Source organism: Pleurodeles waltl, chromosome 1_2 (assembly GCF_031143425.1).
Source record: "Pleurodeles waltl isolate 20211129_DDA chromosome 1_2, aPleWal1.hap1.20221129, whole genome shotgun sequence".
NCBI classification, from domain to species: domain Eukaryota; kingdom Metazoa; phylum Chordata; class Amphibia; order Caudata; family Salamandridae; genus Pleurodeles; species Pleurodeles waltl.
This window is the reverse complement of record NC_090437.1, coordinates 1,333,673,127-1,334,090,588: the sequence shown is the minus strand read 5'-3', so window position 1 is coordinate 1,334,090,588 and position 417,462 is coordinate 1,333,673,127. Positions and strand designations below refer to the sequence as shown.

The window sequence follows — 417,462 nt, the reverse complement described above, 5'->3', positions numbered from 1 at the left end:
GGTGAAGGGGGGCGTGGTACACAGACCTCATCTATAGTCATTCCATTTCCCCTACATCTTTCCCCCTTATACGACTTATGCTCATTTATGTTGCACTGACACTGTATGAGTTGTATGAGTTGCACTTTGACATTGTTTAATTGAGATAAAAAATGGTGGGATAATTCTACCAAAGCCAATAAAAAGATTAAAACAAAATTGGGTATTTGTTAAGTCCACAACTCCCGGGTTTATGAATGTCATCACATCTATAATGCTGTATGGAGAGTACAAATCAGCCTAAAGTTCAATATCCTCCCCTAAACCTTGCATCTCATATTTTGACAGGCAATATTATTCCATTAGCGTTTGCACTTCCACCTCAGCAATCACCATCACTTCATCATAGTCACTGTCAGACTCTTTACATTGATTGCTTATCTCATGATCTTGTCCCTTGCACACACAAGAGAAATGACAAATATGCTTCCATTTGAAACATCTCACATCAAAAGCTGCACAGTTAGTAGCTAATGAGATATGCCTTTCACTGCCACAACAATAATATCCATTAGGTTGTGTCAAACTACTTTCCTTTCATCCTTCTTTTCTTCTTTCCTAATAACTCTTTGGTTATTATTTGGAAAATGTGTCTTTCCTACATTCAGTTTTTTACAATCGAGCACCAGACTTACCATGTTAGAGGATGCACCATGATGCTGATTTTCGCAATCAATATTTATTTTTCCAGAGATGGTTCTTTTTCATTAAGGAGATTTTATTCAGTTCAGTTCAAATCTTTATTTGGCAAAAACCATAAAAGTAATAAAATCCTCAATATGTAAAATATTGACAAGAGTACTAAAAAAGTTACAAAACACTATTCAAACTAATCATTGCCGATAAAAACCATCAATTTGATAGTCAAGCGGAGTAACATAATAGGATAATTGAGGAAACTCTTCATATTGTTTCGTGATTACAAGTGCCTTCTAACAAAATGTATCACCCCATGACAGCTGTATATTGTGCAAAGCTGCTGCAAGAACAACAGTCCTTCCTGATGGTGTCTCAAGTTTGACCTACACAAGACAGGAACCAGGAAGGAAGACCGAAGTACTGAATGTATTGAGCAAAACAATATAAAGTGACTTGTGCTTAGTTTTAAAATATTATTACAGTGACACAGAGGTAAATTGTGATGCCAAGCACTTTGCAAAGGGAAGGCTACCTTAAAATGCAGCATGCTTAGTCTAAAATAGGTCATGGAAAACTGGTGGGTGAGGTTTACCATTCAATATAAGGATTGTGAAAAAGTAGGCCAGTGGTTGACTGGGGTGTGAACCCTGGTCAAGCAACAGCCACAATCCCTTGGACGATGAACCACAAAAAGTCACTAATTTAACCTGTACTTAACCCTGGGTAGCTAGGCACGAAAAAGCAGTCAGGCTAAATGTAGAGGCAATGTGTTAAGTATTTATGCAGTACACAAACAGCAACACAGTGAAAACGCAACACAATACAAACCCAAACCAATTTAGAAGAATAGAGACAATTTTAATAAATTATTTGACACCAAAACATGAAAGTCTAATTAGTAGAAACAGAGTTCTGAATGTGCAAACTCAAGGTTCAAAATAGCAAGTCCTCAGTTTTGGACACTATTAGCACCACAATCAGGGGTCCATGAGTGGATGGAGACTTCTTGGGGGTTCAGGACACACTCAGGCTGGGTCCAGGTGCAGGTTTAAGATGGTTGGAGCCTGTTATATCCCTATGGCTCCGAACAGGAGACCAGCTGAACTAGAACCTTGGAGTAACTTCTGAAGGCTTGGGTGCAGGTGGTAATGCAGGGATCTACAGCAGGGTTGGCCTCTGAAAGTTCCAAGCAGGCTACACGCAGCAAAACAGTCCTTCTATTGTGCACAGCAAGTCACAGCAGCAGGCAGTCCCCTGAGAGTCCATCCACAGGTCCAGTAGTGAACTGAGGAGCAGGTTTGAGAGCCCTATTTTATACCCTGATGCCCTGCTCCTAGACGTTGAGTGAAGTTTCCAGAAAGTTTTGCAGAAGTTCCAGGAATTTCCTGCTTCCCCTGCCCTGGCTCCTAGTTGGCTGCACTGACAATACAGGGTTGTAAAGCCTATTGTGTGGTGGCAAAGCCCAGCCTATTCGGCTGCAAGTGGGGCTGTGCTTAGCTCCAGCCCCCATCAAGTCAGTTAATGGTTCATTTAGGCTCTCCTAATCCCCCTATTGTGTGAATGTCTGGGATGAATTCACAAAGTCCCTGCTGTCAGTTACGCCCAGTCATGTGAGCTAAGGCAGGTTACAAGCACAAAGGGCTAAGGGCAGCAAAATGCCAACCTTTTGAAAGTATCATTAACCACAATAGTTCCAGGAGACACAATAAATCAAAAAACAACAACGTAATGAAAAAAAACAAAGATAATTCCACAAAAATCATTTATAAACCATTAAGCAATGGCTTCACAAAACACACTACCATAACAATATACACATTTGACAGTGTTTGGACAAAAAAGTGATGGATACAAAATACAAACAGAGAAAACCACACATGGGCCCTCATTCTGACCCTGGCGGTCGGTGATAAAGCGGCGGCCAAGCCGCCAACAGGCCGGCGGTCTAAAATATGCAATTCTGACCCTGGCGGGAACCGCCAACACAGCCCGCCAACTTAACACTCCGACCGCCACGGCGGTACAAACAAACAGTGCGGCGGTTCCCGCCAACAGCCAGGCGGCAGACAATGTACCGCCCACCCTATTACGACCCACCAATCTGCCACCTTTTCCGGGGCGGGAGCACCGCCGATAAGAACACGGCGGAAACAGACTACGAACGGGAAAACGCTCACCTCTACGCACTCCACGCGAGATTCCGGCAGTAGGGAACCAGAGTTGCAGGTCATCCCCGCACTCCTATTCCTGCTCATATACCAGGAGCACGCCCGGCGGCGCGGAAGACATCGGTGAGTACTGCACCTACGACACAGGGGAGGGAAAAGATTACCGGCACACACCCACCCACCCACACCCACTACAACACACACATCAATGCATTCCCACAGATCACTGTCACAACCCACAAACCACCCCCCTCCGAAATAATGCAAAGACCAAAAGAAGAGATCATAAACGGGCAGATATATTGAAATATGTACACCAGTAATCCCAATAAATAAATAAACTATGTACAAAATATATACAGCTACTAAATGTAGTCCAACCACTGTCCGTGGATCACAGGGGTCCTGTGCAAAGGGGCAAGGCCCAGTCCCACGACAAGAACTCCACGGAGAGAACACTGCAGGGGCATCAGAAAGAAAATAGGACAGGCACCTCAGGGGGAAGGGAAGGGGGGGCACCTCAGCCACTTGAGTACACGACGCCAGATCCACGAGGGGACTCCATGACCACTGGCCCATCCTGGGGAGAGCAAAGCCACAGTCCATACAGTCCATACAGTGGGTGGCCTGCCCACTGGGCCATCCTGGGGAGAGCAAAGCCACAGTCCAAACAGTCCATACAGTGGGTGGCCTGCCCACTGGGCCATCCTGGGGAGAGCAAAGCCACAGTCCAAACAGTCCATACAGTGGGTGGCCTGCCCACTGGGCCATCCTGGGGAGAGCAAAGCCACAGTCCAAACAGTCCATACAGTGGGTGGCCTGCCCACTGGGCCATCCTGGGGAGAGCAAAGCCACAGTCCAAACAGTCCATACAGTGGGTGGCCTGCCCACTGGGCCATCCTGGGGAGAGCAAAGCCACAGTCCAAACAGTCCATACAGTGGGTGGCCTGCCCACTGGGCCATCCTGGGGAGAGCCAAGCCACAGTCCATACAGTCCATACAGTGGGTGGCCTGCCCACTGGGCCATCCTGGGGAGAGCAAAGCCACAGTCCATACAGTCCATACAGTGGGTGGCCTGCCCACTGGGCCATCCTGGGGAGAGCAAAGCCACAGTCCATACAGTCCATAACAGACCCCACTGCCACTGGAGGAGGCAAGTTGGCCAGAGGACATCCTGCAGCCCTGCCCGAGATAGATCCTGCCCTGCCACGTCTGCCAAAGGGCCAGCGGTTCTTGCCTTGAAGGGCCCAGTTCAGCGGTTCCTGAGACGGCGGGGCCCAGTTCAGCGGTTCTTGAGACGGCGGGGCCCAGCGGAGCGGTGCGTGAGACGGCGGGGCCCAGCGGAGCGGTTCTTGAGACGGCGGGGCCCAGCGGAGCGGTGCTTGAGACGGCGGGGCCCAGCGGAGCGGTGCTTGAGACGGCGGGGCCCAGCGGAGCGGTGCTTGAGACTGCGGGGCCCAGTTCAGCGGTCCTTGCCCTGAAGGACCCAGCGGAGCGGTTCTTGAGACGGCGGGGCCCAGTTCAGCGGTTCCTGAGACGGCGGGGCCCAGTTCAGCGGTTCTTGAGACGGCGGGGCCCAGCGGAGCGGTTCTTGAGACGGCGGGGCCCAGCGGAGCGGTGCTTGAGACGGCGGGGCCCAGCGGAGCGGTGCTTGAGACTGCGGGGCCCAGTTCAGCGGTCCTTGCACTGAAGGGCCCAGCGGAGCGGTTCTTGAGACGGCGGGGCCCAGTTCAGCGGTTCCTGAGACGGCGGGGCCCAGTTCAGCGGTTCTTGAGACGGCGGGGCCCAGCGGAGCGGTTCTTGAGACGGCGGGGCCCAGCGGAGCGGTTCTTGAGACGGCGGGGCCCAGCGGAGCGGTGCTTGAGACGGCGGGGCCCAGCGGAGCGGTGCTTGAGACTGCGGGGCCCAGTTCAGCGGTCCTTGCCCTGAAGGGCCCAGTTCAGCGGTTCTTGAGACGGCGGGGCCCAGTTCAGCGGTTCTTGAGACGGCGGGGCCCAGTTCAGCGGTTCTTGAGACGGCGGGGCCCAGTTCAGCGGTCCTTGCCCTGAAGGGCCCAGTTCAGCGGTTCTTGAGACGGCGGCCGGTCTATGGCCAACTGCTAATTGCCTGGTGGTGCCCTCCTGGGCAGCGGGGATGGTGCTCCTTCACTGCCCACCTGGGCTGTGGGTGGTGGGGCCCTCCTGGCCAGCTGGGCTGGGTCCTCCCTGGGCAGCGGCTATGGGGGTGGTGGGCTCTCCCGGGGCAGCTGTGCCGGTTCCTCCCGGGGCAGCGGCTATGGGGGTTGTGGGCTCCTCCTGGGCAGCAGGCCTGCTGCCTGACCTCTCCGACTTGCTGCCCTTGCCCTCCTTAGTCGTGGGCCTGTGGCCCTTTCCTCCCTTTGGAGCTGTGGCTGGTGACTGTCTCTGGGTGGTGTCCGGGGGGGATGTAGAAGGCGGGCTCCTGTGGCGACCCTTCCGCCTTCTGCTCCTCTTCCCAGGGGGTGGGCTGGCTGTCCCCTTGCTGCTGGGCGAAGATCCAGACATGCGGGCTGGCGGGCTCCAATACCCCTGCACCCTTGTCAAGGGGGCTGCAGGGCTGGTGGTGGCTGAGGTGCTCTTCTTACCCCGACGAGAAGGAGGGGGGGGCTCAGGGTCAGGAAAGAAGTTAGTAGTGGCGAGGAAGAGCTTCTTGGGACAATGGAGAGTGGTAGGTACAGTGGGAATGGGAGTGGAGGGAGAGGATGTGGTTGTAGGTGAGTCACGTTTGCTGTCTTTGGGTGCAGGTGCAGGAGGGATAGGCTGTCGTGAGGTGGATGGCTGTTGGGTGGGTGGGTGGCTGCGTTTGTGTGGTGTGGAAGAGGGGGTGACAGACACAGTGGGAGAGGACACAGGGGACGTGTAAATGGCAGTGGGGGTGGTGACTGCACGTGTGCGGACTGGAGTGGAGGGTGTGCTGGTGATGGAAACACTGGCTGATGGTGAGGTGAATGGAGGTGTGAGTGTAGACGTCACAGGGAGGGAGGAGGGAGACGAGGAGGTGGGGGTCACAGAGGTGGTAGTGACTGTTGGCATGTCTGCATCGGAATGTTGCGTGTGTGAATGTCTGCGTGATCTGTGGTGCTTATGTTTGGATGAGCTTCTCTTGGGTGTTGAGGTGTGTGCAGGCTGGTCTGATGGTGTGGGTGGGACAGGCAGAGGAACAGGAGACTGGGAGGAGGGAGTTAGTAGAGGCAGGCAGGAGACAGGGACAATGGCTGCCGTCAGTGCTGAGGCCAGAGCCTGGAACGATCGCTGATGGGCAGCCTGACCCGAATGAATGCCCTCCAGGTACGCATTGCTGCGATGAACCTCCCTCTCCACCCCCTGGATGGCATTCAAAAGGGTAGTCTGCCCAACAATGAGCGTTCGGAGGAGGTCAATGACCTCCTCACTGAGGGCAGCGGGGGTAACAGGGGCAGGGCCTGAGGTGCCTGGGGCGAAGGAGATGCCCGGCTTCCTGGCAGAGCGGGCACGGGGCGAACGCTGAGGGGCTGCTGGGAGGGCGGAGATGGTGCGCTGGGTGGCGGCTGTACCTGTAATGGCGGGGGGCACGGATGGTGCCACCCCCGCAAGGGAGCCCCCTTCCGAGGACGTGTCCGTGTCGCTGCAGGGTCCAGTCGTCCCCGTCGTGGAGCTCCCCTCGCCCTCCGTCTCACTGGTCCAGTCTGACTCTGTGGCATGACCCTCCTGGGCCATGTGAGATGCAGCTCCCTCCTGCCCCGATGCCACTTCTCCTCCGCCTGATGATGCTGATGCACACAAGCACAGAAAGACAAACAAAAAGGGGGGGGGAGAGAGAAATAAAGGGATATTGAGTACATGGATCTCCGGTACAGTTAGCGGACATGACAGACACAGATGCCCCCTGCACTAAGTTGCGCACTTGGGGTACGCTACGCATTCCGTGGAACATGCCCTACACGCCTAGAGTTGACAACTGCACCCATGGATGACACGGCCCAGGGATGGCTGTACTGACAAACTACTGAGGGTGGTGGCTGGGGACACAGGGGCTTACGGGGGTGCCCAGCCTACAGATATCGCCCTGGCCTAGGGGGACCCCCAGCCCTCCTCCCCCACCCAGACACCTCCACTGCGCGACAACAGAGTAGATAATGCTTGTACTCACCCCCTTGTGTCTGCTGTGCTGCCCTCACGCGCCCATCCAATTCAGGGTAGGCCACCGCCAGGATCCGGAACATCAGGGGGCTCAGTTGACGGCAGGCACCCCGCCTACGTTGGGAGGCCATCCCCAGCAGAGACTCGGCGGTCTTCTTGGTCCCGCGGCGGATGTCCTCCCACCTCTTGCGGCAGTGGGTGCCCCGTCGATGGTGGACCCCCAGGGCCCGGACTTCCTTGGCGATGGCACGCCAAATCCCGATCTTCTCATGGGCGCGGACCTATGTGACACGTACAGGGAGGGAGAAATACCACGTTCAAGTTTCTCAGCATTTTCCTTTCCAGTGGCCCAACGCCCCCCATCCCCACCAGGCCCCCCGCCATGCCCCCCGCCAGGCCCAACATGCCCCCCATCCCCGCCAGGCCCCCCGCCATGCCCCCCGCCAGGCCCAACATGCCCCCCATCCCCGCCAGGCCCCCCGCCATGCCCCCCGCCAGGCCCAACATGCCCCCCATCCCCGCCAGGCCCCCCGCCATGCCCCCCGCCAGGCCCAACATGCCCCCCATCCCCGCCAGGCCCCCCGCCATGCCCCCCGCCAGGCCCAACATGCCCCCCATGCCCGGCAGGCCCCCCGCCAGGCCCCCAAGCCAGCCAGTGGCCCCAAATCCATATTGAATTAAACTCACTTGTTGGTCTGGAGGACCGTAGAGTAGCGCATACTGGGGGAGGACCCCATCCACAAGTTTCTCCAACTCCTCTCCAGTGAAGGCAGGGGCCCTTTCCCCAGGCGCAGCAGCCATTGTCCCTTCCAGACCGAGGTCACAGCAACACTTGCAGTATAGGTCCTCTCCTGTGAAAGTTCAAGTCGCAAGTGGATAAGTAGATAGAAAATGGCGGTCACGTCCGCGGCGGTGCGTACCGCGGCGGTGCGTCCCGCCACCGCCGGCGCCCTTCGCCATTGGCTCCTGAAACCCATAGGCTTCAATGTTAACCAATGCGGCTTCGCGCCGCGGTCTTCGCCCGCCGCCCGCCGCGGTGTGCCACGCCAGCGCATTGACCTCACATCCCATTGTCACACTTCACAGGTCAGGCAGCCGCCATTTCCAGGGCCCACATGGCTCAATTTCAACTGCGTCACACAGGCCTAGGCCTTGCATAGCCACTCAGACACGCCATTCACTGCATAGAGAATCGTATACTGTGCTAGCTGTGAGTACGTACCTGTGGGTTGCTTGACTGTGTGCTCCATGTTGTCCTTCCTAGGCACCGTCCGCTGGGTTGGGCGAGGAGACGGATGAATCCTCCCGTGTACCGACCGCTGGTGGACCTGTCGACAATGGAAGAACGCCACATTATCCTGACCTACCGTCTTAACCGTGCCACTATCCATGAACTGTGTGCCCAGCTGGAGCCCGACCTGATGTCCCCCATCCGCCAACCCACAGGGATTCCCCCTCTGGTGCAGGTCATGTCAGTACTCCATTTCTTGGCAAGTGGGTCATTTCAGACAACCGTGGGAATTGCTTCTGGGATGTCTCAGCCCATGTTTTCGAAGGTGTTATCCAGAGTGTTGTCTGCCCTGATGAAATCCGTGAGGAACTACATCATTTTCCCTGAGGTGGGCGAATTGGCTACAGTGAAGGGTGATTTCTACGCCCTTGGACATATTCCCAACGTAATTGGTGCCATTGATGGGACCCATGTGGCTTTGGTTCCCCCAAGAGACAGGGAGCAGGTGTACAGGAACAGAAAAAATTACCATTCAATGAACATCCAGGTGGTGTGTTTGGCTGACCAGTACATCTCGCATGTAAATGCCAAATTCCCAGGGTCAGTGCATGACGCCTACATCCTCAGGAATAGCAGCATCCCTTACGTGATGGAACAGCTACAGAGACACCGTGTATGGCTAGTGGGGGACTCTGGGTACCCCAACCTGTCGTGGCTACTGACCCCAGTAAGGAATCCCCGGACCAGGGCAGAGGAACGGTACAATGAGGCCCATGGGCGTACTAGGAGGGTGATCGAACGCACCTTTGGCCTCCTAAAGGCCAGGTTTAGGTGCCTGCATATGACAGGGGGATCCCTAATGTACTCACCTAAGAAGGTGTGTCACATCATCGTGGCCTGCTGCATGCTTCACAACCTGGCTTTGCGCCGCCAGGTGCCTTTCCTGCAGGAGGATGGTCGAGACGGTGGTGTTGTGGCAGCGGTGGAACCTGAGGAGAGTGACGAGGAGGAAGACGACGGGGCTGAAACAGACAACAGGGACAGAATCATTGAACAGTACTTCCAATAGGACACAGGTAACATTTCAAAGATAATTTAGTAAATGTTAACTACTCTCCAGCATCTCTGCTGCCTGTCTATTTGCCCCAGTGTATGATGACTGAGTTTTGGCTTTTCCCTCCCTATTTCAGATCTGGGGTCCCCACTACGAGTCCTGCGCTTCGTTTCCCCATGGACTACAGCTTTGTGGCAGCTGTTTGTTGACTTCACCATGTACAAGGACATATTTGCACTGTCATGTCAATTACAATCTATTGAAATCACAGCCAGACTCCAGATATTTTGGTGCAAAATAGGTGTTTATTGAAGTGCTCAAAATGGGATGGGTGGTTTCAAGTGGGTGGGGGCTATGGTGAAGGAATGTCCATGGCAGAGTCCAGAGTAACAGTCACACAGGTGCATTGTCCAGAGGCCTGTGGAGAGATGGAGCATGGGCAGTTCAAGGATGGACAGGGTGACAATGTGGGACAGTGGGATGACATCAGGTGGTATCCATTGCTGGCGGGGGTCTTGACATCCTACTCTGTCTTCTTGCGAGATCTCAGGGCCCTCTTGCGGGGTGGTTCTTCTCCTGCAGGAGGTGGGGGTCTGGTGGGCTGCTGCTGTGCGGGGGCCTCCTGTCCACTAGCGCCGGCGGAGGTGGTTGGCTGTTCTTGGTCCAGGCTAGTGGCAGGGGCCCTTGGGTGTTGTTGAGTGTCCGCCCTGTTGTTGACGAGGTCCTGCAGCAGCCCTACCATGGTAACCAGGGTGGTGTTGATGGCTCTGATGTCCTCCCTGTACCCCCGATAGTGTTCCTCCTGCAGTACCTGGATCTCCTGGAACCGGGCCAGTACCGTCGCCATCGTCTCCTGGGAGCGGTTGTATGCTCCCATGATGGTGGTGAGGACCTCGTGGAGAGTGGGTTCCCTGGGCCTCTCCTCCCCCCCCTGTCGCACAGCTGCCCTCCGAGTTGCCCTGTTTCCCTGGGCCTCTGCCCCCTGGCCGGTGTGCCCACTACCACTGCCCCCAGGTCCCTGTTGTTGTTGGGGTGGTGGGTTATCCTGGGTGCCCTGTAGTGGTAGACACACCGCAGATTGACGCGCCCTGGAGACAGAGGCATGGGCCCGCTGGGTGGGAGCTGTGCTGGTGTTCCCAGAGGGGTTTGGGTCTGTAGTGGCCTGGGCCTGTGTGAGGGGAACCGACTGTCCAGAGGTCCCCGATGGTCCGGGCTGGTCATCGGTGTCCAGGTCGACAGAGCTGCTGTCATCGCTGACGGCCTCTTGGGTGGGGGGTGTGGAGAATTCTGGCCCCTCCGCCGCGGTGTGTTGACGGTCGGGTCCTGCAGGGGTATAGAGGTATGGTTATAGTTTCAATGTGTGGCATATGGGTGTATCTGTGGGTTCTCGTGTCCCCAAGTGCTGGCATTCGTGTGTGGGGGCTTTGGTGAGGGTGGCTTGTGGGGGGGATGTGTATATGCATTGGGCATGCTTTGGTGATGGGTGTCCATGCTTAGTGGACGCATGCAGGCCTAGGTTTTGGGATGTGTGGGTTGTGATGGTGAGACATTGGCGGGGAATAGGTGTGCTGGGGGTGGGGGTGAGGATGGTGGTGGGGGTGAGGATGGTGGTGGGGGTGAGGGTGGGGTTCGAGGATGGGGGTGAGGGTTGGGGTCTGATTTGGCATGCAGGTGGGGGGGAAGCAGTATTGAAGCTTCAACTTACCAGTATCCATTCCTCCGCCGACTCCTGCGAGGCCGTCAGGATGCAGGATGTTCAAGACTTCCTCCTCCCATGATGTGAATTGTGGGGGTTGAGGTGGGGGTCCTCCGCCAGTCTTCTGCACGGCGATGTTGTGCCTGGATACCATGGAACGCACCTTCCCCCGTAGGTCGTTCCATCGCTTCCTGATGTCTTCCCGATTTCTGGGGTGCTGTCCCACTGCGTTGACCCTGTCGACAATCCTCTGCCATAGCTCCGTCCTCCGGGCAATGCTGGTGTATTGTATCTGTGTGCCGAACAGCTGGGGCTCTACCCGAACGATTTCCTCCACCATGACCCTGAGTTCTTCGTCTGTGAAGCGGGGTTGTCTTTGGGGTGCCATGGGGTGGTGTGTATGATGTGTGGGGTGGAGTATGTGTATTTAAGTGAGTTGAGTGTGGTGGTGTGTGTTGTTTTGTGTGTGGATAGTGTGTGGGTGATGGTGTTGAGTGGCTGTGGCTGTTATTTTTTGGATGCTGGTGTCTCGCTCTTGCCTTCTTTACGAATTTTTTAGCGTAGGGGTTTGTGGGTGATGTGGGTGTGTGTTTTATATTGTATTGTGTGTGTGGGAGTGGTGTGTGTATGTGTATCAGGTGTGTGGGATTCAAATCGTCCAATGTGGCTGAGTTTTGTTCGTTTGTGTGTATTCTGACCGCGGCGGTGTGTCCCGCCAATGGAATACCGCGTTTGAATGACCGCCGCGTGGATTCGTGGGTCGTAATGGGATGGGCGTATTTCTGTTGGCGTGGCGGTGGAGGTTTGGTCACCTCCACCTTTCCGCCGACCGCTGGTCTGGCGTCTGTTGTGGCGGTCGGATTTTCGGAGGTTTGCCTTCTGCAGGTCAGAATGACCGTGGCGGGTTTCCGCGACCGTGGCGGGATTATGGAGGATTTCTGACCGGCGGTAGGCGCCTTTTACCGCCGAGGTCAGAATGACCACCATGGTCAGTATACACAATACATAAGTTACTCGTATTCAATCAGCTTTAACCCCTTCCCCGCCAGGGACGTAATGGTTACGTCCATGGCAGCGCCCGTGTGGCGCCATGGACGTAACCATTACGTCCTGGGACTGGCAGTCGGGGGAAGCGCTAGCGCTTCCCCCGAGGGCCGCCCCCCAACACCCCCAGGCCAGGGCTGAAAGGGGAATCCCTTCCCCTTTCACGCCCACCCCCCCCCACCCCCCCCGCCATGACGTCAGCGCGCGATCGCGCGCTGATTTCATGGAAAGGGGGAATGACGCGCTGGAAGCCATTTCCTTCCAGCGCGTCAAGGGAGAAGGTGAGTATTTCACCTTCCTGCGGGGTGGGGGTGCTCTGAGAGAGGCATCGAGGGAAAGGAAAGGGTTTTCCTTTCCCTCGATGTCTCTGAGCATTCCTGCTGCCCGATCGCGATGCGATCGGGCAGCAGGAATGCCCACTAGACACCAGGGATCTCGTTATGTGTGTGTGTGTTTATCGGTGTGGGGGAGCGACCCCTTGGGCAAGGGTCGCTCCCCTTTGGGGGCAAATGTTTTTTACGTCGTTTCTGCCCCCCCTGGGGGCAGATTGGCCCTATTTTTAGGCCGATCTGCCCCCAAGGGGGGCAGAAAGCCACTAGACACCAGGGATTTCGTTATGTGTGTGTGTGTTTATCGGTGTGGGGGAGCGACCCCTTGGGCAAGGGTCGCTCCCCTTTGGGGGCAAATGTATTTTACGTCGTTTCTGCCCCCCCTGGGGGCAGATTGGCCCTATTTTTAGGCCGATCTGCCCCCAAGGGGGGCAGAAAGCCACTAGACACCAAGGATTTCGTTATGTGTGTGTGTTTATTGGTGTGGGGGAGCGACCCCTTGGGCAAGGGTCGCTCTCCTTTGGGGGCAAATGTATTTTACGTCGTTTCTGCCCCCCCTGGGGGCAGATTGGCCCTATTTTTAGGCCGATCTTCCCCCAAGGGGGGCAGAAAGCCACTAGACACCAGGGATTTCGTTATGTGTGTGTGTGTGTTTATTGGTGTGGGGGAGCGACCCCTTGGGCAAGGGTCGCTCCCCTTTGGGGGCAAATGTATTTTACGTCGTTTCTGCCCCCCCTGGGGGCAGATTGGCCCTATTTTTAGGCCGATCTGCCCCCAAGAGCGGCAGAAAGCCACTAGACACCAGGGATTTTATTGTTGATTTTTATTTTTTGTGTTGGGGGGCGGCCCCTTGGGCAAGGGTCGCCCCCAGGGGCCCTCATGTATTTTTGGGCAGTTCTGCCCCCCTTGGGGGCAGAGAGGCCTATTTTTTTTAGGCCTTTCTGCCCCCAAGGGGGGCAGAATCCCAATAGCGCCAGAAATAGTATGTATGTATGTGTGCTTTGTGTTGGGGGGTGGCCCCTTGGGCAAGGATCGCTCCCCCCAGGGGCGCAATGTATTTATTGTCGTTTCTGCCCCCCTTGGGGGCAGATTGGCCCTATTTTTAGGCCGATCTGCCCCCAAGGGGGGCAGAAAGCCACTAGACACCAGGGATTTTATTGTTGGTTTTTATTTTTTGTGTTGGGGGGCGGCCCCTTGGGCAAGGGTCGCCCCCAGGGGCCCACATGTATTTTTGGGCAGTTCTGCCCCCCTTGGGGGCAGAGAGGCCTATTTTTTTTAGGCCTTTCTGCCCCCAAGGGGGGCAGAATCCCAATAGCGCCAGAAAGATATGTTTGTATTTGTGCTTTGTGTTGGGGGGTGGCCCCTTGGGCAAGGGTCGCTCCCCCCGGGGGCGCAATGTATTTATCGTCGTTTCTGCCCCCCTTGGGGGCAGATTGGCCCTATTTTTACGCCGGGCAGAAAGCCACTAGACACCAGGGATTTTATTGTTGGTTTTTATTTTTTGTGTTGGGGGGCGGCCCCTTGGGCAAGGGTCGCCCCCAGGGGCTCACATGTATTTTTGGGCAGTTCTGCCCCCCTTGGGGGCAGATATGCCTATTTTTTAGGCCTTTCTGTCCCCAAGGGGGGCAGAATCCCCATAGCGCCAGGGATACTATATGTGTGTGTGTGTGTGCTTTGTGTGGGGGTGTGGCCCCTTGGGCAAGGGTCGCCCCCCCCAAAGGGTGCAATGTAATCTGGGCGATTTCTGCCCCCTCCCCTTGGGGGTAGATTGGCCTATTTTTTTTTTAGGCCCATCTTCCCCCAAGCAGAGAAGACTAGACACAAGGGAAAATGAAAAAATGGTTAGTGGCGGAGTGTTTGTCAACTGGCGAAGTATTTGCTTTTATGATAATAACAGTTTTTCTCCTTTTTGTTCTAGTTCAAAGCTTTTGCTGACTTTGCTGTGGCTTGTTGCAGTTTTGGCAGTAGTTGTCCTGCGGTTTGCGTAGTTGCATGTTTTAGGTAAGTAAATAAATTTACTCCAAGTGAGTATTGTTGCAATGCATGAATGACACGTTTGTAGGTGGTGTACTGAATGCAGGATTGTGTGTGAAATTGTCCTTAGAGTTATGCACAATGATTATTGTGTTGTCTTATGTCTAATTTGCTTTTTTTTTCTCTTTTTAGTGGGATATCGTTGGTGATTGCTGTGGCTGTGCAGAGTAGTTGCTGGTGAGTCAAGCTTTTTCAGGAAAGTGAGCAGTATAGTTTTTGAGTTTATAATTCTTAGTGATAAACCTATACTTTGTTACTTATCTTACACAGTGCTGGTTGTTGGTGGTGTATTTGTCCAGTTAATTTTTGTAGGAAGGATCATGGCCAGCCGTAGGATGACTGCTCAGCAGGTTGTTAGTGTGCTTTTTGAGTCATCTTCTGACCATGAATATGAGACTGACTCTGCATCTGAGGCAGAGGAGGAAGTGCAGGATTCTGGAAGTGAATTTTCTGTCAGAGATGAATCATCTGATGATGAAGCCACTCTCAGTGCTGATGAAGGGCCTGTTTTAGAGGAGGACAGTGATGTGCCAATGGTGCAGGAGCCAGCGGCTGAAAGGCTTCCCATTGGAAGACCTGACGCATGGGTTGCACCAAACATGGAGCAGCCACAGTTGCCTGCGTTTACTGGTTTTCCAGGGTATCGAGTTAATACGGAAAACTTTTTGCCCGTCAACTTTTTTGAGTTGTTTATGGACGATATATTTTTGGAAGAGATTGTTGAGCAGACTAATTTGTATGCAGAGCAGTTTTTGAGGGACAACGCTGCCAGACTTAGGCCACACTCTAGAGCTAGCCGGTGGATTCCCACAAATCTGGAAGAGTTGAAAAAGTTCTTGGGTTTAACTTTTTTGATGGGGCTGATAAGGAAGCCGTCGCTGTCTTCATATTGGTCTACTAGTCCCTTGATGGCAACTGCTATATTTCCTGCCATCATGAGTCGTAACCGGTATGAGCTTCTTCTTCGGATGTTGCATTTTGTAGATAATGCTTTAGCCTTGCCACGAGATCATCCTGATTCTGACCGTCTTTTTAAGATTAGACCTGTCCTTGATCATTTGGTAGATCGGTTTTCAGAGATCTATGTTCCAGGGAAAGAAATATCTGTAGATGAGTCTTTGGTCCTGTTCAAGGGTCGTTTGGTTTTTAGGCAGTACATTCCTAGCAAGAGGGCACGGTATGGAATTAAATTGTATATGCTGTCAGAAAGTAGTACAGGATATGTTTATAATTTCCGGGTCTACACTGGTAGGGATTCCAATATTGACCCCCCTGGTTGTCCTCCCACTTTTGGAGTTAGTGAGAAAATTGTGTGGGAACTTGGTAGACGACTGTTTAACAAAGGTCACCATTTATATGTAGATAACTTCTACACTGGAGTTCGGTTGTTCAAGGAGTTGTTCAGAGTGGACACTGTTGCTTGTGGCACAATCCGCTCTAATCGGAAAGGCTATCCAAAAGAGCTTGTCTGTAAAAAACTTGAGAAGGGACAGTGCAGTGCCTTGCGGAATGATGAGCTGCTAGCTCTGAAATTTGTAGACAAGAGGGATGTATACATGCTAAGCACCATCCATGATGAGAGTACTTCACCTGTGGCTGTTTGGGGTCAGGTTGCCGAAGTGCGCAAACCTGTGTGCATCTTAACTATAATAAGCACATGGGTGGTGTTGATAGAGTAGATCAGAGGTTAGAACCTTACACTGCTGCTCGTAAGTCTTATGTGTGGTATAAGAAATTAGCGCTTCACTTGTTCCACTTGGCAACTTTTAATGCTTTTGTTGTGTTTAAGGATAGTTCTCCAGAGTCAAGGATGACATTTGCGAAATTTCAGGAGTCTATCATAGCTAGCCTTGTTGTGCTGGAACAGGCAAGAGTTCCTAGAGAAGCAGTGGTGGAGGATGTGGCTAGATTGAAAGATCGTCACTTTGCTGAGCACATTCCTCCCACGGCCAAAAAAAACTTTCCTGCTAAGAGATGTAGAGTCTGTGCTCGAAGAGGTATCAGGAAGGAGACTAGGATGTACTGCCCTGATTGTCCTTCAAAGCCTGGGCTGTGTGTGGGTGGCTGTTTCAGGAGCTACCACACACAGAAGAATTATTGGGAAATTCCGTGAGCGTAAACTGGTGTTTTATATTTTTATATGTTCGGTTTCACGGTTGGCATTAGTCATGTATTCAGTTAGAGCTTTTGTGTTTGTAGTTTTGTACTAATTTATGATTAGTGGTTTCTTTGTTGTTTAAAAACAAAAAAAATGGGATGGCATGTGTAGAGTGGCGCTTGGCTGGCGGCGTGGGTGGGGTGGCGCTTGGCTGGCGGTGTGTGTGGGGTGGCGCTTGGCTGGCGGTGTGTGTGGGGTGGCGCTTGGCTGGCGGTGTGCGTGGGGTGGCGCTGGGCTGGCGGTGTGTGTGGGGTGGCGCTTGGCTGGCGGTGTGTGTGGGGTGGCGCTTGGCTGGCAGTGTGTGTGGGGTGGCGCTTGGCTGGTGGTGTGTGTGGGGTGGCGCTTGGCTGGCGGTGTGTGTGGGGTGGCGCTTGGCTGGCAGTGCCGGCCAAACGCCAGTCCACACACTCATCAGCTGGTGTGATTGCTGTATCAGGCATGTGGGCGTATGAAAGTGATGGGCCCTTGACTGGCGCTGTCTGTGGATGCGAGTCTTGTAATGTGCTGGGCCCGTGGCTGGCGGCGTGAATGGTCTAGTGCATGTCATGTATGAAAGGTGTGTGAATGGACTGTAAAGCGGTTGGTGCCTTGTCGTGGCTTTACAGCTCACGAGTTGTGAGTCATTGGTTCAGTTTTTTGGCCTTTCAGTTATTACCAGTGCATTTCACTTTTGTGAAATCTCTTGTTAATAAAATTTGATCTACTGAACCATCACTCACCCTCGTGCCAAATCCAACCAGTATGTGTAGTACAAATGACAAAACCTGCTCCGCTGTAATCAGGCGTCGCAGCACACTTGAGACACGCTAGGTGCCTCGGGTGGGACCCCGATGATGAAGCATGCCACCAACTTGGTTGGTGGGTGAGGGGTCTTCTTCACATAACCTAAGTGTGTTTCTTTTCACAATTTTAGTGTTTGGCAAACACGGACGTATGTGCACACATCAAAGTGATATATTCTAAAAATACCTGTGTTTGGGGGGGAGGGCCCACCTATGTTTTTGGTCCTGTGTGAGGCCGTCATGTAGGGAAACCAACAAAACCCAGAAACTTTTTAAAACTAGGCACCCCAAGGAGTCTAGGGAGGTGTGGCTTGCGTGGCTCCCCCAACATTTTCTTACCCAGACTCCTCTGTAAACCTCAAAATTTGCATAAAAAAGCATATTTTCCTGATTTTTCTTAGTAGGATCACCGCTCCAGCAAAAAAAAAAAAAACTGTCCGGCTGAGCTAGAGGCCAAAATCTACAGGTAGGCGCTTCGCAAAAAACACCTCTGTTTTCTTCCAAAATTTTGGATGTGTCCACGTTGCGCTTTGGGGTGTTTCCTGTCGCGGGCGCTAGGCCTACCCACGCAAGTGAGGTATCGTTTTTATCGGGAGACTTGGGGGAACGCTGGGTGGAAGGCAATTTGTTGCTCCTCTCAGATTCCAGAACTTTCTGCCACAGAAATGTGAGGAACATGTGTTTTTTTAGCCAAATTTTGAGGTTTGCAAAGGATTCTGGGTAACAGAACCTGGTCCAAGCCCCGCAAGTCACCCCTCCTTGGATTCCCCTAGGTCTCTAGTTTTCAGAAATGCACAGGTTTGGTAGGTTTCCCTAGGTGCCGGCTGAGCTAGAGGCCAAAATCTACAGGTAGGCACTTCACAAAAAACACCTCTGTTTTTTTCCAAAATTTAGGATGTGTCCACGTTGCGCTTTGGGGTGTTTCCTGTCGCGGGCGCTAGGCCTACCCACGCAAGTGAGGTATCATTTTTATCGGGAGACTTGGGGGAACGCTGGGTGGAAGGCAATTTGTTGCTCCTCTCAGATTCCAGAACTTTCTGCCACAGAAATGTGAGGAACATGTGTTTTTTTAGCCAAATTTTGAGGTTTGCAAAGGATTCTGGGTAACAGAACCTGGTCCGAGCCCCGCAAGTCACCCCTCCTTGGATTCCCCTAGGTCTCTAGTTTTCAGAAATGCACAGGTTTGGTAGGTTTCCCTAGGTGCCGGCTGAGCTAGAGGCCAAAATCTACAGGTAGGCACTTCACAAAAAACACCTCTGTTTTTTTCCAAAATTTAGGATGTGTCCACGTTGCGCTTTGGGGTGTTTCCTGTCGCGGGCGCTAGGCCTACCCACGCAAGTGAGGTATCATTTTTATCGGGAGACTTGGGGGAACGCTGGGTGGAAGGCAATTTGTTGCTCCTCTCAGATTCCAGAACTTTCTGCCACAGAAATGTGAGGAACATGTGTTTTTTTAGCCAAATTTTGAGGTTTGCAAAGGATTCTGGGTAACAGAACCTGGTCCGAGCCCCGCAAGTCACCCCTCCTTGGATTCCCCTAGGTCTCTAGTTTTCATAAATGCACAGGTTTGGTAGGTTTCCCTAGGTGCCGGCTGAGCTAGAGGCCAAAATCTACAGGTAGGCACCTCGCAAAAAACACCTCTGTTTTCTTCCAAAATTTAGGATGTGTCCACGTTGCGCTTTGGGGTGTTTCCTGTCGCGGGCGCTAGGCCTACCCACGCAAGTGAGGTATCATTTTTATCGGGAGACTTGGGGGAACGCTGGGTGGAAGGAAATTTGTGGCTCCTCTCAGATTCCAGAACTTTCTGCCACAGAAATGTGAGGAACATGTGTTTTTTTAGCCAAATTTTGAGGTTTGCAAAGGATTCTGGGTAACAGAACCCGGTCCGAGCCCCGCAAGTCACCCCATCTTGGATTCCCCTAGGTCTCTAGTTTTCAGAAATGCACAGGTTTGGTAGGTTTCCCTGGGTGCCGGCTGAGCTAGAGGCCAAAATCTACAGGTAGGCACTTCGCAAAAAACACCTCTGTTTTCTTCCAAAATTTTGGATGTGTCCACGTTGCGCTTTGGGGTGTTTCCTGTCGCGGGCGCTAGGCCTACCCACACAAGTGAGGTATCATTTTTATCTGGAGAGTTGGGGGAACGCTGGGTGGAAGGAAATTTGTGGCTCCTCCCAGATTCCAGAACTTTCTGCCACAGAAATGTGAGGAACATGTGTTTTTTTAGCCAAATTTTGAGGTTTGCAAAGGATTCTGGGTAACAGAACCTGGTCCGAGCCCCGCAAGTCACCCCATCTTGGATTCCCCTAGGTCTCTAGTTTTCAGAAATGCACAGGTTTGGTAGGTTTCCCTGGGTGCCGGCTGAGCTAGAGGCCAAAATCTACAGGTAGGCACTTCGCAAAAAACACCTCTGTTTTCTTCCAAAATTTTGGATGTGTCCACGTTGCGCTTTGGGGTGTTTCCTGTCGCGGGCGCTAGGCCTACCCACGCAAGTGAGGTATCATTTTTATCGGGAGACTTGGGGGAACGCTGGGTGGAAGGTAATTTGTGGCTCCTCTCAGATTCCAGAACTTTCTGCCACAGAAATGTGAGGAACATGTGTTTTTTTAGCCAAATTTTGAGGTTTGCAAAGGATTCTGGGTAACAGAACCTGGTCCGAGCCCCGCAAGTCACCCCATCTTGGATTCCCCTAGGTCTCTAGTTTTCAGAAATACACAGGTTTGGTAGGTTTCCCTGGGTGCCGGCTGAGCTAGAGGCCAAAATCTACAGGTAGGCACTTCGCAAAAAACACCTCTGTTTTCTTTAAAAAAAATGGGATGTGTCCACGTTGTGTTTTGGGGCGTTTCCTGTCGCGGGCGCTAGGCCTACCCACACAAGTGAGGTATCATTTTTATCGGGAGACTTGGGGGAACATAGATTAGCAAAACAAGTGCTATTGCCCCTTGTCTTTCTCTACATTTTTTCCTTCCAAATATAGGAGAGTGTGTAAAAAAGACATCTATTTGAGAAATTCCCTATAATTCACATGCTAGTATGGTCACCCCGGAATTCAGATATGTGCAAATAACCACTGCTCCTCAGCACCTTATCTTGTGCCCTTTTTGGAAATGCAAAGGTTTTCTTGATAGCAATTTTTTACTCTTTATATTTCAGCAAATGAATTGCTGTATACCCGGTTTAGAATGAAAACGCACTGCAGGGTGCAGCTCATTTATTGGCTCTGGGTTCCTCGGGTTCTTGATGAACCTACAAGCCCTATATATCCCCGCAACTAGAGGAGTCCAGCAGACGTGACGGTATATTGCTTTCCATAATCTGACATTGCAGGGAAAAATTACAGAGTAAAACGTAGAGAAAAATTGATGGTTTTTTCACCTCAATTTCAATATTTTTCTTTTTCAGCTGTTATTTTCTGTAGGAAACCCTTGTAGGATCTACACAAATTACCCCTTGCTGAATTCAGAATTTTGTCTACTTTTCAGAAATGGTTAGGTGTCTGGGATCCAGCATTGGTTTCATGCCCATTCCTGTCACTGACTGGAAGGAGGCTGAAAGCACAAAAAAATGCAAAAATGGGGTATGCCCCAGTAAAATGCCAAAATTGTGTTGAAAATTGGGTTTTCTGATTCAAGTCTGCCTGTTCCTGAAAGCTAGGAAGCTGCTGAGTTTAGCACTGCAAACCCTTTGTTGATGCCATTTTCAGGGGGAAATCCACAAGCCTTCTTCTGCAGCCACTTTTTCCAATTTTTTTGAAAAAAACGAATTTTTCACTGTATTTTGGCCAATTCATTGGCCTCCTTCAAGGGAACCCACAAAGTCTGGGTACCTCTAGAATCCATAGGATGTTGGAAAAAAAGGACGCAAATTTGGCTTGGTTAGCTTATGTGGACAAAAAGTTATGAGGGCCTAAGCGCGAACTGCCCCAAATAGGCAAAAAAAGGCTTGGCACAGGAGGGGGAAAAGGCCTGGCAGCGAAGGGGTTAACAAGCGTCCATGGCGTTTCAATCCCTTATTGTTTACAGGGTCATCATCAGGACATAGAAGTGACATATGATAATCTACAAAAGAAAAAATATATCAGAAATATGGTAAGGCAGCTTTAAAGAAATAATAACACTCTTATTTTGATAAAGGAACCAAAGACAAATTCTCATATTCGGTCCACAGTATCAATCCTCAAAGAATAAATCCTAAAAACATCAATAGGGGAAATCAATATCCACACAGACTTAACCCATGACAGCATAAATGAAAAAGAAAATCCAAAGAAAAATCCCACATGCCACCACAGGTGCAACAACTAAACACCAAATGCAAACAACTTGGCACAAAAAGAAACACTAACTTGTATCGGGAGCAGAAACTTCAATAAAAACAAAACAACCCAATCACTCAAAGGAAATACCAAGATACAAATACAAAACAAAGAACACAAAAGTCAAATAACTCTGGTCGCTAGCTAGAGACCTATAACACGCACAAATGATCTCGGTATCAAAAACCACTTACCAAAAAGCAAATCAACCATGTGCCACCCATTCCAGAATTAATCAAAATACGGGTGCGAACATGATCAAGATATTCCTCTGTAGTCGCTTTACACAGGGAAAACTGGACTGCAACCCAGTCGGCCTTTATAAATGCACTAATTACTCACAGCTCACATGCTGGAAACTAATACTGGTCTCCAAAAGGATCCACTACACCCACGCCCACAAAAGCCAGGGCGTATGTGTCAAGCAACCACCACTAGTCATGTAAAGCAGGTGCACATGGATCTCAAATATCCGTAAATCCAACAAGGCAGCTATTCAAAAACTCACTGCTCACGACAGTAACATCCCCTAATAATGATGATCTAACAGCTCATCACATTGCAATCAATAGTAAACTTCAAAGTCACACTGAATTCTACATTTTTTCAAAACAATGTACCTATTTAAAAACTCACACTAGAAACACACAGTTCAATCAACAATAAGCTTAAAAAAAGCACTAAATACTGCATTCTATCAAAATAACTGAAAGTGAATATTGATTAAGGAATGGAAGCAGGGAAAGACAATGCTTTTCAAATTTCCCAACACCATATAAAATTTACGAACATTATATTAATAATGACAAATAAATCACTATTATACACATTTAAAAAACAGATTGAAAAATGCATTGAAAGAAATACAATAGGAATATATTCACACCAATATAAATAGCATCAAAAAATTATTTTAAGAACATAATTTCTTCTTACTCTTCGTCCGACATTTCAGTAAATGAATTATGTTAAAATTGGGACTTTGGTTGGCAGTCAGGTTACCCTCTGTCCAAGCAAGGGCCATCACTCTAGTCAGGGCAAAGAAGAAACACACCTGGTTAAATCCCACTCACCCCTTGGTTGATTGGCACAAACAGAAAGGCTTAAGCTAGAAGCAATGTGTAAAGTATTTGTACCAACACACACAGTAAGTCAGTGAAAACACTACAAAATGGACACCACGCCAGAAAAATAGGCAATATTTATCTAAATCAAACAAGACCAAAAAGACAAAAATCCAACATACACAAGTCAAGATATGAATTTTCAAAAGAATAAGGGGGTCATTATGACCCTGGCGGTCCTGCCCCGCCACGTCGGCGGTTGCGGCTAGACCGCGACAGCGTGGCGGTGCAGGACCGCCAAATTATAACAACAATAATGCAGCCAGTTCACCACCTGTACCGCCAGGTGGGGTAGGACCGTCTGGCTGAAGGTTGACTACCTGCGACCAGATGGTCCACCTAACACGGCACGCAGTATTTTGAGTATCCTTACCACCAGGGATTACGTGGCAGCAGTCCCGCCATGAAATCCCTGGCGGTAAGGATACTGGTGATAGGAATTCTCATTCCTGTCACCATCGCAGGACTCCCCAACCCCCCCCTCCATATAGGAGCCACCCACCCCGACCCCATTAGAAGCCCCCAACCCTCCCAAGCAGCGATGCCCCCACTCCCCCATCCCCATTCTATACCACCTGCCTCCCATCCATGCACGCACACACCACACTTGCATACACTCCCCATCCCGCATATACACACGTATACTCCCCGACCCCAGCATACACGCAGTCACACAGGCACACAGACACTTGCACAAACACACACACAAACACACACAGTACCCCCCTTCATTAACATACACACACCCACATCATGCTCACAACACTCAACACCCCCACCCCTCCACTGTCGGTCGATCGCCTTACCTGGTGGTCACTGTGGTTGTCCGGGGGCGAACGGGGTCCATGGAGCTTGATCCGCCGACAGTGCCCTGCCCACACAACACCGCCACGGCGTCTACAATTTAGTAGTACGGTGGGCTGTGTTGTGGTGATGTGGCGGTGGCGACGGAGCAAGCTCCACTGGACCGTCGACCGCCAGTATGGCTGCTGGCAGCTTCCCCACCAAAAGATCTAAGAAAAAGACCGCCAAAGTCATAATGAGGGCCTAAGAGTCTTACTCCATAGGAAACAATGGGAAAGTTGATTTTATACAAAGTACCTGGTTTGCATCAAAAATAAAACAGCACGGGCGGGCGTGTGTCAGAAAAATCAGTGATGTGTCGATTCCTTACTCGCAAGTGAGGCCATGCGTCATTTTCTTCTCCGGTCAGTTTAGTGATGCGTCATTTTTCTCCCTCGCAAGAAAGCGATGTGTCGATTTCTGGATGGGGCACCTCGGATCCGCGCAGGTTTACGATGACTTAGATGCCCAGTGATGATATGTGAGAAATACGGTTGCACAGTGTTAGAAAACCGCCCTGCGTGGGGTTTGCGTCACTATCAACAGCTGTAAGCGGGTGTTGTGTCGTTTCTCCAGCCGTAATGCGTCAATCTCCCAGCCGCGATGCAGGTGGAGCATCAATTTTAGCCGCAAAGTGGGTGGCACGTCATTTTTGAGCCGCAATGCAGGTGGTGCGTCGAAAATTTCCCTGCAAGGAGTTCTGTGTGGTGATTTAAATCCTTGCTCTGCCAACTTCACCTTTCAAGGGCCCAGGGACTGCATATGGCACCACTTGGCAGGGCAGGAGTCTCAGCGGAGAGTCCAAGTGCTGGCAGAAGTCTTTGATGGCCCTGAGACTTCAGAACAGGAGGCAAGTTCAGTTCAAGGTTCAATCCCTTCGAGATTCTTCTCAAGCAGGAATGCACAACAAAGTCCAGTCTTTGTCCCCTTTCACAGGCAGAAGAAGCATCTGCAGGATAGCCCAACAAAGCACAGTCACAGACAGGAGCAGCACTTCTCCTTAGCTCTTCAGCTTTTCTCCTATGCAGAGGTTCCTCTTGAATCTAGAAGAGATCTTGGAGAAATCTAAAGTCAGGAGTTTTGGGTCCACTACTCATTCCCCTTTCTGCCTTTGAAGTAGGCAAACTTCAAAGAAAAGTCTCTGTTGTTTACAAGATCCTGCCTTGCCCAGGCCTGGCCCCAGACACACACCCGGGGGTTGGAGACTGCATTGTGTGAGGGCAGGCACAGTCCCTTCAGGTGTAAGTGACCACTCCTCCCTCCACTCTCGCTCAGATGGCCCATCAGGATATGCAGGCTACACCCCAGCTTGCTTTGTGTCACTGTCTAGAGGAGATTCACAAACAGCCCAACTGTCAGTCTGACCCAGACAGGGAATCCACAAACAGGCAGAGTCACAGAATGGTTAAAGCAAGAAAATGCCTACTTTCTAAAAGTGGCATTTTCGTAACTAATAATCTAAAAACCAACTTCACTAACAGATGTATTTTTAAATTGTGAGTTCAGAGACCCCATACTCCACATTTCTATCTGCTCTCAAAGGGAAACTGCACTTTAAGGATATTTAAAGGCAGCCCCCATGTTAACCCATGAGAGAGATAGGCATTCCAACAGTGAAAAACACATATGGCAGTATTTCACTACTAGGACATGTTAAACAGACCAGTACATGTTCCACCTTTAATATACACTGCACCCTGCCCATGGGGCTACCTAGGGCCTACCTTAGGAGTGCCTTACATGTATGAAAAGGGAAGGTTTGGGCCTGGTAAGTGGGTACACTTGCCAGGTCGGATTGCCAGTTTAAAACTGCACCCACAGACACTGCAGTGGCAGGTCTGAGCTATGTTTACATGGATACTTCTGTGCGTAAGTGGGTGGCACAACCAGTGCTGCAGGCGCACTAGTAGCATTTGGTTTACAGGCCCTAGACACCTCTAGTTCACTTTACTAGGGACTTACTAGTAAAACAAATATGCCAATCCAGGAAAAGCCAATCACACATATAATTTCACATAGGGAGCACTTGTACTTTAGCACTGGTCAGAAGTGGTAAAGTGCCCAGAGTACCAAAAACAGAAAAAACAGAGTCCAGCACACAGTCAACAACCTGGGAAGCAGAGGCAAAAAGTTAGGGGAGACCTCGCCAAGGATGCCAGGTCTAACAAATTACAAATGAATTGAAATGGATAATATAGAAATCTAAATGACAATAAACATTTTTAAGAACATCTTTTCTTATTACTCTCCATACCACAAGTTTGAACCGCCAAACTTTTTTCAAAGGGAAATTACTGACTCTATTTTTTATATCAAATATAAACTGAAGTTAAAAGTGTAACCAAAAATACAATTACATACATCAAGAAATAAAATCAAAAACTGGTATCAGTTGATAAGCAATAAAATACAAACGTTCTTCAACAAATAATCAATTAATTGCTTTCTTCCAGCAAATTCAGTCCTTTTGTGATGCTCTTGTATTAAAGTATCCATCGACATTCAGCTCAGTTAAGGGGTTTCTCTCAGCAGGTGGATCAAGCAGACTATTGAGCTTGCTTATTCGGTGTTTGGGGTACCTCCTGCAATGGGAGTTCAGTTCATATCTACCCGGGGTGTGTGGGCTTACTGGGCTGAGCTTCGGGAGGGCTGTACATTCAGGACATTTGCCGTCCAGCTACCTGGGTGATGAGCCTAATTTTGGCAGAGGGGTTCTGAGGGCACCTGTTTTGTGCTTTGGTTTCTTGTTTCCTCTGCTAAATAAATCACTATTGGGTTACTGCATGGTTGGTGTGCTCCCCCTTTTTGTGGTTTGATTCTAGATTGGCTCTGTGTTTCAGAAGGCCAGTTCTGACGGCATGGGTATGCACCCCTTTGTGATGAATGGGGCGAGGACGAGAGGGACCTGGAGGTAATGCCCTATTACTTGCTGGTAATCTTCATTACTCCTAGTCCTGTTGTCCTCATCCTATTCATCACAGCCAGCCCGCCCTCCCGGACTGCTGGCCTTCAGTGGTGGCTTGGTAGTACAGGAGGAATGCTGGGTAAGTACACTTAGGTACTAACTGGGGGGACAAAAGGGCATGGGATCCAGCATTCCCTGTGTTCTTTTTATGTCATGGAGCTACACAATGTCTGCTTTGTGATGAATGGGATGAGGACAACAGGACCAGGAGTAATGAAGCTTACCGGTAAATAATAGGGAATTACTCTGCGTGCATTATTTTCTCTTGTGCATTAACCTACGTGCCTTGGATGAGCATTAGTTTCTGTTGTGCATGACTCTGCATGCTTTGGATGTTCATTATTTTCTGTCATGCATGACTCTGCATGCCTTGGATGTGCATTGTTTTCTCTCATGCATTATTCTGTGTGTCTTGGATGAGCATTATTTTCTGTCATGCATTACTCTGCATGCTTTGAATGTTGATTATTTTCTGTCATGCATGACTTTGCATGCCTTGGATGTGCATTGTTTTCTGTCATGCATGACTCTGCATGCCTTGGATGTGCATTGTTTTCTGTCATGCATTACTCTGCATGCCTTAGATGTTCATTATTTGCTGTCATGCATGACTTTGCATGCCTTGTATGTGCATTGTTTTCTGCCATGCATGACGCTGCATGCCTTGGATGTGCATTGTTTTCTCTCATGCATTATTCTGTGTGTCTTGGATGAGCATTATTTTCTGTCATGCATTACTCTGCATGCTTTGGATGTTGATTATTTTCTGTCATGCATGACTCTGCATGCCTTGGATGTGCATTGTTTTCTGTCATGCATTAATCTGCATGCCTTGGATGTGCATTGTTTTCTGACATGCATGACTCTGCATGTCTTGGATGCTCATTGTTGTCTGTCATGCATGACTCTTCATGTCTTGGATGTTCATTATTTTCTGCCATGCATGACTCTGCATGCCTTGGATGTGCATTGCTTTTTGTCATGCATGACTCTGCATGCCTTAGGATGTGCATTGTTTTCTGTCATGCATGACTCTTCATGTCTTGGATGTTCATTATTTTCTGCCATGCATGACTCTTCATGCATTAGATGTGCATTGTTTTTTGTCATGCATGACTCTGCATGCCTTAGAATGTGCATTGTTTTCTGTCATGCATGACTCTGCATGCTTTGGATGTGCATTGTTTTCTGTCATGCATTACTCTGTATGTCTTGGATGTTCATTATTTTCTGCCATGCATGACCCTACATGCCTTGGATGTGCATTGTTTTTTTTGTCATACATTACTGTGCATGTCTTGGATGTTCATTATCTTTTGCCGTGCATTACTCTGCATGCCTCTGATGTGCATTGTTTTCTGCCATGCATTAATCCTGCAATTCGCTGAGTGCATCCTGCCTGTTACTCTGCCCATTACTACCATTACCACAGTGTCCAAGGGGCACTGTGCCACCTTCTCTGTCTCTATTGGCATATGAGACATTCCATTCCACCATGGTAACACCCTGTGCAAGTGGAGCCTGGACTGCCATGTCCCCTGCTTCGTTTGGGAGAGTCAGGGTTTCCCAAATAATCCAAGGCACTTATCATTAACGACTTGACAATGGTAAAGAATGTTCTCGATGGGGTGATTGGTCAGTTTGTAAAGAAGTAAAGCACCCTCAGAAGCATCACCACTTTCATAATGGCTATTCAGACAGCTAGTGACATCCAAAGTTTCACCCAGTGATTAATTTTCTGTCATCTATTAAGGTTATATAATTACCTGTGAAGATTCTTCGGGTTCTCTGTTTCTTGGGCACCACTGATGTATACCTAAGATTGCATTCACACGATATAGGTTTCTCTTGGCCCCCAGGTTGTGAAGGACCCGTCCCACACTCCGTCATGCTAAACGAGAAGGGCCATGTTGGGAATGACAATCAGTCTTGCTAAAGACTGACGCCCATATTTATGAGAGGCCTGCGCTGCAGTAGTGTCACTTTGAGTGATGCAGTGGCACAGGCCTCTCAAACATGTCCATATAGCCACTTGACACGGCTTTGAGTGGCCTCATGGATATGGAGTAAGGCAACGCAGCACAAATCGCTGCGTTGCCCTACTCTGCGCCAGGGATGCGTTCCATGGGTGCTGCGGTGGGTTTTCCCAAGCAACACCTATGGATTTTGATGCATCCAAGATTTACAAGAGCCTTTTGCTTGGGATGCACCAAACCTTAGCATACCCAATATCTTAATTTCTCCTAATTTTTCCTCTTTCTGTGTATTCTACAGCCCACATAGAAAAATAAAAAAGCCTCCCAGCACAAACAACGAAGACACCGCAGAAACTATGGTGCAAGGATGCCTTCGTTAGTGCTAGGCAGCCAAAACAGTGCCAGCGCACCTGGAAGGGACAGCATGTGCCATATTGCATAGATATGGTTCATTCCTGCCCTTTCCTTTTGATGCAGGCCACCACAGCAAGATGAGTTGCTGTGCTGCCCTGTACCAAATTCTCGTAAATATGATCAAGGATGGGTGAGTAGTGGCCCCTTGACCCTTTCCCCGAGTTAGCACACACCAAACACCTGAACTAGTATGTTAATGGCTTCTTTTACATGTCACTTAAGTGCTGAATATATTTAGCAACATGGAGATGAAACTTACCAAAATATTGTCACATCTAATATAAATAAATCATACAGCATGAAGAAGCTGAGCATTGTATTAGTCTATGTACATTTCCTCAATGACCTGTCTCTAAATTAAAGCAGCTGCAACATTTTCAGAGACTCCATACCTGAACCAAGACTGAACACAATAGGAGCTGTCACAGTCTACAGATCATGCTAGCCTGTGTCTGGGTGAATGCAAAATTGTTAGACCTGACAGCCTTAGGGTGGTCTTCCCCCAATTTTTTGCCTGCCTTTCTCTATTTTCCTGATCTTGTTTTTGCTGGTTTTAGGGTTCTGTGCACTTTACCACTGCTGAGCAGTGCTAAAGTGCTTGTACTCTCTCCCCTAAACATGGTACCATTGGTTCCCACCCAATTGACATATTTATTTTACCTATAAGCCCCTAGTAAAGTACACTATTGGTTCCCAGGGCCTGTAAATTAAAAGCTTCTAGTGGGCCTGCATCACTAATTGTGCCACCTACACAAGTAGCCCCTTAACCATGCCTTCCATGGCAAGACCTGTGTGTGCCCTTTTTTCTGCCACCGCGGCTTGAAATTTAAAACCCTTTGCCAAACCTTAAACTCTCCTTCAGTGCATTGCTCTGCCTCCAGTGGCTCCACCCTGTAAGTAGAGCCTTTTCCCTGGCTCCTCTGAACTCCTGACCCCTGTCAGGAGTTCGAGGCCCTCCTCCGCCCGCAGGCTTCTGCCTGCGCCTCTTCCCTGGTGTCTAGTGGGAGAGCTCTGCTTTCCTACTAGACTTCTGCCTCTCTCCTCCTTTTGCTTTGCTTTGCTCTCTGCTTTGCTTCACGACTGTCCCTTAGTGCTCCTTTTCCTCATTTCTCTCTCACTCCGCTGTCTCTCTCTCACTTTCGCTCTCCACTCTCTCTCTCCCCCGCCACTGCTGCCGCCGCGGCTACACCCCCTTTTTTGGCTCCACACCCTTTTTCACGCTGTTTTTCGTCCCCCTCCCGCCTCCCAGCTGTCCTCTCCTCCCCCCACCTCCCTTCTTAATGGCAGCCGCTGCGTGGTAGGCTGAGCAATATCACTGACCTGGTCAGTGCATTGCTCTGCCTCCTGTGGCACTATCCTGTAAGTAGAGCCCTTTCCCTGGCTCCTCTGAACTCCTGCCTGCGTCTCATCCCTGGTGTCTAGTGGGAGAGCTCTGCTTTCCTACTGGGCTACCTTCTGCCTCTCTCTTCGTTTTGCTTTGCTTTCCTCTCTGCTCTGCTTCACTACTGTCCCTTAGCGCTCCTTTTCCTTGTTTCTTTCTCACTCTGCTCTCACTCTCTCACTTTTGCTCTCCCCCCTCTCTTTCTCCCCTGCAGCTGCAGCCCCTGTGGCTCCGCCACCTTTTTTCACACCGTTTTTTGTCCCCCTCTCACCTCCCAGCTGTCCTCCCCCCCCCCACCTCCCTACTTAATGGCGGCCACTGTGTGGCTGCACAGCGGATGCGCCGCTGGCTCACCAAAGGCAAGCCCGTCTGCGCCCATCCACGCCTGGACCGTGCCCAGCGCCAGCACCCCTGGCTCCCGTCCCCCCCACCGCTGCCACGCACGTCTTCACTACAACGACGCCACCCTCCGCGCCCTCAACACCGGCCGCTCTCCCGCCTTCAAGCCTCCCCGCAGACCACCCGCGGACCCTTGTCCTGCCGGAACTGCACCTTCCCCAGCCTCCACGCTAAAAACCCACACATCCAAAGCAGGACACAACCATCTCAGATGTATCCTCCTCAACACTCGCTCTGTCCACAAGCACGCAGTAGAGTTATGGAGTCTGCTCTACTCCCCAGACGTAGCCTTCCTGACCGAGACCTGGATGAACCCCTCCTCAGCGCCTGACTTCACCATAGCCATCCCGGACGGCTACAAGATCACCCACAGGGACCGCTCCAACAAACCAGGAGGAGGCATCGCCATCATCCACAAGAACACCCTCAGGATCACGACCTGCACCGAAGACACCCTCAGGACCGCTGAACACCTGCACTTTCAAATCCACACTGACCCAAACACCACCCTCCAAGGGACCCTCATCTACAGGCCCCCGGCCCACGACAGCAGTTCAGCAACTCCATTACCGACATCATCAGCACGCTCTCGCATCCACTGACTACATACTCCTTGGAGACTTAAACTTCCACTTCGAGAACACCAACGACAACAACACCGCCACCCTGCTCGATAACCTCACCAACTTTGGCCTCAAACAGCTTGTCACAACACCAACCCACTCCGCAGGACACACACTCGACCCTATTTTCTCCACCAGCAATCACGTCTCTTTCAGCCACACCACCGAACTCCACTAGACAGACCACCATTGCATCCACTTCTCCTTCAAGAAACCCACAACACACCACCACCCACAACGGATCCCCCACTGCAGTTGGAACAAGGTCACTGAAGACCAACTTATCGCGACCCTCTCCCAAAATCCACCCATCGACACCACCGACACTGATGCAACTGCCCCCAACCTCAGGCAATGGGTCAACACCTGTGCCAATACTCTTGCCCCAATCAAGAATCCCTCCAACAGATGCATCAACAGAAAAGCTTTCTGGTTTACTGCCGACCTCCATGAATCTAAACCAAAGACTCAAAAGAAAGTGGCGCCAAGATCAGACTTTAGACAACCTCACAGTCTTCAAAAAACGCCATCCACAGACACCACCAACTCATCCGAGCCGCCAAAAGAACCGCCTTCAAAGACCGAATCAACAATAATGCACACAGCCACAAGGAGCTCTTCAACGTTGTGAAGGAACTCTCCAACACCAGCTCCAACGCCAGCGACATCCCACCATCCCAAGACCTCTGCGACTCCCTAGCCTCCCACTTCACCACAAGATTGCAGATATTCACAACAGCTTCAGCACCCAGACCCCCCCGGCAACCACCAACACCACAGATTCACCTCCGACCAACCTCCTGCTCTCCTGGACCCCCGTTAATGACAACAACACCATTAAAATCATAAACACCATCCACTCCGGCTCTCCATCTGACCCCTGCTCTCACCACATGCTAAACAAAGCAAGCTCCGTCATCGCACCCCAACTACAGAAGATCATCAACAGCTCCTTCAAGTCCTCCACCTTCTCGGAGAGGTGGAAATAAACCGAGATCAACGCCCTCTTTAAAAAACCCAAGGTGCACCCAAAGGACCTCAAGAACTTCCAGCCTGTCTCCCTGCTCCCCTTCCCGGTAAAAGTCATCAAGAAGGCTGTCAACAGACAACTAACCCGATTCCTCAAGGACAACCGCACCCTGGACCCTTCCCAATCCAGATTCCGCAGCAACCACAGCACCGAAACTGCCCTCATCGCTGCCACCGACGACATCAGAACCATACTGGACAGCGGTGAAACCTCAGCCCTTATCCTCCGGGACCTCTCGCCGCTTTCGACACCATCTGCCACCACACCCTACGCTCACGCTTCAGCAATGCTGGAATCCGGGACAGAGCCCTTGACTGGGTCACCTCCTTTCTCACTGGCAGAACCCAGAAAGTCCACCTCCCCCATTCCGCACAGAGGCCACCAAAATCATCTGTGGCATACCCCAGGGTTCGTCCCTCAGCCAGACCCTCTTCAACATCTACATTGCCCTGCTCGCTAACATCGCCCGATCCCACAATCTCAACATCATCTCATATGCCGACAACACCCAGCTGATCCTCTCCCTCACCAAGGACTCTCCCAAGACCTACCTCCACGAAGGAATGAAGGCCATCGCCGAATGGATGAAGAGCAGCTGCTTCAAACTCAATTCTGACAAGACGGAAGTCCTCATCTTCCGCTCCACCCCCTCCGCATGGGATGCTTGCTGGTGACCTGCCACTCTTGCAACCACTCCGACTCCCACCAACCATGCACGCAACCTAAGATTCATCTTGGACCCCTCACTATCCATAACCCAGCAAGTCAACGCCATCTCCTCCTCCTGCTTCAACACCCTCCGCATGCTCCGAAAGATCTACAAATTGATACCCACTGAAACCAGAAGAACAGTCACCCAAGCCCTCTTAAGCAGCGAGCTGGACTACGGCAATGCCCTCTACGCAGGAACCATGGCCAAACTCCAGAAGAGGCTGCAACGCATCCAGGACGCCTCTGCACGCTTCATGCTGGACATCCCCTGCCACTGCCACATCACAGACCACCTGAAAAACCTGCACTGGTTCCCAGTCAACAAGAGAATCACCTTCAAACTCCTCACCCATGTTCACAAAGCACTGCACAGCACTGGACCAGAATACCTCAACAGACAACTCTACTTCTACACCTCAACCCGGCATCTCCGTTCTGCCGACCTTGCCCTTGCAACCGTTCCACGCGTCCACAGAACTAAATTCTTGCACCTCGCTGCCAAAACGTGGAACACTCTTCCCACCCACCTGCGCCAGACCAAAGACCTCCTTACCTTCAGGAAACTTCTCAAGACCTGGCTGTTCGAGCAGTAGCAGCACTCCCCATTTCTTCCTCCCCCCCCTCCTCAGCACCTTGAGACCCTCACGGGTAAGTAGTGAGCTTTACAAATTCCTGATTGATTAATTGATTGATTCTATTACATATAAGTCACCCCTAAGGTAGGCCCTATGTGACCCACAGAGCAGGGTGCAGTGTATTTAAAAGGCAGGACATGTACTTTTAAGTTTTACATGTCCTGGTAGTGAAAAACCTCCAAAGTAATTTTTCACTATTATGAAGCTTGCTCCTCTCATATGCCAGCATCGGGAATTCCTTAAAATACTTTTAAGCTGTAATTCCTGATCAGAGAGTAGTAGTTACATCATGTTTCATATCTTTGGAATGGTAATTATAATTTCCTCTTTAGTGGTAAAGTCAGAATTAGCATTACTATTTTAGAAATACCACTTTTAGAAAGTAGGTATTTCTCAGCTCTGGCTGCTCTGCGTGCCTTACAGCCTGTCTCCAATCCATGCCTTTTCTCTGCTGGATGACAGTTCCCTTTGTGCATTCCATCCAGAGAGCCCTAAACACAGGACACTCAACTGCATCTGCATAATTTGCATACTGATGGGTCTTCCTGGGCAGGAAGGATGGGAGGGGTCAACACTTACACTTCAAAGGGTAGTGTACTGACCCCACACAAAGGACTGATTACCCCCCACAGATATCCTGGCAGACAGGACTGGGCTGAAAGGGAACTGGTGCAACAACTACTCTTTGAAGTCTCCCCCATTTCAAAGGCACATTTTGGTATAAGTATGGGGTCTCTGACTCCATCAAATCAGACATTTCTGGAACTGAACTTCTGTCAGAAGAACTGCTGTGCTGCTCAAAAGACTCAACTGGTCTGCTATTCTGGAAGCATTGCTTTTCTGCTTGTTTCCCTGCTGCTCTCTGACCCTGTTGGAAGGACCCTTCCCAACAGAGTGATCTCCGAGGGCTTGCTGGATTACCTCCTGTTCTCAAAGACTGCCCACAACTCTCCTGATGCTGCTGGACTATGCTCTCTGTGAGTCTCACCCTTGCCTGAGGTGCCCCCTCCAAGCTCTGGGCCTCAGAAGAGGGTTCCGCAGCTGAAATCTGCCACATTAGATGCATCTCTCCAAGCACGGAAGAAAAATGGATACATCGCCCCGAGTGCGGCAGAAATATTTGTACATTGCATCTCTGATGACGATGCTGTGGCTGCCCAAGGCTGACGCATCGCATTTACCTCAAAGGAGCCCACCAACGATGCAGTGACCGAACTGCGTGGGGAATGTTGACAAATCGTGCCCTCAATGTCACCGCATCACTCCACTAAAGGTACTGTTGCAGCGGGCCCTGCATGGGTTTTGTAGCCAGCCTAAAGTCTGTCGCGGTTGGCTTGAATTTTGGATTTGCAATGGTCTCTCACGACCTCAAGTAACCTTTTGACTGCTCATGGCTCCTAAGCACTGTTTTCACATTTCATCTTTAGAAATTCATATCTCGACTTCCACTGAATGGATTTAGTTTGGTCATATTTTAATCAGATAAATATTCTCTATTTTCCTAACCCGGAGTCTTTTTGGTGATGTTTTCACTGTGTTACTGTATGAGTTATTGCACAAATACTTTACACATTACTTTCTAAGTTAAGCCTATCTGTTTTGTGCCAAGATACCAGAGGGTGAGGACAGGGTAATTTGGATTGTGTTGTGATTTACACTGATTAGGATTATGTTCTATACTTGGACAGGGTGCAGACCTCTGCTAACTAGAGACCCAATTTCTAACACAAATGACCTTTGATATATTGCTTTCTGAATAAAGCAGAACTCTTAGCCAGTAGACAGAACTTTGCTCTGTTGTTTCTAGCTAGTTTGGTTTCTAACGGGGATGAAAGAGATGTTCTCATAATCGTGATGGGTGTTAGAGATCAATAGCATGATAATAGAACCCGTTTGGCGAACCTATTATCCTATTGTGTTTGTCCCGTAAAGATGACACTAAAGACATCACTAATATACACTTATACTGGATAGACCTAGATTATAGAGCCCCTCTTTCCTTCTGAAACTCGGATCAGTAACTAAAAAGAAAAAAAGTGCCTGCATCATATTGTAGGCACACACATGCATAGTGTGTGCACCTACAAAATGACATGGGCAGCTGGGTCAAAAGTATTTTTTTTATTTAACTTTAGCCATTCTGCACCACAACCCCGATGCTGTGCGGAGTGGTTGAAAACCATTGGCAAAGACAGTAGGTCACAAAGGCGAGACCTATGGGCTTTGCCAATGCTTCTTTCGTTTTCCCAATACAGTGCAATAGTTATTTATATTTACTGCACAGATATACGAACACAAGTAACTCCACTAATGGCATCTATCAGATTATCTGTCCTTGAGACCTGCTATATACAGAGATCATTGATACAACAGACATGGGGCCTGATTTAGAGTTTGGAAGATGGGGTACTCCGTCACAAATGTGGCAGATAGCCCGTCCGCTGTATTACGATCTCCATAGATCATTATGTGATCATAATACTGTGGCCAGGAGATCCTTCACATTTGTGACAGAATAACCCCCTTTGCCAAAATCTAAATCAGGCCCATAGTCTCCCATTCAGACATTTGAAAACCATTGGCAAAGCCAATAGGTCTTGCCTGTGAGAAAAGAAGCACACATATTCATCTTGGAATTCATTTTTTAAATTTATTGAAAAAGTACTCCAAGATATCTGCTGTGTGTGCACACATGCATGCATGTATGGCAGCCATCATCGAATGGGATTCTTAAAATCAAAAGAGGAAAATGCATTCCAAGGTGGTCACTGTAAGTGAGAATATGTGACAGCCACCTGTGACATGTTTGGCCTGTTGAAGATGCTGAGAAAGATCATCCCTTGTGTTTCAAGGTACTGCGTGGAAACCCTGGTACAGACAATGATTTGTAGTCACTTGGTGCATATTTAAGTACCCCTACCACCATTCCAATGCCACATTAGTGTCACTATTTGACGCTAATGTGGTGTTAGAAGGCCAAAAACATTGCACCATATTTACAATCCATGCATTCTGCCACTTTGTAACCCTTTGCGATACATTATGCCTGTGCCAGGCATAATGTATGCAAAGGGTGGCATGCCCCCATTAAGGGGGGAAAAAAATGGCACAAGGAAATCAGTTTTTTCGGCACTTTTAACAGCTGCTGAGAGCAGCTGTTAAAAAGAGGCTTCCACTGCTTACAATGGGCCTCTGGGTTCTTTGCAGGATTAGCGTCAGAATTTTTTACGTTAATCCTACAAAGCGACAGATTAGCGTAAAAAATTCAGACGCTAGTCCCCTAACTACTGCCATGGTGTGCTGTATTTTAAATACGGCGCACACATGGTGGCATTAGGGGGGTGCTAAGGGGCGCAAGAAAAGTAGCGCTGCACTGTGTGCAGCGCCACTTTTCTTAAATATGCCCCTTGGAGTATAATACCCTTTTCCGAGCATTCCTTCTTTTTTAATACACTGGCTCCGGTCAATACAACATGCATCAGTCAGGCAAATTTTACGTCTACCCAGATCAACTAGTATGTCCCACCATCTGTCCGATGTGCACTGACTTCTTGTTGGTAAATGCTATACCTTCAAAGCCTTGTGCTATTATCATAAAGCGGTGCACGGGCAGGACCGCCGAATTATGGACCACATGCACAAAGCATTTTTGTAGTTGTGAATCGGCCAGTTATGAACGCAAAATGGCTTTTTTAGATGTACAAAGCCCTATTTGTAATTCAGTAACCTATTACCGAATCGTGAATTGGGTTTGCAATTCTGTATTAGGAAGCAGCGTGTTTAGGGCTTCCCTTCCTAATACCGAATTGCAGTGGTATGTGTGAATGTTTTGCTACTGAAATGTGGAAAAGAAAATGTTTCTTTATTTTTTTAAAGCATATTCCCTTTTCCTTTAAGGAAAACGGGCTGCATCTTAAAAAACACAAAGATGGCTTTATTTAAAAGGAATCCCAGACATGGAGGTCTGCTGACCGCAGCAGGCCACTATCCCTGCGATTCCCAATGGTTCGCTGTTAGAAATGGAGTCCTTGGTTGGCAGTCAGGTTACCCCATGTCTAAGCAAGGACATTCACTCTAGTCAGGGTAAGTCACACACAATCCAAATTATCCAGTGCCCACCCTCTGGTAGCTTGGCACTGAGTAGTCAGGCTTAATTTAGAAGGCAATATGTAAAGTATTTGTGCAATAAATCATGCAGTAACACAGTAGAACACCACCAAGGTACACCACACAGTGCTTAGAAAAATATATAGGCCCTCATTAGGACCTTGGCGGCAAATGCTGCCTACCACCCCGATGACGGCCGCCAACATACCGTCGCCGGGGCAACCGAAAGTCCATGGCATTATGACCGTAGATGGAATACCGCCAGAAGGCTGGCGGTATTCCGTATACGGTCATGGTGGCAGACGGCAGTAAGGTGACGCTGCTGGCAGCAGCAGTGCCACACCAGCAAAACACGGCATACTGTATCATGTTCCATGATAAGGCCTGGCGTGTTTTGCTGGCGGACGCTGCTGCTGTCAGCAGTGGCGAGTCCCGTCTCCTGCTGGAGGACCCCCCACAAGCAGGTAAGTCGGGTTTTCCTACAGGATAGTGGGGTGGGGGGTGTTGTGTGCGTGAGTGGGGGTGTGTGTGAGTGTGTGTGAATGCGTGCATGGGTGCAATTGGGTATGATCCAATGTCACCATGTTTAAAGGGAGAGAGCATATGCACTTTAACACTGGTTAGCAGGGGTAAAGTGCGCAGTCCTAAAACCAGCAAAAACAGTGTCGAAAAAGTGGAGGGAGTCAGACAAAACGTTAGGGGTGACCACCCTAAGGCTGTCAGGTCTAACAGTCACAAACTGAGACCTACCTCATTAATATTTATGAGGAAGGTCTATTTGCGACCCACAGGGAACCACAAAATGTGTACAAAATGTGTTTGTACATGGGTGTTTGCAATTACCAAATAGAGAATCACAAATATTAGTGACTTCGTAATCGCAAATGATTACCTCTGTACATGTGGCGCTGCATGAGAGGTCTGTTTACAAAACACTGTCCTACCAGACCACTGCGTTCCTCAGCTGCACAGCTGGTTAACAAACAAAGGCCCATAGTTATACTTTTTTTAGTGCCGCATTTGCGTCATTTTTTGACGCAAAAGCGCACAAACTTACAAAATGCAATTGCGCCGATTTTGCGTCAAAAAGCGGTGCAAATGCAGCACTAAAAAAAGTATAAATATGGGCCAACGTTTTATAGTAAATGTACAGGAGGCCGAGCCTTCTTGGTTATCACCATCTGTCGGGAACTATATCCCAAATCTACCGTCCTTCACGCAATGGGGCGATGAGTGGAAAGCTGAAGCCCTGCCTTGCAAGAAGGGCAAAAGACAACTTAACAAAAGATGTGTCCTGTAGGCAAGACCAGAGACGTTTGAAGGCCTGGGCCTAGGCACCAACCTTTCCGGGGAGCCCTGATAGAGCCTGCCCTGTTCTGCAAAGTCTTGTCCTCATGACCTTGAATAATTTTTAAACAGATTGCTCTAAATACCGCTTTCCGTTAATTTATTTTTAATGTGGGTGATGTGTGAGTGTATTGCAGACATTTTGCAGAAAAACGTGTATGTTTCAGGCAGCATCCATCAAACGGGTTCATTTAGATCAAAACAGGGCCTCCCATATGAGAAGTGGGGGGTGTCACCGAGATTATTTGCAGTAATATTACTGAGCTGCTGCTGTGTTACACCCTAGAAAACACACCTCACTGTCCCTGAATATTAGATGGTAAACACACAACTAATTTGGACGAGGTTCCACTGAACTGTCAGCGATCTGACTACTGAAACTGGATCTTAAATTCAAAACTGTTCTGAACAGGGAACCCCAAAATACGTTTGGATCAGGGCCGCAAAAATCCTTAAGGTGTCCCTGGGTACCACCCTCACTGTAAATCCCTAACAGAATAATAAAATGGTGTGAATGAGAAACAATACTAGTATATTTTAAAACAAGTACACACCTTAGAAGTGTGTCAGCAGTTGTATATTTTGGGTGACCCTTTGGACATCCCCTAGTCCAGCCTCCTGGACCCGACCGACAAGGTGGCAGGATTCATAATCTCCGCTTCCATTAGTTTATGGACAAAGGACACGCCCACTTTAGGAATACAGACTTTGCAGCACTTTCTAAGGGTAAATGACATTTTGACATCTGAGTTCTAATACAAAACTGAAAATACTATACAGACAAATCCCTTGGGTTGCCTCGTGATGGTCTATTTTGCATCAGACTTTCTACAGTGATTTCTCGGAGTGCTGACCCCGAGCTCTAGCGCCTCTGGCTGGGTAGCGCCTTCCAGCGCTTTGCAGCCAGGCGCTGGCGCATGTCGGGACAGGTGCGCGTGTTTGCTGTAGGTTCCCTTTGCACGATATATTAGTAGGCGTCATACGCCGCTTGAGAAGCCGCCCTTTATCATTTTGATTACATTCTTGAAGATGAAAGGAGTCGAAGTTATACAGCTGTATGAGCCAGAACTTGGTCTAGGCGCTTTAATAGTCAGAGATGTTTTAAGGCCTGGGCAAAGCAGGCTCTGGCCCCGGGCCCCATCCTTTCAGGGGCCCCTGATAGAGCCAGCTGTGTTCTGCAGAGAGTCTTGCCTTGATGACAATGAATCATTCTCAAAGATTGTTGTGAATAGCTTTTGTCTTTATTTTTCATCTGGGTCAATTGTGAGAGTTGCAGACATTTTGCAGAGAGACATTGGGGCACATTTATGCCGTGGTTTGAGTCCCGCATGAACCACGTAAGGTGGTACATGCGCAGCGCAAACCAAAAACGCAAGCCTTCTTCCCTCGCTCTGGGTGGCTCCATAAATCTGGATTAAGGCAACGCAGGAATTTTGCATTATCTTACTCTGCCCTGGGAAGTTGTTCCAATGGCGCTGCCTGGATTCTCCCATGCATTTCCATGTTTATTTTAATCATTGGAACATTTACCAGAACTGGTAGACCTGGGAATGTGTCAAAAAGATTTGCCTACTCAGGGGAGATGCGACAAGGAGAAATAATATCTTTATTTCTCCCCTTCCTCTTTCTATGTGTGCTGCATTCTGCAGGACTTATGGAAAGAGGAATGTGCCTCTCAGGATTGTTTTTGGGCAGGAAGCTGCTTGTTCCTGCACAAAAACAATCCTGCATGCAACGCAGGCACCCATGCATCATGGTGCAAGGATGCCTGCACTAGTGCTAGGCAACCAAAAGGGCACCAGCACAGGGGAAAAGATAGGAATGTGCTGCATTGCCTTAAATACAAGACATTCCTGCGCTTTCCCTGTCATGCAGTGCAGTGCAGCAAGGTGGCGTACTGCACTGCATGCGTGATATCCCCATAAATATGGTCTATTGTGTTTATGTTTCATGAAACATCCATATAAAAAGTTTGTTATAGAGCAAAACAGGACCTCACACATGAGAAATGCAAGGGTGTTGCAGACATTATTAGCAATAACATTATCGAGCTGCTGCTGTATTACAAAACTGAAAACACACATCACTATCCCTGAATATTAGCTGTTAACACATTTAGGGCCGAATTTAAGAAAAGTGGGTCTGCTTCCAATTCAGTGTCACTTTTCTTGTGCCCCCCTACGCCCCAATTAACGCCACCATGTGTGCACCGTATTGGTGATATGGCGCACCATGGCCGTATTAGGAACAATAGTGTCAAACTTTTTGACACTATAGTGAGGCACTTTGCTCCACTGGCGTCAAAATTGTTGACACTAGTGAGCAAAGTGCAAGGAGGCCCATTGATTACAATGCATGCATTGCGCCACTTTGTAAATATGGGGCGGGGGGAAGGCCACCTTAGCATAAAAACTGACGCTAAGATGGCGCTTAATTAACACTAGGGGCTTTTAAATCTGCCCCTTAGAATTTGGACCAGTGTGTCTGTGCACTGTCAGTGCCTTGGCCAAAGAGGGCATGAAAGAGCTGAAATTAGACTTTAAGGCCCATGTTTATTCTTTTTTTAGTGCAGCATTTTTGACGCAAAGGCAGCGTAAACTTACAAAATACAATAGTATTTTGTGAGTTTGCGCCGATTTTACGTCAAAAAACGACATAAATGTGGCGCTAAAAAAGTATAAATATGGAACTAAATTCAAAGCTGTTACAAACAGGGGCCTGCAAAATAAGTTTGGCCCAGGGCCACCAAAATCCTTAAGATTTCCCTGGCTGTCACTTCCCTCACAATAAGGGGCCCTGGATGATGGAGGAATGGAGAGCGTAGTCACACCCCCTCCCAGTGGCAGTGGCTTCAACCGCGTGACTACAGGGCGTGGAGCAGCCACCACAGCAGAGGACATCGTGCCCACAGAGAGCTGGCGGGGTGAAGAAGACTGCAGCTCCCCCGCTGGCGAGTACAGAGTCGCTATGCAGGGGTGACCTCCCCGCCCACTCCAGCGATATAAAGAGAAGAGGTTTCTGGGTGGGGCTGGGTACCCCCCTTTTAAAAGAAAAAATAGAAAGAAAAGCTGTTCAGCTCAACTCTGCATGCAGGAGAAAAAATGTGGCAGAAGTTGCCAATTAAATATTCATGCTCCCTAGTTGAGAATGCCCCATAATTCCTTGTGGACTTCTTTAGAATATTTTTTGATGCTTTGTCTTGGCTTTTTGGTGCCCTAGGAGAGCAGGGGCACCAGCAACAAGCTTGTGGGCATTGCAGGAGGCCCAGCTACCTCCCTCCCCCCCGCCCAGTGAATTTCAAAAGTGACCCTAAGTTAGCAGGGCCAGGAAAGGTAAGACCCTCCCGAATTTTTCCATTAGATATATAACATTGACAGTTAATTTTGTAATTGTATTTATACAGTACTTTATACATTAAGTACTGTATAGGTATCCATGAATGCATTTAAGCATTCTTACTGATTTCTGTGATATTATGGTGTTTATTGATGTGCATTTCTGTTTTTTTAAATGTGATAACCCCTTTATATTGCCAACTGGATTGCTTTATTTAAAGTGATACCTCCTGGATTGTAATGTTCTATCTGGTGTAGGTAGGGGTACTGTGATTTCGGGGAGAGGGGGTCATGACCCTGGAGGCGTCAAATGTGATATCAGAATGTCACTTAAGGTATTTTTAATCAATCTGATGTATATATTTGTACATTACGCTTTAGTATGCTTCACGCCCTGCACAACTAATAACCCAATGTCCTACAAGTTTCAACTACTGCTGTCTAAAAACAGGGGTTTTAAATAAACACAGAAACCATCCACACAGCATCATTATACGCCCATACACACAGCTGCATGTAGGCAAAAGAAAAAACCTGTCACAAGGTGAAGCAATGCATCCAAATAACAAATAACTCAACATTTCAGGAAGTACAGTGTCTTAGGGCCATATTTATACTTTTTTTACGCAAAACTGCGCTAACGCAGTTTTGCGTCAAAAAAATTAGCACCGGCTAACGCCATTCTGAAACACCATGCGGGCGCCGTATTTAATCAATGACGTTAGCCGGCGTTAGCTGGCGGCGCTGCCTGGTGTGCGTGGAAAAAAACGACGTACACCAGGCAGCGCCGGCGTAGGGGGATATGGAGCAAATTTTTCGCCTCAACCCGATTTGCGCCATTTTTTTCGATTCCCAACCCCCATAGAAATGACTCCTGTCTTAGCAAAGACAGGAGTCATGCCCCCTTGCCCAATGGCCTTGCCGAGGGGACTTCTGTCCCCTGGGCATGGTCATTGGGCATAGTGGCATGTAGGGGGGCACAAATTAGGCCCCCCTATGCCACAATTTTTTTTTTTTAAAAATACTTACCGGAACTTACCTTAAGTTCCCTGGGATGGGTCCCTCCAGCCTTGGGTGTCCTCCTGGGGTGGGCAAGGGTGACAGGGGGTGTCCCTGGGGGCATGGGAGGGCACCTCTGGGCTCCTTCCGAGCCCACAGGTCCCTTAACGCCTGCCTTGTCCAGGCGCTAAAAAACGGCGCAAAAGCGGCCGTACGTCATTTTCTTTGACCCGCCCACTCCCGGGCGTGAATTTTGCCCGGGAATGTAAATACGGCGCACATGCCTCGGAGTCAATTTTTTAGACGGGAATGCCTACCTTGCATCTCATTAACGCAAAGTAGGTGTCCACGCTAAAAAATGACGCTAACTCCATGGACTTTGGCGCTAGACGCGTCTAACGCCAAAGTATAAATATGGAGTTAGTTTTGCGTCGGAATTGCGTAAAAAAAAACGACGCAATTCTGGCGCAAACAGAGTATAAATATGCCCCTTAGTGCTCAACAGCATTCTTGTTCAAATGTTACCCATATATCTCATCTATAGATTCAAGAATATAATCTACGTTTTAGAGTCACTATTGACGTTTAAAAAGCCAAAATCAGAAACACAACTCCCATGGTGGTATCATACAATATGAGGAATGAGGAGCCCGCCTCAGGAGGCGTCTGCCTATCACATCTCCCCAACAGCGAGAGTGCACACACCCACAACACGCCCTGGGGTGAAAGAGAGGCGGCGGTAGCCTCAACGCCCATGTGAACACTCAACTGGGAGATCTAAAATTTAGATTCAGTTGGAAAGGCAGGTTTGAACTAAACCTCACTGTCTTCAAGTGAAAAAACAAGTTTGTGATAATATCTAGTTTTCGGAGCCACAAATCAGCAAAGATGTGGGTTATGAAAGCTCTATGAATATCACAATACTGGATATCAGTGCATGCCAGGTGCAGGGTGCAGCCGAGGGGCTTTGTTAGAGCGCTGTGTATATCTCAGTACTGGATATCAGTGCATGCCAGGTGCACTTAGGAGCAGAGGGGCTTTGTTAGAGCGCTGTGTATATCTCAGTACTGGATATCAGTGCATGCCGGTTGCATGGTGGAGCGGAGGGGCTTTGTTAGAGCGCTGTGTATATCTCAGTACTGGATATCAGTGCATGCCGGTTGCATGGTGGAGCGGAGGAGCTTTGTTAGAGCTCTTTGTATATCTCAGTACTGGATATCAGTGCATGCCCGGTGCACTTAGGAGCAGAGGGGCTTTGTTAGAGCTCTGTGTATGTCTCAATATTGGGATACCCGTGCATGCCAGGTGCAGGGTGCAGCCGAGGGGCTTTGTTAGAGCGCTGTGTATATCTCAGTACTGGATATCAGTGCATGCCGGTTGCATGGTGGAGCGGAGGAGCTTTGTTAGAGCTCTTTGTATATCTCAGTACTGGATATCAGTGCATGCCCGGTGCACGGTGGAACCGAGAGGCTTTGTTAGAGTTCTGTGTATATCTCAGTACTGGGATATCAGTGTAGGCTGGGTGCAAGGTGGAGCACAGTGGCTTTGTTAGAGCCCTACGAATCTCTCAATACTGGGATATCAGCGCATGCGTGGTGCAATATGGAGTCAAGGGTCTTTGTTTGAGCTCAGTGCTGGATATTAGTGCATGCCTGCTGCAAGGTGGAGCAGAGGGGCTTTGTTAGAGCTCTGTCTATGTGTCAGTACTGGGATCTCATTGCATGCCGGGTGCAAGATGGAACAGTGGGGCTTTATTAGAACCCTGTGCATGTCTCAATACTGGGATATTGGTGCATGCCGGTTGCCAGGTGGAGCAGAGGGTCTTTGTTAGACGTCTGTGTATGTCTCAATTCTGGGATATCATTGCATGCAGGGGGAAAGGTGGAGCTAATGGGCTTTGTTAGAGCTCTGTGTATGTCTCATAACTGTGATATCATTGCATGCGGAGTGCAAGATGGAGCACAGGGGCTTTATTAGAGCTCTATGAATACCTTAATACTGGGATATCAGTGCATGTCTGGTGCAAGGTGGAGCAGAGGGGCTTTGTTAGAGCTTTATGAATACCTCAATACTCGGATATTAGTGCATGCCTGGTGCAAGGTGGAGCAGAGGGGCTTTGTTAGAGTTCTATAAATATCTCAACTGGATATCAGTGCATGCCTGGTGCAAGGTGGAGCCGAGGGGCTTTGTTAGAGCTCTGTTAATAACTCAGTACTGGGATATCAGTGCATGCCGACTGCAAGGTTAGCAGAGGGGCTTTGCTAGAGCTCTGCAAATATTTGAATACTGGGATATCAGTGCATGCCTGGTACAAGGTGGAGCAGAGGGGCTTTGTTAAAGCTCTGTGTATGTCTCAATATTGGGATACCCGTGCATGCCTGGTGCAAGGTGGAGTAGAGGGGCTTTGTTAGAGCTCTGTGTATGTCTCAGTACTGGGATATCAGTGCCTGACAGTTCCAAGGTAGAGCTGAGGGGCTTTGTTTGAGCTCGGTGTATATCTCAATACTTGGATATAAGTGAATGTCTGGTGCAAGGTGGAGCAGAGGAGCTTTGTTAGAGTTCTGTAAATATCTCAGTACTGGCTATCAGTGCATGCCTGGTGCAAGGTGGAGCTGAGGGGCTTTGTTATTGCTCTGTTAATATCTCAATACTGGGATATCAGTGCATGCCGGGTGCAAGGTCAGCAGAGGGGCTTTGCTAGAGCTCTGTAAATATTTGAATACTGGGACATCAGTGCATGCGTGGTGCAAGGTGGAGCCAGGGGGCTTTGTTAGATCTCTGTGTATGCTTTACTACTGGATATCAGTGCATGTCTGGTGCAAGGTGGAGCAGAGGTGCTTTGTTAGCGCCCTGTGTATGTCTCAGTACTGCGATATCAGTGCATGCCCGATATAAGGTGGAGCAGAGGGTCTTTGTGAGAGCTCTATGAAAGTCTCAATACTGGATTATCCTTGCATGCTGGTTGCAAGGTGGAGCAGAGAGGTTTTAATAGAGGTATGTGCAGTGCTTTAAATGGGCCGGTACTGTCCGGTACTGAGTACCAGCACTTTTTTATTTTGAGAGGGAGCGTACCGGCACATCTCAAGAAAAACTTAATACTTTCAATTGGAGAGTACCGGCACTTCTTAGAAACAAGCAGGTACTCTAGTACAGAGTACCGGCACTTTAATTTTTCCATTTCAAGCACTGGGTATGTGTATGTCTCAATCCTAGATATTAGTGCATGCCTGGTGCAAGGCGGAGCAGAGGGTTTTTGCTAGAGATCTGTGTATGTCTCATAGCTGGATATGAGTACATGCCTGGTGCAAGTTGGAGCAGGGAGGCTTTGTTAGAGCTCAATGTTTGTCTCACTATTGGGATACCAGTGCATGCCAGTGCAAGGTGGAGCAGGGAGGCTTTGTTAGAGCACCTTGTATGTCTCAGTACTGGGATATCAGTACATGCCGGGTTCAAGGTGGAGCATTGCGGCTTTGTTAGAATGCTGTGTTTATCTCAGTACTGGGATATTAGTGCATGCCAGGTTGAAGGTGGAGCAGAGGGGCTTTGTTATAGCTCTGTTTATGTTACTGTACTGGATATCAATGAAGGCCTGGTGCAAAGTGGAGCAGAGGGGCTTTGTTAGAGCTCTGAATATGTTTCACTACTGGGATACCCGTGCATGCCTGGTGCAAGGTGAAGCAGAGGGGCTTTGTTAGAGTTCTGTGTATGTGTCAATACTGGGATATCATTGAATGCCTGGTGAAGGTGGAATAAAGGGGCTTTGTTAGAGCTCTGTGTATGTCTCAGTACTGGCATATCAGTGCTTGTCTGGTGCAAGGTGAAGCAGAGGGTTTAGTTTGAGCTCTGGCTCTATTTAATGTGAGTCATATCACACTATAATGACTGGGATATCAGTACTCAACACTGAAATAACTCTCTTCCACCAGAGACAGCCTTCCCACAATACTCATTGCCCCAATATCACCCTGTTACACGACCTTAACCCCCACCTGACTCCTGTTGCATTTCACCACAACATCTCCCCTGGAGCTCCTTTCCATAATCATGTCTGCTAATCCATCATGTGCTCTTATCCTCTCTAGTTCATGAACTCTTCTAGTACCCTCTAAAACATCTGCCTAACTTCTGTTTAATCACCCAGTGAAGGTGAGTACCTACCCATCTTGTTTTAAGTCTGTTTTGTGCCATCTTTCATAAAAAGCTTGTGGCCAGTCCTTTCTTTGCATTTGAATATGGCCCTATTTATCGGCTTCTCTCCTCCAAAACGCCAGGAAGACCTGTCGTCAAGCACCTCACCCTATATCTCATCTCAAACAACCTACTTTTAAGAAACTTCTTGGCCTCAGCCCCTCATAATAGCTTCCATCAATGCTCCTACACCTTAACAGGGGTGGATCAGACATTTTGGGTGAATTTCGAAACAAGCTAAATCTGCCTGTTTTTCCATTCAATGAAACAATACTGGGTTTTTTCCCCTGCTCTTTGTTTGGGAAAAAGGACCAAATTCAAAATCACAGTTGTTTTTAGAAGCACTGAAGGTTGAACGTTTTAAATTTTACTATTCTGTGATGCAAGGCAACACTGCTTCAATACATTGTGTCAAAGCTAGAGAACAAAAATGGCATTTCTACTAAGATATCGCTCATTTTTCTAACTCTGTGTACTGGTGCACTTTTGGCAGCCATGCGCTTAACCCATACCCTTGCGCCATAGTGCAATGGTGTGTACCTTCTCAGAACCATAGGTTTTTTACTGTAAGGTGTCCCTTTTAATACAAAAACTATGGCCTAATTATGACTTTGGCGGTTTTGTTACAAGACCGCCAAAGCCGCGGGTGCCGAAAGACAGCTGCATTACGACTGCCATCAGATTTCTGCCCAAAATCAGATAGAAATCTGACAGCAGTTGTGCTGGCGTATAGCGGGGAAGAGGTGGTTCCACCACCGGCACAGTCACACCAAAAGGACTCCACTGCCGTATTACGAGCTGTAATGTGGCGTGGTGGTGTCCTGATGGCGGTGCGCTGCCGACGGTGGAAGCGCTGGGACCCGTCCCCTCCCGGACGACCTCCTCGACAGATGAGGTAAGTGATTGTCTGTCAGGGGAGGAGCATGGGGTGTGTGTGTGTGTATGCGCGTTTGAGTTTGTGTGTGAGTGTTATGAATGGGGGAGGTGAGTGCGTGTGTGTTGGTGAATGCGGATGGGGTGAGTGCATGTGTGTGGTGTGGAAGGGGGGAATGAATGGGTCTATGGGTCTATGCGGTGCAGAGGGGGGAGGGAGATGTGAATCGATGCATGCAGCTGAGTGGGGAGGGAGATGTGAATGTGGGTATGCGCTGGAGGGGAGGAAGGGGGGGAGTGAATGAGTGCATGTTAGCGGTGTTTGTGTAGGTATGTCAGTGTGAATGGGTGTGTATGTCGCGTTTGCGTGGGTGAGTGAGGGGTGTTTGTGGGTAGAAGTGTGTGAGTGCATGCATGCAGGTATGTAGAAGTGTGTGTGAGTGTATCCTGGCAACAGGAATTCTTATTCCTGACACCAGGATGCAAGACCACCAGAAAAATGCTGGCGGTATCACTCACCTCTAGCCCGGCGGAATGTGGAAAAGTGGCGGGACGGGCAGAGTCAAAGCCAAACCGCTGAACTTGTTATTTGGCGGTCTTCATAACTGACCTGTCGGTGGTGAGACCGCCACTGCAGGCCTTGTGGTCTTCAGACTACCAGGGTCCTAATGAGGGCCTATGATTTAAGGCTTTTTCCCCTTTCTATGTGTGTTGTACAGTGCAAAGTTGAAAAACACAAGGAGAAATAAGAAAAAATATTTTCATTATGAATGCCTTGAAGAGACATAAGATTGTGGTACTAGCTCCTGTCTACCGTTATTTGTGCATAGGGATTTGCAATGAAACCTATGAGTGAATGTCTAGGAATGCCCATGCACCACCAATGGAACGCCCCCTTGATGGAAGCTAACAGAAAGCAACATACAGTGCAACTTTGCATTACTTTGGGATACTATCCAACGCAAATCCTGATTGGCGTTGATAGTAAATCCCACACTATAACTTTGCATCAGGTTTGCATCACTAAAAGCACAAAGAATTAGTAAACCTGGGAGTGTCAGTAAGTATGAGTGAGTGGCAATGAGTGAGATTATTTGTCAGTGGAAGTGAGCGAGTGAGAATGAATGAGAATGAGAATAAGGGAGCTAAGAGAATGAGAGTGAGTGAGTGAATGTGAGTGTGAGCGAGAATGCAATGTGACATCTGTGCAAAATACTGGCACTCAAACGATGAGGTTCATTCTTGATATAAAGGGCACCAATGATAAAACGCTGGTACTAACACATCAGAGGTAATTCATGGCATATAGAGCACATGTGGAAAAATACTGGCATATTTGAGGAAATTCTTAGCATGTAGATACCAGTGGTACAATGCTGGTACTAGCTTAATGGAGATAATGCTGGGCATAAAGATGGACAACCTGGCACATGGCACGATGGCAACCATGACAACATGCTGGCCCTGACATACTGAGGCCATTTTTAACGTAAGGGCCACATATGGTATATGGACAACATAAATTGCAAAATGTGAATACTGGCATATGTCATTTTGCAGTAAGGGGATACCCATGAAATATGGGAACATCCATGATAACAATCTACCCTAGCACTACGAGGGTACGTGTTGACATATGGTGGTACCCATACCACATTTTGGAAAGAATTGGGTCAACTCCTGGGGATCGCCAGGTTCCATTGGCTCGGCATAGAATGAAAGGATCTGAATATTTAATAAATGTTCTTTCAGCATGCCTTTCAGTGCCTATGGCACTTTAGCTACATTTATTCGAAAATTGTTCTGTAAAATACTCTATTTCTTCTGATTCACTGGGGTAAAAGCCCTTAAAAAAGGTCTTGCTTACTCACTTTTTAATACCACACTTTATTGTTTTAGGTAGTAACAAAAAGATGAACAAGGAAGACATATGTCAGTATCCCTAAATATAGTGGAAGAGTAAGAGCAAATCAATCCCATTACACACCCCACAACCGGAGTCCCCCCTCACACCTTCTCAAGAAGATTACAACTCAGTCTCAAACAATCAATTTTAGTATCCAAGATTTGGCTATGTTGCTGGCATGGATCCCGCACAATTCCTCTATAATTTGCCTAATCCTTTTTGGGCTCTTTTTGTGGACTCCCCCACCCGCATAGGCTGGTATTCTAAGAGGCATGCACCAATTAAGACTCCTCCTCCAGGTCTCCAAACAAGTGGGTGAGCAACACCTTTCCAGTTCCTAGCAATGTCTCTCTTGGCCACTGTTGGACCTGACATCCTTGGCATGCTTTTCCCCCAACTTTTCCCTCAACATTCCGCCTTCCATCCGCCTGTTGTTGCTGGCTTTGGTTTTTTGCTGGCTTAAGGACTCTGCACACTTTACCAATTCAAAACAATGCTAAAGTGCTTGTGCTCTCTCCTTTAAACATGGTAAAATTGGCTTATCCCCAATTAACCCATCTAATTTACTTGTAAGACCCTGGTAAAGTGGTACCACCTGTACCCAGTGCCTGTAAATTAAATTCTACCAGTGGCCCACAAGCACTTTTTGTGCCACCCACTTATGTAGCCCTTCAAACATGTCTTAGGCCTACCATTGCAGCCTATGTGTGCAGACTTAAACTGCCCATTCGACTTGCCTGTTTTCTGGGTCACATGGCTAAGTGCAGCTGGCAGTTAGTCTCTCAATCAATAAATCAATCAATCAGGGATTTAGTAAAGCGCACTACTCACCTGTGAGGGTCTCAAGGCGCTTGGGGGTGGGGGCGCTGCTACTGCTCGAACAGCCAAGTTCTGGCGCTGGGCGCGATCCAGGCACGGATGGGCGCAGACGGGCTTGCCTTTGGTGCGCCTTTGGAGTGCCAGCGGCGCGGCCACACAGAGGCAGCCATTAAGTAGAGAGGGGGGGAGAGGACAGCTGGGAGGCAGGAGCGGGGGTGAAAATGGTGTGAAAAAAACAGGGGGGGCCGTGGGGCAGCACTGACGGGGGAGAGAGAATGACAGGAGGGCGAGAGTGAGAGAGAGAGTGGAGGGAAAAGCAAAAGTAAAGCAGAAGTAAAGCAAAAGCAAAGCAGAAGTAAAGCAGAAGTAAAGCAAAAGTAAAGCAGAAGTAAAGCAAAAGTAAAGTAAAAGTAAAGCAGAAGTAAAGCAGAAGGAAGGCAAAAGCAAAGCAAAGTCAAAAGGGCACAGAGGTGAGCAAACGGCAGAAGGGGCACAGGGGGAGACATGGATGAGAGAGCACATGGACAGAGAAGCAGAGAAAAAGGGGGAGAGAGGCAGCCTAGTAATAAAGCAGAGTTGTCCTACTAGATACCAGGGATGAGGCACAGGCAGAATCCTGTGGGTAGAGAAGGGCCTCGAACTGCTGACAAGGGTCAGGGGTTGAGAGGAACGAGGGCTCTACTTAGCAGGTGGAGCCACGGGAGGCAGAGCAGTTCACTGACCAGGTCTTTGTGTATTGCTCTCCAACAATGAGACAAAGGGAAATAGGTGTTGGCAGGGTGAGCCATCTCTGACTTGATGAATTGGAGGAGTTATTACTTACCACACTTGCACATCTAAAGCCCCTGCCTGAACACACTCACAAAGGGTTTCACACTAGCCCTTTGTGACCCCCAGGCATCCTGGGGCCAGGGGCCAGGGACGGGAGGCAGGAAATTCTAAGCACCTCTGGGGGTGCAAGCCAGGGAAACCTCTCCTACTCCAAAGTTGGAACCACATAGAAATGATGGACCCTCAGACTCAACAGTTCAGAACATCTCTGGGCCTGTGGAAGACTCAGAAGGACTGCTGGGCTGCAAGAAGGACTACTACTCTGCTGCACTGCTGCCTGATTGAAAAGGACTGGACATGCAACTTGAACCCAGGGCCACCAGAGGGACTCTGAGTGCTATCTGGCTGGCCTCCTTATCTGAGCCTTAGGGACGGAAAGGGCTCCAACCGCCTTGAACCCAGCACCTGGACTATGTCTGCTGTGCACCCTACCCCCCTCCAAATGGTGCTCTCCCCATCCTGGACACTTGGAAGTGGGCCTGAAGGTGCTCTACCTGATCAACTGTGGTTCTGTGAGCAGGCCCGCCACAGCACGCAGCATTTCCTTGCAAATCCACTTTGGAACCATAGCTGCACAATGCATTCCCGGTGCAGGGACTGGCATCACAGCTCACAACATCCTATGAACAGCAGCTATTTGACCCATCCTCGATGAAGGCCTTTGTATCAAAAGCTCATCATTAACACATCCTCGATGATGACGCAGGACTTCGCATCGCAGCCCATCAGCTTCTAAGGAACCACTGCTGTACGATGCATGCTCAATGTTGGACTTCACATCGCAACCCCTTCATTGATGGCATCCCTGATGACGACACATGACTCCGTCTCACAGTTCCACAGCTTCCTTGGAACGGCCACTGCACGGTGCACTCTTGATGCGGGATCTTGCAAACCTCCACAGCCAAAATGTAAGGTACTTTGTTCAACTGACCTAACTTGGTCCCTGTATCTAATCTGTGCTGCATCATGGTAGATCTGAACTTGTGACTTTGTCTTGGTACAGTGTGACCAGTAAACCACATTTGGCGCTTGATGCTTTTAGGCACTTTTTTCACGTAAATGTTTAAAATTGCATATCTCTGGTTCATCTGATTAAATTTGTGTTGTTTTATTGTTTGGTCTCAAATAATTTATTAAATTTTACTCAGTTTTTCTCATTTGGTGGAGATTTTTTCTTGCCGTGTTTTTACTTACTGTTTGAAGTGGTGCTTAAATACTTTACTTTCCATACCTCCACATATAGAAAAGTAAATCTATACTTCCTCTATCTGCCCTTACCCTTTGATATTTTGTTCCTCGATATTTTGACTATGATATTATGATACAACATTCTTCCTCTGCTTAGTATCCCATGATAAAATCCTTGTTGTATGCCCCACTGTGAGGAATGTGGAGTTCTTGCTCTGCAGACCAGTTGTCCTGCATTCCTTTTTTTTCCGTCGGGGAAAGGTGGATGTAAAAACAGCAGACATAGTGGAATTGACTGATGTTTTTCATCAGCACACTGCAGAATGAAACAAGCATTTGCAATTCAACGGGTCTCGCATTTCTCTGAGTTAGAGCTATTAGCAGTTGTAAACTACCAACCGGATTTTTCTTGCCACATTAAATGGAAAAAAAGAGAACGACGGCGCTGCTACAGTTCACTCGTAGTGAAACTTATCAGCAAAAGTGCAATTATCTAAGTAACTGGCAAAAGTGCAATTAACTATGTAACAGGGTCGATGTCATGCAAAGCGCTCAACTTCTGCCCAGCGAGATTGTGCTGCGAAAAAAGATAAAAAGTAGTCCACAAACCAGACGGAAAACATCGAGCCTTGTATGTTTTCAGTACTTGGTCGCTGCACTCGAGGAGGGCTAACAACCAGAAAAGGCATGACGTATGCATGCCTTCCATTAATGAAAGCAAGCAGATTTTAAAAGGCAAGCTCATGAACAAATGAAAGACACTGACGTGACATGGGTGTGGCTCGGAGCCCTTTTTTAACTACTACAGCGCCTCGCAAGCGATACGCATGCGCATGCGCATGCAACGCAGGCTCGACCCTAAAAAAGGGATCATACCCAGCCCTACTCCTTGGGCCACCTGCTGCATTTAATACATTTGACCAGACATTCTCACTTTCTCCCTATCAACTCCCAAGATATTTAAGTGGTGTTCACAAATGCCTATCCTCCTACCTTTCTGAACCATCTTTTCCAGCCGCCTGGGACTCCAACACTCCCAGTGAGAGTTCCTCAGTCAGCAGTTCTAGGGCCTCCCTTCATTCTATCCACATCACCTTTCTTGGCATAATAAGCACTTGATGCAGGTCCTCTTAGCATCTCTCTGCGGATAGTTTCTTCTTTTTCTCTTTCCCTATGACCTCAGACCTCCTGCCGTCTCTCATATGTGTCTGTCTCTACTCTCCGTCGGTGGATAGACCCGTTGTCCACCAGGCTGAACTCACCCACGTCCAAAGCCCTCTACTTTGCCTGTTCGTCTTTAGTTCTCTGTAACTAAGTAGTTCCCCTTCTTGCCTAATGTCCTGAACTTCACTCCCACTATCTGTAATCTAAGATGTAATTTAAGAGTTCTCTCAAGTGTTCAACACGCATGGAGTAGTCATAAGTGCCATAGATACTGCCGTGAGCTACCAGCTACTAAACATGTGCGAGATCAGCTCATGGAGTCCGTTCAAGACAGCGGAAACACTAATAAACTCACAATTACTTAACTTTAGCAAACTAGACTACCGGTGCAGCCTTTCGTTAACCTCCCCAGATACTTGCCTTTCCCAGAGAAAAAGTTCCTAAGCTTTACCACATCACTCTTCTAAAACTCTCTACACACAATTAGTAGATTCCACAGTCTGTTTTTTTTACCACCGTTGAACAACACACACAAGAAATACACACAATGTATTTATTTGGCTTTATTAAAAACAAATGCCTTATCTACGGCAGTGTATGTGGATAGACCATCCTATGAAAGAAAACATAACAGGTGTAATAAAACAGAAAACTGCACAGTATATCAAGAAGAATTGCAACATTTTAGAGGGTGGTCATTAATCAGAGCCTTAAATGATGAAGCCAGCCTATGATTAACACCCTCTATTCCCTCGGCCCCCCAGCCCCACATTTTGCACTCATGTGCCCATCAAAGGCTCTTAGGTGGCTCTAACACACATTAAATGAAAGGAAACCGCCTATGATTTGAATCCGCTCTCTTTTTCCGGCCCCTTCAGTCAGCTACTTTGCTCTGAGAAGGTGGCAATCTGTCTCTGTTCCAATCTGAGAAAGCACAGATGGCTCCAAGAACCCACGACCTTCAGCTAAAATGTACACAGCTTGAATGAGGCTCCCAAGGGAACCTGAAGGTGCTTCTCCCAGAGGATGTGCCCACATCTGACATCAACTGTGTCTGCATCTGACATAAATACCCTTTTCTGGTCATTTAAAAAAAGCTAGACCTCATGATTAATTGTGCAGGATGCAAGACATAGAATACAAATTCTGTTGCACGTTCACTGAAGTTATCTTCATAGTATAACTCACACTAAACACGGTGTCCTACCACTCTATACAATCAAACATTATATAATAAAGAAGTATAGTTAATACTAAATGGATCACACATTTATATCTGAGAAATGTACACACAAATACTCTACAAAATGAAATACAATGGCGACACATGAGCAGAAGATTTAAACCCTGCATCATCCCTGGATTGATGGGGAAACAACTCTAGTGAATACGTGTGTAAATCTATTATTGGGATTAGTGGCAACAAGCAATAACCTTGTGCCAAAATCAACTGTGCAGCATGGTACAAAATGAAAAAATAATCCAAAAGGGGGTTAAAATAAAAATGATGGCATAAAATAGGAATGCAGGTAAACGGCAGCAGCTACTTGGTTTCTTTCTCTTCTTTTACTGAGTTCATTTCATTCCACAACAGATAGAATCTTTCACATTTTCAGTGTTGAAGAGAGAATCCAAAGATGGAGACAATGATGTTCAGGATTTCATACTTGCATCAAGAGAGTCAGGGATGTTGAAAATAATGACACAAACACCTGTTCTTGCCAACTGTAGATGGCACTGACACAAGAAGCTGGAAACTGGAAGAGATGTAGGTGTGTGTGGCATTAAGGATGGAGCTGTAGGTGCTGGCGCAGGATTTTTAATCCAGTCTAGGAGGGATTTTAAAGAGATTATTTGATGAATGCTATTGACACCTAGTTCATTTTGTGGGACGTTAAAGAGGGCCCTAAAAGAACTTGTTTCCCATTTGCTGTAAAACATTTGTGTTTGAAGGTAGAGGCAGACAGCTTTATTTACCATTAATGCTGGCGATACCGGGCCTCCATTTAATGCCTCATATTTTCTAGCTATGGCCATTGATGAAGCAGAAAATGAAGGTCTTACATTTATTAACGTATAAACGTAGTGTGAAATAATCATGTGTGACATTAACCGAACTAATAAAGATTGTACGGGGACAAAATGTGCCCTCAGAGTAGTTTGCCATCATTTATACGCGTGCTTTATATAACGTGGTGTGTTAGAATTGCACTAATCTGACATAATCATAAACGTATGCTACGATTTGCTTGTTTGAAATGTTTTAGCTTAGCATTACTTTAGCGGAGGCTTTGGCCTAGTTGCCTGGTCTCACGGTTTAGGTGCTCGTATTTTTCCAATGTGCTATTAAACGTGTATTTTTGCTTGAAGCTGTACTTTTCCACAGAAACTGTTCACATGCTTATCTTAAAGTTAGTGCCAGCCTGGCATATTTTCTCTTTAATTCAAGGTCGACTTGCAGGTGCGGACAATGGAGGCTCTGAAAGTGAGCTAATTGGTAGACAATGTTGCAACTTGCGTACCCATCTCCAAGGATAATGTATGCTTAAGTAAAAGCTTGAGAACTGTCGTTTTTGATTGGTCAATTTGAAGCTAACCTATGAACCCTCCAATGGAGACCCTACAGGACTTGAACTGTTGTCTATAAAAACCAGGTGCACGAGAGGAAACGCTCTCTCTCTCTCATCGGACATCCCGCCATTTTGCAGACTTCGTAGCTATTATGGCCCACTTTGCTACGACGCTATTTTGAAAGAGACTTTGATGCTTTCTCTAATCGAGAGAAAGAGACTTTAAATGGTTCTTGCCCTAGAGACCTCAACTTTGAAATGCCCTTTGCATGAAGTAGTAGTTTCATCTTGCCGCCGTGAGGCAATTGCCCCGTCCACCCCTGCCCCTTAGCCCCGTCCCATGCTGATCGAAACGGTACCCATGCTGATCGAAGAACGGTACCTGTGAGACGAAGACTTCCTTGATGGCTGATCTTAATTGGTAAATATGAAAGGAAATTGTACAATTGCATTGTGTTTCTTTTAGGTAACCACCTGCTGATTTTGATAAGGTCCCTAGTTAGGAGTTTTTCCTAAATTAATGTTGCTAAATTGTTTTCGCATGAAGCCCCACATGCCAATGCTAATTTGAGGTTAGACGAGGGTTCCATATGTCGCACGATGCAATTTGAGATTTTGTTATGCTGACTAAATGTACGCAATTAGTTCATTACAGATTATCGTATTAGTGATTTGTATTGCTATTATCGAATGCCTTGTGATTCAAATGCTTCATAGATTACACTTGTTTCGACGCTATGGACAGCTATTAATGTTCATTTATGTTTATCATTTGGTGTTGAGACACATTTATATCGTGCTAGCTTTGTTAATATAGGGGAAATAAATTCACTAACTTCGCAATAAACTGGTGTGGTTATTCCTGACTGAAAGGTCAGGGTTCGCCGAAATGTATTCTGGATTAATTGTTAAGTGTTATGTCTATCAAGGTATTGCCTATGTTCGTTATTGATTATTGATTTGATGCGACTGATCGATTAAGAGTACAGAGAGTTCCCACTTAGTCAAAAGATTCATCGGCCTAAAGAGCGTCCGAAACAGGTAAAATTATTAGTACGGACCGCTCTATCAGTAGATGGTAGCAGAGGATGGTTTCGTCTTTTGGGACCCCGTACTCTTAAAGTACATGGTGTTGAATTAACAGTTACGCATTTTGAGACCCCACTTGACAAGTTGAATTAGATTTTCCTGGGTAAAACAGATTGACAGAATGATGATGGGCTAGGTCCACCGCGACTTTCCCGGGATCTCGGAGCTTGCGGATGGAGAGAACGGAGGTGTGGAAACAGCGTTGGCGGTACTAGTGATGGTATGAGTGATGTTAGGGTTTTGCGCTTGCTCAGCTTATTGCCGCAGGGTGTGTGAAAAGGTTGTGAGGATTTTTTCTTTTTTTTTCTTTTAAGAGGATAGCGGAGGTGCGACTCCGAGTGTAGAAGTAGTGAAGTCGTCGAACTTCATAGAGATATCGGAGGTGCGGCTCCGAGTGTGAGAGTAGGGAAGTCGTCGAACTTCATGTGCGTGTGGCGCTTTGTGCATAAAAAGGTCCACGTGGTTGTTGTTGTTGAGACGGGCCCTGCGAGGTCAAGAGACTCCGGAGTATGTTGATCCATGTTGTGGTCTGGGCGGTTTAGTAGGTTGATCGGGCGTGGTCAACGAGTCGGTACGTGTGTTAGGGAATGAAAGAAACTTCGACTTCGGGCTTTGACAAGATTCTAAGTGCACTAGAATAGATCATTGACAAGTTGAGAGTAGGTCTGCGGGTCAGATTTGCTTGCGAATGTGGGGACTGAGAAAGACGGAATAGCGGCCGAGGCTAGTGAAAGGTCCCTAAGGTCCTGAAGCGATTGTGTTACCCTTCCTGTAGTAAACCGACAGATCTGTTTTATTTTTGGTAGCTCGCGATACATGCAAAGTTGTTACGAAAAGAGGTGAGTGAAGGAGGACTAGCCGCGAGGCTTTGTCAGCCGCAGTGTGTGTGAGTGTGACGTCACTAGGAGCCGCGCTGGGATAGGTTGGTTGCAGAGAAGGGTCGCGCACGGATTGGACGCAGTCCGTGGGACTCGATTGGAAGGGGAAAGGCAGGCGAAGAGTATTCCGGGAATTTAAGTCACCTATTGATTACAAACTTGGTGAAATAAAAGACGAGAAAATGAAATTCTTTAAAGCATTCAGGAGTGCGATGAAGGGGGAGTCTTACATTAAAGCGAGTGTAGGAGAGGAGACGCCACCCGAGGGTACACCAGCTTACATTGTAATGGAAGAGAAGGGGGTAGCTCCGTGCCTTTGGCTAAAGCAATGGCACAAGTTGACAGAGAAACATGGGAGCGTAGCGTTCCCGATACATGGGACATTCAATATAAGGATTCTAGAGAATTTGAGATTCACGATGTACGACATGAAGGTGCCTCCAAGGCCAGCCCAGTTTGAGGCTCTAGCAATATGGGAATTAATGGCTAGACAGCAACAGAAAAATAAGTTTGAAACAAGGATGAGGAAGGTAGAAAAGACACTAGCGGACGCTAGGTGGGATAATGCACAGAAGGTGTGGAGGTCAGATGTATTGCAGGGGATAAAATTGTTCCCCGCCATTACTAAGGAAGGAGAGGAGACAGGTAAGAAAGCCACCTGTAAGACGGACAGGAAGTGTTCCAAGGATAGAGAGGACGAGGAAAAGTTGAGAAGAGAAGAGGAGTTAGAGGATGAGGAGCTAATAATGCAATTGCTGAACGACCGTCCACCACCTTATGCGGAGGATGGACAAGGTCCAAGTACCAGTTCTGCCCCTCCGGCATCGGTACAGAACAGTGAAACCCAGAGTTCAGGAGCGTCATCGGGATCTAAGGACCAGAGTTTGTTGTTCACCCCGCAGATACCGCAGGTTAGGAGAATATATCCAGATGTGCCCGTGTTGAAACCAGCAGAAAATTATCAGCCGCAAATGCCAGGGTACTACAGCAGTGACAACGGTGCAGGAATGATTATAGATCCAACCGTAAGGGGAGGACAGAGTGGTTACAATCCAACAATGGCACAAGCTGAATCAACTCAGTTTATGCTGCCCCAGAAACAGATGCAGGGAGGAAACGCACATGCTCAGATGACGGGGAGCCAGATGGGCATGCCGACAATGATGACCCATGGTGTGGGAATGAACATGCCACAGAAAATGGGAAATGGACAGAACCCAGATGCGATATCACTACCCATTACTGTAGGTCCACCGGTACCTTTGTATAGTCAGCCTAACTTAGGTATGAGCAGTCAGGGACAAATGCTGCAGAATGGGACAGAAAGGAGGTGCATAGAAAACACTCCTGGGATAACTCCGATAGCGACTCAGCCAACTGGGTCTGGGTCCTTGATGGAGTTTAGTCTCATATGTGCTCAGTCAACACTGGTGAGGTCGAGCCCCCCACTGATAATACCCTTAACATCGAACACTGAAAAGTTGCCTCAACCATCAATGGCAGTCGATGTGAATGCCACGCTGATGGGGGTGAATGCGCAACAGCTGACACAGTGGTTCAACAGTCTAAATTCCACACAAAATTCAGCCAGTGGGAAAGGAGAAGACTATATGAATAGGGTCAGGTTGAACATGGAAGCACAAGAATTGGTGGAAGGGACCATGGGTGTGAACAGGTTAGAGTCCTACACGGAAGAAGAGCTGAGGTATCTATGTCCCAGGATTACGAAGGAAGTGAACAAGGTACATAAGAGTCTGCAGGAAGCAGCTGACAGAAACGGGGTTGACATAGACAAGATGAAACATTTGAGCAGGAGCTATAGGTTAGATTTTGGGACCACAGATTTTGAACACATGAGGTCAGCAGGCATGAAGACACACCTTAGAGAATTGCTGCAGAGTGCACAAGTGTGGAGGTGCTTAGACAAGTGGGAAAGCAGATGGGTAAAGAGGAAGGAAAAGAGGAGGGACAGTGCTACAGAGCACAATGAGAAAAGACCGCAGAGTAGTGATACAGTGACAATGTTACCAATGAGGGAGACAGCAGGGGGAAAATTAGTACATGTACCATGGCACAGAAGCGACATTCAGTCTTTTACGGACGATTTTCCCAAACTGAGAGAGAAACCAATTGAATGGTACCAACAGACTGATAGGTTTGTGAAGCTTGCCAAATGTCTCTGGGAAGACCTGAATACGCTCTTTGAGATTGTGGTTCCGGCGGATTTGTGGGAGGATTGCAAAAGAGCTGTAGGTTGGCCGACGAGTGAACCAGAGAGAGACAGGGAGACGGGCGCACCATCACCTATGGTGATGAGCTTGTACTATAAGGTGATTGAGCATTTGAAAACAAAGGTACCCGCGAAAAACGTGGATTGGCAGAAGATTGATCGAACGGCCCAAGAGGCTAAAGAGTCGATTCATAGTTACTATGAGAGGTTGCTGAAGGCGTTCAAGAATTACAGTGGCACGGAAACAATTGAGGCGAAGGACATGCTCCATTTTGTCTTCAGATTTGTGGAAGGGCTGAGGCCAGAGATAAGTCAGATGATAAAGTTGCATTTGATTTGTTGGCAGTCTAAACCGATTGACGAGGTCTTGACTTATGCGAAATACTGTAGCGACGAAATTGAAGTGAAACAGAAAAGGCTGAAAGAAAAGGTGATGATGATGCAGCTTAAGGCAGCTCAGACAGGTTTGCAAGGTCTGCAAGGTTTGCAAGGGATGCAAGGGTTCCAACAGCAGGTGCTGCAACTGCAGCCGCAGTTGCAGGGAAACATGGCATTTCAGCCACAGCCTAGAGGTAGAGGAGGTTTTGTGAATAATGGTCCGGATTTGAACACCGTTGTGACGGGTGTGCAGGCAATGAAGAAGGTGATGCCATGTCACGTGTGCGGAATTGTCGGTCATTGGAAACGCGAGTGTCCGATGGTGGTGCAGGAAGGTGCAGGTGCAGGTGCAGGTGTTGGTCAGCAAAACAATGATGTCAATGCATTTCAGACAATGAGGGGACCGAAACTGAGAGGTCCAAGCCCAAATTTTCAGACCGTAAATCAATTGCAGGGGTTACAACCTATGCAGCCGCAGCAGATGCAGATGCCCCGTATGCAGATGACGCAAATGCAGCCGATGCAACAGCAGTTACCTATGGTACCTAATCAGCAAATGCAAATACCATTGGCACCAATGAGTCAGCAGCAAGTGATGGTTCCTCCACAGGTCTCGGGTCAGGTAATGAGCACAAATGGCACCGTACAACAGTTCCCATTACACAGTGAGAGTGGAATAAACAACGTATGGGAGAGTGAAAGTTCAGGAGAAGAAGGAGATTGTGTGCTTGCGGCATCCTTGGAAGTTGATCAAAGGGGTCCGTACGTAGAAGGGAGAGTAATGGGTCATCGTGTCTCATTTTTGGTGGACACAGGAGCCACACGTTCAACAGTTAAGAGCAGTGAAGTACCAAATTTGCCACTCTCAGGGAGGACAGTTCAAGTGGTGGGAGTAGCAAACAGACATCTGACGAACCCAATTACAGATCCGGTACCAGTCAGCATCGGTAACTATCAAGGGGTACATCAGTTTGTGGTATGTGACTCAAGCCCGATAGCACTGTTAGGGAGAGACCTATTGTGCAAATTGGGTTGTTCGATCATGTGTTCAAATGAAGGAATAACAATCCAGACGAGCAGTGATGGGGAAGAAGAGGACAGTGTAGAGGGGGATGAGGTGGAAACTGTCGATGAAGAGTATCCTTTGATTTGTCTCTTCCCGATGATAACTGAAGAGGACATGCCAGCTGAATTACGGGAAACAGTCGGAAGGGAAGTGTGGGATATGACAGGGAAAGAGGTGGGATTGATGAAAGGAGTGGAACCAGTGAAAGTGGCTGTAAAGCCCAATGCAATCTTTCCCCAGACCCCACAATACCACATGCCACAAGATACCCTCATGAAAGTTGCTCAACTCATTGATGAATTTGTAAAGCTGGGAGTACTGAAAGAAGTGTTAAGCAGTCCATGTAATTCACCAATAATGGGACTAATAAAGCCGAGTGGGAAGGTCCGACTCGTGCAGGATTTGAGGAAAATAAATGACATCATAGTCAAGTGCTGCCCTGTCGTACCGAATCCAGCTGTGATAATGTTTCAAATTCCTTGCGATGCCGAATGGTTCTCAGTCATCGATTTGTCACAAGCATTCTTTTCTGTGCCTCTTCATGAGGACAGCCAATTCCTCTTTTGCTTCAAATTCCTAGATAGAGTATACAGTTGGTGTCGAATTCCTCAAGGGTTTTCTGAGTCACCGTCGATATTCAATCAGATTCTAAAGAAAGATTTGGAAGCATTAGAATTGCCGTTCGAGTCAACCCTAGTACAGTACATTGATGACTTACTGGTTGCATCAAAGACAGAAAGTGGTTGCACAGCCGATACCATTGCGCTGTTGAATCATTTGGGAAGGAATGGACATAAGGTGTCTCCTTCCAAATTACAGTTTTGCCAGAAGAAAGTGAAGTACTTGGGTCACCAAATAGAGAAAGGGTCACGGAGAATAATGAAGGAAAGAATTACAAGCGTACTTCAAATGAGTCCACCAAAGACAAGGAAGGAGGTGAGGAAGTTTTTGGGAATGGTGGGCTACTGTCGCCAGTGGATTCCCAACTTCTCGACTCTAGCAAAGCCTCTACTGAAACTGACCCAGAAGGATGCTTTGGATCAAATTGAGTTGAAAGGAGATGAGATGGATGCTTTTGTTGAATTGAAAGAATGCATGTGCAGGGCTCCAGCTTTAGGTATGCCTGATTACACAAAGCCTTTCACATTGTTTTGCCATGAACGTGATGCATGTTCTTTGTCTGTCTTGACTCAAGCCCATGGTGGCGTAAACAGACCAGTAGCGTATTTTTCAGCTACTTTGGATCCGGTCGCAGCAGCACTCCCAGGGTGTTTGCGCGCCGTAGCAGCAGTTGGTATCAGCCTCACTCAGAGTGAAGGAATAGTGATGGGACATCCAGTAACAGTCATGGTCCCTCACTCAGTTGAGATACTTTTGACCCGTTCCCGAGCGCAACACATGATTGGAGCAAGGCTCACAAGGTATGAGACAATTATCCTGGGCTCACCGAATGTGCAGCTGAAAAGGTGCACTACGTTGAATCCAGCAACCTTGCTTCCTGGAGAAAATGCCGAAATTGAGAACGCTGAAGACGTCGAGCATGACTGCCTTCAGGTGACTGAATTTTGCACGAAACCCCGACCGGACATCAAGGATACTAAACTTGATGAAAATGACCAAATTCTTTTTGTTGATGGTTCATGTCTAAGAGATGGGATGGGGATTTTGAAAGCAGGATACGCTGTATGTACTGTAACAGGTGTCTTGGAAGCGGGATGGCTTCAAGGAGTTTATTCTGCGCAAGTAGCAGAACTTGTAGCCCTTACCAGAGCATGTCAACTGTCTGCATTGATGAAGGTAACAATTTACACTGATAGTCAATATGGGTTTGGGATTGTGCATGACTTTGGACAACTATGGTCACAGAGAGGTTTCCTGACTTCTTCGGGATCCCCGGTGAAAAACGGGGAAAGAATAAGGGAATTGTTACATGCCATTCAAGTGCCAGCTGAAGTTGCAGTGGTAAAGTGTAGCGCTCACACGAAAGGACAGGACTATGTTTCGCTGGGAAATGCATATGCGGATCAAGTCGCAAGATTTTGTGCCTTGAACTGTATATTACTCAGAGATGAATGGAATACGATAAACGAGCCAGAACTCGAACCAGCTGAAGCATTTGCCTTGAAGGTCGTAGATACAATAGATGAACTAAAAGCATTACAAAATAATGTCAGGGAGGATGAAAGAGATTCCTGGATTAAATCACAATGTATAAAGAGACAAGATGAGTTATGGGTTTCACATGAGGGAAAATTTGTTTTGCCAAATAGTCTCTTATCACAGCTTGCGCAGTTCTATCATGGGCAAGCTCACCTAGGGAGAGATGCCATGATAAGATTGTTCAAAACTGATTGGTTTAACCCCAGATTTCGTCAAGCTGCAGAAGCAGTTTGCCATCGATGTGTCACTTGCCAGCAGATGAACCCAGGAAAGGGAACAGTTTGAACGCGAGCCACATTGGTAGGGCAAGCGGGCCTTTTAGTCGTATGCAGATGGACTTCATTGAGATGCCTGTGCATGGAGGTCTGAAATATGTGTTGGTGATTGTGTGACATTCATGATGAACGGACTTGACCCTGTCATTCCAGGTGTATATTACATTTGTGGGTATAATGCCTATTATCGTCTTCCAAAGGGATGGTGGGGGAGATGTTATTTGGGTATAGTATTCCCAAAGGTTTATCAACTGGATGACGTATCGATGATTCAGAAGACATCTGGATCCCATCGTATCCAGAAAAGAGAGACCGCAGCTGCTGTGGTAGGTGATATATTTGGAGCCATGATTCCTTCATTGGGAGTTGTGCTGAATTCCATCAAAATAAGAAAGTTGTCTACTATAGTGGATAACATGTTGACAAAGTTTTCAGGTGCTATAATCCTGATAGATGCTGAACTTGCAGCGGAAAGAGCTATGACTCTTCAAAATAGGCTTGCTTTAGACATTCTTTTAGCAAAGGATGGAGGTGTTTGCAAAATGCTTGGTACACGTCACTGTTGTACCTATATACCCGACAATAGTGTGAAAATTAAAACTATGCTTGCTAATCTAACAAAAGAAAGTGCAGATTTGAAGGAACTGAAAGAACCAGGAGTGTGGGAGAAGGTTGGAAAGGGACTTGCTTCAGTGGGACATTGGATTGGGGGAATTTGGAATGGAATATTATTGAAAATAATAGAAGGAATATTAATAGTAATAATTTGTGTATTTGGAATTTGGGGAATAAAAAGGGGAATAATAATGATTATGGAAAGAATTAAAAGAAGAAAAGAAGAGAAAATTATGAAGAGAATGGCAGAAGAATACAAAGCGCAAACTAGGGGAACTAAAAGAAAAAGGGAACTGACAGAATTTTAATGGAATAAAATTTGTGGGCTAAATTTTTGTGATGACAAGTAGTCATCAGAGGAGGGATTGATGAAGCAGAAAATGAAGGTCTTACATTTATTAACGTATAAACGTAGTGTGAAATAATCATGTGTGACATTAACCGAACTAATAAAGATTGTACGGGGACAAAATGTGCCCTCAGAGTAGTTTGCCATCATTTATATGCGTGCTTTATATAACGTGGTGTGTTAGAATTGCACTAATCTGACATAATCATAAACGTATGCTACGATTTGCTTGTTTGAAATGTTTTACCTTAGCATTACTTTAGCGGAGGCTTTGGCCTAGTTGCCTGGTCTCACGGTTTAGGTGCTCGTATTTTTCCAATGTGCTATTAAACGTGTATTTCTGCTTGAAGCTGTACTTTTCCACAGAAACTGTTCACATGCTTATCTTAAAGTTTCGTGCCAGCCTGGCATATTTTCTCTTTAATTCAAGGTCGACTTGCAGGTGCGGACAATGGAGGCTCTGAAAGTGAGCTAATTGGCAGACAATGTTGCAACTTGCGTACCCATCTCCAAGGATAATGTATGCTTAAGTAAAAGCTTGAGAACTGTCGTTTTTGATTGGTCAATTTGAAGCTAACCTATGAACCCTCCAATGGAGACCCTACAGGACTTGAACTGTTGTCTATAAAAACCAGGTGCACGAGAGGAAACGCTCTCTCTCTCTCATCGGACATCCCGCCATTTTGCAGACTTCGTAGCTATTATGGCCCACTTTGCTACGACGTCATTTTGAAAGAGACTTTGATGCTTTCTCTAATCGAGAGAAAGAGACTTTAAATGATTCTTGCCCTAGAGACCTCAACTTTGAAATGCCCTTTGCATGAAGTAGTAGTTTCATCTTGCCGCCGTGAGGCAATTGCCCCGTCCACCCCTGCCCCTTAGCCCCGTCCCATGCTGATCGAAACGGTACCCATGCTGATCGAAGAACGGTACCTGTGAGACGAAGACTTCCTTGATTGCTGATCTTAATTGGTAAATATGAAAGGAAATTGTACAATTGCATTGTGTTTCTTTTAGGTAACCAACTGCTGATTTTGATAAGGTCCCTAGTTAGGAGTTTTTCCTAAATTAATGTTGCTAAATTGTTTTCGCATGAAGCCCCACATGCCAATGCTAATTTGAGGTTAGACGAGGGTTCCATATGTCGCACGATGCAATTTGAGATTTTGTTATGCTGACTAAATGTACGCAATTAGTTCATTACAGATTATCGTATTAGTGATTTGTATTGCTATTATCGAATGCCTTGTGATTCAAATGCTTCATAGATTACACTTGTTTCGACGCTATGGACAGCTATTAATGTTCATTTATGTTTATCATTTGGTGTTGAGACACATTTATATCGTGCTAGCTTTGTTAATATAGGGGAAATAAATTCACTAACTTCGCAATAAACTGGTGTGGTTATTCCTGACTGAAAGGTCAGGGTTCGCCGAAATGTATTCTGGATTAATTGTTAAGTGTTATGTCTATCAAGGTATTGCCTATGTTCGTTATTGATTATTGATTTGATGCGACTGATCGATTAAGAGTACAGAGAGTTCCCACTTAGTCAAAAGATTCATCGGCCTAAAGAGCGTCCGAAACAGGTAAAATTATTAGTACGGGTCGCTCTATCACCATTGATCTACAGTAGAGTGTGGTCTTACATTTCTCCAGTTGGGGCTGCCATCCCATTTTTCCGGAAAGCCTTACTCCTAAATAATCAAAGTTTCCAACAAGTCCTTGCCTAATTTTATATTGCCTTTAAAAGATTGATGTGGACTTATAGCCATAAACTTTGATTTTGACGGATTGAGCTCTATGCCTCTTTCTATAGAGAAATCAGTAAAGCAGTCCAGCACTTGCTGGAGACCCATTGGTGTTCCTGATATTGGGAGCGTATCATCTGCAAACATGAGAATTGTGACAGGTACTCCCGCAAGTTTGGGTGCATCATGCCTGCACATTCATAACCACTTCACTGCTCTGTTTATATAGAGATTAAACAAGTTTGGGACAAGGACACATCCTTGTCTAACACCCCCATTAATGGGGATTTTAGGCGTATGGTCACCCCGTTCCATCTAACCCTGGCATGAGTATCCTTATGTAATGTACTCAATAGTCATAGTCAGCCATTTACAAATATATACATTGTTAGATGGAAAATATCACAGATGACATTACACAATCACCTTCAAATCCTTAAAGGAGTCATAAAAACATATAAGGTTAGTCTATTGACTTGGTCAAAGGTTCAAGGTAAGCGACCCCATGTAAAAGACACTCTTTGTGTAAATGCAATCATTAATAATAATAATCAGGTGGAAGAGCCCTTATTACTGTTAATAATAAACTGTGCATTCAAAATGAGCAAAATATCTGTCTGTGTTTCTTTTACAAACTTCCAACCTTAAAAATGCAGCAATAAAGCAGCCCCTAGAGGGCATCATCATTTGATTACATTACACTGCAATCAAAGACTTGGCTCCCAGAGAGCACTTAAACCATCTTTAACCTATTCAGGTCACCATAAAAGTAACCATAGAACAGGCCCCTAGAAGGTGTTCACTTCTAAGCTCAAGCCTTGGGAGTGTTTGAAACCTTGATAAACTTTTAGAGGGTCCAGGTTTTCTGACTCCTGTAGTCACAAGTTTAGTACATTAAAAACACTGTTTCATGGGATGCTGCTGGGATCCTGCAGCCTCTCCAGTTTCTGCAATTCGTTGATAGTGCCCCTGCCATCCTGGGGCCACCATTAGTGGAAAAACATGTCTAACTTAAAGAGTCCCACAGGGCCTTTATGGGGCATTCCTTCGAGAGCAGTGAATATTATAACCATGGACCTTCTGCTGTGCTTAGAGCATGCATGTCTTTTTTTTTTCATATTGGTTTTTGGGGGGTGCCCGGTTCTAATCGGGCACCTGCATGCCCCCATTTCATTAGGGCCAGTCTAGAGAGCTCATTGTGCTCCTGCTGGCAAACTCCAACACGATGCAGTCCACGGGGAGCTGGTTCTTTTAGCTCCCTTCACCAGCTTTCATCCAGGTCTTGGTTTTTGGTTACAAAAGTCCAGGGCTTTACCCCAACTGGTCCTCCCGAGGTGTAAGGGGGCCAGACTCACTTGACCTTGGGAAGACCCACTGGTTCTGGGTTCAACTGGTCAGAGTTCTTAGTCCTTTCTGGGCATCAGGGGGTTCCTCCCAGTCCTCTTTGGTGGCCCCAGGGCCCACCAGCGAGCACAGATAAACCACCAGGCAAGAGAGAGTTTCCCCTTTGTCCAATAGTTTTTGAAAGGGAGAGGAAGGTTCCAGAATTCAGGCACCCCTGGCCAATCCTAGGGTGCTAGGACACCTCTCTACCCCTTTTCTAATCCTCCTGCAAAGCGTGCAACAATCGTTGAAGTTGGAGTCACCCAGGAGTCACTAGTCACATCTCCTCTGGGGAGTCTCAGCGCTGCACCTCACTGACATCACTAGCAGGGTCTTCCTTGCTATATTTTCAAAGGGGGGCTCCCTCCAGTATTGGCTCTAGAGGTCTGGGCTCCCTCCTTTGTTCCGTGGGCTTGGGCAGACCCATCAGTGTGACAGATGATTGACGTATGCAGATACTGCTGCCTCACTCCTTTCCTCCTCAGGAGCTAGCTGAACTACTGTTTACTGCTCCCTTTGTGTGGGGAGCTTTGTTCCTGCTGCTGGAGAGACATTTAATTAACCTGGCACAGCAGGGTGATGAAAGGCCTGGGCTCTGATCCTGAGCCGAGTAAGACAAATATGTCAATTCTGGATGACACATAACAGATATCCCTTTGGAACGTGCAGAATTGATTTTACCTCAAAGGTCACACCCCAATTCGATATGTCGCTGGTCTCTGTAGGACAAAGGAAAGCGAAACTGCACTCTTCCTATGTCTATAACAAAGTGTCACTACAAGCAAAACAGTATATCACACTGACTTGCTTATTCACGTACACTACAATTATAGGGCTTACCTCAGGTTAATATCTAATCCTGTAAAGTTCCTCTTGTGCTAGGCTACTTATGCTCAGTTATCGGGCTGTGCAAAACAGCAGTCTCCCACTCGCAGTCTGCACATGTGTGCACACATGTGTTCACATATAACCAGCCAAGTGTCCCTTACACTTGCTATGGCCCAGTGGTTTTATCTTAAAAGGCGGACATTGGTGATAAGCATGCGCTGTCCATTTGCCATGTGATTACCATGGGTGAGACACATGTAGTGAGACGCGCCCACAGTAAAAAGTCCAAAACTAGGTGATGCAATAAGCAAAAAACTCTGGGCGCACTGAATGGGCAGAACCCAACTGCAACAAATGTGTATTGAAATTAGAAAGCAGTTCTCCTCTGAGATAGAAAGCAATAGCTTTGTAGCATTAATATTCAGTCAGATAGGGCATGTGACTTCTCATGTTGATCTTTCGTTATAGCAAAACAAAAATGAAGAAAGCACACCCATAATGGAAACAGTTGCTGACATTCCACCAGATAAACATCAAAAAAGGTAAGAATAATTCCAAAAATAGATTTAAACAGGAGAAGTAATAAAGGAAGTGATATAGATGCATTTAAAGTCTGAAAACTATTGTCAATATCTTGAAAAGTAGCCTGCTTAAGTATGCGTCTTCTTCTTTTATAGCTGCATAAGGTATCACAGCAATAAAGACTTTATTTTGCACAGGATATCATCCCAAAAGAAAATCACTTGAATTTCTTCATTTATCTTCAACGTGTGTTTTTATAGCACTTAGGCTAGAATGTGATAACCACCTCCGACAAAACCTACTTACACTATAGGTAGTGATTGTCATAGGAGGATATGTATTATGCCTACAATCTGGTCTATCTGCTGGAGGACCTCTAGCCTTAAACAGAAACATATACATATTCATGTTATTATCATGTGTCCATAAGGCTATCCCATCTGAAAAAAACATTATAAAGTATAGGTGCCATTTTGAATCCTTCACTAAAATTATTATCAATAAAATGTTATTTTCAATTTCACCTTGTAAAATGCATCATATTAATTTTGGAATTGAGGGTATCTTCAAATCTGAAAGAGAAAGATCACTCAAGTAGTTTGCTACACAGTTTTAATTTAAAAAGATAATATTCCTATTTATTCATATAAGCTGGAAGCAAAGTACCAGTTGCCTGAGTTTGCCAAAATGTATACTCTTTTCATTGACATTCTCCTTCCAATAAATATAACCTCATTGTAGATTTGAGTCTTTAAATTGTGGTCGATATATGCTCCTATAACTAGTGGTAAACATCTTGTTAAACATTAAGGCTCTTGTAAATAATAAAATGCAGATAGGTCTGACATGTCATAATTGTTAAAACAGGATTTTTTTTAGATTGAACTGTTTATTTATGGAATTCCACAATGCTACCACTGCGTGAAATCATGTAGTTTCCTTTGGCGTGTAGATCGATGAATGTAGGAGGTGTCTGATGAAACCAAAACTGTTATTGATTATTTGCATCAAGGTATGTATATTAACGAAGAATACAAACTTAAATTAATCATCAGTGCCTCAACAATAGGGACCTGTTACAACAATGTCATCCAATAATAATTTTAATCATTTCTGTAGGGCCCACAGTTTGAAATCGGACCCTTTCCTAAAAAATCTCCATCAGATTAGGTACGTGCAGTGATATTGACAACATGGTCGGTTCTGTGTGATCAATCAAGCTCTCACAGTTGCATCTACTTTACCAACTGTAAACTTCCAAGAAGATGGTGCTATTACACCATGAACAAAATAATAATTAACATACTGACTTTCAAGAGAAATTATGACATAACATCAAAGATCTAAATGTAGAACCATGGCAGGCAGATATATTTGTCACAACCCCGGCAACAGGTAAGAATCCATCTGTACCGTTGACTATTTTCAGCAGCTGATTTTTCTCATGCCATTTGGAGAAACAAAATGCAAACAGCCGCTGTTTCAGGATTTAGAATGGGCACATTTCCTAGTAGAGCAATCAATGTGAATTGATGTGGATTCTCTCAGTGGTGCACAAAATGCTGCAGTTCTAGCAATTGCAGTTGATGTTGCAGGAGGTTCAGTTGTTGAACATGTTGTTTCCATCACAACTGGATCAATACTTGATGATAGGTGTAAAGCATGAGACACAGCAGGCACATTGGTACAAGAATCGCAAAAATTAATAACTTTCAGCTGTAGATTTCTTGGGTAATGACAGAATAGGGAGACAGTGTACTGGACAAATATAGAGGGACTTCGGACTTGACAGCGTGCCGCTGCAAAAAATCTGCCACATAATGCCCTTTGATGTGATTGATTGATACCTTCCTCATTTTCCTCAAAGCAGGCAGTGATGGAATGAAGCGTGTATATCCTTTACCCAAAGAACTGGAACAAATGGTCTATGGGAAAGACTCAAGATTTGCTTACCAGGAGAGTTCTTTCCTGAACTAGCTATCCTGCTTTTTTGACACATTTGTCAACCGCAGCCTTCTTTTCAGTGACAAAGACATAGGGCTTTGTTAGGACCTTAACGGAGGGGTTTCCTCCATCACAAATGTGACGGGTATCCCATTCGCCGTATTACGATCTCCATTGAATATCATGGGATCATAATATGGCAGATGGGATATCCGTCACATATGTGATGGAGGAAACCCCTCCGTCAAGGTCATAACAAGGCCCCTAACCTTTTGTGTTTGAAAGCTTCTTTTGTGTATTGAATAACCTGAAACAAATGCAACTCTGAAACAGGGTCAGATGAAAGAAATGTAGACTCTGCTGTCTTCCCCGGGAGCTTGAGTTCAGGTGCACAAAGTGGAAAGTCAAACTGAATGTGGCATGGTGTATGACCACCTAGTACTCCTCTAATCAAATTGTGTGCCCATTGACCCCTACAAAGGTTATGACACCATGTTAATCCTGAATCCAGATCCCTAGCAGTCAAGGCTTGCTTTAGAGTGCCAATGGCTCGCTTGACCACAGCATTCAATTCAGAACAGAAAGGGTACAAGAACAGCAGTTGAACTTCCAGAGAAGAAGGCATGAACTGCTCTGTCCTGGGGTAGTGAGGTAAGGGAGATGACAGCCCTGGAGTTTCCAGAAGTTTAAAAGAAAAATGACCAAATAAATGTGGTTGTTTCTTTGTTGGCTTTGTATTTATTCATGAATTCCAATTATTTTATCATCCTGTCTCTAGTCTGTCTTTCTTCTTCTTAGATCCAGGAATGTCTGTAATGGTTGGGTTTTCCTGACCTCTTCTTCTCTTTTACTCTTCGTAGATGGCACAGGACTCACCGGCTGGCTCTTGATACCGAAGGAAAGAGGACAGCAACGTGCAAGTGGACGTATGGGTTCTTTCTTTAATCATGGGGATGGGATAGTGAGGAGGGTAGTGCGGGGAAGGGGGCCAGTGCAGGATTTCGGTTCATCCACCTTCTTGTGCCTCTGTAACCATTCAAACATGTGCTGCCTATATGTACACAATTTAGGTGCTCAGATGCTGAGTGACCGTAGATACAAGAGAAAGAAGTCATACAAAAAATCCCAGCTGACAATACCTACCCCATTACCACACTCCCTTCTCTCCTCCCAATCTGAAACCAGCTGCTCTGACCGAGTATGCAGTCATGTACCTTGGTGAGCTACGTCCCTCCTGGGACGCGACTGTAAAGTGCATCCTCCTTGTCCACTTGATGCTGAAAGGGTATTCTTTTTTGGTCACTTCCCGGCTTGGCACTCCGCATGTCCCAAATCAGGAGATCTGCTTCTGGCCCTGGTGCTCCGTTTTCTCCCTTTGGTCCTCGTATCCTCTCTCTCTCCTTCTGCATTTCCTCCTCCTTTTCCGGATTCACAAAGAGGCTCTCTCTCCCTGCTTGCCAATTGGTGTGCTCTATGTCCTCTGATGTTGGAGCACAACTGGCGAGTGTCCGGGATGTGTTTCCCCCAGGTCATTGTTCATCGCCCCGTAGCATACAATCTCCAGATGTGCTGGGGTTCTGATGTGCCAGTTTCATGCTCTTTTCAGATCTAGTGTAGTTTTCTAATTAGGATTATACCCAACCACAGGTATCAAAACCATAGGACATTGTCTTTGGTGAGCCTATAGGAATAGTTAGAAGGGAAACCATAAAGGGACATTTTTTCTTTCAATGTTGCTTGAATCACTGCAACTCTGTCTACATTGATCTTTGTTTGCAGTTGAGTCGGAGCAGCAACCTTAAGTGCTTACCTTAAGTGCTAACCTTAAACAGCTATTTGTAGCCATATTAGCCACACAATTCCCTTTAGTGATAATTTCTCTAGTTTGATAAGGCATAGTATGCTGTTTGTAGACCAAGGATAGCTTATCCAATAAAATGGAAACCTTCCTGAAAGCAGTTTTTCCTTTATTGATTTATCCTTTATATCTCTGAATCTGTTCAGAGCCATGCAAGGTGGCCTTGCGTGGCTTCATAAATCTCACTTAACGTTTGCCAGTCCAGAAATATGGACCAATGTCCCTAACATGGTTGCTTGCACTGGATGAACGTATGGGTTTCTAATGCTTATAGAGAGAATCCTGCTGCCCCCGCATGGAAAGCCATTGAGCTAAAAAATGAAAACAGTGAGTAGGCCAAGGGATTATGCACATTTAAACAGCCAGGTCATAAGGTTTATCCTGAAGGAAAAATCAGTAGGGGAGAATCCAAGAGAAAGAGGAAGATAACTCTAGACCTTTGCAGTTCCATTAGAAAAAGAGTGTCCTCCTATACGGCTACAATAAGGCTTCTCTTAGCAGCATGAGCCTGGAGGAAGTTAGCACAAAAGAAATGAAGAGCATGAGCAGGCTTGTACATACAGACTACAGACCCTTGTTTAACATAGGCCAAACACAAGGCTTTAAAGATGCACCTTTATTGCACCAGAAGCCAATGTAAGGTAGGAAAAGGATGACGAACCAGCATCCTACGAGAAAGGTTAGATATCAGAAAAAATGAAAGCATGGACTACATGTTTTTCTTAGCTGAGATGTGAACATAAGGAAGAACTTTGCAACTGCATCCAAGAAACCAAAGCATTTAGAAGCCATTGCAGCAAACTGAGGGTTGAAGGATAGATTGGGGCTGGGGATGGGAATGGCACCTAACTCGGAAGGTCATTGTTTGGAACACCAAAAGAAACATTTAGAGTCAAAAAGCAGAATTTCGGTCTTGTCAGAGTTAAATTCCAGAGAGTTAGGGTTTATCCATTCTGTGACTGCAACCATACCGGCACTGAAACAACTCTGTGTTCCATTAGAGTTGTCTGAGATGGAGGTGATCATCTGAGTATCATTAGCATAGAACATACCTCAGAACTCTTAAAATCTGAATAAAGCTGCCAGTAGGGTGATGCAAGAAGAACTAAAGGAAGGGAACTGGGAGGAAAGTTAAAATTGCTTGAGTGAAATAGGGGTGGAGATACAGAGTTAGGTCTCTCAATCAGAAAGGATTTGAGACATCACTGAGCCAAACCACAGACAACAAAATTCTTTGAATGAGTACAGAATGACAGACTGTGTCCAAGTCCGCAAAGAGTTTGAGGTTGACCATGGAGGCCGGTCAGACATGCTTCTAAGATCATCATTTACTGCTAAAAGCATGGTCTGTACTGTGAAGTGCTCCAATTACTGATTTAGCTAACCTGAGATCTTGTTGGCTTCAAATATAAAGACAACTGAGAGTTAATATGTTTCAATTGGTTTGAGTAGGTAATAAAGAGATAGGCCTAAATTGGAGAGGATGCGAGGGTCTACAAAGAATTTCTTGGGGAAAAAAGAATGATAAAAGCATGCTTCCAGCAAATGAGGACTTCGGACATGGCTGGAGACCTATTGCAAACATCTGAAAGAGGGAGCTATCAGATGATCCTCAGCCATAGCCAGTATCCAAAGTGGACACGGGTTAGATGGCGAACTAGAGCTAATAGCAGATAACTAGGTACTTAGCCCTTCAATAAGTAGTGGCTCAAATTCAGAAAAATATAATTGGTTTGAGACAGAATAATCTCAGTAGCAGGAGTCACAGGATTACCAGGAATGTAGGATCAAGACTAAACTAGACTTTATGGATTTTATGATGAAATAATGGTCATAATTTTTTGACCATATATTTTTAATTCCATTGGTACTGGCAAGTACATCCTGCATTTTAGTGTTAGTGGTTCTTTTGTATCTAAATACAAGCCCAGAGTTGATAATGATAATTCGGGACATTTAAATGTATTGAATTTTCAGATGAACATTGTTCTCTGTGGAATTATCTATGAAGAAAGAAAATGTGGACTATCTTCATGCAGGTACAAGGTTCCAGAACATCTTCTATCACTGTTCTTTGTTTTACAAATTAAGGGACATAATTAGAAAGCATTCACAAATAGGCAACAATTTCTTTTTTCACTTATTAAAAAAATAAGTTGGTGCTGTGCTGCAGTGCAGAGCAACCTCTCTATATACAAATGCCTTTTCCATGAATAGCTAGAAAAGATGCACATCCACAGGGGAAGTTACAATGTTTTTATTCAATCCAGCACCACAGAGACTGCATATCAACGTGTTTCTGGACTTATGGCCTTAATCATGGTAAGTACTCACTACAGCCTTTCCACTCTTTCCGTGTACATTACTTCAACACTGAAGGCAGGCTGTGACTCCTGCCTAATGAGCTTGGATAAACTAAGCAGACTTTCATATATCTTGTCTGTTACAATGACACACATTCCACTAAAATTCTTTTCTTATTTGCATGATAGAATTACATTGAATAAATTCAAATATTCAGTCCATTTTATGCAATTGCTCTACTGGTTGTTGTACTCTAAGCAAACATCAACATATAATTGCATTAATATTCGAAAAATTAACAAATATGATCTCAGCCACAATTACAGCTTCGTGGGCATACATTCAATACAATTCCAATACTTTACTCAGTAAATATCTAGTAACATAACCTACAATGTATGTGAGATTAATCCTCCACAGCTATACATTATTTGAATATTGCAAGGCCGGGACTATGTGGAGGAACAGGCAGAAGGATAAACTCCTTTATAAAGTCATAGCAACCTGGGTGTGGATCTAGAATTTGCAGATTGTAAATTCCTGTGACATAATCTTTTGGGACTCGGGGTAGGCTCACCCAGCCCTTTATTCTGTTTTTGTTTTTACTTTTCCTAACATAGTGCCCAGTACATTGTATTGGCTAATGGCGGCAGCAACATACATTTTTCTGTGACTGTCAGCCAATCAGAGCACAGTGGATCCAAGAATCTTTAATCGATGATAGAAGAAAAACTCGCAAGTCTAACGATAAGCCTCAAGTTTTTGAACTGGATTCTCAAATCCTGTGTGGATTTGCGACTCTGCAAATTAATGGTCCAGATTTCTGTAAAATGTAATCTCTTCATGCTGAACCGGAACAGTTTGTGAAGACTAAGGGCCTGATTTAGGTCTTGGTGGAGAGAATACTCAGTTACAAACGTGACGGACATCCCGTTTATTGTATTACGATCCCCATAGGAGGGGATGGGATCAATACACAGCAGACGGGATATTCATCATGTTTGTGACAGAGTATTCCCTCTGCCAAGACCTAATTCAGGTTCTAATTTCTCAAAAACTATTGAACAGATTTACCCCAAGCAAAGGCACTTCCTTGAGTAAAGTTCTACTTTGATGTATTTGCAGTTAGTGGTTTTTATCTTTATCAAGGAGCCAAAAATGTGTGGAGTTAAAATGGGAAATGTTACTACAGAAATCCCCACCACTGTTTTTCAGCCCATACTTGATGTATTTGCAAGAAACCTACCATGAAGAACCCAAAGTGGATGAACTTTTCTCGAGAAAGATTTATGCAGAGTCATCGAACAGTGCCAAAATTAGTAGCAAAACAATCAATGCTTTCTCAATGGAACATCTGACCTTCTCATAACACCACATGGGATATTGCTGCAGCACCACAGTACATTTGGCTGTTGGCAATAAACACTCTTACAAAGTTATAATGAAAGAAAAATTAAAAGAAGGAAATTGTGCCCTAATGCAAATCACTATAACACTTTTACAGTCTGACACTGCTCCTTTAAGAACTTTTGAAGCATCCAATATCCCCATTATATCCAGCAGAGAGTTAGGCAACTCTTTTTTCTCAACAGTGCAAAAAAGGTCTCAAACAGTTTGTGCTGTTTCCAAAGATTTCTTTTGGGTAGAAACTCTTAGGGCCTGATTTAGATCTCGTCGGATGGGTTACTCCGTTACATCAGTGATGGATATCCTATTCACCGAAATATAAATCCTGTTATATCTAATGGGATTTATTATTTCAGCGGACAGGATATTTGTCACCGTTGTGAAGGAGTATCCCGCCCGTCGATATCTAATGCAGGCCCTAAGTCCCTAATTCACAACGGGCTTCCACAGTCATGGCAGAGGCACCGCAGTGGGTGTCCCACACTCGTGGCATGACCTCAGCAATTGGAAAATGCTGTACGGAGGTCCCGCCATGGGTGCAGGACCCCCACTGACCTTGTGGGGCCTTCGCTGTGACACCTGAGGCCCTTTGTGAATTAGGACCTACATTTGTATTATTGTCTTTTGACCTTTTTATACCTTCCATATTTCTGGAAAGAAAGATTTTTCTCTTGCTTTTCCTGAAAGTGTTCTCATCTCCTTGTTTACTTCAGCCTCAAAGCTTGCACCATTTAGCAAATATGGGGAAGAGCCGCCTGTACTGTTCATGTACTTTCAGTAAGCACCTGCATTATAACTGCACTCACTGCTCTCTGCTGAAGTACCTCCAGGTTACTGAATACATAATGATAGCCTCAAACCCCCAATCCTTTGCATGCAACGTGACTTTGCATGTGATGATGTCCTGGTGAGTCACTGCCAAGAATGTATGAAGTTACCACAGTGAAGCTTATTGAAGGTTACCAGAGAAAGATTTCACACTAGGAAGCACTTTATGAACATTTACGCATAGGGGCACCTCTGACATCCACTAGGCTTACTGCAAACCCTGTAGGAATCACAGGTCTCCTTTCGTAATATTTATATTATGCTATGCGTCATTGGACTCCCAAAAGATAATACTTGGTAATTATTTTTTTGTCTTCTAAGTATTATCCTTCAGTGGATCAGAACCACAACACTTGGATGGGGGAGGGGTAATAAACCTTTCAAGTGTTCCCAATCTAGTGGGTGGCTTTCATGAGGAATGAGGGCAGGTGCACCAGCATTTGTGTGCCTCAAAATAAGGCATGGGGGGGGGAGTAGGGAAATGTGTAAAGGGAAAAATGTCAGAAAAGGTGGAAACTTGTAAGGATGCAGTTTGAACAGTCAAAGCATCTGCTGCAATCAAGTAGCTCATGAACATGAAGAACAAAGTAAAAGAAACCAAAGAAAAATTGTGTATTTGTAGAGGCACTCTCTAATACCCAAAATGTACTCTCAAAGACACACCAAAATTGAACTTGATTTGACAGTACCAGACAAGATTACTGAAAGCGAAATAAATAATACAATCTATCCTAGACACCTGAGCAGCCAAAGTATCTTCTCAGTTCCACCACAGTCATCATTTAATATGGCAAATGTCCTTTGTCTATTTCTCGAGATGGGCCGACACCTTATACATTTCGTCGATGACCCTCTCATACTTCTTTAAGATGACTTTCCGGTTCATTTTCAGTGTAGGCCCTGTGGAATGGAGGAACATAAGAGAACAGTCCATGAAGAATGGAAAGACAACTCAATCAAAAATATCAAGGTGACATATCAAAAATTCACTCCCTCCGTGTCTTTGTCTTAATTCAAGGAAGACTGCTAGCTTCAGATACAAGAGATAATGTCCCGTTTAGTAAGAGAGATCTTTAAATGGCAGTCCATCTATTACCTGTTAATTATTGACTATTTAACATAGCTATTTCTTGGCTTCTCACATGTCTATCAGGCTTCCAGCAGTCTGTTTGTCAACCTGTTTGTGTCCTGACTGCACACCCCATTTGGGGTATTGAACCCTATTTTTCCCAAAGCCAAGTCCATCCCTATCATGCCATGTGTTTGTAACAATGATCTTACCATGGGTTGCCTCCATGTCCAAGGTAACCTAAGTACCTAATGACAACACAAAAGCATGTCTCAGCCGGCCATCGATTACTGATTTGTGCTTCATATAAGGTTTATAAACCATTAGTCTGGTGTAGATACACTGCTTATCAAACACTTTGGTATTGTGAATTAATTTTATGAAAATTATATATATATATAATTAGGACCTAGTTTCCGTTGGAAAGCATTTTTTGTTGTGCTAATAACTGGCACCGTCTGACAAATCTTTGCAAAACCCCCCAAACTAGTTTGCCATTTACTTGCTGTCCAATACGTTTCAAAGTGATTCATGAAGCTGGGGCTGGGAAAAAGGGGGGAGGAGGGTTGCAAAACACATTTTCCCCATGCAGATTCCCATAGGGATTTTAGACATGACTACAGCTCGAACCGCTAAACGGAATTACACCAAATATGACAGAAAGCTAGATCTTGGTTCATAAAGATCTCTTTTTGTAACATGGTGTAGTCCTGTTCAATAGTCTTGGAGGTATTAAAGAAAAAAGATGAATGTATATTTAGGGATATGGATCCACTGCGGTGGAACTGCAGATCCACATGCCAACAACAATGCAGTACTTGGCTGGCCGCACCCTGAGAGAAAAGTTGAGGCTGTCATTTTGCAACTGAGACAGGGTTCCCGGGGGGCAGATTTGGATATAAGAGGTCGAGATATAGGTATCCTGACCCCATGGGACTTATGGAGGGGTCACTGAGGCACCTTTGGTCGTGTGCAGCATAGGGTTGGCTGCATGCGGGGAGGTTAAATGCAGAGCCTGATGACAAAAATTCACTAAAAAGCAAATGTTACAGGGATGTTATAGTTAGGTTCAGATTTATACACACAAAACCATTGAAATTCAGCAGTTATAGTTATACGTATTTAAAGACACTACAACTCATGCCCTAAAGTAACTATAACTCACACGCTTACTATGCACTGCTAATTACCTCACATATTACATCACTCATAACCTCTTCTATTATATCATTGATAATATCACTGCAGAATTTTCAGTGAAATTATATATATATGTATATACACACACCGTCCTCTATTGTGTCTGAAAATGCATTTTTGTGTACATTCAATAGCTTTGCCCTTTTCAAAGATGGTGACTAGATTTCAGTACTTCTCAGTAGCTTATCCGTTGTGGGCAGTCAGCAGTGAACATGTCTTCCCAGTCCTCTCTTTCTGTCCATAAACCTGTTCTAAAATAGTCCGGGAGAATCCACAAGGAACAGAACACACAAAGGCATGTGCACTGAATGTGCCGGGTGGATATGTTATTTTTGGGTCACACATTCTTATTATTTCTTCAGTCTCTCACTCAAGCACACATCAAATGTATTAGTCTATCCTCACATGTCACTAACTATCCATCTGTCTTTCATCACATTTTTCATGCACTCATCCATCCTCTATTCTGCAGCACACAGTGACGGCTCCTCCATTTGGGTGCAGGAACGTCGCCCCCTGCCATCAGCGGTAGCTGCACAGCCTTTAACAGAAAACGATCATAAACTTTGTTTATAATTGTTTTCTAGTAAAGGGGGCAGGGCCTCGGAAATAAAGAGCAGCGAGGGAGGAGTGCTCAGCACTCCCCCTCACCGCGCATGTATACTTGGGGGGCCGTCTCGGGCCGGCCAAACACACATGCGCAGTAGGCTCTCTCAAGCCCGGCAACACAGTTGTCGGGCTTGAGAGAGCCTGCACAGGCTCCTAGTGTGCCTGCAAGCGCCCTGGCTGGGTGCTCCCAGCCAATCCTGAAGCTGCCCTGAGCAGCATCAGGGTTGGTACAGGGCAGGCTAGGAGCCTATGCCTGCAGCATCCGGCGATGGAGAGGAGCAGTGCGGCGGCGGTGAAAGGGAAGTGTTTTATTTTTTCATTACATTAATACATTAAATACATGTTTATTCCCCCCCGCACGCTGCCCCGCCCCTTAAGTGCCCTGTGAGCCGCACTAGCAGCACACGTAGAAAGAGGAAAATGCCTCTGAGTTTTGTTATATTTACATTGCAGACAATCTCCTTGCATCATGGTATAAGGTTGCCTGCATTGGTGCTAAGCAGAACAGGGAAAAGCCAGAAATGTGCAGTAAAATGTTAAGTATGGTGCATTCATGCCATTTCCCTATCACGCAGTGCCTCAGGTGGCTTGCTGTGCTACATGATTTTATTTTTTTAAATATGCCCCTAAATCTCGTAGATGATTGGCCAACACATTTAACGAGAGATAGGTTAGAAGGAGCCACCATCCTCTGGGTCCTTGCCTCACTTCAGTTGGACAGATGTGCTTGCTTCTGCATTATGGATTAACTGCACCAATATCTGAACAGTTGTCGCAGTGCTCTGACTTAAGGCCAATTACATATACATATGGCCAAAAAGAATTGAAACAAAGGCGGAAAGGGAACTATCTGGTCAGGATGCCTTCTGTGTTTATTGTTCTAATCCCCTCTTCTGTTTCAAATTGTCTTTCCAACTCTTGCCTTTGCTCATTAGATGACTCATAAAGACACAATGGATGGATATCTTCTGTGAGCCCTGCTTTAATCACTTGTTCCTGAAGTTACTCTACATTGTTTCTCTCTTTATCGCTAGCCTTCTGTTTTCTCATTTTAGCAGATAAGAAGGGCCCTGCACTGCTACCACCATATTACTATTCCTGGTTCACTTTTGTCAGCCCATAAGTCTCTTTTTTTAGGAACAACATGTGTTGCTGACTGCTAACTGTGACAAATCTGTGCTATGTTTTCAGAGATAATGTTCGCTTATGTTGATGTTCCGGGCTACAGAACTCTTTTTGTAGGTCCAGCCAGGCTTGTTCCCTGATCTTCAGTCTAGTACTCTCCATTACACATGTTGCCAAGACAACCTCTGTAAGAGAGTCCCAACCTCTGAAAGAGAGTCCCAGACTACAGGGATAGAACACTCTCCTTGGTTGTTAAATCACAGGAATTGTATGATTTGTTGATGACTTCTCAATCTTTGAGAAGGCTCTCATTAAATTTCCAGCTTGGATCTTTGACAGGGTCATTTATCTATGAGTCACCCAGCCTATAATGGAGCGAAAGGTATGGAATAGTAGAAATATACTGATTTGTGAATGTGACGTGTGCTGCGGAGTAGTATGAATAATCTCTTTCCTGTAGATGATTCACCATCCAGTGTCTATCAGTCCTTTTACTTTTCTCTGAAATGGACACAGAGCTCCCTGATGTGTTGCGGGCTCGGCCAAGTACGAATTTCCAATCTGCTACCATTATTGATGGTCCTGCTGCTTATTGTTGGTTTGTGTGTCTCTGCATTCTTCTTGGCCTAGATTTGGATTGTGACACACAGTTAGAAAAATACTTATCCCTTGCAGTTGGCTAACTCCTCTCTTATCTGTGAAAGATTCTTATTAAGAAAAGGCTGTGTAGGCCGCTGATCATCTTGCCCTACTCATTTTAATCTTGTGGGAGGAAAATACCTGCATGTGGACAAAGAAGGATTGCAGCCACAATTCCTCTCTGGGGAATGTTTATTGAAGGAGGCAGATGTCCCTCTCCTCAGCTTAACTGCGCCTTCAGAATATCATTATTTTCTTAACTGAGCTTCATATGTTAAATCAAGGCATTTGACAGTTTTCCCATTTAAATTATCCTTTATATAATATGGCTGCACTATTGCAACGATGTGTTGATACGCCATATTGGATCTCCAAAATTGCCCTTACCCACCTATTTCCAGATAACCATTGTCATAAGGTTGTCATTCTACCCTCCCCAAGGCAAATCCTCAACAGTTAACAAATCAAACAAGAACCCCCCTTACACCTTCCTTTTCTTCCCCGAGTATTTTAAGTCCCTTTCCGAAATAGGTGTGTGTTAGCAAACATCTTATCTTCCCCATCTCCTTCTCCTCCCCCCTCTACTTGTCTTGAGCAAACTTATTTGTGATCAGGCCATACTTAAGGAGCAAGTTGCTAACAAGCCTTGCAGGATGCTGCTGCTTCTACACACTGTCCACATTAAATGTTCTCGGTGCTCCAGAAGTATTCCCTTTGGGAGGGGGAGCTGCACTACTTGATGCCCACTCGCTCTATCGGTGTCATGTGCTTTTGGATTTCTTAGTATTCCAGAAGGCCTCCTCCATCTTTCTCTGATCGGCCTCTGTCTCTGATCAACCCTGGGGTCATCCCGATTGTCCTTTCCTCAGACAGAGGACTTGGTGCTCTTGCATCAAAATAGATCCCTCAGTTTTTTGGTGATAGGTGCCTCTCTCTTGTTATCACAGCAGAGGAATTGGATTATATGCATTTGTTTTGGAAATCTATGTTTTTCAGTAGTGGGTTTCAGTAGAAGCTGATTGTTTTTCACCTAGAAGAATGTGTTGTTTTGCCCAACCTGAAGACTTCCCCACTTGGGCTTCAGTACATCACCAAGGCTCCATCCAGTTAAAGATTCTCTCACAGCGGGCAAGCTAGACCATAAACTATTAATGCTCATCAACACCACACCCCTCACTTTTGGAATAAAAAGTGACATGTAGTGCCATATGGGTTATTTGATCCACTTGATTTCTCTCTTCAAACTGGATGGTTGAGTTTAAACATACATTGCAGTTGTTTACGAATAGGAGGTCTGCTTCAGCCATGTGAAGACCTATTGCAGGGTCTCCTCTGACACTATTGTGCTCTACTTTATGAACAGGCAGAGCTTCCCAGACATCTTCCTGAGGTTGTGCTCAGGGCTGTGCTGCATGCTTAACTCTATCACCAAATTCATTTTGAGAGAAAGCCATTGTTTCACTCCAGGAGTGCTTCCCTTTTATTCTCCCACCCTGGATCCCACTTAATGTGCTCCTCTATCATGTAAGACCTCTCAGAACAGTGGTTCCCCCCTCTGAGTTGTCCAGTGAATGTAGTTCTCACCTCGTTCTAGGTCTGAATTGCCTGATAGGTTCTCGCAAGGCAATAATCATGTTTTAATCTTCCCAGACAATTCTGCAGCTAAATACTTTAGCTTCTTCTCCAGTGTGCAATATTCCACCTGGTAGCTCAGATCACCGAATACGTTCTTGGTCTGAATTGCCTGATAGGTTCACGCAAAGCAATCACTGTGTTTTTATTCTTCCCAGACAATTATGCAGCTAAATACTTGAGCTTCTTCTCCAGCAATAGCTTCAGCAATATTCTACTTGGCAGCTCAGATCACCTTGTTGAGAAGACCTTTCTCAGCTTTCAAGCTTCATTTTAGTGCTGCATCACTCCTTTGTAGGTTAGATCACCTGGGTACCTATCTGCTGCGCTGAATCCGCTCTGCTTCATTTGCAGTCTCTTCATCCAAGTTCTCTGCCGTTGTTTGCCTCACCATCCAAGAGTCTTTCAACCCAGGCCTGGCTTGAAGACATTCTATCTACACACCTCATTGGCCTCACCATCTTTGTAAGTGGAGGCTGCCCATCGACTGCTCTGCGGTCACAAGCCTCATGCTTGGCTGCTCTCACCTTCGGAGGACGCAGGAGATGAGAACTCTCCTTCACTCAGTGCACTGAGGATTGAGTCAGCTTTCGAGCAGATCAGAGCAGAGAGGAGAACTAACTACCATATTCCTCTGCCATCTTTGCTGGGCCATAGGTACATCTTTTAAATCCCTTCTAAAAAAGTTGTTTTGGAGAAGGTGTGGATTATGGTTAAACATGAACCAGCATCGTTGAGCATGGTGGGGTGGAGGACACATAAAGCTTTACCGTCCAAGAAAGGCACTTTGCATAAAATTGTAATTTGTTTAAAAATGGCTATTTTTCTTAACAAAACTAGAATTTGTTGGTGGTTAGTGACATTTCTTGTATCTCTCTATCACTGTGATGTTGGGAGAGATATAAAGATAAGTTAGACCCCGCCAGCTGGATTTTCCCTCCACCTTTTCAAATGGTTATTTATCTGCACTTGACAATGACAGGAACAATCTTTCTTTGTCCTCCTACCTTGCCAAGAGGGGTGGTTTCTGTTAGCCTCATGGCCATTCCTCAGTGGCAAGGGGCTGAGTATTCTTGACCTCCGGCCCACATGGCAGATGTTTCCTGCCCTTATCAAGGACAGTTGAATACCACACTCTTGTGAAAGGTGGAGGGAAAATCCAAATCTCCCTCCCTCCATCTGCCCTTGGTGGGGGTGTGCACAAATAACACCTACTTTTGGGAGAAAAAATCAAATGGTAGATGGAATGCTTGAATTAATCTCAGCCACGGGCCGCACCCCAATGCATTATTTTTTGCCCACCATGCCACCTCAATTTGGACCCGACCTTATGCAAATCACCCTTGGCCCTGTTCCTTATGGGAAAAGTCCAGCCTGAACTGCCAGGCCAGGTCCTCCCTAAACCGAAACACAAGAAACCCAGGAAATGTGTCACCCTAGTTAGGGCTGGTTATATATATTAAATGCAGCAGATAGATCAAGGAATAGGGCTGGTATAATCCTTGTATATAATATGCAGTATGTGGGTCAAACACTGAGGGAATTTCTACTGTTTCTGCAGTTTTTACATCCACCGTTCCCAGAGTGAAAGCCACAGCAGGGCCTTCAAAAAGTAATGTATTACAAAACACTTTAGCACAGGAAGATAGTAATATCATAATGTCATAGACAAAATATTTGTGGAAGGGCTAACATAGGTGCCCGGAGGATGACATGCCTAAGTTTCAGAATACCATTGTCTTAACTGAGTTTGAAACGTTAAATGAATGCATTCAACAGTGCATGTTGGCCAGTCGCTGCTGTGAGCTGCTACTCCTATTGGGACCCCTTATCAGTTGTTGCAGTGTTAAACTGCATGATATCCAAGGATCATAAAATGAATACTCCTCTCAATTATTCACTATTGACAACTTTTCTTGTGTTTCTTTAAAAATATTTTTTTTATCTCCCATATCACTGGAAACCATACAGGTGATCACTCCTCTATTATTGAAATTCCTCTAAGGTACTTGAGGTACTGACTAACTCTACCTATGAACTGAGGAGCCTAAATTTCATCAATCCACTGTCATCTGGGAACTCACTTAGCCCTCACCCCTCACTAGTGTACTGTGCAATTGATCACTTTGCTGGCATGTGGATACTTGCTGAGCTCTACCCCATCAACACTGTATATCAAAGTTGATCAATCTAGCATCATTTGAGTACTCACCAAGCTCTCCCCCATCTGTAGATAAATCTTTCTCCAGTATGGTAAATTTCTGAATCCTTTGAGCATTGGAGGTCGCCATCTGGTTCACCCGGTCCAAGCCCTCCTGGATGGCCTTGTAGATTACTGGGTCCTTGGATCTCACCACCTCCGACACCCGCGTAGCCCTGCTGCCCAGCTGCTGGCAGAACTTGATGGCATCAGGAGTCAGATCATCCCCGGGCTGCAGTGTGTTCGCATCTATGGTAGACTGAGAGTAGATCAAACAGCATCTTGAAAAGAAGGTTCTGTAAAGATGTGGTTTGTAACATTTTGCGATTTCTAAAGAAGGAATAACACTCGTTCACAAGATTTTAATGAACATCATCTATAATAAATGGAACACCATCCTTAATGGAATCTTGAAAGGGTGATTTATGGAAGTTTGCAGGGCAAGACACACGCTGTGACCGCCGCGTCTCGGCTTTCTGAATCAATCAATCAATCAGGGATTTGTAAAGCGCACTACTCACCCGTGAGTGTCTCAAGGCGCTGAGGTGGGGGGGCTCTGACGATTGTGCTATATATATCACATGCATAAACACATTTTAGACTGATTCCATACCACCTTCATTCCTTTGCTTTGCGTACACTTTAAAACAATCTTGGCATCAGGATTTTATTCATTCAACTGCAGTGACTGAATCATGGTTATTAAATGATGCCTTGCATATGATACAATGTAGGGCCACTACCTCGCTCCAGGTCCCACTGTCTCCACTCCCAACCTCTTCACCTACACATCATTTAGTTCAAGTGAAACAAAACAAGACTAGCACATGAAGACTCCATATGGCTGTCAAATGAAAGACCGGCCTACTGCCCATAATAAACTCAACAGAGGTGAGTATCTTAATTCAAGGTACAAATTCATCAATGACCTTTTCTAAATATGATTAATAGCTAATATCTTGACTCCCTGCTGCATCTAAACCATGATTGAATCCAGAACTATTTTCTAGTTTTCACTGGATGAATGAGACCAGGCAATGTGAATGTGTTGGTTTCAGAACACTTTACTAACATATAATTTCAGTGTCTGGAATGAGTGCCTTCGCTGACATAACCCACCAAATGATTCATAAACCAAACATCTCTCCCCCACATGGACAACAAGTATATATTTGTGCTTGTGTACTGGAGTGGTAGTTTTCCCTGGTGATGATGAGACTGTCACATTGCAAAGTCTGTACCTTGTGATTCTTCTCAATGGCCAATTAAGATCGTCCGGTTACAATTGTGAATGTTGCCCCCAGAGCAGATATACTATGTGTTAGAAATGGGGTTTTTGGTTGGCAGTCAGGTTACCCCCTGTCCAAGCAAAAGCCCTCACTCTAGTCAGGGTAAGTCACACACAATCCAAGATTATCCTGTGCCCACCCTCTGGTAGCTTGGCACGAGCAGTCAGGCTTAACTTAGAAGGCAATGTGTAAAGTATTTGTGCAATAAATCATACAATACCACCATATAGCACCACAAAAATAAACCACACAGTGTTTAGAAAAATATATAATATTTATCAGGATAATTGTAGGTCAAAACGAATAAAGTTGCAATGTGAATTTGTAGAGATATCACTGAAAAGTGATATAAAGTGTCTTAAGTCTTTAAAAAGCAAACAAAGGGGGTCATTCTGACCCTGGCGGCCGGTGGCCGCCAGGGCCACCGACCACGGGAGCACCGCCAACAGGCTGGCGGTGCTCCCACGAGCATTCTGACCGCGGCGGTTCAGCCGCCGTCAGAAGTGGCAAGTCGGCGGGCTCCCGCCGACTTACCGCTGCTCGGGGGAATCCTTCATGGGGGCGGAGCGCGCTCCGCCGCCATGAGGATTCTAACCCCCCCTACCGCCATCCTGTTCATGGCGGGAAAGCCGCCATGAACAGGATGGCGGTAGGGGGGGTCGCGGGGCCCCTGGGGGCCCCTGCCGTGCCCATGCCAATGGCATGGGCACGGCAGGGGCCCCCGTAAGAGGGCCCCGCAAAGTATTTCAGTGTCTGCCTTGCAGACACTGAAATACGCGACGGGTGCCACTGCACCCGTCGCACCTTCCCACTCTGCCGGCTCGATTACGAGCCGGCATCCTCGTGGGAAGGGAGTTTTTCCCTGGGCTGGCGGGCGGTCTTTTGGAGACCGCCCGCCAGCCCAGGGAAAAACTCATAATACCCTCCGCGGTCTTCTGACCGCGGAGCGGTATAATGGGGGCGGAATTCTGGCGGGCGGCCTCTGCCGCCCGCCAGAATCAGAATCACCCCCAAAGTCTCTTTCAAGCACAAAGTACCTGGTTTGGAGGGGAAAATCTCCTCAGAGGGCCACAGAAGAAGAGATACGTGGAAAAAGGGTGTGTGCGTCGATTTCTCCCCAGCACACACGGACTTGCGTCGTTATTTTTCATGCGGGGAAGTCGTGCGTCGTTTTCCGGCGCGCGGACAGTCTCTTTCTGTGGATCGCGGGGATTACCAGATGTCCCGGGTCTGTGCGTTGATTTTCCTGCTTGTTTTCCAGCTGCGCGTCGTTCTGCGTGGCTGCGCGTCAAAATTTCGATCTCACGGCAGGCGTTGCGTCGATTTCTCCTCTGGAGGTCGGGCGGCGTTGTCCTTGCGAAGCCGTGCGTCGAAGTTCCGGTCGTCCCGAAGGCGTCGCGTCGATTAGCGTCGGTGTGCGGCGTTTTTCTCGCCGCGGAACAAGCTGTGCATCAAAAATGTAGGCGCACGGAGCGTCCAAGTGAAAAAGAAAAGTCTTTTTGGTCCTGAGACTTCAGGGAACAGGAGGCAAGCTCTATCCAAGCCCTTGGAGAGCACTTTCACAGCCAGACAAGAGTTCAGCAAGGCAGCAGGTCAACAGCAAGGCAGCAGTCCTTTGTAGAAAGCAGACAGGTGAGTCCTTTGAGCAGCCAGGCAGTTTTTCTTGGCAGGATGTAGTTTCTGGTTCGGGTTTCTTCTCCAGCAAGTGTCTGATGAGGTAGGGCAGAGGCCCTGTTTTATACCCAAATGTGCCTTTGAAGTGGGGGAAACTTCAAAGAGTGGCTAAGAAGTGCACCAGGTCCCCTTTCAGTTCAATCCTGTCTGCCAGGGTCCCAGTAGGGGGTGTGGCAGTCCGTTGTGTGAGAGCAGGCCCTCCACCCTCCCAGCCCAGGAAGACCCATTCAAAATGCAGATGTATGCAAGTGAGGCTGAGTACCCTGTGTTTGGGGTGTTGTCTGAGTGAATGCACAAGGAGCTGTCAACTAAGCCCAGCCAGACGTGGATTGTAAGGCACAGAAAGATTTAAGTGCAAAGAAATGCTCACTTTCTAAAAGTGGCATTTCTAGAATAGTAATATTAAATCCAACTTCACCAGTCAGCAGGATTTTATATTACCATTCTGGCCATACTAAATATGACCTTCCTACTCCTTTCAGATCAGCAGCTACCACTTCAATACTGTATGAGGGCAGCCCCAATGTTAGCCTATGAAGGGAGCAGGCCTCACAGAAGTGCAAAAACGAATTTTAGGAGTTTTACACTACCAGGACATGTAAACTACGCAGGTACATGTCCTGCCTTTTACCCACACAGTACCCTGCTCTAGGGGTTACCTAGGGCACACATTAGCGGTGACTTATATGTGGAGAAAGGGGAGGTTTAGGCTTGGCAAGTACTTTTAAATGCCAAGTCGAGGTGACAGTGAAACTGCACACACAGGCCTTGCAGTGGCAGGCCTGAGACAAGGAAAAGGGGCTACTTAAGTGGTTGGCACAACCAGTGCTGCAGGCCCACTAGTAGCATTTAATCCACCGGCCCTAGGCACATAGAGTGCACATTACTAGGGGCTTATAAGTAAATTAAATAGTCCAATCAGGTATGATCCAATGTTACCATGTTTTAAGGGAGAGAGCATATGCACTTTAGCACTGGTTAGCAGTGGTAAAGTGCGCAGAGTCTAAAAGCCAGCAAAAACAGTATCCAAAAAGTGGAGGGAGGTAGGCAAAAAGTTAGGGGTGACCACCCTGAGGCTGTCAGGTCTAACACTATGGTATATCTTGAAAGAAAGAGAATGGAGGATGGTGCTTAGCTTCCAGTTCTATTCCACAAACATATGTTCAGGTCATCAAGCTCTGCAAATGCAAAAGCACCTCAGATGGAAAGCATGACATTTGCAGATAAAACAGGGACAAGTCATTGTACTGTGTTGAAGCAGAGATTAATTAGTCATCATTTCCTATAACAAACAGAAGAACTGGTGGAAATGAATCTGGGTGTTTTTCCCTGTAGACCACAGAAACATAAATATCACATACAAACTGTAATGGGTTTTTCTCTGAGGAGTGCCAGTGCCTTCCTCATCCCTTGTGGCCTAAGGCACATATGGTTTTAAGCAATAACTATCCTAAGGGTTTGTGCACAATTTCATTTCATTTAAGATGTCAACAATGAAGTCATCAACTATCATCAACTGTCATTTAGCATGTAATGTGAGGTCTTGAGTAGAGCATGGTGGGGGTGCAAAGTAGATTTAGAATGTCACTTTAGACTTTTTTCATAAAATATATATATATATGTGTGTGTGTGTGTATATATATATATATATATATATAATTTATATACGTAACCTACTGACATTCACCAGTAGGTAGTTATAGTTAGGATCCAGGCCCTCATTATGACTTTGACGGTCCGAGGACCACGGTGGAGGTGGCGGTCGGACTGACATATTATGAGCACGGGGACAGAATCAACAGAACATGGCCAAGTCACCACCCGAACAGCCACTGGAGACGGACCGCCGCGGCAGATGGCAAGCATATCCAGGACGGCAGTGAGGCTGTTTCCCACGACCCTATTACGAGGCTGCACACCGCCACACCACCAGGATTTCTGGGGCGGTCGCACCGCCACAAAAAGCCTGGAAAAAACGATTCACTCAAAAGGGAACAGTCACCTTCAGGAACACAGGCACGTCTGCAGGCGCCATGGCACAGGAATTGCAAGTCTTCCCAATGCTCCGGCTGGCTATTGAACTTCAGGACCAGCGATGGCAAACAAAGACACCAACTGTAAGTACACCCGCCTAACACACACTGGAGGGAAGGACATTAGTACACACACAACACACACACACACAGCACAGCAAGCATGAAAACAAACACCTGTACCAACAATTAGACACACATAGATACACACACACACGCTGAGTCTCATATACACCACATGGAAAGCCAGGACAAGGTTGTAACCATCAACACCAACAGTGCAGTGCTGTAAATAAATATAATATAAATACATGAAAAGCAACATCAGAAACAACGTACAATGAGGCCCAAGGCCCAGTTCATCAAGTCCATTGTGCCCTTTGCACACTGGGCACAGAATGAGGGCCCAACTTGACTCCTGACTGAAAACAGCTGGCCTCCACTGGGCATTGGAGTCGAGGTAGAGGGAGTGATCGAGAGGTGAGTATGTGGAGGTGATTTGGGTACAGGTTTGTGCTTGGATGCCATGTATGTGCTATGTGACTGTTGGGTATGTGACTGTGGGCGTTTAGATGTAGTGGGAGGAGGGGGGAGGAGATGCAGAGAGATGGAGGGGATGTGTGAGTGAATGTTGTGGTGGTGTCTGCAGGTAGAGTGGGTGTGCTGCATGTGGGGGTGTTGACAGTTGTGCTGAGTGTGCATGTGGTGTATGGGGTGTATGTATGCGGGTCTGATGTTGTGGTGACAGTGGCAGTGAATGCAAATGTGGCCGGATCTGGGACTGATGAGGTAGTGACTGCAGGTGTGAGTGGTGTAGTGCCAGTGAGGGGGTTGGTGGTGGGGGAGTCAGTGTAGGGAGTGGATGTTGTCATGTTTGAATCTTAATGTTGTGTGTGTGCATGGTGGTGGTGGAGTTTGTGTCTGTTGATGTGGATGCCTTTGTGTCAGAAAATGTGCTTTGGATGGGTGAGGAAAGAGGGATGTGAGATTTGGAACAGGTAGCTGGAGGGGGGATGGAAGAAGCAGGGACACTGGCTGCCGTCTATGAGGAGGCCAGAGCCTGAAGCGATCTCTGTAGGCCAGCCATGGCACTGTGAATGCTTTCCAGGAACACATTGGACTGGTGCAACTGCAGTGCCAGTACCTGGATTACATTCACAATGGTTGACTGTACCACAGAGATGGACCTCAGGAAGCCAATAGCCTCCTCATTGAGGGCAGCAGGGCTGACTGGGGCAGGGACAGAAGTGCCTGCAGCAAAGGAGATCCCCACCCTCCTGGGTGAGCGGGCACGGGCAACTGGGTGGGGAGCTACAGAGAGGATGGTGCTGGAAAGGGGTGGTGGATGTAACTGAAATGGTCCCAGATGGGTCCGCCACCGCCAGGGAGCCACCATTGGAGGAAGAATTTGAAGATGGTGTGGTCGACCCTGTCTTCCCCTTGGCATTCCCCTCGCCCTCCGTCCCACCGGTCCTCTCGGCTCCACTGGATTCAGCCTCCTGGGTCTCATTGTCTGCAGCTTCCCCCCTCGCCGGTGCCCCTCCTTCTTTTCCAGATGATGCTGATGCACACAAAGACAGAGGAGGAGAGGGAGGGAAAGAGGGTAGGAGAGAGAGACAGGGTGCAATGGGTCAATGCCAGCACAACAGTTACACGGTGTAACAAAATCATCATCTGCTGCCATGCAATGCCTCGCCATTCTCTCACCTATGCATGCTACAACAGTGGGACACCATGGGGCAAACTACAGCTATGCTGTTCTGTACTTCTGATGGTGCTACAATTGTACCCATGTACTTGATGTGAGTCACACTAGTCACACATGCCCAGTACTTGCCAACTCCACATGGCCGTTTAGGGAAACAAAACCTGTACTCCTGTATCAAATGAATCCTGCATGATTAGGTAGCATGCCCACGAAGCTAGTGAAATCCACAACACTGACATCTTGCCTCACACTGCCTGACTACACGTACAGTAAAAGGCAGCAGAATGAGGACTCACACATCTCCCCTGCAACAGTGGTCGGAAAACACATTTGACAATTCCCTGACACCTCAGGTGAACTGATGACGTTGGCAGGAGCTGGGTACCAAAACGTGGTTAAGGGTGACTACACACATTACACATTGGAAGTACTTGCCCTCATAAGTCACTTACTGCATGGAATGGACACACATCTGTGATATCTAACCTGGCAGGGTGACTGAGACCTTTGTGGACAGGCATCTCTCTAGTACATATGCTACAGCTTCCCACAAGTCCACAACCCAAAAGCACCTAAGCAACACATTAATGAGGTGAGAGTGTGTACTTACCTCATGTGTACTCACCCCTTGTGGCTAATGTGCTACCCTCAAGCGCCCGTCCACCTCAGGGTAGGCCACCGCCAAAATGGGGGATCAGGGTCCAACGGGCACCCCTCCCTCATTGGGAGGACATCGTCAGCTGGGCCTCCGCGGTCTTCCAGGCCCAGTGTCTCAGGTCCCCCCACCTCTTTCTGCAGTGGGTGCTCCGCCTGGCATGGACCCCCAGGGTCCACACTTGCTGGGTGATGGCCTAAAAAATCCCCTTCTTCCAATGGGTGCTGACCTGCATGGGTGACACAGACAGAAGGACAAAGTCATGAAGAGTGGCGTCACAGGGACAGCAGTGGATAGCACACATCTCACACATCTCATGGCAACACCCACATGTCTACACGCCACTAACGGTCAGACTCCTCACCCAACTCCATGCATCCACTCCATCTCCCACGTCCCAGTGCCTTACAACCAGATACACATCGCTATCAGATAAGACAATGACAATAGACTCACCAGCTGCTCTGGTGCCCCTTACAACTATCCATACAGGGGTAGGACCCCATCCACAAGCTTCTCAAGTGCCTCATGGGAGAAGGCTGGGGCCCTATTACATGCAGGACGTGGCATCTTGGCTACCAGGGTCAGAACACAGCAGCACACTCAGTGGAGGTTTAGTGTGCAGTAGTGTCAGAAGTCAAGGGAGTATTGCTACATGAAATGGTGGTCACGTCCGCTGCGGATTTTACCGTCACCGCCAGGGGGGATCAATATTGGCTCCAGTCTCCCATAGACAACCATGTTATCCAATGAGGAGTTGCATGGCGGTTGCGACCACCTACCGCCATGACGTCTAACGCCAGGGTTATGAGGTCACTTCCACCTGTCCTGTGCATGCAGGACAGGCGGCTGCCATTTTACATGTATGTTGTGAATAGGGGTTGAATGATAGCTGCATCATGAGTGACAATTGTAACTTTTACACAGCTTTACTGTGTCCACACAGTCAATGCAGCTTTTTCTGACTTATCCCCCTCCTATTCCTAGATATGGTGCAATGTTGAGGATGAGACATGCTCCTGTGTACTGGCCCCTAATCAAACTTGCCACCCTGATAGAGCGACACATCATTCAGACTGAATCATCAGACCATCATGGAGTTGATGACCCAGTTGGAGCCTGATCTGTTCCCTGCCACCCGTCATCCCAATGCCATCCCTTCCACAGTACAGGTGTTGTCAGTCCTTCACTTTCTTGCCACAGGGTCGCTCCAGATAACAGTGGGATTGGCAGCAGGGATGTCACAGCAGATGTTCAGTAACGTTTGAGGGATGTGCTGTTTGCCCTGTTGCCCTGTTGAGACATCTGCCTGCTTCATCAGGTTCCCCCAACGTGCTGATTTAACCACTGCAAAAGGTGCCTTCTATGATTTTGCACATGTCCCTCATGTGATGGGGACCATAGATGGCCCACACATTGCCTTGGTGCCACCCAGGAGAAATCAACAAGTGTTCAGGAACCTTAAACAATTCTATTTTATAAATGTGCAGGTGGAGTGTCTCACTGACCAAAGTATCTCACAACTGACTGATAAGTTTCCTGGTTCTGTGCATGACTCCTACATTGTGCGGAACAGCAATGTTTCACACATGATGGCACCATTACAGAAGGACCGGGCCTGACTCATCGGTATGTATCCAATAGTATGTGTGACCCTGTGCACTCAACTCTCTTCACACCCTGGCCTAGTTCCCTCCCGGTCTTGACATGGTTCCTACCTCTGTGCACACAGGTTACTCTGGCTATCCCAACCTTCCCTGGCTACTGACACTTGTGAGACATCCGACTACAGATGCTGAAAACCGTTTCAATGAGGCCCACAAGGCATCTGATCGAAAGAACCTTCGGGCTTCTGGAGGCCAGATTTAAGTGTCTACACATCTCTGGAGGTGCCCTACTCTATAAACCACCGAAAGTGTGCCAGATCGTGGTTGCCTGCTGCACGCTACACAATCTGGCCCTGATATGTCACATCCCATTGCTGGATGCAGAGAAGGTGGCAATTGGACCAGTGACTGATCAAGGGACATGGGGAGGATGCAGCTGACTTCAGAGTAGAGTTGATACGACGATACTTCCACTGAGCTACAGGTATGTGTGAGATGTATGTTATGTGACCTGTATTCCTGGCTGCCTTGTGACATTGATCCTCCTGGAGTCTGTTAGCACTGGTGGAATTAGGTTCAGCCCCGCCTCTGGGTGGGTTGTGGGGGGTCACATTTACCATCAGTGGGGTTGCTACTATACACATTTCGGTTCAGTCATCTCCCTGTTGTTGTGTTGTTTCATCTGTGACATGTTTGTGCTTTTATATTGCTCCCTGTACTGCCACTTCAACTGCAATATGCGTGCTACATGTTGTGGTGTCAACGGTATTGCTACCCCTCCTAAGAGTACACATTGGAAGGCAGTGCAACCTTACTGTATTGACTGTGGAACATGCCTTAAGTTCAGCTTTGTGTGCTGTGATTGAGGGACCATTAGGGATGGTTGTCTTGGAAATGTAGGTCTCACATGGACATATGGTCAGAACTGACAATTGCCAAATCACCCTTGGGACTTTTTTATTGTGGTGCATGTGTGTTGTGTGGGCATTTTTAACTCCTATAGTAAATGTTGTTCCTATCTTGTTCTACTTGCAGGGCATTTGTGTGGTGCACTCTGGTTCCTTCATCAACTGTTGCCTCCCTTGACACATGTGTCCAGCCCCTGCCTGCTCCAATATCATCCATGCTGCATAATGCTCCCACTTCTGTCGCTTACACAAACTTTGGCAGGACAATGGGTTGACAGTTACACATGCAATGCCACAGTAAATTGTACTTCTTGCAATAAAGCACATAGACAGTAGCTGTGCACAATAGTGTTTAATTGTGACTGACACGTGCAAGGGGGATTTGTGGGGTCATGGTGGGTGGACTCATCAGAGTAGTCTGGCCAGCTGTGTGTAGTACGGGTCCAGTATAGGGGGCCATGGGAGAACGGAGAGATGACAGTGGACAGTCAACATGGTGTGTCTGTGGCACACAAGGGAGAATGTTCAGGAGAGGGTCCCTTCCTGGAGGTGGTGTTGGTCTTGGCATCAGTACCTGCAGGATGTCTGGTTGGACGTCCTCACTTGCGTGGGGGTCCCCCAGCTACAGGGGGAGGGATGCTACAGGGGGAGGGATGCTGGTGGTCTGCAGGTCCTCAGGCAGGGCCACCATTCCACCAGCTGCCACTGTAGTGGAGGGCTCTGTTGGGATGTGGCTAGTGGAAGGGGGTTGCTGGTGGGTGGAGGACTCACTCAGGATGCTGATCAGTTCCTTGAGTACCCTGCAATGGTGGCTATGCTGCATGGCCTCCTGATAGTGTTCCCCCTCCAGCCTCCGGTTCTCCTGCACGGTGGTGAGTCTCTGGCCCATCATGTCCTGGATTTGGTGATATGCACCCAGGACTTGGGAGAGGGCCACCCCAGCCCACTCCTAGTCCACCACAGAGCCTCCCCCCTCAGTATCCAACACCACAGCACCCACCCAACGTCCCCACACCTCTGTCCCCAGGACATGTCAATCAGCAGTGTGCCCACCTGTACACGGACCTCGGTCCACACCTCACAGCCAAGACAATCCGGGTCCTGGGGTCAGTGGCAATGGGCACACCGTTCAGGGGACACAGGCATAAGGGGACAGGGACACACGGAGGACAGCCAGGGGGAGGACAGGCCCAGGGAACTGACTCTCCAGGAGGCACTCACTAATGTCCTGGGGTCTTACCAACAATCTCAGGACAAGATGGGCCAGATCCTTAACAACATGCAGGAGAACAAACTGATGCAGGAGGTACACCATCAGGAGATCAGGGAAGATTTGCAGGCCCTCAACACCACCATGGTCTCCAAAGTAGGACTGCAGGCTGATATGGCCAACATCATGAGGGAATGGACAGCACACCAGCAGGCCCCTTCCACTAGCCAGTCAACTGAATAGTCCACCACATCTGCTGCAGCTAGTGGACAGAAGGCCCTGCCACAGGAACCACAGATCACCAGCAACCCCCCCGGCAGAAGGTGAACCGCCCCGCAAACGTTCCCTGCAACCCAGACAGAAGCCTGAGACACTAGCCAAGACCAAGACCACCGCCAGGAAATGATACCCTCCTGAATGTCCCCCTGTTTCCCACCCTGTCACCTTGTCCACTTTGATCTGCCTTTGCTCCCCTTCCTATGGCCCCTTGGACACTGGACCTGTGCAATAAACATACTGGGCCAATACCCTGGACTTACCTCTACCATCACCCCATTCCATTGCACTTTTCCGTCTATTAATTCCACTACAATAAACACCTTTGAACACAACTTGAGTGATAGTGTTTTATGTGATGAAAATTCGGTGTTTGCGAATTGCAGTGTGCAATTCGGATTATCTACCCGCAATTTTAAGGAATTGCTATTTTAGCAATTCCTTAAATTTGCACTGCAAATGCCTTTCATACATCGTGAAAATCGATTTTGCATTCGCAAACGGTGGATTTGTAGGACAAAACACATGTCAGCTGCTGCATTGTTGAAGAATTTACAGTTTCCTGGCTTCCTATGCAATAAAACCTACGTTGGACACTCTAATGGACTGCATTAGTACTTGTACAGTATGCATTAGTGGTTATTTTACTAGTTTCAGCTCTGGTTCGCCAGACTGTCCTTCTACCTTGTGGCAAGGTGGTTCATGCCTTTGTGTGGGGTTTTAGGGCACTGACACCTTTCAGTGTATTGGTTTTTATGTCATGCTCTTGATCATGCTTCTCTGTACATTCCAAGATGCTGCCTATCTTTCAAGTCTTTGGTTTATGCACTGGTATGTGGTAGTCCTTTATTTATTTTTGATACACAAGTAGGGATTTGTTTCGCTTTGTAAATCATGTAATCAAAGCTGGTGCTGTGGCTGAAATGTGTCATCACAAGGTCCATTAAAGCTTATGTTTTGCACTGCTGTTGGATCCTGAGGGAACCTTATTTCTCATGGAATTGTTTTCCATTTTGTGCTGGTCTGCTCTTCCGGCGTAGCGCGAATCCCTCCATGGGCCAGGCCCGAGTTGGTGGATAAGACTGATTTTATTTTGTTCGATTTTATATATATATATATAGAATAAATAGCTATGTATATATATATATAGTAAATAAATAGCTAATAAAAACACTAAGGCCCTCATTACGAGCCTGGCGGTCTGTGACCGCCAGGCTCGCGGTTGGCGGGAGCACCGCCGACAGCCTGGCGGTGCTCCTTAGGGCATTCTGACCGCGGCGCTTTGGTCGCGGTCAGTGCAGGAAAACTGGCGGTCTCCCGCCGGTTTTCCGCTGCCCGTCAGAATCCTCCAAGGCGGCGCAGCATGCTGCGCCGCCTTGGGGATTCTGACACCCCCTACCGCCATCCTGTTCCTGGCGGTTCGCCCGCCAGGAACAGGATGGCGGTAGGGGGTGTCGCGGGGCCCCTGGGGGCCCCTGCAGTGCCCATGCCAATGGCATGGGCACTGCAGGGGCCCCCGTAAGAGGGCCCGCTTGTATTTCACTGTCTGCATAGCAGACAGTGAAATACGCGACGGGTGCAGTAGCACCCGTCGCACCTTCCCACTCCGCCGGCTCGATTACGAGCCGGCTTCATGGTGGGAAGGTCGTTTTCCCCTGGGCTGGCGGGCGGCCTTTTGAAGGCCGCCCGCCAGCCCAGGGGAAAACTCAAAATACCCGCCGCGGTCTTGCGACCGCGGTACGGTATTTTGGCGGCTCCCGCCAGGCGCGCGGTCACCGCGTCCGGCGGGAGTCGTAATGACCCCCTAAATTACTTAAAATTGGAAGCTATGTTTTAGAAACAAATAATAACATGTATATAAACAAGAGTAACAAAAAAAGTAATGTAAACGAAAACACATTAAAATAATTTCAAACTATTTTGTTCACCACCATTTTAGTAAAAATGATATTAAAGTCTTTGCTACTATTTACAACAATATTACTCACCTCAAACAATGATATTCTTGTCAATGATATTTGTGCAACACGATATTTGTGTGTCACGATATTTAAATTCAGATATTTTGTCACCCTTCAATTTTAATCAATGTTCTGTCTAAACACCAGTTAGGTATAGTAATAAGATCTTCAGATATATAAAACATAGGTAAGCCTTCTCAATGAATGCTTGCCAGTCATTCCAAAGCTAGTATTCGAAGGGAAATAGGTCCTATAACTCACAGTGCTACACACTCTTGCCTTCAGAGTGACCGAAATGGCTGGTAACTCCCCTCTTACCTTCAGAGTGATCAGCATGGACAGGAACTTCTTCATGTCTCCGATTACCACAGCATTACTAATGATAGGCACCTCCTCCTTCATGGCATTCTCGATGGGTGCCGGGGGAACATTCTCACCTCCTGATGTGATGACAATTTCTGCAATCAATCGAGACATGTCAGTGATATCTCAGATAACTTTAAGAAGATCCTGCACAGAAAAAATGAACATAAAGTCTTACTTTTGTCGATTCTTCAATAAATATACTAAACATTTATTCTCCTACACATGCTCTGCTTCTTCCAGCCTCCCTAGTGCCACAGGAACTGCCAATTATTTTCCAATCCAAACATTCTAACCATTAACATTCTACAGATTTTCCATCATTACCTCTCCCTCCCCCACATTTGTTAAGAACTGTATGAAGAACAAGGAAGAAAAATAAAGAAAGAAGAGAACTAATCAAATAAATAAATGCATGTTACAATCAAATTAACAATTTGGTTTCTTTAAAAATCCTGTAGATCTTCTAATTTACCTTTCACATTCGTCTTCATTCTGAACACAGATTAGGGGTTGGCGGTGAGTTCCGCTCTGCTGGTGGAGTTAACAGAGTTGTTGGCACTTCACGCTCCGCTTGGAGTGCGGAATTCAGCCAAAAACCCCGCTAGCCCGGCAGCAGAGTGGAGCTCACTGGCTTGCGTGCGTGCAGCAGCCCAGTAATGGACCACACAGCGCAAGCGCAGTCTGCGCTTGTGCTGTGTGGCCCATAGCTGGACTGCACTTTACACTCAGCCCAAAATGAAGACAACATGTTGCCCACGACATGCAAGAAGATCCGAGCTAAGGTTTTGCTTTCTGCTTTGCATATGAGAGAGGTCTGTGCTTGGAAAAAAGGAAGCTTGCAGTCAGAGCTCCACTTGAAAAGTACCTGTCTCTCCAGAGTCCCTGGGAAAGGAAGTGGTGTTATGCGGTATGGTGCGGAGGCCAGCAGGAAAAGCAGGAGACCGGAGGAGCATCAGCTGCTGAATGGTAGTCCGGCAGCCCCCGCCAGATAGAGATGTGTGTGGCCTGAGAGAGAGACTTAGGGCCCAGTGGCAAGCAAGGGTGGGCACTTTGTGAAAATACCAGGCTGCTGGTGGTGAGCTGTTTTTTCTGCTGCTAGCGCTGGGCCCTAAAGAAAGGGTGGTCTGAGGCTGTGTGTAAGTGCAGAGGAAGCTATTGCAAGGCTGGTTCAAGACAGCGGATGTGCTTGGCGTTCCGTTGCAAGGAAGGAGGGCAGTTGGTTAAGGGAAGTGTGCAGGTGTGGTTGAGAGCAACAGTCTCCAGGCCAGTGGGCCGTGTCAGCAAGTTAGGCCTGAAACTGCAGTTTTCGCTGCGTATGGCATACCACTCTGGCCTGAATGCGCCCAACCTCGGAAGTGCTAGGCAGTGTCGGGCCGAAGGCAGAATTCTGCAGAATTTCATGGAGTTTTTAGCTAACTCTGTAGAATTCTGCAGAATAGAACTCAATGAGCTCTCCCCACCCCTAACAGAGATTGTATCTTTTTTCAAACTGTGGTGTTGATTATTTCATCATTCACTTATTTGACACCATTTGAAAAATGTCTTGTTCCTTGTTACGTTATCTATGTACTCCTGGTATTTTCAATAGAGACAGATGAAATCTAAATTGAATTTTTCATTTGTCATTGTGCTACCAATACTATGGGGGTCATTACAACCTCGGCGGTCTGTGTAATAGTGGAGGTAGTACCGCCAACAGGCTGGCGGTACATACCACCACTATTATGACATTGGCGGTTTGGCCAAAGCCAAACTGCCAAGTTAACACACCGACCGTCACAGCGGTAACTTCCGTCACTAGGCCACCCATGACATTTTGACCCCGCCCACTGCCATGGTTTGCATGGTTTCTGTACCGCCACGAAAACCATGGTGGTAGGCACTATCAATGCCAGGGAATTCCTTCCCTGGCACTGATAGGGGTCTCCTCTGACCCTCTCCCCCTCAGCAGCGTTCTCCCCACCCCCAACATATACACACATACATGCACATACATACACACACGCATACCCACATTCACCCATGCATGCATACATTCATACACACTCACAGCAACACTCCCTAACATACATCCAGGCACACACGTAATCACACGACACAACATGCACGTACACTCACACCCATTCATGCACACAAGCATTACACACAAATCCATGCATTCAAACACAGTCACACACACCCCCACACACGCACACAACACCCCCCACTTCCCTCTACTGTCAGAGAACCTGACTTACCTGCTTGCAGGGGGCCCTCCGGCAGGAGACGGGACGCGGCGCTGCTGCCAGCAGCAGCGTCTGCCAGCAAAATACCACCAGGCCGTATCATGGTTCATGATACGGTCGGCGTAGTTCTGCTGGTGTGGTGCTGCTGCTAGCAGCAGCGCCACCTTACCGCTGTCTGCCGCCATGACCGTAGCAGGAATTCCACCAGCCTTCTGTCATAATTTGGTGGACGGTCGGTATCCACGGCGACGGTATGTTGAAGGCCTTCGCAATGGTGGTAGGCGGCATTTGACGGCAATGTCATAATGAGGGCCATAGTCTTCAATATGATATTCTTGTTCTTCAATGTTCTTTTTCCAGTTTGCATAGCATTTCATATTTTCTTTAAGTTATTTATCTTTCTTTATAATTTGATCAATTTCTTTTGATAGATCATTGAAGGATGTGGTAAATGAGTTTGTCAAGATTGTCCAAACATTAGTTTAGAAGACATTTTCCAGTAGAGCCAAGTGGAGTGTTTCCATAATCACGTAAAACAAGACATATGGTTAAATGTACGGGGATCTGAGATATTTTTGCTCTTTGTGTGGCTCATCAACCTTCCCACGATTCTATTCATATGTGGCCACAATGTTATTTTTCAATGTGTTACTACGATGTAACTCATTAATTTTCTAAATGCATTTCCACAGAAGAGTGGTCCATTACCTGACTTTAGCACATCTGGTATTCCCCAAGTAGAACATCATATCTTCCAATACAGAAAGTTCTACTGCTGCTGAGGCTGATGATCCTACTTTCACAATTGGGAAATGTTACTACTCTTCAATTATGACAAATAAATAGTGTTCAGAATCCAAAGGGCCACTAAAGTATGCTGCTGTATCATACTGCATCTGGTAATTTAGACCTATGCACTTTTTTGTGAGTTCTCTTTTATAGTACATTTACTTAATTGACATGTTATTACCATTTCTTTGCCTTCGCTGTCCAACCCTAGAAACCATGTGTTCTTCCTTAAAAAAATAATTGTCGCTGATATTCCTCTGTGACTGTCATTAGCTAAATCGATGACATGTCGTTGCAAAAGGAGATGTATGATTAATTTATTGCTCTTAAAAGAATACCTGATGAAGCCGCAGTTAGCTCAGCTTTTATATTTTTGAAGGCTAAAATATCTGATTTTCTTATCATGGACTGAAATTGTGTTGCATTATTTATATGTCTCTATTTATTCAATGTTAGTGCTCTTCTTACCTTTTTCATCCTTTAAAGGTGCGTCAAACAGCTCAGCTTCAGATTATTGTCCTATTTCAATGCCAAGTGAATATCTATAGAAATAATCTGCTGCATTTCTTTCCTGATTTATGTTCAGGTATAAAATTGCAGTCTATTAATCCTATTTTACATCTCACAGTATGTGGAGGCATTTTTACTTTTAGATTTCCAAGTATAGTCATTAATGCTTTATTATCCGCTATGATAATGATAGGTTTACCATATAAGAAATTGTGATAATATTCACATGCCCATACCACAGTTAACCTTTCCTTTTCAGGATATAAATGATCATTTTCTATTCAGAAATTCTTTTATTAGCATATGATATTACACATCAAGACATTTCTCTTCCTGGCTTGTGTTGCACAAGACTAGCACCTGGTATTATAGGACTAGCATTCAATACTAACCCCATGCCTAGCTGTGGATTTAAAATCTGCTGCTGAAGGTATGCCTCGTTTGACTTTGTTGAGTGCTTGTTCACAAAATTCTTCCCATTTAAATGTTTCTCTTTTTCTAGTCAATTATTTAAGTGGAGCACTAATAGTGGCATAGTCTTTAATATATCTTGAACAATAACTTGTCACTCCTTAAAAGGAACATAGTTCAGACATATCTTTAGGGCTGGTAACGAAGTTCGAAGACAAAACTTTGACCACATCTGATATCATTCAGTCTTTTGAAAATATATGACCATAAAGCAATAGTTCTGATTTGTTAATCTCACATTTTTCTGCATTTAATGTGAGACTAAGAGCCTCATTGTGAGCTGGCGGTCTTAAGACTGCCAGATTCGTGGTGGCGGTCAGGACCGGTGCTGATGTGGCGGTCCAAACACCACATAAACCATCAAGGTTCCGCTGTCTCCTCTGGGATCAGTGTTTCCGACAGGTTGACGGCCGGTGGAGGTCGTAATCTGCCAGGGCAGCGCTGCATGCAATGCTGTCCTGCAGATTATGAACTTGTTCTCCACCAGCTGGAGAAGAACAGGTGCAGGGGGCCACAGGGGTGCCCTAGCACTACCCATGCACTTGGCATGGGTAGTGCAGGGGTCTCCCTGCCCGGCACCCTTAAAATGCATAGCAGACAGTGAACATTGTGAGGGTGCTAGTGCACCCTGCAGGCAATAGCATTGCAATGCTGCTGCCTGTTTCCCATTAGGCTGATAGGCAGAAAACTCAGTTTCCGCCTGTCAGTCTTGTGGGAAACACCTTATAGGTCTGGCGGGGTGGTCGCCAATATGGCGGGGGCAACCCTGTCAGGGGTTTAGCAAACTGTCTTTCCCATCCGCTAAACTCAAAACAAGGCCCTAACTCTTTAAAGTTCAAAGCTTGATCATGTTCATCTGGTCTTTTTACAAACGCTAAAATATCAATGGGTCTTATACCATTTTTATAATCTCTTGAGTAATTTGTGCAGATGAACATATGCTAAAATTCAGTCCTTTGTAATAAAATAACCCAAGATGTGTAGAAAATGTTGTGATATATCTCAATTGTTCATCAATTTTGAACTGGTGATAACCCTTATATTTATCTAAGTTTGAAAACACAGTAGCTTTATTGAGGTTATTAATCACACCATTGAAATGTGGGCCAGGGTGTCTTTCTCTTTCAATTGCTGTGTTAGGCATTCGCATGTCTACACAGATTCTAAAATTGTCTTTGTTTTTTTTGCAACTATTACTAATGGCGACATTCATGGCATTGGTCCAATAGCGCTTTAAATAGTGCCTTGTAATATTATTGTGTTTATATCTTTTTGTACATTTGCCTTTATATTTATTAGAGCTCTTCATCTGTGCATTTGTGCAACAGGCTTTGCTGCTTCCTTAATATGTAGTGTAATTGTTTGTGTATTAATTGTCCTAATCCATTGAATCCTTTGAATAATTCTGGCTATTTTTTCAATATTCAATGACCTTTCAGAGAGATTTGCAATGGTATTGTTTTGTTCAGATCCTTGTGGTTCTTCTAGAGGCCATTTGTAGTGGTGTCCTCATGCACACTATTTTCCTCTTCCTCAGCCCGGTCTCTGCCTAAAATAGGTGGCATAAAAGGTTCCATAGGTTGGGGTGGGAGAAAGGAATTTTGGGAGGCCACATCTATGGATATTGTTGAAAAGGGTTGGGTCCCCTATTGTATACATAAAACACTTGAGAACCCTTATTTAGTCATCACTGTATCAACTTTTCTGAGTTGAGGTACCACTATGCATTCTCTCTTTCTTCTTCTGAGATGTGGTCTCATCCCAAATGGCATCTTGGGCATTGGCACCATAATCCTCCAAAATAAAAATAATTCTAGAGACTACATTTTTCCATATCCTTTTGTGATTTTCTTGTTGTGTCAAAACATCCTTATTTTGAATAATTTCAGTATTTTATTCCTGCCAGGTGTAGTTTAAATAAAGTAAGCTGGATCATGCTTTTAAAGGCATTCTCCCCCCACTTGTGTCTAAGCGAAGAGAGTGTCTGATAGCCTCTTGGCTGCATTTATGATAAGTACAAGCCAGTTCAGCATTAATTTCCAAGCTATCTGGGCCCAAAGTTTGTGAAACACAGAGTCTTCCAGAAAAATGTGAGGTGTGTTGGTGACTAACCAATATTAGCACATAAATATTCTGTAATTATGGCTCTGTGAAGGGTCACCTTTATTTGATTCTTCTTCATGGTAGAGAGAGATCCCAATCTTCTTGGAGACAACTTGACGGTGTGCTCACACCATCCACTAAGAGGGGTGGAGTCTTCAGGATGGCAACTACAACATTATCATGGAATCTTAGTCCCTGGAGTTTACTCATGGTTAATGCAGGGCGCGAGAATTGTTTCCTTAGTGCACAAGTTATACTTCAGTGGGTATTTCAGTTTAAAATATTACTTTGTCACTGACATTTTCACCTAGTTATAATGTTACGTTAACCTTTTTTTCATGTTAATATATATACATGTAGTTCGGCAGCATTTTTTCAGTGAAAAATGCATTTTTGATTTGCTAATATCCTTGGCCCCATCAATAGATCTGCACCAAATTTGGCACTCACTTAGAGTAGTCAATCAAGGTCTAGTGCCACATTTTGTGGAGATTCATGGAAGGCAAAGATATTTGAGATTTATTTTCCCTACTTTAGCGTAGACACTTTTGGTCACTCATGCAGCCAAAACCACTGAACAGATTTACACCAAACATGGCACAAAAGTAGAATTGTACTCAGCACATTTGGTTGTGGTGGTTTGGCATAAGTTTGGGCATGAGCATAAAAAGAATTTCATTACTTTTTAGATTTTGGGGGTTATTCTAACTTTGGAGGAGTGTTAATCCGTCCCAAAAGTGATGGTAAAGTGACGGATATACCACCAGCCGTATTACGAGTTCCATAGGATATAATGGACTCGTAATACGGCTGGTGGTAAATCCGTCACTTTTACGTCACTTTTGGGACGGATTAACACCTCCTCCAAAGTTAGAATAACCCCCTTTGTGTTTGCTGAATTTACATATAGTGTCAGACAGACAGACAGACATATAGACCCTGCTGATGAATATTATGCTTGATAGATAGATAGATAGATAGATAGATAGATAGATAGATAGATAGATAGATAGATAGATAGAGAGATAGATAGATAGATAGATAGATAGATAGATAGATAGATAGATAGATAGATAGATAGATAGATAGATAGATAGATAGATAGATAGATAGATAGATAGATAGATAGATAGATAGATAGATAGATAGATAGATAGATAGATAGAGTGCTTACTCCAGGGCTGCATAGCTGTGGCTTGCACAGAATCATGTAGATATCTAAATACAGCACATTAACTCCAGTTATCTTAGTACATATTTGCATACAATAAGGAAGACAGCAATACAATATGTAATCCACAACATTTTTATAAAATAATTTAACAAGAGTGCTGTGTATCAGACAGCTTTAGAAATGCTTAACAAAAGCAAATCAAATCACTGTCAAAATAGGAAGAGTTTTTTAAATCTTTGCCTAATCTGCCTCTGTCCTAACAAGAGTTTTCTTTGTTGTGGATTAGGAAGAATATCTGAATGCTAAATGGATTAAAGTAAATTATGAAATGTCTGTGCTTTCTGTATTTCAACTATTTCTACTACGCTCCATGGCGGACTGTCTGATCCATGGCCCAATTTCTTGCTGCTGCTAGCTTCACCAAGAACCGTTTGTCATTTATTTTGCACCAATCGGTATGTACCAATAAATCAAATTTGTGCCACTCACCTTTGATTCTGCCAGTCAGGTAGAAAAAGCCATCTGGATCAAACATGCCAATATCTCCAGTGAGTAGCCATCCATCCTTATTCAGAGACTCATTTGTTTTTTCAACCATGTTCAAGTAGCCCATAAAGATATGTCTCCCCCAGGCATACATTTCTCCATTTCCTTCCTTGTCTGGCATATGTATCTGACTCCGGCATCCTGGCAGTGTCTTACCACAGCTGTGGGCACATAATACAGAGATCGAATGACTGAGATACCATAGCACTAACCTGAGCCCTTAGGCATTCTTTACACATGTACCATGCATGGGCATGCACCATGTTCTGGGTTACCTAGTTGCAAGTAGATGTGGTGTTGTGAGAAACTACTTCTGCTTGCATGGTCACCTCCCATTTTTGCAGACTGAAGTTGCTGGTTTTGAACTCTGCACACTATGGTACTGCCGTCCAGGCCCCATTGTATGTGATTTGACCCCTAAACCATGACTAATCCCCAATGGGAATATTTAATAGCAAGGCCACATAATATGGTGTAAAGAGTTCGATCAATGGCATAGAAAATTAAATGTTACCTGAGGACTTCAGTGCCTATTGAGCCAGTGCCTCCATCGCACCCGAGCTCCACAAGACCATCAACTGCTCCATAGAGTCGGCCATTTTCCCCAAGGACTGGAAGCACGCTGAGATCCCCCCACTTTTAAAGAAACTCACGGCTGACCCCATGGATCTCAAGAATTACCGCCCCATCTCGCTGCTGCCTTTCCCAGCCAAGATTGCTGAAAATGCAATCAATGCTCAGCTCCGCCAAAACATTGAGGAAAACAACATCCTGGACATCTCCCAGTCAGGATTCAGAACTAACCACAGCATGAGACCGCATTGCTCGCTGCCACAAATGACATCTGCTCTCTCCTCGACCACCTCCAAACAGCAGCCCTCATCCTACTGGACCTATCAGCGGCCTTCAACACTTTGTCCCACCGTACATATTGCACCAGACTCCGTGCAGCAGGCATACACAGCAAGGCCCTTCAGTGGATAAACTCCATCCTGCCAGGCAGAACGCAGAGTCAGACTCCCGCCATACCTGTCAGAACCTACAGAGATCAGCTGTGGAGTATCCCAAGGATCCTTGTTGAGTCCCACACTGTTCAACATCTATATGGGCCCGCTCGTACCAATCATCAGAAACTATGGATTGAACATCATCTTCTTCGCTAATGATACCCAACTGATCATTTCTCTGACTGAAAACCCCACAATGGCCAAGCAGAACTTCCAAGAAGGGATGAAACAGTCGCCACCTGGATGAAGTAGAGCTGCCTTAAGCTAAGCTCCGACAAGATCAAGATCCTCATCATGGGACCCTCTCCTCAGCCAGGGATGACTCCTGGTGGCCCTCCACACTTGGCACCCCCGTTTCCTACAGATCAGGCACACAACCTCAGTTTCGCCCTCACCATGAGAAGACAGGTCAACTCCATCGCCTCCACCTGTTTCCACACCCTCTGACTCCTGCAGAAGATCTTCAAATGGATCTCAAGCGACTGCCACAAGAATGTGACGCATGCCCTGAACAGACTTGACTATGGCAGCGCCCTCTATGCCAGAACCACCAAAAAGAACCTAAGCAAGCTACAACAAATCCAGAAGGCCTCTGACAGACTCATCCTGACATCCCCCGCTGAGAACACATCACAGTACACCTGAGAGATCTCCACTGGCTCCCATCGAGAAGAGGATCAACTTCAAACCCCTCAAACCCTTACAGGACTCTCCACCACTGTGGACACAGCTACCTCAACAACTGCATCACATTTTACTCCCCTGTCAGTTCTCGGCTGGAGGGAGATCTTTCATCTACCCTGCGGCAAAATATTGGAACACCGTGCCTCTCCACCTCAGGCAGTCACCATCAGTACCTCAAATCAGGAAGGACCTTAAGACCTGGCTCTTCGCCTAAATCTTGAACACCTACCCCACAGCACCTTGAGACCCTACGGGTGAGAAGCGCGCTTTAAAAATGCTAGAACAACAAGGAAAACATGTGTAGCATTACTGCTGCAGCTTATAAACCAACAGGAGAACTTGTCATGGCATGTTGCTATAGTGACTAACCTGGTTCTATGATGAAAAAGCTATGGTACAATTAATATTCTAATTCTGTTTTATAAAAAAGTGACAGGTATGGCTCAAAACCTATTTTTAATATTTATACGAAATCCAGTTCAATTGCAAAGTTGGATTTTTGATAAAAATACAGGAAAAACATTTTTTAAAGCATTATACTTTCCTTACCTGATGTCCTTGTGTTAGCCTGCCTGCATGTGGCCTGTGTTAGGTTTTGGGAGCAAGGCATCAAACAAGAAAGTCAGAAAATACAGCACATGGAGATGGAGAATTGGGCAGTGGAGACTACAGTAATAGAGGATGATAGCTTTCATGGACAGATTTGAAACACGCTGCCCTATCCACAAGAGGACGAGGATTTGGCTTCCACGTCAGGTAGACCCTTATCAAGGGTGACTGGACACAGAATACTCAATGACAGAACAGAATGACAACATCATTTTTTCTCCACTCCTTCACTTAATGTTAACATTCAAACCTGTGTTTTTGTTTTTTTTCCCCTTTGTGGTTCCCTCAGTAACTCTTAATCCACATCCTTGTCGTCATCCTTTTATTTGTTTTGAGCTGTACTTGGTATATCACTCAGATACTGTTTCTGAATCTGTTTCAGTTATCGCCAGCAATGTGGCTTTGGCCACTAAGAAAATGCTTCCTAGCCAGACCCCTTAGGGATACAACCATCCAGTGAAGCGAAATGCTACTTATCTTTAGGTCTGTCGCGAATTTCCAGGTTTGTGTGGGGGCTAGTTATAGATATGCTTCCCTTTACATTGGCAAAGCTGCACCACCTATTTTTCCATATTTACTTATTGAAAGAACCCTTATTCTATTGTTGAATGCTCAATGACTTCTATTTCTTCCCTTAATATGGAGTCATATTATGTATCTGTAATGCTGTGCCATTCTGTGTCGCAGAATGTCCAGTCCCCTTCTTCATTTGTTCCTCTTTTGAGAATCAGGTGCTCCCTACTGGCCTGGAAGGTGATACAGGGAAGTGTAAAATATGGAGTTATTGGTTGAGGGGTGGAAGCACCACTCAAACAACAAACACAATCCTTGTCAGGGTGAACTAAAAAAAAGTCCCTAAATTAACCTGTGATTAACCCTCTGGTAGCTTGCCACAAAAGCAGTCAGGCTTAACTTAGAGGCAACGTGTAAATTATTTATGCACCACACAAACAGTAACAATGTGAAAATAGAACATAAAGAAAATGCCAAACCAAGTAAGTTTTAATATATAAGATGATATCAGAATAACAAAACCCCAATTAGTAGAACCAGGGATACTCAATTTTAAGTAAAAAAAGTGCCTAAAAGCAGAAACTGCAGCTTACGGTCATCTCTAGACTGGGGAAAAGTTACAAGTTCAAGCCTAGAGCGATGGAGCATGGGTCGGACACAGGGATCAGGTTAGTCCCACTGAAGACTTACCTTCTCAACTCTGGCATGAAGAGTTCCATTTGCGTTGGTGGAGGCCCAAGAGGGGGACAAGCATAGTGGAGGGTCATTGCTGTAGTGCAAAGGACAGGGCAGTCTTGAATGGTTGTCGCTGTACTGCGAAGATCCAGTTGTGTGTTGCAGTCAGCCGTTGCTGTAGCTTCGAGTTGGCGGTCCTCTCGGGCTGCTATTGCTGTAGGGCATAGTGCAGGTCTAGCATTGCTGGTCACCACAGACAATAGCTGCTGGCACCAAGAGCAGGGTTCACTTGAGTTTTGCATTGCCAATCATTGCAGGCAGCAGGGTCTTGGAGCAAACAGGCATGTTTGCAGTCACAATGATCTCCAACTTCAGGTTTTTTAACATTTCTTGCAGGAAGAGTCTCTATGGATGCCTCTCAAAGGTCGGGGTCCAAGGGACACTTCTTGGGGATCTGGACCCACGCCAGGAGGGGTTAGCAGTAGGGCGAATGTAGGTCCAGTTGCAGGCTCAGCCAGGCCCAGCTGCAGCTGGACAGTTGCAGCGAGGCCTCTGACGGTTGTTGTATCCCCGTAGCTCACACAGGAGGCCACCAACTGATCCTTAGACTCACTGTGGGTAGCCTGGGATGAAGGCAAGCAGATCCAATCTTCCAATCTCAGACAGCAGGGCAGTTATTCAAGCAGCAGAGCAGTCCTCTGCCAGCAGGGCAGTGCTTCTTCTGAATCTGCCACAGTGTTCTGAAAAGTGGCTCTGGAGGTCCAATATCTATACCTGGTGTTGCCTGTGTGTGAGTGGACTCCTGTCCTACCCCCACATCTGGATATGGAAAGCTCTTCCCCTCCCCTGTCAAGGCTCAAAACTAAGTGAGAAGAGGAAGGGCAGGATTGGTGTCAGGTTTCTTCATGTGTGCATTAGGCAAATGCCTTTGAAGTGTACGTGAGACTAGGCACAGCCCCTCTCTTGATTCTGTCAGAATTACCCACCTTGCCCACACCTAAACTCCCTTTTATTACTGTCTGGAGACAATGCACAAACCGAAACAGCATAGCCATTCACAGTCATGTGATACTGGTAGAAGGCACGGCTCGTTGGGACAAGAAAATGCCAACTGTATAAAAGTGGCATTTTCAAAATTGTAACTTAAAATCCGGCTTCATCAATAAAGAGCAGTTTCAATTATAATTACAGCACATCTCTTCCCAATCTAAAGTTGCACCTATTAAATGTGGGAAAGTAACCTAGTGTTAGACAATAGGAGAGAGTGAAAAACGACTTTAGGAGTTTAGGAGCTTTTCACTGTTCGGACATGGAAAGCTTAATTACACATGTTATACTTTTTAAATACAATGGGCTGTGTTCTATGAGCCTTCAAGGACTACCTTAGGGGTGACTTGCGAGTTTTAAAAAGCATTGTTTAAGCCAGGAAAAAGGTTTATTTTGTCAGGACGAAATGGCGGTTTAGCTTCACTGCTGCCTGGAGTGGCAAGCCTGGGACATGTTTTAGAAAACAAATTTAATGGATGGCTGTGAGAAATTGAGTTGTTGGTTGAGTAGGGTGTTAAACCTGCTCAAGCTATAGCCACAGTCTCTGTCAGGGTGAACCAAAAAAGTCACTAAATTAACCTGTGGTTAAAACTCTGGTATCCTGGCATACAATCAGTCAGAAATATGTAAAGTATTTATGCAGCACAGAAACAAAAAGTGAAAACACACCACAAGCTAAATCACAGACCAATTTAGAAAAGCATAGAGTAAATTATGGTAAATAATTTGTCACCAAAATGACAAAAATCCAATCAGTAAAACTGTAGTTATGAATTTTTAAAGGTTAAAGTCAAAATGAGTACTTAAAGGGTCAAAGCACCAACTGCAGACATCTAGTCATGCAAGACCGAATCACAGTCGGGGAATATGGCCGACCGCTATAGAGCCTGGGTTAGACACAAGGAGTAAATTGGGCCCAGTTGGTGCTTACCTTCGAATACAATTTGTTGAAAAATGTTTGAGAAGGTAAAGTTCAGCAGGGCAAAGCTGCAGGCAGTGTCCAAAGAGGAGGTGTAGTCAGGGAGCCGCTATGAAAAGTCGCAGTGAAGGTTTCTACATTTGACATAGTCTCTTTGATGGAAGTCGAAATTCTCCAGTGGGCAAAGCTGCAAGCTGTAATTGACAAGGTCGCCACAAGCCTGGATTCCCCTTCTGCGAAGGACCTGTGAAACAGGATTTGCTGCTGCAGGGAAGAACGTAGTGGGAGCTGCAGCCAAGTAAAGCCAACCAGTGATGCATCTTGGGAGGATCGACAAGCAGGTAGGTAACGTTCTCTTGGGACTGAGAGCACTTTTTAGCCAAGTTTTAGATTTTGCCTATCTAGGCTTCTTTAGCACCACTTCCGAGGGTCCTGGACTGGCACCACGTGGAGGGTAGTACTCCTGCACGATGAGTCCAGCTGAAGGGTCAAGATGGTTGGAGCCTTTTCTGTCCCTCACGCTCCAATCCGGAGGCCAGCCAACTAGCCCTTGCAGTCACTCTGGTAGTCCTGGGTTCAAGAAGTGGAACAGAGCTCAAGCAGCAGGGCAGGCCTCTGAGGGTCCAAGGCAGGCTTCAGGCAGTCAGCACAGCAGTCCTTCCTGGTGCAGTAAAGCAGTCTTCTGAAGTACACAGCAGGCAGTGGCAGAAGGCCGTCCTTTGAGAGTACTTTCACAGAACAGAAAGTGAACTGAAGAGTCTAAGGGTCCTATTTTTATACAGGGTGGTTCCTTTGAAGCACAAAATATTTCTAGAGAATTCTCTTTCCAATGTTTTGAGTTTTCTGCCTCTCCTTCTTTGCTCCAGTCCAGCTGTCTACACAATGCTGTTGTGTGACGTCCCTTGTGTGAATGCCAGGCATAACCTATTCATTTGCAAGTGCAGTTGTGCACAGTTCCAAAGCCATTCCTGCAGTGATGGCCCATCCAGGCACATCTAATCACTCAATTGTGTGGCTGTGTGAGAGGAATAAAGAAAGTCCAACTGCCAACTACACATTGCCACAGTGCCAATTATCTGAAAGTGTCAGTTTCAAAACTGTAACCCAAAATCCAATGTTATCATTAAAGAGAGGTTTAAATTACAATTCCCTAGACACTAAACATGAATTTCCTACCTGCTCCTAATCAAGCATTAGCACTTATTAAATGTAATGAGGCAACGCAACTGTTGGACCTGGCCCTTTCTGCAGGACCACCCCCAAACGTTTGCCTTTACTGTCCACTTTTTTGCTGAAATTGTTTTTTGGCCTTAGTGCTCTGTGCACTTCACCACTGCTAATTAGTGCAAAAGCGCTTGTGTTAATCTCCTTACACATTATTACATGATTTATGACCGATTTGCATATTTAATTTACTTATAAGTGCCTTGTAGAGTGGTATACCAAATCACAGGACCTGTAAATTAAAGGCTGCTAGTGGGAGTGCAGCACTGATTGTGCCACCCACTTAAACAGAATTTTAAAACATGTCCCCAGCCTGCCATTGCAGCCTGAACACAGTTTTAAACTGCCATGTTGACTTTATATTAAAACACCCCCCTTGGCAAGCCATATACTTCCCTTTTAGTAAATGTACGTCATCCTTAAGGTAGGCCCTTGGTTGCCCAGAGGGCAGGGTGCTTTGTACGTAAAACATTGGACAAGTACCTTTAGGTTTCACATGTCCAGGGTATTTGTGAGCTGTGGATGCAGCATACAGTTTTAAAATTTTCAATGTGAGGACCGTCCGTTTTCCTGTTTTCCAGAACTCTGCAGAAATCCAACTGGCAAACTCAAGTACATATTTGGCTTGTGTCTTGTCTAGTCTGTGTGTTAACATCCATGTCTTGTGCATGTTGTGTTTATGGTGCCTGGTAGCAGGACTCCATGTTGTGTATGAATATATGAATGCTATAAGCCAGTGGGATTGATTTTGGACAGGCCCTGGTTTTGACAGATCAGACGATGGAGGTGATGATGTTACTTGCATATCTGAGCTGCAGAGTGTAGCTCCACGCAATGAAGTTTAGAAGGCTAGAGACAAGGTTACCCCTAGAAGTTTGACATAACCTACTTAATAGGAGGTTGCTAATTAGTCCTTCCTGAGTGCTGCTTTTTGGGGATGTTTGGGGGGTAAGTCAGCATATTCAGCTGTTAGAGGAAGAGGTGGATCTAGGCAGGGCCTAGTTGTTTTGTTTTTTGTTGAGTGAGCCATCTAGGATGGCTACCAGGTGCAGAGCGTCAGATTCATAGCGCTCATGTATAGGTTCTCCTGCTTGTAGCCAGAATCATCACTATCTGATTTGAAAGCCATCGTCCCACACATAAATTGTATCATTGTAAAAAGAAAATGAGGTTATGAAAAGAAACCACCCCAAACTAGCTCCTGAACATTATACAGTGGCTGCACATCCCCTGGCTGGAAACTAAATGGGAAACAAACCTTCGCAGTTGGTTCCAGTTCCAAGCTGCTTCGCTAACCAAGGATGAGGAAACTCCACATTACTCAAAGATGAGCGTACTCCACATTGCTCAATGCGAAGCTCTGATCTAGGGTTGGTATCACTGACAGCTGTCTCCAAGGCAAGGGAACCTCGCCTGAACCTGTATTTTGCCAGAGGGGGTGTGGGTCTACCTGAAACTGGAAGCCTTCTTGCCTGCTGAGAGTGGAGAAAAAGAGTGCCTTGTTTCATGGTAGCTCTCTACCCAAGGAGAAGAAGCCCAGCCTCTGAGTCTGGTAAAGAGGCAGCCCAGAATAACTTGTTTGCCCAAGTGGGAGTGCCCAGAGCCCACATGCACAAATTTGGGGGGCTCCCAACCTCCCTCTTCAACGAAAGACAGTTTGTGAACAAAGTCTCACCTGAATGCCTGCTTTTGCAAATACGTATAGGGAGATAGAGAAACTTTTTTATGCCTCTGCCCTCGTCGTACCTGTGGATTGCCTCTTGGCACCTAGACCAGAGGAAGGGGATTTTCCGTTGCAAGTTCTGGAGCCATATGTCCTTTGCTAAGCCACTGTACCCAACAATAACAGAAGCCAAGAAAAGGAGGCGGACGGCCAAGATAAGCACCAATAACCTAGAACGCCACTACTCTCAATAGGGCCTGGGAACTGCCGTAACCAGCCTAACTTGGATAACAATAAGGAAGATACTTAAAAGCTCCTAGCGTCACCTTAGCACCGCCAAAACGTCATTTTTTAATGCTAAGGCGGCGCTAAAGTGTAATTTTCCCCGCAACATATTTACAAAGTGGTGCGATGCATGCATTGCACCTCTTTGTAAATCCTTGCGTCACATTATGCCTGCGCCGAGCAAAATGTATGCAAGGGAGGCGTTCCCCCATTGGGGGGGACAAACAAATGGCGCAAAGAATTCTCAGAGATTTTCTTGCGCCATTTTCTTCAGCACTTTTAACGCCTGCTCAGAGCAGGTGTTAAGAGGGGGTTACCAATGTCTATAATGGGCCCCTGTGTACTCTGCAGGAGTAGCACCAGCATTTTGGTGCTACCCCTGCAGAGTACATCAATAGCTTCAGAACAATTGACGCTATTGCGCCCTACCCTGTTTTAATACAGCACACACATGGTGGTGATAGGGGGGTGCAAGGAAAGTGGCGCTGCACTGTGTGAAGCACCACTTTCCTTAAATCTGCCCAAAGTCTCCAAGCTCCTCAGCTCAGGATTTGTTCACTAAGAGACTTCTCTTGAAATGTCCCGGTGAACCTCTGTCAGAACATGGAATGACCAACGTTTGTGGTAGCAGCAACTCAATACCCGAGCACGTCTTTCGCTCCTTGTCTTCTTTGTGGTGGCGTGAAGGAGGTAAAACGGTTAGAGTTGCTGCATCTCAGGCAATGGACAATGGAAGTTTTAGGCTGAAAAAAACACTAAAGGTGTATGTAGGGTAATACCAAATAATGCCTCACCTGTCTCCATGACACTTTATATACTAGACTGCAAAATGTTCCTTTATTTTTGAGTTGTTTGTAGGCTATGAATATCATAACTCTGTTTTTTCCATTGTTTTGGGTCTAGTGAAGTAATTATATATTATTATTATTTGCTTGGTCGTATTTAGTTAGTTAACAAGAAAGGTTATTGCACCCAAGTCAATATCATTTGACTGAAGGCATAGCAGGTAGACCACTAGAGACATATGTTCTACTCAGATCTCTCAGATCTATTCTGAACTTAAGTGGAACTCATTTCTGGGAGACTATAAACTTCTAAGAAGCAATACTACAAGTTGTATCATTTAATATATTAATCAGTTTATGGATCTAAAGTTAAGTAATAAAAATTGAACAAAGCATTATAGTATGGTGGTTCACACATGTCACTTGACCTCGAATTATCAACATTTGTAGAATTCTAGTGCCTGATGGAGATTGTCATTAACAACAAACGTTGATGGTGGCCACGGGTTAGTACTTGGACTGACCTGGTCATGCGGAAGCCTCCGTATACTGATACTGTGTGGGGCCCAGAATCCTCACTCAGGCCGTAGAGCTCCATCAGTGGAATGTCTAGTCCCATGAAGTAATCCAGGGTCTCCTTTGTGATGGGAGCAGATCCTGTTATACACAAGACACATCGATCAAGGCCCACAGCAGCTTGCATCTTCTTGAGGACCAGATATTTCGCCAGCGAGTAACCCCAGGGCAAAGAAGAAGTACTGTGAAGCAAAAAGGGGCAGGTGAGATGATGCAGAAGCAAAAACGCAGGGAGATATTTAAATTGGAGACAACGTGTGAGAGGCAAAGAAAGTATGTGGGCAATTAAATGAGAACAAGGACAAAGATGAAGCACTGAAAAACGACAGGAGGCTAACAGGTAAGACCTGGGATATGGTGAGGGAAATAATGAAGAAAAATAAATCTTAATTTTATTTGCAGTAGGCAGATATGAAATTTAGAGGCTATTAAGGTGCCTGATCTCAAATAGCAGGGGAATACAAGAGGAGGACTTATTTCAGGAGGAAGAGCAAAGAGAAGAATCAGGATCATGGATGGATGGTTGAGAGGAGAGAAAGAAGCAAAGGTGGAGGATGGGGTATGCAAGACCAGATACTTTTAGAGCTGTCTGTTTGTCTGTCTGCCTTTCTGTCCATTTGTATGTCTGTGTGCCTGTCTACACACATGAATTTCCAATCAATCCACCCATCCATCCATCCAACCAACCTAAAAATCTACCTATCTATCTATCTGTCTATCTATCTATCTACCCATCTATGTATCTAAACATTTATAGAGCATAACGTTCATCAGCAGGTTGGGTGGAAAGGTGACATTTTCTGCACCATTCATATTTTTGGATGGATGCATGGTTTGATAAACATGAAAAGTGAACAATATAGATCTGTCAAAGAAACATGTCCTAGTAATATTGAATCTGACTGTTTCTTCTAAATGACATCTTATTGCAGGATTTAAGAAACATAAGCAGGATTATTCAATAATGAGTATAGTAACTGCACACCTTATATTACCAGTGTGTATGTTACATAAATATAGGGCCACATTTGCAAGGAAATGTCGGAGCGCAGAGCTGCGCCAAATTTGACAGCGCCACGGACCAACATTTCAAAAACGCAGAGATGTGCTGTATTTACAACAATACAGTGCACCCCTGTGTGTTCCCTATCGCTGACACTAAAATTAGCTGCCTACCACCAATGCAGGCACGCTTGCACTGTAGTGCAAGGGTGCCTGCATTGCAGGGAATGATTGTTTGTGTGCAGGTACATGTTCCTTTCTGCACCTAAACAATCCATAATGGAAATTTGTTACTTCTATGTGTGCTGCAGATTGCAGCACATGTAGAAGTAGCAAGTTGTCATTATTTAATGATTGCTTATGTGCAGGAAGAGACACCTTCTGCACCTAAACAATCATTAATAGCATTTTCTCTTTCTATGTCTGCTGCGGAATGCAGCACACATCGGATAAGCAAAAACGAGGAGAAATAAAAGTATTTCTGCACACTGCGCCACTCTAGCGCCACCCCTGGGGTGGTGTTAGTAACTGGCTCTGCCTCAGGTTTACGATTTCTCGTACATCTGGGGCAGTGTCAAAAGCAATGGGTGTTGCATGGAAATGCCCACAGTAACACTCATTGCACGCGCCACTGCTGCAGAAAACTGCATCGGGGGGGCCTATATTTACAGGGCAACTTCAAGTTACAAGAAGTGGCTGAATGCCGGCTTGTAAATATGGAAAAGGGCACAGAGACACTGGAGTGTCTCTAAAAGTGAGGCTCCGGTGGAGCAAGGCCCTTGTAAATGGGGCTCTTAATGTCCTTTGGGAGCGAGTATGGGGAGGGATATCAGATTGCGCTTTGGGAGTGAGTATAGGGAGGGATATCAGATTGTTCTTTGGGAGCGAGTATAGGGAGGGATATCAGATTGCTCTTTGGGAGCGAGTATAGGGAGGGATATCAGATTGCGCTTTGGGAGCGAGTATAGGGAGGGATATCAGATTGCTCTTTGGGAGCGAGTATAGGGAGGGATATCAGATTGCGCTTTGGGAGCGAGTATAGGGAGGGATATCAGATTGCTCTTTGGGAGCGAGTATGGGGAGGGATATCAGATTGCTCTTTGGGAGCGAGGATAGGGAGGAATATCAGCTTGTGGTTTGGGAGCGAGTATAGGGAGGGATATCAGATTGCGCTTTGGGAGCGAGTATAGGGAGGGATATCAGATTGCTCTTTGGGAGCGAGTACAGGGAGGGATATCAGATTGCTCTTTGGGAGCGAGTATAGGGAGTGATATCAGATTGCTCTTTGGGAGCGAGTACAGGGAGGGATATCAGATTGCTCTTTGGGAGCGAGTATAGGGAGGGATATCAGATTGCGCTTTGGGAGCGAGTACAGGGAGGGATATCAGATTGCGCTTTGGGAGCGAATATGGGGAGGGATATCAGATTGCTCTTTGGAAGCGAGTATAGGGAGGGATATCAGATTGCGCTTTGGGAGCGTGTATGGGGAGGGATATCAGATTGCGCTTTGGGAGCGAGTATGGGGAGGGATATCAGATTGCTCTTTGGGAGCGAGTATGGGGAGGGATATCAGATTGCTCTTTGGGAGCGAGTATAGGGAGGGATATCAGATTGTGCTTTGGGAGCGAGTATAGGGAGGGATATCAGATTGCTCTTTGGGAGCGAGTATAGGGAGGGATATCAGATTGCTTTTTGGGAGCGAGTACAGGGAGGGATATCAGATTGCGCTTTGGGAGCGGGTATATGGAGGGATATCAGATTGCTCTTTGGGAGCGAGTATAGGGAGGGATATCAGATTGCTCAATATCGAAAGTCTAGAAAAAACAATCCAATCACAAAATAAATGGGTCTTTCAGTACACCACCACAATTCTAATTTCCTTTTCAGTATTAAAAGACCATCTTATTTGTATCAATTCATCATTTGATTATTGTATCACACAGAATGGTTCATACAAAAACAAAAAACATTCCTTCCTGCCACAACTGTTACAGTGCAGCAAATCCATGTAAAACACAAAACAGTGAATCAAACCTCAAGTAAGCCTACAACCTGAGGGGCCAATTCACAACTGGTAAACTTACAGTCTTGTGTAAGTTCACTCTTTTTTTGGTATTCATAATTTAATAGCAACTTCATAACTGTGTAGATTGCACAGTCGGGGTGGAGAACACTTATAAATAGACAGGCTTGTCCCCAGTGGCGTAACAAAGGACCCCACGGCCCCCATGGTGCAGGGAGGCTGAGCTGCAGAGGGCCCCTCAGCACAGTACATTATGCACAGGCGGCAGTCCACTGACTGGGCCCAGTGGGGAGGGGGCCCTCTCCAGGTACTTTGCAGGAAGGCTCCATTGAGTTTTGTAACTCCAATGCCTATCCCATCTTTTAATGTGCAGAGTTATCCACCCCAACTGCAGAGTCTCCACCGTCGTAAAGCTACTATTTGAAGTTTAGTTTATTTGTGTAAGTTTACTTTAGTGAATCGTGCCCATGGCGTGCAACAGGAACAAGCAAGGCCACAGATACTATTGTGGGGCAAGAAGATCCCCTTGGATCCCAACATGTGCTCTTTTCCTCCTTCTAGATCCTTGAACAGGAGAGAATACTTCCCACCTGTTCACTGCAGATTTAACCCAAATCAGTCACCCATTCCTCACCAGGGATTCCCCCTCTAGAGAAGGTTCCCTGGTCCAGAAAACTGAGAGACTTATTAATGAGAGGCTTGAGCCTCAGTTGTATCACTTTTTGTGAAGCAACAGTGGTGCAGACCACAAAATCATATCTATGAGGCCACGCAAAGACACTTAGGGTAAAGCTAGGGATTAAAAGTCGCTGCGTTGTCTTACTTTGCGCCAGGGAGGTGTTCTGTGGAGTTTCCCACACAACACCCATGGCCTTTGATGCATCCACAGATTCACAGGAGCCTGTAAACCTGGGGATGCACCAAAATCTTACACCTCCTCGGGCAGGCATAACAAGGAGAAATATATTCATATCTCCTAGTTTGTTTACTCTTTCTATGTGTGCTGCATTCTGCAGTAACGTAATGAAAGAAGAGGGACAGGGAGAAATGATACGGTCCAGTGTACACTTTCCCAAAATAATGCACATTATTAACAAAAAATACACTGTTCCAAAATGCAGAGTGATTTCAAAGTTACAACCCCCTGGGGAAAACAACAACCTATTCACCTCAGAATCCACTTCTCACACACTTATTCACTCAAATGATCAATCTTAATAAAGGAATACAAAAAAAATATATAATGTTTAATAAATATTCCCATTCACAATAACAACATTAAAAATCCACCACACCCCACAAAGAACCTTTGTTCAAAAGTATAGGAGACAAAACACAATACACCCTCCTGGTCTATCGTTTCTAGCTGTCCCAGTCTAGGTATCCAATGGGCAATAGATTTGTGCACCCAATTTCTCATCTATTCTAGGCCAGTTCCGATAGGTCCAGCAATCCAACTTGCGGCAACACGTTTCAGTGATCTTATACACTTCTTTCACCACCGTCCTCAAGACGATTTCATATGCTCCCAATACTTATTTCATTTCTGCATCCATATGAATCAAACAAGCCTCGAGATTCACTGACAATCATCGGATTATGTCCTCATCCACGTCTCACTTCTCTATCCTCCAAAGGTAGATCACTTCATGTATTCCATCATTTCGGCAAGTTCATAAAGATATTTAAAATTATTTTTGGTTACTATGCAGTTGATTTGGCTCTTAGTCTCAAATCTGCCTGACAGAGCTATCTTCCGTTCCCGTTCTTCCTTTAGTCCAGGATTCAACCTCCTGGTATTCACAAAGATGTTAAACCGAAAGATCAATCTTGTGACCAGATAAGCCCCCATGAATAGAATCAAAACTAAAAATGGGGCCACAAAGTTCATGGATAGAAAAAACGAATAATGGCGGACCTGATCATCATGAGTAAGTAAAAATCCAGGGTTCGAAATATGGTCGTCAACTATCAAGTCAAAAATTCCGACCATGGAATGTCATCATTTAAACCTACTATGTGGATCCATAATTTAAAAATCCAATGCTGTTCTTTCTCAAAAGGTCTGAGGGTAGTGTTGTATGTCTCTCTTATGGTTTCAAGTATTCTGCAGCACACATAGAAAGAGGAAAAGGCCTCCAGAGATTGCTTTGTGTAGGAAGTTGCAGGAGCAGTTCTCTTGGACAAAAGCAATCCTGATTCCTCTGCGTCTATCCACATAAAAGATAGTGTTGCCAGTGGTCTCTACAATGACTTTTTAAAACGATTTTGTAACATCCGGGCCCCCTACTTCTTAGACACCTACATATGCAAAACACACCAGACAGTCTCAGCTGGGAACCAGCAAGCAGTCCCCACTAGAATGGAGCAATAGCCCCCATAGTTACAGAATTATGTAGTCAGACATTGAGTGCATCATTCAATATGCCACAATGCACATTACAACCATTATAGCTGTGTTTGTATGTTCCTCCTCCCCTGATGATTACCAAGGACATCACAATTCTGTCAGTCCCTTTTCTCACTCTCTGACATGCATCAAAAAAACTGCACACCATGAGCATCCCACCTCTGTCAGCCTGCATCCTCATGGTCTGAAATCTCCCAGGTATCAGTGAGACTATGCACACCATAGCATTGTAGCTCTATCAGCCTCCTTCCCCATGGTCTGACATCTCTCAGGTATCAGAGAGCCTATGCACACCTTAGCATCACACCTCTGTCACTCTCCGGCCCCACGGCCTGACATCTCTCAGGCATCAGTGAGACCACACACACCATGGCATCACAACTCTGTCAGTCTCCTTCCTCATGGTCCAACATCTCTACAGCATCAAAGATACTACGCACACTAAGGCATCACACCTCTGTCACTCTCTGGCCCACGGTCGAACATCTCTAAAGCATCGGAGAGACTAAATTGCACCACAAGCAGAGTGACGTGCATATATCCACCCGTTGGTGGAACTCCGTGGAAGAACGCTGAATTTTTATGTAACTCAGCTGAATTCCAATGAGTAAAATTCTGCAAATTTAGTCCAGCTCTAGTTAAAACTGCTCACTGCAGCTTCCACAGACTGAATGGGAGCATGCAGAGGCCAGACCGGATGATCAACACTCAAGGCCTAGACTGTTTCCTTGTGCCCAATACATGTTCTAGAAGAAACTTGCGCCAATGCAGGGCAGTGGAGCACTTGAGGCGTCCCAAAGCCAATGCAGTCGCATAATAGTCTTTTGGTTGATCTGGACACTGAATTGTTTTCTAAGTATATCTTTAGGCAGCCTAATCAGTGATCTTCATTACCAAGCATTCTTTCTCAACCACAGACCATGGCAAGAAACAGTGTTAGAAATGGAGTTTCTGGTTGGCTAGGGTATGCACCTAAGCCAGGCAGAACCCACCCACTCTAGTCAGGACAAGGGAGTTACACATGCAAGATAACCCCTGCTCACCCCCTTGGTAGCTTGGCACGAGCAGTCAGGCCTAACCCGGAGGCAATGTGTAAAGCGTTTGCACAACACACACAACACATGTGACGCAATATTTACTTTACAAAGTAAACACAACACCTAGGTATGTAAAAATAAACTGTATTGCACAAAACATAATTAGACCAGACATTACATGTCAGAAATACCCTGCTACCTTAGAAGCTGTCAGAATGTTACAAAGGTTACTAATATTCTGCAGGAATAAGCAGTAGTCACATTAGAACACAAAAGTACTCAGGATTCAGCAACATAAACAGTAGTCAGGAATCACAGTAAAGAAATAAATGCACTTGTCATGGAATATAATAAATGCCTATACTAAGAGCATTATACAAACCTATGGTAAGTCATAAAACACATATAAGCATGTCAGGCCCATAAAAGGAACATCAGCACATGTATGTAACATCAAAAATAGCAGGCTAACACATCAGTCCGTCATGACCTTATGAGGAGCATTTTTAGAGCAGTGCGTGTCTTATTTAAGAGTACCTGTATTATGATGAGGAAGGCACTCCTTGTGCCAGGAAGAATGATATGAGGGGCCCCCAGCGCTCCTATGCGCAAAACGGGGACACGTGCAGATCCTTGGGGAGAGGGGCGGCACGCACCCCTTCCGGTGTATAACGGGCCCCTCCTGGGGACCAGGATCTCTGGGGGCCCTCCCCTGGGCCTCAACTGGCCCTCCAACGAGGGGGGGGCCAAATCCCAGATACAACACGTAGGACCACTGATGAGGGCCTCACCTGACTCTCGCAGGGGCCCGGTGAGCCAAAAATAAAGAGGCAAGAACCGGAGTGTCAAGCTCCTCTGGCAGCGACTGGGGAAGGGGGGACGTTTCCCTCGCCTCCCCTGAGTTCTGCTTTCAGGGCGGCCCTGGGATCCGGAGGAGACCTCCGATGAGGCCTCTCTCCCTCCTGGGGCCACTGCCGTCCACTCGCCCACACCCGATCTGGTGCACGAGTGTTTCCTCTTCGTCTGGGCCGCAGCGGTGAACAAACCAGGGTTGGGGCCTGTTGGTGCCCCAGGGACCCTCCTCGGAGCGTACTGAACCTTGGGGGCACCGTTAGGAGCGCGCTCGCTCCAGCCTTGGTTTCACTCGTGCCCCGGGGGCACTCGAAAGAGTGCGCTTCCAATTTGCTCGGCAACTTCAGCACGCCCGGGTCGCGGCAGTGAACTCAGCATTGGGAAAGCGCTTTCAAGCGCATGGGGGCAATTATAAGCGCCCAGGTTGCAGCAGTAATCCTTCGTCACCACAAGGCGCTCCTCTAAAGCACGCAATGTCCCCCACAAGTGATTGCAAGGCGCTTTAGTTGAAAAATATGAAGCACTCCCCGTGCTGGGTTAGTTGCAGGGTTCAGGGGCCACGGCATCCTGCCCCTGGAGACAGAAGAGGGGGGAAGCACAGGGCTAGCAGGCCCAACAACAGGCCAGCACAAGGGATGCAGATGGGGGCAGTTCCTCCTAGTGACCAGGCAGGTCAGAGGCCAGCACAGCAGCAGTAGTACAAGGTGGGTCCTGGTGAGCCCATTCAGCAGCATCCTGTTTCCAGTTCCAGCAGAGTCTCTGGAGTCCCAAGAATGTCAATTCATGTCTCAGTTGTGGGGGAAAATCCCCTGTACTTATACCCAGTTTAGAGTGCATTTCCAAAGGAAGGGGAGAGGAGGTTCCAGCCAGTTTCAACTGGGAGATAATAAAACAAATCCACCTACACCAGTATTCAGCATTTCTCACTACCATTACAACCGTACCAAACATGCCTATGCTACCCCTCATAAATCAGACAATACCCCTTACACATAAGGCAGGGCATTTCCAATGCAATCCTATGAGAAGGCAGCACTCACAGCAGTGAGAAACCAAATAGGCTATTTGTCACTACCGGGACAAGACACGCAGCCTAGCACATGTCCTGCCTTCTAAATACAATGCACCCTGCCCATAGGGCTAGCTAGGGCCTACCTTAGGGGTGACTTACAGTTCTGGGCCTGGCAAGTAGATTTAGATGCCAGGTCCCAGTGGCAGTAAACTGCGCACACAGACCCTGCGCTAGCAGGCCTGAGACAGGTTTGAAAGGCCACGTCAGTGGGTGGCGCAAGCAGCGCTGCAGGCCCACTAATAGCATTTAATTTACAGGCCCTGGGTATAGAGACAACACTGTACAAGGGACTTACAGGTAAATTAAATATGCCAATTAGGTATAAGACAATCATACCAAGTTTACAAGGGAGGGCACATGCACTTTAGTACTGATTAGCAGTGAAAAAGTGTTGAGTCATAACATCAGCCAACAAGGGTCAGAAAAATAAGGAGGAAAAGGCAAAAAGTATGGGTAATGACCCAGTAAAAGGGCCAGGTCCAACACACAGGATATGAAGAATATCTGAGAATTGTATTTTAAGAAAGACTAACAATACAATGTAACAATAAAATAAATAACTGCACATGGCTAACAAGATACCTTGGAACCTAAGGCCTAAAGACATGCATGTATCCCCATTCATACGAATGGGCAGAGGTGTTGTGAACCCCCACGCTTTAGCAGCTAAAGCGGAGCTGGAGTTCTCGTCGACCTCTTCGGTCTGCAGATCATCAGACAAAGACTCATAAATAACGTGAAAGAATGGGTGTATGGTTGGTTGAGTGAGTACAAGGACTGATGGATAGGTGTGTGAGTGAAAAGGTGGATGGGTGAGTGAAAGGGTGAATAGTTGAATGGATGAGTGGATAAAGGAATGAGTAAAAAGATGGATGTAAGGATGGATGAGTGAAAGAAGGGATGAGTGAAAGGGAGGGTGGATGGATGGATAAATGTGTGACTGGATGGATGAATGGATGGGAGGGTGCATGGATGCTGAGAGAATGGATGAATGAGTGAGTGAAAGGATGGATGGCTGAGTGAAAGGGAGGTTGGATAGATTGATGGATGGGATCAGTGACAGGGTGGATGCACAGATGAATGGAGTAACAGGGTGGATGAATGGATGGAGTTCGATGATGGAAGAATGACTGAAAGGATGGATGGATTAGAGAAAGGACTGATGAATGAAAGAGTGGGTGAGTGAAAGGGAGTGTGGATGGATGGATGCAAGGGTGGATGCATGAGTAAACAAATGGATGAGTGAAAGGTTGGGTGGAATGTTGAAAGGGTGGATGATGAGTGAGTGAACAAATGGATAGATGAGTGAAAGTGAGGGTGGATGGATGGACAGAAGAGTGAACGAATGGATAGATCAGTGAGTGGATGGATAAGGGAAACAATAAATGGATGGATGAATGGTTGGGTGGAAGGATGAGAGAAAGGATGGATGTTTGGACGGCTGAGTGATAGAATGGATGAGTGAGTGAAAGGAAAAATAGATATAGTGCAAGGATGGAACGATGGAGTGAAAGGATGGGTGGGCGGATGAAAGAAAAAGGATGGCTGAAGGATGAATGGCTGGAAAAGTGGATGATGGATGAATGACTGAAAGGATGGATGAGTGAAAGGGTGGGTGGATGGATGGATGGATGGATGGATGGATGGACAGATGGATGAATGGGCTTGGATGGACGCGTAGGTTTGGATATGGGTGGGCAGACGGACTGAATGGTGAAAGACAGAATGATAAGTGAAAGAATGAGTGGATGACAGAATGTAACAGTGAAATTGTGGATATCATCAGGTTGATGGAAGGATGAATGGATAGTTGCTTGAATGGAAAAGACATGAGTGCTCTTCTGCGAAGGGTCATGATGACCTGCTTCTTTGCTTGGTGACATAAGAGCTTTGGTTCAAAGTGGTGGGTATTTTAATTTTCTGGCTGCTCCCTTGCGACTAAGGTTGGCAGCAAACCACAACCCCCATACCTTCATTATTTGATAAAATGTCTTGAAGAAAACCCAGATTCTCTGAAAACAAGTTAACTGTGAAGATGGTTTGAGGTAATCACTGTGGCAGTGCTAACTCTGTTAGCCTGTTTCATTCCATGCTTGCTGCCAGCTTCTCTTTATCTTTAATAAGAAAGTGTGATGTTTTTAGAGCACTCGCATAAATTGTGATATCGTCATTGCTAACAACTCTGCAGGCTTCATATTTATTTGTCTGTGCAGCATTACAATATGGCCCCTTACAGGGTAACCCTGTTGTGTACAAAGCTTGATGCTTAATTGTATTGTATTGTATTGTAATAGTATTTACATAGCGCTTACTACCCCTGACGAGGCGTCAAAGCGCTTTTCGGCGAGTAGCGCGGTACTCTGGAACCCAAAAGGAATTAGGGGTGGATTAGTATAGGGAAATACGAGTGCAGTTTTAGTATTATTCTGAGTTAATTTGAGCCGCGGATATGTGAGTCTGTTAGTTGGATTGACTGGAGTAATGGAGGGGTGGCGGAGGGAAGAATCCGGAAGTGTTAGTTGGGAGTTTATGGTAATAGAATTTAGGCTTGGGATGAGTAAAGGGGGGATGTAAGAGGGAAGGATCTGTGGAAAGGGTTAGGGAGATCATAGTAGCAAGAGGGGTTTTGGATGAGTTAATGGTGAGATAAATGAGGGAGAATTTAGTATGGTTGTTTGGGAGATCATGGTAGTAAAGTGAGTTTTGGATATGTTAGATGTGGAAGAGGAGGGAAGAGCTTAGGCAGGGTTATTTAGGAGATGAAAGTAGTAGAATGGATTTGGGATGAGTCAGAGTGAGAATGGAGGATAGATTGATAGAGACATGACATATAGTGATGGGTAGACAAAGTGTGATATAAAATGAGAGCAGGGATTCATAAGTATCTAATATAACAACTTATCTAGGAGCTATGCAATGACCTATGAACATGTTAAGCATAGAATAACATACACACACATACATACACATACACTCACACATACATGAATACAGACACATATGTACATGCATATACATATATATACATATTTAAACCATGAGTTCATATACATTAGTTAAACAGGTTTAAAGAGAATGTGTGTAGTTTACTGTTATGACATAGTAGCTATACATATTTTCTAAAGAACTATATATAACTAGAATATACACATAATCAGATAAAATATACTTATCAACATAGGCATAGCTGTTTGAATATGGAGGTTATGAAGGAAAGAGCCAACTCTTGAGTAGTTTTCTGAAGACAAGATAGTTATATGTGGCTCTTATAGTTGGAGGTAATGAATTCCATTGTTTGGCTGCTTGAATGGAGAAGGATGTACCACCTATAGTCTTTTAATTGTATGGTGCTGTTCTAAGGCGGGGTGGCAATCTTGAGCGGAGGTTTCTTTGTTGATTGTATTTGGTTATTTAGTTTCTGATAAAAGCGGTCCTGTTCCATGTATAGCTTGGTGGGTGATACAAAGCAGCTTGAAGGTGCGTCTTCTGGCAACGGGTAACCAGTGTAGTGCTCTCAAGGCAGAGGAGATGTGGGCTTGTGGCTTTACATTTAATAGTAGCATGGCTGCGGAGTTCTGAATACGTTGTAGTTTTTTCATAATGGATAGAGATGATTCATGGTAGAGGCCATTGGCATAATCCAGTTTGGATAGTACAAGCGAGATAGTAGCTTTCACCTTCTGTGGAAATCCGAGGTCGGGGAAGATGCGTCACAGAGTTTTGAAGCTTGTTTGTGCTAATTTGTCCACTTGGGCATTCATTGTTAACTTGGAGTGCATGGTGATTCCAAGGTTTTTAACTTCCTTGGATAATTAAGGAGGTGGTCCGAGATCGTCAGGAGAGGTGCACAGTGAGTCATAATTTTTCCAGTCACCACATATGAGTATTTCTGTTTTGGAGGCATTTAGTTTGAGATGGCTCCAAGTCATCCACTGGTCAACGGCTCTGAGGCAACTGAAGATTAGTGAGTTTTCAATGCTTTTGGGGCATCCTAATTTAAGTAGTATTTGTGTGTCATCTGCATAGTTGTAGCATGTGAGATGAAAATCATTGATCAGTTCTGGTAATGATATCATGTAGATGTTGAAAAGCAAAGGTGAGATGATTGATCCTTGGGGGACCCCTGCTTTTGTGAGGTAGGGTTTGGACGAGAAGGGGGGAGAATTGATTATATCAGTTCTTTTTTGAAGGTAGGATGTAATCCAGTCGAGAGCAGTCCCTTCTATGCCGGCTTCATGGAGTCTTTGAATCAGGGTGTTATGGTCAACCGTATCAAAGGCAACCGAGAGGTCCAAGAGAAGTAGTGCAGCAACTCCATTGCGGTCAACTGTTTTTTAAGATCATCCCAGATTGCTATGAGCTCAGCATGACTCAACAGGTCAACGCAATCTCCTGCTACAACACTCTCCGCATGCTCCGAAAGATCTTCAAATGGATTGCCGTCGAGACCAGGAAAACCGTCACCCACGCCCTGGTCAGCAGCAGATTGGACTACGGCAACGCCCTATATGCAGGAACAACGGCCAAGCTACAATCCAAGCTACAACAAATCTAGAACACTTCCTCCTGCCTCATACTCGACGTCCCGCGCCACAACCACACCTCCCCACTCCCCCCTCCTCAGAGACCTGCACTGGCTACCCGTACCGAAAAGGATCACGTTCAAACTCCTTTCCCACGCTCACAAAGCTCTCTGCAACACCGGCCCAGCCTACCTCAATGACAGACTTACCTTCCATGCTCCCACACGCCATCTTCGCTCCGCCAACCTTGCTCTCGCCGCCGTCTCCCGCATCTGCCGCACCACCGCCGGAGGAAGATCCTTCTCACACCTCGCCGCCAAGACCTGGAACTCACTACCCCTCCAACTACACCAGACCCAAGACCCCCTAACGTTCAGGAGATGCCTCAAAACAAGGCTTTTCGACCAGTAGCTTCCCCTTCCCCCAGCGCCTTGAGACCTTAACGGGTGAGTAGTGCGCTTTATAAATATATTGATTGATTGATTGATTGATTGAGTGCTGATTCAGTGCCTCTTCCTGGGCAGTATCCAGTTTGGAAGTCTGAAAGTATAGAATTGTCTTCAATGAATTGTGACATCTGGGTGAATGCTACTCTTTCTATCAGTTTGCCCAGGAAGGTCCATTTGTGATTGGTCTGTGTTGTTGGGGTCTTGCAGGTTTAGGTTTGTTTTCTTTAATAACAGTCGTATGTATGCCTTTTTCAGGTCTACAGGAAAAGGTCCTGTAGTTAAAGAGTTGCTGATGATTCTTCTTACAGGTGTGTCAGAAGAAGTAGATAAAAGAATGTTCTTGAAGATGTGTGGTGGGCAAGGGTTAGAAGGGCAACTTGAAGGTCTACTTGCTTTGACCAAATCCATAAACTAACCTTGTGGTATTTGTTTGAAGGACTGTAGAGGCTGGGTTGGTTTATTCTTAGAGGGTTTTTTAGGAAAGAGGTTGGGGCTGATGTTTTTTTTCTGTTTTAAATAGGAGTCCAATGTGTCTGCCTTGGTAGTGTAATGAGTTGCCAGTTTGTTTGTGAAACCTTGAGTAGTGGGATGACTTCCTTCCATGCATGTAGGTTTTCGAAATTCATTGAGAATTTTATAAACTGCTTTGGTTGCAGATTTAGCATTTTGAATTCTATCTGAGTAGTACCTTTTTTTAGCTTTTTTGATTGATGATTTGTCTATTCTGTTAAGTTTGTGTAGCTGCAGTTTGTCTTGACTGTTGTTTGTTTTGAGCCAGGTCAGCTGCAACTTTCTGATTCATTGCTTTATCTTTTTAAATTCTGTGTTTCTCCAAGGTGTTGGTTTTCTTTTGTCGTGTTTAGTTTTTCTGAGTGGTATTAGGATATCAAAAGCTTCCTGTAGCCACTCATAAAGGTTTGGAACAGAATTAATTGTATCTAGATCTGTGTTGGCTGTTGTGATTCTAAGTCATCAAAATTGAGTTTGCTCCAAGGTTGATAGGTGCATCTATGTAAGTAGTTGTGAGGTGTGCTGATTTGTGGAGTTTTATGTCGGAAAGTTATCAAATAGTATTCTGACCATGTGATTGGTGTGATGCTATGAACGGTAACTAGTTCAGGCTTAGCAAAAATGACATCTAGGATGTGTCCAATAGGGGTGTGGGATTGTGTACAAGCTGATGTAGGTTCAATGCGACTAGGCCAGTGGTGATACCTCTTTGATGGGGCATATTTGATTTGTCAAACCAAATGTTTAGGTCCCCAAGAATGCATAGGTTTGAGTATAATGTAATAAGGTTTGAGACTGTGTAGGAAAGTACCATCTTGCCTGGCATGTTACCTCCATTTTTCACTGTATATATGTTGTTTTAGTTGTATGTGTCACTGGGACCCTGCCAGCCAGGGCCCCAGTGCTCATAAGTGTGCCTGAATGTGTTACCTGTGTAGTGACTAACTGTCTCACTGAGGCTCTGCTAACCAGAACCTCAGTGGTTATGCTCTCTCATTTCTTTCAAATTGTCACTAACAGGCTAGTGACCAAATTTACCAATTTACATTGGCTTACTGGAACACCCTTATAATTCCCTAGTATATGGTAGTAAGGTACCCAGGGTATTGGGGTTCCAGGAGATCCCTATGGGCTGCAGCATTTCTTTTGCCACCCATAGGGAGCTCTGACAATTCTTACACAGGCCTGCCACTGCAGCCTGAGTGAAATAACGTCCACGTTATTTCACAGCCATTTTACACTGCACTTAAGTAACTTATAAGTCACCTATATGTCTAACCTTTACCTGGTAAAGGTTAGGTGCAAAGTTACTTAGTGTGAGGGCACCCTGGCACTAGCCAAGGTGCCCCCACATTGTTCAGGGCCAATTCCCTGAACTTTGTGAGTGCGGGGACACCATTACACGCGTGCACTACATATAGGTCACTACCTATATGTAGCTTCACAATGGTAACTCTGAATATGGCCATGTAACATGTCTATAATCATGGAATTGCCCCCTCTATGCCATCCTGGCATAGTTGGCACAATCCCATGATCCCAGTGGTCTGTAGCACAGACCCTGGTACTGCCAAACTGCCTTTCCTGGGGTTTCACTGCTGCTGCTGCTGCCAACCCCTCAGACAGGTTTCTGCCCTCCTGGGGTCCAGCCAGGCTTGGCCCAGGATGGCAGAACAAAGGACTTCCTCTGAGAGAGGGTGTTACACCCTCTCCCTTTGGAAAATGGTGTGAAGGCAGGGGAGGAGTAGCCTCCCCCAGCCTCTGGAAATGCTTTCATGGGCACACATGGTGCCTATTTCTGCATAAGCCAGTCTACACCGGTTCAGGGACCCCTTAGCCCTGCTCTGGCGCAAAACTGGACAAAGGAAAGGGGAGTGACCACTCCCCTGACCTGCACCTCCCCTGGGAGGTGTCCAGAGCTCCTCCAGTGTGCTCCAGACCTCTGCCATCTTGGAAACAGAGGTGCTGCTGGCACACTGGACTGCTCTGAGTGGCCAGTGCCACCAGGTGACGTCAGAGACTCCTTCTGATAGGTTCCTTCAGGTGTTGCTAGCCTATCCTCTCTCCTAGGTAGCCAAACCCTCTTTTCTGGCTATTTAGGGTCTCTGTCTCTGGGGATTCCTTAGATAACGAATGCAAGAGCTCATCCGAGTTCCTCTGCATCTCTCTCTTCACCTTCTGCCACGGAATCGACTGCTGACCGCGCTGGAAGCCTGCAAAACTGCAACAAAGTAGCAAAGACGACTACTGCAACTCTGTAACGCTGATCCTGCCGCCTTCTCGACTGTTTTCCTGGTGGTGCATGCTGTGGGGGTAGTCTGCCTCCTCTCTGCACTAGAAGCTCAGAAGAAATCTCCCGTGGGTCGACGGAATCGTCCCCCTGCAACCGCAGGCACCAAAGAACTGCATCACCGGTCCCTGGGGTCTCCTCTCAGCACGACGAGCGAGGTCCCTTGAATCCAGCAACTCTGTCCAAGTGACTCCCACAGTCCAGTGACTCTTCAGTCCAAGTTTGGTGGAGGTAAGTCCTTGCCTCCCCATGCAAGACTGCATTGCTGGGAACCGCGACTTTTGCAGCTACTCCGGCCTCCGTGCACTTCCGGCGGAAATCCTTTGTGCACAGTCCAGCCTGGGTCCACGGCACTCTAACCTGCATTGCACGACTTCCTTAGTCATCCTCCGGCGACGTGGGACTCCTTTGTGCAACTTCGGGTGAGCACCGTTTCACACATCCTCGTAGTGCCTATTTCTGGCACTTCTGCGGGTGCTGCCTGCTGCTGAGAGGGCTCCTTGTCTTGCTCGACGCCCCCTCTGTCCCCAGACGCAATTGGCGACATCCTGGTCCCTCCTGGGCCACAGCAGCATCCAAAAACTCTTCCTGCACGATTTGCAGCTAGCAAGGCTTGTTGGCAGTCTTTCGGCGGGAAAATACTTCTGCACGACGCTCCACGGCGTGGGGGATCCGTCCTCCAAAGGGGAAGTCTCTAGCCCTTGTTGTTCCTGCAGAAACCTCAGCTTCTACTGTCCAGTAGCAGCTTCTTTGCACCCACAGCTGGCATTTCCTAGGCATCTGCCCATCTCCGACTTGCTTGTGACTTTTGGACTTGGTCCCCTTGTTCCACAGGTACCCTCGACTGGAAATCCATCGTTGTTGCATTGTTGGTTTGTGTCTTTCCTGCAGAATTCCTCTATCACGACTTCTATGTCCTTTGGGGAACTTTAGTGCATTTTACACCCACTTTTCAGGGTCTTGGGGTGGGCTATTTTTCTAACCCTTACTATTTTCTAATAGTCCCAGCGACCCTCTACAGGGTCAGATAGGTTTGGGGTCCATTCGTGGTTTGCATTCCACTTTTGGAGTATATGGTTTGTGTTGCCCCTATCCCTATGTGTCCCCATTGCATCCTATTGTAACTATACATTGTTTGCACTGTTTTCTAATACTATTACTGCATATTTTGGTATTGTGTACATATATCTTGTGTATATTTGCTATCCTCATACTGAGGGTATACTCTGAGATACTTTGGCATATTGTCATAAAAATAAAGTACCTTTATTTTTAGTATATCTGTGTATTGTGTTTTCTTATGATATTGTGCATATGACACTAAGTGGTACTGTAGGAGCTTCACTCGTCTCCTAGTTCAGCCTAAGCTGCTCTGCTAAGCTACCATTATCTATCAGCCTATGCTGCTAGACACCCTATACACTAATAAGGGATAACTGGGCCTTATGCAAGGTGCAAGTACCCCTTGGTACTCACTACAAGGCAGTCCAGCCTTCTACATTGGTTGTGCAGCGGTGGGATAAGTGCTTTGAGACTACTTACCACTCTTGCCATTGTACTTTTCATAAAAGAACAATATACAAAACAAGTTCAGTGTGTGTACACATAACTAAAAAGTTTTGCATTTCCTCTTTTCACTCTTTTCTAAGTGCTGAAAAGTACTTCTAAACTTTCAAAAAGTTCTAAAAAGTTTTAAAAGTTTTTTTTCTATCTTTCTAAAAGTTCTAAAAACTTTTTCTCACTTTTTCTGTCACTTAAACTCTTTCTAAAAATGTCTGGCACAGGCCAAAATGTTGATCTGTCCAAACTTGCATATGACCACCTTAGCTGGAAAGGAGCAAGGAGTCTCTGTATAGAAAGAGGTTTGAGTGTAGGGAAGAATCCTTCCTTGGAATTATTGCTTAACATGCTTAGAGAACAAGATAAGGCCAAAAGGGCCCCATCTGTTGAAAAAGTAGCTAATGGTTCCCAATCTGATCCAGGGACACCCCTAGGAAAAGATTCAGGAAAGAAACTTCAGAGCCTGCCCATTACTAGACAGTCTAGCATAGTTGGTACTGATGTAGGGTCACACCATACAGATAGTGTTGTCTCACATCATAGCAAGAGCATTCATTCTCACCACAGTAGAAGTGATGTTTCTGTTAACCAAGCTGTTAGGGTGCCTTCTGTAAGGGACAGGTCTCCTTCTGTCCATTCTCACCATACTTCTGTTTCAAGGCATGTCCCTCCCACCCACCCTGATGCACTTCAGGGGAAAATCCAAACTATTATAGATTGGGTTCCCCCTACTACTCAGACTCAAGTGAGAGCCTTTCTAGGCCTCACTGGGTATTACAGGAGGTTCATTAAGAACTATGGCTCCATTGCAGCCCCTCTTAATGACCTCACATCCAAGAAAATGCCGAAAAAGGTATTATGGACAGCAAACTGTCAGAAAGCTTTTGAGGAGCTGAAGCAGGCCATGTGCTCTGCACCTGTCCTGAAAAGCCCTTGTTACTCTAAAAAATTCTATGTCCAAACTAATGCATCTGAATTAGGAGTAGGGGCAGTCCTATCACAACTTAATTCTGAGGGCCAGGATCAACCTATAGCTTTTATTAGTAGGAGGTTGACCCCTAGAGAAAAGCGTTGGTCTGCCATAGAGAGGGAGGCCTTTGCTGTGGTCTGGGCACTGAAGAAGTTGAGGCCATACTTGTTTGGCACTCACTTCATTGTTCAGACAGACCAAAAACCTCTACTTTGGCTAAAACAAATGAAAGGTGAAAATCCTATATTATTGAGGTGGTCCATGTCCCTACAGGGGATGGACTATACAGTGGAACATAGACCTGGGAGTAGCCACTCCAATGCAGATGGACTCTCCAGATATTTCCACTTAGACAATGAAGACTCATCAGGTCATGGCTAGTCTTATTGTCCTTCGTTTCGGGGGGGTTGCGTAGGAAAGTACCATCTTGCCTGCCATGTTACCCCCATTTTTCACTGTATATATGTTGTTTTAGTTGTATGTGTCACTGGGACCCTGCCAGCCAGGGCCCCAGTGCTCATAAGTGTGCCTGAATGTGTTACCTGTGTAGTGACTAACTGTCTCACTGAGGCTCTTCTAACCAGAACCTCAGTGGTTATGGTCTCTCATTTCTTTCAAATTGTCACTAACAGGCTAGTGACCAATTTTACCAATTTACATTGGCTTACTGGAACACCCTTATAATTCCCTAGTATATGGTACTAAGGTACCCAGGGTATTGGGGTTCCAGGAGATCCCTATGGGCTGCAGCATTTCTTTTGCCACCCATAGGGAGCTCTGACAATTCTTACACAGGCCTGCCACTGCAGCCTGAGTGAAATAACGTCCACGTTATTTCACAGCCATTTTACACTGCACTTAAGTAACTTATAAGTCACCTATATGTCTAACCTTTACCTGGTAAAGGTTAGGTGCAAAGTTACTTAGTGTGAGGGCACCCTGGCACTAGCCAAGGTGCCCCCACATAGTTCAGGGCCAATTCCCCGGACTTTGTGAGTGCGGGGACACCATTACATACGTGCACTACATATAGGTCACTACCTATATGTAGCTTCACAATGGTAACTCCGAATATGGTGTAGGAGGCTGGACTGGCTTGTAGTGAGTACCAAGGGGTACTTGCACCTTGCACCAGGCCCAGTTATCCCTTATTAGTGTATAGGGTGTCTAGCAGCTTAGGCTGATAGATAATGGTAGCTTAGCAGAGCAGCTTAGGCTGAACTAGGAGACGTGTGAAGCTACTACAGTACCACAAGTGTCACTTGCACAATATCATAAGAAAACACAATACACAGTTATACTAAAAATAAAGGTACTTTATTTTTATGACAATATGCCAAAGTATCTTAGAGTGTACCCTCAGTGAGAGGATAGGAAATATACACAAGATATATGTACACAATACCAAAAATATGCAGTATAGTCTTAGAAAACAGTGCAAACAATGTATAGTTACAATAGGATGCAATGGGGACACATAGGGATAGGGGCAACACAAACCATATACTCCAAAGGTGGAATGCGAACCACGAATGGACCCCAAACCTATGTGACCTTGTAGAGGGTCGCTGGGACTATTAGAAAATAGTGAGAGTTAGAAAATTAGCTCTCCCCAAGACCCTGAAAAGTGAGTGCAAAGTGCACTAAAGTTCCCCCAAAGACAAAGAAGTCGTGATAGAGGAATAATGCAGGAAAGACACAAACCAACAATGCAACAACTGTGGATTTCCAATCTAGGGTACCTGTGGAACAAGGGGACCAAGTCCAAAAGTCACAAGCAAGTCGGAGTTGGGCATATGCCCAGGAAATGCCAGCTGTGGATGCAAAGAAGCTTCTACTGGACAGAAGAAGCTGAGGTTTCTGCAGGAACGAAAAGGGCTAGAGACTTCCCCTTTAGTGGACGGATCCCTCTCGCCGTAGAGAGTCGTGCAGAAGTGTTTTCCCGCCGAAAGAACGCCAACAAGCCTTGCTAGCTGCAAATCGTGCGGTTAGCGTTTTTGGACGCTGCTGTGGCCCAGGAGGGACCAGGAGGTCGCAAATTGGACCAGGAGGTAGAGGGGACGTCGAGCAAGACAAGGATTCCTCTTAGCAGCAGGTAGCACCCGGAGAAGTGCCAGAAACAGGCACTACGAGGATGCGTGAAACGGTGCTCACCCGAAGTTACACAAAGGAGTCCCACGTCGCCGGAGACCAACTTAGAACGTCGTGCAATGCAGGCTAGAGTGTCGTGGACCCAGGCTTGGCTGTGCACAAAGGATTTCCGCCGGAAGTGCACAGGGGCCGGAGTAGCTGCAAAAGTCGACCCACGGGAGATTTCTTCGGAGCTTCTACTGCAGAGAGGAGGCAGACTACCCCCACAGCATGCACCACCAGGAAAACAGTCGAGAAGGCGGCAGGATCAGCGTTACAGAGTTGCAGTAGTCGTCTTAGCTACTTTGTTGCAGTTTTGCAGGCTTCCAGCGCGGTCAGCAGTCGATTCCTTGGCAGAAGGTGAAGAGAGAGATGCAGAGGAACTCTGATGAGCTCTTGCATTCGTTATCTAAAGTTTCCCCAGAGACAGAGACCCTAAATAGCCAGAAAAGAGGGTTTGGCTACTTAGGGGAGAGGATAGGCTACTAACACCTGAAGGAGCCTATCAGAAGGAGTCTCTGACGTCACCTGGTGGCACTGGCCACTCAGAGCAGTCCAGTGTGCCAGCAGCACCTCTGTTTCCAAGATGGCAGAGGTCTGGAGCACACTGGAGGAGCTCTGGACACCTCCCAGGGGAGGTGCAGGTCAGGGGAGTGGTCACTCCCCTTTCCTTTGTCCAGTTTCGCGCCAGAGCAGGGCTAATGGGTCCCCTGAACCGGTGTAGACTGGCTTATGCAGAATTGGGCACATCTGTGCCCAAGAAAGCATTTCCAGAGGCTGGGGGAGGCTGCTCCTCCCCTGCCTTCACACCATTTTCCAAAGGGAGAGGGTGTAACACCCTCTCTCAGAGGAAGTCCTTTGTTCTGCCATCCTGGGACAAGCCTGGCTTGACCCCAGGGGGGGGCAGAAACCTGTCTGAGGGGTTGGCAGCAGCAGCAGCTGCAGTGAAACCCCAGGAAAGGCAGTTTGGCAGTAGCAGGGTCTGTGCTACAGGCCACTGGGATCATGGAATTGTGCCAACAATGCCAGGATGGCATAGAGGGGGCAATTCCATGATCTTAGACATGTTACATGGCCATATTCAGAGTTACCATTGTGAAGCTACATATAGGTAGTGACCTATATGTAGTGCACGCGTGTAATGGTGTCCCCGCACTCACAAAGTTCAGGGAATTGGCCCTGAACAATGTGGGGGCACCTTGGCTAGTGCCAGGGTGCCCTCACACTAAGTAACTTTGCACCTAACCTTTACCAGGTAAAGGTTAGACATATAGGTGACTTATAGGTTACTTAAGTGCAGTGTAAAATGGCTGTGAAATAACGTGGACGTTATTTCACTCAGGCTGCAGTGGCAGGCCTGTGTAAGAATTGTCAGAGCTCCCTATGGGTGGCAAAAGAAATGCTGCAGCCCATAGGGATCTCCTGGAACCCCAATACCCTGGGTACCTTAGTACCATATACTAGGGAATTATAAGGGTGTTCCAGTAAGCCAATGTAAATTGGTAAAATTGGTCACTAGCCTGTTAGTGACAATTTGTAAGAAATGAGAGAGCATAACCACTGAGGTTCTGCTTAGCAGAGCCTCAGTGAGACAGTTAGGCACCACACAGGGAACACATACATAAAGGCCACAAACTTATGAGCACTGGGGTCCTGACTAGCAGGGTCCCAGTGACACATAACAAACATACTGAAAACATAGGGTTTTCACTATGAGCACTGGGCCCTGGCTAGCAGGATCCCAGTGAGACAGTGAAAACACCCTGACATACACTCACAAACAGACCAAAAGTGGGGGTAACAAGGCTAGAAAGAGGCTACTTTCTCACACAACCCCCCCCCAAACGAAGAACAATAAGGCTAACCTTGGCCAGTCGAGACTTTATTGTCTAAGTGGTGATAAGTAGAGAGTAGCTCTGCAATAGACTGGTTACTCCCTTTATCATCCACTATATGGTTACTTCCCTGTGGGGATGTAAACCACCCTGTTTGAAGTTTTTTAGCTAAGCAACAATGTGAAGATGTATTTTCAGAGTTTCTATCAGTAAGTTTTAGTTTAGAGCAGTGGGAATTGTCCACTGAACCTATTTGTAGTGATGGAAATGCCAGACAGGGATGCTGTCTCAGTAAAGCCATAGCTGGGCAAAAACTTTGTCCATATGGCTGGAAGAGAGAACAGGGATGCTGTTTCTCGTGAGTTGGAGCAGGGCAGGGATGCTGTCCTATGAGCTCCACACTAGGGCAGGGATGCTGTCCTAAGTGTTGTGAGGTAGTGCAGGGTTTCTGCACTAAAGTTTCTCTGGGAGGGTTGGAGGGATGCTCCATGTTAACTAAAATGGTGCTCTTTCTCTCACCAATATTAGTTATCCCACAGAGAGGTACTTCTACCTCAGGGAGTACAGCTTTGCCAGCTGATGTTTCCCTTGGAACAGGTGCCACCCCAGGAGAGGTTTCTCCCACCACAGGAATGGTATCCTGAATGGTAGGGTGGTTAGGGGATACTGTGATACCCTTTTTACCTGTTGATGGAGAGGGATCCTGAGTTTTCAGGCCTTCTCTCCTTTGCTTTTTCATTTCAGTGGAAATGAGAGGGAACAATTCCTCTGGGATGCCCAGCATGGCTGCATGGGCATAAAACTCTACATCAGCCCAACCTGAGGCCTCTAGGTCATTACCTAAGAGACAATCTACAGGTAAGCTAGGTGATACTACCACCTGCTTAGGGCCAGTAACTCCACCCCAACTAAACTGAATTATAGCTAAGGGAAGAAACTTAGTGGAGTTATGGACATCAATAATCTTATACTGTTGTCCAATGATGTGTTGATCAGGATGCACTAGGTTTTCAGTCACCAAAGTGATACTGGCACCTGTGTCCCTGTAGGCCAAGGCCTCAACACCATTTATTGAAACTGTCTGCCTGTACTTATCCATTGTAAGGGGACAAGCAGCCAGTGTGGCAAGGCCAATGCCACCAGGTGTGACAGAAACTGTCTTGGGACTGACTACCCCAGTTTCTACTATGGACCCATAAGTGAACCCAACTACACCCTTAACTTGACTGTTGCCAGCAGTCCCACCACTAGTACCACTACTGCTAGGGGCACTAGAGCTTGATGTATTAGTGGTGGTAGGCTCAGGGGGTTTACCTGGACAGGACTTATCCCCTGGCCTATGGCCTCTATTTTTACACACAAAGCACCAAGGCTTTTTAAATTGTGTAGGTTGAGAAGAAGAGGAAGAATTTGTTTTATCCCCACCCCCTGAAGAGTGTTTAAGATTTGAAGTGGGTTTTACCCTTGTCCCCATGCTTATCTTGAGATTTTTCACCATCTTTCTTCTTGTTGTTCTCTTTGTCACCACCTGTATGAACTTTTCTGTTCACCCTTGTTCTGACCCATTTGCCTGCCTTCTTTCCCAATTCTTGGGGAGAGGTCAGATCAGAGTCCACCAAGTACTGGTGCAACAAATCAGACACACAATTATTAAGAATATGCTCTCTCAGGATCAAGTTATACAGGCTGTCATAATCAGTAACTTTACTGCCATGTAACCACCCCTCCAAGGCCTTCACTGAATGGTCAATGAAATCAACCCAGTCTTGTGAAGACTCCTTTTTGGTTTCTCTGAACTTTATCCTGTATTGTTCAGTGGTTAAGCCATAACCATCCAGGAGTGCATTCTTAAGAACTGTAAAATTATTGGCATCACTTTCTTTCACAGTAAGGAGCCTATCCCTACCTTTTCCACTAAATGATAGCCATAGGATAGCAGCCTACTGCCTTTGAGGGACATCCTGTACAACACAGACCCTCTCAAGTGCAGCAAACCACTTGTTAATGTCATCCCCCTCCTTATAAGGGGGAACTATCTTATGCAGATTCCTGGAATCATGCTCTTTTACAGGATGACTATGGGGAATACTGCTGCTGCCACCATGGGTTTCTAAACCCAACTTCTGTCTTTCCTTCTCTATTTCCAAAGACTGTCTATCCAAATCCAGCTGTTGCTTTTTAAGCTTCAGTCTGGTTTGTTCCACCCTCAACTTATTGAGTTCCCTCTCTAACAATCTGTCATCAGGGTTGGTGGGAGGGACATTTCTAGATACAGAGGTGTGATGGGAATGAACAGAAGGAGACCTGTCCCTTACAGAGGGCACCCTAACAGCTTGGCTGACAGTGTAATGTGAGAGCACATCATCTGTATGATGTGACTCCACCTCAGTAAAAACTATGCTAGACTGTCTTGTAATGGGCAGGCTATGAAGTTTCTTTCCTGAACCTTTTCCTGGGGGAGTCCCTGGATCAGATTGAGAACCATTAGCTATGTTTTCAACAGATGGGGCACGTTTAGCCTTATCTTGTTCTCTAAGCATGTTAAGTAACAGTTCCAAGGAAGGATTCTTCCCTACACTCAAACCTCTCTATGCAGAGACTCCTTGCTCCTTTCCAGCTAAGGTGATCATATGCAATCTTAGACAGGTCAACATTTTGGCCTGTGCCAGACATTTTTAGAGAGAGTTAAAGTGGTAGAAAAAGAGAAAAAAGTTTTCAGAACTTTTTGGAAAGACAGAAAAAAACTTTTTAAACTTTTAAGAACTTTTTGAAAGTTTAGTAGTACTTTTCAGCACTTTAGAAAAGAGTGAAAAGAGGAAATGCAAAACTTTTTAGTTATGTGTACACACATTGAACTTGTTTTGTATATTTTTCTCTTATGAAAAGTACAATGGCAAGAGTGGTAAGTAGTCTCAAAGCACTTATCCCACCGCTGCACAACCAATGTAGGAGGCTGGACTGGCTTGTAGTGAGTACCAAGGGGTACTTGCACCTTGCACCAGGCCCAGTTATCCCTTATTAGTGTATAGGGTGTCTAGCAGCTTAGGCTGATAGATAATGGTAGCTTAGCAGAGCAGCTTAGGCTGAACTAGGAGACGTGTGAAGCTACTACAGTACCACAAGTGTCACTTGCACAATATCATAAGAAAACACAATACACAGTTATACTAAAAATAAAGGTACTTTATTTTTATGACAATATGCCAAAGTATCTTAGAGTGTACCCTCAGTGAGAGGATAGGAAATATACACAAGATATATGTACACAATACCAAAAATATGCAGTATAGTCTTAGAAAACAGTGCAAACAATGTATAGTTACAATAGGATGCAATGGGGACACATAGGGATAGGGGCAACACAAACCATATACTCCAAAAGTGGAATGCCAACCACGAATGGACCCCAAACCTATGTGACCTTGTAGAGGGTCGCTGGGACTATTAGAAAATAGTGAGAGTTAGAAAATCAGCCCTCCCCAAGACCCTGAAAAGTGAGTGCAAAGTGCACTAAAGTTCCCCCAAAGACAAAGAAGTCGTGATAGAGGAATAATACAGGAAAGACACAAACCAACAATGCAACAACTGTGGATTTCCAATCTAGGGTACCTGTGGAACAAGGGGACCAAGTCCAAAAGTCACAAGCAAGTCGGAGATGGGCATATGCCGAGGAAATGCCAGCTGTGGATGCAAAGAAGCTTCTACTGGACAGAAGAAGCTGAGGTTTCTGCAGGAACGAAAAGGGCTAGAGACTTCCCCTTTGGTGGACGGATCCCTCTCGCAGTGGAGAGTCGTGCAGAAGTATTTTCCCGCCGAAAGAACGCCAACAAGCCTTGCTAGCTGCAAATTGTGAGGTTAGCGTTTTTAGACGCTGCTGTGGCCCAGGAGGGACCAGGAGGTCGCAAATTGGACCAGGAGGTAGAGGGGACGTCGAGCAAGACAAGGAGTCCTCTTAGCAGCAGGTAGCACCCGGAGAAGTGCCAGAAACAGGCACTACGAGGATGCGTGAAACGGTGCTCACCCGAAGTTACACAAAGGAGTCCCACGTCGCCGGAGACCAACTTAGAACGTCGTGCAATGCAGGCTAGAGTGTCGTGGACCCAGGCTTGGCTGTGCACAAAGGATTTCCGCCGGAAGTGCACAGGGGCCGGAGTAGCTGCAAAAGTCGCGGTTCCCAGCAATGCAGTCTAGCAAGGTGAGGCAAGGACTTACCTCCACCAAACTTGGACTGAAGAGTCACTGGACTGTGGGAGTCACTTGGACAGAGTTGCTGGATTCGAGGGACCTCGCTCGTCATGCTGAGAGGAGACCCAAGGGACCGGTAATGCAGCTTTTTGGTGCCTGTGGTTGCAGGGGGAAGATTCCGTCGACCCACGGGAGATTTCTTCGGAGCTTCTAGTGCAGAGAGGAGGCAGACTACCCCCACAGCATGCACCACCAGGAAAACAGTCGAGAAGGCGGCAGGATCAGCGTTACAGAGTTGCAGTAGTCGTCTTAGCTACTTTGTTGCAGTTTTGCAGGCTTCCAGCGCGGTCAGCAGTCGATTCCTTGGCAGAAGGTGAAGAGAGAGATGCAGAGGAACTCTGATGAGCTCTTGCATTCGTTATCTAAAGTTTCCCCAGAGACAGAGACCCTAAATAGCCAGAAAAGAGGGTTTGGCTACTTAGGGGAGAGGATAGGCTACTAACACCTGAAGGAGCCTATCAGAAGGAGTCTCTGACGTCACCTGGTGGCACTGGCCACTCAGAGCAGTCCAGTGTGCCAGCAGCACCTCTGTTTCCAAGATGGCAGAGGTCTGGAGCACACTGGAGGAGCTCTGGACACCTCCCAGGGGAGGTGCAGGTCAGGGGAGTGGTCACTCCCCTTTCCTTTGTCCAGTTTCGCGCCAGAGCAGGGCTAAGGGGTCCCCTGAACCGGTGTAGACTGGCTTATGCAGAATTGGGCACATCTGTGCCCAAGAAAGCATTTCCAGAGGCTGGGGGAGGCTGCTCCTCCCCTGCCTTCACACCATTTTCCAAAGGGAGAGGGTGTAACACCCTCTCTCAGAGGAAGTCCTTTGTTCTGCCATCCTGGGACAAGCCTGGCTTGACCCCAGGGGGGCAGAAACCTGTCTGAGGGGATGGCAGCAGCAGCAGCTGCAGTGAAACCCCAGGAAAGGCAGTTTGGCAGTAGCAGGGTCTGTGCTACAGGCCACTGGGATCATGGAATTGTGCCAACAATGCCAGGATGGCATAGAGGGGGCAATTCCATGATCTTAGACATGTTACATGGCCATATTCAGAGTTACCATTGTGAAGCTACATATAGGTAGTGACCTATATGTAGTGCACGCGTGTAATGGTGTCCCCGCACTCACAAAGTTCAGGGAATTGGCCCTGAACAATGTGGGGGCACCTTGGCTAGTGCCAGGGTGCCCTCACACTAAGTAACTTTCCACCTAACCTTTACCAGGTAAAGGTTAGACATATAGGTGACGTATAGGTTACTTAAGTGCAGTGTAAAATGGCTGTGAAATAACGTGGACGTTATTTCACTCAGGCTGCAGTGGCAGGCCTGTGTAAGAATTGTCAGAGCTCCCTATGGGTGGCAAAAGAAATGCTGCAGCCCATAGGGATCTCCTGGAACCCCAATACCCTGGGTACCTTAGTACCATATACTAGGGAATTATAAGGGTGTTCCAGTAAGCCAATGTAAATTGGTAAAATTGGTCACTAGCCTGTTAGTGACAATTTGTAAGAAATGAGAGAGCATAATCACTGAGGTTCTGGTTAGCAGAGCCTCAGTGAGACAGTTAGGCACCACACAGGGAACACATACATAAAGGCCACAAACTTATGAGCACTGGGGTCCTGACTAGCAGGGTCCCAGTGACACATAACAAACATACTGAAAACATAGGGTTTTCACTATGAGCACTGGGCCCTGGCTAGCAGGATCCCAGTGAGACAGTGAAAACACCCTGACATACACTCACAAACAGACCAAAAGTGGGGGTAACAAGGCTAGAAAGAGGCTACTTTCTCACACAACCCCCCCCAAACGAAGAACAATAAGGCTAACCTTGGCCAGTTGAGACTTTATTGTCTAAGTGGTGATAAGTAGAGAGTAGCTCTGCAATAGACTGGTTACTCCCTTTATCATACACTATATGGTTACTTCCCTGTGGGGATGTAAACCACCCTGTTTGAAGTTTTTTAGCTAAGCAACAATGTGAAGATATATTTTCAGAGTTTCTATCAGTAAGTTTTAGTTTAGAGCAGTGGGAATTGTCCACTGAACCTATTTGTAGTGATGGAAATGCCAGACAGGGATGCTGTCTCAGTAAAGCCATAGCTGGGCAAAAACTTTGTCCATATGGCTGGAAGAGAGAACAGGGATGCTGTTTCTCGTGAGTTGGAGCAGGGCAGGGATGCTGTCCTATGAGCTCCACACTAGGGCAGGGATGCTGTCCTAAGTGTTGTGAGGTAGTGCAGGGTTTCTGCACTAAAGTTTCTCTGGGAGGGTTGGAGAGATGCTCCATGTTAACTAAAATGGTGCTCTTTCTCTCACCAATATTAGTTATCCCACAGAGAGGTACTTCTACCTCAGGGAGTACAGCTTTGCCAGCTGATGTTTCCCTTGGAACAGGTGCCACCCCAGGAGAGGTTTCTCCCACCACAGGAATGGTATCCTGAATGGTAGGGTGGTTAGGGGATACTGTGATACCCTTTTTACCTGTTGATGGAGAGGGATCCTGAGTTTTCAGGCCTTCTCTCCTTAGCTTTTTCATTTCAGTGGAAATGAGAGGGAACAATTCCTCTGGGATGCCCAGCATGGCTGCATGGGCATAAAACTCTACATCAGCCCAACCTGAGGCCTCTAGGTCATTACCTAAGAGACAATCTACAGGTAAGCTAGGTGATACTACCACCTGCTTAGGGCCAGTAACTCCACCCCAACTAAACTGAATTATAGCTAAGGGAAGAAACTTAGTGGAGTTATGGACATCAATAATCTTATACTGTTGTCCAATGATGTGTTGATCAGGATGCACTAGGTTTTCAGTCACCAAAGTGATACTGGCACCTGTGTCCCTGTAGGCCAAGGCCTCAACACCATTTATTGAAACTGTCTGCCTGTACTTATCCATTGTAAGGGGACAAGCAGCCAGTGTGGCAAGGCCAATGCCACCAGGTGTGACAGAAACTGTCTTGGGACTGACTACCCCAGTTTCTACTATGGACCCATAAGTGAACCCAACTACACCCTTAACTTGACTGTTGCCAGCAGTCCCACCACTAGTACCACTACTGCTAGGGGCACTAGAGCTTGATGTATTAGTGGTGGTAGGCTCAGGGGGTTTACCTGGACAGGACTTATCCCCTGGCCTATGGCCTCTATTTTTACACACAAAGCACCAAGGCTTTTTAAATTGTGTAGGTTGAGAAGAAGAGGAAGAATTTGTTTTATCCCCTCCCCCTGAAGGGTGTTTAAGATTTGAAGTGGGATCTTTGGTTTTACCCTTGTCCCCATGCTTATCTTGAGATTTTTCACCATCTTTCTTCTTGTTGTTCTCTTTGTCACCACCTGTATGAACTTTTCTGTTCACCCTTGTTCTGACCCATTTGTCTGCCTTCTTTCCCAATTCTTGGGGAGAGGTCAGATCAGAGTCCACCAAGTACTGGTGCAACAAATCAGACACACAATTATTAAGAATATGCTCTCTCAGGATCAAGTTATACAGGCTGTCATAATCAGTAACTTTACTGCCATGTAACCACCCCTCCAAGGCCTTCACTGAATGGTCAATGAAATCAACCCAGTCTTGTGAAGACTCCTTTTTGGTTTCTCTGAACTTTATCCTGTATTGTTCAGTGGTTAAGCCATAACCATCCTGGAGTGCATTCTTAAGAACTGTAAAATTATTGGCATCACTTTCTTTCACAGTAAGGAGCCTATCCCTACCTTTTCCACTACATGATAGCCATAGGATAGCAGCCCACTGCCTTTGAGGGACATCCTGTACAACACAGGCCCTCTCAAGTGCAGCAAACCACTTGTTAATGTCATCCCCCTCCTTATAAGGGGGAACTATCTTATGCAGATTCCTGGAATCATGCTCTTTTACAGGATGACTATGGGGAATACTGCTGCTGCCACCATGGGTTTCTAAACCCAACTTCTGTCTTTCCTTCTCTATTTCCAAAGACTGTCTATCCAAATCCAGCTGTTGCTTTTTAAGCTTCAGTCTGGTTTGATCCACCCTCAACTTATTGAGTTCCCTCTCTAACAATCTGTCATCAGGGTTGGTGGGAGGGACATTTCTAGATACAGAGGTGTGATGGGAATGAACAGAAGAAGACCTGTCCCTTACAGAGGGCACCCTAACAGCTTGGCTGACAGTGTAATGTGAGAGCACATCATCTGTATGATGTGACTCCACCTCAGTAAAAACTATGCTAGACTGTCTTGTAATGGGCAGGCTATGAAGTTTCTTTCCTGAACCTTTTCCTGGGGGAGTCCCTGGATCAGATTGAGAACCATTAGCTACTTTTTCAACAGATGGGGCACTTTTAGCCTTATCATGTTCTCTAAGCATGTTAAGTAACAGTTCCAAGGAAGGATTCTTCCCTACACTCAAACCTCTCTCTATGCAGAGACTCCTTGCTCCTTTCCAGCTAAGGTGATCATATGCAATCTTAGACAGGTCAACATTTTGGCCTGTGCCAGACATTTTTAGAGAGAGTTAAAGTGGTAGAAAAAGAGAAAAATGTTTTCAGAACTTTTTGGAAAGACAGAAAAAAACTTTTTAAACTTTTAAGAACTTTTTGAAAGTTTAGTAGTACTTTTCAGCACTTTAGAAAAGAGTGAAAAGAGGAAATGCAAAACGTTTTAGTTATGTGTACACACACTGAACTTGTTTTGTATATTTTTCTCTTATGAAAAGTACAATGGCAAGAGTGGTAAGTAGTCTCAAAGCACTTATCCCACCGCTGCACAACCAATGTAGGAGGCTGGACTGGCTTGTAGTGAGTACCAAGGGGTACTTGCACCTTGCACCAGGCCCAGTTATCCCTTATTAGTGTATAGGGTGTCTAGCAGCTTAGGCTGATAGATAATGGTAGCTTAGCAGAGCAGCTTAGGCTGTACTAGGAGACGTGTGAAGCTACTACAGTACCACAAGTGTCACTTGCACAATATCATAAGAAAACACAATACACAGTTATACTAAAAATAAAGGTACTTTATTTTTATGACAATATGCCAAAGTATCTTAGAGTGTACCCTCAGTGAGAGGATAGGAAATATACACAAGATATATGTACACAATACCAAAAATATGCAGTATAGTCTTAGAAAACAGTGCAAACAATGTATAGTTACAATAGGATGCAATGGGGACACATAGGGATAGGGGCAACACAAACCATATACTCCAAAAGTGGAATGCGAACCACGAATGGGCCCCAAACCTATGTGACCTTGTAGAGGGTCGCTGGGACTATTAGAAAATAGTGAGAGTTAGAAAATTAACCCTCCCCAAGACCCTGAAAAGTGAGTGCAAAGTGCACTAAAGTTCCCCCAAAGACAAAGAAGTCGTGATAGAGGAATAATGCAGGAAAGACACAAACCAACAATGCAACAACTGTGGATTTCCAATCTAGGGTACCTGTGGAACAAGGGGACCAAGTCCAAAAGTCACAAGCAAGTCGGAGATGGGCATATGCCCAGGAAATGCCAGCTGTGGATGCAAAGAAGCTTCTACTGGACAGAAGAAGCTGAGGTTTCTGCAGGAACGAAAAGGGCTAGAGACTTCCCCTTTGGTGGACGGATCCCGCTCGCCGTGGAGAGTCGTGCAGAAGTGTTTTCCCGCCGAAACAACGCCAACAAGCCTTGCTAGCTGCAAATCGTGCGTTTAGCGTTTTCGGACGCTGCTGTGGCCCAGGAGGGACCAGGAGGTCGCAAATTGGACCAGGAGGTAGAGGGGACGTCAAGCAAGACAAGGAGCCCTCTTAGCAGCAGGTAGCACCCGGAGAAGTGCCAGAAGCAGGCACTACGAGGATGCGTGAAACGGTGCTCACCCGAAGTTACACAAAGGAGTCCCACGTCGCCGGAGACCAACTTAGAACGTCGTGCAATGCAGGCTAGAGTGTCGTGGACCCAGGCTTGGCTGTGCACAAAGGATTTCCGCCGGAAGTGCACAGGGGCCGGAGTAGCTGCAAAAGTCACGGTTCCCAGCAATGCAGTCTAGCAAGGTGAGGCAAGGACTTACCTCCACTAAACTTAGACTGAAGAGTCACTGGACTGTGGGAGTCACTTGGACAGAGTTACTGGATTCGAGGGACCTCGCTCGTCGTGCTGAGAGGAGACCCAAGGGACCGGTAATGCAGCTTTTTGGTGCCTGCGGTTGCAGGGGGAAGATTCCGTCGACCCACGGGAGATTTCTTCGGAGCTTCTAGTGCAGAGAGGAGGCAGACTACCCCCACAGCATGCACCACCAGGAAAACAGTCGAGAAGGCGGCAGCTTGGCCCAGGATGGCAGAACAAAGGACTTCCTCTGAGAGAGGGTGTTACACCCTCTCCCTTTGGAAAATGGTGTGAAGGCAGGGGAGGAGTAGCCTCCCCCAGCCTCTGGAAATGCTTTCATGGGCACACATGGTGCCCATTTCTGCATAAGCCAGTCTACACCGGTTCAGGGACCCCTTAGCCCTGCTCTGGCGCGAAACTGGACAAAGGAAAGGGGAGTGACCACTCCCCTGACCTGCACCTCCCCTGGGAGGTGTCCAGAGCTCCTCCAGTGTGCTCCAGACCTCTGCCATCTTGGAAACAGAGGTGCTGCTGGCACACTGGACTGCTCTGAGTGGCCAGTGCCACCAGGTGACGTCAGAGACTCCTTCTGATAGGTTCCTTCAGGTGTTGCTAGCCTATCCTCTCTCCTAGGTAGCCAAACCCTCTTTTCTGGCTATTTAGGGTCTCTGTCTCTGGGGATTCCTTAGATAACGAATGCAAGAGCTCATCCAAGTTCCTCTGCATCTCTCTCTTCACCTTCTGCCAAGGAATCGACTGCTGACCGCGCTGGAAGCCTGCAAAACTGCAACAAAGTAGCAAAGATGACTACTGCAACTCTGTAACGCTGATCCTGCCGCCTTCTCGACTGTTTTCCTGGTGGTGCATGCTGTGGGGGTAGTCTGCCTCCTCTGTGCACTAGAAGCTCCGAAGAAATCTCCCGTGGGTCGACGGAATCGTCCCCCTGCAACCGCAGGCTCTAAAGAACTGCATCACCGGTCCCCTGGGTCTCCTCTCAGCACGACGAGCGAGGTCCCTTGAATCCAGCAACTCTGTCCAAGTGACTCCCACAGTCCAGTGACTCTTCAGTCCAAGTTTGGTGGAGGTAAGTCCTTGCCTCCCCACGCCAGACTGCATTGCTGGGAACCGCGACTTTTGCAGCTACTCTGGCCTCCGTGCACTTCCGGCGGAAATCCTTTGTGCACAGTCCAGCCTGGGTCCACGGCACTCTAACCTGCATTGCACGACTTCCTAAGTCGTCCTCCGGCGCCGTGGGACTCCTTTGTGCGACTTCGGGTGAGCACCGTTTCACGCATCCTCGTAGTGCCTATTTCTGGCACTTCTGTGGGTGCTGCCTGCTGCTGAGAGGGCTCCTTGTCTTGCTCGACGCCCCCTCTGTCCCCAGACACAATTGCCGACATCCTGATCCCTCCTGGGCCACAGCAGCATCCAAAAACCCGTACCGCATTATTTGCAGCTAGCAAGGCTTGTTGGTGGTCTTTCGGCGGGAAAACACTTCTGCACGACTCTCCTCAGCCTGAGGGAGCCGTCTTCCAAAGGAGAAGTCTCTAGCCCTTGTCGTTCCTGCAGAAACCTCAGCTTCTACTGTCCAGTAGCAGCTTCTTTGCACCCACAGCTGGCATTTCCTGGGCATCTGCCCATCTCCGACTTGCTTGTGACTTTTGGACTTGGTCCCCTTGTTCCACAGGTACCCTCGACTGGAAATCCATTGTTGGTGCAATGTTGGTTTGTGTCTTTCCTGTAGAATTCCTCTATCACGACTTCTATGTCCTTTGGGGAACTTTAGTGCACTTTGCACCCACTTTTCAGGGTCTTGGGGTGGGCTATTTTTCTAACCCTTACTATTTTCTAATAGTCCCAGCGACCCTCTACAGGGTCACATAGGTTTGGGGTCCATTCGTGGTTCGCATTCCACTTTTGGAGTATATGGTTTGTGTTGCCCCTATCCCTATGTGTCCCCATTGCATCCTATTGTAACTATACATTGTTTGCACTGTTTTCTAATACTATTACTGCATATTTTGGTATTGTGTACATATATCTTGTGTATATTTGCTATCCTCATACTGAGGGTATACTCTGAGATACTTTGGCATATTGTCATAAAAATAAAGTACCTTTATTTTTAGTATATCTGTGTATTGTGTTTTCTTATGATATTGTGCATATGACACTAAGTGGTACTGTAGGACCTTCACTCGTCTCCTAGTTCAGCCTAAGCTGCTCTGCTAAGCTACCATTATCTATCAGCCTATGCTGCTAGACACCCTATACACTAATAAGGGATAACTGGGCCTGGTGCAAGGTGCAAGTACCCCTTGGTACTCACTACAAGCCAATCCAGCCTCCTACAGACTGTATGTAGAAAAGTGTCTGGGAATGTGGAGTTGTTAGGTGGAGGTCTGTAAAGGAGGAGAAAGTTACAGGAGGAAGTTGGAGTAGGGTGGCATCTGGTGAGGAGGGCCACCAGAAATGTTGTCTGTTGTACTGAGATTTATTGCCTGTTTGAATATAATAGCTAGTCCACCTCCTCTCTTGACTATACGGTTTTGTGTGATGGTTTGATAGTCCGGAGGAAGGGCTTTATGCAACACTGGGGCATTGCCATCTCCCAACCATGATTCTGTTATGAATAGTAAGTCAGGTTGTGTGTCCGTGAGCTGGTCGTAGATGTGGTGCTTGTTTTTTTAGAGTGACCGAGCATTTATGAGCTGGCAGTTTAGAAAAATTGTGTTAGTGGCGGTGTTGTTTTGCTTAGGAGAAGTGTAAGCAGTATAGTTTGAGCTTGTAGCAGGTCTGTTGTTAGTTGTGATAACTGTGTGAGGGTCACAATAGTCTTGTTTTTCAATATAGTGTTCCTCTTCCAGCAGGTTTAGGAGGCATTTTGTGGGGTCTGTGTGTGTTGGTGGTGGACTTGGTGGCTGAGAGAGACATGAAGAGTGTACTGTTTTTTGTAGGGTAGCCTTATCATGTAATGGACAAGGGGATGCGAAGTTGTTAAGAGTCGCATGTTGTTTATTTTGTTTGCGTCTGTTTAGTGTGGATGGAGTATGAGTTAGGGGTGGTGGAGGAGCATGTGGATCATGATGTAAGGCTCTAAATTGTGCAATGGAGGGGAGACGGGTGAATGAAAGTTGCTGGTTTGGGGAGCTTGGGGTAGATGTTTGTGAAGAGTGAGAATGTAGGGGTAAGGATTGGAAGGGATTTGTATTCTTTGTGTAGTCATGAGGGTGAGAGTGGGTGTGACGATAAGTATAACGAAAGTTTGTGTTGATTTGATGTGTTCATGTGTGTCGTCTGTATTGTTTTTGTGGAATAGTGAGAGGGGATATTGATGTAGTTGTTTTCGGTGACTGATTTGTATGTGAGTTGGTGCTGGTGAGTGGAATTAGAGTATTACAGGGGGTGTTGATGTGTTTTGGAGATGAATGTATGAGGTGTGTAAGAGGGGATAGATGTGTGTCAGGGCAGTTTGTGTTAGTTGTGATGACTGGAAGAGATAATATGTGTGGTGTAGTGGAGTGTGAGGAATGTATAGTTGAGCGTAATTGGTGAAGAGAGGGGAAGGGCGTTTGTAGATGGTGTGTTGGAAGGCTGGGTTTAGGAATTGTCATGATGAAAGGTGGTCTGTGTGGAGCAAATAGAGGATAGTGTTGTTGGTTTGTATGAACAGGGAGTGTGTATCTGGAAGGCTGAAAGTAATGTATAGTGTGGCTTTGTGTTGTGTGGGTGATGGCAGGTTGTGTTAGTGGGAGTGGACAGAGTAGCGTTTGCCTTGAAAATGAAGGTGTTTTACTGTAGTAGTTGTGGTGGATATGTGTATATGTGTTGTAAATGGGGTATCGTGTTCGATGATGGGACATTGCAGTTTGTATGCAATCAGTTTGTGATGCAGGAGTTGGATGTCTTTGCAGATAATGGGTTTGCATGTTGATGTATGTGTAGGGTGTAAAGTCCTTTTTGGTAAATGGGAAATTGGGCACATTTCTGGCCCTAGGCCCTACCAGTGCCGAACAGGCCCAAACAGGCAACTGCCCTTGTCCTCTCCAGCAACTGCCCTTGTCCTCTCCGCCCTTCGCCTCGATGCCCGGGCTGAGACGTCCTGAGCCCTAGGCTTAAAAAGCCCTACTGGCCAATAGAAACCTAGTCCTAACCGTAACCAATCAGATTTGTAGCCCTAAATCTCACAACCAATTGGAGACTCAGCCCTAATCACCAATCATATCCCTAATCCTGACAACCAATCACAACCCCAACCCTAAAACCAGGAATGCATCATAATCTTAGCCCTACTGCCAAACACAAGCCCTGCCCTAAGAACTAGGAACCAATCAGAATCTCAGCCCTACAACCAATCACAAGCCCAACCCTAAAAACCAGGAACCGATCAGAATCTCAGCCCTACCACCAATCACAAGCCCAGCCCTCAAAACCAAGAACCAATCAGAATCTCATCCGTACTACCAATCACAAGCCCAGCCCTAAAAACCAGGAACCAATCAGAATCTCAGACCTAATGCCAATCACAAGCCCAACTCTAATCCCTAAGCCAATAGAGAGAAGAGCCCCCAACAACCTATCACAACACCATATGCAACAACCAATAGAAACCTATATAATGGTAAAGTTAACTGAAGCCCAGTCCCTGTGGGAAGGGAGGCGGCAGCTGCTGCACTATGCAGAATCTCCATGGATACAGACAGGCTGAATCCACACTTCCAAACTAGCAGAGTCTACTTTCCAGGTAAGGGAGGGATTGTAAAAAAACACACTGAAATACTGCTTGTCGCGCACTCTGAAATGTGGCTTTTTTAAGGCAAAAACAGGGGCTGTAGACAGTTTGTAAACACAATTTAAATCACAGAAACAGATTAAGCAGTCTCCTAAACACACTCTGCAAGATGTATGTAGCCTTTTTTACTTAGAAAAGGGGGGGCTTTAGGCAGTCTTGTGCCACAAACTAGGAGGGAAATTTCACACAGTCACGGCTAAAAAACACCTCTTTAAAAGGCCAAGCTGCCTGAAACACAGAGAGTCTACAGTAAACAGGCACGGGTAGCAGTAAAAAACACTTTTAAACAAAAAATAAGATTTCCCAGAAAAGTCTGTCAACATTGGAATCAGCTGATACATTTTGCGCCAGGTTAGTTTAGTCTGACAGTAGGTTTAGTGCCTCCAAAATATGTTCTGTAAATGTAACACAAAATCAGGCATAATTAGGCATAAAACCCCCTAATTTGACCACTGATTAAGAGTGGTCTTTGCGCCAAAAGCTATCACCGTATGTCACGCCAGATTGCCCAGCCCCCCAGAGCTGACGTCCGAAGCTGTGCTGAAGGCGTCCTTTACCTCGTGCAGATATCCTGCTCCCAAGGCAGAGCTCTAATAAGGAATGGCCTCAGCTGTCTGTTCACAGGAATGCTGTGCGCTCCTCCTCAGAAACCCGCAAGGCAGGCTTTGCTACTTAATGCTGTAGGTGAAATTTAACACAGTTATTTTTAAATAGAGCTATATGAGCTTTTGGTTAATATATGGGAGCACCTGACCCTGGTCTCGCTAGCACCAATAAGGGCCTGATTTAGATTTCTGCGGATGGGTTTCTCCGTCACAACGGTGAGGGATACCCCATCTGCCGAAATATAAATCCCATTATTTCCTATGAGACTTAGATTTCAGCAGACGGGATATGTCACCATTGTGATGCAGTAACCTATTCACCAATATCTAAACCAGGCACATAGACAGTAACCCTACTGACTCACAACTTTAACATCAGTCTGTATGCAGTCTTGGGGAGCCAATGTGAATATCAAACAATATTTATTCAAGAGAATTTTTTTTTACAAGAGAAAATGTATTGGCTACACACACATCTTACATTTCATCACTTCTGGTCTTGGCAAAATAAAATATCTCAGTGTTGCTCACTCAACAGTACGGTGTTGTTACTTCTCTGTCTATTTAAAATCACCATCATCGCTATGTTAACTGTCCACCAGTGTAATCGCAGCCAAGGCATGTTTTGCGATAATAAACTGCTTCTTCAGGGCCAAATTCTTATGCAATGCAAAATTCGGGACAGTATCCAGATCTGCAGTCTATCTCTTTACTGGTTGGCTAAAAGCCTCTCCCTGTTGATAATGACCCCTTTGAAGTCACTTCTGCCATGCAGCTGCACTGATCAGGTCTCTACTCATGGCGTTGGCCCTGGTAAGCCCACATTGAACCTCCCAGTTCCTTGCCTAGCCCTTTGCAAATGCAGTATAACCTTGAGTGAGTGGCCACTGGTTTAGTGTGTCCTGGCATCACAGCAGAAGTTAGGGTTGTAGTTAACATAGGAGCCAGGACTGGGGTAGCCACAGTTGATGCAGGTTCGGGCCTCAAAGGGCTTGTGGGGCACTGTTGTCCATAATGGGGACTGGACAGTATTAGGGATGAGAGTGGAGAGAGGGTAAATTAGTTATGGTGAGAGAGGTAGTATTTGTACTTACTAGTCTCCACTCCTGTTGGAGCTCCCACAATGCAGTTGATAGTATGGACAGCACCTTCTCCTCCCAGGGCATGAGGTTGGGGGGTGTATGAGACACACAACCTGTTGCCAGGGCCTCTTGGTGTCCCCTGGAACGGAGTGACCCTCTGGGTCGAAATATTGAACTTCTATGGGCCCGGAATGATGTTATGAGAGCCCAGAATCATATCCAGAGGGCCCACAATGATCGCCTGAAGCACCACCAGAAGGTCCAAACTTTACATTCTGAGGTGGTGCAGGATGGTGTCAGAACATTGCCTACAAGTTAACTTATTTACACAGTACCTGAAATTGAAGGTTTCTTCACAATATGAATCAATAACATCATAACTAAAAATTACTGAAACAAGCTTTCTCATAAAATCATTTACAATTCACATTGTTTTGTTATTAAACCATACATATATACATAGTTTTCAGTTTAACTTATTTGCTACTTCTTGAGCCTACACACCCAATACACATTTCATAAAAATACAAAATGAGAATTAATGTAAGCTCAGGAAATAAACTACATCTATAGTAGTTTGCCAAATCTTCGTTTTAATATCATTTTAATATAAAAGTGTTATACATCTATAGTCCAGCAAGGCAGAGGAATACACCAACAATGTGTACAAACACTTGTCTACATAAAACCATCTGAGATGATACGACATTTAGATGTACAAACTGAAATATAAAACATTTTATGAGGCATAATGACAAAAAATAACTTTTATAATGTAAGGCAGTGCTGTAAAGTCCCTAAGGTCTGTCTCAATCTTAGCTAGGCCCAGGCTGCATCTTAGACCCTGGACATCACCACCTTCCCTGTTTTTGCAAAATCATTGTCATGTCTGTATAGTAGCACTATTTTCAAGAGACCTTATCTTTCCTAAGAAACATGACATCGTCCAGCTCTTTGATCCGTGACTGATACAAACTACAAGCTGACATTCATCTGGATCAAATGTTCATTCCTCATTAAATTAAGGATATATGTCAAATGATATAGATATTTGATCAAAGTCGTGCACTCTGAATTAATGTCTTTGTCCTTTATATATCTATCAAACCAACGTCATAAGATTATACTCCGGTGTCCATAAGCTAGCATGCACATTCCAGTCTCTACTGGGATTTAGGATATAAGGACTGTAATTTGACCTTTTGTTAGAGACGTCCTTTGCGCGGGTTATCACCTGAGATTCTGACAGAGAGGATCTCATCTACTGCCAGTGCACTTCACACTTCGCAGATGACACATCTCACCTGCAGCCTGCAGGAGATGGAGCCCAGCCCCAGAGGAAGACTTACTGTTGCCGCAGTGGGTGTTTAACCTTTCTGGGAAGCAGTTTTCCCGCCTCCACCGATAACCACAGCCCTTTGGAATTCAGGGCGTCTCCTCTCCCAAAGAAACTCTAGAATGCAAGTTTCTTTGCCTTCCATGCTCTCCAGGTAGAGCATATAGACATAGGAAATAGGGAGTTAGGTTTTAGATAACATTTAATGATGTTTTAGCAATACTGTGAATGTTCATTATAATTCTCGATACTTGAAACCTGTCTCCTGGATGTTTTTATAATACTGGTGTGGTTGCTTTAGATGTACTGAGAAACAGATTATTGCTGTAGTAATAAATACCTTGAATGTAATAGCATTTCATTCTTCTGAGTATGGTGTGTGTAGTAATGTAAAAAACAAAATGAGGTTGGTGCAGTTTCCACGGGGCCCCTGATCCCTTTATGGATCGTTAGTAGCCCAAAAGCAACACTGCTATGTCAATCACACACTGAATAGTGTCTTGCAGGGTAACAATGAATTAGCCCATAATCCACCCATGGAGAGCCTCCCTGACACAAAGTAAGGCAATACTCTGTATTAACTAAACAACACAAAGCCACGCAAAGTGGCTCTGCGTGGCTTAGTAAATAACAGTTAAGGGCTAGCAGTGGCTTGTGATGACCGTGTGATGCAAGCACAATGCAAGTCGTTAGTATATTTAATACAATTTGTAAGAAGCAAGCAACAACAGCTGTAAAACACAAAATCCTAAACAGCATGGTCACCATTATATGTAAGATGTTGCAAACATACTAGTGAACATTCAAAACACATTTAGAATTTAAAAATACTTTGAATATAAAGAATAACAGAATCTGAAATTTGAGGATTAAATTCTAAAAGAAGATATGCCCATAGGGAACATACGCAAATGACATTTTCTTTCCAGTCACTTACCTTCATGAAAAGATGTTTTTAATGTGTTCACTTCTGAGGTCATTGTCTTCATCCTCATCACACTCAAGTTGCTGACACATATCACCAGCATCACCCTGGGCTTCCCACTGGTAATCCTCATCAAGGATGAAAGAAAGGTTTGTCTGCAGGGCAATGTTGTAGTGCATACAACAGAACACTACAATCTTGTAGACTGTGCCAGAAGAGTAGAGGACTCCTCTGCTTTTGTCCAGGCACCTACAACGTACCTTCAGGAGCCCAAAATCCTTCTCAATGAGATCCCTTGGGCACTAATAGTCATCATTGAAGCAGACATCCCCTGTGTTGTTGGGTTCCTAGAGATGTAAAAAGCCAGGGACAGCTTAGATAAGTTGAACCCCCTGAAATAGATAACCAAAAGAGCAAACATAAGTGAAATTATGTTTGAAAGAGCACACTTTTTCCACAAAAATGAACATCAATACAATGTTTGAAACTTACCAACAAGCCAGGCCCTCCTTAGTGCACTGTCTGCCATCTGTTGGTGTATGCAACTGTTGAGTAATACTAGAGAGTCACAAGTGGAATCTGGAAATCTTGCACACACGCTGGTGATACATAGCTGTGCTATGCAAACCACTGCACACCCATTGCAGTACATTGGCTCCCGGTCATTAGTGGGAACAAATGCAACATGGGTTCCATCTATGGCACCAAGCCCATGTGGTATACCTCCCAAGCTACAGAACGCTGCCTTGATATTGGTTAGGACAGCATTACCCATTGGAAGCTGGATGCAGTCATCCATACATCTGAGCATGACATCCAGGAACTGAGTACAGCTGAAAAAGAAGGCTTTGCCATTCCAGTGGAGTTGCTAACTGTACATTAGAAGGAGACAGCAGCACATCAATGTCACACTACCATAATATTCACAATAGGTAGGATGGCAGTCTGAATTGTGATGTCACACAAAAGTTCTGGTTGAATTAGTTAGTCTGAAGGCTCAAAGGTGTTGTAGGACGTCCAGTACTGCTTAATGAAGTGCCTTTCCTGCATTGATTCTAGATCCTGATGTGGTTTTTACATAAGTTCATTACGTTGACGTCTTGCCAGGGGTGGTTGATGGACATATGTATAACATATGAGTGCAACGTGTCAATGTTGCAGGTTCACACGTTTGAAGGACATATGTCAAACATCCTATAATTAGGCCCATGTCTAAATACAGACATAAACAAAAATATAATCAGATATGTCAAATTATATACATTTTGACATACATTATGTCAAGAATGTGAACACGTTATATAATGTTAGTTATATACTTTGAATTATTTTTTTAAATATATAAACATGTATTGAAATTAGTACCATGCATCAACACTCACCAAACTGACATAATACATAAATAAAATATTTTTGGTTAATTAACATATATTTTAATGTAATGAATTGTTATTTGTTTATAAATGCTTAACTAGTCTCTGGATGGTCTACACATATTGCATTTTTTAAATGTATTTCTATCATTTTTTGACCATTTTGTCAAGGTTCACATAGATTACACTGGGGATGGTGTATACCTTATGTTTTTAATGGGAGCATTCTAGTTGTATATGATGGAAGCACCATCATAGATGAGGATGATTATGTCACTAATGTACTATTGGTCTGCCATGTTGTCAAGCATACTCTTTGCACGTCTTTTTGATGGCAGAGGAAACAGAGCGGATGACTGATGTATCCATCATGGATGAGTGTCTGCTTGGGGGATTTAAGCTTTACTTGAAATTAGTTCATTAGCAAATATTGTGCTAGCTTTTAGGCTTTGCGGGTAGGTATTCTGAATCAAAAGTGACAGATATCCCATCTGCCTTAGTACAATTGCTGGATGATATGTTGTGCTTGCAACAAGCCAGACAGAACAGTCATGGCATTTGTGATGGAGCAACCGTCTGCAAAAGAAATCAAAATTAGTCCCATTATGATATCACATTGTGCACTCTTTGATGTGTGTACCTTTTGCTGTTGTGCTATTGACCTCGATGTGTGTCTATGTCTGCTTTCAGCTTCCCCCAAGCCAGAGAGCAAGATGCTGACCACACTTCAGGAGACCAGCAGAAGAACCAGTGAGAGTCAGAAGGTGGAGCCACTAACTCAGAGGGACCTGGTGGCAATGAAACTGTTTGAACTGGCCAGGAAGCCACTACTACATCAGAATATGAGGCCAGGCCTCTGACTTGGATCAGCCTGTCATGGTAGGGGCTGAATGAACACAGGCCAAAACATCTGTTGCTGTGGCCGCCACCACCAGCACCACCTTTCCTCCTGTCTCTCCTGTACAAAGCCAGCACCCAGAAGGCAACTGGACTGAGAACTCCTCCCCCTGTCCCCATCCCTCCAACACTGGTGTCAGAGCAGTCAATGGAGGTTTCATAGGAACCTCTCTGTGTAGTGGATGCATTGTGGCATGCGTTCACGGGGTCAGACACCAATAACTTGGGTGACATGCACCGTGCCCTGCCTGCCTCACAGAGAGTCCCTGGTTCTGCCAGTGCCTCTTCTGTCACCGGTGCTTTCACCCCAATTTTCCTATTGACCCAATTCCTCCACTATGCCACTTTTCCCAAAATTCCCCTATACTCCAAAACCTTCCCATGCCCCAAAGCCTCGCCATTCCTGAGGTCATTCCTCCCCAGACACCCCTGGCCTTGTCCCAGCTAAAAATATCCTGAAAACCCAACCCCATTCCCCAAAACATGTTCCAGGACATCCATCTGCTCCAGGAGGAGAACACTACTACCCCCAGGTGGAGGCAAGAGGAACACCTGAGGCCTAAAACTCAGACTGTCATGGGCCACTATTCTTGCTTCCCCCAACTCTGGACTTTCTCAACAATTATTCTTTAAAATACTGTAATACTGGAAGAATATTGGTATTGCCCCTATGTATTTTATTTTAGTATACATGTTAGAGTTGACCCTTTTATATATGTTGTTTACTTGTAGAAGTATTTATTTTTAAAGAATGTTATAATGTTTGCCATAAATTACTGCATATTCCAATATGGTGCTCATGTTAAGCATTAACTTCCATTTCCAGGTCTTGTCATTTCCTACATAATTCATTGTGGGAGATGTAGTTTCGTCCCATTCCTACACATGTAAAAGGAAGTAGCAGTGTTGTTGTGAGGGATTACTGTGTGTGGCATTCAGAGTGGGAGTGTGGGTGACTACAATTCACTTTATTAGTTTTGTGATAGAATGTATGCATACTATCAGATGTTTGGGTTCACATATAGTCCATATCATATATTATGTATCCGTCAGTGTAGGCTAAGTATATGTGTGCCATGTCTGGAAGGTCAGTGTGTATCTGCCCTTGATAATTTGTGCCAGATATAAAGATGTAACATATTTGGGATCTGGAAATATGTACTTGTGGTACATGACTGAATCATTTGATGGTGGTGTGTGTGATTAGTGAGTAAAGTGGGATCATGGGTAGGCTCAGAATATTATTGTGATTTTTTCAAAACACATCAATTTAGGAAGATTATTAGTATATTTTTCTTTTGCAAAAAAAGTAAAACAGCTTAGTTATAATCTTTTACAAGCAGTTACCATAATGTGTGTCTGACTATGTAGTTTTATAAAAAATGTGCATTTACTTACTGACTTGAGATGTGGAGGGTGCGTGGGGGTTAGCAATAGAGGTGAGTATTTAATAAAGATATGCAGTGTGAGGTATGTGGCCGTACAGGGAGACAGGGTAAACTGCTGCTAGATATGGGTTGATATAAATGAAGGTAGATTTAGTGCCATTGGTAGTTAACACACATGTATTAAAACGTGTTAAAAGATGTACTTACCTTCTATTTTGTTGAGGATTGTGCTGTTGTTCCTTCAACACAGCTAGATAGAGTCCCGGGGTTTTCAAATAGCAGTGACATATTAGTAGAGTAGGTTTTGTGGTTGTTGTCGGTGAGGTTTGGCTATTCAGGCTCCTTTTCACTCAACATAGGTGTGGCTGGTGAACTGCAATTTTCCATCAACATAAATTACACTCTAGATGCAGCAGACAATAGTGGCCTCAAGTTGCTCCCTCTGTCAGATTTGGTACACCAACATGGATGGAGCAATGAAAACGTAGCAGAGGCGGCAGATGTTGGACAGAGTGTCGTCAGCCAGACCGCAATACTCTAGATCCAACAGAGGGACCTCCATGGTGGTGGACAGGTAAACAGACGGGTTTTTGGTTACCCATTCACATCCACCAAACTCTAAATCAGACCCCAGGTTCCCTTTTTTGGATCAATAAAACAATTTGGCAAAAAGTCTCAACATCTGCCATTGCCAAGGAGACAGTTTGGCCACACAGCATCATTGTTCCTAAAAAATACATCACATAGGTTTACAAGCCTGTGCAATTTTGCAAATCTTGACCATTCTATCCCCATTATTTATGCTACTGAATTACTCAGTACTGCAACATTAGCGAGTACAGTGTAGACTGTGTGTAAGTTTACTGGACGATTCCAAAGGTTCCATCTACTCAAGTCTGTTAACTTAGTTTTGAGTTGCGCTAGGGAAGCAACACACGCAAACCTGGCAAGAACAGCAGAGACTTTGCACAGCAGATAGAATGTGTTAATCAGAAATTAGAGAAGCATTTTGTTTTGTTGTGCAATTAAAGTAGTTGTTTCCTACCAAAGAGAAAGCAATGTGATAGGCATTAAGTTACTATGCGTCATATTTACAGATGCATTGCACCACTTTGCAACCCTATGCGCTACATTATGCCTGCACCAGGTATAATGTATGCAAAAGAGCATTCCTCCTTTTGGGTGGCCCGAAAAAATAGTTCAAGGAAATCTATGAGATTTCCTTGTGCCATTTTTTACGGCACTTTTAATGCCTGTTCAGAGCAGGCGTTAAGAGGGGGCTTCCATTATTTAGAATGGGCCCCTATTTAGTCTGCAGGAGTAGCACTAACATTTTGGCATTACTCCTGCAGAGTACATCATTAGCGTCACATTGAATGATGCTATTGCCCCCTACCCTGCACCATGGTGTGCTATATTTTAAATACGGCGCACACATGGTGGCGGTAGGGGGGTGCTAAGGGGCACAGGGAAAGTGGCGCTGCACTGGGTGCAGCGCCACTTTCCATAAATGTGCCCCTATGTCTGCTGGTTGACTGTTGAGTAGTGCTTAATTTGTGCCACTGGTTGCCGGTGGTGCCCATCAACACTTATTTCTGGGCACCAGCACTAATTTTTCCTCATCAGACTTTGACCCTCAACGAGAGAAAGAAAAACACAAAAGACGGAAGACAAAGACGGAATAAGAGTGACAAAAGGAGAAAGCAGGAATGAAAAGAATGTGGAGGTGTGGGTTTAAGGGGCAGGGAGTGCCTGGTCTGGAAATAAAGATGCATGAGAGGGATTAAGACTAAGCAGCCTTAGAACTCTGCACCACACCCTTCTGCAGCCCTGGCCGCAGCTTCTGAGCAAAATGTTTGGGCTCCAGCACTTATTGTTTTACAGTTTAAGCACTGTAGTTGAGTACTGAGCTCTTGACCCCCACATTACCTCCCTTAAAAGCCATGGGGTTGCTGTCACTACCCTTAGGGTCAAGACACAGAGTTGTACTTGGCCCAGTACACAGGGCCATAGTAGTATGGACCTGCGGACACCAGTGGAAAATGACCTCAACCACCGTAGTTGACCCCAGTAGCTCCTGTCTTCTAAGTAGCCCACCCAACAATGTCTAGCTGAGACACAATCTTGTAAATTTCAAACCACATCTCCATTCTTGAAGAAGAGACACCAAAAGAGGGAAACAGTGTGTATTTAGGTCAAAGCGGATGGTGCTCTCAGAATTCAACTCCCTATTTGTACGGCATGTTCACCACTCAAACTGAGTTCACTTCAGTAGAGGCACCAACTAATACAAACATGCACCGATTAGAACTATTCCTTGTTCACAGTTTACTTGAAGACAAAGGGCCTTATTTTCCTTAAATGCATTATGCAGTACTACAATAGTAATACTCACATACTGCAAAATGCAAATTACAAACCTGAGTGCAGAGATCTCTGCTTCTGCCACTCGTGTCTTTTTAGTGTGAAGAACTCAGCCTTGCGTAGAGAGATCTCTGCTTACGTAAGGCAATATTTTAGTTGTAAATGGGGAAGGGACCAGGGGAAGTGACTAGAAAATGGCTACTCCTAAACCAGGGGGGGGGGGGTTTAGGGCAGGATGCAGAGAGGTTTTGGGAGAGGAAAACATCCACTCACAAAACAGTAAACCCACCACTCTCACCAAACTAAACTTCTCAAATTAATAAAGCCAAAAAGGTCCAAGCAAATTAGCGACACCAAGATAAAAGCACTACTGGACCGCACTGAAGGAAGCTCCAACAGCTGCAAAGAGACCTTCTAGGTCATCAAGGGTTTCACCTCACCCTCATCCACTGTCACAACATTGCTGCCTCCCAACAACACTGCCACAATCTATCCAACTTCTTCCACAGCTAAATTGCAAACATCTATAGCAACATCGCACACCGACCCACCCCCAGAGAACTCATCGCTAACCTACCTACCACCAACCATGACAGCACCCTGATTCAATGGACAACCCTCACCAGAAATGACACAGCTCAATCATGTGGACCATCCATGCCCCCACTACATCCACAACCTGGGAACATCAGCAATGAGCACCACCCTCACCCACATCATCAACAACACCTACATCATGTCCACCACACTCTTAGATGAAAGAAAACTTGCAGAATTCAAAAACCTCCTCAAGAAGCCCACAGCTGCCTCTTCGTATAAGCATCCCAGGGCCACACACCTACACACCTTGCCCAAGCACCTGGATACCCTCTCGAATGATTAGAGCACTATACAAGTCAACATAACATAACAAATCAGTAGCAAATATGTCTATTTTGTTTAATGGTAACCAATATATGCAATAATTTAAATAAAAAAAAAAAATTAAATGAGACTTTTAAACTTTTGTTAAGACATTAAAATGATTTAAAGGAATTCAATACATGACTTTTAACAAAATGTGATGCCAATCAAAAAATAAAAAAAATAAAAATGTGATTGAGGGATTTTAAAAAAATTATTCTTTAGGAAATATTTATAAAATAAATACATGTATTTTAATTATTTAATACTTATTTAATAAGATAAGTTACTTTACTGTAACCTTTTCTTTTGTTTCTTATCATTTCTAGGCTATTAATAAACATTTTAATTATTTTACGTGTATATTTATATTAAAATACTTGTATTTTTTGTTTTAAAGACTAATAAACAATGTATTTCCCTAAACTTTCCCATAGGGAGATCCCTGCCTCGTTGGTGGAGATCTCAACTTATGTGTGAAAAGTTACTAATAGCAACTTTCCATCAGTAAATCCTGTAGTAGGGGGCTCCGCACAGTAAAATGGTGAATCACACAAATTTGCAACTCGATTTACTAGTAAATATTCTAGTGAGTAAATCTACACATGTATTTTTTGCTTTGTGAATTGGGCCCTTAATGCCAATGAAAATATATTTTCAAAGTATTAACTGGGTAGTCTGTCTCTTTAGCCACAACATATTTCAGGGTATATTCTGCTTCCTAAGGCCTCCAATTAGGACAACTCGATCAATCAATCAATCAAGAATTTGTAAAGCGCACTACTCACCCGTGAGGGTACAAAGGAGGTTGTAATGTGCTGCATGAGGACTTCCTAACGGACTTTCAGCAAATACGTGGCCTTAAAGACAATATCTGCATTGACGTAGCTTGGTTCCCAGGGCTGTATCATGGATAACTAAGCTGAAACTCAAAGCACAAATATTCAAATGTTTTGACTTCAATGAATAGTCCTAACAGGGAGGGTGGCAGGAATCTATGATACACCACAACGTCACCTGAGAGTGGAGAGAGGGCTTGAACTGCAATATACTCCCAAACGTTTTACATGCTATCAGCAATATATCCTCCACACTGAGCACTGATTCTTCAATATGCAAGAATCCTTGAGGACTAGAGTGCTCTGGGTGAAAACATACCCAAGAGCAGTGCTTCATGATATCATATCACCTCAGTGTTTACAGAAAATAGTTTTTCCAACTTGAAAAAAATTTATCAAGTGCACATCATGAGAAACTCATGTTCAGATTGAATTCCAGTATTTATTACATCTACAAGATTTGGTTCCATTACAACTTCAGCTTTGGCTTTCACAACCCGTTCCTTAATACACCGTTTCCCTGAACCAACCTTGACCGGGAGATCACCTTACCTGTGTACTCTGGACCTTGTTTGAACTCTCTCGGTTCTTGACATTCCTTGCCCTGTTGCGTCTTACAGCGTCCCAGCCTTGATATCCCTCAATTGTAGTGAGCATAGTGTTTCCCCAGTCTTACACATGTGCTGTGTGAGTTTCAATGGACAGACTGTGGAATTCTATGTATTGTTCTGTGTGCTTTGAAAAATGTAACCAAAGGAGATATAAGAGAACAGGTTGGAGGCAAAGTTACCTCAATCCTATTATGTTGTAGTTAAGAGAGCATAGAGGCATCCACGCCTACACGGCCAACAAGAAAATCAAAAGATGCAACTGACAGGTAAACCTAAAGAGATGTAGACAGGTTTATAAGTCATTCCCTTAGAAGTGACATGAGTGAAAAGAGTGAGAGAGTAAATTAGTGCAGCCAGTGGGATGGCATCAAGGGTGAAAGGGAGGGGGGCAAGGAATGTGGTACAGTCCACTATCCAAGAAATACACCTTGCCTTGATTTGTATCTGTCTAGTTAAAAAAGGGAGAAGTAACATTGATAAAGTCAATAGGTCTAGTTTTAATATGCTATCAATTACAAACACAGGCAGGAACAAATCTGCACAGACCATTCAGGCTGCCTCTTTCTGTGTCTCAGATGCATGGTCTGTGATCCTCAAATTCAAAATGCCCACTATGCTGCTTTACCTTCTTGTATTCCATGTAGAGTAAATATGTTCTAATGCGTATCCCCACGCCATTCTCCCCAGAAGAAATGCAGTAAGTGATATACCCATTCATACGGTTGAGATTGGCAACAAAGCCACGACCCTTCGCCCAGGTGCTGATGGACCTCTGAACAAAAGTTTCCTTAGATTCCGTGGCCTGAGCCGCAGCCTGGATCTTCTCCCAGATCCGTGGCACTCCGAAAAAGAAGGTGGGCCGGACCTCCTTCAGGAAATCAATAAGTGAGCCCTGCAGGGAAGAAAACATATGGTGAGCTGGCAGGAAACTCCACTGAGTTGGTTCAGAATTAAATATTTTGTGTTCTGGAGGTCTTTCTAGGACTGTAACTTGAACGTTCTGCGGATGGACAATCAACAAAAAATTCATTTCATCTAACTTCTCTATTTTGGATTAAAAAAGGCACACTCGCAAAAAAAGCCTTAACTTCTGCTTTTGCTAAGGGGATAGTCTGGCCACAGAGTAGCTTTCTTCTTTAAAAAACATATCCTGCAGGTTTACAAGTTGGAGCGCTTATGCAAATTTATCTAATTTTTTTTTTTTAAAAAGCTCTATTCGGAGGCAATAAGTATCCATAAAAGTGGCATTCACAATTGAAATCCCAAAATATATAAACAGATGATAAAACAATGCACAAATTGTTACAGCAGTATGGGAGCAATGAAACATCATAGAAGCATTATAAAAGCATAGTACTGCGGGCCCTCACAGCAGATCTTACTAGCATTTGCAATGCAATGGGTCTCGCATTTGCTCGAATTAGAGCTATTAGCATTGTAAACTCCTAACCGGACTTTTCTTGCCACATAAATAAAAAAAATTAAGTAAAACAGTTTCACATAAGCGAGCCGATTCACAGCGCCACGGCTGCCATGAGCATGAGCGCGAAGGAGAGACACAAAAAGAAAAAGGAGTTTGCTCGCAGTCAAACTTATCGGCAAAAGTGCAATTGTCCATGTAACAGGGGCGATGGTCAGGGCTGTAACAACCCCCCCGACTCCCCAGCCCCCCAAAGGAGGGACAAAGATAAAGCATTTACCAATGTCATCAAAAGAGTTTTGAAGGGAAAGTCCACGAACAAGTGGTAGTGATGGGTGTGAGGTTGGCATGGTTAAAAGCCCACGTCGGTGGCTTGCGTGCTGCTATGCTCGACCTAAAAAGGGCCCAGACAGGGAAATGAATAAACTGAGTGGGTCATTACCCAGGAAATGCGTATAGAGGTTGGGCTTCCATCTGCTACATTAGGTATCGCTAAGAACTGCATGCCTTGACCAAAATAACAAAAAGACTACTGTAGTGTCGCTGATCGGTGACGTAACCGATCAGCTGACACTCCCAGTTAGAAGGGGTTACCCAAGTGGGGGTTCCCCCGATGTGGAGGCGGGTTCCCCCATCCTTGATTGCATCTTTTGGTTTGCCCCGCGGCCTCCGGTCCGGGGCTATAAAATAAACAGGGCGTGGTCGGAGGGGACACTGCAGCAGCGCACCGCGGTCCTCCAGCACCACGACGGACCGCGAGAGCATGAAGCCGGGCCGCAGCCGACCACACGGTTTTTGAACACAAAACGGCTGTCGGTGTTTTCATTAATGCAGCGCATGCGGCGCTAACGTGTCGGGAACCGCCGGAGGCTTCCCGACACTACAACTACTACCCAGACTGGGACAGGGTTGTCAAACACCACGTCACACCTTACCGCACAATGGTTACGCAGTGTTTTGATTTACTGCACAGTCCCGGCAATGTGAAACAAAGATACTGCAGCGATCAAGCTGAAAAACAAACAAACTGAAATATCTAAGAATGAAATCTATTTCATGGTGTAATGCAATTCTGCATTGGAGAGGTCAGCACCTAGTCCAGCGATACAAAGGTCACTGCTCTGTGAACAGCTTGTGTGGGGCAGATGGCTGAAGAGGTCAGGGGAGTGGTCCTAAGCTGACCTCAGCAAAACACAGGCATGTCTGCGACACAGAAGGGAGCTGTTTGCAAAAATCACACCCACATCTGGAAATCCCAGTGAGCCCTCACTCTGAGAATTCTGGGGGTTATTACAACTTTGGAGGAGGTGTTAATCCGTCCCAAATGTGACGGATATACCACCAGACGTATTACGAGTTCCATAGGATATAATGGACTCGTAATACGGCTGGTGGTATATCCGTCACTTTACCCCCACTTTTGGGATGGATTAACACCTCCTCCAAAGTTGTAATAACCCCCTCTGTCTGCATACTATTCATATTTCTTTATTCACTTTTAACGCTGCAATTCTAAGAAATAAAGCAGAGAAGCCTGAAATGAAAACATGGTTTCCCTCCCTGGGAGGTTTGAAAGGCTTGGAGAGGGGTAGACTGTTCTGTCAACGAACAGCAGCAGGTGGTTGGCTGTGTAATGCACTGACCTCCCCTCTCCGGAGTGATGGATTTGTTTAACAACACTCGTTTTCTGCCCAATGAATAATAGAATGCTTTGCGGCGGGAAATGTTTCTTCAGGAAGGAAGAATGCAATAGAGTGCCGTTGTGTGAGCGGTTGTGACGTTGTAAATCAATTCGCAGTTTCCGTGTTAATTTGAAATATTACAAAATATTCCGTTTTTATGGCGCTGGCATGTATATGTAAACACCAGGCCTACTGCTACCGCCAATAATCTCCCTAAAATGTGTGCAACATCTCTGGTACGTTAACTCCCTAAATATACTGTATACAGTCAGTACATCTGGTTGGCTTGTTTTCTTTTAAGCATTGCACAGAGCTTTCAAACCATGTCGAGCCAAGTTTATGCTACAGCATACAATCACCAAATGAACTGAATAAGAAAGATAGATTACGTGGCACACAGACTCTCAATTTCATTCAGTGCCTCTTGGGTTATTTCAAAAATGGCCTTTCTACCACTGTCCTGGATTATTTTATTCGCATACGAAAAATCGATATCTAATACTGTCTACATAACGACAAAATAATCTTTAAATTAAGCCACCCAGTATCTCGAAAACTAAACCAAAACAGCACAAAAAAAAACTTAAGCTAAAATACAGTTTTTGGATACTGCCCTGTTTCTAAGGCGACACAAAGTCGTATATCTTATGTTTGTATGAACTGTGAGCGTTCAGCTGGCAAGGACTAGGAAACTGCTCCTATTCGTCGAGCGGTAGAGAGGCCCAGCAGGGCTTACTCTGAGACACGTGCGAGTAACAGAGAACACCCCCATCGCTCACCATCCCTAGTTAGAGCTATTCCCGTTTTAAACTCCCAACCGGACTTCTTTTCTTGCCACATAAACTGAAAAGTAAATCAGTTTCACATAAGCGAGCTGACGGCTGCCATGAGCATGAAGGAGACACACAAAAGGAAAGAGAAGTCTGCTTGCAGGGAAACGTATCAGCAAAAGTGCAATTAGTCATGTAACCGGCAAAAGTGCAATTAACCATGTAACGGGGTCGATGTCATGCCAAGCTCTCGATTACTGCCCAGCAAGATTGCGCTGCCTGCAAAGTAAAGACTAAGAAAAAGTTGTCCAGAAACCATACAGAAAACATGGAGACTCGTATGTTTTCATTAGTTGGTCGGTGAGCTCGAGGAGGGCTAAACACCGGAAAAGGCATGACGTATGCATGCCTTTCACAAATCAAATGAAGCAAATTGTAAAAGGCAAGCCCACGAACCAACCAAACTGATGGGCATGACATGGGTGTGGTTACACGCCCGTACAGAGATAACAACATGGACGGAGTGCTTTGTGCGCTCAACCATAAAAAGGACCAGGTATGAAAAATAACTTCATCATCTGCCAGCTGTAATAGAAAATTAAAAGCTAGTTTACAATGTCTAATATTACAGCATTTCTTTTACAAAAGCGGAATTAAAAAGTGTTTGTTTACCTTCCATAAAATTTACATAAAAGTGCAAAGTGCATCATTGATTGTTCGGACTTGCCATCACAAGGACATGGTCTATCATCTTGATTATTCGTAAAACCCAGCAGAAAGCACAACAGGTATTTTACTGTATCAGCTCTAAAGCGGATTAATAAGGAGCGCAACCAACGTCCACGGGCACGCCACAGATAATTGGTGGGACAATTTAGTGTGAGCAAGCTAAGATAGTTAATAATGCTGGGCTTCTCAGCCTCTATGCCAAATGTCCATGAGCGCACACAGTCATAAAGTGCTTGTCGAACATACCTTGTACTTAAGTCATTACATGTTTCCGGCTCAGTCAAAAGGCACGTTGCTAGCCAATTTTGGAATATTCAGATTTTACACAAGCTAACCTAGGAATTCAAAGACCCTATCACATGACAGGCGGACCAGTTAAATGTCCCTCGACAGGGTAGCCTCATCATTTCTCCAAATTGACAGCCACATGAGCGGTGACCTGGATTTAATGCAGACTAATAAATAGTGAAGGCCCACTTTGGGCTGAAAGCAGTTTCCCTCCGAATTGGTTCTCTTCCTGCTCAATAGCCTCCAATTGCAAAATACCCCACACCTCAGCCCTGTACATTGCAATAGAGATACATTGTGACATATGACTGTAATAAGGGGAGGGGAGAAACCCCCATCTATTGGCGGCGGGAGAGCATAGAGGGCGCCATTTGCCCTAGACAACTTTATCCTACGCTGAAAAATATTTGGGGCCCAAGACCCGGAGGTGGAAAAAGTTACCCCTAAGTAAGAGAAGGTGCCAATGCTACTCAGGGAATTAGCGCCAACAGATAAGGTTGAGTGTTGCATACGCTGTGGCCTGTATCCATATCCATAATATGTGATTTTGTAAAATCTGTGCGGAAATCCAAAGCGGTCATAAAATCCACAAAGGCAAGCACCAGCAGATGCAGAACCCTTTGTGTACATGTCATGAGCACTGCGTCATCCGCATATAAAAGCATTGGTTACAACATGCCTTTTATTTTGGGTACATCAGGGGTAATTAGTCAATGGGGGGGCCCAAAAGTCAGTATTGTATTTTATTAAATTGATTGGGAAACTTTGATTGATGGCCTCCACTACTTCGCCCAGTGTTGTCTGAATGCCTGTCAGATGGTTGTTATCCATTACTAACACACCATCAGAGGGAGGTACGACATAAATTTTTTCTAAGTGGACCTCCCATGTCCTACTAGCGATGTGGCAGGAAATCGAGGGCACAGGCTGATTTTTACATCTCATGTCCGCAACAGTAGACCAAAAGGATGCTGTCTTTTAAGTAGTGCGCCTGCACTATTAAGTCCCACTACTGCTCTATTACTTCCTTCCGGCGCATAGACGGGACCTCTTTATATTGCTTCCGTGAATGCGCCACCATTGAATGGTCCCTGGGTTTAGTAGCAAGAGCCCTCCTCAAGGCACGTTGACCATGGAGTACTCTGTGGGGCACAGAGGCTTTGGGGGATTTTCCTAGTATTGGAACATAAGCCAGTCACTGCTCCCATGCACTGATGATCAGCATCCTCCACCACTAAACACTTTTCCGCCAACCCAATATTCTCCTTCAATATAAACCTGAAAAATCCGGGCCGGTTCCTGCCTTTTCCACACTAATCTTAAGTTATCCGTGGATGGCTGAAGGTTACTTGCCCCTTTGTGTACCCTAAGGGCCTCATTTACAATGTTTTAACACAGGGCAGCATCGCAAGCCTTCTTGCAGCGCTGCCTGTGTCAAAAGGGCAGGGATGCTTTGTATCTACACGATATGAAGCATTCCTGTCCTTTTCCACTCATCTGGTGCACAAATTGCTGCCATGCACCAATGCAGGCACCCTTGTATCGTGGTGCGAGGGTGCCTGCATTGAGGGGATGATTGTTTTTGTGCAGGAAGGAGCAGGAGAGATGTTTAATCGTTCTATGTGTTTTGCAAAATGCAGCACGCATACAAAGAGGAAATAACACGGAGAAATAAATATATTTCTCCTCGCTGCATCACCCTTAGGCCACCCCTGGGGTGGTGTGAGCTTTTGACACATTCCCATGTTTTCAATACCTTGTAAATCTGGGAAAGTGTCAAAATCAATGGATGTTGCATGGGAACATCCACACTACACCCATGGAAATGCCTCCCTGATGCAAAGTTAGGCCACGCAGTAACTTTCTCTGCGTTGCCCTACTCAATGTCTACAAGGCCATGAAATGTCACACAAACTGGCTTTAAGTGCCCTTGTAAATATGGGTCAACACCCTGCGCCACCGGTGAGTCACAAAAAGTGATGCACTGGCGACACAGGCTGCTTGTAAATAAGCCCCTCAGTTTTTCCTTTGGGCATGTTAGCAATGTAGTCTCAATGGGGTAATGACCATCATAGTTGGAGGGAACCACTGCTCCGTAAAGAAATATATCTTCCAAATAACATCTAATAAAGTTATAGTGCCTGATTTAGACTTCTGCGGATGGGTTACTCCATCACAATATCCCGTCGGCCAAAATATAAATCTCATTATTTCCTATGGGATTTATATTTTGGCAGCTGGGATATCCATCACCATTGTGAAGGAGTAATCTGTCCTCCGAAATGTAAATCAGACCCATTGTATTTTATGGAAGCACTCCCTTTAACCCTAAAGTGGGAAAGCTGGGGATGCTTGTACCCGCTATCTCCAGCACATTCACTAAATCTAAGGATGCTACGTAGGACGTCAACTCCTGGCTTCTAGAGTCAATATTAACATGGGGGTGTCTGCAAAAAGTGTACCATAAGTGGGGGAGAGTCCAACATTAAAAGCTCCTGACAGACAGAGATAAGCAATCTGCACTTTGGTAGCAATACCATCTAACAGCAGGGTAATGTGATTAAACAATGCTGCAAATATGGTGGTTGAGACGTTAAAGAAGTCATTATAGGAAAAACTGACCAGGTACAGGTTCAAAAAGCTATTTAGCAACACAACTTGGAAACTACTAATCATGTTTCCAGGAACCTAGTATTACCCATAGCAGCTTTACTGACCCAAACCACTAACCTGCCTGAAGCTCGACCATGGCCGGAGGGAATAGAAGGGACACTAACATTGATACCCATCTACCACAGCAGGCGAAATATTCCAGGTCTCCTGGAACATAATGATGTCCTAAAGCCAAACTTGAAAACTTAACTTTGCCTGTAGCCCAACTACATTCAAGCTTAGTATCTTCAGTGGAGCTGTTCCAGAATCTAATGGAACAATAGCAGTATTAGCAGTGCTCAGACACAACTGGGGCATTGGAATGTTAGAGCCTGATTCCAGACAGACAAGTGTCCCCATGCAGTCATTCTACATCCTCTTAATCATACAGTGGTGATGACCTATTTACACAGGTTAAATGGGGCATCTGAGCTGGGGAGGCCCTTATGTGTGGGTGGACATAAAATGGTTTATAAAAATGGCGTAAGTGGAGTGCAACAATCCGGGACTCGGTGTGATAGCTATATTCCTTCATTCTCAACATATTTCGTACACATGATGGGTTCCGGAAATTTATGACAATGGGATTCCCCTCAAAATCTTTACTTGACTGTCCCACCCAACCACCCTCCTCACCATAATCATCTCATTTAGACCCTTTGCATTGAAATGTTTAAGTTTGCTCAACCAGCGACCAGATCTATTACGGAGCTGGACCCATGTCTCCCGTTGATCAGATCTCAGAGGAGGGATACCCGCTAGAAGTAAAACATAAGGATAAGCTGCTGGAGGTAGGATCAATATGTCCTTATTGGGTGAAAGGTCTGCCCCATGGGCCTATCTTACATTCATATTTTGAATTCCTGTCTGAACATCAGCAGGCATTGATCTATTGGTAATGTTCATACCCATTTGTGCAGGAGCACCCCCCAATCTAGCATTCCTAATTGGTTGAAAGTCACAAGTGACAACAAGGTCCGTGGAGGAGCTGTTCACCTCTGCCTGCGAATTACTGCCCCAGGGTGGCAGACAGTGGTTTGGACCTGTGTCGTCAGATGGTACCTCCATTGCTAACAACAGTTGGATAGTTGGCTAAGTCGGATATAAGATTCTCAATACGATCGTGAAGGTCAACTATAGGTTTCAGCTTAACTGTCAAGATTGTAGGAAATCTTGCACCCAGATCTGAGAGATCCAGGGGTGCTGGGTGTATGTCTGAGTTATCTGGGACTGAGTTTGTGGTTGAATCCATGCCAGGAGCTGGCCTTGAGAACTAAGTTGTTGGGACATTTACTTCCTGATAGTGGCCAGATTCTGCCCTGCTGTCTTTCTCCTTTTGGCAGTAGGAGCTTGATGGGTAAAGGTAGAGGATGAATTCAAACCGGGAGATGACACAGCGGCCACCTTTATCAGGGACCAAAGAAAGTGGGCCTAGCCCAGCCTTGACCGGATGGGGATGGGCGCTGATGGGCACAGACGAGCCCACTCTTGGCCCGGTATTTGCCCGGGCTGCATTACAAAAAAAAAACTGCTTTATTGAAAAGCAGTCACAGACATGGTGGTCTGCTGTCCGCAGCAGGCCACCATCCCTGTGAGGGCCGCCATTCGCAAGGGGGTCGCAAATTGCATCCACCTCAAATTTATTCATGAGGTGGGCATTTGCGACCCACTTGCGAATCGCAGATGGTGTCAGGGACACCATCCAACATTCGGATTTGCGACTCGCAATTTGTGGGTTGCAAATCTGAAAGTTGCTACATGTGGCCCCTAGATCCTTGTGCTGATATCATGTTATATCAAGTGTGTATGTGGGTACTGTAAGCCTGCAATACATGCATGGTAGTAGGACTTTGCCTGTAGTTCAACTCATCCTGAGTTCCAGCTGGCTTGAGGCCTGGATCTAGTGTTTTTGCTGTGGTTGAGGAAAGCCTGGTAGTCAGTGCAGGCGATGATCCAGTTGTTGAAGTTGTTCCGTGAGTTCGGCCATCCAGCATCACATAGAGATGCTGTTTTAGTTCGGCGAGCTGTCCTTGTGATGGTAGGTCTATGGTGGTGCGGGACAGGGATGGTGAACATGACAACGGTATGGTTTGTCTAAGTGATTGGCATCAACTTATGTACTGGAATATTTTTGTAGGAGGTGGTGAAGATCAGGTCAAAGAAGTAGTACATTGTGAGGGTGAGTCTGAATACTCAAGATAGTTGGACCCAATTGGATGCCCCTGGTTCAGCATGACAGAAGATGAAAGATGAAGGCACATTCTCCAGATAGCGGAAGTGTATTGTCTGCAATCCATCTGGCTGGAGCAAGGATGATGAACACGACAGTGCCTACCTGAAAGTCTTTGGGCTGCTTACATTTGCTATTTGAAGAGTCAAATAAGGGTTGTACTTGACCTGGTTTGCAGAGCTATAGTAGTATGGTCCCCAGGACAGCAGTAGAAAATGACCTCAACTACCATGGTTGAGTCGCAGTAGCCCCTGTTTGCCCAGTGTCCCCTTGAACAGAGTCTGACAGAAACAAATCCTCAAAATACACCTCTATTCTTCACTGTGAAAAAAAGAGATGCCGACAAATGGAAATAGTGTACAAAAAGCCTTGGGTGTGGCCCACTCAGAATTCAGCTCCCTATCCATAAGAGACATCACTACCTCTCAAATTGAGTTCACGTAATTCAAGGCAACAAAGAATGTTATGTTATGCCTATTTGCAGAGCCTGCTATCACCAGGTAGGGTATGCTTCCTCTGAGAAGGTAAGCGATTAGCCTTCCCTGGGGAGAGGGTCTATTTGAAGAGTGTTAGAAATGGGGTCTTTGGGTGGAAGTCAGGTTACCCCGTCTAAGCAAGGACCCCCACTCTAGTCCGGGTAAAAGAGAATCACCCTCAGCTAACCCCCGCTCAACCTCTTGGTAGCTTGGCACGAGCAGGCAGGCTTAACTTCAGAGTGCTAGGTGTAAAGTATTTGTATCAACACACACAGTAACTTAATGAAATCACTACAAAATGACACAACACAGGTTTAGAAAAATAGAAAATATTTATCTAAACAAAACAAGACCAAAACGACAAAAATCCACCATACGCAAGTCAAGTTATTAATTAAAAAGCAAAAAGAGTCTTAAATCCTTTAGTAAACAGATAAAACACTGTTAGCATTGAAAAGTATGTGGGTCGTGTTAAAATAACATGCATGGGCGAGTGTGTATCGAAAAAAGTAAGTGGTGAGTCGATTTCTCACCCGCAAGGGAGCTCGTGCGCCATTTCTCCTTCTCTGGTCGGACCGGCGTGCATGGAATTTCCTGCCCGTAGGGGAGCGATGCATCTATCCGGGCAGCACTTGGGTCTGCGCAGTCGTTGCATCGTTTTTTCACGCCCAGCAAGGTTTGCGTCAAAAATCCTGCCGCACGGTGATAGGAAAACCGCGCTGTATGGGTTGCGCCGATACTAGCCTCCGTCAGCGATGAGGCACATCGCTTCTCCAGCCGAGTGCGTCGATTTCAGCTGCAGAGCCGGCGGCACGTGGTTTCTTCAGCCGCTCTCGAAGGTTGCGTCGACAATTTCCCCGCACAGTGGTCTGTGCGTGGATTTTCAGGCTTGGTCTGCCAGCTTCACCTGTCAAGGCCCCAGGAACTGGATAGGGCACAACTTGGCAGGGCAGGAATCTCAGCAGGGAGTCCAGGTGCTGGCAGGGGAAGTCTTTGATTGCCCTGAGACTTCAACAACAGGAGGCAAGCTCAGGGCAAGCCCTTGGAGATTTCTTCACAAGCAGGAATGCACAACAGCAGTCTTTGTCCCCTTTCACCAGGCAGAAGCAGCAACTGCAGGATAGCTCCACAAAGCACAGTCACGTGCAGGGCAGCTCTTCTTCCTCAGCTCTTCAGCTCTTCTCCAGGCAGAGGTTCCTCTTGGTTTCCAGAAGTGATCTAAAGTCTGTGTTTTTGGTCGCCCTTCTTATACACATTTTGCCCTTTGAAGTAGGCTAACTTCAAAGAAAAGTCTCTCTTGTTTGTGAAATCCTGCTTTGCCCAGGCCAGGCCCCAGACACACACCAGGGGGTTGGAGACTGCATTGTGTGAGGGCAGGCACAGCCCTTTCAGGTGTGAGTGACCTCTCCTCCCCTCCCTCCTAGCACAGATGGCTCATCAGGATATGCATGCTGCATCCAAGCTCCCTTTGTGTCACTGTCTAGAGAGAGGTGCAAACAGCCCAACTATCAAACTGACCCAGACATGGAATCCACAAACAGGCAGAGTCACAGAATGGTTTAAGTAAGAAAATGCTCACTTTCTAAAAGTGACATTTTCAAACACATAATCTTAAAATCAACTTTACTAAAATATGTATTTTTAAACTGTGAGCTCAGAGACCCCAAACTCCAGATGTCTATCCGCTCCCAAAGGGAATCTACACTTTAATCATATCTAAAGGCAGCCCCCATTTTAACCTATGAGAGGGATAGGCCTTGCAACAGTGAAAACAAAATATAGCAGTATTTCACTGTTAGGACATATAAAACACATTAGTATATATCCTACCTTAAACATACACTGCACCCTGTCCCATGGGGCTACCTAGGGCCTACCTTAGGGGTGTCTTACATGTAAAAAAAGGGAAGGTTTAGGCCTGGCAAGTGGGTACACTTGGCAAGTCAAATTGGCAGTTTAAAACTGTACACACAGACTCTGCAGTGGCAAGTCTGAGTCATGTTTACAGGGCTACTAATGTGGGTGGCACAACCAGTGCTGCAGGCCCACTAGTAGCATTTGATTTACAGGCCCTGGGCACCTCTTATGCACTGTACTAGGGACTTACCAGTAAAGTAAATATGCTAATCATGGATGAACCATTTACATACACATTTTGTATGGGAGCACTTGCACTTTAACACTGGATAGCAGTGGTAAACTGCCCAGAGTAACAAAAACAGCAAAAACAGAGTCCAGCACACATCAGCAACCTGTGAAACAGAGGCAAAAAGGTAGGGGAGACCAGGCCAAGGATACCAAGTCTAACAAAGAGCCAGATCTTCAGCTTCTTTTAGGATTTAAGAATTGAAGAAGAGGTGCTGATGTGTAATCGCAGGTCATTCCGGCTTTAGCAATGATGTATGCGAAGGCCCAAGTATCTGGTCTGATCCTGCATATGCATGGGATGTGTGCAAGAAGTAGTCCTGCTATGTGTAGGTGTTTGTAAAAGAAGATACAGCTAAGGTTAGCCGGGTTGATATTGTGTAGTGATTTGAAGGTGTGTGTGAAAGGTCTGACCTGTGCCTGTATGTGAAAAGGGAGCCAGTGGACCTCCGAGGTGTGGTGTGATGTGTACTGTGTGGAAGGTTAAGTGTCATTCTTGCAGTCGACTACTGGGTGGTTTGTAGCTGTCTGGTAAGCTGTATGCTGAAATAGAGGATATTCCCATAGTCCTATTTCGAACTGATGAGGGTGTGAGTGATGTTTTAGCATTCGCTGGTCAGGAACCATTTGAAGATTTTCTGCAGCTTCTTCAGGGTGAGGAGGCATGAGGCTGTCATACTGTTGACTTGAATGGTCATGGTGAGCTGGCTGTCTAGGATGATCCTAAGGTTCTTGTCGTGGGAGGTGGTGGTGGGGGCAGATCCTTGCTTAGCTGGCCATCAGCTGGAGTCCTGTGGTAATGGGTTCTTCCTGAAGACCTCAACCTCTGATTTGTTGGTGTTAAGTTTAATGCATTCATTGACTTTACTCAGGCAGGTTGTCAATTTGTTACAGGGCATTGAGGGAGATTATGAGCTGGGTGTCAGCATAAGAGAGGCTCTTAATGTCATAGGAGTGGATCCACAGATGAGGTTGCAGGTCTGCCGGTCTAGTGGGCCAAGTAGACTAACTGGGTCAATTCAGTCAGGAAAGAGCAGATCGCGCTGAGTATGAGTCCTTGGATTCCAATCATGTCTATGTGTCAGATAGGAGTGGGGTGGGATACTGTGTCATAGGAGGAGGCGAGGCTCCGGGGGATAAGGGCAGCCATGTTTCCTCTCTCCATTATCATGTGGATGTAATCTGTGGTGGCAATGAGGGCTTTTTGTGCTGTGGCTGGGTCTGAAACTAGACTGTGATGAGGTCAGTAGTTGATATTGGTTCATATGGCTGATGAGGCATTTATCGATGGGTCTCTCTAGGACACTGGCTGGGTACGGTACAAGGGAGATGGATCTGTAGTTGGCATGCACCTGAGGGTCTACAGAAGGCATTTTCATCTCGGGAGAACTGTGGTGTCTCTGCTAACATGGCAGAATTGATGGAGGTATTCAGGATTGGAGTAAGCGCTATGCTGATCAGTAGAGGTCCTCTGCTGAAGGTGTGATTGGTGCATGGTTCAATAAGACCCCGGAGTAGATGGGGTGCATTGTGGTGGTAGTTTCATTGGTGGTGATATCTGCCCAAGTTAATGTAGTTGTTTTCTTGAATCTGATGTGGAGTCTTACTACAAGGTCTGTCACTAGAACCAAGCTATACCAGACTGATCAGCCTAAGCAAGGTAAAAACATTTCTGGTCTGCTTGTGTTGCATTTCACAGAGGACATGGGCAGCTGGTGATAGAATGTTCCCACTGAAGCAGGGTCAAGACTGATTTGTAGATAGCTGGCTCCAAGCATATGTGGCACAGTGAGCAAAACAACGATGGACTGGCATGCGGCCCGAGTAAATACCAGTGTCTGAGATTAAGTCATTTGGATCTGCTTGTAGCAGCACTAGAGGGCGGATTTGTGAGTGTTACTACTTGTGTTGACTTGGCTCGTTTTCCTTCTGCCCTCCAGTTGTTTTCAGCGATGCTTCTTCATCCTGAGTTCCAGCTGGCTTGAGGCCTGGATCCAGTGTTTTTGTTGTGGTTGAGGAAAGCCAGGTAGTTGGTGTGGGCAGTGATCCAGTTGTTGAAGTTGTTGATGGATTCGGGTTAGCTGCAGTGTTTGGGCTGGTGTTCCATGAGTTGGGCCATCCAGTCTTCTTCATAGACATTATTTTAGTTTCAGTGAGCTGTCCGTTTTGGTAGTGGAGGGATTGTGACCTTGACAAAGGTATGGTCTGTCCAGGTGATTGGTATCAGCTCGTATACTGGAATATTGTTGAAGGAGGTGGTGAAAATCTGGACAAGCAAGTGTCCAGCAGCTTGAGTCAACCCCTTCATGTGTTGGGTGAGGCTCAGGTTTCTGAGGTCTTCAAGTAGTGCTCTCCGTGTAGGGTCAGTGTGGTTTTCCAGATCATAGGTCAGGTCTCTGAGGAGGAAGAAAGTGCTGGCTTCAAGCATGAGGGTTGAAACAAAGTCTGCAACCATGTTGGCAAAGTTGGTGAGGGTTCCTGGTGGTCTGTAGATGAGTGTGACACAAAGGGTGAAGTTGGCTGTAATTTGGAGTTTGAAGAACAGGTGTTCCATATAGGTGACAGTTGTGTGTGTGAAGGTGGCACCGCTGATGGTGTCCTCGAGTTCAATGAGGATACTGACTCTGGGCTTGTGCTGCTCTGTCCTGTGTTGGAGTATGTGAGTAGGGTGTTTGGTGCTGTTGTGGGGGTGGTGGTGAGTGGGAATGGCAGAGTGCATGAAAATGCGCAGGCAGCGCTTGAGAATGCCTCTGCAGTGTTGTGAGGTGCAGCATGGTGACAGTGCAGTGAGTGGTGGCCAATGCTGTCAGTGTAGAGGGCTGTGGTTTGGTAGTAGTGGATTTAGGAGGGCCAGGATTCCGGGCAATAGGAACGAGGGGAGATGGGACAGGCCAGCTGGGCTTTCCTTTAGTGTGTTTGTGACATGGCCGCTTTCTCATCCATGCTGCAGCTGCCATTAAGTATGCCCTGAGAGGGAGGGGGAGAACTTGAGGAAGTGAGCGGGCGGGTAGGGGCACCGGGGAGGGAGTGCAAGAGAGGGAGAGAAGTGGAGAACAAGGTGGGAGCATGGAAGATGAGGGAGGGAAAGAGTGGGAAAAGGCCCATAGGGGGTAGAAAACAGTGAAACAAGAGCAAGCAGAAATGAGTAAAATGGGGAAAAAGAAACAGGCAGAAAGGTAGTAGGCTAAAATAAAAAATAGGGACCAATGGGTGAGATTGAAAGAGAGGAAATAAGCATGAAAGAGCATAAAGGAGAGTGAGAGAGGGAAGAACAGCTATAAATGAGCAAGCATGAAATAGGACATAGCACAAAGAAATAAAAAGTAAGAAAAACAATCACAGATGAGCAAGAGTGAAAGAGAGAAAACAGCACAAAGCGAGTTAAAGACAGGAACAAATGCACAGGGGCGAGTCAGAAACGGGCATAGCTAGCTCAGGTGAAAGAACGAGAAACAAGCTACCTGAGCATAGTGATGCAAAAAAGCAGTGACAATCGGACAAGACACAGGGGCAAAAGTGAACAAACATGAAATTGGGTGGTGCAGGACAGCAAAAGAGAGCAAGGGGAAGGGAGAGAGAGAATGAGGAGGAGGATCTGAAGGAGGGAGGTGGGTGCCGCAGATGTAATGGAGGAGGAACGGAAAAGGCGTAGCCTAGTCAGAGGACCAAGGCACAGGTAAATCCTATGGCATTAGGGCCCCTGCTTCCTACAGGAAGAAAGATACTCCAATTAGAACTATTTCTTGCTGATGGGTGTAGGAGGCTGGACTGGCTTGTAGTGAGTACCAAGGGGTACTTACACCTTGCACCAGGCCCAGGTATCCCTTATTAGTGTATAGGGGTGTCTAGCAGCTTAGGCTGATAGAAAAGGTAGCTTAGCAGAGCAGCTTAGGCTGAACTAGGAGACGAGTGAAGCTCCTACAGTACCACTAGTGTCATATGCACAATATCATAAGAAAACACAATACACAGATATACTAAAAATTAAGGTACTTTATTTTTATGACAATATGCCAAAGTATCTCAGTGAGTACCCTCAGTGAGAGGATAGGAAATATACACAAGATATATGTACACAATACCAAAAATATGCAGTATAGTCTTAGAAAACAGTGCAAACAATGCATAGTCACAATAGAATGCAATGGGGGCACATAGGGATAGGGGCAACACAAACCATATACTCTAGAAGTGGAATGCGAACCACGAATGGACCCGAAACCTATGTGACCTTGTAGAGGGTCGCTGGGACTGTAAGAAAACAGTGAGGGTTAGAAAAATAGCCCACCCCAAGACCCTGAAAAGTGGGTGCAAAGTGCACCTAAGTTCCCCAAAGAGCACAGAAGTCGTGATAGGGGAATTCTGCAGGAAAGACCAACACCAGCAATGCAACAACGATGGATTTCCAGACGAGGGTACCTGTGGAATAAGGGGACCAAGTCCAAAAGTCACGATCAAGTCGGAAGTGGGCAGATGCCCAGGAAATGCCAGCTGTGGGTGCAAAGAAGCTGCCGCCGGATGGTAGAAGCTGAGGATTCTGCACGAACGACAAGGGCTAGAACCTTCCCCTTTGGAGGATGGATGTCCCACGTCGTGAAGAGTCGTGCAGAAGTGTTTTCCCCGCAGAAAGACCGCAAACAAGCCTTGCTAGCTGCAAAGCTCGCGGTTAGGGTTTTTGGATGCTGCTGTGGCCCAGGAGGGACCAGGATGTCACCAATTGAGTGAGGGGACAGAGGGGGCGCCCAGCAAGACAGGGAGCCCTCTCAGAAGCAGGCAGCACCCGCAGAAGTGCCGGAACAGGCACTACAAAGTGGAGTGAAACGGTGCTCACCCGAAGTTGCACAAGAGAGTCCCACGCCGCCGGAGGACAACTCAAGAGGTTGTGCAATGCAGGTTAGAGTGCCGTGGACCCAGGATTGGTTGTGCACAAAGGAAATCTTCGTGAAGTGCATGGGAGCCAGAGTAGCTGCAAAACACGCGGTTCCCAGCAATGCAGCCAGGCGTGGGGAGGCAAGGACTTACCTCCACCAAACTTGGACTGAAGAGTCACTGGACTGTGGGAGTCACTTGGACAGAGTTGCTGAGTTCAAGGGACCTCGCTCGTCATGCTGAGAGGAGACCCAGAGGACCGGTGATGCAGTTCTATGGTGCCTGCGGTTGCAGGGGGAAGATTCTGTTGACCCACGGGAGATTTCTTCGGAGCTTCTAGTGCAGAGAGGAGGCAGACTACCCCCACAGCATGCACCACCAGGAAAACAGTCGAGAAGGCGGCTGGATCAGCATTACAGTGTTGCAGTAGTCATCGTTGCTACTTTGTTGCAGTTTTGCAGGCTTCCAGCGCGGTCAGCAGTCGATTCCTTGGCAGAAGGTGAAGAGAGAGATGCAGAGGAACTCTGATGAGCTCTTGCATTCGTTATCTAAGGAATTCCCCAAAGCAGAGACCCTAAATAGCCAGAAAAGAGGGTTTGGCTACTTAGGAGAGAGGATAGGCTAGCAACACCTGAAGGAGCCTATCAGAAGGAGTCTCTGACGTCACCTGCTGGCCCTGGCCACTCAGAGCAGTCCAGTGTGCCAGCAGCACCTCTGTTTCCAAGATGGCAGATGTCTGGAGCACACTGGAGGAGCTCTGGGCACCTCCCAGGGGAGGTGCAGGCCAGGGGAGTGGTCACTCCCCTTTTCTTTGTCCAGTTTCGCGCCAGAGCAGGGCTGAGGGATCCCTGAACCGGTGTAGACTGGCTTATGCAGAGATGGGCACCATCTGTGCCCATCAAAGCATTTCCAGAGGCTGGGGGAGGCTACTCCTCCCCAGCCCTGACACCTTATTCCAAAGGGAGAGGGTGTAACACCCTCTCTCTGAGGAAGTCCTTTGTTCTGCCTTCCTGGGCCAAGCCTGGCTGGACCCCAGGAGGGCAGAAACCTGTCTGAGGGGTTGGCAGCAGCAGCAGCTGCAGTGAAACCCCGGGAAAGGCAGATTGGCAGTACCCGGGTCTGTGCTAGAGACCCGGGGAATCATGGGATTGTCTCCCCAATACCAGGATGGCATTGGTGGGGCAATTCCATGATCTTAGACATGTTACATGGCCATATTCGGAGTTACCATTGTGAAGCTACACATAGGTAGTGACCTATATGTAGTGCACGCGTGTAATGGTGTCCCCGCACTCACAAAGTCCGGGGAATTGGCCCTGAACAATGTGGGGGCACCTTGGCTAGTGCCAGGGTGCCCACACACTAAGTAACTTGGCACCCAACCTTTACCAGGTAAAGGTTAGACATATAGGTGACTTATAAGTTACTTAAGTGCAGTGTAAAATGGCTGTGAAATAACGTGGACGTTATTTCACTCAGGCTGCAGTGGCAGACCTGTGTAAGAATTGTCAGAGCTCCCTATGGGTGGAAAAAGAAATGCTGCAGCCCATATGGATCTCCTGGAACCCCAATACCCTGGGTACCTCAGTACCATATACTAGGGAATTATAAGGGTGTTCCAGTATGCCAATGTAAATTGGTAAAATTGGTCACTAGCCTGTTAGTGACAATTTGGAAAGAAATGAGAGAGCATAACCACTGAGATTCTGATTAGCAGAGCCTCAGTGAGACAGTTAGGCATCACACAGGTAACACATACAGGGCACACTTATGAGCACTGGGGCCCTGGCTGGCAGGGTCCCAGTGACACATACAACTAAAACAACATATATACAGTGAAATATGGGGGTAACATGCCAGGCAAGATGGTACTTTCCTACAATGGGTCACTTGAAGACATAAGGACTGATTCACAAACTGCAGTTTGTAGTATGTTTACTGGTACTAGAAAAGTAGTCCTACATAATGTAAACTTATATGCTTCAGCCACTCCTATCTTTTCAGTGCAGAGATCTCCTTATAGGGTACAGAGATCTTCACATGTGCAAGCCAACATTTTAGTAGTAGGTGTGGGAGGGGCTCGGGGAGTGACTGAAAAATGGCTACTCCTAAATGAGAAGGATTTAGTGTGGGGTATGGAAGGGTTTTAGGAGAGTCAAACATCAACCCACAAAAGAGTAAGCCCATTGCTGTTCCCAAACTATACTTCTAAAGTGTCTACAGGCAAAATGAAATAAATCCAATTTAGCCTTGGAGTACGTCCAACACCACGTGCCCACTCAGGGGTACTGCACCACAATCCCATAGAAAATAATGGGGAAAGGGACTTACAAACTAACACACACGCGCACACACACACAAATACACACACACATACAGTTATAGTGACCAGAGATAGAGATTTTTAACATTTTTGTCCTTAATAACTTTGCACACATTTGATGAATGTCTGCAAAACTTTGCAGACCTGCTGCCCCGTTGCATTGTCAGAGTAGAGAATGTTTTGCGGTGCTTGGTCAGGGGGGTGCAATGGAAAAAGGGGGTTCCTAAAACTGGCTTGAAATCCAATCCATTTTACATAGACTTTTGTATTTTGCATAGCGCAAAAATAACCAGTCTAATTTTGCTGAAATTTGTTAACATTAGATATGAGGGTGTGCAGATGATTCTTTTGGGTATATCAGGTATTTAGAGAAAGTATTTCTTAACTTTATACATTTTTTAAACTTAGTCCTATCTTGTAGCACATTACTATTAAAAGTATAAAGCTGATTACATATGTAAAGTTTCAGATTTCCTACATGAACAAATGAAAGACCCATTTATGTTCACAGGCTAATGGAAACCTATGAACAAATACAGAACAAATAGAATACATCTTAATCTACAAACATTTTCTTTGCATTCTCTCTGGATCACAAAATAAGACTGACCCAAAAAGCCGAACAAACACCATCTTTCTTATGCAACCCTGTGATAAATTGACCCAGCAGGGAGCCACACAAACTACTATTTGGAGGACATGATAATTGGCCACTAGGAAACAACTAATAATAAAATGATCCTCTTTCATTCGCTTTGGCCTTCATATGTAACCCAATAGTACTAAAAGTTGCAAGGAAGTCCAAAAAATAAACTAGACTACATATGTAAAGTTTCAGAATTACTACATGAACAACAAAACAACACATCTATGGTCACATGATTATGTAAACCAACAAGCACATGCATAACAAATACAATACATAAAAAGAAAGAAATCACATTAAATCTGATTGCCACTCTGTAGTTATAGTTAGTATTTCCAAAGCTAGGCATTCCTTGGATAATAAATCCCTAATAACTGTCCACCCATTTGAGGGATCGCAACAAAACCTTCCAGGTCTTTAGCATTTGCTTCTTTTAGAGATGATGGAAATGTTTGTGGTGAATCCTTAAGGGAGTGCAAAGATAAAAGTGGTTCCCAAAATGCTTCTTTCCACCAATGCATTTTCCATTTACTATTGTATTTCAAATAGCGCAAAAACGGCTCAATGGATTCACATTAAATTGGGCAGAATTATACATTATGGTGCAGAGATGATGCTTTTTCAAACTTATTTAAAAATATATAAACACATTTCCCTACCACTTAACACTTAAATAAAGTGGTAATAGATAGAGACCTACTACTCACCTATATCTAAGGTCCTAACTCTGAGCATAGCTAAAGAGTAAACAATATGACTGCCTTTTAAGTCTCTAAAAACAGACATTACCTACTTATGTACTGGCTTGTCATCACCATGCTGCAAATTTATCACGGTATACCATGGCCCAATATATAAGTAATGCCTAGCTTCATTATTGGTTTGCAGTACCCTTGCCTCACTCATGGTGTTGCACGGGCAATGCAATACTTAAATCAGATTTGAAAAACAAAGCAAGCCAACCATGCGTGACCCTGCATTGACTGGGAAATCTGAAGAAACACAAGGCAGCGCAATTCGCTGTTTCACTGCTGAATTTCACAAATATCCATATGCCATGCCACTGCACCTACTCCACTATACGCTATTCAATCAATCAATTACAAGTTTGGAAAGTGCACTACTCACCTATAGGGTCTCAAGGCGCTGAGGGATGACCTCAGAGATCAGTCGAAGAGCCGGGTCTTGAGGTTCTTCCTGAACTGAGGCAGTGATGGCGAGTGTCTGAGGTGCGGTGGTAAGGTGTTCAATCCTTTTGCTGCCAGGTAAGAAAACAAAGACTTCTTTATGCGGGGTACATTGGCGAGTGACTGTTGGGACGAGCGGAGGGGTCTGGAAGGGTAGTACCATTTGAAGCGGTTGTTGAGGTGGTTGGGTCCATTGTCATGTCTCTGTAGACGTGTATGAGGAGTTTGGAGTTGATCCTCTTCTCGATGATGAGCCAGTAGAGGCTTCTCAGGTGTTCTGTGATGTGTTCTCCGCAGGGGATGTCTAGGATGAGTCTGGCGGCAGCGTTCTGGATCTGTTGCAGTTTGTTCAGGTTCTTCTTGGAGGTTCCAGCATTGAGGGCTTTGGCGTAGTCAAGTCAGCTTGTTACAAGGGCGTGTGTTATGGTTTTCCAGCAGTCGGTTGGTATACATCTGGCTATCTTTCATAGGAGTTGGAGGATGTGGAAGCAGGTGGAGGCAACTGAGTTGATCTGCCTGGTCATGGTGAGCGTTGAGTCGAGGATGATGCTGAGTTTGCATGCGTGGCCGTTTGGGGAGGTGGGGGGGTTCCCGAGTGTGGAGGGCCACCAGGAGTCATCCCAGGCCAATGATGAGGGTCCCATGATGAAGATCTCAGTTTTATCTGAGTTCAGTTTGAGGCAGCATTCCCTCATCCAAATGGCCACAGCTTTCATCCCGTCTCTGAAATTCTACCTGGCTGTTGATGGGTTCTCGGTCAGGGAGATGATCAGCTGGCTGTCATCGCCATAGGAGAGGATGTTCATCCTGTAGTTCCTGACAATGGTGGTGAGTGAGATCATGTATATTTTGAACAGCGTGGGGCTCAGCGATGATCCTTGGGGTACTCCAGAGCTGAAGTCGATGGGCTCTGATCAGTGAGGTGGGAGACTGACTCTGTGTTCTGCCAGGCAGAAAGGAGTGAATCCATTGAAGTGCTTTGCCTCGTATTCCTGCTGCGTGTATTCTGGTGCACAGTGAGATACTGTATTGAGGGTGGCTGAGAGATCAAGGAGGATGGGGGATGCTGTTTGACCTTGGTCGAGGAGGGAGTGTATGTCATCTGTGGCTGTGAGCAGGGTGGTTTTGATACTGTGCTTGGTTCTTAGTCCTGATTGGGAGACATCTAGGATGTTGTTGTCCTCGATGTGTTGGCAAAGCTGAGTGTTAATTGCTTTCTTGGCGACTTTAGCTGGGAAGGGTAGCAGTGAGGTGGGGCTGTAGTTCCTGAGGTCAGTTGGGTCAGCTGTGGGTTTCGTTAAAAGCGGATGAATCTCATGGTTGGTCGGGGCTCCAGAGTGGAGGCTGCTCATGATAGGGAGCATGTTGTCCATCGTGAGGGAGGTCCAGGTGTGCAGGAGTCTAGTGGGGTTGGCTGATTCGGGCTGATCCTTTGTCCCAGGTCACTTTCAGAGCAGCCGGTTGGAACATTGGCAGGAAAAACGATTTTTTTACTTTGAATTTGCCCACTGGGATAATGAACTGTGTTTTATTATTTTGTTTGGCTTCAGCAACCCACTTGGGATACAATTTTTAAATGTGCAGGACTACCTTTACCAGGATGCACTTTGCAGCTCACTTGAGCCCCACTGGGGCAAAACTGGTATTGAACTGATATCAGGTGCCTGCAATTAAATCTGCTGAGCAGCCAGGCAGTTGGCCTTTGAAATAGGAAGGACATGTTTGTTCTCTGCTGATGAAGGAATTAACCCAGAAACACGTGTCCAAAGATGTTTGAAAATACGAGGCCTGAAATAATGAAAATGCCAAAGAATTCTAGGTAAGTTGCTGACTTTGCTACATTCCATATTGACCAGTTGTGAGTGCGCTTTTATTCAGGACAACTCTCTCTTGTGTATATATATATATATATATATATATATATATATATATATATTTTTTTTTTTTTTAATTTATTTATTCCATCACAATCACCAGCTTTTCCTCCCGGGCCACAAACCATGGAAGTTTGGACCGGGTGGCAACTCCCCTGACATCCACAACTTCAGTTTCTCCGTGCTTGTGCTGAACAAACAGTCACGAGCACCACGCACTTCGGAGAAACAATCTCCTTGATCATGGGTCATGGATCAAGGAGTTTGTTTCTTCAAAACGCGTTGGTAGCTTGACTAGCTGTCACATTTATGCAAACAATACGCTACAGAGAAGGCGAATTTGGTGTCACGACGGTTTGTTCGGCGCAAGCATGGAGAAAATGAAGTTGTGGATATATATGTATATATATTTATATATATATATATATATATATCTACATATATATATATATATATATATATATATATATATATATATATATATATATATAAAAACTTCAGTTGGGCTTGCCTGGGATTGTATCTGACCAGCGCCCCATCACGGTAGGCATGAACTTTTGGATTTCACCCGGTCTATTGCAACCAGATCCCCCAGTTGGCGTTTTATGCTTTTAGGCATTAAGTTAAATCATTTATATGTCAAAATCATATATCATTGAATTCATATGTTGACTTCTACTTATTGGATGTGAGCCATTTTTGGTCTTGTTTAGTTCTTTAAATTAAGATCATTTCTCTAACCAGTTGTGGTATCTTTCAGTGTGGTGTTTTCACTATTTTGCTGTTTGAAATGTTGCACAAATACTATACACATTGCCTTACCCTGGCTAGCACTGTGGTTGCTGCTCAGACAGGGTGAATACCTCTGCCAACTAGAGACCTAGGCCAGTATCTATACTTTTATAGTGCTGCATTTGCATCATTTTTTTACGCAAAGCCCAAGCTTACAAAATATAATTGTATTTTGTACATTTGCGCCGCTTTTGCGTCACAAAAAATTACGCAAATGCGCCGCTAAAAAAGTATAAATACGGGCCCTAGTTTATAACAGTTGGCAGTCAGTTCTTATCACAATACTTTTCTTGGTAGACATCTAGAAAATACCCTGTCTGGAAGTCTGTTTTTCCATTTGGTGCTGCTCTCTTCCCCCAAACACAGAGGATGTGCACTCATTAACTGGAAATGTGGGCTTCGGAGCATGACGCATCTTGCAATTAGCCCGAGCCCATATGTACAAAAACTGGAGATGCACAGCCATTCTCTCATATTTTTCTAGAATATGAAGCAACTCTGCAGAACTAGCTTGGAGGTCTTCACACTATTTCTGGAACCACGTGACACATCAATGACAGATATATGGTGATGGAACTGTAGAAGCTTTTCTAGTAGAGTTTACCCAGTGCTTTCTCAAGTTATGGGTGGGAAACAGAGGCCCAGTGGGTGTCACATGTCCTGTTAATAGCCAAATCCAACCTAACAGGTGCAGTTACTAAAGTTAGTACCCTCTGGAAGCTCGCGGTTGGTGTAAGCTTTTTTTCCCAACACCAGTTGCTGCTTGAAGACGACTCTGAGAACGCCTACACTGAAGGGTTTCGCCTATCTACAAACAATTGCATCCCTGGTGAGCTCCTAAGTGGCACCCAAGACCTTGAAAATGAACAAAGTACTCATTGGCCCAACCAGTAGTGCCTCTACAGTTTGTGGGTGGAGCTCCAGTTCACTTTTGGAAGGTGGGCTACTGTGCTTTGGAGGGGATCTCTGCTGCAAACACCTCAGGCGCACTCTACTACCTAAAGGGGGAAATGGGATACAACCTCAGAAGGTGACCGCTCACTACAAGTGGGCTTTACAACTACTAGCATTTCTAGATCTTTGGTTAGGAAAGAGGTATAACCATTAAAATAAAATCCCACCTGGCGGGGGTGGTCTACCTAATTTTAACTGCCCAACTTTTCACACTTGTAAACAAAGAATATATTTTATTAAAAGGAATATGTTTAGACTGATTAAATTGGCATGTTCCACCTGAGTTCCACACTTGCGATCACCTCCTGGAGGAAGCCTGAACAACTCGACCTAGTTCCTGTTCGAGTCAAGTTTACATAGTCTCTTGGTTACCCATTCAGCAGTGTGATGGAACCTGAGGCCCTGGGAGGCCAGGGAGAAAGAAGAGCTGTTGCCCAGCAACCAATAACTGGGTTAGTGCCCAGGTGAATCCCTAGTTTGTCCAGTGAGTCCAGCAGAAGCATCCACGATTGCCCAGATGCACTGACTGGATGCTGTACACCCCAGGAAGGCTCCCAGAAACTGCCTGCAGTTTAGAATTAAACTCGTGAAGTGGAAAGGACTGAAACGTTTCAAACAGTGCAACAAGTTTCATCTGTGGTATAATTCTCAGTGAAACATAAACCTGCTGAGATTAACCAGCAGGTGCGTTGCCTTTGAAGTAGTTCCCTGCATGAATATGTTTGCAGCTTTTGTTATGTACATAAATGTTGTATTTGGAAAAAAATGCTCTCGAATCAGAACATGGTGAGATTGAAATCAGCACAAATGGTGCGTCAAGTTCTATTAATTATCAATGGTTGATATTCTTTTCTGAATATTTTATATTTTTCCAGGGGATTATGCAGCCCCCTCACTTGCAAGGGAAGCCTTCGCCACCAGAACAATTTAGGGGGAAATGTAGAAATTCTGCAATGTCATGAAATGGAAACGCCATATTTCTTGAACTTCTGCTCGCGTGAATTCACAGTTTCCACATCTAATCACACTGTGATTTAAATTTTATTGAAAATGTGAGCTCGGTTGCTGAGTGTAAATCGCTATTGTATGGGAGGCCATCTGGGCCAGTCACAGAGGTGATCAAGGCTGTAATTGTTTAGCACTGGCTCCAAAGTCATTCTCGGGGACCACCGAGTACCCAGCCTGCCTCCTCTGCCCTCTTGGAACTAAACCCACTAGTGGTCAATAAACCTCGGTTGAAACCAAACAAAAAGTGGAGCTCAGAGATGAGTAAAGATCCAGCAACTGGCTCTCTGTCTTCAGAAGTGGCCAAACATGGCCACTGAGGAGCCCAGAGACCACCTCTTCTAGGTCTTTTCATCACTCTGCCGCAAAGGACCCTCCTGTCACAAACACTCCCTTGGTTATCTGCGAAGGGGACGGGATCTCAAACACACAATGAGGCAAGGTTGAAGATCTGAATCAAGGTTTGAATGTAAACTAAACTCACTGTTATCATATGAAGGGGTTTAACCAGACTACAGAAGGCAGCCAACATCACCAGGTAAGATCCCATGATAAAAACATGTCTAACATGCAGTGATCCGGGCACTTACTGATCACGCAGACGGGTTACCTACCTTTAGGGCACCGGAGTTTGCAAAGTAAGTGGTCCCTCCGAAGCGCATGGTGAGCCAGATGTCGAAGACCTGCGCAGCGACGTGGCTCAGGGGCAGGTAGCTGAGAATATTCTCATTTTCTTTCTTGCCAGTATAGTCGCCGAAAATTTTCGTGGTCCATGTGATCTTCAGAACAAAAAGAAATGCAAGCTAATTCAGGAACTGGGACCTCCAAAATAAGCAAGCTAATTTCCACAATTAAAACGAGAAATAGTTTTGAATGTTTACTATATAGGTGAACAATGATTGGCCCTGAATGCTGCAGCCACAAGAGCTTTCATTGAATGGAAACTTCTCAGCTCTTCACCTGCCTTGTTCGTTTTGCATTCAGTTAGTCTCATCTCAGGAGTAACACTTGGATCTAAGACCACCAGGAGAAGGCCATCCTTTAAGACAGTGCCACAGTGCTCTAATAAGTTGGGGTGCCTCAACATGGGCTTAGACTTCTTACTTAATGCCACTGCTGTGCTGACCTGGAAAGCATCATGCGCATGTCCAGTGAAAGTCAATATGAAGTTGGCAAAATATTGCTGGGTGAGAAATACTACACCTATGCCAACACTGCGAGTGGACAATACATTCTGATAGGCTCAGTAAAAAAAGTTACAGAGCACATGAGAATTAAATGTCCTATGTGATTTATTTAGCATGGTCACATTTTGTGCTATTATAAGCAGAAGTCGCTGACCACATCCCTGGTTTATGAGCCACCTCACCTCGGAAAACTCCCCTGGCTCTCCATACAGAAAAGATGCCAATTCAAACTTGATCCACGTATACAAGGCAATAGACAACCAAGAACCCACCTACATGAACCAACACCTCAGCTGCCACCATCCTTCCAGACAGCTGAGGTCTGTATCTCTCTCCCTGGCACACACACCCGGCTTCCACCGCAGCAGAAGTGGAGGACACTCCTTCTACCTTGCGGCCCAGACATGGAATAACCTCCCTCCACAGTTGAGGACCCCTCCTTTCCTCTGGATTTCCGAAGGGCACCGAAGCCCTGGCTGTTCGACTGAACCTCACGTGCCCCCAGGCGCCTGGATACCCCCAGGCGATTAGCTGGGCTATATAAATCCACTGAGTGATTGATAGGATCACTGGGCAAGTTTCTACAGAGTGGAAATACATTCAGTAAAATGGAGTGCTGGTCTGGGGATGGGCTACGTGTGCAAGTGCAGCATGACCCCTCTGATAGAAGAGAGGGGAGCAAGGACCACTTCCACCTGCCTCCCGCCAGTCACCCCTGGCCTATACACCCTTACCAACCCTCACTTTCATGCCTGATGCATTGACCTACTGTGCTCATACATGATAATTCAGAAGGAACCACAAAAATGCTCCCTTTAAAAGCCCACATCACCCTGGTCATTCTTGCTCCACATTGGCGGCCAGTAAAGCTCATTATCTTCGTGCAGCTTGTGAAAGCTCCTTGCCATGGTCAAGAGAGGATTTCCAAAGGTGGTACTCACGTTGTCGTGGCTCAGCATCACCCCTTTTGGCTGTCCCGTGGTGCCGGAGGTATAGATCAGAATGCAACACTCATTGGCCTTCTGGGAAGCGATGATGTCATCCAATGTTTCATCAGGAACAGACGATCCCACCTGCATGAACTCTTTCCACTGTTGAGAGAAAACAATGAAGTATTAGAAAAAAAATAAAAAATAAACACTATTCATGAGATTGGGCATTCTGAGGCAAATGCAGTAAAAGTATGCATTTGCCTTTTTAGCAGTGAACAAGAACGTATCGATAGGCAAGATTTTAAATGTCCCAGAGACATTTTACCAGCAGGAGAGTCTAGTGACAGATCAGAAGAAATGAAGAACGAGGAAGCAAGATCTGAAGCACAGACCAGCATTCTGGTCTCCAAAGGCGGTTTTAAGAGGATGTTTAGTGTGTGGCAGTTTATGGACACTTCAGTGTAACAGACACCTGGCAGGATGTAGGCAGATTGGAGACCGTGCAGAGCAGGCATGGTGTGGTTGACTAGCCATACCATGATGGATTCAAGAATGTAAACCTGTGGTGGTGCTGTTAAACCAAGAAGAGTGTCACTGCTTGGCTTAAATCTCCAAAAAGTTCATTGAACTAACCACAGATGTTCACATCTGGAAATCCGTGGATTGAAATACTCATCATTACAGAGAGCCTGCATCTTCCTCTGTGCTGAACATTGACGGATTTTCAGAGGAAAAGGAAAGGAAGCAGCAGTCTAAGCACTCTCAACTGAGCTAAGAGAATGCTGGATACTAAGAGGTCTGGAGTTGGACTTTGCCTGCAGAGGGCTTTTTGGTAAATAAATGCAGAGTGGCCAATGAAAACTAATTTGAGTGAAGCTTGAGACAATGGACCTGAGAGCATGGTAGTCCAAAGTAAGGACAACTGCAATAATCAAGTAGAGGGCCTGCAGCGCCTTGGACAACCGAAGGACCTTTTAGGATCCTTAGACTTAAAAAGACAATTAACTGGGATTTTGACAATTTGAAGGGTTAGAAACAATTCCAAATCAAACATGAATCCATGGTGAGTGCAGGTCCCACAGGTTTGGCCAAGTGACAAAACTGTAAGGCTACTGAAGCGTGGACCAGATAAAGGAAGTCTTGATTACTCTATCCCATTTTAGGGCTTGGTGGCTGCTGCCTTTGGAAATCACACAAAAGAAGCACAATATGCCAACTGTTTAGGAAGAATGTATGCCAGGCCATCTGACGATTTCACCTTAAATACTATTGGGTTTGCTGACAGAACCAGGGGTGAGTATTGAGCCCTCAGAATTAGTAGATGCTACAGAAACACTGTGGTGCCCACAGCTCTGCTCTGAAGCCCACAGCTGGTGCTATTAAATACTGCGCGCCTAATACCACAGCTGCATAGACGTGAATCCACCTCAGGCCTCTTAATCCACTGCCAGAAACTCCTGGCCCCTTCATCTCACTCCTGCAGCTCCCTGCAGCTCCCTGCTTTTTCCCTTTATGCCCTTTTTTTTTACATCTTTCTCTTCCACCTCCTTTCCCCTTTCTGTGTTGTTACCACTCTCTGGAAGTGTCTGATGAGGAACAATTAATGCCAGTCCCCAAAAGTAGGTGCTGGTGGGCCCCACCAGCAACTACCAGCTCAAATAAATGCTGACTATTGTCCATAGGGACCAGATAACATTTATGTCCGGGCGGTGTAGTGTAAGGCAATGACTAGTAAGCAGACTGGAGACAAGAAAGGTCACCAAGAAGGAAAGACTTATTCATACAAACTCACATACTAAGACATAACTGAGCAGAAGATATAGAATGAGACCTGGTCTTGGTTGGACCGGGATTTGTAAATTATCATCAGATCCTGTCTCGGACTAGTTCCTTTTGGCCAAATCCTGGCACTTTGTAGCTTCCAACCTTACATCGTGGACTTGCAGAAGCAACTGGATGCCTTGAATTATTACTGTAAAATGAATACATTACAATAAACACTAAAAAGATCTACTTTTTGCAATTTGGTTGAAGGAAAGTAGCCTTCTCCTGGAAGTTCGATAATGGTAAGCTGAAGGCAAGGTACTTCCACCTGTACCTAGGAGTCTTGCATGATGCTGTGCTGTCTGCTCTGTTCCCTTTTAGCTAGATTTGTGCTATCCTCCTCAAACTCTGCTCTGTGTGGGAGGTGGTGTGGATGGTTGAGGGACTAAGGCCTGTGGTTCTACCTTACCGTGTAGAGGTTGGGTCTCTTTTCCTTCAGCTCATCCTTGTATTGTACAATAGCTTTGAGATGAGGCAGCTGGTCCTGGACCTAACAAGATACAAAGGTAAAGCAGTAACAAAGCAACCAGATACAGGAGGTGAAACGATAAGAGACAGCTCTTGCTTAATGATAAAGGTCTACTAAGTTGTAATTTACCATATCTGACAGAATTAAGAAAAAACTGAACAAACTCAGAGTGCAAGAGAACAATTTTACAGTCCTTGCTAGAACAACAAGGTACATTATTAACACATTAATAAACTCTAAAAACAGATGGACCTTCATTGGGTAAACTCAAGGGGTAAACACATGAAGAGTTTGTGCTGAAGGGCTGTGAAGACTCTGATTGACCCAATCTCTTCTTGTGATGTCACTACACCCCACAATGTTCCCTGGAAGCTGAAATTAATAAGTTGTATGGTCAATTAGTAACACAGCTACACAACCGCCTTTGTATGGTCTTTGGCATCAGATATACACTGTCACCAAAGAAATAAATGCCAAGTAAAGTCATGTATTTCATAGTGGGCATTTGCTGGCTGGCTGGTAGAATCTGAGATAGATGGACAAGCTTTTTTCCATGAAAGGCAGGAGGGGTCCAGTTCTCTTCCATAAAAAAACATCACTGTGTTTCCACACAAGAGCATTTTCTTTTCTCAGTCTTCTGCTATTGCACCTGCACACAAAACTCTGATTGCTGCAGGCCATTAGACGTGGATTCCCATGCAAGCCAACAGATTCATCCACTGTGAACCTATAGCTCACAAGTAGACAATATGAATCCAAAAGATGCTAAATCTGCCTTAACTGGGGTATTACAGCTGAATTCTAACAGCATATGTCATAGTTGCAGCATATCTTGTTGGTCAGAGCAGTATGAAATGTTTAACTGAACCACAGTTGTTCAAAGAGTGCCAAAGGTGGTTTGTGTGCATTATGGAGTGTTGGGTTCATGCAAACCGGACACCGGATGCAGAAATACTGTGTCTGGAACAGCTCTGTCCAGTGATGGTGCAGTGGTTGGTAGGTGGAGCCCCAGCATCAGGAGGATGTCCTTGGGCACAAATCAGGGGATGCACAGGCACAGCAGTCAGACCAGTGGGTGGACTGCCCACAGAAGGGGGGCTACGTGTTGCAACGCTAGCAGTGGTGCGCAGCTTGGTCAGCACATGCATGAGTTAGGGTTACCCTGTCTACTAACATACAGGTACATACATACCACAAACATCTCACACTCATGGGGAGGAGTGAAGTCCCTCAGTCATCAGAGAGGGGCCCTATAGGAAGTGTCATCAAGTGTTGAAGGAAAAAAAGGACTCGACCCCATAACTTTTGACAGCTGCCCCAAACTGCCAGTTGTGCCCAAATGGGGGTTACTGTACCTGTGTAGAAATGAGGTCAGCAGTCATTCATGATTAAACACAGTGCACCCAATCCTTAGCAAAGTTGAGTCCTGTACTGGGGAACAACATATCAAAACTATTTTGGATTACCTGTTGCAACATGAGCACCCAAGGAGCCCAAAAGCATGCCAGGTTACAGCCAATGACGTAACAAGCAGGGCAGTACTGAGGTATCACCCTGATTACTTCTGACCTGACATGATTCTCTACTGATTGGAGCCCATGAAGGTTTGCCAATACTCCCTTCATGAAGCATGCTGGATTTGGAGGCCAGTTTGCTCTTTGAAGTGTTCAAGTTCAAATGTTATTGTTGCAGTTAATTAAAACCATAACAATGTTGGTGAATAGCATTTAAACATTGCTTAAAAGCATGGTAATATTATTAAAATCATTTAATCATACCATTCCATTGCAAGTTATTAAATAATCTAATTGAAATAAGCTAAAAAGTTCCAATCGATCTTACGACTTATTCTTGAAAGGTTGAAAAATATTTCAAAATGTATTCAGAGGAGCAACAGTAGAGACTGTCAAGACCTGGTAAATCATAGGAATATTATGGGATCCCCATAGATACTAAGTGCCTGATCTAAGGAAAGTGGTGCTGCACCCAGTGCAGCTCCACTTTCCTTGCGCCCCTTAGGGCCTCCTAACACCACAATGTTTGCGTTCTATCTAAGATACGGCGCACCATGGCGGCAGTTAGAGAAACTAGCATCAACATTTTTGATGCTAGTTCAGAGCTTTGCAGGATTAGTGTAAAAAATGTTGATGCTAATCCTGCAAAGCCCATTGTAAACAATGGCATGCCTCCTTTTAACCTCCTTTTACCGCCAGATCTGAGCAGGCATTAAAAGCGCCAACAAAAATGATGCAAAGAAATCTCTTAGATTTCTTTGCACCATTTTTTTGTCCCCCCAATGGGGGATCGACCCCTTTAAATACATAGGCCCTGATTATGAGCTTGGCGGTAATCACAGCCAACCGCCGTGCCGATGGTGAACAGAAGACAGCCAGTGGTGGAGGACTGCACATCGACAAATAATGATGCCAAAAAGACAAACCTCCAAAAATCCTGCAACCTCCACCCACCGCCAGGGCCAACGACGGTGGAAAGGCAGTACACCCCACCCGCCACTGCCATGCAGACAAATCCTCTGCCCACAAAATAATGATGCACAAATCAGCTTGGCGGACAGTAAATGTCAAATGACCATTGGCGGTACAGACCGCCACGGTCAGCAATGGGACCCACCAACAACAAATTCACACATTGAGAAGTTTGAAACACACACACCTGACACACATCCACAACACTATGAAACACTCACATACACACCCAACAATCCTTTGCAACTGCAACAGCATGACTGATATTGACAACACAACACACATACACTGAATTCAACATCACACAAGTCACACACACAAATACACCACCAAAACCCACACATACCCCAAAAACCATCACAAGCCACACACACAACCACACAGCACCACCCTCACCAATACACCTACAACACACCACCCACAACACACACCCTGGCACCCCCTAAGAGCCCCCGCTTCACAGACAGGGAGCTAAGGACCATGGTGGATGAAGTACTCAGGGTCGAGCCACAACTATTCGGGGGCACAGGTGCAGCAGACACCCGTGGCCAGGAAGATGGAGCTATGGCAGACGATAGTCAACAAGGTCAACGCAGTGGGAAACCATCCACGCACAAGGGACGACATTCAGAAGAGATGGAATGACCTGCGCGGGAAGGTTCGGTCGATGGCATCCAGGCACTTCATCACAGTACAAAAGACTGGTGGTGGTCCCCCACCTGTAATGCATGTACCACCCCATTTCCTCCCTACCACCAGGACCCCATCTTCTAGCCAGTCCCACATCCAAGTTCCCTGCATGCACACAATCCCACAAAAAATCTCCACCCAGCCCCCTGTGCACAGTCACCTACCCCTGCATGGAATCCCAGTGGCACTACAGCACCCATAATGGACCTGCACCCCCCACATAAAATGTAACAAAAATGTACACAAAGGGACCTTGCATTCCACTACAAGGGAATAAAAGCATCAAATAATGCAGACCAATGCAGCAATTGCCGAAAAAGTACCGGACATCCACATGTCTATTCCCCCACACACAGGCACCACAACCCATGCCACCCGGACGGAGATGTCAAGGAGTGCCAGCCCTCCACCTAAAGACAGATGCCCCACTGAGGAGAGTGCAGAGGGATGTCTGGACACAGAGGAACACCCTGGCCCATCACACAGTCCTGAAGCTCCACCCAGGATACCACTGACACCCCTACCACTCAGCCACCGTCATCAGCCCTGCCCAAACGACCCCACACCAGTGTCTCCAGGCCACAAACTGGCTGCCCAAATGTACAGAGGTCAGAGTCTCCACCCACCAACGGGCAGGATGATGAAGGGCCAACTGCAAGTGGAACTGCCAGACCTGTGCAGGGGACACAGGCACAGGGGGCTCTGACCAGTAGGAGGGTATCAGTGGCCCAGGGGAGTGGCCCAAGGAGGGATGCAGCAGCCCAGGAGGAGATTTCTGAGGTCCTGGGAGCATACCACCATACCCAGGACAGGATGGGCCAGATCCTGGCCACCCTGGAGTAGAATCAGAGGCTGCGGATAGCACACCACCAGGAGGTCATGGAGCAATGGAAACAGCTCAATGCCACCATGGCCTCCATTACATGGGTGCTTCAGCACCAGTACCACAGCAAGCCTGAGTCCTCCACCCACCTGCAAGCCCCTACCACTGGCCAGGACACTGCCCTGCCTTCTACATCAGCAGCAACCACTGGACTGGTGGCACTGCCAGAGGACACACAGGAAACCAGCACCCCTACCCCTGCAGTACAGGTGCACCTTCGAAAACATGCCTGCCCTCAGACCCAGATATGCCAATGAAACACCAGACAAGACCAAGACCAGCACCAGGAAGTTAATCTGCCCTGAACTGTCTCCCTTGTGTGCCACTGAGCCACCTTGTTGACATGCCACTGCCATCACACCATCTTCCAATGGCCACATGGACCAAAACCCAGTGCTACCAACAGCTGAGCATATGTACCTGAGTATGTTTTTTAACCATGTGCCCACTCCCTTTCACTGTCCCAACACTTATGTATTTATTGCCATTGAATAAATACACCTATGCACTCAAATCGTATGTCCCTCATCAATATGAGATATCAATTCTGATGTGCATGCATTAGCCAGCTACTATCATAATTACACTTTTATTGCAGGTGGAGATCCAACGCACTGTAGTGTCTGAAGTATGTCACACTGTACCTAATACTTGGTTCTCTGGCACATGCCACTTCAGTCATCAGTTAGCATTGTCACTGACAAAAGACACCACAGTACTTATTACATGAGACAGACTGTAACTATGCAGTGACGACTGCAGCAACATTGAACAGTACCTTAGAGTCACTGGAAGTATAGCTGGAATAGCTGGGTCCTGACGCTGAGATCTTCCCCCTCTTCTTCCTCACCATCTCTCTCATCCCTTCTCTGAGGTTGCGGGCTGGTTGTACAGCACTATCCTCTTCTAGAAGGGGGATAGCTTTCCTCACAGCCAAGTTGTGCAGTATGCAGCAGGCCACCACTATCTTGCACACCTTGTCAGGGACATAGCACAGGGATCCCCCAGAGAAATGGAGACAATGACAACTTACCTTCAGGAGTCCTATAGTGCATTCTATCACCCTCCTAGTACATCCATGGGCCTCATTATAATTCCTCTCAGCCTGGGATTCCTTACAGGTGTCAGGAGCCATTGCAGGTTGGGGTAGCCAGAATCACCTGCAAATGTGGGTGAAAGAGGACTTGAACAAACTGCCTTTACTTGCATACAGACTGGCTGTCAGCTATGTAACTGATCCAGTGTCATACACACACACCTATGAGCCAACCTCTGTCCCCCTGTACTTGTCCAATGATGTGTGGCACACTGCTGTTGCTCAAGACAAATGAATCATGATCCTGGGAACCTTGCATTCACATGTGAAATGTACTGATCAGCAGTACACACCAATTGTACATTCATGGAGTGATAGTTCTTTTGATTCCTATACACCTGTTCATTCACTCTTGGGGGTATGAGAGGTATGTGGGTTCCATCAATGGCACCTATCACAACGGGGATATTAGCAAAGGCATAGAATCCAGATTTGATGGCGGGGAGTTCAGCCCTTTGGGGAACTGGACATAGGTTTGCAAGTGTTGAACGAAGGCATCCAGGAATTTGGACAGGATGTGGCTAAACATTGACTGAGAGACCCCTGCAGCCATGCCCACTGTCACCTGAAATTAGCCCGTAGCCAGGGAATAGAGCACAGATAGCACTTGCACAGTTGTAGGGAAGGCATGCTAATTTTGATTGCCCGGCTTCAGAACAGGATCCATTAATGCACAGAGGTCATGGACTGTAGCTGTATTGAGGTGGTAGGTGATAATGATGTGACTATCCTCCATAGTGTCCAGATCTACCAAGAGTCTGTATGTAGATGGGTCCCTCCCTCGCCAAATGGGTCTGTACCTATGGGGGAGGAAAGGACACACTCTGAGTGTCAACATACACTTGCATCACATGATGTCACTGTACTTTTCAAAATGCGTCACATAGGTAACGCACACAAACGGAAAGAATGAGGTACACCGTCAGGCAAATGTGTGCTGAGGTTCCTCTGTCATAATGGCATCCCAGTGTGGACACACATCCAAAGATGGGTACATGTGGGAGTCATAGAATCATGTCAGCAAGCAACAAAGGGGAGAGAGAATGGGGCCCTGGATGAGGCTCCCAGCCAGGCTATGGAGACGTGGTGGTAGCAAAATGGCAGCCTCCTGTCATCCAGGTATGATAGAGTGGAAGTGACTTCATTCCACTGGTGTTAGTCTTCATGGAGGAAGGCAGTGTTCACCGCCATGCACCTGATGATTGGATAACATGGTTGTCAACGGGGAACCTTGGCCAATCATGATCGCCGGCGGCGGCGACAGAGCCGCCGCTGCGGTACCTACGTCATTTTGTCAGACCTTTGACACTTGACTCCTGATTCACGTGAAGGGTAGTACTCCACTGCATGTGCTGCTGTGTCCTGACTCTGGTCCCTGAGATGGCGCGGGTTACAGGGGAACGGGCTCTGGCCTTCACCGTGGAGGAGCTGGAGAAGCTGGTGGATGGGGTCCTACCCCTGTATGCGAAGTTGTATGGGCGACCAGAGGAGCAGGTGAGTTGCCATCTGTCATCCTTAGATGTGTGTGATTGTGGCGGATTCCTGTATACATGTGTGTTCGATGTGTGACTGCCCAGCCTTAGTTTGTCTGGCACGTTTTGCCTGTAATTTGTTTAACTGCATGTCAACAATGGCCGTTCCATATGGAACGGCATGGCATATGTATACGGTACACCCATACTGACGTCTGTTTCTTTGCTCTGTGTGTCCCATGCAGGTCAGCACCCATCAAAAGAAAGGCCTGTGGCAAGCCATCACCAAGGAAGTGAGGACCCTGGGGGTCTACAACCGGCAGAGCACCGACTGCAGGAAGTGGTGGGAGGTCCTGAGGCGCTGGGCCAGGAAGACCAGAGAGACCCAGTTGGGGAAGGCCTCCCAACGAGGAAGGGGTGCCCGTCGTACCGTGACCCCCCTAATGGCCCACATACTGGCGGTGGCATATCCGGATGTGGATGAGTGCTTGAAGGAAGCACAGCAGCCACAAGGGGCTGAGTTGCAACACTGTTGTGATACCACTTTGATGGTTGAATTTGGGTGCTGTGGGATGTATGCATTGTAGTGCCAGGCACTTAGACAGGTGTGCCCCTATAGTCCTGCCCCCTTCAAGGCCTTGGGATGGTGTAAGATCTAGTTTTGGCAGGGTCTGTAGGCCTATGAGTGGTCTCCTTTCTGTCATCTGGTATTCATTGTGGTCTTATGGACTTGTAAATGTATTTGCTGGGCATGGTCTCTCATGGGTGAACCTCATCAGGGTTATGTTTCATGAGGGTTATTTGGTGTATTCTGGGGTCATGCCCATTAGTCGGTGGCACATACATTACGTATGTTGTTTCTGCTGAGGTTACGTGCGTGGCCTGGTTGGGAGTGTGTGTGAGCCAAAATGTACATATATTCAGGATTTGACATATTTTATTCTTGTTTTGTTTCCCCACCCCTGTGCTCTTGTGTCCTTTGTGTACAATAGCATCATCTGGCGAGGGAGTTGAGGCACCGGTAGCAGCAGCCCACGGTTCCAAGGAGGCAGAGTCGACCAACGCCAAGGGGACCAGTGGGTTGGAGGGCGAGGGGAGTACCACAGGGGAGGCAACTACCACTGGAGGTAGTGACTCAAATACCTTCTACGATGGCAGCTCCCTGGTGGTGGTGGACCCTACTGGGCCCACCCATTCTTTGTCATCTTCCACCACCCCCTATACCATCACCGCCCTCCCAGTTGCTCCCCAGCAAGTTGCCCGTGCCCGCTCACCCCAGGGGGTGGGCATCTCCTTCGCCCCAAGCACCTCATCCCCTGCCCCAGTCAGCCCTGCTGCCCTCACAGAGGAGGCTATTGACCTCCTGAGAACCATCTCTGTAAGGCAGACAACCATTGTGAGTGCCATGTAGGGGCTAGCATTCCAGATGCAGCAATGCAATGCATACCTGGAAGGCATTCACTGTGCCATGTCTGGCCTACAGAGATCTTTTCAGGTTCTGGCTTCCTCTTTGACGGCAGCCAGTGTCCCTGGTTTTTCCGTCCCCCCCTCCCAAAAGCTCTACCCCTTCAGCACCCCACTCCCTTCACCCATCCCAAGCACACATACAGACAGCCAAAGCACACAGATCAACACACAAGATGCACACAGACAAACACAAGCACCACACTTCCCACCACAGGCAGGCACACACCCAACATACCAAAGCACACAAAACAACATCGACTTCCCCCAGTGTATCAACCTCCACCCGCCACCCTGTCTGTCACCTCACCATGCACACCCACACTCACTGCAACGTCAGTCACTGCTGCTGCCCCCATTCAAGCAGTCACCACAACATCTGACATCCAGACATGCACCCCTGACCCTACTGGCCCACCCCGTCTTGTCCTTAAACGTGCCCATGTCCTTGCCCAGTCCACTCTTTCCTCGTCCAAGTCTGCCCCAGTCCGCCCTACCCATTCCCGTGCCCCTACCCCAGAGAGGAAGAGGCCCCGTGTTGCCCCAGTTCCCTCTGCCACCCCCCCCCAGTCCAGGCCCACTCCCCCTCCTTCCAAGGGCAAGCCCAAAATCCCTCCACTTCTCAAAACTAAGCCCAAGCACCCCCCTTCCAGACCTAAGTCCCCACACCCGCCCTCCCCTGCCCCTGGAGGTGCCTGGCTTCCCCATTGATGCCCCTTTCCAGTGGAATACCATTTGCACACGTAGGAGTCAAGTTTGCCTTATATTGGTCCTTCAGGGACTTTACGATGGACTGGCCAATGGCCTTACTTGGACATTAGTTCTGTTATGTGAATTACATTTTAAGTGCCCAGAAGTGCTGTTGGCACAATATTGTGACATTATTCAGCGTTTCACTGTGGAGGTGTGGTGTGCACATGTGTGTACATTGGTGCAGGCCTTTGTTGGCTTGTGTCTGGTAAGTACATTTTGTTATGGTATGTATGGCTTGGGATGTGGGAGGGGTTGGGAGTGCGTTGCGGGGTGGGTGGGGTGCCTGTGTAACTGTGCCCTTTCTTCCCATGCGTACTAGGCTGCGGTACTTACCGTCGCCGTCTTCGTCATCGGTCACAGTCCTGGAGGAATATGGCAAGGAGTAGCAGTGGCATTATTTCCAACTCTCGCTCCATGTCTGTGTCAGCGTGTTCTGTGTACCTCCGGTGAGTGTTTCATTTTATACTGTTCGTTTCCGCCATGCTTTGCCTAGGTGTGACTCCCGCCGAACTGCTGGCAGTCTGGTGTTTCATTATTTAGTGGGTGGGTTGGGCCTTTCCACCGGCCTGTGGGCGGCCACCTCCATCCTCGTCGGCACCACAAAGATGGCGGTGGGTGGATGGACCGCTACTTGTTTCTCAAGTGCTTCATTATTTGGCGGTCCGGACCGCCAGCCTGCTGGCGGTTGTTACCTCCACCACCGGCGGTGCAGTGTTTACCGCCATGTTCAGAATGACCACCATAATGCCTGGCGCAGGCATAATGTAGCACAAAGGGTTACAAAGTGGAGCAATGCATGCATTGCACCACTTCGTAGATATGGCGTAGCGATTTTGACCTTGTCGGCCCACATTAGTTTAAAAAATATTATGCGAGTGTGTTGCAAGGAGGTGCTAGGGGCTCTCAAACCTACCCCGAAGAGTAGCACGCATTTTAATTATAGAAACGACCAGCCTCTTCAGTCTATTCTTTCAACTTGTTGAATATTATGAGATGTACTAAAAGAGACTGAGGTGAGATAATGGCTACTTGGCTCAAGGTGATCTGCACACCTTAAAACAAATTTTGACTGCAGAAAAACATAGTTACTCCGACCCACCAGTCATCTATCGATCCACATGATGAGTCCGTGATGTGTTTCATATGTCGGAGGTGTATTTTTCCTTCCGATCCCCGAAGGTGATGAGGTCTTTCAGGATACAAACAAGATCACTCTGATCACTTTTGATCACGGTACAAGTCACACTTTCTTTGGGTACCGCATAGAAACATTCATAGAGGGCGTCATTTAGCACTTTCTCCCGGTAGATTTGTGGGCCACTTAGTAACAGCTTGAGACCAACTTCACTCTGTCATGGTGACACTGGTGAAATTATCACCGACCCAGATCTTCACGGGAGGCTATCCCCATAAATGTAACAAATTTACAGAATAATTGTGGGTCACCAGGATTAAAGTACATGGTGTGAGAAAGTAGCCTCTTTCTAGCCTTGTTACCCCCACTTTTGGCCTGTTTGTTAGTGTATGTCAGGGTGTTTTCACAGTCTCACTGGGATCCTGCTAGCCAGGGCCCAGTGCTCATGGTGAAAACCCTATGTTTTCAGTATGTTTGTTATGTGTCACTGGGACCCTGCTAGTCAGGACCCCAGTGCTCATAAGTTTGTGGCCTATATATATGTTCCCTGTGTGGTGCCTAACTGTCTCACTGAGGCTTTGCTAACCAGAACCTCAGTGGTTATGCTCTCTCATTTCTTTCAAATTGTCACTAACAGGCTAGTGACCAATTTTACCAATTTACATTGGCTTACTGGAACACCCTTATAATTCCCTAGTATATGGTACTGAGGTACCCAGGGTATTGGGGTTCCAGGAGATCCCTATGGGCTGCAGCATTTCTTTTGCCACCCATAGGGAGCTCTGACAATTCTTACACAGGCCTGCCACTGCAGCCTGAGTGAAATAATGCACACATCATTTCACAGCCATTTTCACTGCACTTAAGTAACTTATAAGTCACCTATATGTCTATCCTTTACCTGGTAAAGGTTAGGTGCAAAGCCCCACATTGTTCAGGGCAAATTCCCCGACTTTGTGAGTGCTGGGGACACCATTACATGCGTGCACTACACATAGGTCACTACCTATGTGTAGCTTCACAATGGTAACTCCGAATATGGCCATGTAACATATCTATGATCATGGAATTGCCCCCTCTATGCCATCCTGGCATAGTTGGCACAATCCCATGCTCCCAGTGGTCTGTAGCACAGACCCTGGTACTGCCAAACTGCCTTTTCAGGGGTTTCACTGCAGCTGCTGCTGCTGCCAACCCCTCAGACAGGTTTCTGCCCTCCTGGGGTCCAGCCAGGCCTGGCCCAGGATGGCAGAACAAAGGACTTCCTCAGGGGGAGGGTGTTACACCCTCTCCCTTTGGAAAATGGTTTGAAGGCAGGGGAGGAGCAGCCTCCCCCAGCCTCTGGAAATGCTTTCATGGGCACAGATGCTGCCCATTTCTGCATAAGCCAGTCTGCACCGGTTCAGGGACCCCTCAGCCCTGCTTAGGCGCAAAACTGGACAAAGGAAAGGGGAGTGACCACTCCCCTGACCTGCACCTCCCCTGGGAGGTGCCCAGAGCTCCTCCAGTGTGCTCCAGACCTCTGCCATCTTGAAAACAGAGGTGCTGCTGGCACACTGGACTGCTCTGAGTGGCCAGTGCCAGCAGGTGACGTCAGAGACTCCTTCTGATAGGCTCCTTCAGGTGTTGCTAGCCTATCCTCTCTCCTAAGTAGCCAAACCCTCTTTTCTGGCTATTTAGGGTCTCTGTCTTTGGGAATTCCTCAGATAACGAATGCAAGAGCTCATCAGAGTTCCTCTGCATCTCCCTCTTCACCTTCTGCCAAGGAATTGACTGCTGACCGCGCTGGAAGCCTGCAAAACTGCAACAAAGTAGCTAAGACGACTACTGCGACCTTGTAACGCTGATCCTGCCGCCTTCTCAACTGTTTTCCTGGTGGTGCATCCTGTGGGGGTAGTCTGCCTCCTCTCTGCATCAGAAGCTGCGAAGAAATCTCCCGTGGGTCGACGGAATCTTCCCCCTGCAACCGCAGGCACCAAAAAGCTGCATCACTGGTCCCTTGGGTCTCCTCTCAGCATGACGAGCGAGGTCCCTCGAATCCAGCAACACTGTCCAAGTAACCCCCACGGTCCAGTGACTCTTCAGTCCAAGTTTGGTGGAGGTAAGTCCTTGCCTCCCCACGCCAGACTGCATTGCTGGGAACCGCGACTTTTGCAGCTACTCCGGCCTCTGTGCACTTCCGACGGAAATCCTTTGTGCACAGCCAAGCCTGGGTCCACGGCACTCTAACCTGCATTGCACGACTTTCTAAGTTGGTCTCCGGCGACGTGGGACTCCTTTGTGCAACTTCGGGTGAGCACCGTTTCACTCTTCTTCGTAGTGCCTGTTCTGGCACTGCTGCGGGTGCTGCCTGATACTGAGAGGGCTCCTTGTCTTGCTCGATGCCCCCTCTGTCCCCAGACGCAATTGGCGACATCCTGGTCCATCCTGGGCCACAGCAGCATCCAAAAATGCTAACCGCACGACTTGTAGCTAGCAAGGCTTGTTGGCGTTCTTTCGGCGGGAAAACACGTCTGCACAACTCTCCACGGCGTGGGGGATCCATCCTCCAAAGGGGAAGTCTCTAACCCTTGTCGTTCCTGCAGAATCCTCAGCTTCTTCAGCTTCTTCTGTCCAGTAGAAGCTTCTTTGCACCCACAGCTGGCATTTCCTGGGCATCTGCCCATCTCCGACTTGCTTGTGACTTTTGGACTTGGTCCCCTTGTTCCACAGGTACCCTCGACTGGAAATCCATCGTTGTTGCATTGTTGGTTTGTGTCTTTCCTGCAGAATTCCCCTATCACGACTTCTATGTCCTTTGGGGAACTTTAGTGCACTTTGCACTCACTTTTCAGGGTCTTGGGGTGGGGTATTTTTCTAACCCTTACTATTTTCTAATAGTCCCAGCGACCCTCTACAAGGTCACATAGGTTTGGGGTCCATTCGTGGTTCGCATTCCACTTTTGGAGTATATGGTTTGTGTTGCTCCTATCCCTATGTGCTCCCATTGCATCCTATTGTAACTATACATTGTTTGCACTGTTTTCTAAGACTATACTGCATACTTTTGGTATTGTGTACATATATCTTGTGTATATTTGCTATCCTCATACTGAGGGTACTCAGTGAGATACTTTTGGCATATTGTCATAAAAATAAAGTACCTTTATTTTTAGTATATCTGTGTATTGTGTTTTCTTATGATATTGTGCATATGACACTAGTGGTACTGTAGGAGCTTCACTCTTCTCCTAGTTCAGCCTAAGCTGCTCTGCTAAGCTACCATTATCTATCAGCCTAAGCTGCTAGACACCCTATACACTAATAAGGGATACCTGGGCCTGGTGCAAGGTGCAAGTACCCCTTGGTACTCACTACAAGCCAGTCCAGCCTCCTACACATGGTTATTGCTTCCCTGCAGGTTTGAATGTTCCTGGTGTTGAAGCTGCGCTTTAAATACTGTGAGCACAACTTGTGCAGGCATGGGCAGGGGCAGATCAGATGGACTAGTATGCTTGTGCTTGTTCCCACTCCCTTTCTGAAGCTAATCTGGTTTTGTGGGATAATGTTATTGCTGCTGGACCAAGGTGTTAAATCCTCTAACAGCAGAGATGCAAAGTACTTGGTTTCTGAGCCAAGGAGGGCAATGAGTCGGTAATTAGCTGGGTTGCCCGATCCCCTGGATTAAAGATAGGATTTATGATCAACCCACGACAACTTTCTAAGATGTGACCACTGAGCTGTACTTCTCTAAATAATGAAGTCAGTTTTGTTAACCAGAAATCTGTGTCCTCTTTGAAAATTGTCTGCGACAGGCCGTTTGGACCGGGGATACCATCTCAACGCCCCTTACACAGGAGCTTGTTTATTGATGATGATAAGTATGTGCTTCCAACTCCTGTTTCCGCTGGGAAATAATTCAAAAGTGAAGGAGATAACAGTTCATGAATCCTTCTTGCATCATCTGCTACACTTGGAGGCTGATGATGCATTGGAAAGGTAGAAAGGAAGGAAACTCATGTTGATTCGGAGATGCTCCAGTTGTTTAAACCTCTTGACGCTAGTGTAGGAGGCTGGACTGGCTTGTAGTGAGTACCAAGGGGTACTTACACCTTGCACCAGGCCCAGTTATCCCTTATTAGTGTATAGAGTGTCTAGCAGCTTAGGCTGATAGATAATGGTAGCTTAGCAGAGCAGCTTAGGCTGAACTAGGAGACGAGTGAAGCTCCTACAGTACCACTAGTGTCACTTGCACAATATCATAAGAAAACACAATACACAGATATACTAAAAATAAAGGTACTTTATTTTTATGACAATATGCCAAAGTATCTCAGTGAGTACCCTCAGTATGAGGATAGCAAATATACACAAGATATACTGTATGTACACAATACCAAAAATATGCAGTATAGTCTTAGAAAACAGTGCAAACAAAGTATAGTTACAATAGGATGCAATGGGGACACATAGGAATAGGGGCAACACAAACCATTTACTCCAAAAGTGGAATGCGAACCACGAACGGACCCCAAACCTATGTGACCTTGTAGAGGGTCGCTGGGACTATTAGAAAATTGTAAGGGTTAGAAAAATAGCCCACCCCAAGACCCTGAAAAAAGTGAGTGCAAAGTGCACTAAAGTTCCCCAAAGGACATAGAAGTCGTGATAGGGAAATTCTGCAGGAAAGACACAAACCAGCAATGCAACAACGATGGATTTCCAGTCGAGGGTACCTGTGGAACAAGGGGACCAAGTCCAAAAGTCACAAGCAAGTCGGAGATGGGCAGATGCCCAGGAAATGCCAGCGGTGGGTGCAAAGAAGCTGCTACTGGACAGTAGAAGCTGAGGATTCTGCAGGAACGACAAGGGCTAGAGACTTACCTTTTGGAGGATGGATCCCCCACGCCGTGGAGAGTCGTGCATAAGTGTTTTCCCGCCGAAAGACCGCCAACAAGCCTTGCTAGATGCAAATCGTGCGGTTAGGGTTTTTGGATGCTGCTGTGGCCCAGGAGGGACCAGGATGTCGCCAATTGCGTCTGGGGACAGAGGGGGCGTCGAGCAAGACAAGGAGCCCTCTCAGAAGCAGGCAGCACCCGCAGCAGTGCCAGAACGGGCACTACAAAGAAGAGTGAAACGGTGCTCAACCGAAGTTGCACAAAGGAGTCCCACGCCGCCGGAGGACAACTTAGAAGGTCATGCAATGCAGGTTAGAGTGCCGTGGACCCAGGCTTGGCTATGCACAAAGGATTTCCGCCGGAAGTGCACAGAGGCCGGAGTAGCTGCAAAAGTCGCGGTTCCCAGCAATGCAGTCTGGCGTGGGGAGGCAAGGACTTACCTCCACCAAACTTGGACTGAAGAGTCACTGGACTGTTGGAGTCACTTGGACAGAGTTGCTGGATTCAAGGGACCTCGCTCGTCGTGCTGAGAGGAGACCCAAGGGACCGGTGATGCAGTTCTTTGGTGCCTGCGGTTGCAGGGGGAAGATTCCGTCGACCCACAGGAGATTTCTTCGGAGCTTCTAGTGCAGAGAGGAGGCAGACTACCCCCACAGCATGCACCACCAGGAAAACAGTCGAGAAGGCGGCAGGATCAGCGTTACAGAGTTGCAGTAGTCTTCTTTGCTACTTTGTTGCAGTTTTGCAGGCTTCCAGCGCAGTCAGCAGTCGATTCCTTGGCAGAAGGTGAAGAGAGAGATGTAGAGGAACTCTGATGAGCTCTTGCATTCGTTATCTAAGGAATTCCCCAAAGCAGAGACCCTAAATAGCCAAAAAAGAGGGTTTGGCTACTTAGGAGAGAGGATAGGCTAGCAACACCTGAAGGAGCCTATCAGAAGGAGTCTCTGACGTCACCTGCTGGCCCTGGCCACTCAGAGCAGTCCAGTGTGCCAGCAGCACCTCTGTTTCCAAGATGGCAGAGGTCTGGAGCACACTGGAGGAGCTCTGGGCACCTCCCAGGGGAGGTGCATGTCAGGGGAGTGGTCACTCCCCTTTCCTTTGTCCAGTTTCACGCCAGAGCAGGGCTGAGGGGTCCCTGAACCGGTGTAGACTGGCTTATGCAGAAATGGGCACCATCTGTGCCCATGAAAGCATTTCCAGAGGCTGGGGGAGGCTACTCCTCCCCTGCCTTCACACCATTTTCCAAAGGGAGAGGGTGTAACACCCTCTCTCTGAGGAAGTCCTTTGTTCTGCCATCCTGGGCCAAGCCTGGCTGGACCCCAGGAGGGTAGAAACCTGTCTGAGGGGTTTGCAGCAGCTGCAGTGAAACCCCTGAAAAGGCAGTTTGGCAGTACCAGGGTCTGTGCTACAGACCAGTGGGATCATGGGATTGTGCCAACTATGCCAAGATGGCATAGAGGGGGCAATTCCATGATCTTAGACATGTTACATGGCCATATTCGGAGTTACCATTGTGAAGCTACACATAGGTATTGACCTATGTGTAGTGCACGCGTGTAATGGTGTCCCCGCACTCACAAAGTCCGGGGAATTTGCCCTGAACTATGTGGGAGCACCTTGGCTAGTGCCAGGGTGCCCACACATTAAGTAACTTTGCACCTAACCTTTACCAGGTAAAGGTTAGACATATAGGTGACTTATAAGTTACTTAAGTGCAGTGAAAATGGCTGTGAAATAATGTGTGCATTATTTCACTCAGGCTGCTGTGGCAGGCCTGTGTAGTATTTGTCAGAGCTCCCTATGGGTGGCAAAAGAAATGCTGCAGCCCATAGGGATCTCCTGGAACCCCAATACCCTGGGTACCTCAGTACCATATACTAGGGAATTATAAGGGTGTTCCAGTATGCCAATGTGAATTGGTGAAATTGGTCACTAGCCTGTTAGTGACAATTTGGAAAGAAATGAGAGAGCATAACCACTGAGGTTCTGGATAGCAGAGCCTCAGTGAGACAGTTAGTCATAACACAGGTAACACTTTCAGGCACACTTATGAGCACTGGGGCCCTGGCTGGCAGGGTCTTAGTCGCACATACAACTAAAACAACATATATACAGTGAAAAATGGGGGTAACATGCCAGGCAAGATGGTACTTTCCTACACAACCCCCCCCCAAACGAAGGACAATAAGACTAGTCATTACCTGATGGGTCTTCATTGTCTAAGTGGAAATATCTGGAGAGTCCATCTGCATTGGAGTGGGTACTCCCAGGTCTATGTTCCACTGTATAGTCCATTCCCTGTAGGGATATGGACCACCTCAACAATTTAGGATTTTCACCTTTCATTTGTTTTAGCCAAAGTAGAGGTTTGTGGTCTGTCTGAACAATGAAGTGAGTGCCAAACAGGTATGGCTACTTTTTTGATCAGGAAGGATATGGCGAACCCACGATGGAGGCGTACTCGCTAAAAGAGAGCAATACACGGCGTATATAAAGATATTATCTCGCATGTGGCGATTTGCAGATATATGTACACACATGGAACTATCACAGGAGAGGAGTTTGATTTAGATTACAATACTCTAAACTGTATCACGTTGGGAGGTCCTGAAGAAGTCCAGGGGTACTCCCCGGATGAAACACGTGTTGACGGACATCTGTGCAAGTAAGAAAGGAGAGACTATTAGGAACGGGTTAAACAAAGAATTTTTGGGAACCGCAACAAATGAATATATGATTAAAGTTATGAAATTGATTTACAAATAATATTGAAACCTTTTGGAACTATGAAGGAGCAAAAACCATATGGAACCATGAACTACAACAATTGAAGGAAAATTTTGAATTTGGACAGCTGATTTCAATTTGGATTTGGATCTGGACTTCAGTATAAAGGAATGATCTGTATAGAATATGGACAACAGATTTTGATTTGAGATTTGATCCGAATTTATTTGTAAGATATTTAAGCTCTATACTTATATATTATTATTTGGTTTTGAAATATAGTAATGGGATAATTCATATTGAAATTGTTAATTTAGTCTTTTTCACGTGTGCCTTCACTCTTGGTATGTATAGTGTTGGTTAATTAATTTAACCTGTGAGGGTATTGAGAGGGTGTTACCCTAGTGCAGTGCACCGTGACATAATAAGTTTTGAGGTTTGGATAGAGAGTATTGGGGCGGCATTACTCCATAGTATCACCCTCTATTTTCAGTTAGCCAAACAGGTATGGCCTCAACTTCTTCAGTGCCCAGACCACAGCAAAGGCCTCCCTCTCAATGGCAGACCAACGCTTTTCTCTAGGGGTCAACCTCCCACTAATAAAAGCAACAGGTTGATCCTGGCCCTCAGAATTAAGTTGTGATAGGACTGCCCCTACTCCTAATTCAGATGCATCAGTTTGGACATAGAATTTTTTAGAGTAACAAGGGCTTTTCAGGACAGGTGCAGAGCACATGGCCTGCTTCAGCTCCTCAAAAGCTTTCTGACAGTTTGCTGTCCATAATACCTTTTTAGGCATTTTCTTTCAAGTGAGGTCATTAAGAGGGGCTGCAATGGAGCCATAGTTCTTTATGAACCTCCTATAGTATCCAGTGAGGCCTAAAAAGGCTCTCACCTGAGTCTGAGTAGTAGGGGGAACCCAATCTATAATGGTTTGGATTTTCCCCTGAAGTGGTGCAATCTGTTCTCCACCAACCAGGTGTCCCAGATAAACCACCTTCCCCTGCCCTATCTGGCACTTTGAAGCCTTGATAGTGAGGCCTGCCTTTTGCAGGGCCTCCAAAACTTTCCATAGGTGGACCAGGTGATCATCCCAGCTAGAGCTAAAGACAGCTATATCATCTAGATATACTGCACTAAAAGCTTCCAGCCCTTGCAGGACTGTATTCACCAACCTCTGAAAAGTGGCAGGTGCATCTTTCAATCCAAAAGGCATTACTGTGAATTGGTAATGGCCTCCAATGGTTGAAAATGCAGTTTTAGCTTTTGCATCTTCTGATAATTTGATCTGCCAATACCCTGCAGTCAAATCAAAAGTGCTTAGATACTTGCCAGATGCCAGTGTATCTATGAGCTCATCTGCCCTGGGTATAGGGTGAGCATCAGTTTTGGTTACCTGGTTGAGACCTCTGTAGTCAAAACAAAACCGCATTTCCTTCTTTCCATCCTTGGAATGAGGTTTTGGTACAAGTACCACAGGAGAGGCCCATGGACTTTCAGAGTGCTCAACCACTCCCAGTTCTAACATTTTCTGCACCTCTTGCTTTATGCAGTCCCTGACATGGTCAGGCTGCCTATAGATCTTACTTTTGACAGGCAAGCTGTCTCCAGTATCTATAGTGTGCTCACACCAAGAAGTGGTACCTGGCACAGTAGAGAAGAGTTCAGAAAACTGACCCAGGAGATTTATGCAGTGGTCTTTCTGCTCAGCAGTAAGACAATCTGCCAGTACAACACCTTCCACTAGAGCATCTTGTTCTGTGGAAGAGAAGAGATCAGGTAGAGGATCACTGTCTTCTTCCTGTCCGTCATCAGTTGCCATGAGCAGGGTGAGATCAGCCCTGTCATAGTAGGGTTTCAGGCGATTGACATGGAGCACCCTAAGGGGACTCCTGGCAGTGCCTAAGCCAACTAAGTAGGTGACTTCACCCTTTTTCTCAACAATTGTGTGGGGTCCACTCCATTTATCTTGGAGTGCTTTTGGGGCCACAGGCTCCAAGACCCACACTTTCTGCCCTGGTTGGTACTGAACCAAAACAGCCTTATGGTCATGCCATTGCTTCTGGAGCTCTTGGCTGGCCTGAAGGTTTTTATTGGCCTTTTTCATGTATTCAGCCATCCTTGATCTGAGGCCAAGTACATAATCCACTATATCTTGCTTTGGAGCTTTTAAAGGTTGTTCCCAACCCTCCTTGACAAGTGTTAGTGGACCCCTCACAGGGTGTCCAAAGAGGAGTTCAAAGGAGCTGAAGCCCGCTCCTTTCTGGGGTACCTCCCTGTAGGCAAAAAGGAGGCATGGTAAAATGATATCCCACCTCCTGCGGAGTTTTTCAGGGAGTCCCATAATCATGCCTTTGAGAGTTTTGTTAAATCTCTCCACCAGTCCATTTGTTTGTGGATGATAGGGTGTAGTGAACTTGTAAGTCACACCACACTCCTTCCACATGGCCTTTAAGTAAGCAGACATGAAATTGCTTCCCCTGTCTGATACCACCTCTTTTGGGAAGCCCACCCTGGAAAAGATTTCCAGGAGGGCCTTTGCCACTGCAGGAGCTGTAGTGGTCCTTAGAGGAATTGCTTCAGGATATCTGGTGGCATGGTCCACTACCACCAAGATAAACCTATTGCCCGAAGCAGTAGGAGGGTCAAGGGGGCCAACTATGTCAACCCCTACCCTTTTAAAGGGAACCCCAACCACAGGCAGTGGAATAAGGGGTGCCTTTGGGGTGCCACCTGTCTTGCCACTGGCTTGACAGGTTTCACAGGACTTACAAAAATCTTTTGTGTCCTCAGACATTCTAGGCCAATGAAACAAGGGAACAAGCCTGTCCCAAGTTTTCATTTTGCCCCAAATGTCCAGCAAGGGGAATGTCGTGAGCAAGAGTTAGGAGGAACTTTCTGTACTCCTGAGGAATCACCAATCTCCTGGCAGCTCCAGGTTTTGGATCCCTTGCTTCAGTGTACAAGAGGTTGTCCTCCCAGTAAACTCTGTGAGAGTCACTGACATCCCCATTTGCTTGTTTGACAGCTTGCTGCCTTAGACCCTCTAGTGTGGGACAGGTCTGCTGTGCCACACTCAGCTCCTCACTGGCAGGCCCCCCTTCACCCAAAAGCTCAGCAGTGTCTGCTTCCAGCTCCTCTGGTGTAGGTTCTGCACAGGGTGGAAATTCTTCTTCCTCAGAACAAGAATCCACTGTAGAGGGAGGAATAGTAGGTAGTGCTTTACTTCTACTAGCCCTAGCTTTAGGGAGGACTTGGTCCATTGTTCCAGGATCCAAGTCACCCTGTCCTTTTTACTTTTTGGCCTGAGCCCTGGTTAAAGCAAAAATATGCCCTGGGATGCCCAGCATTGCTGCATGGGCCTCTAACTCCACATCTGACCAAGCTGATGTCTCCAAATCATTTCCTAGTAGACAGTCTACAGGTAAATCTGAGGCTACCACAACTTTCTTTGGACCAGTAATCCCCCCCCCAGTTGAGATTTACAACAGCCATGGGGTGGCTAAGTGTGTTGTTGTGAGCATCGGTTACTTGGTACTGGTGACCAAGTAGGTGTTGTTCAGGGTGGACCAGTTTCTCTATCACCATTGTGACACTGGCACCTGTGTCCCTGTAGGCCTGAACCTCAACACCATTTATTAGGGGTAGTTGCTTGTACTTATCCATGTTAAGGGGACAAGCAACCAAGGTGGCTAAATCAATAGCCCCCTCAGAGACTAACACAGCCTCTGTGGTCTCCCTAATCAGACCAACCCCAACTAAGTTACCAATAGTGAGCCCAGCTACTCCCTTGGATTGGCTATTAGTAGGTTTGCTCCCACCACCACTGCTATTAGTAGGGACACTAGGTGTAGCAGTAGGGGTTGTAGTGGAAGGAGGCTTGGTGCTTTTCTTTGGACAACTGGGATCTGTTGTCCAATGGCCTTTTATTTTACATAAATAGCACCATGGTTTCTTTTCTTTGTTTTGATTAGAAGAGGATTTGGGCCCACCACCCCCACCAGAGTGTTTTTGTGGGCCTGATGAAGACTCATTTTTAGATTTGTCCCCACCCTTGTCTGAAGACTTGCCATCCTTCTTCTTGCCATCTTTGTCACCCCCTGTATGAACTTTTCTGTTCACCCTTGTTCTGACCTATTTGTCTGCCTTCTTTCCCAATTCTTGGGGAGAGGTCAGATCAGAGTCCACCAAGTACTGGTGCAACAAATCAGACACACAATTATTAAGAATATGCTCTCTCAGGATCAAGTTATACAGGCTTTCATAATCAGTAACTTTACTGCCATGTAACCACCCCTCCAAGGCCTTCACTGAATGGTCAACAAAATCAACCCAGTCTTGTGAAGACTCCTTTTTGGTCTCTCTGAACTTCATCCTGTACTGTTCAGTGGTTAAGCCATAACCATCCAGGAGTGCATTCTTAAGAACAGTGAAATTATTGGCATCACTTTCTTTCACAGTAAGGAGCCTATCCCTACCCTTTCCACTAAATGATAGCCATAGGATAGCAGCCCACTGCCTTTGAGGGACATCCTGTACAACACAGACCCTCTCAAGTGCAGCAAACCACTTGTTAATGTCATCCCCCTCCTTATAAGGTGGAACTATCTTGTGCAGATTCCTTGAATCATGCTCTCTTGCAGGATGACTATGGGGAATACTGCTGCTGCCACCATGGGTTTCTAAACCCAATTTCTGTCTTTCTTTTTCTACTTCTAAAGACTGCCTATCTAAATCCAGCTGTTGCTGCTTGAGCTTCAGCCTGGATTGTTCCACTCTCAATCTATTGAGCTCCCTTTCTAACATTCTGTCATCAGGGTGGGTGGGAGAGGCATGTCTAGAAACAGAAGTATGCTGAGATTGAACAGAAGGAGACCTGGCCCTAACAGATGGCACCCTAACAGCCTGGCTAATAGAAACAGCATTTCTACTATGGTGAGAGTGAATACTCTTACTGTGATGTGAGACCACACTATCAGTATGATGTGACTCTACATCAGTGCCAGCTATGCTAGGTTGTCTGCTAAGGGGCAGGTTAGGAAGTTTCCCTCCCACATCTTTTGCTAGGGGTGCCCCAGAATCAGAGTGGGAACCATCAGCTAACTTTTCAACAGTAGTGCCAGCTTTGGCCTTATCCTGTTCAACAAGCATATTCACTAACAGTTCTCTAGAGGGGTTCTTCCCTACACTTAAACCTCTTTCTATGCAGAGACTCCTTGCTCCTTTCCAGCTAAGGTGATCATAGGCAAGTTTGGACAGATCAACAGTTTGGCCTGTGCTAGACATTTTGGAACGTGTTTAAGTGACAGAAAAAGTGAGAAAAAAGTTTTTTCAGAACTTTTGGAAAGATAGAAAAAAAACTTTTACAACTTTTTAAGAACTTTTAGAAAGTTTAGAGGTACTTTTCAGCACTTAGAAAAGAAGTGAAAAGAGGAAATGCAAAACTTTTTGGTTAGGTGTACATACACTGAACTTGTTTTGTATATTTTTCTCTTATGAAAAGTACAGTGACAAAAGTGGTAAGTAGTTGCAAAGTACTTATCCCACCGCTGCACAACCAATGTAGGAGGCTGGACTGGCTTGTAGTGAGTACCAAGGGGTACTTACACCTTGCACCAGGCCCAGTTATCCCTTATTAGTGTATAGGGTGTCTAGCAGCTTAGGCTGATAGATAATGGTAGCTTAGCAGAGCAGCTTAGGCTGAACTAGGAGACGAGTGAAGCTCCTACAGTACCACTAGTGTCACTTGCACAATATCATAGGAAAACACAATACACAGATATACTAAAAATAAAGGTACTTTATTTTTATGACAATATGCCAAAGTATCTCAGTGAGTACCCTCAGTATGAGGATAGCAAATATACACAAGATATATGTACACAATACCAAAAATATGCAGTATAGTCTTAGAAAACAGTGCAAACAATGTATAGTTACAATAGGATGCAATGGGGACACATAGGGATAGGGGCAACACAAACCATATACTCCAAAAGTGGAATGCGAACCACGAAGGACCCCACACCTATGTGACCTTGTAGAGGGTCGCTGGGACTATTAGAAAATAGTAAGGGTTAGAAAAATAGCCCACCCCAAGACCCTGAAAAGTGAGTGCAAAGTACACTAAAGTTCCCCAAAGGACATAGAAGTCGTGATAGGGGAATTCTGCAGGAAAGACACAAACCAGCAACGCAACAACGATGGATTTCCAGTCAAGGGTACCTGTGGAACAAGGGGTCCAAGTCCAAAAGTCACAAGCAAGTCGGAGATGGGCAGATGCCCAGGAAATGCCAGGTGTGGGTGCAAAGAAGCTGCTACTGGACAGTAGAAGCTGAGGATTCTGCAGGAACGACAAGGGCTAGAGACTTCCCTTTTGGAGGATGGATCCCCCACGCCGTGGAGAGTCGTGCAGAAGTGTTTTCCCGCCGACAGACCGCTAACAAGCCTTGCTAGCTGCAAATCGTGCAGTTAGGGTTTTTGGATGCTGCTGTGGCCCAGGAGGGACCAGGATGTCGCCAATTACGTCTGGGGACAGGGTGGACGTCGAGCAAGACAAGGAGCCCTCTCAAAAGCAGGCAGCACCCACAGAAGTGCCGGAACAGGCACTACAAAGAAGAGTGAAATGGTGCTCACCCGAAGTTGCACAAAGGAGTCCCACGCCACCGGAGGACAACTTAGAACGTCGTGCAATGCAGGTTAGAGTGCCGTGGACCCAGGCTTGGCTGTGCACAAAGGATTTCTGCCGGAAGTGCACAGAGGCCGGAGTAGCTGCAAAAGTCGCGGTCCCAGCAATGCAGTCTGGCGTGGGGAGGCAAGGACTTACCTCCACCAAACTTGGACTGAAGAGTCACTGGACTGTGGGAGTCACTTGGACAGAGTTGCTGGATTCAAGGGACCTCGCTCGTCGTGCTGAGAGGAGACCCAAGGGACCGGTGATGCAGTTCTTTGGTGCCTGCGGTTGCAGGGGGAAGATTCCGTCGACCCACAGGAGATTTCTTCGGAGCTTCTAGTGCAGAGAGGAGGCAGACTACCCCCACAGCATGCACCACCAGGAAAATAGTCGAGAAGGCGGCAGGATCAGCGTTACAGAGTTGCAGTAGTCGTCTTTGCTACTTTTTTGCAGTTTTGCAGGCTTCCAGCGCGGTCAGCAGTCGATTCCTTGGCAGAAGGTGAAGAGAGAGATGCAGAGGAACTCTGATGAGCTCTTGCATTCGTTATCTAAGGAATTCCCCAAAGCAGAGACCCTAAATAGCCAAAAAAGAGGGTTTGGCTACTTAGGAGAGAGGATAGGCTAGCAACACCTGAAGGAGCCTATCAGAAGGAGTCTCTGACGTCACCTGCTGGCCCTGGCCACTCAGAGCAGTCCAGTGTGCCAGCAGCACCTCTGTTTCCAAGATGGCAGAGGTCTGGAGCACACTGGAGGAGCTCTGGGCACCTCCCAGTGGAGGTGCAGGTCAGGGGAGTGGTCACTCCCCTTTCCTTTGTCCAGTTTCGCGCCAGAGTAGGGCTGAGAGGTCCCTGGACCGGTGTAGACTGGCTTATGCAGAAATGGGCACCATCTGTGCCCATGAAAGCATTTCCAGAGGCTGGGGGAGGCTACTCCTCCCCTGCCTTCACACCATTTTCCAAAGGGAGAGGGTGTAACACCCTCTCTCTGAGGAAGTCCTTTGTTCTGCCATCCTGGGCCAAGCCTGGCTGGACCCCAGGAGGGCAGAAACCTGTCTGAGGGGTTGGCAGCAGCAGTAGCTGCAGTGAAACCCCTGAAAAGGCAGTTTGGCAGTACCAGGGTCTGTGCTACAGACCAGTGGGATCATGGGATTGTGCCAACTATGCCAGGATGGCATAGAGGGGGCAATTCCATGATCTTAGACATGTTACATGGCCATATTCGGAGTTACCATTGTGAAGCTACACATAGGTATTGACCTATGTGTAGTGCACGTGTGTAATGGTGTCCCCGCACTCACAAAGTCCGGGGAATTTGCCCTGAACTATGTGGGAGCACCTTGGCTAGTGCCAGGGTGCCCACACACTAAGGCCCATATTTATACTTTTTGACGCTAAACTGCGCTAACGCAGTTTAGCGTCAAAAAATTTTGCGCCGTCTAACGCCATTCTGAAGCGCCATGCGGGTGCCGTATTTATGGAATGGTGTTAGACGGCGCAATCAGACCGGCGCTGCCTGGTGTGCGTGGAAAAAAACCACGTAGACCAGGCAGCGCCGGCGTTGGGAAAAAATGACTTTAGGGCGTCTTAAAATGGCGCAAGTCAGGTTGACGCTAAAAAATCGTCTTAACCCGATTTGCGCCATTTTTTCGACGCCCAGATGCCATTTCATGACTCCTGTCTTAGTAAAGACAGGAGTCATGCCCCCTTGCCCAATGGCCATGCCCAGGGGACTTGTGTCCCCTGGGTATGGTCATTGGGCATAGTGGCATGTAGGGGGGCACAAATAAGGCCCCCCTATGCCACAAAAAAAATCTAAAAATAAAAAAAAATAATACTTACCTGAACTTACCTGTACTTCACTGGGATGGGTCCCTCCATCCTTGGGTGTCCTCCTGGGGTGGGCAGGGGTGGCAGGGGGGGTCCCTGGGGGCAGGGGAGGGCACCTGTGGGCTCATTCTGAGCCCACAGGTCCCCTAACGCCTACCCTGACCCAGGCGTTAAATTCAGGCGCAAATGCGGGTTTTTTTGACCCGCCACCTCCCGGGCGTGATTTTTGCCCGGGAGTATAAATACGACGCATTTGCGTCACCGTCATTTTTTTAGACGGGAACGCCTTCCTTGCATCTCATTAACGCAAGGAAGGCGTTCACGCAAAAAAATGACGCTCTTTCTTCATACTTTGGCGCTAGACGCGTCTAACGCCAAAGTATAAATATGGCGTTAGTTTTGCGCCGAATTTGCGTCGAAAAAAACGACGCTAATTCGGCGCAAACGGAGTATAAATAAGGGCCTAAGTAACTTTGCACCTAACCTTTACCAGGTAAAGGTTAGACATATAGGTGACTTTTTAAGTTACTTAAGTGCAGTGAAAATGGCTGTGAAGTAATGTGTGCATTATTTCACTCAGGCTGCAGTGGCAGGCCTGTGTAGTATTTGTCAGAGCTCCCTATGGGTGGCAAAAGAAATGCTGCAGCCCATAGGGATCTCCTGGAACCCCAATACCCTGGGTACCTCAGTACCATATACTAGGGAATTATAAGGGTGTTCCAGTATGCCAATGTGAATTGGTGAAATTGGTCACTAGCCTGTTAGTGACAAGTTGGAAAGAAATGAGAGAGCATAACCACTGAGGTTCTGGATAGCAGAGCCTCAGTGAGACAGTTAGTCATAACACAGGTAACACTTTCAGGCACACTTATGAGCACTGGGGCCCTGGCTGGCAGGGTCCCAGTGACACATACAACTAAAACAACATATATACAGTGAAAAATGGGGGTAACATGCCAGGCAAGATGGTACTTTCCTACAGCTAGATATAACCCATTTATGGTGTCCCAGAATGTTCTTGCATTATATTGTTTAGTGTTATGTAATATTTTTACCCATAAGTCATCCTCTGCTGTTCGTTTATCTTCCCACAACTACTTTTTATATGCTTTCTTGAGCCCTTATAGATGCGTCAATAGCAGACTGCTGGAAGGATACTTGTTGAGTCATTTCTTTTGCACCCTTTTTAGTTGTAAACACTGTTGTGAAAGCTGAACCTTTGATCTTTTCCAGAACTGGGAGTCTTGATACTTTCATGTTATAGATGTGGAGAATTGCATTAATAAGGCTTCTCAGAAGGCTAACCAGGCCACTTTATAAAGTTCTGAAGTACGGATGAAGTTGATCATTAAAGGTTTAGTTTGTAAAGCGAAGTCGGATAAAGTGTCAGTCTACCAGCATACTTGTTTCAGATTTGGCGTTGTGTTTAAGCCAAGGTCTGGATGGACTTCATGCATGCAGGGGGTGAATCCTATTGTCAAAAGCTGGAAGGCATGATCACTGCTTGTGGTATATTTTATTATTGTGTAATCAATTACTGATCGCAACATCAAACCATAATAAGTGTAGTTTGAGGAAATATCGTCTGGGAACCTTCCATTTACGACTGTCATCCTAAGAAACTCCAGTGATCAAACTAACTTCTCGCCTCTTAGATCTTGTTGCCTGGGTTTAATGACAGCCTGAGTAGGGATGTTCCTGAATTTATTATCATAGTTGAGTAGGTCATCATCTTCTCACATGTACATTAAACTGTCACTGGTCAGTATTACATCCCATGCGGGATTGCATTCCTTGTGGCTGGATATTGTGGCTAATATCTTTTCTATTAACCTGTTTCTTCTTGGCACTATTGGGATGGACATATGCATTGATTAATAAGACCAGAGGTCTATTGGCCTGCGACCAGTTGCTCAAGTTAATGTTATGAAGATCTGGATCTACAGTTGGTAGTTCTTCTGCAACAATTTTTAACCAACCGCAAGCTCACCTTTCTGTCTACCATGTAGCCAAGATTTGGTGACAACAAAAACCTTGTATCGGACAATCTACCAGTGACCAGGCTTCTAAAAGGGTGATTATGTCCATCTTTGTCCAGACCTTTGGTGGGGTACTGCCTTGAAGCTCTAATTTTGCATTGGCTATATTTGACGATAGCAGATGTAAGGTGTCTTGCTCTAGTGGTTGAATCCTTCATGTGGACTGAGAGAAGATTAAGACTGCGGACAGCCAATCCCAGCTAGGCTTGTTTTTATTTAAACCGGGCATTCCCAGGCGTGAAGGCTCTAGGGAGCCTGGCGAGGTGCTTCTTGCGCCTATAAGGATGGATTTAGCAGCCTGTCCTGAAGCAATAGGTTTTGGGGACTTACAGATTGATGTAAAAAGACAAGTAAGGTTTCAGGGAGATTCCCCAGCTTTCAATGAAGTGAACGGGTAAATCAGGTTTGCAATTTCAGATGATTTCCAGATTGTGAGGGTTGCTTCAGACTGGTGGTAGTTGTCTGCTGACTGGAATTCTACAGCTAATAGATCTGATTTTGCTTCAAGTCCAGAATCTCTTTAAACAAAGTAAAAATATTTCTCCTATTGAGGGTGTCTTTCGGGCCTCGAGTGTGATATTCAAGTTGAAATAGAAGTTAGGAGGGACTGCTCTTCAATGTGACTGAGGCTTCCTGTGGAATAGAAGAATTTGAACCGAATTAACTTTGAACTTTGTATGCTACGTCTGTGGGTGACGGAGCTTGTGTAGTGGAACCTATTTAGTTTTAATGGGAATCAGGAGATAGCTTAGCCTTCTGGCTTGCAGGCCTGTGCCCCGTCACTTTGTGACCTTTAACCTACTTAGCTTGCTCCGTCTTAGCGTATTTATTTAATTATTTCTTTCGAAATGGCTGCTAGGTTTATAGTTAGTAAAATGTTTTGATTTTGCATTATCAGTGCCACTCTATGAAGACGTCACTATCAGCGTCAAAGTTAATTGAGATACGTAGGTATTCACATCTTGTCCCTTTCCCTCTTACATAAGACAGTTTATACAATTGCTGCCCCAAGCATGCATCCTTATCTATTGTTTGGGAACATACCTGTGTCAGGGGTCTACGAGATCTCTATAAATACATCTCACGCAGACAAGGTTATCAGAGGGATTCCTACCAGATGCTATTGACGCCATCTATGCTGCACCTAGCCTTGATGCCGACCCAGCCTCCGTGTCAACACTCATTCCAAGGTAACAAGGGTTGGGAGGCGCTTCTCATGAATTTGGTACAGGCAGATTAGGTTTATCACACCTAGATCTCATTAGGTTAGAGATCAGGTTCTTCATTCTAAGGTTTTAGGGATTTTTTACATCTCATGTTTATTGCAAGATGGTGGGGGTCTTTGTATTCACGACTCATCTCTACCATTCTCCTTCGCGCATTGCTCATTATCCTAATCATTGCAGCTCATACATTCTACAGTAGACTGCAGTTGTTAATAAACCAATTGAAAACCTTCTGCATCTCCTTCATTGCCTGTGTATGACTAAGACTTTTTGCTCATGTGAGAAAAGGGTACTCTCCCTTTAACCACGACTCCCCAAAAATGTCGCACTCTTGAGTCCATGCATAAAGGTTGGCCGAAATCACATTTTACTGTTTGGGTTTTTGGTGAGGTGCTGTTTGTGAGCCCGGGAGGGTTGGGCAGACAGTTGCAACTTTTTGTAGTATTGGCCTAGTTGCCTACAAACGAAAGCGCTGTCATCCCTAAACCAGCAGTCTCGCCTAGGAGTGAGAGTCTACCTACGCCACTCGCTGCTCTAGAGCGTCGTCCTTTTGTCTGTGTTTCCGGGGACTGTGCTTACATGCCGACTGTGGGCTGGCCTGCATGATGAGCTTATCTCTTAAGATCTCTACCTTTGTTGAAGGAAAGGTTTGGTCTCGCCCCTTTACATAAACCAATATAGGAGACTGGTTTGCTTTATCTACAACTGGTTCCATTGAAGTGCCACTGAGCGCATTACTTCTTGGGTGGAGAGATGTGTCATACAAGTTATTAAATCAAGCGGGACAGTGATTGCTTGGACTAGACACAGGGTTTGGAGCACTACTAGTGAACTTCCCCTCGTGTTTGTGCTGTTGAGAGCTGGACCCCCAGTCATGATTCACTTCTACTGACTGGATAATGGTCATCTGAGTATGATCATTGACCTGTGCAGGCTCCACTTGTTACTGAATCAGAAAGGATTTAATGCAACTTTCTTCTGACTTTTGCTCTTGTCTGGAATGCTGAATCTGAAAGCTCTAATTATTCTGCATTGTTTTACTATGAGAGAATGGGTGATCGAAAGCCGATATCCCCTGATCATTTACATAGCTTAAGGATGTATGGTGAGCTGAAATGTCTTCTTTCTTTTCAATGTGCTGGGTAAATCTTCGGTAATGTTGTTTATCAACCTTCTTCACAAATTGTGGCTGCTTATGTCTTACCTTTCTTGCACAAGTTTGTTGCCTTTTACTTAGCTTGCCAGGTGGGGACCTTGAGTTGGTCCCATTTAGTTGTTCATCCTGTTTATCCTTTTTTTGCGTAGCCTCCTCTCTGTCCACAGTGTTCTTCGGAAGGGGCCTTTCCAGAGGAGGTTCCTGTGGTAATAGAGATAGACCCTGAGCTACAAAGATGGCATCCTCTTTGAAGCCCGCCTTGTCTTTATGTGTTCTTTGTGGTTTCTAAGTCTGACTGTCTATTCGTTTATTAGGTTAGTCTTTATTGGAGCTCGGTGGGAATGTAAAATTGCAGATAAAATTTCTGGAAGTGAAGACAATTTGTCAATGATCGGGCCACAATAATAATTTGCTGGAGAAGATGGATGATCTACTTGTGTCCTTGTGCACCTGCTAAGGACTCTAATTTTGAATTTAGGCCCAAGATGTAAGTTGCTATCAGGTTCATTATATCGATCTGCACATCAAGCTTATCTGATTGGAAATTTAGAGCCTCAATTGATGACTGCAGTGTCCCACCATTAGGGGGAAGGTTGCAATTGCTTAATTGTATCTGATGGAGATTCTCTTCTGCTTGATGAAATAAACGTGTAGGGTAATATAGGTGCTTGCTATATCTTGGAGGGCAGTCCATCCTCTGCACCGGTGCTACCTGTTGGTGAAGTTGAAGTTGAAATTGGCTTTGGACTGTTAAAAGGGGTTACCCTCCAAAAGGGAGTTATACCCGCCCTATTCATTGAGGCTTTTGCCTGGTCTGCTCTCATTTAACAATATATCCACTCTGTTGTGCTTTCCAGTGGGTTGCAAATCAATGGCAGACGAGGTTCAGACCGTTAAACTTTGAGGATACCCTAAAGCATGGTTATTGTCCAAACATAGGCCCTCATTACAACCCTGGCGGTCGGTGATAAAGCGGCGGTAACACCGCCAACAGGCCGGCGGCAAAAAAAATGGAATCGTGACCACGGCGGAAGCCGCCGACACAAACAGCCACTTTAACACACCGACCGCCACGGCGGTAGCAACAAACACTGCAGCGGTAACTGCCAACAGCCAGGCGGAACACAATGTACCGCCCACAGCATTACAACACACCTATCCGCCAACTTTTCCGGGATGGTACCAACGCCATCAAAAGCACAGCGGAAACAGAACATTGACGGGAAACAACTCACCTCTCGACACTCAAGGAAGAACCACGACGCCATGGAGCCCGAGCTGCACTTTTTCCCAATGCTGGTGTACCTTCTCTTACACCAGGAACATATACACCGGCGAAGATTACCACAGTGAGTACTGCACCTAGCATACAAGGGATGTAGGGAGGAAAAAGAGAGTGACACACGCAACACGCAACACCCCACCCCCAACACCGTCCACACAAACAGATGCAACAACATTACATACACACCCCGTAACCCTCAGGAATAATGCAAGGACAAAAGGAATGGATTAAAATTACTGTAATAGTACAATTTATAGATAAATACATCTTTAAACAATAAACAGTATGTACAATACAGACAATATATACAAAAGGAGGGACAATGCCCACTCCAAAATGTCCGTGGCCCACTGGGCCATAACACATAGGCCAAGGCCACACTTGACTCCTGTCTCAGTACGGAAAGAACACTGCAGGGGCATCTGGTCGAAAACACACAGGCACCTCAAGGGGGATGGGGAATGGGGGGGCACCTCAGCCAGAAGATGGTACAACGCCACTGGCCTGGAGGGGGCTCCATGCCCACTGCTTGCTCCTGGGGAGTGCAAAGCCACAGTCTCTCAAGTGGGTGGTTTGCCCTGCTTGGTCCTAGGGAGTGCAAAGCCACAGTCTCTCAAGTGGGTGGTTTGCCCACTGCTTGGTCCTGGGGAGGGCAAAGCCACAGTCTCTCTAGTGGATGGCTACTTCCACTGGTTCTGGAGGGGGCCTTGTGCCCAGTGTGCTTTATCCTGGCAAGGAGGGGCTGAGTGGATGGCTTCTTACACTGGTTCTGGAGGGGGCCTTGTGCTCAGTGTGCTTCAGACTGGCAAGGAGGGGCTGAGTGGATTGCTTCTTCCACTGGTTCTGGAGGGGGCCTTGTACCCAGTGTGCTTCATCTTGGATGGGGCAAGGTCACAGTCTCTCACCTGTGTGTCACACCGACAGGTGTTGCAGGGGTCAGGACGCACTGCATTCCATGTAGTCACCAGTACACACTGCTCCCCGCGGTGACGGCCGCTCAGTGGATGCTAGTTGAGCTGCAGGTGGTGGTGCTGGCAGTGGTGGTGTTAACCTACAGGCCTTCACCTGCAGCCTCGGCTGGCTGCCCACGGGGGGCTGCTGCTGCTGGCAGTGGTGCTGCTGGCGGCTTTGCATGAGGCAGTGCTGGCCGTGGTGCAGGTGGCGGTGCTGCCAGTGGTGGTGGTAGCCTCCAGGCCTTCACCTGCAGCCTCGGACGGCTGCCCACTGGGGCTGCTGCTGCTGGCAGTGGTGCTGCTGCTGGCGATGCATGTGGCGGTGCTGGCCGTGGTGCAGGTGGCGGTGCTGGCAGTGGTGGTGGTAGCCTCCAGGCCTTCACCTGCAGCCTCGGACGGCTGAAGTGCCATGGCTGGTGTTGTGTGCCCCTTCCTGCCCTTGGCAGATGGTGGTGCCTCACTGCTTCTGCCAGCTGGTGTCTTTTTCTTGCAATTGCTGGCTGGTGGTGCCTCCTTCCCCTTGCTGGCTGGTGTCCCCTTCTTGCCCTTGCTAGGTGGCAGACCCTTCTTGGCCTTGGAAGGTAGTGCTGGCACACTGGCTGGGCTGACGGTTGACTCCTTGGAGCCTCTCACGACTGCAGTTGCTGCAGAAACTACAGTGGCCATGGACTGGGTGGCTGAGGTGCTGGGCTAGGTTCTGGCCACCCTGGCCCAAGGTGAAGGATGGGGGGGGGAGGGGTAGGGAATAGGTCATTGGTGGAGAAAAAAAAGCTTCTGAGGAATACTGGGGCGAGAAGAGGGTGAAGGTTAGGGTGTGGAGGAAGAGGGAGTGGTTGTAGGAGGTGTCAATCTGCTGTGTTTGGGTGCAGGTGCATGGGCTGGATGCTGTTGTGAGGTGGATGGCTGTTGGGTGTCTGAGTGCTTGCGTTTGTGTACTTTGGAGGCACAGACACAGTGGGAGAGGACACAGGGGATGTGTGCATGGATGTGGGTGTGGTGACTGCCAGTGAGGGGCGTGTAGTGATAGGCGTGCTGGTGATGGAGGTAGTGTATGAGGATGTAGTGCATGCTGGTGTGAGTGGAGACGCTACTGGGAGGGAGGTGGATGAGGAGGAGGATGGTGCTTGTGTGAGTGCCTGTGAGATGAAGTGTGGTGCTTGTGTTTGCCTTAGCCACTTCTGTGTGTTGATTTGGGTGATTGCTGGTCTGAAGGTGTACGTGGGATAGGCTGGGGCTGAGGGGATTGGGACTGGGTAGAGGAATTTGGAGTGGGAAGGCTGGAGACGGGGACAATGGCTGCCATCAGTGAGTTGGCCAGAGCCTGGAATGCTCTCTGTTGGGCCACCACGCCAGAGTGAGTGCCCTCCAGGTATGCATTTGTTTGTTGCAAATGCCCTGCTACACCCTGGATGGCATTCAGTATGGTTGACTGCCCAACAGAGAGGGATCTCAGGAGGTCAATATCCTCCTCACTGAGGGCAGCAGGGCTGACTGGGGCAGGACCTGAGGTTCCTGGGGCGGAGGAGATGCCCACCCTCCTGGGTGAGCGGGCACGGGAAACACGCTGAGGGTCTTCTTGGAGGGCAGTGTTGGTACGGGGTGGCGGCTGTACCTGTAGTTGAGGTGGGCACAGAGGTGACCGCCACCACCGCGGAGCTGCCATCAGAGGAGGTGTCACTGTCGGTACTGTCCCCTCCTGTCTCTGTCGTGGTGCTCCCCTCGCCCTCAATCCCACTGGTACCCTCACCGTCGGTGGATTTGGCCTCCAGGCCCATGTGGGATGCAGCTCCCTCGGTCGCCGGTGCCTCTGCTCCTCCGCCAGATGATGCTAATGCACACAAGGACAAGGTGACAAAACAAAAAGGGGGGAGAGACAGAGGATACACTTGGTCAATGCCAGCAACAAAACTACTGTTGGCGCACACAACTCACAGGGATGAGCCCTATGCACTAGGCCATGCACTACCAGTTACAATGCTAGTCACCAGCCCATGGGGTACAATGCCTAACGCCATTAGCTGCACACCTGAAACCCACAGGACCGTGCCCAGTAGTAGATGCCCACTAACATTATTGGGGTTGGAGTGCATCTGAGCTTGCCCCTCATTGAACATACCCTGCCATGTTCAACCTGACCTAGGGGCACCCACAGCCCACATCCCCCACCTAGATAATACCTTAACATGCACAAAGTCATGGTTCTGAATCTGTACTCACCCCCTTGTGACTGCTGTGATGCATTCAAGCGCCCATCCAACTCCGGATAGGCCATTGCCAGGATGCAGAACATCAGGGGGGTCAGGGTACGACGGGCACCCCTTTCTCGTTGGGAGTCCAGCCCCAGCTGGGCCTCTGCCGTCTTCCTTGCCCAGCGGCACATGTCCTCCCACCGTTTGCGGCAGTGGGTGCTCTGTCTGTCAAAGACCCCCAGGGTCCGCACCTCCTTGGCGATGGCACGCCAAATACCCTTTTTCTGATGGGCGCCAACCTGCAGAAAAAAAACAGCAGAAAAGGTATTAGTCATACCGTCCGGACTGTTATACTCATGGCCCAACATATCCCCCCATCCCCTTACGCACATACATTGACCACCATACATGCAGCACTCTGCCTAGGACCCCTCAGACCTCCCTACACAAGGCTTACACACACAGAATTCCATACATTCATGGACCAGGCATCATGCTCACAGTGTACTCACCTGTTTGTCTGGAGGACCATAGAGTAAAGGGTACTGGGGTAGGACCCCATCCACCGGTCTCTCCAACTCCTCCGAAGTGAAGGCAGGGGCCCTTTCCCCAGACACTCGAGCCATTGTCGCTTCCAGATACAGGTCACAGCAACACTTGCAGTGTAGGTCCTCTCCTGTTGAAGGTCAGGTAGCAAGTGAGTGCACAGATAGAAAATGGCGGTCACGTCCACGGCGGTGCATACCGTCACCGCCGGCGTACATCGCCCAATGATAACCAATGAGGTGTTGCGCAGCGATCTGAAAACAAAGAGGAGGGACCTGGGAGATTAGTGGTCCAGTGTACAGTCTCCCGTATGCAGTAATAAGAAAAGAAGGGTACACTGTTCCAAACACTAAATCGCTGGGATTAGTTTCTACAGGAGCGACAACCCTCAAGCATCACATTGGATGTCTGGTTTCATCATTGGGAAAGCTCCTCGTTAGGCCGGTGCTGCAATGCCTAACAGGCTCCACTGAGGGGGCTCTTAACCGTATTTGCTCTACTGATAGTTAGAGATAAATAATCAATCTGATGGGGTATCTGGTTACAAGATACCCGAGCAATATAGGAGAGATAACATAGCAAAAATAAAATTGGTTATCCATCAACAATCCATAATCATGATTTTAATCAGTAATACAGTGATGGAGACCAAAGTTAAAAGCAAAATGGGAGTAAAAATTGAGTGATAATGCTCATCTACTCGCACAAACAATATGTATAAACAGCGATCGTCAACTGCCAGCGGAATTACCTCATTTCCACTTGTCCCTCCTCACAGGTCAGGCAGCCGCCATTTCAGGGGGGCCCAGGCCATGGCACCTAACTGCGTCACAGCAGACATTGGCACATCAACTGACTTACAATTTCACATACTGTTTCTGTAAAGCAAAAATTGCATTTTAATGTTGAAATATGTGTGAATATGACCTTCTGCTCACCGTTTTTCACCCTAGAGTTCAACCACTGAGGATGAATAGGAGATGGAGACATCCCCTCATGTACAGACCCCTGGTGGACCTGGCGACAATGGAGGACAGGCACATTATCCTGACCTACAGACTTGATAGGGCCACAATCCAAGAGCTGTGCACCCAATTGGAGCCAGACCTGATCTCAGCTATCCGCTACCCCACAGGTATCCCCCCTCTAGTGCAGGTCCTGTCAGTGCTCGATTTCCTGGCAAGTTGTTCTTTCCAAGCGACAGTGGCCATGGCATCTGCGATGTCTCAGCCTATGTTCTCAAACGTGTTGACCAGTGTGTTGTCTGCCCTGCCATTGATGGTACACATATTGCATTTGTGTCCCCTGGAGAAATGAACAAGTGTTCAGAAATAGAAAAAGCTTTCACTCTCTGAATGTGCAGATGGTGTGTATGGCGGACCAGTACATCTCCCATGTCAATGCCAAGTATCCTGGCTCTCTGCATGATGCCTTTATCTTGAGGAATAGCAGCATCCCATATGTGATGTCTCAACTCCAGAGGCACCGGGTGTGGCTAATAGGTGAGCCCATGGTCCCCACCCAGTTGATGTAGGTATATGGGTGTGGGTTTGGCCCTAAGGGTGAGTGTGTGGCTAACAGGTATCCCTCGATATTTGCAGGTGACTCTGGTTACCCCAACCTCTCATGGCTACTGACCCTACGTGTCCCATTTCCACTTTCCCTATAATTCTCGGTCACCTGCTGGTACCCAGCCAGTCTTGCTGCTCCTGATGCTTACCTGGCCCAGATACAATGCTCACTGAGTCTTCTTAAGGAGTAGAGGGTGCATTTGGATGTACTCCCTACTGTGGCTGAGGGTGAGGAATGCAGCCTCATCAATCTTTAGTCTCCTGGTTAGTGGCTGCTGAGATGCACGGCCACATGGCTTTTATCTTTATCTGTGGGATCAACTCCATAATGGAAAATCCATTCAGTTCGTGGCTTGTGGTGACTGTGTGTGCAGGTGTGCGCTTGTAAGTTCTGAATGAAAGATAGCCACACTCCAGAGGGAAACACGGATTGCGGGGTATGGTGGAGATTCCCTCAGGTCCTCTTCATCATGGCATCGTGAGGCCATCAGCAAGTAGCTTCCTCTTTGGAGACCACTTTAGGATATTTGATAGGTTCATATCAAACTTATGTGTGGACCATACACCCCCCTGGTACAAAGAGTTGAACAAAAATGGTGTTCAGGCTCCTTTGGCGGCAGTAGTTGTTAACTCTGTAAGAACCTGTTTAAGATTCCATAGTCAGAGGATTTATTGAGTCAACCACGTCAGGACATCACAAGTGTAAAGGCTTTGGGCTTGTCTTCCAGAAGAGGGTGTGTAGCGTCTTGCATGTTTTATGGCGGAACCCTTTTGGCTCCAAATGGAGCGCGTAGAGTGAAATGCAATGAAAGCTTGGTTTAGATTGCTGAGTTTGCAGTTACACACAGAAGTATAAAGACGTGTAATATCCTGCTCTGTGTCTGCTGTAGTCATCGGCGGGTACCCAGGCTGGGGAGGACACTACAGGATGGTGAGCGCCTAAGGAGATCTGGCAGCTTTAGGGAAGTTAACCTCATATGCAGAATTACATTTATTGTTTTCTTTCCACTGGGTGATATTGTTCAACAGGGTGAAGCTTGCCGCTGCTGTCTCCACTGATTGTGGTGGTGTCCTGTCCTAATCCCTCTTACTCCAGTAAAGAGTATGATTGAATTTATATCCTGGATAGACACATTTCTATTCAAGGTCATACGGTGACCCACCTTGACATGTTCCTGTGCTGAAACCAATCCTAAATTGCAGGGTTTTCACTTTCACAAGTCGACTTAGTAAAGTAAAATGAACAAGTGTGCACCCATACATCACTATTCTGAGTGTCCATAAGAAATCAGGGGCATAGCTGCCATTGGTGGAATTCACTGGGTCCCAGCAGGGCGCGGCCATGTCTGCTCTGCACCAGCTGTTATTTCCAAGGTTGCCTGTTCTGATTTTTTTTTTAACACAGTGCATACCAAGGCTTGTCTGTATTTACTTTTCTGGCGAGGGGTGCAGAAGGAGTAGAGGAAAAGGAACAATAAAGAAGTGAGAGGAAAGGGATGAAAAGAAAACAGATGGTGAGGAGGTCCGGCAAAGGTGACAGAATGGGAGGAGGAAATAAGGTTGAGCAAGAAAGACAAAGTAGATAAGGATGAGCAAAGTGAACAATGGAAAAGAAGGAGAAAGGAACCAGAAATAAGAGAAAAAGGAGGAAGGAGATGGAGATGAATGAGAGACAGAAGGGAAAGAGAAAGACTGAGGAAGGGGTGAAAGGAGAGTTTTAAATGGATGACGAAGATGAGAGGAGATGAGGGTGGAAATAAGGTGGGGTGAGAAGGAAGGAACTTGGAGACTTGTGAACTACATTAATGCATGTGCAGCGACACTGAGGTCCAGGATTGTGATGGGTTTGCTGCACCTCATTCATTTGTTACCAGCTTAAGGCCTAGTTTGATTGCTTGCACTAGGGTTCATTGCCCCCCAGGCTAAGCCCTGCAGGGAACTACAGTACCTGCCACCCACAAGGCATTATCTCTGACTCCATGCAGAAGTCGTATCCTGGGGCTTCGGGTACCGAGAGGAGTTACACACGGTTATGGGGCCAATATGTGGAATAAGTGGCTGCCTAGCTAAGCTGAGACATTTCTTATCCCTTTTTTAAAGACAAAAAATTATGCAAAGTCACACAGGCCCTCATTATGAACTTGGCGGTTCAGACCGCCATGCCAGCAACGGTGGAAAAGACCGGCACGGCGATCTGAACCGCCATATTATCAACACAGGGAGGGCCGCCTGTGGTGGCCCTCCGCCACCACAAGGCTACTCCCAACAGGCAGCCTGACGATGGCGGATTACATTATCCGACTCTGGATAATGTACCCTGATTCCCCCAGCCCCTGCCGAGGAAAGGCTGGCGGAAGGGGTGCCCCGGGGCCCCCCTGGGGGCCCCTGCACTGCCCATGCCCCCCAATGCAGCCAGCAGGGCCTCAGGAGGCTTGCGGTTTATGGAAAGACCGCCAGCATGAACCCAGGGGTGTTTACCGTCGTGTTCATAATGACCCCTACAGTCTGCCACTGCAGGTCCAGACTATCTACAGACTACGGCCTCTTCTTGGCATCCCAAAATGATAATATTTGGTATAATATTAATAAATTACATCCCAGCAGACCTCTCAGCCACTTCTTCTAACCTATGCCTGCTCAGGACCATAAACATTAAACAAAATGTCTCATAATGGTCAACCCAGTGCAGTAACCAGTTAAGTGGACTATGAATATAATAAATACTAAAATGGAACCTGCAAAGCTGCTCAAAGCTGCCAGCTTACTGAAAACCATAAAGGGTGTGCCTATCCCTCAAACTTCTCTATCCATCACACTGCTAAGCACTGCATCCCAGAACGTGATAACCGCACCTCGGTGGTCCTCACATAAAACATGAGACTTCCAATTTAGGATTGAAACAAACACAACGTCTTTCCAACCACACATCCTACACAGTGCAGGCTGCTGCCCATGTAGGTAAGTGCTTCAACAACCAACATAGGAGTTGTAAATGCTATATAAATGTTGCAATACAATACAGTACAGCTCTAATAAATGCATTGAGTATGGAAGGTCAGCTGTGTTCGGAAGGGAAAAAACACCCTTATAATAGGAACACATAAGGTGATGAAACAAACAATACATAAATGAATGAGCCACGCTGAATTTCACTGTAGAGGCAACAGTGATTTAGATGCGCCTGGCCGAGGAGACGGGGGTGGATCCTAATTAGGCTGCTGTGGATAGGGAAAGATAATTACTGCATGCCCACTAGCCATAGATTAATCATTATTTTACATTTTGATGCAACATGTGGACTTCATTCTGCATGTTGCTCCGTGTTATTAAAAGAAAAACATTACATTACATTTTTTGGCACAGATACATTCAACACAATCAATATTTAAATACAAAATGATTTTTAATGACATACAGACATAAATGTACTTGTTGATTCCATAATAAGAGTTTTAGACTATTACAACATGAGAGGCATCTTGCAGTTCATTTCAAAAGAACAATAGATTGTTTAAATGAGGAGCAGAAGGTACATGGAGATTATTTCAGAGCTCTTCAACCCCACAACGCAGTGGTAGACAGGCTGAGGAGTGAGCATGCCAAACTGGATAGTAAGGCTCAATTTTATCATTGGAACAATGCCCTTGCATCACACATGGTGTCGCAAGGGTAACACAATCCTTAAGTCAGATTTACCAAGCAATGCAAGGCCACCTTGTAGTCCTGTGGACTGGGAAGGCATTCTATGTTTTTACACATCCACCCCTGGATTTTGGTGCATTCCCAGATTCACTGAGGCTGGTAAACCTGATGCTATGTCAATATTGTGTGCCTTCCCTATAAAGGCACAACAAAGAGAAATATCTTTATTTCTTCTTGTTGTTTCCTTTTTCCAGGATTGTTTTTTTGTGTGAGAAGTTATCCCTTCCTGCACAAAAACAATCCTGCTCCCTGGCACCATGGCACAAAGGTGCCTGCATTGGCAGTAGGCTGCACTGAGTGCCCAAGCGCAGTGAGAGTAGGATCGCTCCATATCATAAAAGTGTTAGAAATTGGGTCTCTAGTTGGCAGAAGTGTGCACCCGTCCAAGGCACCACAATCCTAGTCAGGGAAAGTCACAACACAACCTAAATTATCCTGTGCTCACCCTCCAGTAGGTTGGCGCACAGTAGGTACGCTTAACTTAGAAGGCAAAGTGTAAAGTATTTGTGCAGTAACTCATACAGTAACACAGTTTAAACCCCAAAACGGTTCTCCACACCAGTTTAGAAAGATAGATCATATTTATCTGAATAAAATGAGACCAAAACAATAAGAATCAGTGGTTGTATCTATGTAACACACAGCATCTGGGATGTGTCAAAAATAACGACATACGGGGGCTGCAGGGGAGGAGAGATGTTGAAAATGTTTCCGGTGCAGCACAAATAATTACTCATTTGTTTCCATGCTGCAAGGTGAAGCTTTGATTTCCAGGGGCACAGCCTTGGTTCCTAATGGCAATGCAGTGATATTTTGGCCAGGGACGATGCGTTGAAAATCCTTGATGCACTGATAAGAAGGAGAAGGAGCTGCGTTCATCCGGTAGGCAATGCAGTCATTTTTCAGCTGTGAGGCAGGCACTGTGTCGATTTCAGCAGGAATTGTTTTGATTTTCCATAGCACAGGGATTTTGCTCTCTTGGTGAAGAATTTGTGGCCCTGAGACTTCAGAACAGGAGGCAAGCTCAATCCAAGCTCTTAGAGAGCACCGGTGGGGAAGGCAGAGTCCTTTCAGCAGAGTCAGGGGTCAGCAGGCAGCAGGGCAACATGTAGGGCAGCAAACCTTCCAGCAAAGCAGTCTAGATGTATCCTTCAGGCAGCCAGGCAGTCCCCCTTACAGAGTCCAGTTCTATGCCCCTGAAGTGTCTGATTTGGTGGGGTCACAGACACAGTTTAGATACCCAAAAGTGCCTTTGAAGTGGAGGGAACATCAAAGAGTGGTTTTGAAGTGCACACATTCCCCTTTCAACCCAGCCCTGTCTGTCAGGAGCCCTGTGGGGGATTATCAGTCCTTTGAGTGAGGGAAGGCCACTGGCCTTTGAAGTGTAAGAGATAGACCTTCCGCCCTTCCTGCCCAGGGAAACCGATCTGTATGGAGATGAATGCAGATGCAGCTGAGTGTCCGGTGTTTATGGCTGTCTGGGTGGAATAGACAAGGGGGGCTGTCAACCAGCTCAGACCAGACGGGGATTGGCGACAAGCTGTAAGGCACGGATGGCAGTAAGTGCAGAGAAATGCCTACTTTCTTAAAGTGGAATTTCTGAAATAGCAATGTAAAATCCAACTTCACCAATTAGTAGGATTTCTTACTACCATTCCAACCATATCAAATTTGACAACTCTATTCCTCTCAGATCAGAAATTACCACTTAAAAGCATTGAAGGAAATCTCTAATGTTGGAGTATGACTTTGAGGGTTTTTCACTAACAGGACATGTAAAACGTATAACTAGATGTCCTGCCTTTTACTTACATAGCACCCTGCCCTGTGGGTTACCTAGGGCCTACCTTAGGGGTGACCTATATGCTAGAAAAGGGGAATTTAAAGCTAGGTAAGTAGTTATAAATGCAAAGTCGAAGTGGCATTGAAACTGCACACACAGGCCACAGGCTGGGTGGCACAACCAGTGCTGCAGGCCCATTAGTAGCATTAAGTTTATAGGCCCTGGGCACATCCAGTGCACTTTATTAGGGACTGATAGGTAAATTAGATATGCCAATTGGATATGTGCCAATGTTACCATATTTAGGGGAGAGAGCACAAGCACATTAGCACTGGTCAGCGGTGGTAAAGTCCTTCTGCCAACAAAAATTAGGCCAGAAAAAGAGGAGAAGGAAGTCAAAGTGTTTGGGTGACGCTTCAGAGAGGCCATTTTCAAACAGATGGATATGGCACATTCCTGCCCTCTCCATTTGATGCAATGCAGCGAGTTGTCCTGTTGCATTGCTGCATTGTGCTGAGTCAAATGATAAATACATCATCCTACAACACATCTGGGCATGTGTGTATATAATGCTTGCCAAGTGGTCATTTATGTCAGGGGCATTCTCCTTTGAGCTACGTAACAAAGGAGTTGTTTGATGTTGTCTTTTAAGTTAATTTGTAATTCTTTTTTTTTTTTGCTAACAGAGGGATAATATGCGTGCCAGCTCCATCACTATTATTATAAAGCACCTTTACAGTATTAACCTGAATGTACTTACTGCACAGGTCTTAAAAAGTCACTTTACAGAGTTGACTTATTAGTAGTTAGAACCCAAGTGGAACTGCATACGTGTAAGTATCCGGCATTAGGGTCACCAGGGATGTCGTATCCTCTTATGCAGGAAATCTTACTCTGCTGCTTCAGGGCCTGGAGCGAGATGTGAAACACTGGAGTCCGCTGCCACTGTCCTTGTTGGGTAGGCAGCAATGATGGAGATGATTGCAGTCCCTCGCCTGTTGTATGTCCTACAAAAAACCCCTATAGAATCCAGAGGACATTCTTTGTCCAGCTGGACGCCTCGGAGAGGGTGCTCATCTGGGCAGAAGGCCAACCCTAAATAGTAACGCAGGTCCTGCAACGCTCCAAATTTGTAGGTGGTATAGCGCTCCCAAGTGTATAAAGGTATTATGAGGCATCACAGGTCAGTGTAGTGAATGAGTGAGCGTACACATAGTGGGACGACCCAGCATTTCAGATGGACAGGGGGTACGCATGACCAGAGCTATGCTCATGTACCATATGGTGGTAAGCTGAACCGTCTGGCAGGACTGGCGACAGCCTACGAAAGGAAATGCAATGGGACAAGGGGCTCACGCCCTGCATGCTGCTGTGAGTAGGGATCATATTAAGGTGGATGCACCAAGTGGTTTTCAGGGTGGGGTAATACGGGCATCACCACCCTGATTGGTGCATGGGACGCCAATGGATCGGTCCCCTGTGCTTACTCACAAAAGGAATATCGAATGCCAGGTACCCGATGGTTGAAATACAGACGACTGAGACACACGCACTCCAGGGAACCATAGATCAGGAAGAGAAGACTCAGGTGGACTCCCCGCTGTAGACTTCTGGATGGGAGAGGTTGGAAAAAGCTGGTCTTCTTGACTTATGGCACATTAATGCAGAACACACAGGGATCAGTGACACATCTCTAGGGCTGCTGGGAACAAGATATAGGCATCCGGAACAAGGAGGCACCTGGCTTTCCAACCGAAGTGGCCATTAAGAGCAGCTACAGGCTGATCCAATTAAACTCCTCAATGGAACATACTACACCAGGACACTGCTACATTAGACTGGGAGGACAGGGGGTGCTCTGTGCCTGCGTGGATGCAGGATGGAGGGCATTTTCTTCCATGCATGGTAGTGGTGTCTGCGAATACATCAATTCTGGGAACAGATTACAGATTCCCTCAAGGAAGCAGTTGGGGCAGGCATTGATCCGACACCCTGGGTGCTTGGAATGTGGGGGACCTTCAGACCTCACACATTATTAGAAGGTACCAGTAAGCGGGATGTTGGCCAGTGATGGGGTTGTGAGGCACCTCTGCTCTTTTCTGACTGAGAAGTGGGGATGAAGCAATGTAAACTTGTAGAAAGGGAGGTGAACACTGGAAGGGGCTGACAGAGAAGAATTAGGGTGCCTGGAAGCCGGGAGTGACACATCAGGACGCGCGGAGACTGTTGGGAGCCACGCCCAATTGGATGGTGTAATTGTCGTAGAGGGTGCAAACTCAAATGTTTATGGTTGAGGGGGGGAACGGGATTACTGAGACTGTTACCGGAATTTGTACGCTGAAATATCCATGAGCATGTTGTAGAGGTGGGAGGACGGGGAACAGAAGACTTTCATGTCCAGAAGGTGCTGTGTAGTTGTTGGGTATTTGCAATATTGTGTTTCTTTCGTATTACCTTTTGTTCTGCTATAATAAAATCAAATATAAATTAATTTAAAAACATTAAAAAGTTAGTACTTCAAACCCAAGTTTGACCCTATACCCAAAGTGTGCATCGCTGGCCTTTATTTCAAACCCAGAGTAGTCTCACAGTGGCAGCACTCAGTACTCAGAGACCCTGCACAAGCATCTGACATGCACACTGCTGATTAAATAAATCTGGCCTTTCATTCAAAGATGAGACTGATATCTGATTTGTTATAGTCAGTGCAGCCTCAGACCCGTGTACAGGAACAGTGTTTTGACCAGTCCAGAGTAGTGTGAAATCAGAGTGGGTGTAGAGCGGGTGCTACTGGAGAAGAGCTTGCATCATAACCTCATGACAAGCCCAACATGCCTCATCATCCCATGATGAAACTGCATCTTGCAGATTATTGCTGGTGATGAGGAGTGAGCGAGCCAGGAGCGTGAGGTCAAGTGGTTAGCTCACCTGCATGATTTTCTCCAGTTGGTGGTGATTCTCCACCACAAGGATGTTGGCTTCACTGTTCCCGGCCACGTACCGGCAGGCATCTGGGGAGTTTGTGGTGTAAATTCCAACAGCAAAACCACTGCAAGCAAAAAATAATAAGAGGGAGCCTAAACATTAAGATACTGTTTCATGATTCATGTCCAAGCTGTCTCAAGGCTCCCATTAAGAGAAGCCCTACGTCAGTTGTACGCCTGCTCTGAGCAGGCAGTACAATTCTGGTGCAGTGAAGTCACGGAATGACGCAGTGAAATGTTGTAAATTTCACTGCGTCAGTTCTGTGTTGCTTTTTCCGTGGAGAGCCTTCCATGAGGAAAAAAAGAAGATGCCCCATCAACATAAAACTACACTTTTTACACACAAACAATGAGGAAAAACTGCAGACTTTTTTTAAAAACGTCGCACACATGGTGGTGGTAGAGGGGTGCTAAGGGGCGCAGGGAAAGTGGCGCTGCACTTAGTGAAGCGCCACTTTTCATAACTCTGCCGCTACTGGAAAGTTAGCGCCGCCCTAGTGTCATTTTTTTTATGCGAAAGCAGTGCAAACTTAACTCCATATTTACATTTTGGTGCTACACCCGTCTAGCCTCAAAATATATGAAAGCGCCAACCCACCTTGCCTCGCATTGCGACAATGATATGCAAGGTAGGCGTTCCCTTCCAAAAAATGACACTTGCCCTCCAGCACCATAGTTACCTACCAACCCTAAAACAATGCACACTAAGTTGGCAGACCAAAAAAATGACAATCCCAACCTCCAGGGCAACATGGCAGTGGCACTGCTCCAGCTTGGCACACGTCGCAGACATCAGCGATGACAACAGGTCTCTTCACCACCACCGCAGCAACCCCAAACACCACCACAACAGCCACGTAGGCAGCGCACAAGGTGGGAGAGGATCTTACAATAACGTACACTTGCGCTTCCTCTTCTCCTTCTCCTGGGACTTTGCTGGACCCTCCTAACTAGTACTTGGGTGTTTGGGGTCTCCCTGGAGTATCTCCTGCCCTGCAATCTCCATCTTGTGTTTGAATTTGTATGTTTTCTTGTGTGTGTATTGTTTTTTTACGCTAATGCAGTAAAAAATGGCACCAACCCATTTTGCGTGATAAATACGTGCTGTAAAATGGTCTAGCGTCACTTTTGCTGCAATAGCTTCATCCTCCCTTGCGGCATGTTGCAATGGTTAGCATCATTTCTTATGACGCTAACCATTCCTTAGCGCCATTGTGCATCATATTTTAAATATGGCACACAGATGGCGATATGGAATGATGTTAGCTTGCATTCAAAATACTGACGCACAACTGCACTAGCGCAGTTGTGCATCATTTTTCATAAATCTGGGCCTAAGAACTCTACCCGAGCACATTATTAATCACACTTCTAAACATTTCTATTCATTTGTTTCAAGTGCAACATCATTTCATCAGTTACAACTATATTCATCATAACACTGTAAGTTCTCACTCATTATTGGTTGCTCAAAATTGCACATTTAAAAAGAACTTTACCACTGTTGTACTAGACCTGCTTGGTTCTGCAACAGGACTTACCTCAGCTCTGCTGGCCTCTGAAGGAGTGAGTTCCTGATGCTCAAGAACTGCCTCCCAGGTCCTACAACCCAGAGGTTTTGGGTTCTTTGAGACCGCAAATGGACCCCTTCATGCTAAAACCTTGCCGCCCACACTGACCACCAGGCGAAGCTCAACTGAGTATACTTTTCATGCTGCAGCGACTGCCCAAGATGAGCAGCGACGGCAGATCTGCACTTTGTGCTTCAGCATTAACAGCCCGCCATGACGCTATTGTGAAGCTCCAGCAATGACCGGCCGAGATGCCCAACAGGATTTTCGAAGTACAGTGACGCCCATCTGCTGGTTCAGCCTGCTCTTTGCGTTACAGATTAGACCATCTGTGACGCTTTCCTTGCTGCTTCATCCACAGCAAACTGGACTCGTCGAGCCGGACATTGAGAAGATTAACCTGGTCCCTGTATCCTATCCATGCTCCATCATGGTCAGCCTGAACTTATCACTTTAACCTGGTCTAGAATGACCAGATAATCGTAAATAGCGCTTTGAGCTTTTAGGTGCTATACTTAACTGAAACCTTTGAAACTGCATTTCTCTGGTTGTACTGATTGGAGTTTTGGTTTCAAATTATTTATTAAATGTTACTCTATTTTTCTAAAATTGTATGGGATTTTTCTTGTGTTATGTTGTCACTTCATTACCATTTGTCTGATGTATAAATACTTTACACATTGCCTCTATGTTAATCCTGAGGGTTAAGCACAGGTTAATCTACTAACTTTAGTGGTTCACCTGGACAAGTACTGTGGCTAGTGCTTGATATGGCTCACACCCCCCTCAACCAACAACCCAATTTCTCAAACATCTCATGCAGTCACAAATATCCTGATACAAATCCAAGATGTAGCCATGTTTTTGGAGCACACATCTAGGACTGAGCACTGAATATCCATCTGAAATTCTTTCCGTTCTCAAACTGAAGCTGGAACTTGGGGCGTCTTCTGAGAAGCATAGCACAATTGTTAACCAGCTTTAGTAACCAGTCAAAGTGCTTTCAATAACGTTAGAAATGGGGTCTCCGGTTGGCAGTCAGTCTGCACTCTGTCCAAGCAGGGGCCCTCACTCTAATTAGTATAAGGGAGTTACACTGCTCAGACAACCCCTGCTCACATCCTTGGTAGCTTGGCACAAGCAGTCAGGCTTATCTCAGAGGCAATGTGTGAAGTATTTGTACCAACACACACAGTAACACAGCGAAAACACCACAAAAGCACTGAACACCAGTTTAGAAAAATAGGCAGTATTTATCTAAATCAAACAAGACCAAAACGACAAAAATCCAACATACACAAGCAAAGATATGAATGTTTAAATTAAAAAGTCTTAATCCATAGAAATCAATGGATATGTTGTTTTTACCCAAAGTACTTGGTATGCGTAAAAAATAAAGCTGCATGGGTGAGTGTGTGTGGGGAAAGTAAGCAATGCGTTGATTCCTGACTAGCAAGTGAGGCCGAGATTCGTTTCTTCTCCGGTCATGTAGGTGATGTGTTGTTTCCTCTCTCCAGCAGAGAAGCCATGCAGCGATTTCCGGACGGGCAGACTCAGGTCCATTCAGGTTCACTGTGGTTGTGATGCCCAGCAATGATGCGTCTGAAATCCTGACGCACGATGGTGAGGAGTCACGCTGGGTGGGTGATGCGTCAATTTCTGCAGCCGCAAGCGGATGTGGCGACGATTTGCCAGCCGTGATGCAGGTGGTGTGTTGATTTTTCAGCCGCAAGGCAGGTGCAGTGTTGATTTTTCTCCTGCGCTGCTCCGGTGCATGGGTTTCAGCCTTGGTTCCACCAGCTTCTCCTTTCAAGGGGACTGGGACCGGATTGGGCACCATTTGGCAGGTTAAGAGTCTCAGCAAGAGAGTCCAGGTGATGGCAGAGGAAGTCTTTGATGGCCCAGAGACTTCAGAACAGGGGGCAAGCTTAGTCCAAGCCCTTGTAGACACTTTACAAGCAGGAAAACACAGTATTTGTCCTCTCTAAGTCAGAAGCACAACTGCAGGCCAACCCAGCAAGGCACACTCAGAGGCAAAGGGGCAGTACTCCTCCTCCAGCTCTTCATCTCTTCTCATTGGCAGAGGTTTCTCTCGATCCAGAAGTGATCTAAAAAGTCTGGGGTTTTGGGTCCACTACTTATACGCATTTCTGCCTTTCAAGTTGGCAAACTTCAAAGGAATGTCTCTGTTGTTGACAAGATCCTGCCTTGCCCAGGCCTAGCCCCAGACTCACACCAGTGGGTTGGGGATTGCATTGTGAGGACAGGCATAGCTCTTTCAGGTGTAAGTGTCAGCTCCTTCCTCCCCACTGTAGCCCAGGAGACTCGTCAGGATATGCACTCATCAGCTCCCTTTGTGTCACTGTCTAGAGGAAATTCACAAACAGCCCAACTATCAATCTGACCCAGATGTGGATTCCACAGGCTGTCGGAGGCACAGAACGGTTAAGCACGAAAATGCCCACTTTCTACAAGTGGCATTTTCAAACTGACAATCAAAAACACATCTTTACCAAAAGATGCATTTTTATACTGTGAGTTCAAAGACCCCAAACCCCGCATCTCCATCTGCTCTAAACCGAAAACTGAACTTAAAAGATATGTAAAGGCAGTCCCTATTAACCGAATTTGGCAGTATTTCACTATCAAGACATGTCAAACACCCCAGTACATGTCCTGTCTTTTGCATACACTGCACCCTTCCCATCGGACTACCTAGAGCCTACCTTAGGGGTGCCTTACATATAGTAAAAGGGAACATTTGGGTCTGGCAAGTGGGTACATTTGCCAGGTTGAGTTGGCAGTACAAGACTACACACACAGCACTGGTTAGCAGTGGTAAAATGCCCAGAGTCCTAAATCCATCAAAAACATGCCACAAAAAATAGAAGGATGGAGGCAAAAAGTTTGGGGATGACCCTGCAAAAAGGGCCAGATCCAACAAATAATATATCTGTAGTTGAGCTGGCATGCAATGACTGCTTGTGGTCATCACTAACAAAGGGTTCCAGAAGCTTTCCATCAATTCATACACAGCCAATAACATAAATACAGTAAAACCATTATCCATAAAACCCTTCACGTTTCCTTGTAATCTGACCTTTTTTGATCACTAATAATCTCCATCCTAGGAACGACCACTGTCCCAGTTCCTCCGAATAGCACTTATTTTGCAATAGTTCTGTGGTCATGCTTTTTGATGAACAAACATGTGGGAAAACCTGAACTAACAGAAAAAAACTGAAAATATTCCACATCATTCCAACTCGGCACTAACTCCAAGAATGTCCACCAGCCAACCATTCTTGCTGCACTAAAGGAAACTCTAATGAAGTATTGCACATGAGAAAATTATGAAAACCCTTCCTTAATTATGCTTAATTTAACAGAACGTCAATCTTCTTTCATCAGTTTCTTCACTCTATTATGTATACTATATGCAACTTTGTTTTTTACTCGTTTCCCCATAACTAACTTCTGTCACCTTTAAATCCCAAATTTATGGATTGGAACTATCCCACAAGCATCTCGTTTTAACTTGGTCACTTGAACTCTCTTTTTACGTACCTTGAAAGGTGATATCCCCCTATATCTATGCGGGGAAAATGTTCACCAAATCTACTGGCTAAAGCTGGCTGCACTCTGTCGTATATTACTCACCTTACCTTCTCTAGAAGACCTCTGTATTTTGGTGTATATGATCAATAACACAATCTTGCAAGAATGTGATCATCGAACCTGACACAAACTGAACGTCATTGTTAGAAACTAAGGAACTATGTAGACCTCCATGTGCAAAATCCACTTGAAATAAATCAACAGCAGTCTCAGCAGTGGGTGTCCATGCAAACTCATTCACAACCCAATAAGAAAAGGCTAGTGCTTTTATAAATCTCTTATCTTCATGAAGTACTTTGAATGTTCCACCAAAGTGTATAGCCAGTAATCTCAACAGACCATCAAGAAACTTCCCCCACTTCCAGATAACTCCTCCCTTTGCCGCAAGAAAAGTTACAAACAAGTGCCTACATTTTAACCTTTTGGTCACCTTTCCACAACCAGACTCCACACCTTGTTCAAAGTATCTTCACACTTCGTATTGGAATTCCACTCATTCTGAATCACACCACCACCGGGCAATCCTAATGTATTCACCAGGGCCATTTTCCACAGCAAGTCAGCTCTGATATTCTGTGTACCAGATAAGTTCAAGATCAAAGCAAAAGTGATAAAGATGCAAAGTGAGTCAAACAAGTCTAACAGGCTCTACCAGTCCTTCCATCTTCCAACAAACATACCAATGGACTCTGCTCTGCACTGTGTGATGAACACATTTTGATTCTCCACAAGAGTGACTTCAAGTACTCAATGTTCTAACAAAAGGCCATTGCTTTGATTTGCTGAAGTGTAACATATTTCTCAAGTATGTAAAGTTCAAGGAACATATGCTAATTTATTTTCTATGCCCTTTACACATTCTATTGATATATAGACCCGATCCCATTATACTGGTGTCTGCATTTTTTGCAACACGCATCAATGTTTGTCCTTGTTTTTGTCCTACAAGTATGGCACCTCAACACAGTAATGTCTTGAGAGGTTCTATGAGTGCAAAAACCCAGCCACAGATAATATTAATATTTTGAGACCCAAAAAGTATAACAGTTGCTCATTTGTGGCTGGGTCTTCAATAGCTTTAAACAAATCTGGCTTAGATATCACCCCCTTCTGAAAGAATCAAATGTGCCAAGTACTCAACAACATTCATATTTCCACTTTTCTTGCTTAACGGTCTTAACACCAGTAAGTCATTAAGAGTTCCAACATATGCCAGTATATCATCCTGAAATGCAAGAAAACCTGGTACCCACTGTAAAAGCACCAACACATCACATTTTGAAAGACTGAAGCTGCTGCTGATACTAAACCTAAGGGCAGGATCACGTATGTGAATACACTACTGGTTTGTGATGCTAAATGAACCTGCAGGTAGGCCGTCCATAAGCCAGTGGTTAAACTGGACACAGTCCACTTTGGCAATAGCCTTATCTAAGTTGTCAGGGGGTGGCAGTACATTTGAACTACATTGCAATATCAAATGTGTTAAATAATCTCTAGTCAGCATGTGAACTTGGTTCATCTTCTTTTGGATCTGTCCTATGAGACAGCTTTCGCTTTCTCACTTTACTATTGTTTTTACTAAAAAAATAATTTATAATACTTTTGGTATGTAGTCTTTATCTATTGGACTTTGCTTCCACCCACCACAGTGTACGGAATGGGGTAATGGGTCAACCCGATTGAGCCATTGGTTGACCATTGTGTGAGTGATGGCATTTAGCTTGTGCACACCCAGAATTCATAAACTCTAATGTAACTTATTTTTACATTTTGCGAGGCCCCAACAGCTCCCCACATGCTGCTATTGGGCCTCTTGCTGCTGTGTGCAGTGCCCTACACCTAGTGCGGATATTAATTTGGTAGCCGTCTTTTATTTTAATATCTGTCCCATTTTTTACCATTGAAAGATGGTTTGTATGTTCTTTACAACTCATTGGACATCTTGGACAGCTAAAGAGTGGTGGTTTACTGCTTCCCTGAGGTTGTTAAAAGTCCTCAGTTTGTCACAAAATGAGTAGGTATTTAGAAAATATGCACTCTTTCGATTTCTGTATTCTCTGCTGAATACCGTAGAGTCTGGCTGTAATCACACAATGCACTCTCTTGCAGGCATACAGTTCTACTACAGCTCTACTTGCTATATTGTACTTATAATTAAACGATTCGCTCAGCTCATTGAAAACTGATATTTGCTGATCAGAACTACGGATTGACTAAGGGTCGACTTATATTCTGTCTATATGTATACTATGTTGCAGTGGCTGCGACAGAGTATACATAAACCCAAAATGAAAGTTCACCCGCTCAATTTAAATGTGGGTAGACCTTCAGTTTGGCCAAGGCAGAGGCTACTGTGTCTCCACTTTGGCCAAACATCTTTGATGGCCCTGGGGACTAATGGCCATTGGAGAAATGGCTACATGTGTATCCGCCCAATTTAGATCGGCGGACATGTAGTCATTTTTGGGTCGCAGCCTACCAGGCAGCACAGCTGTCAGGTTTGCTAAAGACATCTTGCGAGCTTTCAGAACTTTGACCTAGAAGTGCACTCCACCCACTGAAAACCATTGGCTTTGTGGTTTGTAACTCACATATTCTGGCTTTCTATTTGCTGGCTTTATTTACTTTACTTTCCAGGTCTGGTTTGTCCCTCCTGTTGCCTAAACTATGTGTACTGTATCCTTTCACAAACTCCTTTTCTGTGAACAGGCCTTTGAAATTTCTTCTTATCTTGTAACATTTGCTGTGCATTCGCAGGCCGAGGTCAAATATCAGGAGCTGCCTTCTGGGGGAGCTTGTTTACTTTTCTTTCTTTGACTTCAAAGTGAGAGGATTTTTGTGACAATCTTGCTGGATACTGGGAGTAGGAAAGAGTTTGTTTCGTAGCACATAACAAAATTTAAATTAACCAAGTATTTAAAAATATATAATAATTAACAACACAAATGAAGCGCATTTTTGTTATTTCTGAAGTGTGTTGGAAACAAATACTTGAATAGGATAAAAAAAAAAAATCCACTAGGTGATGCAAATTCCACACATTTCAGTTTGTGCACTGTACAGTTGTATGAGTAAAACTGTATGTTTGTGCAAATGTAATGGCCATTTCAATTGAAAATGTGTTGCCTGTAATGGCAGTGCACTACCATATTATGCATACTCTGCTCTACACCACTTCACTCTACTGTGCAACACTCCACACCACTGCAGTCTACTGTGCACCACTCCACTTTACACCACTGACCTCTATGCCACTTCCCGCTATGCCTCTCTACTCTACCATGTACCACTCTACTCTATGCCAATGCACTTTTTGCTACTTTATTCTGCACACTGCACTCTTTGCCACTGCACTCTGCATGTAAGCCACACCAATCTACTCTGTATGACACCACTCTAGGCCACTGTACTCTGCATCACTCTACGCCATTGAGCTCTATACCAGTACAGTCTATGCCAATCAACTGTACTCCTTTTTAACCTGCTCTGCACTATTGAACTCTATGTTACTGCACTCGGCATCACTTTACTCTATACCATTACAATCTATGCCACTCTATGAAACTGCACTTTACCCAGCACCACTCCACTCTACTCTGAAAACACTCTACCCTACACCACCGCAATCTATGCCACTCCACTCCACTCTGGCCCACTCCACTCTATACCACTGCACTCCACACCAATCTATTCCTAACCACTGCAGTCTGTGCCAATGCGCTCTATGTCACTGCACTATTTGACACTGCACTCTACTCTGCATCACTGTACTCTACTGCTATCTATGCCACTGTACACCACTGTACTCTGACACTGTACTCTGCAACATTGCACTGTCCACCACTTAACTCTACACTGCTCTGCTCTGCACTACTCTACCCTATGGTAATCCACTTTACATCACTGCACTCTATGTCCCTGCACTCTATGGCACTCTACTCTACTCTGCACCACTCTACGCCACTGCACTCTATGCCACTCGTCTCAACAATGCACTCTATGCCACTCGACTCTGCGTCACTGCCCTCTGCATCAATCAACTCTACACCACTCCATTCTGCACCACTCAACACCACTCTACTCTACACCATTGCACTCTATGACACTGCACTCTATGCCACGCTACTCTGCGCCACTCCACCCTGTGCCACTGAACTCTTCACCACTACATTCTACTAAGCGCCACTCTAATCTATTCAACGACGCTGCATTGTATGCCACTGCACTCAGTGCCACTGCACTCTAAGCCACTATACTCAGCAACACTCTATACCAATCCACTCTACACTTGTCCACTGTACTGTATGCTACTCCGGTGTAGGCATCTCTGCACAACTCCACACTATGCTACTCCAATACACAACACTCTGCCACACCACTCTACAACACTCTACTCCACTCTTCGCCATTCCACTCTACAACACTGCACACAACTCTCTTCTATGCTACTAACTTTTTACCAGGCTGAATAACAGCCACAGTGGTAGTGAACAAAAACCACTAGCTCTTGCATAGGCGAGATCTATTGGCTTTACCAGTGCTTATTTACTGTTTCTTACATCCAGGTAAACTCTGGCGGTAAGGAACAGTAAAACTAATATAATGCTACTCCATCATGGGAGAAGACTCCCATAGTGAAGGGATCATTATATTTTTTCTTTACTATAGAAAGAAAATCCAATTTCTGGACTTTCTTTTTGTAAAGAAAAAAAAATACTCTGTGCTACAGGACTGCTGCTGATGCAGCCCCGGAGCCATGTTATTATAAATGACCACCTGCTTCTTCGCCATGCCGAAGGAGTCAAATACTTCGTTCCCATGGCAGAATGGCAGGCCATCCGCCCAGACATCAATCAGGCACTAAGAGCCTCATTATGAGGCGGATGGTCCAGGGACCGCCAGACTCATGGTGGCAGGTGGACTGCAGCAGGGGTGGCGGTTTCCCTGCCATATTATGAACATGGCGGAGCCACTATGTTTGAAACGCAGCCAGACTGCCGCCAACCAGCAGCCTGGTGGTCTCGGCATTTGTAATCCTCCAGGGTGGTGCTGCATGCAGCGCCACCCTGGGGATTATGAGTCCACTTCCGCCAGCCTTTTCATGGTGGTTTACACCACCAGGGAAAGGCTGGTGGAATGGGTGACTCGGGGGCACCCATGCACAGCACCGTTGCGCATTCCACTGCCCGAACTATGGGCAGTAGAATGCCACTTTGCCGCCGCAGGGCCGGTTTCTGCCCACCAGCCCTGTGATGAATGCAGATTAGGGCCTGCGGGGTCATGACCGCACTGGCGGTCTTCCGGCAGGATGAGTTCGGCGGGGGCGCAGTGAGGGCCTAAGTCTTGAAACCACCCAGATCTCTCCAACCCAAAATGTTCTGTTTCTTTATAGACAATGTCCCCTAAGATAGTCTTTTCCTTAAACCTAATTTCTTCATGTGAGTTTACGATACAACACTATACATATGTGCTGCCTGCATTTGTTCCAAAACCTCACAGAACTCAACTCGGCCACTGTTGCATATGGCAAGCTCAAGTCCATCAATAGACATAAGCACACACACAAAGTTGATTTTATTTTTCTGGTTTGGCTTGACAGCATAGCTGTTGCCCGACAATTATGTGAGAATCACCAGGAAAAGGGCTTTGGCTCCGCCCACATGTTGGGAGCCAGGAGTACATGTTTTGATTGGGCAAAAGGGGTGCGCTTCCACAAAACAGTGCTTTCCCTCCACACAGTTGTGATCATTTTATTTATCCAGCTTCCTGAACTTGAACTTTCAAGGCCGCACACCTGACAATATAATGCTATTAAAGTGTGTTAGATAACTAAATAATTTATTGTGCTTTTCTCTGGCAGCAGCACAGATGGGAGAGGACAGTCATTCTTCTACATGAATTTTTAGGTCTGGCTTGATAGTGCAACTATCACTTCATTCATATGATCAAATAAAATAGTTTCAATGTCCTACTCAGAAAGGCAATTAGACTCTACCCACATTTTGTCCTCGTCAGTACCGGATTTAATTGGGCCAAATAGGTGTGCTTTAACTAAACAGACTGCCTATATTGCACATTTTGGCTTGTGGCAAAGTTTATACTGAATGCAGCAGGAATGAGTAGTTTAAAGGGGCAATTAACCAGCTGCTAAAACCCCATCCAGACTTTAAGTAATCAATGCTCATATTTCATCAGCATCATTCAGTCCTTCCGTAGCTGTAGGTAAGTTTTGAATCATTCTCACCTCTTCTCTATTTAGAATGGTGGAAATTTGTTTGCACCTTCTACTCTGTTGTTCCACGAATATCACAGACCAGTCAAGATCAATTTCTGCGTGATCCATGGTTGTGTAGTGGGGTGCCCGAGGTCCCCTGTAGGTGCGGCACCTAATTCTTGACTGATACTGAAAAATGTGCATTTTTACTGGATGTTTTGTCTGCCCTATACAGGTCCTTTGGCATGGAGAAGTGATGCAGTAAACAACATTTCTGGTATTACAATTTGAAAACACAGATTGGAGAATGCAAATGCCATTCATTGTCAAGCTCTTAGAATCAGTGCTAAACCTGCAGGGCAAGCAGTGGCGACATCTGAAATGGCCTGTAACGGGTGGCAAACCCAACACATGACGGAGGTCATTTGGAAGCTGGCTTTCACCAGTCTCTTAGGGTTTCTTTCCTCTTTTAAAGGACACCAAAGGTTTTGGAAGACCAAATTGGTAAAGTATTTTCCAATTCCTTAAAACCATATTTTTTACTTTATTAGCCTTTGAATTGATTGTTAATACACGTCAAAGGGCAAGTATCATTTCTCTTTTATGTACAAGGAGCATCTTGCGTGGAGTACACAATGCCTTTTTTCATAGCTGCTTTAACAAGGGACTTAAAAGAGAATATTAGGATTCCCAAAGTAGTGTTACTTAAACACGCAATTCCTCTTTATCCGGAGGAACTGTCCATCAGGCAGATTTTCTTTGAGTGACCTAAAGTGACCAGTGGCAAAATGCAACAAGTTATTGCAATCTGTGGGTTTTGTATACAACTTCAAAAGATATCCTACCTTCATAGATAGCAACTTTGACATCTAAAAAATTTATAATTTCCTTATCATCTCTAATACTGAATTTAAGGTCTTCTGCACGGTTATTCAACCATTGGAAATACTCCTGCAAATGACCTGATGATCTGTTCCACACCATAAAGACATTCTTTATCCTCAATCTTATTGATTAAATCCATGGATTCTCTTATGTAGGCACGGCTCAGTCTCATGTATTCTTTCAAGAAATAATCCACGTATTGGGCCAAGGGTTCCAACAGGGACCTACATCCCTAAATAATCTGTCTCCCGGGGAGGGAGGGGCTGGTCGAACATTTATGTACCTTAGGAAGGATACACATCAGAGGCATACGTGGTTCCTTCGGGTTTAGAAACTCAAACTATTTAACACAAATCCATCCTTCATCTAGGGCGGATTTAGTTATTATGTTGATCTCATGCATGGATTGTAATTACTCTCCATTGCAACATACAGATAGGTATTTTGTTACATAGGTAATTTGTTACATACCTAATTTTTTACATAGAATCTTATGGATTACCTGGTAGGCTACAGTTTTGAGGCTGACAATCCAATCTGCCACCCCTGGGGGATTTCACGGTTATGATTCTTGTTAGGCTCTGTTTACAGGGGCTGTATATTGTTTTGCAAGCTGTATATTTTCTACCTGTATTCACAATGTCAATGTCATGTGCACTTGAAAACGCTGGTGGTAGGTAAGGTATAAAGCTAATGTTAAATGGTAAAAGCTTCAACTGTTCATTGGGAAAAGCATGCCAGATTTCATAGGTCTGATCTGTTTATTATGAAACTTTATGGCAAAGTCAGTCAGCCTGAACCTGCTTGCTGTGAAAAGCATGCATCAAGGACAATAGGGGGCTGATTGAAGAGCCCCTAGCTCCTCCTTGCGCCACATTAGCATAATTTGTTTTTACTCTAATGTGGCCCACCGAGGCCAAAATAGGAGCGCCAAATTTACAAAGTGGCGCAATGCATGCATGGTGCCACTTGGTAACCATTTGCGCTGCATTATGCCTGCGCCAGGCATAATATATACAAAGGGGGTGTTCTTTGCGTCATTTTCTGGGCACTTTTAACACCTGCTCACAGCAGGCATTAAAAGGAGGCACACCATTGTTTTCAATGGGCCTCAATGGGCTTTGCAGGATTAGTGTCAACATTTTTTATGCTAATCCTGCAACGCTCCGAACTAGCGTAAAAAGTTTTGACTCTAGTTCCCCTAATTACCGCCACACATGGTGGTAGTAGGGGGCACTAAAGGGCGCAATGAATGTGCCACTGCACTGGGTGCAGCACCACTTTTCTTAAATCAGGCCCTAGGTTTTTAAGAATGGATTGTTATGCTGCGTAAAGCCTGTAGGTAGGCACTTTGTTACAAGGAATTTAACAGGTCACTGTGGTGGGCAAGGGTAGATGTTGATGATCTTCCTGAACAAGTATAAGGATAGAAGATATGCACTACTGTAATCCTTATCAGACTTTCTTAAGAGAGATAGTATTTTGCTTTGCAGCTGTCATTTTGTATACTTTTGTACTTTTATGACTGTATGCCAAATGGTGATCTTATTTTAAGCCTATTAAGTACAGTGCACTTACGTTGGTTATTGTGACAAGCCAATGATGAAGGGTATTTGCCTGATTGTTTATTATGAAAAGTTACGCTAAAAGCAGCAGGCCTGACATGCTGATCGTGATTAGCAAAGTTTAAAGTCAATATCCATTTAAGGTTTGATTGTTATTACTCTGAATTAAAGCCCACAGATAGGTTAGTTTGACACGTGGAATCTCATAGCTCACCTTAGTAGGCAGAGTTTTGGTTACCTCTTCTGACAAACTATGAGACTAGATCTGTTGTGAGCGAATCCTTGTTAAGCCCTGTTGGGGTGATACTAATGTGTTTGCCAACTTTAATTTTGTATACATTTGTGATTTTATGACTGTTTGCCTGATGGTGGCCTTGGGGGAAGTTTTGATCAGTATAGTAGGCATGACTTGGTTATGGCGATAAGCCAATAATAACAGCTATTGGCTTGAATGTTGTGCAGGCAAATGTTACACTCGACGCCATAGGCCTGGCTTGTTTATTATGAAAAACTTTTAAGAAGGCAGTAGGCCTGGCTTATGTATCGTGAAAAGCAAACGGTAAAGCCAGTGGATTGTTGTCGCATTATGTTTCATGCTGTACAAAGGTCTTAGGTTACATGTAATTTCATAGATTACCATAGCAGGCAAGGATAATGGCGTTGGGCACTCACTCTGACAAACCCTGGGAGCAAAACGTCACTGTGTTCATTTATTTTAAGCCGTATTGAGAGAGGCTATATATTTTTTTGTCAACTGTAATTTTGTATTTGCCACATATTTGTAGTTTTATAAATGTCTGCCTGACAGTTTTCAGCTTCTGCGCGGTAGGCCTGGGTTTTATATATATATAAAATATATAGGGGCAGATTTATGGGATGGGACATAGCGTAGCAAGTCACCGTGCTGTGCTGCCGTACGTCACAGGGCAGGAATGCGCCACATTTAAAAGTGTCCCTGCACTGGAGCCGTTTCAGCAGCCGAGCGCCAATGCAGGTACCATGGTGCAAGGGCGCCTGAGTCGTAGGCAGGATTGTTTGTGTGTGGGAAGTGACACCTCTCTGCACAAAAACAATCCTGAGAGATGTTTTTCTCTTTCTATGTGTGCTGCAGAATGAATCACACATAGAAAGACTGGGGAGGCGTAGCAGTTTTGGTGAACCCCCATGTCTACTACTTGGGAATGCTGCAAAATTCATGGATGTTGCGTGGGAACACCAATGCAACATCCATGGAATGCCTCCCTGGGGCTGAGTAACGCAACATAGAGCTGCATTGAATATTAGTCCTGATTTATGAAGCCACTCAGAGTCACACAAGGTGGTCTCGGGTGGCTTCATAAATCAGATTTTGGGCTTCCGTCGCTCTTGCACCACGATGCATGAGTCAAGAGCGAAGCATAAGTACGTCCCACAGTGTACAGCCATTGGTAAAGGGTAGAGGCCTTATCAATTCACTGGGAAAACATATGTCAGATTCCTTATGGGTAATCTTTATAAGGTGTTTATAATGAAATGTCATGGTAAAGCAAATAGGTCTTCCAACTTTTCGTGAAAAGTATGTTTTAGAGACAAACAGCTTTTAATGGGGGATTGTTACCACGCTGTGCTAAAACCTGTAAGTAGGCATTTTCTTAGATGGAATGTCGCAGATTACTGCTGTGGGCAAGGATTCTGGTGTTGTTGACTCACTTTAACAAACCATTAGGAAAGACGATTTGCTCTATGGTAATCATTATTAGCTCTAGTAGTAGGGTTTTTGTATTGTTTGACTACCATATTTTGTACATATTTATAATTTCATTATGGTATACCTGATGGTTGCCTTGTTGTTGGAAGATTTATCAGTTAATACAAGAAGTATGAGTTGATTATGGTGACAAACCAATGATAAAGTTTGCATGCCTGATGGTTTATGATAAAAAGTTATGATAAATGCGGTAGGACTGACACGTTGTTGAAAACATATATTAATGTCAATAGACATTTAAGGGTAGTTTGTTCTTACTCTGTAATAAAGTCTACTGAGGTTATTTGTTATACTGAATCTCACATATTACCAAAGTAGACAAGCACTTTGGTGCTGGTTACCCCCTCTTACAAAACCTGGATATAGAGGATTTGTACTGTCAGAATCCATTGCTAACAATAATCTAGTATACTATGGCTCTCATCATGAAATTGGTGGTAAATCCCCTTTACCGCCACGCTGACGGCTGCCAACATTCCACTGTGGTGGCAGATAACCGTTCTGCATATTACAACACACACACACACCAAACCGACAGAATGCAGGCACGTACACAAATCCGCCAGCCCAAAGGTCATGCTGAAGTGGCGGTCCCAACACCCATACCGTTATGCCAACAGAACCACACCCACCACATCATGACCCACGAATCACCACGGCGGACATTCAACGGCCGTAAGCCATTGGCGGGACACACTGTTGCGCTCAGAACGGACATCCAAAACTAAACTACACAACATTGGCCGATTCAAACAACATACACCTGACACCCATACACATACCACAAAAACACCCACCCACAACCGTTTACGTATACAAATCCTTGCCACCAGACAGACATCAAGACCACTGCGACACAACACATCCACCCATACATCCCTCATGCACTCCAATACGCACACCCAATCACACTAGCCAACACCCCCACACACACACATCACACAACACCCATGGCCCCACAAAGACACCCCGGTTTCACAGATGAGGAATTGAGGGTCATGGTGGAGGAAATAGTCACAACTCTTCGGAGCACAGGTCCAGCAGATATCCATTGCAAGGAAGATGGAGCTATGGCAGAGAACTGTGGACAGGGTGAATGCTGTGGGACAGCATCCAAGAACAGGGGACATCAGGAAGAGTTAGAACGACCTACAGGGGAAGATACGTTCCGTGGAAGCAAGGCACCAGCTCGCCAACAGAGGACTGGCGGTGGACCTCCACCTCCTCCCCCACAGCTCACAGCATGGGAGGAGCAAGTCTTGGCATTACTGCATCCTGAGGGACTCGCTGGAGTAGCCAGAGGACTGCACACTGGTAAGTTAACAGTTACCACTTATCACCCCCCATACCTGCATGCCATCTCACCCCCTCACCCTCACTCCCATCACTTCACTCCATCCCACACACTGCACCAAAGCAGGTGACTAACCCCAATGCAAAGCCCTGCATGCCATGCCAATGCATGGACAGTCCTCCCAGCCCTGCATGGACGCCCATCACCAAAGCAGGCACAGCATAGGGGAACTAACAATCCCACATACATCACCATACACAATCAAAGGTGGCAGGGCAAAAGCAACCATAGAGGGGAGGATGGGGATGTACAACATGTCACAGGCATGAAGCATAATACATCTCTTACATACCCACAGGTGCCCCAGCCAATCTTAGAGGACAGGAGGTGCCACGACTATCCAGTCCCCCAACAAAAGATGCCCCCAGTGCCGACAGTAACTCTGGACTCCAGGATCTGGATCAACAACCTGGCCCATCAGGGACCACTGGACAGTCGGTCACCCCAGCCTACTCACAGTCCACCACAGAGCCTCCCCCATCAGTTACTAACACCACAGCAACCACCCAGCGTACCCACACCTCTGTCCCCAGGACCCGTCAATTGGCAGTGTGCCCACCTGTACAGGCACCCCAGTCCACACCTCATACCCAAGACAATCAGGGACCTGGGGTCAGTGGCAGTGGGCACACCGTTCAGGGGACAGGGGCACAGGGCAACAGGGACACTGGGAGGACCGCAGTGCATCAGTGGGATGGCAGGCCCAGGGAACCAACTCTCCACGAGGCACTCACCAATGTCCTGGGTGTCTACCAACAATCCCAGGACACAATGTGTCAGATCCTGAACAACATGCAGAAGAACAAGTGGCTGCAGAAGGAACACCATCAGGAGATCAGGGAGGACCTGCAGGCACGCAACACCACCATGATCTCCATAGCAGAGGTTCTGGCAGACATGGCCAACATCATGAGGGAATGGATAGCTCACCAGCAGGCCCCTACCACTAGCCAGGCTATTGACCAGCCCTCCACTTCCGCTGCAGCTAGTGGACAGGAAGACCCGCCGTAGGACCCACAGGCCACCACCACCGTCCCCCTGCAGAAGGTGAACCACCCCGCAAATGTTCCCTGCGAACCAGACAGAATCCAGAGACACTTACCAAGACCACCCCCAGGAAATAAGGCTCTCCAGCTTGTCCCCATTGTGTCCCACCCTGTCACCTTGTCCACTTTGAACTGACATTGCTCCCCTTCCTATGGCTCCTTGGACACTGGATCTGTGCTACAAACTGACTGGAACAATACCCTGGACTTTCCTCCAACATCACCCCATTCCATTGCACTTTACCCTCAATTATATAGCACTACAATAAACACCCTTTAACACAATTTGAGTAACACTATTTTATGTGTCTTTAATGTGCATTTGTGGGAACAGTCACATCCAGTGCAAATTATCTGAACACTGTGATAGCATACAATTAATGACCTGTAGCTAGCTGTAGTAATCACATCAGGACAATGTTGTCGTATCACCCACATCTGGAAAATGAGAAGCCATAGGTGATAGTAAGTTGAGATGCAAAGGAAGTGAATGCCATCATGCCACAGGCACACAGATAAATCAATAGTCAGAGTAATGGTCAGTTCCACTGTCTCACCTGTTTGCCATTGGAAGTATTGTCGTATAACTGATGTTCTGTTGTCATCATCCTCACTGTCCTCAGGGTCATCTCCAGTCCCCTCCTCCTGCAGAAAAGGCACATCTCATCTGAGGGACAGGTTTGGCAAGATGCAGCATGCCACTACTATCAGGCAGACCTTTCCGGGTGAGTAGCACAGGGATCCACCGGTCAGATAGAGGCACCTGAACCTGCCTTCAGGAAGTCGAAGGTCCTTTCAATAATTCTCCTGGTTCGCCCATGTGCCTCATTATAACCTTCCTCAGACCCTGTCCTGACATTCCTCACAGGGGTCAGCAGCCACAATAGGTTTGGGTAGCCAGAATCATCTGCAAGTATTGAGGGACAACATTTAGCCTTACAAAATCCTATGGGGAAAACACCTGAAGGCATACACTGACACACAGTGGGTGGGGGATCTGGCTCACCTATTAGCCACACCCTGTGCCTCTATAGTTGTGCCATCACATTTAGGATGCTGCTATCTTCAGGACGAAGGCGTCATGCACCGACTCAGGATACTTGGCAGTGACGAGGGAGATGTACTGGTCCACCAGGCAAACTATTTGCACATTCAGTGAGTGGAAACTCTTCTGATTCCTAAACACCTGTTCATTCTGGCAGGGGGGACTAACACAATGTGTGTACCATCAATCGCAACAATAACATTGGGGATATGGCCCATTGCATAGAATCCTGCCTTTACAGTGGCCACCTGGGGGAAAGCAATGTAGCTGCACATGTGTTTCACCAGGACAGACAAGACCCTTGCCAGCACAATAGAAAACATTGGCTGTGACATTGTAGCTGCCAAGCCCACAGTCACTTGGAAAGAACCAGTTGCCAGGAAATGGAGCACTGATAGCACTTGCACAAGAGGGGGATCCCAATGGGGTGACGGATAGCTGATATCATGTCAGGCTCCAATTGGGCACACAGCTCTGTGATTGTGGCCCTGTCCAGTCTACAGGTGAGTATAATGTGCCTGTCATCCAGTGCAGCCAAGTCCACAGGGGGTCTGTACACGGGGTTCGTCTTTTCCTCCCATTCATCCGCAGTGGTAGGTATCCAAGGGTCACAAGAGTGAGTAGGCTGTCACAACTTGAACAATGGAACCACAACCTCAGTGTACATGTTGCATTTATGTGATGGGACAGTGGTAATGATAGGTATGTGCAAATCTCGGCAGTGATGCAGTAAAGCTTAATCTGATGGATGTCCATCTCCATGACATGGTGTTCGCCTGTCCTGTATGTAGGGACAGGTGGAAGTGAGGTAACTCCGCTGACGTTGGCTGTTGTGGCAGAAGGCGGTCTTGCACCGCCGTGCAATTCCTCATTGGATAATATGGGGCTCTACGGAGTACAGTGGCCAATGGGGATGAGCGCCGGCGGTGACCGTGTACACCGCCGCAGACGTGAACACCATTTTCGAACTGTTTCCTCATTTGTTTCCTGACCTTCAACAGGAGAAAACCTACACTGTGTGTGCTACTGTGACCTATGTCCAGAATCTACCATGGTCCGTGTGACCGGGGAAAGGGACCCTGCCTTCACTTTGGAGGAGTTGGAGCGATTGGTGGATAGGGTCCTACCCCAGTACGGACAGCTCTATGGGCCTCCAGACCAACAGGTGAGTACACCTTGGGCACGATGCATGTGGGAAGGATGCATGGAGATATGTGTGCAAGCATCGTGTCATGGGGGGTGTAATGTGGTGGTGTACATGGTGTGCGCTGGCCAATGTGTGTGCCAATGGTGACGGAAACGGGATTGGTGGGCCATATGTGTGACAGGCTGGATTGTATATGTAATGGTGTCCTCCCTTTTGTATCGCCTCTGCAGGTCAGCACCCATCAAAAGAAGGGATTATGGCATGCCATCGCCAAGGGCATGCGGACCCTGGGGGTCTATGGCAGGCGGAGCACCCACTGTCGGAAACGGTGGGAGGACCTGAGATGCTGGGCAGGGAAGACTGTGGAGGCCTCCCAACGAGGAAGGGGTGCCAGTCGGAACCTGACCCCCCTGATGGCGCTTGAGGGCATCACAGCAGTCGCAAGGGGGTGAGTACAGTGGGCATTACTACAATAATTGGAAGGTGGCATGGGATCCGGGTGGTGGGTGTCAGTTAGTGGGTGCCCCTTAATGCCAGGCCAGACATTGCAGCATGAACCACCTCAAGCGTAATGGTTGAAAAGGAAAAAAAGGTAACCTAGCTAGGATGCATTCTATGTCAGACAGGGCTTAGTGGGTCCCAGGAGGTGTGCAGTTGGCAGTGGTTGGCCCTCATCTTGCTGTGGCATCTAGCCAAATCAGTGGCAGTGCAATGCATAGTGCTCAATCCTGATCCCTGTGTGTGACGGTGCTATGTATGCCAACAGTGGTTTTAGTGCAGTAATTGAACCTGTGTTCTCTTCCTCTCTTCCTCCCTTTATCTTCTGTCATTCTGTCCATGTGTGCATTAGTATCATCTGGTGGAGGAGCAGGGGCACCGGTGACAGAGGGAGCTGCATCCCACAGGACCCAGGAGGCAGAGCCCACCAACGCCGAGGGAACCAGTGGGACGGAAGGCGAGGGGAGCACCACAGCAGAGACAGGGGGTGACAACACAGACTCAGATACCTCCTCCGATGGAAGCTCCCCGGTGGTGACAGACTTTTCTTTGACCACCCCAGCTGCAGGTACAGCTGCCACCCCCATACCAGCACCACCCTCCCAGTAGCCCCTAAGAGAGTTGCCCATGCCCGCTCACCCAGGAGGGTGGGCATCTCCTTCACCCCAGGCACCTCAGACCCTGCTCCAGTGAGCCCTGCTGCCCTGAGTGAGGAGGCTATTGACCTCATGAGAGCCATTGTGAATGCCATCCAGGGGCTGGCATCCCAGATGCCGAAATGCAATGCATTCCTGGAGGGCATCCACGGTGGATTGGCGGCCCAACAAAAATCAATTCAGGATCTGGCCTCCTCTCTGATGGCAGCCATTGTCCCTATCCCTACCGTCCCCCCTCCAGCTACCACTTCTAAGTCCCAGTATCCTTAACCCCAACCCATCCCATGCACACATACAGATGAGTATGCACACAAGACAACACACAAGAGTAGCACAGTGAAACACAGACACCGCACTTCAACACACAAGCACTCACTCAAACACCAGACATTTGCAGATACTACCACGTCCACTGCTTCAACTGTGTCCCCCCCTCCTCCTCTACCTCCCTCACAGTCACGTCCACACTCACACCTGCATGCACTGCTTCAACAACCACCCCCAGCATCACCACACCAAGCAGCACGCACACCTCACTAACAGACACCTCCACAACATCCATGCACGCATCCCCTGTGTCGGTCCCCCCTCCTAAACCACACAGAGACAAACACTCAGAAACCCAACAGCCATTCACCTCACATTAGCACACTCCCCATTCACCTGCGCCCAAGTCCAGCAGACGTACTCCTCCAACAACCACTCCCTCAACCTCCACTCCCATCCCTCCTCCCTCTTCCCACCCCACTGTCCCTAAAAAGCTTTTCCTTGCCCAACTTGACCTCTTCCCTCTCCCACCCCCGGTCCTGCCCGTAAGAGCAGGGTCCCAATGACCCAGCCCAGCACCTCAGCCAAACAGTCCACGCGTACAGTGGAGGCGCCTCCTAGTCATGGAGGCAAGACAGTGATGGTTCCCACTCCAGCAGCCAGGAAGGGTAAGGATCCCACTGCCTTAAAGGGGAAAAAGCCCTCGGCTCCTGCCATGAAGGGGAAGGAGGCCGCACCTCCTGTCATGAAGGGGAAGAAGCCTTTGACATCTGCCATGAAGGCGAAGAAGCTGGCATGCAGAGGCTGGCAGGGTGGCACCACCACCACCACCAGTGGTCACAGAGCACTCAACCTCCAGCTGAGGCAGTGCAGCCCACTCCTTCTGCAGAGACTGCACCTTCACCCACTGAGACAATGCAGCCCTCACCTCCTGCAGACGCTGCCCAGGAGGCACCTCCACCTGCTGACACAGTGCAGCCTTCACCTCCAGCAGAAGCTGGCAGGATGACACCACCACCACCAGTGGTCACAGAGCCGTCACCTCCAGCTGAAGCAGTGCAGCCCACTCTTCCTGCAGAGGCTGCACCTTCACCCGCTGAGATAGTGCAGCCCTCACCTCTAGATGAGACAGTGCAGCCTTCACCTCCAGCAGAGGCTGTCCAGGAGGCACCTTCACCACCTGAGACAGTGCAGCCCTCACCTCCAGATGAGATGAGACAGTGCAGCCCTCACCTCCAGCAGAGAGCATGTAGGCTACCCTCCTGTGACTGCTGTACAACGAGCCCCCTCCAGAAGCAGTGGGAAAGTCACCCACTCCAGAGACTGTGGCCTTGCACTCCCCAGCACCGAGAAATGGGCATGGAGCCTCCTCCCGAAGCCGTGGGAAAGTCACCCACTCCAGAGACTGTGGCCTTGCACTCCCCAGCACAGAGAAATGGGCATGGAGCCCCCTCTAGAACCAGTGGGAAAGTGCCCCAACTCTGCTGAGGTGCCCCAAACTCCCTTTCCCCTGCGGTGTCTGACCACTTACAACATGATCCCCCTGCAGAGTTCTGTGCAGTTGATGTCAGGAGACAAGTTGGGCCTTGGACTGTGCCCTGTGGCCATGTGGGCCCTTTGTACTTTGGACTGGGCATTGGCCCTTTGTGGACAATTGTACATCTATTGTTCATGTAGTGGCTTTTCCCTTGCTAATACATTTTCAGTACTTACAAAATCTGGTCCATGTTTTATTGTGCCGTGTGTTGTGTGCGATTGGTTTACGTCTGCAGCTGGTTGTGTGTATAGTGTGTGTCTGGTGTGTGTTGTGCGTGTGTGTTTCACTCTTGTTTTCCTCCCTACCTCCCTTGTGTGCAAGGTGGTTGTACTCACCGTCGCTGTCTATATCGGCGTTGGTGCACTAGGTGAAGCATGGCATAGAAAAGCATCGGAAAGACTTGCAGTTCCAGTTCCATGGCAGCCGCGGAGTCCTCTTTGTACTTGTTGGTGAGTCTTTTGTTTTCTGTGTTCTGTTTCCGCCAGGCTTTTGATGGCGTTGGCACCGCCCTGGAAATCGTGGCGGTGTGCTGTGCCATAATATGGTGGGCGGTACTTTGTGTTCCGTCTGGCTGTTGATGGCTACCACCGTGGTGTGTGGTGTTAACGCCCTGGCGGATGGTGTGGTACATTGGCTATCTATGGGATTTCTCACCGCCATGGTCATAATTTGGCTGTAAAAACCGCTGGTCTGTTGGTAGTATTTCCGCCACTTTATCACTCACCGCCAATGTCATAATGGGGGCCTATGTAATTACAAGACAGCATGCCAGATAGGTGCCTTCTAGGAAAGCTTAAGCTTAGTACAGGAGACCTCAGTTGGTTATGGTGATAATTCATTGATAACAGCAACAGGCCTGATTGGCTTACTAGGCAATATGGTTCTGTTGCCATTGACTTATTTTCTTTAGTATAAAAAGTTACGATAAGCACATTAGTCTTGATATATTGATTGCCACAAACGTATATTGAAATCAACAGACATTTAAGGGTGAATTGTTATTTCTCTGTATTAAAGTTTACAGATAGGCATTTTGTTACACAAAATGTGGAATTAAAATGTAAATGTAGGGGACAATGTTTGTATTGGTTACTGCCTCTGACAAAACCTAGCAAGAAAAGATTTGCAGTGTAATAATTCTCACTAGAATCTCTTCTTGGATGTCCACCAGGACAAAAAGTCAATACGTTTTGTGTGTGTGTGTGTGTGTGTGTGTGTGTATATATGTATATATAAAATACATAGAGGGATGGCCTTTAGGTCCACTCTGTTGTGCCATTGGTCTTTCTGAGTGTCATGTACACTCTGCTACATCCATGATTGCATCCTGCATGGGGTAATGGTTCAGTTTGCAGCAGTCATTAGTTCTTTTGCTGAACTTTCATCTGCCCTCAAGACACCTGTGCACCGCCTCACTTTCCCTCGACCACACCCCCTGCATCAATTGCAGCTGCAGCAGGGGACGCTTCTGCCCCTACTTCGCTGCCAACACCTGGAACGCACTACTACTCCACCGCCTCACTTTCCCTCGACCACACCCCCTGCATCCATTGCAGCTGCAGCAGGGGACGCTTCTGCCCCTACTTCGCTGCCAACACCTGGAAAGCACTACTACTCCACCGCCGAACAGCTCCCTCCCTGGCGGAATTCAGAAAGAGGCTCAAGACCTGGCTTTTCTACAAAGACAATGCCCAGGTGGCCTAGGGGCGACAGTGTGTACATTCACCTGAAAAGAGTATGCATCAGAATCAGAGTTGGTTGTCCAGCCCTTCATGCTTGCATTTTCTCCTTTTATAATTACCCTTTCATTTCTTTTCTTTTCTTCTCTTTTAATTTTAATATTTCTTATGAAGATACTACAGATCTCGAGACAGTGCTAAAAGGTTGCTTGCTTGCAGGTCACTTTATCTGTAGTGCACCGCATTCAATGTAGCCACTTTCTCAAAACCACGAGATCATTAGGGAATGCTGTTGTCCATTCTGCATCATTGTTTTAACATTCCAAGATGGCCAACACATTGGTTCTATGTATAGTGGCCATGCTTGAACTTTAACACAACGGCAGACTATTTACAATACTTTGGCAAGAAGGACATGCTTTGCTATGTTTAGTTTGCTTATTTCAAACATATACCTGCTGTATTTAGAAGGTAACGTTTTCTTTTTTCTACTTATATTATTTTGATTTATCTTCTATATGTTGCTGATTGTGTTTCTTTTATTGCATTTGCGTCAGATGGTAATGGAAGGATGAGTCAGTGGATTGATGAAAGGATGCAAGAGTGCAAAGCTAAGTGACAGTGCATAGATAATAATTTATTGACTGTCTCTACCCACCAGTAACACAAAAGGCACTTTGTAAATTATACCTATTGGCATTGCCAGTGCTTGTTCAGTTTCTTGCAGAAGAGAATCCTTAGCATTTGTGTATAAGGTCAGTAACAACTAACACCTAATTCTCTTTTTTCTAAATCACATTAACTTTGGCACTATTCACTACAAACTTTAGAACCATATTCAACTTTTTTACAGACATTGTTACATGACCCAGAAGAAGGCTTGTGAGCCCTTGCACAACAAGCAGTTGCAGTGGCATTAGTTTTAACACGATTGACCTATTTAGGTGTGGAACTTAACACACCTCCTCCTGTATTACAACATGCCTTCCTACTGCCAGCAAGAGTTACAAAAACATACTCTGACTCAATATCCCCCCAGGCTACCTGTGAACTATAAAATGTATTTCTTTGACTAATGTCATAGGCATTCTACGCCCTCAGCTATGGCAGCATTTGGTTTAAGCAAGATCTTGAAATTTGCAATGATCTGGATCAGTATGTTCCATTCGTTACCTATACTTCTTTGTACTTGTGTCAATGTAAAGCCCTCGCCCACCCATCGCAGGTCTGGGAGTACGTACTACAAAGAAAGGCAGAAAAATAAATAAAAGCAACTGTCTACATAAACGCTAAAGAAATACTGCCAAACCTGTGTAATTTGTCATTTTAAAGGATTTCCTTGATTTAAAAACACATATGGCCTGATTCACAAAGGTAAACTTAGACGTTTGTTCTAAAATTAGGCCAAACGTCTAAGTTTACGACTTTGGGAATTCACAAAGGGCATTTACAAGTTGTATCTTTACATTCGCACTCAGTCCTATACTTAAAGGTTTGGCCTAAGTTTAGAACAAACATCTAGGTTTAGCTTTGTGAATTGGGCACTAAGGGTCTTGCTAAGAGTTTGGCGGAGGTGACAGTGACAGATATCCTGTCCGCCAAAATCTTAATCCCATGAGATATCATGGAATTTAGATTTCCGCAGATGGGATATCTGTCACTGTGAGGACGGAGTAACCCCTCTGCCAGATTCTAAAAAAGGCCCTTGATGGTTCCGTCAAGTAAAAAATAATAATTAATAAGCTGTCTAGTAGGGCAATTTATTCACTACCAAAAGTTCTTACCGAATACCAGCAATACTACTGAGACCAACCTACACCCATAAACCAATAAAGAATGTATTCTATAGCACACAAAGCTTTCTATACACACATGTACATTGAAACACAGAAACATACACCTTGAAGTAGTCAGGGTTGTCTCAAGTACAAGACCCTACCCGGAACAGGCGTGTAATAGACCCCTCCACAGCCCCTCTAGTGATGGGGCCCCCAGTTTTCAGGAAATGAAGGGGCCACCTCAGCTTCTCTGTGCTGTGTTCAATCAATCAATCAATCAATCAATCAGACAGTATTTATAAAGTGCTGCTTGTCATACAAATGGGTACCCAGACGCTGTGCTGCCGCACACATCGAACAGACAGGTTTTGAGCCCCTTCCTGAAGTGGGTTAGAGCATCTGCTGCATGGTAGCTGAGCAAGGGCTAGGTGAGCAGATCGGAGGTTCATAGGAGGTAGATGGAAGTTCAGCTGGTGGTTCATATAAGCAGGACCTTGGTTGGTGAGGGATTTGTAGGTGTGGGTTAGGAGCTTGGATTACATTTTTCCTGGATGGGGGGCCGGTGGAGGTCTTTCAGGTGCCTGGTGATGTGGGTCCTTTTAGGCAGATTGAGCATTAGTCTGGCTGCTGAGTTCTGGATCATCTGGAGTCTTCTCATGAGTTTGGTGTTGGTGCCAGCATAGAGAGCATTGCCGTAGTCCAGTCTGCTTGTGATGAGAGCTTGCGTCCTTTTTCCTAATGTTGACTGGGAGCCACTTAAAGACTTTGTGGAGTTGACGGAGGGTGTGGAAGCAGAATGATGCAACTGCATTGACCTGGTATTTCATGGAGAGTTCACTGTCCAGAATGATGCCGAGGCTGTGGGCATAGTCTTTTGGAGTGAGGGTAGGTTTGAGTTCTGTTGGCCACTAGTAGTCGTTTCAGAGGGATTTGTGTCTGCCGAAGATCAGTACTTTGTTTTTTTTCCGTGTTGAGCTTCAAGCAGTGGGTCTTCATCTAGGCTGAGATGGTTTTCGTGCAGTTGTGGAAGTTGGTCTTCATCGTGGTGGGGTCCACTGGGAGCAAGAGGATGAGCTGGGTGTTGTAGGCATAGGAGACCATGTTAATGTTGTGGGTTCTGACAATGAACGCAAGTGGAGTCATGTAGATATTAAAGAGAGTGGGACTGATGGAGGAACCTTGAGAACGCTGCAGATGGTGTGCTTTGGTTGCAAAGTGAAGGGAGGGAGCCGGATTCTCTGAGTGTAGACCAAGAGAAAGGATGCCATCCATTTGAGCATGTTGCATTTGATTCCGATCTGTCTCAGACGGTGGATGAGCGTGCGTGTGAGACAGTGTTGAAAGCTGCAGATAAGTCACGTAGGATCAGGGTGGCTTATTCTCCTCTGTTGAGCAGGGTGTCATCAGTAGCTGCGATGAGGGCTATCTCAGTGCTGTGGTTGGCTCTGAATCCTGATTATGAGGGGTCCAGCAGGTTGTTTGTTTGCAGGTGTTCTGTGGGTTGGAGCTTGATGGCCTCCTCCGGGACTTTGGCTGGGAGCAGAGTGATGGGGTGGTAGTTTTGGAGTTGGCTGGGGTCGGCCGACGGTTTCTTGAGGAGGTGTCTTACATCTGCGTGTTTCCGGGCATCAGGAAAGGTGTCTGTAGCAATGGAGGTGTTGAGGATGGCGGTAAGCTGGAGGATGATCTTGCCTTTTGGTAGGTTGAAGAGTTAGTGGGGCATGGGTCGGTGGGTGCTCCAGAGTGGATAGAGTTCAGAAGAGTGTGTGTGTTCGGTTCGGTGAGCTGTTCCCATGCGGTGAGCAGGAGATCAGCAGCCGAGTGGTGGATGGGTTGCCAGGGCAGTCTGTTGGTTGAGGGTTGAAGTTTATGTAGATGGTTTGTGTCTTGTTGTGCAAGTGGTCTGCCAGGGCCTCACAGAGTTCCTGTGAGGGGATGAACTTATTGATGATGGTAAAGATTTCCTTGGTTTGGTTGGAGCTGGTCTTGATCGGCGTGTCAGGGCCTCCTTCTTCATGGCCTTGAGCTGGTGGTGGTAGTTGTTGAGGGCTGATTTGTAGGTGGCCAGGTCCATGCTGTTACTGTTAATCAGCCACTTTCTTTCAAGTTGTTTGCATTAGCGTTTCACCTTGCTGTGTTCTGGGATGTACCAGCTGGCTTATCTTTTTGGTTTTGAGTGGTATGGCCGCTTTGGTGGCTGCAACTAGGTCTGCAGCACAGGTGATCCAGGACGTGAAGTTCTCTACTGCCTGGTTCAGGTCTGTGGCGGCGTTGGGCTGGGTGGTGGACCAAACTGCTGTAGCCACACTTCCCTTCACTCTACCACCCCTATATCAAGTTGGTGTCCATGACCTTGGACCCTCCCATATGCCCATTCCTGTCACCACACCACCTCCTGACGCAAGGCCAGAAGGTAGAACTACCCAATACGCCAGGTCAGTGGTGCAACAAACCCAAGCCACTAAAGAGATGGACAAAGATGGATGGAGACTTTCCAGATGAATACTTGTAAGACTATGGTGATCTAAGTTGAGTAGGGACGCTGCCATAAAAGACAAATGCAAGATACATAATACTGATTTTTTTTTTTAGCTTATAATTTCAGGGTTTATTACTGCATATATTATTACACCAGAAAAAGCAGAACTCAGAAAGAACTCAAGTCCAAAAACTATAAAATGGGGTCTACAAATTCTAATGAACATGGAATATGGACCTTATGATTCTTCTGATCAGATTTTAGAAACCCGGTATATGAGGATAGAGTGTCAGCATACTATATCTCACATATTGGAGCAGTCTTAACCTACAAATGGGCACTCTGTTATGTGCTGAGATCCAAAATCTAACATGTCAAAATTCTATCACTGACAACATTATTAGAAAATCTCCTCATTAACCATGGCTATAAATCCATTTCATGTCTTAGCGAGTGCATATGTGTATGAAATTGCTCAGCTAATTGCATACTGACCCAGTGTGTCACGCAATTAAAAGAATCATAAATATAGCTTCAAAGACAGTGACGCTAGACTTAATCAAACAGCGCTTTGTTTGCTTGCATCAACTTTTAACTTTCAGACATTCCATTGAATTCATTAGCACATATTACTTGGATGCACAGCAAACAATTTCCAACCAGTGCTTTGATATATGTAGGTAGCAGATTTAGAAATAGATGACCTTGTGAAGATATCTATTACATATTAGAATACCAGTGAATGTTTGTTTTTCATGTTGAGTACACATAATAATCAGTATGCTTCCCGGTCTACCTGATATTTGTTCAGACTCTCATGAAGTCACCATGCTAAGAGCAGGACCTGGAGATAGTGTGCACAGGCTGGGCTTCTCTACATTTGATGTGCACTGACAAAATGCGGCTGAGGAAGAACAGGAAAGAGGGCTTATGTTCAATGGGTATTACATAAACCCAAAGATATTTACGCTACTGTTGTGAGCAGTGAGACTGATTTAAAAACTGGTTCATCAAATTGGGCCAAAGGGAGATCAGGCTGGGTCCACCCAAAATGCCCCCATCTGCTTGTTGTTACTGGTACAGGTGTGGGTGAGAAGAAGAGAGGTGAATATAGTGAGTGACAGCTCAAGCACTTACCCAGCCATGATGGCTCCAACATCAGAAATGAACCACTCTGGGGAGTTAAAGCCCAGGATCCCGACACCGTGGTACCTCTCCAGGCCAAGCTGTAGAGGTGAAAATAAGACACAAAGAACATGATAAGACTAGTCCTCCACATATACATCATGCCTGTCTCTGAAGTACATTCAATAGTCTGCTCCTTCTTTTTCCTTCTAGCGCTGCACCTTACAAACATCGATTAAAACACTCAAAGACAAATCAATCTTTATTCGGATATCAATCCATAAAAGATATGCAATTAAAACAAAGTAACATACAATTAAAAAACCATTTGCCAGGTATAGTTTTACTAAATATCCTTATTCCATGGCTTATCCCAAATACCTTCAATACCCAGTATATACAATAATTAAAGGAAAAAAACTATATTAAAACAGTGCTGCACACTGATAATAAACAAAGGGAATTCCTGATTTGTGCACATTAGCCATTACAGGGAGTGCAGAATTATTAGGCAAATGAGTATTTTGACCACATCATCCTCTTTATGCATGTTGTCTTACTCCAAGCTGTATAGGCTCGAAAGCCTACTACCAATTAAGCATATTAGGTGATGTGCATCTCTGTAATGAGAAGGGGTGTGGTCTAATGACATCAACACCCTATATCAGGTGTGCATAATTATTAGGCAACTTCCTTTCCTTTGGCAAAATGGGTCAAAAGAAGGACTTGACAGGCTCAGAAAAGTCAAAAATAGTGAGATATCTTGCAGCGGGATGCAGCACTCTTAAAATTGCAAAGCTTCTGAAGCGTGATCATCGAACAATCAAGCGTTTCATTCAAAATAGTCAACAGGGTCGCAAGAAGCGTGTGGAAAAACCAAGGCGCAAAATAACTGCCCATGAACTGAGAAAAGTCAAGCGTGCAGCTGCCACGATGCCACTTGCCACCAGTTTGGCCATATTTCAGAGCTGCAACATCACTGGAGTGCCCAAAAGCACAAGGTGTGCAATACTCAGAGACATGGCCAAGGTAAGAAAGGCTGAAAGACGACCACCACTGAACAAGACACACAAGCTGATACGTCAAGACTGGGCCAAGAAATATCTCAAGACTGATTTTTCTAAGGTTTTATGGACTGATGAAATGAGAGTGAGTCTTGATGGGCCAGATGGATGGGCCCGTGGCTGGATTGGTAAAGGGCAGAGAGCTCCAGTCCGACTCAGATGCCAGCAAGGTGGAGGTGGAGTACTGGTTTGGGCTGGTATCATCAAAGATGAGCTTGTGGGGCCTTTTCGGGTTGAGGATGGAGTCAAGCTCAACTCCCAGTCCTACTGCCAGTTCCTGGAAGACACCTTCTTCAAGCAGTGGTACAGGAAGAAGTCTGCATCCTTCAAGAAAAACATGATTTTCATGCAGGACAATGCTCCATCACACGCGTCCAAGTACTCCACAGCGTGGCTGGCAAGAAAGGGTATAAAAGAAGGAAATCTAATGACATGGCCTCCTTGTTCACCTGATCTGAACCCCATTGAGAACCTGTGGTCCATCATCAAATGTGAGATTTACAAGGAGGGAAAACAGTACACCTCTCTGAACAGTGTCTGGGAGGCTGTGGTTGCTGCTGCACGCAATGTTGATGGTGAACAGATCAAAACACTGACAGAATCCATGGATGGCAGGCTTTTGAGTGTCCTTGCAAAGAAAGGTGGCTATATTGGTCACTGATTTGTTTTTGTTTTGTTTTTGAATGTCAGAAATGTATATTTGTGAATGTTGAGATGTTATATTGGTTTCACTGGTAATAATAAATAATTGAAATGGGTATATTTTTTTTTTTGTTAAGTTGCCTAATAATTATGCACAGTGATAGTCACCTGCACACACAGATATCCCCCTAACATAGCTAAAACTAAAAACAAACTAAAAACTACTTCCAAAAATATTCAGCTTTGATATTAATGAGTTTTTTGGGTTCATTGAGAACATGGTTGTTGTTCAATAATAAAATTAATCCTCAAAAATACAACTTGCCTAATAATTCTGCACTCCCTGTATTCATTCTCATGACGGAGATTTTTCAAGTGCGTATATATTTTTCTCCGTTTTATAGCACAGGCCATGAATTTTATAACTGCACAACAAGTTTCTTTGGTGTCCGGGTTTATACTCTTCAGTATATTCTTCTGATGTGGAAACCATGGGATTTTATCTCGGTGTTCTAAAACTAGACAATCTCTAATGATCTTCTTTGTAAATCTTGTCCCTTCTCTGGACCAGATTTCATGTCACACCAATAGTGCATTTGTGAATATAGGATCTTCTAAATAGGGGCAACCCAGTTCCTTATTTACCATATATGTAGAAGTTGTATTTGGCATGGCGAGTAGTCTTCAGATAAATGTATACTCCATTACTTGTAAAGATTGCTTCTCGAGTGATGAGCCCCATAGAGCAGAGCCATACATGACACTATTAACTGCTTTACTTCTATAGATCTGCAAATTTTCCCTAAGGGGCGTATTACCAATTTTCTTTGAGAACCTAAAAATGGCCTCTGTTGCCCTTACATATTTTATTTTTGCTATTTGTAGGTGTTGATTCGAATGACCCAGATTAGAAAACTGTACACCCAAATATGTAAAGCTATTCACCTCCTCACATTTTTGACCTTTAATGAGATACGTTTTCTTGCTAGCCTTTCCTAGACCACATGTCATTGCAGCTATTTTACTCAGATTCAGGAGCATATCTCTTTCCTCCATAAATTCCTCAAAGCCCTCAATCAGCCGCTGAAGACCATTTACGATCCGTGATCATAGGACCGCGTCATGTTTATACAGGAGGACTGGAACAGTTTCTTATTTTTGGTACATCGATTACCAATTGTCGTTAGTAGGTATCCACTCCATTAATGTAAAGGGAGAATACAAGTGGAGCTAACATACACCCCTGTCGTATGCCTCTCCCAATCCTAAAGCCTGAAGTACATTCTCTATTTGTTCCGTACCGCACTTGGGATGTTGAATGACTATACAATTGTGCAAAGAAGCTAATTATATCAACGGGGCACCCAAGTCCGTCAAAACTTTCCACAACTTTGCATGAGTGACTAAATCAAAAGCACTGGAAAGATCTGCATAGCAAAGAAGTACGTGGACCTTTTTTGATACTGTATATTTACTAAATATTAAATTTAGGTTAATGCGTCTTGTTAAAGAGGAAGAACTAATCCCAAGAATTGTGTCTCTGTAGATTACAAGCACTCATTTAATGCAGGTACATCATGGGTGACCAACCTTCTCATCAGGAAAACAACCAGGGCCTCACCGTCCACTAATACTCACAGTTCAGCTGTTGCTGTTTGGCACAAGGATGGAACAGATTTGACCATTGGTGAAGTAATGTAATCTGTTTAAGGTCTGGGGTTGACTTTCAGACAGTTTGTGGTTTCCATCATAGACTGGAGTCTGAATAGGTTTTGGAGACATTGGCCCTCATTACAACCCTGGCGGTCCGTGTTAAAGCGGCGGTAAAACCGCCAACAGGCCGGCGGTAAAAAAAATTGAATCACGACCGTGGCGGAAACCGCCAACATAGACAGCCACTTTAACACTCCGACTGGCACGGCGTTACAAACAAACACCGCGGCGGTAACCGCCAACAGACAGGCGGAAGACAAGGTTCCTCCCACTGTATTACAACAGTCCAATCCACCACCTTTTCCGGGGCGGATTCACCGCAAACAAAAACACGGAGGAAACAGGACTTAGAAGGGAAAACGCTCACCTCTACACACCCCACGAGGAACCAGGACACCATGGTACCCGAGCTCCAGATTCTCCCAGCCTTTGTCTTCCTGCTCCTCTACCAGGAACATCAAAGATGGCGGCACAGACCACGGTGAGTACTGCACCTACAACACAGGGGAGGGGGGAGGGAAAAAAGAGTGACACACACACGCAACACCCCCACCCCCACCCTCACCCACTACAACACACACACAAGTACATGTTGATACATTACATTTACAATCCCCAACCCCCCTGGAAGTATGCAAGGACAAAAGGAAATGAGTTGAACGTTTGTAATCTATTAAAATACAGTAATCAAATATATATATATATATATATATATATATATATATAGACTATAAAAAATATATACACCAAGAATACAAGTCCAAGGTATTCCACCATTAAAGTCCGTGGCCCACTGGGCCCAAAATGCATGGGCAAGGCCCACAAAAGATACCCAATCAAAACGGAGAGAACACTGCTGGGGCATCAGATAGAAATACAACAGGCACCTCAGGGGGAAGGGAAGGGGGGGCACCTCAGACGTGTCAGTGCACGACGCCAGATCCACGAGGGGGCTCCATGCCCATTGATGTATCCTGGGAAGTGCAAAGCCACAGTCTCACAAGTCTCTACAGTGGGTGGTTTGCCCACTGCTTTATCCTGGGGAGTGCAAAGCCACAGTCTCACAAGTCTCTACAGTGGGTGGTTTGCCCACTGCTTTATCCTGGGGAGTGCAAAGCCACAGTCTCACAAGTCTCTCCAGTGGGTGGTTTGCCCACTGCTCTATCCTGGGGAGTGCAAAGCCACGTCTCACAAGTCTCTACAGTGGGTGGTTTGCCCACTGCTGTATCCTGGGGAGTGAAAAGCCACAGTCTCACAAGTCTCTACAGTGGGTGGTTTTCCCACTGATTTTTCCTGGGGAGTGCAAAGCCACAGTCTCACAAGTCTCTACAGTGGGTGTTTTGCCCACTGCTTTATCCTGGGGGGTGCAAAGCCATAGTCTCACAAGTCTCTCAAGTGGGTGGTTTGCCCACTGATTTATCCTGGGGAGTGCAAAGCCACAGTCTCACAAGTATCTACAGTGGGTGGTTTGCCCAAGGCTGCATCCTGGGGAGTGCAAAGCCACAGTCTCTCAAGTGGATAACAGTTTCCACTGGTTCTGGAGGGGGCTTTGTGCCCAGAGTGCTTCATCCTGCCAAGGACTGAGGTAGTGGATGCCTTTCTCCAATGGTTCTGGAGGGGGCTTTGTGCCCAGAGTGCTTCATCCTGCCAAGGACTGAGGTAGTGGATGCCTTTCTCCAATGGTTCTGGAGGGGGCTTTGTGCCCAGAGTGCTTCATCCTGCCAAAAAACTGAAGTAGTGGATGTGAATCTCCACTGGTTCTGGAGGGGGCTTTGTGCCCAGAGTGCTTCATCCTTTCAAGGACTGAGGTAGTGGATGTGAATCTCCACTGGATTGGAGGGGGCTTTGTGCCCAGATTGCTTCATCCTTCCAAGGACTGAGGTAGTGGATGTGAATCTCCACTGGATCTGGAAGGGGCTTTGTGCCCAGAGTGGTAGTGGATGTGAATCTCCACTGGATCTGGAGGGGGCTTTGTGCCCAGAGTGCTTCATCCTGCCAAGGACTGAGGTAGTGGATGTGAATCTCCACTGGTCCTGGAGGGGGCTTTGTGCCCAGAGGGCTTCATCCTGCCAAGGACTGAGGTAGTAGACGCCTTTCCCCACTGGTTCTGGAGGGGGCTTTGTGCCCAGAGTGCTTCATCCTGCCAGGGAGTGAGGTAGTGAATGTGAATCTCCACTGGTTCTGGAGGGGGCTTTGTGCCCAGAGTACTTCATCCTTCCAAGGACTGAGGTAGTGGATGTGAATCTCCACTGGTTCTGGAGGGGGCTTTGTGCCCAGAGTGCTTCATCCTGCCAAGGACTGAGGTAGTGGATGTGAATCTCCACTGGTTCTGGAGGGGGCTTTGTGCCCAGAGTGCCTCATCCTGCCAAGGACTGAGGTAGTGGATGGGAATCTCCACTGGTTCTGGAGGGGGCTTTGTGCCCAGAGTGCTTCATCCTGCCAAGGACTGAGGTAGTGGATGCCTTTCTCCACTGGTTCTGGAGGGGGCTTTGTGCCCCGAGTGCTTCATCCTGCCAAGGACTGACGTAGTGGATGCCTCTCTCCACTGGTTCTGGAGGGGGCTTTGTGCCCAGAGTGCTTCATCCTGCTTGTGGCAGCCTCAGTAGCGTCAGAGCTTTTGGCGCTCATTGGCCTGCGGTGCTGGTGGCGGCGGTGTCCTTGGCAGCGGTGCTTGTGGCGGCGGTGTCCTTGGCAGCGGTGCTGGTGGCGGCGGTGTCCTATGCAGTGGTGGTTGTGGCGGCAGTGTCCTGTGCAGCAGTGCTTGTGGCGGCGGTGTCCTGTGCAGCGGTGCTTGTGGCGGCGGGGTCCTTGGCAGTGGTGCTTGTGGCGGCGGTGTCCTGTGCAGCGGTGCTTGTGGCGGCGGTGTCCTTGGCAGCGGTGCTGGTGGCGGCGGGGTCCTTAGCAGCGGTGCTGGTGGTGGCGGTGTCCTGTGCAGCAGTGATTGTGCCGGCGGTGTCCTTGGCAGCGGTGCTTGTGGCGGTCTTGTCCGCTGTGCAGGTTTTTGGCAACTTGCCTGTTTTTCTGTGCCCCTTCCCCACCTTGGATGGTGGCGCAGCTCTCTTCCCACTCCCAACTGTACTCCTGGGAGAGGCTTTGGTGGTAGATGTTTTGCCTCTCTCCCGCTGGGCAGTGGCCAACTTTTTATGCTTTTGAGGTGGGGGGCTGTCCGTGGTCTGGCTCCTTGGCACACTGGCTGCCCTGCTGCTTGGCGCACTCCAGAAGCCGGCTACTGCTGGCACCACTGTTCCCGCAGATGTTGTGGCTGAGGTGCTGGGTTGGGACCTGGAAAGGCGGGCTCTAGGGGACTGAAGGGGTGGGGGAGGTGAAGGGAAGAGGTCAAGGTTGGACAGGAAAAAAATTTGGGCACAATGGGACGGGTAGATGGAGGGGGTTTGGGAGTGGAGGAATAGGTAGTGGTTGTAGGAGGTGTACGTTTGCTGACTTTGGGTGAAGGTGCATGGGCTGGAGGCTGTCGTGAGGTGGATGGCTGTTGGGTGGGTGTGTGGCTGCGTTTGTGTACCTTGGGGGGTGGGCTCACAGACACACTGGGAGAGGACACAGGGGGTGTGTGAATGGTAGTGGGGGTGGTGAGTGCAAGTGAGCGGGGTGTGGTGGTGGTGCTGGTGATGGACGTAGTGGCTGAAGATGTAGTGCATGCAGGTGTGAGTGGAGACGAGACAGGGAGGGAGGAGGGAGACGAGGAGGAGGGGGACACAGTGGAGGCAGTGGATGTTGGTATGTGTGCATGGGTATGATGCTTGTGTGAGTGCCTGTGGGATGTGTGGTGCTTATGTTTGCCTGAGCTTCCCTTGTGTGTTGAGGTGTGTGCATGCTGGTCTGATGGTGTGCTTGGGATAGGCTGAGGTACAGGTGTTTGGGTCTGGGTGGAGGAAGTTGGAGGGAGAGGCTGGACACAGGGACAATGGCTGCCATCAGTCCTGAGGCCAGAGTCTGAAAAGCTCGTTGTTGGGCTGCCTGACCAGAATGAATGCCCTCCAGGTATGCATTGGTCTGTTGCAACTGCCTCTCTACACCCTGGATGGCATTCAAAATGGTAGACTGCCCAACAGTGAGGCACCCGAGGAGGTCAATGGCCTCCTCACTGAGGGCAGCAGGGCTGACTGGGGCAGGGGCTGAGGTGCCTGGGGCGAAGGAGATGCCCACCCTACTGGGTGAGTGGGCACGGGGCACACGCTGAGGGGCTGCTGGGAGGGCGGTGCTGGTAGGGGGGTGGCAGCTGTACCTGTAGATGCGGAGGCACAGAGAGGCCCGCCACCGCAAGGGAGCTCCCATCAGAGGAGGAGTCCGTGTCGCTGGTTTCAGCTCCTGTCCCCGCCGTGGAGCTCCCCTCGCCCTCCGTCCCACTGGTGGCTTCTGACTCCGTTGTATCGCCCTCCAGGGCCATGTGGGATGCAGCTCCCTCCTGCTCCGGTGCCACTGCTCCTCCGCCTGATGATGCTAATGCTAAGAACAGGGAGACCACAAAAAGGGGGGGGGGAATACAGAAGAAAGACATGTTGAGTGCATGCAATACCGCAACCGTTGGCGGACACTACAGACACAGAAGCCCCCTGCACTACGCCGTGCACTTTGAGTTCCCTAATTATTCACAGGGACATGGGGTACAAAGCCTATGCCCGATTGCTGCACACATGGAAGTCACAGAAGTCTGACTAGGTGTAGCTGGCTCTGAACACAGGTGGGGTGGGGTGCCACATGGCCTGCCGTAAGAAGGGACCTTGCCTACTAAACTCGCCCTGCCCTAGGGGAACCCACAACCCACCTCCCCCACCAAGACACCTCCAATGCATGCTGAATCAGCAGAATGACAGTGTACTCACCCCCTTGTGGCTGCTGTTATGCCCTCAAGCGCCCATCCAGCTCTGGATACGCCACCGCCAGGATCTGGAACATCAGGGGGGTCATGGTGCGACGGGCACCCCTCCCACGTTGGGAGGCCATCCCCAGCTGGGCCTCCGCCGTCTTCCTGCTCCAGCAGCGAATGTCCTCCCATCTTTTACGGCAGTGGGTGCTCCGTCTGTGGTGGACCTCCAGGGTCCAAACTTCCTTGGCGATGGCACGCCAAATATCCTTCTTCTGGTGGGCGCTGACCTACAGGAATAGTACAGGGGAAAAGGAGAAGATATAAACGTCTGCACCATCACAGTCATTGGCCCGCATCCCTACCCTTGCCATGACGCACATGCACTCACCGTTGTTTCATGCACGCCTCATTCTCCCCCCCCCCTATCTTTGATCCACACCACTCCACACAGGCATTGCCCATTTGGCATGCTCACAGTGTACTTACCTGTTTGTCTGGAGGACCATAGAGTAGCATGCGCTGGGGTAGGACCCCATCCACTAGTTTCTCCAACTCCTCTGTGCTGAAGGCAGGGGCCCTTTCCCCAGACACATGAGCCATTGGCTCTTCCAGACTGAGGTCACAGCAGCACTTGCATTGTAGGTCCTCTCCTGTCGAAGATCAGGTAACAAGTGAGTGAACAGAGAGAAAATGGCGGTGACGTCCGCGGCGGTGCGTACTGTCACCGCCGGTGATGAAGCAGAAAATGAAGGTTTTACATTTATTAACGCATAAACGTAGTGTGAAATAATCATGTGTGACTTTAACCGAACTAATAAAGATTGTACGGGGACAAAATGTGCCCTTAGAGTAGTTTGCCAACATTTATAAGCGTGCTTTATATAACGTGATGTATTAGAATTGCACTAATCCGACATAATCGTAAACGTGTGCTATGATTTGCTTGTTTGAAATGCTTTAGCTTAGCATTACTTTAGTGGAGGCTTTGGCCTAGTTGCCTGGTCTCACGGTTTAGATGCTCGTATTTTTCCAATGTGCTAATAAACGTGTATTTTTGCTTGAAGCTGTACTTTTCCACTGAGATCGTTCACATGCTTATCTTAAAGTTTCGTGCCAGCTTGGCATTTTTCTCTTTACTCCAAGGTCGATCTGCAGGTGCGGACAATGGAGGCTCTGAAAGTGAGCTAATTGGTATAAAATGTTGCAACTTGCGTACCCATCTCCAAGGATAATGTATGCTTAAGTAAAAGCTTGAGAACTGTCGTTTTTGATTGGACAATTTGAAGCTAACCTATGAACCCTCCAATGGAAGACCCTACTGGATTTGAACTGTTGTCTATAAAAACCAGGTGCACGAGAAGAAGGTAGCCATTAGGGACATTATCGCCATTACCAGCTATTGCCCGACATTGCGTCATTCCGTAGCTATTATGGCCCACTTTGCTGCGACGCCATTTTGAGATAGACTTTGATGCTTTCTCTAATCGAGAGAAAGAGACTTTAAATGATTCTGGCCCTAGAGACTTTAACTTTGAACTGTTCCTTTGCATGAAGTAGTAGTTTTATTTTGCCGCCGTGAGGCAATTGCCCCGTCCACCCCTGCCCCTTTGCCCCGTCCCATGCTGATCAAGACGGTACCCATGCAGACCGAGAAACGGTACCTGTGAGACGAAGACTTCCTTGATTGCTGATCGTAATTGGTAAATATGAAAGGAAATTGTAAAATTGCATTGTGTTTCTTTTAGGTAACCAACTGCTGATTTTTGATAAGAGCCCTAGTTAAGAGTTTTCTAAATTAATGTTGCTAAATTGTTTTTGAATGAAGTCCCACATGCCGATGCTAATTTGAGGTTAGATGAGGATTCCTTTTGTTGCACGATGCAATTTGAGACCTTGCTATGCTGACCAATGTATGCAATTAGCCCATTACAGATTATAGTTCTAGTGATTTGCATTGCTATTATCGAATGCCTTGTTATTCAAATGCTGCATAGATTGCACTTGTTTCGCCGCTATGGACAGCTATTAATGTTCATTTATGTTTATCATTTGGTGTTGAGACACATTTATATTGTGCTAGCTTTGTTAATATAGGGAAATAAAATTCACTAACTTTGAATAAACTGGTGTGGTTATTCCTGACTGAAAGGTCAGGGTTCGCCGAAAATGTATTCTGGATTGATTGTTAAGTGTTATGTTGATCAGGGTATTGCTTATGTCCGTTATTGATTATTGATCTGATGCAATCGATCGATCTAGAGTACGGAGAGTCCCACTTAGTCAAAAGATTCATCGGCCTAAAGAGCGTCCGAATACAGGTAAATTATTAGTACGGACCGCTCTATCAGTAGATGGTAGCAGAGGACGGTTTCGTCTTTTGGGACCCCGTACTCTTAGAGTACATGGTGTTGAATTAACGGTTTCGACTTTTGACACTCCACTCGAGAAGTTGAATTAGATTTTTCTTGGGTAAAACTGATTGACAGAATGATGATGGGCTAAGTCCACCGCGACTTTCCCGGGATCTCGGAGCTTGCGAATGGAGAGAATGGAGGTGTGGAATCGGCATTGGCGGTACTAGTGATGGTATGAGTGAAGTCAGGGTTTTGCGCTTGCACAGCTTATTGCCGCAGATTGTGTGAGAAGGTTGCGAGGAATTTTTTTCTTTTTAGAGGATAGCGGAGGTGCGACTCCGAGTGTAGAAGTAGAGAAGTCGTCGAACTTCATAGAAATAGCGGAGGTGCGACTCCGAGTGTGAGAGTAGGGAAGTCGTCGAACTTCATGTGCGTGTGGCGCTTTGTGCATAAAAAGGTCCACGTGGTTGTTGTTGTTGAGACGGGCCCTGCGAGGTCAAGAGACTCCGGAGTATGTTGTTTTATGTTGTGGTCTGGGCGGTTTAGTAGGTTGATCGGGCGTGGTCAACGAGTCGGTACGTGTGTTAGGGAGTGAAAGAAACTTCGACTTCGGGCTTTGACAAGATTCTAAGTGCACTAGAATAGATCACTGACAAGTTGAGAGTAGGTCTGCGGGTCAGATTTGCTTGCGAACGTGGGGACCGAGAAAGATGGAATAACTGCCGAGGCTAGTGAAAAATCCCTAAGGTCCTGAAGCGATTGTGTTACCCTTCCTGTAGTAAACCGACAGATCTGTTTTATTTTTGGTAGCTCGCGATACATGCAAGAAGTTGTTTCGAGAGGAGCTGAGTGAAGGAGGACTAGCCGCGAGGCTTTGTCAGCCGCAGAGTGTGTGAGTGTGACGTCACTAGGAGCCGCGCTGGGATAGGTTGGTTGCAGAGAAGTGTCGCGCACGGATTGGACGCAGTCCGTGGGGCTCGATTGGAAGGGGAAAGGCAAGCGAAGAGTATTCCGGGAATTAAAGTCACCTATTGATTACAAACTTTGTGAAATAAAAGACGAGAAAATGAAATTTTTTAAAGCATTAAGGAGTGCGATGAAGGGAGAGTCTTACATTAAAGCGAGCGTAGGAGAGGAGACGCCGCCCGAAGGTACACCAGCTTACATTGTAATGGAGGAAAAAGGGGTAGCTCCGTGCCTTTGGCTAAAGCAATGGCACAAGCTGACAGAGAAACATGGGAGCGTAGCATTCCCGATCCACGGGACACTCGATATAAGGATTCTAGAGAATTTGAGATTCACGATGTACGACATGAAGGTACCTCCAAGGCCAGCACAGTTTGAGGCTCTAGCAATTTGGGAACTGATGGCTAGACAGCAACAGAAAAATAAGTTCGAGACCAGGATAAGGAAGGTAGAAAAGACACTAGCGGACGCTAGGTGGGATAATGCACAGAAGGTGTGGAGGTCAGATGTATTGCAGGGGATAAAGTTGTTCCCCGCAATTACTAAGGAAGAAGAGGAGACAGGTAAGAAAGCTACCTGTAAGACAAACAGGAGGTGTTCCAAGGATAGAGAGGACGAGGAAAAGTTGAGAAGAGAAGAGGAGTTAGAGGATGAGGAGTTGATAATGCAATTGCTGAACGACCGTCCACCACCTTATGCGGAGAGTGGACAAGGTCCAAGTACCAGTTCTGCCCCTCCGGCACCGGTACAGAACAGTGAAACTCAGAGTTCAGGAGCATCATCGGGGTCTAAGGACCCGAGTTTACTGTTCACCCCGCAGGTACCGCAGGTTAGGAGAATATATCCAGATGTGCCTATGCTGAAACCAGCAGAAAATTATCAGCCGCAGGTCCCAAGATATTACAGCAGTGACAACAGTACGGGAATGGTTCTAGACCCGACTGTAATGGGAATACAGAATGGTCACAACCCAACATTGGCACAAGCTGAATCAACCCAGTTTTTGATGCCTCAAAAGCAGATACAGGGGGGAACAGCACATGCTCAAATGACGGGGAGCCAGATGGGCATGCCGGCAATGATGACCCATAGCGTGGGAATGAACGTGCCTCAGAACATGGGAAATGGACAAAACCCAGATGCGATATCGCTACCCATTACTGTAGGTCCACCGGTACCTTTGTACAGTCAGCCTAACTTAGGTATGAGCGGTCAGGGATCAATGCTGCAGAGTGGGACAGAGAGGAGGTGCATAGAAAACACTCCAGGGATAACTCCTATAGCGGCTCAGCCAAATGGATCCGGATCCTTGATGGAGTTTAGCCCCATATGTGCTCAGTCGACACTGGTGAGGTCGAGTCCCCCACTGATAATACCTCTGTCATCGAACACTGAAAAGTTACCGCAACCATCAATGGCAGTCGATGTGAATGCTACACTGATGGGGTTGAATGCGCAACAGCTGACACAGTGGTTCAACAGTTTGAATTCCACACAAAGCTCAGACAGTGGGAAGGGAGAAGATTATATGAACAGGATGAGGTTGAACATGGAAGCACAAGAATTGGTGGAAGGGACTATGGGTGTGAATAGGTTAGAGTCCTACTTGGAAGGAGAGCTGAGATACCTATGCCCAAGGATCACGAAAGAAGTGAATAAGGTACATAAAAGTTTGCAGGAAATAGCTGACAAAAACGGGGTTGACATAGACAAGACAAAACACTTGAGCAGGAGCTATAGATTGGATTTTGGGACCACAGATTTTGAACACATGAGGTCAGCAGGCATGAAGGCGCACCTTAGAGAATTGCTGCAGAGTGCACAAGTGTGGAGGTGTTTAGACAAGTGGGAAAGCAGGTAGGTAAAGAGAAAGGAAAAGAGGAGGGACAGTGCTACAGAGCACAATGAGAAAAGACCACAGAGCAGCGAAGCAGTAACCATGTTACCAATGAGGGAGACAGCAGGGGGAAAATTAATACATGTACCCTGGCACAGAAGTGACATTCAGTCTTTTACGGATGATTTTCCCAAATTGAGAGAGAAACCGATTGAATGGTATCAACAGACTGATAGGTTTGTGAAGCTTGCAAAATGTCTTTGGGAAGACCTAAACACCCTCTTTGAGATTGTGGTTCCGGCAGATTTGTGGGAGGATTGCAAAAGAGCTGTAGGTTGGCCGACAAGTGAACCAGAGAGAGACAGGGAGACGGGTGCACCATCACCTATGGTGATGAGCTTGTACTACAAGGTGATTGAGCATTTGAAGACGAAAGTTGCCGCGAAAAATGTGGATTGGCAGAAGATCGATCGAACGGCCCAAGAGGCTAAAGAGTCGATTCATAGTTACTATGAGAGGTTGTTGAAGGCGTTCAAGAACTACAGTGGCACGGAGACAATAGAGGCGAAGGACATGCTTCATTTTATATTTAGATTTGTGGAAGGGCTGAGACCAGAAATAAGTCAGATGATAAAGTCGCATTTGATTTGTTGGCAGTCGAAACCGATTGATGAGGTGTTGAATTATGCGAAATACTGTAGCGACGAAATTGAAGTGAAACAGAAAAGGTTGAAAGAGAAGGTGATGATGATGCAGCTTAAAGCAGCTCAGACAGGTTTACAAGGTTTGCAAGGGATGCAAGGGTTCCAACAACAGGTACCGCAACCGCAGCCGCAGTTGCAGGGAAATATGGCATTTCAGCCACAGGCCAGAGGCAGAGGCAGAGGAGGTTTTGCGAATAATGGTCCGGATTTGAACACTGTTGTGACTGGTGTGCAGGCAATGAAGAAGGTGATGCCGTGTCACGTGTGCGGAATTGTCGGTCATTGGAAACGCGAGTGCCCGATGGTGGTGCAGGAAGGTGAAGGTGCAGGTGCAGGTGTTGGTCAGCAAAACAATGATGTCAATGCATTTCAGACAATGAGGGGACCGAAAATGAGAGGTCCAAACCCAAATTTTCAGACCGTAAATCAGTTGCAGGGATTACAACCTATGCAGCCGCAGCAGATGCAGATGCCCCGTATGCAGATGACGCAAATGCAGCCAATGCAACAGCAGTTACCCATGGTACCTAATCAGCAAATGCAAATACCTTTGGCACCAATGAGTCAGCAGCAAGTGATGGTTCCTCCACAGGTCTCGGGTCAGGTAATGAGTACAAATGGCACCGTACAACAGTTCCCACTACACAGTGAGAGTGGAATAAACAATGTATAGGAGAGTGAAAGTTCAGAAGAAGAAGGAGATTGTGTGCTTGCAGCATCCTTGGAAGTTGATCAAAAGGGTCCGTACGTAGAGGGAAGAGTAATGGGTCATCGTGTTTCATTCTTGGTTGACACAGGAGCCACACGTTCAACTGTTAAGAGCAGTGAAGTACCAAATTTGCCACTCTCAGGGAGGACAGTTCAAGTGGTGGGAGTAGCAAACAGGCACTTGACGAACCCAATAACAGATCCGGTACCAGTCAGCATCGGTAACTATCAAGGGGTACATCAGTTTGTGGTATGTGACTCAAGCCCGATACCACTGTTGGGGAGAGACTTATTGTGCAAATTGGGATGTTCGATCATGTGTTCGAACGAAGGAATAACAATCCAGACGAGCAGTGATGGGGAAGAAGAGGACAGCGTAGAGGGGGATGAGATGGAAACTGTCGATGAAGACTATCCTCTGATATGTCTTTTCCCGATGATAACTGAAGAAGATATTCCAGCTGAATTACGGGAAACAGTCGGAAAGGAAGTGTGGGATATGACAGGGAAAGAGGTGGGATTGATGAAAGGAGTGGAACCAGTGAAAGTGACGGTAAAGCCCAATGCAATCTTTACCCAGACCCCACAATACCACATGGCACAAGACACCCTCATGAAAGTTGCCCAACTTATTGACGAATTTGTAAAACAGGGGGTACTGAAAGAAGTGTTAAGTAGTCCATGTAATTCACCAATAATGGGACTAATAAAGCCAAGTGGAAAGGTCCGACTTGTGCAGGACTTGAGGAAAATAAATGACATCATAGTCAAATGTTGCCCTGTCGTACCAAATCCAGCTGTGATAATGTTTAAAATTCCTTGCGATGCCGAGTGGTTCTCAGTCATCGACTTGTCACAAGCATTCTTTTCGGTGCCTCTTCATGAGGACAGCCAATTCCTCTTTTGTTTCAAATTCCTAGACAGAGTATACAGTTGGTGTCGAATTCCTCAAGGGTTTTCTGAGTCACCGTCAATCTTCAATCAGATTTTAAAGAAAGATTTGGAAGCATTAGAATTGGCATTCGAGTCAACCTTAGTACAGTACATTGACGACTTACTGGTTGCATCAAAGACGGAAAGTGGCTGCACAGCCGATACCATTGCTCTGTTGAACTATTTGGGAAGGAATGGACACAAGGTGTCTCCTTCCAAATTGCAGTTCTGTCAGAGGAAAGTGAAATACTTGGGTCACCAGATAGAGAAAGGGTCACGGAGAATAATGAAGGAAAGAATAACAAGTGTACTTCAAATGAGTCCACCAAAGACAAAGAGGGAGGTGAGGAAGTTTTTGGGAATGGTGGGCTACTGTCGCCAGTGGATTCCCAACTTCTCAACTCTAGCAAAGCCTTTACTGAAACTGACCCAGAAGGATGCCTTGGATCAAATTGAACTGAAAGGAGATGAGATGGATGCTTTTGTTGAATTGAAAGAGTGCATGTGCAGGGCTCCAGCTTTAGGTATGCCTGATTACACAAGGCCTTTCACATTGTTTTGTCATGAACGTGATGCATGTTCTTTGTCTGACTTGACCCAAGCCCATGGTGGCGTAAACAGACCAGTAGCGTATTTTTCAGCTACTTTGGATCCGGTTGCAGCAGCACTCCCAGGGTGTTTGCGCGCCGTAGCAGCAGTTGGTATTAGCCTCACTCGGAGTGAAGGAATAGTGATGGGACACCCAGTAACAGTCATGGTCCCTCACTCAGTCGAGATACTTTTGACCCGCTCCCGAACGCAACACATGACTGGAGCAAGACTCACAAGGTATGAAACGATAATTCTGGGCTCACCGAATGTGCAGCTGAAAAGGTGCACTACGTTGAATCCAGCAACCTTGCTTCCTGGTGAAAATGCTGAAATTGAGGACGCTGAAGACGTCGAGCATGACTGCCTTCAGGTGACTGAATTTTGCACAACACCTCGACCTGACATTAAGGATACTAAGCTTGATGAAAATGACCAAATTGTTTTTGTTGATGGTTCATGTCTAAGAGATGGGATGGGAATTTTGAAAGCAGGATATGCTGTATGCACTGTAACAGGTGTCTTGGAAGCGGGATGGCTTCAAGGAGTCTATTCTGCACAAGTAGCAGAACTTGTAGCCCTTACAAGAGCATGTCAACTGTCTGCATTGATGAAAGTCACCATTTACACTGATAGTCAGTACGGGTTTGGGATTGTGCACGAGTTTGGACAACTATGGTCACAGAGAGGTTTCCTGACTTCTTCAGGATCCCCAGTGAAAAACGGGGAGAGAATAAGGGAATTGTTACACGCCATTCAAATGCCAGCTGAAGTTGCAGTGGTAAAGTGTAGTGCTCATACAAAAGGACAGGACTATGTTTCTCTGGGAAATGCATATGCGGATCAAGTCGCAAGATTTTGTGCCTTGAACTGTATATTACTCAGGGATGAATGGAATTCGATAAGTGAGCCAGAACTCGAACCAGCTGAAGCATTTGCCTTAAAGGTCGTAGATACAATAGATGAACTAAAAGCATTGCAGAATAACGTCAGGGAGGATGAGAGAGATTCCTGGATTAAATCACAGTGTATAAAGAGACCAGACGAGTTATGGGTTTCGAATGAGGGAAAATTTGTTTTGCCAAACAGTCTCTTATCACAGCTTGCGCGGTTCTATCATGGGCAAGCTCACCTAGGGAGAGATGCCATGATAAGATTGTTCAAAACTGATTGGTTTAACCCCAGATTTCGTCAAGCTGCAAAAGCAGTTTGCCATCGATGTGTCACTTGCCAGCAGATGAACCCAGGAAAGGGAACAGTTGTGAACGCCAGCCACATTGGCAGGGCCAGTGGGCCATTTAGTAGGATGCAGATAGACTTCATTGAGATGCCTGTGCATGGAGGTCTGAAGTATGTGTTGGTGATTGTGTGCATTTTTAGTCACTGGATTGAGGCATACCCCACACGTAGAAATGACAGCCTTACAGTTGCAAAGCTATTGTTGAGAGAGTTGATACCACGTTTCGGATTCCCGATCTCTTTAGAATCAGATAGGGGAAGTCACTTCAATAACGAGGTGATAAAGTTACTTTGCGAAGCGCTGAACATTGAGCAAAAGCTGCATTGTAGCTATCGCCCTGAAGCCTCAGGACTGGTGGAGCAGATGAATGGTACACTGAAATCAAGAATGGCGAAAATATGTGCATCGACAAATTTGAAATGGCCTGACGCATTGCCCTTGGTGCTAATGTCAATGAGAAACACCCCTGATAGAAAGACTGGATTGTCTCCGCACGAAATTCTCATGGGCAGGGCTATGAGACTTCCTGCAGTTCCCGCAAACGCGCTTTTGAATATTACAGATGATATGGTGTTAGACTACTGCAAAGGTCTGGCTGACGTGGTTCGCTCTTTCTCTCACCAGGTGGAAGCAACCACCTTACCACCGATCCAAGGTCCAGGACACGCACTGAAAGCAGGTGACTGGGTCGTGGTAAAGAAGCACGTGAGGAAGTCGTGTTTGGAACCCCGTTGGAAAGGCCCTTTCCAAGTGATCCTGACGACAACAACCGCTGTGAAGTGTGCTGGGGTTCCCAACTGGATTCACGCCAGTCACACAAAGAAAGTGTTGTGTCCCACAGATGAGGAAGTTGAAGCGCTGAAACTGCCAGTGCCTGATAAAACAGTGCTGAGTGCTGAGACAGAACAAAACCGAACTGAAAGCGAACAGGCAGAAGCGGGAGAGAGAGAGATATTATTGGAGGACGAAGGGACTAACTCACTTGGGGAAGACCAAGGAGAAAGTTCAGACAGCGACGAAGCAGCTGAAGGTGACAAAGAACCTGAAGCAGCTGAGGGTAGCAAAGAGCCTGAAGCAGCTGAGGGTGACAAGGAACCTGAAGCAGCTGAAAGTGATACAGAGCCTGACGAAAGTAACGGTGACGAAGGGCTCGAAAAAGGTGAAAAAGCAGGAGAGCCTGATCAGAGGAGGGCTTTCCCAGAAGCAGACGATACAGAAAAAGAAAAAGAGAACGTGATCGATTCCCCAGAAGGAGGGGACAAGGCAGAACAGAACGAAAAGGTTCAAACTTCTACAGAAAAGGTCGCAGGTCCAACAAATGGACATGGTGCAAAGAGGAGACTAAGTATATCACCAGTAAAACAAAGGACTGAAGAAGGTTTGAACGACGGAGGAAGGCCAAAAGTGAAAGAGAAAAGAAAGGAAGTGTCTGTCGTGGTACCACCCCCGAGTGAAGAAAAGGACTTGACAAAAGAGGAAAGTACCAGTGAGGCAGAATCGAAAAGAGAAGCAAAATTGAAAAGGAAAAGGATACCAAACAGAAGATATTCCGGTCCTGAATGGGCATATGCAGTCAATGACGATTGGACCGACGAGTTTGTATCTCTAAGCCTCGAGAACGAAGAAGAAGAGATACCAATAGAAAAGAAAAGTTTTATGGACAGTGTTGATTGAAAGGGTGATAAATGATATTGCTTGCTACAATATAACGTGAAACAAACAACCAGCTGAGACATTGCTAAACCGGATGAGACATTTACTAAACCGATAAAGACTGAGTTATTGCCGAATTGAGACAAATGCTACTAACCGATAAGTGACTGGCCTCTTGAAGAAGACTGTGTGAACATTGCGCTCGTTCAGCTTTGTAACTGAATTGCTAAATAGTTTTATAGGTGCTTCTAGCTCTCTGATTCTATACAGATCATGACGCAAAACAGTAGAAAGAGATATTGTAAATATGTGTGTATAGGCTTGGTAATTACATGTGCACTAATAATAATGGCAATAGTGCTTGGAATGCATGGAAAGGGTGAGGATGAGAAAATTGATGTTTCTACTTTTGCTCCTGTTACTGTCACTGAACTAACCGCATTGAAAAGACTAGAATTAGATGAGAGGCTCTTGCATGATAAGAAAGAACTTTCGTATAATGTTTTCTATCGCTTACTAACAGAATATGTTGAGACTATGGATGCGAGAGATTGTTATGTGTGTACACAGATACCGACATCAGTAAAGGAAGGGGTGACTTATCACCACATGCCTCTTACATACGGGATTACATGTAGTATAGTAATGTCTAGATTTTATGGTCAAACTAACATACAGTATTTTTACTCGAATTATGATGTTACCTTTGCATATGTTCCTATAATAGCGCAGCTAAGCCAGATTGCTAAAGATTGGGATGCTAAAATAATGAGGGAATTTTTCGAGCCAATGCTACCTTTTGAAACGGCTCACGCTCATAGGGAAAATCTTACCTGCTCGCTATCTGCAGTATAAATAAGCTTTTTAGATCGCACAGATGATAGAAGGGCACAAATGAATGCGAAATTAGAAAAGGAACTACATAAGAGGACTTCAGTAGATAATTATGATTTTGCCGCAATAAAGACACAAGGGAGAATAGCTTTAGATGCTTGGCATGTAGGGAAATTTTGTATATATCGAGGTGAATCTTATTATGACAATATTTTTGTAGGAGCGAGTGAGTGTAAACATACGTTTATCTTTAAGGCCAAATGGACATTCATGATGAACGGACTTGACCCTGTCATTCCAGGTGTATATTACATTTGTGGGTATAATGCCTATTATCGTCTTCCAAAGGGATGGTGGGGGAGATGTTATTTGGGTATAGTGTTCCCAAAGGTTTATCAACTGGATGACCTATCGATGATTCAAAAGACATCTGGATCCCATCGTATCCAGAAAAGAGAGACCGCAGCTGCTGTGGTAGGAGATATATTTGGAGCCATGATTCCTTCATTGGGAGTTGTGCTGAATTCCATCAAAATAAGAAAGTTGTCTACTATAGTGGATAACATGTTGACAAAGTTTTCAGGTGCTATAATCCTGATAGATGCTGAACTTGCAGCGGAAAGAGCTATGACTCTTCAAAATAGGCTTGCTTTAGACATTCTTTTAGCAAAGGATGGTGGCGTTTGCAAAATGCTTGGTGCACGACACTGTTGTACGTATATTCCCGACAATAGTGTGAAGATTAAAACTATGCTTGCTAATCTAACAAAAGAGAGTGCAGATTTGAAGGAATTGAAAGAACCAGGAGTGTGGGAGAAGGTTGGAAAAGGACTTGCTTCAGTGGGACATTGGATTGGGGGAATTTGGAATGGAATATTGCTAAAAATAATAGAGGGAATTTTAATAGTTATAATTTGTATATTTGGAATTTGGGGAATAAAAAGGGGAATAATAATGATTATGGAAAGAATTAAAAGAAGAAAGGAAGAGAAAATAATGAAAAGAATGGCAGAAGAATACAAAGCGAAAACTAGGGGAATTAAAAGGAAAAGAGAACTGACAGAATTTTAATGGAATAAAATTTGTGGGCATGGTTTGGTGTGATGACAAGTAGTCATCAGAGGAGGGATTGATGAAGCAGAAAATGAAGGTTTTACATTTATTAACGCATAAACGTAGTGTGAAATAATCATGTGTGACTTTAACCGAACTAATAAAGATTGTACGGGGACAAAATGTGCCCTTAGAGTAGTTTGCCAACATTTATAAGCGTGCTTTATATAACGTGATGTATTAGAATTGCACTAATCCGACATAATCGTAAACGTGTGCTATGATTTGCTTGTTTGAAATGCTTTAGCTTAGCATTACTTTAGTGGAGGCTTTGGCCTAGTTGCCTGGTCTCACGGTTTAGATGCTCGTATTTTTCCAATGTGCTAATAAACGTGTATTTTTGCTTGAAGCTGTACTTTTCCACTGAGATCGTTCACATGCTTATCTTAAAGTTTCGTGCCAGCTTGGCATTTTTCTCTTTACTCCAAGGTCGATCTGCAGGTGCGGACAATGGAGGCTCTGAAAGTGAGCTAATTGGTATAAAATGTTGCAACTTGCGTACCCATCTCCAAGGATAATGTATACTTAAGTAAAAGCTTGAGAACTGTCGTTTTTGATTGGACAATTTGAAGCTAACCTATGAACCCTCCAATGGAAGACCCTACTGGATTTGAACTGTTGTCTATAAAAACCAGGTGCACGAGAAGAAGGTAGCCATTACGGACATTATCGCCATTACCAGCTATTGCCCGACATTGCGTCATTCCGTAGCTATTATGGCCCACTTTGCTGCGACGCCATTTTGAGATAGACTTTGATGCTTTCTCTAATCGAGAGAAAGAGACTTTAAATGATTCTGGCCCTAGAGACTTTAACTTTGAACTGTCCCTTTGCATGAAGTAGTAGTTTTATTTTGCCGCCGTGAGGCAATTGCCCCGTCCACCCCTGCCCCTTTGCCCCGTCCCATGCTGATCGAGACGGTACCCATGCAGACCGAGAAACGGTACCTGTGAGACGAAGACTTCCTTGATTGCTGATCGTAATTGGTAAATATGAAAGGAAATTGTAAAATTGCATTGTGTTTCTTTTAGGTAACCAACTGCTGATTTTTGATAAGAGCCCTAGTTAAGAGTTTTCTAAATTAATGTTGCTAAATTGTTTTTGCATGAAGTCCCACATGCCGATGCTAATTTGAGGTTAGATGAGGATTCCTTTTGTTGCACGATGCAATTTGAGACCTTGCTATGCTGACCAATGTATGCAATTAGCCCATTACAGATTATAGTTCTAGTGATTTGCATTGCTATTATTGAATGCCTTGTTATTCAAATGCTGCATAGATTGCACTTGTTTCGCCGCTATGGACAGCTATTAATGTTCATTTATGTTTATCATTTGGTGTTGAGACACATTTATATTGTGCTAGCTTTGTTAATATAGGGAAATAAAATTCACTAACTTTGAATAAACTGGTGTGGTTATTCCTGACTGAAAGGTCAGGGTTCGCCGAAAATGTATTCTGGATTGATTGTTAAGTGTTATGTTGATCAGGGTATTGCTTATGTCCGTTATTGATTATTGATTTGATGCAATCGATCGATCTAGAGTACGGAGAGTCCCACTTAGTCAAAAGATTCATCGGCCTAAAGAGCGTCCGAATACAGGTAAATTATTAGTACGGACCGCTCTATCACCGGCGTACATCGTCATTGGCTCCTGGGACCCATAGGGTCCAATGTTAACCAATGCAGGCGCAAGCGCAGTTACCTCATATCCCCTTTTCCCACCTTACAGGTCAGGCAGCCGCGATTTCAGGGGGCCACATGGCATTAATTTTAACTGCGTCACACATATCTAGGCCTTGCATACACACTAATACAGGCACATAGCGATTATAACAAATTGTGGAATAAAGTTGGGTTTACGTAACTCAGTGTTGGTTGACTCTCTGTTCGCTGTTCTCCTCCATAGAGCACGTCCGCTGGGGCAGGTGAGGAGATGGCGGCATCCTCCGGTGTACAGACCGCTGGTGGACCTGTCGACAATGGAGGAGCGACATGTAATTGTCACATACAGACTTGATCGTACCAAAATCCTGGAACTGTGTGCCCAGTAGGAGCCAGACCTGATGTCAGCTATCATTCATCCCACAGGAATCCCCCCTCTAGTGCAGGTCCTGTCAGTACTCCATTTCCTGGCAAGTGGGTCTTTTCAAACTACAGTGGCCATAGCATCAGAGATGTCCCAGCCTATGTTCTCCAACGTGTTGTCCAGAGTTTTCTCTGCCCTGCTGAAACACATGCGCAGCTATATCGTGTTCCCTCAGGTTGAGGATTTGCCTACAGTGAAAGGTGACTTCTATGCCCTGGGACATATCCCCAACATCATAGCTGCCATTGATGGGACACATGTGGCCTTGGTCCCCCCCGCAGGAGTGAACAGGTGTAAAGAAACCGGAAGAGTTACCATTCGATGAATGTGCAGATGGTGTGTTTGGCCGACCAGTACATCTCCCATGTGAATGCCAAGTTTCCTGGCTCAGTGCATGATGCTTACATTTTGAGGAATACAGCATCCCTTATGTGATGGGGCAACTCCAGAGGCACCCTGTGTGGCTATTAGGTGAGGACATGGACCCTATACAGTTTGACTAGGTGTCTGGGGATGTCCCTAAGAGTTAGTGTGTGTCTAACAGTTGTCCCTCGACATTTGCAGGTGACTCTGGTTACCCCAACCTGACCCCAGTGAGGAATCCCAGGACAAGGGCAGAGGAATGCTACAATGAGGCACATGGGCGAACTAGGAGGATTATAGAAAGAACCTTCGGCCTCCTGAAGGCCAGGTTCCGGTGCCGCCATATGACAGGTGGTTCCCTATTCTACTCACCAAAGAAGGTGTGCCAGATAATCATGGCCTGCTGTATGCTTCACAACTTGGCTTTGCGATGACAGGTGCCTTTTCTGCAGGAGGATGGTCTAGATGGAGATGTTGTGGCAGCTGTGGATCCTGTGGACAGTGAAGACGAGGAAGCAGAAGAAGAGGACATAGACAACAGAAACACGGTGATTCATCAATACTTCCAGTGAGACACAAGTAAGAAGACATCACTGCCTGCTACATCTGATATAATTCTTCTACCTCTCATCTGCCTGTCACTTTCACCCAGTGTATGGACCCTGATTTGTCACTTTCCCTTTCAATTTCACAGATGTGGGTTCCACTGTGTGACATCTGCTTTGATTCCTCATGGACTAGAGCTGTGTGACATAGGTATGTTGACAATACATTGGATATAGCATTTTTCCACAGTTATTGCAAATACACATTTTCGAAAGCACAAACTGACTCCAGATTGTTTTGTGATTTAAGGGTGTTTATTCAAGTGCAAAATAGTGGAGGGGGTTGTAAAATGGTCAGGAGTGATGGTGGAGGAATGTCCATGGCAGAGTCCAGTCGATTAGTCTCACAGGTACATTGTCCAAAGCGGCATAGGAAGTGGAGCTGGGGCAGTTTAAGGATGGACAGGGTGACAAAGTGGGACAAAAGGATGACAATCAGGGTGGTCTCATTTCTTGGCGGGAGTCTTGGCATTGTTCTCTGTCTTTGTCCTGGATCTCAGGGACCGTTTGCGGGGTGGTTTTCCATCTGCAGGGGGTGGGGTGCTGGTGTCGTGGTCCTGTGGCAGTGCCTCCTGTCCACTAGCACCGGCGGAGGTGGTGGGCAGTTCATCATCCAGGCTCGTGTCAGGGGCCCCTTGTTGTGCCACAGTGTCCCTCCTGGTGTTGACGAGTTCCTTCAGCACCCCTACAATGGTGCCCAGGGTGGTATTGATGGATTTGAGTTCCTCCCTGAACCCCAAATACAGTTCCTCATGCAGCCGCGGGTCTCCTGAAACTTGGCCAGTACCGTTGCCATTGTCTCCTGGGAATGGTGGCAGGCTCCCATGATGTTGGAGAGGGCCTCGTGGAGAGTGGGTTCCCTAGGCCTGTCCTCCCCCTGTCGCACAGTAGCCCTCCCAGTTCCCCTCTGTTCTGAACTGTGTGCCCACTACCACTGCCCCCAGGTCCCTGGTGTTGTTGGGGTGGTGGGTTAGCGTGGGTTAGCCTGGGTTCCCTGTAGTGGTAGACACACTGCTGCTTGACGTGTCGTGGGGACAGAGGTATGGGCCCGCTGGGTGGGTGCTGTGCTGGTGTTTCCAGAGGGGGGGAAGCTCTGTAGTGGCCTGTGACTGTGTGAGGGGAACCAACTGTCCTGAGGTCCCAGATGGGCAGGACTGGTCATCTAGATCCAGTTGGACAGAGCTACTGTCATCATTGTGGGCCTCTTCTGTGGGTGGAGTGGACATGTCTGGACCCTCCTGTCTGGTGACATTGGGTAGGGGTCCTGCAGGGGTGTAAATGCATGATTATTGCATCTGTATGAGCAATGGTGTGCAATGGGTGGGTGACCCTGTACCCCAGTGCTTGCATTCTTGTGTGGGACCTTGTGTGATAGTGGTGTAAGGGGGTTTGTGGGTATGTGCAGTGGACATGCATTGGTGATGGGTGTCCATGCTTTGGTGTTGCATGCAGGGCTTGGGTTTGGGATGGGTGGTTTGTGATAGTGGGACATCTGTGAGGAGTTGGAGTGATGGGGTGAGGGCGAGGGTGGGGGTATGTAATAGCATGCAGGTAGGGTGGGGGATGAAGTAGTAAAGATTTGACTTACCAGAGTCCATTCCTCCAGCTACTCCTGCGAGGCCCTCAGGATGCAGTATAGCCAAGACCTGCTCCTCCCATGTTGTTAGTTCTGGGGGAGGAGGTGGGGGTCCGCCGCCAGTCCTCTGAACTGCAATCTGGTGTCTTGAGACCACGGAACGCACCTTCCCCCGTAGGTCTTTCCACCTCTTCCTGATGTCATCCCTAGTTCTTGGGTGCAGTCCCACTGCGTTGACTCTGTCCACGATTCTGCACGATAGCTCCATCTTCCTCGCTATGGCGGTGTGCTGCACCTGTGATCCGAATAGCTGTGGCTCTACCCGGATGATTTCCTCCACCATGACCCTGAGCTCCTCCTCTGAAAACCTGTGGTGTCTTTGCGGTACCATGGGGTGGTGTGGGTGATGTGTGGGGTGGTGTGTGTTGTGATGTGTGGGGTGATATTTAGGGGTGTGTGGTGTTTTGTGCGTGGATGTTGTGTGAGTGATGGTGTTGAGTGCCTGTGGATGCTAGTTTGTAGATGGTGGTGTCTCTCTCTGGCCTTCAGTCGCAATTGTGGTCGTAGGGGTTTGTGGGTGATGTGGGTGTGTGTTTAATATTGTATTGAGTGTGTGGGAGTGGTGTGTGTATGTGTATCAGGTGTGTGTATTTGGAATTGTCCAATGTGGTTGTGTTTTGTAGATGTGTGTGTATTTTGAGTGCGGCGGTGTGTACGGCCAATGGAATACCACGGTTGAAAGACCGCCGCGTGGATTCATGGGTCGTGATAGTGTGGGCGTATTCCTGTTGGCGTGACGGTGTCAGTTTTGTTATCGCCAGTTTATCACTTACCTTTGGTGTGGCGGACTTGTGTGGGTGTCTAAATTTTGGCGGATTCCGAGCTGTGGGTCATAATAGCTGTGGCAGAATTCTGCGACCGCAGCGCCAATGCTGTAATGACCCCCATTGTCTCAAAAGGATAAGGTTTGTGACTTTGTAGATCAAACATCACCTGACTCAAGGTGACTCCGTAGGCAGGTAGTGGTGTAGATGTGTAGTGCTGGATGTGCTCTAACTGCTCTTTTTACATGCATTCTGTTCTAGGTTATGCTTGTGGTGTGTGTCAGCACATGGTGTGGTGTGGTGTGGTGTGGATGTTGGTGAGTTTTGTATCTGTTATCTTGGGTCTTCATTTAGTGTTCCTGTTTCATGAATCTGTGTCATGTGATACTACTAGGCATTTGGTTATGACTATGTGCTCTTATAAGCTCATTGATAAGCACCTATGCAGCATGTTGATGGTGTGCTGGACACGTGCACACAGGTGGCACGTCTATGGTGTGCTAGACATGTGTGTGATTTTCTGTTTAACGTATGCTGTTGAACATTCTTGTGACAGTTCAGGTGCTTTTACAGTTGCGTGCTGCTGTGGTCATATTGATTTCCAATTATGGTGCACATCTACACAATGTTAAGTGAATGAACAGAGTTCTGTCTACTGCGTACTGTTGAATGCAAGGCAATCAGCCTAGTAGAGGACTTTGCTTTGTTGAATGAGGTGGAATGTTTCTATTCCTTTAACTGGAGTCTAAGTAGGATGGGCAAGACCATAGGTGTGTGTGTTTCAATCATCTCAGGGTGCTGCAAATTTCCAGTATCTCTTAACACTTTAAGCAGTCTCCTGCCCCACTCATCTGTTAACTAACCAGCAGTTCAAAAACTCTTAATTAACAGACCCTTATCTCTCAGCACATGAACACTCTTCATAGAAAGCCTGGATCAAAATACACATCAGTCTCTGCCTTCATTACTCAGTATCCAATGACCAGCCTTGAGGAATTGCATCTGGGTCACATCCCATACACTGTCTTGGTAGTGCTAATCTTCACAAAGGTGAAATTTAGTTCTATATAACAAATGGTAAGGTTGTCCTATTTTGCTCCATTTTTTTTCTGTGTATAATACAGCAGGAGCATTCCAGGAGACCAACCTGTAGCTGCGTTTCATACCAAAAAACAATACTATAAGTTGTGTCATTCATATAGCATTACACAATGAGGACACATGAAGAGTTGCTGTGCTCGGTGCTCCAGCGAACAGCAAGGGCATTGGCTCAGTATGTAACTCATCTTAGAATATGATCATACACAGGAGGTTTTAAGTAAAAACCCCTTTCAGTGCCCAGTTGCCCCTGTTGTCCATAGCGTTTGGAAATCTCAGACAAACAGGGACCATCTTCCGGAAAGAAGAATGAATGGGCACCAAAAAGGGCCTGAGTAAATTAATAAGAGGCCAGGTTTAGACCAGGAACAGTTTATGGACAATAGAAAGGGAATGCAACAAAGGTGAACACTCACAAGCCAGCACTCACCTGGGTGAACATCTGGAAGGGTCAACTCCTAATTGGAGGATACCGAACTCCAAGAATTACTTAAGTGAAGAAGGCAAAAATAAATCACAAGTTTACATATGGCTAGTGTTAAAATGAAAGTGAAAATTCACTCACACAAGGACGCTCAAAGTAAGCCATCAGGAATTAAGAAAACTAGAATAAAGGGGAGAAGATACTATACGTCAAAAATAACTATATCCAGTATGCAATAATTATGATGTCAGTTTAAGGATCTTACCTACTGGACATAGGTGAGAAGCAAGAGGTCCAAGAAGCAGAACTAATCCCAAGAAAGTGTGCTTCCCTATGAAATGGAAATAAATGCCCAAGTATGCTGCTAAACCGTGTATCAAATGTTGATGGAGACCACAACTGCTAGAAGGATTGCGATCTCAGTTAACCAGTTTTTTAAAGTTTGATGCATGCATAGCAGTATCCTTTTGTGAGGCACTTTTCACAATCTGGTTTTTCCACTAATCGTAGGCATCCTTGTCATATATTTTCCTCTTTGTCAAATAGATCTTTTTTGGAGTCCTGTATCCTGGCCGATCAGAAGTTTACTCTTCCAAATATCAACCAGGTGAGTGTTCACGTCTGCTGCATTTCTTTTTCTACTGTCCAAGATTTGTTCTTGGTCTGATCTTGGACTCACTAATTTCTTCAGGACCTTTTTGGTGCCCACAACACCTTTTATTGTTCTGTCCTGATGATAATACCCGGTTGTTTCTAGGATTGAACCACCATCGACAACAGGGGCAGCTGGTCGCCAGATGAGTTTGCTACATGGAACTCCTCTAAATAAACATACTCTAACAGGATTTACATCTTGCGGCAGTCCCCTTGCTTTTCCACCCACCCGCTTTTTTTACTTTTGTCACTTCACTGTGTTCCCTGCCGTGTTTTAGATTTTATGTGAATGTGATACTAATTTTCATATATATCCCCATAAAGATTTAGGGCCAGATGTATCATTTTATTAAATTGCAATTACTAAATTGTGATTCCCTGTAAATCGTAATTAGGTAATTGCTATACTAATGTATGAAACGCATGGAGTTTCATTTGCATATTCGAATTGGTTGCAAAGCGACCTACTTCATCAATGTTCATGAGGTTGTCTGCAATTTGCGACCCATTAGGAAACGCTAAAATCAGAGGGATGGTGGCTTGCTAGGTGGTAAAATGCAAATGTTTTACAACTGCATTTCGGTCACAAAACATTCCTACATACGCTGTGATTCGGAATTAGGAGGGGACGCCCTTGACACGCCCCTTCTTAATACTGAATCAGTAGGTAGTTGTAATTCCCATTTGCGATTCGGCAGCAAGTTACCAAATCAAAAACTGGAATTCATACATACTAAAATGGATTATTGCAGTCGCAAACGGCCTAATCAGGCCGTTTGCAACCGCAACAATGCATGATACATATGGCCCTTGATACTTTAGTCATATTTTACTTTTTTATTTTGGTTTATTGTACTACTGGATAGCAACTCTTTGTGTGTTCTTTTTGTGCTATGGTACAGTTCACCGGAAAGGTAGGTTGTGAAATCTTATCCTTCACCAGGCCATAATATTCACCATATTGTGCAACTAGTTATTGAAACGCGAGGTACAACCAAGGACCAGTCATGAACGTCTGATATACCAAGAGGAATACAAGCCCTGCAGAGGGTGTCAGATTACCACAATTTATTAAAATACTGCACCAATCTCTGATCCAGCCTATCAAACTGGAAGGCCTGGCGATCTGAGGAAGGAGGAGTCTGTTCCAAGAGCTGGGTCTTCTGCGCTTTCATGAGTTACTCAGATTATAGTCCAGCTAAGATCAGAGAGAGGTTTAAACATGGGGCGGGGCACTGGACAAAGGACACTGGTCAATACCTGTACTGACCAGTCCAGCTCTTCCTGGAAGCACATGCAGACGTCACAAACCCTCGCCCTGCTGTAAATTTGCAGCCAGCCATTGATTGTTTAGTAGAGTACAACATGTGGAGCAGACCTATGCAGAATCTGTACCTCAAATACATAACTAACTTCTTGAAAAAGTATTCATTACCCTATTATATTGATGTAATGCCACAGGGATATATACTGGCCAGATTACACTTGAAATTTTAATGAAAATGGACAATTGTCTTTGAAAATTGAGTTTATGATTTTTTAGTTGCGCAAAAGATAGAAATGTTAAACTATTTGCATACCTCATAATGTTTTTGGATCATATAGCAAGCCTCCTCCAAATTACAAACATTCTGGTTCTAATATGTTTCATTTCACTAACTGAAAATGAGAGTGCATCCATCCTGCGATGAGTTAGCTCTACAGAAGTACTTCCTTCAGAATCTAGTGGGAGTTGGAACTGGATTAAAAAATGCCTTGTAAGGAATGTATATTTTTGCACACTTGTGTTTTCAAAATAGAACCTGAAGCTCTTTCAAATTTAGGGAGGGCTGGCCTGGTATGCAATTAATTTATTGTTAAAAACATTTTATTCCACTAGCCCCACTGTCCTCAGCGTGAGAGATGAGAAAGAGTCTCTACTTTTAATTTTAAAAAAGTTTGATGCAAGAATGTGTCTGCTACTGGTGTATGTAGTTTGAAGATCTCAGGTCCAAAGGTAGGCAGGGCTACTTCTATCCCATCTTTCAGTTACAAACAATGAGCGAACAAAGAGCCATATGTACAAACACATTTTCCCATAGACACAAAATGGGTAAAACCCTTCGATACATCTGGCCCAAACTGATTATAACAATGATCTTTACATTCATCATTTCATGGAACATAGTGACCTGTCTCACTTTTGCTGAACACGTTGATTTAATTTAAGTCTGATATAAAAAGCACATGTGACCTTGACTGACCTTCAGGAAGCTCTTGGCTGCTGCCCTGCACTGCTGGTAGTACTGCAGATAGGTGGTGGTCTCCCATCGCCCATCTATCTTCACCGCCATTGCTGGACGATTGCCATAGCGCTGGATCGCGTCCTGAAACAACTGGAGTGTGGTGATAGGTGGCTCCGAGGCTGGTCCCGCCTCTTCCATGTGCAGCCTCACCGCTCCATCCCTCCTGGTGGTCCAAAAGCTGTCTGCTGGAGCCAGGTTTGACTGAATCGGACTGCCTGTGGTCTGAAAGGCACAGGGGCGAGGGTGTCCTTGTAGAGCTAAGAAGGGGAGTGGAATGAAATAAAGACCTCAGTTCAGAGACAAGCTCTGCTACAAACTTACATTAGCAACTACAACATGTGTACAAATAGATAGGTATGTATTTATTAATAATTTGTAATTTATATTTTCGTCCGTGTAATCAGAATGAATAGCAGATTACTTTACAATGATGTCTTAAAAGTTTTTTTGCAAAAAAGGTGTTTGCCCATGGAAGCAATTTGGAAGTCACAGGCATTAGCAATGAATTGTTCATGGCAGAACATAATTAAAAGAGCCTATCATTGCAGATGGAGTCATTAATTATGGGGTGCATTAGACAGTTGGACGGCAAGAACAGAGAGCAGGGTGTCTCAGAAGACAGAGACCACCGGGGAAGAAATGGGAGGAGAATGGAGTGGAAAAGGAAGCGGGATGTTGGAGTAAGGAATTGAGAAGTTTTTAAAGATGAGATACAAGGGTTCTTATGATGCTGCTTGACTTGTCAGCCCTGTTTGACACCCTCAGTCACAAGGCATGACTATCTAGAATGGCTAAAGTGCTGATGGAATCGGACACTGCCATCAAGTGGCTTTGTTAATTCCTTCGTGAAGTGCATCCGATTTTGTCAGGACCAAGCTATACCTTGCAAACTCTTCATCAGTTTTGGTACCTCTCAGAGATCATGTTGATTCCTGGTACCTAGTAATAGAAACATGCAACCACTTCACCATCTTCTCCTGAGCCTGGGAGTCCAGCTTCACCACTAAGGCAACAACGCAGAAGTAAAGTTCAAACTGACACGGTTCAGGCCAACTTGAGAGCAACTCAGGTCCTTCTTCAGACTTCAGGAACAACAAGACTAACAAGTCACAATATCTCTATTTGATTTTATACAACATTTCAAGAATAAGAGCTGGCTTGGCCTCAATGATTGAGACCTCCTTCTAGATTTAGCCATAAAGTTAAATCTGTTATGTTTTTTAATATAACGTTCTATAGTTTTTATGAAGTAGCTAGTCACCAAGACCTTATTGCTCTTCTATGAAGATGTATGAGTCTGCAGTTGAGGTTTGCCCACAGAGGGTCTTCCACTGGGCAGTCGGTGAACAGACCATGCTCATTTGTGTGAAGAGTTATGTTGGATGCTTGTTTTTCCTGAGATTGTGTTAGAAAAAGAGGTGTTGGTGGGGAAACCCAGAGGTAAAATCAGTGTGAGGGTTATGTGTCTTTGTGGGGTATATTGCAGAAGGGGTATGGACATTTGAACCTTTTCCAGTTGCATGTCATCTCTGTTGTGTAATCTATCCACTTCCATTCTTTTGCAGTGTTGCACTGTACTCATTATTACTGGACTTTCCCAGGTGTCTATGAGTCGGGTGGTGGGATGTTTGCAAATGATTGTTTAGCTTAGCAGTTGATCCAAATATCAGACTACTGAGTTGATATAACCACAGCATATGGGTTTAGTTCTACTGTCTAAGTCGGTCCCAATTGATAACTCTTGTTTGGTTGTTAACGATCATGGCAACAATATCTCACTAATCAATGTTGCCACATGTGGACTGTTCCCCGCAGAGTGTGAGTTTCCCAAGTGTCTTCAATCTCTGTTGGTTTTTAATGTTCCTTTATTTCACATTTTCTGGGTTATCCAGGTTGGTCCATGGTGTGGAGTTGGTCCAGGTTGGTCCATGGTGGGAAGTTGGACCAGGATGGTCAATGGTGTGGAGTTGGTCAAGGTTTGTCCATGGTGGGGAGTTGGTCAAGGTTTGTCCATGGTGTGGAGTTGGTCCAGGTTGGTCCATGGTGTGGAGTATGCTATAAAATCAGGCCATTGTGCCCCTGGTGAACTATGTGTAATACAGCCCCAGGGGTGGAATGTTCTTATCCTCTGCACAAATATTGTTCAGCAATCTTGTCCCTTTCATGGGTTGCTAGCCTGCAAATACCTCAAGCCATATGAGCTGATGTGAGCGGAGCCAAAGCAAATTTTTGAACCTTCCATAACTTTCAATACTCTGAAATTGTTATCATTATTTTCCTTCCAGGGAAGGAAAGGCTGGAAGTGCTCCCTAAATGCCGCTGCCTCTTGGTGAATTTGCCTACACATCGGTGCTAGGACGTAAACTATAAATCCACAAAACTGTCATATTAATTGAAAACGGCGATGGCCATTTTGAAGATATGGAGTGGAAGTTTCCTTGTAGTTCAAGCAATCCTTGCTAGGCAACTGCAACATTTTGTTGCTTCAGCTATGTTCTGTTGCCTGACCTCGTGAAAACTTTGGGACTATTTATTTTATTTTGTAAGCTTGTTTTGAAGTCAAAGCTTTAATTGTACTTTGGAAATTAACTTGGAAACGTTTTAAGTACTATTTAAAAGCTAAACCTTGAAGGAGAGTAAACTATATTTTTGTTGGAATTTAGATGTTTCAGGTTACGATTTAGTACCGACCCTCTAAGTGTTGTTTGCCTTCACTGCTTGTTTGTTAGCAGCATTTCTGGATTTGGACTCTGGTTGTTTAATGTCCTGTGACATATTCAGACCTTTTATCAAACTCTATTGCTTTGCCCACGGTGAGATCCATGGCTGGCAACCGCTTTTCCTGCACCCTTCTGCTCACAATCTTTAGCACACACAGAGTACACAAGGTAGGCTAACTTGCTGCATGACAGAGTGCTAAAGGCCTGAGTGCACTGACTTAGGGCCTGATTTAGATCTTGGCGGAGGAGAATACTCTGTCAAAAATAAGACAGATATCCCAACTGCCATATTATGATACCATTACATCCTATAAACATCGTAAGACGGCGGACAGGATATCCGTCACATTTTTGATGCAGTATTCCATCTGCTGAAATATAAATCAGACCCTTAGATAGATGCCAACAGTAGGTGCTTTAAAATTTTTAGAACCTGCCTCCCCGCCTCTGCCAGAGTGACATACATTTGGAAAGAACCTCCATGGAATCTCCATGGAAAGCTTCACACAAGGTCAGCACATAAGCAGTGCATTTAGAAGCTACTCAGATGATCAGTATTCATATGGAGATGCCTGCTTCTTCCAGTATAACAGGTCTGGTCCTCATGCAAGGGCTCACTGCTCATCGATAGTCAAATGTACTCGCCTCACATGTTAGATGTATAAAAAAGGATTGTAATTTTGTCCTGAGATTCATTTTGATTACGCTGATACTCGAATTGACATTTACAAATTTGTAAGGAAATTAAAATTACTGAAATTTCATGCACAGCAAACCAAAAAGGTAACATCTAGTATGATGAATCAAATTATTGAAGAACCGGAAGCAATTCAATTAAGGATTGACCAAGTATCTGATTTAAAAACCTTGTTTGATTTATCACATAATCTACAGGACGAGATGTACACAGAAAAGGAAATTTTACAACAACTAGATATTGACACAAAAGTTCACAAACCTTCTGGATTAAAAGAAAAATCTAAGTTCTGTCCAATACTTTCGCCTGGAAACAAAGTGGAATTATTTTCTGAATTGGTATTGGAAGATATAGAACGGTTGTGCAATAAAAAACAAACAAGGCACTTTGAAAATTTGACAAAAAAGGAACGTTTAGCTTTGAAAAACCTGATGCTAAATAATCAGATAGTAATAAAATCTGCGGATAAGGGAGGAAACATAGTGATTCTCAACACATCTGACTATATGAAAGAAGCCTATAGACAATTGAACAACCCACATGATTACAAAAAACTGACGAAAAATCCTTTAAAAGAGATGACTGCACATTTACATTTTAAATTGGATGAATGGTTTCAACAGGGATTATTGAATCGTGAAGAACATATTTATTTGACAAAAGAAAATCCAACCTTACCGACAATCTACTTTCTACCAAAAATTCACAAATCATTAATATCACCACCAGGAAGACCAATTGTCTCGGCATGTGACTCATTATTTGAAAGATTGTCGGATTACGTTGATATTTATTTAGCTACTATGGTTAGGACTTTAAGTTCAGATATTCAGGATTCAGGAGACCTACTAAAAATTTTGTTAGATACCGATTGGCAGGAAGAATATCTACTGGTTACAATTGATGCAGTCTCCCTTTACACATCTATCAATCATACAGTTGGACTGAAAGCAATAGAATATTTTTTAAAACAACAGAATATTTCTGAATTAGAACATTCTAACATGTTACTATCTATGATTGATATGTGTTTAAAGAATAATATTTTCATCTTTAATCACGAAATTTTTCACCAATTGTGCGGCACAGCTATGGGCATTTCTCTTTCCCCATATTATGCGAACCTAGTAATGGGGTGGTGGGAAAGAGAAATAGCATGGACTAGAATGAATGATCAATATGTTGAGAGAGTACTATTGTGGGTCCGCTTTATTGATGACCTTTTTATTATTTGGAATGGGTCCAAAGCTGAATTTATGGAGTACTTCACTATCCTTAATAACAATCAGGTAGGCTTAAAATTTACATGTGAAACAAGCACAACATTGATCAATTTTTTAGATATCACTATTTATATTGAGAACAACAAAATAGAAACAACAGTATATCGCAAAGAAACAGCTTGCAATAGTGTATTACACGGTCAAAGCTTCCATCCTAAACCCTTGATGAGGAGTATACCCATGGGAGAATTTCTTAGAATAAGGCGAATCTGTTCTAATGACAAAGAGTTATCCATAAAATGTCTAGAAACTTATGAAAGGTTTAAGAATTGAGAATACAATGAAAACACATTTAAGAAAAATATGACCTTAATCAAATCAAAAAAACAAGAGGAAATTTTATTTAAGAAAAAATAATCTAATCTGAAGGAACCAGTGAGAATGATTATGAAATACACAAAAGAAAGCGGCTGTATAAAGAACATAATTGAGAAACATTGGAAAATAATTTAAAAGGATCGGGATTTGGGGCCATTAGTGGGTTCCAAACATCAGTTTTCATTTAGAAAGGCACCCAGTATCAGAGACTTAGGGGGTCATTCCTACCCTGGCGGTCCCCAGACCGCCAGGGTAGGGGACCGCGGATGCACCGCCAACAGGCTGGCGGTGCATCCAGGCCCATTCTGACCGCGGCGGTAAAGCCGCGGTCAGAAAAGGGAAACCGGCGGTTTCCCGCCGGTTTTCCCCTGGCCTGCAGAATCCCCCATGGCGGCGCTGCAGGCAGCGCCGCCATGGGGATTCTGACCCCCTTTCCGCCAGCCTGGTTCTGGCGGTTTCGACCGCCAGAACCAGGCTGGCGGGAACGGGTGTCGTGGGGCCCCTGGGGGCCCCTGCAGTGCACATGCCAATGGCATGTGCACTGCAGGGGCCCCCTAACAGGGCCCCACATTGATTTCCAGTGTCTGCAATTTTGATGATGAATTAGCTATTGTGGTTAGTAAGCATTTCTTTATTTATATATTGTACGATGTTCTAACACATAAGGAATAGTAAGAAATAACACCTAATTTAATATAATTGTGGGAGACTTAGATTTATATGAAAAGGTTTTGAGTATTGATTAATTGATGTGGATAATGAGTCAACATTGCATATGATAGCAGAAGTACTAAACTTTTAATTTCTAAATTTTAATTTCTAGTATTTATTATAATTAGATTTATGTCAAAGAGTATGCAGGAAATAGATATATGTTCCTTTGCTGATTGCAGCTAGTAAATGTTTTGTAGTTTGGCACTTTTCGTTTTTCGTTTTTCCTTTCCTCCTTTGCTTAGTTAATACTACGAGTCCCAGCTTGCATTGCTTGAGTACAAATGTAATTGGCTATAAATAGAATGGGAATGGTATCATGAACTGTTTGAACTTGACAAAGACCGTAACGGTCGAAACGCGTTGTTCTTTTCTTTTTTCACAGTCAATAAATAATTGAATTACTATTCTTGGTGGAGTGCTCAACTGAACGTTGTTTTGGAATGTATAAAAAAGATCTATTCATCCAACAGCATAAGATCACAGCCATGGAGAACCAGCGTGTAACTGCTATTGGTCATCGCCACTTTCCCATTCCATGTCCTTCTGTCTAAGAGGTAGCCTAGAACAGACGTATGGCACACAGGCCTCACAATAAACATCAAGCTATTATAGATGACTTTCTGAGGTATTCTAAATTGATCAAAAATAAAACAAGATTACTGAGGTATCATTGTACCATAGGCCCAGGTCTTTGTAAAGATAAAAAGCGAGAGAGAGCAGAAAGAGACATGCTGGAGCTAGAGTAGAGACAGAGAGCAATCCAGGAACGAAAGCAGAGTTTATTCATTTTCGTTGTAAAGAATAGAAAAATGTAAGTAGTAGCAAGGAAGATAAAAGACCAAGAGAAATATTTTAAGTGACCATCAAAAACAGTTACTAAGGATAAGACACAACACAATTAATGAGATGTTGAAACTTCTGCTTGTTAGCCTCAAAGATTCCAGATTCATAAGAGGAGAAGAAAGAAGAAGGGAAGTAAGTAAAATACATACAACCAGTGGTTCCCAACCTTTTGGTTTCTGTGGACCCCCACTTTAACATTAATGGAACCCAGGGACCCCCACGGAATCATCATGGGAATCCGGGGACCCCCGCCTGAGTCATTACTGGAAGCTGGGGACCTAATTTGTCAATATTTGTTAATATTTTTAAATTTTCTAGGCTCTCGCGGACCCCCTGAGAAGGCTTCGCGGACCCCCAGGGGTCCCCGGACCGCAGGTTGGGAACCACTGACATACACTACTAAACATTGTGGCCCTCATTCCAACCCTGGTGGTCTCTGACCGCCAGGGCGGAGGGCAGCGGAAGCACCGCCAACAGGCTGGCGGTGCTTCCGCCGCGGTCAGAAAAGGGGAACCGGCGGTTTTCTGCCGGTTTTCCCCTGGCCCAGGGAATCCTCCATGGCGGGCGCTGCTTGCAGCGCCGCCATTGGGATTCCGACCCCCTTCCCGCCAGCCTGTTTCTGGCGGTTTTCACTGCCAGAACCAGGATGGTGGGAACGGGTGTTGTGGGGCCCCTTGGGGCCCCTGCACTGCCCATGCCACTGGCATGGGCAGTGCAGGGGCCCCCTAACAGGGCCCCATACAGATTTTCACTGTCTGCTTGGCAGACAGTGAAAATCGCGACGGGTGCCACTGCACCCATCGCACCCCTGCAACTCCGCCGGCTCCATTCGGAGCCGGCATCCTCGTTGCAGGGGCTTTCCCGCTGGGCCGGCGGGAGGCCTTTTGGCGGTCGCCCGCCGGCCCAGCGGGAAAGCCAGAATGGCCGCCGCGGTCTCCTGACCGCAGAGCGGTCATTCGGCAGTAACCGCATGGCGGGCGGCGGTCAGAATGACCGTCTGTGTTGCTTAGCTGAGCTAACTGTTACTAAATTAGGAAAGCTGTAGATGAAAACGGTCAATACGAAATCAGTGCTTCCACATGAGGGAGGGTGCTATATCTGTACATTCTAAAATATATTGAATTTTGCGACATCTGATTTGTTGGTTGGTCTGAGCCTAGATGCCACTGTTTGTGGATATAAGGTGGCCTTTTGCTACAGCTTCTTGGCACAGCTCAGAAGAAGGATTGGAACAGCAGCAAGAAACTTGACTGTCCCCCATAGATTTTGGCAACACTTCTGAAAGATTTGCAAGTGTCCGTGTACCATGTGTGGTAGTATAAATTGCAGCAAAGACTGTGCCTCCAGTGGCACAGTCAGCTATGGAGGTAACCATCCCACCCAAATGGTAAGCATATTGTGAGAATGTTTACCTTGGGGTCCCGTATGGGGAAACACTCCTTCCAGCTGCTTTGTTTTTTGTACTACCCAAAATTTAATTTTATCACGTTTGGAGGGAGCCTTGCCCATTATTGAATGAACAGTTTCCAGGTTTATCCCGAGCACAGCGAATTGTGGAACAGCTACAGCAGCCCTTGCTGGGGCGGTATTTAAGGACTGCATCATGAATTGTACTAAGCGTCTATATATCCTAACTAAATTATTGTATAGTGGGTGCAGGCTTGCTTCTGGTAAATTTTATATGTTTGGATGTTGTGTATATGTGGCCAATTTTGGCCATGTGGGCCCATCATTACTTAGGGGACCTTGCCAAACATTTTGAATAATGTGTGGAAGGGCGCCTTGAAACCAATTTTGGTGTTCTTGATATGTGAGTGGTATTTCTAAATATGTGTAGGCTCTGTACTGTGCAGGTGGATGTGCTGTAGTATATGTCGGAAAGGTGTGTGAATTTGCATCTGCTGCAGGAAAGGTAACCCATGAATACAAGCAAGCCCATTAGCTAATACATTTTGTATGAGAGGTGGTCTCATATTTACTAGAATTATCACCGGTTGTGGTTGTGCCATATTTAAAACGGTATATTCTGAGATAGAAACACCACACAGGGAATCCTTTTAAGGTTCAAGTTTGAACAACCTACAGACTAAGGGCCTGATTATGACCCTGGCGGACGGCAGAGGCCGTCCGCCAAGGTACCGCCGCTGAATGACCGCACCGCGGTCAAAAGACCTCGGCGGCCATTTAGACATTTCCTCTGGGCCGGCGGGCGCTCTCCAAAAGAGCGCCCGCCGGCCCAGAGGAAATGCCCCTGCAACGAGGACGCCGGCTCAGAATTGAGCCGGCGGAGTTGCAGGGGTGCGACGGGTGCAGTTGCAGAAATACTTTGCGGGGCCCTCTTACGGGGGCCCCTGCCGTGCCCATGCCATGCGGTTCACCCGCCAGGAACAGGATGGCGGTAGGGGGTGTCAGAATCCCCCATGGCGGCGCAGCAAGCTGCGCTGCCATGGGGGATTCTAAGGGCAGCGGTAAACCGGCGGGAGACCGCCGGTTTGCCTCTTCTGACCGCGGCCGAACCGCCGCGGTCAGAATGCCCTGCGGGGCACCGCCGGCCTGTCGGCGGTGCTCCCGCCAACCCTGGCCCCGGCGGTCTTAGACCGCCGGGGTCTTCTATCTATTTAGCTGAGGAGGTTTTTCCCTAATACTGTGGACATCTCTGTATAAGGTAATTAGGGTACCTTTGACATGCAAGAGTGAGGTACTCAGGAGATTCCGTAAAATTTGTGCCTGACCAATGTTGGTAGGGCCATGTTGTGTGGTTCATGCTATGGTTATAAAACTGCGTTTTTTAGGGCAGCAGCACAACCGCGTTTGGATGACTGAGTCGGTCCCACATTGTCTTGGAAGCTGTCGGCCTATTTCCTGGCTAGTCCACAGTGCCTCACAACAAGCTTAAAGTAAAGGTGATTTGTGGCAACCTAAACATGACACTCTGACTCCTCAGGGAAGTTGTGGTGAACAGATCATACCCCTTTCGCTCAGGTTTTCAGAGACTCAAAGATGACAAGTCAAGATATGGGATGCAAGATGGATTTTAAAGCGTTTATTGAAGCAATTATAAAAAGCATGAGCTGCGATATTTAGGAAGATGAGATGTAATACAGTGATCGTTGTCAGAGTCAGAGTGAAAAACAGAAACAACCCCACCATCTTGGAGTAATCCTAAATGCCTGTAGGTTCCTGCCTACACCCTATGTCTAAGATTCTGAAAGCATAGTGGTGGTAACCTTTCAGCCTCTCCCGATCTAAGGGAAGGACTTCAACCCCAAACCTGAGTAGAGAAGGCAAGGGTCTGCATGTTGTCTTGATGGCAATCCTCTTGTGTAACTTAAGGGTCAGTGCTGCGATCAGCAAAGCTGTCAATGTAGTGGTGGACGTCGCAGGACGGCCATGACTGGAATGCCCTCTGCACACCTTAGGCCTATGCAGTGTTTATATAACAACACCTGCAGTGTTCTAGAAACAGGCCGGACGTGATAATATGTCTGAAAATTAGGGACTATCTCCGGAGCTTTTGGAGTCACAATATGAGTTAGAATATCATGTACAGAACATGGCAGCCTTGTACAACTATCTATTCTCAGAATAAACAACGTGCTAAAAAGCTGGCTTTACTAAAAATATTAAATTAATAAAAATGTGTTGTGTGTAAAATGGACACAGGGTACAGGCCTAAAGCTAAAAAAAAGCTGCACAGCATGCAATCTACTATAGTAGGAGTAGAGTTGATAAAACCAACATCATTTCCAATTTTCCCTCAAATGCTGCTCACGTGATATCCAGTTATAGTCAAACCACATGTTTATTTTTCAAACAGTCATAGCCAAATCATTTTGTTATAAATCCACAGTACATTTTGAGGTGGCCCTTCATCAAGGGTCTCTCATCAGTGAATTAATCTTTGACTATACATGTTGGCAACCATGTCGCTGGTGCTGGAACTTTCAGGGCACTGCCCCAGGACCTCTGCTTCTCTTTATTTTTCTTCTTTCTCTCTTTTTTGTACGTTTCTCCTCCAGGTTACAGAAAACAAAGTGGTATGGGAGAATGTGGGCCAATATTTGTGACAGAGAAAAAAGATTTGCTGTTTCCTTAAGAATAAAGAGGCATCATGCGGTGAGCCTGTCTAAATCAACTTAGAACACCAATGTTGGGGTGCAGAAAGAACTGTCCTGAGGATATTGCCTTAAAAGGGAACCTGCTCTGATAATATATGTAGGAAACCCTTCTTTTTGCTGTGTTCCCACATTTTTGTAAATAAGTATGACATCATTAAAAATGCTAGTATTTAAATATCTGCTCTCTTTTTGTATATTTTTTAGATTGGCATGTTGTCGACCTGAAGTTTAGCAATTGTGTTAGCAAAGGACTAATCTCAGTTCTGTGGCTGCATCCTCTGTAGCTTACACCCAGTTGTCTGAATTAACGCATAATGCACCCTTTGTTTATAGTAGTTAAATGTTTTAATGCATATTTCAGAAAGAGACACTAGGCAACTTTGCTGAAAATGTTATGTAGAGAAACTATGAGAACTTCATATGTGTTCAGAGGTTGACACCTCCTAGCCTAGGTCCCCTTTTTAAAATACCCTGCATGATCACTCTAAGGTATAGAAGAAAAGAGTGTGGCACCCACTGCTTCAGAAGGCGAGTGGGGTCAGCCTGCTGCTACTGTGAGAAGAGAGGAAGATGCCTACTACTGCAGAAGAAGAGTGAGATCTGCATGCTGCTGGGAGAAGAGAGGAAGCCACCTACTGCTGCAGAAGAAGAGAGGAAGCCACCTACTGCTGCAGAAGAAGATTGGGAGCTGCCTCCTACTAACAAAGAAGAGAGGACACCACCTACCGCTGCAGAAAAAGAGTGGGATCTGTCTCCTAGTAAAGAAGAGAGGAAGCCACCAACTGCTGCAGAAGAAGAGTAGTGTCTTCTTCCTGGTACAGTAGAAGAGAGGACACCACCTACTGCCGCAGAGAAAAGTAGGATCTAGCTCCTAGTACAGAAGAAGAGAGGACACCACCTACTGCTGCAGAAGAAGAGTAGGATCTGCCTCCTACTAAAGAAGAAGAGGGGGTGCCACCTACTGCTGCAGAAGAAGAGTGGAATCTGCCTCCTAGTACAAAAGAAGATAAGACGCCAACGAGTGCTGCAGAAGAAGAGAGGACACCAACTACGAATGCAGAAGAAAAGTGGGATCTGCCTCCTATTACAGAAGAAGAGAGGAAGCCACCTACTGCTGCAGAAGAAGAGAGGAAGCCACCTACTGATGCAGTAGAAGACTGGGAACTGCCTCCAACTAACAAAGAAGAGAGGACACCACCTACTGCTACAGAAGAAGAGTGGGATCTGCCTCCTAGTAAAGAAGAAGAGAGGAAGCCACCTACTGCTTCAGAAGAAGAGTAGGATCTGCTTCCTAGTACAGAAGAAGAGAGGACAGCACCTACTGCTGCAGAAGAAGAGTGGAATCTGCCTCCTAGTACAAAAGAAGATAAGACGCCACTGAGTGCTGCAGAAGAAGAGAGGACACCAACTACGAATGCAGAAGAAAAGTGAGATCTGCCTCCTATTACAGAAGAAGAGAGGATGCCACCTGTGGCTGCAGAGGAAGAGTGTTATCTGCCTCCTAGTGCAGAAAAAGAAAGGATGCCATCTACTGCTGCAAAAGGAGAGAGGACACCACCTACGGCTGCAGAAGAGTGGGATCTGCCTCCTACTACAGAAGAAGAAGGGAAGCCACCTACGGCTGCTGAAGAAGAGAGGATGCCACCTACAGCGGCAGAAGAAGAGTGGGATCTGCCTGCTGTTGCTGTTGAGAGAAGAAAGGAAACTACCTACTGCTGCAGAAGAAGAGAAGGGTGTGCCTCCTGCTACAGAAGATGAGGATGCCACCTACTGCTGAAGAAGAAGAGTGGGATCTGTCTCCTACTACAGGAGACAAGAAGTTGCCACCTACTGCTGCAGAAGAAGAGAGGATACCACCTATGAGTACATAAGAGTGGGATCTGCCTACAGCTGTTGAGAGAAGTGAGGAATCCACCTACTTCTGCAGAAGAAGAGAAGACGCCAACTACGAGTACATAAAAGTGGGATCTGCCTACAGCTGTTGAGAGAAGTGAGGAAGCCACCCACTTCTGCAGAAGAAGAGAGGACGCCACTTACTGCTGCAGAAGAAGAGTTGGATCTGCCTGCTGCTACTGGGAGATGAGAGGAAGCTGCCTGCTGCTGCAGAGTAAGAGTGAGATCTGCCTGCTGCTACTGGAAGAGAGGAAGCTACCTAATGCTGCAGAAGAGAAGGGGAATTTGCCTGTTGCTGCCAGGAGAAGAGAGGAAGCTGCCTGCTGTTGCTGGAAGAACTTGAATCTCTGTAATCGAGGACTGTGGAGAGAATTGTGTCACCATCTCCTGCTTGAATCTTTGGGACTGGAAACCTGCTCTTGACCGGAAGGGAGGTTTCTTTCTAACCCACAGGGCAAAGGTCTGATTACCTCTGGAACGTCTCTCCAGAAGCTGGAGAGCGTAGAAGGTCCTCAAGACAGTAGAAGCTACATCCACTTGGAAGAGAACTAGTATACCAGTTGCAACTAGACATTTGTTCAAACTGCATTTGTGAAACTTTATTTCTATACCTGGAGTCTATGGATTAACAAGGCACTACAGACTAGAGATTGAGAATTGGTGCAGTGAAAATTCATTAGTCAGTTGTAAATGGACATTGAGCAGTAGACCAGACTTGTGGTTCTCTTGACCCTTGTGTCCATGAAACTCTTTTGGAGCCCTAAGAAAGAAGTTACATAATGTCATCTAAAATTTTAAAAGGTAAAAAATCTTCATCACGGGAGCAGCTGGGACAAGGTGCCAAGCCCATCCTCAAAAGATTAAACTTCCCTGGCTACATTCCAGTTGTTTGTGCCTTTTTTCTGAACTTTCGGCAACTAAATCTGAGGCTTCTTTAGGACTACAAAAAAGGAGTAGATGCCCTTGTTGATTCCCGCTCACCTACAACTTAAAGCTCCCCTGAAGTCATTCACCTGGGCGCACCAACACTCAATTCCATCCATGTTCCTTACCAGTAGGCGGTGAAGAGTGCAGGTGCCTTGCTCTACTGCATTCTCTAGACTAACATTCAAATTTGACTTTGCATTTTTTCCTAGGGAACAATTTCATTTTGCATTAATTCCTGAGTCTTACATCCAGTTTTCTATATATTTGTCATTTTACTGATTTTCTTTTTCTTTTGTGACTCAAGTGATTTGGATGCTTCAGTTTACTTATTTCCTAATTGGATTGCTATTTTACGTCTCTTGCCCTTAGCTCGGTTTGCACTACACAATACACACAGATATTTATATAATCCAAAGCTGTAGCTCTCTATGCAGGCTTAGCTTCTCATAGCCACACCAAGTCCACATCACTTGCCACTTTTCTGTCCTGGCCCTGCTCTGCACATTTCATGTGAATTTACAGAAAAAAAATATTTAAAACACACCACCATTAACCCTTGATATAGGATCGGAGTGCTTTTCTGACACAGAATAATGTAATATAATGTCTCATTCTTTTCTCAAAGATCTGTCTCATAAGTCTCAAATCTGAGCTGCCCACGACTTACAGATCCCTGGTTCAAAATCTAGCACCTGTTCTCCTGCAGATACCACCAGCCAACTCAATCTCTCTGCAAAAATGTACACTTTTGGGTGGTTGGAATGCAGCACAGTATTGATCAAGGACAGAGTATTGCCTACCTGTTCTTCTTGAAGCCCAGGCCTTGTTCCTCCAGAGAAGCTGCCGCATACAGGATGCCTTCGTTACCAAGTGGCGAGCCATTGCAGACCACTGTATTTATGGCTGTAGACCCAATATGGCCACCTCAGGATTCTGAAGTCTTGCAAGAGTCGTCTAAAACTCACCAGATTTAGTTTGAATCTGAGGTGAGAATGAGATGTGCTACAGTGCAAAAAGAAATGCATAACAGTTAGAGAGTGCATGCCGCAGGTAAGTGAGGAACTGTGGGACATGTCATGAGTAAAACAATGGAGACTTTCTTTGTGTAGGTCCTATGTTTGCCATTGTTATACATACACACTTATGTTGAAGCACAGAAGCCATAGCCTGGGATGCAGACAAGATGGGTGGGTTGAATCAAAAAGACCCTTCTGGATGACTTGCTTGGTCATCAGTGGGCACAGGGGCACCTGTTATGGAGTTATTAGAATATAGATCTCAGCAGTCCATCCTTTCCTACTACTCTGAATGAATCAGACAGATTGTTCCATGGCAGGAATAATGGGGGAATAAGAGAGAATGAGAAGGAATAAAGGAACAAAAAGAGAAACTTTAGGACATTTTAAAATCATAAATGTGTTATGACCACTGTTATTGGCCCAGTGTGCTTTCATAAGTATAATTATGTGCTCAATGTATAAAACATTCATAGGGGAAGCCACAGAATCCCACTTAAAGTGTACATTCAAATTCGAACTTGTTTTGACCAATGTTACTGGTCTAATATATTTACCACTCAACACAAATGTCCTTAAAGATCCCTGACCTACTGTGGCGTTGCAAACTGAACACCAAAAACAACCGTTCAGCACTTGACCCTCAGCCAAGGTTACTAAGGGAGTTAGGGCCATATGTACGAACACATTTTCCCATAGACACAGAATGGGCAAAACTGCTTGCTACATCTGGCCCTTAGTGTGTGTTTAGAGACTCAGATCCCACCAGTTGCATGCAGTACTTATTGTCCAGTCCAGAGCTAACCTTTTAAAACAAAAAAGAAGTACTTTATTATTAATTTTAATATACCAAAATGAAACATCATCCAAAGTATATACCCTTGGTCAGAGGGTTCTATACAAGATTCTACAGGGACAATAGGCAAAGGATATCAGACACAGGATAATGTCAGTGCAGGTTTGCTGTCAATTGCATAAGCAGACTTATGTGTCTGTAGGCCATTTCGTCAGTGCCCCAACAATGGGCAACCCTGTCAGCAGCCTTTTCCCAAGCCCGGTGCAGGAGCTACCTGACTTGAGCAGTAGTAATGATCCCAACAAGAGGCCCCCCTCCAGTGTGTTTGATAGCACAGCCTTCCTGTGAAGTTGTTTGGCAGCTCCACGCAGATCATGACTGGTCAGTGGGTGCAGCAGTGAGCGTGAGAGAAGGACCTAGCACAACACAAAAGCCCTCTCCCAAACAAGGGGAGAACTCATTTTCAGAAGCCAATAATTCTTTGGTCACCGCAGAGCCCCAGCTGACTGGCTTTCAGTACAGAAACTTCAGGTATCACACTATCTCTGTAGGCCATGGAGTGGTCACACTTCTCCATGGTTCGTACGCCGTGCTGGGTCAGTTGTATGAAAAGATATCAGGGGACAAACATATTGCGATGCACTAATATCATGTCAAAAATATTGAAAACAAAAACATCGAGTTTGTAGACTTTGTAAAAATCTCAAAAACATGTTGTGGACTAGAATTTTATCTAAACTGGTAAGTACATCAAAAAATAGGCATTTTTAAAAATATTAAAGTTTAGAGTAATCATGAAATTAAAAATAAATATACAATTGTCTTTAAATATTTACGTAAAATAGAAATAATATATATATATGTAGATATAAACACATTTTAAAAAACAAAAGCAATATGTAATATGCAAAATGTAATTTGTACACAGTTGAAGAAGTACACTAAAATTATTAATGATAAACATAACAAAATGAACAAAAATGTAACGAAAACATGTATCAATTTTAACTAAAAAAGAAAATTAATGCAAAACCAAAAAAATTAAAAGCAAACACAACATTTCAAATAATATATCTTATGAATAATTTGATGAATGAAAAAATATAAAACTAAACAATGGTAGGAAAACATAACAACACATACACGTAAATACTAACATAAGCAACAGTTGGGAAAGTTTTGGACTTTACAGTGGTCAAACTTACTAATAGTACTCAAACATAAAAAGCAAACTAGGGAGAGTGTTAAACGTTGGAGGGGTCAAATCTACTATCCCCCCGCCAGAGTAAGGAAAAGTAGAAAAAGTGTTGGACTTTCGAGGGATTAGATTTATTCTTCCCATTCAAATCTAAGCAATGGTAGAGAAAGTGTTGGACTTTTGACTGGTCAAATTTCATATTCCCAGTATCTAAGCAAAAACAGGAAAAGTGTTGGACTTTGAAGATGTTAGATTTTCTATTACCACTACAACATAAACAAAAGCAGGGAATGTGTTGGACTCCAAACTGAGCAATAGCGGAAAGGTTACTGGACTTTGGAAGGTTTCGATTTAGGGCGCCTTACGACTTTGGCAGTCAGACGAGCCAACCACCAAAGCCGTGGGGAGGAGATCGCAGCGTAGCTAGCGGTCTTCCCCCAGCCCTATTGCAAGATTTCCACAGGCTGACCGGCAGAAACTTTCAAAATTGGAGGTTTCCGCTGGTCAGCCCAGTGTAAACCGTGTGGCGGCATTGACCAATGATGTTGCACATAGGATGCCCCCAGCACCCACAGAATGCGCACTGTTTGCTGTAGCAGACAGTGCGCATCCCAAAGGCGCTGAGCAGGGGGGGCCCTGCACGGCCAATGACATGGTCATGGGCAGCGCAGGGCCCTCCTGTGGCCATTAGTACTCGCTTTCCACCAGCCTTTCCATGGCAGGGACTCCACCATGAAAAGGCTGGTGGAAAGAGGACTCTTGATCAGCACGGTGGCGCTGAACTAAGCACCGCCATGGCTGGCCATGACTCTGACCACCACAACCACATCGGAAACCACGTTCCTGGTGGTGATGGTGCACACGCCATGCACAGTTTTTTCATCAAAAATCTTACTGCAAATATTATATTAATATTATCAATGATGTTATCAAATCAAATCAAATCAAATCATTAACATTTATAAAGCGTGATACTCACCCGTGCGGGTCTCAAGGCGCTAGGGGAAAGGGGGGGGGTTACTGCTGCTCGAAAAGCCAGGTTTTTAGGAGTCACCGGAATGCGGAGTGGTCCTGGGTGGTCCTGAGGCTGGTGGGGAGTTCCAGGTCTTGGCTGCCAGGAAGGAGAAAGACCTCCCACCCACCGTGGAGTGGCAGATGCGAGGGACGGCAGCGAGCGCGAGGCCAGAGGAACGGAGGAGGCGGGTGGGGACGTAGAAGCTGAGGCGTCGGTTGAGGTATTCCGGTCCCTTGTTGTGGAGGGCTTTGTGTGCGTGGGTGAGAAGTCGAAAGGTGATCCTTTTGCTGACTGGGAGCCAATGCAGGTGTCTCAGGTGTGCGGAGATGTGGCTGTTGCGGGGTACGTCGAGGATGTGGCGGGCCGAGGCGTTTTGAATGCGTTGCAGGTGATTTTGGAGTTTGGCGGTGGTCCCAGCGTAGAGGGTGTTGCCGTAGTCCAGGCGGCTCGTGACGAGGGCGTGGGTCACGGTTTTTCTAGTGTCGGCGGAGATCCAGCGGAAGATCTTGCGGAGCATGCAGAGGGTGAGGAAGCAGGCGGAGGACACGGCGTTGACTTGCTTGGTCATGGTGAGAAGGGGGTCCAAGATGAAGCCGAGGTTGCGGGCGTGGTCTGTGGGGGTCGGTGCGGTGCCGAGGGCCGTGGGCCACCAGGAGTCGTCCCAGGCGGACGGGGTGTTGCCGAGGATGAGGACTTCCGTTTTGTCAGAGTTCAGCTTTAGGCGGCTGAGCCTCATCCAATCTGCGACGTCCTTCATCCCCTCTTGTAGGTTGGTCTTGGCGCTGGTGGGGTCCTTGGTGAGGGAGAGTATAAGTTGGGTGTCGTCGGCGTAGGAGGTGATGATGATGTCGTGCTTGCGTACGATGTTGGCGAGGGGGCTCATGTAAACATTGAAGAGTGTCGGGCTGAGCGATGAGCCTTGAGGTACGCCGCAGATGATCTCGGTGGGGTCTGAGCGAAACGGTGGGAGGTAAACTCTTTGGGAACGGTTTGAGAGGAAGGAGGCGATCCAGTCCAGGGCCTGGCCTCGGATCCCGGTGGAGCGGAGGCGGGTGATTAGGGTGTGGTGACAGACGGTGTCGAAGGCAGCCGAGAGGTCGAGGAGGATGAGGGCGACTGTTTCACCGTTGTCCATCAGGGTTCTGATGTCGTCTGTGACTGAGATGAGGGCGGTTTCCGTGCTGTGGTTGGTTCGGAATCCGGTTTGTGAAGGGTCGAGCAGGTTGTTGTTTTCCAGGAAGGTGGTCAGCTGCTTGTTGACAGTCTTCTCTATTACCTTGGCTGGGAAAGGCAGGAGAGAGATGGGGCAGAAGTTTTTCAGGTCGCTCGGGTCAGCCGTAGGTTTCTTTAGGAGGGCGTTGACTTCGGCGTGTTTCCAGCATTCGGGGAAGGTAGCAGAAGAAAAAGAAGAGTTGATGACGGCCTGGAGGTGCGGGGCGATGATGTCGTCGGCTTTATTAAAGATGAAGTGAGGGCAGGGGTCCGAAGGGGCGCCGGAGTGGATAGAGTTCATGATGGATTTGGTTTCTTCAGTGTTGATGTGGGTCCAGTTGTTGAGGGTGAAGGCCGGGGGTGCGGGTTCGGTGATGTTTGGTTGGGTCTGGTGTCCGAAGCTGTCGTGGAGGTCGCTGATCTTGCGATGGAAGAAGGTGGCGAGGGATTCGCACAAATCCTGTGAGGGTGTGACGGCGTTGGCGTTGGAGAACTCCTTGACGATGCTGAAAAGTTCTCTGATGTTGTGGCTGTTTTTGTCCAGTTTGTCAGTGAAAAAGTTCCTTTTGGCAGCGCGGATCAGGTGGTGGTGTTCGCGGGTAGCGTTCTTGAGGGCGGTCATGTTGTCAGCGGTGTGGTCCTTGCGCCAGGCCTTCTCGAGGGTGCAACAAGTTTTCTTTGATTCTTTGAGGGTGTAAGAGAACCAGAGAGGTTTTTTGGTGTTGGTCTGTCAATGCATGCGTTTGAGGGGAGCAAGGTTGTCTGCGCAGTTGGAGATCCAGTTTGTGAGGCTGAGGGCTGCGTCGTTGGGGTCGGTGGTGAGGGTGGGTTGGTTGGCGGCGAGTGCGGAGAAGAGTTGCTCTTCGGGGATCTTGTTCCACTGTCGACGAGGGATGGGTTGAGTGCGGAGGTGGCGGGTCTCGCGTCGGAATGTGAAGTGGACACAGCTGTGGTTGGTCCAGTGTAGAGCGGAGGTGTGGCTGAAGAAGATGTGTTTGCTGGCGGAGAAGATAGGGTCGAGCGTGTGTCCGGCGATGTGGGTGGCGGTGTTCACCAGTTGCTTGAGGCCGAGGTTGGCGAGGTTGTCGAGCAGGGCGGTGGTGTTGGGGTCGTTGTTCTGTTCCAGATGGAAGTTGAGGTCGCCTAGGAGGATGTAGTCCGGCGAGGCTAGGGCGTGCGGGGAGATGAAGTCGGCGATGGCGTCGCTGAAAGGGGCGCGCGGTCCGGGGGGACGGTAGACGAGGGATCCTCTGAGGGTGGTCCTGGGGTCGGTGCGAATTTGAAAATGCAGATGTTCAGCGGCGAGAGGGGTGTCTTCGGTGGAGGTGGTGACGCTGATGGAGTCTTTGAAGACGATGGCGATACCTCCTCCTACTTGGTTGGTGCGGTCTTTTCTGGAGATCTTGCAGCCTTCGGGGATGGCAGTGGCGATGTCTGGAGCTGATGAGGCGTTTATCCAGGTTTCTGTGATGAAGGCGACGTCCGGAGCTGTGGAGTCCAGGAGGTCCCAGAGTTCAACGGCGTGCTTGTGGACAGAGCGAGCGTTGACCAGGATGCACTTGAGGTGGTTGATGGCCCGTGGGCTGGTGGTCGTGGTAGTTGCGTGGTGGAAGATGCGTTTGCAGGAGTTACAGGCGAAGGGTCCAAGGGTGCGCTTGGGGTGGGCTTGGAAGCAGGTGTTGGAGCGCCCGGGGTTGAGGGCGTGGAGGGTGGTGGGGTCGTAGCGGGTCAGCGGGGTAGGGGAGGGCTGGGGACCAGGGGTCGTGGCGCTGGGCGCGGGCCATGCGCGGACGGGCGCAGACGGGCTTGCCGCTGGCGCAGTCTCGCAGCGGCCGCCATAAGAGGGAGGAGGGTGGGGGAGGGGTCAGCTGGGGGCGAATGGGAGCTGGGGGGTGGGGGCGTGCAGGAGGTCGCGGCGGGAAAGCGCAAGGGAGGAGGGGGACAGGTAGAGTGAGAAGAGCTGGGGAGGGGGGTTTAAGGGTTGAGGGGGGGTGAGTGTTAGAGTTTTAGGAGAATAGGGAGATAGATAGGATTAGGGTTGAAAAGATAGGGGAGGGGGGTGGTAGAGGTGGGTGAGGGTGAGAGGTAGAGTGAGAGGATAGGGAGATAGGTAACAGAGGGGGTGTCGGACGGGGGGAGAGATAGGGAAATAGATAGATGGAGAGAGAGGTGGAGAGATAGAAAAATAGGTAGATAGTAGGAGGGGGTGAGTGAGGGAGTTAGGTGGAGAGATAGGTAGAGGAGTGAGGGAGGCAGGTAGCGAAAGGGTAGATGTGGGTGATAGTGAGAGATAGGTGGAGAGATAGAGGGGGGTGAGGCAGGAGCAGGAGGGCAGAGACAGGGGCGGGAAGAGACAGGAGTCGGAGAGGACCGAAGAACAGAAGAAGCGAAGAACACAGAAGACCGGAAGAACACAGAAGAGCAGAGGAGAAGAACACAGAAGACCGGAAGAACACAGAAGAACAGAAGAGAAGAACACAGAAGACCGGAAGAACACAGAAGAGCAGAGGAGAAGAACACAGAAGACCGGAAGAACACAGAAGAACAGAAGAGAAGAACACAGAAGAACCGAAGAACACAGAAGAACAGAAGAGAAGAACACAGAAGAACACAGAGGAAGATGCAGGGGACGAGGAAGCAGAAGAGCAGACGAACAGAAGATCACCAAAGAAGATAAAGAAGACGAAGAGCAGAAGGCAGAAGACCACAGAACGAGATGAGGAAGAAGAGAGGCGACAGGAGAGGCTGAGGAGCACACAGAAGAAGAGAGAAGACGGGGAGAAGAAGAGTACAGAAGAAGATTGCAGAGGAGGAGCGAGGAGGAAGAGACAGAGAGGAGGAAAAGAAGCAGGAGCAGGAAAGAGGGTGAGTAGCGCGGGGCAGGGCAAGGGGCTGGGAGGAGGGGGGTACTTACTGTGAGGTGGGTCTCAGGAACTCAGGAACCTGGAGGAGCTGGAGGAGCTGCAGCCGCAGGGGGAGCGACCTACCCTATCAAAGATGTCATGAGTGTTGTTATTTGTATGGTAATTAGCAGTACATGGCGAGGGAGTGAGTTATAGTTACTGTTAGACCGGACAGCCTTAGGGTGGTCACCCTCAACTTTGTGCCTGCCTCCCTCCACTTTTTGACACTGTTTTTGCTGGTTTTAGCACACTTTACCACTGCTAACTAGCACTAAAGTGCATGTGCTCTCTTCCTTAAAACATGGTAACATTGGTTCATACCCAATTGGCATATTTGATCTACTTGTAACTCCCTAATAATGTGAACTGCATGTGCTCAGGGCCTGTAGATTGAATGCTACTAGTGGAACTGCAGCACTGGTTGTGCCACCCACATAAGTAGCCCCTTAACCATGTCTCAGGCCTGACATTGCAAGGCCTGTGTGCGTAGTTTCACTGCCACTTTGACTTGGCATTTAAAAGTACTTGCCAAGCCTTAAACTCCCCTTTTTCTGCATATAAGTCACCCTTAATGTTGGCCCTAGGTAACCCAGAGGGCAGGGTGCTGTGTAGGTAAAAGGCAGGACATATATCTCTGTGCTTTTTATGTCCTGGCAGTGGAAAACTCCTAAATTCATTTTCCACTGCTGTGAGACCTGCGCCTTTCATAGGCTAACATTAGGGCTACCCTCATAAACTGTTAGAAAGGGGTACACAAGTCATGTTTAGTATGGCGAGAATGGTAATACAAAATCCTGCTGACTGGTGAGGTTAGATTTTATATTACTATTTCAGAAATGCTACTTTTAGAGAGTGAGCATTTCTCTGCACTTAAATCCTTCTGTGCCTTATAGCCTGTCTCCAATCCACATCTGGGCTGGGCTGGTTGGCAGCTCCCTTGTGCATATCACCCAGACAACCACAAAAACAGGATGCTCTATCACACCTGCACACATCTGCATACTGAATGGGTCTTCCTGGGCTGGAAGGGTAGAGGGCCTGACACTTACATTTCAAAGGACAGTGGCCTTCCCTCACACAAATGACTTGCAACCCCCCTACTGGAACTCTGGCAGACACGGTTGTACTAAAAGGGGACCTTGTGCACTTCAAAACCACTCTTTGAAGTTTCCCCCACTTCAAAGCCACTTTAGGGTATATAAACTGGGTCCCTGACCCTACCAAACTAGACACTTCTTGGGACAGACACTCTGCACCAGAACCTACAACCTGCCAGGAGAAGCTGCCTGGCTGCAAAAAGAACTCACCTGGACTCCTTTATTGTAAAGGACTGCTACCTTGTTGTTACCCTGCTGCCTTGCTGGCCTCTGGATCTGCTGAGAAGTGATCTCCAAGGATTGAGCTGGCCTCCTCTTTTCTGAAGTCTCAGAGCCAAAAAGAATTAAACCCTACAAAGAGCTCCTACTGTGGTGAAGTTTCGATGCACAGCCTGCCAGAAACGACACACAGCTGCATCGCAGTGAGAAAATCACCGCAACAACGCAGCCCGGCTCCCCGAGTGGAGATCGACGCAGTGCCAGCGTTGCGACCGGAACTTCGATGCACGGCCCACTGGATCAACGCTTAGCCGAGCCGGAATGACGCAGCCTGACTTCCTGCAAGAAGAATTGACGCAGCGCCTGCCATGCGACAGAAATTTCCCTGCATCGCCCGCCAAATCGATGCAGCTCCTGTGACTCCGTCCTGCACGGAATTCCACTGTCTCCATCTACACCACCACTGCACTGAAAGCCAATATCCCTTTACTGCCACCTCCCACCACTGCACTATGCACTGCAACTACTCTGTAGCAGTAAAAGCAACTGCTCTAAACACAACCTGCACTGCAGCAGTGCGGGGGTCCTATTTATGGACTCTGGAGCAGGAAATGATGCAAAGTCGTACGTCATTTCCTCTTACTGTCCGAGAAGAGCAGACATTACTGAACTCCAGTCATGTGACTAAAACCCGTTGTGGACTTGACTCTGCAATGGTTCTTGGTTAAGCACAGACACGTCATTTAGGGGTCGCCGGGTTGTCCCTCGCGACCCCTGGCACTACCTTTGCGACCCCTGGCCTCAGCGGTAGCCAAATCAGTGCTATGACCGCAGGGGAAGCTTGTCCTTAATGGGGGTGGGGGGGGGTGTCCATTAAGGTGAATGTCCGGTCAGTGGCACTGATTGTAAAACAATGCCCTGTGGGCAAGGTTCATTGTCCTTAGCTGACCCCCAGACATGTTCCGAGTAGTCCGGTGCCAGCAGGCAGTGGACAGCTATCATTTATATTTGGGACTGTATTATTATTAATAAAGAGTTGCAGTTGATTTTTGCAGAAAAGATGTTTGTATTTTAAAGAATTCTCCTGTTCTGAGTGGGTTTCTGTGCCAACACCTACTTTTAGTGGTTGGGAGTTTGTTTATTTTTTAAAGCTCTGCAAACTTTTTTACCTTAATGAAAATTTCACAGTTCAAAATAAACTTCAAAAAGAAGTTGTGAATCAACAACCTCTGGAGTCGCACACTCCCTAGGCAGGATGGTTCAGCATCTTTGTTATATCAGATCTTTGAACCTCACAACTGCCACCCGAGCACCAAATTACTACTGCCAAACACCACACTCCTAGTATCAGTCCCTCCGCCCAAGACCACACTTGCCACTGCTAAAGCTTCACCACACAACATTACACAACCACTCCATCACTACTAATAACAAGCATTTGCAATGCAATGGGTCTCGCATTTGCTTGAGTTAGAGCTATTAGCGTTGTAAACTCCTGACCGGACTTTTCTTGCCACATAAATTGAAAATAAAAAGTAAACACGTTTCACATAAGCGAGCCGATTCACAGCGCCATGGCTGCCGTGAGCACGAGCGTGAAGGAGAGACACAGAAAGAAAAAGAAGTTAGCTCGCAGTCAAACTTATTGTCAAAAGTGCAATTAGCCATGTAACAGGGACGATGGCCAAGGCGGTAACGAAACCTCCCCAAAGAAGGACAAATGTAAACCATTTACCAATGTCATTAAAGGATTTTTGAAGGGCAAGCCCACGAACGAGTGGTGGTAATGGGCGTGGTTAAAAGTCCAGATACATGTCAACAAGTCAAAAAGCAGCGCGTGTGCTGCTATGCTCAAACTAAAAAAAAACTAAAAAACAATATAAAAATTAACCATCACATCAGTTTGCTGAACCCACACCCATTGGCTTTGTTAGTGCATGTTACTCAAGCGGTGATGGCAGTGATGATGACAAACTAGTATGCATTTCTTTTCGGATCTATTTAGTTTGTACCTGCATATCCCTCACAAATAACCCTCTGGAGATATTTTCCTTAAGGTGTGTGTTGATTTTTGTGCATCCAGGGACAGACTCCGAACTCCATTTTGAAATCACATGTTGCTTTGCCTTGCTGTTCCCCCCCTGCGTGGCATGCTTATATTCTATCACTTAGACTACTGGTGATGTGAAGTGCAGGCATGAGATCAGTGCTTAATTTGTAAATAAAAAGGTGCTGGTCCTCAGAGCCCTCCTCTGAAACACGCAGCAGCTGCAGTTAAATGTGTGATGTGAAGTGCAGGGACGAGATCAGTGCTTAATTTGTAAATAAAAAGGTGCTGGTCCTCAGAGCTCTCCTCTGAAACACACAGCAGCTGCAATTAAATGTGTGAGCACGAAATACTGAGGCAGCGTAATCCGGAAGCCACCTCGGGCCTCTTTAATCCATTTACAGCCACTCCCTGCCCCTTCAACTCCTATTGTGACGCATTTTCGTTTTTTTCTTCCTCCGTCTTCCCCATATGTGTCTTTTGCTCTCAGCACATGCTTGAGGCAGAAGAATAAGCCCCGATCCTCCGAAATAAGTGCCAGTGCTCAGCACCCGATACAAGAAGCACAAATTAAGCACTGGATGAGATACATTAACATTACGGGCATCGGGGTGAATGTGGGTGGGTCGCTGTATCTTGCAAGGGGACCCCAAAGGTTCAGTTACGCCACTGATCCACGCTGGGACTCCAGCACGCCTGTACTCCTTCTCACAGTGCCAAGTTTAGAAGGATTCTTGCTCGAGGAGAGAGACGTAGTTGTTCCTGTAAGTCAATAAATGAGTCGAACAGCGCTCGTTCGCTGGACACATCTTGGCAACTTCAGCGCCTCGCCAGGGGAAGTAAGCGCTATATATATTCCTGCACCGATTACAGACCATTAAAGTATCGTTTCTGTTCATCCCCCCCTCAGTGCAAACTCCTGCACTGCGCCCTTCGGCCTGTGGCTCGGGCGCTTGAAAGGCCCTCCGTGCCCTGCAGGGCAGGTAGGTAATTGCTGTGGTCTCTCTCAGCGCCACAGCAGCTGCGCTGCCGTGTAGGAGCCCCCCTCGGCCTGCGCCCGAGGTACCCTTCCCATAACAGGAACCCCTGGGCGAAGTTCGCTCTCCATCACACCAAGGACCCTGTACACTTTAGAGCCACTCTACAAATGTTCCTTTTCAGTCCCGTCTTTAGGTAAATATATGTTCACCTGTGACTTTCATTGTCCAGCTCTGGCTCCGCTTTCACTTTGACGATGTCCTCCTCGCAGACTGACAGCGTTTGCTGTCATGCCCACTTGTTTTGGTAACCAGGGTGTTGTGCTTTGTGCACACAGTCACACTGTGCTGCAGAGGTAACAGGAGGCGCCCGGGGATAAGCATAGCGCCCTGAGGCTCTGCCAATGTCCGCGTGAAACGTCTGTCGTGGCGCTGGAGTGAAGACTTCCATAATCTGTGTGGTAGAGAGTTTGTATCTTTCCATCCAGTTTGTTTCCAGGTTATTTTTAACAACTGAGAGCATGCTGGGGTTGAAACAGCCTGAAGGTGGCGACGTTCCAAAAACAAGCATTTGGAATGCAAGGGTGTCCTGTTTGCTGGAGTGAGAGCACATGGCGTTGTAAATTACTGACTGGACTTCCATTGCCAGACAGACTCAAAATAAGAAGAGGAAGAGAGCGAGAGAAGTTGGCCCTGGTAGCCCCCCTCTGATGTTGGTTTATGTTTACAGAGGGCGCTGGTGGGAGGATGGACTGAACACACACCCACAGTGCAAGTCAAACAGGGCAATACTAAAAGAAAAACTCCCCTTCAGAAGAGATAAACAGAACATAGCGTAATTACACAGTACTTTGTGATGCTCTCAAAGTGAAACAACCATTTGCAATGCACTAGGGTCGTGCATTTGTTGGAGTTACAGCTGTTCACAGTTGTAAATTCTATGTCAGGACAGAGGCTTCAGATTATGCTTTCTCTCTCTTTACTACAAACACTCAGCAGCCAATCAAATTGAAACAAAACAAAAAACTACATTTCCCATGAAACCCAGTAGTCTGAGTCCACCAATCATAGCATCTCCAAGTGTATATCAGTCTCTAACTCCACAGTCTTTCCTCTTTCTTTGCTGCTGCAGCCAGAGATAAGTCCATTGTTTTTCTTGAATACGCTTTATGATTGAATTGTTCTACTTACTTAAATGTACACAGCGTGGAGTGGGAGTGGGCTCGTCACGCTTCGCGGTGCAATTTAGACGCGGCGCGCCCTCGCTAGAAAGCATTTTTATTGCCCCCGTTTTGGTCTACACCGAAGGGGCCCGGCCTTCGGCCAGTGGGAGTGACCGCGTTCCAGCTTGGGAGTCCTCCGACTCCTAGACCGCGTTGAGTGAAAAGAGGACGCGTTCTATTTTTAACCGCGCGCATGCGCTCCTCTCGTTTCTCCTCTACTCAAGGGAACGGAGTGTTCACAGCGCGATCGGAGCTTTGAGAAGAGACTATTTTTAGCTCTTCTCTGCTCCAATTCGAATTGAGCCCTAGAACGCCCTATGGGGCAATTTCCACATGCAAGGCCTTGCCGAGGGGGTTGTGCAAGAGCTCCCTCCACATTTGAACTTGAGAGCTGTGCCAATATTATAGATATTTGTCTATTTTGTGATTTCTTGCCGGGAAATAATATTCCCCCGTGATCTCCTCCATAAATCCTCTGTCATTATGGCGTACTACACTGAAGAGGATGAATTTTATCAGGAACACCCTGACAATATAAATGACCATATGGAGGAAAGACTAGTGGAGCCTTTGGGCTACCATGTCCAGGATTCCGTGAATCAGGCTCTTATTAATGCATTAAAACCATTTGCTCAGCCTTTAAGGCATTTTGGGCAGCGTGAATTGAGGGATCATCCCTCCCTTGATGCTAGTTCGCAACCCGACCAGCTACCTGACCTGGGTATATCCCAGAGAGCCTTCAAAAGACCCTTGTCCTCTGCTGATGTTCTAGCGAATATGGCTGCATCAGTGATGCAGGATCATGGCTATGATGTTTACTCATCAGTGGACATTTCTGACGTAAGCAGAGATACCTCTTTCAAACCAGGGGGTCTTTCGTCCCCTTCCTCTCATTCTTCCGAATCAGACCAGGATATCCCCAAATCAGTGGGAAAACGTAAATGCAAATCCCATAATACGCAGGAACGTAGCTCTTCCTTTCGCAACCTGTCCTTCGACCCTGAAAGTATAATCCACCCCAGGTCTTCAGAGTGGCTCCCGTGTGAGGAGGTTGCCCAGTATGTTCAAGATCGTATTCGCAAAAGGTTTGACCGCGAGGTTTGGAACACCCTTCGCACAGAATGCCCTTGTCCCTCCCTGGTAGGGAAGGTAGCAGATACTCCAGACTTAGACCCGAATACGGCTACTTTCATGTGAACATTTTCCAAAGACCCTAAAAAAGGACTGGATCGTGCTTGGAAAAGCTGTCAAGACAGACTGCTTGATATTTCTGGCCCTATCACAAAAATCCTGGATTTAGCCGTCCAAGCGAAGGAATCTGAGTCTTCTTTAGATCCGCAGAGAGTTTTAGAGTGGGCTTAACAAGCAATATGTCTTCTTGTCAATGCGAACTGCGCCATGTCTACTGAACGTAGATGTTCATTCCTCATGAGAATTGACCCCAAGTTAGCGTAACTCGCTCCTAATGACGCGGGTCCAGCCGCTAACGGTCTACTTTTTGGTGACAAATTCGTTAAGGATCTGGGAAAGTATGTGGCCACCTTTTCTGCCTTGGAAAAAGGCTCAGTCCTCTATGAGGAAGATTGAGAAGAGAATTTGGGTGTAAAAAAAGGGGACTGATGGCGCTCAGGAAATTAATTGGCCACAAATCTCATTTGGGGTTACCTACACAAGGGAAAACACCCCTCCCTTAAAGGTTCTAAGAAACCCAACAATGATAAACACAATGTGAGGTCCCCCCTCGTTCTTCTTTCTGTCAAAATTCAAGTGAGTAGAGTTCAAGTGAACGCAATCATAGATATCACACCAGTCTTTATAAAGTCCAAATCCATCCAGGATTTATTGGATCACATCTTCTGATAATCAATAAATTTCATGAAGATACATCTTGAGCCATACACATTGAGCCAACACGTGTTTCGTCTTGGAATAATCCTTTTGTCCCCAACGACTTCTTCAGGGCTCTAAATTATAAATACATAGTTTGTATTAGAAACCAAAATGCTCAAACCATATAAAACTTAGCGTCAAATTTAAAATGTCCTTTATAGAAAAGAAAGACAGTGTACACCAAATGGTGTGAGAGGAATAGTGATTCACCTAAATATCAAGCCTTAAAACCCCATGCCAAATAACAAAAAACATCACCTAACGCACACCCTCATTGGTGCTCTAACAGGTCAACCTATGACAATGGTCACAGTGCTATCAATCACCAGAAAAAGTTAAAACATACAATAGAAACAAAAGGAGAACCTATGTATACAATGTCAAGAACCACTTCTAATTACCCACACAGAATAATCAATATATGTGCAGTAAGGAAGATGTTTAATAGAGGCCTTTTTGCCAGGGCCGGACGCTTTAGAGGCCGAGCGCCGGGCCGTGGTTTCAATCAGGCCTCTGGTAGCTACTATCAACAAGGACAAGGATATTACTCCAGATCTGGATTCTATCCCTCTCGATCCCCCAGATGTAGAGGCCGTGGATTCTGCAACAGAGGTTGCTCCAACTTTGCCGAAGGGCCCTCCGCAGGTGAGAATTATTCAGTTTTCAGAGGTTTTCTAGGAGGGAGATTGAAGGATCATGTGGTAGCCTGGGAGCAGGTGTCTCAAGACCCGTGGATCCTTCAGACATTTCGGGGGTACAGGATAGAATTTTACGCCCCCCCTTGTCAAACAAACTTTCCTCGTCCTCTCAGTTTTTCCCAGACAGAAGGGTCTTTCATAGACGACAAAATATCTTGTTTGCTTCAGAAGCATGCCATTTGCCATTCCGAACCACACCGAAGGGTTTCGTAAGCTCAATTTTTCTGGTTCAGGAAAAAGGAGGCAGGTATCGGTTGGTTCTCAACCTGAAGGATTTCAACTCTTGGGTGATTTACCGTCATTTCAAGATGGAAGGCATCCACCTACTAAGAGACCTCCTGTTAGAAGGAGATTTTTTTAGTGCGGTTAGACCTAAAGGATGCTTATCTTACAGTACCCATCTTCGAGCCGCATCGCCGGTTCCTCCAATTCCGTAGGCGGGAGAACTGGTACAAATTCTCTGTCCTTCCTTTCGGTCTGTCATCCGCTCCTTGGTGTTTTACCAAACTTTTAAGACCAGTGGTTCAACTTCTCAGAGAGAGAGGAGTTCGTCTCATTATTTATTTAGACGACATCCTCATTATGGCCCAGTCAGAGGAGTTAGCCCTCCATCATCTGTCTTGGGCGATCCAAATCCTGCAGGACCTAGGTTTTCTGATCAACCCAGACAAGTCAGTGACATCTCCAACCAAGGTTATAGAATTTTTAGGTTTCCAGATAGACTCTGTCAAGGCGCAATTATTACTTCCTCTTACAAAGAGGAGATCTATCAAGAAGGAGTTGAGGAGAGCCCTTGACTCTCAGACTATATCATTGAAGACCCTTGCCCGTCTAGTAGGTCTGTTAGCATCTTCAATTCAGGCAATCCTTCCAGGGCCTCTTCATTATCGAGCCTTACAATGCCTGAAGATTCTGTATCTTCGCAAGGGTTTGTCGTACGCGGAACAGATTGTTCTATCGGACGAGGCCAGGTCAGAGATCAATTGGTGGTTAGCCCACATGGATGCCTGGAACGGCAGAGCCATTTTTTCGTCGAGTCCAGAAATAATTATAGAATCGGATGCCAGCCGATGGGGCTGGGGGGCTCGCTGTCGTCCAGTTCAGACAGGGGGCCGCTGGTCCCAGGAGGAACTGACCCTACACATCAACTGCCTAGAACTATTAGCGGGAGCTTTTGCTATTTGCTCCCTTTCTCCACAACAAGCAAAATGTTGTATTCTTCTCCGGATGGACAACATTTCAGCAGTCCAGTGCATCAACCGTTTGGGGGGGACCAGGTCCCGTGTTTTAGCGGAAATTGCGAAGGAGTTTTGGCAGTTCTGTCTCCTCCATCACATATCAGTGACAGCGGAATATATTCCAGGCCGATCCAATCTGATTGCAGACTGGAACTCGCGCTTCCTGAGGGACGGCAGCGACTGGAAGCTGAACCCTTTGATATCCAACAGATTGAATGCGCGATGGGGCCCCTGCACAATAGACCTTTTTGCCTGGAGGCTCAACAAGCAACTGACACGCTTTTTCAGCTGGAGACCGGACCCCTTGGCGGCTGGGACCGATGCGTTTCTCCAGACTTGGGAATCGGGAACGCTTTATGCATTCACCCCCTTCATCATGATTCAGAGAGTACTCTCTCAGGTGAGGAGACAGAGAGCGGAATTAGTTTTAGTGACACCCATTTGGAAAGCGCAACCTTGGTTCCCAATAGCGATGTGGTTGTCATGCGCCCTGCCTGTGGCAATCCCACAGGACCCTCTTCTGTTGTTAGATCCTGTCGGATCCCCTCATCCTCTGACTTGGAGGGGACAATTGCCCCTCATGGCATGAAGAATTTCAGGAGACGTTGGCAAGTGCCTGGAGTTTCGGACAACGCAATGTTTTTCTTGTCCCAATCCTGGGCTCCTTCCACTCACAAACGATATCAATCCGCCTGGAAAAGGTGGGTGTGTTGGTGCAATGAACGAAGTATTGATCCCGTGGGGTCCTCCATTGTGATGATTGTCAATTTCTTTTCGGATTTAGCTGCTCAGGGCTTAGCCTATAGAACTATCAATAATTTTAGATCAGCAATTTCAGCAGGTCATCCCCATTTAGAAGGGAAGCCGACGGGTGAACATCCACTTGTTTGTAAACTTCTTAGGGGAATCTGATTGACCGCCTGTTAGACCTGACATGCCTTAGGGTGGTCACCCCTAACTTTTTGCCTGCCTCCCTCCACTTTTTGGACCCTGTTTTGCTGGCTTTTAGACTCTGCGCACTTTACCACTGCTAACCAGTGCTAAAGTGCATATGCTCTCTTCCTTTTTAAACATGGTAACTCTGGCTCATACTTGATTGGACTATTTAATCTACTTATAAGTCCCTAGTAATGTGCACTACATGTGCCTAGGGCCTGTAGATTAAATGCTACTAGTGGGCCTGCAGCACTGGTTGTGCCACCCACTTAAGTAGCCCCCTTAACCTTGTCTCAGGCTTGCCATTGCAAGGCCTGTGTGTGCAGTTTGACTGCCACCTCGACTTGGCATTTAAAAGTACTTGCCAAGCCTAGAACTCCCCTTTTTCTACATATAAATCACCCTTAATGTGTGCCCTAGGTAACCCCTAGGGCAGGGTGCTGTGTAGGTAAAAGGCAGGACATGTCCCTGTGTAGTTATATGTCCTGGTAGTGTAAAGCTCCTGAATTCGTTTTTACACTACTGTGAGGCCTGCTCCCTTCATAGGCTAACATTGGGGCTGCCCTCATACACTGTTGAAGTGGCAGCTGCTGATCTGAAAGGAGCAGGAAGGTCATATTTAGTATGGCCAGAATGGTAATACAAAATCCTGCTGACTGGTGAAGTCGGATTTAATATTACTATTCTAGAAATGCCACTTTTAGAAAGTGAGCATTTCTTTGCACTAAAATCTTGTTGTGCCCTTCAATCCACGTCTGGCTAGGTTTAGTTGACAGCTCCTTGTGCATTCACTCAGACACACCCCAAACACAGGGTACTCAGCCTCACTTGCATACATCTGCATTTTGAATGGGTCTTCCTGGGCTGGGAGGGTGGAGGGCCTGCTCTCACACAAAGGACTGCCACACCCCCTACTGGGACCCTGGCAGACAGGATTGAACTGAAAGGGGACCTGGTGCACTTCTTAGCCACTCTTTGAAGTCTCCCCCACTTCAAAGGCACATTTGGGTATAAAACAGGGCCTCTGCCCTACCTCATCAGACACTTGCTGGAGAAGAAACCTGAACCAGAAACTACATCCTGCCAAGAAGGACTGCCTGGCTGCTCAAATGACTCACCTGTCTGCTTTCTACAAAGGACTGCTGCCTTGCTGTTGCCCTGCTGCCTTGCTGAACTCTTGTCTGGCTGTGAAAGTGCTCTCCAAGGGCTTGGATAGAGCTTGCCTCCTGTTCCCTGAAGTCTCAGGACCAAAAAGACTTCTCTTTTTCACTTGGACGCTCCGTGCGCCGAAAATTTAGACGCACAACTTGTTCCGCAGCGAGAAAAACGCTGCACACCGACGCTGATCGACGCGACGCTCTTGGGACGACCGAAAATCCGACGCACGGCTTCGAAAGGACAACGCCGCCCGACCTCTAGAGGAGAAATCGACGCAACGCCTGCCGTGAGATCGTAATTTCAACACGCAGCCCTGCAGACCGACGTCTAGAGGAGAAATCGACGCGACGCCTGCCGTGAGATCGTAATTTCCACGCGCAGCCCCGCAGACCGACGCGCAGCCGGAGAACAAGCAGGAAAATCCACGCACAGACCCGGGACATCTGGTAATCCCCGCGATCCACAGAAAGAGACTGTCCACGCGCCGGAAAACGACGCACGACTTCCCCGCGTGGAAAATAACGACGCAAGTCCGTGTGTGCTGGGGAGAAATCGATGCACACATCCTTTTTCCACGCACCTCTTCCTCTGTGGCCCTCTGAGGAGATTTTTCCACTCTAAACCAGGTACTTGTGCTTGAAAGAGACTTTGTTTATATTCTAAAGACTTAAGACACTTTATATCACTTTTCAGTGATATCTCTACAATTTCCCATTGCAACTTTATTCTTTTTGACCTACAATTATCCTGATAAATATTATATATTTTTCTAAACACTGTGTGGTGTATTTTTGTGGTGCTATATGGTGGTATTGTATGATTTATTGCACAAATACTTTACACATTGCCTTCTAAGTTAAGCCTGACTGCTCGTGCCAAGCTACCAGAGGGTGGGCACAGGATAATCTTGGATTGTGTGTGACTTACCCTGACTAGAGTGAGGGCTTTTGCTTGGACAGGGGGTAACCTGACTGCCAACCAAAAACCCCATTTCTAACACCGCCCCTCCTCAACCTAGATATTCTTCATTCTGGGATATTGATATTGTTTTAAAGTTTTTAAAATCTTGGCCATGCAACGAGGATCTTTCTTGTAAGCATCTTTCAGCTAAATTGACTGTTTTATGTCTTCTATCATGTCGGAGAGTATCGGATGTCCGAGCACTGGATTTGACAGGTAGAGTATTTACTCCTTCTGGAGTTTCTTTTTCTATCTCTAACCGTACTAAGACATCTTCCAGAAGGGTTTCATATCTGGCTTTTCCTCATCATCAAAAGCTATGTGTTGTCAAATGTTTAAAGACATATGAGGAATGTACTAGAGAGTTACGCAGAGATAATCTAGGACAATTGTTGATTTCCTTACAAAAACCGTTTGGTCCTGTGTCAACAGCAACTCTAGCTCGTTGGGTTCACTGGATTCTTCAAGAGGCGGGCATAGATATTTCTAGATTTGGAGCACATTCAGTTCGAGGTGCGATGGCCTCTAAGTCATTCTCGTTTGGTTCTCGTTTAGAGGATATTATGAGAGCGGCTGATTGGTCTTCGGACTCTACATTTAAAGTCTTTTATCATAAACCAATTGTTGATGTGGTGTCAAATGTTGTTGATGCTTTGAACTAGCATAATCCGAAGCCTCTGGTCCTGACATAGAATAAAAAAAAATCTAGCTATCACGTCAAGAATTTTCAATTCTATTAAGGACACGGATGCGAGGATTATCTCTCCCTTTGGAGAGTCTGTAATATATGTTCATTCAGTGATGCAAAGTATGTTAAACATGATTATTATAGTCTGTTTCCCCCCCCTTGTAAGATTTAGATCTAGTGAGTTCTGAGGATATTATTATGATTTATTTTATTTCTAGGTACTGAGAACAAGGGAGTTTGATCACTCTTGAAGTTGGCAGTTCCAATCCAGTTAGGACATTTCTAAGTCCTGTTTGCCTTCGGCAATCGTTGTGATGCATCTCAGTTCTTCGCTGTCCGTGGAAAGAAGGTTCAGAAGTTCCTGTTGATGTTCAGTACTTTTATCGCAAAGAAAGAGGAAAGACTGTGGAGTTAGAGACTGATATTCACTTGGAGATACTATGATTGGTGGACTCAGACTACTGGGTTTCATGGAAAATTTAGTTTTTTGTTTTGTTTCAATTTGATTGGCTGCTGAGTTTTTGCAGTAAAGAGAGAGAAAGCATAATCCTCACCTCCGTGTCGTTAATAGAATTGAAAATTCTTGACGCGATAGCTAGATTTTTTTTTACTCCCAATTGGATTTTTCTTGCATTAAAAGAAAAAAACAGCACGATCGCGCTGCTACAGTTCACACGTAATAATACCTATTGGCAAAAATGCAATTATGAATGCTTTCACGGCACGCTTGTGTCAACTGTTTTACTTTTTATTTTCAGTTTGTGTCGCAAGAAAAGTCCAGTTAGGAATTTACAACGCTAATAGCTCAGGCTCAAGCAAACGCAAGACCCGTTGCAGTTCAAATGCTTGTTTTCCGGATGCTGGTGTTATCGGTTATACTCTCCAGCTCAGCATGTTCTGTTATAGGTTTGCATCCCTGATGACTGCATTGATTCCAGGTACATACCACAGCAAACTATCAAAATGAACTTGAAATCTGGATTTCACAACTGACTGACAATGGAGAGGTCATTACATAGTTAAGACCAGCACCCCTCTGGCACTCCTGAATCCTCCCAGATTGGTACCATCTACAGCCATGCCCATGTGATGTGGCTAGGGCTTCACTCTGTAAATATCTTAAAAAATGGCCTGGCTCTACATTCTGAAATGCACAATTTATGCAGTGCCGGAAAATGATAACCGTGCTCAGCTTCAGCGGCTTTTAAATTGAGACAGTTTCTCGTGTGGCGCCCGTTTCAGATGGCCATTGTCTTACAGGGCACGATGATGTTCCTGCCATGCTTTCCTTGTCTTCACTTGGAAAAACAAATTGTACTCGTCACTTGACATCTCTGCAGCAGCATAAATAAACCTGCGGTCTCCCTGAACAAATATCTGTGGGTGCATAGATATATATTATGGAAACAGGTTTAATGATTCATTACATTGTGAGAAAACAATTGAAATAAGTAGGAAAATGGGCAGGCCGACTTCGTGCCCCCACTTCCATCACTATATGGGTGTATGTTGCAATAGTACATGAAAAACCATCAATTTATTATTACACTGCTGTTTTTAATTAGCATTTCAATGATCTCATTTTTGCAAGAGACTGTCAGGAAGCCGGTACATCTTCCTCTCACTGGAGGTCCTTCCTGTTTTCAGACACCCTAGTTTTAAATATCTCCCGGTCAGACATCTACCATCCCACTTTTGGGTAACAGACGGGTGGGCGCACTTCTCTCTCACCTCATAATGGGGGGGGGGCCCTCCGGTGCTTGCATAGGCTTTGCAAGCCAAACGACCTCATTCCAACATCTGTTCATAAGTTGGTGGTGATGACCCATTTGCAAAATTATTTCTAAAGTGTTTGTAGAAAAACAACATATTGTCAAGATATAACATGCTGTTAAACTCACGCTCGTGGTTACAGTTGCCTAGGGTTCTTCTTTAAACCGCAGCTGAACTCACTCTAATTTTTCTTGACGCACATTTGCAGAATCCCTGCCCTGGAAGCATCGCTCAGATTAGTGTGAACTCTTTTGTAACTTGCCTTTCATTTTTGTAAACGTTACTTGAGGCAGACATGTTAACCGTGTTTCCTACTTCAAGATATTGTCGCTGAAACCTAGAGCATTTTGGTAATCAATCGTTGTTTCTAGTGCTAGCCCCTACGCTGCCACTGACCACTATTTTATATTTAATAATGCTGCAATTTGCTTACTGCTTGTTTTCTGCTGTTGTATTTGTAATGTGCAGCAAGTGCCAAAGGCCAAGCTTCTAGGCGCAGTATACAACTAGCAGCCACGAAGGAAGAAAACAAACAATAGAAGAGGGCTTGATCGCGCTGCAAAAATAGAGAAAAAGTAGTCCACAAACCCAGCGAGCCCCGCATGTATTCTGTACTTGGTCGCTGCGCTCGAGGAGGGCTAACCACCGGGAAAGGCATGACGTACGCGTGCCTTCCACTAATCAAAAGAAGCGGATTCTAACAGGCAAGCCAACTTGCCAATGAAAGACACTGACGTGACATTGACGGGGCTCCGAGCCCTTTTCTAATACCTAAAGCGTCTCGCTAGCGATACACATGCGCGAGCGCATGCAACGCAGGCTTGACCCTAAAAAGGCAGGACAAAGAGGCAGAACTGACCACTAGCAAGCAAGGATTTTTGAAGGACACTGCAACTAACAAATCAAAATGCTGGAACTCACTCTATTGTATACTTTAGTATACAGCGGGCCGAACGCTAATGCTCGACCTAAAAAAACACACTTCAGCTGGCAGCACTTTACTACAGCCACAGCACCGTTCTACCCCTGAGCACAGTATTACCACTTAACACCCCTGCAGTACCATCTACCATCACTGCACTACCACCGGCCTACTACTACCTTCCAAACCCACACCATCTACAGCAACTCACAGTACCATGCTACCTCACCCCTGCCACCTCCCAGCATCACTACTACCTTCCAACACCACACCACCTGCAACTACTCACGGTTCCATGCTACCTCATAATTTCTACCTCCCAACACCACAGCATCTGCAGCAACTCACAGTACCATGCTACCTCGTCATTTCTACCTCTCAATCCCACACCACCTGCAACAACTCACGGTTCCATGCTACCGCATAATTTCTACCTCACAACACCACAGCATCTGCAACAACTCACAGTACCATTTTACATCACCCCTGCCACCTCCCAGCATCACTACTACCTCCTACAACACAACCACCTGCAACAACTCACAGTACCTCACCCCTGCCACCTCCCAGCATCACTACTACCACCTACAACGCAACCACCTGCAACAAATCACAGTACCATGCTACATCATCACTACTCCCTCCCAACACCACACCACCTGCAACAACTCACAGTACCATGCTAACTCACCCCTACTACCTCCCAACACCACACCACCTGCAACAACTCACGGTTCCATGCTATCTCATAATTTCTACCTCCCAACACCACAGCATCTGCAGCAACTCACAGTACCATGCTACCTCGTCATTTCTACCTCCCAATCCCACACCACCTGCAACAACTCACGGTTCCATGCTACCGCATAATTTCTACCTCCCAACACCACAGCATCTGCAACAACTCACAGTACCATGTTACATCACCCCGTCACCTCCCAGCATCACTACTACCTCCTAAAACACAACCACTTGCAACAACTCACAGTACAATGCTCCCTCACCCCTACTACCTCCCAACACCACCCTACCTGTGACAACTCACATTACTATGCTACCTCACCCCTACTGCCTTCGAACACCACACCACCTGCGAAAACCCACAGTACCGTGTTACCTCAACAGTACCGCCTCCCAGCACCACATCACCTGCAACAACTCACAGTACCATTTAATCTCATCACTACTACCTCCCAACACTGCACCACCGGCAACAGCTCACAGTAAAATGCTACCAAATCACTACTATCTCCTACAACACAACCACCTGCAACAACTCACGGTACCATGCTACCTCATCATTTCTACCTCCCAACACCACATCACCTGCAACAACTCACAGCTCCATGCTCCCTCACCCCTACTACCTCCCAACACCACTCCACCTGCAACAACTCACGATACCATGCTACCTCACCCCTACTACCTCCCAACACCCCACCACCTGCAACAACCCACAGATCCATGCTCCCTTACCCCTGCCACCTCCCAGCATCACTACTACCTCCTACAACACAACCACCTGCAACAACTCACGGTACCATGCTACCTCATCATTTCTACCTCCCAACACCACAGCATCTGCAACAAATCACAGCTCCATGCTCCCTCACCCCTACTACCTCCCAACACCCCACCACCTGCAACAAATCACAGCTCCATGCTCCCTTACCCCTGCCACCTCCCAGCATCACTACTACTTCCTACAACACAACCACCTGCAACAACTCACGGTACCATGCTACCTCATCATTTCTACCTCCCAACACCACAACATCTGCAACAAATCACAGCTCCATGCTCCCTCACCCCTACTACCTCCCAACACCACGCCACCTGCAACAACTCACAGTATGGCGATCACAGAGCTCCCTGAGAGTGGTGGTGGGGGGCTAGGGTGGCGATCACAGAGCCCCCTGAGAGTGGTGGTGGGGGGTTGGGGTGGCAATCACAGAGCCACAGAGCCCCCTGAGAGTGGTGGCGACCACAGAGCCCCCTGAGAGTGTTAGTGGGGTGCTGGGGTGGCGATCACAGAGCCACAGAGCCCCCTGAGAGTGTTGGTGGGTGGCTGGGGTGGCGATCACAGAGTCCTCTGAGAGTGGTGGGGAGGGTCTAGGGTGGCGATCACAGAGGCCCCTGAGAGTGGTGGGGGCTGGGGTGGCGATCACAGACCCCCTGAGAATGGTGTTGGGGGCTAGGGTGGCGATCACAGAGCCCCCTGAGGGTGGCTGTGGGGAGCTGGGGTGACGATCAAAGAGCCCCCTGAGAGTGGTGGTGTGGGGCTGGGATGTCGTCCACAGAGCCCCCTGAGAGTGGTGGTTGGGGGCTGGGGTTGCGATCACAGAGCCCCCTGAGAGAGTGGTGGGGGGAGCTAGGGTAGAGATCACAGAGCCCCCTGAGAGTGGTGGTTGGGGGCTGGGGTTGCGATCACAGAGCCCCCTGAGAGAGTGGTGGGGGGAGCTGGGGTAGAGATCACAGAGCCCCCTGAGAGTGGTGGTGGGGGGCTGGGGTGGCGTCCACAGAGCCCCCTGAGAGTGGTGGGGGGCTGCGGTGGCGTTCACAGAGCCCCCTGGGAGTGGTGGGGGGCGGGGGGGGAGGGGGAGGGGCGATCACAGAGCCCCCTGAGGGTGGCTGTGGGGAGCTGGGGTGGCGATAAAAGAGCCCCCTGAGAGTGGTGGTGGGGGACTAGGGTGGCAATCACAGAGCCCCCTGAGAGTGGTGGTTGAGGGCTGGGGTGGCGATCACAGAGCCCCCTGAGAGAGTGGTGGGGGGAGCTGGGGTAGAGATTACAGAGCACCCTGAGAGTGGTGGTGGGGGGCTGGGGTGGCGTCCACAGAGCCCCCTGAGAGTGGTGGGGGGCTGCGGTGGCGTTCACAGAGCCCCCCGGGAGTGGTGGGGGGCGGGGGGAAAGGGGCGATCACAGAGCCCCCTGAGGGTGGTGGGGGGGGGGCTTGGGGGGGCGATCACAGAGCCCCCTGAGGGTGGCTGTAGGGAGCTGGGGTAGAGATCACAGAGCTCCCTGGGAGGTCCTGTCCGCCTCCCCTCCTGCGGGGGTCCCATGGCACCGGAAGCCCTGACACCCTAGGCCTCTCCTGGGCTGGTGTCACCGGTGCTTCCAGCCTCTCTCGCATCAGCGCCCAGGGGCCCCTCCTCACCTCACGTCGCGGCACAGGGCATCTCTTGCTGTCTCCCACCCCTCGCTCCTCTGAGCTTGACAGAAGCCGCCCTGCCCGGTGCCATGGGCAGTAAATGAGTAACCTGGACTCCTGGCTGCCAGGTGCAGTGGGCACTCCCGGCCCTGCGCGATGCCAGCCTCCTCAACCATTAGCACAGACAGGAGCCCATCCGGCCTCACCGTGTCTATTAGTGCCCGGCATGCCACCCTGCCAGGCGTAGGACGTGCCAGGCGGCGCTTTGCATTTATCTTACCCTACGGTGCCAGCTGCGAGCGTGCTCTACAGCTCATGGTTCACCCAGGGCCGGCTTTACGGCGGTGCGACTGGTGCGGCTGCACTGGGCGCTGACTTGGAGGGAGGCCCGTGACCTGATAAGGGGCAATATGTGTAGCAATAACTTGCTATTTAAAAACACCTGCTGCAGAGTGCCTTGTGCGTCCAGCTTACAGGCAGCAATTAACTCTTATGATTAATGTTCCTGCTGGAGAGAGAGATCGTTGTTTTGTCTAGTGGCAGCTTTGACTCGCCATAAAGTAGCGCAGAGGGTTAATGTGCCCGCTGCAAAGAACAGATCTGTATGTTTTTTGTGGATAGCTGAGTGGGTTACTGCTTTTACCCCAAGGATCCCTTTGTTACTCCAGTTATTAAGATACAACCTTAATACAGAATTGTAACTGTTATGACCTGCCATCCAAGAGCTGCCTGCAAACTGCATAAAACAGGTTAAGATTTATGTTTTTCACCCAGTCCTTCATTATTTATTCCTAATGTTGCTAAAAGGGTTCGATTGGATATATGTACATTATTATTAGTGAAACCAGCCTTTACAAGTGCTTCAAAACAGATACAATGTATGTGAGGTGGGCTATGGAGAGATGGAGGGCACTTTTGCTGGTACCCTGATAGCTCTGTTCCCCACACAGTCCTGCCCTGAAGATCTTGAATGACTCTTAAACATAGATTGATTGAAATATCATTTTCTTTTGATTTATGTTGTGATGTGAGGGAGTCAATTTCAGACATTTTGTAGACAAATGTTTGTTTTTCAACAACATTCAACAGTCATATAAAAATTCCTTTTAGATCCAAACAGCACCTCATAAATGACGAATGAGAGGGTGTCGGAGAGATTATTTGCAGTAATATTAGTGAGCTGCTGCTGTGTTACAACATTGAAAACACACATCACTATCCTTGAATATTAGCTGTGAACACATTTAGACTTCGGACCACTGTACCTGTCACTGTCAGTGACCTGGCCAAAGAGGGCATGAAAGAGCTGACACTGGATCATAAATTCGAAGCTGTTCTGAACAGGGACCCCAAAAATACGTTTGGCCCAGGGCCCCCCAAAATTCTTAAGATGTCCCTGGTAAGCTGCCCTCTTGAGCAGAGGGTCTCGCTGTAGGTCTGGGGGATGATGGCGCGTGTGGGAGGGAGCCTGGATCCTTGGACATCCACCACTCAAAGACATTCATTCATTCTATGGACACCCCAGCTCTGCCACTGTGTTTCTTATCTCCAAGACAACTGCTTACCTCATTGACACACAGTGATTTGAAAAACACAGTACACCATCCTAAGATTCTACAGCTTCTCACATTCAAACATATCTGACTCTCATCTGGTTCTAACTGTAGATACTTCTACTCTCATTGGACAAATAACGCCCATATATTTAACCTTTTCCTAGGGGAGTAACTTGGTCAGTATGATTGGGGGGGTGAGCTTCAAACTTCCCAAAAATCACTCTGGGACATCTTGTTAAAACACATTATATGAGAAGCAGGACATGAGGGGGGCTCGGAGGGTGCAGAAAGAGAGAGGAGTGCGGATTCTAAGGGGTAATTAAAACACAATATTTTTCAAACTAATCAAAATTTGTCAAGGCCTTCAAAACATAGAGAGTGCGTTTTTGTCAGTGTCGGCATGTAAACATCCCAGGAGAAATCTGCCGGACACTTCACATTCTCCGATGGAAAGCACTTGTACCCAACTAATTACTACAGAATACATTTTGTAGGGGGGTGTAGCACGCCAAACACCGCCCTCTCCCACTCACCCCCGCTGACCCCTCCCCCAGCCAACCCCTCCTCCGCGGCCGGGACCAAGCCCCTGCTTTTTCCTTAGTAAACAAAAAGAATCAAACATTCAATGGCTTGCGTAAAAAAATAAGCACAGCCCATGACTCAGTGACGTGTGAAAGGTCCTTTAGCAGCAGGAACCGGAAGTGGTCGTTTTCTGTATGAGTTTATCAGTCGCTCACTTTGTGTCACATGAGTACTGCTCCTTGTACAGCTGCTTGAGCTCACAGATGTTTGTGGGCTTTTAATTAGGTCCCACAGCAGCATTTTAAGGGATAGAGGCACCAACTTTGACTTCACCATTCCACAAAAATCCTGTTGTTCTTCAGCATTGAAGAGATTTACTGCAGACTTTCTGGGCTAAGCTGCACCTATCGGTTTGACATTTTCTGCTGGAATTCGCTGGTTAAGAGAGAAGAGAGGAATTCATGGTCTTGAGGGCATATTTACCAGCCCCTTGTGCCAACGTTGTGTCACTTTTTGTGGCACAATGGAGGCGCAAACCTTTCAGTCATATCTAGGAGGCCACGCAAAGCCACTGTGCATGGCTATGTATGGCCTCATAGATATGGAGTAAGGCAAGCCAGTGCAAGTCACTGCGTTTCCTTAGTATGCACTAGGTAAGCATTTCATGGGCATTGCGGTGGCTTTCCACATGCAACACCCATGGATTTTGATGCATTTCCAGATTTACAAGACCTTGTAAACCCGAGGATACGCCAAAACCTTATGCCTCCCCAGGGAAGGCACAACCAGGAGAAATATCTCTAGAGCTCCTAGTTTTTTCTTCTTTTTAAAAGCCTCCCAGGGCTGTTTTTGTGCAGGAAGGTGCCCCTTTCTGCACAAAAAGAATCCTGCATATAACACAGGCACCCTTGCACCCTGTGTTGGTGCTAGGCAGCCAAAACGGCACCAGCCATATACGCCATATACCATAGAGATGGCACATTCCGGCCCTTTTCCTTAGACACAGGGCAGCGCAGCACAGCAAGGCGACTCGCTGCGCTTGCTTGTGCCAAAAGCCCATAAATATGGGCCTCAGTGTCCAGATGTCATAGTTCCAGAACTGGCATTGGGGCTGTTTGCAGACCTAAGCCATACAGCGGTGCTCTGATAATAGAGACGGTGTTTCTCTTGGCTATCCTTCATTGTCAATGAAGTTTGATGTTTACTGTATTAACAGAGGCCTGTAAATCCCTTGATCTACTTTTGGTTTTTTTGCATGCTCTGGGAGCATTATATTTTGTGATCCTGGGATAAATTTATTAAGACTCTCACTCAAGTGTAGATTTATAACTATCTTCGAATGTTTGCATTTATAAATAATATTTATCACTGTAGCATGATGTCATTCATATAGTTTGGAAATTACTTTAAAAGCCTTCCCACAAACTTAAATACTCCAGATCAAACTCACTTCCCAATGATCGAGTAATCATAAGCACTTGATTCCGATTACCCGCTTAACTGGTATGGAAATGGTAAGGATGCACTTACTTAGTTGCACAAGACTATTAAGTATTGACTGATTTTATTGTTAAATAAATGGTGACAGGACCACCCTTGTCACTTTTGAGAGGGATTGGGGAATGGGAGACCTAAATAGTAGCCCCAATATGTTAGCTCGACCAAATAAGGACATCTCAACCTATAATGCTGCATTGTGCCAACCCCAGTTTGCTAATTGTTCAGCACCAGGATTTGTGATGCCCTGTAGTATAGGCGTAAATCAGCCTTACCGATCTCTACAGGCATAGATCAGCCATACCCATTTCCACAGGTGTAGATCAGCCTTACCCATCTCTAGAGGCGTAGATCAGTCATCCCCATCTCCATAGGCGTAGATCAGTCATACCCATCTCTACAGGCGTAGATTAGCCATACTCATCTCTACAGGCATAGATCAGCCATACCCATCTCTCCATCAAAGGTATTTATTACACTTATTTCAAGTATTGTGTGGGAGCTGTTTAACTAAGATGGCACTTTAGCCACCAAGGGCCATATGTACTAACACATTTTTCCATAGACACAGAATGGACAAAACTGCTTGCTACATCTGGCCCCAAGTCTGAGAACCACTTCTGTGTGATCATCACTGGGACATTTTGTAGGATGTAGATGAACCTGGGCAGGATCATCATCTTGAAAACAGATGCTCTTCCAAGTGGGAGGGTGGTTTATCAATCTGCGTTCCTCTTGTCTTGGCCCACAACGGAGTAAGATTGAGGCTCCATATAAGGCTGTTATTGGAAACTAAACCTACGGATCAGGATGTTAGATTACCAGTCCACGGTTATGTTATCTACCTGAGATGAACTAAGATGGATTTAGCCCAGTTAACCTTGAGACCAGAGGCCTCCTCATAGACATCAAACACCTGGGTCAGGTGGGGACCTGAAATCTGAGGGTGGCACAAAAATAAGATGACATCATCGGGCATACAGCGATTGTGCATACCCACCCTCACTGGAATCCTCAGACCTGATCATATCCTCTAATTGCCAAAGGTAATATCTCTAGGGTAAGATGGAGCAGAGACACCGGACACTCCTGCTTTCTCTATAAATCAGAAGGAGCAGGATAGAATATCATTCACTTTCGTTTGTGCCTGGAATTGAGCCTACAGCGCCTTAACAAATGTCATAACCTGAGGTCCAAAGCCCATGCACATGAAGACTCCTTCCATGAAAAGAACAATCAGGTGATTCTAATCATTTTTAACTCTGTAAGCATGGTGGTGCAGGGGTCTTGCAGTTGATGAAGGTGCACCAGGGCAATATACATTTAAATGCAGCTCTGGGTGCTGAGGTTAGGTGTAAAACACACTGGTCACAGTGAGCACTCGAAGGAGCCTTTTTCCCAGGATTTTACTGTATATCAATAAATAGAGCATTGGTCAGGGTGAGCTACCATGATTATGAATACCCTCAATGGTGGCCAGATCAAGGCCCAGATGAAAATGTCTTCTATTGAACACTTCATTGTAAATATTCAGAAAATGCTGGGAAGGGTCCGACTAAAATTTGCAGTAATAAACAAGTTGGTACCCATCTGTCCTGGTGTTTTCACATCTCTTTCAACACTTCCACAGTTTCTTTTAATGTAATAGGTTGGTCTAGTATGGCTTTGTCCAATTCGCTCAGTGTCGGCAGAAGTAAATCTCAAGCCGTGGGAGGGGTGTTCTCTTACAGAGCGCTCCAAGTTTCTGCTAGTAATTGGTGATGGTGGACGCAATCCCCACCGCTGTGTACACCTATTGCCTGCTGGGCTCTGACATTTCAGGGATTGTTCAGGAAAGAGTATCTTTTGTTGCTGGCCAATAAAGTAACTTATCTGATTTGTCTCCACATTAATGAACCCGCCTAGTTGATACAATCCAGCAGTGATTGGACTCTGCTGTACAAAGGCCGGGTTTAGAGTTTGGCGGAGGGGCTCCTCCATCACACACGTGATGGATATCCCGGATGTATAACAACTTCCACAGGCTATAATGGAATTGTAATACGGCAGATGGGATACCCGTCATGTTTGTGAGTAACCCTCTCAGCCAAACTCTAAGTCATGCCCAAAGTTCCTGAGAGGAGGCCTTTCAACAATATCTGAGGATGAATGTATTTATGTGTTTCCTCTGAAATTTGTGCTCCAGAACAATGATATTTGTCTCTAACTCAGTTATCTGTTAGTAATTGTCCCTCTCCTTTTTAAGAAAGGCCTTAGCAGTCCCATCATAATGGCTTTCTCGGCTGTCCGTAGCATGCAAGGAGATTAGTGTCCTAGTGAATCTCAAATGAAAGTTTTGGAATGCCCACAAGATGGTCGCTGGGGCTTCATTCTCTCGTCCGCTCAGTCCTCCGTCATGGATTTGTGGCGCATCATAAGCTTCGTGGCATAAACAGACGAGTTGCAGCGGTGTCAGAACAGTGGGGGGGGGCAGCAAGTTGAGTCTTTAGACCGTTTTTAAATCAGTTTTCAAGGATTTACCCGCTTGGTCGGTCCCCCCCAGGCCCACTGTGGCCGCCATTTTGTAAGTCTGCATTCTTCTCAGGTTGTGGGAAGGTTTGAGGAGATTATTTTTCTCTTGTGCTGCTGCGAGATGTTTCTTTTGTCTTTATGCCTCACACTCCAGCTTGCTGAGACAGGTATCTAATTATTGTGAGGAGAGCACACGGCATCATTGTTATTGCGCAAGTGAGCCGTCAGCAAGCGTGCATTGCTGTGGTCTTCGGTGACCCTATCAGTTCAACCTATTACTGACTTAACAAGTGCTTGGGAAACATTTAGAAGTCTCCATTTGAACTTATAGTTTTCCCTATCATCATTATAATAATTATATATTGCTCATATTTCTTGAGCATATAACATATCTCTTATTATACTCTAAATTGCCAGTCTATTCATCAGTCATGGATAAGCTGTCAACACCTAAATCTTTTGCCTCGCCTACTTACTTGGCTACTCACAGGTGAAATAACCTACACATTTATGTAGATCCTGCGGGTTCAGCAGGTTCAGATACGATTCTTCAGTTGAACAATCCTAAGATTGTGGGCAATAAAGATGGTCAGCCTCTAAATATACAACAAGCTCACCAAGTTGGCCCACATTTCTTGGTAAAATCTCTTTCAACCAAGCCACGAGGGATTATCTCCTATTTTCCTCAATACTCTGGCCTACTAACAGTTTTATCTGCTACCAAAGAACAGAAACAGGTGCTCTGGTCTGGTCAAAAACCTTTTTTCGCTCCAGATGTGGCAAGAGCTATGGTCAGTAGCCGAAAGGAATTTCTGGATCTCCTTCCGGAGTTAAGATCCATGAATGCCCATTTTGGTTTGATACATCCATGTCTATCCAAAGGCACTTTTAAGGGTAAAAAAACAAGCTTTGACAATCCAGACGAAATGAAAAAATTTATTTTCTTACACAAAGGAGAAGGAATGGAAATTGGAAAGACATGAGTTTTAGTGTCTTGTTAGTCACAGTTTTATTCTCTTATATTGTATGTTCTTTATGTTTCTTGAAATTCACTATCTTATTATCTTATTATACAGATGTTGTCATCTTTGGAGAACTTTGGATTGAAGTATTTTGTGTTCCTGTGTCTTCATGTTCCTCCACAGTTATACTCTCAAATGTATTGTTCATTTTCTTCTGTTTGATGGTTTCTTTGTTCTTTTTGTTTCCCATTATATGCATACACCTTATATTGTTAAGTTTCTCCTATGTTCCCACAATTCTGTCCTTTACGTACATATCTCTTTTCCTTTATTTTCATGGATGTTATCCCTGTGGCTAGTTGTCTTTTGTTTTTCGCCCTCTCTTATTCTCAGTATTTCATTCTCATATTTTGTTGTTATTGGCTATAGGTAACTGGCTTATACCATCTCCAGTTCAACTTCCATGGGTAGTATCATTGTCTCTTCTGCTCTATTCTTTCTCCTTCTCACGTGTTTCTTGGTTCCTATTCTCGTTTTCCCCTCCTTTTCCTCTTTTCATGTTTATCCTACATCCACATTGGCATATCACAGAAATGGTTCACACACTGTTCAACTTCACATAACTCAAGATCACATTTTTATATGTATCCATGATCATATTGTAAGATTTTTCTTGTTTGTGATTTTTCATTTATGGTTGATCTTCATCTGATTTCATTAAATGTGAAAGGTCTCCGTAATCCTATTAAAAGACAGGGAGTTCTCACACATCTAGCTAGACAAACTGTTAAATTGCTCTCCTCCAAGAAACACATCCTAAGGAAAAATATATTGCTTTCCTAAAGAAACAATGGGTGGGACACGTTCTGTGCTCTCCTGCTAACAATCATAAAAAATGGTGTCCTCATTTTGTTTCATAGATGGATATAGATACCACCATTATGGAGAGTGAGGACAGAAAGCTTTTTGTGACCCTCAAAGTGAATAATCTACCGCTTTCCATTTGTAATGTGCATGGCCCCACTGGTGTGGATTTTCAGCTCTGGAACAAGTTTTCAAAAGCACTGCTATCTTGTCCTACTGATAATTTGATTGTGGGGGGGATTATAACCAGTTTATAGACCCTTTAATTGATAGAAGTTCCCAGTCTAAATATATAACAATTAGAATGCAAAAAACATTTTAAAAATCCATTACTTCAAGAGGTTTTGTTGTTGCATAGAGGATCATGCACCCTGATGACACGGAATTTACCTTTCATTCCCCAGTCCACCAGTCTAGATCTAGAAAGGATTATATATTTGTAACTCAACATATTTTAAAATTCCTAGTTAAGACAGAGATTGGCCCAATACTCATTTCTGATCATGCCCCAGTAACTGTAGACATAGATCTCTTATCCACTGCTTCCCGTTCAAAAACGATGGCATCTTACTAAAAGATCCCATCTTTGTGAAGAATTTTGAAGATTTTACTGCAGAATATTTTGTTCTCAGCCAAACTAAAGACACTAATATGAATGTTGTTTGGAATGCCTTTAAGGCTACACCTAGATGCTTCATTATTGACTATGTGGCAACAAAGAAAAAGTTAGCTTTGAGAGTCTTCTGCCTTGTTGCAATGTATCAAAGATCTTGGACACAAATATTTTACCTCTAATTATAATGATGTTTTAGTCCGTCTCACGAAGGCTAAATTGGAATTTAATAAAATATCTACTGAAAGTGCTTGTGGGACTTTGCTACATACTAATGCTAAATATTACAGTGACCATGATGGAGCAGGTAAATGATTAAAAATCTAAAATAAATATGGTTCAAGACCATATGGGTAACAGACACCTTACTGACCAGGGCATCCTGGATTGCTTTACAAACTACTATAAGCAACTATACACATCCACAGAGACTCTGAATTACTTTTTTGGTTCTATCACCAAGTCCCAGCACAGCTCAGAGGACCTCTCCCCACTTGAAGCAAATATTTAAATTCCAGAAATTAAAATTGTCCTCCGTAATTTACCCAATGACAAGGCCCCAGCCCCAGATGTTTTTCCTGTTGAATTCTATTCTCAATTTTCTACACTTTTGATTCCTAAATTATTCTTATTATTGTAGGAAGTTGGCTCAGTTTATGGTGTACACCTATGGTGTGGCACCCTATACTGAGTCCAGACAACCCTTAGTGATAGTAGTTAGGTGTCCAAATAGCAAAAGCTTATCCAGGAGGAATGTAAAGCACTTGCCATACCACAGTAGTCAGACAGTAGCTCACTCACAAGAAAGAACCACACCAAGGCCCTCATTACAACCCTGGCGGTCGGTGTTAAAGCGGCGGTAAAACTGCCAACAGGCCGGCGGAAAAAAAAATTGGAATCACGACCGTGGCGGAAACTGCCAACAAAGACAGCCACGTTAACACTCCGACCGCCAAGGCGGTACAAACAAACACCGCAGCAGTAACCGCCAACAGACAGGCGGAGGACAATGTACCGGCCACAAAATTACAACAGTCCAATCCGCCACCTTTTCCGGGGCGGATTCACCGCGAACAAAAACACGGCAGAAACAGGACTTGGAAGGCAAAACGCTCACCTCTACACACCCCACGAGGAACCAGGACACCATGGAACACGAGCTCCAGATTCTTCCAGCCTTCATCTTCCTGCTCCTCTACCTGGAGCACGAACGCCATCGGCGAAGACCACGGTGAGTACTGCACCTACGACACAGGGGAGGGGGGAGGGAAAAAACTGTGACACTCACACGCAACACCCCCACCCCCACCCTCAATCACTACAACACACACCACACTAATACATCATGATACATTACAATTACACCCCCCAACCCCCCTGGAAGAATGCAAGGGCAAAAGGAAATGACTCGAATGATTGTAATATATTCAAAGACGTGAATCAAAAATATATACATCTATAAAGGTATTCACACTATAAACAAATATATTCACCACAAATACAAGTCCAAGGGATTCCACCATCATAGTCCGTGAACCACTGGGCCCAAAATGCATGGGCGAGGCCCAGACAAGATACCCGAACAAGACGGAGAGAACACTGCTGGGGCATCAGATAGAAATAAAACAGGTACCTCAGGGGGAAGGGAAGGGGGGGCACCTCAGCCGGATGAGTGCACAAAGCCAGATCCACGAGGGGGCTCCATGCCCATTGATGTATCCTGGGGAGTGCAAAGCCACAGTCTCTCAAGTCTCTCCAGTGGGTGGTTTGCCCACTGCTTTATCCTGGGGAGTGCAAAGCCACAGTCTCTCAAGTCTCTCCAGTGGGTGGTTTGCCCACTGCTTTATCCTGGGGAGTGCAAACCCACAGTCTCTCAAGTCTCTCCAGTGGGTGGTTTGCCCACTGATACATCCTGGGGAGTGCAAAGCCACAGTCTCTCCAGTGGATAACAGTCTCCACTGGTTCTGGAGAGGGCCTGGTGCCCAGAGTGCTTCATCCTGCCAAGGACAGAGGTAGTGAATGTCATTAACCACTGGTTCTGGAGGGGGCATTGTGCCCAGAGTGCTTCATCCTGCCAAGGACAGAGGTAGTGGATGTGATACTCCACTGGTTCTGGAGGGGTCTTTGTGCCCAGAGTGCTTCATCCTGCCAAGGACAGAGGTAGTGGATGTATCTCTCCACTGGTTCTGGAGGGGGCATTGTGCACAGAGTGCTTCATCCTGCCAAGGACTGAGGTAGTGGATGTGATACTCCACTGGTTCTGGAGGGGGCATTGTGCCCAGAGTGCTTCATCCTGCCAAGGACTGAGGTAGTGGATGTGATACTCCACTGGTTCTGGAGGGGGCTTGGTGCCCAGAGTGCTTCATCCTGCTCGTAGCGGCCTCAGTAGCGTCGGAATCTTTGGCGTTCAGTGGCCTGCGGTGCTGGTGGCGGCGGTGTTCTTTTTCAGCGGTGCTGGTGGCTGCGGTGTCCTTTTCAGCGGTGCTGGTGGCGGCGGTGTCCTTTTCAGGGGTGCTGGTGGCGGCAGTGTCCTTTTCAGCGGTGCTGGTGGCGGCGGTGTCCTTGGCAGCGGTGCTTGTGGCGGCGGTGTCCTTGGCAGCGGTGCTTGTGGCGGTCTTGTCCGCCGTGCAGGTTTTCCCAGACTTGCCAGTTTTAGTGGGCCCCTTCCCCACCTTGGATGGTGGCGCAGCTGGATCCACACTCCCACCTGTACCCTGGGAGCGGCTTTGTTTGAAGATTTTTTCCCTCTCTTCCGCCGGGCACTGGCCAACTTTTTGTGTTTTTCAGGTGGGAGACTGTCCGTGCTCTGGCTCCTTGGCACACTGGCTGCCCTGCTGCCTGGCGCACTCCAGAAGCTGGTCACTACTGGCACCACTGCTCCCGCTGATGTTGTGGCTGAGGCGCTGGGTTGGGACCTGGAGAGGCGGGCCCTAGGAGACTGAAGGGGTGGGGGAGGTGAGGGGAAGAGGTCAAGGTTGGACAGGAAAAGTTTTTGGGACACACTGGGACGGGTAGATGGAGGGGGTTTGGGAGTAGAGGAAGAGGTAGTGGTTGTAGGAGGTGTACGTTTGGTGACTTTGGGTGAAGGTGCATGGGCTGGAGGCTGTCGTGAGGTGGATGGCTGTTGGGTGGGTGTGTGGCTGCGTTTGTGTACCTTGGGAGGTGGGCTCACAGACACACTGGGAGAGGACACAGGGGATGTGTGAATGGTAGTGGGGGTGGTGACTGCACGTGAGCGGGGTGTGGTGGTGGGTGTGCTGGTGATGGAGGTAGTGGCTGAGGATGTAGTGCATGCAGGTGTGAGTGGAGACGAGACAGGGAGGGAGGAGGGAGATGAGGAGGAGGGGGACACAGTGGAGGCAGTGGCTGTTGGTATATCTGCATGGGTATGATGCTTGCGTGAGTGCCTGTGGGCTGTGTGGTGCTTATGTTTGCCTGAGCTTCCCTTGTGTGTTGACGTGTGTGCATGCTGGTCTGATGGTGTGCTTGGGATAGGCTGAGGTACAGGGGTTTGGGTCTGGGTGGAGGAAGTTGGAGGGGGAGGCTAGAGACAGGGACAATGGCTGCCATCAGTGCTGAGGCCAGAGTCTGAAAAGCTCGCTGATGGGCTGCCTGACCAGAATGAATGCCCTCCAGGTATGCATTTGTCTGTTGCAACTGCCTCTCTACACCCTGGATGACATTCAAAATGGTAGACTGCCCAACAGTGAGGGTCCTGAGGAGGTCAATGGCCTCCTCACTGAAGGCAGCAGGGGTGACAGGGGCAGGGGCTGAGGTGCCTGGGGCGAAGGAGATGTCCACCCTCCTGGGTGAATGGGCACAGGGCACACGCTGAGGGGCTGCTGGGAGGGCGGTGCTAGTAGGGGGGGGTGGCGGTTGTACCTGTAGATGCGGGGGGCACAGAGGGGCCCGCCACCGCAAGGGAGCTCCCATCAGAGGAGGAGTCTGTGTCGCTGGTCTCAGCTCCTGTCCCCGCCGTGGAGCTCCCCTCGCCCTCCGTCCCACTGGTGGCATCTGACTCCGTTGTCTCGCCCTCCAGGGCATGTGGGATGCAGCTCCCTCCTGCTCCGGTGCCACTGCTCCTCCGCCTGATGATGCTAATGCACAGAAGCACAGGGAGACCACAAAAAGGGGGGGGGGGAACAGAAGAAAGACATGTTGAGTGCATGCAATACCGCTACTGTTGGCGGACACTACAGACACGGAAGCCCCCTGCACTACGCCGTGCACTTGGAGTTCCCTAATCAATCCCAGGGACATGGGTTACAAGGCTATGCCCGATTGCTGCACACATGGATGTCACAGGAGCATGACTAGGTGTAGTTGGCTCTGTACACAGGTGGGGTGGGGTGCCACAGGACCTACCTTAAGAAGGGACCCTGCCTACAAAACTCGCCCTGGCCTAGGGAAACCCACAGCCCACCTCCCCCAACCAGACACCTCCACTGCGCGCTGAATCAGCTGAATGAGAGTGTACTCACCCCCTTGTGGCTGCTGTGATGCCAAGCGCCCATCCAACTCCGGATATCAGCTCACAGACACACTGGGAGAGGACACAGGGGACGTGTGAATGGTAGTGGGGTTGGTGAGTGCACGTGAGCGGTGTGTGGTGATAGGCATGCTGGTGATGGAGGTAGTGGCTGAGGATGTAGTGCATGCAGGTGTGAGTGGAGACAAGACTGGGAGGGAGGAGGGAGACGTGGAGGAGGGGGACACAGTGGAGGCAGTGGATGTTGGTATGTGTGCATGGGTATGATGCTTGTGTGAGTGCCTGTGGGATGTGTGGTGCTTATGTTTGCCTGAGCCACCCTTGTGTGTTGAGGTGTGTGCATGCTGGTCTGATGGTGTGCTTGGGATAGGCTGAGGTACAGGGGATTGGGTCTGGGTGGAGGAAGTTGGAGGGGGGAGGCTGGACACAGGGACAATGGCTGCCATCAGTGCTGAGGCCAGAGCCTGAAATGCTCTCTGTTGGGCTGCCTGGCCAGAATGAATGCCCTCCAGGTATGTATTTGTTTGCTGCAACTTCCTCTCTACACCCTGGATGGCATTCAGAATGGTAGACTGCCCAACAGTGAGGGATCTCAGGAGGTCAATGGCCTCCTCACTGAGGGCAACAGGGCTGACTGGGGCAGGGCCTGAGGTGCCTGGGACGAATGAGATGCCCACCCTCCTGGGTCAGCGGCCACGAGACACATGCTGAGGGGCTGCTGGGAGGGCGGTGCTGGTTGGGGGGGTGGTGACTGTACCTGTTGATGCGGTGGGCACAGAGGGGCCCCCCACCGCAAGGGAGCTCCCATCAGAGGAGGAGTCGGTGTCGCTGGTCTCTGCTCCTGTCCCCACCGTGGAGCTCCCCTCGCCCTCCGTCCCACTGGTGACTTCAGACTCTGTTGTCTTGCCCTCCAGGGCCATGTGGGATGCAGCTCCCTCCTGCTCCGGTGGCACTGCTCCTCCGCCTGATGATGCTAATGCACACAAGAACAGGGAGACCACAAAAAGGGGGGGGAGAAAGAAGAAAGACATGTTCAGTGCATGCAATACTGCTACCGTTGGCAGACACTACAGACACAGCAGCCCTCTGCACTATGCCATGCTCTTAGAGTTCCCTAATTAATCACAGGGACATGGGGTACAAGGCCTATGCCCGATTGCTGCACACATGGAGGTCACAGGAGCCTGACTAGGTGTAGATGGCTTTTACCACTGGTGGGGTTGGGGTTCCACATAGCCTGCCTCACAAAGGGTCCTTGCCTACAAAGCTCGCCCTGGCCTAGGGGAACCCACTGCCCACCTCCCCCAACCAGACATCTCCTAATGCGCGCAGAGTCTGCTGAATGAGAGTGTACTCACCCCCTTGTGGCTGCTGTGATGCCCTCAAGCGCCCATCCAACTCCGGATACGCCACCGCCAGGATCCGGAACATCAGGGGGGTCATGGTGCGACGGGCACCCCTCCCACGTTGGGAGGCAATCCCCAGCTGGGCCTCCGCCATCTTCTTGCTCCAGCGGCGAATGTCCTCCCATCTTTTCCGGCAGTGGGTGCTCCGTCTGTGGTAGACCCCAAGGGTCCGGACTTCCTTGGCGATGGCACGCCAAATATCCTTCTTCTGGTGGGCGCTGACCTACAGGAATAGTACAGGGGAAAAGGAGAAGATATAAGCGCCCGCACCGTCACAGTCATTGGCCCGCATCCCTACCCTTGCCATGTCGCACATGCACTCACCGTCCTTTCAAGCACGCCTCATTCTCCCCCCCTATTTTTCATCCACACCACTCCAAACAGCCATTGCCCATACAGCATGCTCAGAGTGTGCTCACCTGTTTGTCTGGAGGACCGTAGAGTAGCGTGTACTGGGGGAGGACCACATCCACTAGTTTCTCCAGCTCCTCCGTGCTTAAGGCAGGGGCCCTTTCCCCAGACACACGAGCCATCGTCGCTTCCAGACTGAGGTCACAGCAGCACTTACAGTGTAGGTCCTCTCCTGTCGAAGATCAGGTATCAAGTGATTGAACAGAGAGAAAATGGCGGTCACGTCCGCGGCGGTGCGTACCGTCACCGCCGGCGTACATCGTCATTGGCTCCTGGGACCCATAGGGTCCAATGTTAACCAATGCAGGTTTGCGCCGTGGTCTTCGACCGCCTACCGCGATGGTGTACAATGCCAGCGCAATTACCTCATATCCCCTTGTCCCACCTTACAGGTCAGGCAGCCGCCATTTCAGGGGGGCCACATGGCATTAATTTTAAATGCGTCACACATATCTAGGCCTTGATTATACACTAAGACAGCCATATGTCGATTTAAAAAATAAATCCTATTAAGTTGTGTTTACCTACCTCAGTGTTGGTTGACTCTCTGCTCGCTGTTCGCCTCCATAGAGCACGTCCGCTGGGGCAGGTGAGGAGATGGCGGCATCCTCCGGTGTACGGACCTGTCGACATTGGAGGAGCGACATGTGATCATCACCTACAGACTTGATTGTGCCACAATCCAGGAACTGTGTGCCCAGTTGGAGCCAGACCTGATGTCAGCTATCCGCCATCCCACAGCAATCCCCCCTCTAGTGCAGGTGCTGTCAGTACTCCATTTCCTAGCAAGTGGGTCTTTTCAAACAACAGTGGCCATAGCATCAGGGATGTCCCAGCCTATGTTTTACAACGTGTTGGCCAGAGTGTTGTCTGCCCTGCTGAAACACATGCGCAGCTATATAGCTTTCTCTCAGGTGGAGGATTTGCCTACAGTGAAAGGTGACTTCTATGCCCTGGGACATATCCCCAACAGAATAGGTGCCATTGATGGGACACATGTGGCCTTGGTCCCCCCCGCAGGAGTGAACAGGTGTACAGAAACCGGAAGAGTTACCATTCGATGAATGTGCAGATGGTGTGTTTGGCCGACCAGTACATCTCCCATGTGAATGCCAAATTTCCTGGCTCAGTGCATGACTCTTATATTCTGAGGAATAGCAGCATCCCTTATGTGATGGGGCAACTCCAGAGGCACTGTGTGTGGCTATTAGGTGAGGACATGGACCCAATACAGTGTGACTAGGTGTCTGGGTGTGGGGATGTCCCTAAGAGTTAGTGTGTGTCTAACAGTTGTCCCTCGACATTTGCAGGTGACTCTGGGTACCCCAACCTGTCATGGCTACTGACCCCAGTGAGGAATCCCAGGACAAGGGCAGAGGAACGCTACAATGAGGCCCATGGGCGAACTAGGAGGATTATAGAGAGGACCTTCGGCCTCCTGAAGGCCAGGTTCAGGTGCCTCCATATGACAGGTGGTTCCCTATTCTACTCACCAAAGAAGCTGTGCCAGATCATCGTGGCCTGCTGTATGCTTCACAACTTGGCTTTGCGACGACAGGTGCCTTTTCTACAGGAGGATGGTCCAGATGGAGGTTTTGTGGCAGCTGTGGAGGCTGTGGACAGTGAAGACGAGGAGGCAGAAGAAGAGGACATAGACAACAGGAACACGGTGATCCAACAATACTTTCAGTGACACACAGGTAAGAAGACAACACTGCCTGCTACATCTGTTTAATTCTTCTACCTCTCATCTGTCTGTCATTTTCGCACAGTGTATGGACCCTGAGTTGTCACTTTCCCTTTCGATTTCACAGATGTGGGTTCCACTGTGTGACATCTGCTTTGTTTCCTCATGGACTAGAGCTGTGTGACATAGGTATGTTGACAATACAATGGATATAGCATTTTTCCACAGTTATTGCAAATACACATTTGTGAAAGCACAGACTGACTCCAGATAGTTTTGTGATTTAAGGGTGTTTATTTAAGTGCTAAATAGTGGAGGAGGTTGTAAAATGGTCAGGGATGATGGTGGAGGAATGTCCATGGCAGAGTCCAGTCTATTAGTCTCACAGGTGCATTGTCCAAAGGGGCATAGGAAGTGGAGCCGGGGCAGTTTAAGGATGGACAGGGTGACATGGTGGGACAGAAGGATGACAATCAGGGGGGTCTCATTTCTTGGCGGGGGTCTTGGCATTGTTCTCTGTCTTTGTCCTGGATCTCAGGGACCGCTTCCGGGGTGGTTCTCCATCTGCAGGGGGTGGGGTGCTGATGTTGTGGTCCTGTGGCGTGCCTCCTGTCCACTAGCGCCGGCGGAGGTGGTGGGCAGTTCATCGTCCAGGCTAGTGTCAGGGGCCCCTTATTGTGCCACAGTGTCCCTCCTGGTGTTCACAAGTTCCTTCAGCACTCCTACAATGGTGCCCAGTGTGGAATTGATGGATTTGAGTTCCTCCCTGTACCCCAAATACTGTTACCCCTGCAGCCGCTGGGTCTCCTGAAACTTGGCCAGTACCGTTGCCATCGTCTCCTGGGAATGGTGGTAGGCTCCCGTGATGTTGGAGAGGGCCTCGTGGAGAGTGGGTTCCCTGGGCCTCTCCTCCCCCTGTCGTACAGAAGCCCTCCCAGTTCCCCTGTGTTCCTGTGCCTCTGTCCCCTGAACCGTGTGCCCACTGCCACTGCCACTGCCCCCAGGTCCCTGGTGTTGTTGGGTTGGTTGGTTAGCCTGGGTTCCCTGTAGTGGTGGACACACTGCTGCTTGACGTGTCCTGGGGATAGAGGTATGGGCCCGCTGGGAGGGTGCTGTGTTGGTGTTTCCAGAGGGGGGAGGCTCTGTGGTGGCCTGTGCCAGTGTGAGGGGAACCGACTGTCCCGAGGTCCCAGATGTCCCGGTCTGGTCATCTAGATCCAGTTGGACAGAGCTGCTGTCATCACTGTGGGCCTCTTCTGTGGGTGGAGTGGACATGTCTGGACCCTCCTGTCCGGTGACATTGGGTAGGGGTCCTGCAGAGGTGTAAAGGCATGATTATTGCATCTGTGTGTGCAATGGGTGGGTAACCCTGTACCCCAGTGCTTGCATTCCTGTGTAGGACCTTGTGTGATAATGGTTTAGGGGGGTGTATGGGTATGTGTAGTGGCCATGCTTTGGTGATGGGTGTCCATACTTTGGTGTTACATGCAGGGCTTGGGTTTGGGATGTGTGGTTTGTGATATTGAAACATACGTGAGGAGTTGGAGTGATGGGGGTGAGGGCGAGGGTGGGGGTATGTGATAGCATGCAGGTAGGGTGGGGGATGAAGTAATGAAAGATGTGACATACCAGAGTCCATTCCTCCAGCTACTCCTGCGAGGCCCTCAGGATGCAGTATAGCCAAGACCTGCTCTTCCCATGTTGTTAGTTCTGGAGGAGGAGGTGGGGGTCCGCCGCCAGTCCTCTGTACCACGATGTGGTGTCTTGAGACCACAGAACGCACCTTCCCCCGTAGGTCGTTCCAACTCTTCCTGATGTCATCCCGTGTTCTTGGGTGCTGTCCCACTGCGTTGACCCTGTCCACGATTCTTTGCGATAGCTCTATCTTCCTGGCTATGGTGGTGTGCTGCACCTGTGATCCGAATAGCTATGGCTCTACCCGGATGATTTCCTCCACCATGACCCTGAGCTCCTCCTCAGAGAACCTGGGGTGTCTTTGCCGGGTGGTGTGGGTGATGTGTGGGGTGGTGTGTGTTGTGATGTGTGGGGTGATATTTAGAGGTGTGTGGTGTTTTGTGCGTGGATGTTGTGTGAGTGATGGTGTTGAGTGCATTGTCGGGGGCAATGGAGTTGAGTACATGCCATATTTCTACTGCATGTTTGATGAGGGAGCAGGTATTGAGTAGTATGCATCTGAGGTGTCTGGGTGGGCTTGAGGTGGGGTGGTTTGGTGTGTTGAGGAAGGTGAAGGTGTAGCTTCAGTTGGAGAATGGGCCTTGAGTGTCCTTTAGTGAAGCATGTGGTGGCATGCAGTGGAGTCCCCGGTGTTGAGGGCATGCAGGGTGCTGGCGTCGTATCGATGGATGGTGCGGGAACCACGGTCTGTGGTGCTGGGTGCGTTCCGGGTGCAGGTAGATGCAGACGGGCTTGCCTTTGGCGCCCCTTCACTGCACCAGTGGCACGGCCTCACAGCGGCTGCCATTGAGAAAGGGAGGGTCGAGGGAAGGTCAGTAATCTGGGAGGCGGGAGGCTGGTAAATGCTGCACTAAGAGGGAAGTGGGGCCGCAGGGGCAGCAGTGGCAGCAGCGGCAACAGCGGCAGGGGAACACAGGAATTGGCAAAGAGGATGGAAAACAATAGAAAAGGAGACAAAAAAGAGGAGAAAAGAGAAAAGAAGCAAAAAAGTAGAAAAAGGGTACAAAAAGGCAGAAAGGCAGCAGAGAGAAAGACAGAAGGCCACCACTGGCAAGCAGGGATGAGGAGCAGGTGGGTGCCTGCGGGTGGCGGAGCACCTCAAACACACAGAGCCAGGTAGGCTCACAGGATGCAGGGCAGCAGCAACAGGTGGTGCTGCACAGGGGAGAAATGCAAACGCTGACAGAGGTCAGTGAAGTCGCCCCTTCACCATGCAGCGGCCGCCATTAAGAAGGGGAGGGATGTGTGAATGGTCGGTCAGCTAGGAGGCGGGAGGATGGGAAACGCTGCGCTAAGAGGGAGGCAGGGCCGCAGGGGTAGCAGCCGCAGGGGAACACGGGAATCGGCAAAGAGGATGGAAAACAATAGAAAAGGAGGCAAAAAAGAGGAGAAAATTGAAAAAAGCAAACAGGCAGAAAAAGGGTACAGAAAGGAAGAAAGGCAGCAGAGAGAAAGACAGAAGGCCAGCACTGGCCACCAGGAATGAGGCGCAGGTGGTGGAGGGCCTCGACCACACACAGCCAGGTGGGCTCACATGACGCAGGGCAGCAGCAGCAACAGGTGGTGCTGCGCAGGGGGAGCGACACAAACGCTGACCTTCAGCACTTAAAAACCTCCGAAATTGAGCTGAAAACCACTGTTTACAGTGTTTTTCAGCTCGTTTTCCCTGCTACTGTGTGATATTGGCCCCTCACTGGGAGACTTTGTGAGGGGAGCCAATATTGTGTGTCACTCAGTGGCACTGTGTGAATTGGCAGGTCTGCAGTCCTGAACTCCATTAGCCCTTCCAGGCTGCAGGCTTCCATGTTATGTAGCATGCATAGGCACACATACATCTCAGCATTCACACACAACTATAATGCACTTCCCAGTGCTACACTCAGTCAGCATGAAGGCCAAAGGTGAGTTAAGTACACTGCAAGAGAACTTTAGACGAGTGGACTGGTTGACCACACTCCAGTGACAAAGGCACCAAGCACTGTCAAAGCCAATAGGTTTTGCCTATGTGACATCTATTGGCTTCGTAAAAGACTTTTAGCCATTTTGCACCGCATTCTGTGCTACGGTGCAACATGTTTTACAGATATTGATAAAGCCAATAGTAATATATGTAAGCAGTGCAAGAAATTGTGTTATTTAGGTGTACAGAGTGTGAGGTCTGCACAACTAAAAGGTCCAAAATTTTTCCTTACTGAAAACGAATCACCCCATTGTAAGCAGTTGACTTTTTTAGGGCAGAGGAGGTGCTGTGGTTGAGAAATTGTGGGCATGAAAAAATACATAGACACCACTAAAGTGTATATATTAATTTAGAAATGTATGCACGAGGTAGATAAAACTTGAATTCACATATTACTGTTAATGGGTAATTACCTGCAAACCCAGTTTCCCCTTACTGTAAGATATGTAATAGCTGCCAAATAGTATAAAAACTAGATTTGTGGCACTCCTGGAGGTTGAGAAGGTATAAATAAATGCAACAGCTAAATATAAGTTAACACACAGACAAAACTCACAATTGAATAGATCCATTGCAAGAATTACCCTTAAATGTAAAATAATGTTTAATGTTAAAATGTTCAGGAAAAAATAAACTAGTTGAAACAACGGACAGTTAAAGAATAAACAGATACACAAACACAGTGGGACAAAATTTGGGCAGCGGCACAAAATACATCAAAAATCAACAGGGCTGAGGTCATTTGCACACATAGGCCCTCATTACAACATTGGCGGTAAATCCCGCTTACCGCCGTGCAGAAGACCGCCAACACACCGCTGCGGCGGTGGAATTCCGCTACAGCTATTACGACCCACAGCTTGGAATCCGCCAAAATCTAGACACACACACAAGTCCGCCACACCAAAGGTCAGTGAAAAACTGGCGGTAACAAAACCTCCACCGTCACGCCAACAGAACTACGCACACACTATCACAACCCACGAATCCACGCATTGGCGGTACACACCGCTGCGCTCAAAATACACACACATTTACAAAACACAACCACATTGGACAATTCGAAATACACACACCTGATACACATACACACACCACTCCCACACACCCAATACAATATAAAACACACACCCACATCACCCACAAACCCTTACTACCAAAAATTGAGAACAAAGCACAGAGAGAGACAACACCATCAACAAACTAGCATCCACAGGCACACAACACCATCACTCACACAACATCCACGCACCTCACAAAACACACACAAACACATCCCCTCACACATCACAACACACACCACCTCACACATCACCCACACCACATCATGGCACCGCAAAGACACCCCAGGTTCTCTGAGGAGGAGCTCAGGGTCATGGTGGAGGAAATCTTCCGGGTAGAGCCACAGCTATTCGGATCACAGGTGCAGCACACCTCCATAGCTAGGAAAATGGAGCTATGGTGCAGAATCGTAGACAGGGTCAACGCAGTGGGACAGTATCCAAGAACACGGGATGACATCAGGATGAGGTAGAACGACCTACAGGGGAAGGTACGTTCCGTGGTCTCAAGACACCAGATTGCAGTTCAGAGGACTGGCGGCGGACCCCTACCTCCTCCCCCACAACTAACAACATGGAAGGAGCAGGTCTTGGCTATACTGCATCCTGAGGGCCTCACAGGAGTAGCTGGAGGAATGGACTCTGGTAAGTCAAATCTTCACTATTACATCCCCCACCCTACCTGCATGCTATCACATACCCCCACCTTCACCCTCACCCCCAACACTCCAACACCTCACATATGTCCCACTATCACAAACCACCCTTCCCAACACCAAGCCCTGCATGCAACACCAAAGCATGGACACCCATCACCAAAGCATGTCCACTACAGATACCCACACAGATCCCCAAACCAAATATTACACAAGGTCCTAGACAAGAATGTAAGCACTGGGGTACAGGGTCACCCACCCATTGCACACGATGGCACACACAGATAATCATGCCTTTACACCCCTGCAGTACCCCTACCCAACATCACCGGACAGGAGGTTCCAAATGTGTCCACTCCCCCCACAGAAGAGTCCCACAATGATGACAGCAGCTCTGTCCAACTGGATCTAGATGACCAGCCCGACCCATCTGGGACCTCGGGACAGTTGGTTCCCCTCACACTGGCACATGCCACCACAGAGCCTCCCCCCTCAGGAAACACCAGCACAGCGCCCACCCAGCGGGCCCATACCTCTGTCCCCACAACACGTCAAGCCGCAGTCTGTCCACCACTACAGGGAACCCAGGCAAACCCACAAACCCAAGAACATCAGGGACCTGTGGGAAGTGGCAGTGGGCGCACGGTTCAGGGGACAGAGGAACAGGAAAACAGGGGAACTGAGAGGACTGCTGTGAGACAGGGGGAGGACAGGCCCAGGGAACCCACTCTCCACGAGGAACTCTCCAACATCATGGGAGCGTACCATCATTCCCAGGAGACGATGGCAACGGTTATGGGCAAGTTTCAGGAGACCCAAGGGCTGCAGGAGTAACAGTATTTGGGGATCAGGGAGGAACTCAAGTCCATCAACACCACCCTGGTCACCATTGTAGGGGTGCTGAAGGACCTTGTGAACACCAGGAGGGACACTGTGGCACAACAAGGGGCCCCTGACACTAGCCTCTATGATGAACTGCCCACCACCTCCGCCGGCGCTAGTGGACAGGAGGCACCGCCACAGGACCACGACATCAGCACCCCACCCCCTGCATATGGAGAACCACCCAGCAAACGGTCCCTGAGATCCAGGACAAAGACAGAGAACAATGCCAAGACCCCCGCCAAGAAATGAGACCACCCTGAATGTCTTCCTACTGTCCCACTTTGTCACTCTGTCCATCCTTAATCTGCCTTTGCTCTACTTCCTATGCCCCTTTGGACAATGCACCTGTGAGACAAATAACTGGACTCTGCCATGGACATTCCTCCACCGTCACCCCTGACCATTTTACAACCTCCTCCACTATTTAGCACTTAAATAAACACCCTTAAATCACAAAACAATCTGGAGTCAGTCTGTGCTTTCACAAATGTGTATTTACAACAACTAAGGAAAATGGCAATGTCCATTGTGTTGCCAACATACCTATGTCACACAGCTCTAGTCCATGAGGTAACATAGCAGAGGTCACACGGTGGGACCCACAACTGTGAAATGGAAAGGGAAAGTGACAGGTCAGGGTCCATACACTGGGTGAATGTGACAGACATTTGATAGGTCTAACAATTGTATGAGATGTAGGAGGCAGTGATGTCTTCTTACCTGTGTCTCACTGGAAGTATTGCTGGATCACGTTGTTTCTGTTGTTGATATCCTCTTCTTCTGCCTCCTCTTCTTCACTGTCCACAGGCTCCACAGCTGCCACAAGACCTCCTTCTGGACCATCCTCCTGCAGAAAAGGCACCTGTCGTCGCAAAACCAAGTTGTGCAGCATACAGCAGGCCACGATGATCTGGCACACCTTCTTTGGTGAGTAGTACAGAGAACCACCTGTCATATGGAGGCACCTGAATCTGGCCTTCAGGAGGCCGAAGGTTCTTTCTAAAATCCTCCTAGTTCGCCCATGTGCCTCATTGTATCGTTCCTCTGCCCTTGTCCTGGGATTTCTCACTGGAGTCAGTAGCCATGACAGGTTGGGGTACCCAGAGTCAAGTAAAAATATTGACAACTGTTAGACACACACTAACCCTTAGGGACAACCCCAGACAACTATTCACAGGGTATAGGGTCCTTGTCCTCTCCTATTAGCCACACACGGTGCCTCTGGATTTGCCCCATCACATAAGGGATGCTGCTATTCCTCAAAATGTAAGCGTCATGCACTGAGCCAGGAAACTTGGCGTTCACATGGGAGATGTACTAGTCGGCCAAACACACCATCTGCACATTCATTGAATGATAGCTCTTCCTGTTTCTGTACACCTGTTCACTCCTGCGTGGGGGTACCAACGCCACATGTGTCCCATCAATGGCACCTATGATGTTTGGGATATGTCCCAGGGCATAGAAGTCACCTTTCACTGTAGGCAAATCCTCCACCTGAGGGAAAACGATGTAGCTGCGCATGTGTTTCAGCAGGGCAGACAACACTCTGGACAACACGTTTGAGAACATAGGCTGGGACATCCCTGATGCAATAGCCACTGTTGTTTGAAAGGACCCACTGGCCAGGAAATGGAGTACTGACAGGACCTGCACTAGAGGGGGGATTGCTGTGGGATGGCTGATAGCTGAAATCAGGTCTGGCTCCAACTGGGCACACAGTTCATGGATTGTTGCACGATCAAGTCTGTAGGTGACTATTACATGTCTCTCTTCCATTTTCGACAGGTCCACCAGCGGTCTGTACACCGGAGGATGCCGCCATGTCCTTACCTGCCCCAGCGGACGTGCCCTATGAACGAGAACAGCAAGCACAGAGTCAGCCAACACTGAGGTAGTAAAAAAAGAATTTATTGCACACATTTGTCAATCCGCTATGTGCCTGTCTCTGTGTGTATGCAAGGCCTAGATACGTGTGACGCATTAAAAATAATGCCATGTGGCCCCCTGAAATGGCGGCTGCCTGACCTGTAATGTGGGACAAGGGGATATGAGGTACCTGCGCTGGCGCTGTACACCATCGCGGTAGGCGTTCGAAGACCGGGGCACAATCCTGCATTGGTTAACATTGGGCCCTATGGGTTCCAGGACCCAATGACGATGTACGCCGGCGGTGACGGTACGCACCGCCGCGGACGTGACCGCCATTTTCTGTCTGTTCACTCACTTGATACCTGACCGTCGACAGGAGAGGACCTACACTGCAAGTGCTGCTGGCTGTGACCTCAGTCTGGAAGCGACGATGGCTCAGGTGTCTGGGGAAAGGGCCCCTGCCTTCACTTCGGAGGAGTTGGACAAGTTAGTGGATGGGGTCCTCCCCCAGTACATGCTACTCTACGGTCCTCCAGACAAACAGGTGAATACACTTTGAGCATGCTGTATCGGCAATGCCTGTTTGGACTGGTGTAGATGGAAGATACAGGTGTAGGGGACTGAGGCCTGCATGAGCGGACGGTGAGTGTATGTGCGTCAGGGCAAGGGTGGGAATGTGGGCCAATGACTGTGACGGTCCGGATGGTTAAAATGTTTCCTTTTCCCCTGTACTATTCCTCTAGGTCAACGCCCACCAGAAGAAGGATATTTGGCATGCCATCGCCAAGGACGTCCGGACTCTGGGGGGCCACCACAGACGGAGCACCCACTGCCGGAAAAGATGGGAGGACATTCGCCGCTGGAGCAAGAAGATGGCGGAGGCCCAGCTGGGGATGGCCTCCCAACGTGGGTGGGGTGCCCGTCGCACCATGACCCCCCTGATGTTCCGGATCCTGGCGGTGGCGTATCCGGAGTTGGATGGGCGCTTGAGGGCATCACAGCAGCCACAAGGGGGTGAGTACACTCTCATTCAGCAGACTCTGCGCGCATTAGGAGATGTCTGGTTGGGGGAGGTGGGCAGTGGGTTCCCCTAGGCCAGGGCGAGCTTTGTAGGCAAGGACCCTTTGTGAGGCAGGCTATGTGGAACCCCAACCCCACCAGTGGTAAAAGCCATCTACACCTAGTCAGGCTCCTGTGAACTCCATGTGTGCAGCAATCGGGCATAGGCCTTGTACCCCATGTCCCTGTGATTAATTAGGGAACTCTAAGAGCATGGCATAGTGCAGAGGGCTGCTGTGTCTGTAGTGTCTGCCAACGGTAGCAGTATTGCATGCACTGAACATGTCTTTCTTCTTTCTCCCCCCCCTTTTTGTGGTCTCCCTGTTCTTGTGTGCATTAGCATCATCAGGCGGAGGAGCAGTGCCACCGGAGCAGGAGGGAGCTGCATCCCACATGGCCCTGGAGGGCAAGACAACAGAGTCTGAAGTCACCAGTGGGACGGAGGGCGAGGGGAGCTCCACGGTGGGGACAGGAGCAGAGACCAGCGACACCGACTCCTCCTCTGATGGGAGCTCCCTTGCGGTGGGGGGCCCCTCTGTGCCCACCGCATCAACAGGTACAGTCACCACCCCCCCAACCAGCACCGCCCTCCCAGCAGCCCCTCAGCATGTGTCTCGTGGCCGCTGACCCAGGAGGGTGGGCATCTCATTCGTCCCAGGCACCTCAGGCCCTGCCCCAGTCAGCCCTGTTGCCCTCAGTGAGGAGGCCATTGACCTCCTGAGATCCCTCACTGTTGGGCAGTCTACCATTCTGAATGCCATCCAGGGTGTAGAGAGGAAGTTGCAGCAAACAAATACATACCTGGAGGGCATTCATTCTGGCCAGGCAGCCCAACAGAGAGCATTTCAGGCTCTGGCCTCAGCACTGATGGCAGCCATTGTCCCTGTGTCCAGCCTCCCCCCTCCAACTTCCTCCACCCAGACCCAATCCCCTGTACCTCAGCCTATCCCAAGCACACCATCAGACCAGCATGCACACACCTCAACACACAAGGGTGGCTCAGGCAAACATAAGCACCACACATCCCACAGGCACTCACACAAGCATCATACCCATGCACACATACCAACATCCACTGCCTCCACTGTGTCCCCCTCCTCCACGTCTCCCTCCTCCCTCCCAGTCTTGTCTCCACTCACACCTGCATGCACTACATCCTCAGCCACTACCTCCATCACCAGCATGCCTATCACCACACACCGCTCACGTGCACTCACCAACCCCACTACCATTCACACGTCCCCTGTGTCCTCTCCCAGTGTGTCTGTGAGCCCTCCTCCCAAAGTACACAAACGCAGTCACACACCCACCCAACAGCCATCCACCTCACAACAGCCTACAGCCCATGCACCTTCACCCAAAGTCAACAAGCGAACACCTCCTACAACCACTACCTCTTCCTCCACTCCCATACCCCCTCCATCTACCCATCCCAGTGTGTCTAAAAAACGTTTCCTATCAAATGTTGACCTCTTCCCTTCACCTCCCTCCCCGTCCGTCCCCTAGGGCCCGCCTTTCCAGGCCCCAACTCAGCATCTCAGCCACCACATCACTGGGCACAGTGGTGCCAGCAATAACGGGATTTTGGAGTACGCCAAGCAACAGGGCTGCCAGTGTCCCAAGGAGCGAGGGCAAGGACATTCTGCCACCTCCAAAACAGAAAAAGTTGACCACATCCCGGAGGGAGAAGGCCAAAACACCTGCCACCAAGGGCTCAGTCAAGACAAAAATTGAAAGTGGCAAGACAGCTGCACCTCCATCCAAGGTGGGGAAGGGCCTGAAAATCAAAGGCAGGTCCACGTCGACGCCAACCTGAACGGTGGACAAGACCGCCACCGGCACCGCCACCTGCACCGCCGCCACAGACACCGCCGCCAGCACCCCAGACACTGAGCCCTTCACCAGCACCGCCGCTACTGACACCGCCTCCAGCACCGCCAGCGGCCGCGCAACATCATGAGCCAGTGGCACCACCGCAAACATGGCTGCCATCCCCAGTGGTCAGTTGTACGAGGCTGGTGGTCAGTTCCAGGATCATGGGCAGCTTGCATTTTGCACCACCGTCAGTGGAGTGTCACATCCACTACCTCAATCATTGGCAGGATGAAGCACTCTGGGCACAAAGCCCCCTCCAGAACCAGTCTAGTATCACATCCATAACCTCAGTCCTTGGCAGGATGAAGCACTCTGGGCACAAAGCCCCCTCCAGAACCAGTGGAGTATCACATCCACTACCTCAGTCCTTGGCAGGATGAAGCACTCTGGGCACAAAGCCCCCTCCAGAACCACTGGAGGAAAGGCATCCACTACCTCAGTCCTTGGCAGGATGAAGCACTCTGGGCACAAAGCCCCCTCCAGAGCCAGTGGAGTATCACATCCACTACCTCAGTCCTTGGCAGGATGAAGCACTCTGGGCACAAAGCCCCCTCCAGAACCAGTGGAGAAAGGCATCCACTTGTGATACTGTGGCTTGGCACTCCCCAGGATAAAGCAGTGGGCAACCCACCCACTGGAGAGACTTGAGAGACTGTGGCTTTGCACTCCCCAGGATAAAGCAGTGGGTAAACCACCCACTGGAGAGACTTGAGAGACTGTGGCTTTGCACTCCCCAGGATAAAGCAGTGGGCAACCCACCCACTGGAGAGACTTGAGAGACTGTTGTTTTGCACTCCCCAGGACACATCAATGGGCATGGAGGCCCCTCGTGGAGCTGGCGTCGTGCACTCATCCGGCTGAGGTGTCCCCCCTTCCCTTCCCCCTGTGGTGCCTGTTTCATTTCGATCTGATGCCCCAGCAGTGTTCTCTCCGTTTCGAGTCTGGTATCTAGTGTGAGCCTCGCTCATGCATTTTGGGCCCAGTGGTCCACGGACTATGAATGGTGCACTACCCGGACTTGCATAGTTGGTGTACATAATTGTTTATACTGTATTTAAAGTTTTGACTAATGGATTTTTATTGATTACATTCGTTACAATCATTTCCTCTTGTCATTGCGTTCTTCCAGGGGGGGTTGGGTGTGTAAATGTAATGTTGCAGCATGTATTAGTGTGTGTGTTGTTGTGGGTGAGGGTGGGGGTGGGGGTGGGGGTGTTGCGTGTGTGTGTCACTCTCTTTTCCCTCCCCCTCCCCTGTGTTGTAGGTGCAGTACTCACCGTGGTCGTCGCCGCCATTTTTCATGCTCCTGGTAGAGGAGCAGGAATACTATCGCAGGGAGTATTTGGAGTTCTGGCTCCATGGCGTCCTGGTTCCTCGTGGGTTGTGTAGAGGGGAGTGTTTCCCCTTCCAAGTCCTGTTTCCGCCGTGTTTTTGTTTGCGTTGAATCTGCCCCGGAAAAGGTGGCGGATTGGCCTGTCATAATAGTGTGGGCGGTACATTGTCTTCCGCCTGGCCGTTGGCGGTGACCGCCAAGCTGTTTGTTTGTACCGCCGTGGCAGTCGGAGTGTTAAAGTGGCTGTCTATGTTGGCGGATTCCGCCATGGTCGTGATTACATTTTTTTTCCGCCGGCGTGTTGGCAGTCTTACTGCCGCTTTAACACCAACCACCAGGGTTGTAATGAGGGCCATAGTCACCACAATTCATTTGCACGCTGTGCACGTCATAATCAAAAATGCACTTCACCAGTTAATAAACACACTCACACTCTCTCCACATTGAGGCACAGGATAATGCGCAGTAGAGGAGAGGGAAATTCTCCTATGTTTTAGAGCAAATCTTGTTTTTAAAAGGCATGACATTTCGCATGATAGTAAAATGCTCACGCTTAGAAAGAAAAGTGGTAATTGCAAATGTTGGATTTAAAAAAAGAAAAGTGGCCATTAAAATGATACATTTAATAAAAGAAAAGTGGCTATTGAAAATGTTACATTTAAAAAAAAAAGTGGCAATTGAAAATGTTACATTTAAAAAAAGAAAAGTTGCCATAAAAAAAAGAAAAGAGGCCATTGAAAAACGTAAAAAAAAAAAAGTGGCAATGGAAAATGTTACATTTCAAAACATTTAAAAAAAAGAAAAGTGACCATTGAAAATGCTACATTTAAAAAAAAAGTGGCCACTAAAAAAGTTGAATAAAAAAAAAAGAAAAGTAACCATTGAAAATGTTAAAAAAAGATGTTGAAAATGTTGTAAATGTTGAAAAAATGTTGTAAAAAAAAAAAGAAACGTGGCAATTGAAAAATGTTACTTAAAAGAAACAGAAAAGTGACCATTGAAAATGTTACATGAAAAAAGAAAAGTGGCTGTTGAAATTGTTACATTTAAAAAAGAGAAAAGTGGCCGTTAAAAAGGTTACATTAAAAAAATCACCTTGTAGGCAAGCTTTGAAGAAACAGACCAAGTGGCTCGCGCCAAGCTATTAAAACAACTGAACCGAGAACAGTAGTTGGCACGCTTGAAGCATGTTGTTTGCACACCAAAGGGCAAAATGGAAAGGCAAACACTGACCCTTCTTAGAAGTGTGTTAAAGGCTGGCTGGTTCTACAGTGTGAAGAGATCGTATCAAGGTATGTTGTAGGAGGCACCACATTGAATGAAAGGGCTTTTAAAACTGTGAATTGCAGAAGATCACAAGATCTTAGAGTGACCCCGAGAGTCAAATGTGCTTCCCTAATTGCAAATTTAACAGCTCTGTCCGCAATCCCACACCCGGTTCCCACTGTAGAAGTGTTGTTTTAAGGAGATATGTAATAGTGTCCAATTGTATAACCAAGCTTTTGCAATGCAACAGGTCTCGGAGTTAGAGCTCTTAGCGTTGTAAACTCCTAACCGGACTTTTCTTGCTGCATAAATTTAAAGAAAAAAAACGGCGCGCAATCGCCCTGCATGGAAAATAAAAGGGTAAAGCAGTCCAGAAACCCGGCTGAAAACATGGAGCCTCGCGTGTTTTCAGTAGTTGGTCGGTGCCCGAGAGGCAGGCTAAACACCGGAAAAGGCATGAGGTATGCATGCCTTTCACTAATGGAATGAAACGGATTTTAAAGGGCAAGCCCACTAACCAATAAAAGTGACAGGCGTGACATAGGCGTGGTTAAAAGCCCAAAGAGAGATTACAACAGGGACAGAGCGCTTGTGCGCTCAACCCTAAACATAGCTTTTTTATGGCACTCCAGGAGGTTGAGGTTAATGTTGGTTATTAAGGCCAAGGCTTTTAAATAAATTGTACTTCAAGAGGTGATTTAGACACAAGCCACAATAAAACACTTTCACAGGAAATGTTAACTTATTAAGAAAATAGCAGCTCTTTATTACAGAGTGCGCTTCAAGGAGCTTTTACTGGAATGAGAATGCAAACTTACCCCACTTTATGCTAATAGATATGCAAAGTAGTATCAAAAACAGATTTGTTTATTACTTCAGGAGGTTGAGGTGCTGTAAAGAAAGGCAGCCACTGAAGAATAAGTGATCATGTTAATCAATAGAAATGATAATTGAATGTGACCATTGAATGACTCACTCAAAGATTAAACATATTCTTTCTTTGTGAGGGCAATCAATGTTTCCTGCCTCACGATGCAGTCACACGCACTGCACTTAAGCGTGCTAATAAAATTAACGAACAGACAGGGTGCATTTGAAATCGGAAAAGGGCTGGAAGTAATGTGCACACAATCACAGAATGTAAAAGCGGCGCCAAGAATAGAGCATGGTTCCGCAATTCCAAAGTTGAGATCTCTACCCGTAGTACCACATCATCGCAATAAAGATCCTAAAGACATAGGGTCTCATTTACAAGCCCTTTTCATCACCATTGTGTCATTTCTTTTTTTAAGACCCAGCCGTGACACTAGCAGTGTTCTTAACTGCTCCACATTTACAAACTGACGCATTGGGCCCAATGCGTCAGTTTGTAAACCTTTGCGTCACATTATACCTGTGCCAGCTATAGTGAATGCAGGGTAGGCCTTCCCATGGGAAAAGCCCTGAAGAACTGACGCAGTGAAATTTACAACAGAATTTTACCACCTCCTCAGAACAGGCGTAAAACTGATGCAGGGCTTTTTTCAATGGGGGCATCCTTGCATTGCTTGAGTAGCGTCATTTTTTAAATGCTAGTCCAGTAATGCGTGAGTTTAGCGCCACAGATGCGTCTGAATTTCTGACGCATCTGTGGAAACGTGCGCCATGGAGCTTAGTATTGTAAGTACAGCACATCCATGGCATCATTAGGGGGTCGTACAACAGCACAAGAAATCCAATGCATCGGAGCCCATGCATCAGATTCTTGTAAATGAGGCCCAAAGGGCTTCACTTACAAAGCCATAGCAGCACGTTGCATCACCGCAGCGTCATTTTGTTTGACGCTCCCCTGGCGCAGTGTCCCGGCCTAATTTTTTCATGGCCTTGTACATATAGACCCCTTTCACGCATAACATTGCGTGAAAGGGGGTTTCCATGGCTGTTGCTTGGAGTGTTCTGACACAACACACATGCAACCCGAAGGAATCTGGCACATTCCCTTATTTAAAAGTCTGGGAATGCCTTTGATTCCTACCTCACCTCAGGGGTGATATTTCTCCCTGTTGTTTCCTCTTTCTATGTGTGCTGCATTTTGCACACCTCTTGTGATTGTTTCTGTGCAGGAAGGAGGGGTTGGAAAGGAAGATGTGGGAATATCTCATGGGCATTAAAGATTACTCAGAGATGGATACAAGAATATTGCAGTTACGAAGGACTGGAGCACACAAATGGGGACGGAGAAGAGACCACATGGGATGGACTGGAAAGTACTTTAGACATTGTAGACAAGAGTCCCGGAGTGCGACAGAAGAGAGAGTGCATCTGAAGGTGACGTAAGAGAAGGTTCTATGATTCCGAGGTGTCAAAAGAATTGCTTGGTGAATTTCTGTAACTAACAATTCATAGGCCAAATTGTTCTCTTGATAAAACTTCGAAGGTCACACACACACAAAGAAAAATAGCGCTATGCAACTCTCCACAGTAAAACACAAAAAACTGAAAAAAGGCAGCTTGCAATTTAGCAATACTGGAGTGCAAGTAACAGGCAGTTATAGTACACCAAAAATACATTGCGCTTGTTTACTCAATAGTCCTTTGTGATTGGACACGTAAAAATTGAACATTATCAACTATGGTCATCTAGCACAACATGAGAAAAAACAGTGACCATGACGTGTCCAGGTAGTGTAGTTACAGCTAAGAGACAAATACTCACCACAAAGTCCACAATAGCAATCTCGCAGGAGCTTGGCCGTTACCAACTGGATGGCAGTGCCCTGCCCTTTGAGAGGCCTTTAGTGATACCAGACACGCCAAATCTCATGTTGTTTGGAGCAAAGGCGATGCGGTGCAGAGTCTGATGACAGTCCACGTCTGTAGGTTAGTCATTCACCGCATTCGTAGCCCCAGAAAGCAGCAGAGCAACAGGGCTGGAGGATACAAGAGTAGAGAACAGATTGTCCAGTTGGCAGCTCAGGAGGTTGAGCCCTAAGCACACAGCGTGCACTCAGTAAAGGCACCAATTAACAACCAAAAGCTCAACCAGTATGAAGAACTGAGGTCCGCGTACACAGGGACAGCGACAGCAAGGGAAGACGAGGGAACCGCAGGAAGTGGCGCACCACACAATGATATACGGTCCAGGTGGGTGGCAGCTGTAAACTGAGCTAGGGAACTTGATGCAGGGAGGAATCTGGTCAGACTAAGCCCGGCCATGGGAAAGCCAGTGTGCCAACAGAGACCCAAGTCACAGAGTTCACAGTAGTCTGGTCACAAAGGAATCATACAAATAAATTGTGGCCTAACACCTGAGCAGCTGACTTTAGAAGTGCAGAACCAGGTTTGAGGGATTGGCGTTAACTCAACACCCTGGGATTAGTGGCACATTACTTAATCGTCCCGTTTAAAAAAAAAAAAATCTAAACGTGTGTAATGTAATTGTTGGAGTGTGTCCTTTAAAAACAATATTAATATGAAAACTTGCAATATATTGGGTGATGAAGCTGCATAAAAAAAGTGTTAACATAGAAAATAATGCACACGTTTGAAATGTAATTCTGAATTATTATGCAATATTGTTTTGAATTTGTATTAGTATATCATAATTAGGGTTATGTGTTAATAACTTGCTTCATTAAACAAAAGGGCTTTAACTTAGCAAGGGCTTGGGCCTAGCTGCCTGGCCTCATATTGATTTGCATTTTCTAACGTGTTTTGTGCTGTTTTTCCTGAAGGACACGAAGTTGTACTTTTCCAGGAGCTATATGTGTGTGGCCATAGTAAATTCTTTCTCATGAGAACCAACTTGCTCAAGGCGATGTTCTTGCTAGATGCAACAGTGTAATTTGTAACAGGTGCAAGGTTAACTCTCCTAGGAGAAGACAATGAAGACACTGACTGTAGCACAAAGTGTAACATTTGCTACCTGACATTCCAACCGTTGAAGACGTCAATAACATGGACCAATCCGTGACATGGGAACTGTGAACTCTGGAAAATTCTAGCAAGATGCTTACCAAATTATTGGACAGAGATAATGATGCACCAAACTTATCCAATGAGGAATTAGGGAATAGTTAGACAGTTTTGATTTAACAACGTGACCCAAGAAGAACTCATCCCATTTCTTCCATTCTGCCACCTCCCCGTTCCACTCAATCCACTTTTCCGGACACTTTTATCAACTCTCCTGAGCTTATTCTGAGTACTTAAAAACCATCCTTCTTCCCCATTTTTGCCTGATGCTAACTTCTCCTCTACCCGAGGGAAGTGATAATTCCCTAGCTATGCTATTTTATGCTTCTTGAAAGAGACTTTGCTTTGCCTTAATGCTAAAGACTTTGCCCCGTCCTATCTCTGCTGATGGTGAATCGACTGATGTCCTGAGGACGAAGACTGACGCTGCTTGCTGATCTGTTGGATTCATAACTATCCGATGCAAATTGTGATTGTCTGTTTGCCTTTTCTTTCTAGGTACCAGATGCTATTTTGAGAGGCCTTAGTTTAGTTGTTTTCTAAATTCATGTTCACTAAATGTTTTGCATGAAGCCCAACATGCTAATGCTAATTTGAGGTTGGTTAAGGTGTTCACTAATACTTTGTGCAAATAGGCAAATGATTGACATCTTGCTTTGTTGATTCATGTACTAATGAGACACTGCTAAGTTGATTCAGATTAATGATGTGCCTAAATATTGGATGAATATAGTCTATGCATTGATTAAGTTGTGCTCTGATTGCTAATCGGTAGCGTTTTCCGATGAGTTTATTCCTATTGAGATTAATAGACATGATATCAGATTGTAACTAAATAGGGAAATAAATATCCTAACACTCAATTAAACTGGTGTGGTTATTCATGACTGAAAGGTCATGGTGTGTTCAATTTTCGATTCTTATTGATTGTTCATTGATTAGTCATTGTCAATATTGATTACTTATTGATATTGTTGGTTGATGATGTGAGAAAATACTTCGTACTGGGAGGTCTCCAAACGCGGTCCAAAGGTTTGTCGACCTAGACGCGTCTCCTTGTAAGTTTACTTATTGAGGCTCTGACGCGCTGACATAATCGGGTGCTCATGAAAAGAGGTGTAATGTCCTGCCAGAAAAACAAGAAAAAAAAGCTAATGAGGGAGCAGAAGGCGTGGAGGGTGGAAGAAATAGTACCTCAATCATGTCGGGAGGAGCGGACGGGCACTATTTAAGTTAAATCAATCAGTGCTTGGTCCCTGTTCCAAGGACAGACAGGAAATTATGTCAGGCCTGAAGTGGACGAATTAAAAGGCTGTAAAGAAGAGTGCCACACAAGTCAACAATTGGTGAGCGACAGGTGGGCACCAAGCCCTTTTCTAACTACAGCAGCGTCTCGCAAGCAATACGCATGCCCTAGCACATGCAATCACAGACTCAACCAGAAAAAACAAAGCAACTACAACAGGACCACATAAAGTAAGGTTGGGAGGTGTTGTTTCAAAGCATGGGCAGTGCAACATTTCAAGACTGAAAGGTTGCTGGGCTCGTGTGTTAGCAGTGACTTTCTCTTGTGTATTTGTATTATTGCATTAATGGTGTGTGGCAGTGTTTATTTCTGTTTTATTGAATTGTTTTATTGCGAAGTGGTGTTGTGTCATTAAGTTGTGGTGCACGTCCTCTTAGTCCTTCTTATCAAATATGCAGACACACTATTATGACACAAAACAGCCACCACAAACCCACATTTGCAATAGAGTGAGAACAATTATTACAGCAGTTGGACATGCAGAAGTGTTGATGGAATGTTTTTGACCTTCTTAAATAGTTGTGAAAAGTTAACTGTGATGTTTACTGTGCAGAAGAACAGGGGATACATTATTGTGACCCATCATGCACCTGTAACCTCCATCGCACTTGTCTACTTGTTGTCTGGCTGCTCCCTGGAGGAGACCCTCAAGGGACCGCTTCTCCCGTGTCTTGGTCTGTTTCCATCCTTCAGGACTCCCACACACTTCTCAACCTAATGGGTAACGTTTGGCTTCATGTCCCTTCTTGACAGCTCATTAGTTGGCATTTCCTTTGGTATAATTAGTTACACAGAGTTGCTTGAATTATATAAAGGCTTTTTGACTAAATTTCCCTGTGCATATGCCTAAATAAATGAAAATGAACTGAAAACACAGATTTTTGTTTGCCAGGGATATCAAAAAATGAAGCTAAGGTGGCAATAGGGTCTCTTAGCTATGCCCTGTAATGTACTGATCTGCTTACAGTCAAAGTGTAATTGCATTTTCTTGTTGAATTTGTCCCAATCCAGTAACCACGACGCACAGTATCTACCATATTCTTATGGAAAGCTCACTTACATCACTCGTTTCAATATAGATTTTGAATTATTCGTTAAAAAATAAGAAAACATCATTACAATATGTGGAAATATTTTTTGAACAGCACTGGTAAATGCTATCGACTTTATAATTAATATGTTGTGCCTCTACAGCAGCACATAAAGGAGCCCAGACATGGAACATAGTCAGATCTACGGCAACACACTCTATGCTGGAACAACGGCCAAGCTCCAGAGGAAACTTCAGCACATTCAGAACGCCTCCGCACGCATCATCCTTAACCTCCCTCGCCATGAACACATCTCAGCCCACCTCAGAGATTTTCACTGGCTATCCGTCAGCAAGAGGATCATCTTCAAACTCCTGATCCACACTCACAAGGCACTCACGACCTAGGCCCTGCCTAGCTCAATGAGCGTCTCAGCTTCCAAGTTCCCACCCGCCAGCTCCGCTCCGCCAACTTCACCCTCGCCACCGTCCCTCGCATCCACGGTACCACAACCAGCGGCAGATCCTTCTCTCACCTCGCAGCCAAAACCTGCAACTCCCTCCCCGTCAACCTACGTCTGACCCAGGACCTCGTGACCTTCAGGAAACGTCTCAAGACCTGGCTATTCGAGCAGTAGCAAACCCCTCCCACCCCCATCGCCCTAGCGCCTTGAGACCCTACCGGGTGAGTAGCACGCTTAACAAGTGATTGATTGATTGAGATCTCATTTGGTGGTACAGATTAGAACAAATAAATGAACAAGAAGTTTTGACCACAACATTAAAGTGTTGATTTTTTCAATTGCTTTTGGTAAAGGACTTGGCCCTGTAATAGAGGCATTTCCCAAGTGTGCTATAGCGCGTCATTAACAGGGAGAACGTTCAGTACATTTTACACTTGAATTGTCTCTGCTGTTTCGTGTCTTCAGACAGCGGCAGGCTGGACGGTTTTCCCACTTCCTATACATACCATTCTTTTTTAATGTCTGAGGTAGTATGCTCCAGCAAGGCCCTTTAAACATTATGGAGCAATGTTGTTAACCATAATATGTTCTCATGAATAAAAGGCCAGAAAGTTTGTAATGATTTGGGGAGCCCTACTAACAGTGCCTTTCTAATGTTCTGTTCTCAATATCATATTGAAGAAACTCGGCTGTGTTCTGCGTCAACTGCTATTGAACTCCTGCTTCATGAATTCAAAGGGTATAAATATGCACCGTCCCAACACTTTTCATGATATCAAACGTTAGGTAACTATAGAGACCAAAAATACTACCTCAATCACATCAGGAGCAGCAGATGAATACTAATTAAGTTGAGTCAATCAGTGCTTGGTCCCTGTTCCACGGACAGACCAGAAATCACGCAAGGCCTCATCACATCTACAAAATGGGAGGACCACTGATCAGCACACTCCTAACACACATCATCAATTCCTCCATCATATCTGCCACCTTCCCTGAAGACTGGAAACACACAGCAGTCACAGCCCTCCTCTAATGCCCTTCGGCCAACCTCAGCCAGATGAGCATCTTCTGTCCTGTCTCCCTGATACCGTACCCAGCCAAAGTCAAAGTGATAGAGAAAACAATCAACCAACAGCTCACTAACCACCTTGAACTTCACAACCTACTCAATCATATGTATCCTGAGTTTCGAAGCTTTGAAGCATCCAGTATTTGAAGGGAGAAAACACTCATTATTGCCTCAGATGAGATATGCACCATCTTGGACCGTGGAGAATCCTATGCCTTCATGCTGCTTGACCTCACATCTGCGCTGCATATCACACTCCAGCCTCATCAGAAGACTGTACAACAAAGGTATCCAAGGTCCTTCCCTCAAGTGGATTTGCCCCTTCCTCACAGAAATAACACAGGGAGTCAGACTCCCACCCTACACATCAGAACCCAAGAACTTGACCTGCAGAGACCCACAGAGTTCATCCCTCAGATCCATCCTGTTTAACATTTACATGTTACAACTCGCTGACACCATCAGAGCACTTGGCATCTCCATTATTTCTTATGCTAATGACACCCAACTCATCTTATCTATGTCCGACACATCCACCACCATTAGAACCAACTTCACCGAATGCATGATCAACGTAGCAGAGTGGATGAAAACCAACTGGCAGAAACTTAACTCTGACAAGACACAAGTGTTGATCTGCAGAAACAGGAACTCCCCCTGGGACTCCAACTGGTGGCCTTCAGAACTAGGCCCCCACACCAACCAGCCACTCAAGAATAATTGCAGTTAATCCCATTCAGTTCCTCCTGCTCAGCAGGCATTGAAAAACCTTCAAATGGATTCCAGGAATTCCAGAAGTACCGTCACCCAAGCCAGAATCTCTAACTACCTCCTCCACTGACTTCAGACCATCCAAAATACTGCAGTAAGACTTATCCTAGACCTTCCATGTCTCACCCACATCACCTCACAACTCAAAGAGCTTCACTGGCTGACTATATTCAAACAGTGTGAATTCAAACTCCTCACACATGCTTTCAGGGCAGTGCACAACATGGAACCAGCATGTATTAATAGCCGCTTTCACTTCCACTCACCACTAGACACCTGTGCTCAGCCTCACTCTCATTTGCCACCCCCCCACCCCCCAATATCAGCAAAAGCAGAACGGTAGGCATAGCTTTCTTGCACATCGCTGGAGGCTTGAAACAACACCTTTCGCACATGCTTGAAAAAAGATATAAGCCCTCCTGCCACACAACCCCGGCATCCTCAAAAGCAGAATGGGAGGTATAGCTTTGTCACACATCGCACCCAAAGCCTGGAATGACCCCCCTCTACACATTAGGGCCTCCTCCTTGCTTCATGAGATACGCAAGGAGCTGAAGACCTGGCTCTTTAACTACCTACCCGCGGCCGACTCATTCACCACTCCTGCAGACCTACACCTATACACCTGCTCCAGCACCTGGACACCCTACTGGGTGATTAGCCACACTTTACACATCCAGCTCACATAACATAACAACAAAAATACAAGGCTGATAATATATGTGACTCACCCCCACAAAAAGCCAATGGCTGAAGGTGAGATGGTGCATGGCAGCATTTTGCGAATACTGTCTTTTGGACTGATGCAAATGATATTTTAAGCAAGAAATATCTACATAAGGCTGAAACTTACTTCCTCCAAATATACATAATGTGGATTATTTACAGCATGTCCGGGAAGCATCCTATCCGGACCTAAAAAGAGTACCCTCAAGTAGAAGGAAACAATTCATCCATTCAGAACATTGTGAGACTGAAATGATTCTGGGAGAGACAGACACAAGAGTACCCCCTAATGGTGCCAACAGGAGACAACTGAAATGGACAACAAAGTCATCCAATCATGAGAAAGGGGCTGGCGCAAAACGCACTCTTAGTATTTGTTGTAGTGAAACAGTGGGTCCTGCCACAAGAGAGATAAAGCTGTCTGCAGCTGAGACCTCAAAAGGGGGTACACAATCCACAAAAGAGTTTTCTGGTGACATTGATTCCATGATATTAATTGCCAGGCCTCGTGCCAGTGATTGGATGGCTCCAAAGCATGGCAAGTATTCCCCAGGTAAAGGCTGTGCACCAGGGTGGTGGGAATGTTTATGCATCTGCTTGTACAGTGAGAATAAAGGAACACAGTCATACCATGTTGTACTTCAAAATATTGCTCAGTGGGTTGTGGGATGGTTGCAGTCCAACTGGTTTTGTGCCTCCAGCTGGCACATTGATGAGTTCTTAGTGCCAGGGGGTCTAGAAAACCAACTTTGCAGTTCTAGAACAATCTAGAAAACAAATCACCTGTATTTTCTTTTTGTTTTCATGGCACAATACGGTTTGGTGTTATTCTCTGTACCGGAGAAAAGAGTGTGGGAGAAATTACAAATGCTGTGTGATGTAGTATGCACGTGTTGTTTAGGTCGCCTGTAGGCCTGTTCTTTTCATTATGTAATGCAATGTGTAATGCTTGCCTTGTCCAGCAACAGCTGCCTATTACAATACTTGCATGGAGTCATTTTATAATCTTTGGCTGTTGATAACCCGAAGTAAGAATACCTGATGGTGCATGAATTTATAATTACCACACACCTATAGATTTCTGAATAAAGCATTGACTGATCATGTGTTCTGTAACACAACCATGTACAGAAACTTTTCACAAACATCCTGGAACATTTCTACCTTTATATTACACGCAGCGCACAGTTTCATAGGCATAGTTACAAGCCCCTTGCGCCGCCATGGCGTTACCTTTTGTGACGCAGCGACAGTGCAAACCACCAAATCATATCTCCAAGGCCACGCAGAGACACTTTGCGTTGCCTTACTCTGCGCCAGGGAGGAGTTCCATGGGCACTGAGGTGGGTTTTCCCAGGCAGCTCCTATCGATTCTGACGGATCACCACATTTAGAGGAACTTGTGAATCCCAATATTTTTATTTCTCATTATTTTTCTATTGCTCTATGTGAGCTTCATTCTGCTGCACATATAGAAAGAGGAAAATGCCTCCCAGGATTGTTTTTGTGCAGGAAGGTGCCCCTTTGTGCAGGAAGGTGCCCCTTGCATGCAATCCTGCATGCAACGGAGGCGCCCTTGCACCATAGTGCCTGCGTAGGCGCTAGGCTGCCAAAACAGCGCCAACGCAGTGGGAAAGGACAGGAATGCGCTCTGTGCCATCGATACGGCGCATTCCTGCCCTTCCCCTTTTGATGCAGGACAGCGCAGCAAGGTGACTTACTCCACTGCTCACGCCAAACCCCCATAAATATGCCCCCTAGTATAGATCTCTAAGACATATTCTACTAGTAGTGCCAAACTGGAGGCATGCAACAACTCCCTTCACACATGTTTGAAAAAAGTGATACGCCCTCCTGCCTACCTAAGGTAGCATCGAAGGGAGGTGTGCCAAGAAGCCAAGATCAGGTGTGTGCTCTATAGCACTGAACTGTGCAAGAAAACATTACAGCACAGGGGAGCATCACTTAACGCAGTACATACAGGTGGATACTACATAAAACAGCATTGCACAGGACAGCAAAGCATGGCATAGCGCAGAATAACAGCATGGAAACCACAGAATTACAACTTGTATAGCTTAGCAGCACAACTACTTTCAAATAAATAATATAAAATAAAATATATACAAAATAAATAAAAGTGGAATGTGTTTTGCTGCCTGCCCGAGCAGAACACCAAATACTTGTTCCTTACAGAAGCTGCAAAGTCAAAGAGGTCCTGGTCTGTGTGTCCTTGTTGTGTCATCACTTGTACTGAAGTGTGGGTGGGGCCTTCTTTGTAACAGTGTTATTTAACCAGGGGTTGCCAGTGATAGCTACATATAACACAGCCCTTCTGCTACATTACACTTTATTTTGCGTTAGAGCAGTCATGGTGGATTTCCCTGAATCCATTTGCAGTGTGTTTAGTGTTCATGTTCCAGATATTTAGTGTATGCTGTGCCCCTGGCACTTCTGTGGTTTAATAAACTTTGCGTTGTTCCATATATGATAATGATTCACTGAAATTTTTTTTAAAATGAAAGCATGGTTTACAAAACCTAAGATTTACTGAAATTTGGCAGTTATGGTTCGGTGAACTAACCACAATTTACACCTCCATAACGCACTGCTGATGATCTTAAATATGACATCACTCATGACTTGTTAAATGACATCACTGATGACGTCTCCAGTTACATCGCTTTGGTTGTGCGCAGCTGAGGTTGGCCTGAGGGCCTGGCTAGTCCAGCAAACCATAACTCAGAGCTAAATACCTCTCCTGTAGGGAAACAGATGCAACTACAACCATAACTCAGAGCTAAATACCTCTCCTGTAGGGAAACAGATGCAACTACAAATGTTGGAAATCATCTTACAGATAAGAATACGCATCACATTGCGCTTGTCGCTTTGTCAGGCGACTATGAATGTAGTCTGTGGTGAAACACAGGCCCCCGCAGCCCCTGTGGTGCAGGGGGCCCGAGCTCCAGGTGGCCCCCACTGAAAGCACCCAGGCCTGAGAGCTCCTGACTGAGTCCGGAGGAGGGCCCTCCATGTAGCTTTCGGGGGGGGGGGGCTTCAAGGTTCATTAGGCTACTGAGTGTAGTGTCACTCACTGGTTTGATTATTTGTTGATGTTTCGTTACATTTTGCTTTTAAGTGTTATTTATTGGTGTGAATGATGTGAGGTAATGGAGTCTGCCCTAACCATGACTACGCAGGTGTTATCCACCTGTGTAATACTGACCATTGTGTGTTGCGCAACCATGTTATATTTAAGTTAAATGTGAAAGGTATTCATAGGGTGGTCTATCAGCCAGGTGTCTTTTGGTGCTGAAATATCAGTCTGACAGGAAGCCTGAAGTTTAAGGCTGAGAGGTACATTTTCATCAGTTTAGTAAAGTGGAGATGGGAAGGAATGTTTCCAAGAGCTAATTGGAGAGAATTCCCACCATTTGGGAGCTGGGACAGAGAAGAAGAGCACCGTTTCTGACAAGGAAGAGACACGGTGCTCTGAGAAGCAGCTGGTTGAGCAGACAAGTGGCTGAAGACCACAGGAAGTTAAACTATCAGACAGGAAGTCTGGGGTGTTGCATTGATAGGTTTGTGCATGTGGCAGATCACCTTAGATTATACTACTGATTCCACAATGAGCCAGTGAAGAGATGGAAAGTCTGTGAAGGAACAGGGAGCCAGTGAAGGAATGTGGAGCCAGTGAAGCTATGGGGAGCCAATGACGGAACAGGGAGCCAGTGAAGGTATGAGGAGCCAGTGAAGGTATGGGGAGCCAATGAAGGAACAGGGAGCCAGTGAAGGTATGGGGAGCCAATGAAGGAATGTGGAGCCAGTGAAGTTATGGGGAGTCATTGAAGGTATGAGGAGCCAGTGAAGGTATGGGGAGCCAATGAAGAAACGGGGATCCAGTGAAGGTATGGGGAGCCAATGACGGAACAGGGAGCCAGTGAAGGTATGAGGAGCCAATGAAGGTATGGGGAGCCAATGACGGAACAGGGAGCCAGTGAAGGTATGGGGAGCCAATGAAGGAATGTGGAGCCAGTGAAGTTATGGGGAGTCATTGAAGGTATGAGGAGCCAGTGAAGGTATGGGGAGCCAATGAAGAAACGGGGATCCAGTGAAGGTATGGGGAGCCAATGACGGAACAGGGAGCCAGTGAAGGTATGAGGAGCCAATGAAGGTATGGGGAGCCAATGACGGAACAGGGAGCCAGTGAAGGTATGGGGAGCCAATGAAGGAACAGGGAGCCAGTGAAGGTATGGGAAGCCAATGAAGAAACGGGGACCCAGTGAAGGTATGGGGAGCCAATGACGGAACAGGGAGCCAGTGAAGGTATGAGGAGCCAGTGAAGGTATGGGGAGCCAATGAAGGAACAGGGAGCCAGTGAAGGTATGGGAAGCCAATGAAGAAACGGGGAGCCATATGGGGAGCCAGTGAAGGTATGGGGAGCCAATGAAGGAACAGGGAGCCAGTGAAGGTATGGGGAGCCAATGAAGGAATGTGGAGCCAGTGAAGTTATGGGGAGTCATTGAAGGTATGAGGAGCCAGTGAAGGTATGAGGAGCCAATAAAGGAACAGGGAGCCAGTGAAGGTATGGGGAGCCAATGAAGGAATGTGGAGCCAGTGAAGGTATGGGGAGCCATTGAAGGTATGAGGAGCCAGTGAAGGTATGGGGAGCCAATGAAGAAACAGGGATCCAGTGAAGGTATGGGGAGCCAATGACGGAACAGGGAGCCAGTGAAGGTATGGGGATCCAATGAAGGAACGGGGAGCCAGTGAAGGTATGGGGAGCAAATGAAGGGATAGCGAGCCAGTGAAGATAGTGAAGGGATGAGAATTCAGTGATGGGAAGGGGAGTCTATGACAGGAAGGGAAGCCAGTGTAGAGACAGGGAGCCAGTGAAGGAATGGGGATCCAGTGGAGATAGTGAAGGGATGAGAAGTCAGTGATGGGATGGGGAGTCTATGACAGGACGGGAAGCCAGTGTAGAGACCGGGAGCCAGTGAAGGAATGGGGAGCCAGTGAAGGGATGGGGAGCCAGTGGAGATGGTGAAGGGATGAGAAGTCAGTTATTGGATGGGGAGTGTAAGACTTTTCATCCTTGGCGTGGTCTCCCTTAACTTTTTGCCTCTGTTCCCCAGGTTGTTGATGTGTGCTGGACTCTGTTTTTGCTGTTTTTGTTACTCTGGGCACTTTACCACTGCTAACCAGTGCTAAAGTACAGTGCTCCTTTACAAAATGTGTATGTAATTGGTTCTCATGATTGGCATATTTATTTTACTGTTAAGTCCCTAGTAAAGTGCACTAGAGGTGCCCAGGGCCTGTAAATCAAATGCTACTAGTGGGCCTGCAGCACTGGTTGAGCCACCCACATAAGTAGCCCTGTAAACATGGCTCAGACCTGCCACTGCAGTGTCCGTGTGTGCAGTTTTAACTGTAAATTCGACTTGGCAAGTGTACCCACTTGACAGGGCTAAACATTCCCTTTTCTCACATGTAAGACACCCCTAAGGTAGGCCCTAGGTAGCCCCAAGGGCAGGGTGCAGTGTATGGTTAAGGTAGGACATATAGTAATGTGTTTTATATGTCCTGACAGTGAAATATTGCTAAATTAATTTTTCACTGTTGCAAGGTCTGTCCCTCTCATAGGTTAACATGGGGGCTACCTTTAAATATGATTAAAGTGTAGATTCCCTTTGGGAGCGGATGGACATGTGGAGTTTGGGGTCTCTGAGCTCACAATTTAAAAATACAACTTTTAGTAAAGGTGATTTTAAGATTGTGTGTTTGAAAATGCCCCTTTTAGAAAGTGAGCATATTCTTGCTTATACCATTTCTGTGACTGTCTGTTTGTGGATTCCCTGTCTTGGTCAGTTTGACAGTTGGGCTGGTTGCACCTCACACTAGACAGTGACACAAAGGGAGCTGGGGTGTAGTCTGCATTTCCTGATGAGCCCTCTGTGCTAGGAGGGAGGAGAGGAGTGGTCAATCACACATGAAAAGGGCTGTGCCTGCCCTCACACAATGTAGGCCTACTTCAAAGGAGAAATTGGGTATAAGAAGGGTACCCAAAATCACAGACTTTAGAACACTTCTGGAAACCAAGAGGAACCTCTGCCTGGAGAAGAGCTGAAGAGCTGAGGAAGAAGTGCTGCCCTGCCTGTGACGGTGCTTTGTGGAGCTATCCTGCAGTTGCTGCTTCTACCAGAGTAAGAGGGCAAAGACTGGACTTTGTGTGCCTTCCATCTTGTGAAGATCTCCAAGGGCTTGATTTAGAGCTTGCCTCCTGTTGTTTGAAGTCTCAGGGACAGCAAAGACTTCTCTCTGCCAGCACCTGGAGTGTCTGGAGAGACTCCTACTCTGCCCTGTGGTGCCTATCCAATTCCTGGGACCCAGAAAGGAGAAGCTGGCAGCCTAAGAGGAAAAAATCTACGCACAGAATGCCGTGCAGGGAAAAGATCAATGCGACTCCGATCTGCGGCTGGGAACTTGACGCTCCACCTGCTTCGCAGCTGAAAATCGACGCTCGCCTGTAACGCAACCGAAGCATCGACACACGGAACTGGAGAAATGACATGCAGCATCGCTGACGGAGGCTGGTGAGATCGCAACCCGCGTTGCATGGTTTTCGGATCATCGTGCGGCTGGATTACACAATGCTGGGCATGTAAAAACAATGCAAGGCATGCCCGGACCTGAGAGTGCTGACCGGATCTGCGCATCGCTTCCCTGCAGAGAGAAGAAATGACGTGCCCGACCAGAGGAAAGGAGAAACGACTCTATGTTTCGCTCGAGAGTGAAATCGAAGCATCACAAGCCCTTTTTGACACACACTCGCCCGTGCGGGGTTATTTTTGATGCACCCAAGGTACATTTTCACGCTAACAGTGTTAGTGTATGTTTAAAACTACATGAAGACTCTTTTTGCTTTTTAATTGATACCTTGACTTGTGTATTGTGGATTTTTGTCATTTTGGTCTTGTTTTGTTTAGATAAATATTCTCTATTTTTCTAAACCTGTGTGGTGTCATTTTGTAGTGTTTTCATTAAGTTACTGTGTGTGTTGCTACAAATACTTTACACCTTGCACTCTGTAGTTAAGCCTACTGCTCGTGCCAAGCTACCAAGGGAGTAAACAGGGATTGGCTGAGGGTGATTTTCTATTACCCTGACTAGAGTGAGGGTCCTTGCTTGGACATGGGGTAACCTGACTGCCAACCAAAGACCCCATTTCTAACAGGGAGCGTGTGATGGGACAGGGAGCCAGTGTAGACCTGGGGAGTCTATGATGGGATGGGGGCCAGTGAAGGTATGGGGACCCAGAGAAGGTATGGGGAACTGGTGAAGGTATGGGGGCAGTGAAGAAACATGGAGCCAGTGAAGGTATGGAAACACAGCAAAGGAATGGGGAGCCAGTGAAGGTTTGGAAAACCAGTGAAGCAATAGGGAGCCAGTGAAGGTATGGGGAGCTAGTAAATGTGTGAGGAGGCGGTGAAGAGATGGGGAGCCAGTGGGGCTGGTGAAGGGATGAGAAGTCAGTGATGGGATGGGGAGCCTACAATGGGACAGTGATGCAGTGGAGAGATGGGGAACCCAGTAAAGGGATGGGGAGCCAGTGAAAGAATGGGGAGCTAGTGAAGGGATGGGGAGGCTATGGGGAGCTAGTGAAAGGATGGGGAGCCAGTGAAGGTATGGGGAGCCAGTGAAGGTATGAGGAGCCGGTGAAGGTATGGGGAGCCAGTGAAGGGATCTGAGGATGTCTCTCCGGGTAATGAACCTGGGATCAGAGATGAGAAAACTTACAGTAATGTAATCTGGAATCAATCATGGCAGGGATGGCTATCCGACAGCTGTTGAAGGAAAGATAAAAAAAGACAATTGTGATATCAATTGACCAAGGCTCACACTGGAGAATGGACAGTTGAAGCAGGCCACTAAAACATGCAAATTGTGATCTAGAATGTATAGACATTTTCACCTAATACAAATCACTGTGAGAGGATTGTTCAACAATTAATTGGTTTCAACAGAAACTTCAGCAGAAACCTACCTCACATGCATGTGTCCAGAATGTTTCCTCCAAGGAAGTACTGAGGGCTATTTTTATGACTTGGTTTGCGTCTCTCTTGCGCCACACAATATGGTACAAGAGTGACACAAAACTAAAGTCAGATTTTTGAAACCATGCAAAGCCACTCTGTGTGGCTCTGAGTGGCTTAAAAAATGTGGAGTAAGGCAATGCAGTGCAAATCGCTGTAAGCAGGTGTCCCATGAGCTTGCAGTGGGTGTTCCCATGCGACTCCCATGGATTTCGACGCATCCCCAGATTTACAAGAACTTTCTTCCACTTGCTCTGTGTGCTGCTAGAAAAAATATTTTTATGTTAAATATAAATTAAAATAATTATATATTTATTTCAAATGTAATATAAAATAAAAAAATGCTACACCAGCATTAACTCAATTTTCAATTAAATATGTAATTATTTTAAATATATTACATTAAAACAATTTTTTTAAGATGTATTTTTTTTTTAAAAACACAAAGTAAAATGTACTTATTTGTTATTTCTTATGGATGACTCAATGTTATGCATAGAATGTTAGGCAAGAATGTTTTTTGCTACAGTTGTGAAGGAAAGTCTTAATTTTATTAATGAAATGGAAGTGAACATTATGCGTTCTTCACTTGCTGCTTGTAATATAACAGCAACAAATCACAAAAAAATCCTACACCACATAACTTTTAATAATTCTTAATACATAATAAATAAATGCATTTTACTCATGCCGATTAATGTGATTAGTGGCTGCCATAATAAAAATAGCAAGATAAGAAAGAATAATATGAGCATCTGGTTTTGTAATGCCACTGTTCTAAATTAATGACATTTATTGGAATAAAATTAATTTACATTTAGTAATAAATCAAAAAAGATAACAACATATATTTTGTTTAACATTAAAATAAATATATATATGCTTAATATGTCAAAATGAATTCATATTTTTTTAATACCTTTATTTATACATTTTCGTAAATACAAAACAGTTACGTCAACTGGTGCATTGTATGAAGTGTCTAATTAACCCTCCCACCACCACCACTATGGATAGTAGTGGAACTGTTACAGTGCAGGTCACATCACATGTGCTAGGTCTACATGCAGATTACAATCAACAACAATCATCTTAAAAGCAAATTAAAATGGAGCAATTTGAACCGATTATTGCAGGACGACCTCTTCACCAAACTACACACTTGCTCCCAGAATGAATCTTCAATGATTTCCCCACGGTCTCGCTCCCATGGGATTTACACATCTTTCACCAGGTCTGCACCAGGTCTGCGCAGATTGCTATGCACAATAGGCCTTACTCCACGTCTGAGCTGGAATACATTTACCATAGGTTTGGGTTCTTTGTGGCTGTAGCAACTATAAAAGTGCAGTTTTTGAATAGGACTGGGATAGTCTTTTGTAGGAGGGTGTCTGTCGCTCCCTAAACTCCTCCTTAGCTGAGCTTCCAGTGCGATGGGGAGGTGGACTCTGATGAGCTCAGTGCACGCTGACATCATCAGACGTCACTGGGGGTTCTGGTATGGAAGGGGAAAGGCTTTCACTTGCATCCCTGCCTTGGGGGGGTGGGAGGGAAGCCCACAGAGGGAGCGCTAGCGCTCCCTCCGAGCTCATGTAATGGTTACATCCTCGGCATAGAAGGGGTTAAGGAAAACACACACAAGCAACATCATCGCTCAAGAAGGGCAACATGGAGGTGCTACTCATGCAGCATGCCAGACGACACAGAGCACAGGACCAACAGCAGCAGCTACCACCACACCAACATGGACCCCAAAGGCAACGCAGAAGGCAGGAGAGGCTCTTCAGGACCAGGACAATCCTCCAAGGGCCTCAGGGAACAGAATACCATCCGGAGTTACAGACTGAACTGGCAAGCCATACAGCAGCTGCTGCGCCAAATTGAGCCACAGATAACAGCCAGCCTGCAGACACCCAATATTATTCCACCGGAGACCAAGCTGCTGACTGTCCTGCACATGTTGGCAAGTGGCTCATTCCAAACTACGGGTGCCCTGGTTGCTGGGGTATCACAGCCCTAATTCTCCACCTTCCTTCCCAAGATCCTTGATGCCATCATCTCCCTCACACCCCGCCACATCAGCTTCCCCAACACACAGCAGAAGCAGCAGGAGACCAAACAGGGGTTTTACCAAATACATGGCACCCTGACACAATGGGATACACATGTATGGACAAATGACGGCTGCCAATAACAATAGATGCCACTCTAGAGCTACAAGGGAACAATTTCAAACCACACAGTGACAATGACATGGCCTGCACTGGAAGTACAACTTGGAAGATGAACCATGTACTATTACATAAGGCCACATAGTTACTCCCATACACTCCCAAGCAATAAGTACTGTGGAAGGGGTGTGCAATGTGTGTTGCTGTAGGTCAAACAGCATGAGACACATAGCATGATGATGCTGACTCACATGTAGGTGACATGGAAATACTGAGGCAGTACCAACATCACACATCACTCCTGGGGTGACATTGCCAGCTATCAATAAGGAAATGGACTGTGCTATGAACACATATTGATGTGACACTAATGCAAATTGCACACTGATGCACATACTGAAAGAACCAATTCTCCATCCAAATAACAGATGTACAGGGAGATGGCCCTCCCTGCACAGATACATCCACCTCCACAAGCCAGTTAGCCAACTTACCTGGAGCAAGTTCGGTTGCACATGAGCCACTGACGAGGGAACCACAAAGGTCTACATAGAACCAAGCAACACATGGGACGATTGTGCATTGTCAATACTGAACACCTCCGTGCTTGCCCACTTAGGGAGATGTGTTGGCATTGCCACAAAGCCCAATCAAAGGGCCTCACCTTTGGTTTTCATCTGCAATTACATATGTCCAAGTGGATGGGATGTCCAGGTTATGTAGTGCAACCATATTACCAACACATTGGAATCTATTGTGTGTGTGGAAGTATGATGTCCCCTCCAGTGAACGCACACTAAAACATGTAGCTCACTACACAACGCATGGGAGATACACACTGAACTGCAATTTGGAAATTAAACCGTAGATATCAGGTCAATGAGCCAAACACAAGTTGTCAAGTTAAACAACTCAATGCAGAAAGAACCTCACAGAAGCCCAGGATCCCACACAATGCCACAAACACATATAAGTAACAGACGACATAAGATATCAACTGCCATGCTACATGACATTCCTGGTGTAAGCAACAACAAAATACTTACCCCCATTTTCTCTTTCAGCTGATCAGGGTTACCGGATCCAGCCATGGATCATGACCCGATCCCCAACCAAGCACAGCAGCAGAGTGTGCCTATAATGAGGCACATCGGAGGACACGCACCATTGTTGAATGGACCTTTGGCATCCTGAAGTCCAGATTCAGGAGCCTGGACATCACCAGAGGCAGCCTCCTATATTCCCCAGAAATGGACTGCAAGATCATAGTGACTTATGCCATCCTGCACAACATTTGTGTAAGGAGGATCATCCTCCTATATGAACCCGAACAAGAACTGCCTGAGGAGGAGGAGGAGGCGGATGGTGACAGGGAAAATGAGGGGAACATCCAAACACGAACATCCAAACACAGCTGCAGGAATGCGTCGCAGACAGCAGATAGTTAAAAACGTTTTTCACCAATAGTCACTATAAACACATTGTTACGATATGGAATTAAACACCTCACTTCCTCACTCAATCCTGCTCTGGGTACTTATTAATGCATCACATGTTCTTTAGGAATGTGAGTATTACCTCAGGGAGCATGTCACAAAAACAAATCTAACTACTTCTGATGCCACATCACATGTGATGCGTATGATTACACAGCAAACATCACACACAGTTTAAAAAAAAACATGTTTTCTATTTCACATATGAAGGGCAAAATCATAGGACCACAGCTATGACATACATCCATGTTGCCAACATGGTCTACTGTAGCAGATGACACACAACTATGACACCTTCAATCCTAAGGTAAATAGGCGCATCATACATGAGGCAGTGGATGTGAAATAGCATTGGTAACAGGAATTTATGAAGAGACCCTTGACATTAGTAAGTGTTACATTTGCTATCTCTGCAAGGAGCTTGTGTGACAAGAGGTGGATCAATCCTGAAAATGGATAGCATGAGTTTCCCAGGTAGAACAAGCAATGGTCACAAGACATGCCCTGCGCAGTCAATCCCTGGTAATAAGTCCTGCCACAGCCATGTTTTAAGTCTCTGCCCTCCCTTCTCTAGGGGGCGCTGTAAATGTACTATCTGTACCTTGGGAAACACCATCAACACTCACCCAGACTCCCATTCTGATGCCTTTTTCCTTCCCTTTTCTATTTGGCATGCCATAGTCCAACTACATTAGCCTGCATGGACTTCAGGTCCCATAATGCACTGCCTGGTAGTTGATAAGACCTGTAATCTTCTGTACATAGCTTTCCATGGGAAAAGTCTGGTTGTCCCTTTATACTGGATTCTCTCCTCCAGGACTTGAGACTGAAGTTGCAAACACTTGTGACCCCTCTTGTGAAGGCCAGCCATGTGACTCTGCCCTGGGCTTGCGACTGCCTCGAACTGCTTTGAAGCTGCCATTCCCTGAAGCTCCTCGTTATGCATTGGAGTACAATTAATTTGTGTACCAGAGCCCTTGTTGGATTGTGTTACGGTCCTGATTATCCCTGAAACTGCTCTCTGTTTCCACAGTGTTGTTCCTACTTGTTCCATTCAGACGCTGCTCCCTGTTTTTCAGCCCTGATCATGTTGGTTCCTGACAGAGCTTGCTTCCTGTTAGCCAGACCTGTTTCAGTCTTTGTTCAACCAGACCCTGTTCCCTGTGCCTGCATTTGCCTCCCTTGCCCTCCGTTTCCTCTTTGGGTATTGTGCCTCGTAAGTGTACTATCAGTCCTCAACTGTTAGAATTGTTTAATTTTGTATTTGTACTGGCACATGGTTTCCAGGAGGCTAATCCAGCCCCCATCCTTTGTCTAATTTTGCATGTATTCATTAGTGCCAGACAGTGACAGTGTGCTATGGCTGTATTCCTGGATTTGTTACTGTGGCTCCAGCCCGACAAACAAGGGCTAGTCTTGTGTATGTAAGGACAATCAATGTTTGTGCCCTGAGGGTCCAGACATAGATTCACTTCTGCTGCCACCTTTCGATGGGGCTTGCGTGGTGACTAGCTGTGAGATTAACCTGCACAGAGGCACTGACATGCCCTGTTGCTGTGGGAAGTTCAGAGCCCTACCCTGTGTACAAACGTAGCGATGAGCCCTGCATGTTTGTCCATTATTGATCCGTTACAGATTTTTCCACAATGAGGTTGATCTGTCTTCACTCTTCTGTATTATCTGCCGTACCATAGCTGCCCTATCCCCTTGTATGCCTTTAGCTGATCTTTGGCTTTAGGACAAATCTGCTTTGAAAGATACTTTGTGAACTCAAGGGTTGCCCCAACAGACTCCTGACTGGACCTGCACAAAACCGTAACACCATGGAGCCCAATACTGACACAGGGTACACATGCCCACACACTTGAACTGGACACTTTGTGCAATGCACCTCTGAAAATATGTGAACACATGCAGCCTGGGCTGCTGGCCCACCACAGCTACAGGAGGAACATAGGTAATTTACATTAGTCAAACTGATGTGTACATGACAATTTTAGGATTGGAATTGAGGCTCTGTTTTGCAAACACTGTGCCTACCAAACATGTTCAAATGCCTGACGTATGGGTAGTTTACACACAAGTCACCATGAAGTGGTAGGCAACAATTAATGATATGTGAGGGGTAACATATCCGACATAGCCCTCTTCAGCCATCCTCGATCTTCCCTGTGTATTGTTTGTTGTGGAAAATGTATTGTCCCCAAAGTCAAACAACTACATACAGCAAATGAGTCGACACAGATTACAAACACATATCATGACTGTTGTACTTCATTGATTGCCATCTGATGTTGATACCCATTTGTAACACATTCATACATGAACATCACACCAAATGTATTGCATGCCGTTCCTAAAGAAGCACACAAATAGTTGTAATAGTCAATTCACACACAAAACACTCAGGCCATGATTTAGATTTTTGTAGCGCAGCCTTGCCATCATTTATTGACACAAAATCTGCACAAACTTGCAAATTCCATTTACATTTCCTAACTTTGCGCTGCTTTTGCGTCAGTGAAAAAAGGAGACTCCTGCACAAAGATAGTAGAAATGGGGGCCGCAGTTGGATGGTCTACCACTTGTGGCCAAACACTAGAACACACACTGCAGGCCATACCATCCTATCTTCGTCTAGATAAAGGCTGCATGCATGTTAAATAATGAAAAATCATGCAAAAACAGTCTGAGTCAGAAATTTTGACACAAATACGTTGAAAAAACACGCAAATGCACACTAAACAGCAATGGGTCCCTAGTGTTAATTCCACCAGCACACCCCACTTATGCGGATATCCATAAAAAGAATAGATTCCCAGTAATGCGTGGGATTTTGACGAACATGTAGCTTATGCGTCAAAAATATTCACGCAAACTACGTATGCGTCAAAAAAATGCACGCAAGACGGAAAACGGGGCGCAAAGGAAACAGGAAGTGATGTAATAGGAAATCCTGTTTACAGACATGGTACAATGTGTGTACTTTCACTTTCACTTTGCAGTCTGTGGTTTTTCTTGACTGTGTGGCTGTGTGTTGCTCTTGCTCTCTTGTGGATTGTGTATATTGTCTCTTGTGTGGTCTATCTTTTGTCTTTTGGTGTATCCGTATTGTATTTTGTACCTGTGTAAGTGTTTTTGTGTCTTTTATTGTTTTCTGAATTGTATTTGTACTGTCTGGTGTATGTGGGTTAGATTAGTTCGGTAGTTGGGGTCTGTCATTGGGGTTTGTAAGTTTCCTTTTTTATACTTTCTTGTCCTTTATTTTTCATTTTATTGTCAAAATACTGTACTGTACCATGTTGGTAAGGGCGAGGCTGGGGTGCATGGATGAGGAGGAGCTTGGGGTATTTGTGTGGCTGGTGTGCCACTTCCTTCCAATGATGCTGGAGACAGGGGGCCGTGTGATACAGGGGTATCACATGGAGGCAAGGCGGCTACGTTTGGCAAATGTGCTCTTCCACCTTAAACGAGTATTCAACATCTCCCGGAACGAGCACCAGCTGAAGCATCGCTGGGCTGACCTGCTGGGCCAAGAACAGGACCTGCTGGACCACCTGGGTGTGGTGATCGGTGGCCCTGTTGAGGAGTATCACATTGACAAATGTGTACAGTAGAATGCTCCTGAGTGACAGTAGCAGATGTCGTGACGTGCTGTATGCAATATTTGTGGCGATGTGGAATGCAAGTTGAACAAACTGTTAGTGTACCAGTAATGAGATGTATTACACATGTTAGTACATGGTAACAACTAGTCCAGAGTTGAGCCATGTCCGGCTATTATTCAGGACCATATGTACCAAGCTATTTATAACTTTCACTAACGGCTAAGTTCACCGAATTTTTGTTTACGACAGGGCAAATATTCTTTCAAATGACCAAACCAAAATTTGCCATTCTGGTATCAGATTGCACAATCACAAAACAGGGTTTGCTAGTGGCATTTAGGAATGGGCGTTTCTATCCTATTATTGAGTTGCAGGTGGCTATTTGTTTTATTCTTGGGCACAAATGCCAGCATTAAGCTACTGCAGTTACCATCCGTTTCAACTTGGTGCTAACCCATTTTCAAAAGGGGAGGGGTCCCCATGGGATCCCTTCCTCTTTGTGAATGCATGGTCAAAAACTTTTTCTGAGCATGAAGTTGTGCCACGGACCTCTGGCTGCTTCTAAAAATGTCTTTCTGTAATGAAATAGGTTGTTAAAATACTTTCTGTTCACCCCTGCTGAAATATTGCTGCATTTCAATGAATATTTACACCCCAATATTTAAGCAGTCATAGACATGGTGGTCTGCTGAGCTCAGCAGGCCAGCATCCCTGTGAGTGCCGCCATTCCCAAGGGGTTTGCAAAATGAGAACTACCTCATCATTATTTAAGAGGTAGGTCATTTGCTACCCCATTTTTGAATTGCAAACAGTGTCATTTCAAGTGTTCTACCTCTGATCAGCCAACTTGCTAATTGCTAGTGGCTAAGTCTCGCAATCTGTTAATCGCAATACCTGATATAGGTACATATGGCCGTGAGTGACACATTTCAGGTGCAATGACTACACCTGTGCCTAGGCATTCTGTCAATGATGGTCAGCTAAGACACTGTCAGCATGCCATGTTTTGCAGTTTTGGGACAGCAAAGTGGGCAATCCATCTTTAGCGCTACATTGCCATCATTACACACAACACGATCCCTGCCATCATGTTGTCATAGGGGGCATATACGGCTTAGGGGACACTGCCAATGGGGCATTTGTTACCTACATACAACTGTGCCACATCTGTTATGGACCACTGAAAGCACGATAATTGCTGACTGAAAATTGACCCACATTTCCATCACACAGTTACTCATTGTCCCTTGATACATAAGCCACAATACCTGAGTCACTTGTATTACAGTGCACCAGGAAAGTGTCATTGCAATTGTCACCCAATAACAAATAATGAAATGGAGTACCATCTCAAATGGATTTGCCACAAAAGTGTGAAGTCAGGTTTAGCACCACATGATTGTTAGGGCCAGTGCATGTGTGCATATGTGTGTCTATCACTCACTGGAGTGTCAGTGTCAATGCAAGTTTGCAGTGGTATGTCTGTTGGAGTGTCTACATGCCTGATCTGCAGATCAATCATATAAAATGTCACACACTGTGATATGTTGTTCTCACGTTTGTACAGTGATCAGACATTGAGCATATATCTCCTTTCCATGTCTTACAGGTGGCCCCCCTATACCATCTGGGAAGTGGCTCGATTCAAGGACCCAGACTTATCCAGTAAGTGTGAAAATGCCTGTCCTGTGTTGTGATTACAGCTGTTGTGTGATTGACTCTTGTGTGGAGGACTCATTTCAAGATATGAGGAGCTGGCACGTGATCTGATATATGACTTGACTGGAAGTTGACATAGTGTTCCATGCGAGGGTTAGACATTCACTGGCAGAGAGTCATATTTTGGGAGTCTTGTGCTGCGCAATAGGAAAACAGCAGGTGAACAAGGTGATTGGTAGCCACATGTAGGGCCCACATTTGATTTGGAGGTTGTCCAGTGTCAGAATATTGACAGCAAGTAATACCGTAATTTACACAAGACTGTGATGCATCAGTTTTCCGCACAAAAATGTGCACCCCTGTATTGTACATGTGGGACTGTATGGGTGACTGTCCCCCAGCATCTAGCCCCAAATGTTGTACTCCATTTACGTGGCATTAAGTGGTATGTTATAGGCGTGCATGCAGGTCAAGGCCAGATGTGTGCTTGCATCAATGTGGGTGATTTAGGAAATGGGTCAGTGAGATGTGATGTTGATGGTTGTCCACAAATGGAAACATGGATGTAGATGTGATTGACCAATGGATACCTCACTCTTAGTTGGCAGGCCTCCTTACATGTGTTCCACTCACTAAATCCATGTACAGATGGACAAGGATTCGTGGTTGTCCTTGATGGTTGTGATGATGTAATGCATGCCCATACCCCCTGAGGCACAGGGGTAGGGGAAGAAAATATATGTAGGTAGGTGTGATGGTCACAGTGTAGATGACAGTCATCTAATTCAAGCGTTCATCTGTCCCAAACAACAATGACCCCTTATGATTAGCAACTGCATACCATCCTGCCAATTACATATACAAATCACAGGTATTGTGTGCCTTGATGTTGATCCAGCTCATAGGGACTAGTCGGCCTGGCACATGTTAAGTACTTGCTGCATTTGCATTGTGACACATTGCACTATATAAATGCACATATCACTTAACTTGGTACACACCTTGTTGTGCTTTACTGTGCTGTTAAATACCTGATGGGTAGGCTGCGTTGCCATGTCATTCTTCAGGGACAATTTATCATCTGTACTGTGGTTTGGACTACATGTGCATGCATCACACAATGATGACACTAATGTTTGCCTGTCTCTTTTTTACAGCTGCCAACACGAATGCCGCAGAGATTAGTGAGTTCCAGAGGCGGGCAGTGAGATCCAGGCATATCCTGGATGTGGAGTCTGACTTTCGAATGATGGCAAGGCACTATCATCAGGAAAGAGCCACTGGAGCATGGCAGGCTTTTAGCCAAGGGGGCCCGGCATTGGCCACAACAGGTGTCGCCACCACCATGACTGCAGGCAGTGGCACAGTGGCCACCAGTATATCAGCCATACCTGCTGCACCCTGAACCTCGGGAGCTACAGTCACAACACTTGCTGCACCGTCACGTCCAGCACCCCGGACTACAGCACCTGCATTTGCTATAACATCTGGGACACAGACCACCACAGCAGCTGCTTTGGACATGGCCCCAGTCAGGCAGCTACAGAGGGACATGTGGAAGGTCCTGAAGAAAATGGACAGTCTCCAGCGGGACGTTGATCGAAATAACAGGAGGCTCAAATCAATTCTGAAAACTCTGAGGAGGGCAAAGATCTAAGTCCTGCATTGCCTCACCCCTAATTCCATCCCCTCCCTCCACTTTCCTCATCCTGTTTATTAGTGGGTTTAGGGGGTTTAGTGATAGGTTAGAGTAGGCTATTAGTTTAGATAGGATAAGTAGGTTAGGGTGTGGGAGGGTTATATTATTACATGTTAGTTTGTGGGTGGGTGGGTGATTGGTTGTTGATGTTGGGGCTTTTGTGTATTCTATCATAAAAAAATAAATAAAAAATAAATAAAAAATATTTTTAAAAAAATTATATATATATATATATATATATATATATATATATATATATATATATATATATTTGTTTAGTATTAGTTAGTATCTGTTTAGGTTAGTATATGTTGTCCTTCATGTGTCCTGTTATATGGGGGGGGGTGAGGGTTAATGTTTATAGAGTGTTTAGTTACATGTGGTAAGTAAGTTTAGCATAGGGTGGTTAGGGCCAGTTGTGGGTAATGTATAGTTAGGATAGGTTAGGTTAGTGTAGGTGTGTGACATAGTTTTAAGTTTTCTTTTAGACATAGTTAATAAAGTTTTAGGTACTCCTTTACGGTATGTGTCATATGCTTGGGGATCTGGGCCTTTGCATGAGTGTACACTGCCAAATTTGTGTTGGCCTGTGTATTCCGTCCTGCATCCACATCCCACTCTTGACATGTTCATTCCCACTTCTAACTGAGTTGTCACATTGGCAGCTACAGCAAAGGTACTTCTCTATGCATCTGCCATCCATTGTACCCACCACTCAAGGTGACTATGGTTCCCATGTCTTGGACAGGTAGGTGTGATTTTTAAGCTGTCATCGTTTGGGTCCTGTGCTGGAATCTTGGGCACTGTGGTACGTCTGCCTGCAGCCTGATGTTCATGTTAACTCTGATAAACTGAGTGGTGTCAATTTCTTGGTGACGTTATTGGCCAAACACTCTTACACAGCCATTCCTGTTGTATGTTGTGGTTGTGGCATTTATGTTTTGGGTCAAATGTCACATACACAATGATTGTCTTGTAGGGGATGTGACCAGCATTGAGTTTAATCTTGTAGATACCTTGGGCCTGACATATACTATTTTTAGACAGCATTTGACTCATTTTTTAACGCAACAGCAGCGCAAACTTACAAATTACAATGATATTTTGTGAGTTAGTGCTGCTTTTACTTCACAAATGAGCCACAAGCAGCACAGATGATTTTAAGATCCAGAGCCTTGTGCATAAATATAAGCCCACATTATATCTGCAATCTTGTATTGAGATTCTTTGACCACTGACGTGTTACATGCATCACAAATCTCCAGCACAGTAGATGTGCCACATTACACAGAGACAAAGTGGTTGTGTAGGTGCTGTTTATTTTAAAGTGCTGTAGTACAATATTTACATAGTCCAGGTTTGTGAGTCCATTAGTGTGAAGCATTATATTGCGACGCAACACAAGTGCAATGTTGAGGGACATGTCATTGGACATGCTGCAATGGAAGTCCTGCAGTGCAGAGGAACATAAATTGCCAATTGGGTAGTGAGAGACAATTGCAGTCCATAGTGGTGAGGTTAACAGTGTGTCGGAGAAGAGTGCATGTCACCAACTGTAGCAAGACTGGCATGTTGTCAAGCACAAGGAAAAACAGTGCCCATGTGGCATGGGCTGGTGCTAATGGGTAATCCTACGGGTGAAGGTGATCTGTTCCACGTCTTCATCCCCTGATGTGTGTGTCGTCTCTTCTGCCCTTGATGGTGGTGTTGGTGAGTTTGAGGGGACAACACACACTTCAGTGGTTAGAGAAGTGGACTCTGAATTCCCGGTAGCTGCCAACTGTGGAACTATTGAGGGCATAACTGCAGCAAGGAGGAGCTGCTGGTTATTAGTTATGGCAGCAACATCCCTGTGGTAGGCAACCATGTCTGCCCTGAGGGAGTCCAGATTGTTGTCATACATGCAGCTAAATGTTTGGGAGGCCAGGAGTTGTGGCAACTCCCTCACTGCAGTGGTGAGGTCCCTCACACACTGTTGGAGTCCTTGCAGTAGTGATTGTTGGACTTACATTGCTGCTGACTGTTCTGCTGATGTCATCATGCACATGCGCATCCCCTCAAGGCTGGCTGCCATAGTTTGCATCCCCACCCTCACCTCCTTGGTCAGCTCCCGCTGTACTCCCACAACTGTCTCTGAAAGATGGTCCCAGTGTCATCAGAGTCCTCAGCTGTGTTGGAGTTGGCATGTCACACTATTGGGGTGGTGGGTGGGTCCTCTGAGATGGCTGCTACATGTGTGCTCCTCCTTGCGACTGGACCTGGGGTCTGGAGGGTTCCCAGGACGTCTTGGAGGGTTTCATAGCTGATGGTTGTCAGCTCGTCATCCATGTCATCAGGGTAGTCCAAGAATGCTGATCCACAGGAGAGCCATTGTCCTCTGCAATGAGATATTGTTCAATTAGTGTGTCTTTGTTCTGGCAGGTGTAATGTGACGTCACTGACTTCCTATTGGTGGAACATTGTAATCTGGGATTCCGTTCATTGTTCCTGTCATTAATATTTGCATTCTCTCAGGCCTATGCCCCACCTGCATGTCACATGTAGTGTGGGCAGTTTGGGGAATTGTGTGCGTCACATCCTTTAGGTGCAGGTTCTGTCCAAATTGTGGCTTGCCACCTTCTAGTCCTAATCAACCCTCCCTCTTCTACCATTAGGATGGTGAGACTTTGCAATGCTTGTTGGTGTTCTGATGCCACCTGCACCACACATAACAATATGGCCCTGACCCAGTCGATCATTTTTCACATACACCTATATAGTGCTGAGACGTAGACGTAGCACCATACCATGTATTGCATTGGCATGACACAAATTAGTGGCAACCATAAACCTGGAAGTCCAAGGTACTCTTTCCTAAAACACTTTCTAAACCTGTGGAAGATCAGAAGAGGACCAAACCCTGCTTGTCGTAAGGGCAAAGAAATGGATTCCACTTGGATTCCAAGGGTCAGTGGACTGACTTCTTATGTGCTACGTGGGCACAAAAAGCTGAAGAAACACTTTTTCCTGGATGACCAGTTGCCCAGTCATAATGGACCTGCACTGGACCATCCACAATGCCTTTGCAGAACCAATCCCTGGAATCCTAGTATCCCCTTTACGCCTGGGGCCCTTATGTGAAGAGCTAATAACAAAAGATTACCACTGCAAAAGTTTGGGACTTAGAAATATTCTGACTTCCAGCCTCCAGAGGACCAGGACCAACCACTGGTGAAAGCACAATTCCCCTGGGCTGAGCCTTGACGTGTTTGTCTCGCTTTCAGTTCTTCCACAGCAGCAGATCAATTTCAGCGGGTCCTCGGTGAGAAGGCAACCGATCCCAGCAAGGCCTTTTCAGTTCCAGCCTGCCATCTCGTTCCGCTGGAGAAATTCAAGCTCTATTTCAGAGACTAGGGGACAGATTTACTAAGGACGTGCTTTTTCCTAGCATGACAAAACTTGTTGCAAGGCAAGTCTTTTAATGGTATTTCCACACTCATGCAAGGGGCAATTTGTGGCTGTGTGAAGAAATGTAATGCACTGTGTTGTGTTACATTCTATTGTGGGGGCATTCCATGGGTGGCGTATGGGTGTTCCTGTGCATCCACTCATGGATTCTGACGAAATCCCAGATTTACTAAAGGTAATAAACCTGGGATTGTACCAATATGGTGCGCCTACAACAGATAGCTATAACATGGAGAAATATTTTTATTTCTCTATGTTATTTCCTCTTTCCATGTGTGCGGCAATTGCCTTTAAGAATTGTTTTTGTGCAGGAAGGTCTACTACCTGCACAAAATAAATCCTACTCATAATGCAGGCACACTTGCAACATGGAGCAATAGTGCTTGTGTTTCTGTAAGGCAGCAAACAGTGCACCAGCACTAGGAGGGACCAGAAGAGCACTATTCCTCAGTAGATTAGAAGTTCTGCTCTCTCCATTTCATGCAAAGCAGCATCGCAACTTTGCTTGCTGCCCTGCATTGCATTAAAAATGTGTAAATATGCCCCTTAGTATCAAGGTAAAGTGCCCGAGCAACGTGACGGCAGCACTGGGAGCGAAATTAAGGAGCATATTTATAGCCCCTAGCGCCACATTAGCATCATTTTTTTTAACGCTAATGTGGCCCAAGGAGGCCAAATTCCTCGTGCCATAATTACAAAGTAGTGCAGTGGATGCATTGTGCCACTTTGTAACCCTTTGCGCTACGTTATGCCTGCGCCAGGAATAGTGTATGCAAAGGGAGCATTCCCCCAGTGGGGGGCGAAAAAATGGTGCAAGGAAATCTAACAGATTTCCTTTGATCATTTTTTACGTCACTATTAACACCTGTTCAGAGCAGGCGCTAAAAGGGGGCTTCCATTATTTATAATGGGCCCCTATGTACTCTACAGGACTAGTGCCAATATTTTGGCGCTACTCCTGCAGAGTACATCAATAGCGTGAAAAAAAATGATGCTATTGCCCACTACCCTGCTCCATGGTGCGCCGTACCTTAGATGCAGCGTACACATGAGGGTGGTAGGGGGGCGCTAAGGGGCGCAAAGAAAGCGGCGCACTAGTTGCAGGCCACTTTCCTTAAATATGACCCTAAGTTCAAAGCTAAAATTCTGAACTGGGCCATCCCTCTTGCCATGTCTGACTTTGGAATCCATTGCAATTACCCTCAACGTGCACATCAATCTACAACTACAGACTATCTTTGCCACTTTGTGCTTTTTGTTCTATTTCCACTTAAAACTTACAAAACTCAGACCTCTGATTCCCCTTATTAGATTTTTGTCATTTTGTTATTCAAGATTTACTATATTTTTCTAATTTGGTTTGGTGTTTTTATTATTTGCTGAATGAATGAATGAACTATTATTTGTATTGCGGAACAGCAGACTCACAGAGGTGTCCTGGTGCTTCAGTAAGCAACATGCCAATTTTGAACATATTAAACTGACAGGCATAAGAAGGTTTTCAGTATTTTCCTAAAAATTGGCTTCAGAAGCATTTTCCTTTATGCAATGGATATCTCAGTCCAAAGTTTTGCCAAAAAGAGCGAATAAGAGCGTCCACCTCTTCTGGATCTGGGCACCTATGGAATGTTCACTAGAAAAGGATTGGCGGAGCACAGTGATCTAGTAAGCTGCAAATAACCATGTGCCAGATGTATTAAAGGGTTTTACCCATTCTGTGTCAATGGTACAAATGTGTTCATACATATGGCCCCATGTCCCTTAGATACAGGGGCCTTTCTTGTCGAAGACCCTATTAGTTGTGACTAGGACTCACAGTGATTGTGTCTTCACAGTCTGGGCCGACAGCGCAGCCGTCACCAGACAATTATGTGAGAATCACCAGCAGAGGAGCTTTGGCTCCGCCCACATGTTTGGAGCCAGGTGTACATGCTTTGATGGACAGATGTTGTGCTTCTACAAAAACATGTTTGCCATTCACCAGCAGTTATCACTTGGTCATTTATCCAGCTGCCAGAGCTTGGATTTGCAAGGTCACACTCACTGCAAAGCTATTAAAGTGTCTTAGCTGCCTAGATAATTCTTGGTAAGTTATAGTGTTTTACTGGCAGCAGCACAGATGGAAGGAGGGCAGTCATCAGCTTACATGGATTCTTAGGTCTGGCTTGGCAGTGCAACTGTCCCTCGACTTTCTAACCTACACCAATGTTATTCCAGGGTTCTTTGCTTCCCTCAAATACATATCCATCCCCAGGCCATTTACTTGGAGTGCTTCAGATTACTATACAAGTGTCCTTTAAAGTCAGGCCTGCTGGCATTGCCAATGCTTGTTCCTCTGGCAACCAGTGTAATCTTTACCAAAGGGGGCGATGGATTGCCAGTGAGGAATATTAAGATTCAGTCTTGCTGCACCCTCTTATCATTCTTCTAGACCTCCTTCTGCTCTTGGCAGATGTAAGGTTCACTTCTGTAGTCCTTCTTCAGTCTCTGCTCTATGTTCTTACCGTTTGGGATTTCTGGAGCTGGGTGGTCTTCCTGATGGTGTAGCATGGGCCCCCACAGCCCCCACGGTGCCGGGGCCGCGATCTCCAGGGGTCCCCTCAGCACAGTACCCGTGGCCTGAGAGCTCCTGACTGAGTTCAGAGTGGGGGTCCGTCCATGTACTTTGCATGGGGACCCCCTCAGGTTTTGTTACGGCACTGGGACTTCCTACCTTCCAGGTTGCCCCTGCTTTGTCCCAGGCAGTGGAGACTCTCTTAACTTCCCTTCTGGTGTTCTCCAAGGTCTCCAAGGAGAATTCACACAAAGGTGCCTACAGGGAGGATGCACACACAGACAAATACAGGGAACATGCACACACTGGCACATACAAGGAGAATGTACACACAGGCAAAAACAAGGTGAATGTACACACCAGCACCTACAGGGAGACTGCACAATCCGGCACCCACATGAAAAATGGACACACAGACAAATACTGGGAACATGCACACACTGGCACATACAAGGAGAATGTACACACAGGCAAAAACAAGGTGAATGTACACACCAGCACCTACAGGGAGACTGCACAATCCGGCACCCACATGAAAAATGGACACGCAGACATGTAAATGGAGAAAGCACAACCTGGAACCTACAGGAGAATACACACACAGACACCTAAAGGGAGAATGCACACTGGCTCCCACAGGAAGAATGCACACACACAGGCACCTACAGGTAGAATGCACACTGGCTCCCACAATGAGAATGCACACACAGGCACCTACAGGGAGAATGCACACTGGCTCTCACAGGGAGAATGCACACACAGGCAACTACATGAGAATACACACACTGCACCTAAAGGGAGAATGCACACACGCAACCAAGGAAAGAATACACACACAAGCAACTGCAGGGAGAATGCACTCACTGGTACCTACAGGAGAATGTACACACTGACACCTTCAGGGAGAATGCACGCACTGGCCCATACAGGGAGAATGCACGCACTGGCACCTGCAGGGAGAATGCACACACCGACACCCACAGGAAGAATGCACACATAAGCACCCTCAAGGAGAATGCCCACGCAGGCACCTATGTGGAGAATGCACACACTGGCACCTACAGGGAGGATATACACACTGGCATCTGCAGGGAGAATGTACACACTGGCACCTTCAGGGAGAAATCACACGGTCCCTACAGGGAGGCACCTACAGGGAAAATTTACACACTGGCACCTACTGGGAGAATTCAAACACAGGCGCATACAGGGAGAATGCACACACAGGCATTTACAAGGAGAATTCACACACATGCACATACAGGGAGAATGCACACACAGAAACCAATAGGTAGAATGCACACACTGGCACCTACTGGGAGAATGCACACACAGGCACCTAAGGGGAGAATGAACACACTGACACCAACAGGGAGAGTGCACACACAGGCAAGTTCATGGAGAATGCACACACATACGCCAGCAGGGAGAATACACAAACAGACGCCTACAGGGAGAATGCACACACAGGCACCTAAGGGGAGAATGAACATACTGGCACCCACAGGGAGAATGCACACACAGGAACCCACAGGGAGAATTCCGACACTGGCACCTACAGTGAGAATGCACATGCCCGAATCACCTACAGGAAGAATGCACACACAGGCACCTACAGGGAGAAAGCACTCCCTAGTACTTAAAGGAAAAATGCACACACTGGCACCTACAGGGAGAGTGAGTGTGCAGGCACTGACAGGGAGAATGCACACACTAACATCTAAAGGGAGGATGTACAGACAGGCACCTACAAGATGAATGAACACACTGACACCTTCAGGGAGAATGCATGCACTGGCCCATACAGGGAGAATGCACGCACTGGCACCTACAGGGAGAATGCACACACCGATTATGCTAGTTTAAAGCTGTTCCATTACCACAGTAGCTACGTCCAATACTGGTTTGTGATAAAACTTACGAAAAGTATTTTGTGAAGACCAATCTGCTGCCTTCATAATGTCTTCTAACCGGGAACCCAAGGCAAAAGATTTTGAAGCCATAGCCCCTCTAGCCGAATGAGCCCGAATACAGAGGTATCAATACCTGCTTCACTCATCAACCACCTCATCCATCTGGCCAGAGTGGCTGAGGTCACTGGTTTAAAAGGTTTTTGCAAATAAATTAATAATTGACCTTTAGCATCCTGTCGAAATTCCTCTGTGACCACTTCATAATCCTTTAAACACTGGACTACACATAATTTCGAATTTTCAGTGTATATTGGGTAGGATACCGACCTGTAATTTGTTTTAGTCCTTCTTGTCACTGAAAAAGTGACCCCTTCTGGGGAAAAAGTTCTACCAGCTAAATCCAAAGCTCTGACGTCTGAAACCCTCTTACAAGAGATAAGACATAAGAGCATGGTCAGCTTGGCTGAAAGCTGCTTGCGAGATAAATACCTGTTGGTAGGCCAAGAATCCAAAAATTTTAAAATAATGCTAACATCCCATAATACAGAATATTTAGCTTGAGGAGGTTTAGAAAGACGTATACCCCTCAAAAGTTTGCAAATTAACGGTGTTCTCCAATGGGTTTACCCTCTAGATGAGAGTGTCCTGCTGAAATAGCTGACCTAAAGTTATTGATAGTCCGAAACCACAACTAGCTAGTTCTGCTAGAAAGTTAACAATCATACCAATATGTGCTTCCACTGGATTGGCACCCCTTCCATCACACCAACTAGACCATCTGCGCCAGGCTGAGTCATATCATTTATGGGTAATACTGGCCCAGGCCTGCTTAATTTATTCCGCAGCTTGCTTCGAAACGTCTGGGGTATTCCATCTAGACCTGAAATTAGCCAGGCTAGCAGAGTCAACTTCCCTGACAAGACCAGTGGATGTTGAAGGCCCTCCGGACTCAACAGAAGATTCAGACGAGGCGGAATCAGAAGAGGAGAGGCACAAGCTAAATGAAGAGCTATGGGGAACCAAGGATGTGCTCTCCAAAAGGGGGTCACCAGAACAATCTCTGTCTTCTGTCTCCTCACCTGAGACAAAACCCTGGCAATCATCAGGAATGGAGGAAAGGCATAACCTCGAAACTGGGACCAATCCTGAAGAAAGGCATCTGTCTTTAACGCACAAGGGTCTGGACGCCAACTGTAAAACTTTGGAATTTGGCAATTGAGCCGTGAGGCAAACAGATCCACTTCGCAATTGCCCCATTCCCTGGTTATCTGAGAAAAAATCAGAGGGTCCAATTTCCAGTCGCTGGAATCCGACAGGTATCTGGAGTTCTAGTCTGCTATGATGTTCTGGTCCCCAGGAAGGTATTCTGCTATGACCAGTAGACGCTGAGTTAGGCAATAGTGTCAGAAATCCTTGGCAATCTCCGCCAGAATTCGGGACTTCGTGCCTCCTGATTTGTTGACATACCTCACTGCTGAGACATTGTCCATCCGTAAGAGTATGCAACAATCTGTTTTCTGAGGGGAAAGGCTCTTTATGGCAAAAGATCCCGCCAGAAGTTCCAGACAATTGATATGAAGTGTTTGTTCCCATTCTGACCATCTGCCCCCCGTCACTAGGGAGTTGCAACGAGCTCCCCAACCCCATCTGCTGGCATCGGATTCTATCACCACCTCTGGGTGAGACCCGAAAATCGCCCTGCCATTCCAAGCTTCCATATGATGGAGCCACCACTGAACCTCTGATCGTACTTCGGCAGTCAATGGGATTTGTTCTGAATAACTCAGGCACTGTTGTAGGTGTCTGATCTTGAGTCTTTGTAGTGCCCGATAATGTAGGGGTGAAGGGAAGATCGCCTGAATAGACGAAGCTAGTAAGCCCACTACTCTGGCTATATTCCTTAATGAGATGGTCTGAATGGATAGAACCGATCTCAATTCCCTCTTGATGTTGCGGATCTTCTGAGAGGGAAGGAGGAGTTGACATAAAATGGAATTTATCTGGAACCCCAGGAACGCTATCACCTGAGAGGGTTTCAGCAATGACTTCTGCACATTGATAAGGAAACCTAAATCTTGCAGAAGGTTGATGGTCCAATCCAAATGAGATAGGAGGACTTGAGGGGATTGTGCAATCAGCAGAATGTTGTCCAGATATATAATCAATCTGACTCCCTTGGCTCTGAGCCATTCCATCACAGGTCTCAGAAGCTTCGTGAAGCACCAAGGGGCTGACAACAGACCGAATGGAAGGGCAAGAAACTCCAAACACTGTCCCTTCCACTGGAACTGCAGAAATCTCCTGTGAGGAGGAAAAATTGGGATCGACAGGTATGCATCTTTTAGATCCAGTCGCACCATCCAATCCCCTTCCAAAAGGATATCCCTTAACATGTGGATGACTTCCATCTTAAAGTGCCTGTATAGGATCCAATGATTGAAATCCTTCAGGTTCAAGACTAAACGGTGACCTCCTCCTTTCTTGTCTACTACGAAAATAGGACTGAGGAAACCGTATGGGTGAGGAGATGCAAACTGGACGGCTCCCTTGTCTAAAAGAGCTTGCACTTCTTTGCCTATAAAATTTTGATTTGCTAGGGAAAAACACATTTGTAATGGAGGGGAGAGCTGAGTGGGAGTACTGATAAACTCCAGTCAAAATCCCTCTACTGTTTGGAGAATCCAAGGATCTCCGGAGATCCGTTTCCAATTTGCCAAGCATAATGCTACTCTGCACCCAAGTCTGACCTGAGAAAAATGAATAATGCTCACCTGTGAAACTTGAGTCCTGTATGGCTCCTTGCTGCCCTCTGCGATGGCCTCTATGGAAACAGAGGCGTCCTCCCCTGGGGCGCGTGGGGTAGAAGGTGGGGTCTTGTTCCCCGTACCAGCCACCTCTGCCTCTCGGGTAGTAGTTCTGGGGACTGTTGTATGTTCCTCGGCCGGGCATACGTCCCCCGTAACGACCGGCCCTGACAAAAAGGCCTTGTTTAAAAACCTTCTTGAGAGACATTTGAGCCTTGTCAAGCAAAGAAAAAGTGGAGCAGAACTTAACCAAGTCCTTGATAAAAGAAGATCCAAAAAGAAGTCCTTCAACCGAAGGGCCTGCTTCTGAGGTCGCAAGATAGGGTCAATGCGCATTAAAACGGATTTTCTGCGTTCTGCAGAAATAGCACAATTAGAGTTTCCAAGCAGGCAAATGGATCTTTGTGCCCAACCTATAAGGACATCTGTGTCCACCGGGGATCCTGATTCCTTAGCTACATACGCCATCTCAAGGATCTTGGTCAAAGGTCCTGAAAGGTCCGACAGTTTGTCTTGGCAATTACGCCAGGATCGATCCAAACCTTTTTTGGTGTCCTTAGAAAATTTCCTCATAAAGGTGACCATGGTGGGGTCTATTTCTGGGGTATCAGAAACCTTGCCCTCTAGGTCGGGTCTGGGACACTGCTTTTAAGCGTGACCTGACTTCCTTATCGAAGCTTTTCCGTAAATTAGATTGGGCATATTGGGCCACTTCGGGTGGAGGAACCCAATTGGAAGCTCTGGGGTGCATGATTTCTGTGAGATCGAAGTCTAGAACCTGACAGGGAGGGGGCGCTTTTTTAGCTTTTTTACTAGGCATAGGAGCGTTGGAATCATCCGAATCATCAGAGGAGGAATTTTTATCAGAGGAAGAGGTAGAAAAGGAGGCTTCCTTTTTTGAGCTGTAATTATGTTCGCCACTACGTTTCTTTTGCAGTTTTTCGAATGCGTCTGCGTGAAGACCACTAACCTCGGCTCTAGATTCCAAATTTTTTGCCTTTTCCTTTACTTTTTTAGACTCAGGAGGTGGTTGTTGTTCTTGCATCCAACCCTGTGATCGAGGGTAGTCAAATAGCTGCCCTGAAAAGGGACCCAGAGCTCTCACCAGGGCATCATTTACAGATTGTTGAACCCTGGTATCAAGGGCTTCCACTAGATCAACCTCTAGTTGATTGCCCAACTCCTCTGTATAATATTCTGTTCCTTGGTCATCCCACTGAGGCATGACCAGAGTATTAAGGTATAATAACCTTTAAGAGTAATGAAAAAACGAGTAGGTAATGTTGGACTCAAGGGAGGGGGAGGGCAAAAACCCCAATTCAGGCAAGTGAAAAAAGGAGCCCTTTAATAAAGTGTGGAGGGAGCTGCCTGCAAGGCACTCTCGGCAGAAGCGTATTTTAATTTTACAACCCAGGCAGTAAGCTCTGCTGGGCGTCAGGGAGCACTTGCTAGTACAATGGGGCACTTGAACGCCCTCACCGCACCCTCACGAGCTGATCGATTCCAGAATTAGGAAGGAATCGGCTCATTAAGGCGTGCGCGCGCGAGTTGAAATAAAAAGGAGACTGCGTGAGAGCAGCTCCGCTCCCGCTCCACTGAAAGAAACGGGCTACAAATCTTGGCAAAAAGCCAAGAAAACAAAGCGCACGGGCGCTT

The 417,462-nt window shown here is 46.5% G+C and overlaps 1 protein-coding gene across 1 annotated transcript; it reads right to left on the bottom strand.

Moving 5' to 3' along the window:
- Positions 1-76,622: 76,622 nt before the first annotated feature.
- Positions 76,623-320,739, bottom strand: LOC138251794 (long-chain-fatty-acid--CoA ligase ACSBG2-like). The gene is made up of 13 exons (XM_069205679.1): positions 320,542-320,739; positions 306,187-306,485; positions 275,147-275,235; positions 244,865-244,985; positions 199,345-199,425; positions 197,121-197,270; positions 195,607-195,771; positions 169,661-169,842; positions 118,834-119,067; positions 108,842-109,059; positions 101,033-101,172; positions 87,406-87,652; positions 76,623-79,819 (listed from the first exon to the last, which is right to left on the bottom strand). The coding sequence occupies exons 1-13, from the start codon at positions 320,621-320,623 to the stop codon at positions 79,725-79,727; spliced, it is 2,103 nt and encodes a 700-aa protein (XP_069061780.1). The 5' UTR covers positions 320,624-320,739; the 3' UTR covers positions 76,623-79,724.
- Positions 320,740-417,462: the final 96,723 nt, after the last annotated feature.

Bases quoted from the DNA above. Each gene is read 5' to 3' on its own strand.
- LOC138251794 (XM_069205679.1), bottom strand. From the start codon at position 320,623: ATGGCTCGCCACTTGGTAACGAAGGCATCCTGTATGCGGCAGCTTCTC. The intron at 119,068-169,660 runs GTATATCACTTA...TTTGCTTCACAG, and splicing joins AATCTCAACCGTATGAATGG to TACTTCTTCTTTGCCCTGGG. The intron at 79,820-87,405 runs GTGAGTACTCAA...TCCATTCCACAG, and splicing joins TACAGATGGGGGAGAGCTTG to GGCCTACACTGAAAATGAAC.